General features: G+C 40.8%; 24 protein-coding genes and 1 pseudogene across 59 annotated transcripts; 14 read left to right on the forward strand and 11 right to left on the reverse strand.

The window, feature by feature from the left end:
• Nucleotides 1-24818: 24818 nt before the first annotated feature.
• On the reverse strand, nt 24819-30227 carry LOC120443653 (annotated as a pseudogene).
• Nucleotides 30228-39404: 9177 nt separating this feature from the next.
• LOC116330408 (C5a anaphylatoxin chemotactic receptor 1-like) lies at nt 39405-43109 on the reverse strand. The gene is made up of 2 exons (XM_031752730.2): nt 43071-43109; nt 39405-42877 (listed from the first exon to the last, which is right to left on the reverse strand). The coding sequence occupies exon 2, from the start codon at nt 42863-42865 to the stop codon at nt 41852-41854; it is 1014 nt and encodes a 337-aa protein (XP_031608590.2). The 5' UTR covers nt 42866-42877; nt 43071-43109; the 3' UTR covers nt 39405-41851.
• A 1633-nt stretch (nt 43110-44742) lies between these two features.
• Nucleotides 44743-51481, reverse strand: lbhl (LBH regulator of WNT signaling pathway, like). Its single transcript, XM_039622818.1, has 4 exons — nt 51041-51481; nt 47536-47611; nt 46870-47164; nt 44743-44878 (listed from the first exon to the last, which is right to left on the reverse strand). Exons 2-4 carry the CDS (start codon nt 47605-47607, stop codon nt 44808-44810), a joined length of 438 nt encoding a protein of 145 aa, XP_039478752.1. The 5' UTR covers nt 47608-47611; nt 51041-51481; the 3' UTR covers nt 44743-44807.
• A 2276-nt stretch (nt 51482-53757) lies between these two features.
• Nucleotides 53758-62007, forward strand: polr2i (RNA polymerase II subunit I). Its single transcript, XM_031752718.2, has 6 exons — nt 53758-53931; nt 54085-54139; nt 56813-56886; nt 57315-57389; nt 60259-60310; nt 61670-62007. Exons 1-6 carry the CDS (start codon nt 53870-53872, stop codon nt 61730-61732), a joined length of 381 nt encoding a protein of 126 aa, XP_031608578.1. The 5' UTR covers nt 53758-53869; the 3' UTR covers nt 61733-62007.
• Nucleotides 62008-64954: 2947 nt separating this feature from the next.
• Nucleotides 64955-67422, forward strand: pglyrp5 (peptidoglycan recognition protein 5). Its single transcript, XM_031752761.2, has 4 exons — nt 64955-65178; nt 65286-65481; nt 65568-65686; nt 65921-67422. Exons 1-4 carry the CDS (start codon nt 65166-65168, stop codon nt 66094-66096), a joined length of 504 nt encoding a protein of 167 aa, XP_031608621.1. The 5' UTR covers nt 64955-65165; the 3' UTR covers nt 66097-67422.
• A 3387-nt stretch (nt 67423-70809) lies between these two features.
• foxg1c (forkhead box G1c) lies at nt 70810-72019 on the forward strand. The gene has a single exon (XM_031752623.2). It carries the CDS (start codon nt 70823-70825, stop codon nt 72017-72019), a length of 1197 nt encoding a protein of 398 aa, XP_031608483.1. The 5' UTR covers nt 70810-70822.
• Nucleotides 72020-76128: 4109 nt separating this feature from the next.
• snrpd2 (small nuclear ribonucleoprotein D2 polypeptide) lies at nt 76129-78503 on the forward strand. Its single transcript, XM_031752706.2, has 3 exons — nt 76129-76280; nt 77155-77334; nt 78049-78503. Coding segments are annotated over exons 1-3 (357 nt in total). The 5' UTR covers nt 76129-76278; the 3' UTR covers nt 78224-78503.
• Nucleotides 78504-87769: 9266 nt separating this feature from the next.
• vaspb (vasodilator stimulated phosphoprotein b) lies at nt 87770-119999 on the forward strand. Of its 3 annotated transcripts, XM_031752680.2 has the most exons (15): nt 87773-88114; nt 88250-88320; nt 107039-107210; nt 110114-110294; nt 111726-111792; nt 113086-113189; nt 114281-114549; nt 114758-114897; nt 115066-115117; nt 115677-115704; nt 115811-115850; nt 116051-116107; nt 116709-116778; nt 118383-118440; nt 118537-119999. In XM_031752680.2, exons 2-15 carry the CDS (start codon nt 88316-88318, stop codon nt 118569-118571), a joined length of 1278 nt encoding a protein of 425 aa, XP_031608540.1. In that variant the 5' UTR covers nt 87773-88114; nt 88250-88315; the 3' UTR covers nt 118572-119999. The 3 variants fall into 3 exon arrangements, with proteins under 3 accessions (XP_031608541.1, XP_031608542.1, XP_031608540.1); XM_031752681.2 differs by having other exon boundaries at nt 87770-88320; nt 114761-114897; XM_031752682.2 differs by lacking the exon at nt 116051-116107 and having other exon boundaries at nt 87772-88320.
• Nucleotides 120000-120769: 770 nt separating this feature from the next.
• Nucleotides 120770-145441, forward strand: LOC116330327 (clathrin heavy chain 1). 5 transcript variants are annotated; one of them, XM_039622877.1, is made up of 33 exons: nt 120774-121175; nt 123424-123631; nt 126879-127147; nt 127376-127537; nt 127694-127807; nt 127930-128103; nt 130799-130996; nt 131216-131416; nt 131692-131844; nt 131993-132115; nt 132307-132444; nt 132654-132818; nt 132908-133088; nt 133178-133341; nt 133427-133552; nt 133731-133873; nt 134020-134254; nt 134361-134483; nt 134622-134767; nt 134939-135122; nt 135265-135457; nt 135615-135772; nt 135935-136099; nt 136232-136339; nt 136629-136796; nt 137174-137323; nt 137457-137588; nt 137684-137794; nt 137970-138140; nt 138281-138502; nt 140829-140849; nt 143596-143671; nt 143784-145441. In XM_039622877.1, the coding sequence occupies exons 1-33, from the start codon at nt 121134-121136 to the stop codon at nt 143912-143914; spliced, it is 5055 nt and encodes a 1684-aa protein (XP_039478811.1). In that variant the 5' UTR covers nt 120774-121133; the 3' UTR covers nt 143915-145441. The 5 variants fall into 5 exon arrangements, with proteins under 5 accessions (XP_031608462.2, XP_039478812.1, XP_039478811.1 ...); XM_031752602.2 differs by lacking the exons at nt 143596-143671; nt 143784-145441 and adding an exon at nt 141024-142199 and having other exon boundaries at nt 120770-121175; XM_039622878.1 differs by lacking the exons at nt 143596-143671; nt 143784-145441 and adding an exon at nt 141766-142199 and having other exon boundaries at nt 120770-121175.
• Nucleotides 145442-145605: 164 nt separating this feature from the next.
• cfap45 (cilia and flagella associated protein 45) lies at nt 145606-151145 on the reverse strand. The gene is made up of 12 exons (XM_031752731.2): nt 150933-151145; nt 150712-150822; nt 150429-150535; nt 150102-150246; nt 149844-150014; nt 149568-149746; nt 149267-149396; nt 149034-149180; nt 148818-148931; nt 148522-148715; nt 148224-148448; nt 145606-146005 (listed from the first exon to the last, which is right to left on the reverse strand). The coding sequence occupies exons 1-12, from the start codon at nt 150933-150935 to the stop codon at nt 145939-145941; spliced, it is 1593 nt and encodes a 530-aa protein (XP_031608591.1). The 5' UTR covers nt 150936-151145; the 3' UTR covers nt 145606-145938.
• Nucleotides 151146-152187: 1042 nt separating this feature from the next.
• On the forward strand, nt 152188-156365 carry slc37a4a (solute carrier family 37 member 4a). Its single transcript, XM_031752658.2, has 9 exons — nt 152188-152387; nt 152573-153183; nt 153302-153534; nt 153970-154213; nt 154562-154720; nt 154801-154886; nt 155246-155359; nt 155464-155602; nt 155699-156365. Exons 2-9 carry the CDS (start codon nt 153036-153038, stop codon nt 155863-155865), a joined length of 1290 nt encoding a protein of 429 aa, XP_031608518.1. The 5' UTR covers nt 152188-152387; nt 152573-153035; the 3' UTR covers nt 155866-156365.
• An 87-nt stretch (nt 156366-156452) lies between these two features.
• On the reverse strand, nt 156453-158488 carry trappc4 (trafficking protein particle complex 4). Its single transcript, XM_031752659.2, has 5 exons — nt 158179-158488; nt 157754-157928; nt 157125-157228; nt 156765-156891; nt 156453-156674 (listed from the first exon to the last, which is right to left on the reverse strand). Exons 1-5 carry the CDS (start codon nt 158351-158353, stop codon nt 156596-156598), a joined length of 660 nt encoding a protein of 219 aa, XP_031608519.1. The 5' UTR covers nt 158354-158488; the 3' UTR covers nt 156453-156595.
• An 86-nt stretch (nt 158489-158574) lies between these two features.
• On the forward strand, nt 158575-161057 carry rps25 (ribosomal protein S25). The gene is made up of 5 exons (XM_031752753.2): nt 158575-158651; nt 159213-159302; nt 159420-159603; nt 160808-160906; nt 160991-161057. The coding sequence occupies exons 1-4, from the start codon at nt 158649-158651 to the stop codon at nt 160900-160902; spliced, it is 372 nt and encodes a 123-aa protein (XP_031608613.1). The 5' UTR covers nt 158575-158648; the 3' UTR covers nt 160903-160906; nt 160991-161057.
• A 4722-nt stretch (nt 161058-165779) lies between these two features.
• On the forward strand, nt 165780-183801 carry sgcg (sarcoglycan, gamma). Its single transcript, XM_031752757.2, has 8 exons — nt 165780-166068; nt 173385-173586; nt 174050-174154; nt 177695-177782; nt 178610-178729; nt 181053-181125; nt 181297-181420; nt 182320-183801. The coding sequence occupies exons 2-8, from the start codon at nt 173392-173394 to the stop codon at nt 182485-182487; spliced, it is 873 nt and encodes a 290-aa protein (XP_031608617.1). The 5' UTR covers nt 165780-166068; nt 173385-173391; the 3' UTR covers nt 182488-183801.
• Nucleotides 183802-185480: 1679 nt separating this feature from the next.
• Nucleotides 185481-208717, reverse strand: sacs (sacsin molecular chaperone). Its single transcript, XM_039598306.1, has 12 exons — nt 208512-208717; nt 208342-208412; nt 208011-208119; nt 206699-206849; nt 204278-204368; nt 204116-204201; nt 203468-203579; nt 203054-203200; nt 200758-202243; nt 200063-200154; nt 199123-199149; nt 185481-198302 (listed from the first exon to the last, which is right to left on the reverse strand). Exons 3-12 carry the CDS (start codon nt 208031-208033, stop codon nt 186751-186753), a joined length of 13767 nt encoding a protein of 4588 aa, XP_039454240.1. The 5' UTR covers nt 208034-208119; nt 208342-208412; nt 208512-208717; the 3' UTR covers nt 185481-186750.
• Nucleotides 208718-214064: 5347 nt separating this feature from the next.
• On the forward strand, nt 214065-231677 carry LOC116330412 (tumor necrosis factor receptor superfamily member 19-like). 2 transcript variants are annotated; one of them, XM_031752735.2, is made up of 10 exons: nt 214065-214545; nt 215351-215442; nt 215978-216091; nt 220558-220736; nt 220833-220918; nt 227224-227388; nt 229289-229414; nt 229528-229630; nt 230261-230460; nt 230886-231677. In XM_031752735.2, the coding sequence occupies exons 2-10, from the start codon at nt 215377-215379 to the stop codon at nt 230888-230890; spliced, it is 1044 nt and encodes a 347-aa protein (XP_031608595.1). In that variant the 5' UTR covers nt 214065-214545; nt 215351-215376; the 3' UTR covers nt 230891-231677. The 2 variants fall into 2 exon arrangements, with proteins under 2 accessions (XP_031608595.1, XP_031608594.1); XM_031752734.2 differs by having other exon boundaries at nt 214069-214545; nt 229286-229414.
• Nucleotides 231678-232118: 441 nt separating this feature from the next.
• On the reverse strand, nt 232119-259183 carry LOC116330413 (mitochondrial intermediate peptidase). Its single transcript, XM_031752736.2, has 20 exons — nt 259105-259183; nt 258757-259004; nt 258456-258629; nt 257286-257374; nt 257039-257125; nt 256865-256928; nt 256586-256768; nt 255884-256040; nt 255701-255749; nt 255072-255132; nt 254830-254882; nt 251489-251642; nt 251257-251334; nt 249968-250175; nt 248744-248853; nt 248482-248556; nt 247821-247937; nt 244184-244305; nt 243349-243422; nt 232119-233831 (listed from the first exon to the last, which is right to left on the reverse strand). The coding sequence occupies exons 2-20, from the start codon at nt 258901-258903 to the stop codon at nt 233731-233733; spliced, it is 2103 nt and encodes a 700-aa protein (XP_031608596.1). The 5' UTR covers nt 258904-259004; nt 259105-259183; the 3' UTR covers nt 232119-233730.
• Nucleotides 259184-260676: 1493 nt separating this feature from the next.
• On the reverse strand, nt 260677-288075 carry brwd1 (bromodomain and WD repeat domain containing 1). Its single transcript, XM_031752621.2, has 44 exons — nt 287838-288075; nt 287662-287720; nt 287507-287536; nt 287234-287293; nt 286472-286622; nt 286185-286283; nt 283828-283988; nt 283404-283625; nt 282046-282146; nt 279337-279407; nt 278939-279039; nt 278753-278793; nt 278523-278624; nt 276235-276388; nt 275990-276124; nt 275292-275420; nt 275033-275181; nt 274783-274859; nt 274397-274609; nt 274099-274282; nt 273194-273284; nt 272788-272910; nt 272623-272693; nt 272138-272363; nt 271865-271981; nt 270405-270512; nt 270099-270223; nt 269702-269784; nt 269273-269384; nt 268925-268986; nt 268659-268814; nt 268385-268505; nt 268135-268260; nt 267960-268026; nt 266384-266434; nt 266091-266216; nt 265848-266000; nt 265596-265759; nt 265325-265497; nt 264396-264500; nt 264070-264243; nt 263661-263972; nt 263435-263575; nt 260677-263339 (listed from the first exon to the last, which is right to left on the reverse strand). The coding sequence occupies exons 1-44, from the start codon at nt 287872-287874 to the stop codon at nt 261895-261897; spliced, it is 6708 nt and encodes a 2235-aa protein (XP_031608481.1). The 5' UTR covers nt 287875-288075; the 3' UTR covers nt 260677-261894.
• Nucleotides 288076-291195: 3120 nt separating this feature from the next.
• si:ch73-281n10.2 (uncharacterized protein LOC561719 homolog) lies at nt 291196-294646 on the reverse strand. Of its 2 annotated transcripts, none has more exons than XM_039622732.1 (6): nt 294421-294646; nt 293356-293385; nt 292320-292349; nt 292185-292223; nt 291975-292091; nt 291196-291876 (listed from the first exon to the last, which is right to left on the reverse strand). In XM_039622732.1, the coding sequence occupies exons 1-6, from the start codon at nt 294433-294435 to the stop codon at nt 291817-291819; spliced, it is 291 nt and encodes a 96-aa protein (XP_039478666.1). In that variant the 5' UTR covers nt 294436-294646; the 3' UTR covers nt 291196-291816. The 2 variants fall into 2 exon arrangements, with proteins under 2 accessions (XP_039478666.1, XP_031608624.1); XM_031752764.2 differs by having other exon boundaries at nt 291196-291879; nt 294421-294642.
• A 148-nt stretch (nt 294647-294794) lies between these two features.
• get1 (guided entry of tail-anchored proteins factor 1) lies at nt 294795-299220 on the forward strand. 2 transcript variants are annotated; one of them, XM_031752694.2, is made up of 5 exons: nt 294795-295261; nt 295725-295890; nt 297185-297252; nt 297431-297545; nt 298864-299220. In XM_031752694.2, exons 1-5 carry the CDS (start codon nt 295172-295174, stop codon nt 298935-298937), a joined length of 513 nt encoding a protein of 170 aa, XP_031608554.1. In that variant the 5' UTR covers nt 294795-295171; the 3' UTR covers nt 298938-299220. The 2 variants fall into 2 exon arrangements, with proteins under 2 accessions (XP_031608554.1, XP_039478665.1); XM_039622731.1 differs by lacking the exon at nt 294795-295261 and adding an exon at nt 295355-295623.
• A 197-nt stretch (nt 299221-299417) lies between these two features.
• LOC116330342 (lebercilin-like protein) lies at nt 299418-303398 on the reverse strand. Of its 2 annotated transcripts, XM_031752624.2 has the most exons (9): nt 303256-303398; nt 302921-303156; nt 302565-302821; nt 302137-302379; nt 300838-300975; nt 300534-300603; nt 300329-300456; nt 300107-300218; nt 299418-299937 (listed from the first exon to the last, which is right to left on the reverse strand). In XM_031752624.2, exons 2-9 carry the CDS (start codon nt 303117-303119, stop codon nt 299465-299467), a joined length of 1620 nt encoding a protein of 539 aa, XP_031608484.1. In that variant the 5' UTR covers nt 303120-303156; nt 303256-303398; the 3' UTR covers nt 299418-299464. The 2 variants fall into 2 exon arrangements, with proteins under 2 accessions (XP_031608484.1, XP_039478649.1); XM_039622715.1 differs by lacking the exons at nt 300329-300456; nt 300534-300603 and having other exon boundaries at nt 299420-299937; nt 303256-303396.
• A 1389-nt stretch (nt 303399-304787) lies between these two features.
• sh3bgr (SH3 domain binding glutamate-rich protein) lies at nt 304788-319570 on the forward strand. 21 transcript variants are annotated; one of them, XM_039622717.1, is made up of 12 exons: nt 304789-304982; nt 307034-307219; nt 307395-307475; nt 309604-309678; nt 311324-311521; nt 312086-312115; nt 314637-314660; nt 315056-315082; nt 316008-316041; nt 317371-317421; nt 317910-317971; nt 318824-319570. In XM_039622717.1, the coding sequence occupies exons 1-11, from the start codon at nt 304938-304940 to the stop codon at nt 317921-317923; spliced, it is 765 nt and encodes a 254-aa protein (XP_039478651.1). In that variant the 5' UTR covers nt 304789-304937; the 3' UTR covers nt 317924-317971; nt 318824-319570. The 21 variants fall into 21 exon arrangements, with proteins under 21 accessions (XP_039478657.1, XP_039478651.1, XP_039478650.1 ...); XM_039622716.1 differs by having other exon boundaries at nt 304790-304982; nt 311324-311536; XM_031752683.2 differs by lacking the exons at nt 316008-316041; nt 317371-317421 and adding an exon at nt 316322-316348 and having other exon boundaries at nt 304790-304982; nt 311324-311536.
• An 889-nt stretch (nt 319571-320459) lies between these two features.
• On the forward strand, nt 320460-342894 carry igsf5b (immunoglobulin superfamily, member 5b). Of its 5 annotated transcripts, none has more exons than XM_031752712.2 (10): nt 320460-320597; nt 321577-321672; nt 324707-325015; nt 329268-329395; nt 331165-331330; nt 335609-335740; nt 338858-338882; nt 339431-339519; nt 341442-341506; nt 342085-342894. In XM_031752712.2, exons 2-10 carry the CDS (start codon nt 321624-321626, stop codon nt 342193-342195), a joined length of 1074 nt encoding a protein of 357 aa, XP_031608572.1. In that variant the 5' UTR covers nt 320460-320597; nt 321577-321623; the 3' UTR covers nt 342196-342894. The 5 variants fall into 5 exon arrangements, with proteins under 5 accessions (XP_031608572.1, XP_031608573.1, XP_039454020.1 ...); XM_031752713.2 differs by lacking the exon at nt 320460-320597 and adding an exon at nt 320602-320711; XM_039598086.1 differs by lacking the exons at nt 320460-320597; nt 341442-341506 and adding an exon at nt 320602-320711 and having other exon boundaries at nt 342085-342214.
• A 27547-nt stretch (nt 342895-370441) lies between these two features.
• Nucleotides 370442-413778, forward strand: pcp4b (Purkinje cell protein 4b). The gene is made up of 3 exons (XM_031752711.2): nt 370442-370642; nt 398645-398696; nt 413048-413778. Exons 1-3 carry the CDS (start codon nt 370634-370636, stop codon nt 413179-413181), a joined length of 195 nt encoding a protein of 64 aa, XP_031608571.1. The 5' UTR covers nt 370442-370633; the 3' UTR covers nt 413182-413778.
• A 15917-nt stretch (nt 413779-429695) lies between these two features.
• Nucleotides 429696-556871, reverse strand: dscamb (Down syndrome cell adhesion molecule b). Of its 2 annotated transcripts, none has more exons than XM_039622256.1 (33): nt 556319-556871; nt 537215-537532; nt 535699-535845; nt 474994-475140; nt 474170-474448; nt 472845-473120; nt 470069-470365; nt 468791-469063; nt 465577-465855; nt 465366-465485; nt 463063-463242; nt 450458-450654; nt 449892-449988; nt 449638-449766; nt 449326-449493; nt 448696-448766; nt 447971-448214; nt 447087-447233; nt 446025-446180; nt 445797-445930; nt 445516-445669; nt 445225-445342; nt 444974-445140; nt 444141-444239; nt 442970-443158; nt 441914-442204; nt 439374-439550; nt 439005-439035; nt 438649-438764; nt 438421-438570; nt 436422-436622; nt 435722-436024; nt 429696-431058 (listed from the first exon to the last, which is right to left on the reverse strand). In XM_039622256.1, the coding sequence occupies exons 1-33, from the start codon at nt 556359-556361 to the stop codon at nt 430550-430552; spliced, it is 6207 nt and encodes a 2068-aa protein (XP_039478190.1). In that variant the 5' UTR covers nt 556362-556871; the 3' UTR covers nt 429696-430549. The 2 variants fall into 2 exon arrangements, with proteins under 2 accessions (XP_039478190.1, XP_039478191.1); XM_039622257.1 differs by lacking the exon at nt 556319-556871 and adding an exon at nt 539214-539228 and having other exon boundaries at nt 438406-438570.
• Nucleotides 556872-576716: the final 19845 nt, after the last annotated feature.

Here is a 576716-nt window from a genome sequence, read left to right on the forward strand (position 1 = left end):
AATTAAAATAAAACCCTGACAGAGTCAAATATGCAGCCCAGGGGCCGGATTAGGCCCACCAGAGGTCCCAATGCGGTCCTGGGTGGCTTTGAATGAAGTGACAATGTAAAAGTTCAGATATTTGCAAAATAAAATCATCTCCTACTCACGGTGTGAGGATGCCAGCACAGGAGCAGCAGACTACGGGAAGCTAAAAGCTGCATGAATGATAACGAAATGCTATTTAAAACTGCGGCAAGAGCAGAAAACTGAGTGAAAACAGCTGATAGCTCATTAAACATGAACGTTTTGAGAATGTATTTGGACTTAAAGGGACATTTTTAATAGTGTTTTCTTAAGATTTGTCTTTGATTCAGAAATCTGCAGTGAGCTGATTTTAGTGGTCATATCTTGGTCACAGGCAGGAGGACAGTTCAAACCAGAGGCACAAAATTAAAAAAATTAGAAAATATTGAAAACACACACACACACACACACCTCTGAAGAGACCTAACTAAATGGTGCAGAATGGCAACCTGCCCACCGCTCTCGCTCAATGAGCCTTTTGCTCTGTGATCTTCCTCAAGCGTTCCACTTTTTTCTTTTGGCTACAATTCTCAGTTTTCCACTGAATCACATGACACATCCATCATCTGGGCTGGCCATTTAGTGGGCCGCCTGTCGCTCGCGGTGTCACAGCAGCTCCACACATTCCTGCTCGCCCTCCTCTGCCAAAAACTCGGCGCAGGTTCGCTTCTCCAGCGCTTCGTAGAGGATCCACACCAGCTCCTGCAGGAGGCGGTGTGTTTGTGACTATTGTCCGTGGCAGCGGGGATCAATAAAGTTTTATGATTACCAAACGGCTGATCACCTTTGAGCTTTGACCTCCTCCCTCAGCATCTCTTTCTCCTGCTGCAGGTGGCCTATCCGGTCTGAGGAGTGAGACGCCATGTCTCTGCGGCGGACCAGCAAGGTTGACGAGCCTTCACCCTCCGGCTGCAACTCTCTGACGGTGACTCCCTGCCATCTGCAGGGAGACCCAGAGGGAGTGCTGAGGGTGGGAGGAGCTGAGAAGTGAGAGAGAAGGATTAAAAGAAGTCACAGGCCTGGATGTTGAAACGCGTAAAGAAACGGATGAAAGAAGAAACATGAAGACCAACAACAAAACAACAAGTTATCAGTAAAACTATGCAGTTATGAAACATAACTTTAATCTGCGCCAAACCGATTTGGTCAGTGGTAAATAAAACAGTGAAGTAAACATGACCCGACAGACAGAACCTGAGTGAATTAAGTCCAGTGTTTAACCACTGAGAGCTAAAACTCAGCGGAGGTTTGCCGGCGACTGGCAATCAGCCACTGATGAAGTGCTTTGTAGTTTTCTAAATCCCGTTTGTCGTCTTTATCCCAGGTCAGTCACTCTGAGGGAAACACAAGCTCCAGCAGCCCTGAGCTTGGTGGGTCGGGGGGCTACATTTACTTAACTTGTGCAGAACAATGCGCCGACATTGTTTTATATCGAGCAGGTGTTAAACAGCTGACAGGTGAGCAGGGTGTGTGCTAGAGCCTGAAGATATCCTGGATATGCTGACCTCGCTCCGTGGTGTACAGGGCTCCGAGGCAGCAAAGTGGGCTTCCAGTTTACCCTCATGATCAATATTCACAATAAAAATATTAGTCGAACAGCGTAAGGTCTGTACGTGTTTCATAGTGTTTAAGCTTTGTACAGTTAGCCTAATGGTTACTACATGACGGAAACACCGACGTTATCTCTTTTGATAAAGTGTATGCGTTTATACACAGGTCACACTGATTATTGAACAAAAAGCACAAAGATCAGATGTTAACTGGTTTTTTTCCCTTCATCTCCTCCTTAAACATGTTTCTGACATTAGTTATAATTCAGAATTGGCGACTGAAACAAGTCTAGCACATACAAACATCAGGAAATAAAGACTCGATAGATATAACCTCAGTAAGTGAAGTCTCTGTTTAACCTCCGCGAGGTGACAGTCGGCAGGGTTATGATAGTTGTGTACCGGACACCGGGACCCACGCTTTGTCTGCGGCGAGGGCTTGTGAGCCGAGCAGCTCTATCATACGTCTGTGAAGGTTCTCAGTCATCCAGGTCATCGTAGTCTAAGGAGCTTCTGGACTTCTTTAACGTCTTCACGGAAACTTAAAGAAGTCCAGTTTAGGCCCCCCTAGGGCCAAGACTGCCAAAATTAAATAACTAAATCATCATGAAATAATTAATTAAATGTGTCAATAACTAATTAATTAAATACGTCATAAATATGTATTTAATTAATTCCAATTTTAATTAATTATTTCATGGTGTATTTAATTAGTTCATTTTGGCAGTACTGGCATTCCATATTTGCTTTCTTCCATTTGTGCAACATCTCTAAAATTAGAAATATCCTGTCTCAGAGTGACGCTGAAAAACTAGTTCATGCATTTATTACTTCGAGGCTGGACTACTGTAATTCATTATTCTCGGGAAGTCCTAAAAACTCCCTGAAAAGTTAATCCAAAATGCTGCAGCAAGAGTACTGACAGGGACTACAACACACAGTTTGTCTCACAGTGTGTTGCAGCTAAAGGTCCAGCTGCAGATTTCACAGGGAGAGAAAAGAAAGAGCTAACTTCACTCAGAGATGGAGAAAGAAAGAAGGACAGGAGAGGAAGAGGATAGGAACACACTCACCTGTTTCTAACAATGACACCTGCAGAGCTCCCTGTTCCTCGCTTGTTGTTCCAAAGGGAGGAGCTTTGAAGAACACTGAAGGAGAATGAACCAACAGGATAAAATAGAAAAAGCCATCATCAAACCTTATGATCCCTATGAGCAGCAAGTGGCAGCAGTGGGAAAGAAGAACTTGTTCTTCACAGGAAGAAACCTCCTGCAGAACCAGGCTGAGGAAGGGGCGGCCATAGTTTAATTATTGGTATTACTTTAACTGCTTAACTACAGCAGTGGTGTATCAACACATGGTTCTTAAAGGCTGATGTGTACGGTCTGATGGAGGGTGGTCTACATCTGTCCAACACCATCAGGATGTCGGGCTGGTTTACGACAAAGTGAAACATGGTCGTCTTTCCTCTGTGGATGGGGCTGATTCTGGCCCCCGGGCCTTATTTTTGACACCCCTGCTGTGGACATGAATTAACATGAATAATAATTCAGTGTCCAACCTGATAACCCTCAGGTCAGTGGCTCCGAAAAAAGCTTGTATTTTTCCATTTTTAAATGTTAATGGAATTTAATTACTACAATATTTTATATTATTTCACTTTCAATCTGGAAAATGTTATGAAAGCCCTGAAATAAACATGGTCTGGTACACCCCACGCCCCCCTTCAGAGTCACCTCTGTTTGCTGCAGATATGGCCTCCATGTAGAAAAGGACTGCTGTCGTCAGCGAGCTGTGCAAACGTGTATTAAACATGGTGTCAGACTAAGTTAACTGTTCATCTGAAGAGTTTAACAGAACCTTTCTCTGTGTAAAACAAACAGCGGTGGATGGATCAGCTACAGTTTGTTTTTTTTCACATCAGATTTTGCTGATCGGGTGTTTTGATGAAGGACTCCTGCTCGCCTTTCCAGTAAAGGTTTTATTGGCGGTTACAGGAACAGTGCATGAGCTCACAGTCTCAGTGATGGTTTTGCCTCCTTCATGGTGTGTAAACAGACTGTTCATAGCCTGTACACTCACTACAGCCTGTACATACTTGTAGTTATAGCATATTCATAACATACCTTCATACCATGTACATTGTAACATAGATCCATATTCTGTAATATATCTGTATTATTGCTAAAACACTTTCTGGATGGATGCAAACTGCATTTCGTTGCCTTGTACTTGTGACATGTGCAATGACAATAAAGTTGAATTCTATTCTAATTCAGACTTCGACTCCACGTTAACCTGTGCCGTGTTTCAGGTTAAGGGTGTCTGTGTCTGTCTGCCAGAGTTTCGGGCGGTTTGACAAGACTAAAGACCTCGGCAAACAAAGTCTCCATCTGCAGCTGGCACAAATGCATGCACGTATCGACATTATCCTCACGAAACCACCGATCAGCTCGACGGACCCTCCAGTTTACCTGCATACATCCTGTTCACCTGTGAGCTGTTACTGATTCAGGAAACATGCACACCCTCCTCACAGCTGCTGGAGCTTGTGTTTAGAATAGAATAGAATAGAATAGAATAGAATAAACCTTTAATATCCCACAGATGAGAAATTTCAGTGTTACAGAGCTCTTACAGCAAGGGAAAATAAAATATAAAAGGAAGACACAAGGTGGTCCTATAAGTTCGCATATACAGGTAACAATGTACAGAATATGTACAGAAAAATGTGAAAATTGTACGGAGCTATGTATAAATGTACAGTAAACAAACAAGCTGGCGAGTAAGATGACCAAAAGAATGTTAAGCTGCATTATAGCGTCTGACAGCTGCTGGTAAGAATGACCTGCGGTAGCGCTCCTTCCTACACTGTGGGAAGCCTCGTTAACCCTGTCCCTCTCTGCCATTCCACCACTCCAGCAGACCACAGCATAGAAAATAGCAGACGGCATCACAGTGTCGTAGTGTGTTCCTCCACGGAGTGACGGACCAGGAGAGACGATGGACACTGAGATAACTACAGAACTTGTCAGTTTAGAAGTGATAAAGTTTAAAAATTGGACGTAGCCTCCTAATCTGAAGAGTGAAGCCGACATGGAAGCGCATTCTCTCTAAAATCCAGCAGGTGGCAAACCCGCTGACGGGGAAACAGAAGTCCATGAGAAAACCATCACCGACCCCTCCCTGTGATCAGTCAGCTGATATTTTAGCTGACAAACTGATGCTGTGGGTTCCCTGTGAGTTTCTGGATGGATCGCTAACGGTGCCGGCACAGTTCTGACGTTCCTTTGGGAAATTTGTGTCTTTGTTAGGAAAGTCTGAATAAATAAAGTTGGATGTGATCTTTGTGTTCGAGTTTGCTCTCAGATCTGATTGACTCAGCTTCTTTGATGTGAGAGGCTGTCCACACTCTGACACGATGACCCTTCCCTCAGAAGAAACCGTTTCTCTCTAAGATTTCCCTGCAAAATGTTTGAATACCTGCTGCCACCTGCTGCTTGCTCTCTGCATCACATCCTGCCAAACCATCAAGAGGAAGCTTTTCAAAAATAAGAGGAAATATTGGATAAGGCATGACAGCTCTGAACCAATCAGTTTGCAGCAAACCAGCAGTTTAATAACACATCACAAATCTGTACAGGAACATGAGCAGACGGAGGTTTCATTAACACAAACCAGTGAGGCCAGTCTGTCCTCACTAGCGCTTTACTGGAACACTGTGGCTACTGGGAAACACTCCCATAAATACACACGTGTGTTACTGCAGATATGATTACAAGTGTCTTTATATGAATAACACGTTTATAAAAATGTTCATACAGCTTCCAAACTAATACAAAGTGATAACTGATGGAAGTACTGCAGTACTCCTACTTTTGCAGTACTATGAACTTCATCACATGACTTTTATTATGAAGTCTTCCCAGGAAATGCAGCATTAGTGCTGACAGAGCGACAGGAAGAACATGTTACACTGTCCCAGCAGGAGGCGCCAAACCAACTCGCACGACTTCCAGACCGCCAGTTTAAGACTGAGGCAGGCGCCTCATTGGTCACTTTACACGCAGACGTGTAGAACTGACCAATGAGGCGCCTGCGCTTAGATGTGACCAACTGTGTTCACAGTTTGATTTGTTCCACATGTTGCAGCTTGTTTACTTCAATTTAATCTTCACAGCGCGCGCGTTTCTATGATGTCATCGTTTGTGTAATCTGATGTGTAATCTCAGAGTCGTCACTGAAGCCAGCTCTCTGTCACTTAGTCTCTTTTAACTTTATTTAAACACATCCGCAGGAACAATGCTGCGGGTTACCTGTTACTGAGTCACACGCACGTGACACCTTCCTCCTTTACCTGTGTGAGCTTCATCGATATCCCGAACTGACAGGTTAGAGAAGGTTACTGATGTGAGATATCAGATTAGACTGTTGGAAACATTAAAATATCATAAAAACATTTTGACCATCTGTGAGTCATTCACATTCAAACACGTGATTAAACTTCTGTTAAATAAACAGAATGACTCAGCTCTCAGTCTGTGAGTAAGTACAAACTGATACAGCATCTCCTGGCTGCAGAGAATGCTGCAGAGGCTGAAAAAAGAGAGCCGCTGATGTTAGCACCAGTGTTGCCAACTCCTCAGTGAGGAAAATCGCTATTGGTTGTCCTAAAATGCGCTAGAAGTCGCTAAATGTTCATCACGCTTGCATAAGTGGTCATGCTTATATAATTGTAACCTGATGTTGTTGCTTCTAACATCCGTGGAAGAGACATGCATCTTTCAAAACGTGATAAATGCATTTAGAGTTTATTTAGAACAGGAAATTAAATTTCTTTTGCAATTATTGTGTTTTTAAATGTCACAATTCCAACACTGCTCCTTCACCGGGCTTGGACTGGCAAAAGTGATCGCAAATAGGCACTCTGGTGGTTACGTCTGTGTGTGTGTGTTTATAAGTAGTTTTAAACCTTGAGATCTACAAAACAGCATATAGCCAAAGAAGAACTGACTGTGTTAAAACCGCTGCTTGTTGAGATTAAAAGCGAACAGTTTATTTTTAGCAACACCAAGAAACAAACGTCGCTAGAAATGAAAACTTCGCTAAATATATCGACAAAGTCCTAAGTTGGCAACACTGGTTAGCACAGCCCCGAACTGAGCTCCAATCACCTCCTTTACATCACATGGCCCTCCTCAGCGAGCAGTTTTTACAGTAAGGTTACAGTAAAGTCTGCCTGATGGGTCCTATCAGATTCATGATCGTTGTCTCTGTAAACATTAAAATCTTGATCACTGCTGGCGTGCTTTGAATGGACCATCTGTGACTCACCTTCACATCCTCAAACACGTGGGATTAAACTTCCCCTGCTCCTCCGTGGTAAATAAACAGAATGAGGACAGCTCTCAGTCAGTTCCTGCAATGATACAGCTCCTGCAGCGTCTGCCTCCTTCTCACCGCAGGCTGCACGCGGCGCTGAAAAAGAGAGCCTGCATCTGTTCGCCTCAGCCCTCCGCTGCTGCTGCTCTGCTCCACTCCACGGCGACTCTCGCCATCCGGACCACTTCAGGATGATCATGTGATCCAAATGTCTGGTCTCCACGAACGGTGAGTGGGGGAGGTCATGGCACTTCCTGGGTCTCTCTGCTGCTGGACCTGAAGCTGGTCTCCAGAGACTTCAGGACATGCAGGCGTCGCGGACCTCCTGAATGCTGAGGGCAGGTCAGGAGACTCCACCTTCGAACGAGTCCTGCTGGACCTTCATGGGCTGGAGACACTCCACACCAGAACACAGAGAGATGGGATCCCCCCAGCTTAAACACCCACCCCCAGCGTCTTCAGGCTCATGAGTGAGAGCGAGAGGACAGCTACTTACAAAGTACATGGAACAGTTCTCTGGTCGTGTAGTTTCCTCTGCAGGGGAAGACAAAGTACAGATGATGAGTTGACTCAGCATGTCTGAGAAACAGCTGAGAGAGTGGACTCTAACCAGCGTCTGATTGGCCGACAGCATGCTGCTGTTGCTCTCGTCTCTTCTGATGGGGACGAGAGGCATCGTTCGAACTGCTGCTTGGAGATGTCAGAGGAGGAGTCGGCCAGCGCGGAGGACCGGGTCATCGTTCGCAACAGCAGCATCAATGATGGCCAGCACAGGAGCGACGGCTGATCCCAGACCAGCGTGCAGGTAAACGTACCTGAGCTCTGAGAAGGCTCGTGATCCAATCCCACAACTCGGCCTCACTGCTGCAGCACAGGTACCTGGTGGAGGGAGGGGCAGATACTTTTGATTTCATGCAAAACTGAAACGCTTAGAGCTTTTATTTTAATGCACGACGTCCCACGTGTGACTGAGTCAAACATCAGCTGCTGCAGGTGAGTGTGACGCTGAGGAGGACAGGTGAGCCCTGATACTTACAGCTGGTGTTTGTCTGACATCACTCTGTGTGTGTGTGTGTGTGTGTGTGTGTGTGTGTGAGAGTGTGTTTGTGTGCATGTGTGTGTGAGTGTGTGTGTGTGTGTGTGTGTGCATGTGAGTGTGTGCATGTGTGAGTCAGTGTTGGGTGTGTCGTTACTAAGTAACGCGTTACTGTAATTAAATTACTGTTCCACTGAAAAAGTAGAGTAACTAATTACTGTTCATTTTAGGTATTATAATTACAGTTACTTAAAATGTGCTTGCATTACATTGTAAAATAACTAAACTCGCTGAAAATCATTATTTAATTTCAATAATTTATCTTCTAAACGTAGAAGTAAACTCTGCCGCTTTAACATCGCTGTAGTGCAGGTGCACGCTCATTTCACGCCAGTTTGCGGCATAGTCATATTCTAAAGCAGAAGATGTCGGACTTGGCTGAAGCGAGTGGCTGTTTTATGAAATGGAAACATTCCCGTCACTTCACTTTTCTAAAACAAGCAGACAAGAACATTACAGTAATATGTAAGCTATGTCCTGGGAGAAAAACTATCGGCCGCTGTCAATAGCACGAGTAATCTGCTGAAGCACCTGACACGGCAGCACAGACAAACCCTTCTGAGTGAGCCTTGTTCATCATCCATTGATAACACAGCGGCAACTCCTGCTAAGCAGATGAAACTTGATTTTACTTCAGCAACACAGAAAGTGTCTGAAGGTGAGCTTAAGAAAATGATTGCAGGCTACATTGTGGAAGAGATGCTACCGCTGCGTACTGTAGAGTCTCCGTCTTTTAGGTGCATATTAAACAAAATACCTGTGTGTGGCAAAAAAGCAGCACTGCCCGATCGAAAAACGTTTTCTACTTACTTAGATAAGTGTTATGCTGACATGGAAATGGAGCTTAAAGAGACATTCGAGAGTTTGGAATATATTTCCACGACTGCTGACATTTGGACGAGCCATAACAAAAGTTTTCTCGGAATGACGGCACACTGGATTGATCCTTCTACTTTTGTACGAGGACATGCAGCGCTAGCATGTAAAAGAGTTCGAGGGAGACACACATATGATGTCATCGGCAATGAAATCGAGCAAGTGCATTCGGCTTATGGACTGCACTCTAAAGTGACAGCCACCGTGACAGACAACGGGTCCAATTTTATCAAAGCTTTTAGAATGTTCCAAAATCAGACTCTGATGAGGAATCGGAAGAAGATGAAGAGGTGACATTTACTGATGTTGAGCAGACCCTCTCCACAGAATCTGAAGGACAGTTTTCTCTCCCTCACACTTAAGGTGTGCATCACACACACTGAACTTAATTTTTCATGATGTTGAGAAATGGCTTCAAGCAAATGAGGCAAAATTCATCTACAGAAGTGCAACTTCAAAGTGTTCTGCAATGTGGACAAAAGCAAACCGTTCTTCTGTTGCTTCAGAGTTGGTAGATAATTTTTCAAGAAAAACTCATAGTACCTGTTTCAACACGATGGAATTCATTTCACGACGCCCTGTCCAGGATCACTGACATTCCCTTGCTGAATTAAATACTGTCTGCACTCAGTTTGGAATCAAATGCTTCACTGATCGGGAGTATCTGTTCCTAAAGGAGTATTGTATCATGTTGAAGCCACTCACTGTTGCACTAGACATATTGCAAGGAGAAGAGAACTGCTATTTTGGAATCCTCCTTCCAACTCTGGAGATTCTAATGTCCAGGACGCTGGCACTGCAGGACGAGCTTAAGCTGACAGCATCCCTCCCTGATATCATTGTTAAGGTAATCTAATATGTATATATATGTGGCCTTACCCTAAAATAAAGTTTTGTTTTATTTATCATGCTCTTATGTGAAGTGTCTGATGTATTTTTTTGTCTCATAGGCGATCAAGGTGCGCTTTTCCTCAATGATGGACAATAAAGAAGCTCTCCTGGCTGCAGTCACTTTGCCTAAGTTTAAGTTACACTGGATCAGAGAAGAAGAGAAAAAAGACATGGTTAGGGCAATGCTTACTACAGAGTGCCGTGGGTTGTCTCTTGAAGACCAACAACCTGCTCAAGATCACAAGAACCCTGCTGACTCCACTGATGACTTTTTTTCATTTGAGGAGGACGACTGTACCTACTCTGCCGAAACAGAGGTGATGGAATATTTGAAATCTGCTGGGTCTGAGCTGGGTGTTCTTAGCCAGTTTCCCAGGATTAAGGCCATTTCACTGAGGCACAACACAGCCACACCATCAAGCGCACCAGTCGAAGGCTTTTTAGCCTCGGCAATCTTGTGCTTACACCCAGAAGCAACAGACTGTCAAGTGAACGCTTTGAGAGACTTACATTAATGAGATACGACAACTTTTTCAAAAACAACACAGCTAAGTAGTACAAAAAAGGTTTTGGAAAACATGAGTGCATACAGCATGCAGGAAATATGGTGCTCACTGGTTTGAGGAAGTTTCAGAGGAATTCTGTTTGTTAACCAAAGGTCAGAGTTAACTTCACTTTGTTGAAACACATGACATGATTACATACATTACGTATGAATATGTTACTCATTGCTTTGAAAATTTAAAAATTGTAATGTTTACAGCGTGATACATGTCATGTTTAACATTTCTTAAGTTAAGCTTTTTTGTTATTCAGATATGTTGCAGAAAAATATTTTTATTATTCAGGAATTGTGTTTCTTAGCTAAAGAAAGTTACATTACTTACTAAAATATTTAATTATTAAAGAATGTTTTTTTATAGAATGTAATAAAGATGATTCAGGAAGCAAAAAGGCTAAACTATTTCATGTTGGCTCGTATGTTTTTTTAAAATTATTTATCATTTAAAGAGTTTAATTTCTATTGTTTGTCCACTCAAGGTTTATAGGGATTTTAATAAGTATTTAGTTAAATTACTTATTGAGTAATTAAGTTACTTTTCAGACACAGTAATTAGATTAGTATTTTAAATACAATATTGATTAAGTAATTAGTAATTAATTACTTTTTTAAAGTAACTTACCCAACACTGGTGTGAGTGCATGTGAGTGTGTGTGTGCATGTGAGTGTGTGCATGTGTGAGTGCATGTGAGTCCAACCTGATGTGCTGCAGTGATCCGCTGGGTGGGAGTGGCGGCCGTTAGAGTCGTTGGCGGGTGAGCTGACTCCGCCCTCGATTCGCTGCGGTCTGAGTCTGACCTCATCGACAACGTTAGGATCTATGAAGCTGACGCTCTCTCTCCAGCAACACGCTGCATACACCATCACACACAATATAGCTTTGTGTCATCACAAAGGTACTCTGTGGCAGGTCGCCAAGCTGACACATTGCTAACAACTTTACAGCACCATTGTTAATATAACTTTATGCTAGCGGTATAACAGAAAGAATATTATGACATGAAAATGTTATCTTTGTGCAGATTTCGCGTTGTCTAAGAAATATATACTTTTCTTCTGTCCAACATAGCTTTAAATATATTATTCATGCTGTTTATGTTTTGATCGAGAGGCTTTTTGGGGCAGTTAAAGAGGAGAAGTCTATCTTATGGCCAACCTCTGGCTGTATCTTGGTCTTATTACCCGGCAAAACCCAGTATGCAGGTTCATCTGTAACAGTCCTTGTGCCACGGATCAACACTGTTGCTTCTACTTTAAACAGAAGAGCAGCGACATGGCTGCAGGTGTCCGCGACTCTGGCCATACAGGTGCAGTGGGCGGCTTCAACCTTCCCGATGATGCTAACAATGACCCATGGCTGCAATGCTGGTTCATTCAGTCTTTATGAGTGCAGTACCTGAAACATACAAAGACAAAGTTAATTTAAAGACAAAAACTTTATTGAGCCAAGGCCGACACAAATGTGTTTGATACACTTTCAAATCCATTTATCAGAAATGTAACAAACAAAGCATTTAGAAAGTTAGCACATACATGTAATTTTTTATCTTTCCATCTATAGAACGCTGATGTTATATTCTAAATCTGCCTGGTATTCGTTTTTTGTTTTTTTTTTAAGAAACCTTCCAGCAAAAAATGAACCTAAAGTATGCAATGCAAGGATGTAATCACTTTCAAGATAAAGTTGAACTTTATGCTTTCTCTAAGTGACAATTATGGACACCTAATATGATAAGGAGAGTCTGCAGGTCATTAATCAATGTATAAAACCAAAATAGAATGTAATTTTAGTGACACAGGACACAAACACGGAAGCAAGATGTATAATTAGGATTATTTATAATAAATATGAATTAATTAGTGCAATTTTTTTAACCATAGAGAATAACTAAATCCTTCGGAACTCACTATGTTCTCACTGTCATTTCCCCCTCATGAATGAATTTATGCTTGCACTAATTGTTGTGTGCCCACCTTACTAGTGAATTAGGCGGAGCACTCTGAATCAAATCAGGACATAAAGCATCATCTTTCTCTTGCTTTATTGAACACTGTCGATCTGACAACTAGCCGCTTAACGAGGCTTTTTCCTGGGCAACAACATCCGGTTCAAAAGTCATCACATTAAGACACAGCCACATATCAGTATATGACACTAATCTGAATGTTGGGGGGAAAATCAAACGCATTTTACTCGCAGTACTCAAGTTGATTTACCTTTGTTTGAATGACGACGTACTCACAACGTGGAGGCTTAAAAATAGCCAAATCTTGTACCCAACCATTGGTGAATTGGATGTGCGCCTCCAGAGATTTATAATTGCGAAATTGGTTCGCCATGTATGCGCTGACTCCACAGACAAGGTACGAGAATATATCATGCTAAGTCAATAGCGGTTGGTCTTCGGGGTTTTTACTCCACTGCCGCAATTCATACGGGTCCACATTTCCAATGCACGCTATTTTTATTCAAGTACCGTCTCTTTGCATCCGGACGCAATCTATTTCTATACCGTCCTTTTTCTTTTCAGCTGCTTTGAAGTATGGCTCGTAGCAATCTTCCAACACAGTGTGTTTGTTTTGATTGGTGCCGCGCTCCCACAATGCATTGCGGCGTTACGTCAACTCCAAAGCACCATTCCAAGTGGGCGGAGCTAAGATCAAAGACATAGAAGACATCACAGACTTAAAAGGATTTAGGTTAAAACCGAGCCTATAAATACCCCTCTGTAACATCGTCAAGCGCTAGCTTTACCAAAGAGACAACCGGTTATCAGCAAACAAATAGATAGTAAAACCCAATGGGCAATAAACCATCAACGACAATAGGTCCAGAAAATGTCAGGAGTGATTCCACTCCTGCAAATGAAGTGAGGCCACTGCTAGACGAACTGCTAAATAATGTTACACATGAGCAGTGGCAACAGTTTCGGTCTGGGCACGCCGAAAATGTCACCACAGAAAGTCTGTGTAATTTTGTAGAGGGCGTCATCGCCCTGTGCTCGCGATCAGCTGGTGAAGAACTAAGGTTTTGCCAGGACACCGCTGTCACTAACACAAAAACAATGCCCTCAAAGGAAACACAGACCTTGGATTATGCATGCCTGGGAAATCTCAATGAGGCGCTGGTTTCACAGGAAATAATAGAAAACGTAAACAACACAGTAAAAAATTCCTCTGGTCCCACAAACATTAATCTCGATAGGACCAAGAATATCGAGGTTGATAACGTTACCGTCTTCAATGAAATAGAGGAGACAGAGACATCTCCTGAACTTACACAGACCTCTAACACAGTTGACCCCAGACAGGAAATGCGAGCTCTTGTTTCACAGGAAACAACAGACAACCTGGACAACACAGTAGAAAATTCCTCTGGTCCCACAAAAATTAATGTTGATATGAGCAAGAATGTCACGGTTTATAACGATAAAGTCTTCAATGAAATAAAGGAGACAGAGACATCTCCTGAACTTACACGGACCTCTAACACAGTTGACCCCAACACGAAAGTGCCAGCTGTTTCACAGAAAACAACAGACATCATAAACAACACAGTAAAAAATTCCTCTGGTCCCATAAACATTAATATCGATAACAGCAAGAATGTCACGGTTACTCAAGTTCACCTCCATAATAATCTGAGAGTCAATGAGGAGCCCCAAACTCCAATAGACAAGAAAGACCGTGACGACACTCACGCTGCAGATGAAGCAGGAACCTCTTTGGAAAACGATGTAACCCCAAAGAAATCCTCTGCTCAACATGAAGCCAGCATGCAAAATCAATCCAAAAAATGCCCTTTGGCAGCAAAGGATGAACTGTCTCAAAACAAAGAAAAATACAGATTTTTCGTGGAGACATGTATGGAAGAACTAGTTAATCGGGTTGTAAAAAAATCAGGTAAAGTCATCAGTCTGGAAAGAGTTTGGGCCATCTATAACAGGCTTAGCAAAAAAATCTGGGCTACAATCAGGGATGAAATTGATAAAATCCCCTTAAGGAAGTTCAAAAACTTCCACAAGGTGATTTTCAAAGCCCTGTGTGGAGAGTGGAAAGAGCCAGAAGTAGTTCTGCAATACATGGAATTAAATGACCCAACAGTTGATGATGCGATTGTTAGAATTTTCACAGAGGAGGCAAACAAACTACTGAAGAAACCAAGTCGCATATGTTCGTTTTTCTCATCTATAGGCCGATGCTTTCGTTTCACCAGGAGACAAAATAAGGTTGATGTACTGTAGAAAAAAACGTCATATCGACTAAAGAACATTTCTAGAAAATTGGGACTTTAACTTGGGAAATTTGAAAATTATATAGTTTTGAAACCCCCTGACCAGTCGCGGCAGATGGCTGTCCCCTCACAGAGCCCGGTTCTGTCGGAGGTTTCTTCCTGTTAAAAGGGAGTTTTTCCTCCCCGATGTCGCCTTGTGCTTGCTCAGAGGGGTTTGTTTGTTGGGGGTTTCTTTTTAATAACTTTTTAAAAAATTAACATCAATAAAAGTTATTAAATTTTACTCTCTGATTTCTGTTTGTTTTCATTTTCTGTACGTTGAATAAATACATGTGTTATTTGTTATTCAGTTCAAACTGTGGGTAGAAAATGCTGTGCTGTCATGTGACGTGTTCTCTCATGTGTGCCTTTTCCCTGTTTTTTTTATGTATTTCTCCTGTTTGTTATTTATTCCTGCTGACTATTCATATTTTGTTCCTGCTCTTGGTGTGGAATTTGCTTTTTAATTGATCAGTGTTTTGTAATCAGATGTAATGAAGATGTGACCTTAATTTACAAAATCAACATCATGTTGGATTCAATACGAAGTCTGCAGATGTAAGGTAGATCCGTCCATCTTTGTGTACAGTCTTGACTTCATTTGACACAAAGGTCATATTTGTGAAGCAAAATAAAATAAAGGATTCTGTAAAATGAATGAAAATCTTTATATACACAATATTTATGGACAAAAGCTGAAAAAGACATTTGAGCAAAATGCACATTCAGTAAATTTTTTAAAAAGTCAGTTTTATCATGTGACTATCATGCTGTCATTATACGCAACATGCACTTTACACCAGATCAGAATAAAACACTGAGAGGTCATTCTAACCGGAAGACCAGAGAGCTTTGACAATGCAGCATGTGAGTACGAGAAAACAATTATTAGAATCTAATGTGCTTAAATTTGCTTAGATGAGAGGGTCCAGCTGTAGATCAGAGGAATAGGGAAGGATTTGTGTATTTTAGTTTGGTTTAGCTATAGGCCTGAGAGTGTGTGTAATTGTGTAGAGGGAGAGGAATTTATTGACACTGGGGGTCTGCCTGTCATAAAAGGAGACAGGAAGCTACAGTTGGGGGATGCTAGGACTGTATGGAACAGATAGGAAAGAGAGGAGTAGTCCGTTACCCTTGTCCCTGAATGTAATAAAGGCTCAGAACTGTCACAGCTTAGAAGTAGGTTTGCAGGAGACCCTCCCCATGCTTGGCTGTAAAAGTAAGACAACAACACACCAACAGCTCAGTGGGAATTCCCCAAGGGAAACCTGAGTGGGGGTCTTAGTTTTCTGTGACTTGGGGGTGAGAGGAGATGACTTTATGACTAGCAGGAAGTCACATACACACACACACACACACACACACACACACACACAGTGTGTCACTGTGTTGTCTCTGGAGGCCCGAGGAATAAAAAGAACCGGGGTGAAAATGAAAACGTAACAAGCGCAATGTCCTGAAATATCAGCATCAAAATACACCTCAAGTATCAAAAAGTACTCATCGTGCAGAATGCCCTATTTTTAAATATTAATAACTACAGTGCTGTCACATGCAAGCTGGAGATTTTAATTACTTTATCACCAGCTGTGACTACAGGTGATAATCAAACATGTTTCATAGGGATGTGACTACATTTAGAAATGTCACACATTTTTAGGTAGACTCAATAATTGTAGGAAATGTGTAATAATCATCACTGATATCCATGATTCCTTAAAACTGTGAAGTACAGGGTATGGTTTAGTGTTTTGAGACAGATTTTTGATCGAAAATATTTTTATGACTCACTAAAATCCCACAGCTTATTTAAAAAGAACTGATTCTTTTTTTTCATCTAAATTTAAAATGTAGCTTTAGTATTAACTCACCGACTGTTCAGTCCCTGTTTATGTTGCTCTGTCACCACCAAGAGGAAGTTGAATTCCTTGTCTGCTTTTGTGCGTCATACTCTCACCCCACCACACACAGACACAGCTGCACAAGATTTCCTGCTGAGAGCACAAATCCCCTGCATGTGAGTGTAATAGCTACAGGATAGCTACAGGTACCTTGGTCTTCATCTGAACAATAAACTGGACTGGACTCGCAATTCAGGTGCTCTCTACAGAAAAGGGCAGAGCAGGCTGTACCTGCAGCGGACGCTCAGGTCTTTTGGAGTGAAGGGCCCACTCCTGAAGACCTTTTATGACTCTGTGGTGACCTCAGCCATCTTTTATGGGGTGGTCTGCTGGGGCGGATGCATCTCTGCTGGGGGCAGAAAGAGACTGAACGGGCTGATTTGGAGGGCCAGCTCTGTTCTAGGATGCCCTCTGGACCCAGTGGAGGTGGTGAGTGACAGGAGAATGGTGGCTAAGCTGTCATCCCTGTTGGACCATGTTGGGTCTGTTCCCACAAACCCCGCTAGTTCTAGAGACTTATTCATCATGAATGAAAACAAGACAGTCAGCGATCGATCGATTACTTGCGCAAGGGAGGCCTCATCTGTGTCCAGCACGAAAATGACCCCAAATCCGGCCTCCTCTCGCTGCCTTTTATTGAGAGACAGTTCACACAGCAAAGCAACGCCCACATGGTTCTAAGGCATTGTATGTATATGTGAACTTTTATATGTAACCTCTAACACAGAGTGGTTAGAGGTGCTCAGGATCAAAGGAATGGCTTTGATAATACTGCTTGAACTAAGACTGTACAAATTTAAGAAACACAATGGCAACATTCAACAATTAGACCTAACATTTCCCCCCTTTTTGTCATTGTATATACTTAAATTTCAACTTATGCACCCTTTGTTTGGACAGTGACAGTGTAGATTTCATTCATACACAACTCCTCTTCATTCACCTTCTATCGATGCAAAAGTTCACAGTTAATACATGTAAGCAGTTAACCTGCTTCTCATTGATCTCATACACAGTAAACTACATCCTACACGTAAGCAAATCAGTGTCAACAGTCCAAAAACAGGAATTAATATTTTCAAAAGAAGATGCCACCAAGGACCAGACATTCACCAAGCTCTCCAGCCTTGTGGTGCATCTACTCCTATCGTGCGATTCATTATGTATTCCTGCAAGTAAACAACTGAATGTAACAGTCAAACAAGAAGAATCAACATTCTCAAAAATCATATGTCACTACAATCCAACTGTATACAGACATAGACATTCAAACACATCAGTTGACTTTATTGTTTGTCCATGTGGCTCTCAGCTAACTTCAAAGCTGTAGCCTGGTCAACACCCTTCTTTATGACTCCTATCAACCCCCCCAGATCTTCTCACTATAGGCATCCTGTGGGGGTTAGAGTCAACTGGTAAATTATCCGCATTTACAACTTCTCCTGTCCTGTTGTCACCACAGGAAAAGCTTTGTAAAGGAAATTGGATCAAGCTGTTTTGATCTTCTTGGCTCAAAGCCTCAACCAGCTTAGAGAAGTGTTCATGATGCAAATGTAGACAAAAAGCTTCTCTGTTTGCATCCTTCTTGCAGAGGACACAAAGAATAGGTGACGTTGCTCAGATTTCATGGTAAATCTCCAACTTGGACTAATCCATTGCCCTTCATACACATAGGCAACTGGCCTGCTTCCAGTTTATTTAGCTGTTCAATATCCTGCAGCAAGTCAGACACTTGGAGTCAGACTATCAGGTCTGTCGTACCAGAGCAGTTCACCTTCCCAGCTACTGGTGAATCAACCGTCCAATCAGGTTCAGAAGTTGAAAAGTTGGCAGTGTTCCAAGTACGTTTACTCCTGGATGTGTTGCTACGGCAACCAACAAACTGTCTCACTCTCAGTGATGCTATATGGCCACAGTCCAGAAGAATGTGTAGACAGTGGCATCACAAGCATAACCATTGGTCTTGTTCTTTATGTGAGCGGTTGTGTTCACAAACTGCCACCAGTAGTTGTTGAAAACCCCATGCGGGTACTGGGTGTGGTTTGCTCTGTCCCAGTGCGCTCCTGTCATCCCACTCTGGGTCCACAGGCACAAGAAGGCGCACAGCACATTCCCAGCCATTCTGATGAGTACCTGTGGCTCAGTTGGTTTCTTCACCGGATTGAGACGAGGGGCCCTGGAGGCTTTCCCCCCCCTTTGTACCCGGTCTTCCTGCCACTTACCCCGAGCTGGCCTGGATGTGTGTCACCTTCTTGCAGTGCGCTTGATGTATCCAAGTGTTCCTTCCAGCAACTTCACCGCTGTGGTCGTCGTCAGCAGCATCCGATATGGACCTTCCCACCGTGGACTGGACCAGCACTTCCTCTCCATGGCCTTATCATCATCCAATCTCCAGACTTCAGACTCTGCTCCTGCGGAGAAACAGAATCATCTGGCAGATCATTTGTTCTCAAGACGTCTTTATTTTTAAACATTTTAAGCATCTAATCTGCTAATATGCTCTCTCTTCTGCTCTTCTATCATCACTACAGAAGACTAGAACTCTAAATACTCTAACATATATATAATCTCAATGAGTCAGACCATTCTCTGTTGGAGTAATCCTCATGTACATCTTAACTAATTCTATACAGTTTAACCATGTCCTGCGTGTCTCTTCCATTGTCTTCCTAAGTCTTAACTTTACTGTTCCATTAGTTCTCTCTATCAACCCTGCATTTTGTGGGTGATATAAACAATGATGTTTTTAGTGTTATCCCTAGATGTTGTGCCATTAATCTAATCCCTTCATTTACAAAGTGTGGACCATTATCACTATAAATGGTCTCGGGAATCCCGTGTTCCAAATGATATTCTTACATATCGCTTTGGCAACTGAAATGGCATCTGCTTTTCTAGTTGGGACGATTTCTACCCACTTTGAAAAAGGGCACACTATCACTAAACAATACTCATAGTTATTACAGCTGGACAGTTCTATAGTCCATGTGAATAACTTGAAATGGGTGACTGGATCTGGGGAATTTCCCTCTCTTAGGTCTCAAATTACCCCGAGAATTGTGCTTGCAACATATCATACATGACCTGCAAAAAATTTTTTTAAGGGTATTTAATCTTAAAGTATAAACTACTCATTATCTCCCTCCTGTTGCGACATGGCAAAGCCCATGGTGCAAAATAGCAGCAGTCTTATACAAATTCTAAGGCAGTATTGGTTTATCACACAGATAACAAACACTATCCTGCAAGCTCGCTCCTACTGTAAATCACAACTGTTTCCCTGCAGTAGATGAGTGGCCCTGCATGTCTACCAGTGCATCCCGCATAATAGCCAACGTCCGCTGGTGTTGCATTGCTAAAACGTTAACACCATGTTCGCCTAAAGTTGCCTCTTTCGCGATCTTATCTGCAAAAGCATTCCCTAATGCAACTGGATCTTTCCCTCACATGTGTGCTACACATTTACAAACGGCAATCCTACTGGGTAATAACTCTTCCTCCAGCAGATTTTGCAAGAGTTTGGCATGTTCTACAGGTTTCCCTGTAGAGGCTGTCACACCTCGTCTCACCCACTGCACCACAAAGAAATGTAATGTAGCAAATGCATGCTAGCTATCAGTGCATATTGTCACTCTTCAGCATTACACACTTCCGTTAAAGCTAGCATCTATGCTACTCAAGCAAATATGAAACATGCTAGTTGTCCTGCACAGATAACTTTCTCACTATCTTCTACAGTAAACCCTGTTTTAGTCTGTCCCTCTGCCGTTGTAAAACTCAAACCATCAACAAACCAAACCTTTCCCTCACCAAGTGGCACATCTATTAAGTCATCCCTCGGCTTACTCCTTCTCTACGTGGTCTCTACACTCATGAGAAGTACCCTCTTCTTTCGTTGGCAAAAGGTTTGACGGATTCAGAATTGTGCATCACTTTATGGTTATGTATGGTTATGAGAGTAACAGTAACATTAAAGACAAGCATCTCGTAGGTGACAGAAATGTAATTTTAGTCTGCAGTAGTAGACATCTACCTCGTGTGGAACTAACAGTGTCAAAAAGGTGAAAAACTACATCCTGAAACATTGTACAGCTTAAGCTGCTGCACATACTGATCTCACGCATGGAGGTAAAGCACAAGCAACTAGAGCTAATCTTTTAGGATAGTAAGTTACTGGCTTCACTTGTAGAAAAAGTGCTGTTAGTTATTTCACAGTCACCTGGCATTTGTGCTGTTCACAGAACCACAAGTCCATCGCTGGACCTCCTCTGTGCTGTCACTTTTTGGAGCTTGGCACGCTCTCTCAGGTTCTCATGGTTCAACGCTGCTGAAGATTTTAAAGGCAGAGCACGTCGTACACCTTAGTTGTCCTCCTCAATGTCAACGTCGAAACTCTTTTATCTCATTTAAGATTTTGCAGTGCAGAGTCTCCTCATGACGATCTCCTGGAAGCCCAGTAGCACAGCTCTCTGTGCTGAAGGTGATCTCTGATCCTCCTGAAGCCTCTCTCCAGGCTTCAGCTTCCATCTTGTGGACGATCTCCTCAGTCACTCCTTCTCGTCATGGCATCTCACGACATCTACAAATTAAAATGACACTCCTCTCCCCACATGGCTTCCACCATGTGTCAACTCCCCAATAAGACATGTACAAGAATGTTGCACAGTCCCCCTAAAACAATCTCCAGGGTTTGTCCCTTGGAGCAGCCATACTCCAACCTGTAACCCTGTGTAAAAACATCAGTCAGCAATTAAATGTTTAGCTTGTTTAACTCCCAGCTCCACCCAGAGCCTGTATCCTGGAAGACAAAGTCTTTAAATCAAACTTCACATTTTCAACCAACTATAGATCAAAAGAGTAATAAAGTATTCAGCATAAAAGACAAATATCATGTGCAGGTTTTCTCCAATCATTAAATCACTATTATTATCATAATTTGTCCCAAATCATGAACCATCCCAATTTATTCCACAATTTAATCGGTGACTTTCCTTAAGCAACGTCACTCCACTCATTTTATCACTGTGAGCTCAATAGTGGCCAGCTAATGAGCCCCACATTCAACTATTCTGTAACCATTGCACATTTGTTCAATTGTCACTTGTCTGTCTGTGCTGAATCCTTTACAAGCACTCTTAAAGGAAAACAAACATTAGCCAAACACACGTTCATCCTGGTGGTCAGGTGCCGGCCATCCAGATTCCAGAGATCAAGAAGGTCATAAAGTTAACACTCTGCTGTAAAAAGAAGTAACACTGGTTTCAAACAGTGTCACACTGTATTCACTTCTCCCTTGTAACATTCATATTTTCTCCACAACACACAGCCTGTAACCACAGTTTTCTACGGTGGCCCTGAAGTGCAAACCACAAAAACAAATCACAAAACGCACAACAAATTGAAAAGCGCAACAACAAATTGAAAAGCGCAAAAACAAATTCACTAAATGCAAAAACAAATTCACTAAACGCAAAAACAAATTGAAAAACGCAAAACAAATTGAAAAGCGCAACAACAAATTGAAAAGCGCAAAAACAAATTGAAAAGCGCAAAAACAAATTGAAAAGCGCAAAAACAAATTCACTAAACGCAAAAACAAATTGAAAAGCGCAAAAACAAATTGAAAAGCGCAACAACAAATTCACTAAACGCAAAAACAAATTGAAAAGCGCAAAAACAAATTGAAAAGCGCAACAACAAATTCACTAAACGCAAAAACAAATTGAAAAGCGCAAAACAAATTGAAAAGCGCAAAAACAAATTGAAAAGCGCAAAAACAAATTGAAAAGCGCAACAACAAATTCACTAAACGCAAAAACAAATTGAAAAGCGCAAAACAAATTGAAAAGCGCAAAAACAAATTCACTAAACGCAACAACAAATTGAAAAGCGCAACAACAAATTGAAAAGCGCAAAAACAAAAGAAGAATCACAAAAACAAATTGAGAAGCACAAAATAAAATTAAGAAGCACAAAAACAAAAGAAGAATCACAAAAACAAATTGAGAAGCACAATTACATTAAGAAAACCGGAAAGGGTAGGTACCAGTCGGCAACAGGAGACATCACTGATTGGATGTCCGCGCTGTTCATCTTTGGAACCGGAAGTTACTCTGCCTGTAGCGCATTATTTTCAAACATGAACATTAGCGGTGACCCAAACATAGCTGTCACTATTCGAGAATATTTTTGATTCAGGACATACATACGAGGTGATACTGGATATGCTCAAGTGTAATCATGACATTTCAATTAGTATGCGTACACTGAAAACACATTTAAAAGAATCTGGACTGTACAGACGAGGCAACTATTCTCCACTTCCTGAGGTGAGGCGTGCCATTTTGTCCGAGCTTCGAGGACCAGGACAATTGTTTGGATATCGGACCATGTGGCAAGTTCTCAAACAAAACACAAGCTGCGTGTCAAGCGTGATGTAGTTATGAGGCTGTTGAGACAACTAAATCCTCAAGGAATCGCTTTGAGAACTCGAAGGAGGTTCACAAGACGCATGTATCACTCCATGGGGCCCAATTACATATGGCATGTAGATGGCTATGATAAACTGAAACCCTGTCAGGATGTATAGGTGGCTTTTCAAGAAGACTGATGTGGCTTGTGTGTGGAGCAACAAACAACAACCCGGCTGTTATAGCGCACAATTATATAAACTGTGTAAAGAGTCTCGGTGTGATACCAATGAGATTACGAACAGACTTCGGGACTGAGAATGGGACTATGGCAGCAATACAGTGTACCCTCCGTCACGCCGCACACGGACTATTATGCTGGATCGTCAAGCCACAGTTACGGATCATCTACTGGGAATCAGCGCATCGAGTCATGGTGGTCTTATTTCAGAAGAGGAAGGTGGGTACATTTGTGTCTGGTAGGTGTAAGCTACAGTGAAAGCTGATCAGATTGTTGTTTTTTACATGCATTTAAGAAAATAGAGTAGCGTCCTGCTGGACGTGTTGAAAAGTTGGATGAGATAGACGTTAACAGCCGTCACTTTATTGCAGGAACTCAAAATGGTCATTGTCAGCTGTTGTGCCGAAATGAGCATGCTTGCCTAGATTTAACGACGCCAATACAAAATGAAAAACTCAGACCAAACTCTCCACTCCTCACAATCAACACACAGAACAGAGTGAAAAGAATACAGCATTTTTAACAAGAACATTACTGCAGGGTCGCTACAATATTTATGGAAAACTAATATGTATTACTTTGTTTGACATCCATTTGTGGCATGTTTTAAATGGGACCAAAATGTAACAAACCCTATAAAATGACCAAGAACAAAGCTAAATTGATTCTTAAATATTAATTATATACCCAGGTCTCAGTTTTGGATGGACTTTTTGGAGACCTAAGAGACTCTGGAAACTTCAATGGAAGCCACGAACGCCAATGCTTGCTGAGATTCTGCTTCACAGGGTTCTACAGAAAGACCTGGATGAATGCAAAGACCTCTGGAACAAACACAGGATCCGGCCAAGCAGACTTGCATCGTGTCCAGGGGGATTCAAACAAACTCTATCTCTTGCCTCACAGGTATTTGAGTTCTTAACAAAATTAACCTTTTGCATCAAACTAAATGCAAGGTGTTGTTATTGCTTAAGTTGGTTAATATATATTCATAATTTTACACATAAGTATGATAGAGCAGTTTATAACATGTCACCGCATGCGTTGATTTATATAGTTCCATATTGTCAGCAAAAATCCTTCACTGTTCTATTTTCATTTTGCAGATATGGTTCAAGAGACTGTGGATTTGCTGTTGAGGAGAGGGAACTGGATGTGTTTCCCGAGGAGGGGCTACTGGTTGGATTGTGTGGTGATCCAAACATTGGGGAATATTTACAACAGGCTGTACAACAAAACACACTGCAGCAGCCACAAGACTGGGAATCGGCCACAGAACTGTATTTGGCCCTGAAGGACATAGCTGGGTTTTAGATACCAACTGAACTTCAGTTTGTAATGACATTTGTGAGAGTTACTCTGACGAAGACACACACGGTGTCGAAACGTTAGTTTCTTTCCTTTTTTTGCACCTAATAAAACCTTTGGACTTGAGTGCTCCAGCCCTTCTGTTTTTCCTTCATTTTTAATGTTAGTAGTGTTTCCTTTCCTCTTGCTAAATTGAATATAATATTGTTCATAATATACAGCAACTGGCATGGATTTAAATATTAACATTTAACCACAAGGAAACATTTAAAATTTTCTTTAATAAAACCATTTACAAATAGTGTCCAGCATTTCTGTCACTTTTCCAACATACACAATATTCAGAAAAAACAACTAAATGTTTAACAATATGGAAGTTGCTTGTCACATAAATGTGTTAGGTTCAGCTGCCGTTGGCATACTACTTAACAGGGTAACTCAGTAACTGTAACTTGATGACCTTGCTGATTTAAGAACATCCAAATCCTGGAGCATTTTGAATTCCAAAGTCCATGTTGGCCTTAAAGATGCTGTATGAGTCACAGATGGGTAGCTTCAGAGTATTTGCACAGGTGTTTGCAACTGGAAAAGGTGAAACACTTAAAAACTGGATGCGTGGTGGTGGTGTCATTCCTGCCGGTGGAACTGCCGTCAGCCCTGTGGCAAACATCATCAAATCTTCCAGACACACTGCTGTTGCCTTCTCTGAAAGAAGAAAGTAAACACTGTAGTACATTACAGAAAATTTATTTCCTCACCTCTCCTTTCATAAAACTATAAACAAATAAAAATGGTCATTCAAACCTTCACAATCAAGGAGATAATCTGCCCAAAAGCCAAGTGTTAGGACCTCCTTATGCCGCTTGTTGCTTCCTGCTGGGCTGAGATCTGGTCTGAACATGCTCTCCAGTTCTGAAGCAGTCAGGGCCTTGGCAGAGAAGCATAGGAGTGGGGCCAGCACACTGGAATTTTGTTGCAGTGCACTTAAAAATTCAGACTTTCCAGTCCATCTTTAAATCTGCAAAGGATAGACAAATAACTAATAATTGGTTTATAGCTATAACTATTGCAGTCTTCTAAATTGTGTTTAAATGTCTTTACCTACTAGATCTTTCATTATAAATTTGGACAGATTTCAAATGCATAGAATCACTCATACACAAAAACAATTCATAGCGCTCAGAAATTAACTGTGACAGCAAAAAAAAGAAGAGCTCATTGGGATTTTAGCATTTAAAAAAAAAAAATAGTGCTTTCACACTGGAATAAACAAGTGTGTCAAACAAGGGATCACCTCTTTTATAAATAACTGAAAAATTAATCATGTTGCATGACTATGATTATTATGGGTCATTGTGAACAATAAATGTATACTAAATTAGAGTTCTAGTGTCAAAAGGTTAATAGCGTGTGACAGTGGCTCAGGAATTAACTAGTTGTTCATCAGATCACCGATGCTACTGAATCAGTTTTTTCATATACATCTGAAGGTCTGAAAATGTCAGTGGCTGCTGTGATGAGCAACTGGCCATCCTGAATTTAAAAGGAGTAATGAGTTTACCGTTGAATGACACTTTGGTTTCTTTCAAGGATGTACCATCTGAGGTACTCCTCCACAAATGCTTGTTTCTCAAAAGGCTTGACGTTTCTGAGGCATCCAGCAGTTTGAAGATTGTGCTGTTTTGCAAAATAAGATTATGCAAAGACTCCTCTGATTCAGCTTTCAGAACCTATAAAAAAAAAAAAAAAGGTTTACTGTAAGAAAAACAAAAATATAATTTTCACTACTTTTTACGATTCATTCAAACATTGGATTAAAAAATAATCAATTTGTTATTTCACTTGTGTTGTTGGGAGTTGGAAATCCATCCTTTCAGATTACAGAATCTACTTTCAAGATATGATCCAACCCGGATAACTTTTATCCCGATTAAATCTTTTAAACTGGCCCCAAGTGTCTTCTAAGTAAACCCATTCCCTGAGCCTAGGTAATTTTCTACCTGATGTAAAATTTTGTGATCTCCTCATCTTGCACATCTTCTACAGTGGCGCTGAAACTCTGATTCCCTGTGATGTGGTTGACCAGGTTCTTGGAGAGGAAATGTGGTGCTGGTCCCCATGCACAATGGATACAGCGATCATCTTTCCTGCTAAAAGTACTCATCTTGCCTGGCAGCTGTTATACAGGGCACATAATTATCATGGTTAATTGCTATTAAATATGCTAATGAAAAAATACGCCAATTTTTATTAAAATTTCCATTGTAATAATTACGGAGAAAACATCTACCTCTTGAATTATATACAAGATAACGGCTCTCTGGAGGTCCATCAAAGATGGGGCGATTTCGCAGACTGCCCATAAGAAGTGTGAGGAATTCACGCCTCGGGCCACCTGTATCCAAACCTTCTTCAAAGCTGCCAGCATCATCATTAAACTTGATGAACATGTCGTAGTTGTCAGAGTATGTGCTGCGTCGAAATCCTCTAACAGCTCCATCCCATACAGCTGACCTTGATATATTGAATCTGCTGACCTTCTTGTGGTCAAGTTCCAGTGCCAAATTTGCAATAATTCCATGTGCCTGCAAATTGGTGTCTCTAAAAAAAAGGGAAACTTTTTTTTTTAAAGGTATATATACTTCTCTCATGATTGCATGATGTCTTGTACAGAACAAGATGGCGGTTAATTGGATTCAAATGTTTAAATTACTAACACAGGTTCTTCTGGGGGCTCAGCAAACAGTGAATCGTTATCTAATTGCAAAGTAAAGGCGGTGGAGATTGTCTGCTGCACTGTTTTACTAATAAAATAGTTTTTTACCTGTTGTACTTCATTAGCAAGCACAAGATCCCCAGCACCCTTCCTTAGAGAACAAAGAAAAGCATTTTTGTTGTGTACTGTGAAAATATTAATTGACACTTTGAAAATATTTAAGCATCTTGATTAACTAACAAACAAGCAATACAAGTATTATGTAGTCCATGTTCCAAAAACCATATACAGAATGAATGACAAAAGTGTATATCTCATTAATACAAAGTGTAGGCAAAAAACAGTAAAAGATTACATGTTCTTCAAATATCACTTACTCATATTCTGCCGCTTTCTGTAAAGGACTGCTTTCATGTTGAAGTTCCAATGGCTGAAACAAACAAACAAACACACGCACGCCGAAACACACACACACACACAAAAAATGTATTTCACATATAACTATTAACTGTTTTACTGAACTGAGGCAAATGGTGGTGGCTAAACAACAAGAAAACTCTATAAAAATTTTAAATTGTACTTACCAGTGTATCAGCAAGATCAAACTCAGAGGGCCTTTTAATAACAATCTCTGGGTCAGAGTCAGACAAGTCTGAGTTTTCTCCAACTACAAAACATGAAAACAAATTAAGCTAAGCTAACTAAATTCATACTAATGTATGAAACTTTATTTGATCATCAATAATAGATTAATACGAAAGGCATAAAGTTAGCATTTAAAACTCATGACTCAGTAGATCCAAAATGGCTGAATTTCATGTTTCCAGGAAGAAACATAACATATACAAGCTAATTTAGGGAGCAATGGTGGCAGAGGAGTTAAAAGCCCGCCCTGTAATCAAAAGGTTGAAGGTTTGAGCCCTGCTCAGTCTGTCACATTTGTTGTGTCCTTGGGCAAGACACTTCACCCTCCATGCCAGGTGGTGGTAGTGGGAGGGATAGGTGGCATCTGTGTACAGCAGCCTTGCTTCAATCAGTGAGTCCCAGGACAGTTGTGTCCACATTGTAGCTAATCACCAGCAGTGTGTGAATGTGTGTGGGTGAATGACTGGTTTTGTTGTGAAGTGTCTTGGGGGTTGTAGAACCCTAGAAGGTGCTATATCAAATACAGGCCATTCACCATTTTAATGTAGGTATGCTATTGACTTGGGTGCTTTATGCGTAATGTTATCATTTCACAATTTCAAAATTAGCATTTGTTGAAACTAAGTGAATGTGTGTCAAAATCCAAACAAACATTAGCAGCTTACCATCTTCAAAGTCACTCTTCAAGCAGATGAAAACAGTGATTCTTTGATAAGGCTTGCCAACTTCAGCCTTATAAGCCTCAAGTGTAAATGGTCTTTGTGTTCCAGGGACAGTAATGACCTCAGTGCCATCCGGATACAGAAGGAAAGGTCCATCTTTTAGATCTTTGTTAAAGTCCTTCATTTTTTAACAGCTTGATTGAGCAGACTTGTGGCAGTAGCGTCAGGGTCTGTTGTTAGGAAAATAGTTTTTCCACGGTATGGCTTCAAACCACCCTTTTAATGGTCATCAAGCCGACATTTATCTGTAAGGAAAAAGACATGAACAATGGGCCAAGTAGATACTAATATGACTCTAAGCAGATCTATTCAAACTTGAATATTTATTAACTGCAAAAGAGGGATCTTCCTGACAACCTAAATGTACAATTACTCATAAACAATTGTTCTTATTCTGGATAGCTTTACTACACTGAACATTTTTACACAACTCCCTAAGGAATAACAAAAGAATGTCATTAGAAAATTAACCTCAACTTGTTTTCAGACAGAGCTAGCCAAACTACCTGAACCTTTCTTTTTTTTTCTTTTTCTTTAAGCCCTTCCTCCCTTTAGAAAACTTTTGCCTCTCTTCATTTTTCTTTTTTCTGTATTCTAAGAAGGTGCTGAAGGTTGGAGTCGGGCAGTTTGAGGTAGTCTGTGATGCTAAAGGGAAACAAAGGAAAAATGTACTACAATATCACACATTAAAGACATTCATTCATGTGACATTCCATTGTCCACACAACACGCAAATAAGGACAACACTGAATAATCTCACTAGAAAATTTCTACCAAGGAATGACAATGTAACTGATACTATTGACCAATACAATTCTACACCACTAAGTTTTAATGTATAGACACATAATAGTGTTAGTTCCTAAAGTTAACCAAACATAATAAATGAACTAATTTATTATCGTTTCAGTTGTGGAAATGCTCAGAGGACTGTTCCACGAAGCAAGCTAATCCCAAAAGCCAGGCTCACTCTGAAAATCCAGGCTCGATTGCCCCAAATTCGGTTCCAGGAACCAGGCTAACCTGCAGTCTTTCTGCTCATTCATTATGCAATATGCTTGTGGACAAGTCTGGTCCGTGGCACCCTAGCTGCGAGGTTTGTTAACACTAGAACTGCCCTCAAACCTTCACTACTAGAAAGGTCTTGAGCAGTCATTTTGACAGCTGCGTGCATTTTCAAATGAGCCTCGATTTTCTGAGCTCGCTTAGTGGAACAGCCCTCTGGTCTGCTATGGTCTGGAAACAGCTAACGCTAGGCTAATAAATCAATAAATAACAAACATTTTATTATGCTTATTAACTTACTCAATGGGAGTGAAGTGTCTCCGATGCAAGATGCGTGATAAAGCCTCTCGCCACAGCCGCTGCAAAAGTTTGGTGACTCCTCAACCAGCTTTTTCCCATAGCTAAGACAAAACATTCCGCCGTTTTTCAAACGAAATGCGCAACAGGCAGAGTAACTTCCGGTTCCAAAGACGAACAGCGCGGACATCCAATCAGTGATGTCTCCTGTTGCCGACTGGTACCTACCCTTTCCGGTTTTCTTAATGTAATTGTGCTTCTCAATTTGTTTTTGTGATTCTTCTTTTGTTTTCGTGCATCTTAATTTTATTTTGTGCTTCTCAATTTGTTTTTGTGATTCTTCTTTTGTTTTTGCGCTTTTCAATTTGTTGTTGCGTTTAGTGAATTTGTTGTTGCGCTTTTCAATTTGTTTTTGCGTTTAGTGAATTTGTTGTTGCGCTTTTCAATTTGTTTTTGCGTTTAGTGAATTTGTTGTTGCGCTTTTCAATTTGTTTTGCGTTTTTCAATTTGTTTTTGCGTTTAGTGAATTTGTTTTTGTGCTTTTCAATTTGTTTTTGCGCTTTTCAATTTGTTGTTGCGCTTTTCAATTTGTTGTGCGTTTTGTGATTTGTTTTTGCGCTTTTCAATTTGTTTTTGCGCTTAGTGAATTTGTTTTTGCGCTTTTCAATTTGTTTTTGCGTTTAGTGAATTTGTTTTTGCGCTTTTCAATTTGTTGTTGCGCTTTTCAATTTGTTGTGCGTTTTGTGATTTGTTTTTGTGGTTTGCACTTCAGGGCCACCGTAGTTTTCTTCACACAAAATCTCAGTAATCCTGTGATAGAAAAACATCATTAAGATGTGTCCTGCTATAAATCACATGATCGAATCACATGATTAACCATCTGCTGTAAAAAGAAAGGTAAATGTTAGCGCTGCGCATTTGTATACACTCTTTCTCACAGTAATCTCTGTGAGCAACACAAAGTAGTTAATAACACACCCATAGTAAATTCACAGGCACAGAAAATTTTAAACTAAAAAGGTTAAATTTTCAGAGTTCACGTAGTCATGTGACCCAAGTTTCCTCCTGTGGTCTCCTTCTGCTCCTGCAATAGAGACACACACAGAGATACAGCCACACCTTTGTCAGGTGGGGGTTAACTTCACACAATGGTGTTAAGTCAGTCAGTCTTGTCAGCTTTTGTCAGTCAGTCAATTTTTCCACTCATTTTTTATTTGCTGACAGTAGAACCTCTCGTGACGCAATAAGTTTCTACTGCCAGCAATGACGTCATTTCAAAAAAAAGAAAAAAAAGAATTTAGACTGGATTACGTCGCTGAATCCTTTTTGGCAGGGACTTGTTTTCTGATTGTCCCAAATAAGTGGCTTTCTCCCAAGCCCATTTTAATTTTTGGAGAAACTCACTTTGCAACAGTTTTCTCGACGACGAGTCGTATAACGCTTCTGTTCTAATCGTGCAGATCTGCTCAAACAGAAGTCATCAACCGAAACTTTCAGTGCACCATGAAAGTAACAAAATAAAAAAGAAAGGAAAGAAAATAAAGGAAAGCAAAGGAAAGAAAGGCCTTGTTTAAGTCATGACACGTGTTCTTCATGCCAGGGGGATAAATCATAACAACCCATTTGGCAGGCTCAACTTAGTAACAAAAGACAAATCAACAGCCAGTTTAATCTCAAACATTCATCCAATCAGATTCTCATCACTGCTTAAAACAACACACACATCTCTCTCTCTCTCTCTCTCATAAACAGAAAGTAGCATTACAGCTGTTTCAGGCTGAGAAACATAAACACTCTTCGTGTTATCATTCACCACACAACTATGTTATTTCTTTGTCCACTGGGCAGGTGACCTGCAGAATCACGTCTGCCCCAGCTGGATACCTTTTCACACACACCGTGACGTCAGACACACTCACACTCACTTCTGCTTAGAGCACAATTTCACTTCATTCGTCAACGATCCACACACCACGTGCTGCCCAATAAAACTTTGCAGTGTATTTCATCCTCTTTCAAGGCAGACTTAAACACCATATGTTTTTTGGGGGGGGGGTTTTCTGTTGTGTCAGGGATGGATATGTGGTTGCAACTAGGGATGCAACGATACCAATTTTTTCAAACCGATCCAATACCGATACTTGGATCTGAGTACTTGCCGATACCGAGTACAAAAACCGATACTTCTACCACACACAAGTTAAACTTAACCAGTAGTAAGAAACGACCCCAGACAACTCTTTAACACAAACGAAACGTTTACTGAACGTAAGGGCAGAGACAAATACTGTACAACACATCCCTTTTTTAAACTCAAATGATATTCCAATTCCTTAACCAAATGAAATACACTGTATAAATGAAATAATTCCCTTTCAAATTACATTAAACAACCCAACTTATGTTATCACCTTTTGGTAAGTGACTCACTAATATACACTCCAAAACACGTTATATAAATCCACTAAACATACAATATTCACACATGGGCCCCACACACACACTCACATTCACACTTGTTGCAGGCCTGTTTGCTGCTCACGCCGGACGATGGAGAAAAATCCTCTTCTCCCCAGTAAGAGCACAAAAGTCTGACTTACAGTTCCGTTGCTCGGTAGGTGGCCGTTCACCAGTCCCACACTAAATCCACTCCCTGCGGACCCGATGCTGTCTCTGCTACAGCGCGTTAGCCAGTCACTGTCCAGCTCTCCGACAGTCCTGCCTCCGTGGCGCAACCAAGCAGTCCGGGCTAGCCTTTAGCCTCTGCGGTCATGGCTGGAAACACAGTTTTCCACGGTGGTGCGACCATTGAAACATAAAGTCACTTCACCCACACTCTGTTGCGAAGCTCTCACACGGTTAGCTTTCTAGTCACACACTCTTTTGTGCTAGTTAACCTCAGTAAAACTAGCCGAGTCTCTCACTTTGGTTCAGCTAACCTCGTGCATCTCTCCATGCCGTTCTCTTCTGTGAACTGTGAACACCTTATGTGGCGTTCAAGTCCATGGGAATTATGAGTATCTTCTCTAAATTCCCATCCGGGCTACATTAGTATCGGTTCATGGTATCGGTTGACTTTTACAAGTACGAGTACGCACACATTTTACAGTATCGGCCCCGATACCCGATACCAGTATCGGGATCGGTGCATCCCTAGTTGCAACGTTTATGTTCACTTTCTTTCCTTTCTGTCTCCTCTCCTGCCTAGTCTGTTTTGGACTCATTGCTGCTCCTAATGCCTCTCCATACTCAGCCTTTAGTCTCTCCTCCACCTCTGCCTCTCACACTCTTCTCTGGCTCTTCTTTCTGCTAACATTCTTGCTCTTTCTAATGCTTTTCTACAGTGTTGTTCCACAACTTAGCGACTGCTAACTGCAATTCCTTCCTCTGCTTAGCTGTCCCTGTTTTACCTGCTGCACTTATAGTTATTCTTTCTACAAGCATTTTACACTGAACTTCCACTAATATCCCTTCAAATCCATATTTCTTACACCAACAACCTACATACTGCATGCTGCCCGGTGAATATTTCTCCATAAATTTTACATCCCCTTCTAAGGCAGCCTTACACATTATTCTCACACAAGACAACAATCAGCCACGCAGACCACGTCTGGCCCGCACACAAACACACATAGGCCTATCGCTTGCGTCTACACGCACAGCCAGCGCTCTCTGTTGAAAACTCTCAAATGCCCCATATGGCGGAGAATTCAACCGTCGGACACTCTCCAAACACCCCAAATGGCGGAGATTCCAAACACTCCTCACGGCGGAGTCACCGAACCTAGGTTGTCTCCACACCCCACACGGTGGAGAAGCCTGCGTCTCTCTCACGCGGCTAGCGCGCTCCCGTACCTGCGATCAACGCAGGGTCACGTAGCCGCTCTCTAAGGCCTTCTGTACTTACTGTTCGTGTTGTTTCCGTTCATGGGAAGAGTCTCTGTATCCCGTCAATCGCCATCCATCTCGAGGGGAGTTCAGACGCAAACTTTCCGGCCTGGTGACAAGCATCAAGGCACCAGGGCTTTCCGTCAATCATCCCAGACGTTGCGGTGGCGTCCTCTCCCTCTCCTCGCGGTGGATGCGATGTGTTAGGAAGGACCAAATAAATGTTGGGTCTGTTCCCACAAACCCCGCTAGTTCTAGAGACTTATTCATCATGAATGAAAACAAGACAGTCAGCGATCGATCGATTACTTGCGCAAGGGAGGCCTCATCTGTGTCCAGCACGAAAATGACCCCAAATCCGGCCTCCTCTCGCTGCCTTTTATTGAGAGACAGTTCACACAGCAAAGCAACGCCCACATGGTTCTAAGGCATTGTATGTATATGTGAACTAGGGATGCACCGATCCCGATACTGGTATCGGGTATCGGGGCCGATACTGTAAAATGTGTGCGTACTCGTACTCGTAAAAGTCAACCGATACCATGAACCGATACTAATGTAGCCCGGATGGGAATTTAGAGAAGATACTCATAATTCCCATGGACTTGAACGCCACATAAGGTGTTCACAGTTCACAGAAGAGAACGGCATGGAGAGATGCACGAGGTTAGCTGAACCAAAGTGAGAGACTCGGCTAGTTTTACTGAGGTTAACTAGCACAAAAGAGTGTGTGACTAGAAAGCTAACCGTGTGAGAGCTTCGCAACAGAGTGTGGGTGAAGTGACTTTATGTTTCAACGGTCGCACCACCGTGGAAAACTGTGTTTCCAGCCATGACCGCAGAGGCTAAAGGCTAGCCCGGACTGCTTGGTTGCGCCACGGAGGCAGGACTGTCGGAGAGCTGGACAGTGACTGGCTAACGCGCTGTAGCAGAGACAGCATCGGGTCCGCAGGGAGTGGATTTAGTGTGGGACTGGTGAACGGCCACCTACCGAGCAACGGAACTGTAAGTCAGACTTTTGTGCTCTTACTGGGGAGAAGAGGATTTTTCTCCATCGTCTGGCGTGAGCAGCAAACAGGCCTGCAACAAGTGTGAATGTGAGTGTGTGTGGGGCCCATGTGTGAATATTGTATGTTTAGTGGATTTATATAACGTGTTTTGGAGTGTATATTAGTGAGTCACTTACCAAAAGGTGATAACATAAGTTGGGTTGTTTAATGTAATTTGAAAGGGAATTATTTCATTTATACAGTGTATTTCATTTGGTTAAGGAATTGGAATATCATTTGAGTTTAAAAAGGGATGTGTTGTACAGTATTTGTCTCTGCCCTTACGCTCAGTAAACGTTTCGCTTTGTGTTAAAGAGTTGTCTGGGGTCGCTTTTTACTACTGGTTAAGTTTAACTTGTGTGTGGTAGAAGTATCGGTTTTTGTACTCGGTATCGGCAAGTACTCAGATCCAAGTATCGTATCGGATCGGTTTGAAAAAATTGGTATCGTTGCATCCCTAATGTGAACTTTTATATGTAACCTCTAACACAGAGTGGTTAGAGGTGCTCAGGATCAAAGGAATGGCTTTGATAATACTGCTTGAACTAAGACTGTACAAATTTAAGAAACACAATGGCAACATTCAACAATTAGACCTAACAGACCACATCTCCCACCCCATGCAGGAGACTCTGACAGCAATGAGCAGCTCCTTCCGTGGCAGGCTGCGGCAGCCACGATGTGGGATGGAGTGATTTCTCAGGTCTTTCCTTCCAACTGCTGTCAGACTCTACAACATGGTCTCTGCAGAGGACCACACATGTGCAGACACACACACAGCATACAAAATTGTAACTCTCACCCCGTCTCCCTGCTGTGAAATGGCACCAAGTGCAATTTTCCCTATGTAACAAAACAGTTTATTCTATTTGTATAGTATTTATTCTATTGTATATACTATACAATAGAATAAATACTATACAAAATAGAATAACAACAGAGGACTATTTGGGGTTTGACAGCAGTTTATCACCTGTGTCCAATCTCTCATATGGTTTTATGTACTGGAGCATGTTAATCCTTGACAGCTTCACAACATCATCATCAATTTTCTCTCATCCATCATGCATTCGAAATCTAAAGGAAAGTTAACTCAACAACAACAATAATCAAATTTCCCATTGAACGAGTATGATGAAGTCTAAATTTATGTCCCCTTTAACTTATGATCACAACTAATATGGAAATAAATGTTAGTATCAGTTACAACACTTCCACTGATGTTGTGGTTTAAACTCATTTGTGCCTAACCCTGGGATATGTGCATATGTCGTTTCAGTTATTGAGTCCTGTCTCACTCCAAGAAAACAAAACTATAATGTCCAAAACAAATTGCAAGCGAATGTCTCTAAATGGTGCTTGAAGAAAAATTAGAGAAGCTGGCCAGCAAACAAAAATGAAGTGTATGCACATAGAGCTCTAAATGTGTCTGGGTACTTATCCAAACACTCAACGATCCAGCAGAAAGTGTAGCAGCTGATGCTCGCTCTTCTCAGGGGTACTGGCAAGACGACAGGACACGGTCTGTCTTGCCAGCCTGAGAGAACGTCTACTCCCTAGAATGGAGGATTAACAGTGACTTGAAGGCTATCGAGTGCAAAAAATTCACAGTGGGCTCACTCAAGCTTGCTTTGCCAAAGCTAAAGGCTATGTGAGCTCATTCACGTTAAGCAACACCACAGTGTGCCGACTCAAATGCTGTTGAGGTTTACTTCTTCTTGACCTCACCTATCCTTTTGATATCCCAGCTGGAGAAAAGAGTGAGATGATGCTGGAGTAGTTTTCATCCAACCTTTATTACCAATGCAGAGTAAGTGGGGGGGCTGCCCTGTGTCACCCCTCTCCAGTAGTTTTACTAATTCTATTGTTCAGTCTGGGGGGACTGTCCTCCCCAGGCTTTTAACTGTGACTTCCTGTTTATCTGGCTGAGGCAGCTCTTACTCATCATTTTATGACAGGCAGACCCCCACTGTCAATAAATTCCTCACACTATGCAGTTACACATCAAATTTTATAGCTAAACCAACTGTTTTGGCATGTCAAATACTGGGTTACAGCACCATGCTAGTCTTTAATGTGCTTTAAGCTAACTCAGTTTCCCACAATATTACGTTTCTGAATAAAAACAAAGCATTTGCCTTCAATAACTCCTACCAGGGCTGGATGCTGGCCGGATGAGTGAGAGTGAGACAGTAGATCCGCAACAACCTCGGATACACCCTGTCTTTTCCCGGTTGCCAATCTCCGATAACAGCCGGTTAACATTAATGTTAGCTTAATGGCTAATACTAATGTTCAGGGCACATCACGCCTACACACACGCCTACACACACACACACACACACACACACACACACACACACACACACACACACACATACACATATCGCATACAAAATTGTAACTCTCACCCCGTCTCCCTGCTGTGAAATGGCACCAAGTGCAATTTTCCCTATGTAGCATAGTATCTTATTCTATTTGTATAGTATTTATTCTATTGTATATAGTATTCTTTCTATTTTGTATAATATGTTATTCTGTTTATCTCATTCTATTCTATTGTTTTTTCTCTTTTTCTCTTAATTTTTTCTCTTGTGTACTTCCTGCCATGACCAAAAATTTCTCACGTGTGGGACTAATAAAGGTTTATCTTATCTTGTGTTGAGAACTGCAATTACAAAATTAGGGAATGTGAAAATGCCATTTTTAATGACAAAATGTAAGTATAATTTCACAGGAACTAATTAAGTTATTAGTCATGAAGACTACTTAACGAAATGACAACAGAGCTTGGTTTAGAGAGGTCAGGCTATGTTGAAGAGAAAACTTTCAAACTTGTTAGTTGTACAACCTCTTTTTGCCTTATATACTGAATTTTCAATTATGTTTGTAGGTTTCAATAAATCACTGTGCATATTTCCCATTTTTCAGCAAAATTTGAAAAGTAAAAGCTATATATGACATAAAAATTATATTAAAAAAATATTAATCACCAAAAGAAATCAAATCACATTTATTATAAAGCCTCTGAAATCAAACACCAGCAGTGTGGCAATGTTGTTCACTTACACTGTATATAAAACATTGATGTGCAGCCCTTTGGTTACATAAATCTTTTACTGTATCAAACATTCTCTGCCATGAAGAGTAAAGTGTTGTGCTGAATTAAAACGAGCCTTTCCTCCCAGGTCCCTTTTTGTCATTGTTAGTGAAGAACCCAGAGCTCAGGCCTAGCCCAGTATCTACCTGGTTATGTGCAAAGAGCTGGAGGTGATAACTCAAAAACAACCAGCGCCTCAGGCCCTGGAACGATGGATCGACGTATGGACGGACGTAGCAGCTTGTAGGCTGTGTGTGGTCAGCCGCAGGCTGCTGGGTCTGGACCAGGAGCGAAAGCCCAGCATGTGAAACCCATCGGCAGAAGGCCAGAACAAAGGTGCACAGACAAACGCAGCCCAGACACTTGGGCAGGACCAGTAAAATAAAATGGTAGCAATGGCAGCAAACACAGTATCATGTGGTAACATGTGCTTTATTTCACAAACAGATAGCACAAACAAGAATCAACAGAATCTCCTTTGTAGTTCTTGTTTTTCTTGTGAATACATTAATAAAAAGTTGAAATAAAGTGGCAATAAAATTCATGCGCTGAAGACCACACGAAACCCTAATTCACCCCAGTTCCTGTTGTCTTCACATTCCATTTGCATCCCTTGTCCACAGAGTCAAAAATGACCCTGCTTCACTAAAGATCTAACATAAAGCAATTTCATTTTAAATGCCAAAGCCATTTTGTATGAAGAAACATTATCATTCATTAGAAATTGTTGATATTGGTTTTCTCTTTTTACAGTCCCAAAAGACTGCATTAATTCAGTGGATGGGTTTTTTAAAATTATTATTATTATTATTTCAACACAGCTGTTACATTCTAATTAATAAAGTAGATTTCTATTATTATTACTATTTTTAAAGTGGTAAACAATATTTTTTTAATCAATTCATAAAACTTGCATTGCCCAAGAAAGTATCACAGAATGTAGTTCTGAATATATTCACTTTTATTCAATTAAATTCAATTAAATCTGAGAGGGATCCAGTTTTTATCCCTTCACAGTTCTGGCTGTTTGCTGTGATAATATTCTCATATCGCGTAAGAGTTTATTTGCCAGGTGTCAGAAGTCTAATAATGATAGAAAAGTTCAGGACATCCTCAACAACTCACCTCAGTATAGCCATCATCAGAAGGAAGTGCACTTCACTGACTCATCAACTTGTCTCAGACTTTCCACAGAGTTTCACAGCCTCCTCCACAGTAAAACAGATGTCACACATTTAACTGACAAATAATGGTTATATAACAGATAAACAAAAATAATAAATACCTCAAAAAAAAAAACCACTATTCACGGCTGTTATTAACTATTTTTTATTAGTCTCAAGCATTTTAAGTTTATATTTCAAAATATTCATTCATTTGAGTCAACTAGGATCAAAATCATTGTTTGCAACGTAGATTAACAAAACTAAGGAAGCCACTTAAGTAGTCTAGAAATCACATTTTGGAGTAATACAACAAAGAAGCAGTATTTCTCATACAGATTTTAAGTCTTATGGTATATAAACAGCTGTTAGGCCAGGACCATGCCATCTTCTGTTTTCACAGCTGGCATACCAGCACTATCACTGGACTGACAGTTCTCCAAATGACTCACCTGCAGTTGAATAGACTATGGTGCAGACTAAATTTATGTCCCCTTTAACTTATGATCACAACTAATATGGAAATAAATGTTAGAATCAATTACAACACTTCCACTGATGTTGTGGTTCAACGCATTTGTACCTAACCCTGAGATATGTGCATATGTCGTTTCAGTTATTGAGTCCTGTCTCACTCCAAGAAAACAAAACTATAATGCCCAAAACAAATTGGAAGCGAATGTCTCTAAATAGTGCTTGAAGGAAAATTAGAGAAGCTGGCCAGCAAACAAAAATGAAGTGCATGCACATAGAGCTCTAAATTAAATGTGTCTGGGTACTTAACCAGGGAGGAAATAAGGTCAGCTCCGCCCAGACGAGGAGACTCGCAGCTCTACGGAAAAATTCTGCCAGTCACCCGAACCATGACAGTACCCACCCTCAAGAGTCGCCTCCCTGTCAATTTCAAATGGGCTAATATACAGTGGTGACAGTTTGCGTGACTCAGTCCTGAGTGGAATGTCCTTGCCCGCCAGCCATACGTTTTGTCCCCGTGTGTAAACTGGAGCGATTGAACGGCGTTGATAGGCATACTGCATTTTATTACAACAATTTATTCCAACGGTTTGTGGCAGTTTTTGAACATCAGTGGCTGTTAATGTCAAATCTAGGCAAGAGGTTGGAGGTGTGGTGTACTCAGAATATAGCTATCCACCCCTAGTGAAATTTGTAGTGGTAGTAGACATTAAGTATTCTAACATTTTTATTTTGGGGGGGGGGCAGAAAAGGGAAAAACTAAATTAATTATGTGAATTTTTGCACAAATTATAATGGTGCATTTTATCATTAGTTCTATGAAATTGTTGCTCAAAGAATTGGCAATTACATCACGCATGCAAAACTTCAAATCTTTCATTATGGAAGCTGGCAGCTTGGTGCTACTTGCTGCTAGAGGCTGGATGTTTGGATTAGACAAGCGGGAGAACATGGATGGCATCTTATTTTTATGTACTGGACATTTTAATAATGTGTTCCACTTTCTTTCCTAAGAGGTTCCTCTACACTTCTATACAAATCTAATATATTCATATGTATTATTCCTTTCAACTTAATTATTTGCATTTTGTTTAAGTCTTTCCAGTTCATTAAAGACTTCCTTATGTTTGTTTTAATCAGCTATTGTGACCATGGTATTAAATTCCTGCTTATTATAAAGAAATTGCCACAGTAGTCATTACTAGATGTTATTAAACAGAGACAGGCAGTTCTGCATTTTGCAGCTCTGTTTCCTGCTTATTACACAGAAACTAACAGAGATATTTCCAGGTAATAGTCACACTATTTAAAGTTAGTCTTAATAGGTTATTAATGTGTTATTAAATGGAAACAGGCAGTTTTACATTTTGCAGCTCGATTTTCTGCTTATTACAATTTAGTAGAACTTGAAATGTTTGTCAGTGGGTAAAAAATTAGTTTTATGCACTCAGAAAAATCAGGCTATTCTTTGTCTTGTCTTACACAAGCTGGCCAGCTGAGGTTGTTATGAGGTACAGTCTAAATTTAATATCCCTTATCTTTCTTGCCTGTCTAAAACATGTTTGAAACATGTTTGTCCTACAGCAGCCACAGTAGGCCTCATGTAGTGTCCAATACACTTATATGATACAGGTTATTAATCATAAGGTCCATCTGTTTTTTAACCTTAAGAAATGGAGCTTCAGAGATTTAAAGTGTGTCTCCCTCTTGTGGTGTATGAAAATAACACTTACTGCACCTTTCTGTAATCATAGGTGTAAAGAAATCAAACTTCTGTGTATATATTTTATTTCTGTCAAACAATTTGAGCAAAAATGTGACAAAAAGGCAGACGATAAATGCTAAAAAACAAATACCTCAATAGAATCTAAAATATTCCTTTTGTGAGAGAAAAAAATAGAAGTGCCAAAACTTTTGTTGCATAAGAAGTGATGTTTCACAGAAAGGTTGCAGAATGAGTAACGGTTCCTCATTTGAAACCTCTAAAGATTCTTTAAAACATATTTACTTACCACCAAACTTAACCAGAAAAAAATCTTAATAGCTCATGAAAAGTGAAGGCAGGGTATTTGTATCCGCAGACGTTTTTTTACTCATATAAATCAAGTCAAATCTAATGGCTCATAACCAAGCCAAGGCCAGCAGAATTTACTTATTCTTTTGTGAAACTTCAACTGTGATGGAAATTGGTATATTACAGCAGTCCTGTCTGTGTATTAGAGTCAGTACACAATCATATTTTTGTCATCTCCTTGCCATTACTGGTGCTCTTGGTGTCCATATGGGTGATGCTGATCTTGGTGGTCGGGTCCTCGCTGATGAAGTGGAGGATGTTACGCAGGGAGCGGTTCATGCTGTCTTTGAAGCTTTGACCGAGACACACATAGAGCATAGGGTTGAGGCAGCTGTTGAAGTAAGCCAGGCAGAGCGCTATAACGTGTGCCAGGTGAAGTTTGGGGCTCGCAGAGGAAACCCGAGGGGTGGTCAGTATGAGGAAATCCACGATGTGCAGAGGTATCCAGCACAAGAAGAAGCTCAGCACCACAGCGATGATGACCCTCAGTGTTTTCTTGGACCGGGTCCGACCTCGTGTCATTCCCCTCTGTGTCTTGCTGAAGACCACCAAGTGACAAACTAGAATAACCAGGAAAGGAATAATGAATCCAATCAGGAAGCGAAAAACAGAGACAGGCCAGGCACCGTCTACAGTGTACTCCATCCTACACTCTCTCTTCTCGTCACCTGCCTCAATCTCCTTGGCGTACACAAACTGTGGGATACTGCCTATCAAGGCCAGGACCCACACAGCAACACATCCATAAGCACCCTGTTTGGGTCGCCTGTGGTTCTGACACCAGATGGGTCTGATGACCAGCAACAAACGATCCACGCTGATCACAACCAGCTGCAGGATGCTGCAGTACATCACCAAGTAAAACAGGCCTCTGATGAGCATGCAGGCCAGCGGACCAAAGTGCCAGTGGTCGTCGTGGACCAGAGGGACCATAAGCAAGGGGATGGAGAGGCAGCACAGAAGATCAGCCAGAGCGAGGTTGAGGAACCAGAGGGAGGTGACAGAGCGGGACATGCAGAACCCCGTCACCCACACCACCAGAGCATTTCCAGGCACACCCAGCAGGACCACAAGGCTGTACATGACCAGGGCCACTATCTGGATCGGCTGAATCTCAGGAGGCACAGACTCAATAATGCCAGTATATGTGTTATTATAATCACCGTAATCCATGATTCCTTAAAACTGTGAAGTATAGGGTATAGGTTAGTGTCGTGCATAAATTAACATTAGAATGAGAGAATGATTGATTCAACAATATGTGAGACAAATGATTCATTGAAAACATTTTCATGACTCACTATAATAATACAATTCAATCCAGAAAAGCTAATGTTTGTTTTTTTAAATTCAAACTAATACTTTAGTATTAACTCACCGACTGTTCAGCCTCTGTTTGTGTTGCTCTGTCACCACTGAGAGGAAGTTGTAGAGCTGGTCTGCTTCTGTGCTTTATACTCTCACCCCACCCCACACAAACACAATTGCACAAGATTCCTGCTGAAAGTACAAGTCCTCTGCATGTGAGTGTACATTTGAAGACCGCAATCAAAAAATTGGTTAATGCAAAAATGCTGTTTTTATGTCAAAATTTAAGTGTAACTTCACAGGAAGTAATTAAATCATAGTTTACACACGCATGAAATTCTAGGAAATTAAAAGTTTTAGAGTTTTAAAATATAAATCTCAGTTGTACTCCCAATTGCAATTGGTCTTTTTTTAGACCTTTAAGCCTAGTGCTATAGTCATTATCTTGGGGGATTTAGTCAATGTGCTATAAAGGAAGCAGAGTTTTGGAGATGTTTGAAGCATGATTTCATTGTATGTGGTTTCAGATAGCTAGACATATTTCCTACTTTTACCTAATGCCTGTCTTTTGATAATGGATTGAGCAATATAATAAGATAATTTAGTATTTAATTTGTATTTTTTTGGATTATGTGGCAGGAGATTGTGTATCATTGTGTATCAGGCCATGGTGCTAAGGAGGCCACAGTGGCTGTACTCCCAGGACCTCCAGCTGTAAAGAGTCACAGCCTGGTCCAGAATGGCTTCCTCAGTCAGTGTATTTAGTTTTGCATTGGTGTATTGTAGTGCCAATAACACCGAACTGTTTAAATGTGTGAAGGCCTTTTTATTTTCTGCAGTAATTAATCATTTTGCAAAAACACTCAAAAATGATTTCCTATTTCAATGGGACAAAAGACTTTATTGTCAAACTTGAAACAATAATTTTACAGTAACACATCATCTTTATCATATATACATATTATTCACAAATTAGCCTACTCACAACCTATAGTACAGTAAAAGAACTAGAGTTTTTCAGCTGTGGTAATAGAAAGCAAGTCGAGCTCCCTTTGTGTTGATCACCATGCATCACATTGCTTCTGAAAAGTGATTTCTGCAACCTTGTGGAAAATGCTGATATTACACAACAGCAGTGAGCATCTGTCACTCCCACGTCAGAGAACTGGGCATCTGATTTGGGATGTAGCTGCCTCATAGATGAGTTTAAATCAAACAATATCATGCCTGAATTTTAACGGCAAAGTAGGTTTTTAATACGTGATTCTCCAAACATTCAAGACATATCAGAGCAGAACTGCATGTGTGTCCAGAGAACAGCCAACTGAGTTTACAGTACTGTAACACATACTACATACTAAAGGTATGACTAGGCAAATATCCTCAAGAAGACTGACTGTGAGACAAAAAAATTAATTAAAGAGACAGAGAAACACATTTGCATAAACATAAACACGTGTGAGGAAAATTGAGTGGCAGGATTTCCTGTTTTTGACAAAATCAGGAAATGACAAAGAAGATCAAACACCGAGTCAGCAAATTGTTCTCTAGAAATTGAAAAATTGCTGACTTTGGAAGAACGTGGGTTTGTTTTCCATTGCACACGCAGTCTTGTCATAGTCCACCTCTTATTGTGCACATTGGTATAAAGACGAACATTAAAGTCCCAGCTGGCACGGAGTTGTTACCATGTAAAACACATTATCAGTACAGTATTTGTTTAATTTTGTCACAGTTGCTGTCATAAGTTCATATTGGGATGCTTCCTTGCTGGTTTCTCAGAGACGGTGAGTCCTCAGAGGTAAGGTCAGTTGAAGGCTGGAGCACTGCTGGGTGGAAGTGTAGGAGTGTCATCTCTGAACGCATCCGACTGAAGGTCTGCAGAAAAAATAGGGTGAGTTTGAAAATTACATTTCAGTGTAGAATACTTTTATCAAAAAAGTTATTTTTTCATACCGATCTGGTCCCTTAAACGTGATGAAACATTTTTTTCTACTCTTTCTTTTTATAAATTTAATAAAATTCCAAAATAAAAGCCAGCAACAAGCACTTCTTAATTCAGTTCAATTCAATTTTATTAATACAGCGCCAAATCACAACAACAGTCACCTCAAGGTAGACCCTACAATAATACATACAGAGAGAAACCCAACAATCATATGACCCCTCAAGAGCAAGCACTTTGACAACAGTGGGAAGGAAAAACTCTTTTAACAGGAAAAAACCTCCAGCAGAACCAGGCTCTGGGAGGGGCGGCCATCGGCCGTGACCAGTTGGGATGAGGGGAGGAAGACAGGATAAAACACATGCTGTGGAAGCGAGTGGGAGATTAATAACAAGTAGTGATTCAATGCACATATTAACACATAGTGAGTGAGAAAGGACATATCCTGGTCAAAAAAGACTCCAAGATTCCTCACAGTGTCACAGGAAGTCAAGGTAATGCCATCCAGAGTAAGTATCTGGTTAGATACCATATTCCTAGGACTTTGTACAAGTACAATAACCTCAGTTTTATCTGAATTTAGAAGCAGAAAGTTAGAGGTCATCCAGGTTCTTATATATTTAAGGCATTCCTGCAGTTTAACTAATTGGTGTGTGTTATCTGGAGTCTGTTAGGGAGATATGATTCAAACCACTGCAGTGCAGTATCTGTAATACCTTCAGGTACTGCACTGCAGTGGGTACTGCGCATACTTTATCATTAGCTTAAATGTCTCCTAAGTAGCAGAAAAGTAAAGCAAAACATATTCAAACATTTCAAATTATATTCCAAATAAACAAGCATGGGCTTGTTAATCCTTTACATTATATAATACATACTACTGCATTTCATTAACAGCTTCGACACTGGCAAAGACTCACACACCTTATAGTCCGTATTCTGTATTTAAAAACCTTCTCTCCTTTGTCTTTTTCTGTCATTCAGAAGCTTTCCCCAGTCCTTCACTTTGTGTCCAAAATTTAAACCGTTTAAACAGTTGGTTGTGCGTTATGGGACAATTCTCCCTAACTTTACCTCTGTCTGTAACTCTGTATCTATTAGATGTAGCAGAAACCGCTACTCTTCTCCATGTTTCGTAATAGTAATGTCCCACAGGCTATGAAGTAAACCACAGCAGCAGGTTACTAAAATGATGTTGATGATTTTGTTTGCCATTCAAATCCACTTTGTTTGGATTTTTGTGTATGCACTCCCTGACAGAAATAGTTTAATACCAATAGCATTTTGTACCTACATTTTAGGTTACATGTTTGAGTGTGTTAGTGGCAGAGGGATGGTAGTTTTTCAGTCTGAATCATCAGGCTTTACTTCCTGATTTGGAGAGATGTAATGCTGAGCTCTCAAAAATGCAACGGGAAAAGGATGAGATGGATGACTTTGTAGGTTGCCAATCCAACTGAAAGTTAGAAATGGTACTAGTAGCTTTGGTTGTAGCTCCAGCTAGTACATCCACTTTTACACTACATACAGCAGGATGGTCTTGTTTGAATCATGGCTGCGTGTCTGGTATTTCCTTGTGAAGCACTTTGTGATGTTTATCTCAAAAAGTGCTATAAAAAGGAAATTATACCTTCGTACAAAATACAGACATTGACTTAAATGAGAAACTTTTTGTTTACCAATGTATCTAAAAGTTACCAAAACTTTCTGTCACCTGACTCCCTAATAAATTGATCCCGTAAGCTTAATTTTTATATAGGAATTAATAAAACAAAAGGGATTAAAAATAAGCGGTACCATAGTGAGTAAAGGGGCAGCAAACAAAATTTCATGTTTATAGTTTCACATGCATATGTTTTCTTTTTTTTTCAATTTTTAATAAAATAACATTTGAATATATATGACTATCTTATGTGCAACTCACCAATGAGTGTCAAGCCTTCCTGCTGATTCAATATAACCGATGTCTCCTCTTCCTCCTCCTCTTCTCCCCAATCTGCAATGTTGGCCGGGGGGATGCACTGCTCCAAGAACAGGTCCTCCTCATCTTCCTCCATGTCCATGTTCTCTGGAGGCCAGCGCAGCTCTCCACTCTCCACCTCGCTCACCTCAGTTGGCTCCACAACAATAGAGGGTAGACGTTCCTTCTCGTGCTCGTGACCCAGGCAGTTCAGAGAGGTCTCGGGATCCAGGACAACCTCAACAGGGTCAGGAAAGATCTGGGGGAAGAAGTTGATTGTGTCATGAGCAGTATATTTAATTGAAACTCTGTAGAAGCCTGTAAAAATAACTTAATTAGTAATTCTACAAATTGTTTTGTGTTTCTCCTTATCTATCCCAGTATCACACACACACTCACACACCTACGCAATGTCCGGGCCTTGGATTTTGTGTACTTACAATTATTCGGGTTTTAAATCCTTGTTTGTATCTGCATTTGAGTCTCTTCAGCTAAGCATTTTAAGACATTTTAAAGTATTAAATGTAACACAGAACTCCAATCATAACTATAAATCAATCAGACTTAGCTGCTATGCTAAAAATATTTGACAGAGATCTGTCGCAGTATGATTCTAGGGTATTATGTCACCTGGATTGGCAGTCTTTGTTCTTTACTCTGCATGTCTTCACATTCTGGATTCTGACCACTCATCTCCTCCATACCTCTGCAGATGAAACAAAGTCATATCAATCCTAGAAGAGGAATTAAAAAAAAAAGCATGCACCACATTTTGCATGGACTAAAAAAATATTACTACAAATACTGCAAAAGGACATGAGCAGGATTGCATTCGTGCTTGTTTACTTTAGAAGAGCACAGAACCCTGATTAAAGTGCAATCTAAATGTCAGCTTAATGTAAAGTGCTCAAAGGAAATTCATGATGCTGCTGACACAGCTGTGCAGCCCCCACTGCTGCGTGCAGATCGAACTACAAATCGCGTCGTTTGGTTTTCCATGAAACAGCATCAATGCCCCTTGTGTCACTGCTGAATTACACTAGGATCACATTATCTAACATGCCCGGCTTTTCATTCGTCAGAGATTTCCTGCCCTACATCATGCTGGCTAAAGCTGGTCCGACCATGTGAATTATGAGACCATGCACAAATATCTGCATCTCCTAATACATGCAAGCACTCTCTAGATTAGTGCAGACCTCAAATGGGGTTTGATACCAAAATGGATTATGTGGTTTGGCGATCATATTTTATTTTCTCACAGGAAGCCAAGCATCCTGTTTTGGCTTGCGTTCCTCACATCCCTAATCTGCCTCAGTCATCATTAAAGTTTTTGTTACATAAAAAAAATGTTTACATGACTGTCATCAGACGTCTAGCCGCCAGCAGCTTTGATGAAGCCACTTGTTTCAGTTACATGGAAAAGTCCGTGTCCATAGCCAACTTTAGTCTGTTTACGTTGTCCAGAAAAGCAGACGAAAGGGATTAAGAAGAGCTGAGGATCCATCTGAATCCTCTTTTTATCCCTCTTCCTTGCTTCCTTGTCTCTATTTCTCAGTATGTCTCAGCGTGTGTCCTCTCTCCATAAGTACCAGTCACGGTTTGTTGCCTGGTGTAATGACACAGTCTGCTCAGTCTCGCTTACTCTTTAATGAAATTTCCACTGAAAGACAGATCTAATCTACTTTTTGGTATTTGCAGTCACGTGTCTCATCAAACTAAAGAGGCAAATCTAATTATTTTTACATAGAAGCCGAGAAGATGAACAGGACCTTTTAGCCTCTTCCTGAGATACGCAGCACTCAGACCCCAGTTCTTCACTCTTGCATCAAGTCAAAGCACAAAAGAGAGCATAAACAAGCCAATGCAAATGTCTGCTCGGAAGGTTTCAAAGGCATTTCCAGCTAAAATTAAAGTGCACGAGGATCAGTGCTCTGGATCAACAGCATTATGTAAAAAATATTTGAAATCCAAAAACAATTTGTTTTCTCGTGTTTTCGTGTGTAGCCTGAGACTTCCATCAGTGAGTTTCCCTCCCTCTTCCTCCCTCTCTTTCTCTAATTGAATAGTTTTTTTAATAGATGACTTCAGTCGATTTCTGATTTTGTCACTCCTATTGGCATGCTCAAAGTTACATATTGCATGACACGACAACTGAAGAAACGCTAAGCCAGTTTGCACAACCGGCAAAATGAGGACATTGTGTTCTTCCCCAAATAGGATCAGCTTTGGGAGTACTCTATCATTTATTTGACCCACTTGTGAATGTGCGCGGCCCTACAATTCAATTTCTGATATTGTGCTGTTGACAATTGTGCCACACTAAGCTGTTTGTGTGCCACCTGGGGTTGGAAACTATTATGATGAATCAGCTTAACCCCCATGTAATCCCTCTCATGTACACTCGTTCTAAACACCTGCACGTTTTAGCACGGTCAACAATCGGGCTTTGTTTGCCTTGTGCGCTGCATTTGGCTGTTAATACAAAAGTATGCTTTATCACTAGCAGACATTTAGGCTTCTTTTATGTGCACAGGCCAGATGATTAGTTTAAAAAAATGCATCTAAATTTAGTCAAGTGTTAGTGTTAAACCAAGCCTGAGGTTTACGCCTAAAGGCGAAAATTCGTGTCACCAGAAAGAGGAAGCTACGGGCGATAAAGAGCCGCAACATTGCAAAAGCTTTGATCATTAAAACGATAACGTGGATGGCAAGCTAAGTGCTAAGCATAGCTCCTTTCCTGTTTCTCTCACATATTCTATTTCCTTATCATTTTCCTGTAGATGTTTCATTTTGTAACTTCACACATTTACTTTTCTTTCAGGTCAGAGGTCACATAACTGGATCACAATCTGCCCACAGCAGCTTCACTATAAGGTGCTGCGGTTGTGCAATAAATGAAAACGTACTGATGAAATTATGAGGAAAGATTGCAGCAAACTTTAAAACGCTCCTATTTTTGTGTTGATATTTTCTTATACTTCCCCAGCATCACTACACTTAGATGTTTCTGTAGTTGAAAATGTAAGATGGGAGGTATGAAATGGCTCATGGCCTCTGTTTATTCTTGACCTTTCAAGACCACAAAAACATTCAAAACACACAAAAAGAAAGAAAAAAAAAGGAGAAAAGTTTTTTTTACTTTTTACATGCATACAATAAATAAGACTGGATCCTGTGAAATCTCCAACATGTACAACACATGCCAGTTAAACCTTTTATAGGTCAGGCCAGCATCTAGTTTTGTAACTTCTAATTAATTTTTTATTTTTATTTCATTTTGACTTTTTGTTTTTGTGAATCAGTTTTTTTGTAGTTTGTTTCCAGAGTGGATTTTCTTCTTTCAGTTTAGTTTATATTCTTTGAATTTGTTTATTTTTAGTGTATTATTTGTTAGTTTCAGTGTCAGTTTTAGCTTTTCTAATTATTATTGTATGGTGGGAATATCTCAGAGGCAACATTTAGGAAAATCACTACAGGTATTACAATAAAAACAGAACTCCATTTTTATTTTATTTTTGTTAGTTTTCCCGAGTTCACAAAATCGTTTCAGTTTTGTTTTCAAGTCGAATTTTTATTTTTAAAGATGTCAAATATTTTTTTCACAATTTTGGCTTTTAGTTTAGTTTTGGTTGTCTGTGTTAATCTGGGTTTATTCTTTTACCTCCAGAAACACTAATGTGTAAAACTAGTTATTAATGGTCCGTGTACCGTGTGGACCGTGTATTACGACTGTTTCACTGTTTCCAGTGTCACAGCTTTGTGACTTGGAGGAAAGTTTTTAAAGTTCAAGGGTTCATGGATCCATCTGCTATCACAGCTGCCCACACGGACCAAAAAGCTTCAGAAAAAGTTGCTGAGGTGACCTAAGGGTGGAATGAGTTTGTCATCAAGAGTTATATGTTTCCACAGCGTGGGTCTTATTTCTGATAATGCCACAATCTGCTGATTAACTGTGCATGACTGTATCTTCCTGACACTTCTGCTTTCAGAAGATGCACAGTGACGATAAGATCTTAAAGTGGAACCTGATGGGGACTTCAGGCTGAGAGAACACGCAGCAGTTTTCCATGTAATTGTTATCCAACAATAAAATGCACACAGTCACACAACCACAAGGTTGATCGCCTCTTACCCATCAGTTGCTGTCAGGCATATGTCCTCTCCATCTTGGCACAGTGTCACAGTGGTGAAGCTCGGCTCATCTGCTGGTGATACGAGAGGGGGTGCAGAGGGAGGTGAACAACTCCCATAGCAGTCCCCCTCTGCAGGACCCTCATTGAGGTTTTCAGCCTCCAGGGCGAAACCTGGATGGGGAGGGCTCAAAACTCTCAGGGATCCCAGGTGTTTAGCAGATGGTGAAGGAGGTGGCTCGACTAGTCAGGCAGGAGAGTGCCCGTGTCTCGCTTGTCCAGATCAGTGCTGAGTCCGCTTGCCCAAAGCGTACACGCTCTCCGCCGTCTCCCGTATCCGACTTCCTTCCTCGTGTCTCTGTCATTATCCCTCCCTGTCCCACCCCACTGCCAGGCTTTGGAGAGGAGCAGGATTAGCGTCTCTTTCGATTATGGAGGCTGCATGGGTGACGTCAGGCAGGCTTGACAGTCCCCTCTGATGAGTTGGCACACTGGGTCGCTGGTGCATCTGGACAGAAACATACAAAGGGCACACAGATGGCCTGTGGTCATGCTGTTGGTGGATGTTTAAATCAACTTGCCATGGGCACAACTGCACATGAGATGGACATGCATTTGCATGTTTTATTATGAAATCCTTTCTATCCCTCCCATTCTGTCTGCTTCACCATCATGACTCTGTGTGTGTCGTTGCTCCATCAGTGGATTTAGATTTGGACGATTCATGGAATTAGCCCAGGGATCAAGGGCTCGGGGGTGGGAAGGGGATACAGTGTATATATATATAACAGGCAGCAAGTATTGCAAAACAGGCAGAGCACTAGTAACAGCAGTGTTTAATCCCCTCTGCAGCCTAAGTCAATAGGATAAATATGGGACGAGGAAGGAAAGGAGCCTGTGCAACATGAAAGGCTTCTTCTTCTCTAGAACCTGGATGAATTTTTAGTTTAAGAAATGAGGGAACACCACCCATGATGTCACAGCTGAGACTCCTGCGTAATCAGGACAGTACTTTCCTTATTAACTCAAGTGTTAGTTATACCGTCTTCAACTCAGATTCATTTGTTTTAAAAATGAACACACCATGCTTTTCTTTATTTCATATCATGTGTGTTGCAGTGGTGGGTGCTCATATTGAACATGGCCACGCTGGTTACAGCTAATGAAGTCAACACTTGGCAAAGGAGCCAAAACTCAGGCTTCAGACTGCTCTAAACACTCACTTTTTTTGGCTCTGTATGTCAAAGTGAATGGATATCTTTAATATAATGGTCTCAAACTCTACAGGATAGCATGCTTGCTTGCTTTGCTTAAATGTAAATCAGTTCTCTTTCCGAGCCTTAAAGAAAACAATACAGTACACTATAGTTTCCAAGTCTGCTGTCGATTAGAATTAGGGCCTCATTGCTATGCTTGCAAAAAAACACACACAGTAACCCTTGTGGTGTCCTCGGGTCAAAAATGGTCCCTAGGTGAATGGCAAACAGGTATATGGGAATCCCGAGGACACCATAATTTGATTAAGTTGTGCAAAATAAAATGTCTAAAAGTTTTATGTGTTTCATATTTGCACAACTTTTTTTTTTTAAATGGAACATTTATTGAATCTTCTGACAATTTAAAAATCGTATTTGCTACATCCGGCATTTTTTAAGCAATTTATTGCTTAATATGTATTATGCAATTTATCTGTGCTTATGGGGGGTAAAAGGTCACACTGATTATGTAAAAGTCTATAGAAACGTTTAAAAAGGTTTTTAAAAACTGTATGTATCAAATATGTTACACTAGGCAATAAGGGGTTAATAACATTGTAATAATGGCTCTGTTTTCTTCAAGTGTCCGATAAGACATGGCAGTGCTAATTGGCTGCGCACAATATCAGGGCCATCTGTGTGCCTGACGATGACTGACTTAACCAAGGTTAATTCGGATTAGTGACATTAGTGTCAAAATGTCAATTAGATTTTGACTGGGTTTGTCTTTATATTACACAGAGTTAGTACCACACAGATGAGGACCAAAATAACATGAAGACCAAGCCAGTGCGACATAAATCTCGAAGGTTTGAATAGGATTGATTATGAACAATATGTAGTTTGGGTTTTCTGTGTTTGTATGATGACTGGTCTGTGTGAAAGCAATTCTTACCACAGGCTGTTTGAAGAAATAGATGTAGTGACTGATTTTGTGGGTTACTATTTATAAACTTCATCATTGTTGTCAACTTTTTGTTGTTGCTTTGCTTTGTTTCTTAGACACTAGTGACCAAATTTGGAGGAGAGGGTGGAACTGCTTGGTGACAACACACACTTTCACAATACAAAAAAAACCCCTATTAGAGCTTCTTTTTTTTTTTCTTTTTTTTTGTAGCTCAGTTCAACTTTCTTTATGTACTGAAGCACCAAATGACAACGACATTCGCCCCGGGGTGCTTTATATTGTAAGGTAAACACACTACGATAATACAACAATAATCAGAAGGGTTGGAAAATGTGTGAAATTTTTAAAATAACTCTACTGGGAGATGCTAGACACATGCTTCTGAGAAAATTAAGTAAGCAATTTTAAACCCTTGGCTTTTTCACTTGTATATGCATTCCTTCACTTCTGTACAGCTTTTGACTAATATAACAGGTCTGCAAATGTGTATCAATGCTTATTCTGTCCTCCAGCCATTAGTAGGCGCTATTTGGAAAAAAGGCAGAGCCAAAATCGTTTACGCATGCGCATACGGTCTGTTGTCAAACTTGAGGAGTGCGGCGGTAGACATTAACAACATTTGAAATTAATTGAATTCATTATTTTGTCCACAATAAATCGCTTTTCCGATGGATTTAGACGGTGGGACGTACGAGCCGGGATTTGTTGGCATACGGTTTTGTCAAGAATGGTGAGTGTTTGTCTGTTTTAGTGGACGTATACTGTTACACAGCCGGCTAGCTAAGATAAGCTAGACGCACATTAACGTAATATTGTATTAGTGAATGAATACGTACGCATAATTGAAATGAAAACCCATTAACCACTTGGCTTTGTGTTCCAGTAACAACATGTTGTATCCTAAAGAAGACAAGGAGAACCGCATCCTGCTGTATGCCGTAAGTTTGTGCTTCTCACGTGTGTGTTAGCCAACAAGTATCAGTGCTACTTTCTTTAAAATTAGCTAATCCACGATACGGCAACACTCTTCTAACACGAATGGTTAAAATGACAGCTTTAATTTAATTTTCCTTAGTTTGCTTATGTTACACCCCTTATGTTACAATCAGTGAATACAATCAGAGTTTATAGCACATTCAAAACTAGTTGACCAAAGTGCTGTAGAGGCTTTACAAAATACATATATATATATATATATATATATATATATATATATATATATATATATATATATATATATATATATATATATATATATATATATATATATGTCAACCATAAATATACAGTAAAATACACAATTTTAAAAAGGCATAACTCACTTAGAGATGAATGGGAAAGGAACCTTTCTGTCATGGTCAATAATAGTGATTGGGAAGATGTATGAAAATATGCCTTATCAGTTTCAGTTGTAATGTAATCATCCCAAACCAATGCAATTCAAGATTTTACACAGAATACATAGAGCTCCCAACCATGGACATAGTTTCAACCCCAGTCTTTTGCCTGAAATGCAAGGCAGAAAATAGTACCCAAACTCATTGTGTTTGGTTGTGTCATAAGCTGCAAACGTACTGGTCTAGTGTATGATCAGAAGTGAAAAATACATCGAGGCTGAAAACAGAGATGGGCCTAGTCTCTTGCTGTCAGAATATCTTATGTGCATATCATGTTCAAAAGTCCAATTTTTTTTATAAAACTTTGGAACCCTGTTTGATCTACTTGAAAACTGATGTCTACCATATTGCTGTTGTGATTTTTTTTTTCTAAAGGTCGTGATAATGCTGGGCTGATTATTGCATATTAATGTTGCAGTTGCTGGTGTTGTATGTGAGACTAAACTAAATTAAATAATTTGATATATTACAAAATATAAGAAATAGCTCTAATATATACAAATAGCTCAATTATAAAAATCCAGAATATTACAGACATTAAATGCTGCAAAACAGCTGTAAAAATGTGTTATTTTCACTGTAGAGGATGTAACTATTGCACGGTGTACTGTACATTAGTTGGAGGAGTTGTACAGGCAGGAATAATTTCCTCTGTTGTTCAGTGGTGCATTTGGGTAATCTCAGTCTCTAACTAAACATTCTCCTGTGACTGGCCATGTCATGGAGTGGGTGCCAGGTATTGTCCAGCACTGGGAAACACTTAATATATTTGAGTTGAAACAAAAAAACAAAACCTAAATTTAAAAAAGGAAAAAGATAATCATCAAATAAAAAAATAATAGAAATAAATAGGGCTGCACTTGCAGGATAGCCTACTCAACTAGAAATGCAAGCCACCACCAGAAATGCTCTAATGTCACTGCTTTTGAGCCTAGATGGAGCAACGTCCAAGAACACCTGGTTTGTAGACTTAAGGGCTGTGGAAGGATTGTACAATTTGTACAAGATTTCAGTTTAGAGACTCTTATAAACAAGTAATAAAAATACAAATTTAAACTGGATCATGAAATGGACTGGGAGCTGGAGTTGCCGCATTTTGTACAACCTGCAGGTGACAAAAGTAACTAATAATCAAAGCCTGCATTCAGAAAGTTAGAATAGTCAAATCAAGAGCTAATGGAGGCAGACATTACTGTCTTAATGTCATGTGGAGGGAGGTGCACCTTCACCTTACCAAGGAGCCCTCATTGAAAAAGGCTTGTATTAACAGCAGATCTAAAAGCACAGTCAAATATCACACCAAGGTTCCTTGCAACCAGGTGACAGTAAAAAGCTCAAAGACTGATGGAGCTCTCCTCCAAACTTTATTTTTGTTTCTGAGGAAAATGAGATCCACATATGAGGACATTTGTTTTAAATTTCGATAGAACAGTGGCAGTATAATGTCCTCATAAGTGGATATCAGGCCCTTGTAGAGCAAAATTTAGTATTTTGGTCTAGACAACCCGAAATGTGATGTCCACATATGTGGACGCCAGGTCCTAGGAGGTTAAGGTACCCCAAGTGGTTACACAAATGATAAATACTGACCTAAGTGGACAGAGAAACTCCTGACTGACAAATAGTTATTTAAGACAGCGGTCCCCAACCTTTTTTGCGCCACGGACCAGTTTAATGTCAGACAATATTTTCACAGACCGGCCTTTAAGGTGTTGCGGATAAATACAACAAATAAAATGACACAAAAACTGTTATTTTGTAAATATAATAATAAATGCGAATTCACTGTGTAATTTGTAACTTTATTAGCAGCGTCCTCCTGAAATGCAGCAACAACATTAAGAATAATGTCCTCCTCTCTGCCTCTTAACGCTCTCTGGTCGCTATGGTAACGCGTAAATATTTCTTTCAAAATAAGACACACAACTACAACACAGAAAAAGACCCAGGGAATCCGAGTTAACGATAAAAACCCTGAAAACCATAAATTTCACACCCGAGCCTCAACTCTCGCAGCCCGGTACCAAACGGCTCGAAACAACCTCTGATTTAAAACATTTTATTGTAATTTATTGTATAAAATGTTGTAAAACCATATGTAACGGAAGAGTTTAAAGGAAGATTGTTGTGATACAGGAAGAGTACCACAATAAGTCTGTAATCATTGTACTGAATGTCCTGCTCTTTAACAAAAAATATCTTGATCTCAAACAGTGCAGGAACTGTGACTACCAACAAGAGGCCGACAACAGCTGTATCTACGTCAATAAAATCACCCATGAGGTTGAGTAAGTAACCACAGTACAACAAAAATTAGCAAGAGTTTTATTTCCTCAATTTGAATAATTCGTCATTTTTCATTGCAGACTGAGTCACACACTAAAGTGGGCGATAACTTCCTATTCAATCATTGCAGCACTTCTGAAAGCAACCAAAATGGTTATGACATCTAGGGTTAAATGCGCTGTGTAGACTCATTCAGCCACACAGATTTGATTGATTTCTCCAAATATGTACAAAAGATTTTCCGTGTACAATTTCAGACAGTACAAAGCAGTGTTTTTATGTGTATTCACACATACTGAATGGCTAATCTTTAGCATTTTTTGCATGTGGGCTTCCTTTTGTAGTGAGCACAGTACTAGAATTTTAGATTCCATTCATAGGTCATGTCAGTCGATGAGCTCTAAACCTCATGGTTACATTTTTTTTCCAGTGAACTCACACAAATCATCGCTGATGTATCTCAGGACCCAACACTGCCAAGAACAGAAGACCACCCCTGCCCTAAGTAAGTTTTACCATACCTACCTACTGACCTCACTCAGTGCCCATGCTTCACCTCCAGCTGATGTTTTTAAGGGTATTTTGGGTCATTATCCATTTCCATTGTGAAGTGCTGTTAAACCAGTTTTTCAGGATTCAGCTGAATCCTGAAAAACTGAGCAGATACTATAGCCTTGTTCACTTAATCAATAAATTGTAGTGATCTAGTTCCACTAGCAGCTATACATGCCCATGCAATAACACTGCCTCCACCGAGTTTGACAAATAAAGTGGTATACTTCAGGTCATGAGCTACTACTTTTCTCTTCCAAACATTCTGGTACAAATTCATTTTGGTTTCATGTGTGCAAGAGAAAATTTTCCTGATCTGAGTGGGCTCTTTTAGAGCCTGTGGCAAAATCTAATCTGGCTTTTTGCTTTTTGAGTATAATCAGTGGTTTGAAACATCTTGTAAAACCTCTGTATTTGCAATCATGAAAACAATCTCACAATCTTCCATTTTAGTTCTCCTGTCTGACTGTATAATTTAGTAGTAATTATGTTTTGTTTTTGTTTTTTTAAAAGGTCTGTAATCCGTAAGCGATTCGACTGCAATATATTTATTAAAAGGCATCATGATTTGAAAACTGCATTGTTACCCAAACACATTTTAAGTAGTAAGTGAAATGTGTAGTTCTACAAATAAGTGTAGAGTCAATAATTACTGACACAGCATACTTGCTTATTTAAGCAGCAGAGTGTTGTTTAATCTGCATATATCTTGAAACTGATTGGTGCACATCGTCACCAATCAGTGAGACTAACTATGTGTATGGTCATGCAAAACACATGGAATGTAGATTACATCACTGGGGGCTCAGCATAAAAGCATTTTATTTAACCACATCCCTGCTCTCGTTTGTCTACATTTTATGATTACTTTATGTATCCTTTATATCATACTTTTATTGTGTATGTCAATATCATACTATTGTTTTCCTGTTTCTCTTTATTCTTTATTGTGTGGATGCTGTAAGCATATTTCTGCTCGCCGGGCTGAGCTGTGTTTTAGCTCAGTGAGATGAGCAGCCGTTCTCAGACTGGGAGGCCCGGGTTCAAATCCCGCTTATGGCAACAATTTTTTTCAGTTCACAGTTAAACTTTTTAACTCTTTCAAGACAAATTTAAGCATCTTCACCCCCTTTCAGCAAAATTTGCAGTTTTTTCTGCTGTTTTCAGAAAAAAACTCTTTTCAGCAGAAATTCTGCTCATTCACCTCTTTTCAGCAGAATTTTCTGCTTTTTTACCTCTTTTCAGCAGAAATTCTGCTTATTTATCTCTTTTCTGCAATTTTCCAGCCTTTTCACCTCTTCTCAGCACAAACCTCAGCAGCTTCTGCTCATTTAGCTAGAATTGTCAGTTACTCCATCTCTTTTTTTTGTGAGAGTGGGTTTGGTTCAGTGAGATGAGTAGCCGTCCCGAGACAAGGAGGGCCAGGTTCGAATCCTGGTCAAGGCAACATTTCTTTTCACTTGTTTTCAGTACCTCAGCTTGTTTCTCCCTTTTCAGTAGAACTTTTTGCTTTTCACCACTTTTCAGCAAAAATTTATGCTTCTTCACGTGTTCTCTGCAGAATTTTCAGGTTCTTTAATGCCATCCAATTTTTGCACCTTTTTATCTTTTTCACTTATTTTCAGCAGACAGCTTCAGCGTTACAGCATCCACACAGCATTTTCGCAGGAAATGCAACTTTTTCTAGTTATTCTAGTTGCTTCCGTACGTTTTTCACCGTGGAACTAGTCCCACAGTTTTTATCCGATTTTTGCCATTCCAACTTTAAAAAATTCTGCTCTTTCTGCTAATGATGGCTATGACTTTTGGTGCTCATATCTTCTATACTGTTTGAGATATTGAATTTTTTTTTGCAATATTTTTGCCCATTGAAATGAATGGAACACATTATCAATGTGGTCACTTATTTCTGTTCGCTGGGCTGAGCTGTGTTTTAGCTCAGTGAGATGAGCAGCCGTTCTCAGACTGGGAGGCCCGGGTTCAAATCCTGCTTATGGCAACAATTTTTTCAGTTCACAGTTAAACTTTTTTAACTCTTTTAAACACAAATTTCAGCTTTTTCACCCCTTTTCAGCACAAATCCCAGCTTTTTCAGCTGTTTTCAGCAGAAACTCTTTTCAGCAGAAATTCTGCTGATTCACCTCTTTTCTGCAGAATTTTCTTCTTCTTTACCTCTCCAGCAGAAATTCTGCTGATTCACCTCTTTTCTGCAGAATTTTCAGCCTTTTCATTTCTCTGCACAAAGCTCAGCAGCTTCTGCTCATTTAGCAGACTTGTCATTTTCTCAATCTCTGTTTTGGTGAGAAATAGTTTGGCTCAGTGAGATGAGTACCCGCCTTGAGACCAGGAGGGCCAGGTTTGAATCCTGGTCATGGTGACATATTTTTTTTCACCTCTTTTCAGTACATGTCTCAGCTTCTTTATCCCCTTTCAGTAGAATTTTTTGCTTTTCACCACTTTTCAGCAAAAAATTATGCTTCTACTCCTATTTTCAGCAGAATTTTCAGTTTCCTCAATGCCATACAATTTTTGCACTTTATCATGTTTTTCAGTTATTTTCAGCAGACAGCTTCAGCGTTACAGCATCCACACAGCATTTTCGCAGGAAATGCAACTTTTTCTAGTATCAACTAATTATTTAAACGGTCACAGTGGACAGAGGAAATATGGATAAAGGTTCAGCCTGCCCTGAAATAAACTGTTTGTGGTCATTGTAGGTTTCCACAATTTTTTTAACTTTAATGGACTGTGGAATGAGATGTTGTGGCTCTGATGGTGGTAACACTTTTATAACATTTTTCTTTCACCGTTTCTCTTCTCAGATGTGGTCACAAGGAGGCAGTCTTCTTCCAGTCTCACAGTATGAAGGCTGAGGTAATTGCAACCTTTGCTTTCTCTTGATCTGCACAAGCTGCAATTCCCTTACGAATAAAAGAGTCACAGTAGTGTGAAACATTATACCCGACTGTTAAATAGCTGTTTTTCACCCAATAAAGGCTGCGTTGCTGCCTTTTTTATAATTTATATATATATATATATATATATATATATATATATATATATATATATATATATATATATATATATATATATATATATATATATATATATATATATATATATATATATATATATATATATATATATATATATATATATATATATATATATATATATATATATATATATATATATATATATATATATATATATATATATATATATATATATATATATATATATATATATATATATATATATATATATATATATATATATATATATATATATATATATATATATATATATATATATATATATATATATATATATATATATATATATATATATATATATATATATATATATATATATATATATATATATATATATATATATATATATATATATATGTGTATATATATATATGTGTGTATATATATATATATGTGTGTATATATATATATATATATATATATATATATATATATATATATATATATATATATATATATATATATATATATATATATATATATATATATATATATATATATATATATATATATATATATATATATATATATATATATATATATATATATATATATATATATATATATATATATATATATATATATATATATATATATATATATATATATATATATATATATATATATATATATATATATATATATATATATATATATATATATATATATATATATATATATATATATATATATATATATATATATATATATATATATATATATATATATATATATATATATATATATATATATATATATATATATATATATATATATATATATATATATATATATATATATATATATATATATATATATATATATATATATATATATATATATATATATATATATATATATATATATATATATATATATATATATATATATATATGCAGAGAGAGAGAGATATAGATATATTTATAGATAGGTAAACAATTGGCAACTGTTTTAATCAACTTCAATATAAAAAAAAAAAATCTTTGCCCATGTCAAAAATAAAAATACAAAACTAATACATTCTTCTTAGCCCCCTGCTTTTCAGGAGGCACCAAATTATTAATCCAGAATATATATTTGGGAGAGGTATTTATTTAAAAAAATTAAAGATGAGTTACATTCTAGCACAGATCTTTTATGTTTTGACTGACACATTTTTGTGTGTTTCCCCACACAGGATGCTATGCGACTGTACTACGTGTGCACGGCGCCTCACTGTGGACACCGGTGGACAGAGTGAAGCCTTCTGATAATAAAGAGGTCTAGCACTTGCTTCTTTGCTGTTGCTGTTTACAAGTCAGACTTGTACAGCATCAAACTGGATCTGTGTCTACAGTGAATGTATTTGGCTTTATAAAATAGTAGCATTGCTGACCCCTCTGTTATCGTTGTATGGACACTCATATCTGTCACCATGTTGTGAATATAATGTCATCAGTTTTGCTGTTGTGCTTTTTTTTTTAGCGCTTTTCATTTTTAAATGTGTGTTGTTAGATTAAAACATGTTTTCAAATATCTCTTGAGTCTTAATAATTTTGAAACTCTTCATGCAATCCATCTGTGAGCACGGTGTGGTGCTCTGAGTGACACCCTGGCTACATTTTGAGAATATTTTGTATAATAATAGTTATTTTGTTACATAATTAAGGTTATATCAAGACTAACTAACACATAAATGTAAAACCAGGATACAACAGTTAATATAAAAGAGTTATTAGAGGATTTCCTTTCATGAATTACTCCTGATTTGGTCTGAGTCACTCAATCAGTATTTCTGGGTTTTTTAAGAATCAGTGACCAGATGATGCTCTTAAATATTTTTAATTATACGCAGGGAAACCTCGCCAACTCACGCATACAAGCTCACCTTCAAATCAAACCAACTGACTTCCAAGTAGCTATTGGAGAAGTCGGTATAGATATTCACTTCCTGTTTCCAGCCTGGACTGTTAATGATTAGTGGGGGTTAAAACCATGAAACACAAGACTGGTTGTGTGTTTTCCTTTGAGTCACATTCTCTTTGTGAAACAGCTGAAAATTTAGACCACAAATCACATGTAACCAGTGCACATCCCCAATATTCACAAAATGTTATCTTGAGACTAGCTGACTCATTCGCTTAATACTGAACATATTCCCAGCAGAGATGAGCCAAATAAATGTACAGTCGGCAACTTTAATAAGAATTTGATAATGTAATCTACACGTCATGTTATTGTTACAAACTCCATGTGGTTTTACTCATTATGTTATATATATATATATATATAAATATATACACAGTGGCTTGCAAAAGTATTCGGCCCCCTTGAACTTTTCCACATTTTGTCACATTACAGCCACAAACATGAATCAATTTTATTGGAATTCCACGTGAAAGACCAATACAAAGTGGTGTAAACGTGAGAAGTGGAACGAAAATCATACATGATTCCAAACATTTTTTACAAATAAATAACTGAAAAGTGGGGTGTGCGTAATTATTCAGCCCCCTGAGTCAATACTTTGTAGAACCACCTTTTGCTGCAATTACAGCTGCCAGTCTTTTAGGGTGTGTCTCTACCAGCTTTGCACATCTAGCGACTGAAAGTCTTGCCCATTCTTCTTTGCAAAACAGCTCCAGCTCAGTCAGATTAGATGGACAGCGTTTGTGAACAGCAGTTTTCAGATCTTGCCACAGATTCTCGATTGGATTTAGACACCAGACAGGTCAGGGATAAAGTTATTGAGAAATTTAAAGCAGGCTTAGGCTACAAAAAGATTTCCCAAGCCTTGAACATCCCACGGAGCACTGTTCAAGCGATCATTCAGAAATGGAAGGAGTATGGCACAACTGTAAACCTACCAAGACAAGGCCGTCCACCTAAACTCACAGGCCAAACAAGGAGAGCGCTGATCAGAAATGCAGCCAAGAGGCCCATGGTGACTCTGGACGAGCTGCAGAGATCTACAGCTCAGGTGGGGAATCTGTCCATAGCACAACTATTAGTCGTGCACTGCACAAAGTTGGCCTTTATGGAAGAGTGGCAAGAAGAAAGCCATTGTTAACAGAAAACCATAAGAAGTCCCATTTGCAGTTTGCCACAAGCCATGTGGGGACACAGCAAACATGTGGAAGAAGGTGCTCTGGTCAGATGAGACCAAAATGGAACTTTTGGCCAAAATGCAAAACGCTATGTGTGGTGGAAAACTAACACTGCACATCACTCTGAACACACCATCCCCACTGTCAAATATGGTGGTGGCAGCATCATGCTCTGGGGTGCTTCTCTTCAGCAGGGACAGGAAGCTGGTCAGAGTTGATGGGAAGATGGATGGAGCCAAATACAGGGCAATCTTGGAAGAAAACCTCTTGGAGTCTGCAAAGACTTGAGACTGGGGCGGAGGTTCACCTTCCAGCAGGACAACGACCCTAAACATAAAGCCAGGGCAACAATGGAATGGTTTAAAACAAAACATATCCATGTGTTAGAATGGCCCAGTCAAAGTCCAGATCTAAATCCAATCGAGAATCTGTGGCAAGATCTGAAAACTGCTGTTCACAAACGCTGTCCATCTAATCTGACTGAGCTGGAGCTGTTTTGCAAAGAAGAATGGGCAAGGATTTCAGTCTGTAGATGTGCAAAGCTGGTAGATACATACCCTAAAAGACTGGCAGCTGTAATTGCAGCAAAAGGTGGTTCTACAGAGTATTGACTCAGGGGCTGAATAATTACGCACCCCCACTTTTCAGTTATTTATTTGTAAAAATGTTTGGAATCATGTATGATTTTCGTTCCACTTCTCACGTGTACACCACTTTGTATTGGTCTTTCACGTGGAATTCCAATAAAATTGATTCATGTTTGTGGCTGTAATGTGACAAAATGTGGAAAAGTTCAAGGGGCCAAATACTTTTGCAAGCCACTGTACATATATATATATATATATATATATATATATATATATATATATATCTCAAGTGTGTTCATCTTTGGTAGTGATGAAAGCCTATGGTTGTTGTTGTTTTAAAGTAATTAAAGATAAATGCTGTACAATCATTCCACCCTGGAAAAAGAACAGTTCAAAGAAGTCATTCAAATCCCAAAAATTCCCATGAAATTCATGCCAAGTTTAGGATTTGGGAGGTAATTTGCAGTCTGAAGTTTGGTGAGTGGATACAAACTTCAGACCCGAGCTGTAGCTACAGGTCTGCTCTCAGTCTAACTGGGAAGTATGCATCTAATACATTAAAAAGTAAACGTGAGTAATTTTTAATGAGTCAAGTCAATTTCTTAAAGCACCAGTGACACTTCATGGACTTTCTCAGTTTTCAGACTACTCCTAAATTTGAAGATCATGACACGGCTTGTCTTTTTTTCCTCCATGCTACTGATTTAGTAATGTTAGTTAGTAGTTATGCCTGATGCGTGTGAAAAATCAGAGGTTTTCTCTAGCTGTGCAACATTCAGGAAATACTGTGTTGCACTTCCTTCTTTTTTAAGCATGTATATTCCAGACATCTTGTTGGGCAACTGTAAATTATTGCTCTGCTGGTAAGACCAGTGGGAAAATAACTCGTGCTCATTAAGTACATAATAGGTGTACTTCCCAAAACCACACCCCTTGAAACAGGCTCTTTGATAAAGGAGTTGCACAGCTTGCCACCAGTCAGTCTGCTTTGTGGGACGCCATGGACCGACAAGGTATGGAAACAGACAGCTTTGCACTAAGGATGGTTGCCGGTTTTCTAATTACATTTTCTTTTTTGAATGCTGAATATCATTTTGATCATTTTCAATCTGTTTTTCAGTGAGCATTGTTTCAAGGCAAGAGTGGGGAGCAGCCGCCGCCAAGCAAACCAAGGCTCTGAAAGGACCTGCCCGAAGAGTTGTTATACACCACACTGCCTACCCAAGCTGCAAAGACCTGGCTGAGTGCAAAGCCAGCCTTGTCAGTATTCAGAGATACCATATGAAAGACAGAAAGTTTGATGATATTGGATACAAGTGAGTTCCTCTGTTAGTGCACAAGAATTGTGTTTACATGTTTGGTTTTGTTATCAAAGCTTACCTGTACTTCTTCAATGTTGCAGTTTTCTTGTTGCTGGAGATGGGACTGTGTTCGAGGGTCGTGGCTGGGGTGTGATGGGCGCACATGCCAAAGACCACAACAGTGACTCACTGGGAATTGCCTTCATGGGGAATTTCAACAGTAGGCACTCCTTATTTTGTGTGTATCATATACAAGTGCATGTTCTTCAGGGTGTAGACATAAAATGATAAGGCTGGGCCTGTGTGTGCAATACAAACATTAATCTTTATTTAGTAACTGCACCTTGTATGATAGGAAAAGATCATGAAAGCAGGGTAGTTTTACAACAACAAGCACACACACACATTGGATATTGCACATTAATGATAAAGCTACTTCTTCTTTTCACTGCAGATGAGACGCCGAGTGAAAAAGCAGTCGTTGCGGTGAAACAGCTGGTGCAGTCTGGAGTTTCCACAGGATTTTTACAGCCTGGGTTTGACCTGTATGGACACAGAGATCTGGGAAACACAGAGTGTCCAGGAGAAAAGCTTTACGCCGCACTGCCACGACTGAGGAGCACGTCATGAAGCTCGCAGACAATTTGTCAGTGTTTTGAGGGGAAATTGGACACAGACCCCATCACCAGCTTCTGTGAAGTAAGCAAGGTGTTAGGAGGAAGAAGCTTTCTAGATCCAACATTAATGCTCAGGTTTCTTTTTTCCTCATCGCATTATTTGCATATTATTTGCACGTTATTATATTATTATTATCTGTTAGCAGGAATTCTGTTTAACAGCCTGTCAGAGCTTTCTTTTACAGCAGAGGGAGCCATTGCATGGGATGAGAGTAACGCAGGGTTTATCTGTTTAGAAGTGCAATTGGAAACCACGATACATGAATATATACAATTGAATGTTGTGTGAAAGTTTACATTTTTATGTTGATTTAATATTCAATCTTTTTTTGTTACTGGTGAAAAAAAAAAACATTTGCTTGAATTAAACTGTTACCATGTTGTGCTTAAGGATTTTAGAGAGGTGAAAAAAATATCAGCAGTGATATTTAAGATCTTGGTAGCATTATCAAGCGTGCATCTCATCGTGTTTGTAATCATGATAGCTCCAAATGTTTCGAATGAATTCTCATCAAACTTTGTAGGGGTGTAGAGTAGGGTCATGTTAACAGTGCATTAAAATTTGGATTGCATCCACCGAAGTCTTCAAGGTCGACTCAATGATTAGTTGGTGAAAACTATGATTCTTATAATTGCTGTGTGTTGTCAACATATCGAAAGCACCATAAAGATTTAAAATATTGTGTCACATTTGACACATCTTCTTCGAGATCAACAGACTAATCTGAAGATCAAAGTGAAAGAAAATCCTATATAGATATAAATTCTATATAGAGCTATTTAAAACTGTGTTTCTTACAGCCATTGTTAGTGCTGACAACATATAGGCATATAGGGAATAATATATGGGGATTCTAAGTTACTGTGGACCTCTGACCTCTTCTCCAAGGTCAAATTTTTATAAAATGTCTTGTATCTTTGAAATTGTACTTAAAATTCTTCTGCCTTTGTTTGTATTGGCAACAATCAGGAAATAATTCAGGTGTATGGGGATTCGAAATATCACATTATAGTTTGTACCCAAATGTCGTGTCACATTTGACCTCTGACTTTCAAATTTCACATCCGCCTTTCTTTCAAGCTGACCTCAAAAATGTGTTTTATATTTAAAGAGAGAATCAAGACAAAGAGAAGGAGCTTCCTAGTTTGTTAGAAATATATTGTAGTTTCCTATTATATAAAAAGTTATTCATGTCCAGTTATTTACAAATCAGTACCTATTATTCATTATCTACTGCTCCAAAATGTTTGTATAATCAAAGTAAACATCTGTCATGTTTCTCTTGACTAATTTTTTCTTAAAGGACGTTTAAAAAGAACAAAGAAAACAAAAAGAATTTATACAAAACACAATATTGTTCCCTTACAAGTTAAAAAACCCACAAACTGAGCTGTCTGGCATAGGTTTGCAGTCTCAGAGTGCTTCTTCTTATTACTCGATTCATTGTTTGTTTGGTTTTTTTACTTATGCGAGGAATTTTCTCTTTTTCTCTATCACAAACACAACACAGGGTTAAGGGTTTTTTTTAGTATGTTGTTAGAAGAGTTAATCATAATGATATTATCACAATATCTGTAAGAAATTCGAAGAAGTACCAATGCTACCAGTCTAAGCTATCTTTTAGTTTGTTTATTGAGTGTTTTGTTTCATTTTTGGCAAACAGATTAAAGTTAAAATAACAGTTGCAGAAGCCCGTGAGACTGTCTGTAGCCATAACTGTGCAAAAAGAACAGCTACACCTCAAGGTAATGTAAACTAAAGGTGAACAAGACCAAACATCTGCCACTCAGGTGAAATAGTCACTTGCAAGGGGCACAAAAAAGACAGTTTGTGTACGAGACAACAGGCTCACAAAAATAGAATATGTGTATTATTAAAATAATATAGTGTTTTAGCACAGTTAGCTATGCTGCCATATCGCAGCAACACTTACTAAGCAGAATAATTATTAAGTATATTATTGAATAACAAACAATCTTTACAAGTCCTGTTTTCTCATGCAAATGTCCTTCGATATCTCTGCAAAAAACACTGTAAACAACACAAGATCTGGAATCAAGGGCATTGTAAGTGTTGAAACAACAATGCATGCTTTCTGCAGTGCCAGAAACATTCCCAACAAGTCCTCACTTGTGCAGCACACAGATTATGGAGGAGGGCCCTATCAAACCGGCTAAATGGCAAAGGTATTAGACTGTATGACTAATCCCTGTCTTCATGACTAATATAGAGTAGACTTTATTGTTGTGAATGATCAGTGTAACTGAACAAGATGCTAGGGCACAGCTACAGTGAAAGTTCACTGTTCAGACAGGAAAGGGAAGTGCTGTGTAAGTTCTAATAGATACATCAAATTAAAGGGATTTCTTTCTTCTGAGAAGAATTTGAAACAATAATCCAACCAAGAAGCATGTATATTATTCTTTTATTATTATTACCTTGTCATTGTCGGAACAGATATTAGATATCACTGCACTGGCTATGCATTAATCTTTTGTTTGTCTACCAATAAACTTAATAAACTAAGTCAAACCAAAGCAAAGACATTGAGTTTGTGTGTCAGTGCTTTCAAGTGGTGAAAAAACACAATTATTCAATCATAAAACATGATACGACTTTACAATCTGTGTGTGTGTGATGACCTTTTGTTCACTCCTGCTGCTGTTTAGAATAGAAAATAACACAAGGCTATAACTCATCACCCCTTAGGCCCTGCTTCACTTTCTTGTGGTTGCAGGAGTGCATCACTCAGGAACCTCACATGAACTTATCGTTTGTACCGGTGTGATATGGAGAGGTGAAGGCCTTTCAGACAATAAAACAAGCAGCTTTGTTCACCTCAAGGAAAAACTCATGTCTTACATTCATTTACACCAGATCTATTTCATCTCCTTCTTAATGGAAAGGCATCATTATCTAATAGCAGAAACAGTTATTGGCAGTATTTATTGACAGTCGCATATTTAGAGTGATGAAAAGCAATCTGACTTCTGCTTGGAGAGCAGAGCACAATGTAAAATATAAGGATGTGGTTTTCTTTAAATGATGTATTCCTCCTTAAGTAGTTAAAGTAACATGCAAGTAGGGCACGTGAACTTGATGCATTGTGCCAAAGTAAGCAGGCTCAGCTTAATTCTAACTTAAATGCATTTAAACCAGGATGGTGTAGGTGCCTTAAAAAGAAGTGAACTCTGAAAATGAGTTTATGAACAGCCTAATGAATTTATATCATTAGGAGTGCTTGTACACACTATTAACATTACATGTTTCGTCATTTCCATACCCCACAGGCTTCATTGCTACAGGACACTGCTTTAATTAGGTGCTATTTCAACAACAGCCTAGGTCATTAACGGGGCTGGAACTCATTCGTTGCCACCGGAGTCTCAGTCATGGTGGCCTGTTGCTAGCTGAACTTTAACACTTTTCTCAGCCACATGAACACTCCAAAACATTCCACAAAAATCAAAGCCTGAACAAGTCATGTCTGAAATGACCGCTGCATTATTACTAAAATAATCATTTCAACTGAAACCTTAACGGTTCGACAAGTTTCTTTGCTTTCTTCATCAGCGGGAAATTGTCCAAACTCAGAAAATCAAGGTTATTGTTAAGTAGCAAGTAACCTACGCAGAGAGAAAACTCGCTGTGAGTAATTATTAGATTTAAGAGAAGCATGGATTAAGTTAAATGCACTGTTTAATTTGAAGTAAGGAGGCAGTTTTCAGTTACAGTCATTTTCTAAGCTCAGATAAGAATCTCTAGCTACTGTCTGTTTAATTTTACCACATTTTTGCCCAGAAGTAATACAATTTTTTGCATCATAAATGCATGCTGCTCAGAGCTGGTTTAAATTACGAAATAACTTGTACGTGTAAGAATCTTGCCCTTCATTCTGCGTTTTAGCCTGCTCGTCTTTGGCCCGTTATATACAGGATCATTCAGGCTCTACGGCTTCTTCATTCTCTTGATCGGCATTTTGCCAAATTGGCTCCTATGATGTCGATTAAGGTGCGCAAAGACAGAAAGCAGAGAAGAAGAAAAACGAGAGAGAAAGATGAGGCCAGCCCAGGGGGTGAGGCGCGTGTGAGAGTGTTGAATTTCATGAGTCACGGAAGTGTTATAATTGCACCCCAGAGTTCACTGATCAGTCACACAGATTGACAGCACATCCATGTCATCCCGGGTTCAAGCCAGCCTTGGCACAGTGTGTTTGGTATCATGGCACATCCTTTCATTCTCAAATTATTATAGATTTTTCTTTGGAGGGTTTTGATTGGTGCTTATAAAAATAAAAAATAAAAAAACATCATACGAGTCATATTTTAGTGTGTTGCTTTGATTTTATAGATAAAAGGCGTTTAAATCTTCACTGGAATAAATGAATTATCTGTTTAGTAAAATAGACCCACTTGACTCACACATGCGCACAACACGTCCCAGGATGATTCTCTTTTATGTGCAGTTACAAAGTAAATACCAACTCGAGTCGTTTTGAAGGTAACGAGTCCTGAGCTGCTGTGATCATGCGCATTTGTTGTCACGCTGTCTGGCCCGTGCGTCTTTGGCTCTTCACCACTTTGAGTCGACGCATCTTTGCTCTGTGGGTTCAGCGGTGCGCTCTCCTGCGCTCTCCGGACAGCTTTGAGAATTTCGAGAGTATTTTTTAACCTTTGGGATGGAGATTGAGGATGTGAAAACTTCAAGCCGATTATTCCACAAGTCTTCATTCAGCATCAGCAGCCTGTTGTGGAGACGAGAAGGAGTGATGGGTGACAAGGAGTCTCCTTCTCAGTCCCAGAAAGTGCGCTCTAATCAGCTTGCAAAAACCAGCCAGGATCAAAACTTTGAAAAGTCAAAAGAATGCGCCAAAGTGGAAACCAAAGCGGGGACTGTAACTGGGAAACGAGAAGGAAATAAGGAAGAATCGAGGGAAACCGGTGGGGCAGAAGAAAGCGTCAAACCCGAGAAACCTCCTTTTAGTTACAACGCGCTCATCATGATGGCGATCCGCCAAAGCCCCGAACGACGGCTCACGCTCAACGGCATCTATGAGTTCATCATGGACAACTTTCCATACTACCGGCAAAACAGACAAGGGTGGCAAAATTCAATCAGGCACAACCTGAGCCTAAACAAGTGTTTCGTGAAAGTGCCGCGCCACTACGACGATCCCGGCAAAGGCAACTACTGGATGCTGGACCCCTGCAGCGAGGACGTCTTCATAGGTGGCACATCGGGAAAACTGCGGCGCAGAGCCGCAGCTGGCTCCAGGGCCAAGCTTGGGTTGAAGAGAGGAGGCGGTCGTGTGATGCCCTCCAGCACTGCAACTAGCGTCACTCTGGCCGCAGCCAGTTCGTTTTACTGGCCGGTTCCGCCGTTTCTACCTCTCCAAGCGCCGGTGCGCACCCACCTTGGCGCGGGGACTTACCTGAGCGCGCACCCTCGCTTCTCCAACCACGCCACGTCGGTGGTCTCACAGCGGGCCCGACTGAGCGCAAACGCCGCGGACGCTGACCGGTTCGTGCAGACGCACCAAGAGATGTCTTACATCGGACTCAGTTGCGCGCAGTCCCGTCGCCACCAGATCGGCGCCGCGTGCACCGCCTTCTCCACCTCCATCCCCGCGTGCACGCTGCCGCTGACAGACCCGTGCTCTTTTAACATGATCTCCGGACAAGCCAGCTACTTTTACTCTCACCACATACCGTGCGCCGCCACGTTTAGTCAAGAGGAGTGCGCCACCTCCAAGACACCAGCGGCGACGTTTTTACCCAAGAGCGGTCACTCAGACCTCGGAGGATGCTGCGGTGACTTTTCAAATTACTGCCCTCAAGTCAGCCAGAGCCCGTCGTCTTGGAATATAGAGAAATAGATAAACAGTCCCGACAGCCAGTATGTGAGATTTGAAACATTGCTGTAGATAGTTTGCTAATTGTTGGGAACAAAAGGCAAAGCCAAAGAATCCCGAGGAATGATAAAAATCCTGCAATATTTACCCAAATGTCTGCGTCACAGTGGATGTCTCTAAGTAAAAAAGAGTTAATAGACTTGGATTATTTCTCAGAGTTGCAAAGTTTAAATGACCAAAATAAATGACGCGTGGACTATAAGTCTTAAAATACTTCCTCCGACAAACACATTTCCGAAAATGAGCAAAAAAAATGTGTTTTTGCATATAATGTAAATCCTAGGATATGCGCGGATATGCGCAGATCATTTTGTAATGCAATTAACGTTCACCGAGTTTGCATCTGCTTCTGAAATTGTACTAGAAAAAATATTATCCTTTGTTAACTTTCCTCATCAATGATTTCCCACATGTATGTTTATTGGTATCAAAAAGTGAAGGGTTTTTTGGCGCATGTCACCAGTTTCGGTTTGAAGGGAGGTGAGAAGAAAACACGATTTTAAACATGAAATAAAATCGAAAAATATATGACTCTTGATGAAGGGATTTGCTTTCTCCAGCATGGTGTCCAACACATTAAAATATTACTTCGAAAAGGTTCCAGCTAAATTTTAAACGAACGGGTGGAACCGGGTTTTTTGGTTTGGTTTGGTTTGGTTTTTTGGATTTTTTTAGTCCAGAGACTTTTTAAATTATGAGTTTTCAGTTTGGGTGAAAATGCGATGTGAAAATGATACTTAAACTGCTCATTTGCTGCACTTATTGTCTTCGATTTCGTTAATGTTGCAACCATATATATATTACATTCCCATTTTAATGACCTTACATGTAATTAAACGATAAATAATGCATTTTTAATTGTGTTTTCTTTTTACCTCATTAAAAGCTGCTGTTGTTGATTGTTCTTATTTGGCTGTGTTATTAAATGTTTCACTCTGGAGATTTGAGCCCGCACAATAAGAACTATATATAGACTGGATTGAATGTTTTAAGGAAAGGTTGTGAGGCACAGAGGCCTCTGTGTGGGTATGCTCTGAGCCATTCTTTTTTTGTTTATGAAAAGTTCCACTAAAAAGGTTTCTCGAGGAGATATCGTGTGGAAAAGGTTGTGATGTAACCTCAACAGGTAGACATGGCATTTCCAGTCGCGCAGCTCTTATTGATCTGTCTTGTGTTTCAACCTGCGCTGACATCACTGCCTGTTAAACTTTCCCTCACCTCTCCTCCCTGCTGCACCCTGGAGATTTAAATTAATAGATGTATGTGGATGCAGATTAGAGCAGCTGTCTCTTTTAAACAAAGGGTTCTTTATCAAAAACATAAATAGAAAGAAAAAAAAAACCTCACCACCTTTCCAAAGCCAGCCACATCCACAGTCACCTGTGGTTAAAGCAGACCGGGCTGGATCAGGTAACTCACTGTCTAGATAGATACAAAAGATAATATTTACACTTTGGCATGAAGCACTGTGGCACTGTGGTGTGCAGAGCAGCAAGGGGGGGGCTTAGCTGTGAAGCAACAAGCTTTTGGTGCAAAGTATCCTGAGGCAGGAGTAAGAAGATACTGTTTGCTGTTAGTGCAATAAATAACATGTTTAGTTTGACAGCTCTACTAATAACCATAGAGCTATAATTCACCCTGCTACAATAAGGTTTCGCTGGTTTTTGGTGTGCAGGAAGCTGCAGAAATGTAGAAATCATGATGGCTTTTTCAAAACCAATCAAAAGTTTTAAAAAAACTCTTTAGTTATCATATCTTTCTGCTCAAATTACAGTTTTCAGATACATTTTTTAAAATGTACAACAAAATGTAAAGTGGGAATAACACCTCTGTTTGTTCTGTTTGATTTGGGTGAGTAGGAAAGGGTCTTTGAAGACCCTCATGTATCTGCATTTGTTGTTCCCTTAAAATTAGGTTGGAATTCAGTTGCTGAGCATAAAGCAGTCCATGCCAGACCTTCGACTTCTCCCTCCACATCATTTCTGTTTGGAGAAACAGAGGAGCTCTTTAAAGCCACTGAACATTCTGCATCAGTATGTCTCAAAGTGCACCTGTTTGACGATCAGCATCAGCATCATCGTTTGCCAGCTTGTTTCTCCCACGCTGCAAAAGTTTCAGGCTCTGTTTAAGCTCCAGTATTTTCTGTCAAAAAGAAACCTTGTTACCACAAGTTACCACAAATTCTTCTTCTTCTTATTATTATTATTATTATAAATCAAACAGATTTAACAGATTTGTGTTGTGCACTGAAAAAGAGCTTAAAAAACACTTATGGGAGAGGGTGGCTATCCGTCTGTGCCCGGCATGTCCTTGTTCAGTGTAAGGTGTTGTACAGGTTCAGTTTCACTAACATTAGACTCTAAATCCTTTCCAAATGTAGAGTCAATCTGTCATACCCACACCTCTTTGGCACACGCTTTCTGGAGGTGTCCTAACGTGTTCACGTGTTTGAACTCAGTCTTCAAAGTGCTGTCAGATATTTTTTTCAGACTAGTAATTCAGTCTGACTCTTTCACCATATTTGGGATTTTGGGTGAGAATAATAACCTTCCTGTAAATGAAGTGCAAATAACAAAAGTTGCCACCTTGTGCTGCTTGAGGGAAGTGATGCAAACTTAAGATATTAAGATTTACAGTATGTCCACAATATATTTTGATAAATCTGAGGGAATTGTAAATCCTTTAAAATCCTGTTCACTTTCTTGTAGGTCTATCCATTTTCTTAGAAACACAATCCAATTAAATGAATCTTACAGTTACTTTGTGCATCTGCATGTCTGTTAATGTGTGTGTTTTGCTTTATTTTTTGTTCTCACTGTTCTGTCTGTTTTGAAAGCCAATAAAATTTAGGTTAACAAAAAGAAAACTTTACTTTTTCTACTTGGCTGTTTCACATATTTTCTTCTTGTCTTTTTGGTTAGTTACTGAGTATTTGCCTGCTCTCTTAACTGAACAAAGTCTTTCCAGACTCCCACTTTTCCGTTTCATGTATATGAGCTCATTTTACACCACAGTTTAGGATGCAAGACTTTTGGCTGAGCTAGGTGTGCTCCATAAAGATGTAGCCCAGCAGCGCTCGTAATCGATCCCAGTCAATCACACTCCCCTCCCTCAGCAGCACACAGGCTGCCATTATCTGCAGCAAGTGCTTTCGACAGGTAGATCTGCCACCACTGAAACAAGGTGGGTGGGTTGGACACCTATAGGCGTCTGTCTGTCTCTTGCCAGAAAGCCAATCTCCCTCTCTCAGACATAGACGTGCTCTTTTTACTCGTTCTTGTTGTACCGAAGAGCAAAACAATGACTTAACTGTTTGAGTCTGCATATCAGTTTGACTGCTCTCTGATTTATTTCCTTTATCCTATAACATCTTCTCAAGAGGTCTGAGTTATATTGAGTCCCAAACCGTTATTATTATTATTATTGTTATTATTATTAGAGTATCAGTATTCTTTGCAGAAAAAAACATAAAATTGCTCTATTCCCTATAATAAGAAAATTATGCTTTTAAACTGAAAGACAATTTGAGCATGCTTACATAAGAATTTATCCTGTATTTAATATGTTAACAGTGATGTCAATTTTATATGTATATACCATATTTTACTACACGTAATCTCATGGGCTTACTATAAAAGTTAAAACCATTTAAAAATTTTATGAACTAATAGAAGGATTTATAGTTTATTCTGTACTCAACTGGGAGCCAATGAAGTGACTTTATGTGAGGACTCTTATCAAACTATATGATTACCAAAACTGACTATCCAAAAAAAAAAATGCCAGGGTTCCTGATGCGCTCATTGTGTTTCAGAAAATTGGATGATAAATATGATGAAATGTTCTGTCTCTGATTTTCTGGACTAACAACAAATATTTGTCTTACCTCTTAAAATTCAGCAATTAATGTGTCATTAGTTTGTGAACAGGATAGATCATCGGAGTAGAATAATAAAATCATATCTAGTCAGCTTTTAGAGGCAGTCTATTGAATAAAATGTAAACTATAATGCAATTAATGATGGAAACGGTGTGTTTCAGATTGACTTTTTTGTACCGTTCAGTGAGCCTGTAGTAACCCGGTAGTTGTAGCGGCGTTTTTGAAGCGCCTTCTAATAGACCCGGAAGTAGTTTGATCCACGCGAGCCAAACGGAATCGTTGCAGAGCGAGCTGAAAACGACCGAATTGTTACAGAGTGAGCTGAAAACGACCTAAAGAAACCATGTAAGTGTCTGTGATGATCAGCTATTGTTGTGAGAGACTGGTTATTCTTTCAGACACTGAAATCCGCTAACAGCGAGCATTTAAAAGGCTAACATTGTTAGCCTTTCTGCTACCCGGGCCGGTTAGCTTGATGTGCTTGATTCTTTGTGGACGCTTTCGGAGCTCTCCCTTTTCATAACTAGCTGTGTTACAGATATGTTGTAGTTACATCAAAAGTAGTTCGTACATCTGGTCTTCCTTGTTGTACAGTTTAAAAATACTGATTCCGAAATCAGACTATAGCGTAAATGCTAGTTTGCTAAATGCTAACAAGAAACAAAGTGTGTGAGCGTGCGTTTTCATGCTGGTAACTAATTGCAACCTGTAGCAGTCTAGTGACGTAAAAATTATTTTTTTTTTAAATAGTTTAAAGCATAAAAGTCCCCAAACATGTCCCAAAATATGACCCACTGAAGCTTTTAAATGGCTAGGTTTAAGCTTCAGTGTGTTGTGTGTGTGCTGTCTGATAAATGCATCTGTGCTCAATACCAATTTTACAGGTGTAGCGAGACATTTTACTTTGTGTACCGTGTACAGTTTAAGTTTTCCACTTAACTTTTTTTCAGTAAGTAGTCACACAACAAATAATGAATAAATTCCAGCAAAATTTCCTAATAATAAAAAAAAAATATCAAAATGTATAATTAGTCTATCTGTACCTGAGCTGTGGCAACGCACAAATTTCCCTGCTGTGGGATCAATAAAGTCTTGTGTTATCTTAATAACAAAAAACCTCCAATAGTACTACTTTACTATTTCAAATATATGCCATTGTTATTGTCACACTCACTTATTAGGATACTGTTATGATGTTGTCTCATTGTTTCATTTGCAGGAGCCTCTTAACAAAGCCCAAGTCAGAGATGACCCCTGAAGAGCTTCAGAAGCGAGAGGAGGAGGAGTTCAACACCGGCCCCCTCTCAGTCCTCACCCAGTCAGTGAAGAACAACACGCAGGTCCTTATAAATTGTCGCAACAATAAGAAGCTGCTCGGAAGAGTCAAGGCTTTTGACAGGTACCGAATTGGACATTTATTTAGTATTTAACACTCTTGAGGGTATAATGTGAGACTTACTTGTTTATATCAGTGTGTTTTGTATCTTGTTTCTTTTGTCTGTTTTGTTAGATTTAAGCCTTTATTTCATTATTATTGCTAGCCACTGGTGATAAGATGTTATCGCGTCACTTTGGTCCCTTTTTAGTATTCACTCGTTTCTTATTTTTCTCCATTGGAGTCACATTTAGCACCTTTAATTTATTATGAAATATTGCCCTGTCTTAAAGGTAAAAGTAACCAAACACATTTAGTTTGTAATTGTTGTATAATGTTGCTGGAACATTGTCCTCAGGCACATACAATCATTTTAATGAGCTGGTTTACACACCTAATGAGTGAAAGATCCACCGGCTCAATCCCGGAGGAAACGCCAACTCCTATTGACATTCCATCAGAAAGATCTGTTATAGAAATTGAAACATACAGAACTACCCACCGGAGTAACCCATTGTGAATGAGGTAGCAGCTGAAAAGTAGTTTTTGTTTTGTTTTTTCCATTTTAGGTATAATATTTATTTATCATTTCTTCTGATACTGCAGAAGATTTTAAATAAAATCACAGAACATGTAAATGCATATGTATGAGTACCTGAGTAAAATCACAGGTATTTTATTTATGTATGCATTTATTTTCTCTAACTTGCTAACATTACATCCTCACCGGCATTTCAGGCATTGCAACATGGTCTTGGAGAACGTGAAGGAGATGTGGACAGAAGTTCCGAAGAGCGGGAAGGGAAAGAAGAAGTCGAAGCCCGTAAATAAGGACCGCTACATTTCTAAAATGTTCCTCAGGGGGGATTCTGTCATCGTGGTGCTGAGAAATCCTCTGATCACAGGAAAATGAACTCTCTGAACCGCTCACCTATTCTTCTTCTTTTTTTTTTTTTTTTTCTTACACTTCCTCAAGGCAATTGATTGTAGTTGCCGTAACCTTATTTGTTTTGATTTTGATGTTGGATCACTGAATTCACTATTAAGACAGAAAACGTGTCATCAAAAAGATGTTTCTCCCATTTTGACGGTCATTTAAAATGTTAGGCATGAAAGTGACCAATTTTTTTCTTTGTCTGCGGAGCTTTTCTGTCTTTTTCATTTTCATAATAAAAGTGATGAAGAGATGAAAACATTGTGCAGATATTTTTACAGCTTTTAGAGTGTATGTAGTTTACATTACACAAATGTAGACTAGTCTTTATATTATTAATTTCTCTGACAAAAACTGGTTTTATGTTTTCAGATTGTCTGTTTATCCCATTCTCAAGAATTCAGTATTTCAGCTTCATCACATTTGGTACATCTATTTATGTTCACTTGGGCTAAAAATCAACATCCCTGACCTCAAAAAACATTTTGGCTCCAACTAAAGAATTAATTTAATAATCCCTGCACGGTTTCACACAAACATCTGACTTGGTCTTTAACTTTACCAGTAATTAAAATGATGATGTGATAAACTTGAATAACCATAACATTCACAGTGACACCATAACGTCTCGCCAAAAAAGAAAAAGAACTTTGCTTATTATTCAGGGCCAGAACTCAGAAACAAACAGGAGGATTTTTATCTGTATTTTAGATTTGTTCTGACACAAAAAGGTGACTTTAATCTTTGTCGCCCACTTGAAGTCCCTGAAAGTCTTTTTTACGTATCAGTTTGGACGGATGTTTCTATAAAGTTCAACTTCACTAATCGACGAGCACATAACTCATGAGGTTGTACCTGGTGGTATTTTGTAGCGCTCATTCAGTGCAGTCATTGAAAAGTTATTTCTCCTTGCCAGCCTCCCCCTTCCCTTCTCCTCCTCATCCTCCTCCTTCCACTGTCACCCTTTCACTCTCCCCTGACAGCATCTAAGGTGTCGGGCTTGATTTCAGTCAGCAGCGCTCAATAAGCGACAAACTGCCGTTTAAAGGCCCGCTGCATTATTGATGAGACCAGATGTGCTGACTGTCACTTCACACCCTCATCTCTCTCCATTTCGAGCCGTTCCCTCTCTGCCGCTCGGCCCCTCCTGACCACTTTGTTAATTGTCTTAATAGCTCGACAGCTAGTGTCGCCTTACTTCTCCCTACCAGTTGGCATCTAACCTCTGTGGTGCTCTCATATTCAGTGGTTACATAGATGAAATGCTTGTTTGTGTATTTTATAGTATTCTGCGAAGGGTGGGGGGGGTCGTTGAGAATTGCATGCCTCTGATTTCTGAATCATTCCTCTTGTTTTATCTGATGGAACCTCATGAAAAAATTGCTAAATATGTTTACAGAACTATCCTGAATTTTCTGCTGTCATCCTAACATCTTGACCTCTGTTTTATAATTTATGTCACTTTGCACTCTCACTGTTAACCCTGCGCCTATCAGCCCAGCACCTGTGGAGTATCTGTGTGAGGGCAACAAGTCGTCACTGATTTACAGCTCTCAGGTGAAGCCTGCTGGGTGAGTCAACGGGAGAGTCGGGTTTAGCACTTTATGTAAAATGTGGTGAACTTCTGTGACTGCTCTGATAGCTATTGCACTAATGCTTCTGGCAAATCCAAGTTTGAGATCATGTTGCGGAGGCCGGAAAATAGACGAGTTGTTTCATAGTCAGCCCAAGGGCACACAGCAGCTGTTCAGGGCCCCCAAAAGATTTGCTCCTTTTTTCTGTAGTTCAGATTTACCCACGTTGTAGATCGAGTAGTAAACCATCCAAAACATAGCTTATGATAGGGACACTTTCACTTAGAAATCAGTTTGATGTGAGAGTCGGTAATCCACGCATCAAACATGACAGATAATGCAAGTGGCAGGGATTTTCTATTTTTCCCTTGTTGTTAGCTTACCCATATTTAAATCCACAAAAAAAAGATTTTAAGCATGAAAATAAATAAATCAGCTCATTTTCATTCACCCTCATTTATTTTTTTGTGGGCCAAATCTAATGGTTAACAGAGTGAAACTGGAAGCATTATATCCATTTTTATAAACATAATAAAGGATTACTACGACAGTTACAGCAGCAACCCAGAACAGTGACCCTCCATACAAGGAGTTAAAATGTATATGCTTGACAACACCGTTGAAACCAATATTTCAGCTCTAATTTTAGCCTGGCGCTAGTAATGTCACGACAAATAGGGTCACGGCAAGAACAATCAGTTTTGCCCTTTTGCACAAAGCAATCTGATCACCTTCGTAGGGCGATCCAAAGAGCTGCCTCTTTACATTAAAATGAAATTTGACTGAATTTGACCAGGAGTCCTGAGCAAGAAGATGACAAACAGTTATGAAATATGAGCTTTCCGGTGTTACCCGGGCAGTCCAGTACAGGAGTCCAGTTTCACCTTCAAATTAAGGTGGTGTGATTACCTTCCCTGACAACTTAGCATTGCAAGATTATAATCAATTAGACAATATATTGAGCATTGGGCACTTTTTAAGCATCCCCATTGATCAATCCAAAGAATGCGAATCATAACACTTAACGGCAGCTCCTTTCTAAATGTAAGTAACATTTCTTAGGTCAGTTCTTCAGATGTAAGTGTTAATTTCAGACATGATACTAGAACTAGAGACAACTTACAAGAGCCTTGTACTAAGGACTACGAGCACACATACAATCTGTTCCTCTACACTGAGAATTAATTGTATTGTATGTACTTTTTTTTTAATACCAACAGAAGCTAACAACAATAATCAGTGAAATTAATATTATAAACAGTTGAAAAGCCACAATCGCAAAATACAGCATTCTTTTTAACTATTTTGAACTCTGTTTATTCGGTTCCACTCATTTCCTTTAGATATTATTTCCTTTATGACTTTCATGCAAAGGTGAGGGGTCAGTTTCAGCATCAAACAGAATGCAGCTTTGTTGCAGGGGCGCTCCCACTGAGGCAGCGGGCCCTGGATAGGAGCAGATCACCACTCGGTCTCCTTAGACTCAGTCTGTGATCGTTGTTGTTGTTTTTTTAGGCACAGTGAGAGATTGTCCCTTTTGCTATAAAAAAGAAAAAACCCTTAACTCTAAAAACTGAGACTTTATATATACATTTACCTCCCTTACCAAGGGTGTTTCCAGGATTTTATCTCGATCTTTAAAGGTAAATGTTTTGTCCACTGTCTGCTGTAACAAAACAAATTTCCCACGTGTGGGACTAATAAAGGTTATCTTATCTCATGTTATGTTATCTTATCTTATCCCAGACACCCTACAATGAGTTGAAACATTGTTATTTAAAATTATTATAGATTTCAAAATCTTATTTGGTTTTCATATGTGCCCATTTTCTGTGATAACAACTTTATTAGCAAGAAATTACCTAGACATATAATTGTTTTCTTTCTGTAATTTTTGCCATATTTTCCAAGTAACCTATATCTGACAACAGCATAATAAAACTGAAAATTCTGTTTTTGGTGTGCCCCCGCAGTATTTTTAGTGGCCCCTATATGGCCACCCCTATGAAAAAATTCTGGAGGCGCTCCTGACCCACACAAAACACTTCAGTCACGTTTGTCGCTCTTGCTTCAAGGTAGTGTCCCCCTTAGTGAGGTTGAAAAGGTCAAAGTCTAGGCACACATCATTTTTTTTTATTAAAACCTTTATTGACCAGTTGAGCGTTCAGACACAGACTCTAATTTAATTTCACTTCATTTCATGCTGTCGGTTAAGCTTAAAAGTATTTCGGTGCCGGTTTGCGCTTATTTGGCTGTAAATGAGAAGTAAGCACCTGCCTGGGCGCCTTAGTGTCACCCCCGGAACCTGAAGGTAGTCTGTAGATTATAGAAAACCAAGTTCAGAGTCTCCCTTTTATTTACAGTGACAAACACAGGCGACCTATCACAAAGTGTAAATCTAAAGCTTGTTTAGGATCAAATAGCATCTCTCAACAATGAAACTCAGCTGCAGCATCGTGGGACAAAGCCCTGTCACATAGCCGGTGGGTCTATTTGGAGATGCCTGGGATAAAGACAACTTTAGGGACCTGATTTGTCGGGTATCATCGTGCATTTGTCTCGGGTTACTTACACTCGTGTCAAAGACACTTCAAGAAGTCTCTTTCCCTCCAGATTTTGGGGAGGGTGAGCGATCCGTGAGCAGGAAGGCAGATGTTTTATTCAGTAGGTAAGCGATAAGAGGGGGGAAGTGTGATTATGATAGCGATCGGCCATGCATCGATAGGCAACCATCCGAGGAACGCGACACCCTGCAGCGCATCGATCGGGCTCCGGTAACCGGAGCCGCCGCCGCAGTTTGTTTTCAAGCAGAGCCACGATCCGGGTGTCAGAGTCGCCAGGCCAGGTGGAGAGGGTTAGGGAGGGAATGAGAAGGAGAGTATCAGCTCCGTAAATACATAAACACTGCCTTCACTCATCTCTTAAGTGAGGAATGACAGTAAGTGCTGGGACACATAGAGCGGCAGCCAAAACAGCGGGGATCAGGTGTATCTCTCTGCTGCATGTAGATCCGGACCTGTTTACAAACACGCTCTACTGTACCTGAGTAAAGTGGTATAGATATGTTAACCCTGCAACAGTGGACATCAGTAAGACTGCTATAAATGAAATACATATAGTATTGTTAAACACAATACTATAAATGAAAATACACTAAAAAATACTGCGAATATAAACACAGTAAAATAAACTACAGTAACTTCCTGGCGTCCAGTTGCCAGCAAAGTTACTGTAAATTTAATTCACAGTAGGTGCTGCAAGTTTATTTATAAAACATTTAGTCTACTGTAAGTTTAATTACAGAAAAGTATTGTGCATTAAATTTACAGTAATTTTGCAGTTACCTTCATTTACAGTAGCTTTTCTGTAAATAAAATTACAGCAAATTGCTATCAAATCCACTTACAGCAACTTTACTGTAAATGCAGTTACAAAAAAAAAGTTTACAGTCAAATTACTGTAAACACTTTTACGGTAAATTACTGGCACCCAGCTGCCAGAAAGTTGCTGTGAATTCTACAGCAACATGTTTACATTCTGATCATGTTTTATAATGAAAGTACTATTTTCATTTTAATGAGACATTCATCCTTATTTTCCCTGCGGTCCAGCTATTTGTAGCTTTAAGTATTATTTTTTTTAAATAATTGTTATTAAATACATGCATATATATTTAAACACACTAATTTTATTTTATATCACATTAAATGTTTAATTAAGTTTTACCTATAGTGTGAAACTTTAAAACCCCAACAATCTAACATTTCCTCTACAAGTTTTGCTTGTGAATTCAAACTACTCTGATCTCCTGTCAACGCCAAATATCTTCACACAACTCGTGGTGTAATAGCTAGCTTGAATTGTACGTTCTTCATTTTTCTGAAGTTCCTACAATGTGGAAACTAATCGGTTTGTTTGTTTGTTTTGGTCAAAGTGTTTTGAATTAAATTAGCTTTGTGTATTTTTCCGCTTCAGAAATGTGACGATGTGGCAGTATAACCCAATAAACAAGCAAATGTTCAGGATGTTCTCTGCACTCCTTTAGGTGGCGTTACCTGATGGTCATGTGGGAAAGATTTCTTGACATTGCAGGAACGTTCACTTCTGCTAAAAATTACAGTTCGGAGGACTTTACAGAAATCTTTCCTGGACTTTCAGTGTCACCATTCGGGTTAATACTCACTGCTCTTACCTGTTTCCATGTATTATTTCAGTTAGGCAGGCACGGCAGGCCGATACAGATTCATGATTATTTCAAATAACTTACAATTTGAAGGATAGACAATGTCAATATGTTATTTCTTCCAGGGTGCACAGTGGTGACTATCCCTGTCACCTCACAGATGGGTTTGAATCCACCAAACTGGCCGGCTGGGCCTCCCTGTAGGTTCTTCAGCTTCCTTCCACAGGCTAAAGACATGTTAGATTAGCTGGTGACTTTATATTGCCTAGAGGTATGAATGTGAGTGGTCTGTCTCTCCATGCCAGCCCTGTAATAGATGTTATTGTTGTTTATTTAACTGTTTATTTGACTGCTTCACACTGATTGCACAATATGAAAAAAACCAGGGGCCCCACGTTGACAGTCTAGTTTTTCCAGCACACTGACGGCGAGATGGTTAATACAGATAGGCCCACAGCTTTACCTGCATGCTATTTGTTAGGCTCGTATTGCCATCTAGTGGGTCGCAGAGATAATACACAGAGGCCTTGTTTGGATGGTCTTAAGTTCCCTTTCACTTACACTGTACCCTCAAGACTGACACGTTCATGTGTGGTACAAATAACACAATGATACGACAAGCCAGAAATCCTTTTTGTTTTGACTCTTTCATTTTGATCTTCAGTAATTGTTGTCACAGTCCTCTTGAACTTTAATTACATGTTGCACAATGCTCTGTTTTTAAGATTGCAAAACAAGTTCCAAATTAAGAACTGTTTCATTTTGAGTCCTTCGCTTTAAAGATTGTAGTCTGGCATTCATTACCATTGTATAATGCCTCCCACTTTGCCCTGTGAGGAGTACAGGGCCTACATTTCAGGACATGCCATTTGGACTCTCTTTAAAATCCTTCTGCTGCCCTTTGCTTAGCTGGCCTCCAGCCCAGACCTCTTAGTGAACACTTGTGTCTCACTCCCATTTGCAGATTTCACCCTCCTCCAGTCACATTCCCTGTCAGAGAGCGATGGAAGGAGATTTTAAGACACTTCAACAGCAACACTTACTCTCTGTACCACTGAATTTTCTTTATAATCCATTCAAACAGTGGGTCATCCCCTATGGTCCGTACTGTTAATCTTAATCCCTGTTAGGATAACTGTTGCCAACCTCAAGATCCAGGCTACCAGTTTGTTTCCTTGCTCGAAGTTCAGTTGTGTAATTCTCTTTGTTTGTCTTCTATTCAACCAAGTGGGGAGGCTGAGGCTTTCAGACGCTGCCTCGGGACTGTATGCTTTACCAAGTCCTGGATCTCTGATGTAAGATGTAGTAGAAGTGCAGTCTGTTTACATAATAGCCTCACTCCAAACCCAGAGACAGTGAGATAAGTGAAATACAGCCAGGTTCACCATGCACACCCTCTTTTGTCTTCTGCTCTGTGTTTTTTCAGTAGCCTGTGACCCTTTTCTTCTTAAGCTTTCTCCAGCTCTGAACACCTATTGTTGCCCCTTTGCTCCAAGCCTTGGGGCGGCGTCTTTGCTGCTGTCCACCAGGTTTTCTGTCAGACTGCCATCTGTGGGCTATGTTGACCGACTGACGTCAAGCTGTGGAAATAAAGCTGTGGTAAAGAGGAGGAGCAAAGGAGAAACCCTAGAATTACAGCGTGACTGCTTCTGATTCTTTATGGGCTGCTTTCTGGGAACACAAGCAGCTTTTTGAGTCTGAGAAACCGCAAATCACACAAACACTTTCACACATGTTGAAGCAGGAACTCGCACGGGAACTGTTAATATTTGTAAAATTCCACAAGACGCAGGGCGCTGTTTGAGCTTCAGAGAGCACGGTTAACAGAGGGCACGTGGCTAAGAAAGAAATCATACCAAAAAGTTGCTCAGAGCAGTCAGCTGGTATGCCTGAGTGTGTGTGTGTGTGTGTGTGTGTGTGTGTGTGTGTGTGTGTGTGTGTGTGCATAGTGAGACTAAAGGCATATTGACTTTCTGGATGTTTATACATACCATGCTGGCGTAATGCATTCCGTTCACATCCTCTCTTCCACTTCTGTTCCCATCAGGAAGTAGAAGAAGTGCTTTAACGCTGTGTAATATCTCAGTGCTGAAAACTGGGCCACGTGAGCCATCAGAGACATTTTTTCCATTCATTCTATTATTTGCCAACATAACGTAAGAGCTTTTAAAAGGTTTAGTGATTCAGCTTGGAATATTTTTTTTTCGCTTTGATTACTTTTTTAAATTCCAAAAGAATTACATATGAAATACCACAGAGAGACCCCAAAGCCACAGTAGCTATTTGAACTCTGAAGCCAGACAGCCAATAGGGTGAGGTGGAGGGCTTGGACATGATGCTGCCTTTATGTGGTATTGGAAAATAAAATTACATCCAGTAATTTCTGCAAGACCCAGCTGGGGCTCTGTCCAGTAATCTAATACGAATGCATCTGTCGAAGTGTGAATGTCAGGTTAAAGGTGCTTAAACATAAAAAAGAAATACGTTTTTGTAGTAAGAAACATGTGAGTATTCAAATAGAGAAAAACGCACTGTATAATGTATACCTGCCTATTTAGTTCAGCTATGGTGCTGTGATGGTTCCTGCATGGGCAAAAACTGCCATTTATGAAAAAGTATTTATAATTACTTAACACCAAATAAGATCAAATCTTTGAGTATGGACTTCACGAGCTAAAGGGAGTGGGCTCAAGTAGCTCTTGTTTTTCTTTAGATTTTTCATTCCTGAGTAATTTTTATGTCTTTATGGCTTTCCGGGCATACAAGACAACAAGAAGAGTAAGAACTACTTGTGGAGTAAAATGCATGCAGTCGTTCCTCAAGTTCTTATGTAAACATACTCACCCTTACCCTTTTTGTGGTGTAAGTTGCAGGTGTGCTAAAAGACACAGTGAAGCCCATCATGTTAAAGGAAATGTTTGGTGTCATTATGAAAGAATGCTAAACAGGTAAACGCTGCAAATAATTTTACTTAAGCAGAAAAAATATTGTCAGAAAAACATAGTCAGAGTAGCAAAAAGTAGTAGTTGTTAAACAGCAGTAAAGACTAGCATGCTGACACTGCTCACTGAGGTAAAGCTTGTGTAAAACAATGCTTGTCAAACAGTTCCACCTTGAACATGTATTTTTGAACACTTTCTGACTTTATATATTTGTTACTTTTCTTATAATATTTTTTTTACATTTCAATCTCTATCTTTTGAGTGAATAAATAACTCAAAATCGGAGATATATAGTCAGTAATTTCAAAATTTCACATATGTAACTTGAAAAGATTTGTTGATAACCGCAAATTTTGAGATGAAAGTTACAATTTTTACTTATTTATATAGAAAATTAGAATGAATAAGTAGAAAATTCGAGTTAGGCTTTTCAACAAGTCAAGTTACTCAGAAGTAAGTCAAAATTTTGAGATAACTCAAAATTTAAAGATATTTAGAAGTAGACATAATAACTTGAATTTTTGAAACATTTTGTCAGTCATTTGAATTTTTCAAACATGTATTGTGAAATGTTGAGCAAAAAAACCCCAAATTTGAGATAATAACTTGAACTTTCGAGTCACAATTTTGAATTTCAAAATTTCAAGTTGCTCACAAATAAGTCAAAACTTGTGAAGAAAATAACCCCAACTTTTGATACAATAGCTCAAAATCTTTTTTAAAAATTTTGAGTTGTTTTTTTAGGTGGCAGAAACAAGCACACGCATTAAAAGCCAGGAAAAAGCCACCCATCCTCCTAAATGTGAATTTTACGGAGCGGATTTGAACGCACCATGGGATTGCAGCCTACTTTGAAGCCGGCGGGTTGGGCCACACTCCAATGACTTTACACAGTCTTACCGAGAGACCGAGGGAACGAGAAAAGCCTGGCGCCTGCGTACGGCTTCGGTGTCCAGAAGCAGAGCGCTAAAGCAGCTGAAAGTGTGAGAGGAGAAGTTCAGTTTTTAGCATAGTCGCGCCGGTTGTCGTTTCACCTCTTTAAATGGTAGAAACCACTGTGGGATAGTGATTGGAGTTGACAAGCCCGCTTCACTACTGTATCCCCCCTCCTTCGTCTCCTTCGCCTCCTCCTCCCCTCCCGCTCAACACACACAACCAGGAAATCGTCGAGGTGTGCTTCTTTTATCCCGCTTGTGGCTACCCCTTTCGCGGGTGTCGATGCGGTTTTCTTCCCCTGTTTTTTCCTAGGTTTTTAAAAAGTATATATATATATATTATTTTTATTCCGCTGGTTTGACTCTTCAAGCCGGGCTTCACCTCTGAAGTCAGCCAAAGTTGCCTGCGAGGAGAGGATCTCCACTCTGGCCGAACAATGAGGTGGGTAAAGCGGCTCAAATCCCTTCATCTTCATTGTGTTTCCAGGCTACATTTTGTGTTTCGGCTAATACTTTTACAAGTAGACGACCTTTATTCTGACGTGGTAGAGCCTGCTCCACGGTGCTTGTCTGCTCGCTTAATCGCTACAGCAGGTGTTCCCAACGCATTCACTTCTATTTCTCATTCAGAAGCAACTCTTGCGTTTAATTGTTTTGGTGCTCTTTCAACCACACATGATACTGTGTAGCAGAATTGCCTTAATGCTGAGAGTCCGGTCCCACCTGTTCAAGTGCTTTCAAGAGCTTTCAAGAAATACTGGCTGAGGGTTAACTTAGCAGGTCAGATGACAAGAAGATACTTTTTGTATCAGCTTTTCGAGACACTCATTAGTGACCATTTGTTTAGCTACCGTAAGATTTCCCCTGGCAGTGTCGTTTGTGTAATTAAAATCCCCAGAGCAATAAAACCTCCACAGTGTAACCAAAGATCAGAGATCAGCTTAATATTTAGAGCATGAAAAGGGATTGCTCGCAGACACCCACAGCAAGGTGTGTTTTTGCTCTTCCAGCTGCACAATAACTACCCTGGTCACCTTGCTGTTGTTTATTTCATGTCATGCAGCTCACAGACATGCATTACACCAATTCTTGGTGGACACTTTCCCCCTCTGGCAGTTGAAGGAATATTTGCAGCAGGAACAAAATGGAAAGCTCATGTCCACAAATTCCACCGTCCTGTTACAGCCTGTGCAGTTGCCAATTACACGCTTTGAAGCCACCACTCCTGCCTGGCTGAAGCTTCTCTGGGCTCTTTTTTTTTTTTAATATACCCCCCCCAACTCTTTCACATTTTAAACGGTTCTGGAGCCCTTATGTCAACGAACACCTTTGGCACTTAAGCCAAGGAGTTTAGAGTTAAATATGTGTGGTGGTGCAGGCTGATAACCTGAGTGACTAGTTTTTCTTTTTTTTTTTTTTTATCTCAAACCTATTGCGCTGCCCTTTCTGTAACAATATCTCTCAGCTCAGGCGCATGGGTTGGTCCGGGTTTTGTATTTGTTGTGCACATATTTCTGCATGCTGACTTTGATTACAGCAGGAACGGGAGGTGACCGAGCTGCCTGAGATCCTGCCACAGGTTATGCATAAAACATACCCTTCTAATAAGGCCATTATTTAAGGTAACAGCAACAATAGGCAAAGATTACTGTGTTTACTTACTCGATGTAATGACATTCAGCCAACAAAGCATTACAAACTAGAACTTGCAAATCAACCAGCATCGGTGTGTCTCCTTTATATACCTACCTTGCTACTTTCTAATGTGTAATATAATATTACCCCTCATATGATAAGATAATCACGCTGCTTTATTATCAATAACCCCAGCCACACTTAAAAAAAAAAGTACTTCCCTATCTGAAAACCAGGTCAGCAAAGACGCAGTTAAAAACACACATACACACACAGTGTGTTAGCAAAGAGCATTTTTTTGCCCATATGCAGGTTGTGTCTTGCCCATTAGAGAAGTTGGAAGGTTGCATGCGGCTTAATGAATGCAGTTGTCTAACTCTAAACAGATCATGCTTTGGCTAGCCCTCCATTGTGGCCCAAACAGTTCGCGTCACCTTGTATAATAGATAAAGGCTGGTATGCAGCCCCACTCATGTTCATTGTCACTTATCCCTGTGGAATGTAAATGTTGACACAGAAGTGCACCCCGTTGGTCAAAAGTTCAGGAACTGACCCAGTTGGTTAAGTAAAGCATCCCAACTTGGGCCTGCCTTTAAATTTGCAACCCGTAGAAACGCCCTGCTGTTCTTCTCATGAAGCATTAGGGCCGTTAGACCAGGGATGTTGAAGTCATTGTGGGCCACATACAGCCCATTTTGATCTTATGTGGGCTGGACCAGTGAAACTACATGATAAATGTGTGAAATATAAAAACAGTTATAATGCACAGATCAAATATAATGCATTTTGCTTATTTACTGAGGACTCTCAATAATAGGAACTTTCCTGGTATTTGTTTGCTTATCGCTTAGGTAATTACTTTGCTGTAGTATGAATGGTAATGGGTGTGGACAGTCTTTAATAAATAGGAAAAGCTGTAAAACCTATGAAAACACAGTTAAGTTCTAAACGTGCGCACTCCTTCACATTTCTAAAGCTTTCCAGTGGGCTGGATTTGAGTCTTTAGTGGGCCGATTCGGCCCCCTGAGCTTTACGTTTGCCTAGTGTCTGCACTCCAGTTGAGATTCAGTTGCAGTCAAAGCACGATTTCATGACGCCACTTCTACAGCACAAACAAAACAATACGGTGTTGTATGGCTCTAGATGTTTACTGGTAGCTTTGACATTGCTTTTTAGGGTTTTACTGAGGTTCCTTTCTCAAAGTGAGACGTAAAATAAAGCTAACACTTGTGAGGCTTTTATCTGAGGTGTAAATATTATAGATGATGCTACTTTGTCAAAGTAAATGAGGATGGAACATAAATAAATTAGATTCTTTTCCTTGCTTTATTTTTTTTGTTGTATTTTATAGCATATAACCCCTTTGAAAACAGTAGACAATTAACTCCAGAAATCCATGAACCAACATGGATATTATCAGTGCAAAGACTGATGCTGCTGAAATGAAACTGAGCAAAGTTACAGAGGTTTTAGTGAAGACAACGCCAGGCGTTTTGCTGTGTGGCACATTTTGCACAGTGGCTACTATGTTGTGCTTTTTAGATTAAATGAAGGGCTGCTGATGTCACTCCACATGATACAAGTTGCCTGTTTTGATTGGCAAGAACCTTTCCAAGAAGACAAATCCTTGATGTAGATGTTACAAACACATAGTTATGTGTTTCCGGTGGAAACGGTGTGACTGGTTGCACTGGTTTTTAATTTTTACATCAGTGGAAATGGGCCTTTTCCTTCTCTGAGCTCCACTGAACTCACTTTCAGGGTTGATCTGTCGGTGTGAATGCAAATTTCTTCAAGTTTTAAGTCACTATATTCAATGTTTCCTTATGTTTTTTTTTTGTTTTGTTTTTTTGTATCTGCACACAGTGAACAATTGCTGTACTGATTGCCCGCACTTGAAACTGTCTTAGGTTACTCAGAAAGTGCATCTATCTGCATGATGATTCACGTTATTATCGGAGAGGTGACTCCCGTCTCTCGCTGTGACTCACTGACTGAATCTAGCTAAAAAAACTTTGTCCCATGTGAGACTGGCAGTGTAGCTGCCTCAGGCTCAAGAAGTAACACACAAGGAGCGATCACAAACGCAGACAGGTGTAATGTGTCTGCTTAACACAATGTTTACAGTCTAATGGGTTTCCTGTGCCCTTTTTAGAAACGGTGCATGCGTGAAAGTGATGCCAAGCTCAATGTGTCTCTGTGCTCTTGCACAAGCTTATTATTGATCAGCCTTAAAAGCAGTGAACTGGCCTCCCTCCGCCAGCCCTTCTTCTGTGTCTCGAGAAATTTTCTTTTCCTTGTTTTGGCACTTACTTGGAAGGAATGCAGCTCTAACCGTGATTTATGTAGTTTTGCTGTTGTATCATCTGCCACAATTAAATGTTCAACCTCTTGACCCTCGTGTACTAAGAGAATGCCAGTGGCTGTTATTTAGGCATTTAGCAACACGATTGCATACGGCCATGTAAGGATATCATGATGAAACTGTGGGGTTGCGACGTTATTGCCATGGCGTTGTGTAATATTCATGTAGGGATGCTGAATAGTTTTTTTTTTTTTTTTTTTTTCTTTTCATGTCTTCACTTGTTCTCCTAATTCCTTTGCACAGTCAGATTTTTCTTTTCAAGGCTTATAACAGTGGCAGTTTACTTTTAACCCATGTGGACTCTTTCCTGCACACAAACGCACAATTATAAGTGTGAGGTAAAGGATCAGTCTGCATTTTTATTTATTTATTTTTGTTAGCGGACAGGAAAATTGCGATTTGCTTTCTTTGCAAACTGTGCCCAAATACTTCCTCCCTCCAAAAAAACCCCAAACCTGATTACTTAATGTGAACATAAACGAAATGAGTTTTTTCCACCCGTAGACCTCCATGTATCCTCACTCAACCCTCCGCCCCAGAAGTAATTGGGGTGTGCTTGTGGGAATGGTTATCTGTAATAGATTAAGAATAATGTCTTTATTTCACACGTCATAAAGGCTCGTGCGTTGATCTGCGCGTTGAAAGGCTTCTCGATGTGTTGCCGTACGGTCGGGGTGACGGTGTGCTTCGTCGCTGAGCTCCCTCCATTATTAAAACGGCCCCGTCTAGTCGCATTTTGTTTCCCAAAACACCCAATCACCGCTCACCCCCACCCTGAACCAATTTACCCCTCCTGCCACCTCTCGTACTCATAAATAGGCCATTATGCCGACCAGCCTCTTGGATTAGGCACTTTGCTGCAAGAGTTGCCCAACATACAAAATCCTCTATTGTATACTTGGTGACAGATCCAATTTCCTTGGTAGTAGTTCATATTGCTTGTCTATAATTGTGCCTCTAGGTTATTTTTATTTTTTTTTTTAAATTTTTAAACTCTATGATCACTTATCTGTAAGTTAACCATTGCTGGTGATTTTTCACCCTTATGAAATAGTTTTTCAGCGAGCTTTGTGTCATGAAACATGAGTTCATACTTCTAAACCTGACACTAAAGGGACAGCAAACAGAAACCCTAACGAGGCTGAGCTGTGTATCAACTTTTGATGTATACAAAAATATACATATACATCTAGGAATGTGGGATAGGTTGATAACCAGTTATACAAGCATATCTCATTAGTCGGTGTCGTTTGTAGGAGTCGTGTATCTGGACGTTATCTGTGTGATTTGTTAAGGTTTTATGTGGATTTGTTGGTTTACTCAGAGTTTAGTGGTTGGTCACATGATTAGGGGCTGTGTTACTGATTGTTAATATTAGGCAACCATTCACCTGGAGGGAAGTTGAATAACTCTGTGATCTCTGTGATCCCTGTGATAAAATTTCACCAATAAGTTGGTTTATTAAGCATAAACAGCTTGTTTTGGACAGCCTCTTTCTTCTGTTTAGCCACAATCGAGATGCATCTGTCTTTGCTTTTGCCTGTATCTCCTGCTTCTACACAGCACTGGTACTACAATGAGTAATACCTTGAGGTTATGCTTTAACTTTAGTTGATGAGGTTCACTGACTTGTTTAAAAAAAAAAAGAAAAAAAAAAGACTTGAGAATGAAAGCGCTTGTATTCAAAGCCACAGGACTTGTTTTGAGATAAACAGTAATTTCACGTTGAGGAACGCAGAAATGTGTGTGACACAAAGTCAGCGGTCAACAAAGGAAAATGTTAACAATGAGGAAAATCTCAAATTTGTCCTGATGTTGTGTGCTTTGTGATGATAATTTGAGCTGTGTGTGTTAGCTGCACACGCCAACTGTTGAGAAGCGTATGCGCAACTAGAAGAAGGAAATGGGTGATTGCGTGTGTGTTTTGCGACATTATTGTGCCTGTTTATATAACGATGATGAGGTAAATGAGTTATCAATTGCCACTACTAAGTGTAAGTTCGTCTTTGAAGAAATCTGTATTACTGCCTCAGTGCTGGGTAGTCTGGAGGTAAATAAACATAAACATAGCATTCTTGTAGAAGAAAGTGGATAAATCTTTTAATTTAATTTTTTTATCAGTCTTTTTGAATAAAAATGCTCAGATTTTTTTCTCTTGTGGCTTTGACGTTCACCTGACCGTTCAACCCACTATGGAGAGAAATACTCTCATTAATAACAGTGGCATGGTTTTTGGCCAAGTCACTCAGGTCTTACTGATAAAGCTATTGCTTTGTTTAAGGTAAACAGGAAGTAGGAATTTTTTTAGACCAAGTAAACATTAGGCATTGTGTCAGCCTGTATCGGTGTTTTGTAAGTTTTACAGTGTTTCGCTATAACCAATATAGACCTGCAACTGTCATTCATCAGTTAGGCAGTGATCAGAAAATGCTGTTTGCCCCCCCGCAGCGTTTTTCTTCTCTCGTTACTTCTCCATAGGCCGGAGACTGTAAACACTGAGGTGTTGCGTCTCCATCTACGACCTTGTTTAAGATAAGACCTCTCTTAAAGCATTTTGAGCCGTTATGACCCTGGGGAGATGTTTCTTTTCCAGGGCAGCAGGATTAGATTTCACTTGTATGTAAATAATATCCTTAGCTTAACTGTGTCAAGAATGAGGTCAGAATTGTGATGACAAACTTCTTGTCCATTTGGATCTGTGCCATTTCTAACTGCAGATTTGAGCTTTCATCAGTATATACCTCTACTGCTTTGATACTTTCATTCTGTTTCCTAAATCTGTTCACGTAACTTTCCATGACAGGAAACAATTGTTAGGATTATTCCCTTTAGTTAATTTTCAGGAAAAGAAAATACAAATTGAAAAGTTCCTTGTTTTAGGAACTCAAAGTGGAAATTAGACCTTTGTATGGAGGATCACTCTGACCACAGCCGGTTGGAGGACTTGTTCATTGACCACTTCTCTAAACTATAGAGCAGAACAACAACTGCAGTCCAGCTGATTTCACTGCCCTGCGTTTTATCGGTCACAAATGAAATATTTCCAAAGAAGAAACTGTAACGCGTGCTGTAACACAGTATGTGCACAGTAGCTGCTGCACAGTGACTGAATGAAGCTAAAGACTCGACACAGCCTCCGGTCTCCTCTGCAGCGGCCCAGTCGAGTGACATCATACGAGCTGATGGAGAGCCTGCCGCTAACACTGGAGTGAAACCATAGATCACTTTGGGCAGAAAAGCTGCAGTGGTATATTGTATGGTCAGCAGTGCTAATGGGCATAAAGATGCAGTGGGTTCATCAGAGGGTCCACAGCTTAATGGACCATAATGGACAACACTTGGTATAAAACAGCTTTATGTTGTCAGCCATTTTTAACATTCCCATCTTAGAGGTCCTCAGATCATAAGTTCACTTATCAGGAATGATGGCGATTGCCGATTGACAGTTGTATGGGAAAGAACGGCCTCAGAGGAGACCCAGTTACATGCATCTGTCATCTGTTAAGCGCTGGGTTATATAATTAGTAAGCACCATTTATACATTAACACTGGAGAGTTTGACCTGGGTTTGTCTGAAGCTTTGCAACAGAGAAGGTTTACTTAAAGTCAACTCATGTTTCACTTTTTCTGTTGAGGACTGAACGTCTTTTTGCACATGGACCGTGATGTGCATAATCTAATCTAATGAGACAGTTTGTATTTTTTTGTTGTGCTTGCTGTTCTGGTTGCACTGTGAAACTAAGTATTTCCCTTTCTGTATTTCTTCAGTGTTTTGAGTCCTGAATTGTAAAAGTTTGAGCTTTGCGTGTCTAAAAAGACTTTTCTTTAGTTAAAGGGTCATGTGTTAAAAATGTTTATTGCCTGGTGTTCAGGGCAATAAACATTCTGTTTTTTGTTTGTTTTGTGGTAACAGTGCAGAGGCAAAGAGGTGTGAACAACCGAGGAGAAAACAAAAAAAAAAAAAAAGCTTGGCTTGTCCAAAGTGAGGATAATCCAAGTAAGCATTTCTGGCAAGTAACATAAGGTCAAAAGCTATGGACGCAATGCCATTGAGAAGCAGGAAGTGTGACTTAGGTGTTGCCTCCTTCCTTTTTGCCCAAAGTTGACAAAAAGAGACATCTCCTCTTAATTTCAGAGGAAAGGAGCATTACAAGTCAGGGCGGCTGAGTAAAGAGTTTGGATCGGCAGGGGATTGTTCTCCTTCAGAGAGCGAGCCGTGCCTCCTTCTTGGCCTGAGTTGAGGAGGATATGCTCCAACCTGTAAAAGGAATTGAGCTCAGAGAGGAGGACAGAGGTGAGATGGTTCCAAATATGGGCATTAAAAGTGTGCCAGTCCTGTCCCCCACAGCGCACACGAACACACCACACGTGCAGGCCGCGCCACCTCTGAATCAGCGGGGATTCATATCCACTCCTGACGTCATTGGACAACAAAGTGAACGTTTTTGGCCAAAGAAGTTTTTCCACAGCGCCCGAGAGTGGATGCTCAGCAAAAGATGAGTCAGCAGGCAAAGAATGCTTAGGCGTTTGACTCCATTCAGACGAAGATACTGAGAAGAAGGGTTTAAGAATAGTTTGATTCTAGATGTTTCTGTGTTGCTGATTCATGGAGGCGGAAAGCAGTAGCCTGGAGCGAGCCTGTATGTTTGTGTCTGTCTCTACCTTCAGCAACTTGCTAGGACTTGTGTGTGAAGAACCAGACGTAAAAGGGTAAAAAACAGTGAAGCAAGAAGAGCAGTAGCAGGATAAGGCTAGCAGAGATTGCTTTAATTCTTCCCTATAAAAGCATTATCATAAACAAATGGGCAGAGTCTTTTAATCTTTTTAAAGGAGACTGATGGTAATGGCAGGACTTCGAAATGTAGCCGATTCCTTCCTTTAAAAGCATATTGCTATATTCAGTTTGTTCTGCTTTACTCTCCCTTTTACAAACATGTCAAATAATCGTTGTTCATCAGCCAAAATTCCTTCCCGTTTCTTACAAACCCAAAGATCATCACTCTAATCATCAGAAACGCCCTCTCGTTTTCGTTTGTGTTCCTCGTCCACCCGATAAGCTGAAGAAGCTGCACCGGAGGGAAGTTTACTCGAACGGTGAACATCGAGCTACATATTAACATTTATGACGCAGCTGTGTCTATCTCACGGCAGAAATTGGACTCTGCAGTTTGAAAGCTTATCTCTTAGGTCTGGGAGAGTCCCTAAGCACTTCTCACAGGATGTACCACATTAACTCAGAGGTTTGCTTCAGAGTCATGTGTCTCCAGCTGAACATCGCTGGCAGCCGTATATACGGGCCACGAGTGACGTGAGGTCAGTGTATGCTCAAATGGATAAGGCTGAGCATCAATGGGCTTTTGTGTAGGCTCGCCGTGTCCGAGTCAGCATCGGGGGTCAAGTCGTTGTGTGTAAGCCAAAAGCTCAGACTTGAGATTGCTTGAAAGTGTTTTTTTTGTGTGTGTGTGTGTCTTCTAGTGTTTCCTCAATATATGATAATAACACAAGCAAATGTCCTTAATTTGGACATCTCAGGCACATCTGTACAGTGTTACATTTTGTTTGCAAGATGTGGCCAATCAGAACTAAGTTGGCTTAAAACATAAGAGATACAAGGATTATTTTGACCTGGGAATCATGCAAAGTTAGTCTAGAGTCCAAAACCAAAGGAATTGAATATGAGAGTAATAGTGTTTTAAATCCCCGTTTTAGTAAAACTGGACTGTTTGTAATTGAGTGACTTTAAAGAAACGATACAAGTTGCCCAGTTTCAGAATCTTTGATGCAGAAGGAGCATTCACGTGCCGGCACATGATGGGTTTCCCCACGGTGCTCCTTCACCATCAACAGTTCCTCTTCTCACTTCTGTCTGCAGCTGTGTGCCCATCTGGGCCATGACTTTCCCACCGTTACCCATTGTAAAGCATTCAGGTGCTCTGGTGCGAAAGGGAAACTTTCACTCTTCATTTAGTAATGACTTCTCACCGTATATATACTGTACACGTAGCCATCCTACCACATTCTAATCTTATGAGATTTAGCGCACATGCTGGCTGTAAGTGGTGCTCTTCTGCTGCAAGCATTTAAATAGCTGCTTGCTTTTACAATATCATTTATGGAACCGTCATTTATGGAACCGTCATTTGTGAAACGCATTTTGTGTTCTCAAAAAGGCCACAAGGAAGAAGGAGGAAGTGGGTTGGTTAAATGCAGACTTTATTTAGTGACTTAATGTCATCCTCTGTCTGGTTTCAATGTGACATTTTATAGTGGGCAAAAAATAAAAAAGAAGTGATGATTCACTGTTTACTCATCTAAGGTACAGCAAAGCCACCTGAGGGTTACTAATTTGTATGCGACACCTGTTTCTCATATATTTTTTTTTGTGTGTGGGTTGTGTGTGACTCACCTCCCCAAAGCTGTACAAAAAAAGGTTTAAAAAAATGCAGCACAAAGTTGAATGAATATTATTGTTGGTTCATATCTGGTCAAGTGTTCTGTGAGATACTCGGGCAATCTTGCGTCTCGTTTGCAGTCTGTACGCCACGGAGAAAGGCATTTATTCCTGAAGGCAAGAATAACTCAAAGATGAACATCATTAAAAAAAGATTGTTGGCTGTAGTTGTTTGGGGAGGGAAATGAGCTTTTCATATAGTGGAATTATGAACTCCTGGAGGAGATGCCTGATGAATTAGAAGGGAATGTGTTCCAGGGATGGATGCAGAGACAGAAATGTGGTTCCCTACTTAGTGTCTAGACAAGACTATTTAATATATACCCAAATCATGTACATGTATAGCAAGTGATATTTCTGCAAGGATACCACCAAGTGGCATTGGCAGGCATATTTTATACCTACTGAAACAGTTGAAGGAATGACTGAGGAGCATGGTAGGAGGGTCAGGTAAAGAGGAGGAGAAAGAGGGAAGAGAAGGAGCTACTGGGCCTGACTGTACTTGCCATTCGGAGAAAAGCTCTGAGAGCATAGCCTTATACAGATATTTCCAAGACGGCGTGTGCCCCAGCCGTGCACTGCGATTTCCTGTTAACCCCTAACTCACCAAGAAGACCAAATCACAGAGGGGATGAGGCACTCACTCTGGCTCCAATGAGAAGCGATGACGGACTCAGCCGTGTTGCAATAAATGAGCAATTTGCATATCAGTCGGGTGATCACTTCCTGTGGTGAAGTCCTTTCTTGCATTGAGGCTGTTGGCTCAAATCCTTCCCAGAGCAGCAGTCAGTGACCTATTTGTGCTTAAGAGAAAAACTCTTAAATCATCTGGTGACTTGGTTAGCTTGCCTACATTCAGCTTCACTAGATTGGTGGTCTTTGTTCAAGGAAGGACAGGAATAGGTTGTTTATGACCGCGCCTGTTGTGTTTTTATTCTAGTACTAAAAAGCAGTCCGATCAGACCCAGCTGCAAGCCCTCTGCACTGCAGCCTGTTATACCCAGTGGGCCGGGTCAGCACAGGTGGATGTGTTGGCAGCTTGACAGGTGGGGAGGGTGTGTGAAAGTCTGTCTTTATGCGCGTGTCTGCCACACATGCTTTTAGAGTCTCAGTGTCCGTAGTTCTATCAATAATGCAGCTGCTCACTCTCAGTCTCACTCTTGAGCCTTTGCTTTCTCTGCCATTAAATATGCATCAATTTCCCAGTCCTAAGTCTCTGTCCCCTCTCAGTTCCCATAAGCTGCCCTGCAATCCCAACAGCATGCTCATTGCTGATGAGTTGACTAAGTAAAACTAAAATGTTTGTAAAATCCATTCTTTGTCAACTGTTATTAAAACGTTATTTCCGTTATTAATTTGAGCTTTACGCTCAAATTAAAACATGATACTGACGAGCTCAGAGTGATTGTCGGAGGTTTGCCAGCGTGTTGCCATCAGTCTGAATGAGGGGACTTGACTCCACTTGGCTGCCAGCTGTCAGCCAAGTGGCTGCCAACTTATTCCTATACAACAGGAAGGCTGCTGAGGACAAAAGTTATAATTAAATGTGAATTTTTCTATACTGACATCAACAGATGTCACCGTATTTGAATTACTGCGCAAAGGTTTGGGGCAATATTCCAAATGTTCACTTTAAAGTGCCATAACGATAATCCACAATACTGAAATGCACTGTTCCTGACGTCACAACTATTAAAACTCACTGATGTTCTTTGTCACGCTGCACAAATTACGTATAAAGCAATAAGCTGCCTGCTTCCTGACAATACACTACATTTCTTTTCTTTTTTTAAAGTGATGGAGAATTCGGTTAAGGGGGGAATTCGATTTAAAACATCTGTTTGTACAATGCTAAAAAGTTTTTGCATTTCTGTATGTGGAGTGAAGTTGTGGAACAGATTGCTGGAGTTCATTACTCACTGTCCCAGCATGACTCGGGTTTAAAATGTAGAACAAAATTATAGTTTTTGCAGGGTAGAAGGAGGAAGGACTTTGATCGGGTGCTCTTGTCCGCTATCCGCTCTTCACACACTGTGCGTATAGCTGTATGTGTATACATGTGTATGTATACATATTATTTTAAAAACAAAAAAAAGCATTTCTTGGTCTGTTACTCGTGTTACCAAACTAAATATATGTAGAAAATTATAAGGAAGGATTTATGAAAGGATAAGACAGAAACGGGAAGTAAAAGTGATGATTAGTAGTTACTAAATAGTGGAGTGTTTTGTTTTGTTTAGTTTTTTTTCTCTTTGTGTTGTACTAGCATGTTCAAAATAAGGTCTTAGTTTATTAGAATTATCAGTGAATTTGGCATTTTCATATGCATGTATTGTCTGAAATGCATAGCACATGCAGTTATCTTTTATTTATTCATATTTTTTTTGTGCTTAAATTAAATTATTATAGTGGTGGGACAAAGAGATCACAATAATTGCCCCCTCTTAATTCATATGCTGGTTTCAAATATCAGTGTTTAGATTAAAAATAGGTTGGTGCTCTAAGCGGAGAACAATCCTGCCATCATTTGGTTCCCCACCTATTCAACTTTATCGGTGTCCCTACTCTTCATGGTAGTATCAAATGAAGCAAAAGAAGAAGAAACACAGAAGGGGAGAACAAATGCATTGAACGGCTGCATGGGGATAACATGCACACTGATACCTTAGTACAGGAAGTAAATACATGGGGGTCATTCCATGTCAGTTTATCAAAAGGCTTCCACTTGATCGGCTCAAATTTGCCCCACCAAAAATGTGGTGGTTAAGCTGCACTTACAATTCTGCACCAACATTGAATGAGCAGCGTCCAGTGTTGTTATCAGTTATGTGTCATAATGGCACGAAAGACACGATCTCTCTTCTTGGCCAGAAAAAGACGTGTTGCTGGGGAGTGACTTGACTGAGTACACACATCACATATTTTGGTTATAATAACATAAACATGCTTTTTCTAATAAAGTTAATTTGAATTTGTTATATTGTGCCATACCAGGGACAAATGTCAGAATGGTGTTGGATAAAAATGTTTTTCCACTCATATAGTATCTGTGAAAGTATTCACTAGATTTGAACAGCTTTAAATAATAATATATGACTTTAATGTGAGAAAATAAAATAAATAAAATATCAGTCCTCTACCTACAAACATATGGTTTCTACAGGCCTCCAGATCTGCTGTCAGAGAGATCAGACATCCAGATATTTTAGAGAAATGAGGCATCATTTTATGCTAACTTGAGTTACACTCAAGCCATAGTATGACATATTTACCCTAAAAGATCCGACGACCCTAGTGTAAGTAGTCTTCCGGATAATGGGATTTTACAGTGGCCCATCAAAAACAATGCTGGAAAAATCAGGTGAGATGGTGTTTTTTTATGTTAATTTGATCAATTGTGATGGAGTAAGATGTTTTCTTTATCACCTACACATATGTCTTAATGTAACAGACGATTCAAATCAGAGACATGCTATATCACGGCATTGTTGTTATTGTAGTCAACATATTGTGAGTTACTCGGCTTGCAATGCATTATCAGTGCACTCCTGTTTCCATGTGGGTGTTGTCCTTGCCAGCTTTACTTGCTGCAGTCACTACTTATGACCACACATGAGGGTGCTTAATATATGAGTATGTGAACAGAAGTAGAGTAGTTTGCAGTGAGTTTATCTTGTGGTTTTGATGGACCCTAGATGCTTATCTGGGAGTCGCTGTATGAGAATATCAGTGTTAACGTAGGCAACATATAATGACGGCATCTCATTGTAATTCCCGTGCCAACTTTCTGATTCCACTTCATGACCTATCTATGCCCCTCTAATGCACATCCTTGTTACTTAATGACTGATGTACATGCAGATGTGATAGAACTGTATGTTTAGTCTCTGAAACACAAGACATGCTGCAAAAATGTCTTTCTAGCACTTTTAACCTGTTTGAAAATATCTGAAGTTGTTAACCGATGTTTGCAAACATTGGAGGAAGAAAAATATGCACAGTTGCAGTGACTGACTTGAACCCAGTATTTTAAGGGGTTTCTGCTGTTATTTTTTTTTCCCAGACAGAGAACACTTACACAAATGTCTACAGGGCTGCAGGTAGCACAGACAACAAAAAGTCACTCTGGAAAGAGTGAGCCAACATTTAATATCAGCGCAGTTATTGTAAGGCATGTGCCAAATAACACAATAACAGGAAGGCATTTTGAAGTTTGACAGCAAACCTGAAGCTGGCTGTGTCGTGAAGTCACTTATACACACGCAGCCTCATGTTTAATTTACAGGCTGTTTGCACCAGAAATCCTCCTGTTTCGGGATATTTGCAGGCCTAAAAATTTAAGTAGTTCCTGGTTGGAGGCCACAATCCCAGACACTTAATCACTCATGAAATCCTAATGCTTGGCTCCTTACTATCCTGTTTTTTTCCTTTTTGCTTTTGCTGTTCTTTAGTAAATATGGAGTGAATTGTTATGAAGTTGTATAATATATAATAAGGTATATAATATATATATGGCGTCCCCCCCCCCTCTCTGTGTGTGCATGCATGCATCCATTGTTCAGGCTGGATGAGTCCTTATTAGGCATTGCTGGCAACAGGAAGTGGGCTGGGCTTTGGTGCTGTGTCACAGGAAGTAGCAGATTGTATCACGGGTGGGACAGATGGAGGGAGAGGTGGAAGAGATGGATTAGGGGACTATAGGGAGACCATGCAGGGAAAATAAGGAGAGGAGGGGGAGGGGTCGTAAAACCTTTGTTGTTCTGTGTCTGCACAACTCCTCTACTCACCATTTACCGACACTTTGGTTTCTTCTGTTTTGCTTTGCTTTAAGCTGAGACACGCATGCGCATTAACATGCATATATTAAGATTTACAGTTAAATGAATGAATACAGACTTTACGGTGTTTACTGGTATTTATTTAAATGTTATGCCATTACTCTGGTCCAATATTATTAACATACACAAGGAAAAAGCAAATATGTGTGTAGAGAAGGAAATATTTGTTTACTCTATGATCTTTGCATTAAACATGTCTGCCCTACCTGCGATACCTGAGTAAACATTTTTGTTTGTTTGTTTTCTGTCTGCATAGAGCTATTAATAAATATTTTGTCACTGATGTCAGCGCACACGTGGCTGTTTTCTTCCAAAGTGTGATGAGGTGGAGGCTGATGGAAAGCAGGTGGAAGATTCCAGTGCCTCGTCTGTTTGGCAGAGCACGGCACAACTTCCCGTCTTTGTCGGCTTCCATTGTTGCGTTTTGTTTGGGATCAAACTAATCTGTTTATCCAAGCAGTTATCAACACCATACTGCATTTTTAGTTTGTTTTTTCTTTTCTTCTTCCCACATGTAGGCTACTGATTTCTTTATATGTCGCTTTGAAGACATTTAGACTTTGTGGAAATCGTTAATGTGGAATATTCTCCGGGTTTTCTGAAGTTTTTCTTCTGACATTGGCGGCTTTTTCACTCATTTTCAGTCCATTCCTTGTTCTTATTTTTGTTCTTTGTTCAGCCACTTAAGACTGATCTATGAATCATTCCAGCATAAAAACACCAAACTCAAAACATGAACCAGTTTTGTGTCTACAGATAACAGAGAACAAAGAACCAGTTGTAAAATAGATCTTTAGGCTCTTTGTTGTTAGCAGCCTGTTGCAAAAACACATAATGTGTTTATAATTCTTTAGTTTAATGTTTGAAAAAAATGCCACAATAACACAAAATAGTAATTTTGCTCCAAAAAAGGCCCAAAGAGCTATTCACTTAAAAAGTTGCTCAGCATGGTGTGCAGTATGACATTAAAAATTTGAGGAAACTAACAGGTGGGAGAAAAAGGTTTTTAAGGCTTGCCACTTCTATCTAAACAGTATCTGAAAGTGATGTCCTTCATGAAATAGGAAGAAATCTAGCAGAGACTGGACACAGGACCTCACATAACCCTTGAGTTGATCGATCTACTGTTCACTGAAGCCTCATTAGAAATGGTTTTGGTCACGAACCCATTTTTAAGGAAGAGAAACAGGGAGGAATGGGTGGGGTATACCAAATGACCCAAAAAGTTCAAATTGCTATAGGTAGGTATGGAGGAGGTCACGAGAGATGTACTAGAGCAGGGGTGGCCAACTCCAGGCCTCGAGAGCCGGTGTCCTGCAGGTTTTAGATATCACCCTGGGTCAGCACACCTGAATGAAATGATTAGTTCATTACCAGGCCTCTGGACTCTAAAAGACATGTTGAGGAGGTCATTTAGCCATTTAACTCCGCTGTGATGGATCAAGGACACATCTAAAACCTGCAGGACACCAGCAATCGAGGCCTGGAGTTGGCCACCCCTGTGATAGAGGCAGGCTCTGTCATGGTTGGATGGTTATAAATGTAGAAAAGATTTTGGGTTTTTTTTATCCACCATGCAGTATCATCTAGAAACCTCTAATTAGCACAGCTTCATTTTTCAGCATGACAACAATCCCAAACACACTGCCAGTGCGGTAAAAGCATATGTGGATAGAAAAACACAGAAAGGATCACTATCAGGCATAAATTGACCTCCCCAGAGCTCGGACCGCAACATTACTGAAGCAGTGGGATCATCTTGATAGAGAACAGAAGAAAAGTCAGCCAACATCCAACGAAGAGCTCTGAATGTCCTTCAAGAAGCCTGGAGAACTATTCCTGAAGTCTAGTTAAATGAACAAAAGCTGCCTAGGAGATTTCAGGCTGTGCTGAAAAATAAGGGTTGTCATACCAAATACTGACTTCAAGATTATTAGACTTGTACAAACTTTTTTTTAAAACTGTTTCCATTTATGTTTGCACTTATTCCCCATTTTCTAACAAAATATAAAGAGTTTTTTAGACAGGAATGTACACTTAACTTTTAATATTTGCACAGAAGCTGAGGACTTCATTGAATAAAGAACATTGTCTTTCTAGTCTATACAGTTTAGTGTGCTTTCTGACACGTATGAAGTTCAAACAAAGCTGATTATGTTAGTGTTGTGGGTTTTTTGAAACCTAGGACACACTGAAATGTTCTTAATCTGGCATTGTGGGTTAGTCAGTATGAGACTAGGTCTGTCTTGAAAGACTGGCCCTTGTGACTAAAAACTTTGTTCTTCATTCATTTGTCTGCTGTTCTTCCTCATGTTTTCTCGTTGGCCTCTCCTGTTCCACCCGCAGTTCACGCTCAATGCCACATAAAACACACAGCCTTTATATGATACAATATTGGTGCTTCTTTGTCCTTATACAAAAAATGCAATGTAACTGAAATATTAGTAGTTTGCTTAATTGTCCTTGATTCTCCGTAGTAACACAAATGAATGCGTTTCCAAATATTTTAGTTTATTTTTTTCATTTTGCAAACATTTCAGGTTATTAATAGAGCACGTTGCTAACGTAAACAAAAGAAATGAAACACTGTTGCTGTGGACTGTTTCCTTTCTCCCCTGAAGGCATCTAGAGTATGTTAGGTACCCAGCTGTACCTTTCAAAGAACAAGTACCTCCACATTTTCAGGATGATGGTATCGATTTGGTACTGAAGTATCTGTTTTTGTGACATCCCTAAAAACAACAGTCTAGTGTATTTCTCCGATGACGGTATACAGTACAAACATGTTTGCAGCAGTGCTCACAAAGACCGTTTCATGCTTTTGTCTGAGGTTGCAGTCGCTACTATAAAGCCCTGTGGTTTCATTTTTGTGGCTGTACTTTAATTTGGCTTTGGATCTTTTTAATTCTTCCTCGTCTTTGTGGCGGCATGTAGTGGGTGTTTTTGTTCAGGCTTGGAAGAGCAGAAATCGACTGTTAATTGCCAGATGTCTATATTACAAAGCAGGATTTCAGCTTATCTAGGTAACCTGGGGTTAACCCTGAAGTTTTCTGTAGTATGAAGGTGGATCACTTCTTACTGGGGTACATCACCATGGTAACGCACTCTGACCCTAACCTGCTCCGGAGCAGATTATGTTCTGGGTTAGAGATCAACAGGTATGAAATCACTGTGTACATGACAGTGTACATAACATCACCATTCCTGCAAGACCCCAGAGACCTCTGTATATGAAATAGTAGGAAGGTCTGAAGTCTTTGCATTTCTTTATTACTCTTTTTCCTCTGTTGGCCTCAGATTAATTTACAACAGTTTTATTGTTCCATCATCATTAATTAGAACTAATTAAATTAGGAAATTTTGCTGGCTTTCCTTCTTACCCTCAAAGAGGCTAAACTTCATTCATATATGAGCTCTTTCTAGTCTTGCTGGCCAAAACTTGCATGCATTCATACAGCACTTTAAATACTGAACTACTGAACAGTGCTTTTCCTCTGGCACTCACGCACCCTGCAGCACCTGTGTTGCTTTGATTCTGTGTTGTGTGTTTTAAATTTTTCTAACATTACTCTTTTCTCTTCCTGTGCTGCCAATAAACTCTTTGTTCGTGATTAGCCAGATGCTGCTAGCGCCACTCCTTCCTGTGAACCCATTTGTAACTAGAACCCTGGGTTACTGAGTCGATAACCAGTTTTGTTTGGCTATATGGGTAAATGAAGTTAACAGAAAGATCCCTTTGAAATGCTGAACTCGTGGAAGTGCAAGCCTGAGTACTAGTCAAAGAAAAGTGGATTATTTAGACTTTAAAAAGTCAACTAAGCTATGCTGTGAACTAATGTTGATGATTTCTTCTTTGTGCTCTGTTTTTCAGTGAATCAAGTATTTGCCAGGCTCGGGCCACTGTGATGATCTATGACGATGGCAATAAGAAGTGGCTTCCTGCGGGCACCGGACCCCAAACCTTCAGCAGAGTGCAGATCTATCACAACCCAAGCAACAATGCCTTTAGGATAGTGGGTCGCAAGATGCAGACAGATCAGCAGGTACATCTGCCAGCTTTGGGCAGGCTTAGCATAGTGTCTGGCTTTGTGAGTCGTGTGTAGTGTCTGTCATGTGGCCTGTGGGCGTCTGTGTTGTTTAAAGGTGTCTGAGTAAGCAAGGGTGAGAATGCTGGGTTTTCACTGACATCATTGCAGTCTAAGTGATACCCTACACTGTATCTGTTTATTATATGGAGAGTATTTACTGTAAGTATAGTTTTATTAGAAGCACTCGAGAGCATTTTTACATCGTCTACCACTGTGCTGTTTATGTCCCTCCCCCTAAACCCTCTGCCTGTCGAAGAAGCTACAGGAAGGATAATAAATCACAACCAAACCTGTTTTGTCCCCTTGTTTGGTTGCAGTGCAGTTTGAGACTCTACCTTATGTTGCAGTTATTTACACTCACCGGCCACTTTATTGGGTACACCTGGCTAGTATACAAACACACGCCCACACTCTTTTGCCTTCAGAACTACCATAATTCTTCATGACACAGATTCAACAAAGTGCTGGAAACATTCTTCAGATTTTTTGGTCCATGCTAACTTGATGTCATCACACAGTTGCTTCAGATTTGTTGGATGCGCACATCCATGATGGGATTCATCTGTTCCACCACATCCCAAAGGTGCTCTACAAGATGGGATGGATCCAGTCTTTCATGTTGTTTATGCCACTGGGACCTAAGATTGGATCAGATGACATTTTTCCAATTTTCTGTTGTCCAATTTTGATGAGCCTGTGTGAACTGTACCCTCAGTTTCCTGTTCTTAGCTGACAGAGGTGGCACCTGGTGCAGTCATCTGCTCTAACCCATCTGCTTCAAGGGTTCAGAGATGCTTCTCTGCATACTTTGGTTGTAATAAATGGCTCTTTAGACAGGTTTCCTATCAGTTCAAAGCACTCTGGCTTTGCTCCTCTGACCTCTGACATCTTCTTGTAGAGAACTGCCCCTCGCTGGACATTTGCTCTTTCAGACCATGCTTTGTAAACCCCATAAATGGTTGTGTGGGGAAAATCCCCATAGATCAGCTTTCTGAAATACTCAGGCCAGTCTGTGCGGCACCAACTATCACGCCACATTTATAATCAGTTAAACCACCTTTCTTCCTCATTCTGATGCTTGGTTTGAACTTCAGCAGGTCGTCTTGACCATGTGTACATGCCTTAATGCACGGAGTTGCTGCCATGAGATTGGCTGATTAGATATTAGCATTAATGAGGAGTTGAACACGTGTACTTAGTGGGCGGTCAGTGTATGGTCTAACTAGTTTCCTCATAGTTTCTCTCTGATGTCAGTGTGTATGTATGTGTGTGAGAGAGAGAGACAGAGAGGGGGAGGGGGTGATGCAAGCATACTGGCTTCTGTGGGGAGCCACTGTATTAAGAAACACCCCTATGAATTTTCATGATTTTTATATACACTGCAAATATGATTGCATGAACTCTGTACCTAGCAGACAGAAGACGTATTTACTTTTAGGCACAGAATGAATTAATGAAACCTGATGAAAGGTGGAGCAGGGAATCCGTTAAGTTAGTGTGTGGAGCACGATCACTGCTTCACACCGTTTGCAGCCGTTTATACAAACACTTGCTGCTCTTAACTACACTAATAAACAGGCCCTGGGTTACTCTATTTATCTTTAAACCTGTGTTTTAATTCCTTCCAGTCCTTTTAATCTTACAGATTTTGCTGAGCTGAGCTTTGACTCGACTGTTGTCTCAAGCAATAGCACTTCAACCATGTTCATGCTTTTGATTACTGCCAGTTTGCGAGAGGTGCACACGAACACGCAAAGCTGTTCTTTGTGCATTGTCAGCATGCCTTTGGCATAACATGTAGGAAGGTCCTCCTTCAGTTTTGAGTGCTCAAAGCAGAAGATAATGAAGGCGTATCTTTGTGGTTATCATCAGATTATGACTCCCCAGCTGATAAAGGTGAGTCGATTCCATGTTACAAAGCAGGGCAGCCTGAGTTTGGGTGGGTCTGTTCTTGATACGCCCGTCTTAGTGTCTCTCTCTCTCCCCTTCTTTAAACATTCAGCACTCTGAAGTGTTCCCCAGAGACGTGTCTTAAAGTGGAAGATGTTTCCTGTGAGATAGTTAGCCCGTTCAGCCATTTCCTGTGACAATTTAGGACGTAGTTTGATACCCAGGAAGGACTCTATATTTGTGTCTGACGGAAACATCCAAGTGAGTTTAGGCTTGTGGTTAATGAGAGCAGCAGGAAGAAAATGGGAATGCAGGGTGGCTGTGTATTCTCTCTCTCTCCTTTTCATGTTCTCCTCTTTCTTTTTTCTTGTGCCTGTGGTGTCTTTAGAAGTGTCTTTGTGGTGTCACACTTGTTTTATGCATCCTGGTGTGATTTAAGATGAGTTAAAAAGCACAAGTGGAACCTGTGGCATTAAGGCTTTTCATCATGCCACAGGTTTTACTCGATTCCTTTTATCATGATTCGTGATGCAATTCTCTTTGCATCTACACACTACCTTGCTATTTTTAAACAGGAAGACTGAAGTTTTATTTGTCTATTTTTAATGATGTCTGCAGTGGCAGATGAACTTGCTACCCTTACATTCAGTGCATGCTGCCCCCCTGACAGGGTCTCCTATCCTCCCCTCTCCTCTGTGGAATCCAGAGGCTGTTAAACAAATAGTGAAATGGCATGTCAGCACATTCAGGCAAACACTCAAACCCAGAACATTTTTTCCCCCAGCTTCATAAGCTTCACACCACCTGGTGGTTGGAATCTGTACCAGCATAGTCCATAAACATTTAAGCAGACACAGTCATGTTATGCATAAGCAGGGATATTAGTTTGTGGGGATTTTAGAAGTTGTTTTGGATATATAATTTATTTTTAAACAACTTTGTGACTCTGCTCTCTTTCTTCTCCTCAGGTTGTTATAAACTGTCCAATCGTTAGAGGCCTCAAGTATAATCAGGCCACACCTAATTTTCACCAGTGGCGGGATGCCCGACAAGTTTGGGGACTCAACTTTGGCAGCAAGGAGGATGCTACTTTATTTGCCAATGGCATGAGCCACGCTCTGGAAGTCCTCAACTCCATGGCAGATGCAGGTAAACGAGCATCTGTAGCTACGCCATGGACTTTGCTTTTGACTTTACAGATTTGATCCTGCACGAATGAAAACGTCTCAAAGTTACAACTTCCTGTTTTGTGGTAACTTATCAGCCAGTACATGGTAAACAATACACTAAAACCACACAGCGGTTACATATGCGTTTCTTGTCAGTCAGTTAGAGAAAACAGGCATGTGATTGAGCTGATATTAACACCACCCTGGACCGCGTGAAACACTTTGCTAACAAGCTTCCTTCAAGTGATGAGTGTGATTCTCAGTGATGTACAACAAACAGGGTAGCAGGGTAGATATAAAAAGGTCGAATAATGTATCCTGATTACTAGTCCTGATACTCACTTACTGCAGATACATTTTTCTCAGAACATTAAAGGAAGAGATTTCCCGAGAAGTGAATTTAAAAGCAGAAATAAGTCATCAAGACAAGCAAATTGGTGGGAAAATGGAAAATGAGACGTGCTGGGAAGGTCCGTCCTGTTGTCTGAGTAAAATTCTTTGTTTGGTCTCATGCTGCTGTGCTGAGTCTATACTGTGTCTGGCTACAGTTGTGCACAGAGTCGGTGTAAATGCATGAAAATTACTCACTCAGATCACATTTTGTCATTTAGATGTAGACTTAATTCCACACTGGGGGAATTCACATATTACAGCAGCACATCGGTCAGAAGAAAAAGGGAAGGGAAAGGAAAAAAAAGCCAAAAAATTAAACTAGAGTCATTTCTACTATTTACATATGGTTGCTATATACAGTAAATATTTGTCATTGTCATATTTTTCATATGTGCATAAAGTGCAGTGGGAGTAAACTTTTATTTTTGTAGGTATCTATTGTATGTGTGTATTGTACAGTCTGACGGCTGTTGGGATGAAGGACCTGCGATAGAGCTGCGTCCTACACTGTGGCTGTAACAGTTGAGCACATTATTTCTTAGACATTAGTCCACACATATCATCCAATCCTGTTAAATAGAAAATAGTTTGAATATTTCCTCCGAATGAATCCTGGTATTCATTGAACAGTCACATAATTAGAACTTTTATTGTTTTTTAATTGTTTTTTAACAGTTTCAGCACTTATTCATAGTCAGTGTTGTTCTTACCTCTGCTTATTTACAACAGCTGGCTGTTTAAATGAGTACTCTGTATATCCTGTGTTGCTGAGCCATGAAAAATACTTGATAAAATGTAGCATTGTAAATGCTTGATTAGTGCGCACCACGCATTTGAGGTCCCTGTGTGTCATATCGTGGCTGTCCACACTGTCTGCAGACTTAGTACAGTATCAACAGCACAGATATAAAAAAATGTGTGCGTCAGTAAAAGAACAGATTGGATGAACTTGAGCGTGTCAGTAATTATTGCTTCATAGTAATCATCACAAATGTTTTGTATTTTCTGTTTTTGGCAGGTTATGCGACCCTCCCCCGCCCCGTGTCAAATGGGCCTTCTCCTGAAGAGCTTGAACAACAGCGGAGGTACCTTGAAGACTTTCTGCTAAATGCAGTCCGCCTTTTTCACTTTGCTAGTTGTAATCCACCGCTGGTCGCATTTTACTGCTGCTCCGCTTACATATCTTCTGGGCTTGGTTCAGCTGATAACTCTGATTACATTGCCATTTTTCAGCTTGGTCGTATATGACTGTTCGTTTAATAATCAGATATTTTTTCTGATTCTTTCTTGTTTACCTCTTATGTGAGCTTACTGTACTGTGCGGACATGTGAAGTGTATGTTTTCTAACTGATGCAAACAATCTCCTGGGTTCAGTTGCATAACAATCAATAGCAAGTCGAGCTGTTTTGGCTCTGCAGTAGTCCGCTTGGCAGGGTTAGGGCACACACGCATATGCAGAGGATTTGATGGCATTAGCTGTTAAAGCCTTAGTCAGCCCGTGTAGTTTAAAGGTTAAAAAGACAGTAAAGTGGATGCTGCTTACATTTTCCCGCCATGTCTCCATCAGCCTGTCCCATCAGCGAGACCCTTAGACTCACATGGACTAAGCATTAACCTTTTAATCTTATTTACACTAAAAGGTGATAAAGAGCACAGTCTAGGAGGATTTTATAATCGGCATTGCTGCTTGCCTGGCTGTCTCATTATCCAGTGGCATGCTGAGGCTCAGGGAGCTTCTAAAACCTTAAAAGTCCAACAGAGATGCAGGTGTTTGTGGATAATATTTGCAGGCATTCTCAGCAGCTGTAAACATCGATGATGTTCAGCAGTTGTGAAAAGAGGCAGAATAACCGACATGAATGCGACCGCCCCTCACCCTTTCCTCAGCTCGCTGCTTGACATTATGTGTGATTACGGGCATGTGTGTGGCTCTGCACTTTAGTGTGTGTACACTGTGTACAGTGCATGTGTGGTGCTCTGTAATCAGCTGTTATGAGTGGCAGATGTGTTGGGAGAGAGGAGGGAGATGTAGCCAACCGTGGCAGCTCACATTGGATCATTTTGACCAGCTGTGGACTTGTTAGTGATAGACTAATTAAAAGTGAAATTCACCTCTTGTCCTTTTAAAAAAGTCTCTAGATTTTATATAAATCTCTTTTTGCGTGTTTGTTTGAAATGTTAGAAGTTGTCCTGAAACAGTGGTTGGTGCATAAATAATTCAGTAATCTACAGGACACTTGCACATGATTCGAGGCTTTGTGAGTCTTGGCAGGTCCCAGACTTTAATTTAATTGTGGGCCTGTTTATTTTCATTACTCTCAGTTTATTTTAAACATGTTCACATACAAATGTAACAGATTTGTTTGTTTGTGCTCAGGTTGGAGCAGCAGAGGTTGGAACAGGAGCGACAGGAGAGAGAAAGACAGGAGTGGGAGCGGCAGGAAAGAGAGAGGCTGGAAAGAGAAAGACAAGCTGCTGCAGGTCAGGAAACACCTGCGCTTGTCAACATAACACCACTTGACATTAATACACTCCACTTTTGTTCTATTTCAGTGTTATTCTCAGGTAAATGTGCAGCACATGATCGCCCTGAAAGGAAAGCTGGAATTCATTCTGCATAGCAACTACCAAAAACAACAGGGGATTTTAAGACTGATACAGGGTCGTGTCAGATCAGCCAAAACATTTTGGCTGATCTTTTTTTTTTTTTCCCCCCTCTTTCAGATACACAAACAGATTTCCCTAACATTTATTTTGTATAGTCTGTTACTTTTTAAAATGTACTTTTTGTTTTTAGTTGTTATAAATGCCGACTTTGAAAAATGCTATTATATCAGCTCTGGTGATATATCAGTCAGGCTCTAATACTCCCCATTTTATGTGATGTCCAGACAGAGGTTGTGACTTTTTCTTTCACTGGCTGATTTTTTTATTTATTTATTTTTTAAACATTGATGGAAAATCTGAAGGCTGTCCCTAATTCTGAACTGTAACAATAAATGATTCACACACAACACTGTTGAGAACTGTGCTCTCAGCGTCGGTACCACATCTTTCTTGACATCAGCCATCATATATTAGAAATGTTGCTCAAGGTCTTGGAGTGTCTGTATCCACCATCAGTCACAGAGGGGTGCAGCTGCACCGGGTACAGAAGCATGCTGCTGGATGCCCTCCAGATAAAGCAAGTGCTTGTAGGATTGGGACACAGATAGGAGACTGCTGGTAATTCCAGTGTCCAGCAGTGTGAAAATTCAGCATTCAAATCACAATTAAATCAGACATGAAAAGTGGTTTGTCCAAGACAGAAAAATATAAAACCACTAAACATGGAGCATCAATCAAGCTGTTCAATTTGACTTTTTAGATGCAGGAGCTGTTTTAGTGCTTTAGGTGCTGACTCTATGCTCTGTTTATGCTTTTGACAGTTTTAGAAGATCAGTCTTCCCCTCTGTGCCATACAGAGGCCATCTAAGCACTGTTTTGAATTTTGTGTACCTGCGTCATGCTCTCATTGGTGTGAATCTTCTCTGAATACTTTACAGTCTAACTGATGGTCCTTCTCTGTCCAGTTCCTCCAGCCCCTCCAGCCCCTCCACTGGCCACTGGAGGCCCCGCTCCTCCACCGGCTCCTCCTCCACCCCCTGGCCCTCCTCCAGCTCCTGCCCCTCCTCCAGCCGGTGGCATCCCCCCACCTCCGGGTCCACCTCCCACGGGACCTCCCCCGGCCCCACCCCTGCCCACTTCGGATGGCGGAAATGGCATTGGCGGTGGGGGAGGAGGGGCAGGAGGGGGCTTGGCGGCTGCCCTGGCAGGAGCTAAACTCCGCAAAGTATCCAAGGTGAGTATGTGCCAGATTTGACTGTTACTTTGCAGCTGCTGTTAAAGGCCACATTAGCATACAATTGACAAATCACTCAATCTATCATGTGCTTCTCTCATTATTCTAATTGGATATTCCACTGTTGTACTGATACGATACTAAGAGTTATTTAGAGATGCAGATCTGTGACACCACCATCCATGCTTTTGCTATTTGCTGCCCTCAGCAGGATGATGGCCCGTCTGCATCTCCAGCTCCAACTCCAGCTCCAGTTTCCAGAACTGAGTCCACCCGCAGCAGCAACGCATCCATTGGAGGAGGAGGAGGCGGTTTGATGGGTGAAATGAGTGCCATCTTGGCACGGAGGTAGGTTACGCCGCAAGTTTGAAGCCACATAAGGTTTTATATTAAGTAGTTACAATCTTCACTTGTCTTTTGATCAATAATCATTTATTACATACATTATATTCAGTCAGCTCTTGCAAGTTTTTCTGCTTGATTATTAAACTTACTATTTTTATTTTCCTTTATCAGGAGGAAAGCTGCAGACACTGGAGAGAAGCCACCTGTAAAACCACAAGATAATGTAAGGGTCGGCTTTTTGTCAAATTGTTTTTGTAATAATAATTTTAGTCTTGGACTTTATTAAAGTAGCTTTGGATCCTTTTCAGTTCAAATAACCCTTATTTATCTTACACTGAGCCTAGACCCAGCCCCATAGTTCATTCAATATATAAAACAAGCCGTTACTACTAGCTACTGACATCCACGCTCTCCCCTGTAAGCCAGCTTTGTCCTGATTGGTTGCCCCTCGTAAGTAAAACATTTAAACAGCAGGTGGGTGGGGTTTCTGTGCTCACATTGGCAGGTTATTAAACATTGCCAAGAGTAGAATAAACGGTTGAAGCCTGAGCTTTCGGCTCACACTTACAGATACGATGTCATTATTTGACACCATGGCCTTGTTACAGTATCGTCGTAACATAACACTGTAGACATGCCAGAAAGTAAGGAGAAGCATAATCGGTTCCCTTTATGTAACACCAGACAAATGTAAAGTGTTTTTACATGTAACCAACCACTCAAGGCTGAGGATGACTCACTGTTAAGAGAAGTCTCCATGTTTTTTTCCCTCCTCTCTACAGGATGAGTCAGAGTCTCCAAGTCAAAGTGGTGAGAACTGAACAGTTTTGTCTGTAGCATGCCACCTACGTTCATTCTGATATACTGATATGAGTGAAGATTAACAACTCATGTTTTCATACATTTTCTTTTTCAGACACCATCAGAAGACCTTGGGAGAAACCTTCCATGATCAGGTGAGCCTCGATGCAGTTATTTCCCTGCAGTAAATCTGTCACCTCCAGGTGTCCCATGTGTCGGCTCACCCCGTTCACCAGTGTGCGCACATTTTTGTGTCCACGCCTGCATCTTTGCACAAGCGTGAGTTTTTTGTGCGTGTGTGCGAATGTCGTCCATTTTCATTTTAAGAGCGAGAGTGTGTGTGTCTCACTAACAGGAATAACTCCATCCCCAAGAGCATGGACTCCACTTCCTCATTGTCCCAAGTTCCCAGGTATACGTGTGCCCCATTCATTCATCACCTTTAGCACCCCTTCCTTTATTCTTCCCTCTCAAATCTTCATGCTGGGGTAGCATATTTTACAGTTGATAGCACCATCTAATGGATCGGACAATGGCATGCACCCAAGCTACCCGTAGATGTAGCAGCTGAGTGTGCCATCTCTGAAAACTGACTAATAAAATGGGAGCCTGGGTGTATGATTCATGCTTATTTTCATGTCACTTCTCTCAGCTGGGGTTGGCGCTGTCCTCTCTGACATCTTTGATGGCTTTGTTTGTCTCTGTTGTAGTTCAAGAACGTACATGTAGTTTTTGTGGTAAAAGGTCCTAGCAGAGCCATACACTACTCTTAAACCTGTGCTAGCTAGATCAGTTAATATCAGGCATAAATTTATAGCTCGTCAGCATCCTTGAGCTTCAGAAAGGTAGGTTAATGAGTTTACATAGGTTAACCTTCATTTCATTTCCTCCATTCTTCCATTCACTGGTCCTTCATTTGCTCTATACTGTGGCAATACGCTTGATGTGTTGCACCTGTTTTGTGGAAAGATAAACATGAAATATTTGCATGTCTGTTTCATGTCTTGTTACAGGGCAAAGGCTGCAAGCAATAATAATGAAGCAAGTGGAGCCGATGACTCAGATTTAGAGAAAATGAAACAGGTAAATATGCTCATCGACCCAGCGATCATCAGTTCTTGGTCAAAGCTGCTACACTTGAATGTTTGGATCTGAATTTTTGTCATGTAAATGAGAAATCTGATTTCTCTAAAGCTTCTGATATGCATTGTTTTGCATGAATCTGACTCCATCTGAATACGCTGGCTTGAGGTCACCTTTCAACAAAAGTTTGACAATGGCAGTCCCAGTCTGTTGAACCTTGCTCTGACCTAGTAAGCTTAGATAGCTTTTGATTAACAATGACACTGAAATTTATGGTGTTTAAAAACCCACTTTTATTCTCTTTCATCGTCTAACCAGCAGAAACTCCTGCTTCTTAGTGAAAAACTGAATTCAAAATCACCTACTTGTGTAGACTAAATGGACAAAAGTGCTGAGCCACTTCCACATTGCAGGAGCTGCGCAGCCATGAAACCCCATGTCACGAATGACCCAGTGCACACCTTTCTGTGCTGATGTTAAAGTCAGAGGAGGTTTGGAACTGTGTGTTATTGAGTCAGCATCAGTAACTCTGTAGCTTCACATTGTCTGCTACTTCATGGCTGAGTTGCTGTGGTTCGTTAATACTTCCACTTTGCAATAATATCACTTGAACGTTTCACCAACTCGCTTATTGCAATGGTGGCAGCCTTTTACAGCACGACAGCTCTTTATAACAACTCATTCTTTCACAAATGTTTGTAAAGGCTGCATGTTGATGTGCTTCATTTTATGCACGTGTGCCAATAGGACTGAAACACCTAAAACACACCTATTTTGTGTGGGTTTTTTTTTTTTTTTTCCCCCCCTCTCACATTGTTCTGTTAAAGATGCAAATAATTATAAAATACAAAGTGTGACGGGACAATATAATGACATTCACCAGTAATCACTATAGGCCTAGTTTTGGCAAAGTGTTTTTAGGAGATGAAGTTAGTTTGTAGCTTCCAGCTGTTTCCAGGAGTATGTTTTTGAGTGTGCTGCAAATCAGTTGGTGTGCATTTATGCAGCTGGTACAACAGCAATAATATTAACTACTGACAATAATTACATTCCCAGCTTGGGACAGGATCAGTCCGGATCTTATCGCAGATGTGGTGTATATAATCATACTTCACAAGCTCCTGTTATTTCTAATCTGATGTGTGGGATGTTTGTTCCCATAGCTACACATAGGAAGTGGCCTCTCTAGTTATCAAAGCATCTATCAAAATAAAGCTGCCATGCAAAAAGACAGTCTGACCTCATGCATTATGTCACTGTTGTACTGTTAAATCTTGCAAGCAAACTGCAGGTACTGTGGATCGTTATTGTGTTTGCAGATTTCCATAAAAGTAACTCATGCCTAAATGACAGAATTCAGTCCAGTTGATAAAGCCAACAATGTTTAATGCATGAAAAGGTCTTAATCCTGACAGAGGTTTAGAGAAACCTAAATTTTTCTGGTCAACACCAATGCATTGTGTTCTGCCACAAGTCCGAAAAATATATGTTGCATGTATACGGAGATTTCGCGTGTCACCTGGTTACTGCAAAAAAAATTATTATTTTTCTAAATCACAAATGTATCGCCATGGCTAATGGTTTGTACCTTTTTTTTTCTGCAGGAGATCTTGGAGGAAGTGCGGAAAGAACTACAAAAAGTCAAAGAGGAAATTATTGGAGGTTAGATTACACTTGAAAAAAACCCTTTAATTTTTAATTTTGCTCCAGTATCAACTACTTTGTGTACTTACCGCGTGTTTCTCATTGCTTTTACAGCCTTTATTCAGGAGCTTCAGAAGAGAAGCACATAGTTCTGCTGAGCATCAGGTGTAACGGGGGGGATGCGATGGATGGAGCTGATCGAGGTCCGCTGAGGCCTTTCCTCCACGTCACCCTCTCATGTAGCCCAGGGATTTCTCTTTATCTTCTACACATTTTCTCTTCTATCTCTCTTACACAAACACATGAGCATATGTGCTTACTGTACAACATGCATATTCACTTCATCTTAATGGTAACCCAGGGAACCTCCTCAAGTCGCCATTTGGCACTTTTTGACCATCGCCTGCTTTTATTGCAGCGGTGATGTCCCCATCTGTACCATCTCTTCCCGCTCAGCCGTCCCGTCTCGTCTTGCCCTCTTTGTGTCCTGTTCATCTGAATCATTTCAGAGCACTGACCTAACGCCAGAGTTGCTCTTGCAAGTTTGCCATCTCTAACCCCTCTTTGTTGCAGAACCCCTGCTGCTTGTGTCCTCTCCTTCTGCTATCAGATGCACCATTTTTACTGGTAGAGAAGTCTTCAGTATTCAGGCACACTGTATTAGTCATATTTTTTACTGTAATAGCAAGAGGCTGGCATGCTGGGATCATTTCCTCCCTTTCTCAGTTGCCATGAAAATGATGAGACTTCTGCTAGTCTGTGTGGCAGCTGGAGGTGGAGAGGAAAAAAAAAATCAAACGAATCAGTGAAGCCATCTTCTTTAGTACTGCAGCATATCTCAGTCAAGTGGACTTTGAGCTCCCGCCAAAGACTAAGAACTAAAGCAGCACAACGAAAGCCTTCGCACTCCTGCTGCACAGAGATACTAGAGGAAGAGGAGACAAGCAAAGGGAAGCTAACGTTCAACCAGAGTGCTGTGAAAGAGGAGTGTGTTGTAGTTTTATGATGTGAGAAACTTATTCTCTTTGCATTGCACTTGTTCCAGAGGAAGTGTGTCTGTGTGCCACACCGCCTTGATAGACTATTCCCTCTCACTTAAAATGAGACCTTATTCATTGGCCAGTGCGGCGCTCCTGCTGTCCACTGTGCTTCCGCTTGTTATATTTTTTTTCTTTGTTTTGTTGTTGTTGTGGTTTTTCCCTTCTAGATCCGTTTTCTAATTTTGAAACATGAAAAATGGCCATGATGAGGTCAATTAATTTGGCCATGACCAACTGCCTTGAGAATAAATATATAAATATATATATGTATGGAAAAATATATATTTGTTTTGAGGGAAATGTTAGCAAAAAAAGGTGTTTCTATTTTAATTGAAATGACTGGTGAATGGGAATTTCATTATCTTTTTTTTTCAATGATTTGTTTTCTAATGAAATGTTGTTTTTTGTTGTTTTTTTGTTTACTTTCTTTTTTCTAATAGAGTCTAGGCTTTTTACACTGAAATATAAAGAAAACAGCTTAGAGACACTGGATTAGAAATGCCTTTATAGTCGAATACAGCTGCTTCTTGAAACGCATCACTTTGTCTGGAGTCGTCTTTTCTATTGTATTTGAATTTTATGGAGTGTGGGCTGTGCTGCACAAATTTTGCTATATTTAAAATCCCAAACTCCATTTATGCATAAAAATGTTTACTTAGAACTTGGGTAATTGTCATAGTCTTCTTTTGGCTGCTCCCTCCATCTCGCCCTATATCTAGTATCCTCTTCTGTTACCCCATCAGTCTGCATATCCTCCATCACTAGATCCACAAACCTTCTCTGTGGTCTTCCTCTTTTCCTCCTGCCTTGAAGCTCGATATTCAATATCCTTTCTCTAGTATATCCACTATCCCACCTCTCCATATGTCCAAACCATCTCAGCCTTGCATCTCTGATTTCTGTCTCCAAACCGCTCAACCTGAGCTGTGTCTGATATACTGATTTGTAATCCTGTTTACTCCCAATGAAAATCTGAACATAGATCTTGGACAGTAGTGAAACAAAAATCAGCTTCTGAAATATTTTCTACTTAACACTAAAGCCACAAATGCATGACCCTTATCTAATTTGACATTTCCTGGTTTGTGTATTTTATTATTCTAATAACGTCTGTGAAGGGTTAAAGTTTTAAGTATATACTGTCAGATTTGATAAAATAGCGTTATTATTTACGGAACTGACGTAAATGTCCAAAAAAGTATTTGATTTTTATACAAAATTGTAATGTATGCAACTTTATCGAGTAGAAACAGATTTTTATATTATTTCTCAGTTAAATTGGGGTGAACTTCTTGTCCATACGTTCATGGCCAGAGCCAGTGTCCTTCCAGAGATCCCTAGATGCTTCCGGATTGGGAAGGCTGTGAGCCGTTTCCGCCGCCATTGCGGATTTTGGACAGAAGATCAGCCATAGCCACTGCTATCCATCGATGCAGTGCAGAAAGCATACACAGGAGGGGGGACGTATTTAACATTTTTCCACTGATATCTCACTTCGGAAACACGATTACCCACAGCATCTTGCCTATTTTAAAACCGTGCTATCGTTTTCACCGACTGGCTCCGACCTACACATTCAGTGAGGAGGTCGTAGCTAGCGCGGTGCTGCTGCTGCCTAGCTAGCTGTACGGCCAGAATTTCAGGACTCCGGAGAAGCTCAAGGAAACAACCATGGCTCAGATCCTGCCTATCCGCTTCCAGGAGCACCTGCAGGTAAGTGGTCGAATCTAGTAGCTATATCGTTTCCTTACATTCTCTTTGATCCCTTCATTTCCCGGCTTAACGGTCGTTTTGACAGCTTGCTAGTTCAGCTAGCGTTAAACGTCAATAACCGCAGCAAATGAATGACCTCCCATCCCCCGTTTAGCCACCAGCTAATAACTAGCTTCTCAGGCTAGCTCCTCATTCATTGTACTGATGCTGTCACTCGCGGCCAGGAGGCGAAACTAGTTAACGACAATCACCTTTTCTGACCTTGAGTGACTATTTATTGGGTTGTAGCGTATGACTGATGCACGGCCACGTTTTGGTCGGTTCAGCGTTATTTCAATATCGAATTAACGTTTGGACCTTGTGAGGCGAGACAGTCGCTGGAATAACATGATTGCATAGTATAGCTGTTTAAAGCATGCTTTATGTTATTGTCATGTGCCCATTTAAGTTATGAGCCGTGAAACCGTGGTCAGCTACAGCCTGACTAGACTCCGAGCTGCTTCACGTCATAGAGAAATGTTATGTCACGACAGGCCATTTTTACTGCTGAAGGGAGAGTCGGGTTATTCTTTAGGGTTTTTCTGACTGAAATGTAACCCATTCATCGCGTTATCTGAAGTGAACCAGGTGGTCCATTCAGTCCGCCAAAAGAATACGATTTTGCTCTGCTGTCCACATTCATATCAGTCAGTCATCTGGTACATCCCAGCTTCTGGCTGTATTGGGTCTACCCAGGGTTCACACAGAAACCTTAAATCAAAGCTTCAACCCCTGTGGAGATCTTGTTTATACTGTGACCCTTGGATGACCTTTTGCCAAGCTTCCTTTTTTTTTTTGTTAACTAAAGGCACAATTGAAATAAGCGTACTTGACATCATCGGCTTTTTACAGTGAAGAATGTACTAGAGATGCACCAGCTATGAATTTCTGGGCCAATAAAAATATATAAACAAACAATTTGCCCTGTGGTCACTGCCCTTGTTGCATTACTACAATATCATTATCTCCCCCTGTTGGTAATGCAATTTCTGCATGCGTGTCCATTTCACGTTTTGGACGGGCAATGCGTGAAATGAACACGGTAGACCAACGTGTCTGTTACACGTTTTGCCGTGATACTGGGTTGCATAATTTGTGATTATTTATTTATTTTTTATTTTTTTTTCAGTCTTTGTTTATCTCATGTTTTGTTTATATGGAATACTATCTATCAAAAAAGCACAGAGATAAAAACAAACCCACTCAATTCAACTTCCCACAACTATACCAGTGTCTGAACAATAAAGACAGATAACGTATGGTTCCATGTTATCAGTGTGTTAAGCCCACATTCTCAGAAGCATTGAGCCTGCAGATAAATTCATTCACGATATTTTTAATAAAGCTTCAAATGTACTGAAACAAGTAATTATAAACACCTCGCTTGAATCTCTGTCTCTCTCTTCAATAATAACATAATAGCATCTTTTTAAGCTACATTAGGTTTTCGTAAACTCACTTTCCTTTCCTTTGTACATACATTTGCATAAGAGGAAGTTCACTTGTGAATACATCACTCAACAATTCCTACAGATATTATCATTACCTGTCATTTGATCTGTAATAAGATGAGCAAGATATTCGACCTTACTACTGACAGTAAGATTGTTATCAAGTTTCAACTCTGGAAATCTTTGTCCTCTTCGGTTCTGCAAATCATTACAGGTCTCTTACGGCCATTGCATGTAATGTTATGTTCTTCAGCATTGGCAGAACATATGTGAATGAGCTGCTGGAGATCAGCACTACTAGTACTGAAGACCACAAGATCATCTGCATACATAATATCAATCTCTAGAATATTACCAACCGTTCTGTCATAAATGTTAAGTATTTTATCAAAGTGTCTTTGAAATGTATCCAGCATAAACATAGATGATCGCTATTAGTAGATATGATCATATTTGCTGATATAAGTCAACAAACTGGGCCTTAGAGTGGGCCTTTGTTAGGAAGCCCTGTTAGCTACTATATAATTATAGTAATATGTGTTAGCTTCTTTAACAGAGGTCTGTACAATTTCTATGTTATTTGTGGACATTGGAAAAATATATTTTATGATTGAGTATCACACATTGGTGATATTGCTTTGGTGAAAGTTCAGAACCTTTTTGGTTAAGGAAAAATCCTGCCAAAGCCGATTTTGTCTTCTATATTGTACTGTGTGCCAAGGGCTGCCATTAAAACAGGTCTTCTCTTCATATGCCAGCTCCAGAATTTGGGGATCAACCCAGCCAACATTGGATTTAGCACGCTTACAATGGAGTCTGACAAGTTCATCTGTGTACGAGAGAAGGTTGGTGAACAGGCTCAGGTTGTCATCATTGATATGGCTGATCCCAACAACCCCATCCGCCGCCCCATCTCTGCCGACAGCGCCATCATGAACCCTGCCAGCAAAGTTATTGCCCTTAAAGGTAAGCCCCCATCTAAAATGCACCGTTGCGCTGTTATCACGTAGTAAGTGTGCTAGGATTTCAAAGCACATGAACTAAAAATTAAGCAGCTAAAATTGGTTTGTACCCTGCTATCTTGATATTTTTGTTTTGTTTTTGTAAAAAGTACACTGGTCCATTTGTGTAAAATTCTTTTGTGTTGTCAGTTATGTAGCCGTCACAGTCTGCTTTTCATTTTGATGTTCATATGTAGATCACCCCATTTCTGTTTGTTGAAAAACGACTAGTAGCTAAATAGTGTGTGTGTACATAGAAATGCAATTGTGCTACATTTAAAATTTGCTGTTTTAGTTCACGTAGCAGTAGCACTAGCACTAGCAAATTGTCATGCTGTCATGAATCCTTTGTCTATTTTGCTTGTTTTTGCTCTTTTTCATTTCTTACTGCTTTCTTATGTTTGCAGACGGTGAGTTGAATTTTATGTATCATGAGTTGTCAGAGTGATCCTGTATGCACTGTCTTGAAATGTTTGCACAGTAATGAAAGTAATTCAAACGAATGTCTGGATTTACAGTAATAAGAGTAGGCGAGCACAACAAAATTAAGACAGTCGCTTAAAGGACCATATCTTTTTTTTTTTTTTTTTTTTTTCCCTTTGTTTTCTGTGTTCACGTGTTTTTTCCATTAGCTACACCGGACATATATTTTATATCACAGTTGACCATTTCTGAACACTGTACCTTATTTTCATACTGTACTGGAGTTAATGACAAACAAATTTAAAAAATATAAAAACCTATGGGTTATACATTTGCATTGGAAAAGTAATAAATTAGACATTATCCTCCCCAGATTTTGTTATTATTTGATAACCAGAGTGTGTGCCTGTGTTGGTCATATAGTCGAATTAATGCACTGACATTGTGGTGAAAACAAATGTAAATCTGTCTACGTCTTCATTACACTGCAACAATAAAACCACAGCCTTCAGTAATACAGTTCTTGAGTTATTTTTAAACTGTCATTCACAACCTGAAGGCATCCACATAGCTGATGAACATCTGAGTCAGAAAGTTGTCTAAACTAAATCAAGATTTTCTGTGACTAACAGTCACAGTCAGGTCAGGTGATTACCTGGAAAAATTGAGATGCCTTGGAAAATGGTTAGTAAGTAATAAAGTGGAACGTGTGTGTAGTAAAAGGGAAAAAACATGCAGAAAACAAAATGATATGGTCGTATTAAAAATGTGAAACTGTCAAAAAAGGATAGCGTGGCAATCACACAGGGATAACAGAATGGTTAATGAGATTTTCCCATTTTAAGGTCAGGCTTCAGGCTTAAGGGTTTTTTGGGGGGGGGTTTTGGTGAGTGTAGGAAAAACAGAATGCTTAAAACAACTGGACTGTGATGTCAGCCTCATATATCACAAAAATGTGCTGCTGAGTGTGCAGGTGCAATTTTGACTGGCTTGCCACTGGGATATCGCAGATATTAACATCAAATGCTCATTGCTTCATTGTCACCTTGCAAATACCGACATTCACGACAGGTTTTCAATAACTGTTCACATTTTCACACTTTCAATGTGTGTGGTGTTACTCTGTTTTAAATGGCATCTAATTGTAATTTTTATTATACCAGAGGATTAGTCATATATATGTGTTAATTTTTTAGGGTTTGGGCACACATTTATATTTTATGTATTCTAGACTAATAATTTTGCACTTTATATCTTGCATTGTAGTTATGCAGGCAGTTTATTTTATTGTGCACTATACCCACAGTATTACCAAAAACTGTTCAGAAATGCCACTATACTGTCAGTCATGCACTTTGTTACCAGTTAAATATGTGGTTTATTTGGTTTGGGCCAGATTGAGACTAGAGCTTATACCTTTGACCAAAAGAATCCAAGTGTCTTTCCTCCAGTGCGACTGAACTGGAGGAAATGAACAGAATGGCTGCGAGTGCATCTGTCCAGCATCCTTCTCATCATCTCATCTGTTTTTGTGCTTTGTGGTCTTACTAATCTGCATTCAGACCCAAACCGCATCCCTTATTTTGGGATTAAATTTCAGCGTGAATCCCCTAAGACCTATGACAACATGACAGGAGTTTAATTTCTTTAGTAGGTTGTGTGGGTGGAAAGCCCAACACAGGTCATTTCGAGCATGCACTGTGGACCATGTCATACTAGTAGGTAGGCAGTAGTTCCTAACTGATCTGGTTTGGATTGAAAAGATTGGTGAAGAATTGAAATACTGAACCAAAACGGTATGAAAGGTCACTGTTGAGCCATCTGAGAAGCAAGGACACCATAATATTGGTGCTATTTCCAATCAAGCTCCGGTACTGCATTAAAAAATGCAACCACCTGCAATTGCATCAGAATGCTAATAAGAGTAACTGATAATGAAATTTGGGGGTCAGTACAGTTTTGAGGGAATAGAAGAAAAATTTAGGTATCAGTTTTCTTGCCAACAGATATTAAGCAACATTGGTCTATACACTGGGCTGGCTCTAGTCTAATTGGAAGAAGACCAATCTGACTGATAGAGCTGTGAGTTTAAAGCTTTTTATGGTAAGGGATTGGGTTATTCCAATCCTCCATTGCTACTGCAAATGAATCTGTTTGTTTCTACGGATATTTAGCCAACAACGTGGCACACCTCATTTAGTTTCTTTGCAATCTTGGCTACCTCTCGCTGTGCCGACCTCGCTGAAATGAATGTGGGAGCTGTATTTCTTTGATGCAGTGCTAAGCACAGTCTGAGTTTCTCTAATAAAAAAAAGGCTAATTAATTGGTGAGCGATTTCATATTATCACAAGAGGGTTGTATAGTTAGATGCACCTGAACGCGTATCACATGAACAGTTTATTGCATCAGATGTTACTGAATGCAGATCCAACATTTTAAGTGGTTGCCCTTTTGTTGGTCTTGCCCCTTGTTTGTTGACACTGGTACTGGCTTTTTGTATGGTCTGTCGGTGTTACACACACACACACACACACACACACACACACACACAAAAAAAACCCCTCCTCAATTACCTGCATTTCCCCCGCAATTGGAAGAGGTATGCCCAATTGATTTCCTCCCAAACTCTGCTGTGGGTTGTGTGCTGTAGCTTTAGTCAGTAGACCGATTCAAGTTTTCTTTTTTTCTATCTCTTTCTAAATGTTACAATCTAAAAATTTTGGAGGGGGTGGGGCTAGCAGCATCCCAGCACGGCTAACGTGTTAACCTCAGCTCTAAATATTTTCAGCTGCAAAGACCCTGCAGATCTTTAACATTGAGATGAAGAGCAAGATGAAGGCTCACACGATGACGGATGACGTGACCTTCTGGAAGTGGATCTCCCTCAACACTGTCGCCCTGGTCACAGACAACGCGGTCTACCATTGGAGCATGGAGGGCGACTCTCAGCCAATCAAAGTGTTCGACCGCCACTCCAGCCTGGCAGGCTGCCAGATCATCAACTACCGCACTGACGCCAAACAGAAGTGGTTGCTGCTCATTGGCATTTCTGCACAGGTGAATTAGCTCGGTTTGCTTTAGCTTCGTAATATTACAATCAAAATAATATTTCAGACAAAATATTAAAATGATGTCAGTGTGTGTGAAATGCATTACATTTGTATTAGTCATTGCAGGGTAAGTTCATGATATAGCAGAATTTATCAGCCTTCAACAGTCTAAAAAACACACAAAAAAAACAATCACAAGCTTTAGTCTGACTTGTGGGCGTTCTCTCCTCCTCAGCAAAACCGTGTCGTTGGAGCCATGCAGTTGTACTCGGTGGACAGAAAGGTTTCTCAGCCTATTGAAGGACATGCTGCTGGATTTGCACAGTTCAAGATGGAGGGCAACACAGAGGAATCGACTCTGTTCTGCTTCGCCGTGCGGGGACAGGCGGGAGGAAAAGTAAGATTTATAATTATTAAGAGAAGCTCAAAGCCTTGTAGCTACAACATAAAGAGATCGGGATGAAGTAATTTTAGTGGAAATTAATACTGATTAGAAAAAGACATTTGGGGTCTTGCTTTGTCTTTTTGTTTTAATTACTTTTTTCTCCCCTAGCTCCATATTATTGAAGTAGGGACTCCACCAACTGGGAACCAGCCATTTCCAAAGAAAGCCGTGGATGTTTTCTTTCCTCCAGAAGCCCAGAATGACTTCCCTGTGGCCATGCAGGTACAAAACCTCCCTCTTCTTTAATCTGAGGCTTTGTTTATTTAGTATATAGTTTGGTATCCTGCTAAAGAGTCTTCCTATCTATACACGTTATATCTCCCTTCCCCTTTCTGTACATCTAGATCAGTTCCAAGCAAGATGTAGTCTTTCTCATCACCAAATATGGCTACATCCACCTGTATGACTTGGAAACTGGAACCTGTATCTACATGAACAGAATCAGCGGAGAGACCATTTTTGTCACTGCCCCCCATGAGCCTACTGCTGGAATCATTGGAGTCAACAGGAAAGGACAGGTACTCAAATGTAAACTTGTGGAATATATTTTGCAGTAGTAAGTCAAGAATGCAATAATGAATGAGCCGCTTATTCATTTCCAGTGGAGCACAGAGCCAAGCTTAGTATAGATATTTCATCTGGGCCTTTCTGCAAGTGAACAGCTTGAATTGTGTTTAATTTTGGATGCAAAATGAGTTGAATAATGTTTTTGGTAGATGTTTTAAATGTGTGACAGATAAAATTAATATATTTCTAATCAGATTGCAATTTTATTTTAATATCTGTGACTACATATTGTTTTTGAAAATCACTTAAAGATATTCTCCAAACCTGGTGTATATTTTTAAACCAGTGTGCACACATATGTGTAGTAGACCAGCAGTCCCCAACCCCCGGCTTCGGACCGGTACTGGTCCGTGAGTCGTTTAGTACCGGGCCGCGAGAGTTGAGGCTCAGGTGTGAAATGTATGGTTTTCAGGGTTTTTATCGGTTTTCAGCATTATTTTGTTATCGTTTTTATCGTTAACTCTGTGTTCCTGGGTCTTTTCACGTGTGTTATGAATAAATCTTCTTTTTTTTCGGTACCGGTACTAGTTTTATTTTGTTGTATTTATCCGCGACACCTTAAAGGCCGGTCCGTAAAAATATTGTCGGGCATAAACCGGTCCGTGGCGCAAAAAAGGTTGGGGACTGCTGTAGTAGACTACTTTCCCTGTGGTATGTTTGTATATCAGCATGGAGCCTTGGGTGTGACCTTGACTGAGGAAATCTCTGAAAATATCAGGCAGTGGCAGCATCTTCAGTGTCAGGCAGCATGTGACACTAGCAGCAGGTGGCCTCAGCTCGGCCAGGCAGACTACGCAGTCTAATCCTGTTATTGCTCTTGGCTCTCACCTGCGGGCCTGCCACACACAGGCCAGTGTGCTACACATGCGCGCGCACATTTCGTGTGCAACTGTGTATGTAACGCTGTGCACGACAGCTTGGGGTAATCCCTGCATGTAATTCAGGAACGTGACGAGTGCAGGTCTCATAATGCAGTTTATTTAACTCAGATTTTTACGCATTGAACTTAATTTCAAACCCAGGTTTTCCAGCAGATACCCTCAGTCACGTGTTTAGAGTCATTCAGGCAGTTTGTATTCACCTGTATGGAGTAGAATATGTGGTGCCTGTCTCTTTTTGTGTCTTTATATCACTGTATCACTTTTTTTATATTCTGCCAGTTTTGCAGCATATCATACTATTTATTATTTAGATTCTTTTGAATGTATGATGTGAATCTTTTATATAGGTTCATTAGTCTTTCAGGAGTGTACAGAATATAAAGACAGTTTAATGTGATCTGAATGAAAGGAAAACGAAACATAAATAACACTGCCTGTTATGCTTTTAGCTTAAATATAAGGGCACTTTTTGTTCCCAGTGTTTTAAAAACAAAGTCAACATGTGGCATGTTACAGTTAATCTGTCACCAGGAATAACACCTGTTAGGCCAGAGTAATACATCATCTCAGCCTCACCTAGCTCCCTGAGCCCTGCTGCATTTATATTGTAAATCAGCAGTCCCCAACCTTTTTTGCACCACGGACCGGTTTATGCCCGACAATATTTTCACGGACCGGCCTTTAAGGTGTCGCGAATAAATACAACAAAATAAAATGATACGACCAAGACAAAAACTGTGGTATTTTGTAAATATAATAATAAACGCAAATTCACTGTGTAATTGTGTAACTTTATTAGCAGCGTCCTCCTGAAACGCGCCAACAACATTGAGCGTAACGTCCTCCTCTCTGCCCCTTAATGCTCTCTGGTCGCTATGGTAACGAGTAAATATTTCTTTCAAAATAAGACGCAGAACTACAACAAAGGAAAAGACCCAGGGAAACGGAGTTAACGATAAAAACCCTGAAAACCATACATTTCACACCTGAGCCTCAAATCTCGTGGCCCGGTACCAAACAACTCACGGACCCGTACGGGTCCATGCCCCGGGGGTTGGGGAACGCTGTTGTAAGGTAACGATGCTTACAATAATAGATAGAGGGAACCCTGAATATCAGATGACCCCCTTATGAGCAAGCAGTGTGAAGGGATATTAAGCAAAAGGAATCTCATTTTCTAAAACCAAAAAGCATCCAAACACCAAACACAGCTCCTTTCTTGGTCTGAAGTTATTTTTGGAGCATCGCTGTTCGCGTCTCCTCCATCTGTCTTTACTTTTCTCAGCCTCCAGCTGTAGGATTTCCCATCATGTTATGTGCGAGCGTAATTTTGTAAATGTGCAATAATTAGTTTTAGAAATAGTTAAGGCTTTACAAACTATTGAGTGCCGTGGTGTTTTCCCTGATTGAGAGAGAATTAATTGTGAATGGATAATTGTTGTTTTTGTATACATTTTTGCATCATGTGATTAGAACAGCAAGAACAGTGCAGTGAATACAGGTCTGCTGTCATTAGTGGCAGTCAGTAACATTTAAACGCCTTTAAAAGTCACAGTAAATGTGTTTTGTCGCGGTTCAGTTCTAATTCTGTCAGGCGGGCAATTACCACCAGTACAGCTAGCATACGCCACAGCACAAATATCAGTGTTAAATAGCTAGCAAAGACAACAGCTGTTTAAAAAGTATGAACAGCTTCTAACTAACTGTAAAGGAAGTTGGGTGTTATCAATTACACATGCGTTTATGTGCACATTTGATTTTCCAGGTGTTGTCGGTATGCGTGGAGGAGGAAAACATCATTCCATACATCACCAATGTGCTCCAGAACCCAGACCTTGCGCTCCGAATGGCTGTACGCAACAACCTCGCTGGTGCTGAGGAGCTGTTTGCTCGCAAGTTCAACACCCTCTTTGCAGCAGGAAATTACTCAGAAGCTGCCAAGGTGGCAGCGAATGCACCCAAGGTACTGCCATTGTGCTTCTGTGCACTGAGACTGTGAGTCTAAGATTTCAGTAGCTTATATAACAATGAAAACCAAAGAGAATTTGTAAAAACAAGTTTAGATATTGCTTCCAAAATTGTTTAAAGGGAGTACAGCCTGCGCGCTACTTTTATTTCTTTTTCACGTATTTTACCTTTATTTTTTTCAATGGGCTAAGAAGTTTCCATCCTACCTCTCCAGGGTATCCTGCGAACCCCAGACACCATCCGTAGGTTCCAAAGTGTTCCCGCCCAACCAGGCCAGACGTCTCCCTTGCTTCAGTACTTTGGCATCTTGCTGGATCAAGGCCAACTTAATAAGTTTGAGTCTCTGGAGCTCTGCAGGCCTGTCCTTCAGCAGGGCCGAAAGCAGCTACTGGAGAAATGGCTAAAAGAGGATAAGGTATGTGTTTAGTGGTTGGTTTTAAAGTGGACAGTCTTTATCGTAAGTTTAAATATTTATATCTCAATTTCATCTATCATGTCATAGAGTAAAAAAAAAAACTCAGACCATGTATAATCAGAGTGCTACTCTGACTCACTGAATCACATAAATCATTTAGTATAAAGCAGAAGATCATCTAGGCCAGTGAAACCCAGATTCCCTTTTTTTGTTTTTTCCACTGTACCATGGCAGGTCACTGTTATAGTTTCTAACCCTTCTGTTTGTGTTTGCAGCTGGAATGTTCTGAGGAGCTCGGAGACTTGGTGAAGTCTGTAGATCCAACTCTCGCCCTCAGTGTCTACCTCAGAGCCAATGTTCCCAATAAGGTCATTCAGTGCTTTGCAGAGACTGGCCAATTCCAGAAGATTGTCCTCTATGCCAAGAAGGTTTGTGATGACTGACTTGGTAAATAAAAGATCATGGGCTGTAATATGGTTCACAGTGTTTTGTTTTGTTTTTTAATACGCCTACATCACAGATGGGGAGCATCTCATACATAGCACTGCTATCCTTACATGTCTGTCATCCTTGTAGGTGGGCTACACTCCAGACTGGATCTTTTTGCTAAGGAACGTAATGCGGATCAGTCCAGAGCAAGGTCTTCAGTTCTCTCAGATGCTGGTTCAGGATGAAGAGCCACTTGCTGACATTACACAGGTAGAAATAAAGATTTTTGGGGAGTCACGTGGCTAAAAGATACTATGACTATGATCTGAATAGTAGTTATTCTCACAGTTGTAGCTGAGCACATGATTGCAAAAATACCCCACACCTCTGCGATGTGTAGCAACACAACCAAGATTTTGAGAGTTTAACATCTGCGGTTTCTCTGTTATTCAATTTTCCAGATTGTTGACGTATTCATGGAGTACAACCTGATCCAGCAGTGCACGTCCTTCCTACTAGATGCCCTGAAGAACAACAGACCCATGGAGGGACCATTGCAGACGCGCCTGCTAGAAATGAATTTGGTCCATGCACCACAGGTACATAAACATGTAGATACATCAGGTCCAGACAGGCCAGATTATTTCATTTACCAGTGACCAGTAGGTCTCACCTAAACTAAAACGGCGCTCTAGCTTTCTTTCCCCAACTTTTCTTTCACAACAGATCAAATCCTTGCTGTTTACAGTCATGTTTGGATTTCAGTGTCTGTGTGTGACAGGCCCTGTCTGTGTGCCATTTGTTGCAGGTTGCAGATGCCATTCTGGGTAACCAGATGTTCACCCACTATGATCGCGCTCACGTGGCACAACTGTGTGAGAAAGCAGGCCTCCTGCAGAGGGCGCTGGAGCATTACACTGACTTGTATGATATTAAACGAGCAGTGGTGCACACACACCTTCTCAACCCAGAGGTACGACCCAGATCGAGAATATAAAATTGCTGTTGTGGTTTGCGGTGATTGTCTTTGTGTCGCTGATGATTTTCTATTTATCTCTTCAGTGGTTGGTGAATTTCTTTGGCTCCCTGTCTGTGGAGGATTCCTTGGAGTGTCTGAGGGCCATGTTATCTGCCAACATCCGGCAGAACCTGCAGATCTGTGTGCAGGTCGCCTCCAAATACCACGAGCAGCTCACTACTCAATCCCTCACTGAACTGTTTGAGTCATTCAAGAGCTTTGAGGGTTAGTGGGGAAGGTGCAAAAAAAAACCAAAACCCAACGTGTCTTTTGTTTTACTACTTTTGCTAATTCTTAGTTTTTTTGCTTTGAAGGTTTGTTCTATTTCTTGGGCTCCATTGTGAACTTCAGCCAGGATCCTGAAGTTCACTTCAAATACATTCAGGCCGCGTGCAAAACAGGCCAAATCAAAGAGGTGGAGAGAATCTGCAGAGAAAGCAATTGCTACGACCCCGAACGTGTGAAGAACTTCCTCAAGGTCCGTGCAGAAAACAGTTATCTGCAAAATAAACCTGTGATTTTTCCGTCTGTCAACATTTTATTGTGTTTTTTTTCCTTAATAGGAAGCCAAGCTTACCGACCAGCTGCCGTTAATCATCGTGTGTGACCGCTTTGATTTCGTCCACGATCTGGTCCTGTACCTGTACCGCAACAGCCTACAGAAATACATTGAGATCTATGTGCAGAAGGTACATTAATACACCCAGAAGAGCAAATAAAAGTCAGCCTACATGCTTTTTTTAATTATGACTCAAAACTCCATCCTTTTACTCATTTATTCTCTCTCGACCCATCTTAACTTTATACTTTTATTGGTCTACCTCTCTCTGCTCAAGTGTGTCATAATTCTGTTGTCATTTATTCCAGGTGAACCCGAGCCGTCTGCCAGTAGTCATTGGTGGATTATTGGATGTGGACTGTGCCGAAGATGTAATTAAGAACCTGATCATGGTGGTGAGAGGACAGTTCTCCACAGATGAACTGGTCGCTGAAGTGGAGAAAAGAAATCGGTGAGAACCAAAAGTATTAAAAGTGCACAGCCAAAGAGGAATCGCTCACTCAGCAGTCTAACTCAACCTGTAGGGTTAAACTGGTCCTTTCCCTTCATGATATTCTGTCAAAGCCTGTGACACGTTTACTGTGCCTCCTTCTCCAGCCTGAAGTTGTTGCTGCCTTGGTTGGAGGCTCGTATTCATGAAGGTTGTGAGGAGCCTGCAACCCACAACGCCTTGGCCAAGATCTACATCGACAGCAACAACAATCCCGAGCGTTTCTTAAGGGAGAACCCTTACTATGATAGCCGTGTGGTGGGCAAGTACTGTGAAAAGAGAGACCCCCACCTGGCCTGCGTGGCTTATGAAAGAGGACAGTGTGACCAGGAACTCATTCACGTGAGTTTAAAAACAAATCATTTTAACTGGAAGGCGAAATTCCAGGTCATTAGTAATACGAGGTGTTTATTGGCCTTTTATTTCAAATATTTTCGTTCTGCTTCAGGTGTGCAATGAGAACTCACTGTTCAAGAGTCTGTCCCGCTACCTTGTACGCCGCAAGAACCCAGAGCTGTGGGCAAGTGTGCTGTTGGAGACCAACCATTACAGAAGACCACTCATTGACCAGGTGTGACTTTTTACTATCTCTGATACTAAATCATGCCACTTAAACTAGTGTATTATTAAAAGAGTTTCCATTAGCTTGCATACTGTAAACCAATCATCAGCTGTTATGCATCATGTTTGTTGTCGGTCTCTGCTGCAGGTCGTCCAGACAGCCTTATCAGAGACCCAGGATCCAGAGGAGGTGTCAGTCACAGTCAAGGCCTTCATGACCGCCGACCTTCCTAACGAGCTCATCGAGCTTCTGGAAAAGATTGTGCTGGATAATTCTGTCTTTAGCGAGCACAGGTAAGAGTCTTAATGTTGTTCTTTTTTTATTTAACCCTGCATATCCAAGATTTAGACATCACAGAGTCCCCTGCTCATAGTTGTTGTTCCAGTGACGAACACTGAACTTGCAAAGCATTTGATATATTTAATAATGCATTTAGTGAAAGGCTTGTATCTTGTTGATTTCAGAAACCTTCAGAATCTCCTCATTCTGACTGCCATTAAAGCTGATCGGACACGCGTCATGGAGTACATTAACCGTCTGGACAACTACGACGCCCCAGACATTGCAAACATTGCCATCAGCAATGAGCTGTTTGAGGAGGCCTTTGCTATATTTAGAAAATTTGATGTCAACACTTCTGCTGTGCAGGTGCCCGCTTTCATTATTAACTACAACCTGTTTAAAGCTTTTAAACACCTTGTTTTTGTCTTAATTCAGAGCGTGCTAACAGCCCTCAGAGTTTTGCAGTTCATTTTGATATTCAGCGATCTGAACGTTTGCTGCTGTCCAGGTCCTGATCGAACACATCGGCAACCTGGACAGAGCTTATGAATTCGCTGAACGCTGCAATGAGCCCCCAGTTTGGAGTCAGCTGGCAAAGGCACAGCTTCAGAAGGGCTTGGTGAAAGAAGCCATCGACTCCTACATTAAGGCTGATGATCCCTCGGCCTACATGGAGGTGGGACAAGCTGCAGCCCAAAGCGGTGAGATGATCTCTTTCAGTTTTTTAAAACTAAGATCTAAGGAACTTTATCACTTACCTTATTGTTTTATTTAATCAAGATACTTAAATGGCGTAATGTTAAATATGCAGTAGATAAGTGTGTCCATGATGCTTATGGTAGTTCATTTTGTGTGCAGGAAACTGGGAGGACCTGGTGAAGTTCCTGCAGATGGCTCGAAAGAAAGCCCGCGAATCATATGTTGAGACAGAGTTGATCTTCGCCCTGGCCAAGACCAACCGCTTGGCCGAGCTGGAAGAGTTCATCAACGGACCCAATAATGCTCACATTCAGCAAGTAGGTCCTGGGACACACACACACACACACACACACACACACACACACACACACACACACACACACAGTCTTACATACAGCAGTTCCCAGTTAATTCTTTACCCCCTGTTTACAATTACAGCTGCTTCGCTGGTCTAACTTAATTTGTTCATCTTCCATTAGGTCGGTGATCGTTGCTATGACGACAAGATGTACGAGGCAGCCAAACTGCTTTACAATAATGTGTCAAACTTTGGCCGTCTGGCCTCCACTCTGGTTCACCTGGGAGAATACCAGGCAGCTGTGGACGGTGCCCGCAAGGCTAACAGCACCCGCACCTGGAAGGAGGTGAAGGAGATCAGTTTCGTTTTTGAAAGTATAAAGAGTGAGATCAAGTTCAAGCCTTATGTTTAAAACACAAACTCACTCGACTGACCTAATTTTAACACCTGTGTTTTGTTTTTTCCTCTGCTCTTTCAGGTGTGTTTTGCTTGTGTAGATGGGAAGGAGTTCCGTCTTGCCCAGATGTGTGGCCTGCATATTGTTGTCCACGCTGATGAACTGGAGGAGCTCATCAACTACTACCAGGTATGTGGGGTACCTGTTGGCCAAACACCATGGTCTTTCAATGAATGATAAGTAGGTGAGCATGTATACTATCACTAATCTGGAATAAATAACAGTCAATAGTCATATAAGCCTGAGGATCGCAGGGTTTTCAGTTTTCCCCAGCTTACAGATGGTATATTGTTTTCCTGCGCCTCAGCACACTATATGTACAGACTTGAGTTTTGTTTATGATGGTTCAAGGGCCTCAAAATAACTTCCCAGATTGTGTAGGGGAGCGAGATTAAGGGTTATAGTTGTGTCACTCCAGGACCGTGGTTACTTCGAGGAGCTGATCACCATGCTAGAGGCTGCCCTTGGGTTGGAGCGTGCTCACATGGGCATGTTCACTGAGCTGGCTATCCTCTACTCCAAATTCAAACCCCAGAAGATGAGGGAACACCTGGAGCTCTTCTGGTCCCGTGTTAACATTCCAAAGGTGGGTGTGAGAAAAGGATTTAGTATGAGCTTTACAGCCAAGCAGATTTTGGCAGGAATCTGATGAAATGCATCACAATACACGGACTGCAACTGCAGTTCAGTATAATGTGATTGTTTTAAACATTTTAACAAAACTATATCTAAAGAATTAGGATTTCAAAAGAAGTAAAGTATATAAACTCCTCAGAGGAACAGCATCTACAACTTTGACAGCTTCAGTAACGTCCATAAACCTGCATTCGTTTTTAATTATTAATTGTTAAAACTGTTAATTCCCAAGTGTATTTTTCTTTTACACCACTGCTGCACCACATGAGCTGTAAAAGGCAAAGTTTTAAAATGTTAAATTTGACTTCATGTCTGTGTGCGTGTCAGGTTCTCAGGGCAGCCGAGCAGGCCCACCTCTGGGGAGAACTTGTGTTCCTCTATGACAAGTATGAGGAATATGACAATGCCATCATCACTATGATGAATCACCCAGCTGACGCCTGGAAGGAAAGCCAGTTCAAAGACATTGTCACTAAGGTACAAAACATAATTTAAAAGCATATGATAGTGCTAACAATTTCTTCTCTTGACAGGAATACAGCACAGAGCTGCCTTTTTTTTTTTTTTCTTTTTCAAAAAACCTTGTTTAACTTGATTATGTTTGTCATAGGTGGCTAACGTTGAGCTGTACTACAAGGCCGTCCAGTTTTATCTCGAGTTTAAACCACTGCTGCTGAATGACCTTCTTATTGTCCTCTCTCCAAGACTGGATCACACACGTGCTGTCAACTTCTTCAGCAAGGTCAGTATGATTTTCTTTGACTGTTTCTTTGGTTCAAATCAAAAGATCAAGACTTTTGCTGGACTGAAAAATGATAAACATTTCTGTTTGTTCAGGTGAAACAGCTGCCTCTGGTTAAACCTTACCTAAGGTCTGTCCAGAATCACAACAACAAGTCGGTGAATGAAGCACTTAACAACCTCTTCATCAATGAGGAAGACTATGCGGTATGAATTCATTTTGTCAGTTGGGTCTTATAACATGTGCTGTGCTCTGATGTTGAATTACAAGAGAGACTCTGTGTTATTGTTAATTCCAGCAAGCGCACATTTAAAACGTTACAGTTGTTCCGCATCTTGCTTTTTCGGCCTTATCTCACAATTGTTTCTCTGTGTTACTCAGGCGCTGCGCACTTCCATCGATGCTTACGACAACTTCGACAACATCTCGCTCGCCCAGAGCCTGGAGAAGCACGAGCTGATTGAATTCAGGAGGATCGCAGCCTATCTTTTTAAAGGCAACAACCGCTGGAAACAGAGTGTCGAGCTCTGCAAGAAGGACAAGCTCTACAAGGTGCGTGGGTAAAAAAATTAACAAATGAGTTGCAGGAGAAATGTACGTTCCTCAAAGCAATGTAAATATAAATTTTACATTTGAGCGTGGAAACTAACGATTAGGTGTGTCAGTTTGTTGACCTGGTCTTTTTTCTGCAGGATGCCATGCAGTACGCATCAGAGTCCAAAGACACCGAGCTGGCAGAAGAGCTCCTGGCTTGGTTCTTGAAGGAAGACAAGAAAGAGTGTTTTGCTGCCTGCCTATTCACCTGCTATGACCTGCTGCGGCCCGACGTAGTACTGGAGACTGCCTGGCGACACAACATCATGGACTTCTCCATGCCGTACTTCATCCAGGTCATGAGGGAGTATCTCACTAAGGTGGGTTGGCCAGAGGTAATGAGGATTAGGACAAAGTAAATGACTTTATGATAAGGCCTCCAAAGGGAGAAAAGCATCTCATGTTATAGACCCAATTTACAATTGTAAGGTCAAAAGTTTACATACACTCATCATGGGTATGAATGTCATTGCAGCTAAGTGATTTCTTTGAGCTGTTCACTTTCCAGGGTTGAATGATTGTACAGCATACATCTTTAATATTTTTAAAAACAAGAATTGGGTACACACGTTTGAATTTATTTTGTATTTTCTATATTTTAAATAGGTTTGAGGTCGGGGCTTTGGAAAGGCCATTCCAGAAACGTATTTTAAGTCTGCTTTATTCATTCCGGAAACAGTTCTGATGTGTTTTTAGGATCATTTTCCTGTTAGAACATGAAATTCTGTCCAAGTTTCAATTGTGTAGCTGATTTAAGATGAAGGTGAAGAACATGGAGATAATCCTCCTCCTACATTATTCCATACACGTTGTGCAATGTACCAGTACTACTGGCATCAAAACAGCCACAGAGCATGATGCCACCACCACCATGGTTGACAGCTGGTACATTGGTCTTATGTTTAAAACCCTCACCTTTACTTCTCCAAAAATACTCCTCGTCATTATAGCCAAAGGCTATTATAGCCAAAAGGCTTTGTCTTGTCTGATCATAAAGCTTTTAATCAGAAAGCATTTGTCTTGTTTATGTGGGAAGCTGTAAATGTTACTCAAGCTTGAAGGTGTTGATTTTGGAGCAGGGGCTTCTTTCTTGGTCAGCACCCTGTGTCCATGGTGATGTTAAACTTGCTTCACAGTAACAAGTGTTACTGGTGTTCCAGCAGTTTCCAGCTCATGACAGGCTTGTGGTGGTTTCTGGGTTGTTCCTGAACATCCTAACCCATTTCCTCTCATCTGAGGGTGACAGCTTGGGTCTACTTCCAGACTATAATATAATATAAAAGTAATAATAATATATATATATATATAAATGTAATAATTTAGAAATGGGAAGAGTTTTGTAAGAGACCTTCCCAAATTGTCTTCACTGAGTTATTTGGACTTTCCAATTGTTCTATTGGTCAACCCAATGAGTGCTGTCAAACAAATCCTTTTCATGCTGGTAAAGAGAAACGACTAATTGGAGTCAATTCTGATCACTAATGAGAAGTTAATAGGTCTTGGTCTTGTCAAGTTAAAAGACACTGTGGAACCAGATTTAAGTGAGTGTATGTGAATTTTTGACTCCGTCTAAATGAGAGAAAATCCTAAATAAATTCAAACTTGTGCACCCGACTCTTGTTTTTTAAAATCATTAAAGATGTATGCTGTACAATCATTCCACCCTAGAAAAAGAACATTAAAAGCCCAAAGTAACCATGACATTCATGCCCATGATGTGTGTTTGTGTGTGTGTCCAAACATCTGACCACAACTGTATAAGGAGATGCAGAGATGTTTCTTCCACTGTTAGAATTAAAGACTTGTGAAATAGTAAATTAGTCCCATCGTCCCTTCAGCCATCTGTGGAAGACCAAGAAAAATCTTGAGAAATCTTTTCTCTGATTAGTGCCCAGGATTTCCATCCATCTGTTACAAGAAACAGTAGCAGCAGCTAAAATGTTTGCAAATACTGTTGGACTCTCAACAGTATCGCACAGTTAAAGCCCCCACCTCCCAGTACTGCCAGTTCTTTCCTTCATTCATGTTCATCTTCCTTTGCATCTGTCAGTCACCATGTGTCATCACTGGTGTTTTCCTTTTTTCATTTGGGTTTCCATCTATTCAAGCTGCTTTTCCATACAAATGTGTTACGGAGGAGATTCATAACTGCTGTGTGACTCATAACGCCATTTATCTCTGTTACATGGCAAGCAAAGCCCACACGAAAGAGAAACACCTGATTGTTTCATAACAGCCCGCAGACACGAGTGAAGCATTTACACATTTATGTTCCAGTTTTTGATGATAAATTCAAAATAATTCAGTCTGTTATTTAAGCTGTTAAAGACACAAAGTGATTGTGTCAAGTTAAATGAAGGGATTGTGTATATCTGGGTCTTTTTTAGCGACATAGAGTAGCCATGTTGTTTATACTTGTCTAAAAAGCGAGGTGCAAGTTCACAGAAGCAGGTTTGATCTCAAGTGTGCATTTGTATCAAAAGTGGCATTAATTACCCGCATCACTCGTAGGATTTTTGTATTTCTTCTTTAAGTGACAAGTCCTCTGTTTGCTCTCTCTCTCTTTTTCTCTCTGTCACTTTCTATTTTGGGAGACTCCCATTTGTTTTTTCCTCCCTAAGTTGCCTCTCTGAATTTCCTTTCCAGGTTGATGCGATAAAGGAAAAGGTGAAAGTCCAATCCATTTTCTAATCATTCTTTTTGACCCTGTCTCCTGTCCTGTAGCCTGTAGTTTGGAGCAGTAAAACTAGTACAAACTGCATGTCCCCTCCCCTCCCGTCCCGTCCCCTCTCCCATGTCACTCTCTGCTGCTTCTGACTGTAAATTCCACATCTCCACTAGACCACCTACCAACCCACGAGACTCCAGAGCGGGGCTCTTCACACCCATCAAGAGCCCTGATCGGCTTGCTGGTGTGTCCGTGACAGCTTGAGTTTTGCCTAAGGCCAGGAATCACAGAACTGATTGGTGAATTGGACACGTAGCTGACAGCTAAACTCAGATTAATTGCTGATTCAGCTCCTGAGACTTTATGACACTTCCACAGTAATTTTTTGAAGATCTGTTATAGCAGTGCAACGGTGACGGCCACCTCCCGCAGCTGAAAGTAGCTTCAGAGTCTCTCAGGTGGTCTCTGTCAGTCTGCCTCTTAGAGAAAGCCCTTTCACATATTTGTGTCAGACATGCAACCGAGCCCTCGACTGAAGCCAGCATGCTTATCAGCTCTCCTCGGCCGTGGGTGAATAGTGCCACTCTGCTTAGCTCCCCTCACCTGCTGTGGGTCAAGTCCTTTTTCTGAGATTTGTAGATTCATTCCTGTTTTACTGTCTCGTACTTCTGCTCAGCTGCGCTCTACTGCTAACAACTTTATTTCAGGAAGCAGATGTGTTTATACTGTCGATGTTCTAGGTTTGCCTTTTTTTGGTTTTAATCAAATAGTGGGAGGATATTGTACTGTTTAAACAGTGGTGCGTTAGCATAGACTGCAGCTGAGTGTAATATTAGCATTAGAGGAGCCACAGAGGCTCCATTTTAACAAAGTATTTCTTTTCTGTTGTTTTCTGTCTGTCTGTACTTATTTCAGTGCTATAGTTAAAATACTGGCATTAGAAACCATAAATGTTAGCCTGTTACATGCATTTTTAGAGGGGTGTATTTTTCTCTGTTTCTTTGAGTATTCTTGCAAAGTGAGCTCGCTTCTCTTCAAGCGACAAATTGCTTTCATGGGTCAGGGAATAAAATCTGTAGTCCGGGTGTATCCACTGGGGAGAAAAAATTCAGAACTTGTAAAAAACGACCAGCATGCATTTCCCTCCTCTTCCCTTGGTAGCATCAGCTGCACTCAGGCCAGGCTAAGAGACATGTTGTTGGCTGTGCCTGCTTCTTGGAAACGTTGAACTGGCTGTACAGTACCATCCCCTCCACCCTGTCGTTCACACTCCCTCCACTTTGGCTCTCTGCTTCTCTGTCTTTCTCTCATGCACTCCTCAAGAAATAAATGACTAAACTGCTGCTTCAGCATGTCTCTAATAAATCGACACACTTTTCTTAAAACGGCCTCTTAACTAGATCGACTGATGTTTTTCTTTTTTACTAGTAAACCAGACAGTATGTAGAGAACTGAACCCAAAACCACCATGAGAGGAAATCCATCCCCTTTTTTTAATTTGATTTATTTATTTTACATCATTTAGCACAGTTTTAAACTTATCTCATCTGCAATGCACGCTGGCGTAGCCGAGAGCACTGATGGTAATATCTGAAGCTTCCTGCTGGCTGCTTAATTCTCTGAATTGTTTCAACTCTATCTTTTGTCCTCTGACTATCATTGTCTGCCTCTGAGCTTCATCACCAAAGAAAAAATAATAATGGGAAGTTTGAGAAAGTTTATTCTCAAGGCTTTTACAGGTTTTACAGAGCTGTTTACACCCAGGCAGGGAGTTAAAGATACGATATGTAGCATGTTAGCTGCACAATAAATAATATTGAAGTGAACAAAAGTGAATGTCTGATTTTCAGGCTTTAGAAAAGGTAGAAAAGTCTGGGAGGCTTCGTCCAATCACACCTCTTTTCTGGTAAAGGTCAGGTGAGTAGTAAAAAAAAAAGGAATTAAGAGCCTTCATCGCATGATTGGAAGGAGGAAGCAAGGGGTTATCAATCTATATATATTTACCTTTTCATTTTATTTGACTTTGTTTTACATAATTTGCCTGTATATAATGGCCACTTTCACCTGTAAAAGTGTTAAATCCTGGAAACACCCAGTTCTTACTGGTGTGGATTGGCATTTGTGTTTTCAGAACACACTGGATGCTAAGCTAGGAAACAAACATGACGACAGATCCAAGCAGGTTGGTTAGTATACGACAGTAATTTTTTTTTAAAAAGACATAAAAATGAGGTTAAGTTAAAGAAGAGTAAAAGGTGATAGTGAGATGGTTGAAATGACGTAGTTGTGTTCTGGAAGAAAAGCCTGATGTGAGGGTGTTTGCACTGGTGCAGGGTGGGTTCTCTACATACTCACACTTGTTCAACATGTTAGAGTAGATGTTTTTGGGTGGCTGGATGGTGGGACCATTATTACCCAGTAGCTGTTTGTCTTTGTCTCCCCTCCTTACTCCCTAATTCGTTTCACACTAAGTGGATGTCCATAAGGTAGAGTGCTGTATAGAGTAGCCAGTAGCTCTGTAGTTGTAGTTATTCCTCTTAGGCTCCTTAGCGAGGCCTGCTTCCCGCAGCCTGTTTTTATTTAAATCTGGACTGTAATCGTCTTCGCCTGTCAGGAATGGTCCCATCCGTCAGCCAGTGAAATAACCCAGAGGTCAGTTTTTACAAACCCTTGCTCTTCAAGAGCCCCATCGTCTTCACTTTAACTGAAGTGTGACACATCCGCTGTCGTCGTGTGCCCCCACAGGTGGACAAACTCGAAGCCTCCGAGTCTCTGAGGAAACAGGAAGAGCAGGCTACAGAGTCTCAACCCATTGTTTACGGTAAAAAAGGCCACATGTTCAAAACTGGATCACAGTAGTGCTTTTTGAGGATAGATTTAATAGTTTGATCGCAGCTGTGGTGTTTTTAAGTACTCTTGGCGTTGTCTTGCAGGCACACCCCAGCTTATGCTCACAGCAGGGCCCAACGTGCCCGTGCCTCCTCAGCAGCCCTACGGCTACGGCTACACAGCAGCACCCGGCTACGGCCAGCCGCCACAGACCGCCTTCGGTTACGGCATGTGAACACCCAACTACCTACATCCTCCCCCACCACAACTCAACCCAACACCTTCCTTCCATCTGTCCTCCCTCCTTTGTGTTCCTCACCAGCTTCCCATGGTCTTCTACTCACAACAGGGGCCACAAGCAAGCAACAGCCCACTCTCGTTTCTGGCACTATTTTTTTATTCTGTCGTCCTGTTCCAAGAGAAAACATTTAACTGCATCGAAGGACTTTTATTTGTATTGTTTGAAAGAAATTGGACCACACGTTTGTTTTTTTCCACATTCCATATTTATGACTACTTATTAAGATATTTTTGTGTGGTTTTGTTTTGTTTTGGTTTTTTTTGTTAATGTTAAAATTTTTTATTGGTTTATGGAGAAGTGGACTTGCTCAAGCTCAGCAATGAGCCTTTGAAGTAGGTGGAGGAGCATTGGATTTTGCACTCATGAAGAAATTAATGTAGAAGAGCTCTTACTTTTGATGTACTGAACATGTGGACAGCTTACATTGTCTCGTTTGTCTGTATAATGCATTTCATCATTGTATATTCTGAGGAAAAAAGGTTACATATAATATTGAACATATATTGCCATTTCAGTGGCTATAGCTAGCAACACTAAGTAATGATAGTATATTCTGCACAGGCGTGTAGCTTTATGGAGTTTTAAATGCATACAGACGTATGTCACTGTGTGACTGGGAGTGTGTGTATGTGTGTGTGTGTGTGTGTGTGTGACCTAAAGGTCTGAATAAGAATTTTAACCCCCCTCTCTCTCTCTGCCTGTACTGGGCTTCTTCACTCCACCCATCTAGATATTAGCTCTCCCTCATTAGCTCCATGTATTAAGGTGACCTCTTGTGCTGTGTACAGTGCTTGTGTGAGACTGTATCTGTGTATGTGCAAGGACGGGACCACGGCCACTAAACCCCAGGGCCCCTAACCGTACCGTGTGTATGTATTTACTCTGAACCCTTTTCGTGCTGAGGTCCGTGTATGCCAGGTGTTGTGGTGTTCCCCTCGGTCACCGTTACTTTTTTTTTTCTCTTTTTCTTTTTCCTCCTCGCGTGTACAGATGTGAAGAATTGAAAACTTTTAGATGGAGACCCCCACCTCTCTGTCGTCCATCCCCTCCCCTGTCTTGTTACCTCCTTTGTTAATGCTTAGTGGCAAGAACAAAGAAAGAGGCAGAGGAAGACAGGCTGGTGGAACGTTTAGTGTTTTAACGACAGCTCGATTAGCTCCATAAACACTCCTGTAGGTTGTGTGTTTAGATGGTTACGATGAAGAAATTTACTAAGTCTCCGTACATCCAGTTCTCTGTCAAGAATGGTTTGAAATAAGAGCCTGTTACTTACCTTGATGTACTTAACTTCCTTACATGCTTTAAGCTGTGTGTGTAAAGTGTCATCCTAACCCTGACATAAGTTGAATTCCTTTCTGTTGTCATGCATATTATTAATAAAGGGGATCTGTCATTGATAAGTGGAAGAATATGACTTAATTGAAAGGGAACTACTAGCCTAAATAAAAACTAAAAATTGTACCCAGTCTCTGTGTGTGAGATGAATTCATAATGTGGGAAAAAAGTTGATTCTTTTTCCAATATACATAAAACAGACTACATCAGTTTAAATAGGCAGTAACTCTTTACTTGTTGAAAGCCTACAAAGAAAACCCTTGAGGCTCTTTTCAGAAGTGAGATGGTTCTGTCATATTTGGGGCCTGCTTACAGCGACGAATAACTGGGTGTGACTCAGAGGTTGGTGAGGAAAGGTGAAGACTGGGAAAAACCCAGAAGCTATTCTAATGGTTGCTGTATCACCCCGTGAGTTGTCAAAACTTGCCTTTATAGAGTTAACAGCTCAAATACATGAATGCCAGTGTTTTCCATACTAGTAAACTATTAGTCTTTATTGTTACATTCCTTTACATTTTAACCCACATTTGTGATTGAAACATGTTAAATTAGACTGTAAATACAATGGCGGGACCAGATGAGAACTTCTCGCTTGTTCTCGTTTGAATCCAGTGGTCAGGTGATCAGCTCATCAAGGTCTGGACCTTTCTTTCCACCTGATTGCAGTACTTTTCACAGATTCCTGTAGCCCTGTAGTGGATAACAAGCACAATTCAATGTATTTGTATGGCAGTAATTCATAAAAACAGCCTCAAGGCGCTCTACATTGTTAGGTAAAGACCCTACAATCACGCAGCTCCCTATGAGCAAACGGTAGGAGGAAAAACTCTTTTAACAGGAAGAAACCTCCAGCAGAACCAGACTCAGGGAGGGGCAACTGACTGCTGCAACCCGCTGCGGGTGAGGGAAAAAAGAAGACACACTATTGGAGAAAGAGCCAGAGTTTTAAAATAACTATTGATTAAATGGAGAGTGGATCGTGGCTCAAGAGTTGGGAGTTCGCCTTGTAATCGGAAGATTGCCGGTTCGAGCCCCGGCTTGGACAGTCTCGGTTGTTGTGTCCTTGGGCAAGACACTTCACCCGTTGCGTACTGGTGGTGGTCAGAGGGACCGGTGGCGCCAGTGTCCGGCAGCCTCGCCTCTGTCAGTGCGCCCCAGGCAGCTGTGGCTACAATGTAGCTTACCATCACCAGTGTGTGAATGGGTGGATGACTGGATGTGTAAAGCGCTTTGGGGTCCTTAGGGACTAGTAAAGCGCTATACAAATACAGGGAGTGCAGAATTATTAGGCAAGGTGTATTTTTGAGGAATAATTTTATTATTGAACAACAACCATGTTCTCAATGAACCCAAAAAACTCATTAATATCAAAGCTGAATGTTTTTGGAAGTAGTTTGTTTTTAGTTTTAGCTATTTTAGGGGGATATCTGTGTGTGCAGGTGACTATTACTGTGCATAATTATTAGGCAACTTAACAAAAAACAAATATATACCCATTTCAATTATTTATTTTTACCAGTGAAACCAATATAACATCTCCACATTCACAAATATACATTTCTGACATTCAAAAACAAAACAAAAACAAATCAGCGACCAATATAGCCACCTTTCTTTGCAAGGACACTCAAAAGCCTGCCATCCATGGATTCTGTCAGTGTTTTGATCTGTTCACCATCAACATTATGCAGCAGCAACCACAGCCTCCCAGACACTGTTCAGAGAGGTGTACTGTTTTCCCTCCTTGTAAATCTCACATTTGATGATGGACCACAGGTTCTCAATGGGGTTCAGATCAGGTGAACAAGGAGGCCATGTCATTAGTTTTTCTTCTTTTATACCCTTTCTCTTGCCAGCCACGCTGTGGAGTACTTGGACGCGTGTGATGGAGCATTGTCCTGCATGAAAATCATGTTTTTCTTGAAGGATGCAGACTTCTTCCTGTACCACTGCTTGAAGAAGGTGTCTTCCAGAAACTGGCAGTAGGACTGGGAGTTGAGCTTGACTCCATCCTCAACCCGAAAAGGCCCCACAAGCTCATCTTTGATGCTACCAGCCCAAACCAGTACTCCACCTCCACCTTGCTGGCGTCTGAGTGGGACTGGAGCTCTCTGCCCTTTACCAATCCAGCCACGGGCCCATCCATCTGGCCCATCAAGACTCACTCTCATTTCATCAGTCCATAAAACCTTAGAAAAATCAGTCTTGAGATATTTCTTGGCCCAGTCTTGACGTTTCAGCTTGTGTGTCTTGTTCAGTGGTGGTCGCTTTCAGCCTTTCTTACCTCGGCCATGTCTCTGAGTATTGCACACCTTGTGCTTTTGGGCACTCCAGTGATGTTGCAGCTCTGAAATATGGCCAAACTGGTGGCAAGTGGCATCTTGGCAGCTGCACGCTTGACTTTTCTCAGTTCATGGGCAGTTATTTTGCGCCTTGGTTTTTCCACACGCTTCTTGCGACCCTGTTGACTATTTTGAAAGAAACGCTTGATTGTTCAATGATCACGCTTCAGAAGCTTTGCAATTTTAAGACTGCTGCATCCCTCTGCAACATATCTCACTATTTTTGACTTTTCTGAGCCTGTCAAGTCCTTCTTTTGACCCATTTTGCCAAAGGAAAGGAAGTTGCCTAATAATTATGCACATGTGATATAGGGTGTTGATGTCATTAGACCACACCCCTTCTCATTACAGAGATGCACATCACCTAATATGCTTAATTGGTAGTAGGCTTTCGAGCCTATACAGCTTGGAGTAAGACAACATGCATGAAGAGGATGATGTGGACAAAATACTCATTTGCCTAATAATTCTGCACTCCCTGTACAGGCCATTTACCATTTACAAACAGAGCAAGGTGAGTGAAGAGGAAACACTTTGCATTATGGGAAGCCCCCCCCTGTGCTTACTTGAGCTCCTGGAGCTTCTTTTGTTTGAGCTCATCAAGGCGCAGACGTCTCTGCCGGGTTTCCTCCATCAACCGTTTGGCCTCCTTGAAGGTCTCTTTGCGCTTAGCTGTGGCTAAGATCTCGCGTTCCTTCATCTGCTGGTGGATGGCCTGCACGTGCTGCTGCACTTTGTGATGCTGCCTGTCGTTTCGCACCTGCTCTTTGACCATTTCTTCCTGCTGCACTCTGCATGGAGAGAGCACTTTTAATGGAGCGTATTAAAATTATCTGAAAACCGGTTTCGAACAGACTTTCTTACTTTAGCAGCCTCTCAAACTCTGCCTTCTCCCGACTCGCCTCCACTGACAGATTGCGCTCTTTGTAGTGAACCTGCTCCATGTGAGCCGCTCTCAGCGTCGCCTCCAGCTGCGCTTTCTTTGCAGCCCGCTCCCTCTCTTTTCTCCTCCACTCTCTCTCTGCAGCATCCTGGTTCCTGCGAGCACGGAGCTCATCCTTCGAGACAAACATATACACAAGCACAAGTAGCTAAGAACATCTGCAAATCTTCTGCCAGGTTTCAAATCTTCATATATTGCACATCTGTTAGATCCTGACCTGCTCAGCCTTGTAGTCTTTTTCTTTTTCTTGCTGGGCCCTCAAACGAGCAATCTCCAATTCTTTCTCCTTCTTGATTCGTCTTTGCTCTGCTTCGTATTCTGCCTGCTGCTCCTGCAGGTTTAATGAATTGTTAACGTTAAAAACAACGTCAGAATCAAATGTGTGTGTCACATGATGTAGCTTGCTCATCCACAAAGAACAGTGGGCTATGACCTGCTTTTTAAGGAGATACTCCTTCACTCTCATGTCAGCCAGCTTCTCCTCCTCTATCCTTCGCTCCTTTGCCCACATGGTCTCGGCATTGATGCGCTTGATCTCCTCCTGCAGAAGCTGTTGCTCCATCCTCTTCTTCTCCAGCACCTGGAGGAAGACATGGGTCAGAGCAGAAACTGAGTCCAGTGTACATTAACTGCATGTGTGGATGTGTCTCCCGCCTCCGTGTGCACCTCGAGATCCTCCAGGTTCATTCTCTCCTGGTCCTCTCGTATCTGCTGACTCTCTTTCTCTTTCTTGCCTTCCTCCAATTCTCGGTTCTCCAGGCGTTTCTGGATCTGATCACAAATTTCCCGCCTTCCCCTGAAATATGAAGCACACACACACGTGTTGAGTGCTCCTAGTTGACCTCCACTGCTCATTATTAGGATTTCTGCGATCTCCCAAACAGAAGAAGACGAAGAATGACGTTAATTGCAAAAAAATCAATCCGCAAATAGAGGGTGACTGTGTTTCTGATAGGGCTCCATTTACTTGACTCTCTGCTGCCTGCGCAGCTCTTCAATCTTGTCCAGACTCTCCAGAGCCTTGCGGCGCTCCACCTCCATCATGCTGTCTAGACGCCGTTCCTCCTCTGTCAACTCCATCTGGATCTGCTTCTTCTCCTGGATCTGGTAGTCACGCTTTGCTTGGCACTGAGCACCTAAAATCAGCTGAGACGACCACACAAACACAGGTTGATTATTGTGTACTGGTATGTTTATATTTTTTTAAAGGCTGGTCATCCACACATCTGAACCTTCTTCCTACCTGGTTGAGCTGTTTGATCTCATCTTCCTGTTCCATCCTTAAAGCATTACTCCGCTCCACCAGGCGCTGTGCACGTTCCCGGGCTTCAATCTCCAGCTCAGTCAGTGGCTGGTTCTGCTTACGGGACAGGTCTGCCTCATGGATCCTATGCTTCCTTTCCTCTGCAGCTTTCTGAATAAAAAGTACATAAAAACATACTAATTAAATCAGTGGACTTCTTTGTTGTTGTTATTTTAAAATGGCAGTCAGCTTTCCTACAAGGTCCTCCTCTTTCTTCCTCTGGTAAGCCTGCCTCAGGGCCTCTCTGTCCTCCTTGAGGAGCAGCCAGGATGTTGAGGTGAGCCGCTTAAACTCAGCTGGTGGAAGTAAGACGGACTCTCTTGAAGGATCTCTTTGGGGGATCCTGGCATGATGACATGTGGTATAATGTTTCAAAAACTTGGTATACTGTATTAACATCAGCAATGGCAATCTGATTAGCCTGAATCACACGAAATAAGTCAGAGGTTTATCACAGAGCAGCACACACACTTTACAGACTCTCTTCATGTTTTATTCAAATGAGCTTGTTTCATGCTGGCCTACCGCAGATTTCGTATGAGGTCTTTGGTGATGATTTGAAGAGTCTCCCCTTCCTTGTTCTTCCATGAACAATCCTTTGCTACACCTGCTGATTTTACCCGTTTGTCAAACTGCAATGACATCCACACAGAGATTTAGCTGTAATCAGCTCCCAAACTCATCCACGACCTCTGTTCTCACTGCAGCTACATGCAGTTTCTGATGATATCAAGGGATATCATTGTGAATAATAAGAGTTGAGCATTTCCCTCCATTTCCCGCTGAGTGTGCAGGGACCCACACTCACCGATTTCTGGTTCTCAAACAGATCTTCATCCACCCGAGACCCGGGAGCCAGTGTGCGGTACCGGCCGAGGTAAATTTTGCCCCTAGAAGACGTGGAGCTCGAGGCAAGTCTCTGCGGGGCAGTAATTACAACGCTCACGTGTTATCAGCAGACAACGGTCATGCATTTGAACACTGGGATTTAGCATAGAATAGCTTTTTTATTTTTAACGTAACACTTACCATAGTTTTCGGTTACTGTGGGTCAGTGAAACAGACTATATTTGTTAAAAAAAAATAGTAAACTCTAAATATTATACTTTGCTCTTGGATAACTTCCACCTAGCTCAAATAATTAATGTGGTTTTTTAAAGAAATTAGCGTACTACTTATATTGGCTCCAGCTCACGGGACACCGACTTTGAAATGTTTGGTTACCCGTTGCCATGGGAACAGGAGGAAGGGCAGACCTCACGTGACCGCAAAGTAGTGCTGTGCAAAATTTGGTATCGATCCGAGGCAGCTTATACAGGGGAGAGCAGATCGCCATGATATTTGAAATGAATCGTCATCAATCTGAAATTTCTGACCACATTTTAATGAACACTAAATCACTTCAATTTCTACTTTCCACAACACTTGAAAAGCCTTTTTTGTTGTGTTTATGTTTTCATGTATTTTTGGAGACCTGGAATGTAAATTTGCCTGTCTCGTTGGGTCAGCTTCTTTTGTTTAAATGTGTTCTATCTTTTATCTAAATAAAATAGATGTCATAGATATGACAGACAGCACGAAAAGGTCAAACTTCTTTCATAGTGCCTTTTTGAGGTATATTACACATATACGCAAATATTAGATAAAAAATAATACTAATAATAATTAATTTAAGAACTCCATCCGCTGGATACTGAATGTAGAAGAGAGAAAATAAGTATCGATCCTATCGCGCTATCGATTCCAATACCAGCGTTTCTATCGATATTTGGATCGATTCGCCCAGCTCTAGTGCAAAGATGGAGCTAGGAATAAAAAATTTAAAAAAAACACTTCCCGGGAAAAGACGCTTTTTAAAACCTTATTTTCAGGCAAAGCCGCCAAGCAGCAAATAGGTTTTTAAGATTTAACTGGCGCTTCTAAATATGTATGCTCTACTGTTCTGTAAATGTAGCTGTTTCAAAATATCTGCCGAGTATAATAAGTGCCCAACGGCGTTACCAACATGGCTGCAAAGTAACAAAACGTATTCAAACAATGTTATTGGCTTATTAAACAGTGGTTTAGTCGCACAGCTAGCTGGTAAAATCCTACACTGTAGAAATATGAGTGTCTGCTTGAATACAGGGGGAAGTGGTAACACTAAAAAAGCGCTAACAAGCTAGCTCATTCCGTGGAAATATTCGTAGTTAGATTTAAATTACAATTTATGTCGTTATGTGTTATTTCATTTCATACAGTCATTGCCGCAGTTATATAGAGAACTGTCCGGCCACAGTGTTGTTCCATACCACCACCATCGGCTTTCGTGGCTGGGCGGTGCTAGTTAGCCCACATGATGCGGAAATTTTGCACAAAAAATCCTTCAGCTCCGAAATGAGCTGAACTTCAGAGCGAACTCAGTCCAAACTCAGGGAAAAGTTAATCTGCGAGATTTTACGCGTACACGGAAAAGCGGAAGTGGACACACCGAGGTTTCTGCAGGTATATTGACATTAAAGACTTTGGTTTTGTAGACTACACTTATATACTAAGATTTATTTGGTCTGACGTGTTGTGCACACTGGAACTGTATTACCCACAACCCTCATGTGCAACAGCAGATTTGTGGACAGCCACAAATACCGTGGTCTTCCTTCTGAATTTGTGAATGTGTGTATGTGTCTCAGGTCTTTTTGCTGATGAGGATCACTACACCCACACACCCCTCCATTTGGATAGGAGCCTCCCCCTGGTGTACAGCAGCTATTGGACTCCTCAGTAAATCATTAAACGCATCAGTCCGAGGACGCCTGTCATGACATTATCAGATAGATAAACAGCAACAAGAAAATAACACTTGATAAAACAGAAGGACTTCTGCCTGAAGGACACAGAAGATCACTCTCAGGGGTTAGTGTCACAAACTCCGGCCCTCATGAAGCCGCAGCCTGCAGCACAGGGTAGCTGCCATCAGCTTCAGGGTGTAGAAGTTGACCATTAACCTCCGGCGCTGATTGCAAACACTTCTTTGCTTGTAAGCAGCTGCCTGTGTACAGTGGATCCTGAAGCAAAGTTCACTGCTACAGGCTGCAAAAGGCAGGAGCTCCTCTGGAAGCTGCTTTGTGGGTGTTTTAGGACTGAGCTGCAACCATGGCTACCTCACGTTATGGATACTACAGAAGTACAATATTTCTGGCCATGTTTGTGGGCTACACATTGTACTACTTCAACAGAAAGACGTTCTCCTTCGTGATGCCTTCTGTAATGCAAGAGATCAAGCTGGATAAGGACGATCTGGGTATGTCAGTACTATAAACCTGAACCCTATAAATGTGATAACACTGATGTGTCTTTACAACAATTTTGCAGCAAGTTGTTGGGATTTTTTTCCTCTGCATGTGCGCTCCTCTACTCAGGTATGATCACCAGCAGTCAATCTTTGGCCTACGCTATTAGTAAGTTCATCAGCGGTGTCCTGTCAGACCAAATCAGCGCCCGCTGGCTCTTCTCCATTGGCCTGTTCATGGTGGGAGGCATCAACGTGATCTTCTCTTGGTCCTCCACTGTCGCTGTCTTCTCTGCCCTCTGGTTTCTCAACGGTCTGGGCCAAGGCCTGGGCTGGCCTCCCTGTGGCAGGGTGCTGCGCAAGGTATATGACCCGGTACCCTCTTATTCAAATTGAGTTTAAAATGTAAGTTTCTTCCGAGTGTTACAAAGAACAAACTGACACTGCAGTAAGAAAATGCAGAATGAGCTAATAAAGTAAAGCAAGTAAACAGGATTAAATAATGAAATAGACCTAAAACTGTTTGTATTCTCTATAAGATTTTGAATGAACTGGAGACTGAAGTTAGATCCCAACTATTTTATCAGCGGGCTCAGCCAGAGTTAGAGTGTAAACAGCTAATCCAAGACAATAAAACAAGTTTATTTTTAAACTGCATTTTCATACTGTCTTAATCAGGACTCATAAATCTGTAACTGTTTTGTATGGGGATCGGTCTTAAAGATCCTATATGGGTATCAAAGAACTTCCTGCCAGGGCTGTCGTTACTTAACGTTTTTCCCTCTTTTCCTCCATCAGTGGTTCGAGCCCTCTCAGTTCGGGACGTGGTGGGCGATTCTGTCCTGCAGCATGAATCTGGCCGGCAGCTTGGGCCCCATCGTTGCCACCGTGCTGTCGCAGAGTTACAGCTGGAGGGCGATACTGTCCGCCTCTGGAATGATTTGCATCGTTGCCTCATTTGTTTGCCTGCTGGCAATCAAGAACGAGCCCAAGGATGTGGGGCTGCCCAACATAGAGGTGTCGACCAAAAAGAGCAAAGGTGGTGAGTCTGACTCTTAGTCAGGCACAATCAGAAACTGGTTTGAACCGCTGCTTTTCTCTGAATCTTGTTAACACATAGACAATGCTCTGATAACACAAATTTGAACGCACACACATGCACGTGTTTCTGTTGTCTAACGGCATGGGCCTTGAGTGCTGTGACTAAAGATCAGTAACTCGGTGGACTCTGCACTCAGTGTGTCCCTCACGTGAAACCAGCTCATGCAAAGTGTGAACACAGGATGTGATGCATGTTTCTTTTTAAAACTGAGGAGTGCTCCCATCACCACATCACTCACATCTGTGCTCGTGGTATCCGAAAAGGGTCTTCTCTCTGCTTCCTCTTCAGGATCCTCAAGCCATGAAAGCACCCTGTCTGAGTTTCTCCTGTCCCCCTACCTGTGGCTGCTGTCCATCTCCTACCTGGTGGTGTTTGGGGTGAAGACCGCCTGCACCGACTGGGGCCAGCTGTTTCTCATTCAGGACAAGGGCCAGTCTACACTCATGGGTACGGATGAGGGGAAGAGCAGTCGCCTCTGGAGTCTGCTTTGAAATAAAGAGTTAAACTCACAGTGTTCCTTTTCTTAGGTAGCTCATACATGAGCGCCCTGGAGGTTGGCGGGCTGGTGGGCAGTCTGGCTGCAGGTTACCTCTCTGACAAAGCTGTGGCCAGAGTGAGTTTGTTTTTTAAATATCAGTCATTATTTGATCCAAGATTGTGGTCAATAACAGCCTGTTTAATATAGAGAGAACTGGATTAGAAAGTGTTTTAACCTTTGAATATTTCAATGTTATGTTTTGGAATCTGCTTCTGTTTAAGATTGCTTTCTGCCAGAAATTTACAAAATACTCATTAAAACAACTTTTCATTATTTCAGACATAAAAACTGCACAGCCTGTCTGCACTTTCATTTTTCATAAGTTAAAGGGATAAAACACAATAGAAACAAACCCCTAAGTGGGCAATCAGTGTTGTTTTATTCAGCTTATAACCAGGAAATGCAACATCTCATATTCTTTTCTGTGTGTGCAGCAAGGGATGAGGCTCTATGGTAATCCCCGCCACTTCATCCTGATCTGCATGATGGCAGGAATGTTTGTGTCCATGTACCTGTTCAGACTCACCGTTACTCCTGACAGCTCAAAGGTAACACAGACATTAATTCCTGTGACCTGTTCACACTGCACAGCAAATGCCAGACTTCAGTACCCCATTTTTTTTTTTTTTTAATCTCTTCTCTGTACATCAAGGTGTGGATACTCGGCTTGGGCGCCGCCTTCGGTTTCTCCTCATATGGACCAATAGCCTTGTTTGGAGTTATAGCCAATGAGAGCGCTCCATCCAACTACTGCGGGACATCACATGCTATTGTTGCTCTGATGGCAAACAGTAGGTTTTCATTAATTGACAGTTAAATTCTAAAGTTGCGTTTTGTTTGTGTTGCGCTCCTTCCATTGAAATAATCCATGTGAATTCTCATTGTAGTTGGTGGCTTCCTTTCTGGACTCCCATTCAGCACCATTGCCAAGCACCATGGCTGGGAAATGGCCTTCTGGATAGCAGAGATCACCTGCCTTGTCACTACTATCGGATTCTTCTTCCTGCGCAACATTCGAACCAAGATGGGACACGTGCCCAAGAAGGCGGACTGAGCTCATTCTGTGCGAGCCAGTCATTTTTACTTCTTTGTTTTTAATTAGTCATATGTGAAATAAAGTTCATAGAAATGTGCAAAGGCGCTTCTCAACATGTTATATAAATAGTCTGTGAACTTGAAGAAATTACTGCAAATTGCTAGACAATGTTTTTTCTGATAATGCCTCTGCAGGACTGCAATAGTAAGAGTCCAAAATAGGAGGCTACAAAACACTGAAATGAGCAATCTTAGGTCAATGATACTTTTTCTCAGTTAACCCTATAACACTAACATCAGGTGATTTTCACAAATTTCAGTCCTGTGACTTTGTTTTTTCATTTATTTTTAAAAAAGCAACATGATCAGAGTACCCCATGATACGTTATTTTATCAGACATTGTACAGGATAAAAGAGTACTTCAATTTGCCATGTATTGTTGCACTTTAATGTATTTTGATGGGAAGTATATTGAGTAAAATATACCCACCGTTGGCGATACTGTTACAGAAACTGCACATTAGTGTTCTAGGGTTATTTTTCCAATTTTACACTTCATGCTCCAAAGTCTTCACTCACTGATTCAGTAAGATGGATTCAGAACATTTAAATACAGTATGGATTTTAATCTCTGAATTATTTACAAAACGATGTATTTACAAAGTGTTAATGAGCAAATGTGGGAAAAAACAGTCCAAAACAAGAAAAAGGAGTCCACTTATTTCTTTTCAGTCTGTGAATGCCCTGTTTAAGATCCAGCTCCAAAGTTGCCGGCTTTCTCTGCTACCTCCAATGCACTCTTCAGATTCTGATCAAAGAGCTCACACCTGAAAAGCAAGAGTAAATGTGTGGGTGTTAGACAGTGGGGACAGTAATAAATTATTTCAGGATAATGTGTTCCTAATTCTCTTTAATACCTGATTGGCATTTCCAGAGAATAGAACGGGTTCTTGAGGGCAAAATCTGAATACACCTCATAAATCTTCCTCAACAACGCATCGATTCCAGACTGTCGCGGGTCCGCCAGCACGATAAACTTTATCCCTGAGAGAACAAAATTAAAAAGATATCATTTTATAATAGTGACGATCAACAAGCTGGGAAGGAAGGAATTTATACACCATGAAGATTTATTACTGGAGCTGCAAGCTGTTCACAGCTAAAATTAAATTAAATTGTTACATATGGAAGTGCTTTGGTTTTTAAATCTACAGCCAACTAAGAAATGACTTCTCTGGTATTTTTAACCTAAAATGACACTTAATTGCACCACTGACCTGTGAGAGTCTGGAAGCAGTGAAGTTTGAAGACGTCAGTTTCTAACATTTCGATCCCTGAACTGCCGACTTCGGGGGATAGCTGTGAACCTATTGCAAACAACCTGAGGGAGGGATCACAAAATAGGTGTGTTTATTTAGCTTCATTCATAAAGTGAGAGTACATACAGTTTTGCGCTGAGGTTTAGCTACACTTTAGCTACTGGGCGTGAATGTCGTGGTAATTTCTGGAATTTAATGATTTCTTTAAACTGAAGAATTAAGTGTACAAGTTTGATTTTATTTTGGATTTTGTCCGATCCACGCAGGGTTAAAAAAAAGGCTCAAAGGCCTAAACAAATATTTAGTTAAATGAATGTTTGCAAGTTGCACTTTGTCCAGATGTCCTTAGTTGTACCACTTATTAAAATATTAATAATAACATAAAAATATTAATAAGTGTATGTATACTTTCGATCCTGTGTGGAGTAGAAAAAAATCAAACAACAGTGCATACTATAAAAATGTATTGGTCACTCAGGTAAGTTTTCACTCCCTTTCAGAAATAAACATAAATAACACTAGTAAACACCTGGCCCCGCTGTCCACTGTGTAGCTCGGCTTTAATCCACACACACGAAATTACTTACGAGTGGAACATGGACGCCAGCATCAGCTTCTCATTGGAGCTCAGGCGCGCTCGTCCAAAGCGAATAGACACGGGATAATTTGAAGGATCTTTCAGGTATTCAAGGATGTCCTTTCCTTCTGATGTGTTCTTCCCGATCACATCAACTCCATTGATGGACAGCACTGCATGGCCCACTGACGAATGACAAGAAGTTTCAGTCCAGTCATACAGTCAAGCTAGTGACACCGCAGTATTTTTAAATGAAGAACAGCGAACATTTCAGTTAACTTGGACTGTAAAAAACGATACAAATACGCATACTATAGATAATAAACCGACAAAGACTACATGCGAGTATTTTAGCTTGGGCATAAGGCAGGTTTCGTTAGAGATTGCCCCCATAGCTAGCTAATAAATAAGCTAACGATGTGCCCGTGAGGTTACCTCTGATTCCGTCCCGCTGTCCAAACGATACGACCACCTTCTCGTCGTGGTGCTTCAGCACCAAGTCCAAAGGGTAGCTGAAGGTTTTCTCCACCTCTGCTCGCGGGACATAGTTATCATATTGATAAATTAACCCTCCAGCCTTGTTCACCACATACACACTGTATATCACCATCTTTGCAACGTCCTGCCCAGCTGACAGCGACTGTCACATGACCTCGACGGGTGGCTAAAAATTAAATGAATAAATTAGATTTTACTTGTATGAGTTTTTAGTCTCAAACCTGCCGCTGTAATGGATGTGAGAATGTTTGCCAATCTCATCAGTCAAATAAAGTCAATAAAATTGACGAAACATGAGAAAACTCAAGTTCCCATAATGCCCCAATCTCACTTCCGCAAAAACAGGTTGTCTAAGGGGCTCTTGCACGGGCGAACTTCCTTTCGCTCCGACATCTTGACGAGGAAACATGGTGAGGACAGTTATTACACGTTTGTTGAAAGAAATTAGACTTTTTTCGGCTTATAGTTAATCATTCAGGAGTCGTAGTACCTCGGAACATTTTTGATAGCACTGCGCTTCCCCGCACCGGGACGAGAGTGTGTGAATGAAGCAGTCATTCTTAAGATTTTACGCATTTAGCTTATGGCTAGCAAAGTAGCAGTTTGCTAAACGCACCATGCTTCCAACTACACTGTGCTCACAGAAAGGACCTTAATAAAGTTGTCCCTCGTGTGACCGCTAAATATACTAGCATGTGCACAGATGACACAAACACCGAATACTAAAGTATTGTAGTGGTGCAAATGTTAAAAATTAATGAAGACGGCGAGATTAGAAACGTCTTGAGGACGAGGCCTCCCCATGCCGACCATCCGAATTCGGCATTAGCCCCTAGCTCATTTCCTTTTTTTTCCTTTAAAAAAAACAAATTAATTGAGTACCAATGCGTACTTGCTCTTGTGTACATTACCGCACATGTTAAACATGTAGCTCCAGAATGTTAAGTTTAACGGATGTCTTCTTTTTCCAGCCTCCTAAACAGGATAAGAAGAAGGATGCTGGGAAGTCCAAGAAGGACAAGGACCCAGTCAACAAGTCTGGAGGCAAAGCCAAGAAGAAGGTATGTTTTTGTTCATATTTGCCCATGTTGGATGGATTTTATAGTATGTGGTTGCTGAATAAATGTTGAGGTTAGAGGTTTCCTGATCTTTAAAACAACATGTCTGTTTCTGAGCAGAAGTGGTCCAAGGGAAAAGTGAGGGATAAGCTCAACAACCTGGTCCTCTTCGACAAGGCGACCTACGACAAGCTGTACAAAGAAGTTCCCAACTACAAGCTCATCACCCCCGCTGTTGTGTCTGAGAGGCTGAAGATCCGTGGCTCCCTGGCAAGGAACGCCCTCCAGGAGCTGCTCGCCAAAGGTGAACTTCACTTTCTCTGCTAAGAGCTCTTAAAGGTCCATGTTGGATCTTTGATGCAAAGAAGGGCATCAGACTTAATCACAAGTCTGTCATGGAAGCGAGCTTTGCTCAGTTGGTCAGCACCATTCCCAAGCATTAGATTTTAGTCCCTGCAACAAAAAGCAGTGTTTGCTTATGTTACCAGCAAAGGATTTATTTACTGTCCTGAATAAGTCAATTGAGAGTTTGGCAGGGTGATTTCCAACTTCAGAGAAAACTCAGTTACATGATGGCACATCTTTTGCATTAAGGGCTGATCAGGAGTTGGTTCTTGCTCCAGCTTTAAAAAATGGAAACTGTAACATCTCTTGTCATCTACTATTTTGTGATGCAACATTAAACTCAGCCGATGAATATGCCCGTAGTCATCAGCACTGCTCGCTGGCTGTGTCTAATGTTTATAAATGCTTACACTGTATGAACCCAGGCCAGAGTGGTTTGGCAGCGAGTTCATCATTTGTTTCAAAATGACAGTGATGTGCATGCAGCGTGACTACTTATCTCCTCTTTTGACATCCTTGAACTTCTGATCGAAATGCTACATGAAAACAAATGATATATTGCAGCCTGTGCGTTGTTTCATGTGATGTGAAATGCTGAACGTATTTCAAACGGGTGCATTATGCTTTATTCATTTGATTGATTTATTTTTCCTCCCTACAATAGTTTAACTGAAGTGTGTGTGGTGTTACTCATTGTGTTTCAGAGAGATGCTATACAATGTCTAGATGACAATACTTTTAGTGAATTAAAGCCTTCCTTCAGTAGGCTGTGCACTGTGCTTCTGATTAAAGAACGCAGATTTGTTCTTCTCCCATACAGTGAGGCTTCATATGCAGCAGGAGGGACACACGAAGAAATTCTGCATTAATTCCTTATGCCTAATTTAATTTGAGAATTAGCTGTCAAACTGATTTGAGATATAATGGCTACATTGGCGTCCTAGCTAGATTGCCTTTCCTGCCTTGTAATACATTTACTTGTCAGTGTTTGGACACCTGGGAGAAGTGATCTGTTGCACATATCTGCTTTACCTGCTGTATATCACGTTCGTCCCTGTGCAGGCCGACTAGGGCAAATGTATCACAACAATTGACTTAACGTTGCGTATTAAAAACACACAAAAAATGCTGACGGAGAACTTGGGTCCGTTTTTGTCTTGCAGGCATGATCAAACTGGTGTCCAAACACAGAGCACAGCTGATTTACACACGTAACACCAAGGGTGGAGATGAGGAGGCAGCAGCAGAGAAGGCATAATCAGGTACTACAGCACCATCTCTACACGTCTTTATTTTATTATTGTTTATTTTTAATTTTACTAACCTGCAGTCTTTGTTTCTTGCAGGTTCCCCTGTTTGTTTCCTGTGATGAGCTGTTTGTAATGAAAGGTGGAATAAATATGTAAAGACAAACCCTTTGCACTTGTTTTGCTTTAACTGTTTGTCTGTCTTTAACCAGCTAAGAAGTGGATAAAAATTCCTAGTGTATTCATGATATGGTCGGGTGGTCACTGGATATCAGATAAGCATTATGTTGGATTTAAAAATATGTCATTTAAGCAAAAATGTTAAGATTGGCTAAAGCAAAGAGTAAAAAGATGAGGATAGTGACTGGTAACTAGACTATTCATCTATGTGATACTTATAATAACGTTAAGACGTTTTGTGTCTCTGTGTGTGCAGTTGTTTCCTGGTGCCTGATAATAAGGTGCAAATGCTGGTCCCTCTGTATCAAAGTGTGGTTTTGTTTTTTACATCCCCTGCCTCATCCTCCCTGAAGTTGACGGAGTTAAGTGGATTAAAATCAGTTGGGGGCAATAAATTTGTTTCATTCTGTTCTGGTACTAAAAGAAAAGCGTGTCAAAGGAAGTGTTACTTAGATCTGATGGCTTTGCTAACAAACATGAGGTGCATCATAATTGAATAAACACTGCAGAAGGTTATTATGACAACATTATTCACTGTCTTCTTAAACTCTGATAAGGTTATTTTTTCTAATTGGTTTTATATAACATAGCAGCATGAAGCTGTTCTAATCTAGGAGTGTAGAGAGATTAAGAGCTTTCCAGATATCTGTTCAAAACTGCACACAAGTGGAGAATTTTACAGATTCAAGAACCTCTGCTGCTGAGGTGCTTTCACACCCCATTTACTGTGGTGCGTTCAGTTTGTCACCCAGTAAATTTAAAGAGGCATTCTGACTCAGTTGTCCCATGTTTTCAATGTTAGATGGATCATTTCTAATTTGGCCGGGTAGATTTGCACTTTGTCTTCAGCTTGTCTGTTACCAGCCACCGGCAGCGAAAGGTTATGAGATATTGATAGGAGTGAAATGAAGAAGCTATCTTCACTGTCACCGTTTGCTCGGGGCATAAGATAGCGCAGGAGTCCTGTGATGGATGCTGTCAGGTGCTCCTTTGTCACTGCGCAGCACCACCTCCAGCACCAGCCACAAAAACATGCTGCAGGTTTAACGCCGCTGACAGATGCAGTCCTCCAACATGAGCTCAGAACACAAACAGAGCTGCCTCTCAGTACACATGATGAAACAGCAGTGTCTGTTTAACACCTGCTATTGCTGGAGTTTTCCACCAACAAACTGAAATCCCACAATTTCTATTTGAGGTTTGCAGCTTGATTAACTAGAATAAAGCATTTACTTGTTTTGCAAGGCTGTGTGATGAAACATTTCCATAATCAAGAGTGTGCTGCTCAACACTTTGATAGTGTTCTCGGTTATGTAGTGAAACAGCCTTTGATTCCTGTATAATTTCAGGTCATGCAATCAGTGTTTGACTTTTTCTAAATTTATCAAAGTGACAGTAATCAGTGATTTAATCGTTCCCCCACTGTGCTGCGTACAATTACTGTGCCAGCTCAGTGAATTCCTATTTTTGTTTGCTTAAAAATATGCCTGCACTGGGCCTCATTGAATGCTCTGGAGAGGTTAAAGGGGCTGTAAATGACGTTTACATAAGGGCCCCAATTCTTTCACATTCAAAGTCACATTAAATTAAATTAAATTGCCCCTAAGTTTAAAATACAATGTGATGTTACATTTTTTTAAGGAATGTGTTAAGTCAAGGAATAATTATTAATTGTTTCTATTGGATAACCGTGTCATATGTCCCGCCCCCGCTTCTTAGCTTGCGCATGCCCAGAAAAGATGTATACGGCCCTTCGCCTCAGCTACGTCGAACCTGTACGTTGGTTGGGCTTTGACAAAATAGATGGTAAACATAGTAATAACCTGTCACTGTTTAATAATGACAACAACAACAGTAATAATAATAATTTTATGTATAATTTCTGTTAGTTATTCAAGCTTGTTTCCGCCACTCAAAAAAGACCAAAAAAAGTCAAATTATTTTTATTATCTTAAAAGAAAAATCGACGTAAAAAAATCGAAATTTCATTTTTTAAGTTATTTTCTCAACATTTCGAGTTAGTAAGGCTAAGACTTAACCTAACCGTAACACTTACCATAAGATCGAGTTCGAGTAAAGCGAAACATCGAGATAATAACCCGAGATTTTCGGGGCAGATTTTATTTAAATTGCGGCGGAAACAAGCTTCTTCATTAAGTCATTATTAACATCTTCAGCTGTAAAAGCGTGTAGATTATACACCGAATTACGACAAAAAAAAGTTTTCATATTTCCTCAACTGCTGTAAAGTTCGTAGCCAATGCTATGTGGACAAATTTGTTTGCTGTCAATGTCAGCACTGCTTTCTTGCAGGTTTGCTTGTTCTTCAGCATTTCCTGCATTTCACCATTTTTCTGTTTTGATGGTAGTAAAAATAAGAAAGAAACCAGTAAATATTTTTTGTGCAATAATTTTTGAAAAACTGGATAAAACATTAGTATTATAATGAAACTATAAAGTTACAAATAATCATAAATAGCCCACTGCAGAGTGATTATGTTGTGAAAGGTTTTAATTACACTTTCAATTACACTTATTAGTTATATTAATACTAATGCTATAATAAATAGAGGTCAATTACTGTTCAAAAGTGGCTCGTTTGATAGTAAAAGTTGCCAATCCCTGACATAACCAAAATAATGTGCTTTTAAGCTTTGGGTAGGCATGATAAACTCATGCAGGGGCTTCCTTATTTATGCCTGAATTTCAAAGAGATTATATTTACCTTACCCATCCTACATCCTGTACACCTGTTTGCAGCCTCACCCTGTGGAAACATTTTGCCAGGTGAATTCTGGTCTGACTGAAGCTTCAGGAAAGATGTTCACAGATCACATCAATGCATCTGGAAGCTTTTTTAGCACGTGCTAATGTGGAACAACTCACAAATCCGTGGTAAGTGGGGAGCTTACTGGCAGTTAGGTCAGTTTATCAAACAAAGTTTGAGATGTCAGAATGAGAAGAACACAGGTGTACCCTTTTAAAAAACACCTTCCTTTTCCTTGGTTTTGTGGCATGGACACTTATCTGTAAAGAACAGAAACTCAATCACATTGTTAAGTGGTCTAACAGGCTTATTGGTGAACAGTAGTGATACAGAGTATATACAGGGCCACTATTGCAGATACTGATACTTTTAACCTTTAACAGCAGCTTATATTGGGGAGGGCAGTGTTTCATGCTTTATAAGATGAATCATCATCAGTTTTTAAATTCTTTCAGCTTTTCATGTATTTGGAAACTGTGTTTTTTGGTGGGATGTAAATGTACCCGTCAGAGACGTCAGCTTGTATTGTTTAAATGTGTTATAGGTTATAAATAAAATAGACATTGCAGTCAACAACATTCAGAGTATTTTTCATAATGAATGTTTGATATATTTTTTCCATTTTCAAAAAAAGAATTAATTTAAGACAATTCAGTGGGCTACATACTGAACTTAGATTATAGGAAAAAGCATCGATCCTATCACACTAGTATTGATTTGATACCAATACCAGCATTGTATCGATACTATTGATCTGCAGTATAGGTTGATCCGCCCACCTCTAGTGAACGCCATCCCTGTACAACAGACAGTTACAGGGGTTGGCTGGTTCAGTTTTTCTTGATGACTTGCAGCCTTTAGTGAGTTTCAGTTTCTTTCGTCTGGATGAAAATTTATGATTCCAAAGTGCAGAAGAGCAAGGTTTAAAAACACCTTTGTTCTGGCACCCATCACTCAGATGAACAAATTGTAGCTTTGTTACTTATGTGAGCTAAATGATTCCCCAAATTAATTAGTAGTTGGTTTTTTCAGTGTGTGTTGTGTCTGTATTGAAGTGTGCATGTGAGCGTGCCTGCAGAGCAAACCTACCTACAGGTACAAATAAATTAACCTGACCCTGAATGCATAAATCGCTATTCTACAGAGCCACACTAATGCTGTTAGTTTGATATGTCAAATGTCTGTGCAACTACATCTGCTAGAAGCCTCTAAATCTATTTTTTCCTGTTTTTGTTCAGGCACAGACATCTCTCCTGTGCCCTCCTTAGACTACAATATTAGCATTTAGCTCCAAGGCTGGTTCTTTAAACCTATCACTATAGATAAGTTTCAGTTTAACAGCAACATCAAGTGGCTCTCCCTGTTTAATCGAGGTTGTCTTCACAGTGTTCTCACTCAGCGTGCCACTTCCTATCATCAAATGTTGGCACTTACACAAACAGAGTATATATAAATATTTCATAATGAAATGTGTTATCCTCAATTTAAAAACGTTTTGCACTTTTCATACTCGCTATATCACTGTCAAATATTAATGGATGACCTTGAGTTATTGAAATGTATTTACATACATAGCTACAGTTTAAACAAAAACAACCTCACTGATATATTCAAGGATTTCCACATCAGGAACCACAAGTTTGCTGCGTTTGCTGAACGTCCGCCTCTCTCACTTACTGACTGCCCTCTTCAAGGTCCACCCTTCCTGCTGTCACCCAGCAGAGCTACAGTATCTAAAAGACCAGCTTCAGTTTATACTGAGAGGCATGACTGAAGTCTCAAATTAGACACCGCTGCTTCAAGCCCTGGGTTGGGCAGTGAAAGTGACTCAGTGGATTGCATGACAAACAAATGCTCTGTTCATTATGTGATGGTTCTGTATGTGTGAGAGAGAGAAAGAGCGAGAGTGAGCCTTTCCACTCATGGTTAATACTCCTCTCTCACCCTCTCTCTCACACACATACTCTGATGATATTCAAATATCTGTACGGCTAAAAAGGCAGAGGGAGTCAGAGCTCAGAGTCGGAGTGGGAATGCAGGCGAGTGGGAGCGCCGTCTCGTGGTGATTATTCAGGGCACTTCCAGAGCTGGATTTATGGCACGCAGCTGTTGAGTGGCTGACAGACGCGTGAGGAGCTCAAGCGCTGCTGCTTCTCAAGCTGCTTGTACCAGCCCGAGCTCTGCTTACTGTTGCATAGGAAAGAGGACTGCTGTGCCTCCACACAGATCGGTGAGTACTCTGCCTCCGTTTCGACATTTACCCATTTGGTTATTATTATCAATTTTTTTTTTGTCTTTTACAGCCTTCTCTTTGTATAAAGTTAAAGTGTTTTATGAAGGTAACCTTTCACCTACTGCACATATTTTTCAGTTTTTGTCCTTCTGTACTTCTCACATTTTGCTCAGTTTACTTTTCAGTCCTCACAGAGGCAGTTTTGGATTTGAAAACAGTGTTTTTAGTCAGCTTTCAGTCAGCCAGTTCCCCTGTGTTTTAACCATACATGGCTAACAATGCTGAAATGCTAAACTAACTGTGCAAAAGAGCGACTCACTAATGTTTTCCGTGTGTTCTGAGAAATCCTCCAGTCTCTTTGTAATATTCATTAGATATACCTGGGTGGTTTGTGTCTCTGTGCATTTCCTCTGGTGCTTTTTTTATATTTAGTTCACAATGCTGTGTCCTATTTATAGAAGTTAAGGCATCACAGCGAAGTGGAGACATGACGCCAGCCTCCTTACTACACACAGACAGGCAGAAACCCTCAGCACTGTTGTCAGTTTCTAATCGCCCTTCGCTCCACACAAACGGTGTTTCTCCGCAGTCCTTCCTCCACCTTAAAGCTTTTTGAGCTTTTCTAACTTAGTGCAACTTGTGACGTTTTGTCAGGTCAAGCCTCGGCTCAGAGAAGAGCCTGGATTTTCAATTACAGCCGGACCCCGCAGACTGAAAGGTAGAAGTTAGCCTGTCCGACCCGGCCCTCTAACTCTGATTCAGAGGTCAGAGACAGAGCCAGGGAGTGAGCATCATATGATTAAGGTTAATTGTGAGGATGCCCTAGGAAAAATGGACCTGCCTGGAGCAGAAGATTGTATTAGAGCTCTGTGCTACTTTATAATTTTTTGTAGTTGTTTCCACTGTAGAGTATTTGTGACAATTTATATTTAGAAGCAATCAAAAGGACACTTAGGAAATAAAGACCTGACAAAAGCATTTTTCTCTCTAAGTCAGATTGAATTTCCGACCATAAATTGAGCACTGCTGGTCCTTCCAGCGAAGCTGTTCGGGGACTGTTTATTTGGGTTGCTATGGAAGTCTGTGGTAGTGGTAAGCACAGAAAGTGGAGGCTGGAAGACGCCCTTTAAAGATCTGGCCTCAAAGCTGCTTTCTCCTCATGCTGCTGACAGTCTCTTAATGCTTTCATTTAAAGTAATTAGACCGAACTAGATCAAATTCATTAATGTGATAATGAACAGAGCCAGAGCTCTTTCACTCTCACTGCTCATTTGCCCAAAGAGTATAAAAGAGTTGAGCCGATCAACATGTTAACACACAATAGATCCGAGGATCTGAGGCTGTTAATAGATACAGTGTGAAGATATTGGAATCAGTCAATTAAACAGTGTCTGGCTGCTCTGGCTCCCTTTTTTATTTTTTCAAGCCTCACTGGAGATCTCCCTTCAAAGAGAGGGACTCCCAACTACCGCTAAAAGTTGCAGTGCCTCTGCTGCATTGCTGACATTCAATTTATTATGATGATTTATTCTCACAGTTGTGATTAATACATAAAAATGAAGTGATATAGGACAGAAAATTAGTATTTGACACAAGTTTTCCTTATAAAGTCTTATTTTTCCTTCTTTTTTCTGGCAGTGTTTTTTTTGTTTCATTGTGAAATAAAGGCTATTCATCACAGCTAGGCTTGCAGGCCATGTGACAGGACCTGTGGTCATAGAAATACTATCAGCCTTTTGTGCTTTCTCCCTGTGTTTACAGCACACAGCAAGGAACAACCCGCTTTGCTTTATTATCAGTGTCTGTGAAACACGTTCTCCTGGACCTCAGAGAGCTCAGACCACTTGCAGAGAGCGTGTTTGCTTTCATTCATCACTCGTTGGTGTGAGGGTGGAACAATGTTTACCTTCATTATTTACAGCAGCACAACTCCTCTGCTTGTACAGTTTGTCACTGTATGCTCAGCTCATCTTCCCCTGCCTGCATCATCATCATCATCTTCGGGCCTGGGGGAGTTACAGCAGGATAATGTGCTCGGCTGAACATCTGGTAACGTCAGGAAGAATTGCTTTTGGGCTTGAAAAGTGGCTCTTTTAACATGATGGAAAATGTTTTTGCTGTGACAGTAAGACGTAACATCTGTCTTGTATGTAAATCAGCCGGGCTTCTTTCATCTGGGCCCTGTCGAGTTCAGAAAGCACAGCTGAGACAACCCAGATACATCTGTGTTCAGATAACTTTTTTTTTCCCATAAAGCTGAAATGTGGTGGCTCTGAAGATCTGATGAAGATTAAGAGCAGTTTGTAGCTCAGAGAAATCTTCATTCTTTGTGTTACTGCTTCTTTCGCCTGTTTCATTGACTCATAATAACCCTTAACTGACAGCATTTTCTTCAGGCTCACTCCTCAATGAAAGCACCGTTCTCCACAGCCTGCCCCTGGTTATTAATGCAGATTAATCAATAGAAAGTAACACCACTCCTCTCTCTGCAGCCCTCTCAGGCTGTGCGCTCTTTGGCTCCGCTGTACTCGAACTCTGTGAAATCTCCCCCTGAGGTTCTCTCTTGTCACTGTGTCAGATGGTCCAAATGTGCTGACTGGGGGGCTCGCTCGCAGGTTCTGCAGTCCTGCAGTTCGCAAGGCTATCACGTGAAATGAATACAGAAAACGACCGTTGTGTCATAACTTATAGTACCGGCTGTGGTTTGAAATATGCTGACTTTCATCGACTTGGTTTTTGTCACTGTTAGTCTGCTGCTGTGTAGCCAGAAAACACAGCCTCAGCTCTGTAATAAATACCATTTTTCCTTTGCCTTTTTAAGAAACTGCTGGAAATTCTGTCAGGTTTTCCACTGGTGCAAAGAGCCAGCTATCCAGTAGCTGTGTGTGTGTGAGCTTTGGGCTCATGAATCATACTGTAGACTGTTAGACAAGGCGTTACATAGTGCTGTATGTACATTGTATGCATGTAGTGAAGCATAAAAACTGGAAAAGTATTGAAATAGACCTTGAGAACTTGGATGCTGCAGAGTTTGTCACACAGAAGCAAAGCTAAAGTTTCAATTCCATATAAAACATGTTTTTCACATGCTTTGGTATACAACAATATCATAATGGTTTGAGGGTTTCACATCTCTTGGGTGTCTGAATTCATTTTGTAACTCTTTTGTGTGGTAGCATTCATGGGAATAATATACAGCCTTGTTAAAAAGAGTTTTCACAGGAGTCAATGAAGTCCTGTGAAAAACTGAGCACCCCTATTGATTCATTAGCTTGTAGAATCACCTTTAGCACCAATAACTTGAAGTAATTGTTTTCTGTATCACTTTATTAGTCCCTTGCATCATTGTGTCCAGATTTCTTCTTATCAGGGTTAGCAGCGAAGACACCTGGACGAGTCCCCTCATCCACAAGCTGAACTCTTCATACCTACTGGGTAAGACCCATAGGATCAGGGATTAGGACTTCAGGCTTCCTGTATAGGAGTTGTGGGCCCTGCAGATTGACAGTCCTTTGCAACATTGTTTCTTTATGCACAGCTCTCTTAAAGTCCCACCACAGCATTTCAGTCAGGTTGAGGTTTGGCCTTTGACTGGAGCACCTTGATTCTTTTTTCTGTCATTCTGTCAATTTTTTGCTCTGCTTGGGATCATTGTCCTGTTGCATGACATTTGGGCAAAGCTATAGCTGTCTGTCAGACAGACTCACATTTGAAAATACTTTGGTATGGGCAGCACAGGATTAATGGTAGCCTCTCTTTCTGTGTTAGCCCCGAGATAGACTAGAGACCTGTCCAGGGTGTACCCTGCCGCTCACCCTAATGACAGCTATGATAGGCTCCAGCCCCTCCTCATATTGGAAAAGTGGAAGAAGATGGATGGATGGATGGATGGATGGATGCCTGGTAAATGGGTGCCTCAATGACTGCAAGGTGTTCAGGTCCCGTGGATACAAAACAAGCCCACATCACCAGCCTTGCAGCACCACGATTGAAAGCTGTGATGAGGTGTTTGTGCAGATATGCTGTGTTCGGTTTTCTCCAAGTCTGGTGCTGTGCATTATGGCCAAAAATCTTCACTTCGATCTCCTCTGTCCAAAGGATTGTTCCAGAAGTCTTGTGGTTTCTTCGGATGAAATTTTGTAATCTTAAGCCATCCTGCTATATTCCTTTTAGAGAAAAGAGGATTTCCTTGGCAGCCCTCCCAAAACAACCCATACTTGATCAGTATCTTTCTAATTGCACCTTTATGAACTTGAACATTTATCATGCTGAGGTGTGTAGAGTCTGAACTATAGTTTTTAGATTTCTTGGATTTTCTATGAGAAATTGCACTTTTTGATCTTGGGTTGAATTTGCTGGAACATCCATTCCTGGGAAGATTGGCAGCTGCCTTGAATGTTTTCCAGTTGTGAAGATTTTCTCTCACTGTAGAATGATGGACTATATATTGTTCAGACATGGCCTTTATAACCCTTTCCAGATTGATGGGCAGCAGCAGTTCCTTTTTTAAACTAAGAATAAGAGATCCCAATTCAAAGAGAAAACAAAATAAAGCTCTATTTTCTGTTGCCCACATTGTAGAGGGTGTAATTTCTATTGAGAGCTCCTGTTGATTTTTCTTAATGCATAGGCGTTGATCAGCTGACCTGCTGCTCTTTGTGTATGTTCACAACTGAATTCAACAAGATGTCAGCAGGTGGTCATGAGTTGTCCTTTGTGTCAATCCTCTACACTGATAGTCTACTGTTTATGCTGTCTTTTTTCCAAACAGGATAAAGTTGATATGAAGGTTTAATTCTGTGAATGAATCTAAGCACCATCACCTTAGCTTATAATTATATATAACTGAACTCTGACCATGAGCACCACAGCCACTGTGCACCAGCCACACACACTTTAAATCCATCACAGTACAGCAAACTAACCAGTTTATCCTGCAGTAACCTGCAGAGTATTTTCATGCAGCCTTTAAATAACACAGTTAGTCAACCTCAGTTTGTTTTGCAGTACATTTCACAATATGAAAAAAAACAAACAATGCACAGACCAAAAACCTGATTTAAAAACATGAAGACTTGCATGTAAGCTCTACATTTACAGTTTATCACATACCAGTTAGCAGTCCTTACCTTTAAATCTAACCTCTCTTCTTCCTTTCCTGTCCTGTCTTTCTTATCTTTCTCCATCTCTGAGTGGAGTTAGCTCTGTTTTCTCTTCCTGTGAAATACTGCAGTTGGACCTTTAGCAAGCAACACAATGTGCAACAAAATGCACGCAAGCAATTTGTGTGTTTGCTGATTTTTGTTGAGTTGATAGAAACATTGCATTTGTAATTACTTAGTTAGTTACCAATACAACTCCAAGTCCTCTGCACACTGCAGTACCAGAAAATATTGTCAAGGTGTGCTTTGTGGTAGGTGGAGAGTAGACCCAAAATGCAGGAACCCTTATACTCCAAGTGCAGCTTTATTAGCTAGCACTAGCAAGCTTAACAAAAACATAAGGTGAGGACACAACATGAAGAAGTACGACACGATGAAGACCAGAGGGAAACTGAGGGCTTTAATACACACACGAGGTAATTAGGAAGATGCAACACAACTGGGGAAAACAAGGCACAGGTGAACTCAGTCAGACAAATGACAGGGGAAGCAAAACTGAACATAACACAAGCAGGACAAGAGACTGTCAAAATAAAACAGGAAACTACAATTGAGACTGAGACATACAGACATGACAAACACACAGGAAGAATAAACAGAGACATGACTGGGGAAACAAACAAAGAATACACCGAAAACCACTATGAGAAAACTATAGGACTTCAACCATAAATCCTAACAAATAAACAAAAGCTAGAATTCAAAACTAATATTACTCTTAAGAACTTAACACACAAGAACTCTAACTTTCTTTTTCGTATTAGTCTAGATCAGGGGTCCCCAACTCCAGGCCTCGAGGGCCGGTGTCCTGCAGTTTTTAGATGTGTCCTTGATCCAACACAGCTGATTCAAATGGCTAAATTACCTCCTCAACATGTCTTGAAGTTCTCCAGAGGCCTGGTAATGAACTCATCATTTGATTCAGGTGTGTAAACCCAGGGTGAGCTCTAAAACCTGCAGGACACCGGCCCTCGAGGCCTGGAGTTGGAGACCCCTGGTCTAGATGGTGAGAAAAAGGTCCTTCTCTAATAGGAAAGCAAAAGAAAGGAAAAATACAAATTAAAGAAAAACATCTTATATTTTAAGAGTGCAACAGAAAATAAACATTTGATCATTTCCTTGAAATGATAGAAAGTGTGTGCAGCAAATACATATAGATGTGTTATACATCAGCCTAACGAGTAGAGTCTGAACCCTGCCTCTCACTCTGTGTGAGCTGGGATAGGCTTCGGCTCCCGACCTGTCCCTCTGGACCTCCAGTTGGATTACTGGTTGACAAAATGAATGGATGGATGTTATTAATTACTATAGCTGCAGACTTGAAACTGCTTTAAATTAACAGCAAAAACCAATTAGTTGCACACCGAGACGCTTCTTAGTCACTTGATTTGCTTAGAGACTTTTGTAAAGTGATTCTGATGAAGGCTCCTGACAGCACCATTTCACTTGTAAATGCATGAAGTGATGAAGAAAGCAAAAGGCTCTGAGTGTACGAAACTTAATATAGTGTTTTTATTTTTTTTTCTTCTTCTTTTTGGTGGGAGGGGAGCTGTTTTGTGCTGCTTTTCTTGGTACTCATGTTGTCAGAATGCTTTAAGCAATGTTCGCTCACTGCTGCAATCAATATTTTTATATTAACTTTATTTTAATTAAGAGCAAAACAGAGACGCAGAGAATTTTAATGAATTTTCACAGTTCCCCTTAGTGAAAGATTTATAGCAAGTTTCGGGATTTGAGTAAACTTCACTGCTTTAAGCAAATATTACCTCTATCATAGCATTGTTTGTGATCCACAAAGGAGGATTTTTATTCCAAGAAAGCCCTCAAACTCACTCTTTACCAACTCCCCAGCTCCAAATGCGAGATAGACACAGAGTGATAACAACATATTTAGCAGGTAAAGACTGTGATATGTTCTTTGGTGTTGGTGAAGACCAAATACAGAACTTTACAGGACACTGTTTGCTTTCTTAAGAGGTTCACTAGATATTATCAGCATTATGTTCACAGGTTGTTTTAATAATTCTCTCTGGTCTGCCAAATTTATTTCAAATTTATCTTTGATATCTTTACTATTATCTTTGATTTTTTTTATTTTTTCAACTTTTTTACTCCTTTGCCTGTGTACCTGTCTTCATGTGCGGCGGCCAGGCGACAGATGGTGCGGGAACAGTATGTCACCACCACCGAGGGCAGCAGCACGCCCAGGCCGGTGCCCGACGAACTCTACAAGATTGGCATCTATGGCTGGAGGAAGCGCTGTCTCTACCTGTTTGTGCTGCTGCTCATTGTCATCCTGGTGGTCAACTTTGCCCTCACCATCTGGATCCTCAGGGTGATGTGGTTCAACACGGTATGCACAGCTCACATTTGGACACCATGTTTTCAGTTGGGATTGTTTTTCCTTTCTCCTTTCAAATGGTATGTTTAAATGTTTAGTATTTAGCTTTTGTTGATCAGCCCATCATTTAATATGCTGACTATTACCTGCTTATTATTGTAATGTCAGGCAGCAATAGTATTATCCATCATTAAGTCCTACTTGGCTGTCTAAACAGGAGAGTACATGTGTTTGTTATTTCATGGAGACTTGTCAGCTTTCTGTCTCAACTCCAGATGGCAACTGTGGATTTATGAACAAAGCTGCAAGCCAACGCACACTCTTGCATGCACATGTACACACTATGGTGGAGACCTTAGACAAAGACCTAAGTGATAGAGGGAACACTGTTAGCTGGAAAGCCAAAGCACATTCCTCGCCTTCTTGGCATGCCTTTGTCGAAATATGTAACCTCTTGCTTTCATTTTGATCATAGGAAGGGATGGGACTACTACAAGTGCATGGAGATGGGGTTAAGCTGGAGGACGGCGAGTCTGAGTTCCTCTTCCCTCTCTATGCTCAGGAGATCCACAGCAGAGAAGTAAGCCAATCAGGAATGCAAACTTTTTTTTTCCTGCTCTTCTTCGCCACATTCTTCTGAGATAAGCCTCCTCTCTCCTCCTCTATCCTCTCCTTCTCTCCCTTTTTCGTCTTCTACCCCATTCATTTTCAAACCTCTGTTTGCTCAGTTAAGTAGCCTGACAGCCTGGCCATTATTTCTCACTGTTTACCAAACTTAAACTTGAGTGTGTGTTGGATCTGTGGAGACTGCACGTCATCTTATCATCTAAATCTAATTCCTCGCAGACACTCAGGCAGTTTTTATCCAGCTGTAGTGAGAGAGCTGCATATTTCTGACAGTACTTTTTTTAGGAGATGTGTCAGAACAAACTGGATTTGGCAGTAGCACACAGTGCACGTGGTGGTGTGCTGAGCTCTCCATTAACCTCAGGGATATTTGTGGTGGAAAGTAGTTTATGGCCCGCCTGCTAGCAGCAGATGGGAACACTTTGCTGCAGTTGTTTACATGTTATGGCTTTTCTTGCTCATAGCAGCAATATTTTTTTTCTTGCTTCATGGGCCTCATTAAAAAGGCAATGTATTCCTCATTTATGGATGGACACATTTTCTAATGTGTTCTATGGGTTTCTAAAGTGATTCAGTGCTTAGAGAGACATCCTGCTGCCCTCTACATGAAAACTTGCTTTCCTAGACCATTTTTAGAAGCATGTCTTCCCCACAGCTACAAAGGAGCAGAAGAGATTTATTGCTAAGCTTCTTCATTTAAACATTTTATGACAGTGTATATTTGTGTGTGTGTGTGTGTGTGTGTTTGCCATGTCTCTTATACAGACCTAATTACTTGCTGTCACATCCTGTACAAATATTTAAGTAAAATAATAAATAGCCTGATAATAATGCATTCTTTGTCAGGCTTAATAAACAGTAGTCCATAGCACTTTTTCTGGTCAGCAATGCTTCAGTCTGGCTGGTGAATATCCTCCCCCATCAGGATGCTCAATGCCTCCTAATGGCTGCCTGATCATAATAATAATTGTCAATAATATATCAGTAAAGTGTTTGTAAAATAATCCAAGCCGACAGCTGTAAATGCTAATGTGTTAGCCAATAAATGATTGAGAGGAAACATCTTGATCAACTAACAAACAAAATAAATGGCAGTATTAATATTTGTTATGATCTTAATAAGCAATTAAAGTCACAATAAAAAGCTGTTAATCAGAAAATGACACCAAGCTTCTTGAGTTTATTGCCATGCTAGCTACTTTTTGGTGCTTTGGGCTAAATGCTGTTGTTAGCATGCTAGCTTGCTCACAGGAATAAAATCATGTGCAGAAACTTATGGGAAGTTTTTATGAAAAGCTCTGGTGGGGCAGCCATGTAACACAGTTTCTGTTGGTGACCACCTCCTCTGACCACATGTGGAGTCCCACAGGGTTCTACACTAGGACCTATCCTTTTTCAGTATGTTCTACCTTTTGGCCACATTGTACAGTAACATGTCATTATACTGCTCTTTCAGTAACATTCAGTGTTATCTTCCGGTCAAGACCATCTAACCAAAATGAATATCTGAAAATCTTCTAAAATGAACATTTTAAATAAAATAAAAGTTTAATACATTTAGCAAGGAAAAAAAAATCCTGTTATCCAGTTCTTTGTCCTTCCAAAATTAAATAGGCTGTCAGAAATTTGGGTTTGGTATTGATGCAAACCTAACTTTTGAGAAATATATCAGCAAGCTAATCCAGCCCTCCTGTTTCCATTTGAGGAGTGCTAGAATACAATCGATATTGAGTTTTAGCCACATACTTTCTATTATTCTTACTGTTATTAACTTTGCCACGGAGGTTATGTTTTTGGTAGTGTTTCTGTGCCTGCATGTCATTCTTTCTGTCTGTAAACACTATAGCTCAAAGTTTTGAATGAATTCTGATAAAAACTGTGTAGGGGTGTAGAGTGGGGTCATGCTAACAATCCATTCAAATTTCGCTTACATACACTGAGGTCATCAAGGTGAACTTTATGACTTATTGGTAGAAAATTGACAAAGAGTCTAGCCATATCTTAGAAACTGATTCTCATAAGTGTTGTGTGTATTGCCAACATAAAGAAAATAATATAATATAATATGATTGTAATATACAGATTTCAAATGTCAGATTTGACCTCTGACCTCTCCTTGATTGTTAATAGATTGATCTGAAGGTCAAAGCGATAATAATGCTATTTAGGGCTATTTAAAACTGTGTTTCTTATTGTTATCCTTTGTATTGAGAACATATAGGCATATAAGGAATGATATATGAGGATTCTAAATATCACGTTACTTTGGACCTCTGACAGATAAACCTCATAGCATGGCCGCATGGTCCTCATACTGTTTACTTTACAGCAAAGCGAAATTAAGTCACTACCACAAAGTTAAAATGCTTGATTGACTGAAGTGAAATATAAAGAGCAGAAAAGCCAAAACATGATGTCCCCATATGAGGACACAGGGTGTCAGGAGTGAATGCTCTTCATGACCTGGCTCCAGAAGAGATACTGGAATAGACTGGAACCAATGAGCAGCCTGAGATCCTGAGGCAGGAACCTGCCAACTGTTCCCACCTCATGCTTAAAAACGAATAGTTATGTCTATAACTTCTGTTCCCTGAAGGAGAGGAACGAGGTACAACACAAGGTGGCCCCACTGAGCAGTTTGGCTCGGTGAAGAGCGGCTATCGAACTGAGGGATGACTGTGATGACAGCGGCTATATGTGCAGGCGGGGCTGTGCGCGTGTCATCACCCGTCATCTGCCTTAAAGGCGTGAATAAAGGTTTCTTCAGCCAGGACACGCGAGGGCGTGATATCCCATACTTATGTGTTGTACCGAGTGAATCGACTGAAAGGGAACTGAAGGCGAGTAAGCATTTGCTGTTTGGGCTCCTCTGCTGTGGAAAAACCTGCCTGAGCAAGTCTGACTTTTATATCACAAGTGTTAAGCTTTACTCATTTTATTTATTTTTTAAAATAAAATATTCTTACAATGTGTACTTTTTTTATTTGCATTGTATTTGGTTCTTGACAGTGCACTAGTTTATCTCTAGAGTGCAATACTTTGGTTTTAAATCTTCTGATAACTTTGACTTTTTTGTATTTTGTTGCGTGTATTATGTTTTTGTAAAGCAGTTTTGTAATGCTGATTTTAATGGGCACTATTCAAATAAACGTCCTGTTTTTTTATGGATGCTAATTTTGCAGAGCTCTCTTGATAGGCTAATAAACCTCACATTATCAACCTCATGGTAGTGTTAGAGTCAGGCAATGAAAGTCAGTAGGAGTTATCCTCAGGGAATCATGAATGCTTTTACAATCCATTAGTTAGTGTGGACTAAAGGATCTGACCAGTCAACGAGTGCTACCTGCAGAGCCAGCGTGCCTAAAAACCTCACATAAAACCTTTTTTGTCCAAGTTCATACATGCAAATATTCTAATTTTTATCATTTTTCTGTTGCAGATTGATGTTATTTACACAGGCTGTTAATATGGCAATATTTCTTCATCTCCACAGGACTCTTCACTTCTAGTACACTCATCGGAAAATGTTTCCCTTAACGCCCGCAATGAAAATGGTGACGTTATAGAGAGGATATCTGTGGGTGAGAGGACACATGCACACACAGAAACATGCGGCACACACACATCACATCCCACTGATGAGTGACACTGAGAGTGACAGTTAAGACACTGGTGCACTGCAGGGATTTCTCATCCAGCATTAGCAGAGACAAGAGGCCATATTTCAATTTATAATCTCTTAGATTTCCATTTAAAATCCATTAAATTCAGCATTCCTTTTCTCTATCCATTGCTTCTGGATCGTTCTGTATTACACGCGAGGGCCTGAGGCCGGTGGAGGATCATATTTGTGCGTCTCTTTATGGCTCACCGACTGCCACGTTGGGGGATTTTGTCATAATTAAAAGGCCAGCAAATTGTTGTGTTCCACAGTGCCGTTATGTGTCCTTGATCATTAAGCCATAAAATGCATAGCCTGCATACTCTTGGGCCTCTGTGAATAAAACTGAAATGCTTGTTAGGGAACACTGCATGTCTGTTCACAGTTGTGAGCCCTGACAGAGGTTAAATATCTCATTGAGTGATCTACATGTTTTAGATCAGCTCCTCTCAGGGCTGATGGAGTGAAGGGCAAAGTGAAGTAACCTCAGATGAGTTACGTTTCAGACCAAAGCAGTAATAGGGTTACGCATTTTTAATCAGTGCGTTTCTCATCAGCAGGTGGCCGCTGTCTCTCCCCTTTCCACCTCTACGCTGATCTAAATTGGGAATGTGTCTCTTACGCTCACTGAGCACATCGAACTGAATCACAGGAAGTGAATGATGATAGGTTTTCATGGTTACACGTTACTCATGTCTTATTGCCAAACCCCTTCAGGTGTTGTTGTTGTTGTTGTTGTTGTTCCAGGTCCAAAAGAGGCTCAGGGACACACTCGAAATCTGCTCATTAACTCGCACAATGACAACATGCTGTTCACTGCAGATGGCGACAAGGCTGAGATTGGGCCAGACAAACTACGAGTCACAGGTACACCAATGGCCGCGACGTGCTGTGTTTCCTTGGATGTAGCACGCACCTGTTGGTGGAAGGGTTTTGGGGGAAAAAACTGAAAAATGATAACACTGACAACAGATGTAGACTCAACAGGACCAATTTGGTTTGATGGCAAATATCAGCTCAACAATCCAGCACCCAAGGGCAGAGACAGCCCAGTCATTTTCACAGTCATTCGTGTCATACAGCTGAGTGCGTGGATATCTTTTAAGCACACAGAGAGAACAGAAAAAATGAGATACCAACGCACAATACTGTACAGTTTATCATATTACTGAACAAAGGGTTGACGAGATATTCCTGTGCTTTTATTCTGAATCTTAGTCTCCGGTGTGTTGCGTTAATGGTTATGTGTGCCGCTGGCCACACGCTGTGATGGCTGATTAATGCTGAACAGAGTGTCAGCCGATAGCTTCGTATCGCCCGGGGTCACTTTGATCCGCAGAGAGCAGCAGGCAGCGGGAGCTGTTTTTCCAGAAATCCTCAAAACAAGCTTCTGTACTCTCTGTGTTTGTGGAGTGTTTACATCTTTCACAATTGGCTCCAAGTGTTGCAGCGTTTGGATCCGGTTTTACTTCTCTGCTCCAGCATTGCCTGAATTTTTCTCAAGTCGAAGCAGGCAGACAGCCCGCCTCTGTTTTTTTGTTTTTTTTTAAAAACAATGTTTACACAACGACGCAATCCACAATATATACTGCACTGCAGTGCTTTGAGATAAATATTAGAGGATTACAGTCACCAGCCCCTCATCCTCTGAGCACAGGTGGCGTCTACAAAACTTTAGTTACGCTCATCTGGCACTTTATTAGGTACACCTTCAGAGCTACCTTAATTCTTCAAAGGACACCTCAGAGATTTTGGTCGACAGTGACATGACGGCATCGCACTGTTGCTGCAGATTTGTCAGCTGCACATCCGTCATCAGAATCTCCCGTTCCACCACAGACCCAAACGTCCTCTATTGGAGTGAGATCTCATGACTGTGGAGGTCATGTGAGTTTTTTGAACTGACTGTCATTTTCAAGAAAACAGCTTGAGTTTTGTGACATGGTGTGTTTTCCTACTGGAAGCAGCCATTAGAGGATGGGTACACTGTGGTTATAAAGGAATGGACGCGATCAGCTGCAATATTCAGGTAGGCTGTGGTGTTTAAATAATGCTCAGTTGCTCTAAGGAGTCCAAAGTGTGCCAAGAAAATATTGCTCACCACCAGCAGCCTGAACCAAAGCAGGCTGGAACTATGCTTTCATGTTGATCTCTGTCTCTTTCACAGCATGTCTTTTGTCCCATCTTCCTCCTTCATCTCCAACTGGTCGCAAGAGATGGCCGCCCCTCCCTGAGCCTGGCTCTGCTGGAGGTTCCTTCCTGTTAAAAGGGAGTTTTTCCTTCCCACTGTCACCAAAGCACTTGCTCATGAGGGGTCATATGATTTTGGGGGTTTTGTCTGTTTTCTTTGTATTATTGTAAGGTCTTTACCTAAAAATAGAAAGCGCCTTGAGGCAACTGTTCTGGCGATTTGGCACTACAAAAATAAAATTGAAGTAAATTGAATTTAATTGAAATTCTCATCCCATAATCTGAATATTGGAGCAGAATTTGAGACTCATCAGACCTTCTGTTGTCCCATTTTGATGTGAATTTAGACCTCATTTTCCTGTTCTTAGCTGACAGGAGTCAGGAAAGGTAGTTTTCTACATACCTTGGTTGTAATAAGTTACTGTTGCCTTCCTATCAGCTCGGAGCAGTCTGACCATTCTCCTCTGACCTCTGGCATCAAAAAGGCATTTTCAGCTAGAAATCTGCTGCTCACTGGATATTTATCAGACCTTTGTCTGTAAACACTAGTGATGCTAGTGTGGGAAAATCCCAGCAGATCAGCAGTTTGTGAAATTCCCTGAGCAACCCGTCTGACAGCAACAGTCATGCTACATTCAAACTCATTCAAATCACCTTTCTTCCCCATTCTGTTGCTCGGTTTGAACTTCAGCAGGTCATCTTGAGCATGCCTCCATGTCTAAATATGCCGAGTTGCTGCCATGTGATTGGCTGATTAGATGTTTGCATTAACAAGCAGTTGAACAGGGGTGCTTAATGAAGTCGCTGGTGAGTGCAGTGTTAAAATACTTCAGTCTGGGACAAAGGGGTCAACTGGCCAACACACCATGAATGCCACTGTCAGCAAAGCTACTCATATTGTTTTATTAAAAATGTTTGGTGTGTGTTGTGACCATATCAGGCTCCTGGACTCTATTAAATTCTGTAACAGATCTTGATGTTCGTGTATTTTTGTTTGCAGGTCCTGAAGGAGCGCTGTTCCAGCATTCAGTGGAGGTGCCTCAGCTGAGATCTGAAATTTTGAAAGAGCTGAGGTGAGCGTTTCAGACTTTGTGCATTATTGGATTTTTCAAAACAATCTGCTAAAGAAATACAAAACTATAAGAAATCAAAGTTTAGGTTCAGTCTCACTAGTGTTGCTCAGGTGAAATAAACAAACAAACGGATAAAATGGTGGTATTTTTAAAGCCGAGATGTTTCTTTAGGTTGGAGTCCCCGACTCGCTCGCTCAGTATGGATGCACCGAAAGGAGTTTTTATGAAAGCTCTGGCTGGCAACATTGAAGCTGCTTCCAACATGGATGTCATTCTGCAGTCTAAAGAAGGGCTGGTACGAAATCCACTTTTCACTTCCTGCTGATTGCTACAAAGCCATCTTCAGGCATGCTTTTTCCTTTAGCTCACAGAGGGAATATAGAGAGCATGTTTTTCCAGCAAACATGCTGCGCTACGCTTTTACAATCTCTCGGGTCACACCTGGGAGCTTGAGTGCAGTTTGAAAGGCGCTCTGCTTTTTCCATTTACTGAACATTTTTGTCTAGAAACACCTGACAGACAGCTGGCACTTAAAAAGCCTCTTTATCTTTCTTATCAATAGAATATAGTGTAACATATTAAAGAAAATCTTTTTCTAAAGCAGTGAGAATCTCATCTAACCCTAACCCTTTCTTTTGAACTTTGGAAACATCTGTTTGTGCTCCGTAGGTTTGTTGTGGGTAGTGGTTTGCTGTTTCCATGTTAGTGTTTAGAGTGAGTTTTGGTAATTAGTGGCTGAATCGGATCTGACTAATGGCTGTGGTGCAGCGAGCTGACTGAAGCACGTTAGAGGCATTTGTATCACGAGCACTTATTTGACCTTTTTTGAATTCATTCTCAGTAGATCAGCGCATTTATATGACAGAGTAGTTGTGTGCTGTATTACTTCTTCATCTTTCTTTTCTTGCTGTGAGGATGATAACTGCATGTTAATCTGCACTTAACTTTAATGCTCACGTTCTCTCATTTTAAGCTGATTTACTGCCAGACCTTTTTTCTTTTTTAAATTATCATCATGTCATCATGCACTGGTTAGGTATTAAATAGATCATTCTTTAGCTCCCTGCACACTGTGTCTTATTGCGCATGCATGAAGTAAAAGGACTGAAACAGAGTGATATTTCCTTGCTCTTTCGCTGGATCTTTGTTGTTCTCCTTTAATCGTCCTTGCTCTCCGTGCTGTCTGCTGTACAGCTGGTGCTGGATGCTGAGACGGTGCGCCTGCCGCGCCTGCCCAAGAGCGAGGACGGGGTTTCTGGAAATGCTCAGATTCTCTACGAGGTCTGCGTCTGTCCCAGCGGAAAGCTCTTCCTGTCCAAGGCTGGAAGAACTTCCACTTGCAGCGATAATCAGGACTGCTAGATAGAGTCTGACAAGGTCATCGATTTTCCATCTCTCAGAAGAGGCATCTTCTGGGAGGCAACAAGCACAACTGTTTTTTTTTTTTATATCTTTATACCACAGTGGGTCTACCAGGATCCCAGTGGCACATCGAGGCCTGTGAAAATACAAATGCCTGCTGGCATAAATGAAATGAGTTCTTTTAGTTGCATTTATGAACTTCTGACTATTCATCCAAAACGAATTGGCTCTCACTACTAAATTTGTCTGCATCAGAGCTTTATGGATCATTTTTTTACACACACAGTGTCATGGCTGGGCAACGAGGAGCTGGTAACAGCTTACATCCTATGCAATATTATCTTGTGGTGCAATAAATGAAAGTGACGCATATCAAGGGCTTGAAAATTTGAAAAATAAATCCCTGAAACAGCGCCAGAGTGTTATTGAAAATATTTGTTTTGCTTTATACAATCTCCTCTTGGTCCAAGCCCTTGGTATGCTGTGTTTTGGTGTTTAGCATGTATTTATTTAAAGGGAGACAAACAGAAATGCTGTATATTTGTTTTATTTTTTGTCTTTTTTCTTTCATTTTTTCTTTTTTTTAACTCAAATTCAGATAATGAGGTTTTGATATTAATGAGGTTTAACATGTGTGAAATCTACAAAGGGCACTTGGAGAGCATACTCTGATAAGGCCAACGCCAGTGCAATTTTAAAGTAAGTGGCCTGGATCCGCACCAAAAGGTCATGGGCTCTTCCTTTGCCAGTGCTCCAGCTCGCCACCAAAATTGATGAAATCTGTTTTATGTGTAGTCCTGATGTGGGACACACAGAGAGCAGCGATCCCATGCCACATGTTTTTAAAGCCACTCATGTTTGGCATGTGGTAAGCATGTAATTATGCAGCAATTTCCTGCTGGTAAGCTGAGCTGGTCTGTTTGTTCAGTAATCTCACTTACGGCCAAAGGACTAATAAATCATCAGTGCTGACCTCAGAAACAAGAACGCAAAAACAAAATATGTGGAGAATAAAAACTTGGATCTCATACTTTCAGTATAACCGTTGCCTTTATGATTAAATTTGCCTTTGTTTTTTTAACACTGTTGTAGGATAAATGGGTCTCAGTTCACTGTGTCAAAAATATCCGTATGTTGTAGTGATAGTTTGGCACCAGTTCGTCTGTACATCGCTGTTTTAGAACATTTCACACCTCGTGCCATTGTGTTTTTGTCGTCAGTCTTTTTTAAGTAGTTCATTTGGAGTCCTGAGATATTTTAATAGTGTGCAATGTGTATGTTTTATTTTTGAATAAACTTTGTGCTATTCTTCTACCTGCCTGTCAGCAGCTGTAATCTTCACATCCTTGCTTTTCTAAAAAGTGTTCTCATGTTTTATAATTCAATCTATCTAAGAAAGAAAAGGGAAAAAACCAGAAAATGACAGCATTGACAGACTGATGTGCACGTAAGCTGCATGCTGGTGGACTCAGTTTAATATAACTGGCCTAATTAATGGCTCTGTGATACACTCTAGTGGTAAAACTCTGCAGTACCACCACAGTGACTGACACCAGCAGCCCAAGAGAAGCAACTTTGTGCTTATTCAGTGGATCACACAGTGTGTGCTGCAGCAGGGTCATGACCTTTGCACACATCCACGTGTGGTGATACTATTAATGTCAGCTCTCCTGGTCACCACATCAGCTGTATGCTCTTTATTTTTAGGATGGTTCAAACTGCAGTAATGTGATGTCAGCGTAGAAAATCTATTTGTTTTGGCAAGTGTAAATTTAACCCTTCAAATAACTCCAGAAATCAGCTTCATTAAAACAAAAAAAATGTTCTACTGGTACCAGCTATGGCTAGCTAATAAACATACTACATTTTAACTGTATTCTATGAAAATATTTATAAATGTTAGAACTTTGAGGTTTTAATGCAAATGCAGATACAGGACTGTAGGACAATAGGAGAATTTGTGCTTAAAACATGACTGTCACTATATCACATTTACACATCATGATTGTCTTATAGACATATCATAATTTTGATGTCTCAACTTTAAATACATATATAAATATACAATGCTGTGAAAAACTAATTATCCCTTTATAGCTTCCATAGGAATGGAAAAGTTAAGTAGCGGCCAAGTGTTGCTATGAATGCACTTCATTAATTGATCATGAACAAGTGTGAGCACCTTTATAATAGCAGACATTTTGGCTGTTTGCTAGTCTGGAGCATTTGGGTGTGTGTTCATGATTGTGAGGAAAGATTTTAGAAAAGCAAATTTTGCTGCCCATCAGTGTGCCAATGGGTATACGGTCATTTCAAAACATTATGAAGTCTGTCATTCTACAGCGAAAGATTCTTTAAAAGTGGAAAACATTCAAGACAGTTAGCAGTTGATGTCTCAAGAAGTTCACCCAGAGGTCAGCCCATGCACTGCTCAGAGAAACTGCAAAAAACCAAGCGCTACATCTCAGACTACAGACCTCAGTTAGCTGGACAAGTATGGTTTTTTTTTTAGAAGGGTTGCCGGCAGAAATAATCTTATCTCCAAGACACACCATGCTTTGGTTTGTTAAATTGCATCTGAACAAATCACAAGACATCTGGAAAAATGACCAAAGCGAAGCTATTTCGGACTAGTTATAATTCACTGCACTACATTTTTCCAACGATGTGAGAGACTGATAACACCACAGTGTATATGATATATGCGGTGGGGTTTGCATAGTTTATCTCAGGATGGCACAGAGCTCTTTTTCACAGGATTGCAGTGATTCAGTCAGTCCAATTCATCTATAACTTTGCATCTTGTCTTTTTAAGAAAGTAATTAAAACTCACACCTCACTGTAAAACAATATACATTACTGATACAATATCAATATTTCATTTTAAAATATCAGTTTCTGTCAATACAAAATTATAGTGACACTCCTCTATTCAAAATACACCTTATTTTAAAATAACCTCCAAACAATAACTGACACAGAGTATTTGGGGGGCGAATTTATTAGGGCTTTCTATGGCCAGTGTACATCATCATGATCTACAGAAAGAACTCCAAAGTTTATTCAGGGGACAGTCTTGACTGAGTGACCTCAAGCTTGAGGTATAAGTTATTGTTTCTGTTTACAATGTGTGATCAGTGTGTGTGTGTATCATCCTTCAAATCAAAGGTAAAACCAAGCTGCTAAATCAGTAAAAACAAGAGCACCACAGTCTGGTGCTTATCTATGTTCCTTAAACCAAAAGATTCAACGGACAAAAATAAAAAGTATGAACATGGGTTAATGCTGGCAAAGGTTAACATGTTGGGTTGTGCCCAGATTACAGAATATGGCTCTTTATCACAAATCCTGCTGAGTATTAACAAACGGGTAAAAAACAAAACCAAAAAAACCCTCCAAGAATACTTGACTAATTGCCTTTTCAAAAACTTCACAGATCAAAGCAAGACACTTGCACTCCAGCTTCGAGTACAGGTACTTCATATTGACTGACACAAAACATACAAGTGAGTTAAAAGTAACAGAACATGTTTCTGTTCACAGCTGGATTGTCCCAAGTTTCTGGGCTGACTAATGCTGCACAAGTGCAAGTACATGAGTTTCAAAAAGTGCTCTGTCCATAAACAAGTGCCTGGCTATGTTACAGAGAATGTACAACTTAAAACAAAAATTATACAAAATCAAGCATAAAAGTACAAAAAAAATGTACAAACATGATTGTATTTCCTTGACTTGCTGAGCTTTTGCAAATAGGAGATGTTGCATGACAGTAACTGCATTACTTGACAGATTTGACCTTTTTCATAATATGCACAGCCTTTAAGTACACCCAACGGGTTTTCCGTAGCAAGAAAATATATTCATTTATTTTTATAAAAGATAAAGTAAAAAAAAAGCAGCATTTTTTCTAACTTAGAGCAAAGATAGTCAATGTGGGGACTTTGGTAAACAAAATGTATTGCTGAGGCATCTGTATGTACAGCATATGCACAAATGGCTTTTTTACATATTACATTATGGTTTTGTTTTTTTTTGTTTTTTTACAGATTACAGCAAATTTCTATGAATGCAGCCTAACAGGTTATGGAAGCCATACATGTATTTACTGTGCATGAGCCACAGCACCGCCATCACAGGTATGAACTGCATATGTACCATAAGCTGCCAGGGGGATTCTTGATACATGGTCTGTATTGCACACAATCACACATTTCCTCGATTCCACAGAGGATCTATGCACACTCGTCTTCATCAACAGCAGTATCATATTTTTTGCTGCACAAAGGTTTCAAGCTTTATGATTATCCGTGCGGTACATTCCATTACTCTCATTGCAACCTCAGATGTGTATCTGTCATTGGGAATCTGCGGGAATGGCAGGAGATCAGGGTAGCGAGTTCTCAGGCTGTCCACACCGTATCCTTCCAGGATCTGAACGTCACTGACGAGGCCTGTGAGCTGGGAGTTGTACTCCTCTACTTTTTGAGCCAGCGCAGTAGGCTTTACATCTTTGTCTGACTTTCCTCTGACAGCATAATCAGCAGCTATCAATGCAAGCTTTGTGGCCAAGTAGCACTTGAAACAAACCCACTCGTTAGCGTTCTTATGAAGGTCATTGCGAGCAGCGGAGTAGTTTGCTCGGGCTTGTCTCAGCCACCTGCGGGCCTCCACAGGGTTTCCAACTGTCTTAAAGGTTGGGGGAACAAAGAAACGATGCGAGTGTGATGAACTTGCATAACTTGGATAATGTTCCCTGAACTGTTGCCTTTCTGATTTGTGACTCGTTGCTTCTTGGTTCCACGATGAATAAAATCTTTGAAATGAGAATTTCTCTGACTGGAAGCGGGTTGATGATGCAGAGTAGGCTCTCCTGGAAGCCCTGTCTGTATTTTGCTGATCAGCCAAAGACTGCTTCTCCATCCTGTTTATCTCATTCTGTAGGTGCTTGAAGACTTCTGTGGCAATGTCCAGATTTTCTGCATTTTTGTCTGGATGCCATTTGAGATACAGTCTTCGGATAATCTTTTTTCTCTCCGTCTCAGGAAGCTTCCAGGCTTGTTCAACTACTAAGGTCACTTCTTTAAGAATCTCAGGCAATGCCTTAAGTTTGATCTTTTTTGGAGACTGTTTATGTGGAGGGGGTCGCAAGTTTTCTTTGCCAGGAAATGGAGGGGGGACCATTCGTAGACCAGAGGAACGACAGTCTGGGCTCGTAGGTGTTGATGGTGTTGATGTGTCTCGAACTTGAGTGCTTTCATCTTGTCTGGAGAACTTGTATAAGTCGAGGGAACTAACTATTTTGTACTCACTATAACCAATGTCGATCTGGAAGCATTTCCCAAGGAAACTTGTGTTTTCCTCCTCTTCTCTTTCGACTTCTTGTACAATGATGGCGTATGTATAGGTGGGCTGATATGAGCCATATATGTCTCCCCCCTCAGAGTCTACAAGGTAACCCACATATTCCCCTGGATAGAATACATTCATTGGATCCATGAGCAGTGTGTGATGTATCTCTGCTGGAATTGGGGTTCCAGGGAGGGGTAGCTCAAGCTGTGAAGGCTCTGTTGAATCATACTTAACACCAAGGTTGTCCAGCTTCTCTGTGATTCTGTAGATGTCATTACAGCCCAACATGGCAATCAGGTACGACGTGTCTGAAATCAAATTGTCTGTAGCAGACTTCAGTGTCATAGCAAGAGCCAAAAGAAAATTAATGTCTTTGCTGTCTGAATGTTGGATGTAAAGGTGAATCACAGCTGTCCCATATCTCTTGAGGAATGCTAGCGTTTCACTGCGACTGTGCGGGATGGGGCTACATCCTTTCACTCTTAAAGTTGTCTGGAGTTTCTCAAAACAGGACACTTTGAGTCCTTCACAAAGCGCTTTGCAGAGACGTATGGCTTTGTCTTCATTCACAAGGTATGCATTATCGTTCTCATGTTTCATTATTCTGATCAGTCCTGTGATGAACTGTTCTGATGAGAGCAACAGCTGAAGGCGACCTTGTAGCGAGCAAAGGGCACCGAACTGGCACATTTTTGGAGAGTCCTCATCAAGTTGTTCTTCAAGAATGCTACTCAGCAGTCTAGGCCTTAGCTTTTGTGGAAGTAGCATGATTAGTTTTGTGTGGTAGGCGTGATCTTTGCCTAGATAACACTGGCTCAGATCCACAAGCATCTGGACTCCAACATTACCCTGAATTCTGCTCTTGTAGTGTGGCGCATCATCAAAGACCAACACATTAGATTTGGCTAATCTACCATCATGGCTTGGCAGGTAAAATATCAAATCTCTTAGATCTTCAAGGTCTTTGCGAATGTCCTTTGGTTCATTATGAAGAGACTTGAACAATCCCGAAACAACCCTTTTCACAGTTCTCATTTCATTTGGGTCAAGCTGCTTTCCCTCTGAATTTCTGTAAATTCGCCACAGCACTTCAACATATTGTCTGGTTGACACAACATCTTCTGTGCCAAGCTCTTTGAACAGTTGATGAAAGGTACCGAGTTCTAGAGGTAGTTTGTACAAGTAGGGTTTGAAGTCGGATTCATTGTCCAAATTAATGACCACTTCTTCAGGTTTTAGCAGTTTCCAGCCATCTTCTACCATGACAAAGGCTACTCCACGGAGCTGGTAACGGAAATCTCTTTTATCTGCATTGAGGAACTCATATGTGGATCTTAGAACTTTGTTCCTGGTTTTCACCATTTCATCATCAGGATTGGATACACTGCAGATATTCTTACAGTTGCTTATGACTTTCTCCAGAGGTGGGTCCAAGTTGACACCTAGCATGTTTAACACTTGGTCAAGTTGTTCCTGCCCAGTGAAAGCGCTACCCTCTTGGTCCCTTATGCTTAAAGGTGTAGCTTTCTCCGGTAGTATTGGACATGATGTCCAAAGCAAATGAATAATATCTGTTTGCTTGAACTTTGGATTCACTTGGGACCCACTGAAACGTATGAGAGGAAGTGTGCCGCTCATCTCTTGGTACTGAGAATGAAGTTTGATGAGTTCTTTGGGTGCTCTCTCAGGGCACAGAAAAGGTATCATTGAGAGCTCTTTGAGAAAAGTACCCTGAAAAAGGTCCGCCCTCTCACTGAAAATATGGTTCAAAAGAACATCGACAATGGTTTGCACTTTTTCCTTGGTCCAGCTCTCCGTTTGCGCTTTGATGCTGATCTCTTTTGCAAACTGAAGAATTTGCTGCTGTGATACTTCATGCTTGAGACCAATGTTTCTCAGAAAATTTATCCATGAGGTGAGCAACAATGTCCCATTCTTGGGTTTTGACACTTGCTCTACTTTTTTAAAAAACTCAGCAGGTATGAATGACTTTGTAGGTAGCATAACTTCAAACACTTTAACTGTTTTATCATAGAAGAACTTAGTTGGCCTGATTCTGTTTGAGTAGTCATAGATGAATGACAGTTCCTTCAGTTTCTCATAGAGCTGATCTTTCATCTCACATGGTTCTTCCATTGCCAAAAGCCTCTCCTTCAGATAGACAATGTGTTCAACTTTGGCATCATAGGAAAGACTCTCAAACTTTGGCAGGAGATGATGGAGGTAGATTTCTAAGTCATCTATTGGCATGCAGCCAAGGAAGGTATACAACTCTTTGAGCTGCGGACAATCTGCAAGAAATGCAAAGGAGTTCGTGTTTGTCCATTTGTCTATGTCTGCACAAGGGATACTTTTGGCAAGAACATAGTTTGCCCCATAGTTAGCAATGCTGATATATTTTCCGCTTACTGATTTAAAGCATGGGAGGAGTTTTAGGCTCTGTGCATCTTCTTGTGTGAGGTTAGCCAAGTTGCAGTTGAAATATAACAGAAAAGCCTCAAAGTCCTTGTCATTCAGGTTTCCCGATTTGAATGCAGATGTCTGAATCATGTACTCTACAGCTTTCAGAACACTTGATGGATTTTCAATGTTTGCAGTGTACTGTGTCAGAAAAGGCACGAGCTGACTCTCTTTGACACAGATTTTGTTAACTGCAAGTTGAATACACCCTGCTTTCATTAGGGTATGAAAGACTTTGTCATTTTGGCCCTGTGGAAATATGGCAATGCTCATCAAGCTCAGAGGTAGAAGCACATCATACTCTGGAACAACAAGCTTTTCTCTGGCCATGAATTTGATTCCAGGCAGCAAAGCCCAATCTTTCAGAATTTCAAGCACTGTGTCGAAGCTAGGTTTCATCTCCATCTGATTTTCCTTAACAGCGATATTCTCACTGATGAAGTTCCACACATTTTTCAGCCAGGATTCACTTGCAAAGGTATCTCTCCATTTCACAGGAATCTTTGATCGATACTCTCTTGGAAGAACAGACCCAAGTAGGTCCCCAAAGCTGCTGATGTCAAAGCTTTTTGCAACTCCTGCATTCAACAGGATGTTGCTGTACCTAATGTACAATGTGTTCATGAACATGTCTTTCCTAGATGATATCAGTTCATGGTGTGCTGTCAGGAACTTTGGTCTCTTTGAATCAAACACCTGAAGCATGTTGTCCATTGTTATCGACAGAGGCAAGCCCTCGACTTTGACTTCATTTTCCTCTATATCTTTAAAACAGTAGTCCACTAGAAGCTTCAAGTTATGAACTAGCTTATAGTTTGACTGCTGGAGACGACAGGGGAGTTTTCCAACATGGCATGATGTATCCGGTGATGAGAAAGTGTAAAGAAAGTTACGGACATCACTTGGTGTAACATAACGTACTGGAATCCCTGCATCTTCCAAACAGAAGTAGAGATTTGCAGTCTCATCGCAGCTGTGAATCAGGTTGAAACCAATATCAAGAAGCAAGGTTTTCAGCCTGTAGACATTTTCAGCCACAGACTTCCTTGAAGTTAGGTTGTACTCTGTGTTTTTCAAATGCTGAAGTTCATCTTGTAGCAGGTTATCAAAAAAGGCTCTTCCCTTGTTTGTTGTAGATGTATTCACCCATGAAATATAAATGACAGAGTGCATCTCAGAGTTGTCCATCTGTGCTGCTCTGACAACAGGAAGGAGACGTTTCAGGTCAGCATGGATACAGCTGTATACTGCTTTAACCAGGCAGTACCAGTCTGGCTGTATATCAAGTCTGTTGGCTGGGAAGAAGAACAGATATTTCCGCAGTGTATCTTTAACAACATGAAGTGGTGTTCCTTGGACTATAGTCATGGTGGGATCTGGACCTGGAAAGTATCGACGCTTGAGCTGAATCAGCAGTTCCACACAGGCGGGTGCTATCAGTGATGTCATCAGATTGTTATTCCAGTCACTCCTCACCCCAACTCCATTGTCATCTCTCCACAGGTTTCTTCTAGCAGAATCTAGGGCAAAATGTCCATTGACATGAAAGGGTAACCCTGTCTCGAGTGAAAGAGGAAGAAAGCAGAAAGCTCTGTGGGGTTTTTTGTAGTTGTGACTTACACATGCAGCTACCCCTCCACGTGGAAACAGGGTGATGTCTTCATTTTTGTGAGCTGAGATCACACTTTTAGAGACATTTTCAATGTTAGGGAAGCCGGATCTGTTACAGATCATCCATGTAGTCAGATTTCCCTCAGTATCCTCTATGTCCATTGTGTAGGTTATCTGCTGGACTGGGATAGCAGTAAGTGGCTTCTTTTTGGTCACACTGTCAATGACAGACGCATGAAATTGTTTGCGTTTCAATCGGTCACCATCCGTTATTTTGGCTGTCACAGAGTAGAGCACTTTTAGTTCACCAGATGAATGATCAACAGTACAGATTGATATTTTCTCCATGTGGTTAAGAAACATCAAAAGCTCTGCACCATCAGTTTTTAGCTTATCCAGTAGGTTCTGTACCATCCTGTCAGACGCAGCGACAGAACTGATCTCTGATGTCTTTGCCATGTCTGTAGAGCGGATGGGGAATCTGAACATTGTGCTGCGTTCCAACTTAAAATGAGCTCCCAAGTAAAGATTAAGAACATCTGAAAACTGAGACCTGAAGTCAGAGTCCAAGTCTCGAAACATTCTTCCTGGACTCACAGATGTGGCCCCAGGTGCATACCGTGCATGTGGATCAAAGATACAAAGAATGTCATTGTTAGAGATGAAAGATGGACAGTCAGTTATGTGATAGACGGAATTGAATCCTATGCCATATTGACCAGTTTTTCCTGGATTGGCCTCTTTAGTTCCTCTCCCAAGATTCTGTATACCTCTGATATCATCTTCTGTGAATGGTTGATTGTTATATACACAGAGGGCTGGGCCTTGCATCGGGATCCATTTATCGTCAAATATTCTATCTGTGGGGTGCGTTCTTGGATCAAAAACAAAGTAAATCTCTGTTGCTTTGGCATCATCTGCATTTTGAAGCAGCTCTTTCAGCATTTCTTTTTCTGAAGGGTAAGCATTGAGAATGCTTTTAATTCTGCTTGTGAGCTTTTCTTTTTGTCCAAACTCACTCCCAAGTGTGGTAAAGCAGACATTTGAGGCATATCTCTCCAATGCTTTATGACGTTTTGGGACTGCTCCTAATTTTACAGCAACCTCTCTTGGAATATCCCCGTGACAGTATTTCACCGTAGAGTCTCTGACTTTGATCCAGGGGCAGTCATTGTAGCACAGGGATTTTGATGGCTGCAGCATTAGATTGGAGTCGGGTAACAGAATCTCACCATAATTTACTTGACAGTATTCTTGGTTCTTGTCTCGTATTAGGCTCCATATTCCTTCACTAATAATTCTGCGACATAACTGGAAGTTTTCCTCACTGAGTGCTTTTCGTCCACATTCTTGCTTCATAGTTTCCAGAACTGCTGAGAAATCTTCCACTGTGAAGCTAGGTTGTACCCCAACACTTTCAAAAAGCTCACGGCAGCTGTTTCTGTACTTGTTGGGGAGCTGGTAAAGATGTGGAGCTGCATCAAAATTTAGGTGGAAAGCAACTTTGGAAGGACTGACATATGTGTTCTCTACCAGGATGGAGCTGAAGGATTTCAGTTCCTCAGTTATCTGATCTTTTGCACTTTCGTCCTGTAGCATCTCCTCATGAAGATATTTGTAACAGGCATTTGTTATGTTTTCCTGATACAGAGTTACACCATCAAAAGCCTGAGAGAGCTTCTTTAGCTGACTGATGACCAGTCCAACTGAGGGTTTCCTAATTAGACCAAGACAGTCTTTCACAGCCAACGAGATTGCACCACAACCTTTAAAGGATGGGGAATTCTCGTTCAGGATTGGCTTCATCAGACACACTGTGTCCTGATGTTCAGTTGTGAAGAGCTCTCTAGCAGAGAACATTGTTGTTGGTGAAAAGTTGTTCCCATGCCACGGGAGAGAGAATCCGGCAGGCCTTGTCAGGAATGGAAGAAACCTGATGTCCTGCAGTTTCTCCAAATGCTCAGCTGTTCCTTCATCTCTCATCTTCAGCTTTTCGTCAATGAGATTGAGTAGTATACTACTACGGAAGCATGCAGCTGTATGATCACTTTCATTAAGATCCATGACAGAATGAGCACGCTCAATCAGGTCCTCCCATGACAGATCGTCTTTTACCATGCCTAACTGCACTAGCTTTACTAAGCATACAGGGTTTACATAGTCTTTAGAAGTTCCTTCAGGAAATCTTCCATCATCAGCGTTGTAGAGTTTAGCAACTCTTCCCTCTGGGTGAATAAGTTTAGAAGGTAAAACCAGTTCCTTGTTGGGGCCAGAGCATGGGATACAAGGCGTAACCCTGAGAATTGATGCAAAATCCTCTAGTTTCTCATTCAAAACATAATGCATTAGAGGGTCCCTAAGCTCTTTGTCAATTTCCTGGATGTGTGGGAAAAAGACATCTGAAAAGAACTGCTTCTCTGTCAGGGTGTTTTCCATCAGCTTTCCTTTACACCCAGCATCATCAAATCCTTCCTTCACCCAGTCAGGCAGCTCAACAGCACAGAGGTTTTGTGAGCCACTCTTTTTGAGGTATTTCAAGAAGATCTTGAAAGCAGCGGGTCCTATGTCTGACCTGCAGAGTAAGGCATCATCAAGGAATCTGACACATTTGATTGACACCCACGTTTTGCCATCTGAGAAAACTCTTGCATGCTCACTGTCACCTCCTTTGGCTATTTCTTGGTAGACACCCTGGCTGATCAGTCTGAAGTCATCATGTACCTGACTTGGATCTGGCCAAGCTGCATAGTAGTTATACTTCAGTAGTTCTCCACTTTCGGCCAGTGACCTCAGCATGGTGAGAGCTGCTAAATAGGCCTGGACAATGACGTGTCTCATGAATATAGAATTCCACTGTCCTTTGGTGTCTGTCTTCCAAATCTCTTTACGGTTTGATGTCACAGCAAAGCAGCCGTTAATTTGGACTGGTAGGCCTGTTTTGATTCTTAAAGGTAAGTAACAAAACACCTCTCCGATTGGTGTTGCATTTGTCTTCACTGTCCATTTTCTATTCTCCTCCTCTGAGAGAAGAACGGCCACCCCTCCACAAGGCACTAGTCCTAATCTTTTTCCACTATCACTAAGGGAAAATTTGAGTGCCTCATTTGCATCCATGCATGAGCAAATGAGCCAGTTGGTGACCTCAACTGCCTTTTGGGGCATTTCATCTGTGAGTCTTCTTGTCTGAACACCTTTAGCAGCCATCTCAAAGTACTGGTTAGGATCTTCCTCTGAACCTCGGAACAGTGGGGAGTGGAGATCAACAATGCGCTTGAATACGTTGTGAAACTCCTCCACCATAACACGTATGATGCATCCAGACTTGGGAACATCAGAAGGTACCTTGTTGGTGCTTGCTACTTTCTTCATAACCTTTGCTGCAGATTTTAGGATACTTAGAGGTCCATATGAGGCTTTGGATGACCACACACTTTTGTTGATTACCACAACATCTTGCGCTCCTGCTGGATTTGGTTCCTCATATTTCAGGTATTTCAAGACCATGCTTCCAACATGTTGAGTGAACAGAATGAATCTGTGGCCACATATGCTGAACTCATCAACGAGAGAGTAGATATCTGTGGTATTGTAGTACAGACTGCTGATTTCACTTACTGATGCTTCCTGCTCTGTTCTGAATGGAAGTCTGAACAGTGTACCGTTGTATTTGTATGGCGAGTCCTGAGCTAAAGGAAGCTGGCAGTTGAAGACATTAATGAAAGGTTTGAACTGATTGGGAAACTTTCTCAGCCTCCTCTGTTGTTTGTTCCAGTTGATTTTGATCCCTGGATTAGACCTGTCTCTGATGTGCTTGCTGATGTGATTAATGTTTGGATCAAACATAATCATGAACTCTCTGCTCATTATGATGGGGATATCTGTAACGTGATAAACAGAGTTAAAACCCAAGCCAAACTTGCCAACTTTGTCTGCTTCACACCTTTTCACTGATCCACCTAACCTTGTGATGTTCAGAAAGTCTGTGTCTGAAAATACGGCATTATTGAAAGACCACAAGGCAGGCCCGTGGCAAACAATCATGCCAGGGTCAAGGAGATTCTCCCGAATGTCAGTGTTTTTTCTCATGTCAATGAGAAAACTGCACTCTGTTGCACTTGCATCATCAGCATTTTGAAGAAGCTCTTTGAAAATGTCTGCTACAGATGGATATTCCTCCAAGATATTTTTTATTCTCACTGTTAGAGGTTCTTGTTGGCCAGACTGTTCAAAGCCAAGATTCTCTGGGTTTATCAACCGTGTGCTCAAACATGGGACCTTCAGCCACTCTGCTGTTTTCATAGGAATGTCATCATGGACCAATATAATTGGTTCTGAAGCATCTTCGAGTAAGTCGTTCAAATCATCAACTTTAATATCACAGTAGGTACATTCATGGATGGGCTTCATCGCTAACCTGCTTGGGTCTTTGTAACAAAGAATGGGCACATGCATGTTAGTGTCTACAGGTATCTGATTGTTGTACAGCCATCTCAGGATGTTGATTAAAAGTAGAATATCACGTTTGCTTTCCTCCTTGGTCATCTCTCCTTCACATCTCTGTCGAATGAGAGCAATGACTTTGAACACATGGTCTGGGACAACCTCTTCAACTGAACCACAGAACTTAAAAAGCTTGTGAAACTTCCTTATTGTTTTGGGCAGAGAGTAGAGGTAAGGCTGCAAGTCTAGATCAGGCAGGGCTTTTAAAACTGTCTGGCCTGGTGACGAGAACGTCTTCCCTGTCCACACCCAATCAAAAGGCAGTGATTTCATTGCTTCTCTTGCATCCTCAAGATGAGCCTGCATGAAGCCATAAATCTCAAACAAGATCTGCTGGAACTGATACCAATCCTCTGTGGTGAATGCCTGAGATTTATGCCAGTCATTCACTGCTTTCAAGTGCTGTAATACTTGATCCACTTGTGGCTCTATAGTCAGTTTCAGTGCCTTCTTCATACCTGCAGATGTGTGTTCAACCAGTGGTACTGAAGATCCCACAAGCACTGCATGGGATATTTCACACATTTCAGACAAAGAGCAGATATGGAGAGTATCTCCAACCCAAGCAAGAGATTTAGGGTAAGTTAAGGGCCTGTCTTTACAGACCGGTGCCCATTTTAGTTTAAGCAAAGCTGTCTGAGCATCAGCTGATTTTACAAGCTTGGTCTGTTTGTTAAGTATTTGCAGCAGTGTTTTTGCCTTTTTAATTATTAAGTCCCATTTAGGTTCCTCACTGCTTTGCAACTCCTCTATCTTCTTTGCCACTCGAAGTACATCTTTTTCACTGAGCTGTACTTCATTTCTTAGTCCAAGTTGTCTGAGTGAATGAAGAATATCTGGAGATGATGTGAATGTACTTGTGGGAAACCTGTTTTTTTCCTCCATGAAGAATAGATGTTGCAGGATCTCTAGCTCAGGATCAAAAAGATCTGTCGCTTTGACTGACTTTCCACAAGGCAGCTGAATGAATTTAAGAGCAGAAAGCCATCCAATCACAGCTGAGTTTTCATTCTTTAGAAAAGCCAGATGTTTAAGAGCCCAGAGCATGATTTCAGTTGTCTCATCTGTTGTGTAGTAACCTCTCTCTATATCCTGAATAATAATTTTGAAACATTCTGTTGTTTTCACTTGTTCAACATTTAGCATTTTGATGAGGCGGATTGATTCCTCATCAGAGCAAGAAACAAGATTTTCAGATAATTTCACATCTGGCGGGTGCTTGGCTCTGTGGTGTAAAGCTCTGGCCCCTCTCAGTGATGTGAATGCTGAGGTACCTTTAGAGCATGTACCCAGTTTCTCAAAGATGGAAAGGTCAAGTAGGATATGCTTCTCCTTCTCTGTAATGTCAGACAGCCCTGCAAGAAAATTTCTGAGTGCAATTTTCTCTTCCACTGAGAAAGAAGAGACTTGGCTTGATAATCGTTGGGTTGATGTTCTACTCATAATTTGCAGAAGCATACCAGGAGAGCACGGGTGAATGTAATTTTTTAGCAGAGGATGCTGCAAACAGGGATCCAGCTTTTTTATCACTACTCCTCCAAGCTTTTCTATGATGTCAAGCACGTTTTCAGAAAGTGGCGCCTCTTCCTCATCCACAAGGACTATGGGTGATGGAGTTTTGAAACGAAGAAGCTCAACTGTGTGTGTGCTTTCCTCGAGTGGCACAAGTGGGATCAAAGGCATGTCTTCAAATGTATTTAGGTCATCAGCAAAATATATATAGAGATGCTTCCAAATCATCTTTAGCCAGGAAAGTGTAGGATGCTTCAACTCCCTGTTTCCAGGATCCCATTGAACTTTAAAGTCTCTGGCTGGCCAGGCTGTTGACAGGATCTCCTTGATGAGTCGAGCTGAACGTTCAGGGTTCAGCACTTGTAGCTGAGTGCAGGGTCTACCTGTTATAATAACAGTGAAATTTAGAAATTAGCACAAGTTATTATTACAAACACAGATGCAAAATAAAATCCGATCAGTGGGTTAGGTTTGTTCTTTTTATTGATGCAGCGGCTACAGCTGTAAAGGCACTTTTTCATTCATAGCTCAGCCACACGATGTCATTTAATTTTTGAAATGTTTTGTTTCCTTCTTATTCTCTTGACAAATTTTACTCATTGAATCATGAGTATATTTTTTTCCTCAGACATATCACCTCAAATACTCAGAATCTAAATATATTTAAGACATGTAAGTCATGCAAACACGCTTGCACAAACTTTACTGTGTATGCACACACACACACACACACACACACACACACAAATTGTTAATTTGACAAGGAAAAAATGCTTTTTCCAGGCCTGTGGCACTTGTTCACTTCGCTCATGTATTAAAACACTGACATGTATGGTAATTTATCATGTTATTAATTTTTACCTTGTATCACTTTATATAGTCAGATGGCAAAAACAGTTGTTCATAAACACTCAGCAAAAAAATATTAAATAAATACATTTCTTCTAATTCTTCTTTGCACGCTACATAAACATTGTGTACAACAAAAAAAATAATTAAAGTCACTGTTTGATGAACACTTATTTATAGATAACAATGATAAGACTTCAAAAGTGCCAAGCAGTTGGGGAACACACATACATACATATGATACGATCACTACAGTAAGATACTAAAGTCATGCCAATCTGAATCCAGTCTTATCATTCCAACATATGAGTTTGGGTTAATGATAAAAAGGTCACACACTTTGAAATGCCTTACCTGAACACCCCCACAGAAACTGTTGCACTGTAAAATTTAAGAGATGTGGGATGATTTTTACTGTTTCTGTCTTTTAAAATAAAATGTGGTAAAAAACAAAAAAAAAGAATTTAAAAAGTAAACAAATGATAATTTTTCAGTTCAGGACTTCTGTATATCAGAGTAACATTAAGGCCTTACCCACCCTAAGGCCAAGGTTTGGAAGTACAGTTAAGATTTCTGTTTAAAATTGAATTCTTTATGTAATAAAAATGAATAATAGCAAAATGTTAGCTAGCAGAAAAATAATAAGCGGTTAGTTCCAAATTGTTGCAGCTATTTTTAACTGGAGTATTCTCTGTTTCTTCTACTTTGGGCTTTGGCGGGCAAGTTGTTTTCTCAGCACTTTTCCTCTGCCTGGGTCGTGACCCACAGTCATGACTATGGCATGAGTATGGCAGAGCGTGCACTCAGGATCTGCTCTTGCAGACCGAGTGGAATGCGTGGCACAAAAACAACTCATCCATGAATCAGCATGCTCACTCTCTCTTCCATTTTCTATCTCTCGCCTAAATTTTCTATCAGCCTATCAGCTGGGTACCAGATTTAATGCCCCGCTGGCACTGCTGAGAGTACAACAGTCCAGTGTTACAACATGGCTGAACCCACATAACCTACTTGTTCATCACAGGACTGCAAAAATGTTCTTTTGGAGATACAGGCCAACTAAAAAATTAACACAATACTTTAAATCAAAATCATATATAATAAAAGAAATGATTAATTTTTTTAGGCTTCCCTAAAAAGACACTTAATCTAACAGATTAGATTCAATTCCTATTGTCAAGATTACAAATAAAAATCTGTTAAAAATGTTTAACATTGTCAAACTCTCTGCTGGTCACTGCTGGAATAAAGCTGATTATATATACATTTATTGAAAGGAAATAGGTGACATTACCTCTGCATTTGGCAGCTTTCTTCAAACTGTCCATCACTGAAGGCTTGATGCTCTCCAATATGAATCGATGCTCCAGTCCTGGATACAAAGACCTTAGGATAAAGTAAAAAAAAAAACAAGAAAGATCATAAATTTTGCAAATTTAATTCTGGGCTTACACATAAAGCCAAATCCAGCTGGATGCAGTTTGTGTAATCGTGGGCACAGTTTTCAAACAAGAAGCTATCAAAAACCATGTTCACAGAGGAACAGCAGATTTCGCACTATGCATGTAATTCAGTTTGCTTTTTTAAATTGTATTATTGTCTCATTTTTCAAAGGCATCAGCAATACTCACTAGATAATCATGCAATTAGTCTGTCAATATTTCTGAATAAATCAGCATCAGCCTTCCTAATGTGGAAATTTCTTACCTTGCCACTCTTACTTAAATGAAGAATGAACCAGACTGTTTATATAAATGTATTTGGAACTAATGCTTGACAAAAGAAAAATGAGAAATGGATTCCTTATCCATGAAAAAAACAACAATGTGTGAATAGTTTATGGTAAAATATATAAAATAAATATTGTTTTCTCCTGTTAAAATCAATTCAGGAATAAAAAAGAAATCAAATTAAGAAGAGAATTACAAAAACATGATGAAACTGGTAGAAGCTTATTTGTAAAAATAAACCATCTCACTCTGTCTGTACCTGGGGTACTCGTCAGAGGCAATGTAAATGGCATCTTTTTCAGTCACAGAGGATGAAAACGTTATAAAGGTCTCATCTTGGAGTGGCAGGAGCTCAAGTCCTATAAGGTCGCTGTAATTAGCATCTCCAAGTGCAAACTCCAGCAGCAGCAGCTTCTCCTGTGAGGGACCTGTGTGTCTGCTCTTCCTGATCACTTGCCGCAACAACGATGGCGTCACCTTCCTCACTTCACCGGACTGAGTCATGTAGGCAGCCAAGACAAAGTCCACAGCAGAAGGCACCTTTGCCACCTGCATTCCTGAGCTTTGGAGGTAGTTGATCACAGTCTCTGAAATGCCATCGTCTGTGTCCAGCTCTGAGAACACAGTCTGGTCCACCCTGACCCAGCTCTCGCTGAGGGAATAGATTACTTGGTGCTGCAACAATTCATCAAACAGTGGCTGGAGAATGGGTTTCCAGCGGGACTTGACCAGCTTAGGGTCTGGCCAGGCCCTATAGATTCCTGTAGGAGACAATGGAAAGTCTTGGTCCTTTTTTATCTGTACCCTGTTGATAGCCTCAATTATGAGAGTGAAGTAAGCCCTCGGGATGACAGTAATTATAAGAAGCTCATTCCACAAGGCAGCTGGATCCCTCCACTGGTCCACTTCCCGCCACTTGATACTCCTGCGATTGTCCGTGAGGCCAAAGAAGCCGCTGACATGAACAGGAAGGCCCGTTTCGCTCTCTTCTCCGGGAGGAAGTGGAAGGAAACAAAAAGCTCGTCCTGAGAAACCGGATGTTGCACCTTGGTCCTCTCTGTTAAACAGAGTAAGAGGCAGGGCAATGCCTATGCTAGGCATAAACTTCAAATCATCTGCCAAAGAGTCCAACTCAGCACACATCCCTCTTCCCCCAACGCCATTACACACCAGCCACGTCATCCTCTGGGTCTCTTTAGCCGTTTCATCCTGAGTCTCGATGTTGAGCTGGTAAGTGACGCACGTGATGGCAGAGCTGGGAACGCTGTTGCTATAGCTGTCTATAGCCTGTCCCAGTATCTTCAGTGCATTTGGTCTTTCTAGCTTATCATCTGTATTCTCCGTTGCTGTAACCTGAAACAACATGCGCTCTGTGCCATCAGACTCGTGCACATGCAAGGATATTTTCTGCACACTTTTAAGGAAGAGGAGCACCGTGTCTGCGTCAGCTTTGAAAGATTCAAAGAGCTCCAAAACTTTTTCCTTGTTGTAAATGTTGCCGCTGAGCTGAGATGGTTTCATGCGAAGCGGGAAGCGAAACAGAGTTCCAGGAAAGTGGCCATCTTGAATGGTTTGATCGGAACTCCCAAACATCCCAAAATACGGTGCAAACTGGTCAGCTAGTTCCGTGATCTCTTTAATGTCCGACTTCAAGTTCCAGCACTGGCCTGACTCATTCACGCCAAACAGGGTCTGATGGGGGTCTAGCATGGCGATCTGGTCTCCACTGAATATACTGGGAACATCTGAAACATAATTAAAAAGAACATAACAGTGGTAACTAGTTACATTCAGATCAGCATATTAGGTAAGTGGCACAGTCGCCTCATGGCAAATGTTTCAGAGTTTGAACCCGATGGTCGGCTGGGATGTTTCTATGTGGAGTGCAGAGGTTTTTTGCAGGTGTTCTGGGTTTCTCCCACAGTCCAAAGACATGTTGTAGTTGTTGATGTCACCAGGAATGGTAGTAAGGTTATTACCATTAACTAAAACTAAATTAAAAACTAAAACTAGATGTGAAAAACCACTGTAGTTAACTGAAATAAAAATAAAAACGAGACTAGACCAGGACATGCCCTCCATATGTGGGAGGACTAAAACTAAAGTAAAACGAAGAAACACACTCTGGAAACTAAATGAAACTTAAATGATTAAAAAAAAAAAGACAAAATGAAATAAAAATACAAAATAATCAGAAAATACAAAACAATAACAACTCTGCTCTACGACCAGGCAGGGTGCACCACGTTTCATGCCCAATGTTGACTGGAAGACGTAGATATATATTTGGGCTTCTGCTTTGCTTGGACATTTCAGTAAATGCATTAGTGAAATTGTTTTTGTAGCCTTTAATATCAGTGGAAGGATCTCTGGAGGTAATTATCTGCGATTTGTTACCACTGTGATTTATGTTCCAAACTTACTGCCTCTCAGTCTAAATTTGGTTGCGGTCAGACTCTGGAAACTACAGGTAAACATTCCTAGGTTCAACACACTGACTCCACATGAGAAAACAAAACATCATTCAACATTTTGCTAGATAAATAACACTGTACCTGTAATATGGTACACAGAATTGAAGCCGATGCCAAATCGTCCAACTTTTAAAGGATCTTCTCTCTTCCTGCTCCTTGCGATCTCCTGAATCCCATTCCAGTCTTCCACAGTGAACACCGCGTCATTGTACACGTACAGTGCTGTTCCTGCAAGTCAGATTCAATGTGACCATGCTGGGAAAAACTCCAAAAAACAAATGTCATTATTCTAAAGTGAGTGAGTAAAGATAATGTATTTTCTTTAACTAAATTGTTGCCTCTCTTCCCAAAGAAGCCAGAGTAACAGAATAGCTGCTAACAGATATTTAATCAGGACAGATTCTAGCCAGCATGAGAGCTTGAAGGTTTGCCCTCTGAGTTAAGAGCTGATCACTGGGCTATGCTGCTGGACTTAACTTGTTACTGACTGCTAACCTTGATGCTGAGCCATGTCAGGTGACCACAGTGACTCCGCTCCATACTCTGTCTCATCGTACATGAACTTGACCTCTGTGGCTCCAGCATCCTCAGCATTTTGGATCAGCTCCTTCAAAATAAAACAGAGGAAAGATCAGCAAATATGAAGACAGGGCCTTGTAACAAAGCCACACTGAGATATCAGCTTTACAGGTGGATAATTTTATCTAAAAGGCCTCGCCAAAGAACATTAAGACCTTATTAGAATAGATGGCGTCATTTGGGACTTCAGCTTTGGAAAAAGTAAAACCATATATGGTAAAGGACCTGAGATTGGCAAGTTAAAGCCAAAATAAAACTATGATGTTTGTTTCTGTGCAAACGTGGCATATTTTCTCATTTAAAATCCTTTTTTTTTGCCTACAAACAGCTTTCTCTTGGAAGAATCTCTACCATAGCAGACTGATGGTATAAACTCATAAAATACCGCTAATCCGGTGTATGTGTACTAAAAATAATAACTAAATAGCCAACAACTTTAAACAGATCAAGAGAGTTTTAAAATACTATCAGAAATGTATAAATTCTGTGCAACCTCTGTATGCTAATTATGTTTAATATGTAGTCTATACAGACACAAACAATTTTTTTTAAAAGCACCCTTACCTTTAGAATCTGTCCTCCTTCAGGATATCTCCTCAGGATATCCTTCAAAAATTCAACTAATGGAGGTGTTGTCTGTCCAAACCTTCCTGTAAAGACACACTGTGTAAGATTCTCTTTAATATTGACTGATTGATTGCAGACATGTGCAGGTTTTCATGTTACCTCCTCCTTTTAGGCCTCGTCCCTCCAGAATGACAGATACTTCTGGGCTTCCCACGGGCACCAGAGTACCAATTTGCACACTGTTATCCAGCTATGCAGGATTGATGTGAGGAGAGAGAGCTTGTTTTAATGTACAGCAAGAATGCATCAGACTGAAATAAAACTGTGTGTGATCAGGTGACATGAAGAAAATATGTATTTTAAAAAAAGTCCTTACAAAATTAACATGTAATTGCATGAACAGAATGAGACATATCATTTAATGAGACTTAACAACAGACTTATAGTCTTCAATCTTTCACCACAGCTACTGTTAAATCATTCGGAGTTGGGTTTATTGCACATTAGTTGACAGACTGACTTTTCCTGGTGAGCATTTCCGAATCAATGCAGCAACGCCTGACTCAGCTGCGTGGGGCTCTTCAAGGTCACACTGTGAACTCCTGCACTCAGCAGTCTTTGCACATCAACATGCTCTCTGGCAAACTGAGTCATCCCACTCATCATCTTCATCATTGTCACGCCACTGTACAATTATTATTTCACAGTATAAAGACGTTTTGTGACGTATATTGTAAGCAATATGTTTCTTAGAACAAATATACAGTGACAGAGCTCAAAACACAGAGGAAGGTGAGGCCTTGTGGTTATATGTAATAATATTATTAGGGAAAAAGTGAGTTTATAAATCTGTATAAAACCTTCAATAAATGTAAATAACACCTTTTATGTAGTTGCACGCAGGCAGTCTTCATTACTAATGCCTTAAAAGAGTTTTTTGTAATAGCTTTAGGGTCCTCTATCAAATATTTGGCTGCTAGGATTGAAGGTTTAATTTTATCTGAGAGCACCCACTGCCAGGCATTTACAGTGAAGAATGCTTTAGAGACTCAATGAGAACAAGCCAAGCTTGCCTTAAAGCACACAGCACCTCTTCCATCACACTGCTGCAGATTTAATTGCATCAGTGTAACATCAAATATAGACTTACAACCGAAGGGCACAAAGGAAGTTACTTTCTGTTATTGTTTCCTGGGAAACACATCATGTAACAAAGCTTCAGGCGCAGCAGAAATCATGACTGTATTACTTTTACTTAAAACTGGCCCTGCAGTGTATGTGGTGTTAGCTTGTAGGGCTGGCTTGCAGCTAATTTCTGCATATGAGATGGGGTGGGGGTGGAGGGGGGCTGCCAAGCACTGTCCACCATCTGGTGCTTTCCATCAGCTGAGCCACAAGACACGGGGCCAACTGCAGCCCTGCTAGTAGTGTAAGTCACTGAGTGAACTATTACAAACTAGCACACCACAGTCACACTATAGATTTATCTGCCCACAAATCTGCAGTGTTATTAATGAGTTTAGATTAGGTATGTGTTACAAATTAGATTAACTGATCAAATTTTTAACAGTAACACATCTGTTTGTTTCAAATAAATAATTACCATACAATCATAGACCGTTCATTCATATAACTGTACAATTATATATGCACACAAGTTAATAATCATGATCTTAAAACTGCAACATTTTGGGATATACAATGTGATACTTCTAAATCTGGAAAATTAAACAAGCTTTTGTTTAATGCAGCATTTTTATTTCAATCCTCTGAATGCAGTAACTTTAGTATTATTCAATACACTGTGATGAAGAGGTGCCGAGTCATGCTGTCTGCAGTATGAGTGAGATCATTTGGCAGCAGCCAGTGGAGCAGATCCTGTGTTTAGGATTACTGCATAACTGTCACTGTAAGAATCACAGATAGATAGATAGATAGATAGATAGATAGATAGATAGATAGATAGATAGATAGATAGATAGATAGATAGATAGATAGATAGATAGATAGATAGATAGATAGAAAGTCATGAGATCGATAACACTCCAAGGCCTCAAATAATTACTAACACAAATAAGTAATTACACCACGAGGGAAACTCACAGCACTTCTAACAATGAGGGCCCTGTTAACAGTTTAAATGAGTGTCACACCATTTGTTCTGCAGTTATGGAACAGGTTCATTAAAATAGAGCAGCTTTCTGCTGTTTGTAATTATCTAATTTAAGAGAGAAAAGCCAAATTTCTTCCTCGTGTCTTTCTGCAATGACATTACTAGAATGTCAAAAAACAAAACAAAAAAACAAACAAAAACCATTAATTTACTTTGTACTCAAGTACTTACAACCTGAAATACAAGAAGTGGCTCATTAATAAACAAAGTAACAGACTTGTGAGTCTTGCTCTAATGTAACATACAAGGGACCAGAAAAGATGGCAGATTTGCCGTTGCACATCATGTGCATTTTGTTTTGCTGTGATCATACTGTGGCATGTTCAAAGACGTTCAAAATGACAGTTTTATTGTTGTCCTTATCAGTTTTACTTGTACTCTTCTATTACAGAAAAATAAACGCTCACCATTCTCCCATTGTGAGTCAGTCGTTGCTCTTTGACTGGGAGGTTTGTCTCCTCGTACAGCAACTGCTTGACATCTTGAACAGAAGTAAATGGAGAGACCCGGTAGGACCTCAGGCCAATGCACTCATGACGAACTGTCACCCATGGCAACCTTGAAAATACAAGCACACATTAGAAGTTTTAACAACAAACAATGGCAAGAAATTTTTCTTATGTATAATAATCTTCTGACAGACACAACACTACAATTCAGCAGCAAAGAAGGAAAGGTGTTAAATTTCATCACAAGAAATAAGAGTCTTGCTTACGGCCACTATTGATCAAGGTTTAAGTTTGGAAGAAACATGAGAACGTGGACTCTTCACCAGGTTCATATACCAACCGTCCATTAATGCCATTTTATGTCTGTGTAAAGTTCTACAATATCATATTGAGAACACTGCTCTCTTCTCTTTCTCTTCACCCCAAACGGTTAAGGCAGATGGCTGCCCCTCCCTGAGCCTGCTTCTGATAGAGGCTTCTTCCTGTAAAATAGGGACTTTTTCCTACCTTCTGCCACCAAGTGCTTGCTCATAGGGCTTTGTGTGATTGTTGGGCTTTTTCTTTAAGATTGTAGGGTCTTTACCTTACAATTTAAAGTGTATTGAGGCAACTGTTGTTGTGAAATGGCACTATATAAATGAAATTTAATTGAACTAACTGACCATCCTATCACATCCTTAAAAGTGAAACCTTACTGCAGTCCCACCCAAGATCATTGATCTCTCAAAGCCTTCAAGAGCTGTGCTGTTTCCTGACAATAAGCCAGAAAAAACAACCCTTCCTCATTTTGTTCCTGGTCACTTCTTCAAAGAGCACTAGAGTGCTTTATAGAAATATGCTGCTATTTCTGGAAACTATGTGGTTGTTGCAGTTAAATAAGACAACCTTGGGCTAGCCTGTTAACAGAAATAAAACAATATATTTCTGCTCATTCAGCAGGAGGCCACTGGACCTTTGTGGTTAAGTCCCTCTGGACCACTGTAGCTGGGTGGGTGTGGCAGCCAGATCCAGCAGAGGATGGTTAAAAAGCATTACAGTGATTATTTACCTTCACACAGGCAATAGAACCATTTTGCTGAAACGTATCTGCCTGATCCATAAAGGGAAGCTGTAAAAAAATGTTGTTATTCCTGCCTTGACTGTTAGTTGAGATATTCACTAGGAAGTCTGAACACCTCAACTACCGAGGAGTTATAGGAGTGCTATCAGCTGCAAATATTCAGCATGTTACATGTTGCCAGGAGTATATGACAGCAAACAGTAAACTTACCAGGGGTCTGGACAGTTTGCCATGTCGCTGCTGCTTTGTGTCCCAGCACATACACGTTCATTGGACTATCTTCCCCACTGCGCGCAGGAATACACCATCCGAGAAAAGGCTGTCGTGAAACAAGAAAACCGTTATTTTCCATCACCTGCCCCTTGACAGTGCGGTAAATTTATACCAGTCCTCTCGGTGATGTATTACACACATATATATAGCATTTATGTGTTGATGTGATTTGTCTGAGAGTTTTCGTTGTGGCCGCACACCGCCGGTGCCGGTTGTTATTTTTCCACTGAGCCTCTTTAGGAGCGTTATCCCAACAAACCCCACTCACTTGTGTGTGCCCAGCGCGCGCCGATAATGGTCCTCTCGAAAAGCAGACACATTTCGCGGCACTCGGTATTCCTGGAAACAATCGCAACAACAATAGCAAGTGACACTGTTAGATCCCTCCAACTACACACCGACTCCTTCAAAGGCGATGTTCTAATAATAATGAATTACACTGAGCGTGAGAGCAAAACGGGGGGACACGAAGCGAGAGGAGTCCCGGGCGGTTACTTCCGCTTCGTCTTAAAGCCCGTCAGGAAGACTAAACAGTCTCGACTACCCTTTACTTAACTGTTGTCTTTCTTTTGCGCGTGAATTCATTGAGATATTTAAAATATATTTAAATATTTTCTTCTGCAAGCGTGAATTCATTATTAAAAGTTTGTCCTGTAACGTGATGCAGTGGTGTGATGACCAATTTTGTAGGCGCATGCGTAGAAGCACATTAACGGAATAAATCTCCCTTTAGGGTTTTTCTCAGTAATAATTTTTCTATTCTTTAACTGACTGTACCAATAACTATCTTTCACTATTATTAATCTGCACAACAATGTGCACTAGGTTCCATTTAATCTTTAAATCAATTAAGGTCACGCGGTCAGCAAAGACTATAAAAAATCAAGAGTCGCTCTGTGTTCTTTTCTATTGGTTCCGTGATCCGGAAGTAACCTGCTGAGCGACTTGCCGCTGCAGCACTACCAAGGTTTCAGTGTGTATTAAATCCATCATTTGATACTAAAAAAATCACGTTCACTTAATATTTACTAGAAAGATACATCAATACATGGAAAAGGAATATAAACTGTGGAATATAAACTGTGCCAAAATGTAGCATCAAATAGCTGCCTTTTTACAATAAATGAATAAATAAATAGCTTTCCACGTTCTTACAAGTGAATGTAAGTCTATTATTGACTGTTGTTGGTCTTTAAATAATCTGCATGTATAAATTCTTCCGGCTGGCCAATCAGAACCTGTGTTGGTGCCCTGTCAGTAGGTAGGCTAATTCATTATTTAGGGGGCACCATTTCATACATTTGAAGTCAAAGCAGTTGGGCACAAAATGGAAAATGTAATTTAATGCAAAATAAACATGAAATGTGACATGAGGGATAACAAACAGATCGCCTACATATGAAAACTACATGTATGAAAATTAAAATTTAAAAGCCTCTTTAAAGTTAGTTGTGCAATTATTTAAAGAAAGGGAACACTTAATCCTCCTTTATGTAGCTGGAAATGTAACTTCCTGCTTCTAATTATTTTTTATTGACTTATTTATTTTACAATGTCATTGATTTATTGATTAGGAGACATTTATTGATTTTCTCTACAATTAAACCAAGTGGCACCATCTCTCTATATAATGACATCAGCAGCAAAAACAACAAACATGCTGCTAACGCAACATTTTGTTTTCTGATATGGTGGGAAAAGTGAAGTGTGCTAGAATTGGCATGTATGCTTCCAAATGTGAATCCCTTCCCATATACTTTGCATTACTTTTCACCAGTCTAAGCGGCTTAACCTGCTGACTTCTGGGAGTTGGAGTCTCAACCAAAGAGCTCAGACGCCAGCACACTGCAGTCAAAGATGCGCAAATCAACTTTGTAGAGGAGAAACACTGGCAGAGACACGAGGCCTGTCGCCATCACATTAAAATCCTACAGAATAAATTTCTCAGTATATTTCTCAGTGAAATATACCACCTTTATCTCTCCTGCTCTCTGGCTATGCTCTCAATATATGGAGGCTCTTCTCATACTGGTGTCTTTGGCAGGAATCATATACCCAATCCACTCTATATTTGAGAGTGTGGTGCAATACCTTAGGGCAGATTTACGTAGAAAAGTGACATCATCACTTGAAAGTCAAGGACTCCCAGCACCTTCAGAGGGTTGTCTGAGGACACGCAGTCTATCTACTAAATACGTCAACAACAACAACAAAAAAAGAAGCAAAAAACACTTCAAACTTAGCATGGTGCTGCGATTTCGGGTATTCAAGGCTATAATAAAGATAATTCCACGCAGGCCCACTTCTATGTTGTAACAATAGACATGCAATTTCTACATCATTTGAAAATATCCTCTGAGCCGAAATACATGTCCTATAGCGCTCTATCGCCCCAGCAGATCACATTTTATTATTGCCGCATTGGAGAGAGGAGGATACTCACATGAGGAAACGCAGCAGCATCAGCGCAGCATCTCTGCACTTCCTGCTGCTCCGCAGAGGAGGACTCAAGTTCCTTTAAATGACCGCACCAACACTCCAGGGATGTTGGTTTAAACGGAATCAGCCCTCAGATGTGATCTCTAACAGGCGTGAACACCTCTGTACTTGTTTCATACTGCAGGTTTTAACGCGCAGGTCTCTTAAAGAGACAGCATCTGTGGAAACGTCCGATGGGACGCACCACACTAGCATATTATGGGATGGGCGAATAGACACTGTGCATTATACAGAGTGCAAACTGTTGTAGACTAGAACAAATAATCCAGTTAATAATATTTTTAAAAGTAGTAATGTAGGGGCTCAGTGGCAGAAGAGTGAGAAAAAGACACAAGTGTGGTAAATGTAATCGAGAAGAAGAGAATGTGTCCACTTTAGATGGGCCATCACTTACATTTTTATGTGAAATATTATATAGTGTGTCCAACTAACACCGAGGAATAGGTTCGAATAAGTCAACTGCAAGAGAAGAGTATCTTAGAGCAAAAAAATAAATAAATCTATGTATATCGTGCTGGTTCTGTTAGACCTCAGTGCATACCATAGACCACAATATTTTACTACAGAGATTAGAATACACCATCGGTATTAAAGGTACTGCCCTGGAGTGGTTTGACTCATATCCCTCTAAAAGACTCCAGTTTGTTCATGTAAATGGGGTTCCTTCTTCACGCGCGAAAGTTTGTCATGGAGTTCCACAGGGTTCTGTGCTGGGACCAATGCTTATACTAATACTAATTAGCTGCTTCTTTTTTGCAATATAATGCAAATGATGCCCAGTTTTATTAACCATGAAGCCAGATGATACAAGCAACTACTTAAGTTGCAAGCATGTCTTAAAGATGTGAAAGACTGTAGGGCCTATAGTTTCCTGTTTTGAAATTGAGATTAAACACTCACCTTTTTTCCACTTTTTTATATGTTAATACATCATTACTGCATTTACTCACCAGTAATTATTAAAGTCTGGCTCTTCATAGTGTGTCTTTGTCCTGTTCCCCACCAACCAACTGGTCGCTGCAGATGGCTGCCCCTCCCTGAACCTGGTTCTGTTGGAGGTTTCTTCCTGTTGAAAATGAGTTCTTTCTTCCCACTGTTGCCAAGTATCTTGTTCATAGGAGATGTCTGATTGTTGGGGTTTTATTTCTTTTATTATAAGGTATTTAGCTTACAATATAAAGCACCCTCTGGCAAATTTTGTTGTGAGTTGGCACTATATAAATAAATATTGAATTGAACTCAATCAGTCCTGCTTAAAATTGAATACTCCATAGAAAATAACAGAATAAAAAGAAAAATTATGAGTTTTTACATGGGTCTTCTGAAGGACTTTTGGTATAAATGTGTAGTGCAATAATGCTATAGTATAAGAACACAGCAAACCACACAGTGGTCACCAGAGCTGACTGGTGGAAAAAATTGCTAACATTTGGTGCACACATTGAAGGATCTCAGCTTCTGTATACAAGAAGAGGATGAGAGCCTGGATACTTGTGGTCCTCCAACAACATCAACATCCTGTCCCAGGATAGACACGAGATGTGTAGCTGTCCTTTTCACCTTGAAGTTAATCACCATTTCTGTGGTCTTATTTATTACTTATACATCCAACCTCTGCAGAACCGTTGGAGTCCTTCTGTGGACTGTGTTAAAAATCTGAGGTGGACAAGGTAAACAGGATTGGAGGCAACACAGCCCTGGTGGAGTTACCATGCTGCAGACAGAGCACTGCCCAGTCTCATATGCTGCAGCCTGTCTGTCATGTGAACAGTAATCCACAAAATCATGTAGATGCTTAAAGACATTTCCTTTAGAGTCTCTCTCGATAGCAGCAGCTGGATAGTGCTAAACGCGCTTTTAAAGGTGTTCCTCTGCAGCATGATAACATCTTCCACTCCCAGATTTTGTCTGTGTGCAGACTGCAGAGGAGCAAAACTAGTCTCTCCAGCACCTCCATCACATGATGTGGGGGTAAGTACACATAAGTACTGATGTGAGGGCTATAGGTCTGTACTCATTGAGGCTCTCTATATGAGTCTTTTGGGGATGGAAGTTATGGTGGAGGCCTTTAGACACAGGGAACGGTATTAAAGGATAACAGAGTTGGCTACTTTTTTTTCTGGGATAATACTGTGAGTGTTATTGCTGAATATTGATTACGTTCACTGTACACAGTGTGCACAAAGTCCATGAATTTTTTAAATCACCTGCACCAGTAGATGGCGACAGCAGCAAAGCTCCAGGAAGAAAGGTTTGGCTTGCAGTGACGTCTTCCCACAGCTAGAGGACTCAGGCTACAGACACGCAGTGATTTATAGATTTGATGGAAACGAATGAATACAGGCCATAAAAACATGAACCATAAAAATTGGAATATTTTCAGGGGACTGCCTACATTAAACTACTACTTAAACTGCTACATATGACATCATGACAAATGCTTAACCCAATAACACCAAGTCCATCGTATTTAATACATGAGTTTTTGTGAGTTTTTCAGACTTCTGCATCATCAGTTTGATTTCTTGAAGTGAAAACCCTGAATAAATTACACAATACATTTTTAAGCAATAAATTGCACAAAAATGCTTTTTTTTAAAAAAAGAAAAAACAAAACCTCCCTGATACAAATTAAAAACCACATATGCAAACTGATATTTAATTCCTTTAAAGAAAAAATGTTAGACGGTTCAATAAACACTCCAGATTTTTAAAAAAATTGAATTTTCTGGCAATTATTTCGTAGTTCAGCCTTTGCAAGGTCAAAGACTATTACTTTTGGAAAGTACTGCAAGAGAAAGTATTTACCTGCCACATAGGCTACGTGAAGAAATTGGATTACAAATAACATTCAAAGTAACATTTGCAAAGCAAACAGTGAGCTTCCTGGAATCGATACAGAGCGTGTCCAGACATGTACAGTAATTGGCCACTTTTACTGCAGTGCTGAACTTTTGTCCTCTGTGTCTTTGCCTTGGTTCAGACACACACACCAGTGTGCACACTGCTCACTTTTTTCTACCTCAGGTGGATATACGAACTTTTGGTTTCAGTGTGGCCTTAGGAAAATCAGTCTTTTTCTGGTTGCCACTCTTTTCACAAATTAAGCAACAGTATTAAAAAGAGAGGGGGAAAAAATCAAGGACAATGAAGAAAATAACAGGCTACGTCAAAAGCTCTGAACTCACTGTTAACACCTTCATCTTACATCAGAGAGAGGATTCAAGAGCCGATATTTACAGTGAATTACTGCAGTAGTCGCTGTATATCCCCTGAACTCTGCTCTTCCTATTAGATGGATTAACCACAGGTTCAGCCAATGGTGGAGCAGCACGCTGACATCATAAAATCTGCAGCAGAGATGAGGGCTTACCAAATAAATAAATGTGGCCAAGTTAGAAGGAGAAAAGCAGGCAGGCTAAACAACTCTTTATGGTCTGCTAGACTGCTGTGTTAACTTTTCTTTTAAACTAGTTTAACGTGTGAGGTCAGAGGGGGCCGTGGGACCACACGGGCCAGGACATAAGGGCAAAGCAAAGGCATCAAATAAAGCACGCACAGGCAGAGGGTTTGTAAAACATCTCGATAGAAACCAGCTGAATGGAAACGGTGCTACTGATCAGCCTGTGGAGCAGTGTAGGTGTGCAGGTGTGTGTGTGTGTGTGTGAGAGAGAGAGAGAGAGAGACACCGGGTCTTTGATGTAGACAGGCTGATCACAGATCAGATACACGCGCTTCGTATCCAGAAAGCCAACCCCTCTCCCTCCCTCCCTTCCTCTCTCTCCGCCTTTGATCTCGGTCTGCCCTCGATCCGCAGCGGCTCGGAGTCGAGCCGTGCCGGGCTGGAGCAGCAGCAGCAGCAGCACTGTCATGGTGAGCGGACCGGTGCGGGAAACAGCCCACCACACCTCTCACCGGTCAGCTTTGGACTTCTAAGCGACACTCTCTAATCAGGAGGCTCCGTTTGCAGCAGGTAAGAAGAGCTTTGATGTCGCCTTTAGACGCTCGTAGATAAACGACAGACCGAGCCTTGATTGCTGTATCCACAGGACGGGACAAACCTCGCTTTAAAGGCACGAGACGACTGAAACTCTCTGTCTGTGCACGCGTATTGGAGGACTTATTCGCCAGTATCGAGTCTATGGTTACAAAATTTAGTTTTATTTATTTATTTATTTATTTGTACACTTTGAAAAGGAAGAAGAAGAAACTATGACACGTCCCTTTTGCAAAGCTATGAATGCTGTCTGAGATTATGTTTTTAACAGTTTTCCACATAAAGGAATTTTAATCTTCACTCACACATTGCCTGTATAGTTTATAGGCTACTTATTTACAATGGCTTGAGCTATATTGGTGTTTATAGTTGGAATATTCAAACCCACAACTTCCATGTTTTTATGATGTGATATTAAACGGGTTTCCTCCCTCCTTCCTCCCTTCGTGCTGGCATTTCTTTGTAAACTAATTTTCAATTGAATACCCAATAAAAGTGTTTTGTGTTTTTGGTGGGTAAGGTTTGTCCGCCCAGCAAATTTGCATTTAACAAACCTCCAGCAAATCAGTGCTGTTTAAAAGTTTAACCCTGGCTTGCATTGGGTGGAGAAGAATCAAATCACATCATTGTGTTGTTTAGTCTCAGATGATTTTACCCAACCAGCCTTTCTTCCTGATAGACTTTGCACTTTTTTCTTTTCTTTTTTTTAGGGTCTATAAGTCTATAATAACATACTTGTGCACACTCACTTGTTTGATGATTGCTGTTTTTGTTCTTTCAGCTTCAAGCTCTGAGCGCCCCATCAAAATGGTTAGGATGCTTCAGAACACCTTCTCACTTGTGCTAACGTTGCATGTCCTGTATTCATCTCTGGTAAGTTTTTTTTTTTTTACATTTTTGCACAAACTTAAAATGGATATTTTTGCTATGCATGTCTTGTTTGTTGCAATGTGTGCAAGGGAAGCTGGACCACATGTGAGCCAAATGCTTTCAGCATGCACAGTTTGTATATATTCTGCAAAAGTGAAAAACGGCAGATACACAAACCGCACATATTCACCTGAAATGTGCTGCATATGCGTTAACTGGGTGACTGCTCAACCTGTGGGATCAGTAAAATCCTTGCTGAAGAGATTGTCAACCGCTGTCTCTGGGCTTAGCATTCACTGCATTGTTGCTTTCTACTTAGATTCTGCTGCTGAACTTTACAGTTTTCCCACAGGGCTCATTCAGGTTCGATCTTATCTCTTCCCTGCAGGATCGGGACTTATTTTCAAACAGGAGTCCCAGGGTTTGAAGGGAGGGGAGGGCGACCTCCATAAATGATTATGGAATCAGACTGCTTTATCTGTTCTGAATGAAATGCAGGAATCTTCTAACTTTCTCTAAATGATTGTCTCTGATTCAGATTCACACGAGAGCCGAAGAGCAGACCAGAGAATGCCGAGAGCAAGAGTACAAGGACCGCTTTGGAAACTGCAAACCCTGCAAGCAGTGTGATGCAGGACAGGAGCTTTCAAAGGTTGGATTTATTCTAAACTTTTTTGATTTGTCCACAAAGAGCGTTTTCCCAAAAAGCAGTGTGCGCCTCAGTTTATTTAAGAAATGGAGAGTGTTGTAATCCATAACAGGTCAGCCGAGTCAGTTTCCCTGAGCTGAACAAAGTTGGCTGGATTTGTGGGGGAAAAACTGTTGGTTTATGAAAAGAATGGACATCACTGTTTAGAAAAGCGTATCTTTTCCAGGGAACAGACATTATTTATTACTTCCTGTCTTTCATGCACAAAAACAGCCAAGCTGTTATTAGCTTTTGTAGTACACCGACCCTTCTTTAATCAGTCACACCCATACTTTTGACCTTCTGCAGCTGAATGGCTTCCATTGTTTTTCCCCCCATTGCGCCCCGTCCAACTTATTGTCTTTACTGTTTGAAGGCAGCCATGCCTAAGCTTGCTGCTTTCGACTGGGAATACAATTTTTTCCACCACCTTAGCCACAGGTTTGTGTGTGTGTGTATGTGTGTGCGCTCGCTTTGTACAAACAGGCCTCTTTAGTGTCAGTTAAGGCTGGTAAGCAGAGGCTTTCCTCTCTGGCAGCAGCTATGTGCCTACCTACTTTTGCAAGTGTAGGCAGTGATGTAAAAGTGAGTAACTGAATTAATGAGTTTGATTTAATAATGATAGTGGAACACAGTAAAGCCTTGCATACCCCCCCCCGCGCGCTGGTACGATACAGTAAAAAAGCTGAGATAATTAAACCAAAGTTTCTCATTTCTTTGAACACCAAGTCCCCACCTACCTGCTGTTGAAACCCACTGTTTGCATGCAGCGGCCAATCAGAAGGAAAGTGAGGGAAAGGCAAGCTAAAACGGCTTATTTCATACAACTGGAATACTGAGGGGCTACATGACTGATTGTTTTGAGTTATTTTGAATTGTGAATCATTCAAGGCTACTCTAGTAGACTAAAGAAAAAATAGGTCCTCTTGAAGGGTAATTTCTCTAACACTTTTGTCTTTGTGCTGTTTGATTGATTGATTAAAAAGCAGTACAAGTATTATAAAAACATGTATATTTGACAGCGAACTGTCAAAAGAAAAAATGAAAACTTCCAGACTGCAGGATTTGCTGCAGTAAAAAAACATGAAAAGCTCTTAAAGTGAAGAAAATACTGCACATAAAACATCTGCTAAACTGACTTTACACTTCAAAACATCTTTTAGCACCGACGAAAAACTCTGTATCACCCCCCCCCTTGACATCTGTTGCACACATGCATTTAAGTCTGGGTCGCCTTTAATCTCAGTGCACACAGACATGCACTCTGTGGTCGCTGATACGCTTCAGTAGTCCTCGTGTTCCCCTGCAGCGTCGACGGGCATGAATGCCGCTAGCCACCCTGGGGTCCTGGTTAATAATTGGCTGCCTCATTCTTTCTCTGAAGGTAGCGGGATGCCGACTCAAAATGGAGACCTGGGCCTTCCTCTAGGAGAAAGTTTCCCAGAGAAACAACTTTGTGATCTGAGCTCAGACAATCTGTCTGTATTCTTAAAGGCTAGCCTGAGTGTCGAGAGGGAAGCAAAAAACTTTTGGAGTCCCTCTGTGCAGCTGCCATAGAGATCCCAGAGGAATGTGGCCCAGTTTGCTCTGGAAGTTTGCCTCTGGAAGCCGCTCTGAGGCTGGCTCACAAACATCAATTAGCTCCTCCACGCTAACTGTTGCTAAAAGAACCACCCATACAGAGGGAACATCAATTAAAACCAGTTCTCCCTGACATACTTCACTTTAGGTTTCATTATAGGAGGTTATTTAGTAAAGCTGTGTTGCATCAAGCATGAAGGTGAAGGCGTAAATGGCCTTCCAGTGCATGCTGGAAGATTGCCGGGGGCATTAAAAAAGCTAGGCAGGAACACAACTTTGGCGTGTCAGCATCTTGTAGTATGTAAGGGAGAGTGTAGCATTTCCTCCGGCCACACTTCTAGGACAAAGGACTTCTGGGTGGCACCGGCTAAAGAGAGGGAGCAACAGGCAGCGGCAGAAGTGTCAAAATCACAGTGATTGTTGTGTTTAAACAAGCCAGGCTGTAGTAGATTTTAAACAGAAACAAAGAGAGCGCGTTATGTCCCGCACAAAACTCCTCTTTCAAGTAGCACGCCGTTATTTTTCGTCGTGTTTCATCCCCCGGATCAGATGACTGGCAGGGCCTCCCCGCCCCCTTGTGATTCCCTCTTAATCTCAGAAATATCTGTGCGTCTGAACTTGCTTCAGGTCCCAGCCAGCACACCCCCAGCACCACCGCCTTCTCTCCCCACACTGCAGTGCTGTGTTGTGCTTGGCGGTCTCGCCCAAAGTAGATCAGGAGATAGGGCAGGGAAACGGGATGTTAAGCATCAGTTTTTCTACGTGTTTTCAGGTGAAAACCACATGAGAGAACTTCATGCAAAACTATGGGAGCAGCCACGCTTCGAGGTTTATTCGCTTTAGTTGGGCTTTTTTCCTCGTAATCTGTCTTTTTTTTTCACACTACAGTTCAAATAGTTTTCTCCCCAGATGATTTCTTTCATCTCGGCGTATCGCTTTGATGCCCTCAAAAATGTTTTAACAGACTGTTTGTTATGTTGCTCTTTTTGCATAAATAATAACTCCCGTCATCACAGATTTCCGCAGCATAGTGCAGGCTTTCCTTTAGCTGCTGAACACGTCTCAGTTGGGTCTTTGTTGAGCTTTGTTAGCGGGGATAAAAGAAGAAAGGGACGGCTCCTTGATCAGAGGGGCAGGAACTGGCTCCATTTTCCTTTTGTTTCAGTGCTCTGACCTGCTTGTGTCTTTCGTAGCATCAGCCCTTCCTGCCATGCGGTGCCCCATGGACAGAGCTCGTGCCAGTGCCGGGCTGAGCGCGGACGAATCATCCCGGGGCCCCCTCCTTCATGAAGAAGTGGGTCACAGAACCATGCCCGAGCAGGCCTGGCTGTGCGTTCTTAAAGATCGGATTCAAGTGTCTCTTTCTCTCGTGGTGTGCAATTGTGGGCAGCCAAATCTTTATCCTGACTTTCCCCCCTCTTTATCACTCATCGGTCACCCACATCCACTCCCCTCCCTGGGTTCTTCTGGTCTGCACGACTAGAGGGGTAAGGCCTTATATGGCGAGTTCACAGCAACAGCTGCAGAAGTCCAGCCTTATGGGTCCACCTCGGGCCAGGCCTTGCTCAGGGGTTCAGTGTCAGGCTCACATGTGTTTGGCTGGAAGCACTAAATTCCTCGTCTTCTGTCCTGACTCTGCGGTGCGATCACAAGATCACATCTTAGACTCCAGCCTCCATTTTTATTTCTTGCCAGCATGCTTCGCCAATCCCCCCCCACCCAATCATATCTAAACCTTCAGCCCACATTCCAACAGGAATGCACGCCCGGCCGGTGAAATGGGACACGGGTGAAGAGAGAAGAGAAGGGAGAAGCCCTGTTTGAAGCTGACCTTCACTTTAATGATATACGAGCACCCCACCCCACCGCTCCCTGTGTATCTTCCTGGATTTAGATTTCAGTGTGGTAATGCTGGATAACAGGAGGGCAGCTGCTGTGGAGCTGATAATGAATGATCGATGTATGATGTCATTCCCTCGGGGTAACGTCAGCTGTCATGGAAATGTCAGTTTGTCACTGAGGTCTCGCAGAGTCATTTTTAGAGATGTGACACAAAGAAAGGGAGAAAAACAGACAGGGGAAAGAACTGAAACAGTTTTGGCTTCTTCTTAGGAAAACTTTATAATGTTGCTTTAAAATGTTGAAGACTTTTGTGTTTCTACTTTGCCAGCTGATATAAAAACTGGGAAAGTCTTAGAAAAAACTCACACAAGCAAAAAAATATACACATTAAATTCCACACAACCAATAAAATAATAAAATCATATCTTTTAATTTACATTATCCTTATTTTTGCGTCGCTCAGGTGATAATAAAGGTTTTTTTTAAGCATTAGATCATTCACACAGTTGAAGGAAGCTGTGCTTTTTATGTGCACTTTCAATTGCTGAACACAAAAAGAGTATTCATCTTGTTTTCTCCATATACCTCTCCATAATCCTTGCCCCCTTCCTGAAGCGTTTCCTTTGCTTTGCTGGCCTCTCAATCAACGGGACACTCACTGAGTCTGCTTGGAGTGGGAGTCCCACACAAACGCAGCAATAAACCTGCAATAATACAACAGTGGGTGTCCCCTCCAGCCTTTATTATTCAAATGCATGGCCTTTCTGGGTCTTGCAGCGGAAGGCTACTCATTCATACTGACAGAGTCAGGGAGCTTATTGCCAGTGTAAGATGGACTCTCAAAAGAGGCAGGCCACTGTTCTCGTCTGATCCCGCGAGCCAAGATCGTTCTTTAATTCCAGACCCCCGGTAGGCCGCATTCAAGCCCTCTTTTCACCAGCTGCACATCACCCCAAACCAACAACCCCACCTCTTACCCGGTGTATTTCTCCCATTAATCCTTCCAGGAATGTGGCTTTGGTTATGGAGAGGATGCCCGGTGTGTGCCCTGTCGGAGCAGTCGCTTCAAAGAGGACCGGAGCCTGCAGAAGTGCAAACCCTGCCTGGACTGTGGACTGATCAACCGCTTCCAGAAGGGCAACTGCTCCACCACGAGCAACGCCGTGTGTGGTGACTGCCTGCCAGGGTGAGAGGACGCATCTTACTGGTCAGTTTTATGAAAACCTACATGTTAATGGCATCTGTTTTGGTTAACAAACATGTGATTTTGTGTCTTGCACAGATATTACAGGAAGACGAAACTAAGCGGTTTCCAGGACATGGAGTGTATACCTTGTGGAGACCCTCCACCTCCTTATGAGCCCAACTGTAAGCACCTTTGCTTTCTCTGACCTCCTCTAACAGTTGGACTAACATGAGTGGGAGATTTTGTCCACTGTTCTCATGAACACACCCCATTCATACCTAACTCACAATAGATGATGTTTTAACATGAAACAACAGGGATACAATAGTCCAAAAGCAAACATCACCCTCCATGACAAACTTTTGAACTCCTTGCCAAACTGCTGCTGGAACCAAAAAAAAAGTGCCACAACAAAGGTCGGGCACGCACATGCCAGCACACGGTAGTGGAGTAACCAGCACCGCAGCCATATTTCATTCACCAGCCCTCGCTGAGCCTGCCAGCTACGCTATATGTGCAAATAAATGCTTGGATTTACAAGCTGAGCAGTTGAAAAGCTGAAATGGATACCAGTAGCATAATAGTGGATTTGCCAACAGTGGATTATATTAGTTCAGTGCATGTCACTCATTTTAAAAAAAATCTGTTTGGATTAAATGCGCAAACTTCCTTAAACAAAAACCCAACAGCGTTCCTAAAAATGACCCTAATGTTCTTTGTCTTTGTCCCAGCACCAAAGTAAACATGTCCGCAGGAGTGTGCCGCTTCGAGCAGCATAATTTATTTCCATTATGCAACAAAAACAAGGAGGTGTGCTCTGATGCATTCACAAAGTATTGTGGGCTTGCATTCCTGTAGGCTGCAGATCCAATTAACTTCTTTCTTCTGGCCTTTGTAAGTAGTTAAGTGCAACCTTATGATTTCAGGTTTCCACATAAAACCAACAGGCGAGTGAACTTATACCTTTTGGTAATTGAGTGTGACTTCCTGATGTCGGAGGATACGGCAGCTGTTTCCAGCAAGGCTCTTTTTTTGGCAACAAGAACTTTGGGGCTGTTCAAGCCAGAGTTAACACCCCAGTGTCAAATAAATGAGGACAGTTCTGGGAAAACTCTTAAAAAGGAAAAAAACAGAAACACTTTTGTGCACGAGCCCCAGGTATAAAGAAGAGTCGCTTCATCGCATCATCCGCTGCCGGTTGGGTTTTTCATCTTTGTATCTCTGTCGGTGTAGCGCGTGTAATGAGCGCTGGCCTTGACAGCCCCCCTCCCCGTCTGCACATTCGTCCATCTGCGCAGCTCCCCGTTTTGATAATAGTGCAGCCCCTGTGAAACAAAATGGCCATTGTGTCTGAGAACATAGCTGGTAGTTAGCTCCTACAGAGACTCTCAGTGGAACATTTCCAAATGTTTGAAAATCTCGTCCCCCCTCCCTTCTCCCTCCACCTCCACCTCTGCCTCCAGTGTTATCTTGAGCAGGGTGGTGAAAACTTAAAGGGCAGATCATTCTAATAGGCCACACCGGGCCCGGGGGCTGGTGGTGGTGGGGGTAAAGGTGCAGCTGTGCAGGGGAGATATGCTGCCGTCTGTGGTGGACTGTAAATCTCAAACCCCTCCTTTCTTCTCCTCCCTTTTTCTTTTATGCCCCCCACCCCCGCCAGTGGCTTCTTGGAGCGGAGTTAAAAATGAGGTTGTGTTTTATGGATTCCCTTCAGCCTCTTTAATGCGTTTCATCTGCTGAAGTTTTTCACTGTCACGGTAGATCTCAGAGACTAAATAGCACACGGGCGTGCAGACAGATATGTGTGCACGTGCGCACACATACACACACTTGTTGAAGGAATGCTACCTGCTCTTTGTGGCTTGTCCCGGTATCACATTTATTACAGTGTCAGAAAGGATTTAGAGCGAGTCAGACGGGAATTTGATCCTTATTTTTGTTCAGAGAACAGAGAAACCGTGCCGTCAGCTATAAAACACAGTTTTATTATTAGGTATATTTGAGGCAGGTTGGAAAAACTGTACTAATATTACTACTTCCTGATAGTGCTACTACACACTACACACACTCACTTGCCACTTTAATAGGTACAGCTTGCTAATACCAGGCTGGTCCTTTGTGGCACAGAATCAACAAGGTGCAGGAAACAGATTTTGGTCCGTGATGACGTGACAGCGTCACACAGTTGCTGCAGATTTCTGAGCTGCACATCCATAATGGGAATCTCCCATTAGACCACATCACAAAGGTGCTGTATTAGATCAAGAAACCAGTTTGAGAGGATTCGAGCTTTGTGGTGAAGCAGCCATCAGAAGATGGGTACACTGTGGACCTCAGCTGGTGCTTAAGTATGCCAAGGAAATATCCCCTGAACTATTATACCACCAGTAGCCTGATCTGTTGATACAAGGGAGGGTGGATGGATGCTTTCATGTTGTTTACTCCAAATTCTGACCCCACCATCTGAATGTTGCAGCAGAAATTGGGAAAATGCCGCCCTGTCTGATGAGTCTCAGTCTTCTGATGTTTAATGCTGGTAATCGCATGTAGCCTCAGTTTTCTGTTCTGAGCTGACAGGAGTGACATCCAGTGTGATGGCAGTCCTATTCAGAAATTCATAATGTTAGAGAAAAAAACAGAGCTTATAGATATATGTCATTAGCATATTGCTCCACCTTAAATTTTATACCACATAACATGTTTAGACTTTGATAGAGCTCCATTATAAAAGTGTTCAGGTGTTTTGACAGCTCCTAATTAAATACGCCAAAACCTTTGTTCAGCTCTACTAAAGAAGCTCTTAAAATAGTGTTCATAGACGGTCAAAGAGCCTTCAGAGGTGTAAAGAAGTGCTTCTTTTATTTGGACTTTGTGGCATTCCATAAAGTCAGCAGGCTATGAAAGGCTGTGGTTTATTGGTCTGGTTTGTATGCAGATAATATCAGCAGGTGAGCTCTCTTCAATGGACCAGTGTTGGTCTGTGTTTGCTGCAGCTGCTGCGTCTCCGATAACAGGCTGGCTTGAGATGCTCGTCTCGGATGAGCTGAATTTGACCATGACAATGAAGGGAGAGTTTAAACATAACGGTCAGACGTCAGATACAGTACAGAGAGATTATTGGCATAACTCTCACAAAACACAAACATGCTGATATTTCAGCTTATATATATATATATATTTTACAAATGGCATACAGTACTGTGCAAAAGTCTTGAGCTACCCCTCATTTCTTTATGTTTTGATAGGAAATTTGGGGGAAAAGGTGTTTGCAGTGTGTTTAGGATCATTGCCATATTGAAAAAATGAAGCTGTTGTCAATCAGGTTCTTTCTAGATGGTACTGCATGGTAGATTAAAATCTGAAGGCTGAAATGTAGTCCCAAACCATTTCTTGACGGCCACTGCAGCCATTTCTGATAAAGCTTCAGTGAACAGTAGATGATCAACTGAAGTGACAGATGTATCACTCAGGTCCTGCGTGAGGTCTTTGCTAGATTTCTTTTGTATTTCTTAAGGGTACGGCTTTCAGATCTGCTGTAGATTTCCGTTTGTCCCTCAAACTGTGCTGTCATTCGCATTTTTCACAGATTCAACTAAAGAAACTGGAACAAATTGTGTTTTTGCCACAGGTCAGCAGTAACAAGGTGGTTCTTTGCCAAGTTGTTTGTTATGTATGGGCACAAGGCTGGTTCATGCCTTGAATTAGGTGCCTGAATGATTCACAGGTCAGCATTAGGTGGCTTAACAAACAGAAATAAAACAATCCCCTGAAAATGGTCAGGTACAAGGAGTGGACTGAACATGACTAAACGTAACTGAAACAGCAGCCACTGTCCAAAGAAAAACTTCAGAAAGCCTGAAGAAATATTGTTTGACATTACATTCAAAGTCTGGCTCCTTATTTGCATATTAAAACCACTCTTTTTAGAAAAGTGGTCAGATATAAACATATTGTGTCTTTCATGGCAATAATGATTAGATTAGGAAAAAAAATACTAATATGCAGTTTGAAGATGTACGTCTTTTTACACTTTTTTTCCAGGTAAAAAACTATTTCCTACCAAATACCCTCTCAATGAAAACCTTTGAATCCATCAGGTAACATGAACTTTGAATCCAGCTGTAACCACTGTTCAAATGTCTATTTTGTAAAAGTTTGCAAATTAGAAATTACATAAATAGTGCCTCAGTTGCATATTTAAACAAAAAAAAAAAAAAAATCACAAAACATGGAATATAATGTAAATAGTCAAGTGTGTAAATTTTACTGGGATGTATTATCCCATTCATCTCCGCTATCATTTAGTATTTATTGATGCCGGAGCAGGATTGAATGCTTCACTTCACACAAAGTCTTTGCCCCGTGGGTCAAACTGAGTATTGTAACTCAGCTTGGTTATTATTATTATTTTAGTTGGTCCCCCCCTTTTTTTTGAAAGGAATGTTAAAATACCCCTATCCCCTATCTGTCTGCATTAAAGAAAAAAAAAAAAACCTCCACAAAGTTAAATGTTTACATTGCATATAACAAAGAGCTCTTGGAAGTGAAAAGGCTCAAACCAGCTGTCTTTATGATTAATATACTGAAAGCAAACAGCAAAGTTTTCTCAAACAAATGTCATTCATTATATTTGCCATACTTTTGGTAAATTTTCAGTCTGCTTTGCATCCATGATGATCAGAGACAGTAATGGTAAGCTAGTTGCACGTGGTCTCGGAGATAAGTTTCTTCCAAACACACTGCTTTTGTTTTTTTGTCCACCTCTTCTTAAAGCTGCAGACGAATGTGGAGACGTGCAGTTTACATGCTATACATGTTACCCTGTCTCCTGATATCTCATCACTCAGGATGTCTGTGCCACACTGTTTCTGTGTATTGCTGTGATTAAAATCTGGAGAGGATTGAGAACGTGCTGCTCCAGACGTGCTTAGTTTTATAACCCTGGTAAATTTACATGGGTTAAGAAAAAATGTTGCCTAACCCTTAAAAAAAATAAAAACAGCGTTTAGAAAGAAAAGGTGCAGCAAGCTTGTTTTTATTATGTGTTGCAAATCAGGTTTAAAAACTGCTGTGTTTAAAAATTTGCCAAATCAAATATCCTCGGCAACCTTGTTTGATTAACATTTGGGATAAATAACACACATAAGAGTTCAACATTTAAAACTAAATTTTAAGTTTGTTTTGCAATTTTATTTGTTTGTTTGTTTCTCTATCAAAGTATAAATCCTAAAGCAGACATATTTTAATCTGCTAATATTAAACAAGGCTAAAGTTTCAAATAATTTCAAAAAGTTGCAAAAAAAGCTTCAGACTCCTCTACATGCTTGGTTTTTGACAGTTTTTTCTACTCTTTGCTCTGTATGATGTCAGAGTGTTGATATGCCTAATTTGGTCATTTCTGGCACAGCAGCCCCACCCACCTCCCCGTTCAAATTATTGTTTATTTGCGGCAGCCAATCAGGAGGAACATGGCTCACAGAAAGAAAAATGGAGTCAGAATGGCTTGTTTCACATGTACGATCTAATATCCCTGTGTTGGTGTTGTTCCTACATCATCAGAATAATGTTGGTCAAGGATCAACATTGTCTGTTCATTCACTTAGCATTAGCCAAAAAGTTAGCCAATGACTTTACTTTCCTGCTTTGATGGTCGACTGTGTGTAGCAACTAGTTGAGAAAATACAGGGACACTCAGCAGGTAAGCAGACAGACATTTTTGCTTGGGAGTCGGCAAAAGGGCAAAATAAAAAGCTTCAAAACTGACACGTTACTGTTAAGTGTATGCTAATGCTACAGCTAAGTGTCTATTGTTTGCTTCCAAGTTTTCAGTCTAGCTGCTCTTAGTTTACATATGGAGCCTGTATTTTATCTATATCTGTGGGGTGTTGAGAAGGATAATTATACATAGCAGGAGCCAATTTTTTTTCCAAACAGCATTAATCCACATTATATGCTGATGTTCTGCATGTGTGGGAACTTGAGCTGCATTCTTTGTAAGCCTGCCCTATCCATATGAGTTTTTGTCTTTGTGTTAAAGGTCACGAAGGTGGGTACACACACTGACATCACATTTCCCCTCAGGAAGGAGGACTGTAATGCCACGCTCACACACTCTGTGACACAACATTAAGCTTTCCCTCTGCCACATACACACTCCTATGTGACCAGTATGTCCGCCTCTTGATTTAAAAGCTGTTAGGGCGGCCTGAGGGTAGAGGGGGGGAAACGACTGTAAATCTTCTTCTGCAGAGTATGAGGCAGAGGCAGATAAAAGAATTTAGCATGGAGTCTTTCTCTTTGAACTCTACTTTTTTCATTAGCATGGAGATTACTGACTTGAGGCAAATAGAAGTTGATTGGCTGAGAAATCTTTTAAGCAAAAAGTGTTATCCTCATTTTTGTCGTTGTTGTTTTAACCCTTTTTTGTGTCTGATACCTTGCTGGTAAACTGTGCTTCACATTTGTCTCCTTTCCACTTCCTCGGCAGGCAGTGGGCGTGTGAATCTGGTGCCGCTGCCCTCGGTAGTGACCAGTCCACGGGACATGGCTCTGGCTGCGGTCATCTGCAGCGCTCTTGCTACAGTCCTGCTGGCCCTGCTCGTTCTGTGTGTCATCTACTGCAAGAGGCAGCTGCTGGAGAAGAAGCCCAGCGGTGAGTCCCGATGCTCTGAAGCCGCATGTTTCACATTTTCTTGTGTCCAAAAGAACCATCAGAATAAGAGATGGAACTTAATGAACGTGGTTGTGGCAGAGGTGTAAAGTAAGATTAAAGTTTTAGTGCAAGAACGTTTTCATGCACCTTGACAACACAGCAAGCTTTGGACTTTGAACGCCCGCATCAGGTGCTGAACTTTCAGGGCACAGTAAAATTTCTAGTTCGATATGTACTCTAGTCAAGCTTTCCAAAAACAAAGGAAAGCTCATCAGTGTTCCAAAACGTATTTAGTTATACAACATCAAACAGTGTAGATAAGATGGCGATAAGTTATCTCAAACGTGTGCTTTAAGACGTGCCGAGAGGGCAGCTATGTGGAAGCTGGAGTCTGTAGTCCTTACACAACGTAATCAGAGGTTTACACACCCCTTTTGGGCATGAATGTCGTGGTTATTTTGGGCTATTTATGGTTATTTTGCACTGTTCTTTTTCCAGTTGCACAGCATACATCTTTAATGATTTAAAAAAATGAGACTTGGCTGCACAAGTTTGAAATTATTTTGGATTTTTGGTAGTTTCTGTTTGCCAACATAAAAAGGATTTGCTTGATAGCACTCAGTGGATTGACCAATATTCAGAACAATGGGAAAGTCCAAGGAACTCGGTGAAGATCTAAGATTTAGACAAGTAGGGAAGGTCTCTTTGAGGTATTTCTAAACAACTGCAGGTTTTAAGATCATTAGTTCAAATAACTGTACGAGTAGATCCTCATGTTCTTCTGAAGTTTGCAGCTGCCCACATGGACAAGCCAAACGTCTTCTAGGGAAAGGTTTTATTGTCAGATGAGACAAAGATTGAGCTGTTTGGCCACAATGATGAGAGATATGTTTGGAGGAGTAAAAGTGAGGGTTTCAAACTAAAGAACACTGTATAAACTGTCAAGCATAATAGTGGTAGCTTCAGCTTTACCTCAAATAAACAGCTAAACATTTAAAACGTGGGCACAGTTGGGTGTTCGAACAGGACTAAGGTTCCAAACACACATCAGAACTGGTTTTGTGATAAAGCAGGCTAACACTAAGCTGTGAACTATGGTAAAAGCCAGGTCCATACCAGGAAAGCAACTCATTTGAATGGATTTAAATTCAAACTTGTGCACCCAATTCCTGGTTTTGAAATCATTGAAGATGTATGCAATCCAACCTGGAAAAAGAACAAAGAAATATTCTGCATATGAAGGGACTCTATAGCTGTAAATAAGGCAGCTGTATGAACATGCCATTGCTCCTTTTAACTGTAAGAACAGGGTGCAGTGTTGAGCTTTATCAAACCCTGATGTTGCATATTTGCGGCATTCTTGAGTCCAAAAATGCCTCAATATGTGAAATGTCCCCAGGCAAAGAATTAATGACATCACGTTTCCCTTGCTGTGCTTGCTCCAAACAAAGAGTGCGGTAGAAGTTACCAAGGAGGTACCGGTTGTGTATTGTTCTTTTGGTTTTTCATACTTGTGTGATGTAAAGTGAGTTAATTATTTCATCAGTAGTTTCAGCCAGTAGAAACACGCACCCCGCCCTTCACTCCAGCGAAATGCTAACAGTTGTTTTTTTAAATTATACAAAGGAATTTTGATTGGTCTTATGGACCCGAGGGTTGTAAGGCATTTCCCAACGCATAAGAGAGCATGTAAATTTAGTAGATAAACACTACGGTTGGAGCTGGAAGGATTTCACCTGACAGAAGTCATAAGATGAGAAAAGCTGTACCACACTGGTTTCTGTAATTAGTCTTAAAAGTCCCACCTTTTATTTGGCAGTTCTCAATCGAGGTAATAATGCTGTTATAAAAGTTTCACAGTCATTACTTAATCTGTCGTCTCTGTGTGTTTCCTCAGCAGCTTCTCTGAGGTCTCAGGACTGTCCTTACCGCGGAGCAGAGCTCTCCTGCCTGGACGCCCGCTGGCTCCATGACTTTCCACAGAGACCTTGCTGCCAGTGTCACCTGGGCCCCGGACACACCTGTGGTAGGCTGCGGTTCACATCAAAGGGATTTTGCACTAAAATCGACAGACAATGACTACAAACACTGGGTGAATTTCTGTTTGTGTAAAGTTGTGTCCCTGTGTGTGCTGTTCAGGTCCCGTCCATCTAATCCCGTCTCTGTGCTGCGATGAGAGCTGCAGTCTGGGCCGCAGCCAGGGTAACAGTCCTTTCCAGTCCCAGATGAGTCTCAGTGAAGGGTGAGGATAAAAAGAATACAACAGATATTTTAAGATAGAAGTTTTTTGTTTTGGTTTTTTTACAGCACAAAGAGCAACTAGCTGAGGTTAAGACGCGGCTGCTGAGTAACTCCATATTACTTGCATTACATTAAAGCTTAACATAACATGCTGGTTTGGTTAACACCTTTATCCAAACATTTGTCAGCACAGACAGAAATGACTAAGAACCTGCAGTGTTTGCACTACTTGGCTCTGCTGAGTCGCTACTGGCTAAATTCAACATTAAAGCTCTACATTTTTAGTCTTTATTCTCTACCAGACTAAATGTGCATGATTCACAGTTCAAAACAAGTCTTTTAGCTACTCTCGCTTTAACCTACCTTTCTACTGATTGGTTGCCCCTTGCAAACAGAATGTCTGATAATCAGATGGGTGGAGCTTCAGAGTAGGCTAGTCAGCTGCAAAACTGGTACCCACTGCTTTACCGCCTCGGGCCCAACGTTCTATTTTCAGGTGTTTCAGCGAGGTGTTGCAGATGCAATTTAAATGACACCTTTGAAGTGCTGACAGCACACAGAAGCCACAGGGTGTGGCTGCAGACAGATTTGGGATGATATTAACTACAATTTTCTTAATTATGCTTCCCAGAAATGCAAACATGGACGAGGACCTGGAAGGACATGCCGAGGCTGTCTGTGGGGCTGAGTATTTTGATGAACCTGCAGAAGGACCTGTGGTGGTGGGAGAAGAGCAGGATGAGGGGGAAAGGTGCGGGTTGAGGGACAAATCCCCTGAGAGGAGCTCACGGAGCTGCAGTGAAGCTGTGACAGATGTACCGACTCAGGAAGGTGAGGCGATATTAGCTTAACTCCTCTTTCAAAGAACAAATCACAAACACTGATACTGATTTTTGTTTTTAAATTTGGTTAAGAAATGTTTTAATTCTTCATATTTTATTAGTGTATTAACACACTTGCTTGTGCAAAGAAAAAGATCACATGGCCTCTCCCATGATTTAAAACACAGACTCGGTATGAAATAAATCCCATAATCCCTGCTGAGAGTTAGAAGCTGTTCATCAACTGCTCTCAAACTCACGGCTTGCCTTTTTATAGCCTTGGACGCGACTCTGTGTCCATGAGGAGCAGCTGGTAAACAAAGTTCTTTGATGTAGACAAGACTGTCCTGTTTTAAGTCAGGTTCTTGGCTGGGCGAGGGTAGATACGTTACTAATCGCTGCGTGTCTGCATTCCTCTTCCTGCTCTCTTTCCAGGATGACATAGATTTCTTTGGCTTGTGTTCCACCCTTGAACCACCCTGGACTCAACAACAGCCGTGGCCGGATCCTGTCTCGGATTTCTCACTAGTCCACCCCCATCAAATACACACAAAAAAACCCACCGCAACCACCACTACATACACTCGGACAACCAGTGTGGCCACTCTGCCCACTTCAGAGCCCTCCATCTACCAGAATATGTGCTTACATGCAAACAAAAGCATAGAGACTGTGAATTGGTTGACCCAGAAGGTAAAAATCATATGAAGTTCAAATGTCGAGGAGTACTGACCTATTACTGCGGAGCGCAGTGAATCAAAATGAGCCTCTGCTCTGCATCGAGAATGTCTTGCATCTTCATGTGTAAGAGAACAAACAAACTAAAAAAACCTGTACCGCTCATTTAGCAGCTGGTGTTATGAAGCTTTTGTGTGTAAAGTTGTAAAGTTTGAAGTGTGACGAAAAGTGTCAAAAGTGATTATGTTGCACATTGAAGACAATCTTGATAATATGGAACAAGTTAAGATGAGGAATGTCTAAGTGATAAATATGTTGTAGATACTGTAAGATAGTAAATAGGTCAATATTTTTGTAACATAGATAGGCATCATGTATGTCCCCCTCCCATGCACCCAGTTATGACGATGGTTGTGTTTGGTCACTTCCATGTGCCATTTTTGTAAATAAACCACTTGAACATGTTTACATACATTCTGTCTTCATTTTTATTTTTTGTTAAATGTAAAAATTCTTTAATGAAATTAAAAAGTCAGTCATACGGATGAAGTTCTGAGGTCTTTTTTTTTCTGTTAATCAATAACCTCGTAGTTAGGTACTGCGCTGCTTTGAATCAGTCACTCACTCATGTGATAATAGACTTCTCTGCATTGAATCATCACTTGTTAGTCTCTGGCTCTCTTTCATACCACATCTTTTGTTCTGTCTTCCTCCCCTCACCCCAACCGGTTGCAGCAGATGGCCGCCCCTCCCTGAGCCTGGTTCTGCTGGAGGCCTCTTCCTGTTAAAAGGGAGTTTCTCCTTTCCACTTACACCAAAGTGCTTGTTCATAGGGAGTCATATGATTGTTGGGTTTTTCTGTTGTATTATTGTAGGGTCTACCTTTTAATATAAAACACCTCGAGGTGACTGTTTTTGTAATTTGGGGCAGTATGAATGAAATTGAATTGAACTGAATGTTGCTGAAGAATCAGTACTCATCAGACCAGGCAACATTTTCCAGTTTATTATGCAATTTTGGTGATCCCAATGCAAACTGTAGCCTCAGTGTCCTGTTCTTAGCTGATGAGTGGGACCTGGTGTGGTCTTCTGTAGTCCATATGCTTCAAAGTTCACGTGTTGTTACAACCAAAGTATGCAGATGAGCATCTCTGAATGAGAGAACAGTTACTTGTTGCCTTCCTATCAACTTGGTCTCCTCTGACATCATCAAGGCATTTACATCCAGAGAACTGCCACTCACTGGATATTGTTCTTGTCAGACCAGTCTCTGTCAGTTCAAAGTCACATAACTCACCTTTATTCCCCATCCTGATGCTCAGTTTGAATGTCAGCAGGGTCCAGTCTAAATGCAGTGCAGCCATGAAACTGGCTGCTCAGATTTTTGTGTTAACCAGCAGATGAACAGCTAAGTATATATTACCATCTATTCTTCTAATTTAAAAAAAAAAAACATTTTATAAATATGACAGCTGATCACCACGGGAAAAAAAAAAATCACTAAAGAATGATTTCATCTAAACATCTTATGTTTCTTCCAAAGCCATCTGTACAGGCGGCATAGCACTCAGTGTGACAACTCAATTTGTTTTGATGCCTAAAATTACACTAACATTAATACTGGGGCTGCACTTCAGTTACATTTAATCTCTGCTGATATAATTTGCTTCAGGTTTAATTGGAAAGATCTGAAAGCAGAGCAATGTTGGAGAGACATCACATCCATATAACTGTCAAATCACAGTGTTGCAGCCTCTGTGTGGTTCGAGCCACCCAGCTCGCTCAGGCTCCGCCCGTCTGATCGCGTGTTTACACTTTCAACAGCGACGTGAATCTGCATCTCGGCGCTGGCACAAGGCAAGCAAAGGCAGCTGCAGTCAGAGCCCAGCTGACGACTACAGTGTGAAACTGTTGGAACAGATGCAAACAGCCTCGCTGTGGAGCAGACTCTGAAGCTTTTTCGTAAATATGCACAACTTCTTAAACTTCCAGAGACTGTGTTGCTTTGTGTTTTTTACTGTTGCAACAGCTTTTATGAATAATATGATAAGAACTGACCAAATCTTTCCTATTGTGCTGTAAAAAACTCACAAGCTGAATCTCTTCTGTTTCACCCCTCCCCAAACTCCTGACAGACAAAACAGATGGAGCGGTATTAATTTAAAGCCTAAACAATGTCCACATGACGGGAAGAACGGATTAAGTATTCTTCCTCATGCTGATTTGATCAGGAAAAAGCCAAAACAAAACAATGTTCTGCTGTTACACAAGCTCAGAACAATATCTTTTGAGGGGTATAAGCTGTGAAAATGATTGCATTTTGTTATTCATTCTTTCAAAAGTTTAAAGTGTTAAACTTTTTAAGTTTAAATGGTTAAAAAAAAAAAAGGTTTTACAACAGTTTCAGGGTTCTTTAACTTTTTAACTGTGTGCAGCAAGAGAACATGACAAATATATTAAATATAAATTATGTTCATTTGCAGAAAACATGAAGATCTTTAGAAACAGTGACCATGAAATATGACGGCATGTCTTTGATTTCTCCAGCGTTCTCTCAATCTTTGCCTCATAAAGTTTGTTTCCTTGCAGCCAAAACTGGCCTTCAACTCTCAGAGTCCATGATGAAGGTCTCAAAGTTTGGGTTGAGCTCAGACACGAGCGCGTCCACAAAGTCCTCGATGGTGGGCCGTCTCTGCAGCATGCCTGTCACACACACAGACACACACAGACACACACACACACACACACACAGGTATTAGGGGGTGTTTGCAGGCTGTGAGGAGAGGCACCAGAATTAGTTTGCTGTTTTCAATCACTCCATCTCACCTCATTAATGCTTTCTTTAGTACTGAAATATTTTTAATCTGATGTCAGAGGAGTGGTTATAAAAAAGGAAAAGAAAAACCTTTTGTTTTTCGAGATCCCTTGAAGCAAGTGCTACATTTCCCCCCCAATTAAGCTAAAATCGTATTAAGTTAATGGATTTCAGCTGCAGCACTTGCTTTATTTCCAGCTACACTACAATGGATTTTTCCCCGTGCAATGTTGCTCACCATCATCTGCATTTTGAAGTGAAGATTTAAGGACATTGCTACATTTTACCACAAAAGTGCCTCAACACATCCTAAACTACTGCAGATGTAGTGCAGCACTTTTTACTCCTCACACAGTACTTACACGGAGGAAATGGGCTCAAACACTCACACCTTAACAGACCTCAGCTGGTAATAGCGTCCATCACAGTATATGCACTAAAGTAACCAAAATGTGCAGAAGATTTCCTGTATATTTACAATGTTTTACAGGGGTGATAGTGAACCCATATTCTCTGTCTCACACACACAGATTACACAAGAATGTGTCCAGTGTCGTGGAGCAAATATGACGGTGGAGCCGAGAGTGAGCTCTGGGAATGTCTGTGTGTTTTCAGAGCTTGTCTGCCAGCTCATGCGTTGAGGACTCCCTAGCTCGCTTTACAATTCAGCAGCACACCCGCTTTGAAGTCAGTTCATTTCCCCTTGTGCAGCTGCCAATGTAAATAGGCACTCTCCCCCTCCCCGTCTTTCCTGCGTAGGTCACCTCCATTGAGTGCACGCACACACACACACACAGGAACGTCTGCATCAATGGCGACGCAAAGAGTTTCACACAGTGATCCTGAATGCAGACAGATATCAAGATGTGGACAGTCACTCTTACACACACACACACACACACACACACACACACACACGGGAGTCTGTGCTGTTTCCACCATGATTCTGACTCAGCAGGATTACCATCTCCCCTTACCCACCAGTTGCACCATGCCCCTTGGCTACAACGCGTGATACCATCACACAGGGGTCCCTAACACACCGTAACCGCAGGGCCCCGGGATCCCTGTGAACACGGCAGCCACATCACAGAGACGACTCCAACCATAAACTGTTAGTCCTGTTTATAGAGCCGAAGGGTGTTTTCTCCTGTGACCGCTGCTGACGTCTGTGGCGTGTTTGAAGCCGAGACCAAATGCATTATTAGATGTTCACAAAGAGTACGCTGAATTTATGCCTCAGATCAAAGTGAGCGTTGTAATTTAAGCCCCAACTTTCTTTTCATGGAGCCATCATGGAGACTTTAGTTTTCCAATTAATGATGAGAAATATGACTCGAAGATCACAGTCCTGTTAGCAGCTCCCAGAGGAAGTTTGCCTTCAAGTTGTCTGTCACGCAGGCTTCTCATAGATGCGTAAATGCTTTTGAAAATCTCAAGTTTAACCCAGAAGAGTTTTCCTGCCTTAACCTAATCAAATCCCCCCTTTACTTCTCAAATATGCAGCACAAATCAACAGAGAAACAGACACACAGGTACGCACATGTCCTGACATGACACTTGTTTACTTTGGTTGATTTTTTACAACATGTGTGCAAACAGAGCTAAGGGCTACTGAGCTGAACTCTCCATACATACTGTCTGCAGCATCACCGTCACTTTATCAGATAGATTTCATTTCCTTGCTGTGTGTTCAAAGGGACCTGACCTGCTACAAGTTTCTGTGGTGTTAAACAAGCAAAGTTTACTCTACAAGACTGATGAGAGACGCACAGGTGCTGGTGGGGTGTGTGTATATGTGTGTGTGTGTGTGCGCGTGCGTGTCTGTTGGGGGGGCTAAAGGTGGAAAAGGAAGTGCAATCTGTGAAGGAGCTTAGTCAGGTAAACAATAGTTCCCATGCTAGCTGCTCACCAGCAGCAGCTCGTGGTGTTGGCACACAGTTCTTACGGTACATGACAACAAGCAAAACAATACGCAGTGAGGACTGAGATTTTCTCAGCCGCGATCCCTGGGAGAGTTGGAGAGGAATGCACAGATAACCTCAGAGTCATAACAACACTGTGGAGGAGTATCTGATCTCAGAAGCTGCCCTTATACATACACACAGGGAGGAGGGGCCGAGTCACACAAGACCCCCCCCCCCACCACCACCACCACCACCACACAGACCACAGGGAGGAATCACCACACTGTAAAAGAGATGAAGCTCACAGGCCTGATGTTTAGAACATATCGGATCTTTTCTCAATTTATGGCTCCAAGTATCAAAATGTCAACTGAATAGATTTTTTTTACTCAGCTCATGATTTTCACTGAATCTGTTTAAGTGAATGGAAGCACTGGGTAGTTAAAAGGTACAGTCAGTAATTTTGGAGGTTATGTAATAGAAAAACTGAATACTGTACTCGGTGTGCAATTATGTCTTCCAACAAACAGATGGGTTCTCATAAACATAAAACTAATCCATTAAAAATACATTAGAGCAGATGCTGGTTGATGGAGGACAGCAGCAGCAGCAGCTGGCTAAAAGCTAACACTATGGAAGATAATGATGGGCTCAAATGTCCTAAAAATCACACTTTCAAGCTGATTAATAGTTTGATTACATTCTCACATCGTATGGGAGTTTATTTGCCAAGTGTCCAAGTCCAACAATGTTATAATGTAAGAGACTGTTTCACTAACGCTAGTGTTGCCAAAAAAAAAAAAAAGAAAAAAAAAAAAGCCATTGGCCGTATTTAAACTGTTGTAAATAACTTGTTGGCTTAGAATCTGTGAAAAATGTATCAAACCCATCTCTCATGAATGATACCAAGTCATTTTGAACCACAGAAACCATGCCTGCCACAAGGCAGAAGCTGCAGTTTTTTGGCAAAGTTTTATATATCCTTTATTCATCCAGCTAAAAAGTCTCATCAACACTAAAAAGGATGAGACTCTTGACCAGATCACATTTCTAAGAGTGATCTGGTCAAAAGGGCAGCAGAAATTGCAACAAATATAAAACAATAGTTTTGTAAAAAGTAAACGGACATACATTGACACCCGGCATATTGAGACTGCAGTCATATTTACAGCTGAGGTAAACAGCAGACTGACAGCCTGCACTCACTGCAGATGAACTACAGCGGCCACCGCAGCGGAGACTGCACTTGAATTAATAGGGATAAGAAAACTGAATATGATATTATTACTATTAATGTCGTGTTTCTTAATATAATTTTTTACATTACAAAAAATACTCAATCGCTGCAGCTCTAGTTGATTTTTTGTGGTTTGTTCGAAACCACTTTAACAAACCTAGACAGCTGAGATCTACAAATCCATTCAAACAGGCCATCCAGGTACCCGTGGCTCACGACGACAGCAGCGCAGAGGCACAGACACGGTGTGAGTGGCTCTGCGTCACAAACGGCGGGCAGAACTGTACACTCACTCTTGGCTTAGCACCGAGGAAAAACCAGAGCCAAACTAAACATAGGCTGTGTTTTGTGCCCATTGTTGGTACAGCCCGAGGACAGAGCCTTTGCAGTGTGAGTCATCTCGTATTTAAGAGTTTCCATTTCCATTCATAATGGCACTGACACAGCTATTGAAGAGCGGGGCTTCTAATCATTACAGTGATCTCAGAGCTTGCATCGTTAGCCAACTTGGCCAACGGAGTTTCGGGATGTTAAAAGACAAATAAACTGAAGCCTCAATGGACCAACTGGCCACTGACTACCTTGCTCAAGGGTACATCCCCTCCTCCACCCCACCCAATTTATCCAGCTGATGTAAAAACATTCGAAGACCCTCTTCTTTAGCGCAACTTCCACTGCCTCCTGTTGTTTGTGACACTTGTTTTCTTTAAACAGGACAGAGTGGTTCTCAGGGAGATGGAAAACACTGCAAATTGCTGGCGTACAATAGCCCCTGGTTTTTCCGCTTATGTCACCAACTATCAGCACAAAATGCCAAAAACAAACAAACAAAAAAAAAACCAACCACAAAAACTTTCAAGGGCAAAATCTTTTCAGCTCCCTGAAACGACATCCTCAGGTATAAAGACATGTCCTAACATCTTTCCACAATTAAACGTGGGTCCAGTCTCACGGTAAAATCTTTAAATTACACTGGGCTTTACATTTCACATCAGTAAATAGATAGCCTGCAAAGAAAAGCTTGTTTATTTACTCAAAGGGTGGTGGGCGATGGGTATCAGTCCAACGAAGGCCACTGTGGCTGGCTAGCAGCTCTGAGTCTGGGTAATGACAGCTCAGGGGACATGAATTTAGTAGAAGTGCTCTAAAATTGCAGTCCAGCCTGCAGCTACTGCTGGATGAATTTATCAAAGATCTGAGATGCTGCCTAAAAACAAATAAATAAATGAATAACAGAAGTTTGGATGGCATGGATAAAGTCTGTCTGATGACCTCCATGATTTGATAAAGCAAAAAAAATAAATAAATAAAAAAAATGGTGTCTCATGTTATTTATTTGTTCTTGCAAAATAACACATATTTAATTTGTCCCCTTCAAACAGGCCATGAACGGCATTCGTGGTTCCCTCACAGAACACACAACAGATACTTCAACATTTCTCAAAAAGCTGAAACAGTTTCATAAGAACATATTGATCTTAACCCCTTGTTATAGCTCATATTTTTAGCACTTCACACAATTTAATAGGCCCAGTTGCAACTCCGAGGCAGCACCGTGCCACAGTGTTACGTAGGAAATGTGCACAAACTGGAGCGTGCAGTAACTAGCCTCGTCTCCTCTGCGGCCTCGTATTCCCCCGTAAGTGTTTGACACCGTTTTCACAAATCTTAAGTTACTTGCTGCTTCAGTAGCCGATTCTCATAACTATTCCAAACGTGTCACGGTGTGAAAAGTAGCTACGTCTGTCAGACCTGCAGGCAGGCCCGGGGGCTCGCCGCCTCTGTAATTACAGCTTTGAAGTTCAGGAAGCTTTTTCTACAAACCGCACTTAAGACGGGCCCAGAAAGCAAGCAAGACAAGGGTGATGACAAACACCGTGCTGGGAGGCTCTTTGTTGAGTAAACGCACACGCACACACACACACACACACACACACACACACACACACACACACACACAAAAAAAAAAAATTAAAAGGAACATCAACACATCAACCTCTTCATAAACTTTCCAAAGCAACACCTACGTTAAAAATTGCACCAGATTTATTCAGCTTAATGCATCGAGTCATTTTAAAAGTTGGAGTATTTATAAGTGTTTATGCAGACAGACGGGTCTGCGGTGGGTCCACCACTTTAGTCCAAACTGAAATACCTCAGCCGCTATTGTTTGGATGGCCATGAGACGCTGCCATTTCTGGTCCTCTGAGCATGAATCCTGTGACCTGCTGCAGGTCACTTCTACTGTGTAGTATTTAAATAAATGTTTGATGGATAATACAGATGCTCATGGCTCCCATGCGATTTATTTTGCAGCTTTTGGATGGATTACTATAAAATTTATTGAACATATTTATGTCCCCGCTCAGGGTGAATCGTAATAACTTCGGTAACTCGTATATCTGTGGGTCAGGGCCCCCCAAGGAGGGTCGGGCAGAGAAAATAAAAAGCCAAAAAGCAGACAGATGTGATGAAAAGCAAAGTAAATTACTCTCAGCACAGGCTCTTCCGGCACTTTATGGTTTGTCGTGAAATGTGCTCCAAACAAAATCTATTGTCCACCCTTGCTGTGCAAAAGCAGAATTTAATTTTCTTGAACTTGCACTTCAGTTAGCCACCACATCCCATATGACAAAGACAGAAAGTAAGAACAAGTCACGGGATAGCAAACTGAACTGACTGCAATTCAGGACAATTTTGGAAAGCCCCCCGAGTTAAACATTTACCTGATCAAACATTGAGTCTGACTCAAGTACGGGCTGTAAATTATACTTTTTGCAGCTTAACATCTGGACTATGAAGTTTATCCAATCCTCTCCTCGACTTCAGACAGAACTATGCATCACTGTCTCACAAGTGCTGTGGGATTGTACAAAGCACCCCGCCTCGGGGTTTATTACTGACTGTACAAGCAGTCATAAGAACTATTCAGTCACGCTTCCCCCGGACAAAGAACGAACGAGGTCCTGAGTCCCTGCTACAGAGCCAGAGTAGATCCATTTTCTGTGCTCAGTGTTTGAGACTATGGGAACAGCCTGGGCCATGAAAGCCCTCTCTGTAGGAGGACCTGAGGTTCAGTTTAGCCAGTTGATCGGCTTTCACTCTCTCTCTCTCTCACTGCAGATGCTGCCGCAATGAATTTAATACCTGGGTTTACATTTCAACACCATCTTTTCCTGGGAAACATCCAGGAGCAGGCAGGGAGGCATCCAGATAAAGACTGGCCTCTGATTGGCCTTTCCAGGTCTGCTCCGGTTCCCCGTGTGCCCTTATGCCCCTTCTACCACCTCACCTAAGGGGGATAAGCAGGGAAATGATACACACCTCCATTTACAAGGCTCTTTGTTTGAAAGGATTATGTGTAATGGGTTGGATCTGGATTCTGTCTCCTTCCTCTAGTGTTCTGGTCTCTGCTGGCCTAATCCCCGCTAAGGACATAAAAAGAGCCCTTCTAATTCACTTCAAATCAATTTTCCATTCCTCAATAAGATTTCAGGATGTCTGCACTGAACCCATCAACCCTTCAGCAAAGACTGTGGAAACTTAAATATTTCAGCACATGCGCCGATGTTTTGTAGTTTTTCATCAAAATGGTGAGGTGGCTCAATGAGGGTTCTTTAAACTGCAGAGTTTCTGCTTTAGCTGAAGCATTTCTCCAGACATGGAAAAAAATTTTATTATTATAAAATTATTATAAATTCAGGTGCACACAATGGACAGACTGCCAAAAAATGTGAGCGTGGATCTACCATTTAGCCATCCCAAGGCTCTTTCATTTGATCTGCATCTTCTGTCAAACAATGCAATCGTTGGGTTAATCATTATTCCCAGAGCAGACATTTTTTAGAGCCTTCCTTCCCCCGTGACTTACAGCCAGAGTGATAAAAACCACCCTGAAAACTCTGCTGCACGCAGGGCCTTGGACTATAATTAGAGTAGCATTCGCTACAAAGAAAACCATAAAAACAAATATCGTCAGTTAAGCAACAGTTAATTGGACAACAGATCTTACAGCGAGGATCTGATCCAATGGTGGTTTTAATTTCAGAGTGTGGGTGCAGCCCTGTTTGGAGCTGTCACAGGGACAATCCAGTGGAGGAGGGAGGGGGTGACCCTGAGGGAGAGATTTACAGTACGCTCCTAAACGTTACCCGATATCACTACCTGCTATCTGTGTCTCTCTCTTCTCACCTTCTCCACTTTTGTCCTGTCCAGACAGGCCACAGCAACTGCTGGAGGAGGGGTGTAGAAGGAAGGAAAGGATGAGGGCAACAGAAGAAAGCATGCATTTGATTTGCAGTTCAAGTCCACCCTCTTCCAACACCCTCTGTTTGTGCTTTAATGTGAAAGGTTTCTTCCTTGATGAAGCATTGATGAAGCTCAACTACCCAAACCCAGGCCGGTGAAACTGTAAACCCTTTCATGCATTTTTATTCCTTACTAATTGTTAATTAATAAATTAATAAAGCATATACTTAGCTTGCCTTGTGTCCGGCTATACTCTCAAAGACATTTATGTTCGAAGGAGTAACCTCCTGAGATTAAAAATGAAGTCAATGCAACAATGGCGAAAACTGCAGTTCCTCTAGGTGCCACTTGAGGCAGCATCTTAACGTAAGCTCTTTCCCGCAGACTGCCGTATTAAATTAAACTTATTTCACCAGTCTTGAAAAGCATATTTAAAGACTGGTATAAAAATGTTTTTTGCCTCTATGGATAATTTCCATAGCAATTCCGAGTGGGATGATTTTTTTAATTTTAAATATTTGCTTGAATAAGTGAGTTAGGGGCGTGACCACGCTGATTGAGAGGTCCTGTCTGCTAGCCTCATCCATTTATAAAGGACCTCTCTGCTGTATGTGTGTGCTGCTGGTGCCTTTGCCATTTTAATAGGTCATCTGACTAATATAATGACTTGCTCTGTGGTACACACCATCCCACAAGTGTGTGCTTCAGTTTTGGAGTGAAATTCTAGTTTTATTAGCATGTTACTTAGCATTAATCAGAATATGAGTGTCTGTGGGTTTCACCCATAAATGCAGCTTGGTAAGGCCTTATTGTACGCTGCGACAGGGACACAGATAGCTGGAAACCCAACGATTGAGTAGCCATTCCTGTTAATGCCGCGTTGGTCACATAATGCGCCGCTGCAATTTCATCACACAACCACATCCATACCGATACATCAGCACTAAAAACCTTAAGCAAAGACACAGCCAGTTTAGTAGGTGCACTCACAATGTAACAGGCATCCCATGTACAACTGTGAGAGGCCACTGACATTTTACTGTATATGGGAATTGAATAAAAGTAACCAGATCACCAAAATTATTATGTTTACTGTGACACATTTGTCATAAATCTATCCATTTGGTCCCAATAATCAAACAACAGGAATGTGAATGTCATGGTGTTACAACAAGAAAATTGAGTCACAGAAATCCTGAGGATTTACTGAGAACGATGAATCTATTGAATAGTTACTGGAATATTTTAGTTTGTTTGATCTGAAACACAAAAGTGGTCCGGTCTGTGTTTTCAGCCCTGCAGAGTCAGCAGCGTTAAGCACTCAAACCTATAATCAAACATTTCAGTCTTTCCCTCCTTCATGATCGCCTGTGTACACAAAAAGCACTAAGAGCCATATCGTTATCTTTTTAATTATCTTCTTTAGTTAACCTTTAAAAGCAGATCAAATAAGGGCTGGACTAGTAAGGGGCACTGTGTAGCCGCCGCAGAGTGAGCTCACCGAGAGCAGGACAGGCTTTGTCTTTGGGCTGACAAAGCTCCTGTAAACAAAGATAAGAGACCTTGGGAAGCGTGTTAAACTAGTAAACATGTACCACGGTGGAATCTAAAGCACAGAGTGGGACAAACCATAACAGTGGCAGCTGCGACCACCTGAAACAACAGCAGCTGGATCAGCAGCTTCCATCTTTCTTTTAAGTGAGGACGCCTTTTCTGCTTCATATGAGAAAAGAAAAACAACAAATCCAAGCAGGAGTCACACTCTGGGCTGTCCAGCAAGTCAAAACAAATTTTGTGGCACAACCTGCAGTAATTAGACACACCCTTTTTTCTTTCTTTTTTTTTTATTTATGTGGCAAGACGCCAGTGGACTGACAACTCCATAATCTGGGAGGAAACCTGGATATGAACTGTGGCGAAACCTCAAACTGTTGGCACAGAACGGCGCTTTACAGATGTTTGTGGGCAAACATGATATTCTATCAGTATTTGTGGCAAAAAGATTGGACATACCCTCCACCATCAGCATGGGCTCCTTAGCTCCTCCGTGGGCCAACATCTCCCGTCGATACCGCTCACCCATTTCCCTACGAAAGAAACCAAGAAGACAGGCAGGAAAGAGGAAGAGATAAGGTTACAGACACCTGTATTCACCTGTCAGCCCCTCCATCACTGCTGCTGCCACTGGGAGCCCAGGGCCAAGTCTGCTAAGCTGTCTGTAAACAACAGACAGGTGATAAAAACAACAGAGATCTGACAACTGCAGGTGTTACCGAGACGAGGTAAAGGAGGCCAGGGGGACAGACCGACAGAAAGGGAAACAAAAAGAAGTGAAACTGCTGCAGGGCTCGACGCGATGCTGATACGATTAAGGGTTTGTTTTCCACAACAGAACCTTATTGCTTGTCCAGGGGCAAATGCTTTAGATAGAGGAGGATCTGGTAATGTGGATGATGGTGTGTGTCCGTGAATCACAGCAGATGCCACATTCACATTAAACCCAGGGCTTTGATACAGATGATATGAACTGTTTCTGCAACTCTTCACCACCTGTACTTCAATTTCAGGGTAATTTAGTCATTGTTAGGAGGACTCCTCATTCCAGCCAATTTAGTATTTATTGCCCTTATAAATAATGAACCATGTGTCCAGTTAAATATCTGCCTCCCTACAAAAATAATTCCTCTATTCGGTTCTCTCTATTAAAAACATCTTTAACTCAGCAAAAGCTCTGATGGTAAAGTTCAACACGACATTCCTTTGAGATTATGGCCTTATAGGACAGTTTTCCCTATAATTCAGCTCATATATATATTTAGTTTAACAGTATGTTAAGCTTTGGTCTCACCTGTTTAAAGGATCCTCTATGAAGCATTGTTTCCACACCATCGAGGCCACCGCCCGTGACATGAGGTAGGAGTAGTACTTGGCCCCGTACCCAATCAGGTGGCTGAATCTCAGCTGCCATGCCTTAAGAAGAAAATCAACATTGAACAAGAAAAATAAACAACATTATCACTTTAAAGACAGGGCAGCCAATCCTGACAAAGCTAACGTTAGGCTAAACCCACATGGCTGCAACTTTCCTAACAGCATCTGTTGCGTGTCACCGTATCCAAGGTGACACGCTGTTGCGCCTGACAGATTACTTTAAAAATGCAACTTTAAAATCTGCTAATGAATAAAAACAGCTGATTTTTTTGTAGTTATTCACACTCTCTATCAAATTTAACAGTTATTGATGAAATCCAAATCATGAAGATTCAGCACCTTACACTAAAAAAATAAAAATAGGTAAAATAAAAACATAGAGTGAGGTTTTTTTTTCCCCTTTACCCTACGGTCTGGCAGTGTGCGCTGTTTAAATGACCAGAACTCCTCTGTCACCGTTAGTGCCAGAGACAAATTTTAAAGGGCTCCTGTATAACACTTAGGTGATAAAGGGCCAAACACCAAACTGTTTGATGTCTTTAAAACAGTCACACTTGACATAAGTAACCAAGGTGTAATCGAGCAATCTTGGACAACCTCGCTATAATCTAATTTTACATCTTTTCGTGTGTAAGTACCTGCTCTCAGTTCAGCTCATATTTCTAATCTCATTACTTCACCCTTTAATATCCAGCCCTTCATGTTTTCACAACCTGCTCTGAAACACCCAGACATCAGACACATAAACACCTGCCAAAGTACTTCAGAGGCGTTTGTGGTAGCGCCTGCTTCAGTCAGTGACTCAGGACCAGATTTTGCAATGACTACACCCTGACTACAGACCAACGAGGTGAAAACAACACGTCAGTAGATATTAACAGAAAGCAGACTCATAAATACGCCAAACATTCTCAATCTTTTGAGCTGCCTACGTCATCTTCACTGATGATATTAAACTGGTGAAATGAATGCAAGTTTCCTTGAACAAACATCTTTGACAAACATTAAATCACATCCTGCCAGGTCCTTTTATAAAACGGACAAAACATGGAAATTCCTAACAGCTAGAAAGCCCCGTTCGCTCCTTTTCTCCCGTGTTGTTGCCTGAGGGGGAGCTTCTCCATATCTATAAAGACGAGCTCTTTTATGATCTCTGAAAACGGCGACACTGGGAAATTCAGCTGGCAAACACTCAAACATTCAGCCTGCTAGAAAAGGCAGCAGCTGCTGTAGTTAACAAAACATAACAGACTGCAAACACCTCCTTACACATCCACATGGGGGGGAGCAGACTTCATACACGTTAAAGATTTGAACTCCAATTAAAGTGAAATAATCATGAAACTGAGGGATGTGCTTGCAGACTGGTGCCCAAGAAGCTTCCAAAGGATCGTCTGACATCAAGGTACATGTTCTCCAGCAAAAAGCCAAATAATGCATTCGTGCGGATAAAAAAAATCTTAAATTCTTTATGCTGGGAAACATCTATTAAACTCACGTTTGTGAAAAAATGTAAACAAAAAACAAACAAAAAAAAACCTACTGATGCCATACATCATCCTTAACATAAAAAGGTTCATCTTTTTTTCATAAATTTGAATAATAAAGGGATATAAATTTAAAAAAATAAGACAAAGAGCGCTGTAGGTTGTAAGCTCTAAAACATCTGCTTTTTGGAGGGAGCTGTGTCTGCTGACCTAAGCGCGGTCGCTCAACAGCATGAAAAACACTCCAGTGTTGACTTGACAAGACTCCTCAGGGCTGTAGTGACTTTAATAAGAGTCGATAGCACTCCTGAGAGGAGTCACGGCTCAGGAAAGTGTGGGTTAGAGAAGCAGGAACACAAATACAGGAGCTCGGATCAGCTCTTTCAAGTGCTATGAAATAGAAAATGTAGGCCGCACTAACAAATGCGATAACACATCCAGAAAATTACGAAAAGGCTGCTTTGATTTGTTTTAATTCGGAGGCTCTTTGTTCCTCTGTGCTTCCTGACTGCTGATGTTTTGGTAACAAACTGACAGGACGCTTTAAGCATTCATCACAAAGTGCCTTGATTATCAGGCTTCCAAGCTTCTCTTTGTTTTCAATCCCTTCGTCTCACATCAAATGATTATGGTCGACTTTTCTGAGAGTGCGCGAGCGGGTCACATGTCAGCAAGATATCCTTTTGATCCTCACATACAAAAGGAAACTGAGTAAGCCCTTGCTTTTTAGTCTGCTCCTCTTCAGTGTCAATTAAAAGACATTTTTAGGTCTTTCCAAACTCGACTTGAGAGAAGAACTTGAGCCGTCGCATACACATCGACTCATCCTTTGGGGAAATAAAAGAGACAGGCATGCAAGTGTTAAAGGCACGGATTGGCAGTTAGAGAAATGTCAACAAAAGCGAGCAGGACACCTCGCTTTCTGCCTCTTATTCCCAAATATTATCTTCAGCTCAAGAGTGAGCATGTGGTCTGTGTTACTCGCAGCTGATCCTCTCACTCTGTACACAGCGGGAACTGATAGCCCTCCTCTATAAACTATACACATGTCAGCATCACCCTAATGTTTATAATCTGTGGCTCTCCGTAACCCATTAGCCACTCCAAACTTCTCTTTACTGCGGAAACTTTTTCCTGAGCTGCGTTTCCATGAAGGCAGTCAGACAGAGATGGATTCAGAGGGTAAACCACACAAAAAAGAACATTTTAAGGATCTAAACAAATCTGTTTTCACTTGCTCCGATCCAATCGTGATCTAATACTCGACGTTTAAGCACCTCAGTTCAAATGAGGAAAGCGATCTCGCTTGTGGTTGTGGCTGTGCACACAGAGGCAAAGTGCCTTCCCGTATGGTTTGAAAGCTTGAAGAGAAATGACTGCGACAGTGGGAAACTATATAACATAAACCACAATCTCCAGAGAGGGAGCTACAAAGTGAGGCGCGTACAGAGGAGTGGGAGGACTCCTGTGAGGAGAAACGCTGGCTGGGACACGGTTGTCTGGGGAGAATATACAGCAGTCCTCTAATCTTTATTCCTGATGGCAACCCCACATAATTACAGCCCTGAGTAAATGCTGTATGAAGGCCATTTCTGGCTAAATTATGACTGTGCTTTTGATTCCCCTCTGTCTCCTGGCCTCATCCTCCTCAGCCCACAGCTGCTAAAGTGGGGGAAATAAAGCACTTTTTTCATTAAAGAGGAGGGAGGAAGAGGGTCAAATATTTCCCCCTGGGAGGGTTCATTTAAAGTATCCCCCTGCTTTGTTATTTTAGCAGCCCTTCAAAAAACAGCTTTAATCCTTTAAACACTGCTGTGCCTGGGTAAAAGGTATAAAACCAGTGAGAGAAAGAGGAAGGACAGCGAATAAGAAAGGGAAAAGTGAGTAGAAAGTTAAAGACTAAAAGGTTTCTGTGATCTCATTAAATGGGTATTGAGAGAAGAGCACAGAACCCCAAATTATCAACAACTTCCAAGCTTGTATTTTATCCTGTAGTCATGACATCAGAGAGCATAAGTCACTGGGGAAGAAAAAAAAAAAAGAAGAAAAAAGGTGGTCAGGATGTACCGTGTTGGGCGTGTAAGGCAGGCCGTAGAATTTCTGCTGCATGTCCTTCAGGATTTCTGTGGTAGATCGGTTCTGTGGTTTGCTGTGGTAGATCTGGTCCAAGACTGCATAGAAAATCTACACAGCAAGAAAAAAAGCAAAAACAATCAGCAACGTGCGAACTCTTAAACTGCAGAAATAGAGTAAAACAGTGACTAATGTTACACCATTTGACATGAATGCCCATTAAACTTTTAACATGTTTTGTGGTCGTTTTGTTTGAATCAGTCTTAGCTTTGTAAAGAAAAACAGATAAGCCAGGAGCACAAAAAAGAGCTTTCCTAATAGAAAAAAGGGGATAAAGGCTATAATAGAATGGGAACCAATCAAAAAGATAAAAACCAAAACAAAACCTTTCATAGCCACCAGATGCTGTTTGTGAACAGTAGGAGGACTGTTCTTTATCACAACATCAGCTCCTCAGGTTTTTTTGTGTTTTTTATGGCTTTTGCACCGCGGATGTTTGTGTGAGATTTTCAGGGGTTTTTTTGCTTTTTTTTTTTTCTTAGGGGTGGGCGTAACACTAAAATAGTCCCACACAAGCATCATAAATTAGGTGACATGTGTTATGAATGGTTCCTGTCGTTGCGTGCTCTGTGACATGCAAAGACATTAATCTTACCTGCAACTGGGTGTCTGCAGCTCCACACACCTTTTTGGACTCACACAAGCGAGCCACCATACTCTCGGGTAGCGGCTAAAGAGGTGATAAAACAAATTAAAGCTACAAGTGAACAGAATTTTCATCCGAAGCCTTCATCCTGTAAATTTTAATTGTAATGATGGCAATGCCATGACCATAATACTTCATCAGAACATATTTCTGTGCTTTATCGGTTCTAATCTGTCCTCAGTTTCAATCATTTAGAGCGTTTAAGGTTTACCTGTCCAGTTTCATAGTGTCGTGCAAACTGGCTGATGACTCGATAGTCGGTGGCAAAGTATTCCATGAGGATGGAGGGCACTTCAGCAAAATCAGTTGCACATCTGGTTCCTAGAGAAGGGATGAGAGACTTTAGAACAAAGCAGGACATGGTGACTTTATTCTTGGCTGCTTAAGTGCTTTGGCTTTTATGCTTAGAGTGTTAAAAACGAAAAAGTGAGCTGGAATGAGAAACCAAAGTCTTTACAGCCCCAACCAAAAGTCAGAATCAATACCAGTCCTTGTGATCTTGTGACATTCAGCAATAGACAATAAGCACAAGCACATATGGCAGGAATAGATGTGTAGAACAGAGGTGAAAAAGAGCAACTGTCATGAGATTTACACAACATAAACTTAACCAACATATCTAAACATTGTGCCTACTAAAGAAGCAACCTCCAGTGCAGTTAACAGATACTGTTGTCAGTAGGGCTGCCACGATTAGTCGACTAGTCACGATTACGTCGACTATTAAAATCGTCGACGACTAATTTAATAGTCGACGCGTCGTTTGAAGCTTTGTAAGATCCCAAAAGACGCAGGAATAAGTAGTAGTATTTAAGAGTGTAATAACGGACTGAAACAGAAGATGGCAGCACTGCATGTACAAGGATGCCAGCTGCCGTTAAACCCGAAGAAGAAGAAACTGTGTTCCAGAATTCATAGCGCGCCCAGCGCAGTTGTCAACAATGGCGGCAGCTAGTTAGTTTTAATATTACAATTATTATTCTTTCTGGGTCACAAAATAAACGTTTAACATATTTTCAGGTGTACATTTTACGTCCAATGGATGCATGATCTGATTAGTCGACTAATCGCAAAAATAATCGGTGACTAGTCGACTATCAAAATAATCGTTTGTGGCAGCCCTAGTTGTCAGGCTCAAATAAAGACTTTGGGATCTTAAATTACTACTGAAGGTATCTTCAAACCAAACCATATCAAATGACAGCATTAGCAGCCAGCTATCGTCTACCCTCTCCTCAGGGCTTACTTTCCTTGTTCAATTCACCACAGTGTAATGTAGAGCCCCTGCCTACAGCTCTGTATCAATCTATGTAATTCTACCTTGCGACATTTGGAAATGCAAAGCCATAATGTTCCAATATTATTACTTCTCTAAATCCTCAAGCAAACCAGGATCCACTGAAGAGCCCTACTCATTGTAAGGGTCACTCCGCACCTGTCACGTGCTGGTAGCGAGTGCGTCCCAGCATGGAGTGCATAGCGTGGCCCATCTCGTGGAAGAGGTTCTCCATCATGCCGGGAGTGAGCAAGGTGGGGGCGCCCTTGGTAGGGTGAGGCAGACTCAGCATCAGCACCACGACTGGCAACTGGTACTGACCCGTTTCCTGGCACTGGCGCCCACCGCGGATGGTGAAGTGACAGTCCTGGGAGGAAAATGAGGAGCAAGGCTAAAATGCTACTATAGAAAATAATGCTGATATATACTAATGAAGTTATCAAAATACAAACTCAAAAAAAAAAAAAAGTTGGGACACTTTTTAAAATGTGAATAAACAAAAACAAACAAACAAACAAAAACAAACGGAATGTTGAGATTTGCAAATCTCATAAACATTTTTTCTCACAATAGAAATCTTTTTTTTTTTTTTTTTTTAAACACAAAATGTATAATTTTAAGATCATCCAGTAATGAATTTCAACCTTCCACACAAAGAATTCTCTGAATGTTTTGATATTATGTCGATTAAGACAGCAGTCCCCAACATTTTTGCGCCACGGACCGGTTTATGTCCGACAATATTTTCACGGACCGGCCTTTAAGTGTCGTGCATAAATACAACAAAATAAAACCAGTAAATAAATAATAAACCAATAAAACCAGTACCGGTACCCCCCAAAAAATGAAGATTTATTCATAACACATGGGAAAAGACCCAGAGAAACAGAGTTAATGATAAAAACGATTAAAAAAAATAACGCTAAAAATTGATAAAAACCCTGAAAATCATCAACTCTCGAGGCCCAGTACCAAACGACTCACGGACTGGTACCGGTCCATTGCCTGGGGGTTGGGGACCGCTGGATTAGGAGACATTGATGTTGAGGAACATTATTCTGAAGTTCTCCCACAATTTGTAGACCCAGGTTTTTGCAGATTGGCGAACCTTTGCTCATCTTTACTTCTATGAAACTCTGACCTGTTGTCGATTAACCTAACTGGTTGCAAAATGTTCCTCCAGCTGTTTGCCTTTAGTAGCATTTAGTTTTCCAGCCTTTCATTGCCCCAGTCCCAACTTTACTTGAAGTGTTGCTTTTTTTCATGAATTAGTCTCAGTTTAAACATGTATGTTAAAATATGGTTTCTATGTTCGAGTGTGAATAAAACGTGGCTTTTCTGTTTTTAATCCACATTTAAAAAAACTTGTTTGGGAATGGTTAACTACATTTCAAAGAAGGTAGAGATACTTTAAAATCTCGAGTACATCGATGAGTGTGTGCGCATACCTGATGAGGTTTATCTTGCCGGTGGAAAAAGTCACAGTAGATGTATCCCAGTAATCCCTCCGTCTCATGGACCACAGCCTAGAGAAATGCACGCACAGTGATGTAATCACCCAATAACTGCACACAGACACAGCATCAGAAACTTTGATCTTTAAAAACGGTCTGTGGATTAGCGCTTGGCACAGGTTATTCCACACAAGCGAACATTTTTTCCCCACTAATAATGAGTTACCAGTTTGCGGACATCCTCGCTCCAGACCTCTCCAGCTCTGGGCTGTTCAGACATGAGGGAGACGCCGTACAGCTGAGAGAAGAGATTGTTCAAACCCTCCATACAGGAACCAAGAGACAAGTAGGGACTGTACAGACTGGGCTCTATGTTGTACCTGCCGTGACAAATCAGAACATATCAATGAAAGAAGGAGCGTGTGACCTTCAGCACCGTGATCCAACAAAGTACATAAAAACAACAAATAGGAATCGTGTGTATCTTCTAAGACAGGAAGATCAGCAGTGGGACTTAAAAATTTAGATTTTTTTAGAGTGTCAAAATGACCCAAAAGGCCCTTTTTTATTACCGAACCAGAACTTGAATTTAAAGCCCAGATGAACAAAGAATGGTAACGCCTGCCCGCTTTGAACCAGGACATATTTCTGTATACGTTTAGCTGCAGGTTGACTAGCTAAGAAAAAAAGAAAACGGATCCTGACTATTACTCATATGTGAGCTCAGCTGGCAGGGCAAAGCCACCACAGTGCCAGGGCTCAGGTTTGGCGAGGCCGTCTCTCTCCTGGGGCCACCCATGCTTAAAATGGCTCCTTTCATTCATGCTGCTTATAAGGCATCAAAGATAAAGACCACCGAGCCAAAACGGTTGTTTAGCTAGAACACCACATCCATATATTATCAGTGATGAATAACAGGCCACTGCTGAACACAGCTACTAGCTGTGTTTACCACACACACGCTCTAGTCCCTGTTTCAGTAGGGTCTGAACACACACCGGTTCAAGCTGGTACTGCTGGAAAAGCACCGATAAAAAGAAAACGAGTGATTGAGAGAAAAAAAAAAAAAAACCTGCGATTGCGACTAAAGAGCCTAAGTGGGAGGAATTAACATAACGTGAGTGTGTAAGAGTGTACTTGTATGACCGTCTTTGTGAGGACCAACTTAAATTTGGGATCTTGGCTATTCTGACCTTTCCTCGCCGTCATACACTGATTTAAAAGGGCTTTTCTTTTTTTAAATGCCACATCAGTTTTTTAGGCAGCACGGTGGCTCCCCGTCATTGCGTGGCTTCTCTCCAGGTACTCTGGCTTCCCCCCTCAGCCCAAAGACATGCGCTTAGTGCCGTTAGGTTAACTGGTGATTCTAAATTGTCCATAGGTGTGAACGTGAGTGCGAACGGTTGTCTCTCTCTCTCTGTGTTAGCCCTGGTCAGGCTGGCGACCTATCCATGGTGTACTCTGCCTCTCGCCCTATGGTAGCCGGGATAGCCTCTACCCCCACCCCATGACCCTGACAAGGATAAACGGAAGAGGATGGATGGACCAGACCTGCCGACTATCAGTCCTCTCCCAAAGGACTGGCAGCATGAGGAGGGAGAGCACAGACCCCACTCCTCCTCAGAAAATCTGTAAAGACTCATCATCAAGTCCAAGTTTCAAGAAAACATAGTAGCTGCTTAAGTTCAAAGAACACCTGACAGATCACTAATGTCTGCAATAAAGAGTTACCTAATGCCTCCCCAGAACATGTGACTCAACATATAATTAGCCTCAGCTCTGTAAAGTACAGCTCATTAACCCTTTAAAGCATGAAATGTGAAATTATTTTTATTTCACATTTATGATTTCATTGAACCATCTGAAAAATGTGTTTCCATAGACGGCTTTTAATGTGTATCGCATTTGTATATCTGGCTTTTTTTTTAATTGTCTAAAAATGTATTGTATATAGTGTTTAAAACACTAAACATTAAGGAAAGTGAAAAGAAAGACTAATAAAAGTGAAACTTATGGCTACTTGAATTTGCTGAATGCCAAAGACGACCACAGTTTATTTAAGTGCGAATCAACTGTGGAACACATTGTTCCACGTCATGGGTGACATCCAGGGTGGTTTGCCAGCACATGCTTTCTATCATGCATCGATGCATTTGAACCTCACCTGTTTGTTTGTTTTTACAATTTTTAACACAATTCCAAGTCTTTATTTTTAGTCCAACTTCATTTGTTTTCATTTAGTTACATCTGGCTTGCTGATACTGGGTACTGCATTGAGATCTGATGACTGTGGGGGTCCCTTGAGTACAGTAAAGTTATGGCCATGTTCAAGAAACCAGTCTGAGATGATCTGAGCTTTGTGACATGGTGTGTTATCCTGCTGAAGGCTGCCATCAGAAGACGGGTACACAGTGATGACATGGTCAGAATCATTAAAAACACGATTCCGTCGTGGAAATCATTTGGTACTAAGGGGCTGAAAGCATGCCGCAGCATCACCATCACTCAGGAATGGTGATACCGTTTTGAAGGCAGGGTGGATCCACGCTTTAATGTTGTTGTGCCAAATTCTGATCCTACCATCTGAAATTAAGACTCATCTGGCCGAGCAACATTTTCCAGTTTTCTGTTGTCCAGTTTCGGTCAACTCATGTGAATTGTAGCCTCAGTTTCTTGTTCTTAATGACAGGAGTAGCACCTGGTGTGACCTTCTTCTGCTGTATCTGCTTCAAGGTTCGACGTGTTCTGTGTTCAGAGATGCTCTTCTGCATACCTTGGATGGAACAAGTGCTTATTTGAGTTACCGCTGCCTTCCTCTCAGCTCGAAGCAGTCTGGGCATTCTCCCCTAACCCTCCGACTTCAATTAGGGATTTTCACCCAGAGAACTGCCGCTCGCTGGATAATTTATCTTTTCGGGCCGTTCTCTGTAAACTTTAGCGTTTTTGAGAGCAGCCCATCTGGCACCAACAACCATGCCGTGTTGTTAAATCCCATTCCCATTCTGATGCTCATCATGACTGTATCTACATGCCTGATTGCAGTGAGTAGCTGCCATGTGATTGGCTGATTAGATCATCAAGTCATAAGAAGCCATTGGGTTAAAAAAAAAAAAAAAAGTAAAAATTAAAGAGCAATAATGACATCATGACCGACACTGCAGATGAAAAACGAGTTCTATCCATGAGAAATACAGATGGAAGTGTTTCACCGCAGTAATGTAGTCATAAATCAAGTGCAGCAGTCAAATATTTTAACTTTAAAAGGGAATGAAACAATGTTTGGCCTGCAAGAGACACTGAGACGAGGTTTTAAACATAAACTGCCCCAAAATACAGCTGCTCAAAAACTCTCAAACTAAAGGAAAGGAGGTCGATTAGACCGAAAATCAGACCTGAAGTTTACTCCCATGCGTCTCCCCTAACACCTTTTGTAAAAAGCAACACTTGATAAAGAAGTGGGACGTAATAAGAGCTACCGCTGTGAAGCAATATGGAATTACAAACATGTGAATGACTATCAAGTGACAGCAAGCTGAAAAATATGTTTCATAAAAGCTAAATACTCACCTTTCAGCACGCAGGACACCGCTGAGGTACGGATGATCCCAGGGCATGAGCTCCTGTTAGAAAACACAGAACTCATAACTCTAAATCAGAATGAACTGACAGGAGTTAAACTTTAATATTGTGTAATCAGTATTAATTGCTTTAAGGCATAACAGCACAGAGGGAAATGTGTAATAGTGAGTGTAATGTTGTGTAGTTGGCAAAAATATTCTTGCACATTAAAAAAGATCAAAATCACCCACAGAATGTCGAGGGCTGAGCTTCTTCTTCATGTCTCTCATCATCTTAAAGTCTTTTGCTGTTCTGAAAGAGAAGCACCAAACAAGTTATTAGCGCGATGACTCGAGGCGTTCATTCCTGCTTTTTACCCACCTCTCTCTACTCAGGGTCAACAGGGGCCAGAGCCAATCCCAGCATGCATTTGGCTGAAGGCAGGGAAACACCCTGGACAGGCTGCCAGGCTAACAGGCTCACATTCATACCTGTGGGTAATTTAGAGTCTCCCAGTCCACCTGACTTGCATATTTTTGGACTGTTTGAAGAAATCTAAGCACACAGAGAATACATCCCACACAAAAAGAGCAACACAAAGGCTTCCTGAACATGAATCATTGTGGAAATGATCAAACTCATATTCGCATGTATGACAAAACAAATGAAAGGGTCACTCTTTTCAGTAATTGTGGATCTCTGGGAAACATCTTAAATAGCCTAATAACTCATGGTTAACCTCGAGGGGAAGCACCGATTTAATGAAGCCTTTACACCAAAGGCAACAAAAACATAAATCAGCTCGTGCTGATGACTCAACCTGCCAAACTGAAATAGCTGATCAGTGGATTTTTATTATGAAAAACATGGAAATCTGTACCTGTCTGACAGCTTGTCTGTTAACAGCTGAAGAAAGCTCATCACTGTCTCTGCAAAGAGGGATAAGAACAAAAATGGAGCGTGTAAACCTCCCGACAATAGTTTTTAAAGGCACAAAATATTAACAGTGCTGAATAATAAATATGTCCCGACTGTGAGAAAAAAAAAAGAGAGGTGTAGTAACCTGGGGTTTTGGCCATCGTTCCCTTTAGGGCTCTGTGTCCGTAGGACTCGTAGCCCACCAGCGTGGCCAGTTTGTATCTGCATGTCAGCAGCTCTTCCAAACACCCCATCAGCTCTGTGTTGGGATAGAGATAAATCCTGTAGGCGATTTCTCGCACCTACACAAGTGGAAGAGGAAGAAGAGGAGAGAAAAATTCATGGCAAAATATAATATTGTTAAAATAGCATATCAGCTAGGCTGCTGATCTTGGCAGGGTCTGAGGTAGACGGCTAGATAAAACACTAACTCTGTTTTCAAACAGAAAATGTTAAAATGTGCTTCCAAATTTATTTATTTTTTCCTTTCTTTGTACTCTTTCATTCACACGCTTAAAGAAAATAGTTTAGCGTGCTTAAATTCTACAATGGTACAACACAGCTGTCGGAAAGTCATTTTAAGATTACTCAAAGTTTGCAGATCTAATTTTTTAAAACTATTTCATACTGCTATCCAGGATAAAATTAGATTAAAATTAAATTAAATATGATAAAAGCAATCAAACAAAAAACAACAACAGCTGCTTGACTGAAAATTGGAGCTTTAACAGGTTTAGTGTTTCTCATAAACAGCACCCAAATCCTATGTTGTGCGCTGAGACGTGTCAAAAGCGCCACCTTCTGGGCAGAAGAGAGAAACGTTTGCTGAGCCACAGTAAATGCATACCAAGTCATTGGGGGAATCTGCATGCAGTCCCCCGATTTGAATGAAGCTTCCTTCTGTTGCAAAGTGCAGATGTAGGTGCTCGGGAATCGCAGACCTGGCGATCCTGTTCGGCATGTGGGAGCCGACCAGGAACTCGTTGTTTAGATCCAGCAACTTCACGTGAAGAGCAACCGCCTCTTTCCTCTGCAGGGTGAAAAAGCACCGAGCACAATCACTGTTATGTTGCCTTCAGGTATTGTTTCCTACATCGCGTGTTTAACTCCATTAATAAAAACGCACCAGTGTGTCATCTAGGTGAATTCCACTGATTTCAAAGTCGAACATGAACAGGTCTGCCACTCGCCTGCAGAGGCAAACATGAACAAAAGCCACAACAGGCCAAAATAAACAATCAGATAATCTCATAACGAGATGAAGGATAAATCAGGTCAGATAAAAACCAGGTAAGATTACCTTGTATCGGAATCCAGCTGAGCCACGATGTCTGGGTTGTCCAGCAAATTCTTCAGGCTCTTGCATAACTCAACATTAGTGTTCAGTCTGAAACAAAAAAACCATCAACACCTGTCACAGGCACAAACTGAAGCATAAATGACCCGTATCGTATTGTTGGAGACAGCATATAAAAACATATTCTTGGTGTTGTGCAGCTATGAAGGACATTTGTGAAGGTGAGATCTGAGTATAGGTCGCTTCTTACTTCTCCACGACTGTGCCGATCTCGATGCAGGTCTTCTCAGCAGCCTCGCGGAAAGCTGGATCGGGGTGAGCTACTTTTATAAAGTCTGCCTGTTCACAGGGAGAATGATTATTATTGACAAGATTGTCAAGAAAACAAGCAATCTCTGCTCATACTCTGCTCAAAAGGTTGAGGTTAAAACAATGGTGTTTTTTTGGACTTTGCATTTTCAGTGGGAGAAATGTTTTGTCACTCATTCGAGTGACTTCTTTAGTCTTCACATAAAAGGTCCACAGCCAGAAACATAGGTACACTGTGGGTTTCCCACTTTCACCCACTGTAGCCAATCTGTATATAGAGGAAGTGGAAAAGAGGGCTCTCTTATCCTACCCTGGAACACCACAGAGTCAGGTTCAGGTATGTGGATGACACCTCAGTGAAAATCATATCTCAGGACATAACACAATTCACTGATCACATTAATGCGGTGGACCAACACATCAAATTCAACAAGGAGGATATGAAAAAGATTTCCATCAGTAATGAGGGACATTTAAAAGCTGATGGGTTGATCGTAAACCAACACATACAGATCAGTATTTAAGGTTTGACTCTCATCATCCCCACAGACACAGCAGCCAGGGACACAACTGCTGCTTAAGCAAAAACCACTTCTGATCCCTTGTGTCAAGAGTACTGGAACAGCTGAGACGCACTGTCTCAAAATATCACGACTCTGTGGCTTTCAAAACACACAAAACAGATACGTCTAAGATTGGTCCACCCCAAGGATCGGGTCCTCTGGCACAAACGGAGTCACACAGTGTACGCTTTTAAGTGCCAGGAGGATTGCCGTGATTTTGGGGAAACCAAACAACCTCTGGCTAAGCGTCAGGCTAGGACTCCGCAGTCTATTTACACATACAGGCCAGCGGCCACTCTTTCAATGATGAGGATGTGAAAAGAAAAAGACCAAGTGTACATCTTTCCCCATCCTACAATGCTGTGATTGCAGCCATTCCCCAAACTCTCTATGAATGGTACTCATCATGCTTATGTAATCATAAACATGAAAGCAACCTCACAGCCCATTGTTAGTCAGTAGGCTGGTCTTTGCTATGGGGGGAATAAAATGACCTTATTTACACTTTTGCTACAAAGGTTTAGCACACTTTTGTGTGTTAAACTCACCAGATCGGCCACTTTACACAGTTCATCTGAGAGCTGGTCAAAGCACTGGACTGTCTGAACTCCTGGAGAAGAAGAATAGGCTTTCTCCACCAGATGCTCCGTGTTCTTCAGAGCTTTCTCTGTGGCCACCTGAAAGCCTGCAGGACAGCTCAGCTCTGGCACTCCAAACAAACCCTGCAACCACACACAAACGCACAGTTATCACCACCAACTAAAGCAAGACTTACCTACATAGTGTAAATGTTATTCTGACAGTTTTGTAAGTTTTTTGTTTTGTTTTTTTAATTTATAAAGTACAAACCACATTTTTCTGAAACAGGTCCAGTTTCCTGTGAGGTCTGGCATTGAAAGCAGCTCCAACGGGAGACCATGTAGTCAGATTTCTCCGGACATGCGTCAACAGGCTCCTGTGCTTTACCAGGTAAAGCATCCTCCTGCACGCTGACATGTTGTACAAGCCTGTCTGTTGTGTCTGTTGATTCTGAGGCTAAGAGTGCTGACAGTGATTGGCAGAGGACATGCTCGACTTTAGTTTGTACGTCAGCCTAGCTGCAAAAGCCGGAAACGTAAACAAAGCTAGGTCAGTTTATTTTAGACTTGTCTTTTTCAGGATAATTAAAACGGACTTTCTTTGACGTATAAAGCTTACCTGTTCCATTGAACTGCTCACATGTTAGCTCACTGGATAATGAAAGCGAATCTCCATAACTGTTGCTACTTGTATTTTCGCTAAAAAAAAAAAAAAAAAAAAAAAAAAAATCGGGCTTCCGGTCCCATTATTAAAAAAATAAAAACGACACACTCTTTGTTTTTGTAACTTCAAATGAACTGCATTTAAACAAAACAATGTTATCTGAAATTTCGTAATCTGAAATTTCATTTCATTTTTGGCGAAAGTGCGAAGAGCTACCGAAAATTAGTTCGCGATGTCGTCACACTCACGCGACTGCGCAGTACGATTGAGAATTGAGGGGGATTTGAGTCTCTTCAAAATAAAATAAAAACAAAAGCTTGTTTATTTATTTATTATTGCATCTTTTTTCACCCACTTAGAATATAAACAATACAAATAAGGCAGCCCGGTTGCGTGGCGGTTGGGAGGTTATGTCTTGGCTCACAGGTCCAGAGTTTCAATTTTACTCTTTTTATTAAAGGTTTTCTGTGAATTAAATTTATTTTTTTTTAAATATATTTACAGGACAGTTCGGTCAATGGGCTGCCAGAATTTTTTCTATTATTTTTACACATTTTTTTTCTTACTATTTAAGTCCAAAGAGTCGTGCTGAGAAATTTCTTTCATTTACTAAAGCAGCATTTATGTACCGTTGTACTGTCATACTGCTGAAACTGGACTTTCTTATATTACAATATCTCAGGGATTAAATGTGTGGTTAAACTTCTCCACGCTGACAGAAAGTGAAGTTTCATTGGTCCAGTCTATGTGAGGTCACAGTGGCCATCAGTGTAAAATGAGTTTGACATCCCTGATATACGCACTTTTGTCACTAGCAGCACAAAAACATAATTGTCTTATTTATGAAAAATGTCAAAGATAACACAGTTTGACAGCCATAAAAATAGTATTTCTACACCAACATTGTGATTCCCCAAGAGCAATTAGCTGAAAACTTGGTGTATCTCAGCACGGTGTGTATTGTGTACTTAAAGACTGAAGAAGTAGAGGATAAGCAGAGAGAAAAGGGTGAGGGAAGCCAAATTACTCAAGAACTGGTGTGAAAATTAGTGGCAGCAGGATTTTGTGGAGTAATAAATCTAAAATTTCAATTTTAGGGGGGGGGGGGGGAGACTGTCAAGGTTTGGGGTTGCATTTCAGCCAGTGGTGCTGGAAATCTTCGGGCTTATGAACGTTGACATGCATGACCATGCTCCCGAACACGCAGCCAACGATGTGAAAGCAAACCTACCATTGGCCTCCCCAGAGTCCAGATACCAACTTTACTGAAGCAGTGTGGGATCCTCAAAACAAAAGGCAGCCAACATCCAGCCAGCAGCCAAAGAGCAGCTTTAAATGTTCTTTAAGAAGTCTGAACTATTCCTAGAAGTTCATCTGTTTGCACAGGAAGTGCAAAGAGATGGAGCGTCTTAATGAAATCAACGGATAAGACCGAGCTCAAGACAGATTTCACCTTGAAATGATGCCTTTATTAAGAGGAAGAATAACTCATTCATTGTACTCCATGAACAAATTGCATTAATAGTCTTCCTGTGAAATCTGTTTATTAAAGGTGTAGTACGAAAAAACATTAAGCAAAATGTCATAAAGCGACTGTATTCAGAAACCTCCCCATAAACAAAAACAAAATCATGACTGGCAAAAAAATGTTTTAAGTCAACTCCGAAAAAAAAGACTTTAATACTGAAAGAAGGTAACACAGAACAACAATAAAAGGTCTTCCCAATATGAGAAATCACATTATTTTGCATTAAGTACGTTTGGTTACTTGTACTTGGCAAAAAAAAAAAAAAAGTACCAATTTGTGACATATGGCAAGACAATGCAGTTAATGTGTATAAAAAAAAAAGAAAGAAGAAAAAAAGGAAATAGCTCAAATTTAAATAAACTCTTTGCCACTGAACGATCACCAAGAAGTTCAGGCAATTTCTTAATCACATATTTACACCTATTCACTAGAATACAACACAAACCTAATAGAAACAAAAAAACAAAAAAAAAAGAAGAAGAAATGTAAGGGGAAAAGAAGTTCATTTGGCTCATATCAACTCACAATACAGTCAAGCATTAAGTTTATGGATTTACAAAGGAGTGCTGTAGTCAAAAAGTCTAAACTTGGATTAGTTTTTGTCCCAGTAAATGTGCTTGGACATCTGCCAACCTGGAATTGCTTCTTGTCCTTACCTTAGCTCAAAAAAGACAAAATAAATTAAAAAAAAACAACCCAAAAAAAAAAACAAAAAAAAAACACTGCATGTCTGAGACTACAGTAAACTTAGTTGACCCCTGAGTTTCTAATGCAAAACTAGTGTATGAAATACCTCATTACAGTGTATCTTAGTGCAAGCCAGCAGTATGCTTGATTAAACAGAGGTATATTAGATTAGCACCCAAGCTGACAAGATTCCCCCAGAATAGCCTCTGCCAAACACCTTTTGCTGGCAAAAATCACCACACGCAGTATGGGAAGTGATGTTTTGCTCTTTATCCTTGTGAAAACCAGCAGTTCAAATGCTTGAGTTTGTATTACATCTATAAACATGTTTTTTGTTGTTTTTTTAAATTTTCCTTTAATTTTTTTTCATATAAAATATAAATATCCCTGAATGAAAGATTCACAGCATTTTTCTCTCGAGGACTCCAGTGCTACTACCATAAGGTGGCCAATCAAGTGTCTTAAGCTCTCCAGTTAACGTCCGGCTTCGTCTTCCCTCTAAAGCCTGTAACCTCCAGCAGCTACGTCCTTCATTCGCTGTCGTTGTACTTAACCGTCCGTTTCCCACGGTTTCGGGTGTTCACCCGCGTCTTCCTCCGCGGTTTGCTGTACAACTCGTCGCTGTCCTCCTCTTCCGAGGCGGACCTCTGGCGGCGCTGCCTAAGCTGGCGACTGGCAGTCCTTTCGCCGATCCCCGACCGTGTGCGGCTTCTCCTCTTTGGACTGCTGTGGGACCCTGAGCTGGCAAAAGAGTTTTCAGAGGCTGAAGATGACTGCTCGCTTTCCGAGTCCGAGCTGTGTTTGCTGCTGCTGTAGCTTTCTTTTCGTTTGCATTTGGGCTGCCTCACGCTTTTCTTTCCCCTTGTCGAACGGCCAAGATGTTCCTCCTGCTCCTCCTCTTCTTCCTTCTCCTCTTCCTCGCTGGAATCAGAGTGGGAAGACGTGTCCTGCTCATTGCTGTTACCGCGCTTGGTGTCCTTTTTGGCGTACTTTGAGGGGCTTGACTTGCTGTTTTTGTTGCTCTTGGATACTGGCTCTTTCTCTCCATCCTCATCCCCGTCATCAGAGTCTGAGGTGTAAATGCATTTTCTCTTGGAAGACACACGATTCCTGGTTTCACTCGGGGAAGTCCTGTTAGACACTCTTGTGTTATAACCATCTTCTCTAGATTCTATCGCTGCTCTGTTGCCAGTTCTCCGCCTGCCCGGCTTCGCAGAAGCAGAGTCTTCCTCAGAGAAAGAGTTGTCACTGATGTATTTCTTTTTTGGCAGGGCTCGGAGGCTCAGCCGCCTGTTCGGCGTGTTTTCCGAATTATCCGACTCCTGGTCCGAGGAGCCGGTGGAGCGTTTCCTCCTCGACTTCCTCTTGGGTTTGTACTCTTGCTCCGAGCTCTGCGAAGCCGAGGAGTCGCCGCGAGGCCGTTTGCATATGCTCCTGTTCCTCGTCGGCCTTTTCATCCTCGTTTCCAAGTCGGACTCGTCGCTGGAGCGTTTGCTTCCCGCGTCCTGCTCGTTGCCTTTTTTCGGCCTTTTCTTGCGTGGGCTGGATCTCTTTGGAGAATCACAGAGTTCATCTGATTCCGCACCATCCAGTTTATGAGTTGAGGCAGATTTTTGTTTGTCTTGGCTTTTTGACGGAGAAACTTTGCTTTTTTTCTTCGGGTCTTTGTGAACCGCTTCCTCCACATTTCTTCCGTTTTGGTGTGGGCGTTTGTCCTCTTCGTCGGAGCTTACGGGAGGTTTGTGTCGTGTGCTGAGGTGGCGGATGTCTTTCGTCTCCTCTTCCTCCTCGCTTGTACTCCTACTTTTTCTCACTGGGGCGGCTGCCGTGCTCCTTGAAGGTTTCTGAGACAGAGGTGGCTGCTGTTCCTCCTCCTCTGCTTCTCCAGAGCTCTCTCCGGGAGTTTCCTCCTGCTCAGAGTTGCTCTTGGGCGTGTGGTGTTTTGCACTGTGTCCATTCACACGGGACAAAGTACCTGTCGGGAAGGAATAAAACATCGAGCTGTTTAGGGCAACTTCCACGGCAGCATTAGCAGTGTCTGAAAATACGACCGATGAGGACATTTCTCACCATTTTTCTTAATCTTGGCAGCTTGTTTGGAGTTCTTTGTGTTTCCATTCTGCTTACTCTGGGAGAACGATGAGGTATCGCTGTCATTGCCATCCTCCTCATCCTTAAACTCACTTCCTGATTCCTTTGTATTTTGGGAAGCTAAATGACGAAGGAAGAGAACATAACTGAGTAAAAATCTCTTTGTCTGAATAATATTCACAGACTTTTAAAGAGTAATTAATACCTGCTGCTGACTCTTCGTCTGATTCTGAGCTGCTCTTGAGCACCGCCGTGCGTTTGCTGACCCGGGCAGTGTGGCGACGGCGGCTGCTGCTCCTCCTTGGCTTCTCCTCCTCCTCGTGGTAGTCTTCGTCAGACGCTTCAAGAAGCTTCATCTTATTCACAGCTGCCCGAGCAGTCTTTCTTTGTAGCGACCCGCGAACTGTCACTTCCTCCCTGTCGGAGCCCTGAGACGTGGCCCTGTCAGAGTCGCAGCGGGGACGCCTCTCCCTGCGAGACGACCTGCTGCTGTGACCGTTCATCTCCGCTCTGCACTCTGAAAACAAGCCATTCACAAAGGTCTTTAAGCACACTGGGCGCTGGGTTTTTGTATCTCACGGGGTCAGAGGCTGAAAGCACTGAACATGTGTTACCTGCACGTTTTCTGTCCCCAGCAGCGCTGTTTCTGGTCCGCCGTGTACTCCTGCTGGGATAGCGACGATCTGAAGTGGACGACGCCTCTCCATCCTCTCCCTCTTCACCCTCACTGTCAAATTCCTCCTCCTCTTCATCATCTTCTTCCTCTTCTTCACTGTCGCTCTCAGCAACTAGCAACAATATATCCAAGGATATTTTATTCAATTACATTTTGTTTATGTAGCACCAAATCACAACAACAGTCACCCAAGGGGCACAATTTTAATTTAATTTTCAATAAACAAATAAAATATAAGAGTGAAACAAACACTTCAGTCCTGACCTTTTTTCCTCTGCTTCGCATGGTTGCTTCTTGTTACTCTTGCTTTATGTCTAGGTTGATGATTCTCCTCCTCCGAGTCACTCACCTCGCTCTCACTGTCAGACTCTGAGATTTAAACAAATAAATAAGAATTTCATTACTTTATTATAGTAGTAGTACTAGTAGTAGTAACAGTGCATTTAAAATTAAAGAAAAGGGCACTAGAGTAGGCCCAATTTATTTTTGTATCATTGCACAATATTTGTCTCAAGGTGCATCGATGACCAACACTTACGGGTGCAAGTCATGCTAGCATGGTGTGTTGAGGACCATCACAAAGTATAGTTTCATCCTGCAGTGGATGATGTATAGACCTTGCTGTGCTGATCACAAAAACTCCTGAAGCAACAGCAACAAAGGCAACGACGGCATCTCTTATGCTACAACAGCCTCATATCAAAATGTGTGGAAAACAATTGTTTTACATTAATGTAAATCAAATGTTTCTATGGGGTCTAATTAACGTCCTCGGCAGTTTCAGTAAAAAGGACTAGATGTTACAGTCCCTGATAGGGGACTGTAACATCTAGTGTAAGTGGTCATAGAATTCTCTGCCCCCCCTTTTATCCCACAAACATCAGAATTCTTTAAATATTTTTTATATTTTATATTTAATTTACTCCTTTAATTAAACAAACACCAGAAATATGATGAATAAACCCATTTTATCAAAGCCCTAAAATAAGAGATGAGGTTTTATTTTATTTTTAAAAATGCCAAAGGATCAAAATGATCCTCTTTGTGGTCTTAAAACCAAAAGAAACTCTTTGGGGAAAAAAACAAAAAAACAAACTTTTTTTTGCTACTTGTTAAAACCAAATATCATCATCATGGCTCAAAATCCATTGTGATGGTAACAAATGACCTCTGGGGTTCTCTGATATCGGTACCTGATGTTGATGAAGCACCTTTAGAGCCAGAGTCGTCCTCTGAGGAGCTGTGACCTGAGCTGCTGCTTCGACTCCTCCTGGCTCTCTCAGGAACAGACACTTTGGCTGAGGTAGTTTTGGTCACTGACACGGACTCCACTTTTTCCTGAGTTTTGACTGCAGCCTTCTTTTGACTGAGGGGAAAAAAGGAGAAAGAAACTCTTCAAATCAGACCAGTAACGTGCAAATGAAAAGTGAAACTTCTCAGGCGAGCTGCAGCACTCAGACAGACCTGGTTGTGGTGTCGGGGTGGTCCTGCTGTTGCAGTATCTTCTTGCGAAACCTCTGACTGCGGCGGAGCCTATTGCTGCTTTTGACAGCGGTTTTGTACTCTGATATGATTGTTCTGATTCGCTCCTCAAAGAAGGCAGAGAGCCGTAAGGTCATGCTGTAAATCTGAAAAGAGAGCAAAAGAAGATTGAGCGAGCGAGCCAAAATGTAAAATCACAAATAAACTCAGAGAATGTGAACATCCCCTCCCTACCTTGGAGCGTTTGTTGGGTGTGTAAGCTTTAGCATTGGCAAATATTAAGCGCGTGTCTTTGCACAGCTCTGTGGGGTTTTCATAGCGATCTTCCTCCAGAGTCCTTTTCACCGTGCCAAAGTCCATGGGTGTGTCAATGATGTCGTGGTAGTCCTGGACAAGCAAACAACAAAGGGACTTCAACGCACAACTGAAAACAGCATCTGCTCACAGCGTGGCCTGTAGTGTGCCGTGACAACATACTGGATAGTTCTGAGGATCCACAGGTTGCCTGAACGGCTCCGAGTCCTCACACTCGAATATGTAGTTGAGCAGACTCTTGCACTGCTCCTTCCAGGCATCTCTGTCTGGCAGCACTTCTACAGAGCGCTGCAAATATCAGGGAGAAACAACTCACTGACATGAGGCACAACCTAACAAAATCCCCCCCTTTTGTTAGTTTTTATCAAAATGAATGTAAAGAGTGTTTCATCATCCCCTTGTCTGTTTTTTGTAATCTTGAAATGTCAAACGGGCACGTAGATCACCCATCCTACCTGACGTAGTCTGTGTCCAGCAGATGTTCCTGGCGCTTCGGTGTCTTCTTCCTGTAGTCAGCAATCACATTTGAATTATTTGACTGTGACCTTTAATCACACAGCTGTAATGACAATTACATTTTCACACAACGGGATCACAGATGATTGCCTCAAAATGGAAAGCAGCCTTCAGTCAGCCATTATGTTCTAACTGGGTTTATTTTAACCAACTGCGCACAGATTTTAGACATTCAATTTGAGCTGCAAACGCACTGGTAGCGATTCACAGCGACGTTCACCACCATCACAGAAATTGAAACGACTACAGCTGAAATAACTGCTAGTGATAAACTTTCAGTCGAGCAACTGAAGAGACTACCAGTGAGAGTGAAGGATACTGCTGATTGACATATGACCTGTTAGGTAAATGCATTACAGGATCACCTAGGCAACCAGATCCTGAAATTTCCACAAGCGACCAGCTGACAGATGTGCAACAAGCGAGTTGTTTCCAGCATGTTCGTTGTTTTAGATTCCTTTTCATTGGGGAAGCCTTCTAAATTCACTTTAATGACAACCTCAAACTTCCAGCCAGAGTCACGAGGAACTCTGTTTAGGATCAGATGCGTTACACAGGGATCACATACTCTGATAGCTGGCAGACACCTTGTGCCTCAAGGCGTTTGTGTACGCTGGTCTGAATCAGCTGAGGAGTTTGTGAATCACACTTCCTCCTGTGATTTAATTTATTTTAATACAGTTAAAACTCCAAGTGAATCAAACTGCATCACTACAAACCACACGAGATGACCGAGTCTGCTTATTGGCCAGATACATCTAGGGTGGGAGTAATAAATAGAAATACAGGGAGAAGGTGCTGCACTCTGGACCAGTCAATAACGCTCCTATGTGTCAGGCAAAACTGTCCCTTGCACATCTGATACTCTGCTGCATCTTAGGATGCAAAGCACAATGGAAGCCATTTATTTCCAGTATACACCAGTTAGTTGGGTCAAACTGAGACTCCATCACAACCTCACAATAAATGACCTGATCTGGAGGTCTGGAACTGCATCAAGACAACCTCCTCCAGAGGGGCTCGGTGTGATTGTTTTGGTGTGCACAACAGTGTTCGCATCTGCATGAATAAACCGCACTAAAGAGCTGTGGGCTGGCTGTGGCTCAGGAGGTAGAGCGGGTTCCCTAAATACTCTGGTCTGCATGTCAAAATATCTTTGGCAAAAATACCAAATCCTAGTTTTTTTGGAGTGTGCAAATGTTAAAATAGGTTCATAGGTACAGAAAAAAAGCATTATTGGATAAATGAGGCTTGTAGTAAGAAGTGCTTTGAGTGCTCATATTAGATAAACACTAAGTACAGTTTTACTTGAAATTAAACTCAGGGTGTGAGTTTTGGTGTTTTAATTGCAAAGGACAGTCATACCAACTTCTGGTTGAATTTTTAAAAGATTCTTTTGAATTTCTTTTAAAAATTATTTACTTTTAACAAACTTTTTTGCAGCAGTACATGAAAAAACGAAACAAAACAAACCCACCAACTACAAAAACTAGTTGTTAAATGGTTCAGACTTACCTCATCATCATCATCCATTTCTTCCACTTCATTGTAGATCTCCATGATATCTGTGCAGCTTGGATTACTGAGAAAGTGAGAAAATGTGTTAGCAAGAAATACAATTAGCAATTCTGCGCTTACAGTTTGTGCATCATCACGAGATCTACGAACAAACAAGTTCAGAAACACATACTTGACAAATTTCTGGAGGACGTTGGTGATGATTTTTGCAGAGTGGGCAATCTTGCTCCTTGGCTCATTGAAAGTGCGGGCGTTATGTGCAATATACCTGGCATCCCAAATTAATGCTGAGAGGCGTCTGTGGATTACCAGAGCGGAGCAAACGACACACAACATTACACACCACTTCTCACTTCTTTGCATTTCATGAACACGTTTTAAGGACAAATCTGGGCCAAAAGTTGAGATTGGTAGAAACTGACCTGTAGAATCTGTTTATGAGCCGCAGTCTGATGGTGCCCAGATCTGTGGGATAGGCGATCACGGTGCAGTAGGTGGGATACTGGACCAAGTCCACGGGACCAGAGAAAGGAGCTGCAATCTCTGTGGCACAAACACGGAAAGAACGAGTGTAAGGATCAGGCAGATGTGAACAAATGACAATGACGACAACATGACAGGAAACATGAAGGAGAGAATACGTGGGTGAAATCAAACAAACTGGAAGATAAAGAACATCCATTTATGCATACACACCGACAGTGATGAGCTGATCGATGCCAGCGATGACTCGTTCACACTCCTCATCCCTACTCCTCTCACCCCACTCGCCTGGCAGAGGCTTGTACATCAGCTCCCTCATCTCCTCTGCGGTCACAGGTATACCACCTCCCTCTGTGTCCGGCTGCGGGGCTGCACAACAAAGACAAACCCTTTTAATACACCCTGACACCTATTAACTCAACTCTGTGAAATGTACTCCATTATTAAACCACAGTAAGCTAGTAAACAGCCTTTAGTACCATCATCCTGAATAGGTTCCACATCCCAAGGACTGAGTTTCTCAGTTTCACCATTATCCCACCTGGTAGAAACACAAGAAGGCTGTTAGCAACCAACCAAACAATGCTGGACAAAGCCCAGCTGAACCACTGAATACTGTAAGATTACAATATATGCGAATACACACCCTGGGTGTGTATTTATGCCTCATCACCTCTGATGCAGTCTCAATCAATCAACCCCAGTCCCTTAGAAATTTCACATTACTCACTGCTGTCTGGCAGCATCTACAATATCCAGGTTTTGCTTTTAACAGTTAAAATATCTAAAGAATTTTACTTTGTCCCCACAAAGTGTGTTTTTCTTACTTGACTTTGAAGCACTGGAAGAGACTGTCTGGGTACTCCGGCTGGTAGGGCTCCTGGCAGATGATGGTCCCAAACCACCAGGCATCATCTATCACCGAGCGAAACCTGTCGTCTGTGACAAGGAGAATACGATCAAACTCAGGTGTTTGAGGGAGGAAAAAAAAAAAAAAAAAAGAAAAGCCTGGCACCCATCTGTGAGGGTGACTGCACGGATGAATCATTGGAAACAGCATGTATGTGAACAACAACACCTTTCCCCCCCTCTCATCACCAAAATAGCAATGCAGGGAAAGAAAGAAAAACAACAACCAGCAATATCAAACTGGAATAAATCTTCTCAAACTTCTTAGTCTGTGTATATATCCCTGCAGAACTCATTAAACAGATCAGCAGAGGACATTTCTAACAAGCAGTTTAGGCTTTGCTTACTTGGTTGCCAGTTTCTTCGAAGCGCCTCATCATAACACTGCCTCAGCACCAAGAAATCAATCACATCTGGCATGTCGTGATATCTGCAGGGACACAAGAAAGAGGAAAAACTGTCACTTTGACAGAAAGGTACAAAAATCCCTTCAAGACCTGGGGGTGAAGCTGATGCTGGAAACACTAACAAATACTACAGTAAGAAAAGCCTTTCCAAAAAAGACCAGGATCATCAAAATTATGTGGGCAGTATTTTTACATTTCACACATTTTCTTTGCCTCCATTATGTGTCAAATTCAAATACTGACCCAACGAGCGGGTGGTAATGTGATTATGAAGAGCACAGACACTTGATGTGCTTTATCGTAGAGAGGAATGTAACCAATGGGCCGAGCTGCTTACTTGATAGAAAATGACTTGTCTGTGATTTTGCCGGTGCCGTGGTCAATGAGCGTCAGCTTCAGGCAGCAAAGTGTTGGCGCGCACACTTCATATTTGATTCCAGTGATCTTCACAAACTCTTGGTCCTACGAAATAACACAGCAGGATTCCTATTTAATCTGCAGTTACATATTACCACTGAAAATGGTAACTGACACATGCAGACTGGAGAACTTTAGCAGGAAGTAGCATTTTATGTACTCCTCCAAACTCATCATCTACTGGGAAGTTTTTAATGATCTTTATTTTGTTTGTTCCTCGTCTTACCCGGAGCTCCATTCTCTTCCAGGGCTGCTTTTCTAAATTGATGTGGTACAGCTCACTCCGACTTACAGCTTCAACGTAGGCCTCGTGTCCCTGCCGAAAGTAGATCACCTGAAAGACACCAATCGTGCAAATGGTTAGAGGGAATGTTTGTACATAGGTGTATAAACCCTGTAAAGCCTGAATATGAAATAACTGCTAAATAAAGAAATTAGAAAGAAAACGTAAATTAAATCAATTTGGATAGATGAGCTAATTTGTATAATTTTTGCTACATCCAATATTTTGTGCAAGTGTTACATGTGTCTCATACAATCACGTTTTTAGGGGGTGCAACTTTGCCACTTGTTAAGCTGAACCTTACCAACGTTAAAGTTAAAGCAGTGCATCACACCGTCTCTGGAAAGTGCATGTAAGCGTTTGGCGATGCAGAAAATGTAAACTTGCTTTATACTTGATTCCAAGTATGGAATAAAGCTGAAAAATCTCTTTTACACTGCTTTTTACATTAGAAATAAGCAGCAGTACAGAGAGCACAATCAGCAATGAAATAATTAACTAAATCAAAATGCTTATTTAACCGTTCTCGGGCCATAAATCACCAAATTAACAATTTTCTGTAGCATTAATCTTGTCTTATTTGCAACAGTGTTGCATTTTTAATTGTTATATTTTAGACTTCTAGATTTTAAGCACCATTGTATTATCATCATCTGATGACGTTCCCGATTGGAGCAGGTGCCACTCACAGGGATCACTCTGTCCACGAGTCATGTGACATGTGCAATACCCTTTATATGCGAGTGTACAGAGAATGATGAAGGTCGTATCAGATCAGGGTTTAAGGTTTTGTGGAGCCAGCTAACACAAAGCCTGGCTGGGTTGAACTTCCCGCACAGTCTACCCCTCTGGTTTGACATGAGCATCATTTCTTGATTTTACAACCATGACTACAAGTATAAGGCTGCCAACTAAAACCACAAGAAGTAAATGTACTTATCCATTCATTTAAGAAAAAACAAAACAAAAAACAAAGCAAAAGACAAAAAACCTTGAAGGATTTAGCTCTGCCAGACCAAATCATGATCTTGTACTTTTTGGGTAGAAGACCTATTCATGTTGTTCAGCCAAAACCCAAGACTACATTTAATTTAGCCACTATACATTTCATGCCCAAAACAGTGTCTTCATTTCCTTCAACACCGTGTGGTTACTATTAAATATTCCTGCAATAAAATGAAGTATACTTACTAAGTACAAGTATTGGTTTGTTGATAAAAACGTTTAAAAATAAACTTAACTGCTTGTTTTGTGGTGATGAAGGCATTTGACCTTATGCAGAGTTAAATAATACACACAGCACTTAAATACACAGCACTAAGCAGAAATGTCGGCTACTACAATCTCATAAATGAGAGTGATTTTTCTTTTCCAATCAGGCATTAAGCTGATGACCCTCTTACCTCATCACCCATTTGGGGAACAAAAGGAGACTTCCTGGGAATGACATCAGTGATCCACGGTGATGGTCTGAACTCATTGGACACTTCTCTGTTAATGGATGGTCTGGGCTTTGGACGCTGATTGAAGCACCAACATGTAAAACATTAAACAAGTTAATATGAAATATTTTTAAATACTTCACACGCATCATTCTGCTTTGCCAGCGGCAGAGTCTGCAGCCATTAACCAGATTCACAAAGAGAAAAAGATAAATGAGGATTAAGTAACCTTACCCGAGGAGACTTGTTCTTTGCTTTCTTTGCCTTCTCTTTGCCTTTCTTTTTCGGTCTTTCCTCCTCATCACTTTGCTGCTTTTCCTCCTCTTCCTCATTCTCTTCCTCCTCCTCTTCAGAGCTGCTGAGTCTGCACCTTACTCGTTTCCGTGATGACAGTGGAGTGGAGGGCTGCAGATTTATACCAGCGTCTGCCGTCCAGTCAGAGTATTCGCTGGATGTATGGCTGTCCAATCAAAAGCAGGTGCGATTACCACAAAAAGCTACACACTTAACACCGGCCACAGAAAAGAATTGTGGATATTTCCACCTAAGACAAAACTGTTTTTAAATAAATAGAAATGATTTATTTTACACAAATACTGCTACTCTAGATATTTTTTTGATTCACGAAATGTGTGGTTACCAGGGCAAACCTGTTTCTAAGAAAAGTGACTGATGGGGAAAATGATGCCCTTTGACCCTGATCTATAAAGTATAGTCACCTCGAGCTGTCACTTTTCCACTCTTCCTCATCATTGGAGGACTCCAGGTCACTGCCATCCAGCTCATTGTCCTGGAGAGATAAAAAAACAAACAAAAAGATTACACACAAATGAGGGGGAAAAAAAATTTTAAAGAGCGCTTTCATCAAACGGAGAGTGCATCACCTCTGAGTGCATCTCCGAACTTGCCGTCTCCTCTCCCTCTTCACACGATTCGTCGATGTATTCCAGTGCATCGCCGCGGCTGTGCGCTCGCTTTGCAGTGGAAGGCTCCTCATCTGAATCATCCTGGGGGGACAGATGGGAATGATTCAGCATCGGTGAAAATAAAGCTGTACTTAAATAGATGTGAAAAAACAAAACAAAAAACTTCATCACGTAGTTACCCGTTTCAAAGGCCACCTGATATATAGCGTGCCTTTTGTTCTTCGACCCTTTAGCAATCTAATTTTTCTTTTAAACTGCAGCATTTGCTTGCAAATTGGTTAAAGTTTACTAAATGCTGTGAAATAACAACTCGTTGACTGCTATTTAAAACCATCTTCACTGGGTGGAGAAACAGGAAACCTACTCGACAGCTGCTGTACATAATGCGTCTCTTCTTTGCATTGTACTGAACCACCTCCTCGTCTCCTCTGGCTACTCGAACGTCCTCCTGGTCCCTGAAAAATATAATTCACGTCATGTATCAGCACCCAGAGAAATGCTAGAAAACCTCACTGATGACTAAGTTTAGTCATGAGTGACTTTCTGTTCATGTCATTCCCAGTGCTTCCCACAAGGTACTGGCCCTTCGTTAGCAGACAAAAAAAAAAAAAATCTCTCTCTCTCTCTCTCTCTCTCTATATTTCAGACTGAGTAAACCTGTTAGGTTTTCTGAATGGACAGACCTGATTAACACAAATGTCTTTAATTATTGACCCAAATTAATTACATATTGGAATCTACTGAATAAATCTGCATAGCCAGAACATTATGAACATCTTTACCCAGCATGAAGCAAAACAGATACGATCCACTCAGGACCTCTGAAAGTGGCCTGTGGTGTCTTGTAAGGAGACCGTGGCACCAAATCTTTTTAAGTCCAGTAAGCTGCAAGCCCCATCACGCTGTCCCCGTTTATACAGTTGATTTGCAAAAAATACTACTGGGATTGAGAACCCCACAGGAATCGCCATTTCTGAGATACTCTCACCCGGTTATCTGCCCTTACCTTTCCCTGGTTTACCTGTTGTCAAACTATACTAATCTTTAACCTGCCCATCTGACCTACAGCCAACATACCTACTACAAGAAGTGACTTTTCACTCTACATCAAAACATCCCAGCATTTCACACGCCATTGTTATTGGATAATCAACAATATTCACTCCATCTGCAATCGATTCCGATCTTTTAAAATTGGTTTCCATTTATTTATAAACTATAAAAAATCTTTCCCATAAACAATGACACACATCTTGGCACATATTGTACCTATAGCTGCTGGGTGGAAGTTCGGGTACCACCACCCTGCGTCTCCAGGCCTGCAGGTCTCTCTCAGTGGCCATCTGGCTGCGAGGAGCGTTCTGGTGCATCTGTCGTACGCCCTCCACTTGTCCACTGCGGCGAAGACCCACATTAGGGGGTGACTGCACATCTGCTCGGTCGTTCACGGACACTGCAGTGAAATATACTCACTGTCAGTAAATCCTTCAAGTCTTTTCTGGATATTCTGAGAAATTCTAATGTCTACTAAAACCAATCCAGTGCAGCAGTGATGGTGTACTGATACCTCTTCGCGGTGTGCTTGGTGCTGGAGCCAACACTGGGCCTTGGGCCTCGGCTGGCCCTTCGGGTACTGCTCCTGTCCCAGGCTGGTTCTGTCTGTCTTGTTGCTCTTGAAGCTGTCGGATGGCCTCATCCAGAAGGCTGCTGCGTCTGACCGCAATCTCCTCGGGTTCTGCAGTCTGCTGACTGATGACCTGCTCCACCACCTCACCATCACCTGAAGATGTGATACATGTCAAATACCCTCAAGCTTGATATGTTTAGCTGTAAATGCAGTTCAGATGGTCTTAAATCGGGACAATAAAACAGTGAAAATGGGTCTGTGACATTTAAAAGTATATAATCTTCCATTAAGGTAATGGACTAATTGCAGCAGAATTATGGTCTTACTGGTGGCTACATATCCCAGCTGAGGTACCAAGTGCTCGGCAGCAATGTTCTCCCGCCCTGGGACAAGTCGCTGGTACCTAAAAATCAAGGAAAAATGTCGAATTCAAAAATAGTCCAGGAAAAACCGTTCTAACTTTTGTCATGCTGCTCTCAGGCAATCAGAACCTCTGATTTAACATTCAAACATCTGAAATTTTGGGCAATAAACGAAGACTGTAATGCTACATAATGAAAACAAGGTGACGTCTACCGTGGGGGGTGAGGGTTTCCATCCACATCCACTAAAAACGGTGGTGGCATAAGATGGGGAGCCTGCTGTGTCTGTTCGTCCAGCACAAAGCCGTTGGCATCCCGGATCAGTGGTCTGTAGTCTGTGTGGAAGAACACCTGATCTGGAAGCTGCGTGGAGACCAGGAGAAGCAGGAAATAAGTAAATGTCTTCACTTTGCACACAGAACGTTAAATTTCAAGCATTTTCTCGATCTCCAAAATGCAACTGTTCTTCTTGCCTTTTCATAGGGCTTGGAACTGCCGAAGCCAAAGATGAGCAGATGGCCATGGGAGTCCGTGCAGGCGAAACGCTGACCATCGGGAGTGAATTTGCAGTCAAAAACAGCTCCGTGACCCTGGCCTTCAATCTGGATGAAAAACCAGAACACAGTAGAAGAAACTTTTCAGAAAATTAAGAATTTTTAACAATAGCACAAATCCTTCCCTCAAAGTAACTGGGAAAGACTAATGATGTTGTATTTCCTTCTCTCACTTTGCACAGAAAATACCACAAAAAAAAATGTATCCAAATAGAAGAAATCCTGATTTCAGGGTTAACTTTATGCGCACTGCTTTTAATCATAATTATGGTACTGCCCTAATTTAGTGTCCATCAGAATACAAACATAACTTATAACCACATCTACCTAGCAGTCATAGATCATTCGTTGTCACATGTGTGAGTCAGTGCTCTCCCGCTGTTACAGGATGTAAAGGGGGAAAAAATCTGGCTCACTTGCCTCCTACTGTGTGAGCAGAGATGCACCTTGGCCAAAACAACTGCACTGTTCCTTCAGTCCCTCACAATTAAGTGTTATAGCGAATGAATCACACTCTGAGCGCATCATGTAATCGCTCCATCCCACCGGAGTTAACAACTTTTCCGCTGTGCACCATCCTATAAAAGCCAACTTCAGGCAGTGCTGTGTCAGCGTACCATGTTGAAGTAATGCTGTGTGTTTGTGCCTCGCAGCAGGTCCCATATGAACACGTTCCCATCGTGGCCAGCAGACAGGATGATCCTGGGGTCAAAAGGGTGAGGTTCGAGGACAAACACCTCTGCCTCGTGGCCCTGAAAAAGAAGCAGACTCGAGTTGATCTCTGGTTTAAAATGAGAATCTGTGGCGGTTACATCACAGTCGGTTTTAATATGAGCTCTGCGGCAGAACACAGCACAATTACTTTAAGGATATGTAGCAGCTGTCCTGTGTAGGAGTTCCACACTTTGAGGAGATGGTTGTTAACAGCCGTGATGACTGTATTGTCATGGCGATCCCACGCTACCATGGTGACTTTGGGTTTGAAGTAGCTTTCCTCTTCACTCATTGGCTCAACACTGAGAGAGAAAAATAACAAATGAACATCCAATAACAAATTATTCATAATACTACAAAAGTAATATGGAAACAAATCTATAAAGTCCCTTTGACACATCTCGTGATGACACTGAAATCCAGATTTTAATTCTAACACAAAGTACCAGATTATTATCACTAAATTCTTGTGAAAGGCTTTGGCACATGAGAGGTTTGTAGTCATCTCCAAGACAAAAAGGCTGGATGATAAACAGAATGTTTTTTTTAAAGATATTTGAAAAACACATGCAGAGATATTAAAAAAAAGAAAGAAAAAAAAAGATGAATATAAATATGCTACTTTCAGCTGCTCCCTTATTCACACGGGGTTGGCACAGCGGGTAGCTCCGCATGCTTGATTTGGCAGACTTTACTCCGGATGCCCTTCCCGACACAACACCAAAGGGATTTGTGTCTCCTCCCGGAATTGAAGCTGGGGAGCGTTCACTTGTTAAGCAAATGTGTTTGAGATGAATGCAATTACCTGGAAATCATTTGACCGCCCCCCACTCCCCAAATTTAACTGAAAATAGCACAAACATCACATTGAGTTTTGAAACCGAAAACAACCGTTATTGACGGGAGCAACAAAAGCCTAGAAAAAAAAATAAAAAAAAAAATTGTGTGATGAGTTAATTTTGCAGAATTAAGTAGTGTTATGCCTCACCATTGCGTGGGCAAATGGTTTGATTTAAAATTAACACCGTGCAGTTTTATGATGACAAACACTAGAGGATTTATTCAGCTATCGTTAGAAGATTCAGAGAATCCGGAGGTCCTGTGTACATAAGGGAAGAGGGAACACTTCTGAGAAATGTCATCAGTGCACACAGGTTTGTTGCTGCATTTGCAAGTGCAAGATAAAAACCAAACACGCAAAGCAGAGCTCTGACCCCAGTGCTCATGACACTAAAGGAGAGAACACGGCACGGTTAACTTACACACCTTTGAAGGCGCATATGTGCAGCATGTGAAGCTACAAGCTATCATTCAAAATCCCTGAATTTTGTCTTTATTTACATTTTACACGGCATCGGAACACCTTGGTAAATAGGAGCTGTACATTTTAAATATATGCTCATGTTTACATGTACATATAAATTCTGTATGAACTACAGAATAGGGACTGAATTTTGGAAGCAGACCTAGTTTAGCACAGAACAAACTGTCCAGAGGAATGCTCTGCTGGCAAACTGAGAGCACCATGTATACCTAGAGGTATGAGTCTTTTTTAAGGAAGTCCTTGCTTATTTTAATAAAACAATGCCAACCCACATTCTGCATTGACTGGTAATTCTATGCATGCAGCTTTCTTTCTTCTAATGACTGCTGAAATTAAAAGTTCATGTACCAAATGCTTCAAAATAAATCCATAAATAGGCGCCTGAAAGTGTTGAAAAGTGGCTTCTTTTAGGCAGACTTTGATTTTACGCAGCTAAATTTTTGCCAGTACAAGAACTGTGCTTTAATTTATATACACATGTACAGTGAAACACAGCCTGAATGTTTGAAAGCCTCCCCAGTTTAATACTGAACATGCGTTAACTGGCAGATACAAACAAACACATAAGATCCGTCTTCCATTTCCACTGGTTACTCTCCAGGAATACCTAGCCTATAGTAAGGAAGTGAAGCTATACATAACCTAAGACAACACAAAGCCTAATCCTGGGGACACAATACAACTGAACCAGACAAACTTATTCATAAAACAACCCTGTAATTACAAGAAAATACATCAATCAGTATTACCCCTCAGCAAACAAGTTCTTTCAGTGGTATGTATAATTATATATATAAAGAAAACCTTTGTTGGCGACTTGCTTTCCAAACAGATGACCGAGCCAATACAAGCCGACAACTGAACAAATAAGTATTTGAGCAAACGGTTTCCTCGGCTGTCGCCAGCACCTGGTTTACTTGGACATGCTCCGACAGCTCCTCCGAGCAGCTTAGGCAGCAAACGCTTCCTTTTCATTCAGCAAATCGGGCACTTTTTATTCCAAATGGGAATCTAGCTTATTCTGTGCTATTACAGAACCCAAATCAAAAAGGCATCTTCAACAAGACAAGACCCACTTTTGTCTGCGCTGATTCACAAGAGCAAAGACTCACCCTGGAATAGTGGCAGACATGTTCAGCAGGATGCACCTCCACTGCTGCCGCTGGTGGAGCTTCCAGATCCGTGCTGTTCCATCTCGACTTCCACTCACAAACCTGGCACGGGACAGCGACAAACACCGGGCACCATCACTTTATATACCGTCCCACTCAGTTAAATGTGTACTCTGAATACTGCAATACTCAATATAATTTTTAAATAATAATAGGAGCTTTTATATTACCTTTCACCTGAGTGGCAAAATTGGATGCTATCAACTTTGTCCTAGAAAGCAGAGACATGTAGAAGGATCATCAGGATCAAAAGGAGAACAACAACAAATTCTTATGTAAAATCTGCATTTGCAGCTCAAAGTTATGCCAATAAAATCTTTGTAAGGATAAAGTTTTGCTCTTCAGATGATGCTTACCGTGTGCTCATGGAGCTCTGATATCTTTTCTGGGCTCCCACTTCCCAAGTAATATATTCGGATGACATCATCAGTACTTCCTGTTGCTAAAAACATCCCACCTGGAGAAAAATTGATAACGTGAAATGGCGTGCTGCACTTGATTTATTTTATTTAACTTTTATTTATACAGGTAGTCCCATTGAGAGTCATTCACAAGAGACCTGTTCCAGACAAACATTAAAATTACAACAACAAAAGAACTAAATAATTCTTTAGTTAGACACATGAAGTACCACAGAGGTTGTTAAAAACTAGCAGCTCTTTATTGATTGCTATGGTTCTAGACTTTGTTTACAGGATAGTGGAGGAGACAGTGGAGAAATGACAGGAAAAGGGACATGAAACTGTCTGGTTACCTGGACTGAACGAGGAGCACACAGTCTGAACACCTGGCCTTGGCCGCTCTGTAAATTTGTGCGGTCGATCGCTGGAAGTAGAGAAGAAAACATCACTGATTTCATCCAAAATAGAACACGCGATTGAATTAGAAGCAGACACTAAAAAAAAAAAAAAGATGTTTTTGTTTTTATATTTAGTGTCTACCTTTTGCCCTGTCCTTCAACATAAACTGACAGTCAACCTTACATCTAAACCAACCAGCATTTCAACTTTTTGGATGACAGACGAGACTATAGCCGGGTCGGATGTCATGCTGCCATTGTTTTGGTCAGATAAGAGACAACAACATACTTCCATATCAGTAAATAGGCGTTCAAGGTTTAGAATACAACTAAACTTAGCACAAAAACAGAAGGAGATCTGTGTGTGGTGGGTAATTTCTTTGTTGTAACAATGCTTCTTGTCATAAATCTTACACCACTGTAAAGCCTGTTTATTTCCCCTTTAATGTTGCATTTGTGGGTTGAGCATCAAGGCCAAACAGCTTATTCTGCTGTTGACTATTGTTCGTTGTTGTTTACTGGATTACATGATTGAAGTCTTTCACCCCAACCGGTCACAGCAGATGGCCGCCCCTCCCTGAGCCTGGTTCTGCCGGAGGTTTCTTCCTGTTAAAAGGGAGTTTTTCCTTCCCACTGTCGCCAAAGTGCTTGCTCATAGGGGTCATATGATTGTTGGGTTTTCTCTGTATTTATTATTGTGCTATCTACTGTACAATATAAAGCGCCTTGAGGCGACTTTTGTTGTGATTTGGCGCTATATAAATAAAATTGAATTGAATTGAAATTGAAAGTCTGAAGAAACAAGATATATTGGAAATTTAACTATTTATTTATTTATTTAACAGACCGGGTTTGTAGCATGTGGAAGGTGACAGGTACAACAACCTGGCACCACTTCCTCATACTAATCACCAACTTGGTCACACACTGCTCTGGGATCCCATTCTTCAACCAGCAATTGTTGCACATCAACCAGTGTGGTTGTGTTGGTCGCTCTGGTATGAACAGCACACCCAAGACGATACCAAAAATCTTCATTGGGGTTGAGGTCAGGACTAAGGGCAGGCATTTCCATCCTCTCTACTCAAAAATTTGGTTAGTCTGCAATAAATCCCAATATGTGGGGACGAGCGTCACCTTGGAGGATAGAGTTTGATCCTAAAAAGTGCAGATGTGCGATTGCCGCTCTATGCAGAAACTTATCTTATCTACACCAAGATTGCCTCCAATGTTGACAAGCCCCGTTTTTCCAGTGAGGGAGATGCCGCCCCACATCATCACATGCCTCCACCAAAAGCTGTTAATCTATCAGTGCTGCAATCAGCAATTGCATTCTCCGCGTCCTCTCCACACTTTGACCCCACAAACGATCCACCTGCCGCAGGCAGAATCTCAACTCATCGCTGAACACAACATTCCTCCACATGTTCTCTGACATCGCCCATTATATGTAAATTGCCCTTCAACTTGGAGATGGTACTGGGTACTCCAAATAATGCTGCATCTTGGTTTGTGGAACACCAGCTTGAAGTTTCCAGATTATTGCAATGTAGCATGTTTGGAGCAGACACCAACCGACCGCTGTAGCAGGGTCCCTGCTCACAGGTGCTGCCGATCAGATTGGCAGCACCTGTGTTACCAGAAGCTCAAAACAAGAGTCAATGGCAGAATAAGCTGTTTAGCATCGGCAGAAAAGATCTGGCAAGTTATTCATGAGCGCAACCCACCTACTCAACTCTGCTGTTCAACCCACAAATGTGGCACCATTTAAAGGGAAATAATCAGCCTTCCCAGTGGTATAAGATTTATTGCCAAGAAGCATCATTACAAAGAAATAATCGAACAAACAAATTTTCTTATTTATATGCTTTCTAACTGAGCTTCTTTAAGACAAGGCAGACGCCAGTATAAAAGATGACGTAATGCACCAGCAGCCAACACTGGGAGTTAAAAACCTTTTAAGCCCAATGTGACTTGTTTTCCAGTTATGCCTTAGGCCCTCCTGCTAATTTCCATTAGAATAATAATTTCTAATGGAAAATTATTCCCACTCCTATGCACAAGGCGTTGCACAGCTTAGCGTTGTTTGTGCCTCGGACACACACACACACACACACACACACACACACACACACACACACACCTGTTTTGTACTTTAATACATTTATTATAGTTTCATTTTTTTCTTCTTTAGCAGTCTTAGTTTACTGCTCCAGCTAAACTGTGTTCTACAGCATTTCATCAATGGAATACTCATCTGATTTGGGATGAGTGCTTTGACAGAATATTTGCCACCAACATTATGAGGTTAATTGGTGATTCTAAATTGCCCATTCGCACTCAGATTAACACCTGTCTCTTAGCCTGAGACAGGCTGGCGACCATCCAGGGTGTGCCCTGCCTCTCGTCTTGTGGCAGTTGTGATATGCTCTATCAAGTGTTCAATAAGCATGTGGTTTGACAACCATTAATATAGTTTCCGTGTTTTTCCAAAGGGCAGCCACAGAGGCAGAGACCAACCTCACTAATGTCTGACGCACACCCAGTCATTTTGTTCTAGAAGCAGGCCTGAAATATTACAGAAACCTCTCGGTTCAGAAAGGAGCTATAAGGGTTACTCCTGGGAGGCTTTCAAGGGGTAACGAGTTAACATACAGCACTCACCTAAAGTTTATGTTGTTGGCATCCCACTGCCAGAAGCAGACAGTAGCATCAGTTCCAGTGGACAGCATGTAACGTTTGGAGCCCTTGGCAAACGGTGAAAACTGAAACCACAAGAAAAGCCACACATCAGACCCCACTCCAGTCAGTGAGTCAGTCTATGTAGACCGAAACCTGCATTTCACAGAGAAAGGTGAATATTAACCTTTTCTCCCCCTGTACTGGCCAAGACAAAATCTTGATCTTGAGCCAACGGTTAAGAAGGACAAGGTTAAATTTTATTTTCTGGTGTGCACCAACAATGATTTCCAGACTGACTGGACCAGAAATGCTTTTACTGGCTTCAGGACATCAGTTCATCTTAAGTGAAAGGAAAAACAGGCGACAGAGCACAGACAACGACTCTAAACAGTAAATACGTTCCCAGTAGCCCAGTATCACGCAGTACTGTTTCCACACATAGCTATGGGGTGAAGAGGAGATGTTGTTGCTGAAGTAAAGAGAAGACCAAATGAATCATGAGGGAACACATCTTTCACATGAAACCAGAATTTGTGAGACATGCTGTTTCATTTCAGGCAATCAGGGAGCTTCTGTGCCATTAAAACAGTTGCATGGCAGATAAACTTAACTCACTGAAATAACAAATGCTTTTATAGTGAAAGAAGGCAGCAAGGGAACTGTAGAAAAGTAAAGATGGTCTTAATTATGACCTGTGTTTTACCCCATGGAAGAACATTTTCTTCACGAATCGGCCAACACTAATGTCTACAACTGTGTGATTTCAGAGTGTTTAACACTACACAATAAGAAAACCTAAAGAAATTAATGAAATCAGTTTATCATTTAGTTTGGAAAAGCGTGCACATGCTCATATTTAACTTAAATGAACATTTAAAGCCAGCAGTGCAATTTGCAACACTGCAGATACAGCCATCTTGTTTGAATAAACTTTATTGAACTGTTGGACGAAACTAAAATGGATTTTGTGCTATGTTAAATTCTGGCCATGAAGAAAAGACTTTAAATTATTAAGTACTGTGAGAGAAAAACAAAGGATAAAAGAATGGGCTAAACCTACTAGCAACGAATGTTGATGCACAAAATCTGGTGCACTGCCAGAGCGATCCAGGTGCAACTTACGCTCTGCAGTTTCTGTTCCAGGACGTGACTACACAGCCATAAATCGGTCTATTTCTGACAACAATCGCTTAGGTCACAGAGTGTAACAAGAGAATCTCACACCAAACCAAAAGATACAGTCACACCGTGATTCCCTGAGGATTTTGTCTTCAAACAAAGCACCGGATGAACCCACATTTAAAACAACCAGCATAATATAAATGCTGAAACTTCTTTACCTGAAGGGAGGTAATGGATCCACTGTGTCCCTGCAGCACAGCTACGGGGGCACAGGTACGAAGGCACCACACACGGATGGTTTTGTCACAGCTTCCTGCAGCAATTAGCGTATTCTCATAGTTAACTGCCAAGTCTGTGATTTCTGCAGAGTGTCCTCGCAGCGTTGAATGAAGCCTTCCATCAAACGAAGACCAAATCTTCACCAAGCAGTCATCTGAGCCCTTAAAAACAAAAACAAAAGCATTTGCTTTAGTATACCTGTATGAGAAGAGGAATCTGGGGCACAAGCAACTTAACAATGTAATATTAACAATGCATGTACAGTGGGTGCAATCTGAGTGCTCTTTCGTGCAGAAAAACACTGATTATTATTCTTAAAAAGTAGGTGTTTAATTCTGAGAAGAGTGACAAGCTCCAACTTACTGTAAAGATCCTGAGACCAGTGCGATCAAATGCAATACAGTACACTGCAGACAGATGCCCCAGGATCCGCCTATGTAGACGCATGTGCTCATAGTTGCTGACAGGACAGATGGAGCTGAAGCGTTGCGCTCCGGTCAGCTCTCTCCCTCGATGCACCTTCACTGTTGGCAGCATGCAATCAGAAAAAAAGTAGTAGTAAACAGAGTTGTAAATAAACTACAAATACAGTAAGGCAGAAGCAGAGGTTGATGAACGCAAAGGAAAATATAAGCCTTTAAATACATCACCAAATAAAAGTCAGGTTTCAGTTTGTCTCACCAGCTTTCACCTTTCCTTTTTTACATTTTTCATTTCAGTTTCTTAGGCTTTATTTATGCAAACACAGCTTGAAATTAAACTCCATTCTCCAATTCAAAACTGATTCGTAAACAAGAACAAAATCACTTCCTTTCTTAAATCTGCTCCATCTGGTTTTTATATGTTGCTAGGGGAAACAAACTATGAGAAACAAGAAGTCCTCCATAAGGTTTTTTTTTTTTTTCATTCTTTTTTTGCTTTAAGGTCTTAGAGCTTTAAAAATTTAAGGATAGATTTTAGATTATAATTTATACAAAAGTAACTTGGCAAAGAGTTACTTCACTAGTATTTTTGATATGTGTGCCGTTTGTCCTGAGGAAGGAATGGGATTTACAAGGTTGTTTATGAAAGCATAAAAGAAATAGATGGCCCAGCTTCAGGATCAAACAGGAATAATCAGAAATCCCACAGAATTGCATGAGTAAAACGATAATTCCACTTAAACTTTTAAAAATGGCGATTTATGATTAACAGCTCGCTACATCATGGCAAATAATCTGGCGGGGCGTAAGCCTGTCAAGCAAAAGAAAATTAAATGCTGTATTTAGGGCTGCAGCAATCGATTATTTTTAGTAATCAAGTAATCATCAATTAATTAAGTAATCAGATAAGAAATACTGTCTTATTAATGGGCAATAATAGGGTCTTTCAAAATAAACTGCTCATTGTAATTTCTAAAATTGAAACCAATTATCTAAAGTTTAACTACACACAACATCCGTCATAAAACAAAACAAAAATCTACACTCTGTGATTGTTTTTACATCCCAGAAAAGAAAAAGAAAACATTCTTTAATTGAAAAATATAAATACTCTTGCGTACTCCCTTTTATCTCCTGGATGAGGTAGATTTGTTGTGTGTTCATGTTTATGAGTTTTTGTGCATGTGTTTGTTTCTGCGTGTGAAGTCAAGCGAAGAGTGGGTTTGTGTCTGCAAGCCTTTAAAGGAGAATGTGGTGGCTGCAATGAAGAAAAGCGAGCATGTCAGCATTCTGAAGTTTGCACTGTGCTTTGATGGAAAGTCTCTGAGCTGCTGAAAACAGATGTTATGATGGTGTCGATGTAGATTGTGTTACTCTATTATAATAATAATAATAATAATAATAACAACAATAATTTTCAATTTTATGAACACAAATAGTGTGAAATTTGGTGAAATTTATATTATTTCACCTTCAATGTGAAAAATGTTATGAAAGCCTTGAAATTAATCTGATCTAGTAAACCTCATGCCCCGCTTTAGACTCACCCCTGTTTGCTGCAGGTATCGCTACAATGTAAAATAGGGCAGCTGCCATCAGCCTTCAACAAGCTGTATAATTTAAACACACTATCAGACTAAGTTATCAGTTCATCTGCATGTTTTAATACAACTTCTGGAGGATTACTGCAGATTTATCGCTGTGTAAAACAGGGGTGAATGGAGCAGCTACAGAGTTTGCTTTTCTTCGAGTCAGGGTTTGTTGTTTAGATGCTTTGAGGAAAGAGTCCCGCTCACTCTTTCCAAGTAACGGATTTAATGTTGATCACAGGAACAGCGCTGCTGTTTTGGATGCTAGAAACACGTTTTCTTTCACTCTACCTGAGCTCAGCGTCTCGGTAACGACTCCACATTAAACTATGTCAGCGTCATCATTACTGCTGCTGTTTTCTTTCCAGTTTTTTTGTTTAAAGCTGGGGACTGTGTGGGCTTAATGTTGTCAGACTCTATTCAGTCGCTGCTCCTAAACATATTTCTATTGCATGTCTATTTTTCATCGCAAATGCCGGTGAAACGCTTGCATTTCCACGGTGATAATGGTGCACTACAGAGCCGTGTACTAAACAAAGCATTGAAACAAACAATTTGTGTCAAGAACTTTTTATTATCAAATTACTCGAAGGATTGTTGCAGCCCAAGCTATATTACACTTACACTGAACCAGTTATTAATGTGTGCATATCATTGATCCATTTCACTTCAAACCAATGAGAAGTATACAGAGGAAGGTCAGGCCTACCTAGCTGTGGAGGTTTCTTGCAGTTCAAAGGCCTCTCTGGTGGTCTGCCCCGGTGAAGGGCTGCATATGATGAAGCTTTAAACCTCACGCTGTCACAGTCTGAAAATCAAAACCAAAAGTTCACAGAATGATTCAGCTGATTGCCAGTAGTAGTACTATTTGACACAGACAGTGTCAGTTCTGGTGTCCATACAGACTAGTATATCATCCAAACCTTTATAATAATGGGATCTAAATGTGTTTCTGAGTAACGCCCACCACATACAAAGTTGTTCGAGACTGCTCACCTTTTGCAGTCCTAAGCATGGACTGCCTTCCAGACCCCAGGAGAGAGTGAACACCTGGGACACATGATGGCACCTCTTTATCAAGAAGTGGTCCAATCTGCTTACATATCTGTAGCAAGTGGTCTGGTGCAATATGTCTGTTGGCTGCAACCTACCAGTGCAAACACACAAACAGATAAAATAAATGCTTTTGTACGAACATGACAGTGAAAACAGACCACTGTTATAAAAGCAGATCATTTAAAAATGAATACGCAGCAATTCTGATAACCAGTAAATAAAGTAAACAGTAAATGTATGTTAAACAGATGGACAAACAGGGAGAAAGATAGGTTTCTGAACTCCTATTCTCACAGGCGTGGCTTCTTTTTATCGACCAATCACAGCGCATCTCGAAAGCAAACTAACGCAGAGACAGCGCATCTCGGCTTCTGATTGGCCAGTGCAGCCGTCTCGACCAAGAGAGAAGCCAAACTACCCACCCTATCTGCGGTACAACAGTCGGGCTAAATAATATCAAACTCAATGTTTAAATGCCGTTTTTTTTCTGCACCACACAACAGTTCACAGTGAAAAATGTAGCCACTGAGAGCGAGTTTTGACCTTGTGCATCGCCACAAGTCGAGGATTTCCAACAGTAACCCAGCAGGAAAAAAGAACAAAGACCGTAAACAAGCACGGAGCGTGGCCGCACGGTCCCCCGTCACAAGACAATAACAACCGCCGATAGCGCATAACAACAGACACGAAGTTAAAGCTTACCACATCTTCATATGTTCTCGGGTGCTCATTTCCAAGCCAGTCCAATCTCCCGGGTAAGAGCTGTCGAAAAGAGAGTTTGGTAAAGCGAAGTCAGAACAGAAAACGCCAGCAGCTCCACATCAAGCTAGTAAAAAACCGGGTGATGTCAAAGGAGTGAGACGTAACGGGGTATTAAAAGTCGACTGAGTGAAACAAGTTTATGCCCGGACTCAGTCAACACCGACGGGTAGCAGCTAGTTAGCTGTTAAAGGCAAAGACAGCTGGGATACACACCTGATATTCCTCCAGTTCGCTCGCAAGGACCTGCAGAGGATTAAAAAACACACGATTCAGATGAGAATGTCTCCATCAACTCAACTCATTATCAAGTGGCTAGCCAACTATTTTGAAATACAACACAGTGTGAGAGTCAAAGCACGCCAGCTCACCTCAGCCGCTCTCCGACATGGACCCGTTGTGAGAAAACGCGATATCAAGTAATAGAGCTCTGAAATGAACGGGGAGAACATTTAACAGCCGGAAAAGCAACTGGGATATCAATTATAACACGAGCGACACCGTTGTAATATTAAGCTTTTCAACTGGCTTTACTTCTACGGCTTACCCGACTCAAGGAGCGAAATGTTCCGATTTTTGGCCATTGAAACGGCCGTGATTTGGAGAGGTGAAACAAATTTTCCGCTAACTTTATGGCTACAGAGAATATGATATATTTATTTAATTTCAGTTACACAGCTCTGGCCCCCTCCACGGTTGCTCCCGCTTTCTATTCAGCCTGTTTGCAGTCGCCATTGGAAGGATGAGGCCTCAGCGATACGGCTTACTTCCGCCAAAGCGGAGTAACACAGGAAAAAGGGGGTGGGGAGGAGCACTCGCTCAACAAAAGACAAAAGTATACGTTCGCGTGTTGGTTAGGTACACGGCAGGTTCGGAGTGCAACGTCAGGTATTGATACGACTTCCCGACCACGTGTCGATAACAAGTCATTTTTTTTTAAAAATACACACGATCAATCAAACCCGCGCCCCCTTTTTTTAGCGACCAAGGTCGTGAGTTCTGCACATGACGTCATAGATAATGGTCGCCAATTTGCCTTATCGACCTCCTGATAAATGCGTTTTACCGGTTTTCCGAAATTATCAGTGATGAGCACTAATAATATTGCCATCCTTGGCTCTTGCACGCTGTATAAATATATATAGAAGTCTGTATTTCATACTTTTTTCTAAAGAGCAGGCTGTTTTTATTGGTGGGTTATTATGAAATATACTTGCATTTATATTCTTTGTGAATTGTATAAAATTGACAGCTTTTACCAAAGAATTTGCGATTTGATTGCACATTTACGACACTAAAATGAACTGGTTCCCGCATTGTTATGTAATCTTTTGGACTAGTCGTCCAGAGAAGCTGTATCAAAATCTGATTATGATTAGCATTTAGGTTTATACAGACCACAAATGATGATTTAATCTATTTAAAGCACAATAATAATATTCTAGTGATTGTTCCTTATGCAAAATACATGTTTTGTTTTGTTTTTCCCCTCTTGGGCCTATAGACAGGATATATTGCGCATGCGGTCAAGATAAACACGAAATAAGATGTATTACAAATCTGAGAATCAAAAATCATTCTTGAATTGAGCAACAGATACCGGAAGGTCATTTCAATTGCTGAAAAAGCAAATAAAAATATCCAAAGATACATACAAAATACAAAAAAAATACTGTGAATATTTCTTTTATTATTATTTAAAAAATATCCATGGCAGTTTTTGCATTTTTATTTTATTTTCAATACTGGTTAATTGTGTCTTATACCTTTTAAAATTTCTCTACATGAGTCATTCTGAGAGCTGGAAATTACACTTACTCATCAGTGCTTTCTGTTCCACTCTGGATGGGCATGACCTGCAGCGGGTGATGACAAGGTTGAAAGCCTAGACTGTAAACAAAAGATCTGTGATATACAATATATTGTTGGAATGATTTGGTAAGGCTATTATAGACAACATTATTGTCAGATGTGTTATAGTTTCACAGAAAAGATCTGTCTTTGGTTTTAAAGTTGAACATATTCTTTTGGGTTTTAATTAAAAAAAGAAAAAGAAAAAAACACAGTCAGTTGTTCTTCATTCTGACACTTCCTTTAGGGGCCGCCATAGCAGCACATTTATCTTCATCTCACCCTATCACTAGCATCCTCTTTCGTCACACCAACCCTCCTTCACTGCATCCTCTTAAGTGCTTCAGGTGAGGTTCCTTTTAAAAAAAATTTATTACATTTAAAACTCTACCTGCCCAGTCCTTTTCATATATAGCAGAACTACTGCAGTTGCCCTCTCTGATCATGTGGGCAATCATGCTTTTCCTAAGCTTGCTAGTTCCTAAACTTTTGCCCATTATTTTTGGCTCTTGTTTTTCCAAAGTATGTATGGAAGTGTGTATGCAGGAATAAATATAGGACCGTTTATTTGACTGTGTGTTTGTATATTTCGACATGTACACTTAGTACAAGTTATGAGCCAACGAATCTTCTCTGTGGTCTCTTTTCTGTGATCTTCATATATATATAGTTTGAGGACTGACTTATGTGGCTGAGGGAGGGGTCACAGAAAGAAAATCATCGCTGACTGAGAGATGCAGGCCACAGATGTTGTTCACCATGATTTTCTTCTTAAAACAAAATCATAACTTTTGCTAGTAGTGGTAAATAAAAACTGGTTCTTTAACCTATCCAAAAGGTTAGAGTAATAAAGCACTTTAAAAGGATTGGTCTATTTTTTTTTTTTAAGTGGTTCTGTGTCACTGTCAAGGTTCAAGATCTTAATTATTTTTAGCTGATGAGCAAATGCAATTTTAAATGTACATAATCAATAATCACATAGAAAATCTTGGGCCAAACTGTGTGTACAGTAGGGGCTCAGGAGCTCAGTACCAACTACCCCAAGCACAATGGTCAGATATTTACACTGATCAGTCATAACACCATGTGCCTAATATTGTGTTGGTCCCCCTTTTGATGCCAAAATAACTCTGACCCATTGAGGCATGGACTCGACTAGACCCCTGAAGGCGAGCTATGGTATTTAGCACCAAAATGTTAGCAACAGGTTGTTTTTGTTCTGTAAGATGCTAGGCTAGGTGGGGCCTTCATAGACCAGACATTTGTCCAGCACATCACACAGATGCTCGATTGAATCGAGATTTGGGGAATTTGGAGGTGAAGTCAACACCTCAAACGCATGCTTCTCAAATCATTCCTGAACCATTTCTGCTTTGTGGCACGGCTCATTATCCTGTTGAAAGAGGCCACAGCTATCTGGGAATACCGTTTCCAAGCCACCTCCATTCCATTGCTCTGTGCTCCAGTTCTGATGATGGTCAAGCGCCCATTGTTGGTACTTTTGGCAGTGGACAGGGGTCAGCACGGGCAGCCTGAAAAGTCTGAGGCTATTAAACACTATATGCAACAAACAGCAACGGACTATGTATTCTGACACCTTTCCATCAAAATTAGCATCAACCTTTTTTTGGCAATATGAGCTACAGCAACTCATCTGTTGGCTCTGACCAAATCCTTACGCTCATCCCTTTTTCCTGCCCCTAACACATCGACTTTGAGGACAAGATGTTCATTTGCTCCCTAATATAACCCACCCACTAACAGGTGCTATGACGGAGATTTAATCACTGTTATTTACTTCACCTGTGGTCATGTTATTCCTGATCAGTGTAAATGTCACCATCTTTATAAAGTAATCTTCAGTGATTCTCTTATGAAATTAACTGAAAAATCTAAAAAAATTAAAAAGCAACAATTAGTAACTTAGGCATTTTAGTTTGAGGAATTTCTAATATCTATAATTTAAGTGGTTTAAATGACCTATTTCAGATGTTTCTATTGTAAAGTAAATCCCTCTGGCCAAATACAGTACACAACTGCTAAGAAACACACACTTAAATCAAAGTCCTCACTTTAATTGGTATTTTATACCATTTATAACAAAAGGAAACTTGTTTTGTTTAAAGGAGGAAACTGTACATTAGTAGAGAAATCCCCAAACCAAGCAGATTTCACGATAGGAAAAGAGTCAGAAGTACAACTCTAATGCATTTAGTTTAAAGCAAAGCAGAAAACATGGATCGATCATATTGTTGTCAAATACACGATAACATAAAAATCAACCCAATGACTTCCTGTGATGATAATGAAAATGAGCAAGGCATTACTTAGCATAGAACACAAATTTTAAACAATTACCCATCCAGCACAGAATTTTGATGCATTTTCCAAAACAGGTTATAAAGTTCCAAAAAGGTACCTCTGAAATGTCTCGGGTAAACAGGCTTTAAAAAAGAAAAAGAAATTAAACACAAGACAAAAAGATCACAAGGACACAATAAACTTTCCCTTCACAGAAGCTGTGAAACTGAATGGAAACCGTACTATTCTTAAAAAAGCAATCATATCCCTAAAAACACTGCTGTCTTAAGAAAATAGTAGATAAAAATATTCTCTGCATTTTACAACAAAGGAGGTACAGGGAGCATTGACGAGTTAGTTCAGTGGCAACATGACTACTCTGCTGCTTTCTCCTCCTCTTCAGCCTTGGCGTCCTTTTCATCTGCTGCTGCGGCCTGCTGGAGAACAGAGAAAACGCACTTTTATTTTGTTCTGTTTTGTGACAGTGCAAATGTCACGTGGCGCTCACAAAAAAAGGGGAAACTTAGAATACCTCATCAGCTTTGGCCTCTCCATTTTCTGCTGGCACCTCTTCTTTTTCTGCCTGAGGTTCTTCTTTTTTCTCCTCTGCCTTGGCTGCCTCTTTCACCTTTTTGGTCTTGGGGGGTGCCTGTGGTGTCAATAACAAACCAAGCATCATGAAGCTGCTGTGCATTTTATATGGTTATAGCGGTTGTGTGCAATGGTAAGATTTGTCTTTTACCTTTGTCTTTTCTGGCTGGGGTTTTGGTTGCGTCTCTTTCTGTAACACACAATCATGTTCCAAAATTACAAACAGAGCAATGAGAAAATCCACAGATTAATCTGTCAAGGTCTTTGCTGAGCTTTGTAGACTTACTTCTGACAACCTCTGAGACTTTCTCCTTGGCTGAAGAAAAAAAACAAAAAAAACACAGAAGGCCACATTAATTCAGTTAAGCACTCCGGAAGAGACAGCCCCCCCCAGCATTTATGATGGGAAAAAAACCCCATGTTACTCAATGAGAGGTGTTACAATGACACAATGAGCCCACAAAGGGAAGTAGTAACTGCCAGCATGCGTTTCAGACATGCCATTTTATTTACATACCACCAAATCACAACAGGGTATCTAAGGATGCTTTATACTGTAAAGTAAAGACGTTACAATAATAGAGAAAACCCCAACAATCAGACGATCCCCAATGTCCAAGCACTTGGTGACAGTGGGAAGGAAAAACTCCCTTTTAACAGGAAGAAACCTCGGGGAAAAAAAACGCTCAGGGAGTGTTTGAGGTTACAGGACAGGGGACAAAGACACACTGTGGATATAATTGCACTCTGTATGCACTTCATTATTTGTCCTTTAAGGGAGCAAAGATGAAACTCTGCATTCTGGGAGTTTTGATTCGTGCAGCAAATTTAGCATTAGAAATATCCATATTGCTATTATTCAGGTTTATAATCAATAAGGAAGCTGGATAAATATTAATTGCCAACTTAAGGAGAAGGGGTGGAATTAATAAGTGTGCACTTCTTACTGCTCCTATTCAATATGTATACTGAATCAGCATAGGTGGAGCGTTATCAGAGTGTAATTTGCTTTATTTTGTATAGTATGTTTTTGTCCTTCCTTTTTTCCCCTAAATGAAATAAATTGAACAAATAGTTTAGTGTTTTAGGGCATTAGAAGCACAAAACTCTTTACCTGTGCACTCATTTTAAGACAAATCTGGTAAACAAGAACAATTTGGGTTGCACAAACTCAACATAATTTGCACTTTAAAACCCATCCGATTTACGGTCAGTCTCAAAACTCCACCGATTAAGACTGGGATGCACTGAACTGGCTATGAAGCATCACTCTTATTCTGGGTATCAGCATTAGTTTGGAATTTATTAGTGGAAATACTAACCTCTGCACTTGCATCTGCATCAGTGGTAGCCTGAAAAAGACAAGAGAGTGAGGGGGGAAAACATAATGAGCCAAAACCAACAACCATTCATGAGTGAGCTAAAGTGGGTGTGTAATGCAAAGAGGGGGGGGGGGGATGGGCACCTCTCCTTTCCCTCAAGTCACAAAGAAATTATGCAATCCGTACATGGGGAGGGTCACGTTTTTGAGCTGACTCAAAGGATCTGGCGGGTGCGAGTTTATTTCCCACAAAGCAACAGCAGCTCCGTGGACACAAGAAATAAGGAGTGGACTCACTCCGCCTGCTGTCACTGTTTATATCACCAGCGTGACTAAACTGGAAAAAAAAAAAAAAAAAAAAAAAAGGTCATCCTCCATTACTAATAGAGCTCCGCTTGACAGCAAAACGGCCAGATGTGTCGCTGTGCTGTCGAGGATACATCAGCTGCCATTAACGAGCCAAACCAGAGAGGGGGGGGGGAAAGGGACTGCACACCTCAGGAGTGACGCGCACCAGCCTTCCAGTGCGCGCACACTCGCCTGAGGTCAAAATCTCCGCCAAATTTGGCCGCAAATGCGACTAAAAAACCCGACACGTCCCTGAAAGTGCAGCTGGTACCTGAAACAGCACGCGTGTAACCCAGAGCACAAGTAAATAAATAAATAAGGAGGCAATTACGAAAGAAATTTCCCCGAAATGCCAACCTGTGCGCCTCGATGGTGGTTACACCCCTTTGTTTCGGCGCACAGTTGGTGACTATTAAAACTCAGCCGGGCACACGGTTTACAAAACAGAAGCTTTAACTGGACTGGGGGGAGAGAGCGAAAAAAGCAGTGCTAAGTAAAAAGGCGCCACTTCCCTGTATCAGCGGAGTGAGACACGACAGACCTGAGCGCAGGCAAAGGTGGACTCCACGGCACGCACATGGACACGCCGTAGCGTGTTGCATTGCATTGCTCCTGCATACGTGTATTAACACCACAAAACAACTGCTACAGTTTCTTAAAACGCTATTTCTGCATCATGCCGACCCAAGCGTAAAGCACACATTTTCTTTCCACTTACTTTCTTCCTTCCCATTGTTGCTTAGGTTGCACGGCAGGAATTTTAAAAAACAGGAACACTGCCTTTCTTAAAACAGTTACACAAACAAAAGGAGGAGTTGTTGTTGTTTTGTCAGCCCAGCCACCTCTGCCTACACCTCCACCAGCTGCAGTCTGTAACTTAACATAAACGTCCGAGCAGTACCAGAACTAGCTCAAACCGGATTGGATCCCCCTCTCGGTATATTTTATCCCTTATCCTACCAACCTACCAGGAAGAGAGAGCCCCCGCCCACTGCTTCCTGTGATTGGCTTTGAGGATGAGGCAGCATATTTTTGAAACACAACATCTCTACCTGTGTGGGCAGGACAGTGTGCCAATCAGTCAATCCAGGCCTTATCTAACTTTATAACCGCTTGGCTGGCCGCTCACCGGGTGTATTAGTTGTGTGTGTGCGTGTAGGGTTTAAATAATGCATGGCAGATGGTGAGCTTGAGATATAGTTTACATAAAGAAAGAAGATTATTAAAAAAAAATAAATAGTGCCTGCATTTTTCCCCCTTTCCCATCCAGTCCTTTATTATAGAGGACGCCATATATATATGCACGTTACATTATTTCACTACTGCAGTGTTTAAAGACAGTCGTAATTACTAACAGCATGTCCCGTCTTTAGTGGGATAATTATTAAAGTCAGTGCACTGAGCAGTCCAGCCGCTCAACAGCTGCAACAAGGAGGAGGCTGACTGAGTGGAGGAGAAAGGAAACAAACATGGCGGCCGGCTATGCATGGTTCCTGGTGCTTGGCTCGGTTTTTCTCTGCAATCTTATGAAAATCCTTCTACCGACCATATCTTCCTTCGTGAGTAGGAGTTATTGTTTGCATATATGGTAGTTGTTAAAGTTGTTTGAATGCCGGTGTATTATTATCTGTGTCCTCGTCGGACACACGGTGGATTGTTGTTGACTTGCTTAGCCGTCTGTCAAGCTAACTTATAGCTGTTGTACCTCCTCAGTTATAGCTGAGCTACAACCAGAGGGTGGGGTTAACCGAGAATCCGGTAGTTGCTGCATTTAACTGGGATTCTTTTTCCTCCTTTATCGCCAAAGGTCCTGCTTTAATGTTAAGAAACTGTGTTTACAGCTTAGCTATACGGCTAAAGATTGTTTGTAGCTCGAAAGGTTGCCTCATGGAAATCTTAAGTGTTAAACTGACATTCATAGGTACTGATTAGACTGCCTAATGGGGACTAGTACTGTAATTATAAACATTTCAGTCAGGCTCAGGCTGCTCAGTAATAGTCTTTTCTTTGCCCTTCTTCAAGCTCTCAAAGATGGTGCAGAAAGATGCTGAGCAGGAGAGTGAGATGAGGGCTGAAATCCAAGAGATGAAGAAGGAGCAGTCCTCCATTAGCATGATGGATGAGTTTGCTAGATATGCCAGACTGGAGCGCAAAATCAACAAGACAACAGACAAGCTGAAAACACATGGTGAGATGTAAAAGTGCCTACTGACATTCAGAGGATAGATGGTGTGACAGGAGCCTCAAAATGAAGTTAACTGCATCAGAGTGATGAGCTCTAAAAAGTTAAAACTAATTGCTTTTTCTTTATGGAACACAGGAGAAAATATGTAGTAGGTACTCTTAATGGGCATATATTATGTCTTCCACAGATGTGAATGTCTATTAATGTAGATTTACATGTTAAAAATTATCAATCAGAAGACACATTTGGGGTTTTTTAGAGGTAAGTGACTGTTTTTGGCCCCACAGCCTCAGGATTAGCATCCACTTCTGTCACACCAACCCTCTGCATGTGTTCTTTCACTGAATCCATCAGTCTTCTCTGTGGTCTTCCACTTTTCATCCTGCCTGGCAACTCCATATTAAACATCATTTCATCCAGTATATCCACCCAGCTTCCTGTGCACATGTCTAAAACCTTGTCTAAACCATGTTAGCTTGCCTCTAACCATATCACCAGACTGCAGACCTGTCAATCTTGGTCACTCTCATCTTCAGTTCTGCCACCACCAGCTTGAGCTCCTGTCTTTTTGTCAGCACCACCGGCTCCAAACAATACATCATAGCAGATCTTACTCCCATCTTATGAACCTTCCCTTTCACTCTTGTTGCTATCCTTCTGTCACAAATCACCCCTGACACTTGTCTCCATCCACTTCAACCTGCCTGCCCTCTACTCTTCACCTCTCTTGTTCATGCTCTCTTGTTTTGGTTTGTTGACCCAGGCAATCTGGTAAAGAAACACTGTCTGTTCTGTGTGATAACTTACTTAGCAATACAAAGGCTACTAAAGACTGTTTCCCTGCTGACATATTCCAAAACCTGCACATTGTCAATTTTAAATTATTGTACAATCAGCATTACACCCAGGCTCTTCTCTATGTACTTAAGTCATTATTTTGATTTTATTCTGACCGCACTGTCTTGTGATTCTCAGTGTTGACTCTAATCCTTACCTGATTCTTGAATAAAAAGTAATAGTGCGGTCTGTTTACACTTAAGCAAAAGATTTACTTTGTGTAATGTTGGTATTAACAAAGACCATATAAAGAATGGACTAATACTTTCCCTGTTACCCTGTGACTGGTTAAAAAAAGTAATTTATCCTGGTTTCAGTTCCCTTGACATGGGATGGTCAAATAATAAAGTGAAACAAAATGACAGTTCCGTCTGATTTAAAGGAACTGGCAGTATCACTACAAAATAAAGAAAAATTAATATGTTGAGACTAACAGTTGCATATTTCTTGTCTATTGCAGTCAAATCAAGAACCGCTCAACAAGCCAAAATGAAGTGGGTTGTGAGCATTGTTTTTTACATACTGCAGGTAGGTGGAGATTTCGAGTAGAAGCATGAATGTATTTTAATTTAGTTGTGAACCTATAGCACTGGCCAAAACCTCCAGATAATAGTTTAAGTAGTTGAATTAGCTTATTTACTGTTATTGACTCTATATGTCTGGGTTGTTTTTTTTTGTTTATATACTTTTTTTTTTTTTTTGTCAGGCTGCGCTGATGATTTCATTGATATGGAAGTATTACTCTGATCCAGTGACTGTGGTACCAAGTAGATGGATTGCTCCTGTGGAGCGCCTCGTGGCTTTCCCAACAGGAGTGGCAGGTTTGTATTAGATAGCATTGCCTATAGTATACACTCAATGGACACTTCATTAAGTATACCTTTCTACTACTGGGGTTGGTCTACAGCATTGTCTTACTACTGTGTGGCATATATTCAACAAAATGCTGGAAACATTCCTCAGTTATTTTATCCATTGACATGACAGCATCACACAGTTGCTGCAGATTTGTCAGCTGCACGTCCTTGATGTGACTCTCCTGTTCTACCACATTCCAAAGCTGCACTATTGACCTGAGTTTTGGTGACCGTGGAGGCCATTTGAGTACAGCGAACTCACTGTCATGTTTAAAAAAACAAACAAAAAACAGTTTGAGACGATTGATTTGTGACATGGCATTTTATTCTGTTGGAAACAGCCATTAAAAGATGGGTATAGTGTGCTTGATTCATACTAAGGTAACTGAAGTTATGAACCTGAAGAAAATATCCTGAAGTACTGGTAATGGGCAGGATCTATCAGTGCTTTCATGTTGTTAAACCAAATTTTTCCCCAACCACGTGAATGTTGTAGCAGAAATCTGATCAGAACAGGCTACACTGTTCTGTTGTCCAATTTTCTTTGACCCGGTGTGAACTGTAGCCTCAGTTTCCTGTTCCTAGTGGACAGGATTGGCATCTGGTGTGGTCTTCTGCTGCTGTAGCCCATCTGCTTGCTCTTCTGCATACCTTGGTTATAAGTAGTGATTGTTTTTATTAGCTGTTGCGTTCCTATCAGCTCAAAGCAGTCTGTTCAGACTCCTTTGATTTCTGACTTCAACAATCATGATATTTTCTTATTTTCAGACCATTCTCTGTAAACCCTAGAGATGGTTGTGTGTGAAAATCCCTGAAATACTCAGACCAACACATCTGACACTAACCATGCTGCATTCAGAGACACTTAAATCATTTTTCATTCCCATTCTGATGCTCATTTTGAACTTTAGCATGTCATGTTTCACATAGCTTCATACCTAAATTCATGGAGTTGCTGCCATGTGATTAGCTGAATAGATAATTGTGTTGAGGAGCAGTTGAACAGGTATACCTAATGAAGAGGGTGGTAAATCCATAACAGCTTCTTTATTTAAAAAAACAAAACAAAACTACACATAGCTTATAGTTGAATAGAAATCATGATGATTTCATTATCCACTGATAATAAAACCTAATTCATTTCACTTCAGTGCAGATACTCTGTAATATGTAGATTTTATACAATATGATGCATTTAGTGTAAATCAATATGTGCTGTTCTTTTCCGCCTGGTGTCAAGCTCCATCAATGAGCTGTTTGTTTTGTTGTTTTTCCTTTTCAGGTGGAGTAGGAATCACATGCTGGTTGGTGGTTTGCAACAAAGTAGTTACTCTGGCTCTGAATGCTGTGAGCTAAAGTGTTTCCTAATCCTCTGCTCAACAGTTTCCTTTGATGACGAACGCTGCAGTTTTTGTTTTGTCATTTTCAGTCAGCTGATCCTAGTAAACAACGTTAAAAAAATGCAGTGCATTTTGGTGATCTCGAATTGCAGCAGTAGTTTACTATATAAGTGTTATCATTGTTATCATTGTTTTTATTTAAGTATAATTATGTGGCTGTTTTGATTGTGCGTTTATTACTTTGAAACAGTGGTTTGGAAATGTGGAAATTCATTTTTATTAAAAAGAAAAAAAAATAAGATGTGTGTGTCGTTATTTTACCTTTACCTGGGAATGAGCCAACAAAAGCAAATTGGGTAGTAAAACATTACTGTAATGAAATAAAGATTGAAATAAAGAGTCTGGAGTAGAAAAACATTAGTTGACAGGCTGTTAATAATGGAAAGTTTCAGAAAGTCACGCTTTGCGTGTGTTATGACACACAACTGCATAATAATATGATGAGCTAGCCTGCACTTTCCTTTCAATTGCACTTTATTCAGTCTAAGAGCTGTGTGCTCCACCTCCCTCAGTTTTCTCATCTGGTAGATGAAGCTCAGGAATTCTACTGAGGATCTCCACCTCAGAGCTTCCCTGTGGGCTCAAGTCCTCAGTGCTGTAGGCTGGTCTTCCACAGTGCAGGTTCTCTGTGGTCTGTTTGAAGGTGTAGCTGTTTCTGATTCTGGGGAATCTGCTTTCTTTTCTCTTTGGTGCTGCTCGATTCAGACACCTCTCTAAAGTGAAGGCCATTGTGCTTTTGTGCTGTGCTTGTCGCTTCTCTTCCAGCACCTGTAGGGCTTCTCCATTATTTTCGTTTTCTGGACTCTCATCTGAACAGGTGTCTGAAAACCGATATTTTACTGTGGATTCAGGTCCATTGAGCGCCCGTGTGGGTTCTGATTCCTCCTTTTCTTTGATACAATCTTCTTCATTTAGAGGCTCTGGACTGTTATCTGAACTGCTGATCTCACTGCAATCTGAAAGCAAATATTTCAATTTGAAAAATACTGAATAACCTGACAAAATGCCAAAACAACTTATGCCTCTGTTACTACGACCTCAACCGACCTCCCCCTTTTACAGTGTTTGGTTTCTTGATTGTATATTGTTAGAGAATTGTCACTTTGTTGGGATTGATTAGCTTACTTGCAGATATCTTTGCATCGTCTTGGTGATTCTCTTTTAAAGACAAATGAGCAGGACCCTCTCTCTCTAGACGTTTTATAGCCAAAGACTCCTGCGCTGGACCGTAACGACCCTGAGACAAGAGAAAGATTTTTAATTGGTTTGCTGATAAAATATTTTAAAAATGACAAAAGACAGGTATATGAGAAGGTTGTTCTGTTTTTGAGTAACTGAACCATATACCCAGTTCACAGAGCTCTCCTGCTGCTCCAGTCTCTGAACAGGCTCTGAATATTCATTCTCCAAAAGACTTGCAGGGCCAATGGGGAGTAGGACTAATCCATCTGTTTGAACCATCTTGTTTTCCCTGCCTAAAAATCAAAACCACTCAGACAGCCAATCGGGTATGAGCACGCTGCGATAAGGCAGATTGTTTTTTTTTCTATACCTCTATTGCTCGAGCCGTTCTGGAATCGGTGGGAGTAAATGTTACGTTTTTCCATTTCCCGCTCTCTGCACTGTATGAGTGAAAACATACCGCACACCGATCATCAGTGCCTTTAAATTGTTTACATATATTTTTTATATGTATATTTATTTATTGCAAAATTACAAGTGAGTTTAACTAGTAACACCCAAGCATAAGGCCTTGTGTTTCTGAAGTTGATCACTGGCTATTTTTCTGTGAAAAAAATACTAATCAAGACTTTTTCACTTCTTCTTCTCCCAGACTTTTATGGACTTCAGCTTACCGCAAGTTCTCTGGTGAGCTGATATACTTGCTCTTGCAGGTGCATGGATATTTTTCTCGCCTCTTTCATCTTTCTTTGCTCTGTGACTATTTGCCGCTTGAATGAAGCTTGGCACAACTCAAAATTCTTCTCCATGTCCTAGAATAGAGTGAAGAGACAATAAAGAAGCAAATGTTTTTTTTTTTTTTTTTTTTTTTTTTTTGTCTGTCCCATTTGGTTCTTAAGCCATCAGAATTGTTGTCTGAAGACCAACAAGGATACCAAATGGATTTATTTTGCCAAATGGATCATCATGGCATTGCCGTATTGGTCCATTTGATCAAACTTTGTTGTTATTATTTATTTTATTTTCAGTTGTTACAGATGGGACAGACATGACTGGGGGATAGGAAAGGGAGAAAGAAAGAGAGGAAGGAAAAGAAAAACAGAAGGGAAAAGGGACAGTGAGAAAGGGCACTTACAAAGACAAAGAGAAAGAAAAAAAAAAAAATCTCCTGGATCACCTGTTGAGAGAAAAGAAGAGAAGACAAGCAAAAAAAAACAAACAAAAACAAAGCAACATACTAAACACAACACCATCACGTTAATCTAGCTGAGTGTGAACAGCAGTAAATACTAAATATTGAAAGTTGTTGTGCAGCACGCAGGACAGACAGCGCACAATGTGCTTTGAAGTAGCAGCTAAGAAAGGTGTAGTTTATGTCTACGAACAGTGAACACCCGTGTGCACACCTGTGTGGATCAACGCGCTTGTATACAAAAAGGTTTTCCCATGTAACGGTCTGCTAGAGGGTGTGGAGGCCCATAGCCCCGTCCCCAGGGCATGAAGCAGGCATGGAGGAGATCCAGGCTCCAGACATCCAGAGGACCCAGAGTGCGAGAGCCCAAGGAGTACCACCGGAGGGGCATCCGTGCCACCTTCCTGGGAAGGGCTGAGGAGATCCCCAGACGAGGGGGTCACCCAGTAGCCACGGAGCAGAAGCCAGAGGGGGCTGCACCGGCGTGCCCGCCGGCTCTGCCGGCAGCCAGCTGTGCCAGAGTGAACCGAGTTGCAGGCCCCGAGGCCGGAGGCCCGAGGGCCCCTTGCCCGGAAGAGGCCTGACCGAGCGACAGGCATCGGGCCCCGCCAAGTAGCCACCGGGAGTGAGCCGGTGCATACCTGAGCGCCCAGCCCCGGACACCAAGAACCACCAATGCACCAACCCCTGAGGGCATCAGTTACCAGCAAATGTTTAATGTAAAACATATTTTTAGGATGCTATATCGTCCACCACCATTCTACTCTCCGCTCCTTCGTACCAGTATCTTCTTGTCCTTCTCCTCCAGCTCTGCAGAGGCCTTGGCCAGCCTCAGGGTGAGCTCCTCCCGCTCCAGCAGGTTGTGATCCTGGATGAGCAGCTGCAGGTGCTGGAGAGTTTCTTTTGTGTGCAACAGTTTGTCTTCTGTGCTTCTCAGCTGCCTTGCTAGGTTGTCACGGCAGGTGCGGGTCTCACGGAGCAATTGCTGAAGAGCTCTGGCTTCGTTTTTGTACTTGGTTTCAATCTGTGAACAGATATGGCCAATATTATGACAATAACTGAAACACTGGTGTTATTTGTGAGAGGGAAGTATACAGGCACTATAAAGAGAAAGGTGAGGAAAAATAGAGTTGTATGTTATGAATACAGTTAATTGATAACATAAATCTGAAAAGCAGAAGAGACTAGTGGAAGAAACCACAAACCCACCTGTGCGATACTGTTCTCTGAGTCTTGGAAGTACTGCAGTGCCACCATGTGGCGATGCTGGACGTTCTTCAGGAGTTTGTTCTCCGTCCTGGACTCACACAGCTCCTGCTGCAGACTCCACACCTTGTTCTTAAGCTCCCTGACGCACTTCAAGCTTGGCTTTGGAGTCTCCAGGGACCTGATTGGAGGCAAGCTAACCATATAGCAGTTTGTAGTAGGGTTTGTCTTTTGCATGCTCCCCCCTTGGGCTTTATTACCTAAAGAGAAAGGAGGACACCCCAAAACATTTTACTCATGGTAGAGGGAATTATATATAAAATATTTAGATATTGAGATGTCTGAGATATGAAATATACCAAATACAAGTCTTCTAGACTGCTTTGATCCTTGCCACTGAAATGATGGGATGGCATCTGCTTTGTCCTCACACACAGAGGTGTATTGTGGATCATCAGAGCTACTGTATAGCCCGGAGGGACTGAACCACCTAGAGGTGTCAGAGCTGCAGGTCATACCTTCACCCTGCTTCATGTGGGCAACAGCCTTCTGCATCATCAGGCCCTGCTACCTCCCACTCACGAATCCTCTTTACCTGAGAGAAAAAGCACAGTTCAAAGCCAGACTCGGCATGGATAAGAATTTACAGGAGGTAAAATAAATAATGCACCAGCCATAACGTTAATAAACCAACCTAAGTTGCTTCTGTGCGTGGCTATCTTCTCAACCTCTCTCTCTGTTTCAGGCTGTAATGTTCAGCAGGCTAAACTATAGTTTGTTTATATACGAACAGAATTAGTTCACTCTCGTTGCTGGGGCTTTTTATTTATTTATTTTTTTGTAGATGTACGTCCACGGTTGCCATGGTACCCAGCGGGTAAAGAAACAAAATAAAAAGAAACCTGTAATACAATAAAGTGACGGTAACTAGAAAAAAAACTGAACAAAAAACAAAACAAACAAAAAAGACCACTGTAGTGCTGCATGTACAGGAGAGTCTTTTAATATAAATGTTAAATGTCCTTCATTTCTTATGAAAGGGAATGTAGACCACTCACGAAGAAGAAAAAACAACATTGTGTTCAAGGACTCTAACAGGGTTATTGAGTATGAGACTTTGTTATTGCCTACTCAGGCTCCATTCTTACAATGAAACTAAAGTTTAGAAAATAAAAACTTCATGTGGAAAAACTGAACAGAATGTAATTTAGAAAGGATTTCACACTGAAAGGTACTGATCGAGCCAAATATCGATGACGTCTATACCGACGCTGGTAGTGGTATTGGATAGATACGATAGGATCGATACTCTGAGTTCAGTATTACACTGAACTGTCTTAAATTACTGCAGTTTTTTTCATGAAAAACTATACCTCAAACATTATAAAAAATGTCTGACTGACTGTCAAGTCTATTTTATTTATAGCCTATAGCCCATTTGCAACACATCTCCAAAAACCCGTTTTAAAATACATGAAACGCTGAATTGTGTGTTTTATTGTGTTTACTAATTATTGAGTAAAATAAAAATGACAGTGATCACAGTGTCATTAAAATGTGTTAAGAATTTGCAATCTGATAATGATTTATCTCATAAGTCAACACATACTGATCTTGGTATCGACAATGTGTAAGTGTAATTGGCTTGTCGACCTATAATCTTTTAAACATATCTCAAACATCTCTCGTGAATCAGTTTTTGGTTATATATCCTTTAATTTAAAATTCTCACTGACATTAAAAATGTCTTTGTCAAGAGAGATCTGGCTATGGGAAGCAGAAATCGCAACAAAAATAACATCACAGCTCCAATAATATATTTTAATAATTTTAGGATTAACATGTAGGTAAAGTAACGCAGAATCATAAAGATTACACAAAAACAGGTAATTTCTTTATTTTATATATGATCCCTTCGTAAACCGTTTTCACCACAATATGTTTACCAATATAAGCAAAGGTGTTACGCAAAGAAAACACACAGAAACATCGGAATACAGTTTTTGGCAGCCGATCACTTTTTGGCACAACACCAGGTTTGAAAACCTGTCAGCCTATAGTGCTGGTCAGTGCTATTTCTGTCCATATATGCACTCAGCAGGGCGCTGGGAACCAGCTCCACTGCGCCCCTTCCCTCACCGACAGACAGCTGAAGTTGCCAATCAGTGTTTGTGAGTGGTGCTGCGCCCCTACGGGCCGACCCTCACTAATGGAGCCCGGAGACAAAAATAACCGTGTGTGTGTGTGTGTGTGTGTGAGTGAGTGAGTGATCGCTGTGCTATGTCTCCGTCCAGGGTGTGCTCTAATAATAGAGGAGGCTGCCTGCTCCTTTAAGAGACCGCTTGTTGCATACTCGACAAAATAAATTGTAGCAAAATGGTCATTAAAGTTTTCCTCGCGTCTTCGTCGGGATCCACAGCGGTAAGCTTTTTACTCCGAAGGACTTATTTCTCTGAAAGTGAACTTTTGTGGTTGTAACCGGCCAGGACTGTCACTCACACAGTGACACGAGAGCGTTAAACCTCGAAATGAATGTGACTTGACTTTTATTAGGCATATCTAAACACTGCAGGCAAGTGCACGGCTTGATTTGTGCCTGAGTTTACGCCCGAGAGGCTCTGGTTCTTTGTTTAATTGTCTCGCAGGTCGATGTGATTTATATGCAGAGCTTTCTAGAACAGGGGCTCCCAAAGGTTTTTTTTTTTTTTTTTTTTTTTTTTCGCATGTTAAGGACCCCCATATGCAGACGCTTGACGTCGGTGTCTCCCCTAAAAAGAGATTTAACATGAAACTTTAGATCTGACTCGCATTGAGGTAACAGTGTGTATGTAAGGTGGGATGATAACTGCAGAGGGGAAGGTGAATTTATTTCTTACATCCACTTTTGTGGTTGGGGCCCACTTAGCAGTGTTGTATCACAACACATACTACTTGGGGTTTATCCTTTGAGTGGACTTGTTGAACTTGCTGATATGGTCATCTACCCGTATTAGCAGATGACACTCAATGACTGACCACAACAGTTCTCATTAACTCTTAGAAAATGCATCAGTGTTTATCCTCTGATTTGTCCCTTTTTCGACCCTGCTGTTTGTATTTTGGCTAAAACTAACAATGTTTTTTTTAATGTATTTTTTAATTTTTACACTTTTTATCCGAGCAGTTTAAATATGATCTGTCAACAGATCTAGATATAAGAAAAAAAAGATCAACCTTCAAGACAATCAACCTTCTCCAGAGCCCAGAAACATGGATTATGGATTATTAACAGACCAAAACACAAAACTATTAGTCATTCAACACCATATAACACAAGGATAATAGCATATGCTGGCATCTGGGAAGCTGGAAAAAACAATCATGTTGTATTTCTGCTTATTTAAGGGCTTAAAATAAAATAAGATCAGATAATATACACTCAAGAGTCGCTTTATGAGGCACACCTTGCTAGGTCATAAAGGGACAGGGTCAGCAGCAATCAATCGTCCAGTAGGCTGTGGTGTTTAAATGGTGCTCAGTTGGTACTAAGGGGGCTAATTGTACTGAGATACCCAAACACCATTACACAACCACCAGCAGTCTGAACTGTTGATACAAGGCAGGATGGAAGTATTTTGTTTACACTAAATTCTGACACTATTCGAACATTGCAGAAAAACTCAAGTCTCATTGGATGAGGCAATGTTTTTACAGTCTTCTGTTGTCCAGTTGATGAGCCTGTGTGAATCGTAGTCTCAATTTCTTGTCCTTAAATGATGGGAGTGGCACCTGGTGTGGTCTTCTGCTGCTGTAGTCCATTTGCTTCAAGGTTTGATGTACTGTGCATTCAAAGATGCTCTTCTGCATACGAGTTTTGTTTTTTTTTGAGTTAGCATTGCCTTCCTATCAGCTTAAAACCTCTGGTATCAACGATGAATTTCTGCCCAGACAACTGCCGCTCACCCGCTTTCCCATTTTGAGACCATTGACTGCAAACCCTGAGGTAGTTGCGTGGGAAAATCCCAGTAGATCAGCAGTTTCTGAAATTAAGCCAAAGAGTAAAACACAACCTGTAACAACTTATATACAACGATAGATGAAGTAGAAAAACTCAATAAATATTAATTAAAAAAAATATGAAATCAAAACAAGACAAGTAAAAAATACACAGAAGATCGGAGACCTGTTACATAGACAACAATAATAAACCAAGTAAAAAATAATGCAAAATAAAGTAAAACTCATACTTCTTATAAATTGTTGTCAGTTGACTTTCTGACGATATACTGCCCTGGTTTCTGTGTTTACTTAGTAGGAGAGGAAGGGAAGGGAGCACTGTGTAGAGCATCAGATGTGAATCCATGCTGTCATTTTAAATAATGTCTAGTTAATATACCAAACACCAGAATCCTGCAGCTGTCATCCTGAGGTTAAATATTCCAGGCTTCTCCTCATATACTGTGCAAATTAGTGAGGATTCCTCTGCCTCGCAGATCAAGAAGAAGCAGCAAGATGTGGTTGCCTTCTTGGAGGCTCTTAAAGTTGACTACACTCCGCTGGACATCGCGTGCAATGAGGACAACCGCATGTGGATGAGGCAGAACGTCCCTGAGGACAAGAAGCCGGCCAACGGCATCCCCCTCCCCCCACAAATCTTCAATGAAGAGAGTTATTGTGGGGTGAGTATACATTCAGATACGCCAATGTTTTTAACTTGTAGCTACCTTCAGAATATTGAGAGAAAAGCATAGAAAATGCACTTTAATGTGTGTAATGGAACAACTGTAGCAACAAAGTTCAAATAGGAGGGAAAGTAAATTATTGTATTGATTTAGATCTCTAAATCTCGTGCAGGACTACGACACATTCTTTAATGCCAAAGAGGACAATTTAGTGTACACCTTCCTGGGGTTGCCCCCTCCTCCTGGGTCAAAGGTCAGTACTATTTTTTACTTTATGTTGTGGAAAACGTATGCAAAAGCCATATTTCTTTTCTAATATCACTAATCTTTTACTTCAGTATTGATACAACACAATTAGTCCAACAATTCAGCTTGGACTAATTCTGCTTTGACTTTCTGTAATACACAATATTCTTTTATCGATTGTATATGAATTGCAACATTATGATACATTGTTACGTTTTAGTTTTCCACGTAAGACTTGAGAGTTTAAGGTGATTTATTTGAATCAAAAGAATGTCAGAAGAATAAATGCTCTTCTTTATTGTTATTGAAAGGTTTGTAATCAGATGAAATAAATGTATCCAGCTATCATTTTGGACGCAAACAGGTTTAACTCCCTTCGCATAATGAGGAGGTTTCTATCATTTATGGCTCATAAAACAATAAAAAGTCTGAAAATACCATGATGAATTTTCAAAACTTCATATGTACAACAAAATTCACAATTAAATGAGAACACCTATGCTGTCATAAAGTACAAGTAAAAACAAAGATGCAATAAATAGTCTGTCTCTTCCTTTATTCATATATTAAATAATTTAGACCACATTTATGCCCATTACAGGAAAATTCTTTCAGAACTTAGGTTGTGTGTACCTAGTTTAGGCTACACTTTAGTCCATAAGTATTTGAACTATGACACATGTTTTGTAGTTTTAACTCTTTGCACCAACGCAGTGGGATTTAGATCAGCCAATATGTGATTGAAGTGCAGACTTCTGGCTTTAATTCAGGAAGTTTAACATCAGTTAAGTGTTAACTGTTTATGAAATACAACCCTTTTTGTACAAAGTAATCACTTTTCTGAGGTTCAAAAGTAATTGGACAAACTAACATTGTGAGTATCCTGTTTCTTTGCCTTGAGAAACTTGTGGGTTTCTTTTGCAGCACGCTTTGGGTCAATATACATTTGCATTGTGAAGCTGTCTGATCAGTTTTGCAGCATTTGGCTGAATCTGAGCAGAGGGTGCAGATCTGTACACTTCACAGTTCATCCTGCTGCTTCTATCAGTCACATAATCATAAACACTAGTGACACAGATGTACTGGCAGCCATACATGCCCATGTTATAACATCTATTTCTCTCCTTGTACTTATTTTTTCTTCCAATTATTCTGTTGTATCTTGGTTTCTGTCCAAATAATTTTTTCAGAGCTGTTCAGGCTCCTTTAGATGTTTCTGTCAAACTCTAATCTGACTTTCTTGTTCTTGAGTGTAACCGGAGGTTTGCAACTTCTTGTAGACTCTCTGTATTTACATTAAATAAGGTGTCTCTTGACTGTAGGTCTTGACAATGAGGTGCCTACCTTGTGACGAGTGTTCTCGACTTGGTTTGATGTTGTAAAGTTGTTTTCATCCATTTTAGCTGTCTATGATGTCCCAGGCCTTTTGGTGTTAAGAAGGTGATTTGAATGAATCAGAATTTTGATTTGGCTAATCCTAAAGCTGTTGCTGTCTCTCTGCTAGGTTTGTTTATTTATTTTATTCTTCAGGCTAAGGATGCTCTCCATCACTTGTACCCATTTTCTGGAGGTCCTATTGAGTTCCAGTGAAAAGCTACCAAGCTCTGAACTTTCATTTGATTCATTTATCATTAAATAACAGGGGAACAAGCCTCATCTGGCCATGAAACTGCTTGCCAGTTAATTATCCAATTACTTTTGAGACTCTGAAAATGGGGTAGTGTGTATAAAAATGGCTGTAATTGCTAAACAGGTAATGCAATGCTTTAGTTAAATGCCTGAAAGTAAAGGTCTGCACTTAAGTCACATCTTAATTGTTTGGTTTAAAATTCACTGTGGAGGTGTACAGAGAAGGAAAAAAAAAATTATGGCCCTAACTGTATTTATCCAAAGTTCCAGTCTCTACTTTTGGCTGATGCGAGATTCAAACACATTTTTCCAAAATTTAAAAATGATTTAATTTGTTTTTTCTTCAACAATTAAATGTGTTGAAATGAGATGCAGTGGAACTTGTTTTGTAGGTAACCAGATCTGAGTGACTAAAAGAAACAAAAAAATGTCGTGGACATTTTGGCAAGTTATCCGGACACTAAATGTCAACACGAGTGTTAAACCTGGTAATTTCCTTGGTACAGGAAGCAGAGCAAGCTGACAAGGATAACATTGTGGAGAATGGCACCCATGCTGAGGAAAACCTTGACGACACAATAGTAATGCCTTCATTTCGTCTGTGTTTAGTTTCTTTTCACCATGTCTCATCTTAAATTTTCAGCGTCACTTAACAACATTCCTTCTGTCCATAACTGGTGACTTAAAGAGATTCCTAATTTCTTCATGGCTGCCCCGTCTCATTTACCACATCGACTAATTCTGGTGTTGCATGAGTGAGAAATGTGAGCTCATAATAACACACTATTCTGATTTGTCATCATAACACTGTGACACTGCATTGCTGTGTTCAGACTGCCAAAGGGCTGTGAAGCAACCAAACTGCCGTATGATTGTGTGTAAATCATAAAATTTGAGGTTTTATTTTTTATCAAATGCATTTTTTCTAATAGATATATTTAATAACATCTTTATTTCAGCAAATTATCACCACGAGAAAGTTCCTGCTAGTTCTCAGCTTACTAGAGCTTACCTACCATAGCCCAGATTTCGCTTTCTACTTTCCGAAATTTTAGTCCCAGGAGTAACGATTTTCTGCAGCACTGATCTCTTGTCCTATTTGCAACAATATTGCATTTTACTGTTACATTTTATGTTCTTTATAGATTTTTATCACAATTTCATAATTTTAGTCTCTGATTGGAGTAGGCAATGCTTCAGAAGAGTCATATGACACAGGAAATGTGACTTTTTATGTGAACTCATCACATCTCTTAACTAATTAGGATTTCACAACAAGTCTGTTACACGACTAGGTATAAAAAGAGCATCCTAGCGAAGGTATGTTTTCCATAAGTAAAGACTGCATGGGTAGTCAACAATTTACTAATAATATATTTAGGATTTCCACCAGTTACAGTATATCTTCTCAATTAAAGATCAATAAATTTGCACCAATCTCTTCACATAAGGGACAAAGCCAAAAACCTGTATTGTAAATGATGACTGCCTGGATTGTAAATGATGACTGCCTTTTAGAGAGGCTAAATCTAAAAGGCTAAATAGAGGTTAGCCTATTAGAAGAATAGTTTGACATTTGGATAAAGATTCTTATTGGCTATTTGAAAGAGATATAACACAACATGTTAAAAACCATATTGTACCTCTCTTATAACTGAAAATTTAATATCAAATTATGCTAGTATTAGCTTAGCAGACATGGTAAAAACAGGTAGACTAGGGTAACGAATCTAGCAAATGAATGCTTCACAATTAACATGTTACATTTGGTGTGATTAATCTGGCACAGTAAACTTTTTAAACTAATGAATGTTAAACAAAGACGTTTGTTTGTTTGTTTGTTTGTTTGTTTCTTTCCTTTTACAGGTTTCGTGTTAGGCTAAGTTAAGCTAACCTGCTGTTTGCTGTAGCTTCATTTTTTTCTTACAGAAAAGAGAAAAATATCTATATTCTCATCTTAAAATGTCAGTATTAATTTTTTGCATATGACACTTTGGATTTCTTTTCTAAAAACCTTCACCTTCACTTTTTAGTTTTCTCTTCCTCTTTCTTTCTTCCAACCTACCAGGATAACATCATTGTTTTGAGTTTATAAAACTTTCCATTTGATGAGCCAACCATTGTAATGCTGCTAAAGCAGTGCCTGAAGTAGTATATCAGATTTTTTTTATTTCTTCGTGTATTTTCCTCTTTCACACGCTATTGTTTACACCTTACGATAACAAGGTTCCAGTGGAGGATCGTAATGGGGATTCAAATAAAGAGGTGAAGCAGGCCACTGATGAGAATGAAGAAGGTGAGGGTGATGAGGAGGAAAAGGAGGGGGCAGCAAAGGAAGAGACTGCAGATGATGAAGGAGAAACAGTAGGAGATGAAGCCCCCACAGAGAAGGAGGAGGAGGCAGCAGTGGAAGAAACAGACGAGGTCACAGAAGACACTGTAATTGCTCCTTAACTAGACCCTAATCTCCCTTCATTTTTCCTCTGCCTCCATCCCTGGAATGCTGATTCCTTCCACTCAGAATCCTTGTTTTCCCTTTAATCTCCTCCTTTACTCCACATTTAAGGTTTCCCTCATTTTCAAGTTCCTGTCAACCTTGTATCTGCATCTTCTCCTCAAGTCTCCTTCCCTGGACTCAGTAATTTACTAATTCACCTCTCCGAGATCCCTAATCATCATTCTTACACGTCTCATCATTCCCAGTGGGTGTTTAATCTATTTATTATTGCCTTTCTGTCAGTTCCATTAGGTGTCTTATGTTTGGTTTTTGAGTTGATGACACAATTCACTTACTATTAACTATCCTGGTCAAGGTGTGTTAGTATAGGGTCCCCAGAAACACTTTACTCTGTCTAAATTAATTAGCCAGGTATGTGGCTGTGTCCCATTAGTGTGTGTGTGTGTGTGTGTGTGTGTGTGTGTGTGTGTGTGTGTGTGTGCTGAGTGTAGTCTCTGATGTCTCTAATGCTATCTTATCTCCACTGTCAGGAGGGCCAAGCAGAAGAGGAAGAAGAACAGGTGAGATTATCTAAAAAATTCACCCAACACTTATTTCACTATTTAATAAGGAACAGTGCTTTATTGATGTTTTATAGACACAATACAGCAGCAGTTACTATCCCAGCATTTTTAATAACTGTGCATTCAATAAATGACATGTGTATTTCATTTTTTTTATTTGAAAGGGAAAATCACTTATTAACATACTGTGGAACACATACAGAATAATTTAAGCGGGTGCTTATTAATTCCTTCTTTTCTTAGCAGTCATTGCTGGTTTAGACCAGTCTTCACCTTTACCCAAACATGTGCGCTTGCCTGTCATTCAGACATTCGGACACTGACATGAGCTAAACTTATAGGATTTCTAAAAAGTTTGGGGTCACTTAGAAATTTTTTCACATTACTTTGGATGTAAAATTTTGTGAAAGGAGTCTGCTAGAAGGAAGTGAATCTCACTTCTGTCCGATAGATCGAACTTTTCTATCAGTAAGCCCTCCTGTTTCTGCTACTGTTAGCTGCTGTTAGCCCCTGTTAGCTGCTGTTAGCCAGTGTTAGTGAAACTTTCTTTGAAATTGATCTAACATTATTGGGCTTGGACACTAAGTTTATGAGAATACATAAATTTGTTGGAAAATTGAATTACACACTTATCAATGTATAGTTAGAACATTTTGGGTTTTTGAGCATTAAATAACCTCCAAAAAAGACTGATTATACCTCCAAAGAAACAATTAAAATTTGGCTAGTCGAGTGTGTGAAGCATCAGTCTGCATGAGTCGGTGGCAGTCTCAAAATGGCCCCAAAAAAGCCTTTTTCTAAAACTTAAAGATCTTCTTGTTCTAAGAAACCAAGACTGTTCCATGCAAGGAAATGGAAGAAAACAACTTAAGAACCTTAAGACTTGATAGCAGAGAGTTTACTCTGTCCTGGGAAGATTTCCCTCCTGAAACAGCACAAACTTGCTCTAACTAGAAAAGAAAGAGAAGGGGAAGGTTTAAGTGCAAAACTAAGTAAGAAGACAAGTTCTCTAGTCTGACAAACAAACCCCCTGCAGATCTTCAGCTTAATAGCTTCATATAATGTTATCTACAATATACCATAAGACGGATAAGATCCTGGATGAAAATCACACTATTCAATTAAAGTAAAAGATTAAAATGGGCAACAACAAAAACCCCTCTGACATGGGATAAAAGAAGATTGGGAATCTAAATTTGTGGTGAACAAATCAGAATGCTTCTTTTTGGCACTGTGGACAAATGTAGTGGCTTAGAGGCAGTTTGCTGGCACTAAAGTTGGATATTTATACACAGTAAGCGGGATCTCAAACAAATGAGGCACGTTAAATGTTATCGCTCTGTTTTGCAACACCATCCCAAAGACTTAGCACTTGCGCTGAGCCGTTTTCCTCTTTATAACGGAACATTCAGCCACAGCACAGCTCCACAGTTTGGTAGATCTATTTGGAGAAGATGCAGTAAGCTGCTATTCTATGATAACAGAATGACCAGTCTCTCTGAGCTGCTGTGTGAAGCGACTTTACTGTAGGAAGCGTGGGGTGAAATGTTTCCACATTACTTTAACAAACTGCTCTGCAAAGGTGTGTTTGATGAAATCAGAGTTGGAAGGATGAACTTCTCATTGCGGGTAACCTTGATTTCTTCACTATTTTCTATTCATTTAAAGATTAAAGGGAGTCTTTGAAAAATGTGAATTTTTCTGTGTGACCCCACACTTTTGAATAGCAGTGAAAACATGCTGTACCGCCTCCCTCACTCTGTGCTTGTCAAGGCCAGTGAGGATTTTTCTCTCTCTTTGTCTCCCATCACTTTCACTGTTTACAAAAATCTGAGTGCTTAAGAAAACTCTGCTATTTAAAATGTGTCTTTTATGCTTGTGCAGTGTAAACACTCATAATACGGGGTTTTAAAGCAGTTCTAACTGAGATAGGCTGCATGCAGTAATTGACTCATGCGTTAAACACCAAATGACTGATCTCATTTAGCATTTCAGAGTTGATATGTTGGTTTTTTTGAGTTCATGTTCCAGCCCATCCCTCACCTGACTGATTTCACACAGGCTAGGTCAGGGGGGTCAAACTCAATTTACATTGTGGGCAACATACAGTTTAACTACACATTTAATCCCCTTTAATATAAATTAATATAAATTATTGCAGTATTACAATTATGTACAATTTCAGTACATCTCAGTCTTTCTGCACAATAAAGAAATGCTGCTGTAGTAAATACAAGAATGCAAAAAATACCTATTACTTGGTTTAGTGGTGACATTGTTGGAGGTCTTTATCAGTAGGAAAACTTATGAAAATACAGTTAAAAATCCAATATTTATGCCCTAATTCACATTTCCCCCAATGAGCCGGATTGAGGTCTTTGCGGGGCTGATTCTGGTCCCCGGGCCTTGTGTTTGACACCCCTGGTCTAGATGCTGTGTCTGCTGGTTCCTCATGTACACAAACACACACTGTATGGCATTTGACTCCTTCTTTGCCCTCTTGGTTTGCTCCCTCTAGGAGGAAGAGGATTTGCAGTCAGAGGTAACTGTGCTTCTCTGATCGTCTCTTTCTGTGCGGTTCCTCCATACAGTCATCAGCAGTGTGGGTTTGCAGATATCAGGGAAGACCATCCAGATGGGTTTGGGAGGGTCTTGGTCTGCCTTTTAAATTGCTAACTTTGAAGACTTCACCTGTCTACCCCTCTCTCTGCTCTCTCTTTATTACTATCTCCTCAAGTTTTTTTGACCTTTCCTGTCTTTCTGCTAACATCCCGTTCCTCATTTCTTCCCAGTTTTCTAGCTGCTTCCTGACAACTTCGACTGTTCCTATAGTTTCATTTGAAATCATAAGACATTTCCATACCGCATGCCTGTTGTGCTCTTTTGCTCCCCACACAGCTGGCTGACCTGCTGCCTGTTATTTTTTATTTTTTTTAGGAGGAAGAAGAGCTACGACAGCTTGAGGTAGATTCATGTGTTTTTTTTTTCTTTTAAAAAAAAAACTGCTTCTAGCCTTCCTGAGTTTGTCTTGTTTTTTTCTTTTTGTTGTTTTTGTTTAGTGACTCATTACTTTGTCAGATTATTAATCCCTTTCACACCTCAAGCATTCCTTCAATGTTTAGTATTTCACTACTTGTTAGCATATTTTGTCTTTTGCCAGAAGCAATTAATTGGTCGCCTCATGTTTGTGATAACAAAGGGTCAGAGTAAAATACTTTAAAAAACCCCAAAAACAAGTCCAAGTCAAAGACGTACCATCCAGAGTGATGATTAATACAGCACCTAAAGTTATTCTCATAGATGAGAAATGACCAATATAGGGCTCATTTAAAAAGACATTATAGTAACAACAGTGTTTACGTAATAATCCATTTTCCTCAGTTATGTCATTATGTTGAAAGAGTGCTTTGTGGGCCTTTTTTTGCCCTGGATTTTGCCTGTCAGGACACATCCCCAAAACTTTTCAACTTCATGTGTCCCAACTTTCAAAAAGCAAACTCATGCACTTGCTCTCGCACTGTTTTTCAGTCTGCACCCTGAGGACAGGGTTTGAAGTCTGGCGAGTCAGCCCAGCCGGTTTTTCACCCAGCGTTGCTCATCTCCAGGGTAGTTCCCCTAAAGAGTCCACACTTTAACCGTTCCCTAAATCAGACTCTGCCTCCTGCAACACACCAACACAATGAATAATCAGTTGGTTCAAAAAGTCCAAGTTGTTTAAAAAAAAAAAAAAAAAGTCTCTGGTTCTAAGTGCTGTGTGAAAAGGGCTCTGCTTCTCAGAGACATTCCAGCCTCTGCCTGAGTTTCCGCCGCTTATGCTTCACTGCTTCGCCCTGCTGTTTTCCCGCTTTTCCTTCCCATCTGTTTTGTCCTTGTCCAACCTCTCTTGCAGGAGCAAGACGAACAAGGCCGTGCTGTAGTTTCTGGTGGTTCTACTTTTTTTTTTTTTTTTTTTAATTTTTTTTTTATTTTTTTAAGCTTGACAGACTTGCCCTTCTCTCCCTTTCTCCTTCTTTCTTTTGGTGTGCTGCATGGACATTTAGGTCCACTTTCCATGGACATGCCTGCTGGTGTGCAGCATGATAAACCTGATCATATTTGACCTAAACCTTAAAGGTGGATTTCATGTAGTAACAGATATGCGAGTCACATATGGACCATAATGTTGGTTTCTTTTTCAAAACTGCCTGATTTCGTGTTCCACAGGAGGAAGAAGAGGCTGAAGTGCAAGAGGTATATCTGGATTATAAAATCTTTGTATATGTTTTGCACGGTGTGAATCACACAGAGACTGGGATTTTTTTTTTTTTTTTTTCATGCATGATCCGATTGCAGAGAAGGACTGTGTGTACTCTGAGGTTGTTCAGAGTTGGAGCAAACTTTTATGAAACTTTCACAGAGAAACATTCTGCAAGTCTGCCAAGACGTTTTCACTTTTTTAGTTTTGATACCTAAAAAAACAGCTTGAACGTTCCGTTGTCTTCTTTTAAATCTTGGCCTGCACGCACGTGAGGATAACTCGGACAGGTTTGGTTTTGTTGTACTGGGAGATGGGGCGCCCTGACTTGACAGGATGACATTTTTTTTTTTTTTTTTTTTTTTTAAAGAAGCCATGGCTTTTGTTCCTTTTTTGCCAAGAGCAATCTGAACAAAGTGGATGTGAAGTCGATGTGACAAGTTTCAAAGAAGATGGAGGAGACGGAGCACATCTTGTTCTCATGCAATACTCAGAGGAAAAGAGAAAATATTTCCCGTTAGACGACCCACTGGGTTGTTTCCAGGCTTAGTGGATCTGTTTTCTTAGTGTTGTAGGTAATTACTCTTAGTTTGTGTCAGCGGTTGGAATAAAGTGGTCGTAGGATCGAATAATAGATAACCTCGGTGAGCGTGTTGTTTACTTCAAGACTAACCAGGAACAGCATCCGCGGCTTGAGTGGTAACATTTAAAACACGTGACACGCAGTTTAACCTCATCTTACACGGTGCGCCTGCTTAAGCACCAATCTTCTCTCACTTAGGTCATCTCATTAAAAACAGAACTCCATCACTAGTTTCCTCAGTTTTCTTTTTCGACCCTGCTGTCATCACCACTGCCCACGCTTCTCTCAAATGACGTCTTCTCCATTTTTAACCCATCCTTAACACAGCCACTAACATGGGAAGTCGTCTCACCTTCCCCCTATTTAAGCCATGACTTCACATAGCCCCCTCCCTCTTCTTTTTTATTTTTATTTTTTTTTTAAATTTTTTCAAAGGAGGAGGAAGAGGAAGAAGAAGAAGAAGAAGAAGAGTTGGAAGAAACACAGGTAGTATTACAGCAGTTTGTCACATGTGGTCTTCTGCCTGTGCTTGCCATGCCTGGTCCAGTGTTGTTAAGAGGGAAGATCTTTGTGTGCGACACAAACACACATCACAATCACACATCTTGGTAGCTCACTCATAGTAAGGACTTTTTTTTTTTTTTTTTGTAAATTGCAATTCAAATAATTTTGTTTCATTTATGCAACGAACTAAGAAACAACTGCAGTCTTTCCACTTTGAATCCCACAAATCCTTCTCCAGCTGATGAGACTCATCCAGGTAAAAGGTTTAACAATGACAGAGTCTCAGCTATCATTGGATCTCTTTTTTTTCTCCCCACAAATAAAAGCTTGCACCATTAGAAACATTAGAATAGAATACACAAAGACACTTTAAACAGACAGATTTTAATCCGACCTTCTACCACTGCCACGTGTCTCTGCTTTCTGTGTGTGTGTGTTGGTTATCAATACGTGATTTTGTCTTTTAACAGGAGGAAGAGGCTGAGTAGTTGAAGCTGAGCGATGCTGATGATGTCGATTTACTGCTCTCCAGGTAAAACCCTCTGCTTTTCTCCGGTGCTTCTGCTTTACCACTGGAGGGCAGTGCAATGTTATGTGGCTCGGTAGAAGAATGGATAGAAACTTTTGTGTGTTGCTTTTCTCTTTGGCATTTATGTAACCAGATTAATTAAAAAGATAAACTTGCATTCAGTACAGTGTTTTTTTTTTTTCTTCTTTTTTTTGTGCTTCTTTGACCCTGCTAACAAAGGTCTGTGCAAAATACAGTTACGCAACCTGTATTGTATGCATGATGCAGTGGCATGCATTAATATCTAAAACAGACAAGTTTTTCATAAAAGCACTAAGATCCTGCTTGCTTCACCTTGGTGTTTTGAAGGAGTTACCTTTTTAACCTGCACTTGCAGCAGCATGTTTGCAGAGGACTCTGTGGCTGACTCCATCTGCAAATAGCTTCAGTGGGTACACAGCATGCCTGGGGATCACCTAGATCCACCTCCAAAGCATCTCACTATTCCCTGTTTTTTCCCTCTGAGTCAGTGGGACTAATGAAGATATTTGTGGTGATAATAATTCTAATCTTCTTTTAGCTCTTTTGTGTGTTTAAGACCTCTATGTCCCACTGAAGGAATAGCTTTAGAGCTGGAAGAGTGGCAATGCCCACTCTCCTTCCTCCCCTCCCTCCTCTCTAAGCTGTGCGCCAGCCCCTGCGAGCCCCTGTCACGCCTCGTTTGTGAAAGCTGTTAAGTGAGCTTCAGAAGTGCCTCAGGAGGAGCCGGCACGCTGGGTGGCACAGGCGTGGCGATGGTGGTGGCTTCCTCAGCCACCACGGACAACCCAGTAATGTGTGACCTATTTCTAGTCATCTGTTTTTCTTGTGTCGCAGCCCGAAGGAGCCTCCCGTTCCGTCTCTTCCCGACCCTTGACACTTGGCCCGCCCCCTCAACCCCATCAGAAAGCCCCTCCACGTCTCTGCAAAGCAGCACATGACCCTACTGGAAACCACTGGTCATGTCCTTGAAGGCTCCATCCCAGCTGAAAACGCCTAACCCACATTTGCCTTACACCCTTCCCTGTTGACTGCAATGTTGACTTAATTTTTATATTTTGCGTGTACAAACAAACTGTAATGAAAAACGAGCAGTGTAACCTAGCGGTGTTGGTTTGGTTGTTTGCCATGAGCAGCTTTTTGTAAAATGCACAGTTGTTTTGTTAAACTCAGACCCTTTTCCCATGTTGCACTTGTAGAAGTTCTACTTTTCTAACACAAAAGGCCGGCGACCTATTTAAAAAAAAAAAAAAAAAAAAAAAAAAAAAAAAAAAAATCCTGGCATATCCTAGCTTGTGACTCCTGGCTTGTAGATTCAAAGTGTCATAAGTCACTCTCTTTCATAACAGTTCTGTTCTTGTGCTCCTAACTTCATGCCTTATCCAACGACGAGTGTGTAAATTCAAACTGTGACTTCTAATGGCAGCGAGAAAGGAAATAGACACATGCTGCAAGACTGCAAACCACTCCACCACCGCTACAGCTACTTCTGCCAGAAATGCTGTCTAATCAATGCACTTTGTTGAACGAAGAGTGAGATGTGGCTGAGATGTTGGAAAATAAAATAAAGTGGACTCGTAAAAACATTCTCAGTGGATCTTTATTTAAACTCTTTTGTTGGCATATTTAAAGAAGAATGGGCTATTGTGCATGTTGGGGAGTGTAGGGGTCAACAGGAAAACAAATGCCTCGTCCCATGAGATTTTTTTGTAGAGGTGGATGAAAACATGCAGTATTATTTTTAGATAGATGATCAAAATAGGGTCAGGCATGTACAGTACAGTCTTTACAGGCTAGGCATTGTTACTATGCCCAATATTCACCAACGTCTAATGTGTGCAAGAATGCCACAGATAAATTCTTTCAATGAATAACTACAGTGGGGGAAATAGTTACATGATCCCCTGCTGCATTTGTAAGATTGCTCACTTACAAAGAAAGGAACAGTGTTTTATTATTAGGTTAAATTTTAATGGAGAGACACAGAATATCAACCCAAAGTTCAGAAAAGAAGCACATAGTACGTAAAAGTTCAATAAATAAATAAACTGATCTGCACATTAGAGTGGGGGAAACTGTAAAAACTAACTAACTGTCAAAACATTTAATACAGTAAAAATTACTGTATTTGCCTGACAACTGTCATGAAATGGGATAATTATGTAGAAGAAAAAGGAAGAAAATATTAATTACAGATGTGTTAGCTCTCTTGATCTGACCAAAAACAAAAGATTCCCCCTTTTATAAAAAAAAGTGATGTATTCATCAAACATTTACAATGTTTGTTACAATGTTACATTTCATCAAACAACCATGAAACATCTACTGAGTTCCAATAAAAATACATCATCCTTTAAATTCAATAATTTGAAAAGGGAGGGACTCTGTAAGGCCCCTGGGATCTGGGGAATTACAATGGGCAATATTTGCAGTCTCTCTCACTGTGTATTTACGTATGTGTGTGTGTGCAGCATGGGCCAAAGTTCCCACTGAATTTGGTAATATTTAACGGGACAGTTTGGGGTGATATGGCTGAGCACCAGGCATGAGGCGGAAATAGAAAACATCGATGACGTTGTTTGCTTCTCATACACAGAAACTCCAGACCAAGGTGAGTGAAATATTACACAGCTGGATTTTTGAAAATGCTGCTTTGGATTGTTTGAGAAAGGAATGGTTAGGAGGCATATGCAGTTCATCGAGTAACTCACGCTGTACCTCAGGGGTAAGATGCTGTTTTTTCTGAGCGTGTAGCGATTGCTGCACCTGTGTTAAAGAGAGCAAAGAGCTTTATCACAGGTTAATTTACAGTTTGTGTAACTCGGGTAGGCTCTGTTTGCATTGATGCCTTTCAATTTAAATAAATTCAGAGTTCACTTCTGTTTAAAAGTGTAAATTCACAGGGTTTGAATCTAACAAACAGACATTTTGTCACATTTTTCTTTTCATCATTTTTTGTGTTGTAGTTCTAAAATTAGCACAGAAAGTACAAACAGTGGAGGCAGATCAGGGCGTTAACAATAAGGAGGAATCTGGCAGTAAACTGAATGCATTTAATTTCTGACCTCAATATTTAACTGTGGAAGGTTCAGGCATTTCTAAGGTGCTGGAAGGAGTTAATAGAATTTGTATTAATATTACCAATAATGCGGTCATGGTTTCCTTCTCTAAGAACCATGGAGTTGTTTACAAAATGTTTCTGCCAAACTATCTAGCAGAGAATTTGAGATATTTTTAAAGCATGAAGAAAGTGTTTGTCCTGCTGCTGGCATGAGAGGAAAAGCCAAATGAGCCTCAAAGTTGTGAGGATTCAACTGCTTAAAACAATGAATATATTTACAAAATTCTGTACGTATCTATCTAGGAGGCATTAAAATATTCACAACAGATGGCAACAGAAAGCTTTAGAAGTAGCATGATCATCAGAATAATGAGGGTTAATCTGCTGGGAACCATGAATGAATGATAAATGTTTTGATATTCCTCTGTGATCAAAAGTGAACCATCGGGATAGTCGTCATGGTTAAAAACATGCAATTATGATTGACCATGCATCCATTACGGGAATAACAGAGTCACTGTTGTTTCAGGATCGTTCTGCTTTGAATGATGGACTGACCGGACTGACTGATCAGTCATGGACACTTTCCCTCTGTTAGTGCTTCTACTGTCATGGAGGACTGAAGGTGAGAGTTCAGCTGAAAACAAGCACAGTTTGTTTGTCTGGGGATGTGACACAGAGACCAGTAATGTGCTCGAATTAACAACTTCATTCATTCCTGTGCTGTGCTTGTTAGCAGCATCCGTCAGATTAAAACTACAGACAATAATTAGAGGGCCTAATGATCTATCTTCACTTCATAATTAATTTTCTTAAGAATGGCTGCCTATCTAGTTAACAATTAGATGTACCCAGTGGTCAGGGGACTTCAGAGTCACTAGTTCATGGTCCCAACAGGAGGAAGCAGAAATTATGCTCATTAGTTTGACATTCTCTCATAACAATGAAAAGAAACTGCTCTGTAGGCTGGCCTAGATATTTCTCAGACCTAATTTCCTAAATGGATGCATAATTCACAACTCGGCACACGGGCTGTAGAAGGTGCAGTTAGCTCACCACAAACAAGTTATACATCACCCCGGGCACTGTGCCATAAACGTCACGTTTCGAGGTTCGCCATTAATATTAATTCCTGTTTTCTTTTACCTCTCAGCTTCGGAAAGCCACAAAACATGCTGGAATTCAACTGTGTTTTTATTTGCATCTTTGTTACTGTGTCTGCGTGATTTTTTTTATAGAAAGATGAAAAACGCGCCCCAACGTTTGGAGCCCAAATGTTTCCTCTGAGAATGTGTTCATCTATTTTAGTCCCAGTTATCTCATCGTTGTTGGTTTTTATATGTAGTTATTGCTAAAATGTTTTACTCCAGTGTTTTCTTATTGTGAGTCCCAATGGACTGGACCTCATTCCCTGACAAACAATGAAATATTTTGGCTACATCTTTATTAGCACGAGACCCTCTTCTTCTTTGGTAGATGCCCCAAATGTTTCTCATTGGTCCAGTGATGTGTTAAAAACCCCCAGAAACTGTCTTCTGAGGTGAAAGCTCAGTTATTTTTGGAGGCTAATGTCTGACTTTTATAACTATCCCACTGACACAGAAACCATCCCAAACCCCCCTCTTCCTTTAACCATATCTTTTCAGTGTCCCTGTTTCTTCCTAACTCAGCGTATCTCTATTTTGTCCACTGTTTACATGTCGACATGTGGACTGTTAAACTTATTAATAAGAAGAATTTGCCAAAGTGACAAACAAAATCAGGGAGTTGTGTTGTTTCTTACTGTCTCGCACTCATTCTCTTTACATGTTACATTTTTTAACAATTTTATCTTCTTGAATCGGTACTTTATCATGGTGGAGGGGTTTGTGTGTCCCAGGGATCCCAGGGAGTATTTTATCAGGGGTCTTTTGCCCCCTGGTAGCGTCTCCAATGGCAAATTGGTTCCTGGGTGAGGGACCAGACAAAGAGTGATTCAAAAGACCCCTATGAGTGAAAAATCTAGGGAACAGTTCACCCTGCCTGGGATAGGACTACTGAGGCCTACTGAGACTAATGACTGGGACATCGAATGTCAGCTCTCTGGTGGAGAAGGAGCCTGAGTTAGTGCGTGTGGTTGAGAAGTACCAGGTAGATATAGTTGGGGCTCACCTTAATGTACAGCTTGGGCTCTGGAACTAGTCTCCTGGAGTTGCCCGTGGTGAGAGGCAGCAGGCTTGGATGGGTATTGTAGTATCCCCCTTGCTTGCGCTCACCTCTCATTCTGAGGGACACTGGGGACATTGAGTCTGAATGCACCATGTTCAGCACCTCAATTGCTGAAGATGCTGTGCTGAGCTGTGATCGCAAGGTGTTTGGTGCCTGTCATGGTGGTAACCTCCAAACCAGATGGTGGGGATGAAGGGAGCCATCAGGCTGAAGAAGTAGGCCAATTGCCTTGGCTGTTCTGTGTCACTGAAATGTTCATGATTTTTATGGACAGAATTTCTATGCGTAGCCAAGTAGCGGCAGGCTTCCCCTTGGGCAGTCTCAGAATCTTTTCTCTGCTTTTTGCAGATGATGTGGTTCTTTTGGCTTCATCAGGTGGTGGCTTTCAGCAGTTCACAGCTGAGTGTGAAGGGGAGGGAATGAGAATCAGCAATTCCAAGTCTGGGGCTATGGTCCTCAGCTCTGGGTCAGAGACGAGTTCCTGCCCCAAGCGGAAGAGTTTAAGTATCTCGGGGTCTTGTTCATGAGTGAGGGGAGAAGGGAGTGGGCGATCGACAGATGGATTGGTGCTGCGGCTGCAGTGCAGATGCTGTACCGGTCCATTGTGGTGAAGAGAGAGCTGAGCGTAAAAGCGAAGTTCTGGATTTACCCGTCGATCTATGTCCCTACCCTTACCTACTGTATGGTCATGAGCTTTGGGTAGCGACCAAAAGAAGAAGATTGCGGATACATCAGAGCAGGCAAAGTTTTTGCCAGTCTTTTATTGTCCAGTTTTTGTATGCTGATATGAATTGTAGCCTCAGTTTTCTGTTGTTAGCAAACATTTTGTCTTGATTTTGTTCTTCAGACAACGTGAATGGACACATTTTTGGTTATTTTGTTTCTTTTTTAATGTTTTAATGTCTTCATCTTGAACTTGTGTTTATCCCCTGAATATGAAATGAAAAAAGAAAAATCTGTTTTTTAGTTGACTAATTAATGAAACCATTTTAAATAATGAACTACCAGTGGGTGATCATGCTGTATATGAACACTGGTTTTGAAAAAGCCAATATGCATCAGGCAAAAAAAGTAAAGCGATTTCTTGGATTACATGATACACAGTGTGTGATGCTTTAGATATTTTGGCAGACAATTTTTCTTGCTCTTGGACTGAGTGAATGTAGTTGCTCCCCATGAATTTAGCCCTTATGTTAAGCTATGCTACACGGCTGCTTGCTGTTTAAGTACGATAGATTTTCTCATGTAACTCTCAGCAAGACAGCCAGTAAGCTTGTTTCCCAAAATGTTCAAATATTTCTTTAAAAGTACTTCAGCGGTGGTAGGAAGTGATGCTCTGGGGATTTGTTTTGTTTGACTTATCTCAAAGATAATTTCAGACAGATTTCTAAATCAAACTTGATGTAAAATAAACTTACAGACAATGTTTTGTTTATGCTCTTTTTTTGCAGTTGAAGCTCAAATAAAACTATTCCCAGAAAACCTGACGGTCCTGAGAGGGGAAAAGGCCAGATTTACCTGCACTCCTTCTAACAGCCAGTGGACTGCTATGATTTGGCTGCTGAATGGTGAGGTAGCACTCACTATCTCTAATGAACATGGTGTCCTGCAATCCCCCGACACGAATCTGAATCTGATGGCTGAAAAAAAGAAAGATGGATGGATGCTTGTCCTGAATAACACAGAGAGACACGACCAGGGAGAAGTGACATGTGATCTCCAGGGCATTGATAGGAAAACAGCGAGGCTGTTTGTACAAGGTCTGTACATTCGTGCGTGTGTGTGTACATTTGTCTGTGGGAGAGTCAGCAGAAAAACTATGTAGGTGCATTTATGGATGCATGCATGCATCTTAGTGTATGTGTGTGTTACCTAGAATCACTGAAGCAAGATAGCAACAAGGTAGGTTTTTTTTTTTTTTTTCGATTGCAGAGAATTTCAAAGGCTTTTGTGAAGTCATTTTCCCTCAAGGATACTCAGTTTCTTGTGAACTAGAGTCTGCAAGTGCATACACACACACACACACACACACACACACACACACACACACACACACACACACACACACACACACACACACACACACACACACACACACACACAGACCAGGCAAAGAAACGAAGCAGATGGTGAAGGCTTTTAAAAACCTTTGCCTCAAAAACAACAGCAAAAGAGTTTTGCCTTCCAACTTTCGCGCCTTAATTAAGACTCTTTTTTTTGTTTTAGTTTGCTTTGAAATGGGAGACTGAAGATTGCACGTTTTCACTTTACCGTAAAAGCAGCTGAACAAGCGCCCAAGAGATCAATAGCAAGGGTGGAGAATCATTAGGGCCAACGTGGTGGAGTGAAGTTGCTCAGGCATGTTTGATGGTCTCTGCATTACTCTGTGTTAATGGCAGCGTGGGCGATGTCGGGGATATGAACTGATTGGCCCCCAGATATAAATACAAGATGGAAATGCTTGGACACTCCATGCCAATCAGAACAGGCAGCAGCAGCGCAGGATTTACAGACAGCTGCAACCAATCTCATCTCCTCTTTATCCCATTTATTGTATACTGTATGGCATGGCATACATCCACAGCATGGATGTATACCATGTTTGCTGAGAACTTTAGATTTAGGACAAGACAAGCATCAGTAAATTTTGTAGACCAAAAAACTACAGCGAAGATAGATCGAACGGATCACAAAACATCTTATGTGGTGTGCACAGAAAGCCATTTTATTTCTGGAAATGAATGATGATTAGATAGATTTAATGGATGGATGGATGATTATTTTCTATCGAAATAACTATAAATTAAAGATCAAAATCAATCACAGTACTATCAAGCTGCTGAAAGGATTAAATCAATTAGGGTCTCATCATCTTACATCACTAATGCACCTACTATCTTTTCATTTCCATTCCCTGCATTGTGGTTAACTGTTGCAATGCAGGGATCTAGTGAAGCACAATAAACATACATTCGAGTGATTAAATATCACTTTACACTGAATGGGAGTCAGTTAATTAAAAAAAGCTGAGACTTCTTAACTTAGAGGGTTCTTTTTGTTCCCAACATGATGGTAAGGAGGCAAAAGGCTTAGCAGGCCTGGGTGTGGTCATGACAGAAAGGGTGTAACGCTTGTGATTTTAACAGTAGTTCTGATACCCCAGAAAGCCGATTCTGTTATTCTGGATGTTGCGTTTTCATTGGGAGAAACAGTTCATCACTCAGTGATATTGAGACTGGATGAGTGATGAAACATTTCTCCCGCTGCAAACGCAACGTCCAGAAGAACAGAATCAGCCGTGTGGTATTTCCTTACCTGGATGATTAAGCATGCATCAAGGTAGTCCTGATGGAGTTGCCGTCTTATTTTGAAAAGTACTGCAGTATCAACCAAAATGTTTTCAAGAGGGATTTTCCTTTTACCATTTACCTTGGGAAAAATACATCTAGCAAGTTATTGTCATTTCTAGCCAGACCAATCACAAACATTTTAATGTCTATACAAATGGGCTGTAAGGCTGGTTGTAGAAGGGGCTTTTTTCCCCCCTTTTACATGAATGGAAGATTGCAGAGGATACTATATTTGTTCTCACCCCAGATTTAAATAAATGTGTATTGTATAGCCACAAATAGTGCTTAAAACAGAAAGTTATTCTATAATAATGCTGGTATTTTAAAGTTATTGTTAATCTCTGGTTTCACTCGTGGACTTTTTCCTGTTAAAAAGCAGTTTTTCATTCCCACTGTCGTCATGGCTCACAGGGGGTCTTCTGATTGTTGGTGGTTCCTCTGTATTATTGTAGGGTCTTTACCCTACAATAGAAAGCACATCGAGGCAACTGATAATGTGATTTGGCGCTTTATGAATAAAGTTATGTCTTATTTAAAAGGCAACAAATTGAAGCTTCACATTTTATTGGAAATATTTGCATTCACTTTGATGGATTGGCCTTATATGCATGGCGACCCAATTCTCCAGGCAGCTAACAGCTGGACAGATGTCTTCTGGTTGTTGCAGTGTGATAGGATAATGAGTGTGTCTGACATGTCCAGTTTGTACCCTGTCTTTTGCCCAGTGACAGGATGGATCTCTTTATTAAAAATTAAAGCTTTTTTGAAGTATTTGTTAGCTTAATGTGTTACTAGAAATGTGGATATTGCTAAGTCTACAACCAGAGTTCAAATTGGCGACTGTTGTGATGGACATAACGTTTCATTTGAGGCTTCAGTGGTCCCTCTGAGCTGCTGATGTCATGATTTCAGGTCAGCTTGCATCAAACAGAATGGCAACTCAGTGAATTCTTCAATACATGCTTCAGTTTATTTGCATCTAAAGTGCGTGCACTTGAACTGAGAGCACAGCTAAAAGAAGAACTGAAAACCCCCCCAACATCTCTGCACAATGCGACAGGAAACAAAACCAATGACCCAATGCCTCCAATATATTATGGAGAGAGCCCCCATTGCTGCCAGTGCCACAAATCCCCACTGACATATGCAGCCATTAACAGCAGTGTGTGGTGAATCAGGCCCTCCAGCCTGGATGCAGAGGATCACTAGGGCCTGACATAGCCTTTGAATTAATTGTGCATCCCGGCACGCCCAGTTAACAGTCAGCAACTCTGCATGTGATTTGTGTGCTGTGGCCTCAAAAGTACGGCCGGAAGACAGACGCAGACTTACAGCGAGGCTGCTTGGCTCTGTTTTTCCCCTCTTATCTTCCACTCTCAAATTGTCCCAAATGAAGATGATGCAAATATAACTACACCCTCTCCCTGCTCTTTCTGTGCTTAGTTCTTATGCTTGGTAAATCACAAATGCAGCGCATCTACGCAAACCCTTCACTCAGGCAACTTAGTGTGGTTGCATGCGCTGTTGACTACGAACGGGGACTGAAGTGAAGGCGAGGCTGCAGAAAAGGAGACATGATAAATCAGAGAAGATAGAAAATGCTTGTGGTAATTGGTCTGTAGAGGCGTAGCAGATATTCTCATTGGAGTAAGCTTATAAACGCGCATAGAGTGTGTACTGTTCATTTAAGACAAATTGCACGGGCACGCTTCAAATCTGCGCGTAGACACATACAAATGATAAAAAGCTTCCTTTAAAACAGCAATTTAGTCTCCCGAGGAACCCTGCTGAAAAATCACTAAAATTACATTTAGCTGAGAGCTCCCTGCTTCACACTACCAGTCTCCCTACAGTGATTAACAAACCATATGAAACCTTATTTCAGGGATCACGTAGGGTGGGGCTTTGTGTGCCGATGCCTTTCTTTTTCTGTTCGGTTGTATCAATCAGCCAAGATCGCCGGAAGCTGCTCATCAATCAGTGCAAATGAGGCTGCTGGTTACCTGCTAACCTTTAGTTGGTGGTGCTGAGATTGTGTAAAAGCGGAACTCCACCATCAGAACGGCTGGTTCAAAGAACAGGAGTGCGTATGGTGCTCATGCCACCAAATCAGGCATCAAATAAAAGCTCCTAGAGGAAAGGGACAGCCAATAATGCGTATAAAATATGTGAGGATTTGAACCTAAATCAACACAGACATGCCATTCGCTCAGACAAAGCACCCAAGTTCCTGCAATTATCTTTCTGTCTGTAGCAATTGTGTGTTGCCTCCACCACCTTTCATTCTGCCTGACAACAGACTTCACATATGAGATACTGTATCTCCCGGGGCTTTAAGTGGCTTATTTGGCTGGCAGGGAAGGAGATGAAGGGGGAAGAAAAGGAGAAGCATTCGTCAGGCAATTGAGAATCGGAGACATGTGATCAATCACCTGGGACGAATGAAATCCATCTTTTGTAAGTGAACAGCCCAGCTGAAGAGGTGATAGCAGAGACGCTTGCATCCAAATAGAAGGATTTCAGAGGAGACTGATGATGGCGCTGAAAGATTCCTACCCACTCACTTACATTCATACATAAGGACATCTACTAAATGTATGTGAAACACAAATAAGGCAGAGTACATCATTCAGGTTTGTGACTGACTGTTTTCTTATTTCAGAAAAGGGCAGTGTGAAAATCCTTGGGAATAACAGGCTGGCTTTTCAGCGAGATTCAGTCCTGTTTGAATGTGAAGCAGCAGGATGGCACCCTGAGCCTGTTCTGAAATGGGAGGTGAATAATAAAGAGGTAAATACACAAAATCAATCAGACAATATCATCACTATCTTATCAAACACCGGAACTAAAACTTGTTTTTCTTACTATTCAGCCTGCAGTATGTCCTGCTATACCCTCAGGCAGTGCAGCCAGTATATCTGATACTATAAAGGGACTGTTAAGTACTTTAGTCTATTTCTTGAGTAATAAAATCGTAGCTACTACATTAACCCTCTGGTCTAGTTATCATTGGTGATGACTGTAACCAGAACTCCAGGCAATCAGAATGAACAAAGGAAATAAACAAATATTCCCATTTTCCCCCCAAAAGTCTGTTTCTTCTCTAAAATATAAAGACTTAAATTCGGGTAGGTTTACGTGACTAATAAACATCACAAACAAATAGTGCCTCAAATGTAGAATTTCAAAAGGGACAAATTAAATCAAAGAAACTCATCAGATTAGATTTCTTCTGTAAAATCCTTCGCAGTCAGTGACTTCCTGAAGTGTTTGACCCATAAACATCTGCAGACCTTGTGCATGAGACCAGATAATGGACTCAATCAAGGATATTTCCCCTTAAAAAGCTCTACAGCGTGTCTTTAGGAAGTGCTGACTGATGAAATGTTGTGCAGTGAGTTCTGATGCATTTGGCCGAACCCGACAACACAAATGCTGTTAGATACATCTGCCCTCATCCTGTTGCTTTTGTCTGCAGTGAATAAATCAATAAATGCCCAGCCACAACACAGCCATCCTTGTGTTCGACTGATCAGACACTATGTGATTACATTTTCTAGTCTATAAAAGGAATCACGCTCCTTGGCCTACCAGGTTATTTGCCATTTTCTAGTTTTTCAACTGATGATTCTTGCAAACCAAACTTACAGACTGAGATCTGAATTCCAGCTTATGGACCCTCTGACTTTCCAGTTGGAAAGACGCGCATGCTCTGAATGAACAGAAATGTGGGACAATAAGGAGGACTTGTGATTAACTTCTTGAATTTTCAATTTATTTACCCCAGTGTTTCCTGTATGCTGTTGTCAAGCCGTTTATATTCTGTCATTTCGATAGTCGTTCGTCTCTGGTGCTGTGTTTTTGTCTGACGTCCCAATGTCTTGTTATCGGATTTAGTTTCAGCTGTGTCTCCCAGGTGTCTCACTCTGCCCCATTCACCCCTCTGTGTATTTATAGTCCCTGTCTCCCTTTTTCTGATCACCTCTGCTCCTAGCCTTGTTGTGTTTCTTTGGATTTAGCAGTTTCTTTTCTGTTTTAGAGTTTTATGGACTTATACTCCAGCTGAATAAAGGTTGTTTTAGTTGTTTGTCACGTTCTGCCTTTGAAGTCCACATTTAGGTCCTTTTCTACACAACATGTCACCGTTAGAGGCCAGAGGCTTTGGCAATGAGTATAGCAGTAGTATATCTGAAAAAGAAAATGGCCTGGAATGAAGTGTCATGGGGTGATAAATGAATAACAATGTGGGAAATGTAAAATGTGAGCATGCAATAGCATTTTACACACTCGGTGTAGTAAAATGTGGCCTCGAAATCTATATCTATAGCTTCTATACATGAGCACTCAGCGAGGCCAAGGTGAAATGCTTAGCCAATCTAGGTTTCCATGTCCCCTAATGCCTAGTATATTTTTGTAAACTTTGAAGATGATCCATAAAAAATAAACAGGTTATATTCAGGGTGCTTACTGAACAAACAAGACTGTAAACATTAAAATTAATAAGCATGTTAAGCTGTAAATAATAATCGTCCTCTCTCTCTTGGGGGAACGGTGCGGAGGTGAGTCCAAGTGAATACAACATCAGCAGTGAAGAGTCGAGGGAGAGCCTCTTCACCGTGACCAGCAACCTCAGTGTGCTGGCAGCAAAAAGTTCTCACGTGGACTGTCTGGCCTCTGTGTCTGCCCTCCCCGAACCACTGAAGAGCACAATCAGTCTAAAAGTGGGTGAGTTACATTAAATAACACACACACACACACACACACACACACACACACACACACACACACACACACACACACACACACACACACACACACACACACACACACACACACACAGCAGATATTCTGAAAATATTCAGGTTTTGTTTTCATTTGAGATTGTTGAGTTTAGACATTTAAAATATTAATTCCACTCTTCCAGTGATGTAAAGAATATGAGCTTTCAATATTCATTCAGATGTGTTCTAGCTCTAAATTTTCTTTTGCCATTAGACATGTTTCAAGCTTTTCAGCTAGTTTCCAGATTCTTCTGTGTGAATTTCAGTTCTGCACTTTGGCTGTCAGGTGGATGATTTGGCGTGTTTCAGCCCATAAAACAAGTTTTTTTTTTTTTGTTACCAAAGATTTCAGCAATTATAAAAATTCAACTCAAACCAGTCACACTGCATTTTCTACAGGAAATGCATTCTCTAGTTTTATATGCCGGTTTCAGTTACTGTCGTTGATATTTTAACAGTTAGAATAAGTTCAAATTCTATTAAAAATATTAAGATCAATATGTGATGTTAAGAACACTTACTGGACTTGTGGAAGTATTTTGAGAATCGTAAGGGACTCTTACAAACATTTAAAAGAAAAAATTTTTTAATCATAGATGGAGACTCATGCAAAAATATTAATGAGGTTTTAAAATTTGATTTCTGTCATGGAGTGCTGTAGCAGGCAGGTTGTAGGACCCAAACACACACGACTCATACGCGGAATGAAACTTGAAGCGGCAGCTTTTGTTGCTGGAAAAACTTTTCATAAGAAATAAACTTCACAAAATACAAACCAAAACATCAAAACTGAAAACTAGAAACTAAACTGGACTCAAGAAACTAAAAACTAAGAAACAACAACTAGGAAAACAAATCGGGAACTATGAACTAGAATTAAGTCAGGAACACGAAGGGAAAAAACACCCAGCCCACTGAGAACTAAAGAAACCCCCAAAACATGAACAACAATAATCAAGGAACTTATTTACATTGACTGGAACACCAATACTGGGTCGCAGATAGTTTTAGTTTCTGTCAGTCAGTTTCTTTTGGTCTGACACAACAACAGCACAGACGTTTAAGTTTTTGGAAGAAACCCTTTTTCTTATTTTTCTTCTTGATATCAAGGTGTTCAGACTTCAGACTGGATTCAGTTTCAGCAAAAGGTTCCTCACAGGGAACATCAGGCACTGGCACACTTTCCAAAAGAGATTCTTCAGCTGGTGGAACATTTACTCACTGAGAGACTGTCAGAAGGACGTTCTTCATTTGAAAGAACATCAGATGTTTCCAGATTTTCAAATGGAGGTCCTTCACTGGGAAGACTATTGGACATTCTCAGACTTTCAAATGGAAATTCTTCATTTGGAAGAACATCAAGAAGACTTGAAGGGGGCTCGAAGATTTTGGATATGTGGATCTTGGCTACATCAGCAATCATCTTCAGCAACACTGGTGCAAAGTTTGCAATGTTTTTAAATAGAATTTCTTGAGGATATTTCTGTCTGATCTCCGTTAGGATGCACCATGGCCTTGGTGACACTCGTGGCGAGTATGCTTAAACTCTGGGAGTCCATGTTCAAGAGGGGGCGAGGAGGAAGCTCCCAGAAGCCCTGCAGGACAGTCCGCAAAGGTTGATTTCTGTCCACCAAAGCAAATATGATTGAAGAGGTTTTTGTAACTTCACTTGTCCAAAAAGCAAATAAAGAGATTAAACAAAGATTTATTGAATGACGGTTTATGCTCTTGAATTAGGAGGAATAAGAAAAGTGACTCTATTGACTGCAATCTGCAATCTACTGACATCTAATGGTGAGATTTTACACACTGTAACTTTAATGATACTTGAAAATACTCCAGGAACTGCACTGCTTGGTCTGAGCCTGAAATATGACTTTTCCTCTCTTTTCCATAAAAAGTTCCCAGTAGGGTTTTTGACTTTGGAGTTGTGGGTTTTTTTTGTTTTTTTTTACACTTTTCTTACACTCTGTACTACACTGTACACTGTGATTACTGTACTTCTAATTTCTGAAAAATTACTCTAAAGTATCTTCTAAAACTTCAAAGTCTATTTGGGCGATTTGGACACGACAATGATTAACTGAAGTATAAAAGTATGCGCTCCAAGGTTCACGTCGGGGTCTTTGGGGTCAGGACTAAATTAGATTTAGTTACTGTCTGTGGCAAATTAATTCATTTTATCACCAGAAATAACAAATATTTCCATAATTAACACACTTCATATTGTGTGACGGCTACAGTCAGAAATCTGCAGGGATGTCTCACGTGCTCACTGCAGTTAAAGTAGTGTTATTAAAAATATTAAGACACAAATGGCAGTAATACTTTTTAAAAGGCCTAATGACTAAAACCACATACCTTAGTTACACCTGCTCAACTGCTCATTAAGACAAATATCTAATCAGCCAGTCACATGGCTGCAAATCGGTGTATTTACAGTAGGCATGCAGACATAGTCATGATGACCCTCCGAACGTCAAACTTAGCATCAGAATGGTGCAAAGAAAAGGTGATTGAAGTGACTTTGAACGTGGCATGGCTGTGGGTGCGAAATGGTTTGATCTGAGTATTTCAGAAACTGCTGATCTACTGGGTGGGATTTTCCCACACAACCATCTCTGGAGGTGAAGGACAAAAAGCAAGTAGCAAGCCTGAAAAATCATATCTAAGAGAGTCTTTACTGGACTGTGTGCACAAACAGAAAATACAGATTTTCAGCCTGGTAACCTCACTTACCTTTTTACGCCTTAACCTGCATAACTTGTGTCAACTACATTAATGTATTTGTAAATTAAAAGTTCAATTTACTTGTAGTAAGATGTAATCATGTAAGTGCTGTGCTATCGTACTTCTCAGTTACTGCCTTTAGGGGACACTGAATGTCTATGAGACAGCAACGTTCAGTATTTGTCATTTTTCAGTGACCTCTATCTCTGTGTTTGATCATCAGTCTGCAAAGGCAATGTGTTTTTTTGTACTATGATAAATTTACATCTGTACTCTGCGTACTGCAACAGAGCACTGATCTTTCCTGCCATTTCACATCTACTGTGTTTAGAGTGCAATATAAGATTTTGCATTTATATTATGTTCCATACTTGAGCTTTTTGGAGACTTTTATGTTGTTAGGCAGGATCATGGAATCACACTGAATTTTAGGTGTTCAAAATACAAAGTGACTGCTTTTCATTTAAACAAATAATTAAAAACATTCTGATGAAGAGCCACTGAAGGAGGTTTTTGGAGTAACTCTCAGCAGTAATTTGTACATGAAATAGTTAGTAGACGTGTTAATAACCCTATGAAAAAACCTTTAGTTCTATTCAGGTACAGAGCCATAATTTAGGCTGCAGGAAACACTTTTATTCAAATACAGTTTATTGTCAAAATGTTCAGTGACTGCCCTTTTACAACTTACCCATCATAAAGTGACCACAAATATTTTAGAACCAATTCACTGTTTTTTTAAACCCCCACTAAAACACATTAAATAATTGAATAAAATAAAACTCACAAATTACTTAAAGATTTAAAACAATTTTACCTGTTCAATTGATGCCAGTTCGGCTCTTTCTCTGCATGTCACTTACTAGCTGATATGAACACATGCGCGCACACACACACACACACACACACACACACACACACACACACACACACACACACACACGCACACACACACACACACAGTGAGAGTTGTCAGTCGAGCCTCTTTTTGTTCTGTCCTGCTTTAGTTCTTTTTCTTTAGATGTCTTTTTGTTACTTTTTTTAATCTTTCACTCATTGTGTTCCTCACTTTGTTCTCCATGTTTTTTATATCTGTCCCCTTCTCTCTTTTGGGAAGCATGTGAATCATCACTGAGCAATATTCTAGATGTGGAGAGTGGTACAGAAAAAGGGCTGCCAAGTCAGTGCTGCATGAGTCTGCATCGCCGGGTGCTGATGTTACAAACCTCTCTCCGAGGCCCAAAGCTTCAAAATACAAACGCATTTATAATCTTAGCATTTTCAATTTGTTCTCGCTGTTGTAACAACTTCTCAGAGCAGCTTCCCTCTGCACACACCCTCATGACTGTACTACAAATTAAACCAGGAAATTAAACAGTTTTCTATCCACCAAGTCTGCAAATCTGCAGATGAGCTGCAATGTGAAAAAGCAGACAAAACAGAAACACTGCTTTCATTTTCTTTACTAAACAATGTGACCTTCTCTCCTCAGTCGCAGAGGTGTTGGAGGAAGAAGGCTACTGCACAGTCCCACTGGCGATAACTGCCTCCCTCTCTGGTTTTCTGGTGCTCCTCCTGCTCTGCATCTGCACTGTCCTCTGCTACAGACAAAGGAGACAAGCAAGTAGGCATTTTACCTTAAACTGCTGTCCGTGAACATACATCACACTTTTCCAGTACAGAAACTGTGAGTAAAGTATAATGAAGAAGACGGGTGGATGCATGCTGTGACTCGCCACTGCCCCATGGTGGCCTTCAACAAGGGTACACGGTATTCTTTCTGACAAAAGCAGAACATTTGTTCTCAGCAGAAAGGAAACAGCAGCAGGAAAGGTTATAGAAGTGTGTGTGCATGGCTGCAGAGTGGGAAGACTAAGTGTGATTTTAGTTGGATTAGTGTAGGTAGTAGGTAGGTAGCATTTCTTATAAGAACATCCCTTACACAGTGAAGCGTTCTCACATTTATATCAGCATCAATCGTCAACTATTCAGGTACATGTCTGCACACATAAACAAAGGGACTCACACAGTAACACACAGCCACGAAATGTCGTTCCTAAAAAGGCAATAATTAGACATCTTGAGAAAGCTGGGATATTTATTAGCTTAGAGAACTCCTGGAAACAGAGAAAACAGCCAACCTAAAGGCTAAGTCTGCAGTTGTGGTCAGAAATTAACATACAGTACCCTCACTATGGGCATGAATGTCATGGTACTTTGGGGCCTTTAATGACTTCTTTGAACTGTTCTTTTTCCAGAGTACAATGACTGTGCAGCATACATCTATAATGAATTTTAAAAACAAGATTTTACTATATTTTACTCTACGCAGGGCAAAAAGTGTACATACACCCCCACTAATATTTCCCCCGCTAATATTAAATATCCCGTAGCCATCAACATGCTTTTGGCATAATTCAGGCTGAATATTTGACCCCTTCTCTTGGCAAAACTGGTGGATTGGTGGAGTTTATTTAAATTTGGCAAAAAACTAGCTTTTAAGCATTGTACACAAATTTTCAATGGGGTTTATGTCGGGACTTTGGGAAGCTAATTCCAGAAGCTTAATGTTAGTCTGCTTCATCTATTCCTAAACCAGTTCTGATGTGTGTTTGAGATCATTGTCCTGTTATAACACAAATTTGTGTTAAAGTTTCAGATTTTTAGATGTTAATTCAAAGTGAAGCTAAGTAATCTGCAGGTAGTCCTACTCCTTCATTATTCCATACACTGTGCAATGTAAAACAGCCCCGAACGTGATGCTACCACCACCATGCTTGACATCTAGTACAGTATTCTTAGGTTTGAAAGCCTCAACTTTACTGCTCCAAACTTACCTCTTGTTATTGTAGCCAAATAACTCAATCTTTGGCTTTTCTGATCATAAAACTTTTCTTATTCATGTGGAAAGGTGCAAATTTCAGTCAGGTTTGAAGGTGCTGATTTTGGGCTTCTTTCTTGGTCAGCACCCTCTCAGTCCATGGTGATGTTAAACTTGCTTCGCTGGTGACAGTGTTACTGGTTTTCCAGCAGTTTCCAGTTCATAACAGGCTTAAGCCTTGTGGTTGTTCCTGAACATCCTAACACATTTCCTCTTATCTGAGGGTGAGAGCTTGGGTCTACTTCCAGACTTCACCAACATGGTGACACAGGTGAAGATTTTTACCTTCAGTTGTTTAAACTGATGATCTTGGAGTGTGCATTTGTTCAGAAATAGCTCTCGGAGATCTTCCCAACCCGTGAAAATCTACAATTCTCCTTTTTCTCCTTCACTGAGGTCCTTGGACTTTCCCATTGTTCCCGTTGAGCATTGGTCAGTCTGCTGCATGCTATCGAAAGAAACTACCAAAAATATTCAAACTGATCACTAATAAAAGGCTAATTGGTCTTGTCAAGCTTAAAGACATTGCAAAACTTTCAGCACCACTTATTAAAAGGGAATGTATTTATATATTTGAGCCTGTATGTATATTTTGGCTCTGTGTGGATTATAGAAAATCATGTTATTTAATGTCATTAAATATCTATTTTGTACAATCACTCTATCTTGGAAAAAGAACAATTCAAAGAAATCATAAAAAAAACTAATTACCATGACATTCATGCCCAAGGTGAGTCATGCAAACTTCAGACCACAGTTGTCCAGGCATAATGTTACATCTTCTGTGTTTGATTCTCAGGTTATTGTAGGCAAACTGGATAAATGTGCTTTTTAGGTGGATTTTTTACTTTTGAATAGAGACACCTTTTTATGTGTCGAGCTATTCTGACTGACTGTGCTCTTTGTTTTGATATTTACTGTACAAACAAGAAAGGTTTATCAATCTAATCACACAACTCTTAAGAAAAAAAGTCACCAAGAATACAGTAATTAAAGACTACAGATAACAAAGGCCATCTCTGAGGGGAAGCTCACTCTAGGAGGCAGAGGAGGTCTGTGTGTGTGCGATAAGAAAAAAGTGGCCCTGAGTCACACATTTTAAGTCAGTGGTAATCCCTGTGACTGATTCTGGACCATTGCAAATCGTGGCCATGGTTTGGAGCCAGGGGATTATTATAAAGCAGGTGTGACCTTTCTCGTTTGGCAGTTGATTCTGTACCTGAAACGTCTGATACCTCCTCCGTCATTGTCCTTGCTCCATTCTTTGAAACATCCTTGAGTTAATTCATAAGGATGCTTCTAATGTTAGGGGATGTGGCATGCTTTCGAGTTGCTGAGCTCTTCTCTGAGTAATCCACCTCAGTAGGGACTAATGTATGCTTTGTAATTATGGGGGAGAAATGTAAGGCATCTAGCTCTCAAAGACGTTGGCCAGCGTGACAGCAGGGATTTAAAATATAATGACAAAGACTGGTTCTCTGCCTATAAAGGGAAAGTGAAGCATTTATATCTCACCCGAGGCAAGTGCCATCTGTACCATTGTTACGCTGGTGTTGTTCTCGCCATGGCCAGGAGGACCTTTGGCAAAGGAAACCATGAAGCCATGTTACAAAACTCATTAGCTCCAGCTTTCAGTGCTAAATTGCAGACTGGCTGGAGGCTGTGATATTAGTGCAGAACCCAAACTAATAAACAGCAGGACATTTACAGCTTTCATATTGATGTAGATGCAATGAGCAAGTATAATGTTTCTGTGGTCAATGCAGTGAGAATAATAAAGTTAGCAGCTGATAGCTCATTACAGTAAACGCGATGCCTCTCTCTCTCCCTCTCTCCCTCTTGCTTTTTTTTGCTTTTCAGAAACAAGCCCGCAGGAGGTACTAAGGTGAGATTTAAGAGCTCTTTTGTTATATACAGCAATTTCTAAACCTTAGATCTACTGTGGGACTTTCTTGTGGAGGAAGCAGCTTCTGTAATCAGAGACCTACAGCACAGTCCTGCGTGCACTGAGCTCCATTTATATTTTACATTCGCTATTAAGAATGCATACAGCTTATTTCTGGGAATGAACAGGTTTTCATTGATCATCATTATAAAAGAAAATTGAAGGCACATATTTGAAATTGCACCTTTAAAAAGTAATTATTTTGGTAGTAATTTAACATAATTCGGACTGTCATTAGCTCTTTTAGGAAGCTAACTTATTCAACATTTGTCAGTCTTTTCTAGCTGAAATACACATTCAGAGTTGAGTACTTCAGTCTGATAGTAAAATAAAGTGAAGAATGATGTCGAAGCACTTTATAATGAAAACAGCACAGAGGCCTGTAATATACTGCAGCTTAGCTGGGAAAAGAAAACTGTCTTTTCACAACAGCCTCTGATGATGTGACTCTGCCATAACTCCGCTAAACGTTATCATTTCTATTGCAGGTTTGACCAATCGGTGTTTAGTAGAAGTGTCGATGCTGATGCACCAGGAGGGAAAGTTAACCTGGGATACTCTAGTGAGAGCTCCACAGGTGAGAGTGACCAGCAGATCTTAGCATTCAATTAAAATATTAAGGTCGTTACCATTTGGATATGTTTACAATCACACTGATCTAAACGACTTCAGTGTTTATGTTGCCTTTCGGAGATGTTTCAGCCTAATGTGCTGTGTTCAGTGATCAATTTCTGTATTGACCTTTCCCAGTAAATTACAGCACTGGCGCCTGAGCAGGTTTCATTTTCACATAATAGACTTTTGAAACTTGCATGACTAATTCAAAATAAATCTATAATATAATAAAGTTTTTAATTTCTTCTGTCAAAGTTAGATTATGATCACTTAGCAGTGCAGTTTTATTGCAGAGTGATTTGGCTGCTTTGCCTTTTTCCACAATAACAATGTAGCTTTTCATGTTTGCTGTACTGAATTACAAAATGTAGGTAACATTAGAGTTTGTGAGCCATGTGGGAAGTAAGCCAATAGAAAAAGATATACATGCAGAATTCAAAAGCACAGCTGCATGGTTTGCAAAATGATCATGTGTAATGTAAGTTACACATGATTTGTGGTGGAAGAAGAAAAACAAGAGAAAGCAATCACACTGGCTTTTTACAACAGACATGGTAAAACAAACAAACAAACAAACAAAAAAATCAAAGGTTTTGCTCCCCGGGAAAGGATCTGGTCTGGTCCTGGTCTTAAAATTAGGTCAAAGCAACCTCAGATGACCTATAAAACATGACATTTACACAATTTCATTATTTATTTAACAAAAAAAAATAATAGCAGTGCGTGAAAAACTAAGTAGTAGTATCTTTATTTGCTAAAGATATCAGCACAAACACCTCAAACTAACTGTTGAGCATGATGGTGGAGTGGTGATGATTTGGGTTTGTTTTGCAGCTGCAGGACCCGGGCGCTTTGCAGTTAATGAATAAACCATGAACTCCTAGCTTGTATAAACAAGTTTAGCAGCCAAAACAAAAACTTATCTTTTCCTCTCTGACCTTATCAGTCTCTCATGCTGTGGAAGAATTTTGTCCCACTCTTCTGTACAACAGTGCTTCAGTTCATGGAGGTTTGTGGGAATTTGGTTATGCACAGCTCTCTTAAGGTCCCACTGTGACATTTCAATCACTGAGCTTTGGACTTTGACTGCAACAGTTGTCATCATTGTCCTGTTGATGAGCCAATAATGGCCAAGCTTTAGATGTCGGACAGATGGCCTCACATATGAGTCTAGAATACTTTGGTTTACAGAGAAGTTCATGGTTGACTCGATGACCAGAGGATGCCCAGCTCCTGTTGCTGCAAAAAGCCAATTTACCCACCCTCCACCACTATGCTCAACAGTGTGAATGAGGTGTTTGTGCTGATATGCTGTGTTTCGTGGCATTATGCTTGTTCTGTATATAATGTTTTTCAGTTGCTTCCTTCAGAAGATCGTCTGTCTCCCTCCCACCCTATCCCTACTATCCTCTTCTGTCACACTTTGCATGTCCTCCTGCACTGCATCCATGAATCTCCTCTGTGATCTTCTACTTGTCCTGCCTTCTACATTTGCCAGGCAGGAGGAAAGCTTTAGAATATGAGTACTTTCTTTTACCCTGACTTTACATAAATACACATATAAATTACAAATAAGTCTTTGGGCATGTAAGGTATTTGAAAATAGCTTAACGATGTTTTCTTTAAATTTCAATTAGGTTTTAACCCCTTAATAATTCATAACTACAGTAGGTGGCTCCAGTGCATTCTCAGGCAAACATAATTTGACAGATCTGGGTGTAAAACACCATGATTGTGTGCTACCCATTCCAAACCTCTGAGCCATTAAACCTCCTAAATCCTCCTCTCTCCTACTGAGGTCTCCTTCAGGTCCGAAGTATGCTGTTGCCGCTTGAAGGAGCTGTTAGGTTAGATCAAGCTAAAAAGCTGTTTTTCACTCTGCAGATGCAGTTAACAGTGAGGGAGTCTGGGAAACTCGTAGACAGATGGACTTTGTCAGCTTTCGCAAGGTAAGATAGAAACAGAGAAGGTGGGAGGGATAGGAGTCAGAGAAACAGAGATGAACTGGAGCTGAATAATTCGGCCAGTTATTCTGCAGCTGGACGTCATGCCACATCATTCCCTGTTACTAAGAGCGTGAGGGAAATGCACTCTTGCACCTCTGCTGGCCTCCCATCATGCAGATTAATCTTAACAGATTACTGCATTAACCAGTAATAATGACACTATTGTTAGTTAACAGGACACTCCTAAGCGCATCTGTCATCACCCTCATTGTCTTAATGTATCATAAATGATGATCTACAGATGTATAGAGCAGACCCTTCCAATGTATCCTCCACCTTGGTCTTGTCAATACTGTAATTGCACCTCAGAAGACTTGGTATAGACTAACTGACATGCAAGTTGTCTTGCTGTTTATATGTCTCCTGTTGGTCATTAATGAATGACTGGTTCCTATTAGTTTAAGGCAGTAGTTTTCTTCTAGGTGTTTTCACATCAGAGGTACCTCTGATGTTGTTCTTCTACTCTGCTCAGAAATGTTGTAGTTTTGTTCAGTAAAACCTAAACTTTGATGGTTCTCCAGGTCCCTGATGTCGTGTCCTCCAGCAGCTTTTCTACACAAAGTGAGAGCCAGGCCAACACGTGTCCCCCAGAGGATGGCTGCAAGAATGTCCGGAGAATCACCACTGTTTGAATATCAATGTTATGTTTTGTTTGTATGACTTTTGTATAAGTATTCACATTTTTATAAAGCTAAAAGCTAAGGGTATATGTTTTTGAACTACAAGTATCTAACACAATCATTTAGCAAAAAAGAAAAATCACTCTCTGGACACTTTATTAGTTACTCCTAGAGTCAGAATGATGTGTCATCCTGCTGGAAGAAAAGATGGGTACACTGTGGTCATAAAGGGTTTGACATGGTCAGTAACAATACTCACGTAGGCTGTGGTGTTTACCAGGGGGCCCAGAATGAGCCAAGAAAATATTCCCCACAAGTGGCACCTGGTGTGGGTTTCTGCTGCTGTAGCCCGTCTGCTTCAAAGTTTGACATATTGTGCATTCAGAGATTCTCTTCTGCATACCTTGGTTGTAACCAGTGGTTATTTGACTTACTGTTGCTCACTGAATATTGTCTTTCTCAGACCATTCACACTAAGGCTTAAAGGTGGTTGTGTGAGTAAATCCCAGTAGCAGCAGTTTCTGAAATACTCAGAGCAACCAGTCCGGTTCAGAGTTACTTAAATCACCTTTCATACCCATTCTGAAGTTCAGGGGGCTGTCAACCATGTCTACATGTCTATATAAAGTGCTGCCATGTGATTGGCTAATTATATATTTGCATTAATAAGCAGATGAACATATAAACCTAATGAAGTGACCAGCGAATGTATGCTGTGATGACTTTTCTCATTTAATTTTAATGAAACCACGATATCTCAACAACACATTGTATATTTTTACATTTTTTTCAAAAAACTGTATTATTACATATTAAAATATTTTTGGCCAATCACTGAATCCTTGAATTTACAGTCATAGTGATTTGGACCAGCATGCAGGATAACCCACAGTAAACATTTTCATACAGAGTAATGAGCATTAAAAAGAAACTTCATCTGGCAGCGTTGCTATGGAGAAGTCAAATGGACCCTTTGAGACAGCTGCTCGGATGCTCAGACAGATTTTAAGCAACTTAAAAGGCATTAGAGTCAAAGTTTAACCAGGACATCAGTCTGTAAAAGCTGGTGGATGTTTGATTTTATACAAGGTTTAAAGTGATGCTGTGAACACAGTCATGAAAAGGAAAAAGTGCTGACGGGCGCTGCAAAGAGAAAAATACCGATGGTGAGATTCTTTAGTACTACATGGGTGATATAACATTTGCATTCTATAACAATAAAAGACGGAGGGGAGGAGAATGGCGGATGCAGAGGTGTATGAATCTGCCAAACACTTTGCAGAGTGTCTGGCAGTTTAATTGTCCTGCTGATACTCATGTGTTGTGTGCCACATTTCAGAAACCATATATACAGTAAATAAAATGGTCTTGATTCAGTCATTCACCACATGAAGCCATGATCCAATAAAATAATGTTATTATATATGACATAAAATCTGCACCAATCAAAAGTAAGGCTTTTCTAAAGTATTTATGCATCATTTGTCACCTCTCACAATTGCAAAGGCCTTGAAAGGAACACGGAAGCATGAAATCAGCAGCTTATGTTTTGTCGAATGAGAAATGCTTTTTCATTTCACAGAAGGCCAATACGTTCTGTCAAGACCTCTAAGCTTTAGATTTGATTTATCTCTGCTGGCAACCTTGATTAGCTGAATATGAGTGCTAGTGCAAAGAAACAGAGAGAGAGAATGGGATCCCTGCACATGCAAATGCAGCTGGAAACAAATGCAGTCATTTGCAACACGCTTGAATCGCTTCCTGTAATAATAAAGAACGTACAGTGGCACGAAGGAGAATTTGTTTTATTTTTTCGGGGCAAGCAGATTCATTCTTTTGGAAGTAAATGGAGGCTATGCATGTACAGTATATCTATAACAGATGCACAGAAGTTGGCATTTCGCGGAAGTCTCGCCTTGAAATGTCAGTTATGTAGTGACAGCATGCATGCTTGCATTATTGAAAGAAGCATGCTGACATAGTTCTCTGCTATTCTTTATCACCAGATGGCTGACACAGATCCTCACTTTGGAAATCACATCTCGCCAGTGAATGTGAAGAAAGTGTTTGTCCTCCCTCTCTCCTGCTATGCTTTCATCATTTCTGCCTTCTGTTTTCTCGCACCGATCGCCCGGCATTGAAGCGACAGGCTATTAAATAAATTAGGTTTCCTCCAGCAGGCTTGACAAAGGCAGCGGCAAAATGAGAGGCCTATTACATGACCCGCTTTAGTGTTTTGTTTTCGAGCTTAACCTTACCCTTCCCTGGGGTTTACTTAGAGCACTCCATGGGTGTCAGTTACGGTTTGTGAAATGGTCTGGCGGGTATCATTTGTGGGCATCGAAAGCTCACAGAGCCAGCCGCTGCTTGCCTTTCCTGGAGAAAAGCTCTGACAAGGTACCTGCACTCATATCCGGAGCCATTTTCTGCAGTGCTCGTCAACTCATTTGACATCTGTCCTGCTTCTCCTCCTGCGTAACACTACAGTTCCACTGCACATGCTCGGTCCCTGGTGCCGCTTTGGAAACCAGGTTGTTACGTCAGTCAGTACAGCAGGTATCTCCGTCTTGCCAGCGTGCATCAGAGAAAATTACTGAGTGGAACACAACCATCGGGGACAACCAGAGAGGAGTCTGCTGCTATGGTGCTGCTCCCCAGCTACCTCAATGGTTTTCTGTTTGGCAATTAGCAAGAAGCCACTACACCCTCCTATTTTTGGTGTGTAGATAAATAAATGGAAACTTTGGTTAATGGCCCTCCAGAGTACAACGTGTTGTCTCCAGTGGCTTGTTATATAGTACTTTCCACTTCCTGTTCGTCAGGGTCCATTAGCAGTCCAGTCACTGATCTGCTGCTGGAAGAGAATTCACCGAGGGGAGCGCATGGAAACCACACATATACAAATACACTGTTAGAGTTTTCTAAAGGCTAAACGCAAGAAAAGACAGTCTGTTTGTTGCCATTATAAATTCTAAGAATGACAAGACCAAGGACTGTCCACCTGTGTGTGGCTCACAAAAACAGAGCAATAATGCATTTTGGTTTATGTATGAAAAGGCAATTTCATAATCAGCTGTGCTCTATGTGTTTAGTATTTATTAGTGCTGTCAGCGTTAAATCTCGTTAAAATGATTTTAACGCCATAACCGGATTAACACGGCAAATCTCCGTTAGCGAGTTAGCGCGGATGGCCCCGTGTGCGGAGCTGCACGCCATCAACGCGTTAGCGTGGTTAGCTCGTTAATGCGTTAGCACCGTGCAGTCCCACGCTGTTATGGCGTTAACGCCATTTTAGCGAGATTAACGCTGACAGCACTAGTATTTATATAACCATTTTCAGGTAGGAATGAATGAATATTTGGTTTAGGTTTAGCAGGAGCGGGACACTTGACAACTCAAAGCGCTTAATACAACATGCCTCTTTCACCCATCCACACCCAGTTTTCCAGACAGTTGCAAACAGTTTTTTCTACTCCTAACTGATTTATATCAGCTCACACACATTCATACTGTGAGGAACTTGGGGTTCAGTATCTTGCCCAAGGATACTTTGGCATGCAGACTGGAAACTGGAGTATCCTGGGATCAAACCACCAACCTTAGAATAGTAGATGTTCTTCCTCCTGAGCTACAGCTACATGGCCGTAATTTTTTGTCAGATGCACATGCAATAAGAAAATATAGAATAAAACCAAATAAATCAACTCATATTTGGGAAAGGCTCACTTTACCAGTCTGTCAACTATAAATTATGACTCCCCACCTCACGTTTGATATACTGGCCACAGGGACTGTGTTATTCTTCCTTCAATATGACTGTGATAATGAAACACGAACCTAGAGAGCACTTCATCGTGAGCTTGATAAATATTTATTCAGCAGACTGCAGTGACACATAAAAGCACTGCCGCTCTAACGTGCTACTGTGCTGACTGACGTGAATTAAATGGACACACTGTAAGGGCAAATTAAGCGGCCGATGTTTTGTTTGGGTTCTTTGGGGCCAGCATGGGTAGAGCGCCATTGATGAATAACTTAACACGTCCACTCATTATTGAAATCCAATGCTTTTAAAAGCATCATGGCATGGGGCTTCTACTAAATTAAAGGCCTTTAAAAGTTACTTAGTGCCACCGTATAATGTGTCCAGAGACAAAAAGCAAGTGAGGATAAAATCCTGAAGCAACCTTGTTAGTACAGGGAGGGTACTCTTTATGAACTGTTCAATGCAATTCAGCAAATCATTGTGTAGAGTGATGATCTCAGTGATCATGCAGAGCAGAAGGTATTTTTAAAAAGTGAAAAATCATGAAAAAATGAATAAATATGACACTTATACACTTTAATTTCTTCTCTTAACTGATTGTTATATATCATATTAATAGAGGATATGAAAAGGTTTGTGTTTGTGACCTGCAGGTTGATTTTCCTGGCTGGCCAGGAATACTTATATAGCAGAAATGGACATGATGTTTAGACTCTCAGGTTTCATTTGAGGGTGTCCACACTCAAACTGGATGAAGGGTTTAGGAGTTTTAGCTCCTTAACATGTGCCAACCACTTTTTAAAATTACCAAAAGTAATTGGACAGTTGGCTTAAAGGCTATTTCATGGGCAGGTATGGGCAATTCCATCATTATGTCATTATCAATTAAGTAGATAAAAGACCTGGAGTTGAGGTATGGTGCTTGCGTTTGTAGGATTGTGGTGTGAATAGATAACATGTTGTCAAAGGAGCTCTCCATGCAGGTGAAACAAGCCATCCTTAAGCTGGTAAAACAAATAAAAAACCTATCAGAGAAATTGTAGTAGTATTAGGAGTGACAAAATCTACAGTTTGTAACATCCTGATACAGAAAGAAAGCACTGGTGAACTCAGCAAGGCAAAAAGACCTGGATGTCCACAGAAGACAAAAGTGGTGAATGATCACAGAATTATTTCTATGGTGAAGAAAAACCCTTTCACAACAGCCAGCCAAGTGAAAAACACAAGTCAGGCAAAATCTGACTAAACAGATGACTAAAAACAGAGAGGAAAAAGACTATTTATATACAGGGACCAATTTTTAATAGCTTAGTCACACTAAAGTTAAAAAAAGGACAGCAACCTCTTTGGAGCTACTACACTAAATATTTTTGCTGTTTGGAGACTGAGCGCAGGTAGTTGCAGCGACCAACAGGTCGCAGAGCTTAAGCATGCAAAACCCTCAAACTCACAGAGCAACTGCAAAAAGGTTGTCTGTTAGGAGGCAATAACTGCAATGTGACTTGGACCGACTATAATCACTCTGAAGTTAGCAAATGATTGCTGTCTAATTCATTGATGCAGATTGCAACCCACTGCAATCAAACGGAGTCAGTCTGCATGATGAGGGTAACTTTTCTGAGACGTCTCTTTGCAGCAGATGACTTGTTTCATGTTGTTGTCAACTGGTTGCATTCTGGTTGTAATACAAGGATGATAAGAGCCCTGGCTAATTTACAGTTGAATTCCCAGCCTGCAGCAACTATGTCACTTTTTTGTGGGGAAGTTTAAGTTCTATGATGCTCTGACACACTGAATGAATTTGTCTTTATGTGAATTTGGTTAGTTTAGTTCAAAACTAAAGTAAGAAATTCCTTCATCTTAGAAGAATGATCTCTTACTGGTGTTGCAGCTACAGAAACACTGTTTCATTTACATTGTACAGTAATTTAAGGCTGTGATTAAATTCATTCCTCTGAGCTGTACTAATTAAATTATTATTTATTTCTTTTTGCCCAAACTTTACTGAAAGTAAGCGGATCTCAAGCTTGCTCTCCTAACAGACACACAGTCCTTGTGTGTCTCCCAAAGGAGCAGGGATAGCTGAAACTCTGTCCAAACTCTTGGTCCAGTTCTTTATGTGTCCAGGCCATCTATCTATCACGGCCAGGCTCAGATGGCAACAGCTCTGGCAGTGAAGTGGTAGCATTTTAGCACGTCAGCGCTTCTGCAGACCATGTCTCTTGATGGTGCTGTCCTGATAAATGATATTCAACTGTCATTGAATGGGGACCCAGAAAGACTTACACACCAACTCTGTTGCAATAGAAAGCACTTGTCGTAAAATCCAGCTCTGACTCGTCGCTCAATCTGACAACCTGCACAGTCGCTGGGTAAGTGATGACGTCAGAACCCTCTCTTCCGGGTCCAACCTACACTAGGTTGATTAAGGCTATTATCTTTTTAACATGTTTTAATGCTTTGTGTCTTGTTCTATTAAATCTAAGCAAGTATTTAAAAATAGTCAGTGATAACTGTCAGCCTCTCTGGGTTTTTATTACTACTATTCATCTGCAGCACGTTTTAAAGCTCAGTTTTTAAAACCTTACGATGTAACAAAATATTTGAATGGGTCAGAAAATAATAACTCTGAGGCTAACAAAGATTTCAATGGGTACATAAAGTTAAGGATCAGGAATTTTTCATAGCGATTAATCCAAACCACGCAACAGTATATTAATGACCAACCTGCTCCAACCTCCACACACCTGGTCTAATCACACATATTCCTGATGATCTTTTTGTGCCCTCTCCTTAAGGGAGTGGCAAGTCTTCAGTACTCACAGGATCGTTGTCTCGCAACAGTGCAACCCAACTCCAAGTCTTGAGTTTGTTTCTACTCACCTGTGGGAAAGATACTTATCTCCATCTTCCTTGTGCTCTGGTTTGTGGAGAATTCCCTGCTGTGGATTGGTGAGCAGTGTTTGTTTAGATTGACACAGAATCCTTCTCTCACTCCAACCGGTCGCAGCAGATGGCCGCCCCTCCCTGAGCCTGGTTCTGCCGGAGGTTTCTTCCTGTTAAAAGGGAGTTTTTCCTTCCCACTGTCGCCAAAGTGCTTGCTCATAGGGGGTCATATGATTGTTGGGTTTTTCTCTGTATTTATTATTGTGCGATCTACTGTACAATATAAAGCGCCTTGAGGCGACTTTTGTTGTGATTTGGCGCTATATAAATAAAATTGAATTGAATTGAATTGAATTGAATCTGGAAAATGTGGAGAACTAGAGTGGAGCCTGGGACTGTCACTCAACTCTCCAGCTCTGTTTAATCTGAGTCTAACCTGTGTCCAGACCTTGACAGATGGTTACATTTTTAATTCTAGCGTGACGACCCTGCTCTATGCTCTCGACCTTTTCCTCCGCACGAGTTCCAGTTCCATTGTGGACCAAGCAGGACTCATTAGTGCCAACTGGGAATACTTTGGCCGTGTGTTCCCAGACTGTAAAACTGGCTGGCACTTCATTCTGTCTCTCACTCACCTTCCTGCTTGTCACCATGCCACGCATCAAATAGCCTTTCTTTACTTCATCTTATTTTTCACATTTGCAACACCCACTCACATCTTCACACTCATAAACAGATCAGATTTGCACACCTCATTAGCTTTGCATTTAAGTTATTTAAGTCTACTTAATAAACTACTTTCTCAAACTGCCAAACAGCATGTAAACCCTTTTGTTGTGGCGTTACCAATCAGGCTATGACACTAGAACAAACACCTTGATGGCTGCACGAATAGTTGACCTGACTTTTGGATGACTCGTTTGATTTCTGGCATCTCAGAATGTTTGGTTTTCTGTGTTGCAGTTTCTAATGTACCATCTGCTTCCCAAGGTTCTGCTCTTACATGCATCACGTAGCAACATCTGTAGCTCCAAGCCTGGTCTGTCCAGGTTAAAAGAACTGTATCACAGCAAACTGTTTTCACCAGATGAAAATACCAAGCATCAGTTGCACCAGCATGACTTTTCAGTCATCATAAACAAAGGCAGTATACTAGTGAAATAACAAAAAGGATTAGAGGTGAGGACAGTAATCTGAATTTATCATAATTACTTTGTCTTTAGACACACATAGCAAGTTTAGTTTGTGAATGCTCTGAAACAGTCTTTTTATCTATTGGTAGGATAAAAACGGAATTTTCCTGCATGTTATTCAGAGGCCATATGCAGCAAGGAGATGATACAAAAATGGCTGCTGCACAGTGTGATAATATGCTGCAGGGGACTAAGCTGTGCAGGCTGTTGAGTTGACGTTAAAGCCTCTTACAGGAGCAGCTAGATTCTTGACATGCACTCTTTCACCTGACACTGCAGTTCAGGAGTGCAACATGCAACCGATTCTTACCACAAATGTCCTCCTCCAGCGGCTCACTGCACAGTCAAACAGCGATTTTTGTTGCTTAAAAATGGGCATTTGTTCTAAAAATCACTGCACACACACAGACACAAATGGTGTGCATTCCTTTCACTAGTCCTTAGCCAGAACAGATTCAGTGACCTCTGATCAGTGACATCTATCGTCATGTTGCCCTTCAAACCATGCTGGCAGAAAAAGTAGCTTCCTTAAATTCTTGAGTGTAAAAAGCACACTATTGATTTCTTTTCTAGTATTTGGAGGTGTTAGGCAGATGATGTGTGGGTGTCTTTACGCTCTGAGCTTGAACTCTTCATCCCCCCAAGATCTTTACCAATGATCAAAGAATGAGCCCCCTATGTAAAGATAAAATGAAAGCTAAGCAAAAAGGGTAAATGGTGAGGGGAAGGTATGTCGGATGCCTCGATATGAGAAGACAGATTTATCCGATGGCGCTCTGGAAGCAGCTTTGATTTAAGAGGCTTTTCATTTCAGTCTTTAAGAAAAGTGGCTCCAAGGTGTGATGCAGGCAAGTAGTATGATGAACTACTTTCAAGATGTCATTTTTTAGAAAGTGGTGTATGGATTCTACGTTGCTCACAATGATTAGTTTTTGTTTACTTGAACGTTTTCTGGCATATGGTGAAGCCATATAAGATAGAAAGATTAATGCTTATCCGATTGGGTCTATGAAAAAAAATTAATCAAGATCACCTTTATGTGGACTGTTTTTAGTGTGATTGCTATTTGTAGATGGCATTGTGGCTGAGTGTGAAGTGGTAGGAATGAGAATCGGCCTCAGACTTGGAGGTACAGATACGGTGGAGTGCATGCCCTACAGGAAGGAGACCCAAGACTCACTGAGAGATTATATCTCTTCTCTGGCTTGGGAACGACTTGGTGCCTCCATAGATGAGCTGGAAGAGGCGACTATGGTGGTGGAAGTCTGGGCTTTTCTGCTTACGAACTGAACTGGGATGCATAAGTGAATGACGTCATAGGTGGTCAAATTTGGTTAGTGGTCCATGTGGTATTGCTGATGGTAGTGTGGCCATAAAGCCTCTGTTTTTCCAGTGTATTAGGAGTTGGCATGGGCAACATGTACCACTACTCGGGTTGCTCATATTGAACATTCACCTTCAGATGCCTAGGCTCTTTACCTCACAGTATTAAGCACCTTCAGGTAACTGTTATCATGTTATTTATAAAAACAAAACAAAATCCTGAGCGGAAATTAATTGAATTGAACCTCATAAATGTTGGAAAAATGATGTTCTTTGTCTCGGTTCTCATCTCTACTTCCACTTTCGGGCTTGGAAAGTGTCTTAACTTGAAAACAGCTCTGTTTTTTGATGGAGACTCGGCGTTCATCATGATGCTCCACATTAAATTCGAGTCAGTTTAAAACAGACGTTGATGCCTGCTGTCTGAGTGAGTTTTAGGTCAGCGGTGAAATTGCAGAGCGCACAGTCAAAGTTGTCAGAACGAGAGTGATCTAAAATAAGCAGCCCCACTGGAAGCCATCTGGACATGCCCAAACAAATGACCTTGTGCAGAAGAAATTTACATCAGTTTAGGTTTTTGCAGGTCTAATCACAGCTCACACCTATTAGAAGAGTGCACTGTATAGCTTAATTCAGCACTATCATTATAGAAGAGAATAGCAGCGTTAAAGATAGAAAAGATAAAAGACAAAAAATAAGGTAAGAACACTGAGGTCACCACACAAGGACAATCTGGTGTTGCTAGTCACATCTGGAGTGATCGAGTGATGCTTACATGTATGAATTAGGTGCAGCTGGCTTGGAGGTATAATAATATTTGGGTAAAATAACAGGGTGTTCAGTGCACCACAGTTTTTGCTTAAAGAAAGGTCTTGCAGCCCTAGTACAGACACTAATGAGGTATGTGGGAACAGTGAGAAGATTTTTTTGACAATCATGTGATCTGATGGGGAGCCTGGTAGGTGGGAATGGTTTTGTTATGGAATGACAGGCAGAGAATACATAAATACATAATATCATTCATGAAAACATGACATTTTTCACTCTCAGTGGCAACTGAAAATACAATAAAGACATGGACGATAAATATGTTTTGGATGTGATTTGATCATTATTTGTGTCCTTTTATTTGTATAATTCCTACAATCATTTGTAAAATTTCATAATTTTGTTTCCTTTATTTGAATGTGATATGTTTTCCAATTAGATAATGTGGGCATGCGTTAGCCCAAAGTCAATTTAAGGCCATTAAACTGTTAATTACCCTAAAACCAGAGACACTGTGGCTGATCAGTTCATGAATGAATGAATAAAGTCATGAATGTGCACAGCAAAAAGTCAGGATTTTACAACCCACCAATTTTCAGAGTTAATGAAGACTTTTGAGATTAAATGTTGAACAGCCTGAGTGATATCTTTAACTTTAAAGAAACAAATAACATGGCTTTGAGTTGCAATTTATATTTAGCTTATATTTAGTTTTACTCCCTAAAGTGTCAAGGAATTTATTATAGAAAATGTTAAAGTCAGGAGAAATAATGCCAAGAAAGAAAATACTTTGCAAAATAACATCTATTTTTAACATCTTCCTCCAGCAGTAACAAATATAACTGAGGGAGAGCTGATAGCTGAGATCTCATTTAATAAAGATGAAGAGTTTATATAGCTCAGACTTTATTGTCCAGCATTCTTTGCTTCATGGAATTCACTGCAAGAAGATGGCCATTAAAATTTTATTTTATCTGATTGTTAACTGAAAGACGATCACCTATCAGACAAAAATGCTGGAATGTTTTTTTCCACTGCACTGCAAGAAATAAGTCCAACTTTATACAATGCACTGGCTTTAACCCAGTTAGTGGATAAAATAGTTTAAATAATAGTAAATTAAAGCAAAAATACAATCAGCTGCTGACTGCAGTTTCTCACACTTGCAACACACAATGTAAATCCCCCATTCGAACCAATCAGAGAAAACCATGTTGCCCCAACACACACAAGCAAACAAACAAAACCATCTTCCTCCTCCACTATTTAACAAGATCAAATGGATCAGGATAAAACATACCACATGTGCTGGCTGTCTGCACTCTACACGGAGGTCTTCACCTCTCTGCACTCCTTCCTGGCTGAGGAATTGTAAAATATTACATCTATAGCTAAATAAATACCTAATAAATTACTGAAATTAATTTACTGTCAGCTGACAATGACAAGCAGCAGAGGAATGTTTTAAACCTTTCCTTTAGGGGAAAAAAAAGCAATAAAACACTATGAAATCCCCTCCTTGTACAGAAAAATGTTCCCCATCAGCGTTAAATGGATGAATATTTCTCCTACATAAGGCTGAGCTCATTTTAAATTCTTTGTATTATGTCTAGCATCAAATTCTATAAATCATATGTTTTTATTGGTTGTCCTGTGAGGACAACATATCTCAGAAGCTTGTTTCCACACAAAGTGCAAATCGCAAAAGAGCTCAGAGCAGCAAAACCTGAGCCAGCGGCATCTTGCCTTGCACTGTGGTCTCCCATCAGTTTACTGTGAAAGACTAGAGGTTTATCTACAATGTGCATGTGCCACCACCACCAACTCTCAGCTTCCCTAGCTTTAGTCACTGCTAAAAGGCGACCGACACTCCCATAAAATGGAGACAGCTACAGTTTCCTCTGAACACAAAATAAGCGCAGATTCACCGACAATAGCAGACTGTGGCCACAACAGGGCAGTAATGTGAAGGATGGATGCAAACAGGTGAGGACCTTTATGACTGCTCTGTCTTAGATGAAAGACTTTACTTTGGTTGTTCTACTTTCTGACATAACACCACTGCCCTAAACTAATAAAAGAGGCATGTCGGGTTCTAAGAACATGGTTTTCATTTAAAATTTAGAGAAGCCACAAATTTAAACTCAGCCTCAAACCAGAATTTATATCAGCAAACCTCTGTCTTTGCTTTTGAGCTAAACTTGGATGCAAACTGTCATAGACAGTCACTGGTAAAACTGAAGATGCTCAGTTAGCTATTTACTTGATATTACCACATATAGCTAGGTAGTTGATCAGTCACCTTCTTATTCAGTCCTGGCAACAAACAAAGTCGTGTAAAACATTCTCTGTAGGTGCATCAGTGCACATTCTGCAAGTAAGGTTGATTTAATTGCACTTTCCATGTAGAACTGTGAGGATAAAAATGGTGCCAACTTGGCACCTCATCTTGAGTCAAAGTAATTAAATGCCTGGACGGAGTTTAATTAGATCTCTGCAGATTTGGGCTAACATCGATGTGATCAACTCTGTCAAATAACTCCAAAATAGAACATCATTTAAATCAGAATGCATTAAAGCTACAACTGAAATCAACTTCAAAACATTTAACCTGGAAATTTAAGGCTTGTGTCTGTACAAACATACATACATTCAGTGGGCACTTGATTAGGTACACCTTGCTAGTGCTGGGATGAACCTACTTTTGCTTTCACAACTGCCTCCGTGGCATAGATTCAACAAGGTGCGGAAACATTTGTGCTAACATGACGGCATCACACATCCTGTTCCACCACACCCCAAAGGTGCTTTCCTGGATTGAGATCTGGTGATGTTGGAGGCCATTTGAGTACGATGATCTAATTGTCATGTTCAAGAAACCAGTTTGAAATGATCTGAGCTTTGTTACACGGCACTTTATCCTGCTGGGAGCAGCCATCAGAAGATGGGTACCCTGTGGTCATAAAGGGGTGGACATGGACAGCAACAATACTCAGGTAGGCTGTGAAAGGGGGAAACTAAATGATGCCCTGTGGGTACTAAGTGGCCCAAAATGTGCCAGAAAAATGTCCCCAACACTATTACACCACCAACAGCCTGAATCATTCATACAAGGCAGGATGGATAGACGCTTATGTTGTTTATGCCAGATTTTGACCATACCATCCAAATGTCTCAGCAGACTTATCAGACCAGGCAATATTTCTATAGTGATTTATTTTATAGTTTTGTGAGATGTATCCTTATTATCCTGTTCTTATGTGACATTCAGTGTGGCCCTCTGCTTCTGTAGTCCACTTGGTTCGAGGGTTAATGTGTTGTATATTCAGAGATGCTCTTCTGCATACCTTGGTTGTAATGAGTCACTGTTACCTTCCTATGAGCTGAAAGCAGTCTGGCTTTTCTCCTCTGACTTCTGAGATCAACAACACTAAAAAATTTTTTTATTTGCCTTCATAAACATGATGCAACAATTTTGAGTAAAATGCAGCTGAAATATATAAATTCAAAGGTTTATTCTTTGAAATTAATAGTCATTATGGAAAATATGCTTAGTATTAACTGTAAACCAATCAAGTAAATTTCATTTAACCAGATTCCATAAGTTTAACATTTTACATTACACATTACTTACGCAATTTAATTTTTTTTTTTTTTTTTTTTTTTTTACATGTAGTCAAATTACTTAAAGTCAGCATTCTGGGTTTAAATAGTTATTAATTTTTAATTATTAATTTTTAGATGAGTCCTGATTCTGAGTCTGTTAAAACTGTGAATGCTGTCAGCATCGGTAAACAGCAGCCTTGCAGAGCGAGCAGCTTTTGATTAAATAAAATGTTTCTAAGGAGAGATGGCAATCTGGAATAATATTGGACAAATAATAGAAGTGTGATGGGTACTGAGATAGAGGGGGCTTTAACCTTCTGCTGCAGTTTCATAGATTGACTGACTTAATGCAGTGAGCTGCAGAACCTCACAGAAAAAGAATTTATGTCAAAGTAAGAGCTATTCTACTAATAATACAGTGTCCAGTACTTGCACTTTATGAAAGTTGGTTCTCCAGACGCGTGAATGTCTGTTTTTATACTTAGTTTTACCACCAGTTGATATCTAATTGATGTTCCTGCACCCCAAATGAACAAACCCATTAGCCAGTCTCTGTCACAGGCTTTCGCCCTGGGCTTTTGGGTGAACTGGAAGCAATTAATAGCTTGCCAAGCTAAAGGGTATCGATAGGCTATCAGCAATGTACCCACAAGCTCTGCCAGAGCCTTTTGTGCTCCGGTTCAAGAGGACTTGTGCTTCGTTCAGCAATTTCATGTCTCATAAAATACACCATGAAGTAATCATCAGAATCAGTTTCCAATAATGTCATTGAGGACCAAGGTTGTGTAATAATTAAGCACTGACTCATCACGGCTGCACCCTCGTTTGCTGCTGACTTGACTGGTTCTCTCTTTCAGGACTTTCTTTCTTTTTTTTCTTTCTTTTATTCAGCTAATGACAGGATCTACAGCGCCTCTCTTTCCCAGCTGAGCCAAAGACCGCATGAAGCAATATAATTGCACACCTCCTGCGGATGTGGATTTCTTTGTGCATGGTCTTGATTTTAGCCCCTTTGTTGTGAGAAAATGAAAGTCAACAAAGAATCACTCTTTTTCCAAGAAACTGAGCCCAAAGTCTTCCTCGGGTTTGTTTTTTTTTTCTTTCTGTCCTCAAGCTGCATAAAAGCTGCACTAAAACAAACGCAATGTTTGTTTACCTTCAAATCAAACTCTCTGATGTGTCACTGCACTGCCTGCTTTTACCTGACATTTTCAGACTTATGTAACTGTTTCAGTGGAACGATTGTCTGCTCTCTGTTACTTCTGTTCATGCTGGTACTGTTCTGGTTTTCAGCATTACGATGTAATAACACACATAATGAAAGAGCTGCTTTTAACACTTCCGTAAATGTGGTCCCGGCAATGTAAAAGCTTTTAATATTCTTTGCATAAATGGAGTTAGCTTTTTTATTTTGTAATATTTGACATTTCTGTACTTAAAACAGTTCAAATCTATCAGATTTTTTTTCATGCAGTTATTGGACAAGATGATGGTACAATTATATAAAAATGGCCCTCATTTCTCCTGTCTCTGCTAAAAGCCACAGAGCTCTCCTTCTTTGTTTGAGGCAACACCCCCTAAAAAACCAGACTAAAGCAAAAACTGACAAATTTATGTGGTTATTTGTAATATTCTATGAAAAATTTGTGTGTTTTTTTTTTTTTTTTTAAATTTCTGTACACTTGTAAGACCTAACACTTGTTATAGTAGCATTTTGCTTAAGACACCGGTCAAGACATTGAATTTATTAAACTTTTTTTCTTCCACTTATCCAGGACCAGGATGTAGGGGCAACAGCCTAAGCAGAGACCATACCTCCCTCGCCACCTCCTGTTTCTTGTTAGGGGGAACACCAAGGCGTTCCCAGGCCAGCCGAGAGACATAATCTCTCCACCGTGTCTTGGGTCTGCCCCAGGGCCTCCTCCCGTCGGGACATGCCCGGAACACCTCACCCAGGAGGCAAAGAAAGTATGACATAATACAAAATGAAAGTAAAGAGCCAGATCAGTGAGAGTAAGACTCAAGTGCAAATCTCTTGGCAAGAAAATAGAAAATATATGCATCCAAGAAGCCACACTGATCAGTATTTATTAAAGGCACCTTACTCAAGGGATAAACCAGTGTTTTGTGCACACATAACAAACAACTTCCCAAAGAACCCAGTCTAAAGTGTATTTGTAATGTACCTGAGAGCTGAACAAAAGGCAGCTACCATCCAAAGCAGAGCTCTGAGTGTCCTTCAAGGAACCTACTAGCCTAATCCTTCTAGGAGACTACTTAAAGAAATGACAGAAAAGCTTGACTAAGAGAGCGCAGGCTGTGTTGAAGGATAAATGTGGTCATTACAAATCCTGACTTTCAAGCTGGTTAGAATCGTTCAAACTCTGATTTGGCTTCTATACTGTATTTCCATGTGCTGTACTTTTGAAAGACAACAACAAAACAAACAAACAAACAAACTCCCAAAGTCTCTTTTGCAATATTTTGGCTTCAGTGCTTTCTTCCTTCTGTTTTCTTGACATGCAGCTGCTAAAGATTCAGACCTCAAATTGACTTTGCGATCAAATAACTGACAATATGATCATCGTTAATTTGCTATTGAAATACATGACGCGAGGGATGGATTCAGTTACTATGTGTTTCTCCCTGATATGAAAAAACAGCAGCATTGCCAATATTCCCACACCAATCCATCTATGTGCAGGTGCTGACTGTGCTCATTGACGTGGCTCTGCTCCACTTGTAATACAATTGGTATTGATCAGCAATCGAGACAAGGCAAGACAAATTGAGTTCAGACTTCTCCAGAGCGCTCCGGACAGCAAGTCTGTGGGTTCCACTTCATCTGTTGCTACATCTCTCTCTTGTCAGGCTGACACTCAGCATGTAGAAAGTCTGTCATAACTTTCCTCAGACTGGCAATATTCACAGTAATTAGCCACTAATAAGTGTAGTGTGTAGAGCTGAGACATGAAATGACGTGTCCGTGCTCTGCTGGAGAACCTCACTGGGCATGACAGCTGGAGAGATGCACTCTCTTTCACAGACACACAGTTCCCCTGTGTGTCTGTGAAAGAGAGAAAAGGAGATGTATATTGGTTTATTTATGATTTATATGATTACATATGATTTATGTATGAGTGTTCATATCCTACATTGCCAAAAGTATTCACTTTATTTAAATCATTGAATTCAGGTGTTCCCATCACTTCCATGGCCACAGGTGATCAGCAACCAACTGACAAAACGAAGCCCCTAAACATGCAGACTGCTTCTACAAACATTTGTGGAAGAATGACTCCCTCTCAGGAGCTCAGTGAATTCATGTGTGGTACAATGATAGGATGCCACCTATGCAACAAGTCCAGTCGTGACATTTCCACTCTACTAAATATTCCACAGTTAGGTGTTGTTGGGAATGACAGCAACTCAGAAACAAAGTGGTTCCCATAGCGCGGTCAGCAGACGCTGAGGTGCAAAGTGTGCAGAGGTCGCTTTCTGCACTTTCTGCAGAGTTAATCGCTATAGACCTCCAATCTTCATGTGGCCTTCAGATTAGCTCAGGAACAGTGGGTAGAGGGCTTCATGGAATGGGTTTTCATGGCCAAGCAGCTGCATTTGAGGCTTACATCACATAGTGCAATGCAAAGTGTGGGATGCAACAGTGTAAAGCATGCTGCCACTGGACTCTAGAGCAGTGGAGACATGCTCTCTGAAGTGATGAATCACGCTTCTCCATCTGGCAATCCGATGGACTGGGTTTGGCGCTTGTCAGGAGAACTGAACTTGTCTGCAAAATTTTAAAAAAATGCTGAAACTGTGATATCCTATGTCATCCTTTGGTTACTCTCTTCTTCGGGCACTGAGAAACCAGAGCTGTATTCTGCTTTCCCCTCTCACAAACCCAAAGTATACATCTCATTAGCTACACCCTACTTTGTCTTCAGTGATCTGCGTGCTAATGAAAGCTGATTGGCTGTGTGGCTTTTAATGCTCAGCAGGAGCGCTTATTAAAAAAATGGTTCAGCATCAACAGATGAGGGAGAGCGTTTCACCACTCAGGATCTGACCACAGCAGATGACAGTCAAAGAGACGCGGGACATCACAAGGCGTAGGAGAGACAACAATAAGGAGTGGACATAAAGAAGAAGACAAATGAAAAGTGTGAAAGAGGAGAGGGACAATCGCTGTACATCATGAGGAGGAGGAGGAGGATTCCAGGCAGACAGAGCTGTCAGGTTTCCTCTGCGTGAGATTTCATTATGCAGCTGTCTCTGGTAGCTATGGGCTGTTCTCACAGGATTGGATTAAATTGCCAACTACAGTCATAAAAACAAAGAGAATGTCTCCAGGCTCGTTTGACACAATGTTTGTTTAGAGGGTGTGTGTGTGTGTGGGATGAGGAGCACACACACACACACGCAAATCGGGGATGGTGGGCAACATATAAGGGAAAGATTGTATTTTGACGAGACGCAGTAATGTCTAAAGGGCAAAAGGTCATATGCCTTTGCTTTATGCTGGTTTTACTGTTATAAAATACCAGCTTCTGTCTCAAAATCACTGTGCCACAGAACACTGGCTTCCTCCCTCAATTACTGTACTGAAATGCCACTGTTTCATACAGTCGCTGAACTTTAATTTAAATGACAAAAGCAGGGGGAGGAATGGGCCGACAGGTTCCTTAATGATAGCAAAGACATTCTGCTTTGACTGCAGTGTACTTGAAATAAAATATATTCATGCTAACATAGACAATGACTATATGCATTTGCCAAAAAGCTGTCTATGCTATTCCACACCGCCCTATTGCTCTCACACCGCCCTGCACCCGCGACTAAAATTATAAGAGCTGCACTTGTAACGTGTCAGCGCTGAGCACCGTGCGGTTGTATCTTATTCAAACATATCGAGACAAGAGACATGACTGCTGATATAATGGCCTGAGCCTGTGCAAATAGTACAACCTTACACAAGAGGAAAGAGACAGGCTCTCTATAAATATGTATTTCCCCAAAGGCAAACTAACATTAAAAAACTCTTTTCATATCAATCCAGCCCCGAGTGCATCGGTTCCGAAATCGGACATTGACTCTAATGTTACTGCACAATTACGTGAAAAAGAACGCTTTCGCAGCACTCTCTGCAGTCCTGTGAAAAACTAAGTACCACTTTTAGCAGCAATAAGTTAAAGCAGTTCTTTTCTGCATGACTTCATCAGTCTCTCACATTGATGTGGAGGAATTTTGTACCACTCCTTACATCCTAGCTTCAGTTCATTGAATTTTGTAAGCACTCATTTATGCACAATTTTCTTAAGGTTCTGCCCATAGTTTCAATCAGTTTGCGGTCTGGACTTTGATGGGACCTTTGCAGCATCTTGACTCTTTGCTTTTTGAGCCATTGTGTTGTGGATTTTCTGCTCTGATGCGGAATCATTGTCTTGTTGCATGTTCCAATTTTAGCCAAGCTTTAGCTGTCGCAGACCCACATAGCAAAATTGGTATGGCCCGGATCTGGCCCACACTATGCGCTTACACATGGCCCACATACCGCAAAGAATGACGGCCCTTTGGTGGACCAGATCTGGTTTGCCAGATGTGGCCCACACATGGGCCAGCACAAAGCCAGTTGCAGACACACTGCTGGCCCTGTGCTGGCCCAGAACAGTTTCAGCTCTAGCCCCAGATGTGAGCCTAATGTGTTCCTTAATCAAGCCATGTAATAATAACATGTGCCGAAACATATAGTGCAAAAGTAACATGACGAAACTCTGTTCAGGCAGTGAATGGACTGATTCTTATATAGCGCTTTTCTACTCTCCCAAATTACTCAAAGTGCTCTATACAACATGCCATATTCATCCAATTTTTCTAAACCGAGTGCTTCCTAACTACATTCATGCACATTCACACTCTTGACTGGATGAGACAGGGATCGAAAGACTAACCTTCTGATCAGTAGGTGACCTGCTTTACCTCCTGAGCTACAGCCACCCAGTGTTAAAAATGAGTAAACCATCACTAGGTTTTGGATAAAGTGTACACTCACAAACCTGTCAAACCTGCATTTGAAACGTTGGCTACCATAGCAGTATAGTATTGCAACATGGCATTTGGGTCTTCTAACTAAAATAGGAAAATAGAAACATAAATAGTGCCGTCATTGCCAGACCTGACCCACATCTGGTTGACATACACCCTGCCATGACACCAGTCAGTCAGAAGTAACAGCTTGATGCCGGATCCGGGGAAGACCTGTTTTCTATGAGCCTGGGCCACATAACCCAAACCATAATCGGGCCAGATGTGGCATGCCATCACATAAACAGTGCCATCAGTACCAGGCCTGGCCCTTATCTGGATGACATACCATTTATCATGCCAGAAGTCAGCCAGCAGTGCCGGCTTGACACCAGATCCGGGCCAGACCTGTCTGCTATGTGGGGAGATGACCTCATATTTATCTCTACAATATTTTGGTGTCCAGGTCTGCAAAACAAGCCTAAATCTTCACTCCGTCTTCAACACCATGCTTGGCAGTTGGTAGGAGGTGTTTGTGCTGATATACTGTGTTTGATTTTCTCCAAACATGGCGCTGTGCATTAGGCCAAACATTTCAAGTCTTGTGATTCATTCAGATGCAGCTTTGTAAACCTAAGCCATGCTGCCATGTTCTTTTTAGAGAGAAGAGGCTTTGTCCTGGGAACCTTTCCAAACAAGCCATGCTTATTCAGTATTTTTGTAATTGTACTGTCATGAACCCTAGCATTTAACATGCTAACTGAGGCCTGTAGAGTCTGAGTTGTCAGAAAAACTTGGCTTTTAACAGTTTCTCTGAGCATTGCACGCGTTCGGACGTCCACTCCTTTAAAGACTGTAGCATCATGTTAACACACACCTGAACACTCCAGTCTAACGAACCACCTAACCTTTGGCCTTCACAGAGGTGCTCGCACATGCTGATGATCGATTAATTGAGTGCATTTAATTGGCAACACATGGCTGCTAACTTCTTAATTCTTATGGAAGCAACAGAATAAAACCAGATGGAAAGCCAATCAACTTCCAGATCTATGCACAGTTGCTATAATCCCCAGTATTTCCTGGATTGGCAGTAAACCCTGGCGTAACACTGACTTTTATGGGGAGACCCCACACATGACCCCAGACACTCTGTTCAGCCTTTCACATAGACACTGTGTTTGCAGCTCTCCTTGCGTAGGTCTTGCTGCTGCTCTGTCACTGCCGGCCACAGCTCGACTTCTCTCTGCCATACACCTCTGGGTCTGGTGTCCTGCTGTGACAAATAGGAGAATCTTGATTAGCTGATGGCTGACAGCCTACACTGGCCTTGCCACCACACTTAGCAGTAGGAAGGATAGGTCTGTAAAGCATTCACATATTCACAGGGATAAGTATGGTCTATTTTAAAAGCCAGAGAGAATCCATATGCAGTCTTATTTCACCTTTGAGTGTTTGTTCTGAACTGATCTGATGCTTCATTTGCAAGAAGTACGAGCTGAGACAGCGTACCTGAAGCTGGATCTCCTGAAGCCTTGGGTGTTTGAGTTCCTTCATTTAGCCCAGCTGTGCTCGTCTTTTCATCTTCCTTCAGAAGATACGCCACTGCAGTTTGGGCTCGTCTTTCTCCACCTTCTCCATGTTTCTTTTCGATTTATCCCCATCATCAGTCAGCTCTTTCCCGAAGCTCTTCTTCTCGAGAGCATCACTTTTCTGTTTCCACTGCTCGCTCTAAATCAGGCCAGTCATTCCTCTCATATTAAGGCTCCCATTTTTTCATATACTCATGTTCATTTTTGTTTAATCCGTAGCTCAGCGTATTCTTATTTCCTTCACAAGCTGTCCCAATCTACTTTTGCTTGTTTCTTTTTTCTTTTTTTTTAAAACAAACTTTGATCTGTTCACTTTTCTCCTTCTAGGCATCTCTGATCTGGTTGTTCTCCTCCTTCTGAGCAGAGGCTCTCCTCAAGGGAGCTGATTTTCTTTCCTTTATTTAAAATTTTCTGTCTTCTAACACATTCAGTGTCATCTTGTTTGCATATTATGCCGCTACTCTTTGCTTTCCTACTCCTTACTGTTTCATCCACAATTAATCTCGGTCTTATTTTCACAGGACTGAGCTGAGAGCCTCCTGTCTTACAAATGATTTGCAGATTTATTTAAGCAGCAGCACAAACTCTCTTAATATCTAAAGCCAGCAGACACATTTATGATACTGGAGAAAGAAGATGTGTTGTATTTGACATCCGTTTTTCTCGTATAATTGAAAGTCACAGGCATGTTCTTCATCATGGTGCCACTGATACACATCTATGATCTGGGTAACTGCAGGCAGCAAGCTACAGATGAAGTCCAGCTTCCTTCTGTAGAGTCTGATCACATAACGATAAGGACTTCCTGTGCAGATATAGTCTGTGGCATAGAGGATTCACAGGACTATAGTATACTGTAATCCTGCAGGGTTGCTGCTTGTGAGGACAGACTTGTACTGTGCACTCAGCTGTGTATCATATATCTGGTAACGTCGCCCGCAGTGCAGAGTGACTGTGAATTATTCTTTACACTTAGCTCCTGTTGTTCAGACTATGTGTGCTGTGAAACTCTGTGAGCTGTCACCGAGTCCACAACAGTGACACCAAGACCAATCTGTGTGCATCTATTGTACTTGTGATTCAGGGCACTTTAAATGCAGCAGTTTATTATACAAATGGGCTCTGAACAGGAGGGAATCAATTTTAAAAAAATCATTTCTAAATTGCACCTTATTATTTTGCAAGTAATGAGGCAGAATAGCATAAGAGACTGTCCTGATCTACAGTAAGCAATTATTGCTCACTAGATCTTCATGGTGTGTCTCTGTAGTGGAAAGTGTCGATGTTTCTGTCAGTAAGTTCAAGCACACGTTCCCAACTCGGAGTTTAAGCGTGAAGTAACGCCTTGAGTGCCTGTGCTTTAAAGTGCTTATGTCGAAAGGAAGTGAACTCCACTGTAGTTGAGCAAAGGACTCACATTAGTAGTGATCATGCACATGAAAATTATTTTACTGCTAAAAAACATAGACCTGCAGCTCTCTGCCTTCTCTGCTTTTGTGCAATTGATATACTGTATAAAACGTAGAGCCATACAGTAATGAACAGTCTGCTCTCTAATAGTGCTAAGACTTGTTTTCTACACTAACCAACCACTTTACAAATTACATAACCATGCAGAAAAGCATCCCTGAACCCTTGAACAACATGAGCTACAGTAGCAGAAGACCACACTGGGTGCCACTCCTGAAAACTAAGAACAGGAAATTGTGACTACAGCTCACATATGTTCACCAAAAGAATGTAAGAGTTGAGTTGCCTGGTCTGATGGGTCTCAACTTCTGCTGCCACATTCAGATGGTCGAGTCAGTAGGGGCTGGTGGTGGAAAGGTGTGGGCATATTTTCAGCAAATCCTATTTAAACAACAGAAACAGTATTCAGCATGTGTGATGCTTGGCGCTGTAACTTTAAACAAGCAGGTCACAAATGTCAAAGTTATGAAAAATCCTCCATAAACTGTATTATTTGGTGACTACTTCAGCTGCAAATTACATGTTTTATGCAGTTCTCTTCAGATGTTAAACACAATGTTCATATTATTACATTGTAAAAATAATGAAACTGTCCATGCGAGGATGTGTGATTATGTTACACTTACTGTGACAGTAGTGAATCCTTCGACTTGTCACGTTTGATAAGTAAATGATCAATTACGACACTTTCACCTAGCACTCCACTTGACTGAGGTCTTACTGCCGTAATCAATAACTTGTGTTGTTATGGGTCATGACAAAAGTGATTTATATCGTAACACTCGTGCTCATATTGTTTCAAATGGATATGTGAAGGTGTTTATTTTTATCCACAGCATCACCCTGTAGCAAAAAGGGCACTGCGGCCACTCTCTTTGTTCCTGTGCACCAACCTGCTGGGCTGGGATTGGCTTCCTCAGACAGAAGCAGATGAAAGGAAAAACTGCCCGTGGTCGAAATGCTTCTCTGTCTCTTTAATAAAGATGGGATTGATTCTGTGAGAGCTAGTGCATGCTTTATGGAGGAGCCATGGAAGAACGTGATCAACCACAGAATTTCATGTGTTTGTATCATTTCTTTGCTGTACTCTGAAAAAATTTAAATAAATGACAGTGTTTACGTTTTAGATTATGAAAAATATTTTAACCAGATTCTATTTATTTCCAGGTCAAAGACAGCGTGGACTTTCTGTGTGTATATAGAGCTTCCTAACAAAACAGCAAAAATAATTTTAATCTTGGAGAACTCAAATGTCTACAAAAGGCCTAGTTAACATATATTTACATAAATGTGCGCACTGCATCATCCAGACACAACGTAGAGAATAAAAATAGGTTCAGTGAAACTCTCTGAGGGAAGAGTATCTGGAGGAAAACAAAACAGAGGTTTTAATTCATGAATCCAAAACTTACAGAAAATATAACAGCATTAACACTGTTAATGGGAAGTTTTAAGGTGCAGTGTTTAATAATGGCAAACAATAACCAATCCCACATTAGAATACAGTGTGATTCAAATCCAGCTTGGTTGTAGTTTAATGGACATCTCATTATTCTACTGTCACACAAAGAAAACTTTGATTGGAGACCAAACGTATTGTGACTGCATGCAATGGACTTTGAAATGGCTGCTTGGGAGATGGCAACAAGTTTATGACCAGTCGAAGGCAATTACAGCAATAAGATGTCAGTCTGCTATCAGTTTGCAAGTAAAGTTCCCAAATCTGTTGCTGTCTGCATACACAGGAATTCACATTAACTAGATTTGGAACAGAAATTCTTCTATAAATGGTGACATATTTGTTGCAGGATGGCGATTTCAACTGCAGTCAACGTGTTGGGAGTCTGTCTGCATTCATCAGTTGGATACCAGTTATTTGCACACCTTTGAAAATCTGTCTGAGAGTGATTGCTGTCAGTCTGCCTCAGGTTTCCTCCAACCAGGCAACCTGTGCTGTTGCCTCAGGATCAGAAGTTGTTGGTGCTGCAAGAGTAACCACTGATTTTTACTGGTGGCATCCTATTTTTAGTCTTATGCAGGGGTGACAAACATAAGGCCTGGGGCCCAGAATTGGCCCACTGGAGAGCTGTGGTAACTGTGACAGAGAGCGTAAATTTTGGACTTTTTACAGCTTTTCTATTAATACAGACCGGCCCACATGGCCATTTATATTACACTAAAGGAACTGTGAATTAACAAAAACTTTCAGTTTTGTTATTACAGGAAAGTCTGGGCAGTAAGTTTTTCACACAGGGCCAAGGAGGTTTGGAAAACTTTTTTTCCCCTTAATTAATGAACACACACACACACACACGGTCAGTTCGTAAGTTCATGCTCATTGTGCATGTTATGCATCCTTAGATGAAAACACCTTCCCTCACTTTAAGGTGATGCTCACTTTCTCCTCAAGGACAGCCAGATGTTTCTCAAAATGTTGCTCTGACGTCTCTGTGCCACTAGCTGACTGGCAATCTGTTCCTGATTGTAAATGTTTCACTGCTGTCTTCCCTGTGGACACAATCAGCTGTTTTCTTCTTTTGCCTTTTAATTGCTGCAGTTAAACATTTAAACATTAGGTTATTCTGTTAGGTGCACTGTTTTCAAGACAGGCTTTGTTTTTATCCTGAGGATATACTGCATGTGAAGATGAAGGAGAGGAAGTGCACAGTAAAAATGTTCTTACTCCATTTTTTACCCCAGTATGTCTTCATTATGGTTATTTCTTCTCAGAAAATTGTAGAAATTTTCACATTTCAAAGGTTAAAAAAAGAAGGGTTCAGTAATGTTTAATGATTGTATTATAGTCTCTGCATGCCAGAACACTTGCTGAAATCACACTATTTGAACATTTATGCAATCCTATACAGAGGAGGGTTTTTGGGTACTTGTGTTTCACAGCAGTTCAAAGAGTTGTTGTGTCCTGCTAGACTGAACACCAAGTAAGTCATCAGACTTACATGTATATATGACTTCCTTCACTTTTGTTCTCTTGATAATTAGAGCAAAAGTCTCGGGCAGACCCCCTTTTGTGAGTAAATGTCTTTGTTTTTTGGACTGCTGTTGGTTTGTCATGATCTTTTTTTTTAAGCACTGTGTGTTGACATGCCACTCTGCAGTTAATCATTAGTAACCAATAATCTCTGGCTCTTGTCCACAGCATGCCTTTGTCCTGTCTTCCTCCCCTCACCCTCAACAGGTCGCAGTAGATGGCCGAGAGAGAGTTTTCCCTTCCCACTGTCACCAAAGTGCTTGCTCATTGGGGTCATCTGATTATTGGGGTTTTCTCTATTTCTTTTTGTGTTTTTTGTAGCGTATTTACCTTACAATATAAAGTTCTTTGAGGCAACTGTTTGGCACTATGTAAATAAAATTTTAATGAAGAGAATTCCAGGATTTTGGAGCCACAAGGCACATGCAAAGACTGGATCTGATAACCACACTCTGCTAAACTGTTGATTTTCCACTGAGGAAAGGAACATCATATGTGGACATTATGAACACTGTATCAGTGACTTAAAACTAGAGTCAAGTTGAAATGGGAACTTTTAAGATTAATACCAATACCGATATTTGGAGATTTAAAAAACATAAAAATAACCAGTAATTTGTGAGTTCCTTCTAAGATATTGTAACTATGCAGTTTAACTAAAAATATTGCTTTAGTGACAAAGCGAGTTGTGGATTACTCGTTTACACCTGATTCTGGTTGTTGGGTTTGTGGCATTCCAAACATTTGTGTTGCTAACAGGTAAGTTGCAGAGTGCCCTCTAGTGGACAAACTATTCAACATCAACATCATAACATAGTTTATCGGCTACTAGCCAATAGCCAATATATCGGTTCCGTTCTACTTAAAACTAGCCATTGTCACCATAAACAGGAAATCCAGTGAGAGATGAGGCCACAGCAGTCTCCCTCTGCTGGCCATTAGAAAGAATGCAGGTTTACGGAACTTCCAGCTTGGCCGCACTAGGCCACAAATTCATGCTGGAAAAAAACATGCAACTATGTCCATAGAAAACTTTTTTATAGCTCTGAAGTGTGGATACAAATGCTAATAATTTATATGTATGACCAACTATAAAAGAGAGATTTAGCAGCTGGAGTTCTTTGAGCAAAAGACCGAGTGAAGTTTAAAAATGACCTTACATGAGCAAATGCTTGAATTGAATACTGTAGAGCAAGATAACTTTCAAGTTGCATTTTAAAGTGCTCAATAACGCTCTTAGATTAAGAATTTATACTCTGTAACATTCATTTTTTGTAACCCTGGTTGTTCTTTTTTTAGGTTTGCAGAGCAACTGGGCACTGTAGGACACAGTAACTCATTAATGACACCGAGTTTGTCTATAACACAGTGATGTAACACATCGAGTATGTTCTCCTTCCAGGGTAAGGAAGGAAGACATACTGAGTGATACAAACAGTCATTTTGTACAAGGAGTAAACTGTTTTTAATACAAGTAGCTGTAATGCAGCAGTACATTGCTTTTCACTAACTTTGTAACCCTCTATCAGCTGCATTACTAGCTGCTACATTTAGCAAAGTAACTTCTTTTTCCTCCAACTACCTCAAGCTGACGAGTTTGAGGTCTATTTCTGCAGAACAAAGACACCCAAAGCCATTTTCACTACAAATCCGCCTCAGCTCGTCAGCGTTTGACAGTAACTCTGAGACTCACATAGGTCAGCGCAGCAGCGCTGTTAGGCTTCATTTGTAAGTGCTTTCCTCTTCTTCCATCTATCTGAACTCCACTGGGACTTCAAGGCACTCCAGTGATAGTCCACAAGAAAGCCGAACAACCTTCAAATAGCATCCACATCAAAGCTTTGTGAATACTGGACCTGTTCCTCTTTATCTGAGGCAATTTCCATGTACATGTACATGGTGCAGATGGAAGTTACCTTCTGGATACCGGATTGAAGCTGCTTGCCATTTAACATGCTCAGTTTGATAAACATTGCATGCAATTTTTAAAATGGATCAAGGGATTGAGGACAAATGATGATTACCTACTACAATTTGAAATAGATGCTGAATGGGATGAAAAGGGAAATGGACAGGGCTGGATGCAGTTACTGTAGATTGCAGTAAAAGGATTACTAGAAATACTTTATATTCTTAATGGAGACAAGCACCTTCACCTTCAAGAAATTTAATAAACCTAAAACCCAAAGCTTAAACAAATTCAACATTGTTTGAGATTCCATGAAAGAAAAAGCCAGTGTAAACATTTATTCAGGCATAACTAATCCCGTATCCGAGTGTAATGTACTGCAAAGCAGTATAAGAGGAATTGTACAACAGAGAACTGCCACAAACATTATAAAGTCGATTTCCATCAGTGATTATTACCCTTTTTTTTAAGGGAAATGATAGAAGCTACTAATTTTACTACTGAGTTTTTGCCACGGAGCTCGCGCTGGCGCACATGCTGAGGTGGAAATGACAGCGGTACATGTTGCTGTTCATTGATGACATGATGACTGGCGCATGAAATGCCTCCCGGTGCTCACATTTTGTGAGTGGGTGTTCATCAACAGGAGAGAGCGGCTCCGTTTGGCTGATCACCGTGAAAAGGGCTTACACAGCGTATGAAAGCTTGAAGAAGTTGGGTGGTGACTTGGGACACACATTTGCCCACGGCGTTCCTATTGGTTTATTAGTGATGTGATGACACGGAGGAGTTGGGCTTAACGCTTTATAAAGCTGCTCTGTCCGCGGCGAGCCACTCTTCTAAAGACCACCGTGCCCGAAACTTCACTTTCCAACAAGACACGCAGTGAGAGCAGGGAGGGAAACTTCTGCATTACTGTCCATCATGAGCGAGGTAGGACTATTTTATGTTTTAAACCAAAGAAGCGTCGGGATGAACCCTTTTACGCACGGTCCTTGCGCAAAGGGAAACTGTATTAATGAGACGTTTAACGCCCCACGCGAGCTGCCGTGTACGCCGGATTTCTGTTAATTGATGGGATTTCTTCACATCTTCTGTTGCAGCTCGGATATGATTCAGTACTGAGCGTCAGATGGTGCGCATCTATCAAAGTGTGCCGAACAATGAGCGATGTAGGAAACACCGGGGCGCATTATTGCACCGTGGGCTACTCCCCGTGAAGTGACAGTGGATTTACGATAAATAACTGTATTTTTCAGTACAGTGGTTGTGATTTATATTTTTTTGAACTACACAGCGTGGTTTGACAGCAGTTACAGGGAACAAAAGGTCGTGAATTTGAGCGCGGTGTGTGTCTGTTTTTTCTTTTTTCTCTTTGTGCTCTTCGCTGTCATTTTAAAACACTTTTTATTGCAGGGATACGAAGAGGCTGCTGAAGTGTTTTGCTTTTTATCATATAGCTTGTGTGACTGGTAGTACATGGCGATTGTGCCAACTCTACTGTAGGTTTATTGTGCTTCACAAACTCCCAGCAGTTCTGGCTAAAAACGTGTAACATCACAGGGGGTTCAGCTTTCAATGGAAAACTGCTGTTTCCCAACTCAGCCAAAACGCCACACAGTCACAGATGTTTCAGCTCCATAAAATTGGAGGGAGGAGGTTATAAATAGCTCGATTTAATGAATACATTTTTTTGTATTACACCCAGAGCCACCACAGTTTTTCTTTTCTTTAGGTATGGATAACTGATATTTTCAGCAACTATCACACCTGGTTTAAAAAATCATTTAAAAAGAGCTGCTGTTCTGACAATAATGTCTTCAAAGCTCTTTTTTCTTTGTTCGTTTGATTGACACTGTCAGAAGACGGAGGTGTATCCAAGTGACACCTCCATCCTGGTCAGTACTTGAGATGTCTCGACTCGTCTGCTGATGGGACATCAGCACACAGCTGCAAGCAGAGGTGCAGACGCCTCGCAATCAGTTCAGTCAGTCAAAGTTGCGCTCTCAAAAACAATACCTTTCAAAGAAAATTTCTAATCTATGCAGCTGATTTACACAGTCAGGTAGAAGAACAGTCACAAAGCAGACGGCTGATGCTTTATCTCACAGTTCTGAAAAGAAAATAATCCAGCCTGGTGATCTGTGCAGGGTGTACCCCACCTCTTAGGATAGGCTCCAGCAGCACAAGCGACCCTGAATTGGATAAAAAGGGAGGAAAACTGATGTGTAGTGCTCCTTGCTTCACCCACACACATCCTGAGTTTAAATCCTATTTGTTTTAATCTTTATCCTGTTTATTATGCTTATTACACATTCTCCTTTTGTTCTTATAACTGTCTGGTGTCCCTTTTCTTTCAGAAATCTTTCTATGAATTTCACATAATATTAATCTCACAGATCAGTCTTTACCATATCTATCTATCTATCTATCTATCTATCTATCTATCTATCTATCTATCTATCTATCTATCTATCTATCTAGATAGATACATAGATAGATGATAGATAGATATAGCAGAGATAGATATATATATGCAAAGCATTAACGTATAGGAAGGTTGGCAAATTGAACAGAACTCTTTACTGACAGGAATTATGAAAAAATAAATGGTCTCTTAAGAGATGCAAGGTCATTCTTATTCAAATGAATATTGTATTGGCCCCATGAACACACTCACATAGACCTCAGAACCAACCCTGAATCAACAAGTCCCATTGTTGCAGGACTGGATTGTTTTTTGGTTGTGGCTGCCCCTGAGCACCAGCCAAGTTCAAGAGGAGCCGCCCTGAACTGTCTCATAGAAGCAACAAATGGGAACATGCTCCCATGGAGATGCAATATAATTGGTGATGTCCTCAGTCTGGTTAGTCTGAGGCACTCAGCCCCATTTGGTCCTGACTGTTGAGTCTCTGAAGAGTCTGTTAATGAGTCTTGCTTATTAAGCAGACACTACTGGCTAGTACAAACTGCACTAGCCCACCTGTGTCTAAGTCCAGCTCTTTGGCCATGGATACTGGATGGATTACCCACACAGCCTCTCAAAAACATACCGGTTGATGCTTCCCACTTTCCCCATTTGTCGTCTTTCTCCTTTCAAAATAAAAGTATCAACTCCTATCGATATGCAGAGAATAAAAGAAAAAAAAATCATGCATAAATGTAAATTAGAAATAAAGTTCCTCCCAGTGTCCACAACGCTATAGATGGAGGGATCTGTATCTTCACTGGTTGCTCCTTTTCCCAGGCTCCACCTTTGCACCAAGTTTAATGATATTCAGCATGGTGGTGTTTGCATAATCCTGCTAACTAAAACAGAAGCCGGCAAACCCGACAAACAACAATCATTTTTTTAATTAATAAATTGACATTTTTAATCTTGTTACCAAACTGCTGTTGTTGTGATGACTTAAATTCAGACAGCGAGCATGAATGAATTCATAGTGTGCTACGGTATTCTGCTGCATCTTATGAGAGAGAGAAAGTAAGTTGAACTGAAGTGCTTACCAGGGACAAGTGTGCTTGGAGTTGTGGGAGTTTTCTTGTTTGAACAGGTAGGTGTGTTTGCTTTTCAGAATCTTATATAGAATTTTTTTGTTTGCGTTTCATCGTGCATACGTTAAGGTTAAAAAAACATGGAGTAGGCACAAATGTTTGCACAAAGGATCAGTTCTGAGTCTGTTTGGCTTCAGAGCGTGCCGCATCCACGTGTTCACAGCAGCAACAGCATTCAGGTAACAATGGCAGCAATTCTGTCACAGCTCGGTCCTGCAGGGTAGTGGGTATGCAGTTTGTCACTCGTTTAAATGGATCGGTGGCAGACGTCACCTTTGTGTCTCTTCAAGCTGTTTACAACAAGCCACTCGCTGGCTGCCTCAGTAATAGATTAATTCCAGGTACACACACAATGAAAGCATTAACAACTTCTAAATAATTGAATCCCCTGAATAACCCGAGCCTTTGGTCTGGTAATGCTGTGAAAAGTGAAGAGAAGCCGGCCTGTTGTTTAAGAGGTATAAATTTATTGACTATGTGGCTCAGCTGCAAATCTGAGGAAGAGGAAGGAGTGTGGGCAGTGGTGGGGGATGCTAAATAACTTTGGAGCGTTCGGGCAAGTGCTGCGCAGAGCGAAGAAGTCCTCAATCAAAGTCATGAACGTATTCAGACTCTGAAGTTGACTTGAAGCCAGTGAGCGAAGCAGAGCAGCTCAGCATGTTCTGGATGGATGAGTCTCGCAGCGGTCAGCACTGCAGTGCATCCTCCCTCACCCCCGCCTCACACTCTGCCCTTGCTCTCTCCACCTTCCTCTTTCTCTGCCTCATCTGCACACACCTACTGTCAACTAATTTTCCCCTTTTTCTTCTTCTTCTTCTTTTTTTACCTCTTGGTAAATAAACCAAATCTATGACTTAAAGGAAACTTAAAAGAAATCTAGTGGTGTAACCTACTGAAAGTCCCTAAAGCTGCTTACATCTGTCAGTGTGTTCATGACATGGAGGAGAGAACAAGCTGACTAGAGAGTCTGAAAACTGTGAGGTAGTCAACATGGAGGGAAGTGGCTGACTTAGAGACTTTATTACTTCTGTGGTCCCTATCAAAGTGGTTTTGTCTTCACCTGTTTGACAACATCCTGATATTCTAATAAGAAATATGAAGCAGACTCTATGAAACTTCTCTCAGAAAGCAGTTTTTTGCATGATTGCTGCAGCTGTCTCTCATTACCGTGACCTTGAAGTGTTTGTGTAGTTACATATTTCTGGTGCTTCATTTACAAGTGAAGTCAGATACAATGAGCAGGAATCGTTTTGAAAGGGGCAAACAATTTTCTATTTTTTTTTCAGTTTTCATAAAACTGAAAAAACTAATAATAATTATCAAGTAATAGATAAACTATTACATCAGAGGAAGTCCCCGTTTTCTCCCTATCTGCTGTGTAAAAAAACGTTAGAATTTATAATTACAGGACGGGCTGGTTAATGAACAACTTTTTCTATAATCTTACACATTTATCATGTAGTTTGACTAGTCTGGCCCAATAAAGATCAAAGTAACCTGCATGTAGCCCACAGTGTAAAATAAGTTTGACCCGCCTGCATTAAATAATTGTTGTGTGCAGTAATACTGTCAGACGTCTCAAGGCTGAGTCATGTGAACCTAGTTTAATACCTAAATAATAATTTAAGAAAAGCATTGTTGGATATAGCCAACATGATGAAATATGTTTAAAACTCATAAATGCTCATTATAACTTGTAAAATATTTGTCAAAAGGTTCAATAAACACTTTTACTTTCTTTAAAAACATATATATATATAATTTGGGGGGAATTAGTTCATGGTTCTGGCTTTCAAGGGTTAAAAATGTTTCCACAGAATGACAAGTTGGTTGTTCCTTTTAAAAAATCTTTTACAGAACACAAATGACCTTTAGATAAACCTCATGAAAGTTATTTCTCAAAACAGTCTGTGACATCCACTGAAGAGGAAGTGAGCTTTTATCTCAGCAGCAGTTTGATTTAACAAGCTCAAACTTCATGTATTGATGTAACACCCTGCCCTAGGTTGTTCCTTACGCCCCCATACCCCCCAAAAAAGATGAAAAAATCACTGGCCACTGGAGGGAGCTGCAAAAAGCAAAAACGCATTTTTTTCCTATCATGGTTACAGCCACCCTTTTAACAGGATCACATCAGTTTCCATGGTGACTGTGTGTGCCCTGCAGAACTGCTATTATGAAGACTCCCTGCACTAAAAAACAATTCAAACAAACAAGAACAAAAGAACCTTTAGTTAAACTAATAAAATAAACGTACAGTAACCAGGATTAGGAATTCTAGCACATAGAAAATCCACACGTCATTGGACACTTCACAAATGTGTGTGAAGTGGCAACAGTGTGACTCTAAACTAAGAAAGGGATGACGAAGGGTTAATGCACAGTTCACGAAATAGTTGTTTGAAGGGTACTTGAACTCCCGTTGACTCGCAGGCATTTGCAAACTACACAATGGCACTGTTATGCTGTTACATTCCTGCAGACACTGACTCATAACTAAGCTCTCGTCAAGCCCAAACAGCAGTCTCCGGTGTCCGCAGCTTCAGGAATGGCTTGTTTCCATCACCGTCAAATAAGCTCCATCATAATTTGAGTCAAGGGTCTTCTTGGTTGTTACTGTCACCTCTCATCCATACTCTGCTGCGCTAATTAACGTCAAAGGAGCGCTCTCACAAACTGGCTGGATTTTAAAGTAGCAGCACAGATGTGGTGGGTGTGTGCACAGGGTCATTTGAGAAAAGTTGCATTCATGTGTGTGTGTTTTTTTCATCCTTACCCTTAGTTTTTTGCAATGTGCAGCATTTTTTTTGAATAAGTTTGCCCATCTGAGAATGGAAATGCTAAGTAGCTTGATTAGAAATACAACTACCAGCTTCCTTGGACTTGGTTAATATGGTTATATTAGAATATCTAAATGACCTTGCCAATAATGTTTTTACTTTACTTGAGTTTTCAATGATAAGAACAGCTTCATGTGCATGATCTCAGTAAGAAATCAGAGTTTTCAGGCTGCTCAGAATTAGCCTCGCCTTACTTTTGGTGCAGAAGCATAGACATGACAGAAAAAGCTGTTTATTCCACTTTAAGCAGAGATTGGATTCCTCTAAGTGCTTAGACTGAAATAACCCAGGCCAGTGTAACAATGATGCCATCATATTAATAGCCAGCATAAATCAGGCGTCTCTCCATAGCTTTGCAGTTTTTGCGAGACTTCAGATGTGCTTGCTTAACCACCCATCTTTAGCTTTGCTTCTCTTGATCAAATTATTTTCTCTTAACTTAGTCTATTTTTCACGAGGGAAGGCGACTGTAATTGAGTCTGACACCCAGATAATTTTCTGCTGTGCGTTTTGTGGCAGCAGCTCTCCGACTTCCATTAGTCTCCTGTAATGCTGGACTGACATCTTCACACATCATCATCGTCGCACGCCTCCGATTGGATTGTTTGGTGTTATCCATGAGCTTTGGGTAGGAACTGTAACAGGAGTTGTAATAAATTCAGCGTGTTAATGACTCCAGACGCTTAAATGTATTTGCTGCTGTGGCTTTATGTGTCATTTTTATTAATGCAGTGACAGTAATGGTATCCATTTTCATTTTTGGTCATTATCTGGGGTGGATGTGAGGAATTGCTTCAGATGATGGTTTTCCCGTCTCACTTTTGTTGCTCTCAACACTTTGCCAACTCAAAGTTCAAGCATTTGTTCTCCAGCCCATTTGTTTGATTTGTCCATAAGTAGCATGATGTACTTTGTGTTTGAAATGCAGGCTGCATCTACGGGTACAAATCTGCATTGATGCTTAGCAGAATTCCAATACATCTGTCCTAGTCTCTCCAGATGGTAAACCTATAACATGGACTGCTCTGCCCCTACAATCAGAGATTAAGCAGCTTTGAAGCATGTACTGCTGGATTAGGGGACTTTTGGGGATTGCATAGATCTGCTTCAGTGTGATTTGCAATGCTGTTGGCCATATTTTTATACACTGTCCATGTAAAAAAAGTGTTTTTCACCCCAGTGAAACAGACAGATGAATTGGCTTGGCGTTGTAAATGGACTAAAATGTGTTGATATTAAATAAATAGTCTCCTATTTGCCATTTATTGCTGTTAGCCTGTCATAGTTTTAACAGATGATCTGTACCAACAATCAAAGCACTCTGACGTCACCTTTAAAGAGAATTAGGGTGCTGGTCTGCTGAAACAAGTATCTGTTTATCTTCATTAGATTGTTGTTTCTGGTTTTGAGTGACATTTCTGAATTGACCTGGCTAAATATAAAACCTGTAATAGTTCCTCATTCACTGGTCAAAATTTCTGTTTGTTAGTATTCAAATACAAATCCAGATTTAAACAAAAAATATGTAATGTAACCATTTTAGGCCACCGGTGTATCAGTCATTAGGGATTAAGGTTGCCAGAAAATCAAAGCTCTGATACTAGAAATTAATACTGGATTAGATACTCACTTGCAACAGTATCAATGCCAGCAGTGCTGCAGACAGACACACAGCCCCTCCCCTCACTAGCAGCTGAACACATGACCAGTTGCTTCAGTTTGTAACACTGAATTTTAAGAGTTCAGTAAAACTCCCATTTCAGCAGCAATGAAATAGTAAATAGTTATCATAAATGCTAACCTGGCCAGACCACACGTTGATGTTATTAATTTAACTATCAGCATTTACCCAATAGCTGCATTAACAGTCTGTAAAGCTAAGCTAGGTAGCTTTCAGGGGGGTCCAAATTCATGGGCTGCATCCACCTGAGGACCAGGCCTTCGCGGTCTACGTGGGCCGGGTCCTCAGGAGGATGCAGCCCATGAATTTGGACACCCCCTTAGATACTAGTTTATCTAAGTTAGCTAACTACGCTAGTAGCTAGCAGCTAATGGCTACTAATAAAATATAATGGTAAGGTAATTATCACATCATTTCACTTAAATATAACAGTTTGCTGACTTTATTATGGGGTATAAAGTAAGTAATTATTATATTAGCTTAAGCATTTATGCAAATATTTATATATATATTTTGGGCAGCACAGTAGCACGGTGGTTAGCACTGTTGCCTAAAGTTATCTGACATAGCTGACCTCACAATGGCTATAGCAACTGTCTCAAAGGAAAAAAAATGTTAAAATGTAGGATAACAAAACAAATTACTTCCACACCTTTTGTATAAAAGCTTGGGAGACGACTATTGTGGCAGTTGCACTACTTGCATTTTTCCATGTGTAGTTATTTTCTGTGCTTTTGGGCATTTTCTTCTTCTTCAGCATGTAAGGATAAGACAAAAACATTTGTATACTGAGCTTGTCAGTTCAGGAAGTACTGCAGCCCCAGCACATACAATGCGCTGCCTACGGTAATAAAAAGAAAAGAAGAGAAAAGAAAAGAAAACAAACAAACAACACGAAGTTTCCAGAATTTGGTATCAAAAGGTATCCTAAGTACAGGTTCTGTTCACTATAAAAGAGTGCTTCTTTCTTTTTAAAATGACTTAGAAATCATGTCACATCAGCCAGATAATGCTATCAGCCCATTTATTATCTGTTTGTTGATTCATATCAGGTTTAGTTTCCTTCATGTGTCTTATTAACAGACACTTCATCACCAGCACAATCTTTATCAACAGCACAGAAGACATGAATGGCAATTTACTCAGCTGCAGCGTCATTAATCACTTGGATTGGTGTCGAATGAGCAGCTACACTATTACACACTGGGTGCTTAAGCGACTGGGATGAAAACAGTTTTTGTAATGCATGTGCGACTGTTGTCTGATTAGTATGCAGCCATAAATTCACCAGCTGTGTGCATGCACCACTGATGGGCCCCTGCATCTTGCACAGCCAATAGCTACAATGTAAAGGGAACCAATAACGTAAAATGACATCTTTATTAAATCTGTGGTTTACAGAAGTTGTTTTGTCCTGTCCTGGTTGATGCATGAGATGCCGTCAGATGAAACATAAAACGCACAAAAACCACTCATCATTGCCACTTTTTGACACTGATGGAAAAATATGACACATAAAAATGAGAAAAACAGAAACACGTTCAAGCACTGTACGTTATGACTGAACAATAAACTAACTCTCAATATGTTAACACTACAGACTGAAAGATGAAAGCACAGGTTGCCAACCGTAAAATACGTAAGTGCAGGTTTAATAGACGGCGTTGCTGGGTAAAAGGGGCCAGAGTCACGGCTGCTCTCTGTGCTAACCGCAGTCGTGTAAATCACACATTTCAGCAACATCAGCAACGGTGCGGGCGCCTATATTTTAGTCATTCGCCTTACGAATGGTGAGGGTTGGGAAGGGCTGAATTAGCAGAGCTGCAAATTTCCCTCCCACAAAATCATTAAAGCGTCACACTCTGCAGATTTGAGAGCAGGAAAACCTCAGGGACCACAGGGTAGTAAAGCCATATAAGACTTCTTTAATAAGATTGTACACGCTGTTAGATGTTTTTGCAACAACTGTAGCCTTCAACAGTCTTCAGTTTGCACTTACAACAACTGCATGCTACAAAAGCTGCTGATTTGTTCAGCAGTTCCAAGTTGAGCTCTTTCATTCGGGTCATTTAGTTCTTAAACTGAGGTCATGTTATTTGTGTTTTGTTATTAAATGTCTCTGTCAGGAAGAATAAAGGCTACGCTAAGTCTTGATGCATGAACCCAGCAAACTCTGAACTGTCCTCATATCAGCGTTTGCTACTTAATGTCCTGTGTCTGTATTCTCGGTAATTATTACGAGCCGCAGTGCATAAAATTACAAGTTGCTGCAACAGAACTGTGTTCATACTCTGCTGGCTTTTCTTTAAATCCCTCTTTGTAGATCGTGTCCTGTCTTCACTAGTAATAATAATAGTGTGTTTGCCATGCTTAAATGTGACACTGATTATTATTGGTTTCATTTTCTAGGGATGTTTTTGAGCACATATATTTGTAACAATAATCGGTGTGACGTCTTATTTGTTTCTTTAATAAACCACAGAACTGATCTGAATGTTTTCCTGCAGAAGCATTGGGCTATTTTTTATAATGAACACAGTGGCGGTGACACTTTCCAATTGGAGTGGTTAATTTACCAAAGCTGTAAGTCTAATCGCAGTATTCTCTTTTCTTTCAATTATGGACAAATATGGAGCCTGACTTGTGTTCTCATTTCTACATTGTGGGTCTTTGGAGTTACAAGTAACAGGATGTCTGCGGTGATCAGATCTGAGGGGAAACACAGATCTGGTGGCATAAATTAAGAGCTGAATCTTTTCTATTCAGTTTGGACTGACCTGGCTCTTCCATTCCCAGAAGATCGTTCCCAGTCATGTGATTGGATAGCAATGCCAAAATATAAAAGTAGGTTCTGCATTCCTTCCTCGCATAAGCCAGAAATGGTAAAACAAATAGCACACAATCGCTCAGATGCAAGAAGTAAAGTTGTTTTTTCCTCATGGCCCTCAGGTCTCCGTCTTTGCTCAGAGTGAATCTGCCCGAAACACTTTTCATCTGAGCAGACACAGTTCAACTCATGGCCTCTGCACATCCCCGCTGGGAATAATAAAAACTGAGACAACAATGCTGTTTACCATCAATAAACTAGTAGACAATCCCCTTGGCATTACTTTGAAAGTTCAGTTGCTGCTAACCAGCTAACTCTGGCCCTTCCTATATTGTGTTTTCTTACTGCCAGGTTGCTGTTGTGGCAGTCTTTCAGATCTATCAGCTGCTTGAGCTTCTCCTCGGTCTGTGTTGGATTGTACCTTATGACAGTAATCTTAATTCTGCTCTGAAGCTCCACTGCAAATTGTAGGATCGCCTGAACACGAACCTTCTGCATTTTCTGCTTCATGTGCTTCTTTGCTGAACTCACCAAGGCTGCAGAGCAGAACAAGGATCATCTGCAGGATGAGAGACTAAAGCCTGATTTAGACTTCTGCGGGGAATCTTAGTAGATCAATCCTTTGCTCATCATTTGCTTCCAAAGCATCAGGCTGGTGATGATCACATGCTCAGCTTGATGCTTTACAACAGGACCTCAGTAACCAATGAGTGATGTCCAAGCAGCTACGTCTGTCTTTTATACACGGTCCATGCTCCTTTTAAGTACAGACACACTCCCCTTAACACCGCTACTTTTAAAAATCAAATCCACACCCACTCCTCTCCCACCTTTAGATTTCTTAGACTGAGCTCTCTACAATCTGATCAAGATCTTAGATTGGTAGTAGGCTGGTGGTTTCTACACTTTCGCCTCTTGTGGTAGGACAGTAGACTAACCTTTCTCTGACATAAACTTCAAGAACTAAAAGAAAAGAAGGAAACTGGCTTTTCTCCGTCAGCTATCTGTGACCTGCTTTTATTTTTTTCAAATTCTCAATTGGCATCATGTGTGTCAGAAAACTCTTGGACGCAAGTCTTAAATAACTGTAGAAAAATGATTTAATTATTTTAAATTAAATTAATTTAACAGTGATTTAATTATTTTCTAATTCCTCACTTGTTGTTTTTATCCACAGTTCTGCTGGTTATAACTGCTAAGAAATACACATTAGGGAACCCACTGAACAAGGAGAAAGGAAGTTTGAATAGTTTCCAGGTTATGAGTTGATTCCTGATTATTAACACATCAAATACCAGTTCTTCTTCAGGAAGTTGCTCTCTGGGCCGTTTCTATCTGACGATGTCCGACGGGACGTCACAAGCAGAGGACAGATCGTCATTCCACATAATTAGAGCCTTAATTTGAACACCTTGCTCTTTTCACTTCATTTGCAAAGATACTCTCCTGCTGCCTGGCCCACAAAGGCAGACTGTGGCGCTATCTGGGTCGCCTGGTTAGGTAGCATGCTTTCTTTATGTTACTCCCCCTGTCAAATGATGGCCGCTTGCCTTGTATCTGAAAAACAGAGCTCTTGCCAGCCGGTTGGCCCGCTTCTAAACAAGCCGGTCTACTTCGATGTTAGCTCATCAGATCAAAATGGTCAGTGATCCTGAGCCAGACAAAGAAGCTGAAGCCAAAACTTCAATTATCACATTATGCCAGCTATGCTAATGAATCGGCTATACAGGTCAACAAACTAAGAAGCTTCCAGGATGCAAAATATTCATTTTTTCCTCATTCTCACCTCATCTGCTTCAAAATACAAATAACCATTCCTGTGAGCCACACAACTGAGTTAATGCAAGAAGCTACAGAAGCTTTCGAGGTGCAAATATAATTTTGGTTAATAAAACAATAGATGAGGCAAGAAAGTCTGTTTACAAAGATCTTACAGTGTGATTTCAGATTTCATGAAATAATAATAAAAATAAATAAAAATAAACAGAAGTGACAGAAATAAGGCTGAAGAACACAAAAATGTGTAACGTACCCATCACTACAGTCCATATGTGCAGGTCTGAATAAGCAGGTGTGATCAGAGTATGCAGAAACTAGACAATATAAAACCATATGTCATGTTAACAGCTGATCTGAAAACATAAAAAATATAAAGTTTGACAAAGATTCAAATTCAAAATGCCACCAACACAGGGCACAAGAAAATTTAAACATCATCAGTAGCAGAGATGGGGAGTTACAAGTAACGTGTTACTGTAATCGGATTACTTTTTTCATGTAACAAGTAAAGTAAGGGATTACTATTGCAAAAAAAGTAATTAGATTACTGTTACTTTCCCGTAAGCACATTGCGTTACTGCGTTGCTAAACTGTGATTTTGTTTGTGAGAGTGTCTCATGACAATGACGTACGAGCGCGCGACGCCCGTGGTAGCAACAGGCGTGTGTAGAACAACAATGGATAACCTGGATGTGGGAGAGCGTACGACTGTGCAGCGTTTAAAGTGTGGACATACTTACATTACTTTGAGTTTTAGTCCGCAAAAAGTGACAGAAACATTAGCGTCCGCTGTACACTCTGCGTGGGAAGAAAACTTCTTTCTACAGCGAAAAGTTAAACTTCAAATCTGTGCAAGCACCTAGCAAGCCGCCACGGGAATGTGAAATTCACAGACATGACCGCTGTAGCACCGGGCAAACCTCCACCCGCCCCACTCCTGCTTTTTGCTGTGTTTTACTTGCATCTATTTGAAAGAATGAGTGTAAACACAAATTAAATTAAAATTCAATTTTATATGATGGATCATGCAGAAAAAATAGAATTGGGCTGAAAGGTCTATTGCTTTATTCCGTATTCAGCTAGTGTATCATGTTTTTAAAAAGTAACTAAGTAACTAATTACTTTTGAAAATAAGTAATCAGTAAATAATGGGATTAATTTTTTGGAGAAGTAATCAATAATTATTTACTAATTACTTTTTTCAAGTAACTTGGCCAACACTGGTCGGTGTATGAATGAACGTTTTTGTGGGCGGGTTTTCTGAGTGATCATTGGAGGTTAAGATTTCCTGTCTTTAAGCTTAGCTAACCAGAGGAGGTCAGCAAAACGCCCACTATTTAGACATGAAAGTGTAAGTCAGCGTGAAGCAACACCTGTAAATTAACTGAAATATTCTTCCACTGGCTTTATTTAGCTCTGTGAACAACTTGAACTTTCTGTGAGAAGATGGTTTTGTGCTAAAAAGATTAAACTAGAAACAAATTTTCACTCTTGCTGCAAAGCTTTGGCAAATCAGCTGGCTTACTGAACGAACCCTCAAGCCGCTCACGTTTATTTCCTGGCTTGCTGGTTAGTCTGTGGCTCTTTTGGTCAGTGCAGTCTGTGGCAACACAATGTACAATGCCAACGTGAGGAAAACCAATCCCCCAGACACTGGCGACGCCCACATTAGTGAAAGAAACACAGAAAGATGTAATCTCGCCAATTTCAAGGCTCATTAATTTGTGTAACAGACGGAAGCTTGAAAAAATAATTTGAAGGGGGGTTCTAATGCATTTCCCCCTCCTTTCCTCTTGTTCCTTCCCTCATTGCTTCTCTCAGTGGAAACAGCTTTTTTTCCCTTTACTAGCACACCATGAAAACAAATGATTTTTATTCCAGGGATATTTGTAGTTTTTGTTTTTTTTCTGGGCCCCAAAGGCATTAGCACTTCTTTGTTTAGTGTTGACCGCATTATGAGAGCTCAGACTTTCACTGCTGCAAAGCAAAACAAAAGAAAAAGACTTTTGTGAGTCAGTGTGAGAGGTTTGATTTGAGCTTTTCCAGGGAGGGCTCCTTGGTTGCGTGACAGCCGGCCTGCTTTTTTGCTTAGGCTCGTAATTTTACCGAAAGCCCTCCTCAGCCCGAAACTCGGAGGAATGCAAAGGAAGCAAAACAACTAAAAGTGTGTCTCTCACACTGACAGGCACAAGTAAAGGTGGCTAGAAGGTGTCGGGAGTAGTGAGGAAGAGAAAAGAGGGGAACGAGGAGTTTGACATCATCTCCTCGCCTAATGAAACGATATGTGTGCGACTGAGTTTCTACGTGTTGAGGTTCCCCAGGGTGACTGTGCAAACGTCCCGGCATCTCAAGTCACCTTCAAACAGCTGATGATTGTGACACGTACTCCTCCCCTGCTGATTCCCCCTACAGTATCACTAATTCTCCACTGAGGAGGAAAGCCAACTCGAGTCGTTATTTGTAAAAGTAGCACCTTCCTTCATCGCAGTGCCATTCCCGCACCGACACTCAGCAATTTAACAGGAGCCCCTTTTTTGCTGAAGGTAGGTGTATTCCCTGAGAGCATTTTAGCTTAACAGTATTGGGAATGCGCCCAAATATGAGCTGAGCAACAGCGTTGGTTAATATCTGCCAGTGTTTACTGGTGGCAGCTGTGTCACAACAGTGATGTGCTGGCAGCGATGAAAGGGTTTAAAAAAGCAATTTTTATAATTTTATAAAATAAGACAGTTGTTTTCCTGGCACAAAAGAATGAAAATGTACCAGTTTTGAGCCAAACTTCCATTTAAAACATTATTTTGGTGCAAGCTTACGGAGTTGAAAGAGAAAACTCTACTAGTAATTGCGTTGTCACTAGTGATTAATACCATTTTCTTTTGGCATGAACGCCACATTCACATGCAAAGTAGCAACTCAGACACATTTCAACCTTAATGCTCACTTAATGTCTCTCTTTGACTCATAAAAGCCTTTCTTTATGTTCTAATTACTGTGGTCAAACTACTGCCCGTCTTTCCAGAGAGAGGAAAAAAAACATCCAGGGAAACTCAGTAATTATGTTTCATGGTGCAGCACTGCAGGAGTAAGAACCCACCCACTTCCTCCACACTCTCAACCAGACGTGCACTGGCCGCCCAACAAAGGAAAGAAAATCCAAAAAATCTGCAGTGAGGAGTTATTGACCCAGCACTGATTTGGCGATGCTTCAGGACGCCCTGTGGCCCTTATGACAGTATGGTTTATGTAACTGCCAGTGGAGCTCATACAGATGAGTGGTCTGTAACACACAATCCAGCGCACGCAAACGCAGACACACACAAAACACTCGTAGTAAAGAGCACACGCAGACACCCACTCCCACTGCCTGCACAGTGAGGATGAACACGCTGATTTCTGAAGAGCTGAAGAGGCAGGTGGAGAGTAAAGTTAGAGCATTGAGAGGGAAACAGCACAGCAGCATCCTGAAACGCACAGAACATGGCCGTAAAGGCTGCAGATGCAGAGCGCTATGCCTTTATGAACATGTCACTGTCATGGAAACAAGGCGTCTACAGCCGCGCACGTATCTCTGTACGTTACTGTGTGAAGCCTGTGGAACAGATATTTAACCGACATGGCGAGTTTGTTATTTTTAGCGCAGCGCTAACACTTCAGTTCTTCCTGCTGATGCCTCACATCCTTGTTGCCGCGTTTGTTTCCTTAAAGGCTCGGTTGTGCAGGCTAACAGATGGAAGCGATGAAGACTTGTGCTCACACACTGTGGAGGAAATGAGGGGCAATGAAGTGTTTGGCCCTCATTTGTGGGGACAGGGCTTAAATCTGCTTTTTATTTCTAAAGCTACAGTCACACTAGGAAAAACAGTAGTTGGAGATCGCGGCAGGATCAAAATTATTGTGACTGTAGGCTTTAAAATGGTTGCTTCAAAAACAGAGACCAGGTTTGTGACCACTCATAGTCAGTTGTTGTCTTCAACATGACTTTTGCAGCAGTAAAACAGCAGTAAGAGAGTGGAGGGTTTTGCTCACTCACGATCTCAGTTTTTCAAATGAGCTGATTGTACTGATCAGCTCTGATCAGTACAATGATATGGGAGTAGTAATTTATCACTGTTTCACCTCAGACACAGCTAGAATCTCCTCCGGGTCAATCAGCTTCTTCTCTCCCACCTCTGCCAACAACAGCTCAAACTGCCACACTGACATCCTGAAATTTGTAGGAAACCATGAAATTCCCCCTGTTGCTGCCTTTCCCTGAGAATCGGATGAACCCAGAATCTCAGTTTCTTCTTTTTCTTGTTTAGAAACATCAGGACCAGTTCACCATCTCTTGATTTCATCTTCATCTTTTCCATTGAATTGTTTGCAAACACAATGGTTTCATTGCGGATTTGCATTACATGTTACAAGTATGAATCCGATAAATGTGGAATTTTGTGTAATTTTTCTGCAGTGCATTTGGTGTGTAAACCTCTTTAGTCGGCTTTCAGTTAGGGGATCAATCTGTTTGTCATAATACCTCAGTTATCTGTGATAAATTGTTGATAATTACAAATTCCAGACAGAACATCAAAGATCTGAGACAGAAATTCTTCCACAATTAATGACGAAGAATGACAGTCTGTATGCAGAATGACATAGGTGCTCTGCAACTTTGCTTTTATATAGAAAACCAGGTAGCAACCAGGTGAGTCGAGTCTGCTATTGCAAAGACACGTGTTGCAGACAACTTGTGCTCATCAGTGCAGACGCATTCTGCAACAAGCTGAGAAAATGTCTGTGCATATAAATTAGACAGCAATTATTAACAAACTTCCAATCTGTCTGAATGTGACTGCAGTCGCTCTGAGCTGAACTGTGATCGTTGCTTCCTGCAGGTTACCCATGTAGTCACCTTGTAATTGAAACTGGTCATCCAGAGATTTATGCTGAATCTGTGGGCAAAAAACGTCATAAATGAGAAAAAATTCAATACAATAACCAAGCAGCAGCATGGTTGTGATGTTGCCCAGTTTAGGGATCAATAGGTATGAAATCACTGCCCACTCATGTAAAATAGTGTTGCTATTCTTGGACAGTCCCTCAGACCTGCCATGTTTTACTCTGTTTGTTGTTTCTTATTCAGTCATTAGAGAAGCACCTCTATCCTTTTCTATCTATATCACGTTTAATTTTCAAAAGAAATACCATAAAATAACAGAATAATAACATCATATTTAATATAATATTATAACTCATTGGCCACATGTAGTCTCGAAACCACTGGCTACCATCCGCTGACTTTGACATTAAAAGTCTTCGCTGCTGGCAACACTGGAGGTGCTGAAACATTGGCCCATAGAGGTTAATCATCGGATAACCACCAGTTCCTCAGATCGTGTCTAACTGCAGGATAGCACTAGAAGCACTCCTTTAAGGCTCCATTCATCTCGACCTGTTTTATGTAGACCTAACTACATAAGGATTAAATGTGAAAGCACTGACTTGGTATTTTTTGCTTAGACGCATGTTAATCTTCACACTCACAGAACAAGAAATGCTTTGAAAAACTTGGAGTTTAACAACTTGATGATAAATCACACAAAAGTCAGGTTCAAAGTGTCGGCTCGCCTGCAGCATCCTATTCTGCAGGGCAGATAACCGACTTTGACTTGGAGTGAGGAAAATAAAGGCTCGCTCTCAGCAGAATGAAAGGAGGAGGATGATTTAAAGGATTCTCTCTGAAAAACCTCCTCGCTCTCTTCCCTCTCCATCCCCAGATGAATGCCCAATCAGAGATAAAACATATTTACATTTCTCTGATGTGCAATGCGCTTATGGTATGCGCGCACTGGATTTTCTGTTATTCTGCCCGACTCACCCGGTGTTTAGGAGCACATATGCGTGCAGGGACTCTTGTTTGCACTGTACGCGTATATGTTTTCTCCTTGCAGTACTGTAATTGAAAGCCCGGAGGCACAAAATTGCAATGCAGAAACAGCAGATTTGCATGCGGTGCGCTGCAATCGTAGTTTGTGTTTGTGAACTTCACCTAAAGGCACACAAACACACACACACATCAAAGCATTGTTTGCTGACCTTGTGTCCCTTTGAGTCTGTAAATGATTAATGAGACGCACAATATTTATCTCTCTGCTCTCTATCTCCCTCATCATCATGTAATTACTGTTTTCTTCTGCTTGATTGGTTTCTCATCTACTTGTTTGTTCCTCAGTGCAGGAAATTCTGTGTCTTGTTCTCCTCGTCCATCCTTTCTACAGGTGCACTGATTTTTTTTCGAGTGCAGGGTAATCTGCAGCGTGAGGATAGCCCCCTTTTCCCCCTCAGTAATCTCACTCATCGAGCGCTGCTGTTATTGCAATTTACACTTGGCTCAGCTCCAGAGCAGCTCGGCCTTAATGGCTCCTCCTCTCGCCGTTGCACTCGAGTGTTATAGCTTCTCATCATCACCTCAGTGCTGAGCTGAGCACTCTTGCCATAAACACAATGACCTCAAGACGTTTCTTGAACTGTAGCCAAACTGTAACCTGTTAAACCCCGCAGAACCTGTTGTAACTTTAGTGTTACACGATTATTATGGCGACGTTTACATCTACAGTTATTTGGTTGTGTCAGAGGAGAGATTCAAATGTTTCTATTGGTGCTAGAGAGCATCAATCAAAATTAAATCAGAAATCAAAATTAAAGCATCTTTGCAGACAAATGTGACATTCAGTCACTTGACCGAAGTGCATCTCTGAAAAGCAAATTAAAGTGTTTCACTCCATTCATTGTATCTGCATGATATTTGCAAATAAAACTCATAAAAAACACTCCACAGTTGTGAGATTACTCTCTATTTCTCCTATGTGCTTTTACGTACAGTGGCCACTTTAGAAAAGACAAATAACTGTGTCAGATGAAAACGGCTTTTGTCACATATCTGCATCATTTTTGTGAAGTCTTTGCACTCAGCACGTGTACTGGTGAAATCTGGATAAAATATTTGGCCCAATGTAATACTGGATGGATAGCTCACTGTTTCTCTTGCGGACAGCTGAGTTTTTCTTGACACATGGTTGCACTTAATTTGCTTTTACATTAAGTTCTGTTGCCAGGCACACATTTTCAGTATCGCTTGATCACATTCATTTAATTGTGAGAAGTTAAAATCACGATCGAGATTAAAATTCGATTTATTGTGCGCCCCAGTGTAGTAGCTGTTTGCTGTTACCAGGGGGCACTGTCACATACAACCACTCTGTGCACGCAAGCATGTCTGTACAGGTTAGGCAGGTTTGTGTTCGCAAATACTCACACATACAGACACACATGAAGTGCCATAAATCCTGCATTAGGGGTGGAGTTCTGGCTCTACTCCTGTAAAACCTCCAAAGGGAGATTAAATGCCATCACATTTGGCTTTCTTTGACACAGGAGAAATGGATGAGGTCCTCACCCCATCTCTATGCTAAACCCAAACAGGCTGTATGAGCAACTAACCTTGGCTACTTGTATCGCCTCATCATTACGAAGAGCACTAAAAACAGCTTGGCCTTGTTTAAAGGACACTGACAGAGTTCAGGTTTAGGTTAAACAAGGACTGGATGGCATGTAACAACAGCCCTCTGTTGGGACTCTCCTAATAGACCGGATAGTTTAAGTATAAACTTCCAAGAACCCAAGAAAACCCTGATCAGACTATTTCTGCACTTGCTAAACGGTAAATAGTTGGTCCATGATTCCACAGGGAGAATAAATCAGCAACTATTAGCCGAAAGGTCTTCTTCACAGTTTTTACTTCCAACTCCTCAACGTAAGCAACGCTTACATCTGCACTGGTGTTATCTAAGAGAAGAGAGTCAGTGATTTCTACTGATGCCTTTAAAGCCTCACAGTTGTTATTCTGTGCTGTAACTGTGGCTACCAGATTTATGAAAACCACCCTCAGACATACTCTGCAGCAATTTAGAGGATAAGTAATTTTTTAACACACAGTGTATATTTCAGCAGTAACTGTGGAAAAAGTGAAATATTAATGCTGATGACTAAATGACGCAACAACCTCTCACTGAAACTTGAACTTGCCATCTCAGCTATAATCTCCAGTGTGGTTAGAGATAGATTGCAAACACCACCACGGTGGTTGCTGGACTATTACATTTATTAACACTGCTTCCTTACATTGTATTGAATTTAATTGTCTGATTAATTGTTGGGAAACACAGATTAACTGCTATATAAATTCTTGCTGGAGCACGGCCATAAATGGTAAATGCTGTCATTTGAAATGTTGGCACTATCGGTTGGCTTTAAAGGACCATGAACAACATACCCTTTGTGAAGGATATGAATGGTTATATGTAATTTGTAACCATTTAACAACCCTAAATGAGGTGAAAATGACTGACTTGCTTAGTTTATAATAAATGGAATGGACTCATAAATAGGGGAAGAAGTGTAGGTAAGCTAGGGATCAAGTTGTTTTTATGCAACTGAATCTATTAATAGGCCTGCTGGACTGCTGTAGTGATACAAATAAATTTAAAAAAAATATCTGCGAATGGTCTTGTTGTAATAAAGCGGCGACGTTACATCAAAATTATAGCTCCAAAAGCAAACACGAAAGACTCAGGCCCGTGAGCTTGAGGCTAGTTTTGTGTGCAGTGAGTACTGATGCAGTGCAACGCAGTCTGACTGGCCTCTTTTCTCCTAGTCAACTGGTGCCACAATAGCTTCTGGGAGCCACATTAGTGTATTGCGAAATAGCAGCTCCAATAGCTCCAGTGCAGGAAGCAGCTAATTTCATGGCTATTACTAAAGGCTGCTGTAGAGACTCAGTTACTCTCTTTGAACTGGGATTAGTAACGAGGAAGAACAAAACAGTGCTCTTATCTGGTCCTGATATTTATTTGGCGCTGCAGGGTTGACTGGAAGAGAGCTCAGCTGTTTTACTCTAATGTGAATTTTAAAAGTCACTTCCCTTCAGCTTTTTCCTGACAGACAAATGTAAAAGTGAGAACAAATCAGGAACACATGCTTGACAGGTAAGCATCACCCGCAGTGTTGTATGCACTTTTTTTTACACACTTGAAGTAATCAGTGTTTTGTTTTGGTTTGAACTGCATCAAAGACCAGCCCTAAATTAGACTTTTCTTCCCAAAAGGCACAGCTGTGTTGTGTTTTGAGTTAGCGAGGATATACCCTCGCACCGCTCGTGCTTCTCCTCAGCATCAAAGCACAGCGCACGCCGTTTGAAATTCATTGAAAGCATTGGATTAATAATGCAGGGAGAGAAGCTGAGAAAAGAGGACACGTAACGTGATGTTTTCTTGACTCCTCAGCTATTAAACCATGGAAACCCATCTGACATGACCGAATGGGAAACCTTTGACCGAGCAGGTGAATAGCTTTTAAAAGCTTGCGGTGAAAATAGCAGGAGCTAAATCCCCCAGGAGGCAGTCAGATACATGCTCCCTAAATGAAACCATTTTCTTTCTCTGTTTTGCTACCGTGGCTTCTCCTCATTGTTTCCCACTGAATTTACTCAAGGTTAAAATAAAATAATAAAAGATATATAGAAAAGAGATGAGTAAAATTCAATATATCAATAACTCTGCTAAGTATAGGCAAATAGTGTCAAGCCCTGATGATAAGCACTGTGCAAGTGAAGGCCCTGTTTCATCTTCTGTACTTTATCTTCAGTCCACTTTTATGCTAGTCTTGCAACTAACTTGTTACCAAGCTATATTTAGCTTAAACTCTGGAGACAGTCAAGATGCTAGCTCCAGTGATAAAAAGTTAGCCCAGTACTAAAAGAGGCAAAAGCTGAGGTCCTTTGAACGAGTGCATTAAATTTGCTCCAAAGCAGGTCAGTACCATAGAAAGATGTGTTAAAATGGTCCAAATCCACCATGAAAACAGCCCAAAACTAGCTAACGCCTCGTAGCTGTAGTAGTTTCCTCTCATTGAATGTATATATGTGAAGCAGTTTCTTTTCATAACTTGCCTGTTTAAACTGCATTTGGATAAAGAAACATTACTTTTGTGGCATGACCACTTTGTTACAGACAAACTGCAGGCGACTGTAGCTTTCTGCTCACCTTCACTAATTTGGCACATTTATCTGATAAATAACATGACTTGCTGTCTGGTTAATTGTACAAGCAGAACGTTTGGAGTCCATTTATAAATGTTTTATTTTGTTTTCTGGGGCTGCAGCCAGTAGTTGGTGATGGTTTATATTAAATGGCTACCTTAAATATTTAAAAAGAAATTCAATTAATTTGCGTACTGCGCAAACACTGTTAGAGGGGTATTCTTGGGTGACACAAGAGATCATCAAAACCTGCTTTGGTTGCTAGCAGATAGTTTAATGGAAGGCTGCAAACGCCGCCATTTACTCTCTGAGTTTTAGTGAGACTTGAAAAAGCATGTCGCGAGTAGGAAACAGATTTTTTATCTTCAGGGTAAATTTTGTATCTTATTGTAACTAACACATTTCCTAATAACCAACTTTTAATGTGAAAATTGATGTTCTCCACTTTACGTCGCACTTTTGCACAGTTGCACTACTGCCCAGTGGGCAATTTCAGAGTCTGCACACAACACAGAAACTACTGGTGACCATGGCAACCTGCTAGTGATAAAAGCAGTCACAAGGAGGTTTACTGTGCAGCATTGTTTACAACATTTTAAAAGCTAGGGACTCGAGCAACTGCTTGCAAACCGGTCATGGAATTCACACTTTTCCCTAGCAACCAGAGGTTACCAGTTGGTCGTCGACCAATCACCGAACCTGCTCGCATTGGGGTTTAGCAATGTCACAGCGACTGCCAGTCACCCAACCAGTTGGGGAATACAGCCAAAGCTTTTAAATGATCAGAATTGGCAAAAGGAAGTGTAGCAAACTGGCATATTTAAAAAGCTGGAACTATGAAATAATGTAAAAATAAAATGTAATCTGTAACACATTCTTATGATATAATCATTGCATTCTGATCTCTGAGGCATTTATTGACTTGTATGAGTAATGAGAGTTGCACTAAGTGAAAGAGCCCAAACTGACTGCATGTTGATGGTTTTTGAGGTTTTTTAAAAAGTCTTCCTTTAGCTAACAACCGGCTAACCAATCACAGGACAGAATCTTCCCCTGAACTATTACCAGGTATAACAGAGTTTTATCGGTTTCTCTCTCAGCAAGAAATCAAACCATAAATTCTCCACCACAGTGCACTATTATTTTAAAGCTCTAAAGCATGTTGGATAATCTGGTTTCTGGTCACACCCACTTTAGGCTCCAGGAACACGTTAGACTGCAAATGCTGAAAGTCTCAGTTTCTCTTGCCCCCCTTCTCTGGACCACAGGAGGCAGTCAGAGAGTTGATTCAGGTCATTTATCTTCCCAGTGCCAATGTTTGTAGACTACATCTTAACTGCAGAGGGAGGTATTGATCCTGCTCTCCTCTCTTATCCCCTCCTCCTCGATACATAAGGGAAAAACGATCACTCACACCCTGGTTATGAATATGAAAATGCATATTGTTGATGTTAAATTGACATTGTAATTTCTGCAGTCACTTCCTGCAAGAAAGTTACTTGAGCGCAGACAAACATGTCTGAGCTCAAATCGACTCACAGTGATTGCACGGGGGACTTTCCAGCCTTGTACCATGTGTGTGGCTTCAGATGGAACTCACACTGCCAAAAAATGTTATTAGCAGCAGAAATTTAAACTAAAAGTTTGCTAGTGGAGCATTTCCTCTAGGGTGTCTACTTTCTGTGCATAATGATTTTTATTAAAGTGACAGTGAGTTAGGAGTGTTTGCACGCTCTCTCTCCACAGAACCCTTCGGTTTATTTGTTTATTTGTTTATTTATAAGGAACCCCATTAGCTTCCACAACAGTGGTTGCTAGTCTTCCTGGGGCCCAAACCATCAAATACCATCGAATAAAATGTTACACAATGAATTGGATGCAAAATATCCACATAATTTGGCTCTTACATCCACAATAAAGTTTTACAATTCTGAAAATATAAACATGTTAATATAAAAAAAATATATAAAACACTCAAACAAAATACACAATTTCCATTACAAGTGACATTACCCTCTTACAATATTTACAAATAAATTAAAAACTGCCTAAATAGGCTTTTAGGTGATTTTTAAAAGTATGAATAGAAGCCAATTCTCTAATTGCATAAGGCAACTTATTCCACTGAAAAGATGCTCTAAATATAACAGAGTTTTTCAAAAAGTTACTTTTAACTCGAGGAGTTACTAAATTGTGGTTAGTTGAGAATCGTGTAGCATGATTATGTATTTCATCTGGATACTGCAACTGAGCATAAAAAAAGTGTGGTGTGTTTACCAGTTTACAGGTAAGCCATAGTATAATTTAGCTTGTACAGAAAGCCAAGAAAGTTTATCGTGCATTTTATCGATGTTTGTATAATATGAACACCTTAACACTAATCTGGCCACCCTATTTTGGACTAACTGAAGTCTGTTCAGATCTGTCTTATTAGCTGCTGACCAAATGATTGAGCAGTACTCTAGATGAGATAATACTAGTGCATTAATGACACCTTTCATAATTGAAGAAGTAATATAAAAGGAGCATTTCCTAGCTATAGCTATGCCCTGTCCCATTTTCTTAATAACAGAGTTGATGTGCTGAGACCATGAAAGGTGGTGGTTTATGGTAACACCAAGCAATTTAATCTGGGTGACCTGTTCTAATACCGATCCAGCTATGGAAAGATTTAGTTGTGGGCAGTTGACTAAGCGTACTCTACTTCCTATTAACATGGATTTGGATTTAGACACGTTTAAAATCATGTTGTTTTTACTTATCCAGTCAAACACGTTCAGCAAATCTTATTCATGATAACATCCTGTATAAGACGACGTGATAAGGTGGAATCGCCTCTGCTCATATTAGATTTTAAATTTGTTATTTTATTACTGTAGTAATTCACAAAATAATTGGCTATGTCCTTAGCTTTACTTACAAACGTACCACCCATGTAGATGTGAGACACCACCGGAGCAAGATCTCTACCCATTATATTATTTAAAACTTTCCACACCTTCTTGCTGTCCTTATTGGCCTCCTTGAGCTTAAGTTGATAATATTCTTTCTTCTTACGCCTATTCAATTTAGTTACTTGATTTCTTAACTCGCAATATCTTGCCCACTCTTGTGGACTGACAGACTTATGTGCTTTTGCTTTTGCTACATCCCTTTCTGACATCGCAGCTTTAAGTTCATTATCTAGCCAAGGTGCGTAGTTCTTTTTAACAGTAAATCTTTTTAAGGGGGCATGTTTGTCAGCCAGGTAGCAAAAGTTTTCAATAAACATAGATGATGCCAAATCAGGGTCACGCTCGAGGCAGATGTCAGTCCAGTGAATTTCTTTTACGTCATTAATATACTTGTCTGCATTGAAATTTTTGTATGATCTATGAAAAATAATCTTTTGTGCAGTTTTCATTGGTTTCATTTTCTTGGTCAAACCTACAAGATTATGGTCACTATAACCAACTGGAATAGAAACAATATTAGAGCAATGCTCAGGAACATTTGTATATATATGATCAATACATGATGATGACCTATGACCTCCTGCGTTGACCGTGACCCGGGTGGGAATGGGGATTATCTGAGACAGGCAACAAGCCGACGCTGATGAACTTATCTTTTTCCTTAAAGGACAAGAAGGAGGTGACCAACTGATATTAAAATCTCCTAATAAGAACTTGTCTTTGTTTTCCTCAGTTACTCTTTCCAGCATTTCACAGATTCGTTCTACATACAACATATTACTACTTGTGGGTCTATAGCAAGTAGTAATATGTTGTGGTTGTGGCTCTGAAGATAAATGGGCCACCAAGGCGGGCCCAAACACAGGCCTGGGGATAGGGATAGCTAATACTGAATTAATTAGCATGGGCTGATATGGTGGAGCAGCAAACAAGAGGATCATTTGATGCTATCTGCTTTTAGCTCCATTAATTTTGAACACTGTAGGGAATGCTCTGCGTGTCAATAACTGAATGACAAAAATTATAAATATATTTTTAAACAAGTAAATAAAAGTGCAGTGACATCATATTCATGCTTCCAGAGGAAAACTTTATTTCTCTGACAGGCTTAGTGCCCAGGGTTTAAGCAAGCTAAGCTAATTTGATATTTAAAAAAAAAAAAAAAAAAAAAAATGATATTTTATATCTTATAATATTTAATATTTAAAGATTATGAGTTCAAAAGCCAGGGAGGAGACCAGCTGAAAGCTCTCAACCCTATTCTTGTGAGACGAGTGGAGGGAGGAAGAAGATCTAAGAGCGCGAGGGGAAGTGGCAACCTGGAGAAGGTCAGACAGACATGGAGGGGCGAGACGGTGGATGGCTTGAACGGCCACAGAAACATTTTGAAATTAATGTGCAATTTAAGTGGGAGCCAGTGAAGCTGTTGCAGAACAGGAGTGATATGGTCAGTGGATTGTAGTGACAGTACAAGCAACTAAATTCTGGACCAGCTGAAGCTTAAGAAAATCTATATAATATATATATTTTTTTAAAATAGGCATCTGATAATACTAGGCTGTGGAAGTAAATTATGTTGCTTGCTTGACTAATCACCAACATTAAATTATCAACTAAATGCTTCTTTTTTTTCAAAATAAAGACATAAAAAGATTTGTGATTTTATTTTTTTAAATAATATGAACCACCACAGCTTTACAAGGATGTCACAGTTTTGTTCATTGGACAACGACTGATGTCAAAATGTGTACTGGCTTTTGACACTCACCAAAAAAAAACAAAAAACCCAGAAGGCTTGAGATGTTACTCCTCGCCGCAGCCCATCCTCCTCCCTTCCTTTCCTTAATCCGTCTTTACTTCTTTTATTTGGTTCCTTTATGATGATGATGATGTGCCTTCTCTTTCTTGCTGTGCTGCATATTAAAAGCTATAATATGGTTCTAAGAATAGCTTTGCCTAATCTGCTCAGTGTGATGAAGTGTCACTCTTATACTCTTCTGTAATGTTTTACCCTTTTCATGCCTCTAATGCTGAGAGTACCTGTCTGGATCCCAAACACTTCAACATACCAAGAGCTATATATTTGTTTTTTTCTTACATAAACATGTTTTTATGACCGATATTAAAAAAAATAGATGAACATTTACTTTCCCAGCAGATTGATATCTCATTATGAGGTAAAACTTTTCAAACTCCCCGGTGTTTGCTCTCACTTTATGTACACACTGAGAAAATCACATGTTGCGTTGGCAGAAATGGGTATTACATACATTAACTGAGCGTGTGCGAGTGTGTGTGTGTTATTTCTCTAGAGATTAGTGCCTATTCGCAGTTTGATGGGGGAAAGCGAGTGTGTTTGGAATACAGAGTTAATATGATGTGGCAAATAAATGGCTGTTGGATAATGAGACATGGCATTTAGATAAATGTCGCTGCTTTAGTGTTTAAAGGCATAATGATAATGCTATATCAGCTAAGCGTGGCTATCTGCATTATGTAACATCTAGATTTTATTTATTTAAAATGTATTTAGCAAACAGGTACGCAGTACCTACTAATGTCCTTTGGCTTTTTTTGGACCCGTGCACCTTTTTATTTAATAGGCTAGAAAAATCCCATGAATGTGTAATATATACTTTTAATACTATAAACTGATGTGAAATGTGGTATTAGAATGAAGGTACATTATGTAATTGGACTTTATTATACAATAAAACTACAATGTACACATCCTCATTTAATTGATGTTTAAGCCCTTATTTAAAACTAAGGTTTAAGTACTCATCCAGCTGCATGAGGCTGTATAAGATATACTTATATTATCTCATAAATAGTGAGAAAAGAAAACATGTTGCTACTATTGTGACCTCTGTAGTGTCACAGTGACAAGTCATAGTAAAGAGCAACCCCTCAGGTACGGTGTCGGTCTCTGTCTTTAGTGTCACGGGCTCCTTGGTCCACAGGGCCTGCACTGCCCAGCCCATGTGGCCACATTTAAGACCCCCTCTGGCTGTCATGGTGGAGGCGTGCCAGCTCAGCCTCCAGTATGTCAGAACCAATCATGAGACTGGGTCTTAATAACCAATAAGAGCACAGACCAGTGGCACGTAGTCAGGCCGTTTGGATACAAAGACAGGGTGCTGTCAGAGTAAAGTCTGGTGGATTAAAATGAGAAGAAATCTGCGCTCCACTGACTCTTACATTTTGGTTTTTTTGTATTGCAGAGACAAACATCTGGAGCTGCTGCTGGCAACAATAAGACTTCTGGAGGACAAGGTAAAAAAAAAAAAGGTCACAAAATGATATGTTTGTTTGTTTTTTCCTTTGGAATATACTTGGACATTTATTTTAGGGGAAACAAACTGTTGGTGCGGGGAAGAGGAGCTTGGAGTTTACAGTATAGGATGGTTTTAGAAGACAGATGACAGTAGATGGACAGCAACAAGGAGAGAAGGACATGCAGAAAGACACAAATTCACCTCAGGCTTTCCATCAGATGCGCTCTTACAAGAGTTCAGGGAATGATGTCATCATATATGACATGGAGAACATTTGATAAATGTCAGAGATTATGTGATTTTTATCAAATTATTCCTCATGTGATATCCTTTAAGATCATCCCACCTGATCTTGAGATCTGCAGTTGCTCATTATTCAAAACAATTTAATAATCTCTTCCCCTGCTTGACAGAAGATCACCTTGTTTATATTGCTTTATGGCTTTACATTATTTTACAAATAGGTTTGTTTGCAACTTTGATGTCCTGATTCAGCTGGAAAAAAACACCTCAAAAACCAGGAGACAAAAGTGAGATGACCATCAGCGTCTGTAAACGCACTTCTCTGATGATTGCCTCCCTGAGCAGAGACAGACGGCCTGTATGAGTTCAGTCCTGGGGGAAATAAAGTACAGCTCTGTGCACCGAGTGCGTTACAAATCATGTTTATTGTTGAGCTTTCTGTCATTAAACCCATCACAGCAGAGCAAATAAAGGCTTCAACGAGAGAACTAATATCCTCCCAGCTTTCACCTTCTCTAAATCATGGCACTGATTTGATGCCCTGACTCAGCAGCGCATCACGGATTGAGATGGGACCAAGTAGGCCGAGCTATTTTTATGTGATAAAACAGTGAATCCCGGATTTTATTCACTTTATTTGTGGGGAACTGCATTAAAACTCAACAGCACCGCTGTTACACTGACACCTGTATGTTTACAGATCTTTGATATGTCATAAATCAGATATATTAGTCCTGTAAAAACCTTTTTTTCTTTTTTGATATGAAGTGGTGACTGCTTTAATTAGGCATGCCACACTCAGAAGTCCTTAAATCACAAAAAAATCACTTGGAGCTATATTTTCAAACCATAGAAATTCTTGAAGACGTGATGTGTCCTGTGCAGCAACAGCTGCTCTATGAAAGGCTACTGTCGGTTGCTCCCAGATTTTTAACGCTAAATCCAATTCCTGGTGCAACCCCCAGGGGATTTGTGTCTCCGCCCGGGGATCTTTTGCTTGTTAGGCGAATGTGTAACTAGTACACAGTGGAGCAGTTTTGTATGTAATCACAAAGCACGAAGTACAACAAACACAAGGCATTAAAGAAAGTTCAAAGTAAAACAGGAAATAGACGAATGCTAAACAGCAGCCGTGACAGAGAGAGGAGAGCAGGCATCATCAGAAAGGCGAGAAAACACTTGTGGAGCTAAAACTGCAACTAATAAAAATCAAAACATCACCGGAAACATAGTTGAAAACCTGATGCCATCTCCCCAGGACAAAGCAGTCGCGGTATGTCTGAAAACTCGAACAAAAGAGAGATGGCTGTTGATGGTTCCATGTATTTCTATACTTTCTTTGTCTTTCTTAGAGAACCAATCTGGTTAGTACATGGTTGCTAACAGATGGCCACACACCTTCTCTACTTTTAAGTCATTTATATTTGTGCACATGTAAATTGGGCCTCATTTGTTGGATGAAGACGGTAACGCATTCGACTGTTAGAAGCATCACCGCTCTGTCCCTGATGTCAGCATCATAAACCCAGGGGTGCAGCTCCTTGTGTGTATAAACACCTCAATAGGAAAAAAAACAGGGCTGGAAGCATGCGATAATGAGTTTGCGTCACCACTGACGCAAACTAGAAAATGTTTTGTTTTTTCATTCTAATCTATAATAAGTGGGAAACAATTCTTGAATACAAGCTTTCTGTTGGTAGAAAGTCTAACAAAGATGTCCAAGCAACCTCAAGAAGTACCTGAAACCGACGTCACTGCAATGGTTAAATTTGGAGCCATTGTTCAACTAGGAATACATGTAAAAAACAAGCAGACAGAACGGCCAGCCGACCATTATAAAACCATGAAATGTTTGTTGGGATTACAAACTGAACTGAATGGATAAAAATGAACTGTAGACTCAAACTAAGACTCACAATCATACAGGAATCAGACTCCAAAATCACAGAAATTCAAACAACAAAATTTAGAAACATAAAACCCAAAGGTGCCAAAAAACGTGCCAATATGTGGCTGGCAGAGTGCGGACCCAACTGCAGATCTAGAGACACGACCGAACTTTGAACAGCATTTATTGCCAGAGCTTGGGGAGCGAAATACTCTATGCAGAACCTCAGACTGACCAGGAATCAAGCACGTACAAGTTACAAAACTGAACACGCACACGTGGGGGAAAGTATGACAACGACAAAGACCAGAGGGAGACTCAGACAATAAATACACAGAAGGGAATCACAGAAGACAGGAACTCAATGCACATGAGACAAGGGACTATCAAAATAAAACAGGAAACATAACAAACTCAGAAACAGACACTAGAAACAGGAACAGAACACAAACATGACTGAAAGACGACTCACCTGAGGCAACTAAGAGAGACCAGAGAGGGAGACATAACAGGGATCACAGAAGAGAATAAGAAGATAAACACATGCACAATATGACATAGACAAGAGCCTATGAACTAGACACAGACCAAAGTTAACCAAATACAGAGACAAAGGCTGACTACTCAAAGAGACAAGACAAGGAGCAGGTGACAAAAGAGGGGACAGATACAGTTACAGAACTAAGAATATAATACAACGGACACAACCTTAAACTCAAAACAGACTAAAACTGAAAACGTTTCATTAGACCAAAAATAATTCCTAAACCTCTAAAACTCAAAGGACATGGCCCAAAAACCTAAGATACAAACACACACCGATGTTTGTTGCATTACACACGGACAGTACTATCGGAAAATATTACAGTTTATGTAAAACTAGTTGATGAGTGTGAAAGTGTGTTTTTTGCAAAGGTAATGATGTATTGTATAGATAAAGTTACATAAAGCAACTTCAATTCAGTTTTGTTTCTATTGGATCAAATCACAACAGCAGTCGCCTCAAGGCGCTTTATATTGTGTGGTAATACAACTTCAACAATTACCTGATGCCCGATGAGCAAGCAGTTGGTGACTGTGGGAAGGAAAAAACCCTTTTTAACAGGAAGAAACCTCCAGCAGAACCAGGCTCAGGGAGGGGCAGCTATCTGCCATGACCAGTTGGGGGTGAAGAACTTTTATGTAGTTTAACTGTCCTTCTAACTATACGTCTTCACAGAATGAACAACAACCTAGAAACACATTCTGTTTAAGTGACAGAAAATGTTAAAAAATAAAGGTACAAAGATACAATAAAGAAGGGAAAAAGTCTTTTTTGTACAATAGTATCAAAGCAAATCTTTTGTTCCAATGTTTCAATATCTTAAATTATCCACCTCAAAGAGTTAGAAATACTTAAGGGAGTAATCTGCCTGGAAAGTGCGTTTGAAGAGTGCATCCTCATTTGAGATTGAGAGAAGCTTGGAACCAAGTTCATGCAGCAGCTGACCTCGTCTAAAATAAAACAAAAAGTCGCTCCAATTAAACCGAGCCGCTGTTTCAGCTACATTATTCACCAGCAGCAATTAACGGGATTATCTCGAGCAGGGTAAACACTGTGATGCAGGAGACTAATTTTTCACTGCCTGTAAAATTCAGCTCTAGCATTTCACTCACTTAATGAAAAGAGAAAGTGAAGGAAACTACACGGCCCGCAGTACACAAACACAAACACAGAATGCGCCTTTGTTGTCTGACCTTGAAAATTAATTTGAAGCCTGTAAAAACTGCTTTCCCAGCGTGTCTGAAGTGTGTTTCTTAATACACAGAGATGTGGGGGGAGAGAGAGAGAGAGTGGGCGAAGAGGGTGGGGAGGGGGAGTAACGCTGCTATTGACTCGCCCACTCTGCATCCCGCGGCACACAGCACAGCCTTTAGAGGAAACCTCTCACAGGCTCAAGGACAGCCACAAACAGATGTATTCATATTCACTGGAACTCATTTTGAACTGGGTACGTTTAAGTACATGCAGCTGTGATGCACCTCAGAGATGCAGAAAGAGCTGTTTCCCTGATACCAGCGGGTGGAGGATGCAAGTGTTTACTGCAAAGATAAGGACGCCAGATTGAATGTTTATCAAGTGGATACAAATGAATCAGTCTTTTTTCTGCTTTTCTACATAAAGAGTCAGAGGGTGGTGGCTGCTGGTGCTCATAAAATTTACTCTTATTAAAAGAAAGTGATTCAGAAAGTGACACAACAGGTTCTTATTGTTTTAAACATACAAAACAAAGTCTGCAGAGTGACAATATGTGCCAAACCTGACATAGATAAAACAGAAGTAACTGCAAATGATGTTGATCAGAAGAGGTCATCTGCGAGGTGTCTTATCTGCTATTTCTTAAATATATAGCTGGAATATTATTTATTTATATGATGCAACATGAGGAAATTTTGCTAATTTTACTACTTTAGTGCAAAATCATCTTAAGGTCTGTTTATCTAACCGCAGAGGAACCTGGACCTTCATTTGAGGCTTGATGTGTAAAAGAATCTGTAATTATATTTCTGTTCAAGGTTCACCTCATTTACAGAATAATTCAGCCTGTTTAGCTAAAATGACTAAACTTAAACATGTAAAATACAAAACTTTTCACTTTAAAGTTTTTCAGTTAGCTTCCCTGTACGCATTTAATTTGAGAAATTCATGCATTATATTGACATTAACAGTGCTTGAAAGAGAGTAGAGTCAAAGCAACTGTGAATGTGTGCGAATGAATGACTCAGACAATGAAAACCTTACAATAGAAACATGAGATTGGTGTGCATTATGCTCAAATTGTAATAGCAGCTAGGTGAAGAGCACAGCCAGGCACATTTTTATAATGTCACATGTAGGAGAGCTGTGCTTTCAGGGCTCGAATACACGGTTAATGCTTTTGAAAGGGCGTATTTTAACCCAAGCCTTTATTCAGCTATACAATACCTGAACACAACCAGGCAGTTAAACTGAAAACATTAAAGTATTAACACTAAAAATTAATATTACTGTTGTTTTTTTCACTACGCACAAACCTCATTCTCCTGGGTGAAAGGCCTCTGTTTTCGTTCTTTCATCCAACACAGCTTCATTTATGATTCGTCCACTACAGGTTGACTGTAGTGACTTGCATTTTAAATACATTGTGGTTATTTAAGTCTTTCAGATTTCAGAAATCTATCCTAGCGTTGACATTTTGTTATGTTTTCATGACAAACAGGGAGAAAAAAAATCACTTCCCAACTCAACCCGCATCTACGCAACTTAGTTAGTTCTGATTGGATCTCGTCTCCCTAGAATTTCATCTCATTTTTACTGGTTGACAAATGTATCAATACATTTTATCATATTTTTTGTCCTTTTTATTTAGTTACAGTCTTGTTTTAATCAGAAAAAAAATTCTTGTTGAAAATTATTCTTCAAGGAAATTAACAGGTTTTTTGGTCCATTCGCTATAAACCCTACAGATGGTCGTCTTGACGATGTCTACATATCTACATTTATTGAGCTGCTGCCATGTGATATGCTGGTTCAATATCTGTGTTAATGAGTAGTTGAACAGGTGACGGTGTATATTGAAGTCAGTGTGTATTCAGAACCTTTTAGTGGGCTTCTGTGACATTGGCAGATGTGGTTGGAGTCCAGATGTCATGTGTTTGTACCATATGATTCATTTCTTCAGTGACCTTATGAGCCCAAGTACGACCCAGACTGTCCCTGTCACTGAAACAGCTGTTAGTACCACAGCTTTACATGATACTGCACGAACAAACCACACTGACAGTAGCAGTTAAGGATGGGGCACAGTGATGCTGTCATATGGGAAGTGCCCCCTGTTATCTGCTTATTCATGTGGGACATGACACATGAAAACAGCTCAGTCACCTCATGTAAATGTTAAGCTTGCAAAGTAATGTTAAAGAACAATGTGGAACTGCTCCACCAGCAGCACCTCCCCCCTCGTTTCAAACAGGCACAGGCGTAATTTCGAACGGGCTCACCTTAGAGATCAAAGTCATCCTTGTATAATTAGCTTGTGACGAGCCCTCAAAGTGAAGATGACCCATTTTCTACACACTTTTTAATTAGCTTTACTGTACTAAATTATAACCATAATGAATTCTTCCTATTCTGTTGGATAATGTTATTGAATGCACACCGTATCTCTGTTTCAGGAGCTGAAAACACAAACAGTATTTCTTCTTCGGGCCTTTGAATGCACCACGTTTTCTGGCTTCCTCTTTCAAATCTGATGCCATGTCCAAGTAGGTTACACAGACGCTTTCTTGCCAAAACAAGAGAAAAAAACATTAAAATAAAAAGTAGACATAAAGGGGAAAACCGTACTAATCGATACTGACATGGTCCTCCACGTTTATGCGCATATCGATCGTCTCTCTCGTGGTTTTCTGCGCATCTCTAGTGTCTCATGGCCTCAGGGGTTGACGATATTTCCTTGACTTTCGCTGACACGCTGGCTTTAAACTATACTCACACATTTCTACCCACATAAATATATATGCACACAGTACATATGAGGAATTTTCATGGCTCCAAATGAGTCTTTGTAGGGTGACTGTGCACTTGAGCACAACTGGTCTGGGAACACAGCCTGAGTGTGTGTTACCTTACTTAACATGCATTTTCCTTCCTTAAGGAGTCTTTTTTTAGTTAGTTTTTGAAATTTAATAGACAAAAAATGTGAATTTTTTTTTATGTTCACGCAAATGAAAATCGACTTAAAAAATGGTTATAATATTTCTATTGTGCTTTGTTCTTTGGGAGAAAGACTAAAACCTCTTGGGAGGTTCTATTTGTGTGCACCATATGTCATAGTTAAACAAAATGCTTTCAAATCCAGATCTTTCAGCAACTCTGTTATTTGTTTTGTGTAAAATGTGGTAAAAAAACGTTCTGAATGGCTTGTTCTGATAGCTGGAGGATATTTCTTGCTTCTTGTCTATCTAAAGGATTCCCAGTCTACTTTAAGCTTCACAGGTATATATGTGGCAGTTGCACTACTGGGTCCATTTGGATAAGGAGGTGTCTCATTACTGCGTCCTATCTCTTGCTATGCAAATCAGAGAGCAGAGTGTGCCTCCCCTTGTGTCACCTGATCAGTATTACTGATTGCATTGTACAATGTTACAGTCCAGGCCACACTTTACACTCTTAAGCTCAATTTATGATCTTATATGCTATAAGTGTCACTGATTCAGGTAACATAGTTGCCAAATAAACCTCCATTCACTGTGACATCTACTTTTGGTGATGCCAACATAGCAAAATCCCAACAATGCTTTATATTGTAAGCTACAGACGCACAGTATTTAACAAGAATGCTAACCAAAAGTAAATACAAATCTCATCCTTTCAGCACCGGAAGCAGCATTTTACCATTTTGTAACCCTTTTTCACACCTGTGTAACACCTGTGAAGGGGCTGTCAGGTGTTTCATTGTCAGCCCTGTTATTCACTGCATATTCCTGCCAGTTATAATTCCTGGTGTGTTGCACACTGCTTTCTGAGAATAAGACCCAAAATGAAGAATTTAGAAGCAAAAGATCTAGATTTTTTTTCTTCACTAAGTTGGTGGAAAAATGTGTTGCATTTTTCTATTTTGTGACATTTGAGAAATAGATGCAGTGATTTTTTAACACATGGAAATAAAATTTCTACAATTCTAATGAGATTGAAAGTCAATATTTGACACAAAAACCTTCACTTTCAGCAACACAGCCTGAATTCTCTTAGTCAAGCTTCCTTGTCATTCCTCTAAGTCGTCTTCAGGAATAGTTCTCTGGCTTCTTGAAGGACATTCAAAGCTCTTTATTGGATGCTGGCTGTCTTTTGTTCTGTTCGCTGTCAAGACGATCCCACACTGCTTCAGTAATGTTGAGGTCTGAGCTCACATTATATTGCACGGTGAATCAAAATGTGGTACTTTTCTGTGTTCATATTTCCATCAGCTTTAAAGGGATCTCCCACACCACTGGTTGACATGGAGCCCCAAACCATGACAGAACAGCCACAGTGTTGTATAGATACTCACTGTTGTACCTGTCTCCTGACCTCCTCCGTACATACTGAAGATGATTTTATCCAGAACATTCAATTTTGGAACTATCGCTCCATCAGACCTGACAGTGTCTTTCAGTCCAGCTCTTGTGTAATTTAGCATAGCTCATCTTTTTTTCTCCCTGTTTCCCCTCCTTAAGAATGGCTTCTTTACAGCCACCTGTTTACTGAGATGATTTCAGACGGGGCTTCAGTGAGAAGGAGTTAAATCAACTGAAGGGAAAGATGCATCACTCAGGTCCTGTTTTGGATTATTATTATTTTCCTATTTCTTAAGGACATCACTTGCAGATACTGGCCTTCTGCTGTAGTCTATTTTAAGCCTGCCAGTTCCTCTTTTATCCTTTTTGTCCAGTTTCCTCTGATTTTTTAAGAACACGCTGCACGCTGTGCTGAGATATGGTTTTCGGCTCAAAGCTCTTTGGCATTTTTCATACATTAAGCAATATAATATAAGAGGGCTATATGTTATTGTTTTGTAGGTTCAATTAAAGAAATAGGAACAAATTATGTGTCTTTGTGGGATGCTGCTAGTAACAAAATGCGTAAAGTATACAGCGCACACCATTTTACTCACAGATATAATAACTTGCTGCAGTAACGTGGGCTAAAATAGCCGTCCACATGCTGTGTGAAAACTTAATAAGTTCTACTTTACTTTCAACAATCACTTTCTTTTGTCTCAAGGTCTATAAGCCTTCTTTCATGTCTCTCGTCCCCGGCTCACACAAATCCCTCTCATGGCTCAACTGGTTTTAAGCAGTGAAATCAATAAGATGTCCCAACTTTCACTGGGCTTCAAAGCGGCTTTCAAAAGGCATTCTGAAAGAAAGCCAACCAAGGAGGGTCTTATCATGACTCTTATGAATCTATTCCATTTAAACCAAATCACCTTAGTTTCAGACCTCATAGCAATTAAGCCTAAATTTCAGCAGATACCACACAACAGCACCATGGATTTGTTTATTTATTCTTTTACTTGCTGAAAGTACAAAACCAGACGAGCGGGAGCGGCACCCCGACAGCAGATATTACACTCACATTAAGTAAAGACAGAGACCCTGAAAGGGATGCCAGGGGTAATGGGTTTGATGATCTGTAATGTGTGTCATGAGCAGGAGATGAATCCACAAAATGAGGAGAATGATCTGTCACTGTCACATTCAGCCGTGGCTTCCTGTTTTAAAAAACAGAAGAAAATCCACGCTAAAGACTCGAAGCATTCATCGGGATGACGATGATGTGTTGGCTCTGTGCAAAATTCCAGTTTGCAGTTGTTGATGGCAGAGAGAAACTAAATGTTGCCATGGTAATGCCATTTTTAGTGGGTTTTATTCTCTATTTAGTTTTAGAAGTGAGAATAACTTGAACCGCGGGGCCACGTTGAAGCTAAAGGTGGAGGAATAAAATGTAGAATCACGAGAAAGACGGGGTCGTTAAATGACTTTCAGAAAAAGAGAGATCGAAGCAGTCGTGTACAAGAAGCAAATGAAACACAATGACAATGGACAACATGGACAAACCGGGGGACATATGTATGGCAGACAGGCAGAGCTCATGAATGGGTGGGATGGGTGGAGAAGGGCGGGATGGGTGGGTGAGAGTCGAGTGATTTGAAAAAGATAAGAAAGTCTAAAGGTTAACAAACCAAAGAATTCAGCTGCTCGTGTAGACAGAGGGAACTAGAAATGTGGGAATGTGTCTGAGAAATCACCATTTCTAACAGGCTGAAAACTGTTCAATATGAGGACGAAGGAAGGAAATGTTCCCAATAAGAGCACCAAAAATATTAAAAGTGAATGTATCTGTACTGTGGTGATTTATCCTTCTATTAATTCTCTTATTTACTGTATGTATTTATTAGTTTATTTTTAGATTAATTTATCTTTTTCTTTCTTTTTTCATAAAGAAATTCTTCATCCAAACAAAGTGGGCGAATGAGTGGGTCAGTCATGCAGCGTGCGTGACGGCTGATCGACAAAACACAAACAGCGAGTCAGGGCATTGCTAATGAAGGTGCTTAGGTAACATAGATGAAAAAATAAGGGCTATTTGCTCATTTGTGTGGCTCTGACTGACATGACTAGCGGCGAACACAGAGGTGAGCCCATTTGCTTTCAGTAATCTGGAAGACGTGTTTTTTTTCCTCCCTTGTTAATAATGTTTATAAATCTTCTTTTAAAGACTTTTTCATTACTGCTCTTAATTCATTATAGCAGTTTCCCCTCAGGCCCACAGACAGCATAAAGGATAAATGTCGCTACCATTATGTCACCCATTGGTTTCCGAAGTCCTGCTTTGACTTCCCACTAGGAAAGTAAGTCTAAGTCGTTAGCCGATGAGCATACCACATTAAATCCTCCATTTTGAAACATGGTATGACCAAGACTTTAAAAAACAGGCTGAATTTTTTATTCAATATGGCCCAAAATGAGTGACTGAGACCATAAACTCAACAGTGTTTACAGAGGTCGGGGCAGAAAGCCATTTTTTGCAACCACATCTGTCACCATCTGGTGGCCTTCAAACACCTCCTCACTGGCACAGTGTTAACAAAGTACTGTAAATCTTGCTTGCATTAGCCAATGGGCATGAACTGTTTTATTCATGTTTCCTTGCTCTGCAGTTATCAACTCACAATGATAGGAGTGGTATAGTTTCTACATACTTGGAAAAATGTTGATTAAATTGACCAAAAATAGCATTTTGCCCTTTTGAGACATGATAATGAAAACTAGAATAGTAACTTTTACGTGGTCTTTATTGTGGGACAATCATGTTGGCAACGTAGGATCAAGTAAATAAGAATCAAGTCACACAGGCCAAGAGACTAATACACGGCCATCCGACGACAACTGCTGTGAGGTAAAAATGAATATTCTCTGACCTGTGGTTGATGCCAGTCGCTGAAAAAAACAAGATTGCTAAAGCCACGGTCATGCAGGCCTACAGATCACTCAGTGACCCCCTTGCAAATCTGGGTTTGGTTTGCAGAGGCAGAAGTCTTAATATGATATGTATGAATAAGATTCTATGTTTGTCTGTAGCTTTAAAGGAGTAGAACCTTTGATGCCACTTGGATTCTTAATCAAATCTTTTAGCAGTTTTTGCAACATAAACTGACCGCGTTCAACCAGGACAAAGAGATTTTAAAGTATTATAAAAAGGTCAGCTCTTTGATGGATGCATTTCTGACTCAAATAAGCTGGACTTGATTTTTTTATGACTTAGCTGAGCTTGACATGATCCTTTCAAGCACTTGAAGGCAGCATCAGATCAGATCCATCCTTTCACTTTCCTCTGTAGTCTGACAGTCTAGATCTCATCCAGTTGTACTGCAAAGATTACGAACATGTTGACACGGCAGAGGGCACAGCTCAATAGGTAATGCCGCTGGGATGAAAACAGCAGGCATCAGAGCGTTGGAAAATTCAATATCAATTAATCCTGGATTCAAAGTGCGACTTGATATAGAGGTTAGTGTTTTCTCCTTGAGCAGCAAGAGAGAGGTACTCAAGTTCAACCCCAAGGGAACCCAAGGATTAGCTGCGCGGTCAATACACGAGTCGCTCCTCTGCACTTCTGTCGTGTGTTTCTCTGCTGAAGCTCTGCTGATCAAACTGGAGACAATCAATGTTTTGGAGAAGTTTTGTAAGGCAGCAAAAATGGATTAGACTTCTTGTGGAGCTCTGCTGGTGACTCATTAGTTGCTCAGAAAAATAAAATGGCTAAAACCACCTAACTTGAGGATCATTAATCATCACAGATGCAAAATGGTAAAAATTTGATACAGTTATTCTTTAAATGGCAAAAACAATGCTATGATTATTATTTTCAGGGGGCCTGAGAGACTTTTTTCTAGACTGTTATTCTTGGTGGCAATAGTTGTTGCTGATAGATGTTGGAGCCACAGTGAATGCTGCTTGAGAAAAATCTTCTGATCGCCTGCCTCCATATAACCTACAGGGAGGAAATCATTTTAATCACCACAACTCTTCTCCGTAACACCACAGCTATTTTCATCTGCTCATTTACTCCTCAGTCGGCTATTTATTCATGTTTCTAACCATTTGCCAGGTAATGAAAATGCACAAATGCTTGTAGACCATATTAAGGACAACAATAACAATCAGGTTTCTAAAACCTAGTTAGCCTTAAAATACATGCTACATATTACCCTAAAATTATGCAGTTAGATATAACTAAACATTTTTTGGAATTACATTCAAATGCTTTGTATTTTCCACTGTGTAGAAATTTAAAATGATAACCTAACACTGATTTGATTTTGGTATATATATACTCTACCAGTCAAAAGTTTGTCACACATTTTCTTTAATAGTTTTTCTTTATTTTCATGACTATTCACATTGTAGATTTTCACCGATCCAAACTATGAATGAACACATATGGAATTCTGTAGTAACCAAAAAAGAGTGAAATAACTCACAACATGTTTTATATTTTAGATTCTTCCAAACAGCCACCCTTTTCTTGGATTACTGCTTTGCACACTCGATGAGCTTCATGAGGTCGTCACCTGAAATGGTTTTCCGAAAGTCTTGAAGGAGTTCTCGGAGATGCTGAGCACTTGTTGGCTCTTTTGCTTTCACTCTGCGGTCCATCTCACCCCAAACTTGATTGGGTTTAGGTCAGGTGACTGTGGAGGCCAGGCCATCAGGTGCAGCACTCCATCACTCTCCTTCTTGGTCAAATAGCTCTTTCACAGCCTGGAGGTGTGTTTGGGGTCATTGTCCTGATGAAAAATAAATGATGGTCCAACTAAACACAAAGCGGATGGGATGGCATGTCGCTGCAGGATGCTGTGGTAGCCATGCTGGTACACCAGCAAAGCACCCCCACACCATCACACCTCCTCCATACTTCACGTTGGGAACCATGCATGTAGAAACCATGCGTTCACCTTTTCTGCATCGCACAAACACACGGTGGGTGGAACCAAAGATCTCAAATTTGGACTAATCAGACCAAAGCACAGATTTCTACTGGTCTAATGTCCATTCCTTGTGTTTCTTGGCTCATCTCTTCTGAGATTTATATAATATACGACATATTTAGAATGAATTTTTTCTTTGCTACATAATTCCATATATCTAGCTTCATATATTCGATGTCTTCAATATGTACCTACAATGTAGCAAAAATAAAGAAAAACCATTAAATGACAAGGTGTGCCCAAACTTGACTGGTAGTGTGCATATATATGATCCGCTTTCACTGGGATTACAGTCATGGCCTTTTTGCCAGTGTTGGCTGAGCTCCAGATGGGATTAAGAACTGGTCGTCAATTTATTTCTTGCACTCTGACCTGAGAAAAAGCTGCCCGACTCCCTCACAGAAGCCCTGCTCCACTATTATTTATGCATATCATATGATGTTGTGATAGAGCTCTGAAAGTATCAGTAGGTGAGAACTGTTTGTGAGATTTAATAAATAAATATCAATAGAGAATAGTGCCAGAAATCACATTTCAGAACTAGTAATTGCTCCTAGCAAAACTGATATTGACCTCACATTGAAAGTCCGTGTGTGTGTGTGTGTGTGTCTGTGTTTGTGTTGCTGCGTATGCTACATATTATCTGTGCATGTGAGTGTCATCATTGCAAAAGTCTTTTAAACATCAACACTAGCAGGAAATACCAAAAAAGGCAGCTTTAAGTATCTGTAACAGCTACACTGGCAAATGTTTTCAGTCAAACTTTTCGGCTGTGCCAAAAGATGGTGGTCTGATCTGTTAGTTACAGCATTATTACATAAGCTGATGTTGACAGATTATGAGATCAAGCCAGCTATATCCTGCCAACGTTCACACTAGACTAGTTGTCTACACATTACTACTGCAGGTTCACGGAAAAGACCACAGCTTTGGAAATCAGCACCTGTGTGATGAGGCTTAAAAAAACAACTCAAATTTTAAATGTTGATCCAAAAACGGTCCGCGGAGACATCAATAAGTGGAAAAATACAACTTGACCTCTCTCCTTAAGGTTGCTAATCTAAAATTGCTTTTCAGAGCAGAGGCCTTACCTGACCATGGGATAAACTCCAACTTTGTCCACACTGATGAAAGGCTCAAATACCTTTTCATTTTCCTTTCCAGATGCATCCAAAACGGATGTGCCAGAGGACTTTGACATTGACTTGGACGACCCAGAGACTGAAAAGGCAGCCGTCACCATCCAGTCCCAGTTCAGAAAGTTCCAGAAGAAGAAGAAGTGTGATGAAAAGTCCTAGTGAGCACCATGTTGCTCTGTCACTGTGTGCAGGGACGGCGGGCGGAAGTGACGGCACAGCGACGACGGTGTGACATTTGCATGTAAAACAAATTCATACCAGTTGGAACTCAAAGGGTTGCGATGGGGCTGGGGGGGTGGTGGAATGCAATAGCCTGTTAATCATATAACATGTCTGTGAATTTTCCTTACCCTATAATTATAAACGCTATTATTTAATATTCGACTACTGTATCAAAAACTAAGTAATAGAGTAATAACGATATGGTTTCTGTCCTGCCATATATGTCCCGTATATCATAAAGTCTAGCTGGTGTTTGTGTTAGAATATGTTTTTGTACTTATACTTCCCCTACCATCCCTTTCTGTACTGCTTTAGACTGTGTTTCCCTAAAAGCACCTGTATTCTTAGTGTGGGTGGACTAAAAGCTAATGTTAGAGTGAAGGCTGTTTTAAGGAAACCCTGCCTGGAGCTTTTTCATTCCAAGCATAATATTTCATCCAGAGGCATTTTTATTTCTTACCTGCATGGTACTATCAAAATGTGTATCAATGTACATTGAATAAATAAAAACTCCGTGTGGAAACTGTGCCGAAATGTGGCTGCTGAATTGTTGCAGTATGCGTAGGGACTTTTACTCTGTCTGCGAATAGAAACTGTTCTGAATAAGCTTGGCCTAATGTATTCCCTTCTCAGCTTGATGACCTTCTCCATGTAAAGCCAGGCTAACTGAGTGACTGATTCCCACTGAGCTGCTCTCAGCTTTAGGCATTTGCTAACCTACAACCACCCAACAGCATACACCTCATTAAATGTCATATATTTTAGGTCAAACTCCAGCAGTGATATTTTGTTGTGAAGTGAAGGATTGTAAAAAAAAAAAAATAATAATAATAAAATTTAAAAATTGGCTTTTATTGAGTTTTCAGTAGCGATTTGTGTAAAAACTGCATTTGTAGGGGCACTGACATCTGATTTCTGTCTGAACTGCCCGGCTGCTGCTTCATTATTTGATTTTTTTTATAGTTGTGTAAATTATTCCAGTGGCCAGGATTTCAGCTGCAGAGCTGTCACAAACAAGCCTTACTCCTTTTGAAACTGATTACAGAAACGGCACAAAGCCTCGCATCATTATGCAGTATAGTATACGACTCCCGCACATTATGTGGTTAGCCCTTCCCTCATTAGTCTGTATAAATAAACAAACCAACTCCGGCAAAGACACTGTAAAAGTTAAACCCTGACGTCTGGCTTCAAAAGAATGAAGACCAAAGCACATCGCGCAACACACACAACTCTAACGAGCAAGTTGTCAATCACTGAAGCTATTTTATTTTTGGTAAAAGAAGATGTAATTTTTTCCCATGCTAGCGCCATCGCAATACAAACGGTGATGCCAGAATTTTGACTGTTTAATCAACCACTTTAGTTCAATCAGAAAAATGTGATATTCCATTTTGTTTAAACTGTTAAATGGCCATATCTAGTAGATTCTAGTACGGGTGGTCAGACGCTCAACAATTAGCAAATGTTCGTGAAATGCAACAGCTAGCACAGCAATAGTGGCACGTGCGTAAATAGCTGTATTCAACCCTGTCGAAGTTCAGCACTAAACAAGTAAGTTAAATAAAGTGTACTAACAGAAATATCCAGTAATGATGAATATAAATCTGCTAGTTTGCCATTCCGTTTTAGCATACTGATGTTAGCACTTAGCTTAAATGCACATTAGCGCCTGCCAAACCTGTATTATGGTAGCAGAGTTATCAAAGTTTGAATAATGGCAGTGTGTCGTATAAGGTGAGTCATCATTAAACAGGTTTATCTGTGATCTGACTCTTTCTGCTGGCCGCATTGTGCTGCTGCGACATCTTACCAGTTAAATAACAAATTCACGACTGCCCTTATGCACTAAATCTTCTTATTCTTTAGAAGATGCTGAAGAGAATAAGCTTGTCAAGGATTTAAACCTGCAAAGCTTATGAAGGTCAGTGGTAACCTTTGCACCCCAGGGAATTGATCCTCACTGCGGATCGGCTTTGTAAGCCTAGGAGGATTAAAGTGCTGAGACAACAGCTACTATTTTCTTATTATTATTAACAGACCAAATACTAAAAGAAAGGGCAACCATTGTATTTTTATATTTAGCTGTCTAGAAAAGCTGTGTAGTATATTAATTACATTTTTGTGCCTTGCTTATGTCCCATGTACCTGCTAACAAATCAATACAAAGCATGTTTGGTGACATAGCCAGGCTTACTTAAAAGCAGCAGTGCGGATGACCTTTGTGTTTTCACAAAAGGTCACTGTGTTCTGGAAGGACTCGCTGCAGCACCCTGTTTGTTTTATTTTCCACCTGATACCTATTAAAAAGCTCCCTGCCAAGTCATCCAAAGGCCCACAGAGAACAGCAGTCCTCCCAAGGGCCAGACTCCTGTTTGTGTTTGTCTCTCCTAATAGAATTAAAATATGGCATTATCATATGGAGATTGTGTTCTCATCTTGCATTATGATAAGTCCCTCTCTTCTCCTCTGACAGTAAGAACGAGAGGATGACGACTGTGTCATCAGTTGTGGGTTCTTCGTCCCCTGACATGTGCCTCGAAGGTGTGCTACTCTCACCTACAGTAGAAACAGCTCTGTTCTCCAGGGTTGTACAATACAATTAATGTTAGTAGTTTTGGATTTAAAGTCAACAGAGCAGTGTTGGGACTAACGCGTTATTAAGTAACGCGTTACAGTAACTACGTTATTATTGTGGTAACGAGCACGGTAACTAGTTATTATGCCAAAACCAGGAACGCGTTACTCGTTACTGGGATTTAGATAGGCTCGTTACTCGTTACTTCGTGTGGTGGATATCGCGGAGCTTCCACAGATTCAGTAACATTAGCAAGTGGTGGAAGCCAGCAGGTGGATGAAGGAAAAGGGAGGCAAGAGGAGAGACCCGAAGCGGCCGCCGGTCCGCGTGTCAGGTGAACTGAACTTAAGGTAAGAAGTTATGACCTGCAGTCTATCAGTCAGATATAAACCAAGTTTAGGTGGAGTTTATTTTCCTTATGCTGACATTTTCGTACTGCGTGCTAGCTAGCATGACGGAGTTTCTATACAGCTGGGTGGGTGCTATGTTACTGATGTTGAACTTTATTTTGTTCATACGGTTAATTATTAGAGTTGCCAACCGTCCCGTAAAAAACAATCGTCTCGTATTCAGAGAAAATATTACGCGTTTCGTACTGAGGTGAAAAGGAACACAGTTTGTCCCGGACTTCAGCTACAATGAAAAAGACACAAAGCTGAAGTTGCACAGCTACCTCTTCTTCTCTCATTCTCTCCGGTTTCTACTTCAATCACGAAACTGATCAATGATCAGCTGATCGGCTTTTCTCTCTTGTTTATTTATCGCCCACTTTGCGCCAGAAAGAGGAAACCAGCGGATGTCGCGTTAAACAACAGCAGCACATTTAAGCTTGATCAGCTGTTGTTAGAATTTATTTAATATTAATTTCTAGTATCAGCTGATGTTTGCTGGAGCCACAGCTGTAAAGCTGCTGGTCATGATATCGGTTTGGTTATCTGGTGAGAGGGAAACATGAAGATGAAACCAGGAGATGTCCTTACTGAATCATCAGAGCTGAACAGGTGATGGAGAAACAGGTTTACCTTTTAGGTGACATGAATGAGTTGAAGGGAAGGTATGAACTGTTTCTGAGAGACAAATAACACCAGGATCCTTTTCTATGTAGCTGACAGCTGGTAACTGTGCAGGGGCGGGTCTAGCAAAGTTTTGCCAGGGGCCAGGTAGGGCATTAACAGGAAAGGGGGCACAAGGAAATACTTTTCTTTATTATTCTCATTTAAAATGTCTAGCTTTTAAAAAAATAATTATCTGAGTCTTACAACAAACAATTGATAGATTGATACATATATACCATCAGAACAGTGTACATCACTGTCAAAGGCTTTATGATTTTTCCTATAATGGTGGGCCGGTCTCTAGTCAAAATGCCCGGGACGATTTTTTTGTCCCAGTCCAGCTCTGTATGCAGCTCATCTGCAGTCTGGTGTTACCTACATCTTCCTATTCAGAAGGCAGAATCTCCAAGTTCTGAGTACAATCAAAAGCACCACGACTGCAGTTTTTGTGTTAGATGTAAAAAGCAGGCTAGAATCATGGCGGCGGTCAACGCCGGTCCAGGCGTGGGATTTCTCTCGTGGAAATGTGCACATTATTTTTTCCTTTCTGTTGGTAGGTGGCACAGTGCACTTGTGGCAAGTAAGCAAGCTAGAAGACTGGCACTCTTGCTGGGTATCCAGTTACAGAAGCAACACCTTAACAAGAGAATTCTGAGTAAAACCAAAGTTACTTTCCCTAGTAACTAGTTACTTTCCCTAGTAACTAGTTACTTTGAAAGTAACGAGTAACTTGAAGTAACTGAGTTACTTTTTTAGAGAAGTAACTAGTAATGTAACTAAGTTACTAATTTAAAGTAACTTACCCAACACTGCAACAGAGTCACCCTTCTTTGTACTTAACGCACAAAAAAGATTAAAAATAGTACAGCAGGGATATGTTGCCAGGGTCTTCTTTTTTACTGACCTGTGTTGGGGAGGCAGTATGACGCACAAGGACGCTAAGAGGATAGACAAGTTGGTGAAGAAGGCTGGCGTGATGATTGGTAGGACTGTGCACTCATTGGGAATTATGATGGAAAGGTGTACGGAGAACAAGGAATGCCATATTTGAAAACAACAGTCATCCTCTGCACAGGAGTTGGGTTAATCAGAAAAGTAAATTAAGCGGTCATCTTATCAGATGATAAGTGCTTTAGGACAGAATGCTTTAGAAGATCTTTTGTTTCTACTGCCAAGAGATTTTATAATGATTTGCCAGCACAAAAGATTCATGACCGGATCCCCACACTACCTTCCAGCAGTAACAACAGTTGAACCATTTATACTCTTTAAACTGTTAATTTATTGAATTGATCTGTGTGTGAGCAATTGGACACCTGAATATCCCGTAGGACATGAATAAATCTTTATCTTCTTATGTTCAAGACGACCTAGAGAGGAAGGCAACTCAAATAACCAATAAACGCAACCAAGATATGGAGACGAGGATGTCTGTATTTTTTGTAAACTCTCTTGTAACGGTGTAAGGGATATTTTTTTTGCAATTCCCACCATTGTTTACATGCTGTAGCCTACCTGACTATTGTCGCTGCCATGTCTCCTTATAACCATGGCTGGCTATCCAGCAGGATAACACGCCATGTCACAAAGCTCAAATCATCTCAAACTAGATTATTTATCATGACATGCATTGAAATAAGGATGAAATTTTCCACAAGTACTGAGAATAGAACAGTGAAACTCACTGTGTGCCTCCTGTTCCTCCTATAGAGACAAATATCACTCCTACAGAAACCAGAATAAACCTTGGAGCATTTTTCGTAGCCCTCAGAGTCCGTAAAAGCAGCCTGTAAATGTAGACGCATTAAAATAAACTGGTTTCTGTGCTTATGTCCCAACAGCCACAGACATCAATTTCACACTACAATGTTACTGATAATAATTTATCACCCATGATCTTATGAAAACTGACATTTTCATGATTGGTTTACGCACTGCTGTGCACTTTGCATGCCAATGTATTACCTTGGAAGTCAACCGATCTGCTTTTTTCGTGAATATGTGTTTTAACAGCATTATAGAAACATAAAATCTCACAGATTGTTGTAGTGAGATGTGGTTAGTTGCTCAGAGATAAGGATATTTCTGCACGGTAGTCTTATGCTCCCCGGAGATGTGGAGATGAACGATTCCACTCGGTTTGATTCATTAAAATTGCATTAGTCATTAGTATCCTGTCACACCAACAGTAACATGAATCTGATCTAATCGAGTGAGCGTGTGTGCCTGTGAGCATGATGTGAGGAATTTCGCTGTCAAATACAACAGCCCTCTGTCTGTACCAAAGACTGATGCTTCCTCTGGAATTAGCACAATTATCATTTTCACTTCTAACACTCCACCAGCCAGTTTACCAGCACAAAGGACCAGTAAATACCTAATAAGGTATTTTCCATCCAAAGTTGATTTCTTTTGCACGTCAGCGTTCTTCCGCTGGCAAATCTCGGAGCGAGACGACAGGAAATTGAGCGCTGATGGATTAAAGCTAAACTTACTTCTCACACTTCAGAACAAAACAAAAATTCTGCCGTCTCTCTAAAATCTGATTAAAACTTGATGTCAGAAACAGAGACAGGTGCCTGAGGAGTGTGAGTTAATGGCTTCATATAACACACACCTCTCTGCTGTTCTGTCTTTCTTGGTCCACCTATTGATGGTTATAGATATGAAGCCCTTCATAAAGCTACAGAAGTTCTAGGCAGCAGCTTTCAGTTTGGGTTTTGGTTTTAGGCGTAAAACAACACAAAAGTTATCCGCAGTTTATTTTAAAGTACACCTGACAGTGTGAGGAACTTCAAGTTCATTCAGTTTATCTTTAACCTCCTAAGACCCGAACTCCTTCATGGCATGCATTTCTAATTTCTCTTTGCTATTTGGGCTGATTGGGACCTGATAAATGTAAGAACAAAGAATTACGTGATTTTATTTTATTTTTTTTCAGTGATCTTTGTTTCTGAAAGAAATGAGATCCACAAATGAGGACATTCGCTTTAAATTTCGATAGAACAGTGGCAGTATAATGTCCTCGTAAGTGGATATCAGGCCTTTGTAGAGCAAAATTTAGTATTTTGGTCTAGACAACCCAAAATGTGATGTCCACATATGTGCACGCCAGGTCCTAGCAGGTTAAAGTTCAGTATTGCGGTGATCAGACCACCGAGTGGTCTTTTTTAAAGATGTTTTCTTTTGGGCATTTGTCCCTTTATTAGACAATTAAATAATAACCTCACGCACTGTCTAACTTACCATTATTTTATTAAAACACAGTATTTCAGTCCAACAGACCTTCATCCAGTACAAAAGAACAGCGTGCACGCAATCGCTCCCATCCAACAGGCAGTATTCAGTCATCCAATTAGGGAAAACTGGCTGTCAAAACAGATCAAACGCGTATGCTGCTAATTAGTCTGTATGATTTGGATCTATAAAAAATGACAAGTGTAAAGTTTGTGCATATCAATACTATATACATTCTTGTATATATTTGATCATGTACACTCTTACAACAAAATGCAAAAAACGGCTCGTGCAAACAGTATATTGAGCTGAATGCTCCCTACGACATTGAACCATGAAGGGACTAGAACACTATATTTACAGAAAAACAAACATGACTGATGGATGCATCTGTTGCCACTTTATGCACTTTGGTAAAAACATTCAATAGAAAAGCTCCAGCTGGCACAGATTCAAATGTGGGCCACTGCAGTAGATGCTCTAACAATATGAGCACCACAGAGTACCTTTGCTATAACTGGGAAGCATTTTGTGAGTTTTTTGTGTTTGTTTCCACTCCTCATTCAATGATTCTCTTTTTCCTCCCAAACCTGATTCAAACATAGTCCAGAGCCTCAGCCGATCCACACATTTTTGATTTGATTTGATTGATCAAATTTATTTATTTTTCTTTAATTTTTGGCAATTTTTAATATTTCAGACATCTGTATGTACAAGTGCACATGCCAGACCATGTCCACAACTGCAGCAGGCGCAGCAGTGATACTTCACATTTCTGAAGCGAAGGGGCTGTCTGCAGTAGCGTTGCTTTAACTCACAATAATGCTTCTTCTATACACATCAATTGACTGTTTTCCTTTTTCCAAGGTAGCTTGGTCCAGGACGTGGCCCTCTATGCAAATAGAAGTGTGAAAGGTCTTTAAAGCCACCCCGGCTGAAAATGAACAATTAAAATAAAGTGCACACAGAGTCAATGAGCGTACCATTGAGCTGGCTGAAAGACCAACAGTGTGGCACAACTTGCAGGATTGCAGACTGAAAACAGACAAGCTGAGCAAGCTTGTACCCTCTTTCAAAGAGAAGTGCCAAAAATTGACTACGCTGCTGGAAGCAGTTCTTTTCTTGAATAACAACCACCAGAAGGAAGAGGCCTTTTCACATCCTGGGAATATGTCTATAGTGCTACCGACAGGAGGTGAAACACCTGAAAGAGCAACCGAGGCAGACAAACGATGAAATAATCGACTTCTGTACATCTTTACTTTACTCCACATCACTGAGACGCTCTTTTCATACCCAGTCATATTACTGGCCTGTTATCAGTTAACCTAATTAACTGCAAAATGTTCTTCCATCTGTTTCTGTTTATTACAACTTCAAATTCTGCCCAAGAACCAACCTTTCTTTGTGATTTGTTGCTGGCATCAGATTCAAAATGAACTAATTTGTTTCATGAAATAATAAAATTGGGTTTTGGGGTTGTGTATTGAATGTGGCCAAGCCATTCCAGATGTGTGTCTGATATCCATCTGTTGGTGTGATTCCTGCTTCACCACAATCAGTGCTGTTCACGTTGCTGTGATGCCACAACTTTAGCACTTTGTCAAACACGATGTGGTTTCTGGAACAAACGGTAAGCTTTTATTAAGTAATTAGAACACTTACATTTACTTTGCATTTGCATTATATGAAGGATTGGCAATATTAAGGTTGTCTTTCCATATTTAGCATCATGCTAGTTTGCTAGTGGCAAAGGTACAGTAGAGGTAAATAAAATAAGCTGTCACAATTGGTATTTTAAAGGAAAATCTAAAAGAGGAAAAAAACGCTGTGAACCAATTTCTGAAAAGCAAAAAGTGCCACCTCACACTCTCTATAGTGAACTATAATTTCCCATCTTCATATTTGAACACTGTCCTAGAAACCTTATCCCCCGGCAGTACTGCTGCTCCACTGACCCTGTGATTGTGAATCAACCCCAGAAACCAGCTGCTATTTATACCCACTTTTCTTCCTCATTAATGAGACTTCACCTTTGCAGCTACGAATTCCACCTCAAAGGAATTTTTCAATGATCGCAAATTCACTATATACTGTACTCTAATTAGACATTTTTCTAGTAATATTATTGAAGTTTATCAGATGCATCATATCTGTTGGGGAAAAATAACTTCATTATAAATTTGTGCACTTTTGTATCTATAACAGTTTGTAAGTGAAGGGAAAGAACGTCACAAATACGATTGGCGGAGGTTTAGAAAGCAAGCCTTTTCAGATTAGTCAAGTTGAACTTTAAAATTTTTGTATAAATCAGAATCAGAACACTTTATTAATCCCTAAGGAAATTATGTAAATGCTCACTGTGTAGTCGGCCTTTCATATACACAGTTTACTTGCACTGAAATCGCTCTGTGTGTGAATTAGAGCCTGCCTACTCTCACAGCAGTTTGTGAATCAGTCATAAAGATGCAATAGTTAGTTTCCTTTCAGTGATCTTGAATTTGTAAGCAAGTAATTGTTTTAATAGGACGTAGTGTGAGAGCAGGTCTTCCAGAGAGAGCTAGGTGGTGTCAATGTTATGTGTGTTAATATTGTATTTCAAATTGATGAGTGAAAATCAATGACATGTATCACTAGAACCTGGGTCTAAGTTTTAAATACTCACTCTGTGCATTTGGACACACATCACTGCATGTGAGAGTGGGTAAATACATGTTAAACAACAAGGCTTGTGATGTTTCACTCACTGACAGGAGGCCAGGTTGTTGCAACACACATTTGTGATTATGCAAAGTTACACTAAAGTGATTATACACATTTGTAAATCTTATTTTATGTTTGTAGATCATAATGTGATTATGTGGAGTAATTTCTCTCTACATGATAACACGATCAGCAAACCATTTGGTAGTAGTTTTGGCACTGCGGGCAGGTGTGAAGTCCTGCCAAAGACCGAAACCAGCGTCTCCATAAGGCTCGTCAGCAGAAGGAAGCATGAAACGCTCTAAAATCTTCCAGTGTGTGGCTGCGTTGACTTTGGACTTGATTAAACACACAGTACCAACAACCACTGACAACAACAGATGATACAACAGCCCAAATAACCACAGACTGCACAAACTTCACACTGGACTTCAAACACCTCATATTCCTCCAGACTCTACAGCCTTGATTTCAATATGAAATTGAAATTTTACTGTCATCTGTAGAGAGGACTTTGAAAAACGGAAAAACAGGTCAGTTCCTCTCAAGGTTGCCATCATCACTGTTGCTTGTGCAACTTTTCCTTTAACACTTTTCCCCTGCAGGCAACCTTCCATTAATATTATTTGATACAGCATTTTGCAAAAAGCCAGCTTTTCAGGAAGCACCTTCCCTCACCCTCCTCACTGATGGTCTGGACAAGTGTTGGATGGTCTTCACCATGACTGAGGTTGGGGGTGTTTAACTATACTGTGAGATATACAGTATTTATAATGTTTTAGTAGATACCATATTTCTGGTTTTCATGGACTATAAGCCATAGTAATCCAATTTAAATCAAAATGCTTAAAGCTCTTCATTTTACGAATAATTTTAATTTTAATTCCCCTAGAATCCCACTTGTGATCTTTCAGGATTGCTCCTGGAGAAGACTGCAGTTTACATCAATAGTCAGATGTCACATCTCATAAATGCTAAGGAAAAAAAAACATCAGTAGTGTGAAGCTTTGAGTTTCTGTGCTGCATATGTTGTAGAACTGATGTAAAACTGGCTCCTACAGAGTGTTATTGGTGTCTGAGCTTCTGCATATGTCTCAGAAGCTCATAAAATTACAACAGTTTACATCTGTCTGCACTCGAAAGGAAAAGACTGCATTAATAACCATAAAACATAAATCAGTTGTTAAACTCTTACATATGGAAATAAAACAGTAGAAATCAATAGAGATGCTTTTATCTAATACAGTGTCTGGCTCAGTTAGCTTTATAGTTAAAGCTAAAAAGTGCTGTTCATGAAAGGCTCTGCTGATTAAGGCTCCTGTCCACACGTGCATGTGTGTTTCGGGAAACAGCTTTTTCTCTGCATCCTTTCATCCACACATCAGTGAGAACAAAGATTTGTGTAAAACTCCTCTCAGGTTGAAGATTTTTAGAAAGTCCATCTCTGCTTTTAAACTGAGAAAACCAAAGATGTTTGCCTGGCCCTGCTGCATGTGTGCACCTGCTCCTCCTAGTATTAACAGCAGACTTTGCTATTGTTTTTAATCTTTTGATTGGCTAACATTTCTGTACAGTTAGGATTATACCACCACCTTTTGCTCTGGCTTGATAGAATTTTTGGCATTTTCATCTGAATGAAAATATTTTTCAAAATAAAAGCAGAAATCTCAGTTTCCTAAAAATACCCATGTATGTATGTGACAGATCTATGAGGTTTTGTTGATTTGTGGTTTTTTGTATATTTAGTCATCTTCCACTTAAGTTTAATGAGCACTTCACGTAGCCTTTGACTTGAGGGGACAGTAAAGTAAATTTGTGTTAAATATCACTCCAGATGTGAGTCTGTGTAAAGTCATGAGACACAGTAAGCACACATTATTGACAACATGCCTCTCTCGCAGACCACCATGATTAAATTATGAAGTATGATGCAACTCTCTGAAAGATTTGCAGTTGTTTGGGTTGCTGGTATTGCTGAGGAGCATGTGGCTTTTGCTTTCAGACACCAGCTACATTGATACATTGATACCTTGATCTGAAGCTCATTACATGATATATATAATGATATAGCAGCTTCGGTGAGAAACAAACCTGCAACACTGGTTATGTTAGTGCTTCACTCAAGTTTATAAAGCTCTAACTCCTTATTGCACGACTCTTTGCCAGTGTCTAATTAACTGTGAGCAATTACAAGAGCCTTTTACGACATCGACTTGGCTTAATCAGACCATCCATCACTTAGTAGTCCATAACACAGGATGTCTTCTTTTAGAAAGATCAATATTGTTCAAACATTTGCAAACTTTTTATAAATGGTGCTTATGGTTCTACAATGACATGACATGAGCAAGGTCTACAAACGTCTAATTACTGATCATGACTGACTACTAGTTGCAAGGCTTAAGCCTGCCATGAACCGGAAACTGCTGAGCAAAAAGTATCTCCTGCGCCAAAATCGGCACCTTTAAGTGAGTGAAATTTGCAGCTGCCCACATGGTCAAGACAAATGCATTCTGGAGAAAATTATGCCCAGAGTTATATTTGGAGGAGTGAAGGTGAGGCTTTCAAACCTAAGACCAGTGTACCAGCTGTCAAGCATGGTGGTGGTAGCATCATGTACAGGGGCTGTTTAATTGCCAGTGGTCTGGATAGAATAATGAAAAAGTTGGAGGGTTACCTCCAAATTCTTCAACTTCCCCTCAAATCAACAGCTAGACAGCTGAAACTTAGATACAACTGGTTGTTCAGCCAGGTCAATGATCTCAAACACACATCAGAACTGGTTTTTGGAATGGATAAAGCATGCTACCATTAAGCTTATAGGGTGGCCTTCCCAAAGCCCCGACCTCAACACTATTGAAAATCTGCATTATGCTTAAAAACCATGTCTTTACCAGGAAACTAACCAGTCTAAATTAACTCTACCATATATATAATATTCAGTCCGAATTATGCCAGAAACTTGTTGATGGCTACCAATAGTGTCTGGCCATGGTGCAACTTGCTAAGAGACATTTAGCAATGTTTCATTATTGCTGGTGTATGTATATTTTATTCTTTTTTTTCTTTTTTTTTATCAGTGTGGATTAGAAAAAATCCGGAATAAATTCAAACTTGTGCATCCAATTCTTATTTTTTTTAGACCTTAAAGGTGTTTGCTCTACAATCATTCTACCCTCGGAAAAAGAAGAGTTCAAAGAAATGATTAAAAGCCCCAAATTACCATGACCTTCATGTCCACGATGAGCGTGTGTAAACATCTGAAGTGTATCTGTTGGCCTACAAGTCCACAGCTAACTCGTTAAGTACTGAAAGCCCACTGGTTTGCTTGAGATGACAAAGGGAACCCATGTGAAATAATCTTCTTGTCAGAAAAATACTGTGCTCTTCAAGTCCTTCACTGAAGACAAGGACAGACGCTGCAGGATCAATACAGAGGCAGAGCAGAGAGATGGAGGTCAAGACTGAGAAGAAAAATAATGGGCCTGGGAGGGATAAACACAGCGAGCACAATCTGAGAACTCCGGGGGAATTTCCTTCCGTTTCATGCTCTCTAAATTGCCCCCCCTGTCTCCTACCAACTCTTAAGGCACCTCATTATGAAATCCACCTGGGAGCTCTCTTGACTGTTCCTAACCTCGTGTGTTCACTGACAGTGCACATCATGCTATGGTATCCTCCTAGGAGAGTTAAAAGAAATCTACTAAAAATCTGCACCACAGCACACAAGGGCTTCTTCTGAAAATTAGCAGTCATACAGTACAGCCTCATTCCCGTGGGAGAGGTCTACTCGATGCTTGGAAGGGTTTGAACAAATTCTGTTGCTCAAAATAAACAATATTTTTTCCCACAAAGTATACCCACATATTGAATCTGAAATTTTGGCATAGAAAATTATTCCACAAGCAAGCTAGCAGAAAAGTCAGAGACAAGTAAGAGATAAATGGATAGAACATCTAACTAAACTAAAAGTGTATGCATAGTGTTGCTTAAAGGTTACTTGAATTCATCTAGCAGGGTGGTGGCACATCCAAAATAAAAACAGAAAGAAAGGTTACAAACCACTGCACTACACTTTTAGCTTTAAAACCTCCTCATCCCGTTCCACTATCTCAGAGTTTCCCTCAGTGGCTGCTGAGCGCGGTGGGAGGTGCGATAATGGCCCACAGCCAGGGGGCAAGTCACACACTAACACCCCAGTCCTGCTTCTTCCTAATGTATGAGGGCAAGTGAACAGGCATGAAGTATTCTTGGTGTGCAGGTGGGCAATCTATCTTTATTATAATACCACACACCAGCGAAGGGAGTCCACAGGTTTAAAAAAGAAACTGCAATTATTGTCATTCGCCCACGGTGCTAAATTTGATTTCCAGTGTGACCGTTTCCTTGCAAACATTTATAGCAACTGCATGAAGTTTTCCTGGTGAATCAGCAGCCGGCAGCCAATTTCAGAGTCTGCTGCAGACCATTTTCGTGTTGCACTGAATGGACAAATGTATGCACCGTAAAGGGAAGAATAAAACAGCAACAGAACAACTTAAAGCAACTTCAGCTGCATCGATTTACTAGCAAGGATTAGCATAGTGTGTGTGTGTGTGTGAGAATTTGTGTGGTTATTCATTGGGGTGCAAGCAATCTTTTCCCAGCTTCTGCTGTCTCATCCACATTTGGGGCACCGTGGGGATCACTGTGACAGTGTAAACCTGATCTAGCCCCCAGTGTCAGCGCTGGCATGAATAATTCACAGCGTTCAGGGTGGCGTGCTCCTGCAGACACACGCTGGAATGGATGCTGGGTTGCCCTTGATGTTTCTCTCCAGGTTGTCACAAATAGTTTTGGTGCTGAACCATCCTTTTCCACCTCCTCCAAGTCCACACGCTCACTGCTTGTTCTCAGCAAAAGGACTCGATTCAGTGACTGCACAGTGCCATCTGTTGATCAAAACCAACGCCGAGCAGCCGCACAAGCCTGTTTTAATTAATGCTTGTGCCATGCCAAGGTTGTTCTTCACTGTTACATGCTCCCTGCTGGCGTGTGGACACACTCAAGAGACCGATTCATTGCATTCAAACAACTTCTACACACCAGTAATCCTCCGTAAAACGTGACGTGTTTGTTTTTTAATGTTGTGTGTGTTTTTGTGCTTCAGCTCAGTTTTTGTGGAGGCTTATGTCGATGAGAAATGTATCGACAAAATGAAAAATAAGAGAATAATAATAAGAAATGATCCCTTCAAACAGCCATTTCTTTAAAGTGGTTTTGTGTTACTTTTAGTTTAGTTACCTTTCTACAGGCAGAAAACTCTAAATTATTGTTGCTGTTAGGAGTACTTCAGGATGGTATCTCTATAGTGTGAGAAGACTTGGCAGCACTGTTTAAGCTCACTGCTAAAGCTGCGACATTTATGCCATGATATGATGTATGTATGGATTTCACAGTAACTGGTAATTCACACAAAATTGGGAATAGTTCAGGTTAATAATGGACATCAAGTGCTGTCAGATGATCGGTGTTATGGTTCCACTGTGACGTCGGACAGTCAGCCGATCAATGCAAAAGGTAAATGTTAATTCTGTTTTTTTCTGCTGTATGACTATATGAATGAAGCAACTTATGGATTTGTTTTCCAGATATCATTAAACCTTTCATCCCTTACTTGTTAATGCTTTTTAAACTTTTTCCTTTACAGTATAATTATATTTTGTACGGCCAGCAGCTTTTTAGATGAGGGTCTTTTCCTCAAATGGTGATGGCTATATAAATATCTTACAAACTCCCAAACTACAACTATGCCCAAACGGAATAAATTACCCCTGGGAGGAGTTTGATTTTGCACAGCTTCCAGCCAGAAGCGTAGACCATGTCTGACAGATCATACTAGGGAACATGTGACTCACTGGCACCTCGACTGCAACCTTGGTGGGTCTTGGACCTTGGTTTTGAGTTTTGAGATTTTTAGTTTCTCTAGTTCTGTATTTTTCATTAATCTTAATCTGTAATGTTGTTTGCTGTTCTCTTTATGTTGGGTTTTGCTTTCCTTACCTCAGTGTCTTTAGTTCTTTGACAGTTTTAGTTGTTAGTTTGTGTATTTCCTGCCTCTCTCAGTCCTGTCACCGTCTCCGTCTGTTTACCTTTTGTCTTTGTGTAAAGTCTGCATTTCTGCTCTGTTACTTCCTGTTTAGTTGTGATAGTCTCTTCTCCTGTGTGCGTTGTGTTCAGTTTCCAGCTCTCACAAGTTGAACAGTTTTTGTTCTTTTTGACAGTCTTGTCATGGCTGCAAACACCCCTGCAGCCGGTGGACCTTTTCCTACCACACGTTTCACTTCTAGTCAACTTTCCATTAATATTTTCAGCAGTCATCTTCTGTGGCTTCAATGCATTGTTCCCCACTGACAGCTGTGTGCACTGAACTATAGTGATACAAGGTATTTACACTGTCTGAATAGTCATTTACTCACACTGGAAATTAAACATTTTAATAATTTAAGATACAGGATTTCAGATTTTCATTAACTGCAAGCTATTATTACCAAAATTAAAACAAAAAACAAAAGGTAAAAGAAAGTTTACTTTTTTAATTAGAAGAAAAAAAATCTATTTTAGATGCACTAGTATTCGGATTTTGCATACTAATGCATTTCCAGGAACAATCGTCAAAGTAAAAAACTTTGAAGTTTGTCAAAATTATGTTAAATATGCAGAAAATCAGGCTGCAGTCATCAGGAGGTTATTGATCAAACCTCTTTTAGATATTACCAGACATGGCTGCCGTTTTTTGGTAAATTAGGAGTTAAGGTGGAAAGTATAAGAACAACCATGTTAAAGAAAAAGGAGGGATATTGATCTTTGGAAATATAAATCAAACTCAGATGTGTGCAAACATGACTAAGGACTTTATTAACCAAATCATTTTCCCCATAATATCCACAAATAAAAGTGATCTCTTTATATATATTCACATTGTATAATTTCATAGTGTGACAAAAATTCTCTTTCTCTGTCTCTTCTTTTTTTTTGGGATGTCCAGCCATTCCTATTAATTGTCATTGGATCAGTCGCCATGCAGTCGTCAGAAAGGTTGAAAAACATTACGATTGGTCAGCATTGGCGGTCACGTCTGGGGTCTCTCCTCTTCTCCTCTGTTGGCTCCTTGAAGTGCTAAAAACCCCCTCAGTTTCCCAACCACAGATTTCATCACACTGCGACAATAAAACAAAAATAAATTAAGAAAGCAACGTTCTCCTGCAGAGTCCTCCTCCCTGTCCCTTCTTCTTTTTTAAATATTTTCTGTTTTATATAATAATAGTAATAATAATAATGACTATAATTGTCCTTGATATAAATTCAATAGTATTTTTTTCTCTTTCTCAAATTTTAAATAAATCATTTTGGCAATCCTCATATTTTGTCACTTTAGAATAAAAGAATATTCAAGTAGAAAATAAAAACTGTGAGAGAAAATTTCATCAGAAGAGGAGCGAGGCGTGAGAGAATGAAAGGTGTGAAAGCAACAGAGAAGAGCGAGAGAGGAAACAAAGAAAAGAGTGAAAGAAAGAAAGACAGACTCAAAGAAAAGCATCCACTTCAGACGCATGTCAGAAACAGCTCTATATACAACAATTTCTGTTGTGGAAAACTGTCCGTCCTGTGCCTTTCGTCTGCCTCTTGTCCTTCCTCCTCCAGTGTGTCTGCAGTAGTCCTGTTGTCTGAAGCAGTCCGCTGTGTCCCAGTGTTATACCAGAGTGTAAGACTTGGCATAGGGGTTGTTGCTCTGTTTCAGGTGTCCTCTGGAGTCCAGCAGTGACTCCTGGGAGGTGCTAAGCTTGGCAGCCTGTGCTTGGGCTAGATCTCCTGAGGAAGGGACCTCTCCCCGGACCTCACCGCGGGCCTCTCCCCTCTCCCGGACATCCCTGTGTGGGAGGGTGGAAGCAGTTCCTGGCTGCCACTGCTGAACCTCCCTGGGTGAGGGCACTTCCATAGGGGTGGGTTCCATGGGAGGTGGCCTCTTCAGGGTACGGCTCCTCTGGGGCTCCAGGCAGGTCTGACCCATGGCTCCTCCGCCTCCTCTTGTTTCCCCTGTAGCACCGGCACCACTTCCACTTGCTCCAGCACCACCTCCACCTCCACTGCTGCTGCTGCCACCACTGCTGCTGACGCCCCCGCCTCGGGCTGGAAGAGGCACGCCGCGGTTCAACAGGAAGTCCATGCGGAGGTAAGGTGGCAAGTGGACCAGCTCTCCTCCTGGGAGGTGACACACAGGAGACAAGCAAAAAGACTAAAAATGCTGTCAGCTTCTAAGGTGTTTGTGAAACTAATGTCCCACTCATAGAGGTCTAAAGACCAGTTGGAGACTGCATCGCAACCACTGGTTGCCAAGAAACCACAGCAGGAGGATGCTTGCTAATACTATAAAGTGGTCTTTATGAAGTATGCAGCGCTACACCCAAACCTCCTTGAGGTTGCTTGGCTGCTTGCAGTTGCAGTTGCACTGAAGATGCTCACATGTCTGGAAAACACTTTCGCCAATTACTCACCAAGCAGTAATGAAGAAGTGGGGAATGCAATGGAGTTGCACCTTTTGAATCACGTTGGTTTCAGTGGTGAGGCTGTGAAGGTGAATTGTTCTCCTAGTCTGGTTGGTGCTAGGTGGTTAGTTAGAGAGTGTTTGCAGACAAATCTGTGTTTTCCATGCAAACAATCTGGTAGAGACCAAGGTGCAGCACCCAGGGTTCCTGTGACCAATTTCACCCAGAAAACTTCACCAACTACTCACCAACTGTTTTGGGGAATGCATATTCTTCTCTAGAGACCGGAGGTTGCCAGTGGGGTTGCCAACCTTGGGTAGCTTTCTTTTTCTCTGCCCATGATGGAAATATCTGTCTTTTCTATCTCTAGCTGCTAAATGCTCAATTACATAGATTCTAACGGTTTTGGGGGGCGAGACAGTTTATAATGGGTGTCAGGTTGTTTTTTTAAAATCATTTAGCTTCTGTGTCTGGAGGAAATGCTAAGACCAGTGGGACTAATGAGTAGTTATGATATGCACCATAAACCAAAGCAATGAGGTGAAAGCCATTAAAATGCTCTGCAGAGCTACTGGGAATATAGTCGGGTGATAATTCTCCTTGGCTTCTTCGTCACTTACAAGATTACACGCGGTCATTTGCTGATTTGCTGAAGATATCGATTTGGGAAGCATTATTTATTGTCAGCTATCAGGGGTATTTAAATCAATCTAAGGCACTGCTTCAGTGAGGAGGAAATAAAGAAATCTTTGAGATATCACCAATAATCCCCATCTCTGGTGGTGAATACTTAACATAAGCTGATTTTGAGAGATGCCTCTGCCTGCCCTGAAACAGTGAAGCTACTTTCTGGGCTCCCTGCTTGTTTGAACACTACACTTCAGCAGGCTCGAGCCCTGACTTGTCTCCGCAGACTCCAATATGTTCTTCCTTCCCCTCAGTTTAAATTAATTGCACAGAGCCGAAAAAAAAAATCTATATTTAATTCACATTCACGCCGGTACATTTTCTCACCTCGGGCCCCTCTCGGGATTATGATTCACGACTATTATTTTAATGTAATACCAATCTTCGCTATGTGTGAATCTATTTAGTTTAAGAGTTGGTATTGGGAAAAGAGTGCAGGAGATAATGTAATAGGAAAGTGAATATTACAGTGTTAACTTTGCCATCACTGTCAGGGACGGATGCAGTGATGCAGTGGCTCTCTCCTCTTAAAGCGATGAAGCTGAGTGATGGCCTTCTCTGCCACCGGCATGTATGTATGACATTCATTCATTTGTCAATTTGCACTTTTCTCTCAGTGTTTCACTGCACGAATGAGAAGAACCTTCAAAGGCCTGTGGAAACATAAAGCAGGTCAGATTTAATATCTTGACCGAGTGATAAACTTTGACTAAATGTTGTCATTAAATAATCCTCTGAGGTGTTGGATTAGGAGAGGCGCTTTGGGTTCAGCGAGTTTACTGCTATTGTATCCATTCTACTGAGTGGATTACATGTTTAACAGAGCAAACAAGCCAATCTCAAAAGAGCGTCGGGTTACCAGATCGGGTGCTCTGCGGTGAGATTGAACACTTGATGAGCTGAGCAGCACCTGCACTGTTTCATTAGTCATGGAGCGTTTACGTTTCACGGGAGCAGGGATCAACATTTCAACACGTGCACGATTTAACGCTAAAATAACATTTTCAACGCATGCTCTCTCTCTCCCACGCACACTGACACACTCACATGTACTCGGCCCACACATGCACAGAAGTATACGCTATATGTAGACCCACAGTTCCTGCCTGCACAGCATTAGCCGAGGTCATGTTTGCACTTCCAGCCCAACGTGACCTTGGAGAATGGATTTCTGGGTTCACGGGGAGAATGAATAATTTACTGTGTTTCATAACAAGCCCTATTAGTGCCACCAAAGATGATGAATGAGTAGGAGTGTTAATTGAATTAAATATAGATTTAAGTGATTCCGTGGGGGCTCATTAGAAATGTGGTTTGAAAATTCATCAGCCAGTAAATTTCAGATCGTTCAGTAATGGGGCATTATGTGTAGCCACGATACAACCGCAGCTCTCTGCCAAACCATTAATCTGTGCAAGTGTCTGTTCCCTTATCGCTGTAGTCTCCTGCAAAGGATATTATGTGTGTCGTTAAGGAAGAGCTACGCACAAAATATTTACAAGCTGATTGTGCGACGATTGCTGCTCATGGCTCCGTAAATCCAGAGGAACTTGTTGCAAAGGCCCAGTGGAGAGCTGCACCTTTGACCCCTGCATGGACAGGTTAGGTGAGCTCACGTCACTCAGGTGTAATAGAGACAAATATAGGGTTGAAGTCAGGTCATTTACCCACAGTCAAGCAAAACAACCTCCACACTGGATCTGTATTTTTTAGAATTTACAAGTGTGGAGATGTTTTAAATGAGCTGTCTGGCATTTTTGGAATGTTACTCTCTTCTAAAAGCTTGTTGGAAAGTTCGATTCTGCTGTCACATCTGTATGGCTACACCTGCAGTAGCAAGCATGACATGGCATTAAAAATGTCTTTTAAGAAGTCATATTTTAACATGGCAGTGGTCCTGTGCAAGTGCACACCTACGCCTATCATCCAGCATCAGTTTCCAAGTGACCTGGGTGACAGAGACCCTGCATCCACATATTCAACAGTAATATGCATAAAATGTTTCTAAATAATTTTGGCCAGATTGGTTAATGTTTTGCACCTCTCTCTCTGTACTCTACATGACAACTTACTAATAAATAGAGCTCTGGTAAATCTTTGTTAACTGTAAACTTCCAGAAAACCATGTAGTGATTTTATAGTCCATTAACTGCAAAGGCAGCAAAATACACAATGCTTATACAGCTAAAATAGCTGTACCTACCAGACCTGGTGTCAATTACTGATGTAAATGACACCAGGGTCTCAGCACTCAGCGCTCCCACACCAGCCTGAAAGGAGTCTGGTATCACACTGACAGGTCTCCAGTGTGGCAGTAAAGAGCCGTTTTGTGCCGAGTGACAATAGGCAATAGAGATTAGGTTGACTGATAGCCTTTAGCCGACCTCTCTCTCTGCTAAACTGGTGATACGAGTCCGCCGTCCTGTGCATAAATGTTACAAACATAATGAAGCCTAAGAAGCCTCAACTCAGTCAGGTCAAACTGAAGATTCTGGGATGCTTATAGTTGAGAAATAAAAAAACACAGAGACCTAAATTTCCAAACACCTTCGACTCTGCTAATTATCTGTGGCCCCAGAGATCAGAGGGGATGACAGAAGCGCTGTGAATACGTGTGTGTGTTTTTGAATGTCTGCGCTTCTGTGTGTGGCCAGCAGCTTTGCGGTGTGACTGCCAGATCTCGTAACTGATCTGCAAATCTCCCAGGAGGAGCAGAGGGTCACGTAAGGTAAGACTACAACCTGAGAGGAGAGAGCACAGCACAGCAGGTCTACCTCAAATTGCAGAAGTAATGAAAAACTTTGGAATCACGTTTTTTTTCTTTAAAACCCATACGTATCAGTTACTAGTAAAAAGTTTTTTTGTTTTCTAACAATGACGAGCTTCCCCGGGGTTCAGCTGGGAAAACTGCATATTGGAATTCTTCTTGTTACTTTGTTAAGGGCCTAAAAGTTGCCAAAACAAGGAGCTACTCTCCCAGGAGGCCTGTATAGCAACAAACTAACACCTTTTAAAGAGCTCTGTACTGGTTTAACGAGACAATACCTTAGCACCAGCTGGGTGAAGACTAAGGGGATGCATCCTTTGGATGGGAAGCTGATGGCAGTTGAATTAAAGCAGAGGGTGGCCATAAAGTGAACTGACAGGCTTTCGCAGAATAATATGTGGTCATTTAGAAAACAGCTTAAAAGCCAAAGAGACCAAAGTCACTGGTTTTGTTGAAAGACTACAGAGGTTAGAGAAAATCTGTAATGTAATGTGATTTAGCTGCTCTGCCCATTACACAAAACTATACCTGCCTGTCGGCTTGTAAGTCGTGTTGGCTGCAACAGGAGAACAAAACTCTTTCCAGGACATGTTCGCTCACGTTGTTGGCAAAGAAGAAGCTCAAATTTTCCTGTTCGAACCACACAGGTGAGAGAGGTGCACATGAAAGCAAACGGATCTCTGCAACATCTGTTAAGCTATGTTCAGATGAGCAACCCAGTCAGTCTCAAGCATGTGGTATAAATGATTGCAGCTGCCCACATTTTTTGTCTTAGATTTCTGGTTAAATTCTCTCAACTGGTTTTCTTGATGAAGAAGACGAATATAGAAGCTTTTCTGTACATTTACATGCAGTTTACTTTCAGAAAGGGTGGTTCAGCTACGAGTTGTGTGTACGCTGGGCGTGACAAACACCACATCCTCACCAGGTCTGTGCGCTTTGGGCACGGCCATGTTCATGACCCTGCTGACATCCTGAGGTTTGGGCGGAGAAGCGGTAAAGCGGCAGATGCCCGACTCGGACGGTGTGCTAGAGGTCAGGCTGTCGGTGTAGTCGTTGGTCCCTGCTGTCATCTGTTCAGATGAGGTGTCAGAGATGAAGCACTCGGTGATGGTGAACTTGGCATGGCGGAGCTGTTCCTCCATCTTGGCATGCTCATAGGCTCTGGCCAGCTCCTCGTAGGTGGAGGAGGCACTCTCTGTTGATACCATGCTGCTCCGTGCGCGATCTGAAGGTCACAAGTCACACATCGTATAGCACGTGTTTAGTTATTGTAAAGAATGGTGTATTAAAAAGTTATGGTTTATCATATATGTGGATTATTGCCGTATTTCCTGTGCTTTTCAGGTTTATTTATTATTTAATGTGTTTTAAATATAAAAAATGCATGCGTTCAAGTTGGATTTGTACCCTGCAATACTCAGCCAAGAGCACGCCCCAAAACTGCACTTTGGAATAAAAAACTACAGCCCAAATGATTTGGATTGCAGAGAAAAGCCAGCGTGACATTCATGCTGACTCCTCACACTTGAACATCTCACAACAGCAACATGATTTCTGTCACCTCCTCCAACTTTAAACCCATACATATGAGTCCATGTTGTTTCTGGACAGCGCCGCTCTACCTGTATCCTGTGAGGGGCTGACACTGTAGCTGTCGCTCTCTTTGTCCACAGATCCAGTGGCACGCGGAGTGGGGAGTCTCCAGTCAGTGGTCAGGGTGTGTGAGGAGCTGGTGGGGTGTGGCCGGTTCAGAGTCCACTGGCTGGCGTATCGGCTCCGTGCTGCGGCAGGACCAGCTTTGGCAGTGCGTCTGGCAGTGGGATCTAAGTAAGGACAGAGGGGGTCGCACTGTTAGTGAACACAGTCCTCTGACACAACAGAAGGCATATTTTTTGGTCTAATAAATAATTGTTAAATGACACAGATAGATCTATTTACTCCTAGCAACCATTGCAGAGTCCACCACACATGACAGGCACGAGACAAATGGATGCGAACAAAAAGTCTTATTTTATTTCTGATTTCTGTGTCAATAACACATTTTTCCATAACTGTGCAGGGATTTAAAAAGTGGATATGTACGTTTCCTGCTGGGCTTTCATGTAAAGCTACAATTACTCTCTCTAAGAGAACTGAACATTACACTCAATCCAATCGTCTCATTGCAGACAGACACACAAACCGTCACCTGTCACCCTGACCCAGACAGACTACTGGTCTATTCACTGCTGGGCAGATTCAGAATGAGTCTTTTAAAAAAGGCCTGGATTGGTCTGTGCAGAGAAGAATAGTGCTGGTAATTGTAGTAGGTCAGGCTGTAATTTTATCTGTGCGGATGGGAGGATAAATGATGGAGGTGTTTGGCCAGCAGCAGGGAGGGGGGAAAAAAAGCAGAGTCAGCATCTGGGCTCTTGCCCCACCGGACAAATTAAACGACCCAATCGTGTGGCTGTTTGATTAGAAATGACTGCAAATGTGTGTGTTTGACTGTGATGAATATTGGGCTCATGCCAGTGTTTTCAAGTTTATGTGAGCACAGATATGCTGTTGTTCTGTTTATGTCTTGTTTATGTGTTTGCAGATATCAAGCAAACCTAAAAAGCACATGTTAGAGAAAATTAAGAACTTTTCTGATGAATTACAGTCATATTTTTACAGTAAGGAAACCAGCTGCTGTACTTTTATCTCACCCTGTCAGTTCTTCTACTATGAAGTCTGTGGTTTAGCATTGTCTTGCTGTCCTTCCCTGAAAAAAATGTCTTTCCCTATACTCATGTTACTGGCCTGTTGTCAGTTAACAAAATTAGTAGCAAAATAGTCCTCCACTTGTTTCTGTTTAGAACCACTTTAATTTCCAGCCTTTTCTTGCCCACAACCCAACATTTCTGAGACAACAAATTAAAAATGAGCAGATATTTTTTATGAAATAATAAAATGTCTCAGTTTAAACGTCTTTTATGTTTTCTGTGTTCTGTTCTGTGTGAGACTTGCAAATCATTTTAAACAGCCTGTTGTAAAATGAATCATTTAAAGTTTAAGCCATTTAATTTGGACAAACTGAACTGTGTGACTCAGTGTTACAAATACCACAATATATTGTTAGGTGAATCCATCTGCAGCTAACTGCACAAAATCACTTTGGTACATCACTAAGTGTGTGCATTGAGGTCTGCGTCTGTACTCGGGTCCAGCTGGCCAGTTGGAGCGCGGCAGTCAGATGGGAATATGTCAAGAAAAGGCAGGGAGATAACAGCTCTTCATCACTTCTGCTTCAGTGGGGCTCAAACACCAGAAGCCCAGCTGTTGTGCTTTGTCATCTGACTGCTAAAAGGTGGTACAATACTCCACGTGAGCTGCCTACTGTTAAACTCAGACCGGCTGGAAAACCCGTTTGCTTTGCATGTACTTTACTTCAGAGCGATTTGCACTGAAAAGCTTTTACTGTTTGTGTTTTATGGTGTAAGATGAAGCTGCAGAACAACCAAATAAAACAATATTACTGCTTTATCCACAAGACAGTATTCAACGGTATGCTAGAAGCACAGCACAGCACTCGCAGTAGTATTGTATTATTAGTAGTAGAGGAAATAAATGTTGAGCACTGACGGTGGTGGGACTCACTGGTTCCAGGCCTAGCATCGGACACATCCACCAGCGGTCCAGTGGCCTGTGACAGAGACTGGTAGTGGACTGTGTGGGTCACTGTGGAGGACTTCTGTTTATTGGTCTCCCCAAAATCATTGTCTGTCAGCAGCACTGTAGACCTGTCATCTGCAAAACGGGGGAAAAGACTTTAAGTATCGTCCATATTTTACACTTAGACACACAAGTCTCACTTTGAGGCCTTACCGATTGTCTCCATGGTGTCTCTCTCCTCGATGAGGAGCTGTGCTCTGGGGATGTCGATGTGCATTCTTAGCGTTTGCTGCTGCTTGTTCACTGTGTCGGGGGTCCGGGTGTTCTTACTGAGGAGATTAATAGGAAAAAAAATCCTTACTTTTCAGCTGTGATTTTGCACTATATTGCAGAAATGCTAATTGAATTTAATTTAAGCTGATAAGTAGCTGTAAGAAAGCAGGAGGGACAGTGTGAATGCAATATATTTGATTTTTACTGATGGGCACTGTAACTCCGGGCTACACAGTGATTTATGTTCCCCGCTCAAAGGAAAGCTGTGTGCATAAATTAAAATTAGGAACACATACCTCATCAGCATTTCTGCCAGGCTTTTGGCATCTGTGAAGTCAGCAAAGAGGCAGTTAATATACTATAATAGCACTGTCCTAGTTGATAAGCCACAGCAGCTCTAAGAGTGTACAATCACTGACAACAACTCTTACAGAAAGGCGCCAAGTGCAAAATACTCAGAGGCAATTTCTTCATTTTAAAGGCAAACTCAGCCTAAAGTTTTACATTTAAGATTAATTACACAACACATTTTTGTCCGAGTGCTTATCTATGTATTGGAGATCAGGTTTGCACACAGACATGTTGGGTTTATAGACCAGATTTACACTTCACACTCTGTAAACAGGATGCAAATTCATATAAACACAACTTAATCTACAACCCACCTCTGAGTCTTTTGAGCCTCTGCTCCCGCCTTCTCCTCTTTAGCACCATGAGCATAATAAAAACCAGCACAGCCACCACAAGAATAGAGGTGATGGTCACCACCATCTTCAGACCGCCACTGCCTGACATGTTGTCTGAGATGGGATCTCCTGTTTTCAGCAGAGGAGGGATGGTGCCTTTAAAGGGAAGGTGAAAAAACAACATTTGGTAAGATTTTCACATACTTTAGTTTTGAATCTTCAAAAACATTTAATATTCTACAACAGCAAAGTGCTGTTGATGGTTTCCTGCAAGACAAACACTGAAGATAAGCTTTTATGCAATACAGTTAAAGAATATAGGGATGACAAGATGCTGATTCTTTCTTAGGATGCTGCTTTTCCACACGCATGCTCTTTATTGGGATGTCACAAAGGAATAGAATAACTAAGAACACCTGAGGTAATAGAGTAATATACTGTAGATACTTTATTATCATCTAAACTTATATTTATTATGCTGTACTGTACCTTATTGTTTATCAGCCGTCCTATCAATTTTATGATACAGACATCTGGATTCAGGTGAATCCCAAGAGAAGAATCGAGTACACACGACCAGTCGGTGGATTTAAACCTGGTTAACATGGTTGCAAACAGGCTTTTGAACACTTTTTAACTTGCAAAAATATACGTATTTGTGACATTTTGATGCTGTATTAAACAGCATGTACATTGGCATCCTTGGATCAGTTTGTCCATCTCCTGTCTATGTTTGTGAAGTAGCTTTTTTCATCTGGTCCTAATTTATTAGTTAAAGTATTTTCTTCCTGGTCACAAAACTTTTTCAGTTCAATTCAATTTATTTTTATTTATATAGCACCAAATCACAACAACAGTCCCTTCCAGATGCTTTATATTGTAAGGTAGAGACCTTACAACGATACAGAAAACCCCAACAATCAAATGACCACTTTGATTAAGCACTTAGCGACAGTGGGAAGGAAAAACTCCCTTTCAACAGGAAAAAATCTCTGGCAAAACCAGCCTCAGGGAGGTGCAGCCATCTGCCATAGCTGGTGGGGGAATGATGGGGAACCAGGTTTGTAGCAGACTGAATATGTGGTGTTAGTCTGCAGGACTGCTTCTCAGCAGCTGCGTTAAGCTGTAAACTCACTGTCACACTCACAATAGCATCCACACACACTTGTGTCCCATACACACTCACTCACATACATGCATGCACGCACACATAACACCCTGACAGGCAGCTTACACGTCTCAGCAAAGCTCTTCAAAGGAAATAAGTTAACCGTCTGGAGAGCACAGTGCTTACAAGTTCCTATCCTTCTTCACAGATCCTTTGTGTATGACTGACACAATCTGTAGCCCAAGGCAAATAGAGCGACGCCACGACCCATGGAGAATCAGAAGACCATCCCCGTTCTCTTACTGAGCCTTGTTCAAAGGCTGATAAAACAGTGTGACAGACAATCTAAATAAAAAATACATTCTCGACTGTAGGCAGAAGTGCAGAATGGCACTTTATGCTGTAACGCCGACTCTGCGAGCAGCAAACAGCACCAGAGTATTGAACAGAAGCTTTACTGAACAGACCTCTCGAGTCTGAGAAGCAACGAAAGGATCACACTTTTGCTGTAGTGTTTCCTCGGCTCAGAACAGCCTTCGATTCAAGTCTTACATTAACAGTTTGACCCTTCTTAACAGCGAATATATTTTGATTCTTATTATAAGCTATTTTTGTCAAGAGTGTATTTTTTATGTAGGGCACCTTGTTTTTCTTTGGAAATATTCTTCAAACTCTGGAACACTCGACAGTTTTCTGTATAAATAAACAATCATTATTATTATTATTATTGTTAATTGCAATCATTGTAAATACACTATATGGACAATGGTACAGGACCACACCTCTAAATCTTTTAATTTAGGTGTTTTTATGTCCAGGGGAACACCAAGGCGTTCCCAGGCCAGCCGAGAGATATAATCTCTCCAGCGTGTCCTGGGTCTGCCCTGAGGCCTCCTCCCGGTGGGACATGCCCGGAAAACCTCACCCAGGAGGCGCCCAGGAGGCATCCTTGTCAGATGCCCGAACCACCACAACTGGCTCCTTTCGATGTGTGGAATTCTTTCTGTGGAATTTCTTCATTCCTAGATATTACATGATCAATTATAAGTAGTTTTATTGCAACGTGGAAGTGTTTAGCAACCAGATCAACTCAACCCTGTAGTGTTGATAGTGTTTAAGACTCCCCAGCGCTCTGCTGACAAGTTCCAAATCTGGCATTAACATCTAAGTATAAGTTTGTCCATATACTGTAGTCTTGGACTCAGACTGGTTTCTTGCAATAGAATGACAGGGTTAAACATTTCCCAACAGACCTTCATTTTAGTAAGAGCCCAATTTTGCTAATAACATTTCTTTCATCTACTTTTCACATTTTTAGTATTTTTTTTAAACATTTTTATGATTTCTTGAGTCATCCATGATTCATCCAAAAATCCACCTTAACATGCAGACTGTTAAAATCCAAACTCACTTCCGTCAGCATTCAGAGTAGCAAAGGTGATCCTCTTCTCTGCTGAGCCGGCGCTGTTGGTGACCTTCATCTGCAGTTCGTACCACGTTGCCTCCTGCAGGTCGTACAGGATGTAGCTCTTGGTCAGCGATGTGCGCTGGGCTGTGGTCCAGGTGCCTGAGTCCACTGCTCGGTACTCCAGTATAAAGGAGGTGATTGGACAGCCTCCGTTATTCCAGCCAGCCAGGTTGAGCCTGGCCCTCGTGGAGTTGATGCTGGTGAAGAGTTCATGTTCTTTGGCAAATTGAGGTTCTGAAGAGAATACAGACAGAAAGTTGTAACTTTTGCATGTAAATACCAACTGACCTTGAAAAATAAAGTCAGTATCAGTGATTGAAATCAAAGTAGCTGAAGTATTATTTTAGATATAGGTTACCACTATTTAGCAGGTATCTGTGTCTGCCCGATTCACCCACACAGTCATGCATGGGTGCACCAAGCTCGCCACCGAAGCTAGCTAGCATTAGCTGCTAAATGTCACCATCTTGTCCAAATATGGATTCCCTCATCTAAGCTCATAAATCCTCTCTCTGTGGGAAAACTGTAACAACTATTTTGCCTTGACTGCACATCACTTAAAAAATTTATTAAACCACCTGTCACAAATAAAACAATAAACACAAATATCAAAAACTTGTTTAAAACTAAAAATTATAAGTAAATAAATTTCATTTGGTCATGTGATCTTCTTTTTCTGCTTTTTTGTAAAATAGAAAAAAATCACAGAAAACACCAATAATTATATTTTAGCATTAAAAAAATTTTCATTAAAGAGCTTGCACATACTGGTGCATTAATCATTGCAGTAACATTAAAAAACATGTTACTAATTACCAGTACTGCAAATTTAGGGTAGGTATGACATAAAACTTGTTGTATATTGTATATTATATATTTTAAAAGAACCCTTTTCTGGCCAACTATACCCAATGTTGTAGCACTGCTGTTTATACTTGTTAGTATAATAATAATAATAATAAAAATACTAAGGTTTGAAAATAAACAAGTACTCCGCACCTTTTCCATGAGTCTTAGCTTCAATGATCTCACTGATGCGCCCTGGTCCCACTGCATTCTGGGCCGTCAGAGTGAATTTGTACCACGTGCCACACTTCAGGTTCTCCAGGCGATATGAACGCTCGCTGGGGCTGATGGGAAAACTGCCCCACTGCTCACTGTTATCTTCTGAGTACTGCAGAATGTAACCTGCGAGGAGGAGAAAGAGGTATGAATGAAGACATGACACAGTATATCTGGAGTGAGCTGAGTCAGAATAAATTTGATATTATTCCAGTAATACATAGTAATCTCATGTTACTACCTTTTTAATATATTTATGGCTCCACAGTTAAATATTAGATGTAAGAAAGTATTTTGTTTACAGAGAGAAACATTTGTAGCCTTTAGTTCACCAGAATGTTTTCTGGTCCTGCATTTATCATCAAAGGAAAACTCTCAATAATGCTTAGACAGAGGCTTATTTTGGAAATTCCTGGAAAAATTTCGGAAAATTTTATGACATGGAAGAACTTAAACAACTAAAAAGGATCTCAACTGCGAATCAAGGCAAACAGGTCCAGCTATTTCAGATAAAGTTGGCACGTATCAGCTAGGACTCTGAAAAATTAAATCACAATTTGTTTATAGGTTTTGTGGTCACAGGATGAAGAAAAATAGACCAACCGCTCATCACAGGATCCCGAGAAAAGGCTGCATGCTAGGCTACAAACAGACATCAATAAACTTGCAGTAGGTGTGTGTATTTTGGTGATGGCTGTTGCTTTGTGCAGGAAAGCAAAACAAATATCACAGAGAAGGTATCATAGACAGCTTCTTTAACGGCTCCAGCTCTGAGCACAGGAGCCCCTTGATTATGTGCAATGATAAATCACTACAACTAGTCTCAGTGTGATTACACTTTCTTTAAGATGGAGCGCTTTAATCTTCACTTAAAAGGACCTAATCTTCCCTGCTGTTTTTTAATCTGGCTTTTAGGACTCCAGTATTGTGCTGTACCAGCAGATAATGAGACACGAGCAGCAGAAATGGGGGTCAGGCCACAGTTTGTGTGTGGTGGTGGTGGGGGTAATTGTTGTTATATAACGGTGCATGTTGTTGACCGTCCACTTCCTTGTACTGTTTGTTGTATGTGCACATGTTATGTTCAGTGGATGTTGGACACCCTCACCTCTGATGGAACTCCCTCCGTTGTCTCCTGGTATCCATGACAATGTGATCGATGTGGTGGTGGTCTTGGTCACTGTGAGGCGTGGCTGATCAGGTGGTACTGTGGATATGAGGACAAACAAAGGTCAATGCTCGGTTAGTCGCTTGGATTAAAGTGTCTCATGGTTCACTTGACCCAAGTAAAAAGTCAATTTACTGTATAACTAAAATGGTGTTCATTGTAATTAACTTAACAAAATGTAAACAAAACAAATAAAAAATTAAATTTAACAGTGATGTGGCTGCTAGACATTTCATTGGTTACACCTCACTAGTACTGGGTTGGGCTCCTTGCTGCCTTTAGAACTGCAGTAATTCTTCGTGATACAGATTCACAGATTTTGGTTTACATTGACATGACAGCGTTAAACAGTTGCTGCAGATTTATTGGCTGCACTTTCCTGAGTCCACGAATCTCCTGTTCCACCAGATCCCAAAGCTGTTCTGTTGGACTGAGAGCTGGTGACTGTGGAGGCCGTTTGAGTACAGTGATCTCACTGTAATGTTCAAGAAACCAGTTTGGGATGATCTGAATTATAGCCTCAGTTTCCTGATCTTAGCTGGCAGTAGTGGCACAACTGGACATATTGTTCAGAGTCACTTAAATCTCCTTTCTTCCCCGTTCTGATGCTCGGTTTGGTCTTGACCATGTCTATACGCCTAAACCCTGAGCACTGAGTTTGTGCCATGTGATTGGCTGATTAGACATTTGTGTTAATGAGCCGCTGAACAGGTGTACCTAACAAAATGGCCAGTGAGTGTGTATATAAAAGGTAGAAAATAAATACTTCTTACCTTGCACCTGCAAATTGAGTGTGATCTCATCTGACCCCCAGTTGTTGCTGGCCACACAGCTGTAGTTCCCAGAATCCTCTGCTTTCACTGTACGGATGAGGAAGCTGCCATTGCCGTAGACAATACGACGACCATCCACCAGGACGGGTGTAGGTGTCCCATTGGTGCTGGAAAAAGGCATGAAAATAACCAATCTGTATCCTAGTCATGCTGACCAGTACTACATGCTTGTTTGTGTGTGTGAGACCTACTTTCCCTTGAGCCACTTGATGGTGGGAGGAGGGTCTCCAACCGCCCTGCATGGTAAAACAATGTCCTTCATCCAAGGAGTGGTCACTGTCCCATTAAATGTCAGGATCCTAGCTGGAGCTAAAAGCAGCATAAACACAAAAATAAGTTACTGTTCCTGTCTTCCTATAGGTTTATGCTCTGTGTGATTAAAGCACCACTATTAAAGGAACCATGCAATTCCACTTAAAAAAAAAAATCCGTGGGAAAATTCCTACATGACACAAAAGGCCAGTTTAGTTAGGATTTTGTACCTTTGGCCAGAGGCTGCACTGTGATCTTCTCACTGTTGTTGCCGTGACCTGCAGCAGTCACAGCCACCACCCAGATACTGTACTGTCTGGTCAGAACCAAGTTTGGGATCCTGTAAATGTATGCATCTGGAGAAGCCTCAAACTCACTCATCACCTGTGAAGCGAAGGGACGGAAAGGATTAATGTATCACTGGGCAGCATCAGCATGAGAAAGTGCAGAGAGGCTTGTGAGGAAGACTGAAGAAGACCATGAAAATCTTGTGGTATACAAATGCTATTACCATCGGATGCAGGTTGGAGCAGAAGACGATGTATTTCCTGATGATGCCATTGAGTTTGAGCGGAGGCAGCCAGGACACGTAGACCTCTGAGCCGCTGGAGGCCGCGGCCTTCACTCCTGCTGGAGGCCCAGGAACTGCAGAGGAACAACACGGTGCCATTTACACTGAAGCATTTTCCAGGAGCAACTAAACTATAGTCAACGGGGAGTTATCTGGGATTCCTTATACCATCCTCTTTGGTGCGGACGTAAATCTGTTCACTGCGGACACCATCTCCAGCATTTGTGAAGGCTAACACTTGGATGCTGTAGTTGGTGTACTTCTCCAAACCATCGAGCTCCAGAGAAGGCTGACTGGTGGTCATATTTCTGATTTCTCCCAGTTCTGACACAAAAAAAGAAACATGTTAATAAGTCTGAATGTATAAACTGCGGCAGAGTAGAGCAAGAGCAGTTAATTCAGCTCTGAAAAGTTACAAAACTATCCCTCTTCACATGTGATAAAACTTAGATAAAGTATTTTAAACCGACAAAACTTTATTATATTATTACTCGGATTTTTACTCTGCTCTCATCTTCTCTTCCCTCTCTTCTTATGTCCTGTCAGTCAGAGCTGAAGCAATGAGGCTCGCTGGAATTATTGCACTGTGAATTATTGATGGCGCCCGGCCAGACTGCAGGTTCGCTCACTGCTATACTGCTATATATTCACAGGAAATACAACCACAAATCTTCCCTCTGTGAACTGCAGGCTTCGCGTTTCTACTGCTGATGAGCATTCGTGAGCAATCAGGATGTAGTGTAACGCTGATTGTCCAAAAGTCACATGCTGGTCACAAAATATGAAAAATATAAAACATGTAAGTACGTTTATAATTCCAAGGAGATAAAACTGCATGAGACTTTTAAAAAAAACTATATTGTTAATTCAACAAGGTGGCTGAAAATTATATTTAAACCTTTAAAAATGTGTAAAAATGAGCTCATCGTTCTGCTGTTAACCACAAACAGGATGAGTCAGAGACAAAGCACCATGAGTGTTCAATAAGTGATAACTGTCCTATACACACACACACACACACTGAAACAGCTTCAAAACACCATTTTACATCATATTGTTGCACCATGACAAAACCACAGCGCCACCTAGTGCCTGAGTAAGCAAGCAACGACAATGAAATAAAGACAGGGACCAAAGGATTGGCCTAAGTGGCAACTAAAAGGTGCGTGCGTGTGTGTGTGTGTGTGTGTGTGTGTGTGTGTGTGTGTGTGTGTGTGTGAATGCTAGTACCTCCGTCAGGCAGGTTGGCCCAGTAGATGACTCTGTAGCCCTGCAGGTTCCCATTCAGAGACTCCCTGGGCAGAGGTATCCAGGAGAGTGAAATGACCTCTGGAGACTTGGCCACTGCCAGAACATTTTCAGGAGGCCGAGACGGCACTATCAGAGACAAGGGAGACAAAAAAGTATTGAAGTGGAAGCATAATGGAGTCTTTTTAAGGCAAAGTACCCTCATCTAGGCAATTAAACAAGTATCCAAAAATGAATCACACAAATACCTCCTGCCACCAAATATTAAGTCAGAAACCTCTATTTAAATTTGTAAATCATTTTATTTTACAACTATGATTATTTTAAAACGAGGGAAGTTTATCATATATATTTGCATCCTGCAGTGATTCTGATATGTTAAATGTATTATTATGTTCACTAAATCACATTCTAACATTAAATACTGAATGTATTCTTTCATTTTGGAAAAGAGATGTTTTTTGAGAGACAAAATAAAAGGTTTTGAAATAAGAAGAAACACTTTATTTTTCTTTTTACAATCTGTACATCGTTCTATGTTAGGAACCCAGACAGGAAACTGAAGAGAAGCATACTGTTTGATGTAATGCAGTTCAAAATATGCCCAGTAGATGGAAACCTTTCCACAAGAATAGCTTTGAGGTTTTGAGGCCCTGCTCATTTAAAATGGCTTGATGTGAGAGGAATCTGAGAATATGCTCATCCTGTTCAAAACAACTAAAACTGCTTCTATTCTTCAGTTACAAATACAGAATAACTAAAATACGTTATTATGCTACAAACTACTCTAACTGCTAAAGCGCAACATTTTCAGTATGGCTGCATGGAAATGCACCAGGTAAGAGGCGCCCACATCCCCTGCTTACCATCCTCCAGTGTCTTAGTGACCACTTGCTGTGAAGACGGCCCGGTGCCTGCTCTGTTTGCAGCCTGCACCACCACACTGTACTGGGTGAATTTCTTCAGGTTGTCCAGCACGATGCTCTCTGTGGTATCGCCCGTGCTGTCCACACTGATAATGGTAAACTGGTGGCTCCCACCGGGGCTGTACTCCCTGTAGCCCACCTGGTAGCCACGGATCACACCGTTCTGCAGGTGCTTCTGTGGAGGCTGCGAGAAGAATCAGGAAGCTCATAAGTCCAGACTTACTCAGATTCTTACTATTGGGTAATTCTGAAATACTTTATGGCTAATTGTGTTTTATATTTGAAATGATTACATTAATACATTGTCTTCTGTCAGTCCATACATACCACAGATTTTAATAAATGGAGCTGAATACACTGAATTACTGTGTTAATTTCATTGTTAAATTCAAGATATAATTTTTACTTTATTGCAGTTTGTTTAAATTCCTGAAAAACACACAAATAAATAAATAGCATGGCAATTTTTGCTACATATCCAGGATGCAAATCAGTATTTGGTCTGATAAACCAACAGTTATCTTTACAGTATGGTGCAAAATTAGGCTGTAAATGAAAAGACTGTTTAGTGTTTATTCACGATGACCAATGAGATGCATGCGAATAGTCCCTGTGTATGAATGGCTCAGCTCATAAAGCGGCACTTAAAAACTTTCAAACAGCACCTTCCAGGAAACTTTGATGCTCTGTGGGGAGGTGGGCTCTAGAGTGACATCTTGTGGAGGGCCATCAGGAGCTGCAAATGAAGCACATCATTTAACGTTATTAAACACCGCCGGGTATAATGCGGGGAAAGATGATTCACTGTGAAATTTCATTTGTTTTCAATCTCGTTCAGCTACACTAGATGGTGCTGTTGAGCTGAGATTGCATGTTCCTCGATGCACTTGCTGATTCATGAGCCCAGCAGGTTTCACCTTAACTTAATAATAATTAAAAAAAAGAAAAAAAAACTTGTAACATCACCAACTTTAACCTTAAATAATGTGAGGAATGATATATGAATTTTAGCACTTTATTTTAGCAATGAATCCCATAAAATGTGCCATTTTAATGCGCTGGAATGCCTGAGGGAGGATCATTATAGGCAATAGAGGGTAAGTGAACACTGATAGGGATGACTAAAAGCAACGGTGGACTGAGCTGTTTCTCAAGATATAAAAAACGATGATGACCTGCATTTAAAGCAACTGCAAAATAATTACGTGCACGACGACTCAACAGGTTTGCGAGGCCGGAGGAAACAGGCTCTACGTTAAACAGAGTATCACTCCCCCAAACTGAAGCTCACTGACCTGCTTCATCAGTAGTGATGGTGAGCTCATTGCTGGGGTTGCTGTTGCCGATAACGTTCTTGGCAACCATGCGGATGTTGTAAGTGGAGGAAGGGTGGAGGTCGATAATAGTGGCCTGGTTGAGCTGTGGCGAGACATCTTTGGTTACCTGGGCTGATAGCCATGAAGCTAGAAGAAGCAAAACACAAGAGGGTGAACACACACTGTCAAACAATCGATAAAGGTTTTTGCTCTTTTATAAATTCTGGATTGTTGTTGTTTTGTTTTTTTTGACTCATGATAGTTACATCGCTCCCCTCTCCTCGCGTCTACCTGATTTGTTCTTGCACTCAATATCGTATCCTGTGATCGGGCTATTTCCATCGAAGCCCATAGTCCAGCGGAGCGCTATGGTCCGATCTTTGACATCCCTAATCTCCACCTCGGGAGGGTCAGGAGGTTCTGTGGAACAGTAAGTTTGAGAGAGAAAGAGATGCAAAATATCTCAAACAGCAATAAATCACTCAAAACTTTTTCCTGAAACCAATCCACTGACAAAAAAAAAGGTGAGGTGAGTTGAAGCTCACCTTGCACTGTCAGCTGTATGATGCCTCGGTCCTCGCCGAAGGAGTTGATGGCATGACAGGAGAAAAACCCAGAGTCCTCGCGAAGAGTAGGCATAATCTACAGAGAAACACACCAAACTCGAGGCTTTCAAGTGGGCAGAGCTTTGCTATCAGGTAGGAATCTAAAACACTGCTTCATCCTGAGTGAGTTTAAAGGATGGCAGGGCACTGAACCCATCTCCAGCACTTTCATCTTTTAATTTGAGATAAACTAGAGAGAGGCTGGACCTCCACTCGATTATCTCTTGGCGTACATTGCTTCAATTTACTGCATTACATATGTACTTGTTCATAATGTGTATTAACCACCATTAAATTTAATTGGAAAATACCTTCTTAATAATTCATACTCTAAGACATTAATACAATGAGAATGTATTTTAGCCTGAATTTTCCTCTGCCCTGCCTCCCCTACGCCTTCTCCCTTTCTGCTTTCCATCTGTCCATACAGATAAAATGACTGAAGGTTGGCGTGCTGCCCGAAGATTCGAAATGCGTTTCGATTTACAGTGAAACCGAGCACTTACCACGAGCGTTGAGATGACTTCGTCGGCCACCTCTTTGACAGTGACCACATATCTGCTGGTCTCGGGGTTGATAATGCGCTCTTCTTTCTCCCAGCGCACCATGATGGGTTTCTCTCCGTGAGCTATGCAGCTCATCCTCTTCTCCTCACCCTGCGTGGCAAGAGTGGTGTTCGGGTAGGAGGTGATCATGGCTGGTACTGCACGGAGAATTGGGTGGGTAATGAGTAAAAGTGAAAAGAAAACAATATGGTTTACTGTATTTATTTGTTCTTGAACTCCACTACAGTAGCTTTGCATGATTCTCTGAAAAAGCTTTTTTAGCACCAACCTCCCTTTGAGCAAACTTTCAGAACAAAAGAGTTAAACTTCAAGTAGACAGGGTTGCTCTGCTCACAGCCACACCCACATGCTTGAGATGACCATATTAGGGATATCCCCTGTCTTTGTCATCATATCGAGCGAAGAGTAGAAAAAACTCCACTACATACACAAAGAGACACACACAAACGTATCTACCTATATACTACAGAAAAAGGAAGGAAATTTGTTTTGGGGTGACTATTTCTTTGTTGCCAATAAATCCCATATTGTTGGAAAGCCTCTTTATTTCCCTTTAAATATCGCCTATGTAAGGAAAATGCATTTGTGGGTTGAGCAGCAGAGTTGAGTAGGAGGGTTGGGCCCATGAAAAATTTGCCAAATATTCTCTGTCAATGCCAAACAGCTTATTCTGCTGCTGACTCTTGTTTGGTGTCATTTACTTATTTAGAAACAAGACATATTTTAAATGTAACAATTTATTTATTAATTTAACAAACAGGTGCCTTTGTAGCATGCATATATACAGCCACAGCAACCTAGAACATCTTCTCAATTCCCAAATATTGGAGGTAGTCTCTGATAAACCCGGCTCTGCGGGGGTTGAGCACTGTCATCTCAGAGGATAGAGTTTGGTCTCAGACGGTGGAGATTTGGGATTGACTGGAGTCTAACCCCAACACTTGTGAACACTTCCGAGTTCAGTTTAGGTGTCCTTTTAGTGCCAGAGTTGATGCTGGCTGATGGATGGGATCCATCTCACAGCAGTGGTTCCTCAGATTTCAATCATCCGATCCAATGAACGAGACCAAACAAGAGTCAATAGTTTTTCATGGGCGCAACCCAACTGCTCATCTCTGCTGCTCAACTTTGCTGCTCAACCCACAAATATGGCACCATTTGAGGGGAAATAAAGTACAAGATTTATTCCCAAATACTAATTTCCTGACTGCTAGATTTCTCTATATGTGGATGTGACTTAATGCTTAATGTGTATGTGTCACTTTGGAATCACTACCTTCACATTTTAGCATAGACTTTTACATCAAATTAAAAGATATCAATTTGTATTTCCCAGAACATGGCACACTCTACTGTGTTTCTTGTCTTATGCTGAGAAAACTCTATTTCTGCTTTTTTGTGACAATTATGACAACCACTTAAACACTCCAGGGACCGTCACGAACTCCTGTTTGAGTCTGCCTGTCTCTCCCAGTACTTAGAAGACTGAAAAGGAGCCTTTCAGGTAAGCCAGCGCCTGCTTTGATAAAGACAGTGAAGGGTAACGTGCTCCTTTCTGAAGATGAGGTAGAGGAATGGAGGAAGGAGAAAAAAGCAGTGACTCCTGACTGAACTCCCTTCGGTCTGAGAGTGGAGTCGGTCTGGCTCTACGGCGTAACCGCACACCAGGCTCATTAGCAGCACATCTAGCCCATGTGCGAGTGTGTCGTTCAGCAGAATGAGTATTTGTTGTGAACGTCTCTCACCCACAATCTGTACTCACACTATTCTCGTACTCACACTCTCTTTTATTCCATCTTTTTCTCCCTTCTTACATGAAGCTGTCTCCTGATCGTAACACTCGCAGAGACTTTCAGGTGCTATTCACACCATAATGATCTCTAAGGTGTGAAGCTCCTGAATTGGATTACACCATATTAGCTCCTGCAGTCTGAGCAGACTGAATGAATATGTTAATCTCCATCGATGAGAACATTATCTCAATTATTATTATACACTTTGCAATTCAAGTAAAACAATTCGGAGGATCCGACTGCTGTCAGTAGTGTTAGACAGCACATCGAAATCAGCAGCAGAATATGGTTATGGGAATCACTCCTATTAGAAAAGCTGTAATTACAGACGATACTGAAGCTTAAAATGTATCTAAGCAGACAAGTGTGAGCCACAGATTTCAACAAATAACAGTAAATGATACATCCAATAATGTTTGCCACATAAATTTTAAGGGTCATGTAAATAAGAGCATTTGAATAAATTGTAAAAGCATATTAAGGACATTCATTTAAATCTTGATTTCAACTCGGGATTATGCATGTCCTTATCTGCCAGTTGTCACCCTAGCTTTCTCTAGTCTACAGTGCTGTGCAAAAGTCTTGAGCCATCCCTCATTTCCTTATATTTTACTAGGGAAATGGGACATGGGTTCCGCAACTGAAATGCGCAACCATACATAAGAAAGAGTTCGTAAGATTCTAACCAGATTCCAACTCAATATTTGTTATGTCCGCCTTTATTCTTCAACACAACCTGAACTCTCTTAACTACCCTTTCTTGTCATTTCTTCAAGTAGTCTTCAGGAATAGTTCTCCAGGCTTCTTGAAGGACATTCAAAGTTCTTCTTTGGATGTTGTCTGCCTTTTTCCCCCCATCCTCACCCAATATGGTCCCACACTTCTTCAATAATGTTGAGGTCCGGGCTCTGGGGAGGCCAATCCATGACTGACAGTGTTGCAGTGTGTGTCTTTCCTATCCAAGTATCCTTTTACTGCATTGGCCATGTGTCATTGCCATGCCATCAATTCTGATAAAATCTCCAACACCACTGGCTAAAATGCAGCCCCAAACCCTGACAGAGGCTCCACCATGTTTTACAGACGGCTGTACCTCTCTCCTGACCTTCTCCCTACATAGTGATGATGATTAGAGCCAAAAAAATCGATTAGTCTCTTCATGAGACTAGTTGCCACTGATTTTCACTGGAGTTTTTTGTTTAACTGGGCATACCTCAACCTTTCCTTCCCATATTCCTGAGACCATTTCTGATGAAGCTTCAGTGAACCGTAGATGATTTGACTGAGAAGTAAGATGACTCTCTCAGGTACTGCTGTTTTTTAGGCCTGCAACCATGCTGCCAAGTTTTCACAGTTAATAGCTCTCGGGGAATTAGCGGTGCAAAAATTTTATGGCTATCAAACTGTGTTATCTTTGGTATTTTTCATCAATTGAACAAAAAAAAAAAATGTTTTTTTGTGACAGACCACTAGTAACAAAGTGCCCAAAGATACAATTAAAAATTGATTTTTTTTGCTGGTGTGTGTAGAAACAACAGCCTTGCCTTTTTTTATGCTTGAATGATTTATAGGTCAGTCTTAAGTGGCTTAGAAAGCAAACAAACAAAACAAAAACATTCCTCTGAAACTGGTCAGGTACAAGGACTGGACTGAACAGAGTGGAAAAAACAGCAAATGTCCAAAGTAAAGCTTTGAAAGACCTTCAGACAGCCTTGATAGCTATTGCTCAAGACAAGAAAGTCTGGCTCCCTGGAAGCAAAATATAAAGAAATGAGGGCTGACTCAAGACTTTTGCATGGTATCATATCTGCTTTTTAATAATGGGCAGGTTTGGGCTTGTAATAGGCTGGAAGAGGTTACAAAACGATGCAAAACTGAGAGATGCTTTAGACTCATTGTCACTTTAAGATTAATTAGTATAGCAGCTTTCGTCGGTTAATCAGCTACAAAGAATACAGCCATAAAGACAAATCTATAAGTCTTGTTTTTATTACGAAAACACATTTGTACTATATAGCGCAATGTATTTTGAGGTGTTTGCACGCAGTGGTGAGGACTGTGTGACTGAATAGGACAGTAACGGCAGCTACATGTGGCAGATGCTTTTGTAGCAGAGCTCCGAGGCCTTCGCTTCCAAGAAGGGAAGCGATACGTGTGTTTGACTCAGTGCGCGAGTGTCTGTACACTCCTGAACAACGTGCACGTGTGCGCGTATGTATGAATATGTGTGCGCACGAGAGCGGATGTGTCTGGGGGAGCTAAGTGGGCGAGCGCAGAGAGCAGAAAAGACTTGTGCTCATGACACATCTCAGCCACAGTACACGATGGAGGAGAGAGAGAGAGCATGTACCCCTGCAGCGCTAACTATGATCCCTCGCTCTCTCCCTCGCTCTCTCGCTCCATCTCCCTCCTCAGGCTCCCACCAGGACAGTGATGATTTAATGATGAGAGAGACCACTTTGATTATTCATACACAGCAGACAAGTCCGCTGGCCGTGCTGTTGTCTCACACAGGCGTACACGAACCTCAGATGTGCACAGGCGCACACACATACTCTCACTCAGAAATGCACAAATACAGCGACGTTGGCCTTGCACACATGCACAGTGCATCTACACGCAATAGGCATGCATGCACACAAACAAATCCAAAGTAAAACACATATGAACAACACAGAGAGCACTGTAGAAACAGACCTGTTACCCACCCTCATCCACTAACACACGTACACACAAACACACAGCATTCCTGTGGGTCAAACAGCATTTGTAGCTAACTTTGTAATCATTTATTTTGGCTGCACACAGTACGCTTTGATTATACTTGGAGTGCCAGGAAGGTTAGACAATCACAAGCCATTTAAAGTACTTGAAAACATAATTAATCATTTATTATCCCACACTTGTGTGAATGGCTATTTGCATGATGGCGTTTGAATTACTCTGATGTGTTGAAACGTCACGCAGGCTGAAAAATGCTGCAGATTATTTTTTGCTCAGTTGTTATTCATCATTTCGGTGGCATGCGTGAAGGTGTCGCTACACCGGATACCACACGTATCAAGGCCTCACCAGCGTTGGATTTTTAAGGTGAGTTCAGGCTTGCACACACGCCATTAGCTCTGTGAGGATGTTTGATGAGTTAAATGATAACAACAGCACACTAATGTGTCAAAATAACAATGTTATAATAGTATTGGATGAATAAAAACCTTGACCTGATGATGGCAAAGGGTGTTATTAAGTTTATAATACAATTTTTCCTTTTAAAATTAGAGGAGCAGAATACTAACACTGCCATCCTGCTCAGGATCTATGCTTCTAGTGTGGCTAAAACAACCTGTAAATTCCCTCTAGAGGGAAAACTAAATTGTGTGCCTTATCTTTTAATTAGCTCAAACATGTCTTTGAAACATCTGTATATCTGTGATCATTTGCCATCTGCCAAAAACATCAGACTTATATCTCTCAGTCTTCCGTTTTTGATGCTCTACATTCAAATCAAGAGACTCGCCAAGCACGTCCGCACACAAGCACGGATCCCGCGTACAGTAACCTCCCCCCCACACACACAAACAAACAAACACTTACACACAGACTCCTTCAACATGTTTCTCTGTCTTTTTTCCCTCCCTCACAGCACATTTTCATCTTTGAAGCAGCCAGCAGAAATCAAAAGGGGGTTGCTACTCGTGCGTGTTTGTGTGTGCCTGCGCGGATGTGCACGCTCGGGTCTGTGCGCTATTGTGCGTGTCAGACTTGGGACTGCCGACGTTTAAACCTCATCCCTTATTCACTTGGAGCCCCTCCCTCTCCCTCGCTCCCAGCGCCATCATTCCCGTACCCACTGCCCCCGCGCAGGAAACTGCTGATTTATTTTGCATAGCAACTATGAATTTTAAGTGAGTCCTATTAACAGAGTCTCCTCAGCCCCATCTCTAAATGTTATTGCTCCTTAACAGGGGCTATTTTCTCCATCTAAATCGGAGGCCTCGGCGAGTTAACATCAACGGGGATCATGTTTGCTCATGAAAAGAACTCTAGAAAGGGCGCACAATGACTGTGAAATCACGTGCGCACGGCCGTATTCATCATTTACGGTTGTACGTACGAGCGCATGCTTGACTGCTGAAGTGTTCCTGTGCCCCTGACTGCACATATGAATACCTCTTGGTGCACATGGAGGTATTCAAGCTGTTTTTGACCTTGTATACAAACACGTGTGAATGAAACATGCGAAGTGCAATGCGGTACCTAAAATGTTCCACATCTTCTCGGCTGTGCTTCAGTGGCCCGAGCAGAGGTAAGGCTTTCTCCTCATCTGATCTCTATGCATCTACCGTGCTGCACTTGCACGGCCCCGGGCTAAACCTATTCTTTTTGATGGCCTGTAATTGCTCAGTTGATGTATATTTTTTAATATCCAGCAATATTACAGGGGGCCTGGTAATAAAACACGGACGGGTAGAGGAGAAAGCGTGAGTGCGAAGAGGGGGGAGACAGGAGAGGAGGAGAAAGCTGAGGTGGTCGAGAAGAGAGTGAAAGAGAGGGAACAAAGACAGCAGAAAGGAAGAGGAGGACTTAACAGAGGAATGCAAAGATTTATACCCTTTCAAAGCCTACGGCCACACGGTCACATTCCCTTAGATTAGAACAGGTGTAGAAAAGGTGGACACTATTTACTTAATAAACATTAACCATGTGTCCGAAACCAAAATGTCATGGTCTCGTGTCTTTGCCCCTGTGTTTTGAGTTTTGACATTTTGGTTCTGTTTATCCTCGTATTTTTTGTAATGTGTGCTTTGTCCTGGTCATTTTCAGTTTTCTATTCTAAGTTATTCCTCCTGTTTTTTATTCTCAGTTTCAGTTCTGTCTCCTTTTGTAATTTGTAATTATAGTTATTATTTATGCTAGTGAGTCCCAAAGTGTGGGCTGGGGTCCCCTGCTGGGCTGCAACGGAACTACAGGTGGGCCGCAGTAATAGAAGAAATTCAGTTTAAAATTAATGATCATGTAGGGTAACATATTGATATAAATTTATTTATTTATATATAAAATGAATTAAAACTGGTTAGTTTGTGATGATATTCATTACTCTGACCTTAATTTACTGGTCGTGTCCCAGTGGCAGGTGGGTCACACACTGGCTCCAACACTTTGCACATGATTAGATGGCATTAGCACTTCGTACCCGCAGCCTGTGTTGTTAGGAGATACATTGCTTTGTCTTGTATTTTGATTAGGGTGAATATTAAAAGGTAAGCTCAATGGGATTTTCTGTTTTTTTATTTAGTTAATGTTTTTTTTTAAATTTAACTTAGTTTGTTTAGTCTTAGCTAGTCAGCTGTGCTAACTCGACAAATGTGAAGACAATTTCTTTGACTTTTTTTCTCTATTTGAGTTTTAAGTGTTTCAAAATGTAAACCTTGTAAATCAAAAATTTGGTAGTATCCATGATATTATAGGTGAAAAATTTATGTTAATGCTATATACTATTTAGAGAGCCAGTCATGCTAACCTTTGGTAGCTGAAAATCACAAAAACAACTGCTTAATATTTAATCCTGTCCATTAATTTTTTTACTAATTTTTAAAGAGGATTACTAAAAAAAAACAACTATTTTTTAAACTTTTTCAGTGTCACTGCAGCCCTGTGTATATACACAGCACCAAAAGAACAAACAAGTTTAAGGAGCAGGTTAAAAATAACCAGTAAATTTAAAATGTTTCTTTTTTGTTTGTACTTACACTCATAGACTCAGACTTAATACAAAATTCAATTACACAGACCAACTGATAACACCCGGAGAATCTCTGCACATTGTGGACATAATTAGACTTATAAACTAGCGTATAAATTTAAATAACCAATTACAAAGAACAGCAAAAATATGTAAAATAGATCTTTTGCTATATAACTCGTATATTCATTAGATTAACACTATTTGGTGTGTTATTCAGTCTCTCACTGCTGAATGTGTAAGACGAAACAATGGGCTGAGAGTGCAAATAAAGCAGAGAAACATGCAGACTGCACTTCCCTTGAGCCCACGTCAGCTACTAATTGAGGTATTGATGGATTTAAATGAAGCAGAAATGCACTCAAGAGTTCTAACCTCTCATAAAAGGCACACATACACCTCCACACACACACACAACTGTATCCTCTCCATGCAAGCGGAATGCAAACGATTTGTTTTACGCGAATACACAAACACAAATTCTAAAATATTCCTGCAGCGTGTACAAAAACATAAACAATGTATGCTAAGAAAAAAAATTATACACCACTCAGGCAACTTTAGTTCAGCTTTACAGAAAGTATCTCGAGTACACAAGTACAATCCGGGGTTTAACATGTGAAATCTGATCTCTTGATGAGTGTTCGGGATGGGGCTGAGCCAATGGTAGCAGGGGAAGCTAAGTATGATCAGAGGCCCAAAAGAACATATCACATTTTCCTCTAATGTGAAGTATTCTAACTGTGAAGATGACACGTCAGTGCTAACTGAATCACAAATGACTAAGAAGGTTTGGAATAACTCTATAAAAGAAAAAGAAAGAAGTGTGTTCATATTTGATCCACTCTGATGATCCCATACAGACGTGGCATCAATATAGTAACTGTGGTATAGAAATGTCTGAGATCATTTAGAAAAAACATGTCTGCAGTGAGAAGTGTATCACTTACAGAATATACCGTCCTGTATATAAAATGAACTGATCCTGAATAAAACAAAATATGACCGTGAACTTAAATATTTTATACTTGATTTTTCCTTTTTCAAATCTCGACTATGATGATTGGTAGCACTGATTATCTTTCTTTGTGTTTGCCTGCACGTTTTCTGAAGGGAAGTGGAAGCTCGGAAGATCTGCTGAACACCTACAGAACAAATGAAAAGTTCTCAATGTTCTCAAATGTTACTAAAGTTCACGAACGTTAGAATCAATCGCATGTAATACAAAGGGGGGGGGGGGGTCCATTAACTAGCAATCGTTATTGACTGAAATAAAGTTGCTTGCTCTGTACAAAATCATGCGGAGCCCGCAGGCAGCTATAGAGAATATAAAAATTATATTTCAAGGCCATTTTACTACATTGAGTGTAAGAAATACTATTACATGCCTGCAGCCTCCATTGTAGGACGCCTTAACCATAAATCTTCAATTCAGTTTTATCGAGTCACCTTCTTTCTCTCCATACTACAACTGTCTATTTGTAATTTTATATCAAAGTTTTAAAAATTACTTTACAAGCACCTAAAAATTTGGGGGGGTAGGATTTTCCCATGTTTTACACTGTACAATCCAAGCAGGGGCATTTTATGTTAGCATAGATATCCTATTACATTATATATGAATTATACAAGTGCAGGTTAATTAACTCAGTCACTTTACCTGCAAGTTGCACAAAACAGCAAACCAGTAAAAACTGGATGTTTAGTCATTTCTCATGTAGAACCCCGCAAGCGTTATCAGCTGAGCCGGTGTATATGTTTTTTGTTTTTTAGTAGCACAGATGTTTCTGAATGACCTGAGAAATATTAAAGGGATATTTTAGGAATAGAGTACAGGCAGCATTGCTACTTCAGCACTACGGACAGCGGCATGGACTGCAGACACAGCAAGGCAGGCCATTGATTGCAGTGGCTGATTGTATCTTAGCCTAATAGCAGAAAGAACTGTGATAGATGCAGGTGACTTTATAGTTCAGTAATGCAGATTATCGACAGCACGGCCTCAAGAGGACCGGTGTGTTTGTGTTTGTTGGAGAGCGTGACAGAGCGAGGGGAGGAGAAGGTATTCAAGTAATCTCAGCCAAAATTATTTATAAACGAGTCATTTTTGTCAATTTTTTAGCTGCTCGAACGTTTGATATTTTCTAATAAGTTGCATATGTTATCGCATGAGGAGTGAGGAAGGCTCATTTTGGTCACTTTGGGTGGAAAGAAGCATCTTTAGAGCACAAATCCCTGAACATCTTTCCAACTAAAGATGTGCAGGTGCAGTGCACTTGGTGCTTTAGGGAGAAAAATGATCTTACCAGCACCACAGACCGGCCTATCGTGTGTGTATCTGGCTTCAAAAATTCACCCAACTATGTTGGAGTTGGGAATATAGAATATAGAACTCACCCTTTAAAGGAATAGAACATGTTTCTGTTCATTTAAAGCAGAAGAACATGTTTTCATATAAATAATAAAAGCTGTAAATCATGTTACGGTTACAGTTCATGTTAATGAAACTACTAGTTGTGAGAAGCAAGCTACATTATTCAGTAGTGAAGTTATTAGAATTCCCTTTGATAGAGCCCAGTGCAACATGAAACTGAAGCCTGCAGCAACAGCAGAGTGCATTCAATAGGTCAAGCCTCTCTCACGCACACACATATACACAACTCTCTCACACTGCTGTGGCAGCTTGCGTAGCTGAATATTAGGATCAATGAAAGTCAAACTATGCAAGCAGTTTCTGTTCACTCCTCACACGACTCCATTTCCTACTAGAATACAAAATGCACACCAATAACACAGCATAAACAATCCACTGCTGTTTCCTGTCGTGTAGAGGTATGGGTTATTGATTGTTCACGTCCTCCACAAATAACACACATACACTCACCGGACACTTTGTTACGTACACCTTTTCAGCTGCTTGTTAACACAAATATTTAACCAGCCACTCTCATGGGGTAAACTCAATGCATTTAGTCATGTAGACGTGGTCAAGACGACGTGCTGAAGTTCAAACTGAGCATCAGAATCTGATGACTCTTGTTTTCTGCTGCAACATTTGGACTGTAGGGAGTAAACAACATAAAGCATGGGCCTATCCTGCTTTGTATCAGTGGTTCAGGCTGCTGATATAATAGTGTGGGGTATATTTCCTTGGCACACTTTGGTCCCATTACCACCAACTGAGCATTGTTGAAACAGAGCAGCCGACCCGAGTATTGCTGCTGAGCATGTCTGTCTCTTTATGAACACGGTGTACCCATCTTCTAATGCCTTCTTACGGTATTATAACGAGCCATGTCACAAAGCTCAAATCATCTCGATTTGAGCTTTGTGACATGGCTGTGTTCACTGTGTTCAGATGATCTCCACATTTACGAGCATCTTTGGGATGTGGTGGAACATCATGGATGTGCAGCTGACAAATCTGCAGCAACTGTGTGATGTTGTCATGGATCAAAATCTTTGAGGAATGTTTGATCACCTTGTTGAACCTGTGCCACAAAGAAATAAGGCAGTTCTGAAGGCAAAGTGAGTTGGTATCAGCAAAGTGTACCTAATAAAGTGTCCAATGATTGTATAAGGAAGGGTGGACTGCACAGTGACTGCTACTAAAGCAATCTGGCAGTGTGTGGAATGTTCTAGCATGTAAATAAGCTGCGTGTGTGCACACCAGCATGTTTGATTGGGCCAATAAACTCTATCGCTCTCTTCTACACACCTCACATACACCTAGGAGCTCTGACTTAGAGTGGGCATTGATGAGAATGATCATTGAGGAGAAAAGCACACCAATATCTTCTCTGCTGCTGCACATTATCTCAGTGAACTCCTGTCACTGTGAGATGACCTCACAAAGGGATTAAAAGTTGACTAAAATGAAAAAGGTCAGAGATGAGAGAAAAAGAGAAGATCTGCATTGCTGTTGCATTCAACAACAGCGCAGATTAGATTATTGAGCTATATAATCTTAGTCTAACGTCTTTAGCATTCTCTGTGACCCTGAAGAGCACATATGGGTGGATTTTAACAGATACACTGAAAGCATAATATAAAGAAAATGCAGGCCCGATTTATTTTCTGTATTTTTTTAGTTAATGGTTAAAGCATACTGTGTGCCGTAAGAACTTGTTCACTTATCATTTTCTTCAGTTGAAATACATGAAAATCAATGTTTGGAGTTTGATATGCTACTGAGAGTTGAGCCTGCAGTAGCTGCAGCTGCAGTGTTTGCTCTCTGCGTGGTAGAAAATAGAAGAAAAAAGGTTGGCACAGCCATAGGTCAACTTGCTGCATAGCAACTGGGTGCCACAGTCAGCAAACTGACCTATGAAAACACAGAGTTTGTTCCTCTCTGAGCTTGCTGTTTCAGTGCTGACAGCTTCTCAGCCTTGTACACTGCGAGGCTTAATTACAGTGACACATGAATATCCGCGATGTGCCAGCTGATATTAATGATAGAACATACAGATTCACCCAGAAGGTGGGTTCTGCACAAATTATTTTTCACAGAGAGGTCAGAGGTCAGAGTATGATAGAGAACATTTTGAACACCTGACCTTTATCCTGTCAGACTAACTTAAATATTAAATTGAGCTGGAGTCACAGTCTTGTTTATGTACACCCAAGAAGAAAACAGAGGATGAGACAGAAAAAGAAAGAGTGCTGCCCGTCAGCAGGGAACCTCATGCTCGAGTTTGATAACAGTAGCAGAGGGAAAATAATCCCCACTTGCATCTAAGTACCACTCCTAGCACGTTAGGGGAGCTACATGCTAATGCTCGTGGAAGCAGGACACCAGCAGTCATGGACATTAAACTGAGACACATGGAGGTTAAACTGAGACACATGGAGGTGTGAGGTATAACAGAAAAATGTTCTCTTCATGATCTGTTCGTTTGTAATCTGCACAGCTTAACTCCTGAAAATAAGGGGAGTCAGTTCAGCCTACTGCTCCTTCAGCCCAGACAGCGAAACAGAAATTGATTACAGCTGCATCAGATGTGGATTCTTACTTTTGACGGTGAGGTACATGGACTTGCTGACATCTGCTCCCACGTCATTGCTGACTTTACACAGGTAGAAGCCGCTGTCGTCCTCCAGCACGTGTTTGATGAGCAGCGAACCGTTGCTCAGCAGCTGGATACGAGAGCCGGTGTTCAGAGGGATGGGCTGAAACTGGGGGACGCCGGCGCCTAGTGCGAGCAGGTAGAGACGAGCCAAAAAAAGACAAAATCAGGAGCTGTTTTCAGTCAGAAAAGAGGCATTCAGATTTATTTATACGGCTCATTCAGTGCACCGCGACACCGAGAAAAATACACATATACAAAGCTAAATAGCATTACAGTACTTAACAGTAAGAGGACCTAGAATGTGTGTGTCCATGTGCATTCACTTGACCATGCGTCTGTGTTTACGGATTTGATGACAAAGCCTGTCAGATTCAGCAAGGATTGTAAACATGTTTCTTAACACCAGGCCTAAATCCTTAAATCGCCAAACAGCTGCTGAGCAGAGCGAAACAGGCCAAGCTGCTGGTGTGATGCAATCAGAACAGACATAATGCTCATGTTTAACAAGAAGGCAGATTGGTGCAGAGGAACAACGGGGAGAAGGAGAGCAGGGAGGCCTTATATTGGAACTAGCCTTCGACGCAGAGCCAGGCAGATTTCCCCGCTGAAGTTAGAAGAGGATTTTCTCCTTCTTTTTTCTTTTTATTCTTCTGTGTCCAACTCTGGATTTAGTCTTTGCTCTTGTGTTTGCTGAATTCACCAAAAGAATAACACAGAAATGTCCTTAGAAACACATTTCTGGCCAGTCTGAAAGACAAGGACACACTAATCCTGAAGCAGTGGGTTCGATGCTTTGCGCTGTTCTTTATCTGCAAAGGTCAAATATGACTGACATTTGAAATTCATTCTTAAAATTTATCAAAATAACTGGACAAAATCTGTCCGGTACCTGTCTGAAGTCTGGTAACAGATGGGTAGGAAACTGTCTCTATCTTTTAAATAGAAAATTATATAATCAGTCTCTTTTTACTGTTATACAACACAGTATCTCTTCCTGAACTGGCTGCCCTTAAGTCTCTAAGAAATGTCACCAACACTGAATTATAAGGCTCATATCTTTAACTAGTCTTGCTCATGTAGCATTAAACGCATGCAAAGTGAGCCAGACATTGCATAAGCTTGTGTTAAAGTTAGCGTGTACAGATTAGACCATTTAGGGAGCTGTGGGTATTTGCTGTTTAATTAAAATGCAGTCAAGTGGCCGTGGCTAGAGAAGGGTCAAGTGGTGACTTTGTTCCTGCTCCCCTGGCTCTTAGACAGGGAGAGGGAGGTAGAGGTGTTCTTCCTTGAATTATGGATTCTGCATATCCAAATAGTGCTAGTCGTTATGTTAATAGCAGTTGACCTTTACTTACTGTTCCATATCTCTCGGAGACACTCATCTGGCTCTTAGCTATTACTGTTGCAGTAAAAGCATGCCAGGCAGCTATTCTCTGGACAAACTGCAGTCTGGCTAACAACAAATGAGGCATTAGCGAGCTAAACTACCTGCCCTGGATAAGTTGATTTTCATTGTCCCTTTGCTCTGACAGCTATCCTGTAGAGAAACAGGAAGTGTGTGAAATGCCGAGGTAAAAAGGTCCCACAAACCAAAAAATAGGACTGACTGGTAGTCTGGCTTAAGCGAACCTGACCAATAAAGCTAGTTTCAAACACTACAAGTGAGTAGACACATGCTGAGCTCAGGCCGATCCCTCCGTACATACTGATCAGGCCTGGTCAGACACTGCTAATCAGGCGCACGCGAGCACACATAAATCCCATCAAAGGGTGAAAAACAGATCTGATTCTTTCATTCCTTTGATCATGGCACCGAGCACGCAGACACACACATGCACACGCTCTGCTCCTCGCTGGCTGTTGTGTTTCTCTTGGTGAAGCTTTCATCCCAGGTTATATGGATGATGGAGCAAACATCTGGGGCCCCTCTCTTCATCTGCCCTGCTCAAGTGGCTAAACTCACCTGCTGCCTTGCTGCCTGTCTGTCTGCTTCAGTCTGTCCTTGTCTTTTTCTCTCTGATGATTTTCTAACGATGCAGGTGGAAACCTTGAAAACTAACAGCCCTAAATTGAAGTGATGTGTGTGTTTGTATGTCCTGCGCATTCATAGACATGTTTGCCAGCCGCAGGTAAAGAAAGTAGAGCCCACTCGCAAACAGAGTGATTTCTCCCTGTTTTGACTGATGTTTGCACCTCTTTTCACATGTTCAAGCATCTTCCCTTTACATTCACTTCATTTAATGTACCTTTGGAGTGTTCCCAAACGATGGTAGGTGGTGGATAACCTTCAGCGGAGCAGTTAAGAGTCACAGTTTTGCCATAGATCCCATCTTGATCCTCAGGCTGAACCACAAACTGAGGAGGCACTGTACACAAAAACAAACACAACAAATAGCAACACTTCATGGTGTTTCCCAGCTGATTTTACTGATAGACGGAAGGTGGACGCCGTCTTACCCCTAACAATCAGCTGGCTCTGGTGCTCCACAACAGCAGCTTCATTGCGGGCGATGCAGGTGTAGTTGCCGTTGTGGTCGGGTGTTAGGTTGGAGATCCTCAGCGAGCTGGTAAAGTCTATGTTGTCCACAGTCACGCCCAAGCTGGCGGGGATCGGCCGCCCGTCCTTCTGCCACGTGATGTCCAGCGGTCGGTCGCCTGACATGACCACGCAGGGGATGAAGACGCGTTGGCCGATGGTGAAACGCTGAAACTCGAAGGGCTGGATGTAGGGAGGGACTGCAGGTGGAGGGGGTGGGGGGTGGGATAAAGATCAAATATGATTACAAGTCTTCAAAAATCATCTGAACTCCCTGGATTATGTTGCAGGTACTGTGTCCCTTATTAAGACTAACCCTATAAGCATCACTCTCTCTCTTTGTTAAGAAAAAAAGAGGTTACTGAAAGAACATAAAAGACTTGAATAGCAAAACATGCCGCAATAATTCGTTGTCATTCCCAGGCTGGAACATTTTGTCCTTTAACTGCATAGAAAGAGAGAAAGAAAATAAATAATAATAACTTTCAAGGTGACTCATTGTGGCTCTTTAGAAAAGGAAACCTAAATGAACCTGAGCCTTTTTCCTTTATCTATAAATGATCATATATCGAGCCACTAACCTACACCTACCTGCATTAACATCTAGCTGCTACAACAGTTTTGAATTACAGCACCGAGCAAAAGTCATGATTGCAGAAATATTTATATTTGCATTTATATTACAACATAAAGAATTAACTACTTTAAACTAAACAGAGGCTACATCCCTTGCACCACCTCGTTCTTCAATGCACCTGTCTTGAATAACTGAAATCCAGAAACAAAGTCAATCTATCTGCACGATATAATCACAGTTACAATATGATCTATTCAAATTGACTGCGCTATATTCTCTGGGAAATCTCCAGCCATCACACAAGTCATCTGCGCGAGCGTCCATTCAGTTCAAATAACACTGAAATAAGCAGCACTTTAGCCGCTTATTTAATTCACAACAAAGTGGAGATAATGGACTCCAGGGATCCCCAAAGACACTTCGGCATTTTAAGCATGAGAAGAGTAAATTAACAAATGCACTCCCTCACTATAGCACCGCTGGGAAGGGTTGCTTTATATCATCACTCTCTCTTTCTCACTCTCTTACTTCCTCCGTTTCCCTCGCTCCGTGGGAAAGTGTATTATAGTGACAACAACATTACATACTGTACAGAGGGAAGGAAATGAGACATAATGGGGAAGCCCGTTTTTTTAGTATAATCTATTACAGTTGTAAGATCTCAGTGGAGATCAGTCAGTCAGCCCTGTAATATCAGCTGCCATCTTCACTTCTTCTTCATAAGCCAGACTAATGTACCCAGGAATATCAGGTAGATTAATTAATTCAGTCCGGAGAGATCTATTTATATCGTTGCGTCTGGATGGGAGGAGAAGAGCGAGCCGAAACTTTTTTTCACCACTGTATCACACAAAGTTGGAACTGTGACAGTTTCCCACAAAACCTAAGGAGGAATATGCCTATGCTTTCTGGCTAAATGTGATGTGTGTGAAGATCAATACCACACATGCAATACTATACAGGGTAATGGCACATTTTTTAGCTCAGATTTTTAATATTAAATAGATGTAATACTACATATTAATTGTTGAGCTGCAGAGGGAAGTGTCGGTAGGTTGTTTATTACTTTCAATGAAGTTAGGTCAGTTTTTCCAATATTTTTGCCAGGCTTGCTTGTAAATGTTTGTTAATTTGTGAATTGATGAACTGTAGTAAGAAAGCGCTTTGAGCGCCCAAACTGAGTGAAAAAGCGCTACATAGGTAGCGGTCCATTTTACCATGAAGTGGTAGAGAAATATCTATGTTTATAGGATGTTATCATCATTCTGGTACCCTTGACAAAAAGTCAGTAGTTGTTTTTTCCCATATGCTTTTGGATTATTGCAGAAAATAAGTGCTAATGCATGAGTACTTAGTGACCTTTTTATGTTTTAGAAATGCAAATTTCTACAGCATGTGTTAACCATAGACCATTCGATCAAAAACCAAGAAGACAGACTTAAAGAAAAGGGAGCTCGACGGGCAAAGTGATGCTTTATTTCTGTAGCATTAACTTTGTTTGTCTCCAAGCACTTTTTTTTTCCTCAATGTGACTGTGGCATTAGCTAATTTCAGTAATGATCTGTGTGGTGTGTTTTGGAGCATTTAGATATGATTTGCAGTAGGCACGTACATGGTTTTCAAATCCACACAGACACCAGATTAACATATCACAACATAGTACCTGCATACTCAAGGTGCTGAACAATCTTGCTAGTATTTGCTGATAACTTGATAAACAATGCTATCTTGTGTTCCAAGAAAAAACAAGATCCTATGAAGTTAAACACCAAATGCTATAAAATGTCAGTTCGCTAATTAATGACCACCTTTTATATACAGTCTATGCACTAATAATCACAGAACTGGTTTACCAAATAGATTTAATAACAGTATGTCACCAATAACAAATTATAAAGCACATAAAAAGTATTTTTAGCAGCATCAACGTTCTCATTTCTTATGCAGGGCATCCTGATAGTAGTGACAGCAATTCACTTAACTTTGTTCATGTTACAGCCTTAATATAAAACAGGTTAAATTCATTATTCACCTCAAAATTCAACACACAATACCCCATAAAGACAAACTTAAAAAGAGTTTGCTTATTTATACCTACATTTCTATATCTACTCCATACTGGTACTCAGGTTGTTGCACTCTATTTTTTTTTATTTTATTTGTATTAGTTTAATACTTGCATTTAGAATGCAACACCCTGCGTATTATATTTATCTGTATTACTTATTACTTGTTATTCTGTTTTTTTTTTTATTCTGTTTCTTCGTTATTGTGTTTCTTTTGCTCTGGGACTGTGTGCACGTAATTTCGTTCCAACTCATGTAAACGTGATGCGAATGACTATAAAAGAATCTTTGAATCCTTGAAATTCTTGCAATTTTGTTAAAAATAAAACAAAAATGGATAATGGCAAAATCTGAAACAAGTGAAGTGCTGTAAATACTTTCCAGATGTACTGCAGCTTCCTAATGACTTTATGTCAAAGAGTAATCAGAGTAAGAATAACACATCATGGTTGCCAACGCCAACTTGGTCAGCTGCGGTTTCATTGGACTCACCTCTCACTCGGACGTGGACGCTCTGGGAGTCCATCTTGTTGGGCTGAACCATCACCTTGCAGTTATACTCGCCGGCGTCCACCTGCTGCACGTTACTTAGCTTCAGCGTGCCGTTGTTCTCGAACGCTCGCTGCCTGTGGTTGAAAGGTAGCAGCGCAGAGTTCTTGTACCACTTTATGGAATAGTAAGGGTAGCCAATGACGCGACAGTGAACGAAGGCATCCCGTCCAGCGATTGCGGTGATGTTTTTCATTGGACGAATGCTGGCTCGGCCTAAAAAGGCACAGAGATTAAAAATGTAAGATTTTAAGGACAGCAGTATTCACAGAAAATCACAAGAACAGTGTGAATGAGTGTGGTTTGCTTTATTATGGTGTTTTTACAAATAGACTCGTGACTCGTTAAACGTATTCAGGATTGAAACATGAAAGTGTTTCCCCTCACAGCTCCACAAGTCCTACCAGGCACCAAGTACTCACAGGAGAAGTGAAAGGAAGCTGCTGTTTAAAGCTTTTGTTTAACTACAAGAAATAAGGCAGAACTCTAAGTAGAAGGCGGTGAAATGACAAGCAGATTAAAGTGTGCTAACTATATGAAGGAAAAGAGAGCATTAAAATAACACTGTGCTACGCGTGCTTATAACTCGGCTGTAATACATTCTGTTTCCCATCAAATGTTATACATGCCAAGCCTCATTCTGTGTCTCATAAAATGGAAATAGAGTAATTGCTTTAGCATCTGATCGAGAAGAGTCGAATTGGCTGCTTGAGTAAATACACACAGACACACATGACTCGCACACACAAGCACACCGGGGGATAAACGTATTCAAACAGAAGAAATGCATTTTTCTTCTGGCTATTTACAAACCATATCCAGATACGCTTACGAGCAGCAAACCAGCATAATTCATTTGACCTAAAATGCAGGCGTGTTGAAAAGCACAGTAACAATTTGGAGAGAAAATTACAAAGCAACAATTTTAGAAAAGTGTACGTGGTTTAGGATTAAGAGACAGTAACAGGAAAACAAAACTGAGGCAAAATCAGTCGCTGGAGAGCAACTTAAAAGGAGATATAAGTGTGAATAAAGATTTCAAATTAAAAATAAAATAATAGCAAAGAAAAAAAACAAACACCAAATTTTAAGAAAAAGTTTTTCGCAGATAAATTTTAGATCCAAACAACAAGCAGCTCTCGTATACGACACAGAGACAGACACATAGAGAGACAGACAGGTATGTGTATTTGTTCTTGGAGGAGCTGATTTGACAAGCACCTCTTACGTTTATTCGAGCCTGGTGGTACACGACCCCGGCCGAGTTGCTGCACGTGCACCGATACACCCCGCCGTCTTGCACCTGGGTGTGCGTGACGTTGAGCTGGCTGACCACGTGGCCCTCGTGGGTCTCGTAGTGGCCCAGGTGGTGGTGGCTGTCTTTGATGACGGGGTCGTCGTCCAGCGACCAGGTGCACCTCGGAGGCGGGGTGCCCTTGACGTTGCAGACCAGGAAGACGGGCTCGTTCGGGTTCACCACCTTCTCGCTGAAGGAGGACAAGATTTTTGGAGTACCATCTGTGACAGAAGACAAAAGTGGAACGTGGTGGTGAATAAAAGAGAGGCTAAGTCACACAGAAGTACTAAGTTAAAAGTGAGAGCAGTTTAGTGAATAATGTCATCATAAATTATGTACTTTGGGGGTAGTTTGTTGTTTCAACCCTGTAACGCCAAGTGTATCATATTTGACGTATGAAATTTTGACACCTCGACATCATCGGCGTGAAAAACCTAATGTATACAATCAGACACACGCAATACTACTGTGAGTAATAAAATAACAAAAATGCCAGATGTAGCAAAAATTATTGAACAAATGGAAATTCATGTATGCAAATTGCTTTTTAGTTTTTTAAAACTCATGAATCAGGCTTTACAGGATTAACAAACAAAGCTGAAACGTGCACATGTGGAAAAAGGGAAAAGGAAATGCGTTATAATGTCGATCGCTGACAGGATTCAAACCTGTATTTGTATTTCTATTTTATTCTATTGTATATATTATTCTATTCTATTTTATTCTATTGTATATTGTATTTTATTTTATTTTCTTGTATTTTATTGCATTCCAGTGTTTTCTAATTTCTGCTACATAACTTTGCACTTTTGCTGTAACAAAACAAATTTCCCACCTGTGGGACTAATAAAGGTCATCTTATCTTATCTTATCTTATCTTAAACCAGTCACAGATGAAATCGGGCATGTTAGGTCACCGTGACACACTTGTCTTCAATATATTTTCGTAGTTTAAAGGGCAACCGTTTAAAAACTGAAGATACCTGCTGATATCTGATTTTTAGTAGTAGTTTTGGACACAATAACAGCTTCACTTATGTGTTTTATAGTTCATCAAACAACGGCAATAAGACATATTTAAAAAGGCTGACTCAAAGTGTGGGAGAGTGGGGAAGAAATGCTAGACTTTAAACAATTCCCAGGCAGAAACTGGATGATTGCTGATCGTTTCTCACCTACCAATCAAATTAAAAATTTGTGCTGACTAATTAGCCGAGCCAGCGAGTTTGTGTTGGGCACAAATCACAGTCAGCCAGTTTGATTCCTTTCTCACTACTCACTAAAATGGCCGTGAGAAATACAAATGTATAGATTTGAAAAATTATTTGAATGAACATCAAAATGTCTGAAACAATGTATATCTAGTAAATTTTAACTAGTGCTTTGAGACACAAAGGGAAGCTCCTAAATATCACTGAACTCTGTTGCACCAGCTGTGTAATGAATCCAATATGTATATCTCTTACAGCTTTGCAAACTAACTAAGCTACTGAGGTTTTGCAGACATGTGACTGCTAACCACATGGTGTTAACCTGTCCACCTATTACAATAATGATGGTGACAATGTAGGGCCGAGCAAATAAAGCTCCAGTGACACAGTTGTGTGCTCCCCACTGGCTAGCAAAGCCTGCTAGCTACCAAAATGGTTTGGTAGCTAGCATCCTTCTCTGGTGTTGACCATGCCAGCATGTCTACAAGCTACTCTCTGAGTGGTGGCAAAACTGGAAAGTAAGAAAAAAAAAGATAAATAGTTTGCCTTCAGTGCAAAAGTTACACCTTTTGAAATCTGGATGCAAATTTTGTTAGCACTTGGCTGGTAGCTGGCAATCCACAGCTTTCTTGCAAACTCCTGGTAACTGCAGCAATCTTCTAGAATCCACGGCAATCATAAAGATGGCTTTGTGGCACAGCACACTTTGTGATCAATTTCACCAGGTGACTGCCACTCGCTAACCAGTCGGTAATTACACATTTTTCCACTTTTGGGCAAGTGATGTAAAATCTTTGTTCATCTGATACAGCTTCTACTGAAATCCTGCATGAAAAACAGGTAAAACATTTTCTGTCATTTACTCATTAGTCAAAACACTTTTATCCCCTGTATTGTCTACATACTACTCTTTGTAATATCCAGACGCAGTATACATTTGTTGTTGAAGGCAAATCTTTTTTTTCTTTAGAAGAAAATCTGTTAATAAAACAGTTATAGAAGGCAGCAAAAGGAAAGGAAAAAATCATGTCTTTCTGAGAAGACTTTGCCATTTTTTCATTAAGAACATAGATCCATGAGCTTTTCTACCAGACACAGAGAGTTGTCGGCTTTTCAAATGTCTGTGTCTGCCTGCTGCTGCTGCTGCTCTCTGATAATCTAGGTGTATTCCACATGATTATAGATTATCAATATCTTCTTTTTACAGCTCCCTGGCCACAGGAGACAGTTGCCTAAGCAACGCTTCCAAGGTAAGCTAATGGATTAAAGAGTGTGTGCATGTATTCTTGTATGTGTTTGTGAAGTGTGGGGCAATCATTCTAGTGGTGGCAGAGAATCGCAGCAGCATGCCATTAACACATAAACCCTATTGATCTTCGAGGCCTGAATCTGTTTGTGCTAACTCACTGAATATGTATAGAACAGCTGCTACTGTGTAGCGTCAGTATTTGTGTGTTTGGATACCTTTGCACCATTGATGCCATTTTACCTTCAAGGATAACCTGAACAAAGTCCTGTGCAGACATCTTGCCCTTCCTGGCGAAGCACTGGTAAGCCCCGCCGTCACTTTTCGACATTCCTTCCATCATGAGGTTCTCCCGGTTTAGCCCAATGAAGCGAACATTGTTGCCAGGGTAGATGATCTCTCCGTTGCGATACCATGACAGCTCGTATTCATCTGAGCCGCTCACGCTACAGGACAGAGACACCTTGCTACCCACGCTGCCCTTAACCTTTCGAGGGCTGACCACTACTTTCAAGGGTTCTGTGGACACAGAAATCAAAGAGATGTTTAAGAAAAAAATTGGGTAGTAAATATAATAATGAAGTACAGTATGATTATCATTATTTGTCCAAGTTCAATGTTTATTCTTAATCATTAAGAATGCTAGCGCTAACATTTGATTCTCATCAATACAGTACATCACTGGATCAAACAAAACAAGCAGGGTGTCACTTGCTATCACTAAACACAGCCCCCAGTGGTGCTGCTGGTGCAGCAGTCAATTGCTGGCAAATCATTTCAATCTCACACACACGTATTTATTCATAATCCTTAATTACCTCCAACAAGGAGGTTATGTTTTTGGTAGCGTTTGCCTGTGTGCGTGTCATTCGTTCTGTCTGTAAACACCAAAGTGAAAAAGTTTTAAATGAATTCTGATAAAACTTTGTCGGGTGTAGAGTGGGGTCATGTTAACAATCCATTAAAATTCAGCTTACATCCACCGATGTCTTCAAGGTCAACTCAATGATTTATTATTGAAAACTGACAAAAAGCCTCATAACTTAGAAACTACAAATCTTACAAGTGTGGTGTGTGTTGTCAGCATATAGAAAGTTCTATAAAGAAAGAGCGATTTAAAATATCATGTTGCATTTGACCCCTGACCTCTCCTTCAAGGTCAGCAGATTCCTCTGAAGGCTATGTAGAGCTATTTAAATCTGTTTCATACTGACATTGCTTGTATTGACAACATATAAGCATACAGGGAATCACATATGTGGATTCTAGTCTACAAAGTACATTTAAAAAGAACAAAGAAAAGAAAATTAATATATAAAAGATATAATGGTATACTGTTACAAGTAAATACTGCCCAGAGAGTGAGCTGCCTCGGTGGAGGTATGTGCTCTCTCAGTACTTTTTGTTTAGTTTATATGTTCATTTTACTCATATGAACCAAACTAACCATCCACTCTCTAACAAGTGCCGAGGCTGTTTTTTTCCACTCATTTCACTTCATTACTCCAATACAGCAGCTTCTGCTACCCACAACATAAAGGAACCCCTGAATTTTATAAGGCACTTACGTTTGACATACAGGCGACCCATGACCTCCGCGGTGCCATAGCTGTTCCACACTTCACAGACATATGTTCCCGAGTCACTGGGCTGTGTGCTCTCTATCAGCAACCCCGAGGTTGTCTGGTGAATGCGACTGTCGAGCTCCAAGGGGCTGTTGTCCTTCAGCCAGCGGTACTTGGGCGTTGGGTAGCCTGAAGCCTTGCAGGGCAGCTCCACCCGATGATTAATCATCACCTCTCGGTGGTCAAAGCCATCCAAGATGACTGGCTCAGCATTGGTGGGGTCTGGAAGGAGCAGAGAATTTAGTGTTAATTAGTGGTGAGCGTTGCCAGCCGCTCGACAGTCTAATCCAATATTGATTCTTCAGGTCAACATTCAGTTCTACATACTGTATATTTTGTTACGTGTTGGAAACGAGAGAAAGAGACTTGCTTCTGTAATTTACCACAGTTTCACTGTCTCCTACAACCGAATTCAGACATACTAAATAAATGAAGAATATAAATGTGCATTTCATGCTAAATGACTTCCTTTTATCAAACTCTACTGCAATTTTATAAGAGGCTCTTTGCTGATACCTCCTGGTTTGTTTACTTTTATCTAACATCTGACACAATGACGATGAAAAAGACAGAATAGGTCACTGCATAACTCAGTTTTGTCTGCAACACACCATGTGTGGATATGCAGCTTCTTTATCTTATGACATTTTAAAATGCCCAACCCAACTCTAAATTGTTAATGTGGGGATGATCCCAGTATCAAACATGAAAAGCGCATATATATTTGTAACTGTTGACTAAGTCTTATCTTTAAATGCAGTACTGACCCGACACAATGAGACGTGCACTGTTGCTCTGTCGAGTTTCACCGGTGTAGCGGTGACGCGTGGTGCAGCGATAGTTATTCAGGCCATCCTCAGGCAGGACGTCCAAAATATACAAGGCTCCCGTGGATGTGATGAGATATCTTTGTCCTGGAGAAGATAAGAAAGAAAGCAGTTGTGTGGTTGTCTTATAGCATCACAACAGCTTTTACAATATAAAGAAAATGCATTCACTCCAGCACCACTAAGAGATTTTCTCTCTTCCTCCATAGGGTGCTAATGAATTTCTAATGTCACAGATGTCACATATAAATACACACCACAAGAAATATCATCTTAAATGATGCTGTAACTGCTATAAATATTGAATTAATGGTGCACAAAATATACAAATTAAAAAATCAGTCCACATATTGTGTTTATTATACAAGTCCTTAACCTTTAACAGCTTTTATTGTCTTGTCTTTGTGCTGTTGCAGTAGCCTCACTGGCGCCATAGTCTGTTACAGAAAACCAATCCCTCTTATGCTGTCACAGGCAGTTCTGTAAGTACGGTAATATTATGTTAATTCTGCAGATCAAACGAGGTTGAGTGGGGTTGTCACCGTCCATAAGGAAAGAAACCTTCCTCACAGCCATCACGTGGATGCCCACAGTCCCACGGGAGCAGATTGACGTCAAAACTGATTGAAAAAGCAATTTACAGGATATTGTCTTCTCTGTGCAGTGGTGGGTATGCTACGACAGAGATAGCACAGGAAGCCTTTCGGGCTAGAGAGAGTCCTACAACAGCAATAGGTGATGACGACCGGGTCGAGAAGAAAAATATCGTACTGTGCCATCACGGGGTTGCAAAGCTGCAGCAGGACCCGTTTTTGTTTGTTAGCCAGATCAAGCTTTAATTTGAACATACACTTGATATTACTGTACAAAAGATGAATTTATGAAATTGCCCATGGTGCACAAATTGCAGTGGTTTCAAAAGTACAATCTCAATTCTTAAAAAGTAGGAACGCTGTGTATATAAGAAAAAACAAAATAAAAAAAACGAAACAAAATGCAATTCTTTGAAAATCTTACAAACCCATATTTTATTCACAGTAGAGCATATAAAATATATCAAATCTTTAAATGGAGTCAAAGCACAATTTTAGGGAAAATGATGTGCACATTTTAAATTTGATGGCAGCCACATGTATAGAAAGTTGGGACAGAGCCGTGTTTACGACTGCGCAGCATCAACAGTTCAATAACTGGCAGATAAGGAGTCCACCTGCTGGTCCTATGGGAGATGGGAATGTTGTCTGATAGAGGATTCTAGTTGCTGAACAGTCCTGGTTTGTTGTATTTTTCATTTCATGATGCTCCAGACGGTTTCAAGTGGTGACGGTCTGGACTGCAGACAGTGCAGTTCAGCTGTGGTTTAGCATTGTCTTACTGAAATATGCAAGGCCGTCTCTGAAGATGTCATCTGGATGGGAGCATTTGTTGCTCTAAAACCTATATATATATATATTTCAGGATTTATGCTGGCTTTTCCAGATGTTCAAGCTGCCAATTTAAAGAGAACTAATTCACACTAACACCATTAGAGATGCTTCTGGACTAAATGCCTCTCCTCTGCCTGGGTGACACGACAGCTATGTTTCCCAAAACCCATGCCCTCCTGGGTTTTAAATGCACCTTAGAACACACATACATCAACAGTACATATGAGCGGGTGGAGGGAGGTTTGGAGTCTTCCTACACCCCCGTTCTCTGCGGCCTGCTGGAGCGGGGGGGCTAGGAGGAGGAGTTGGCCGTCCGACTGGGGTCTGGTGTATGGGGCCTCCCTGCTGCTGCGGAGTCGGGCGGTCTGCTTCTCCCACCGCAGGGAAAAGGGTTACCACCTGAGTCTGGGTGCAGTTTCCCCCTCCAGGGGCAAGGGTACCTAGACTCAGGGCTTAGAGTACGCTTGGGGAGTGTGATTGTGTGTACAGTGTCTCTCTATGTCTGTCTCCACGTTGGGTGAGTGTTGAGCAATTGTATATGAGAGCATGAGGGTGGGAATAGATGTTTGTATCTGTGTGTGCCTGTTTGTCTGTGTCTATATGTCAGGTTGGGTATCAGACGCCACGTCTCTGGGGACATCTCAGGCCCTCCAAGGTTTGGAGGCCCATCTCCCCATCACTTCCCCTGCCGGTGGCGGACGCCTCAGACATCGGTGCGTTGGTGGTTCTCTGTGTCCGGGGGTGGGCGCCCAGGTACCCACCGGCTCACTCCTTGGCGGCTGCTTATTGGGGCCTGGAGCCTGGGGCTCGCTCGGGCCACTTTGGGGATGGGGCGCCCTCGGCCTCACGGCCCGGGGCTCGGCCACTCAGGCACAGCTGGCTGCCGGCGGAGCTCACGGGCACGTCACTGCAACCCCCTGGCTTCTGCTCGCGGCTGCTGAGTGACCCCTCATCTGGGACTCTCCTCAGCTCTTTCTGGGATAGTGGCGCTGCTGCCCTCTGTTGGTCTTCCTTGGTCTCTTGTGTTCTGGGGGCCTCTGGATGTCTGGAGTCTTGATCTCCTCCATACCTGCTTCATGCCCTGGAGGACGGGGCAGTGGCCCCCCACACCCTCTAGCAGATCGTTACATGAAGGAACCTTTTAAAAACAAGCGCATTCATGCTCACAGGTGTACACACGGGTGATCACACACACAAACTACACCCTTTTTGGCTCTTACCTCAAAGCACACTGTGCGCTGTCGATCTCACGTGCTGCACAATAATGTTTAATATTTAGTATTTACTGTCATATTCCCATATATCATTGTGATCTTGTTTATTACTCTCGTTTTCTTCTGCTTGCTTTCTTTTTTCTTTCTCAACAGGTGATCCAGGTGATCGATATATGTATTTTTTGTCTGCTTATTCTGTTGGTTTTTGTTTTTTGCCCTTTTTCCCCCGTCCCTCTTCTCAGGTTTTTTTTTCTTTCCCTCTTTCTTTCTCCACGTTCTCTCCTCCAGTCAAGTCTGTCCCGTATTCAGCAAGTGAAAATAAAATAAACAATAAAAAGTTGAATCAAATGGACCATTACGGCAAGGCTGGGATGGTCCATTTAGTAAAAATAAATCCGTTGGGCATCTTTCTTCGCCTTTTAGACAATAATTCTGATGGCAAAAGAACCAAACGGGACAGGTTAAAAAAAAAAAAAAAAAAAAAAAAAAAATGCAATGCGGCATTGAAGACTTGACTTTTGGGTTTTCTCCAGGTTATTTAAAACTTTTAATCAAATTATATACTGCAGATGATAAGATATTCAAAGAGCAAAGGTTTCTGGTCAGCTGCTGTTTGTTTGCCTGTTAGTTGTACCACAAAAAAGCTCAAACCAAACTCAAAGCCAACTGTTTCATTGAGAGCTGTCAGTTACTGCTGACTGTAATGACGCTGTGTGTATGACTAGTGAAAAGATTTTTAAAAATTAATTCAAACCGTGAGATTAAATACCAAAGGCACTTGGTTAGCTAACATCAACATTTCATTCAAAAAAACAAAAGGAACTTTGCACGGGTAAAAACAGGTAATGGGCTCAGCAGAAGTCTTCTGACAGCTGAATCATTTGCACGGTAAAGAGAAGTCACTCCACGACCGCACAGCAGGTAAAGCATTCTCTCCAGGACGCAGATGTAAGCACATGTTTCCTAGTTAAAGATCAAATAACAACTTCATGACAAGAAACTCAGAGGATTCTACACTAGACATAAACCCCTGCTAAACCAATAAAGCGACAGAAAAAAGCCAAAAGTGGACACATGTAGAGTGGTGGTAAACAAATTGAAAAAAAAAAATGCTAAGAGGACATTGTGGACAAGATAACCAACAATGCATACTCAAAAACATGGTTGTGCACTGGAATTTTTTTGTCATTGAATGTGCCGAAGCGTTTATGGCCTGGAGTGTGTACTCTGTGTCATCACCTGACTGTGCAAATATTTGGCTCTCTGCTTGTGAAGCAAGATTTCGACAATAACAAGGTTATAATGTGTTAATGTGCAGCTATTTTAAGAGTGACATGTTTCATGAGGGATTATTTCCTCAAGTTAGTTTCTTTTTTTTCCCCCTGTATGTGTAGTTTGGTTGAAAATGTGCACAGCGTTCATGTGCAGCAACATCCCTCACAAGAAAAACATAGATTGACAGATAAACTGTATTGTTTATCTGTCAACTTGGATATGAATGTACAAGCCATCATTGCATCATTGCATCATTATGAAAAGGAAGAGAAACCTCCAATGGCACCAAGTGGTTTAGGTCTGGGTTACTCTGATTCACGGTGAGTGTAGTCAACCAAAACTAAACTAAAACCTAAAATTAGACATTAAAAAATGTTGTTAACTAAAATAAAAATAAAAACGAGACCGTTGAAAATGGTATGCCCATACAATGATTGAAAAGACTAAAACTAACACAGAAACTAATAAAAACCTTAAGAAAACTAAACATTTAAACAAGTTAAAAAATGAATGAGATAAAAGTAAAAACAAATTAGAAGACAGAAAAATATAACAACTAACAGTAAGATCTGTACATCCTCCTATTTTCTTAAGGCATACTGTAGTTTTTTTTTTTTCATTTTTAATATATGTTTTGCATTATTTCCTAAATGCATTTGACTTTTTTTATTAGCAAAACATTTCTCTGCATATTTAACTTGCATTACATATGATATCTAAGGGAGACCAGCAGTGGTTAATTCATATAAACTGAAAGGGAGGAGCTGTGGGTATTCTACTGTTAAACAGAGAATTAACATCTATTAACGTCCTTTAAAAAAAAAAATCAATTAACAAAAACAAACAACTAAAAAACTAAAGACTGTAATGTTTTTTCTTATTATTTCTAAAAAATAGTTCTTGAGTGAAGAATTTTAATATCTATTATTGTGTTTAGGTCAAAATGTCCAAACAGATTTCCAAATCCTAGTAGGTGCAAAGGTTTCTTTTTCCTATGTAGGTTTGTAAATTAGATGTGACGTCCCTCGCCTAACAACATCCCCCAGAAAATCAGAGAAAATTATAGAAAAAAAATGTATGTCACAATGTAATCCTGATCTCTCTCCTACATTTGGTGCAGTGGTTGGCCGCAGTGCCACGTTGAGCTACAGTGTTACCAGACAGAACCAATTAGCTACAAAAACAGTGAGTGGGGAGGTGGTGAGCGAACTCAACCTAATCTTAGATTATACACTAATGCTAACATCAAACCGCTACATGTTTTAATATTCCACCGGAGACTAATATGTATGAAGGAAGCAAAGCGTGCTTAATATGCTTACATCTTATATGCATTTTAGATGTTTGCACAGGCAGAGGAAAATCAACCTTGTGGGGTAAAAGCAAACAGGAGGAATACAGAGAGAGGCGAGAGAAGCAAAACAAAACTGCTCAGCTATTGTAAGCATTGACCTAGATAGAACCGACAACAGATTCCACGGATTTGATGTCCTGAAGGGGTTTCGCGGGTTTTACATACAGGGCTGTTAGATGGGCAACCAGCAAGTGGAATCTATAAAGAGAGCGAGAGAGGGTGTGACTGTGTGTGTGTGTGGATGCCGGCAGCCATGCATGCACGCCAGCAAGCAAGACAATTGGTAAGAGGAAATCTTCTCAGAGGTCGAGGAGGCCAGATGCGAGAAAAACAGCGCTGTTTTCATCATCGCCTTCTCTTTTCAGCTACATTTTCACTGGTTTTGTACGCAGCTGTAGCGGCAGAGGCAGTTCTCATTTATCTGGTGTGTGTACCGATCACTTTTTGTTGGCTGCTTTTAATGAAAATATATGTAAGAGTGTACTTGTAAAACCCCAGAAACCATATTACAACAATGCAGCAGCAAAAACTCAATTCAAACATCTCCTCCAAAGCTGTCCACTACACACACACACACACACACACACACACACACACACACACTGCCTCCTTCCCTTTTTCCCTCTCCTCCCTTCTGGCTTCTCCATTTTGATTCTGTACTGGTCGTCTGAAATCTCACTGTGGAATCCATCTTGAGTGAGGCAAAATGGTATTTCACTCCAGCCGCTGTGAGCTGCTGCAATTTTCTCTTCAAGCACCTCTATGCTCCTGCAATGCCTTTTAAGACGTCAGAGCTCAGTTATTGTGTTATGACAGAATGAAGTGCCGGCAAAAGGGGACACTACAGTAGGGAGGGGATTCAGAATGAGAGCTATTGTATTGAATTGTATTGCACTGTATTGTATTTCTTCTCCACAACTCGCTCCTCTTTAATTCGCTCACAGCGTTGGCTTTTAGGAGTAATTTCTGTTCAACATCAGCAAGAAATTACGTCCATTTAAAAGTTAAATGTGAAAATTGTAAACTTGTGAAGACGTAGTGTATAGCACATAAACTGCTATGGGTTAATAGAGTGAGAGCGACCGAGGCCTCGGCTGCAAGATGCATTAAAAAAAATTCAGTGGAGATTTGGGTGTTATTGTCAGAGAGTGGAGTCTCTCTCCATTCATTTGCAGGCACTGCTACTGTAAAGTAAAAAGAGCTCCACTCCACCAGACACACTTTATCTAATCATCCCCACTTTGCCAGAGACAGAATCTAATAGGAACAGCGGGCTCTCACTCTCAGCAGGCTAAATAAGCCTCGACGTACAGATGAACTAGTGTCACAGCATCCTCGCTGCCAACAGACGCTCTGAAGTTGCTGCGATTTAAATGAGAGCCAAGTCGGTCAGATCTGAGCTGACAATCTGCATTTCAGTGACAAGCCACCAGCGTTTTTACGCGCCAATCAACATCAGCGGACCAGCGTGAACGGAAGTGGTTGAGATAACCGACATGCTGCCAATAAAACCCTGCTAATGTCGCACTGACGTTGAGACCACATTATGTATATGACGCTGCTTGAGTGTGAAAGGTTAAAAATGTTTAGTAAAGGGTGTTCGCTCCCATAAAGGTTGCGCCGGTGAGTCAGTGTTGTTATTGTTTAAAGAGGAAGGTGGGACCGGCTCTGAGTAAACTGTGAGTCAGACACAGCGAGGAGGGACCCAGTTCTAGTCGGGTCAGCAGAGACGCAGAGATGATAAATGAGCTTATGAATGTTCTGGGTCTGTGTGGTACCTTCATGGCCCACTTCAACTCTCCTGTGTCACTTTTCAGACATTAAATTAAAATTAAAACATCTGTCTCATCAAAGCCTTGCAGTGTGCCACACGTGTTCGAAAAGATGCAAACAGTCAGGCGCTCCTCTCTCCTTTAACGCGGTTTACTTTGTTTCTCGGAGCAGATACTGTGGTACAATCCTGTGCCGCTGCAACAGAAAAACATTACGGGGAATATAATGCATTGACTCCAGCGGTGGTGAGAAGCGAGAGTTGCATTCTGAGACTAATTTCAGAGTCGGGGTTATGCTGCATCGGGATACAAGTCGCAGGGGGGCAGACGTTGGATCAGAGCTTTAATCTAAGCTGATTGAGGTCAGACCGCAGGACTGAACTTTCCACCGCAGAGCTCCTCGGGGCAGCACGGCTACACAAAGAGAAACTGAAATCAGTGCTGTGACTATCCTGCAGGAAACCAGGAAAATATTTGTTGTTAATCTGCTTCTCGGACTATCTGGCTACTAATGAACTGTATAACAGCCGTGCTTTGAAACTGCTACAGATTCACTAAACTAAACTGAAACCCTCAAATGAAACTGAATATGAGAATAAGAATAAATGTATGCTACCTGAAAAGGGACAAACAGTAATCATGATTCATATATTGTGCATATGACACCAAATAGGCTCCTCTACTGTGAGGAGTAGCAGTAAGTACATTACAGCATGAGTTATGTGGGTTACTACAGGCTGCATAATCTGGTGGAAGTGAAAGGAATTAAGTGAATTAGGCCTCTGGAGGTATAGTGTGTAGTGAGGCGTTTTCTGTAATTCACTGAGCGCAACCAAAAGTGAAGTGTAAAAACAACCAAAAAAAACCACACTATCCTAACCGTACATTCAGTTAAAACAAACTGTGATGCATTTGTCCGGTTGTTGCTTTGTGTGGGTTGGGTGAGAAAGCTGACCTTCAAATCCTGCTGCTGACTAAATTACCAGTCTATTATGGTCAACATGGAAAATATGTTGAGTTCCAACTCATCCCTGTGGTGCTTGTGGTTTGTGTTAGAGATGGGTAGCTCGATCCAAGGATCGATAGTATCCATACCAACGCTGGTATTGGTATAGGAATGATACTAGGTATAAGTATGTAGTCCGCTGGATTGTGTTTTTGAAAATGAAAAAACTCAAACACAAACACTGCACATTTACATTCCAGGTCTCCAAAAAACCCCGTTTCAAAATACTGAAAAAATGAATGGTGTGTTTTGTTGTGTTAACTAATTGCTTTTCAACACTAGTTTTGAGAGCAACTAAAACAGCATAACTACTACCAAGTTTGTGTGCTGTTTCTGAACTGTTCAGATAACAGTCAGTCTAGGTAAGTCATGGTAACCATGGGGATAGATACATGGATAAAGCCGCCTCCACACCTGTAGAGACTCGCGTGTCATGGGTCGTGTTGAAGCTGACGGTTGGCCGCCCACAGACCTACTAGTCTCCAGTTGTGGTCGCTCGCGTTTACTTCATATTCATCTCACCAAGTTCTTGGCATCGTCCAGTCTATATGTCTAACATTATGTCATAGAGACAGAAGGCAACACACAGGATTTGGTTTGCTGACAGCTGGCCACTAGTGAACATTCGAGCGTCCGGATGGCATATCTCAATCAACAGTATTATTTTGTATTATTGGTACTTGCTTTAATTGCTCAACGTTAAGAAAAGTTTGACTTTTGGGACCGGCCTACTTTGCATTGACAGACTTTTTGTTCATGTTTTTCATGCCTGCAGTTGCTCAAAGTCACCAAATGTCATTGACTTTCTATGGCACTCATCACTTTAAATCAGTTCCTGTGTGGACTCAGGAATACCACAACATTAACTTGATGGAAAAGACTCCATCCAGTTGTATCTGTAATCTAAAAATGCAATGATTTAAGGCACTTAATCTCATGCAAACATGTACGTATGGCTAGGTTGAATGTCTTGTGAGTCACAGCAAAACAAAAGTCCAACCTTAAAACCTGTGGTTAAGTAGGCAGTGTGTCACGGTGGGGGAAAACAAAGAAAATGGGTTTTTGAATAAAAGTCTAAGAGGTGAGAAAATAGTTATAAAATACACGATGTGCAGTGGATTTGTCTCAAGGCTGGAAAACCGAAGACAAAAATCAATTCTACATCATATTTCTTATGAGATAGCAGTTAAAATATAAAGTTGTTTTTATAGTGCCATCACCTGGCCAATCAGTGTGGGGTGTTTTTTTCTATGGCAGAAGAAAATTGCTCAAAAAGCTCGAAACAATTGTTTAGAGGGGAAAAAAGGGCAAGAATGCAGACTTTCAGTGGATGAAAAGCAAATGCAAATACTGAAGCTAACACTAAAATCAGGACAAATCTTCAGCACCTGTAAAAGTCACCTATAAAAATGTCTTTCTCTCGATGCACCTGCAGTGTGAATAGATTCAAGGAATACAAGTAAATGACAGAGCGGCCATTGAAGCCCGAGTGAAGAAAGCATCCTTGATTCAGTCAAAAGTTTTGGCATCAGAGCTGGAATACTAAGAGACTCTCTGTCTCTTATTCAGCCTCAAAAACCTCTGTGTTCCTGTTTGGCTCATTCTACTTCCTCTCCTGCTTCTTCACTCGCTAGCGCTTGGTCTCTCGCTCTCTCCTCCTCTCCTGGCTCTCCCTCTGTGTGCTGAATGCTAAAACAGTGGCTGGCTGTGTCAGAACACTGCAATGAAACCTGCAGTCTCAAACGCCCACATCAAGAAAACACCTACCTTTACCGAGACACTGACCACAAAGAAATGGAAGATAGATGTTTATTTAGACGCAAGATATTTCGGTGAACGCTGCATCGTCAGATAATAAGAACATTAAATTACTCCTGAAAATATGAGCTGCAAACTAGGCCTATTCAAAACCTCCTTCTCAGGTTTTCTACTCACAGAATTGTTATATGTACGTATACTCATATTAGTAGTATTTAGGCTTTGAAACTACTGTATTTGCCCAACAATCTACAAAAGCTTTTACATATTTAAATTGCTAAACCTCCATTAAGAGGTGAATATTTGTTTTGCATCTTTGGAATAATATTTGAGAATAAAATCATGTCTTTTTTTATCAGATCATTCATAGAATAAATACTAATAATTATATCAATCATGTGTGCCAAAAGAATAACTCAATTACCGAAACATTAACAAGAAATGTGCCAAAGTGTCACAATGTATATTTTCTGCATCATTAAAAGCTAATGTGGGTGCAATAACACTAAAATACTATATGTTATAATTTTTCTTTAGTTTTTGAAAAAAATATTTCCAAACTGAAGACATTTACAGAAAAAAATTGCAGAGTGAAATGCACTGACTTTTAGTGTCATACCAACATTGTTGTGAATTAAACATGGCTTTTCATTTATCATGAATAATTTGCGCATCATAATTCATGCAAAAAATGTCCAACTGTCACAAGACGAACAATTCATATTTAATAAACAACCGAACGAGTGAAGGATGTCACTTGAATAAATCATGCACTCCTGTGCACCCCGTTTCAGCGTGGTGCTCAGGTCTCGGTATTGGTCAGACTGCTTTTGTAGTGTGAGGTACAGTATCAGCTAGTAGACAGAATATCTAGTGAGCACAAGCTGTAGCCTATTTCCAGAAGAGTTAGGACCCTTTATAAAAAATGAATGAAAACAGAAGGCTGTGATTTGCAAATCATTTAAAGTCTGTTTAATTTTAAAAAAAGAGACTAATCAGGTCTTTTTCTGGAATAGACGCTCAGTTTGAATTTGATGGTAATAACACTTTAAAAGAAAAGACAGAAGTTTACTGTGTTGCATTTTATACAGCTTTTATTTAGTTTAACTTGCATCTATTAATGCACCAACAAACTTTACCAGTTGACTGAGTTCTTGAGCCCATGCAGAGATTTCTACCATGCAATCACAACCGGCTTTTTCTTTTATGCTGGAGATATTTCGTAAGGCTATTGTGTATCACAGATGCTGAAATCTGTATGACTCAGCCTTTGTGACTCAGCATCTTTTTTTTTCACAACAATCATTATGGGGTAACAATTCTCCAATTTCAAGGTTTGGTTTCTGCTTTGATTCTTTGGGGTTGAGGGTCTGAGAGAGTAACGTAATGGTAAGTGGATCATGAACTAAAATAAAATGAAATCCATCACTGTGATGTATTTCCAGTTTACTCTTTAAAGACTACAGTAATCAGACTAGTGTGCTTTACCAGGCACTAACTACCACAGCTAGTAACCATCGGTGACCATAGACGTTCCATAGACCATAGACTTTTTTTGCAAAAAGTCACATTCTTACTATCAACCCCTAAGATGCAGACACCTATTCACAGACCAAGGCCGAGCTTCACACTGTGGGTACCCTATTAGTGTCATTTTACAAAGTACAGGTTAGACAAAGAGTTTAACCTGAGTACCTCAATATCTGAAATGCAAACTGTAGAAAAAAGTGCTCTGCTGGAAATGTCGCTGGAGCAGGACACGTTTAAGAAACTTGTTGGAGATGTGAAAAGTTTGACTTTTAACATGTGCTTTACATTACGAAAAATGTGCATTTAAACCCCCCAAAAAGTATTCAGTTAAACTTGAATGTAAAATCAGTACAAAAACAAAATAAACCCCAACATATCCCAAATAGGGCACTAATTTGTGTCGACTGGCTGAAGGACTGTGTGATTATTTAAAGCTAAACTAACACATTCAGTCACAAAGAAAAATGTTATTGGTTCAGTATTACTACAGGAAATGTACTTATTTGAAGTCCAACCACAGAGAGAGTATAGTATATTACAGTGATGGCGCTAAGTAAGAACTGGTTTGTGACACGTGGGCACCTTTGTACAAGAATGCATGGGGAGAGAATTAATTCTACATTAATGTATAGCATCTTGCTGAGCTAGGCTACCGGCATACACTTAGGCAGACACATATCACAGAAACTGCTGAAAAAGAGAGTCAGGTCTCCAAGGTTAAAGAGTCTGGTGGGTGCTGATGTCTTTGATGATGTTAGCGATCCAGTAATCGCTGTTGAAGCCCAGAGCTATTAAACAGCAGGTTGATAAGCAAGTCTGTGTATTGAAGAACGTCAGGACAGCAGCAGGTTTAAGGAGATATTTCAGCAATGCAGGAGGATAGACATATTTACCAGTCTTTTCCAGAGACAATAACCACAAATATAAAATGAGTCATGTTTTTCAGTTCGCCTGCTTCATTATGCTCTACTGTAATATGCGATGGAATTTTCATTTAATATTACTGATCTTTAAACCAGGTATGAAATAAATATTCCTAGCTAGAGATGCGCCAATTGCAATTTCCTTGGCTGGTTTGGATTCCTGATGTTTTGTAAATGTGACGTGCTAATGGCAAATAACGATTCGAGTTTTTCTCTGACAGCATACGCAATCAAACATGAACTTCTCTTCAAAACAAAGTTTTATCTTTACATCAAATTTAATTAAATTAAACTTTAACATTTCTCCCCAAACTGTAGTTACAGGTAAGTTACAGGATGTTCTTTAACTTAAATAAGTGAAAATAAAGTGTTATATTACTAGAAAGAGGTACAAATAATTAACTGAAAATAAATTACTATACACCCACATTTACCTTACCAAACAAAAGCAAGTGTAACACATTTGTATAACAAAAGAAATATCATCTTTATACCGTTATAACTGAGGCAGCTAGCTTTTGGCTCGCTCTGATTAGCTTTAGCCACTTTACACGCTTCTTTAAATTTTCCACCTTTAGCAGGGTGAGGGTGATTTAAGTGTTTTGCTTTAAATTTTTCCTGCTGGTCTCCCCTCGTTCTACATGGGAGCTCTTTACTTCAGAGTAAAGAGCTTCCATGCTAATAGCATGTTAGCATGTAGCTAATATTATATGTCCACATGACTATTTACTTGCACTGTTGCGTGCATGCTGTGCAGACATGAAATGGACTGACTTATAATCAAACATACACGATCAAACATTGAACTCTGAAAATCGGCCTCTATATCCAACTCAAACAGTTTCATGAGAAAGCAAAAAAAGAAGAAATAAGCTAATAAAACACACAGTAATCAAATTAAAGTAAACAAATTACACAGTAATCAACGCTTCCTTATACCCTGCTGCACGACCAAGTGTTGGTTTCAAAAAGACTTAATTACAAACTGATACCTTCTTTTTCTCTTAAACATCAAATCTGTTATAATACATTTTTCTGAACAAACACTTGAGTTCCACATGTCAGACGTTAGTCTGTTTTCCCAGCGTGATGCTCTGTTAACCCGTGAGATCAGTATCCCTCACTCAAAGTTTTTCTGCATGATAGTTTAGGATAATGGTTTCATTTTAGAGAAAATTGGTCCATTGCATATTGTGCGTTGTATTAATCTTGCTGTATCCCGTTTAGCATGCTCTAAGCCAGGCAGCAATAAATGGTGAAAAGTTGTGGTGACACAACGTTGGACAGAGTGACCTCATCTGAAAAACAATCTTTCCTATGAAGCTCATGTTAATTTGTGGAAAGGATCCCAGCTCATATTACACCATGTTTATCTTTCTACCTCTGTGCTTTGTCTGCTTCATCTTAGTAGATGCCACAGCCAAATGGCCTGCGGCCTAATCTCATCATTTATCTCTAGCGTACTCTTACAACACCACAGAGCATTGTAGTTAAAAAGAAGATTTCTTTAAACCACAGCAGGAGGAACTGTTGTCAACTGTTGCTCTTTGTGTTGGGCTCCATGTCTGTAAAATTATACTCACAGATGGATTGTAAAATGAGTAATTAAATCTAGCCTTCTATTTCCACCATACTGGAGAGGAGATGTTGGCTTGGGGGCTGCTTGGGTGCGTGTGTGTGTACGCGCATGCAACATGTGTAGCAGTCTGCCATCATAACCTAATTATTGCAGCAGCTTAACAACAGCAATTAGCACATTTCCATCAGACGACACTAATTTGTGAATTCCATTCCAGCGCCATTCAGGACCGGCTGAGAGAGAGACTTAATTCACTGTTGAGCTACTAGCGATGCTAAATCCATATCTATAGAGCTGTGAAAATTGCTTATGGTAATTGCAGTTATTTTAAAACTAGGCTAACACTTTAATGAAATTTCTAATTTTAATCAGTTATTTTCTGTATAGTCCACATTGAACGTCTTCTCACCCCAGGGAAACCCATGTTTCCTCATCTGACTTCCCAATAAAATGCCTCTTCCCAAGAGCTTCCTAAGATAAAGAATATTGTTTTATCAAACAACAGATTTCCAGTGCCACATACTAGGAAATGTACATGGACCATGATTATTTTAGATTAACACTAAACCCACAAATGTCAAAATTGTCTTAGCTCAATTTTTGGCTTCCTCCAACTCTAACAAGCTGCTTGATGGAGTAGAAAACAGCAGCGACAGTAAACTATAAAGTTAGAGGGCAGAAAAATGGTGAACGGCCCTTAAACGCTTTGCAGAGTTGAGGGGATCCACCGACAACTGACATTCATCACGACTAACAATCATTTTGGCAACATTAAAAATCAACATCTCATAGTGAATTATTTTGTTTTCTTGATAACACACCTCTACATGTAGCTGCAGCTTAATGGTTAAAGAAACTGGATGTTTCTCAGTTTTCTTTTAAGTCAGAGCTTTCTTTTAAGGATGCACAACCATCAGTCAAAAAATATTTCGAGGTGAACAGCTCCAGCAGTCTTTGTGCATACAACTGCCTCAGAATAACAATCCCCCACCCTTCCTCCACATCCCCCTGAATCCCCCATCTCCCTGTCTTTCTCCACCCTCTGCCCCCCCTCCTCCTTACATCCTACGCAGAGATGCATGTTGAGTGATAGGCCTGTGGATGAGTCTGGACAGTGCGTCTGAGGCCCTGGTTTTTAATAGGGTTCTGTTCCCAGTAATTATGCTGACACAATTTGATCAGCGCGGGGCTAAGTATCTTCATCTGAGGGAGATCGGGGGGAATTAACGCTGATGTAATAAGTACAATTTGTCACTATTAAGACAGAGGTGTTGACAGGCACTGGTGTTGTCAGGGCAACTGATGGTGCTCCCTTGCTACAGTATGTATTCTGCTGCATCCGGCGAGGAGAGCTGTCAGGCCTCCTCAGTAATCGATTTCTGGGGTTGCTTTGCACAGGCAAAAGCATGCAACTATGCCATATGTACAGCGCGCATACATATAATAAATAGACATAGTGCACCTGGATGTGATGGAGTGTTTCACTATGGCATTAACTCGATGATCAGATAAGTAGCACAAGCTAAAATATTTGCAAGAAAACCACAAGAAAAATATGCATTTTGCTTATTAGCTGCAGTACATTAATGTCACACCTGAGAATGACCAGCAAGTCCAGCGATTAGATGGTGAAAACGTATAAACCTGACCATTACAAAGACACAACTGAAAGACTCACTGTCCTTACATCGGGTCTGCTGGGTAGGAAGAGGAAGAAATTTACTAATGACACAGGGTTCAACCCTTGCTACTTGCAGGGGAGAGAACCAAAGCCAAGGTCACGACCCTCTAATCCATCTCACTGAGCTTTTTTTTTTTTTTTTTTTTAAAGGAGCACACATTAGCAATTTGTTCAAAATGTACTTACACAGAGAAAGCTAAAGTGCTTTAATGAGGTCTAAGCTTCTGCTGGTGACCAGTCATCTGAGTTCAGCGAGCTGTGAAACGCAAACTGCAGGCAATAGACAAACTGGAATTAGTATTGGAACTAATTCACAGTATTTGGGGTTTAGTCCCAGTGATAAAAATAAAAGCTGTAGTAGATCCACTGATGTCAGTTTCAAGATCTGCGACACGTATCAACAGGTCCTCCAACAAGAATCTGTGGAAGACTGTAGAGGCTGCAGCAACTACCAGCAGCACCACCCACATGCATGTATGGTATGTGGTTATGTTAGCTTACTATGACACAATCCACACACAACTGCTCATTTTCTATAACAAAATACTGCACTGACATTACGAGATGTGATCCCAATTTCTACTTTGCTCATTTAGAGCACTCACTAAGGCGGTTAATGCCACATGAGCCTAGCTGCCGGGGCTGCGGTGCTGCACAGACTGCAGCTTATTGTACTATGATGACATTAATAGCTATTTCAGCATACCTGACATCCCAGTTCAGTTGGAGCTTCAGCTGTGACTTGATGGGGAATGACTTCCCTCAAGAGAAGCTCAACTTTTAAAATAAAATGTGTACTCAGAGACTGTCAGACTTTAGCGTGTACCCTGGAGAAACATTAGGACCATATGACAAGTCACCTGATCCTACCGGTCAGCACAAGAAAAAGAGGCACCAGTGCAAACTAAAAACACAGACACACCTTGCAATACAACCAGGTAAACAGGAAAAATATTAAGTTGTGCTGTGGGTTTAGCCTCTGCTTCTTCTTCAGCACCATGAAGTGCCTGCAAGAACAGCATATAAATATCTATATTGACTGTTTCACTAAGAAAAGACATGCTATCAAAAAGTATTGACAACATTTGTCATAAATTAGGCGAAGACTGGAAAATATATCATTATCAATGGCTATCCTTTTAAGAGCTTTCTGAAAAGGTCAGCACATATGCAGTGTGAGGTTCATAATAGCTGTGATATAAACTGATGTTTTGCAGTGTGCCATTTCAGCACGATGACCCACTCGATAGGTAAACCTTATTAAATAAAACACATAAAGCCGCTAAACGGTATTTCATTAACAAAAAAACCCCCCATTTACATGAATACCTGGACAGACCATACAGAGCAATAACACAATGAAGCAAGATGAATACAAATTTAGGCTAAGTCTGGCCTAAAGAATATCGCAAGTGGAAATAACCCACATAACTACGTCTCACCCTTTTGACAGATATGGCCCTCAGCAAAATTATAATGCCGGAGCTTTGATATTAAGCAACAGGAGCAACCACAGAATGCATTTCACAATTCAGCGCCGTTGTTCTTTATGAGAAATGGCTCAATGAAGCATGTAAAAGGGTCAGAAACATGCCCCGGATTACATTCTTGCCTCAGGCCCCAATTTACCTGAGCGAGCAGGTCGCAGTCATGTTAGGAAGAGGGAAGAGTGGTGTAGGAACGAGTACATGTGTGCCTGTTATATTACATGCAAGCACTAATAAAAGTCAGTGTGTGCAGAGAAGGGATGACAGTATAGACATTTTTTTAAAGCATCTGAAGAACAGAGAACAGCAGGTGTATTAGAGAGCCAAGAAAATGATGGCGAATGACATACAGGATTTCACTCCAGCTTCACGTCATGTAGCCCGAGGTGTGTTATTGTAGCCTGACCAAAATTCAGACCCTTTTCACAGATGAGCACCTTCTGTGTGTTTCCAGCTGCAAAAATAAGCAGTTTAACTTCAATGTATAAAGTGTATTTCTTTAATTTATACATACACCCACTTGCCATTTGATTAGGTACACCTTGCTAGTACCCATAATTCTCAATGGTACAGATTCAACAAGGTGCTGGAAACATTTCCCAGACATTTAGGTCCGTACTAAAGATGGCATCACGCAGTTCCTGCAGATATGTCAGCTGCACATCCATGATGACAATCTGTCGTTCCATCACATCCCAGAGGTGCTCTATTGGGATCTGGTGACCGTGGAGGCTATTTGAGTAAAGTGAATCTTCAAGAATCAAGTTTGAGATTTTTTTTCTCACTATGTGTTAATACACCATTGGTTTTTATTAATCTCTGACTCTCTTCCACAGCGTGTCTTCATCTTCCCTCATCCCTCAACCGTTCACAGCACGTGTCCCTCCCTGAGCCTGGGTCTGCTGAGGGTTTCTTCCTCTTAAAGGGGAGTTTTCCTTTCCACTGTCGCCACATGCTCATGAGGGGGTCATGTAATTGCTGGGGTTTTTCTTTGTTTTCTCTGTATTATTGAAGGGGCTTTACTTATAATATGATATACCTTGAGGAAACTGTTGTTGTGATTTGGCAGTAAAAATATGACATGCAGGATGGATTCATGCTTTCATGTTGTTTATGCCAAAGTGTGGCCTTACCATCTCAATGTAGCAGCAGGAATTGTGACTCATCAGACCAGGCAGCATTTTTTTCAATCTCTTATTCTGGTGAACCTGTGTAAATTGTAGCCTCAGTTTCCTGTTCTTAGCTAATAGGAGAGGCAGCTGATGTGATGTTCTGCTGCTGTAGCCCATCTGTTTCATGGTTTGATGTGTTGTGTGTTCAGAGATGCTCTTCTGCTTATCTTGGTTGTAACCAGTGTTTAATTGAGTTACTATCTTTGAAGCAATCTGGCCATTCTCATCTGATCTCAGTCATCAACAGAGAAATGTTGCTCACTGGATATTTTCTCTTTTTCAGACTATTTTCTGTTAGCCCATGCCACATTCAAAGTCACTTAAATCACCTTTCTTCTAATTCAATTCAACTCAATTTTATTTATACAGCACCGAATCACAACTACAGTTACCTCAAGGTTCTTTATATTGTAAGGTAGATCCTACACTAATGCATACAGAGAGCAAGCACTTTGGTGACAGCGGGAAGGAAAAACTTAACAGGAAGAGACCTCCAGCAGATTGAGGCTCAGGGATGGGCGGTAATCTGCCGTGACCACTTGGGGTGAGGGGAAGAAAACAGGACAGGACTTCCTCATTCTGATGCTCATTTTAAACTTCAGCAGGTCTTCTTGACCATGTCTTCATGCGTAAATGACTTGAGTTGCTGCCATGTGATTGGCTGAGTATATATGGTGTTTAAGAACAGTTGAGCAGGTGTACCTGTTCTGTGGCCAGACAGTGTTATTAAATTACATTTATTAACTATATAAACACATTATTTTTTCAAATCAAGACAGCAATAAAATTAATGGTTGCTGAAAAAGAGCCAGTCTGGCTAATTCTTAACCGGCTCACTGTGATTCTTCTTGAGTAGAACCAAGCCATTGTTGATGTTATCAAAAACACCATCTGTCTGCTGTGAGAAAAAAAAAAAGGCTCACAGAAATGATAACCTCTTCGATCCTAACAGGTGCAAAAACAAAACTAAGAGGAGGGTCACATACTTGTCAGTCAGGCACTCTGCACACACCCACACAGTCCTCAGACAAGTTGTAATCAGCCACAATAGATGAAGACACCTGTGTGGGTGGACCAAAGGTGTGCAGGGCCTTTGATATGAGCATCTAATGAAGCTCGCTGTTTCTAACCTCTATTTGATGTCTCTGCTGTTAACTGACTATGAAATACCAGGTGGTAAACTAAACCAAACTGTTAAACTAAAAGGCACACACAGCTTTTTAGTTGTTTTTCTGTTCTAACTGCACCATATGCTTAACACTAAAAGACAAGTCGTGGAGGCCTGCAATTTAGGGCCAGCTAAGGGTTTAAATCTGATGAGATCACCTGAAAAATGTTATTACGTAACTAAAAAACAAGCTTAATTTGCCCATTTTTGTCTTTTCAGTAATGTAACAAGGAAATTAGCAAAGATACTGGAAAAGCTTTTGTTAAAGATCTATCTGTATTAACTCTGACTTTAAAGTTTGAAAAAGAACATTTTCCATTATATAAAAGGTAATAATTTTTTGGTTAGCTTTGTCATCCATCTGTCTAAGTGACAACTCTTACAATTACATAAAGAAGGCAAGGTTCAGTTTTAATATCACATCCACCTTTTTCACTCTCTCTTGTGTCTCATCTCTTCCTCATGCCCTCGGTCTCTTTATTCAAAAGTTTTCAGCTTTGAAATTTTAATGCAGTTTTTCTGTGAACTTCAGTAGAGACTTCACTCTGTCCATTTTGTTCACCAAACACACTGAAAGGCTGCGCTTCTGAGATAGCATAGGGCCTTTCTTTGTGCTTTGAGTAAAGTGCTTTGTATCTGGTAGACTCAGGCTTTTGCCAAAGAGATGCATGTCAAAATGAAGAAAAACAGAAACCTCTGAAGCCCTTTTCAGATGTGGCATAAGCAACACTGCGGACTTCATCAATCTGTCATTCAGACATGTTTTACTTTTGCATATATATATTATTCTTCATTGCTTTGTTCAGTGATTCCCACAACACTGATGGAGCGAACCAAATTACACACAGGATATTATTTACTTCGTGCAAGATATGTCATCAAGTGATGAGTCAGAGCTTTCCTACGGGCTCTGTTTTGATAGATTGACAATTAGAGAAAACACGTACTACACGAAGTGACTCAAACACATTCATATGCACTTTGGGAAACTTCAGTAAACTGATTATACTATTATGAAAGTTTAGCTCATGAACTGTCTGCGCATGAGAGGTCATCTGTCTGAATTGAAGTACACATTGTCATTTGTAGTTGCTCTCAGTGTAAAGAATGATAAATTGGAAGTACTTAGTGAAGCTGCTACTGTTGTTCCAAACATGTAAATGCACACAACTTTTATTCTGCAGAAGTTTATGCAGGTATATAAAGGCTGAGGTATGTAATAAACTCAGAAGAAGTAGCTGGAAGCTACAGTGACAGCCTTAGTTTTCATCATAGTAAAGACTATTTCAAAGTGAGTGAAAAAATGTGAGAGGAACTTTCAGGTCTGTGAAATGAAGTTAGAGTAACCAGAGGGAACCAACACAGCCAGAAAGAGCCAGAAGTTGGATTCAAACCCAAGACCTTTTTGCTGCATAGGAACAGACAGCTGACTTCCTAAATGCCTCTACTTTGCAATAATACCAATTACAGTTGATGGTGGAATATCAACACAGTAGTGACCTCTTATAGCACAACTCTCAAATTCAGTCTTATTTTGTTTTCACATCATGGGTGCTTAATTTTATACAGCAATGGAAATGTGACTGAAACACTTGAAATGAAAGATTAGGTGTGCTTTGTAGTGTATGTGCTGTAGGCATTAAATACAGTTCCCATTAACGTACATAGCTTCAAATTTACACTATACAAAGAATCTGCAATCATGCTGCAGAGACAGACTGAAAGCCAGTGTTTGATACCACTGTTATGCTCCTCTGCAACCCCTATTCGTTTTGTGCTTCAGTGGAAGCCCACCCAGCTGCCACACACTAAAGAGAGTTTGCTCAGTCACAGTGAACACCTTAACCATTACCTCCCCCCCCCCCCAAAAAAACCCTCTGATGTTTAGTCTCCACAAAAATATCTAAATACAGTCCACAATGTCCCGGACAAGCCCCCATTTATGTTACCATCCAGCTGAAAAGCTGCAACACAAATGTGGAGACTGACACCAGAGTTTTAAGAAGCATGGGATTTATTTTAAATTACTCAATAAGCTTAGTAAAAACAGTTGCAACCCAATGAGCATTTGGGCAAGAAGTGATGTCTCCCCATAGTCAGCCTCAGACATGCCTTTATCCAGACCTCACCAGGGGTAGACTCATCCACTCGCACTGCAAAAAGAATAGGGCTTGCTGTAGGGACTACTAACTACAAAAACGATCCCTTTGAATTATTATTATACACGACGTTTGCCGAAAATATCCTGTCTTTTAGTGATCTGAGTAAATCGTAGCAGACACACCAAGTCTTAGTCCTGTGTATCTCTATCCATTAATATTATAATATGATTTTGGGCTTTTGCTGTGTTAAAAGTAATACATAAACGTTGCTAGGTCTAGTAAGACTTGCATCAGTCTCGACTATTTTACAGCAAAGCAATGAATGTGCCAAAATAAGGTTCAAATTTTGAGACTGTGTTGAGATCAGATTTCAGAGTGATGTGTGCATCTGTCAAAGGACTGAAGTCACACCAGAAACCTCCCCTGTCCTCTTTGCTGTCTTCTCTTGAGTGGAATCCAGGGTCTCAAATAATGTACATACTCATATAAAAACAGGGATAATTACTCAATCATGTGCGACTCCTCTTTTCCTCCATACCACTTCAAGGGATAATTAACCCCAGTTTGCCCCGCTGCTCTGAAATATCATTGATGAGGCCCTGTATCCCTCTGTGAAGGAGACTGACTCTGGTCACTAAAGATTCCTGTCAAGTCACGTTGTCATTCGAGGGTGACATAAAAGTCTGTGACGTGTGACATTAACCAAAGGTCACATGTAGACTTCTTCCACAGTCAGAATGACTCTGAGCCTCAAAGGGATATGTGTTATCATCCAATCGTGTGGACATGGGTAAGCCAAACAGGAAGTGATACACTCCGAGCTGTGTGGCTCGCCTTCTCGATTGGACAGTGTTGTGACATAATCGCCTCTGGCAGCTCAAATCTGGATTTTGGGTACCAGGACTCGTGTTGATGAAAAAAGTTGTTTTATTTGACAAGAGGCTTGTTAGCAGTCAGAAACGTGTCTTTATCTGGGGAACGAGACAAGGAAAAGATGCAGTAAACTGCTGAAGTTTGATAGAAACTGATGGCACTAATAGGAATTGCGTTGTATGCGTATGAGATCTGATAGGGCGTCTGTTATTTTAGTGCTTCTCATTTATGGCACACACAAATGTACGAGCGCATTTGCTTGATATGCTGTGATGTACAATATTTAGGCATTGTCTTGGCAGGCATTTTCCATGTACGCGTGTGTGTGTGTGGTTGTGTGTGTTTGTTTGCATGCTTAAGGCTCAGTCAGCAATTCCACACCGTGCTGTCCAGCTGACGTCAGGAGGGCAAGAGCTACTGAGCCAACCAGCCAGGCAACCCCCATGCACAGCCCTCTGAGAGCTTTCGACCTATGCGCCCACATAGATCTCTTTTTCTGCTCACTGCCTTGTTTTCCTATATTCAGATATTAGCTGCTTTCGTCTGTCTCTTTCTCTTTGTCTCCTTCCATCTTATCTTTTCCTACTCTTTCATCACCTCTGCCTCGCTGCTCATTCCTACCTCCACTTCTTCGTTGCAAAAATCAGTTGTGTCTTATTTTCCTACATTATATGCACTTGTCATTCTCGGTGCGCCATCCTCTCGGTTCTCTTGTCATTCTCCCCCTACTTCTTCCTCTTTCACTCCATCTCTCCTCATCTGTCTGCATCCCTCACTCCTCCCTCTCTCTCCACGCACCCCTTCCTCTTTCCTTCCTCCCGTTTTGAAAGCAAACACTGCCTTTCCTTGTCCGCGGTCAAAGACTCTCCTCTGTCCTCTAACCACCGTTTTGGAGAGTCACTGCAGGCTTGCCACTCAGTATGCACAGTGGCCACGTGGCCCGACAATGGCTCATTTCAACCTCAATTTCCCCCGAAATGAATGGGAGCCCACCCCGGTGCACGCGGCATGCCTTTTAATTGGCCCAAGTTAGATTCAAACCATTAAACCACTGATGTCGACACATCTTCGCCGCGCCCATTTGCCCCCTCCCCACCCCGTAGCCCCATTCACACACACACACACACATGCACGCGCAAGCACACACACACACACACACACTCTTTCCCTCTTAGGCTGCCAGAACATAAACGTCTTATCTCTCGGCCCCAACCGAGCACAGACGCCATGAATATTCAGCAGCTTCCATCTCCGTTTCAACACACACACACACACACACTAAAGCAGGGGAAAAACACACAAACACATATATACATACACATAGACAGGGTCTTTGTCCTGCACACAGTATTTCAAAATGGGCATTGTTTACGCTTTGCTGAGTTTAGCTCGTTTGTCTCTTTCCCCTCATTTGCTACAGTGTGAACGCTGCATATCTGGGGGATATTGATTAGAAGCCAAAGGAGAACCACCAATGCAGATATTAGCCCTTTGTGTGGACACCAAATCAACATTTTTCACTTTAGAGTTTGTATAAGACTTACCTGTTTCCAGGGAAGGAAAGCATGGCACGAAGATAGACAGACAGACAGACAGAGAGGGAGAGAGAGAGAAAGGTTTAGATCTGTGCTCTGCAGTATCAAAATGCAGCATGACCATATAGTCTCAAGCATTTTTCTGCTATATATTGGCAAATCAGTTATATAATTTTCTGCTGAACAGGACGGTAATCATGTGATCAACACCTATCAGCACTAATTAAGCTAATTCCAAAGAATTCAACCCTTGGCAGAGAGATCACAAAACGATTTGTTCTTCAGCGCATCTGAAAACAAATAATGGAATCAGAATATGAACTGAAAGGTTAACAATGACAAATTCATTAAAAAAAAAAAGAAAAGGACACACAAAGGTCTGCCTGTGGTGGCTTTGCCAGAAACAAGCGCGCTCAAAGAATATTATCTCTTGCTATCGGTCAGTCATTAAATAAAGAGCAGATTAATCAGGGAGGGCCCCGTGGCATTGGGTACAAACCCTCATCTAATCAGAGGAAAGGCTGGGAACCAGGTGTGCTTCATCTCTCTGAAACACAGACTGAACTTAGCCGAGGAGCCCAGCCCCAGCCCCACTCCAACACCCCTTTGAAATATTTCACTCCAAATTCACAATAGCCCAATCCCCCCATGGATGTTGTCAAAGATGAAAGAGGTAGCGTGCACTGGTGCTCTGTCCGCACTGCTCTCGCTTTCTCTCTCTGCTCATTCTCTCTGGAATAGAGAGAAAAAAAGAAAGTGAATACTCAAGTAGCTCCTGCACTCTTCAACCATTTTACACTACCTGCTTTGATCTCCTTACAGCATGCCGCTGTCATAGTAACAGATCAAAATCTCAGTGTCTTTGTATTAGAGCTTTTCTCCCTCTTTTGCCTTAGCTTGACTCGCATGCATTTATTTACTTGTCTAAACCATCCCTCTTTTCTCTCTTTCTCCCTCTGTGTCTCTCTGCCTCTCTTACCCTCCAGTTGCTAGGAGGGTTTTCCTCCTCGTTTAGCTCGTTAGTGTGTGGCGGTAGCCGGCAGGATCAATTATGGGGGAATGTGAGCTTGCGTCTCGGTATCATTACCCAGCAAAAACTATATTAGTTCAGTCTGAGGGGAACACATGGGCAGTAGACAGCCTGATTATTATACCAGCCTGCCAGCCAGCCAGCTACTGTGTCTGTTCTTTGGCAGCCTCTGCTACTGATCTCCAGCCGCACTGGCCTTGCTCACTCCTCTGTTCTCTTCTGAGCTAGACAGGATACCATGCTCACTTTGATCACAATCAAAAATTACTTCAATTGACCACAAAAGCGCGACAGTAGTATTCAGAAATAGACTTAATGCGAACCGGCGTTTCTGTCGGTGGAGCTGCTGATGTCTCGACGCTGCATGCTCGGGTTGTGCCGATGGACAAAGTGATCGGCGATAGCTCATCAGTCAAGGCAATTTTTTTTTAGCTAATTTTCCTGCTGCTGCTTTAACGTTATTATGAGATGGATAATTAATTGAAGCGTCCTCGCAAAAGTTCATGCTTGGACTTTTGCGTGCTTTCAAACAAATGTGTGTGCGCATGTGGAGGCCACACTGATCCATCAGAAACTGAAGGAGGATATTTCTCACTATTGGTTGGAATTTTTAAATTAGAGCTTAACGTGACGATGCACTTGCAGAGACACTCGCTCATCTCGCCTCCTTAACTTTCTCTTTTTTTTGACAGTTATAAACGCCGCAGTGCGTGGGGACAACACGATGAAGAGAGAGATAAGTGATCTAATTTGCACACATAAAACCAGACTGGACAAGATAGTTAAACCATAGGGTCTATATTTGTTTGGTTTATTTAAAGCCAGCATATGTTATGCCTTACAGAGCTAAAATTACTGCTGTTTATGTGAATCTGTAAATGTCAAATAAGTGATATATGCACATATTTATGTTCAGCAGTCAGTAAGCTACAGTATATATTCAATATACACATTTAATATAAATCCAAAAAAAAAGAGTCATTCAAAAGCATTTTAAAGCCTTTGGTCTTTGTTATATGAAGTGAATTAACTGTATTTTTTTGTCGTATAGAAGAAGGAACCATCCATCAGGTAAATCACATGATGCAATCAAATTTCCTGTGGACCGTTAAGTGACCTTGTTTTTCTCAGCTGCTGCATTCAAGAAGTCAGGAATGACCTTTCAGACTCAAATGCACATGGAGTATGTCATATCACCAAATTCACGCTGAACTGGGGAAAATGGGGTTAAATGCTGGGCCATTCAAACTGTATTAAAAATAAAATCCATATTTTGTCGGAACATTTAAAGGTCACATGTATGTGTCTGTAATCACTTTTGTTGCATGCAGGCCTGTCTCAGTGCAAGAAGCTGTTTAAATAAGGATTTTTAAAGGTTAATTGTTCCTATAATGATGGTTTAATGTGTTGGTGTATTATCAGAGATATCTGTAAATGAACTGTACCTCTTTAGGTTACACCTTAATAGCAGGGTACTCACATTAACATAGAATTTAGTTTTATGGTTTATATAAGTAAAAAATTTAAAAACCGAACATGACTGCCTGCTGTACTAAAGTGCAACTTCACTGAAACACATTTTCGAAACCTTTAAAAGACGGTGAAACACATTCAGGATTGATTTAATGAGTTTTGATCCCTCCCCTGTCTGCTGTTTATCTCTGATGATCTTTCTCACGTCGCTCTCTTCCTCCATCTCAGTAACTTACATCTGTTTTCTTTTGCTTTGTACCGCTTTCTTCGTCTTTGCCCGCCCAAATCCCCTTTGTTCCAGGCCCCATCACTCTGCTTCTCTGTCCCCATTTCAGTCTCCATTTCTATTTATTTCTCTCACTCTTTTCGTCACCCTCTCGCCTCTCCCTCAGAGAGCAGACTTTAGGGAGTAATCCAGCCTCCCAGACAGCTGCACATCACCAGCTGTCTGAGAAAGCTGCACACGCTCTCTCTCTCTCTCTCCTCTTCCTCTGTCTGCTTCTCTTCCTCCTTCCTTGCCTGCCCCCCCTCTGCCTCTCCTGGCTCATCTGAGTGTACGGATTGGGCACAGCCAGATGCAGCCCGTCACCGATGTCAGATTGTGACACAAATTACCTCTATTTGATCGGTAATGGAAGCCATTTAGTGTCAACGAATGCTTCAGTACTACACACGAAGAGGAGGATTTTACTTCAGTCTAAACTATCATCTCGTAGAGAGAAAATATGAGATTTAATATGGCATTCATAATATTTTTTAATGCATAAATGGAATTGGTAATGTATGGAGAACAGCGGGTCCAAGAGAGTGTATCATCAGGTTGTAACAACATGAGAAAAAGCTTTATTTTACAGGACAGGATTGTAGGCAAACACTATACACAACTGTATTAGTTAGCAACCACATAAAAACCTCATCACAAGTAACACATTCATAATTTATCATCTTACTATCGTGGCTGCAGACTAAACTGTACATTTTTTGTTTTATGTTTATGTTTATTTATGTTTATGTACAGGTCCACACCTTTCATTCAACTCTAATCTAAATATGTGGGAAGAACATATAACAGGACTACTAAAGTGTATTCCATTATCAGATCATTATGCTGTATATTTACAGTACAGCTATTATCCAAGACTTTTCCTGTCTCAAAATGGGCCTTCGGATGGTGGCTAAACACTACACTAAACATGATTGGTCTGATAGCAATCAACAATGGACTCTGTGTTACTGTACTTAACAGAGGAGTATGCATTTCTATTGTTATTTCAACTTATTTCATAAATTAAAAAGAAATTACATGACTGACAATGTAAACTCCAACCGCCAAAACGGAAAACAAAAGAAAGTTCAGAGAAATATGTTTGGTGATTTTCCATTAGGTTTTTAAGATTCAAGATCATGTTATTGTATTTATGGATTTGGAGACTGCACAATGAAATAAGAGCTGTAGCACTTTGTGCCACCAAAGGATGAATCTGGTAAAAAGGAAAGACAGTGCTCCAAAATCTGGTGGTAGAGCAGTGGGTATATCTGAGCCGCTTCCCAGGTAGCAGCAGGCTGAACAGGCTGTGGGACTGGGGTTTAATAACCACTTGATCACTGATTTTTACTTTCCACAATAATTAGTTTACACAACAAAACACACCTTTCAGCTTTTCGTGTATTTGGATCCTGGGTTTGCTTGGATCAATGTAAATATGCCTGTCTCTAAAGGGTCAACTTCTGTTGTTTAAATGAACTATAAATAAGACAGACGTGACAGTCAACACAAAAAGGTTTAGATATTTTTCATAGTGCATGTTCGAGGTGTATTTTTTATTTCTAAAAAAATAGTTTATTTGACATAATTAACTGGACTACATACTGAACTTAGAGGACAGAAACAAAGGAGGATCGATCCGATACCAATGCAGGCTTTGGTAATACATAGGACAGTTTTCACAACAATAACATGCACAGTAAGTGTTTTTCAGTCAAAGTGTGTTTTCATTATTTTAATCAATAATGAAGTCACACTGCAGGAACCATATTCAGTCATGTTCATGTTTACTCTTCCAACCACCATGCTGCACTTCCTTGTTTGGGCCAACTGAGAAATTTTATAGCAAAGTAAAGGCTGACTGGTTTCTGCTGTTGGCTGATTTGCTCTATGCCGCACTTTTGCTTTTCTTCTTCTTCTTCTTCTTTTTTTCTTTGTTTGTTTGTTTGTTTGGTCAGTTTACCTTTTGAGGAACAGCAAGTGGAGAGTTAAATCAATGTGCAACACCTAGAGTTATGAGTTTAGAAATGCATCTAACAGGCCTTTTAAATAATATAGAAATGCAGTCACTGTCATGGCTGTTATTTCTGTTTTGATTTGAATATTTCCATCACTGCCTTTACTGAGATTCAGGTAAAATGAGGTTAGTCAGCTCTCTCTGTGTCTCTGGTGCAAAAACTGCTGACCCCCTGAAGTGCTTTGTACTGGCTTCATAATGCTTCATTTAATGTTTGGGATCATCTGGGTTATGAGTGAACAATGGACAGTTGTTTCATGGGAAGGGATTACAGGGGACCACATGTCCACAAAAAAAATAACCTCCACAAATGATCATGAAAATCTCTCCATTAGTGCACAGCATGTGTTGCAGATTAAAGTCCTTTACATGGCATACTTTAGTCCCATGTAAGCAGGATGAGCAAAATGTAATCTGGAATAATTACCTTGGTGTCTTCTATATTTTTTTTTCTTTCAGATTCCTTAAATTTTGCATTTATATAATAATTTCAATAATTTGACACATAGTGAGATAAGTCACGGGGCTATAATATAAAAGAAAATGTACACAGAAGACCTTTCAGTTCACTTTTATCCTTGCATAACTGTCCGGCAGGCCTGTGCACCGTGTTTGTCAATATCACATGGTTAATGCATTTCCCACATGAGTGCAGAGTGGACAGAGGAATGGGAAGGGGGCTGATGAAGTAAGAGCTGGGGCTCATGAGCAAGAAAGAAATCTTGGTGCACAGTAAAGACTCCAAATCGCACTACAAAAATCTTGGCTCGAATTTCAGTGATGGAATCGATGGGACACAGTGGATGGGAATGATTAGAGAAATCCAGTTCCACGCAAGCTCACAACTTTTTTTTATTGTACTTAAGAAACATTGCATTACTTAAAGATTGGTTTCTAAAGTACCTGAAAGCACAGTTGCACTGTTTCTATTGAAAAAACTTCCAACCTCAGGATAAAAGTTCAGCGCAGCAGAAAAACATTTCAGCTACATTATAAAACAAAATCAAATTTGTGATCAGAAGCATCACAGAAGGTCCAGTTTATTTGCTTTTCTTTCATATTAAGGAATAAAACTGCCTCAGACGCACAGGCCTACAGACCGGCCAGCAGCTCCCAGTAACCACTACAGAAAAATTTTACGTTTTAATGGGGGTTGTGTGAGAAAATAAAATGAAATAAAAAACAAAACACAGTTACAGTCAATTATTCCTATAATTAATTTGCACTGAAATCAAATCAGATTAATATTTTTCTATTGCAAACAATAAATCAGAATTACATTTAAGTTTTATTTTGGGATTTAACACAAACCTAACAATAATCTATAAGAATTATCACTCAGCTCTGGAAATCTGTTTAGCTTCATGGAACATTTTGACATTTTTTTGACATTTTCTGCAAAAATCTTGTTCGGTGCAAGTGTGCTGCCACACGTACGCAACAACAAAGTTAGCAACTTTTGAAGCATTAAGCAGGTGAAGTGCAGCATTGAGCAGCAGTAGATTACTGCTTTAAGAATCCCTTTAAGGAATGCATTGATTAAAGTGTCAATATGACCATGCAGTTTAACAGGAAGTGCAGCACACAAGTACATTAGTAGGAAATGTATAACCACAGGCTGAAGCTTGGTACGGCTGTGTTTTGATAGCACAGTGTTAATTTGTATTGATGACATTATACTATCCTGAAACATTTACTTACAGTATCTTGAGAGATATTACAAGATAGAAAACGATACATGCTTAGTTTACTTGCCAGTGATGCTAAAAGTTGCTGAAGCTGATCATCTCTGTACAGGCTGTCAGTGCTGATTAGTCAAATATGCATATAATAGTAACTCTGATGTTTTCTCCCAAAGCTAAGCTGGTTCATTCTCAGATCGTCCCTCTCTCTCATTCTCAGTCTCTCTCACACACACATACACACACACAGCAGGGATTAGTCACTTCTCAGCGGAAACTTAAACAGACAGTCAACCACTTAACCTGCCTAATAGGAGTGATTTCCAGTGTAAGATTTCATTTAGCAACTGATGACAAGCCTTGCATTACTCCTCCCAACAGAAATAAGGAAGATAGAGACATTGTTGCCACAGAAACCTGGAACGAGACACTCCAGCATTTGCATAGAGCTTAATTTGATCTACTTGAGATTGCAACCTCCTTCCACTTGATGTAATTAAACCAAGAGATGTGACTAATTAAGTTGACGGTGAGAAACGAGAACACGGCAAAGGCGGCTGATGTACCGGCAGACGATAGTAAATATTGACAAGGGACGTTGATTGGGAGCGAACAGTATTACTCGGTGAGGACTGTAGCAATGTCAGGGTAGTCATCATACACACAGATAATGTGAATGTCGTGTTGTGCACCGTCCATGTTTGTGTAAATGCCGTGTGCGTGAGCAAATTATTACTAAAAACAGAATGCGATGATTTGCAAATCTCACAAACCCATAAAAACTCATTTTGAATTTGATGACAGCAGCAGGTCTCAAAAAAAAAAAGTTGAGACTCAGCAGCGAAAGGCTGGAAAAGTAAATGGTACTAAAAGAAACAGCTGGAGATGCATTATGCAACTAATTAGGTTAAAAGACTACAGGTCTGTAACATGATGGGTACAAAAAGCATCTTAGAGAGGCAGAGCTTCACAAAGGTAAAGATGAGGTTCACCATTGCGTTTAAAAATTCCAGAACAATTTCAGAATAATAAAGAGTAAAAGAGTGAAAACTTTAAATATCTCATAAGCTACAGTGCATCATATCATCAAAAGATTCAGATAATCTGGAGAAATCTCTGTGTGCAAAGGACAAGGCTGAAAATCAATACTGGATGCTGATGATTGTGTGATGGAAATCATTGCATGGTTTCAGGAACGCTTCCAGAAATTGGCAGCATGCACATGTGGAAAGGCACCATCGCTGTAGAAAGGTATATACAGGTTTTATATACAGGTATTAGAGCAACATGTGTTCCCATCCGGATTACAATTTTCAGGGAAGGCCTTGCATATTTACAACAGCATGACTTCATAGGAGAAGAGTTCTGATGCTGAACTGGCTTGCCTGCGGTCCAGACCTTTCACCAGTTAAAATCCTGTATCAGACAAGAGTGAGACAACATTCCTCTCCCCAAAGTCTAACAGCTGGTCTCCTCGGTTCCCGGATGTTTATGGACTGCCTCTAAAAGAAGAGGGAATGCTACACAGTGGTGAACACTGTGTAGCATCACATAGTCAACAATCATTGGATATGTGAGACTGGCAGATTAGTCTGTGAGGCTGAAGTAAATCTATGCAAATCTTTGGAGCAAGTATAGGCAAATTTGCAGTGCTGACCAATAGCATTTTGTAAGACCTGATGTATGAAGCCACAGTAAAGACTCCAAATCACACTACACTATGATTGTGTGTTATCTAACATTCACCTCATAAAACCCAAATCTGCCATTATGTAAACGGCTCCAACAAAGAACGAGGGTTCACAACGAGGCCGAATCTGCTAAATCACACTAGGCCACGCATGTAGCTCGAAGACGCTGTTATGACTGACTGAAAGGCTCCTGGCTGGGCAGTTTGTTAGTTTAGGGTTGCGGTTATCTCCCCCTAACAAGTGCTGCACAGAAATAAGATGGGAACGGCTCCATACCATGGTTAAATGTGACACATTCTGACTGATGTCACTGACTGAACCTGCTAGAGCAGGGACGTCATATTCATTTTACACCACAGGCCACATATTGGCCATTTTGATTTAAAGTGGGCCAGACCGGTGAAATTCTCCTTTCTGTCAGTTTAAAGAAGTTTAACTAGACATTTAGTCCCTGAGAGATTTCAATAAAGGATAATAAGTGCAATTTCAATGACACATCTCTGCTGTAGTAAATAAAAGAAATCTGTCAACACGACTCTTTGGGCTTAAATTGTATGAAATAAATGTGTAAAGTTACAGAAGATGTTCTGCTAGCACATTGGCCAGACTGTCCTGTAATTATAAGACAGAATGTTTTTGTTAAAATCTCTGAAAATGTCCTTTTATTTAGAAAAACAAAACACAGGACAGAACTTTTATATCATTTAATGGCATCTCTTGGTTAATAACTATGGTGTAATATGAAGGGTCATGGTGAAGGTCTTTATCAAGCTATAAAACTTGAAATATTTTATAATGTGAAAATTCTGTTCACATTTTCCAAAGCCATCCAGTGGGCCGGATTGGTGTCTTTGCCGGCCCATTCAGGCCCTCTGGCCTTATGTTTGACACCCCCCGCGTTAGAGGATCCTCAAACGTCGCACATGCGCACGTGTAATCAAAGCGCATGTATATCTCATTGACAAAAATAAGCATGCGTTGTACTTTTGCACACCTTACATTTGGTCTCATATGAGCACACTGTATGCCTTTAAATGAGAGCCCCTGAACCTGTTGCACACACTCATATGCCCGTACGAGCGGCCTGCTTATTACTGTAACATTTGGCAGATGTGTTTCCCCAGATGAAATACTTGGGCCAATCTGTGCAGAGCCCAGAGGCCTCGTTCACTTCATTTAGAGCTTTTATGATGCTGCAGCAGACGGAGAGACTTTAAAAGTACATAAAAGAACAGATGTTAATATGAGCGTTGCCGGTCTGCTCCACCATGTTCTCCCCCTCTCTCTCTTTATATCTACAGGCTGGATCTATTTGTTTATCAACCTTCATGTGGCGTTGCATCGCATTCGTGTTCAGCGATGTTTTCCAGAGATTCAAAAAAAAAAAAAACCTCACAAATTTATATTAATACTGCCTCTTTCAAATGAATTCAAGTGCATTATACACATGTACATTAGATATAATCGCTGAATGTGATTCATTGAGCTTCAATGGAGCCACTCAGCAAAGCAGAGCAGGCAGCACCCACGCACACTTTTACCTTTAATTGAATTTTAATCTGTGTTTGCGGTCACAAATCATGCAGCGCGGGGTAATTATCTATTAACGATAATGTTATTGGATTTACATGGAAATGCCAAGGCAGCAAACTGAACTTGTGGTGTGGTCATGAGCAGACAGTGTAATCAGCAGATGCTGCTGGCTGGGCAGTGGCTTTTGTTTCTGGAATGGTAGCTGACAGAGAGGGTTTCTCGTGTGCAGCGAGCAGATACAAGACAATGGCAACCCTGCCTCCATGCTGCCCATCTTCCTGTGATACATGTCTGTTTTTCTCTGTGTCTGCATCTCTCTGCCACCCCCTTGCTGCTCTCTCCCTCTCCGTGTCCTCCAGTGGTCTCATTAGGGCGGGACTGTGAAGGGAAGGTGAGATGGTTACTGTGACAACAGCAGAGAATGACGGACAGAGTGGCAGAGAGCACCGCGCGTGTGTGCTTGTGTGTGTGTGTGTGCAGACGTGTGTGTGTGTGTTTACAAGAAGCCTTCCAACAGTATCCATTACCATTTTAATACGTGCATTGTGCAGCATATGCCTTGCAAGCTGGTCTAGCTCACTGGTGAAAGTTGTTTATTTTGTCTAAGAGAAGAAGAAAGAAGAAAAGAGAAGGGTGCGGTATTGCCACCAAAAGTAAACAACAAGACAACAAAACACCATTGCATAATTGAGTAGGCCATCCATTAAAATCCTTATCTATTTCAGGGGAATTAGAATCTGCTCACTGCTCCACAGTGCCAGGAAATGATGGGCAGCACTGAGGGGCAGAGCTAAGATTAGACTGGAGTGATTGACAGGTTGATAGAGCCAACTGGAAGCCTGCCATTCCACCCTTAAGATGGTCTCCTTACAGTAATGAAGCAGAGTGAGCCAGCTCAACATGAGGGCATAAGCAGCCAAGGAGATAATGAGGAAGTTGAGGACATTTTGTGCAATCCTTCAATCTTATGTCTGTCTCACTTGGTCTAGGTCGCAGGAATTGCAATAAACAAGAGGAATGTCATTGGAGCCTCGAGACTGTGATGTCGACCTCTGACCTCAGCCTTGAGTCTCTTCGCTTGTGTGGAAAAATGAACACGTGACACACAGAAAATAAAAAAAACAATAAAACAGAAAGATGGTCTTCACCATCTTCAGAAGTTGAAGAGACAGAGTAAACAACACAGTGGGGGGTGCGAAGTGTATCCATGTCTGCTGCCTCCTGTGGTGTGGATGACCTTTCCGAGACCACATAGCTCTGCAAGACTCTGATAAGACCAGCTGGGAGGTGACAAAATGCCCTTGTGGTAGAAACAATACCCACGAACACCGGGGTAAAACACACACAGGGGCAACCAGCTGTCCCAGAAGTATAGTTTGACTGAGGTCACTGGTTCTCTTTCCTTTTCTGCAGAGTCTGTTTAAGGTCAAACATGGCAGCGGAGATAGAGCTGCCACTGGATACTTCATGTCTTGAAACAATGCTAAGATGCTATGCAGACAGGTACTGACTCCTTTCCTCTCATAATGATGCATTACTAATTGCTGAAACTTGGGTTAAAGGTTTCCACAATTAAAAACAGAAAGCATGCGCAGTCATCAATCAACATGTTCACTTTGTCCAAATAAATATCATCTGCTGCTAGACATAATGTATAATTTCTGCCATTAAACTGTGTATAATACAGTGAAAAGGTATTTGCCCCTTTCCTGATTTCTTTTTCTTTTTTTTGATATTTCTCACACTTATATGTGACAAATTTTAATATTAGACAAAAAAATAATTGCCCCCAATTGTTAAATCATTAATTAACTTTGATTAACCACATTTCTTTGGAAAGCTGAATTCAATTCCATGAGCCACACCCAGGCCCAGGATAAAAGATCTCAAAAAGCAACACATCATGCCCTGATGTAAAGAAACAGCTGAGCAACAAAGTCATTGACCTCTGTCAGTCTGGAAAGGGTTACAAAGCCACTTTAAAGGCTTTGGGATTCAGTGAATCACCTTCCCAAAAGTGGCCGACCTATCAAAATTACTCCAAGAGGTTAGGTCAGTTATGGTCAGAGTTCATGATTCAACAGTTAGAAAGAGACAAAAATGGGCAAAAATGGGAGAGTTCCAAGGAGAAAACCACTGCTGACCAAAAACAACACAAAGGCTTGTCTCACATTTGCAAAAAAAAACATCTTGATGATTCCTAAGAAGTCCGAGAAAATATTTGTGGACTGATGAGACAAAAGCTAAACTTTTTGGATGGTTTAAGTCCTGTTGCATTTTGCATAAAACTAACACAGCATTTCATAAAAAGAACATCATACCAGCAGTCAGATATGGTGACTGGGAGCTGATTTTGCTGCTTCAGGACCAGAAATGTCCCACGATCAGCTCATCCCCTGAAGCACACTTGAGTTATGTAGCAGGACAATGATCCAAAACACACCTCAAGTCTGCCTCTGAATTGCTCACAAAACAGATATTTTAGGTTTTGGAGTGGGAGAGTTAAATTCTAGACTTAAGTCAGATTCTGATTCTTTGGCATGACCTTAAATGGACCGTTTATGGACTAAAACCCTTGAATGTCGCTGAATTAAAACAATTCTGCAAAGAACAGTGGGCCAAAATTCATCCAGTGATGTGAAAGACTCATTGCCGGTTATCAAACGCTTGATTACAGTTCTTGCTGCCAAGGGTTGTGCAACCAGTTATTAGGTTTAGGAGGCAATCGCTTTTTCACATAGGGCCAGGTAGGTTTTGATAGCTTTTTTCCCTTAATGATCGAAATCATCATTTAAAAACTGCATTGAGCAATTACTCGGGTTATCTTTGTCTAATATTAAAATTTGTTTGATGACCTGAAACATCCAAGTGTGACAAATATGCAAACATTTAAGAAATCAGGAAGGGGGCAAATACTTTTACACAGCACTGTATGAGTGAATACACACACACTGAACTCGAAAGGGCAGAAAATTTTAAATTAATTCCTGAGAAATGAGAATCTGGATGTGATAAGATGGCCCCAAGTAAAAGCCAAAAAGCATTTGGAGGACTTTGCTAAAAGAAATGTCCTTTTCAACATTAATTAGCTTTAGAGAATCCAACAAGAGTCAGAGAGAGTGAGAGGAGGAATGTGGAAAATGAAAGATGAAAGGGAAAGATGAGAAGGCTGGTGTGTCTGCAATAAATGGAGCAGAATATGTAAAAGCACAGCTTGTGTGACACACTGACATGCTACGCTTCCTTTTAAGCTCTGCTCTTCTGGTTTAGATACCTTCTGAACCAGCTGCACCCAAAAACGTAGCACATATGTGAACACTGTAACACACACGCGCGAGCACTGACCTTGTCTTAGACTCTCTGAAGTCCAGAGAAGGTAACAGACTCAAATTGAATGAATGTATCCTGGCCACACATGCTGTCAGACCTACCGCTGTTGCCTCAAGAGATGGGTCTGGCCCAAATGACCAGACACACATAAAGCAACCCAAATTGAAGCAGTAGTAATCTGATTATGTAGCAGCTGTCGCAGAGTGCCATGATTTCTGTGTTTAATGTGAACACTGTAACACACATGCACGCTTCACTACACACAGTCACGCCGGTAGGACCCACGTACAGTACACCCACATGGACAAATACAACTGCTCTCTTTTAAAATTTACAGTAGCTACAGGACCGCACGTATCAACAGTTCTGATGCCGGTGATTACAGAGTTAAGACAACCAAATTCAAGAAAGAGTAAAACAATAGACGGCATTTAAGGCATCAAATGGCAATTGTTTGTCACTCAGATCTTCCACTGAATGCAAACTGAAAACTTTAATAACAACTAACAAAGCTGCACAAGAATAACTAAGAATAACTGAAGCAGAGAAAAAATAAAAAATGAAATGTGATCAGCAACTTGTTCCAAATCCTTTCTACACCGATTGCACTTTATAGAAAAATGCAGCAGAACTTTGTCAATAAGGATGAAACAGACTGCAGGGCTGGTCTCTTCTATTTGAATAAACAGGCACACACACTCAGAAGCAGAGCCACCAGTCTATTTCTTCCCAGGCTCTTTTATCTCATCACTTCTTCAAATTTCTTTCCATATCTGAGTTAATGGGAAAAAATGGAAATGTGCCTGTCAGTCAGAGAGCCGTCGTGCTGATATCAAGAGCGAGGCTTCCCTTACCGCACTCATAAAAACACATGATGAGACAAAGCGACTGTCAGCTGGTCAGTCTGCGGATGCAAGTCAATCAGTCAGTCAGTAGACTGGGTCAGTCAGTTAATTAGTGAGTCAGTAGACCAGCCATGTGGCTGTATTAGTTAGTAAGCCAGCCGGCCAGCCAGTCAGTAAGTCTCTGCTTAAGTCAGTCATTTAGATGGCCAGCCAGACAGTCAATTAGAGTCAATATGTTAATCAGTGACTGCTGTCAGTCAGCCAGTCGGCGTGATAATGATGGACCACCAGCTCATGAAGGATAATGACAGCCAGTCTCACTCAGCCAGATGTTTCTTTATAGCTTGTTTTAATGTGATAACATGTGAACAGAACCAGTCCACTGAAACTGTCAACTGGGAATAAGGCTGGAAAGGCTGACAAATAAATAATCCTGTTTCACCTATAAAAACCCCCCAAACAACACAAAACAAAAAAAAGATTTAAACTGAAAGGATAGAGGAAGAAATCTGGGTTGACCCTGTTAACACGGGAGGTAAAAGTCACCCCGTGCAAGCCAGACTAACAGATCAAGAATTAGCAAGCAGATGGAAACAGTTTGCTCTTGTCTAGTGTGAGTGTTTTCTGTTACAGCGGGGGGAGGAGGGAGGGTGCAGGGACAGACTGCATAATGCTGAGAAAGAGAGAGGAGAGTGGCAATGCGAGGGAGGCCTCTCTGATCACATCCACGCTGCACATCAAAAATCAGAGGCAGAAAACGCTCACTTTCATCATCTGAGAACCGTTTGCTGAGGGGAATTGCAGTTTGTCGTTGTCTTTGACTACGACTGGGAAATTGTGTCTGTCGCGTGCGTGTGTGCGCCTGTGTGTTTGCGTGCATGCGTATGGTTGTTCATGTAGGTGTGTGCGTCTACGCCTGTGTGTGTGTTTAAGATGACACAGGGGGTGGTCGTACTTACAAACAGAATGGCATATGGTGCCTTGCTTTTTGGCAATCAGGAGTGACAAGTGAGGAGGGGAATCAACAGTGAATGCCGGGTGTGCCGAGGGGTCGCGGGTAGCAATGGGAGGGCCTTGCTTAATGATCTCATCTGCGTTTGTGTACTTGAGTGCGTCTGTGTCTGTGTGTGCGTGTCTGCTCTTAGCCCTAGGCAATACAGTGCTCCTTTATGTAGATGAATGTGGAACAGGTCTCGCCATTTAACAGTGTTATATAAATACATTATAACAATACTGAGCAGGAGCTCAGCACAGAGCGGCTCTCAACGCAATGTCAACAGTTGCCTCAGGGCACGTTTTTCTTCCTTACTGCGTTCAGATCGCAAGATGAAAATCTTTCACGCAGGCTCACAACCCCTCACCCTCTCCATCTTCCACTGCCACCCTAACACGCAAACACCCTCCTTCCTACGGTGCTAATTGTGGGTCCCATAAGGACGCGATGTGCGGGAGGGGCCCTGGGAGATTTGTCCAATTTGTTGGCTGGTGGCTTCTGGGTTAGGAAATGATTGACTAACGAGCACCATGCTCCTCATCGAGCCAGTTCACCCTGTTAGTTACCGTTTGTCATTTGTGTCTAATTAAGATTTGAATTCTGTCCAGCAAATCCTGGAACAGACACAAATATAAATTTGGGTTTCTACCAAGCGTGAAAATGCAAAAGGTGACAATCACTGATTTGTCTTACACCTGGGTGTCTTATGGTGTGATTCAACAAGGTGAATTCCCCAATCTAATGCTACAAGAGGCTCTGTTTTGCATCAGCCCCCACCCCCAATGCAAATGAGAGCGTCCAACCTTGCAGTCCAGCTAGTCTACTCGGACAGCTGGGCCGCCATATTTAATGTGGCACATGTCGAGATTTTATTTTGATAATGCTGATAATACTATTAACTTTTTAATTGCCGGGAAACATAAATGTGTTGATATGTGCTTCTAGCAGAAACCACAGTAAAAGCTTCTCAGTATTTGCTATGAACTCCTGCATCAGGCTCATTATTCTTCTCTGGGTCTCATCCACAGTGTATTTTTTGTCCCGTCTTCCTCACCTTACCTTGTACCAATCAAAGCAGATGGCTGCCCCTCCCTGAGCCTGGTTCTACCAAATGTTTCTTCCTGCTAAACAGTAGTTTTTCCTTCCCACTGTCACCATGTGCTTGCTTAAAGGGGGTCATCTGATTGTTGAGGTTTACTCTGCATTGTAGTCTTTTTATCTCACAACATAAACCACCCTGAGGCAACTGTTATAGGGATTTGGGGCTATATAAATAAAATTTAATTTCATTTAACTGCACTATAGTTGGCAAAAACTATAAACTTTAAACCTAGATTCGGGGCACCATCTTGGCTTAAAAGGTGGTCTATAGTCAAACTTTCCAAGGTTTCCTGTGTGTTAAGTGTTAACAAGTGGTAGTAACTTCCTAGCACTGCAGCTGGACCCTAAATACTGACTGTATTCTACAGTCTATACATCTGCATTTAAAGTAAGGAGACAAAAGGATAGCTCTGAAAAAAGCTATATTTGTGAGGTATTTTCTGGAAAATGGTTAAGAGATTTTATTCAACCGCGGGGTTGTCTATTAACTCGTTAGAAAAATACAGGACCTTTAATTAGCATGGACTATAACCCTCTGTTCGGTCCAGCAGGGTTCTGTAATGCACAGAGAATTATATTAGCTAGCGTTAGCGGAATGACAGCTATTGTGAACCGTGATGTGCATGGCCGCCATGCTGATTGCTGCCTAACTGTACATGGCCCAAGCCTCCTGGATAATAGGAGACTATTTTTAGAACAGCGGAGAAAGGGAGAGGGGAAAGTGGGAGAGGGACTGAGAGAACATATAGGGCTGAAATAGAGAGGGAGAAAAGGAGGTGAGAGAGAAAAGGGAGATTGCATTGACAATCATGCAACACTGAAGTAGCGCGGAGAAGACAGGAAAATGTTATGGGCAACCAAGCAACTAATAAGCTTGAACCTCAGCACTATGCATAATGCGACAGCTCATTACCGCCCAATTAGGCATTACAATGCCTTGCTTACTGAGGTTTATTGATGCAAATCAACCAGGAAAAGATACCCCGGTGCCAAAAAAACAGGAGGTGAAATTGGATGAGAATTTGTCGAAAGTACGGGCTCTGTGGCAGTTCAATCAATTTACAAAGTCTCTGTAGGGGAGGTCATCCAAATTAGAATGTGATTCTGACAATATGGAGCTGATTTTTTTCATCATCTCATTATCAAACCGCTGAGGTTTTCTGTGATATTATGATGACCCTTTTTACAGCATACAGCCACGCACTCTGTTTCCAATAATGTCATTAATTACACCATCTGTCTGGTACGCAATTACTTGGCATGCAACACCCCTCTTCAGATGTAAAAATATCTTAACACAGTTGCAAATCATGTCACTCCATCTCAAACGTTCCCAAACATGCATGCACAAACCCACCCTTGGAGTGACATGGAGAAGCTGAATGTTCCCTCCTGCAGGTCTGCAGACAGCCACCAGGATGCTTTAATTTCTTTATTTTCTTCTGGACTTCTAATTCCCCTCCTCCCATATGCCGCCTACATGGATTATCACATGCTACTAAACTCAGCCGGGATCTGGCATGAGGTAATTACTTTAATACTGTGTCGGGAGGGGTGCGGTGGGGGGGGTGTTATGCACTGATAAGCTGCGTCCCTGTTAAAGTTTTCTAATATGTTGCCACTCAAATATGGCAAAAACATGGTTGAGTCAAGACTTCATATGCAGTTGGTGCAATGCAATTGGTCAGGTCAGTGGTTCTCAGATTAGTGCCTGGGAACCCCATTTCCAATGGGTGTGCAAAATAGTAAAATAATTTTCTACAAATTACATGTTTTCGATATTAAACGTTTTCATTTAAGGTTGTTGCAAATGTTTCTTTCCAGTAAGGGCTCATTGGCTTTAAGCATGTGCAAACTGAGACATATTTTCATTTGGAGGTTTTTACACATGAGCCTACAGTTGCATTTGGTTCTAGGCTGGTTTATTATAGCTGTATATTTTAATAAGGTGTAGAGTATCAACTGTATAAGAGTAAAAACACCAATGTGGGAACAAAAGAAGATTAAATGATACATGATAGGCTTTAATTCATGTAATATTTATATTTTGATGTCTACTGTGTGTTATATTGCTGCAATATTACCAGCAATTCCAGCCAGATCCAAAAAGCCAGGTGTTTGTTATCAACTCCTTTTTAAATTAAGAAATTTTGCATCTGTGTTGGCTTGTCCACGTTGCTCCCTGCTGATGTGTGGTCTCAACACAAACTGCAACTGTCTGCATTTAAATAATTTAACAGTCAATTACTCCAGTCATGTTTATGAGAGTGCAATAATACAGTTGTTTAAACGGAGCGGTTGCATTCACTCTCACTAAAGCTAGCTGTGGAGGGATCTGGCTGTCTTTGCTACATCATTTCGAGGGGAGGGAGACAAAGCAAGGAAAAAAACACAGTCTCCATTTTGTTTCTTTCCCAAGGACAGAGAGGAAGGAAGACACTTGCACAGAAATTCTCCCCAAATACGTCCAGTTCAATGAGAGATTTTGCCAGTCAGTCACACACATACATACACAAGCTGCACATAGGCAGTAATAAGCACAGACATTCAATATCCACACTGACAAAGAAAGCACAAACACACACACAAACACACACACACTCTGCCTGGGCCGACTAATATTCACGCGTGTCAGGTGGAACGGTCCATTCAGGGTGAGAACAGAGGGGTGCGTGTGTGTGCACAGGTCCTGCCTGGTAGCATTTAATGGACCAGTGGTGTCGTCCGATAAAGGGCAGCCATCTATCTGCACCCACCCAGTCAACTCTGACACTGTTTCCACGGAAACGCCACCCGCGGGAGCCAGAAAGGGAGGGTGAGACCTTGAGGGAGCATATTCTCCTGTGCTGTCAGACTGCCAGGAGGAAGGAGACCAGGGATGGAGTGATAGAGGGACGGAGGAGTGGAGGGAGAGCAGAAGGAGAGACAGAGGAGGGGTGCACCAGCCGCCTCACAGGGGTTAACTTTAATCAGACCTGACATACACACACCCCAGGAAAAAAGAGTGACAAATGCAACCAGAATCACATACTTACACAGATACACTTGCACAGGGGGAGGCGTCACACAGAGACTGTTCATAAATGGCATATGGCAGACATAGAGCGTGCATATGTATGTACGTGTGGATGTCATGTTCCTGCAGATGAGTATACTGAGAACACTGTGAAATGTGCAGCTAATAGAAAAGCAACACTCCCTGTTTCATTGTGAGATCGTTCTCTATCACTTCTCCGCACTTTGTGAGTGACAGAAAAAGCCTCAGATTCAAAGGAGTGAGATAGCATTGCCGTCCCATAGCCAGGTCAGTGTCATCTCCAATTATATCACAAATTAACAACTTTATCAGTCATCATGTGAGTTGTGTCAGGTATGTGTACAGCCTGATTCACTCCCAAAGTACAGACAAAGTGTCAAAACTCAATATGTTTTTGCAGAAACCAAAAGATGGCTATAAAGTACAAGCTAACAAAACTACCACTATAGCTCCTTCGAAACATTGCCTCATCCTGCTTTAGAGAAACTTTAACCCCTCAGAAAAGTGATATGCTGTAACTACATTTTTCAGGTAGTAGATTATCAAATGAATTTTGCTTCCTTTTAGAGTTTCTGTAATAAATTAGCCAGAAGGATATAATAACAGGTTTGGCACAAACTGCATGTAATGCAAACGAGAAACAATAAATACCTAAGAAACGAGCAATGGTAGATGTTTTAGATAGTTTGTGAAACAGAGAAAAACTGTTTCATACTTATTTATGCAAATTGTTCATGTTAAATAAGACTGGAATGTCAATCCACTTCTTCCAATATTTTGAGCCATGATTTAATCAATAATAAAGGTCATGATCTACTCAGTCATTACCAGCACTTACAAAAGTTAATAATAATAATATTAATAATAATAAAGAACAAAAATCTGCTAATGGAAAAAATGCACACTTTTGTTTAGCTTATTGTGATCTCATTACTTTACATGCTTTAGTGCAGTTTTCTGTTAAATAGCAAATTTGCCATTCTGAAGTCATTATCATCATTACTACAAATCCGCACTACATAAAAACCAGTCTACACAGCACTAAACTACAGTGAACCACACTGTCCCACAGCCGCTAGCACCAATTAGAAGGTGTAATCTCTGCACATCTATCTGCCAGGAGGCCTGGGCACAAACACTGAGAAAAGAGAAAGCGGGAGAGGAGGAGGAGGAGAAAATAACCATTATTATTAGCAGACAGGGCTGTCTGTACTGAAGGCCTGATCACCTTCTTTGCACACGCTCAGATTTCTGGGCTTTCTGCAGTCTGAGGACACAGACATACCTCCTGTTAGGAAAGCTATTGTAGTAGACTTTTCCATAATACATCCTCATATCCCTCAACAACAAAATGCCACTGGTGCTGATGAATCTTAAAATGACATACGGTACGTGAGGGTGGGCAGATTTGTTGGTCTAGTGCCTCTGTGAGACAGATGGTGAAAAAGACTCTGTGCCAGGAAGCCTTTAGGAGTCAGGTGAGGTAATACAAAGAGTTTACATTTACTGGATGTAGAAGCACACGAGTCTTGGGTTCACGTCCTGTTTGTAGCTGTTATTTAAAGACAGTTTTATTTAGTATTATCATTATTATTATTACATTTAAGCACCTTCCACAAACTAAATCACACACCAGAAGCTTGTCTATCATTTTATTGGTTTCCTGATAAGGCGTGGCGGTGGCCACACAACTAACCTTCTGGAAACTTCTGAGATTTTACATGCAATTGTTCACACAACCACAAGAGGCTATGTGGGCGTCTGCCGTTTTAACACCCTTATGAAAAGACCAGTGTTGATTTTTTTCTGGTGAAGTTGGGCAGCTTTTGGCATACTGTAATTGGGAAGTTGTAAAAACGCAGGATTTTTTTTTTTTTTTATCCTTCTGTGTAATGCCGTCATCCTCCTTCTGCTTGTCTGCTGATTACAGTCTGTGTAGTGTCTAGCAGTGTAACACTGACTTAATGTTATTTTGGCTGAGCAGAGCCACTGCAGCGACCCAAATGTCCATATACTATAATCTAATCTAAGATGATTCTGGCTCCGGATTGGCTAATCCAACACCACTCTTCCTAATCTGATGTCTAATAGATGACATCTGGACAAGATGACATAAAACAGAAAAAAAAAAAAAAACACACAGGAGGCAATCTGAGTGACTTGTTTGTGAACAATAATCCCGCCTGTACAGTATGTTTAATCACATAAGCGTTAGTTTAGCTACATGTTTACCACAAAGAGAGACAGACAAACATCTTTCTTTGAGTCAAAGCTTACAATGACGCTCTGATCTCGACCTTTTAATGATGTGCTTTCAACCAAAATCCAATCACATGGTTTTATTTCACTTTTATTGAAACATTTTAAACCGATAACTGAACCGGTTACACGCTTTAGCTCAGAGTTTTAGAAGTAAATAATGAAACAGTAAATAATGAAATACCTAATAAATAGTTAAAACCGGCTCGTCATGCTCACCTTTTTCTAGACAGCATGTGTCTTCCCTGCATTCACACCTTTCCCTAAAAAGAAATGAATAAGTACAGAGTCTATTTCTGCTGGTGTCAACACGTTCCTTTGAGTGTATAATGGATCAAATCATCAATAATCAATTGAATCTGTCACCTAGCGGAGGGAGCCCCCCTCGCTCTGACTGCCCATTTTTCTTCTGTCCACTCTGGAGGTGTGATACAAACCCTGAGTGGATGTTCTGTGTCTTTTTCCAAGCTGCGGGAGACCTTCTCAAAGAGCATAGCAACAGACCTGTCTACCCTGTAAAAATAGGATTGGCTTCTGTGAAGCCGACTCGACGCCACAGATACAACACACACACACTTCACTTCATTGATTATGCGCCCAAGCCCCCTCAGAGCCCAGCTTTACAAGTGATGTCTTCCCCTCTTCGCCTTGCTCGCTCTCCTTATAGCCCACATTTTCATCCTCTTGCTCAGATTTTGAGTCATTTACCTGCAACCGCATCAATATTTTAACCTTTCTGGATGCGGAGACTTCCATTATTTTTTCCTTTTGTATATTTCTATTGTTTCCTCTGGATAATGAAATGTTAATGTTACATGGGAATGAGAGACAGACTATAAACACACAGCGAAGACAAAACAGTGGGAGCCATGTTGCAGAAACCGTGCAAACTGAGGCCATCTTCATAGGCGGATTCTTTCTATTTAAATGTACACTTTATTGTATGCAGTAAGACAAATGCTGCTAACATTATTAACTAATTTGGCAATAATACATTTTTTGAAATCAACAGATATCATGAAAAAAGCAAAACCAGTTTCATCTTTATAAGTTTAAGCTGCGCTGTGGTTTAGAGCTGACTTCAAGCACATTAGTGATCATTTTTGATTCATTTTAGGCGTCTACAGTGCTGATGCTGTGAAGAAACAAAGCTACACCATATTGCACCAAAGGACTCTCCCAATTTCTGTTAAATTGAGCAATTATTAACTTGGAGGTAAAATATTATTTACATCCTGTTACTTGTTGCTTATTCATCGTCAGATTGAGCCGCTACAGATATGGTGGCTCTAAATTTTAGGCGGTACATCAAGTGATTTTCACAAATTATGCCAGAAAAGGGGAAAAATATGTAAACATTTCATACCCGAGAGTGCTTCATCCCATTATTTAGATATTATAGGCCTCTGCGAATCAGGGTCTGCACACTGTAGCATACAGATATTTCACACCAGCTTTCAGCAGCTGTCTATTAGAGTCCGATAACGCAGAGAGATGTATAAAATGCAGGTGCCGGGGCAGCGGAGTCTGAGCAAACAAATACCCTAAGAGGTTGGGCAGATGTATTGAAAGCTGTTGAGTGATGTGTTTTTTCTTTATTGCAATGCACACTGTTGACCGAGACAGAAGGAAACAAGGATATGGAGCAAAGAGAGAAAAAGGGAGAGGAGTAAGGTGTTTTAGCTTGGCCACAATGTGTTCATGAGGGTGTTACCCAGGAAAAGACCAGACTGCACTGTATACGTGGCTCACAGATTATGGCTTTGACAACACCTTCCTTCTTTTATTTTAATTTTTTTTCTTGAGTAGAATATTCAAAATGTATTGGTTTAAGAAAATTTCCAAAAATCAAAAGCAAATCAAACCTAATCTCTGATTTCAGAGTTTTTGAAATGCGCACATTATCTTTAAATGTGCTCTCTTTTCAAACAATATGTTCTCATTAATGGTTTCTTGCCACATCTATTTGGGCAACTCAGATTATGGGTTATCCTGGATTATGCAAAGGACCCTATGCACAAACACTTATCAGTTTCATTTCTTTGTCCTCCCAATGATATTCATGCCAAATCCCACAGCGCCATATCTTTGCTCACAGCTGGCAAGTGTAACTAAAGGATTATGCAAGCAGCTTCTACAAGCAAATAGATTTCTCTCTACTTCAGAGGAAACTGCTAGTTATGCAGCGCCTATCTGTCCGCCAGGCATGCACAAAAACATGTCTCCCCTTTTTCATTTTTTCCCACTTGTTTTAACAGAGGGATATGGAGAGAGGAGAGAAGAGCAGGAACGGGAAAGTAAACAAAACGAGCGCTGAACCAGAAGGCTGTTCGCGTATAGGCACAGCCATTTTGTATTGTATGCCTGGCTGTACCGTAAACCACAGGCGTGCACACCTTTGGATTTAATGGAATATGGCTGCTAAAACAATAGAAGGCTGAACTTTGCGCGAACTGGATTTGCATTAAAGCACATGATTAGACAAGGCGCTGCCTCCGCCTAACAAGCCAATTAACATATGCCACTGGATAAACACTGATTGTCCACTTAGCTTCTCAGACTGAGCCCCAGCTCATGACTGATGCCACGTAGCGGCAGCGCTGTTGGAAACATACGACACGAGGCTCCAGCTATTTGCTGTATGCAAATATTTGGAAGGTTTATTTCCCCATAAAGCTCTCGGCTCAACTCTAGCCTATGACGGCAATTTCTGATTGTCTGCATGGCCTCCCCACCGTCCCTGGGGGAAATGTGTATTAATTAGCATCGATCTGGAGGAAGAAAACACAGAGCAGATTGGGGCAGGTCCAAGGCCATCACAGATGCAGAGGCTTACTTGAAATAAAGCATTGTACATTTTAAGCAGCTAGCTGTCATCCCCACCCAAAGCAGAGCACAATAAGTGAAACATTAATGTTATTGTGTGCTAAATTAACTCAATCCACTATATACACCTTTTTTAAACTAGATATCGGTGAGCAAGTTTTGCGGAGACATCCAGACTTTTTGTGCCTCCCTCAGGCACTTTCTAATATACTGTAAATACAGTCAGAGTGCTGACCTAAGCTCCATCAGCTTTTGGACCATTTTTCTTCGATAATGTCCTAAAAGCCATAATGTAAATATTTCTCGATCAGCAGCAATCAGATGCCCCGAGATGCATTCCATATCTTCTTGCTGAGGAGGGAAGGCCTCTTTGAGCCATTAGACTCCAAACAGCTGTGAAGGCCTCGTTATGTGCACAGCAGTGTATCACTGGACTCTCACAGAGAGCTCTAATATCTAATTTATTTTTTAAAGATGCATCTATCAGATGATGTGCAGCAAACTCGGTTTAGGATTAGGCTACTCTTTTTTTTTTCTTTTCCTCCTCGCTTCCTTTGTCTGTCTCCGTCTTTAAAATCTGTGCGTGAACACATTTTGTTCTTTTAATCTAAACTCTGCAAAGGTTCAGTCACGGCCATTTTCACTGATTATATCCGAGCTTCTTTTTAAAATAAAGTTCTTGTATTATGGTAATCAGTCAGGGGACAACAGGAGCAAAGAGCTGTAAATCACTGACAAGCCTTATAGATACAGCAATAAATCATAAAGCAAAGGAAATAATAAAACACTTACCTTTTGAACCTATTTAAAGCTGAAATTCATTAATCGTGAATTAAGAGAAATTCATCTGTTTTGATAACCGATGCATCATTTATCAAAGCGCATGTCAAGCGACTGGAAACGATCTTGACACTTAGACTTTCTCAGTTGTGCAGATTCTTTATTGCTTCTTAAATTAAACCTTAAAGTAAAGTGCACATCTTTGGGTTTTAGACAGTCGGATGGATAAAAACAATATTTGAAAAGACCAGTGTTTGGCACTTTGGTCTTAGGGGCATTATAATAATTTATGCACTGCCCTTTATAGGGAAACATAGCTACTGCCTCTAAATATATACATGAGATTTCTCACTCAGAGTAGTTGGATAAACTTAAATGTTACATTGTTAAACAATTTCCAAAGCTCCTTTTCAGAGAACATGGAATTTTTTTGGCTGGATGGCAGAACTGTGCTACCATTAATACTGCTATTCAGTCTCAGCCAGTTGCAAAAAAGAAACCCAAGAACCATTTTATCTACAGTATGTTTCCATTTCTCAGTGGCAAAAGACAAAGGAAAGGAAAGGAAAGGAAAGGAAAGGAAAGGAAAGGAAAGGAAAGGAAAGTTTGCTGGAAGAAATAGACAACAATTACACTTGCCCTAGGAGGCCGAGGGAACCTGACCACGTTGCTATGGAAACTCAAGTACAGCAGAAAGTAACACGAAAATCAATTCAGATTGAGCTTATCTCTCCTCTCTCTCTTTCCTTTCTCATTTCGCAAGGGCTACAAAGCATGCTTCCACTCTGAATCACATTTTTAACTATTGCTGGGCTGATGCAGCACTAATCAGAACAAACACAAAGACTTTCCTTTCATTCGACCCTTAAATGGGGGGAAAAAAATGTGGATTATAGGATCCAGAAAAATGCTTCTTCAAACGCACACCTTAGAAACTGTATGAAAGAAAGATGCAGGCGTGAATGTGCTGCGACACAACACAAATCACCCTCTGTCTCAGGCGCTCATTCTTGTGCTTTCTTTCCTTTCTCTCTATCCTCTTCACTCGCTCCCTCAAAGGGGCAACAGCAGCTGTACGCAGGTGATAAGCGTGTGCGGCGATGGGCGCTCGGCTGTGATTGGCTGGCTCAACTCCTACGCTGATGTGAAGATTACAGGCTGCGTCTGTCAAAAGGCCACTCTGCCCGTGGTTGTCACCTCATGACGTCACTGCTGCGAATGACAGTTTGACTGGCCACATACACGCACAGCGCCATTAATGCTTCAGTACGACGCGTCCTCTCAGGTTTAAGAACCTCTTGTACAAGAAGTCCCCCACATATCTCGAAATCATTAATTCAGTGCAATAATATCACAGGAAGCTTAATTATAAATGTTTTTGGCTGCTTTTAATCGCATACAGACACACAGCTAGCACACAGTGAGGACATAGCAGACCCGCTGTTTTCACCACAGCCACTTAGCAGCAGTCCACCGGGAGTTTGGGTGTTTGGATCTTAGTCACTGGCTGCACGATGGCAAGGTGAGGTCAAAGACAGGCCACGAGTATACCGAGTGTGTGATTGTCTGTGTGTGTCTAAGTGTTGTTCTCAAGGCTCATGCCAAAGTAGAGGCAAGAGGAAAGAAAACGAGCCTTGAAGAAAAATAATGATGCTTGATGCCTCATACATCAAGGAAAAGATGGAGGGTCACCTTGCTGTGAAGTCAGCTGGTCATTTACTTGTGATGGATTCAATCTGGAGAGCGATTTGTCCATTTGTCACCGGTGAAGTCAACTCAAACTTGCACGATGCGCTAAAACTGTGCAGTAATTGGACATTTCAGGTGTTCGGGGGAATGGCTAAAGCAAAGCTGTATCAGAAGAAAAATGATCAGTTATAGCTGATTGGCTTGTTAAACTATAACTGCTTGGCAACAAAGAGAACATATGCAAATTGAGGTCATTTGAGTTACATTAAAAAAAGAACAGTACAGTGACTAACAGTGATAAAAATGACGATGGTATATTTGTTGCACTATTCCCAAACACTGATTGATGTTCAAGCCACCAATCAGCTCAATCGGGTTCATTTTCTTTTATTATTTGGCAAAAGAGTTTAAACTTTGTGCTTTTAAAATATTCTAATGACATTAGGAGAGTTCACCAGGTCACTGTATTAAAGGTTTGGGGTAGGATTAGTTTCACATCTTCACCTGTATAGTGTGCTCAAATGGAAATCCTATACCTGAAGAAGTCGCAGGCTAAAATGCATGCAACAACATGTAATAGTTTCTAAAACTATGCTTGTTTAGCGCGTGGCAAAAATGCATCCTAACGCTAGCCCAGGTGAACATGAACAGGTCAACGCTTGAGAAGACTAGGGATGGGTATCGAAACCCGGTTCTTGTTGAGAACCGGTTCCCACTGTTTCAATTCCTTGGAATTGTTTGCCATTTTTGCAAACGATTCCCTTATCAATTCCAGTCTCCCCGAAAGACGTCACCACGTTGCGGAGCGTCATTAACCTGGCAGGAAACACGGCGCCTAAGCGGCTCAAACGCTCAAAAGTTTGGTTATACTTTACGAGAACGGATGACAACAGGGCAACTTGCAAGTATTGCAAAGTAGATATTTCATTTAAAGGAGGAAACACTACGAATATGCAAAAGCATTTGCTCACAAAACTCGCGATAACCTTAAATGAATGTCGTGTTTTTAATTCCGCTCCGGACTCGTGAATCAGCAGCGGTAACGTTTGCACGTCCTCTCCCGTTAATGCGGCAGGTAAATAATCAGCTAACAGTGCATATTATGTTAGCGCGATCTGCTTTATTACAAAACCTGCCATTACTGTGCATTTAGGTGACCATGATGAGAGAGACAGACAGAGTCTGGCTGGCAGTTCTCGCTGCAGTCTACCGGTAGCGTCTCCTTTCAGGCCAGGATAGACGAATGTCACCGAGCAGTGACTAAGTTTGTGGTCAAAGGCTTGCACCCATTTGCCACAGCAGATGCCCCCGATTTTCGGTAAGTGAATGTGTTTAATTGTAGGCAGGGACATTACTGGATATTCTTGTGTAATTGCTACAGAATAATTTATGTTATACTTTGTTATTGCTACAGAAGAATATTTATTTTATTATTTTACATTTACAATTTTTTTCCTGGGGACCCTGTGACACCCCAATGAAGAGCCGTAGGCTGTGGATCTCTTAAGATCTCACTGTTGGGTTTGTAAGGCCATGTTACTCCTAAATTTCGATCTTGTTCAAAGAGAAGATATAAAACAAAGTTCTAAGCTAATCGACCTTAGTGTTCTCCTTTTTAAAAAATAAGAATCAATAAGAGAATCGATAAAGAATCGAATCGTTAAACAGAATCGAAAATGGAATCGGAATCATGAAAATCTTATCAATACCCAGACACAGCAAAGGAAAGACAAAGAAACAAAGTCTAGTCAAATTTGAACTACCCGAGAGGGAAATTCTGCCTCCCGGACACTGATTCTTATTTTCCATAATGGAACTCAATGGCAATCCTGCCTGGTCAGTGCACGTGTCTTTCAAGTCCCAAGCATTTTACAGAGGCTGTCCGGTAACATTTGCAGCAACTAAACCCGAGCTGAGATAACATGGAGAGTTCCCAGAGCTCCATAACTCGGGAAGATGCAGTAGTGTTTTCAGAAGCTATAGCTGGATGTTAAGACGAACTTATACATCCACACAGTGTTTGGTTGTAAAATTAGATCCCTCTCTCCGACTCTCTGATTGGTGTCCACTGCAGGTGTTCTGAAACCATGATCATGTCTAATCAGTGTTACAGATGCCCAGCATGGGGCCCACGGGCTCCCAGGCACTGTGTGAAAGTTTAAAGAGGCTCAATGTGATTTACTATATTTTTCCAGATTTACCACCCTGGGAGAAGAATAAGAGCACGTATTAATCCTTGATTGGATGGAAGATGAGCGAGAGAGAGAGAGAAAAAATGGAGTGAAAAATCCCTATTAGGTCAGCAGAGTGATTTGAGTTATTAAGTGCCTTTTTTACTCTAATCAGTCACTTAAGATGGGATCAGACACTGGCTGCATTATGGGATGTGACTGAGCCCACCAGTTTGTCTCAATTTATCCCAGTGCTTCAGCTGGGAACATATGGACACATTCCTCCGTGAACCCCACCACCTGTCATGCATGACACATGCAGACACATGCATGAGCACAGGGTGCTTGCACCTACGCAGCCATTTCATTCAGCAGCCCACATACAGGAGAGTTTATAAACAGAAATTAATTGCTTGTTCTGGCTGTAATTAGCTCACACCATGCTTATTACTAATCTGTGTTTTGGCCCGACGCCAGGCTAGTTCTGGCCCGGCTCCAGTCCATTTTCAGCAGAGCGTTGCTCTACAGTAATCCAAAAGCTCGGGCAGGATGGACCTTTTCCTCTAGATGAGCTTCTTTCAATCATAAAACTTAAATTTCTAACTTTTCTCTGGAAAAAAAGCTAAATTATTTACATCTTTCTATTTCTGTCTTATTTTTTAAGGTAATAAGACAATGTGTATAAGATCAACAGTAACTTCAAATTGCATTTCATCTTGATATTCTACACTTTCTTTCTGCAGATCGCACTGGCCTCCGTAACACAAATTTCCTAAAATGAGATCACTGCACTCGCAGCACACTCTTCCAAATCAGCGCTTATCTAGGCTTCTGTCTTCAGGCCAAGTCAAAAACAAAGCGGCATCCCCCATAGCCAAATTGCCTATTAAAGATGAGAGCATGTTCAGTCTCCCATTGCGCCTAGCCATCACCACCCTAATCATTCTCAGCCTAAACAGCCTAATGGCTGCCATATTGCTACTGTTTATTAGTAAACACTGATGGAAGAGTGCCCGCCTCAACAGTTGTTGATTTTGTCTATCCGTATGGAGTATCAGCTGGGAATCACAGCCACCGTGCCAGAACGTTGTCTGCTGTTCAGTCCCCCATCACTAAACAGATTGCTTTATTGTTTTATGTGCACAGCGATTATGTCAGTAGACGGTTTAATATAAAACACGAACATCAGTGAAACAGTTGTTCAACAGATGAACTAAAAAAAAGGAAAAGAGAGGACATGAAAGGAACTTTTTAAAGAATTGCATTGTGTTTCTGTGAACATTTACAAGTCTGTGCATCAGCTCCAGAGCTGGATTCTTCAAAGATCACCTTAGGTTTAAGATGCTTTTGGGAAGCCCAGTCCAAGATTGATTTCCCTCCATCTCAGTCTCAGTAACCCTTCTATCGATCCTTATCAAATATGTATCACGTCCTCAAGCCCTCACCACAGCTAAGATGGAGACTTCAAACAGTGGAAGCTCAAAGAGAAAGTCAAAGGGGAGCGAGGTTTTCTTTATCTCTCCTCTGTGCTGAAGGAAGATCTGAATCCAAATAATAATATAAAAAGCGTAAAAATGTGTGCTGAACCATCCAAAAACTGCTGCTTATTAAAGAACCTTTAAGATGAAAATGTGATCCCAGCTATTTTAAAGCCTCAAACATCAAAGCTTTCAAAATAACACGGTGTGAATGCCACCCAACAGCGAGCTAAGAAAAGGCAACAGTGAGATGACTGCGCGCACAATGCGTGTACACAAGAAAACACCCCCCACCAACTATCTCCGCGCTAACCTCACTTCTTGCTAAAAGGGTCTTGTCTCGTCCTGTTCCAATTCCCCAAACTCCCCTTCATGCAGCACTCATAAGTTGCAAATGCACAAAATGCATCCTTCAGCTCACGTTCCCATAATTCTCTGTGGCAGCAGAGTGATTAATGCACACAACTATTGATTTTGCTTTTTTATTACGAGAGGGTGGCCTTAGCCCACCAACCCAAAACACTCCTTATGTGACAACATCACAAGCTGCACACACAACAAATATGTGCTGTTAAAAATAGAAATAGTTACTCAGAAGCAGCACCTTTACAGAGAAACATACTATAGAAACAAAAAGCACCCCATCTCCTTTAGAGTCAGTGTGTGTGTGTGTGTGTGTGTGTACATGTTTAGACGTCCAGAAAATTGGCTTGGCACTATACTTGTGGACACCAGCAGTCACTTATGGGGACAAAATGCCCGTCCCCACGAGTTTAAAGGCATTTTTAAGGCTCAAAATGTGGCTCAAAGTGTCAGGGTTACAATTAGGTTATCATTAGATTTAGGCTAAGGGGTTAGGGTTAGGCATCCATTTTTAATGGTTAGGGTTAGGGTAAGCGGCTAGGGAAAGCATTATGTCAATTAGATGTCTTCACTAAGATATGAAAACAAGAGCGTGTGTGTGTGTGTGTGTGTGTGTGTGTGTGTGTGTGTGTGTGTGTGTGTGGACTGGGAAAAGGGGTGCAGTGAAAGACAAGGGTCAGCATTTCACTAACTGCTGATCTGTGTGGGAGGAGGGGGGGAGCAAAATGATAGGCGGTGTTGTTTTCATAGGGTTTCACTGCAGAATGGGTGGAGTGTGGTGCAAACACACACATACACACACAGCCATGCACCCACTAACATACACACAGGCACATATATGTGCTGATATGCGCACATGCTCATAATAATATCTTGAGCTTTCTCTGAATTCCAGTCATCGCACTCTTGTGCTTGAGCCGTGACCCATTTTCAAGCCCCCCCCCCAAACAACAAGATCAACAAACCCTGCTCGTGTGGGGAGGAAGAAGAAACAGAAATTTGAAAGAGACTGAAAGTGAGAACGAGTGAAGAAAGCTTTAAAGAGGAAGACAGAGGGACGAGATCATGTGGCGAATGTGATGCAGTCTCTTGTTTACCAAAGAAAAAGCCTCACCCACACGTCTCTCTAGCCCTTCCTTCTCACTCTTTTGTTTCCCCAACTCTCGCCTCACTTCCTTTCTTCTAATCTGCCCTCTCCTTCTCGACATTTCATTGCATCTTATTCCCTCACAAGCTCATTTCTAGCACTGTGCCCTCCTTTCAAGGTTGGCCTGACTTTGGGCGTGTTGAATTTACAGCCCCATCTCTGCCTGCCTTCTCAGTGCCCTCACTGTCAATCTCAGTGAAAAATGGAGACGGTGGCACATCACTAGCATGATAAAAATCCTGCAACAGTGATCACGTAAACCAAACACCTACAGTAGCCCCTTTGAAGACATCCTTTACATTCCCGCATCTGGGCCGCTGGCTGGTTAAGGCTGTGATTCTATTAGGAAGCAAACTGTTTAATTAGCCCCTATAAGCACTCACAAGGAAGAGAGACGAGTGAGCAGAATGCAAGAGAAGCCAACACGCATGTGACTGAAAAATGTAACCAGATTTTTTTTTGTCCCCCTAGCTGATGCTCTGAGTATTGGATAGAGTTATTTGCATAAAGCAAATAAAAAAAATAGCATTTTCCACGCAGGAGGAAATTGACTGGGGCACTGTGCCAAGCAGGTTATGCAACGAGATGAGAGGAAAAGAAAGAAGTCCGACAGTCAAGGCCGGCGGAGGAGGATGGAAGAGAAGAGAAGAGAAGAGAAGAGAAGAGAAGTATTTTCCTCAGTCATACATAAACATAAAAAATGTCAACATCTGATTTTATCATTATGGATAAACACCATATTACAGTATATTATGTATACTGTATACAAACCAAAAAAGCTCTCTCTCTTTAAAACGTGTGCGGTATGATCCAGTGATACAGGATATGTTTGTAGTTCTATTTTGCAATTAATAAACAGTTAATAAATATTAGAAATATTTAGGTTATCACAATATGATTTGCAAACAAAATCAAAACAAACAAAAAATGTGATATTTGTTAGTAAATGAAGTACGCAGACATGTTTTTGGTTAAAAAAAAATATTACTGAATATTAAAAATATATTTATATGAAGATTTGGCCAAATCTAGACAACAGACAACTGCTGTACTCTTATGGTATTTATGTATTGTCCAAATTTAATTCAAACATCGGAGAAGAAAAGTTATGCAATGTTGTGTAGAATTTAGAGGGTGGAAAGCCAAGATGGCAGCACACCCTGGAAGTAGGCAGGACCTGTGGAGTCTCTTCCTTCCCTCCTTTCTTCCTTCCCTCCTTCGCACTCTAAGCCTGTGTCTTACTGTAATGCACAATAAAGCTTCCTGTCCTTCATCTCTAACCTAATCTCCTGCCTGAAAAGATGAGAGGCATGCATTTTCTTTCCCTGAAGGAGGCCGTATCTCCTTGTGACGGGGAGATATGGCCTCCTTCTTCTTCTTTTCCTGTCCTCTCCCCGTCCTACCTGACCTCTCTTCACCTTTCCCCTCTTTACCAGCTCTCCCCCAGGGCGTTTCTGCAGGTCATCGGTCTGGCTTTCACTTCTTTATCTAAGGCTGTGTCAGGTTTCCTCCCGGATTAGTATGTGATAGGTGTACAGGTGTAGTGTTCTCTTAGCCTAAGTACACTACAGCACTGGGCCAGTGATTAAAAGACAAAGATATGAGTTTTACTATAAGTGTTGTCAGTGGTCAGTGACAGCTGAGCCTAGTTCTGCCAGAAGTTTCATCCTGTTAAAAGGGAGTTTTTCCTTCCCACTGTTGTGAAGTGCTTCATCATACATTTCCCTTTTTTAACTCATTTTGTCATTTTGTCCCGTATTTTCATGTTTTGTTTTGTTTTTTTAGATGTATAGCACTTTGACCAACAGCTGTTTTTTTAATGTGCTATAGACTGAACTTGATTTGGCACAATCTCTAAAAAGAAAGATTCAGACACTCAGACTGCTTTTTGTGACAGCATCCTAGACCAAGATAGGCAGCAATCTGACATTAACTTGAAATAAAAGTCAAATTATAACTAATTAACCTAAAGAAAGGGTTCAATTACATAATCTAAACACTCACATCCAGGCACTACACCGAAAATTCTGCTCTTTCAGTTTCAAAGTTTGATGCATCTACTTGCAACAAAAGTTAAACCCTGAGAGCTATCTTGTGTGCATCCTTTCTTACCAACAGCATGATAACTTTGGGCTAATGTTCCTTCTTCATCTATAGAGCGCAAGAACAGTCAATAAGAAGTTGGTCTGTACGCGGTAGGCACAAGAGGAACTAATCCAAGGCTTGACAGATTTCAGCTCACGACTGAAGATGCAAGCAGAGGGCGAATTTGTGCTCAAATTGCACAACATACGTAACTATGAGCATCCTAGAGACGAGTACAAGGTCTCTGAGACAACATGTTCTCTGCAGCTCATTTGGCGTTTAAGCACTGGTTTTGCAGAAGCTCTTGTCTGAAACCAAGGCCGCCCAGCTCATTAAGCTGCCTCATATCATGAATGATAGGAGACAAAAAGGCAGATAGACAGAAAACACAGACACACACTATCCCTTTTCAAAAAGCACGGGCACTTGACATGCAAACACACCGGGGCGTGTAAAAAAAAAAGAAAAGAAAAGCTCTGCATAGACATGAATGTGTGCACACAGGTAGTAAGACAACACGAGCGCACACGTGCATTCAAATAAAGGTTCATCATATAAAATCCTGGCAGGACCACAGTAGGACACAGCTCAACTCCTCCCCTCCCTACTCTACCTTCCTTCCTTTCATATTTTTTTTACCCCTTTCATCTCTCTATTAGCTCTGTCAATTGTTTATCAAAAGCGGCGAGGAGGCGATCGGAGCCGGCCATTTGAAAGCTCAAGCTGCGAGATCCATTTTAAAATTCATGACGGGTTAATGGTATGTTAGTGGCAACATTAGGACCCGGTGAGCTTGCATCGTGCTCATTCACATTGAAAACAGGCCGCTTCAAATGACTACTAAGCAGTCCTCGTTCTGAAAGGTAATTCATATTGTAATTAACTTTTCAATCACAGCTGATTAATTAAGACAAGCTCTAGTCTGTAATTATGCATCTATTTTTGACCCTAATGTGAATCACTGGATATTCCACAGATGTCAGCAGCTGCGATTTGAGCCAGTTTCCTCTCTGCGACTTAAAGATCTCAAAAGGCAAAAACTCACACCTGAACATTTTAAGCAGCGAGCACATAGTTGGTATCAGCTTAGATGTTTCAGAGCCGCAGGTCTTTATCATCATCATCATCCGCCACAATGTTTTAACCATTTTGATTATTTCAGCCTCTATTCAGAGAAATATCTTATAAAAGATGTCTTTCTTCTAATTCTGATGCACCGTGCAAGGGTAGAGAAGTGCACTTGATGTTACCGCTCCCAACAAAAACCTGAGATTAATAATTCAGTGAGGCGGTGGGATAGCTTTATTTTGTGTCCTCTGAGACTAAATCGTCTTTTATGTAAAACTGAATAAAAGAAAGGAAAGGGCTGTGGAAAAAAGTCGGAAAACTAGGCTGGGCCAGACTGCATCCTCCTGCCATTGTCAAGCCCGGTTGGTATCCTTATGGTGTCTCTCACTCACTCTCTTGCTCTTTGCTCACGCACAAACACGAGCACACAACACACACACACACCTCCTAACCCTCGCTCCTAGAGTAAACATACCCTCTCCATAACAGTGCGCGGTGAATCCGCTCATGCATCAGAATCTACCATCAAATATTTATCACCGAGCAGCAGTGATTTTGACCGTGTGCTCATGCTTTTGACAGCACTCGCCTGCTGCAATACTTATTGGAGTAAACACAGACAATCCGATATCGTTGTTCTTTTGAACACTCGCGAAAGAACTCAAAAGAACACCAAGTGTACAATATAATCCATCAAAACTTCACTGCATATTCTATAGGCCGTCTGGCCTGCGGTAAAAAGCACAGACATCACTGTGGACTGTATGAGAGCTGATTTGGAAAATTAACTGGCAGACATTTCATTTTAATTTGCAGAAATGGCACAAATACTACTCCTGGTCTATACATGGAGAGGTGTTTTTCATGTATTTTCTAATTCAGGTCAACAAACTTTTGTTTTTGATCTAGAGAACACACGTAAAAGTATTTCATTTGCATGGACGCTTTTGTTTTTTTCAGTCACACTTAAGATAAACATCATCTCTGGGTCTTGTCTACATGATTCATTTCATTTGCGGAACCTAATCATATCTGCATGCTGCGTATTTGCTCGCTCTCCGTGACATTAGGCAATGTCTTCAACCAGCAGCTCGCAGCGAGTAACTCGAGTAACCTCGAGTAAATAAGTCGCTGGCATGGATCAGAAGACACATCTTCATGCTTGAGCACACACATTTAAAATGCCACCAAAACACCGTCCCAGATTCTGCCTTCAGTCAAATGACATCAAGTGCTCACTTACAGGTCCCTGAACGCCACAGTATGAAGCAAAATCAGCCAGCGGGCAGTACATGGAGCAATCAAAGAGATAAGCATCCCATTTAACCTGAGTAAAAATTCAAGCCACAGAACGTTCTGGTGTGTTGTGCTATCACGCTGTGCCACTGGATTCAAACAAGGAGGGTAAACTAGGTCATTGGTATGTAATGCTATGTAAACTGTCCCACTTTACCCCTTGCTGGACTCAAAATGGCGTTGGCTGAGGTGGAGTGTGTACAAGAAAGAGAAGCCCAGTGATTCAATGTGACAGTTATCAACATCCTCTGGCTAGTGAGAGGACATAGCTGTATAGAGCTGCAGAGCCCCAGTAATGGCAGACTAAGCCAGTAAACAGGTAAGAAGATGACTCACAGCTAAACAGAACACAGCATCCAAAGAGCACAGAGCAGAGTGAGTGGAGGGCAACTGGGCATAAACAGCCAAAAAAAAAAAAAAAGGACACAACTCTCAGAAATTACCAGCATGGCCACTAAAAGTCTTTTTTTAGTACATACCTTGCACAAAGTTACAAATGTGGTCGGTCATTTTAGCATCAATGTTTGCTTTTTACCTTCAGATATTACACATTAAGTTCAGTTGTTACCATGTTGTGAACATGGAGGCTTTGAGTGCTAAAAGCTCTGTATTTGAAGTTTTTCTCCTACCTGAGCTGAGCGACACGGTGTCTTTCTCCCATGATACAACAGTGACGTAGGCCTCCACAGAAGCAGGAATAATGCACTTGAACACGGCTACACTCCCTCTCATAGCCTTCTGGTCAGCCACTCTGACTGTGTAGGGTTCCCGTGATACTATTGAACAATTAAAAAACAGAAATACATGACATGTCTTATTTACAGGAAAAAAATTACATTATTATGCACTTTTTTTTAAAACAGATATGGTGAAGCAAACTGGGTCTGCCATCAAAGAAAACATCAGAGTTGCAGATCTGTGGTATAAAATTGCAAAGAAAGGGACACTTTCCATGGTAGTGGAAAGTGTAGCTTAAAGTAGAGACACAAGTTTCACCTAAAAAATGTAACTTCAAAACTGGTACATGTTATAGCATGAACTTCTAATCTTATCTGTGTTTCAGTCAATAGCAGGTATCAACCACCTTACACAGCTCCTTGTAGCAATCAACGGAGGTGCATAACATGGTCTATTCAGACCGCCAGCCTCTGTCAGAATGCTGTTGAAGTTCTACCAGAGGTGGGACGCTCCTCCTCAATATACATTTAGGCATGGCTGGGCTAACTGGCATCCTCCACTCACCATTAGTTATTGCTGAGCTCCTCTCTTCCCCTGAGTGTTCAACACATTTGGCCAAAAGTCTACTGATACAGTTACAAAACTGATCATTGACCTGTGTCCTAGAGTGTCCTGGTTAACATTCATATGCTTGAACGTGGTGTTATTTATGGACAAATATTCCAATGCCAGAACAGTGCTTGGATTCAGATCATTCAGATTTGTCTTTCCAGTCACAGCCCTCCAATTTTACTGTCATTGCCCAGATAAGCACTGAAGTCCCCCAGTAGGACAATGGAGTCTCCAACTTGGGCCACTTCCATCACCCTACTCAAGACTCCAAGAAACTACCAGAAATTCAGAGCTGTTATTTGGTGCTTTACAGTCAGGACCTGTTTTTTTTTTTTTTTTTTACACTGGGGAAAACCCCAGTTTGCAGGCACCAAGCTGGGAAGATACAAGTATACCCACCTCTGTCCGACACTGCCCTGTCCAATCACTGAGGGCAATAGCAGAGTGGATTAAAGTCCAGCCTTCTCCAGTAGACTGCTTCCAAAAGCTGTGCGTTGAGGTACGCCCAACACTATCAATCCCGTTTCTCCTAACCTGAAGCGCTACCTTAGGTTTCTTCCCAAAGAGAGAAGTGCATGTCCTAAGAACAACTTGGGATTGGACCGTCAAGGGTTCTGCCTGGCAACTGTCTGATCTATACCCACAGATCAATCATTAATTGCTCTGCGCCTTTAAGCAGCATTATTGTAAGATTTTGGACTTTTGCTGGACTTAACCATTATACTACAAAAAAAAGCACTATCTGTACTACAAGTGTTGTACACTTCTACAGCAATCTGTTAAATTCATACCCATCTAAGTTCCCCCATCATGACAATCACAACAAGCCCTTCAAACCCTTATTTGGAGACTCACCGGCTTTGATGTGGACATCCTGACTCCTAATCTTGCCAGAAGGGTTCTCGGCAGTGCAGTAGTACGTGTTGTCATGGATCAGCTTGCTAAAGCTGGATGGCAGGAAGTTGAAGATCTGGAGGGTTCCATTGGGGTGAACATGACGGATGCCGGGGACATCGTAGATCTCCTCGCCGGTAGCCAGATACCACCGCAACGAGGCAGGCGGCGCACCCCCAGCAGGACAGGGCACAGAGGTCCCTGTGGTGCTGGCAAATACTACCTCTTGCAGAGATGCATTGACAAAGTATAAGCTGGAATGTAGGTCTTCACTGAAAACTGGAAAAGAAAAAGAAAAAAATAGGAGAACATCACAATCTGTGGTTTTGATTTTATTTATCTGTCTTTCATTTTTAAATTTTCCAGTAATTATTGCTGAAAGCACCACCTTAACTTATGTTAATAAATAAGCTTTTGATATTAAGCTCTTGATATTTAAGTATCAATTTAAATTAGTTAAGATGAAAAAGATTGAATCAGTATTTGTTAAAAATCTCTGACTCCAAGTGCTGCTTATTCATTGCTCATGATGAGCAGTTATGGATTCATCAATGTATTCCCATCCCTGGGATTTTGGGAACATTAAATTAACATAAACTCCCATCAATTATGAAATAAGGTCCGGGGCCGTGATTATGTTCATGCTTCAGTTTAAACTAGCACCACTGTAAAGAGAATGGCATTAAATGTAGTTAGTGCAGGAGCATTCTCAAGAGGAAAGGAGGGTAATAAATGTCAATGTTGGATCAATTAGCTGCATATAAATCTACAGCTGTTTGATTTCAGAGTGAAGAAGCCAAGGCAGCAGATGTCTACGATCTGAGGTTCTGTGAAAAGACAGTTTGTTTGTATTTCAGGCAAAAATACAGCATTTGTGTGTGTATGCCTTGTCGCCTCAGCCTGGTGGCAAAGCTCTGCAGTAAATGGCTTACAGTGGCACTGGCAGCTGGCTTGGACCCTCTCTGGGGAGAAAACATTTTAGCACTTCATAAATTCCTAACAAGGTTTCAAATTGCAGACATTTCCATCCTTTTCTCTGCTCCAGTAGCTCTGAACTAGCAATGAGACACTCCACTGACCTGCACATGTACACATGCAAAACACTCATTTGTAGATTAGGAATTCAACACACAAAAATTATTAGGGAGGTAAGGATCACTGCTGGAGCCTTTCTCCCGAGAAAGGAATATGCAGATATATTGAAAAGTTGGACAGAGAGCTATATTTTCAATGTTATATAAACTACACTACGCCACTACACTAAAAAAAACCAACTATACAGACATTTCATTTAAACGTTTTGACTGTAGTTCAGGGCAGGGTAACTATTTATCAAAATACAAACAGACAGTATATTTTTCTGTGAGACTATAAAGCTATACAATTGCTACATTAAGCTTAAATAAAACAGTGTTCTGTAAATTTGCGCCCCCCCCACAGCATTTTCTTATAAATTTATTTTTTTCTTCCAAAATAATTTAAATAATATTATATTATAAGACGTAAACTGTGCTACTGCAAATAGACAGCAAGTGAAAGAGGTTTTTTCCCCCCAGGAATATGAATAAATGGCGAAAATAACCTTATCTTTTATGTTAGCTTAAATTAGCGCTATACAGGCTAATGCTAATGTAAAATAAAATACAAAATAAACAAGCTAACACTGATATTAGTATCATTCAAACCTGCAAAAAACTATGTCAAAACGGTGCACTCATTTTAGATGTATTTGAAACTTCTACATTAAAATGTTTAGTGCTAACAAAGATAGTTTTTTGGGGGGGGGGGTTAGCTAGCTAGAAACCCACAAATGGGGTGGGTGCTGTTTATTTTTCCTGTATTAAAACACACTGGCGACATATGTTAAAAAACTGAATCATATCAATTGTTATGTCAAATTAAACAATGCTGTTTTTTCTACTGAGACTGTAATATCACAGGTATCACTGCAATATCTCACCATGTCTGCTTGGTCTCCCTGTTGGCAAGAATGCAGCCTAAATTTTATTACTGAAAAGGAGCAAAGTGCCTTATATGGCTTGCATTATAGCTTTTAGGGGGCTCTAATCACCTTTGTGAGGAAAAATGTAAGACACAATAAAATAATATATTTATAGAAAACACATTTTTGATGCTGTAATGTAATTATGGTTTTTAACATGTCAGCTGTGACTCAGACTGTAGTACAGCCCACAAGTAGCAAGTACCAATCAATCAATGTCTGCATCCTTTTTTTACACAATACGCGACTCTGCTTGCTGCCTGTCTGTAATACATTATCTGCCTGTCCTAGAACATGCCCATATGCATACATGCAAAATATTTTTGCAGATTCATTTGTTTAAACGGATGATAAGATGTTTACAAAACTCATTATGTTTGTTTGATATGTGAAAAATTAGGTATTTGTTAAATATAGTGTATTATATAGTTTATATCTTAAAAAATATATTGCATATACAGTTTTTTCAACAATATATAAAGCAGATTGTGTAAATGTCGCATATGCGTTTATAGAAAGACTGACTTTTTAAGACTGGGTGGTCCAAATAAAATTTCTGCAATGTGCACTATATATGCTCCCAGCAGAGAAACTTTCATATACCTGTACAGTCTCTAACATCAAAAAGTTTTAGCCAATTTAAATATTTTAAGACGCTGTGGGATTGTGCGCCGGGTTCTCGATGGGTCTGTGGCACCGGCTAAGATGAAAATAATACATCAAAGTCATATTAAATTCTGATTCATTCTCTTTTTCCAGCTGGCACTGGGAGTATCAATCTTCTCAGTGCTCTGTTGATAATACAGATCGGAGGTGGTGGTGGTGGTAGTAGTTTTTTTTGGGGGGGGGGGGGGTTCAGCCTCACCTGTTCACAGATGGTGCTCAAGGTTAGAGAAGGAGAAGACACTTTAAAATTACTCGTGTCAAGATATTTTAAACATACTGCTTTGATTCGTTTCATTCCGGAAGAGAATTTCCCTCGTGTGAAATCCAAAATATACAGCTGATTATGCTAAAGACAGTTTGTGTGTATACATGTAGTTAAACGTTATATTTTGTAAACTTCAACTGATTTGATTTGGGGAAGTAAGTGAAGACAGTTTGTCAATTTTATTTAAATGAAATTAAAAGATACACATAATATTTTTTCTTAATTTTAACAAAAGAATCCAGTGACAAACAGCTAGCACACTTCAAAGTTTTCCGATCAAATTATTCAAGTGAAGTTAATTGACTCTTGAAGATGTTACAATAGAAAATGTCTCGAGAGAAGATAGATTAAAGAAGTGTGCGGTTGCTTGAAAAGATTCTTCGTGAGCGTCAGAGAAATTGGATTAGGATTTATGCCGCGGCTGTTTTGATATTCGCCTATTTCACATTTAAAAGTAGGTGAGAGCTATTCAATTTAGACTGGCTGAGTGAGATTGATTTAATTTAACAAAGAAATGGACTCTGGTGAAAGTGCGCATATCGCTGCACTGCTCGTTTTCCTAATTGACTAAACTCAGGAGCCAGACCGCAAAATGCTGTGATGACGCATGTACATCGCTCCCTTCGACCTCACAAAGAGCAGCATGTCATGCCCCAACAAATGGCCTCAGGGTCCAACCACTTACTACATTGCCCGGGAGGAAATCAGTAATTGGCATAATTTTTCATGAGCTCAACTGTAAAAGGTGAAATAAATGACACTGTTCAATAATGCATCACATGCATCTATAATTGACTATGATTTTTTTTCGGGATCTTCAGAGGGACAGGAGGAATGAGGAAAGCTGTTTTATGTAAACCTTAACAATCACAAGAACTTTTTTAATATTTACCCTCTTTTAAATGTAAGCTTTTTATTCACTAATCTGGTCCTTACTGTCATAGTTTTGAGTGCTATTCTTGCAGTTTCCCATCGCTAGCTCAAACCCATCATTGCAGAGATTCTAGTTTGTTTACATGTTGCACTTCTGTAATTCTCACTGTTTATGCAACTGGCTTAGGAAGCAATGAGACAGATATTGGAGCAATAATGTTAAAAACTATCATTATTTACTATTTTTTAAGACTTTCAGAACTATAAAGAAATCTCTACAGGGCTGAAGTGTATGTGTATGAAGTGTTTGTGTGTGGATAGCGTTATAAGCATGTAAGAATATATAAGAACGTATATAAACACATCAAACGCGACTATATCACCAAAAATAAATAAATACACATAAAATCACACTATTACTTACATCAGCGGTCCCCAACCCCCGGGCCACGGACCGGTAAGTGAGGTACCGGGCCACGAGAGTTGAGGCTTGGGTGTAAAATTTATGGTTTTCAGTGTTTTTATCGGTTTTTATCGTTATTTTTTTAAATCATTTTTATCGTTGACTCGGTTTCCCTGGGTCTTTTCCCGTGTGTTATGAATAAATCTTTTTTGGGGGGGGGTAGCGGTGCTGGTTTTATTTTGTTGTATTTATCCATGAACCCTTAAAGGCCGGTCCGTGAAAATATTTTTGGACATAAACCGGTCCGTGGTGCAAAAACGGTTGGGGACCGCTGACTTACATGGAATAATATTATCATTCATTTTATTACATCTGGAGATGTGTTTGTGATTCTGATTCATAAAAGCCCAGTAGAGGCTCTCCTTTTAGCTCTGCTTTGGTCTCCACCCTACTCCTGCTAAATGCTACACTAAGTTCACCAGCTAGATGCCAGCTGTCTCCATCTTTTGTTTGGTTATGAACCAATATGTATACATATTTTTTCCCCTTAGAAGAGCTTTCTTGTAAAAGAGGTGCAAAGAGTGAACAGAAGTTATCCATCATAAAACAATAAGATGCAAGACACAACAGTGGTGTGTAGCGACAGGTGATCATTTTTAGAGAGTTTATTACTAAAAAAATTGACCCATTAACCATATAAAAATATTCCTTGGAGCACCATTTTGTATTGTGTTATATTGTGTCCTAGTTCTATAGTGTTTTATATGTGCATTATACACATAAAAACATCACGTACAAGTTTAAAGGTTTTTATTGGGAAGGTAAGATATGGGAAAATTACCTCTTTGTTTATTGCCATCTGCTTTAACGGGACAACGAAGGTAGGTAGTGTCTCTGTTGTTACATTGCCACACAGATATTTAAACATAACTATACAGTCATTTGTTGCAGAGCTGTTGTAATCTATTGTCTGTTTAATGTTATAACTGAAAAACTATTAGAAAAATCTGTTTATTGAGTGTTTGACCTTTTGATGATCTGTTTCAGAGAAGCTGTAACATTCCTACAGAATTACTGTATATACAGCAAACAACACCTATTATGAGCCATAGCTGTGCTCCTTTCCACAGGCTGTTACATCCACAGCAGAGCCAAGTACACAGTGAATCAGTGTTAATGCAAGGTAATAAAGATTAGTATACATGGTTGATTCCACAGGTCCTGAAGTCCTTGACTCGCCGCTTAATTACTTTTAAGCCAGACACATGCTCAAAACATGCTACAGTCACTTAGAGTTTGTGTGATGTTTTCCTCTCTCATGTGTCCTTGCAAGTTAAGATGAATGGTCCCGGTGCCACATGGGACTTCTCATCCCACACCAACATATTCCATCTTTTATGCAGCTGCTAGCTTTTTTGTCATGAACTCTCTGTGACATGTGAAGAAGAGAGCACAGCAGAAAGCAAACAAGAAGGGGCAAAAAGAGAATCAGAGAGATAGTGGGATTGATTCAGCTTCCCATATTTCAGGGGGCACTTGTGTTGCATCTGTTGAGCGAGCAGATCCATTGTCTGAGTTGTCAACGCCACCGCAGCATGGGGACTCAGCACTGCATGGTAGCGTGGCACCGGGTACCTCATAGTGACAATGTGACAGCAGGAACCTTGGGTAATTAAAGCAGCTCTGTGCTCTGTGCCCTCAGGGCATGTCTGCCTGGGATGTGGAGATCATACCTGGCTCACTCACATTCAACACTAACAGCTGAAGCAATTTTCAACCTTAACAAATTCCTGCTCTGTGCATTTATGGATAGCAGCATTAGTGTGATGTAGGCAGCGCTCGAGCATGTGATCAAGCTTTATTCCCAGCAGCTAAAAATAGGACCTTGACCTGTGGGTGACCCAAATTTGAAATACACTGTACAGGTACACTGCATTTCATTTAATCTGATTACCATGGATGAAAATCATATTTCACCAAAGTAAGTTTTTTTCTTTATATCAGTCTACGAACTTGAAAGCAATATGTGTAGAGCTATGTATAGAGCTAGGAGCTCTGATACAGGGAGATGATAACCAGCCAGGGCCAGGGAGTCCACTGTGAGTAAGCATTCCCACTGATCTGATCTGCCCAGAGGCAATACACCATGCATGGAAGTTAAATGACTGTATTCCAATTTGCTCTCATGAATATTAAGCAGGGCTGTGACAGAAAGGGCTGGCTGTACGCAAGCTGCTGATCCACACCGACAGATCAGTCCTCTGATGTCTAGAAGGGGCGGGCAACTCTAAAAACGAGGCCCCCACAGCAGATGAGCCTCCTCCTCCTCCTCCCCGGTCTATTTTCATGTCTTAAATGGGCCAGAGTGGCTGGCTGTCTCATCAAGGGGAAGCCAGAGACCCTGGACTGGTTCTCAGTTAGTATAACTAAGCAATAAAGACATTGATGTCTAAATTATGCTGCTGCTACTGCTGATGATGATGAGCGCGAGTGAATCTGATGAGGGATTATACCGTAGCAAACTATAGCAGCTCCCTCTGCTGCTGCTGATGATGAATAAAAACCTCCACTAGTAGAAATCTAATATTGCTATGTAATATAACAAGCACACTAGAAGGTGGAGGGAAACCAAGGTCTGTAATAAAGTAAACAAGAAAGCACTGCTTTGAAAGTGTTGCATACATCCACTGCAGATTTACAAGGAGTTGGATTTTACTATGTGAACCTGGAAAACGCTGCTACTGAACCGCAGCAGCTTCTGCAATTAGACCAAACTTATTACAGATGATTTAAGATTTCAACACCTGCAGTTTTACCTATTAATTAAAATAATTTTCTAATTTTACTAAGACCTGAGGAGAGCAGCACTGCGCTGTTGCCTCTCCTTAACCCAATTAACATGAATAAAAACCGTGTATTTATAGAAAGCTAATGCTAATCCTTTTGACAAACAGGCACAGGATTTTTTGTTATAAATATATTTTAGGGGTGATTTATTCCCACAGGGTGCAACATTGATGGTGTGCTGTATAAAGTAATCCAGCACTGCTAAAAAAGAAGCATTTAGTAACGTATTTACTGTATAAACCAATAAGTTTTTTGTATGTTACATAAAATAATCAGAGGACTATCTGGTGAACTCCACAGTGGGGGTTGAGCTGTTATCTTTTAATTTTAATAAGTTTGCCAGGTGAAATTTCATTGAGAGGAGCGAAGATACTTTATTTTCTGTATTCTGGTTTATTTTTTATACACCGATTAACGATGTAAATGCTTTTATTTGTGTGAAGGAAACATCAAATGGAAGGAACCAAATAACAATCAAAGCAGCACATAATGCAGCAAGGGTCTCATTTAATCTCTGATTTATTATCTCTGCAGACTCACCACATACATACAGGCATGCTTTGTCTCAGTTTTTTTAAGGATGTTACCTTTTTAAATGTAAAAGAAAATATATCAATGATTCATTTTTTATTTATTTCTTAATAACAGTTCATCTATTTTAGCTAGCAAGATAACTTTGATTAATTGGTGCTACGTAGCCCTCTGCTAGGATTAGCTAGGCTAATTCAAGTCAGGACTGCTGTTGCTGATTTTTTGGAGCGTTTTTGGTAGAAGTTTAAAAGTTTTAATTCCAGTTTTGGTGAGTGAAATTATCATACTTTGTTAGTCTGTCACTTAGCACCAGTTAGCAGGTATCTGTTTTTGTGTTGTTTATGGATGTAGCTTGCTAACCCAACTTGTTAATTTGAATAATAACTCCATCCTTTCATCTAAATACAATAACTTGTCACTCGTGCTACTACACATATGTAATGTGCTCACTTATAAGATACCGGTAGCATTGTTCTGCTTGCCTAGAGTCATGGTAAAAAGAAAGTAGACCATCTGTCAATATTAAGGTTCATATTGTAGACCAGTTTGGTATACAGAGGAGTTTGTGATCAATTCAAAGACTGCAGTGTGGCTGCAGAATAAGCCAAAGTCATCTCCAGCCACCTCTGTGCCCAACGTCTGATATGAGGCGTTTGGTTTTCTATAAACACAGCACTGTGCATTAGTCAGAAATCTCCACTTTGGTCTCATTTGTCTAAAGGACGTTGTTACACAGGTCTCGTGACTTTGTTGTAACTTTCTTAGCTGTGCCGTCATGTCCTTTTTAGTGACAGTGTCTTCTCCTGCCTTCACACTTCCAAACAAGCCAAACCTGTTCATTCTTTTTTAATTGTACTGTCATGAACTTTTAACATTTAACATGCTAACTGAGGTCTGTAAAGTCTGAGATGTAGCACTGGAGGATTTGTTGCAGTTTCTCGGCTTCTCATTGCTCTGTCTGACCTTGTGGTGAATTTGCTGGGAAATTGACTCCTGAGAAGACTGGTAACTGTCTCGAATGTTCACTGAAGAATGATGGACTTCAGACTGTTTGGAAATGGCCTTATAGCCCTTCCCAGATTAATAGACGGCAGCGGTTGCTTCGTCTAAAATAGTTACTGATGTCTTTCCTCTGTGGCATCATGTTAACACACACCTGAATGCTCCAGACCGGCAAACTGCCAAATCTTCCGTCTCATAGAGGGCCTCCCGTGCTCTGATGATCAGTTAATCAAGTCCATTTGACTAGCAGGACCTGGCTTCTACTTACCCTCTTAATTCTTGTGAACGCCACAAGGTTGTACTTAGTTTTTCACATACTGTGTCTTCATTTTGGCTTAATTTTTGTTAAATAAATAATGACGCAGTGTAAGATCTGAGGTTCTGAGGTTGTATTTTCCTAATTGTAAGATCGGCTGTGGCCAAGATTATTATGTTTGATACATAAAAATTTAGAATTTAAAGAGGATATACTTTCTTTTTACCATAACTGTATATTTTCTGCCACAGTTTTTCTTCAAATAATACATCGCTGAATCAGTAACCCATTCTCTTAAGAAACATTTGCAAATACATCTTTTAAAGAAGTAAGTCCGGCTTCATCCAAGAGTCTGCGTTGCTATGGCTCTATATTTATAATGATGACTTTATAGAACAGTCACGCCCAGGTTTGTCAGAAATAGACATCACAATCTTCTATCCTTTAAGACTGTCTGTATGTATTCTTAAACAGGTTTGATTGAGCCTTCAGTGGATGTAATCAAATTACCTCCAAAATAATCTAATGGTCAACATACACTGCCTTTCTTGATAACATGATTAAGCAGCAACATTCTCACTGAACAGATGCTTTTTCAGTCTACCAGAGGCCCAACCTCAGTTAGACAAGCAGATATCACACATCCTGGACAAGCAACCTTATTATGTCACCCAGCATTAAGTCTAAGGGCCTTCAGAAAAGTTGCTGCGGTTGAATTTATCATAACTGCTGTCCACCTGGATGGTACCTAGGGACCTCCAAGGTGGTTTCATAGGGGTATATGAGAAGCTTCTGAAGTGACTGACCTGACACAAATAGCCTTTGGCCCTCAGGCTTTGTTATTTTATCTGTGCCAGCTAAATCTGTTAGGTAGCCATGGCACACCTGTTCAAAATATGGCAGAGGAAACTTTTTCTGTTTACTTCGAAGCAAAGCAAAGCCCTTATTTCACGACACAAGCATCGGCAAACTCACATAACCAACTCGATTTACGTACAGAGGAGGTGCAACAGAGATAGTTAAATCCAGACCACAGAAAACTGATTGTCGATATTAGCTCTGAGGAAATAATGCAGGCTCTGGGTGTCTAAACATAGCCAGAAGGAAGCAGCTACAATGAGCAAACTTTGTTCTGCAGGAGTTGACACTGAAAGGAAAAACAAATTAAACTTGTTGCCAGCGAACACGATTTGCAGATATCTTCACCATCAGCATTTGGATGTTTGTTTGCTAACGCGACGCCCGTGCTCAGTAACACATATGCTTTTTTTGGTTTCTTCCTGTTCTGTCAGCCTTTTTCTGTGTTTTTAAATGAGCCATTGGTTTGAATTGCACTATCATTTTAAGCCCTCCTTGTTCTTCCAGCTGATTGCAGCGTCCTTATTAGCTTTTTCCCTACCCTCCTGAACTCGATTTTGAGAAGTGCTTTACACTTGTGATTTTATTGCTACCAATACTGCACAGGTAATAATACAATTATTGCCTCGGTTACCCTTTTAAGATACATACCACTGTCCCTGTTTTGTCCAAGAGATGTCTGTGACCAGCAGCTGGTAGAGTGTGTTAATGTTGATGTCACAGCAGCTGGCTGCTCTCATCCTGTTAGCTCTGCCTGCCATTATCAGGCCCTCCAACCGCCACCACCTCCTCCCCCTCCAAAGCTGCTGTGATTGCTGCTGCGTGCCGTACTCATTTTAATACTCCAGACTCATTTGACCGTCTTTATGGACTTATCATATTAAACATTTATCACAGCCATTTCCCTAAATCAAGCATGTTTATTCAACACTTAGGGGACCACAGCCGGGATCCTTTCAGCATCCCCACCCCCAGCATACTCACACATTTCACACACACACACACACATCTTTATTTTCTCCTTTTCCTTGTTTCTCTCCGTTCCTCCTCTACTCTCCCTCAGCCCCCCTGGCTTGCTTTATTACAGTCCTCGTTTCCCTCTGTGCGCCTGCCTGAATAAAATGAGAGGCAGTTTTGTACAGTTTCTTCCCTTCTCCTTTCCGGTCATCCTTTCCTCCAGTGGCTAGGACACGAGGGGAATTGTGCTGTGCGAAGCCGAGCAGCCAAGCAGACACAAATGTATTCTGAGCATTTAGTCCTTTGAATGAATCGAGTTTTAATTTAATCATCTGATCAAACACTAATTAGCATAATCACTTGTGGGGATGGATGGTCTAGATAGAGACACAGAGCAATACATAATAGACCTCGTCTATGTGTTGCTAAATGTCTGCGGGACACTTAAAAACACATACAGTATATAAACGTTACAAGCTTCTAGGGACCCGTGTGGGGCTTTGCCCAAATTACCTCCTCTTGCACGAACAATAGAGGCAAGTCTCTATTTTCTTCAACAGCACAGCCCCAGCAAAGTGATATATTCACTGCTACACTACCCTACAATCAAATACACTGAAGCCAGGCCCTGCGTCCTCTTATTTGATCTTGGACAAGATGGCTTACTGCAGCATCACACCTTGGCCTGAGCAAAGGAGGTCTGGGAATTCTAGGAATACCACAAAGTGCTAAGATTATTGACAATGCACTCAGTCTCACACCGGGCCGAGGGATCGATGAGTGGCCAGAAGGACATAAATCAGACTCCTGTGGCTCCACTCCATGTCACACCCTAACCCACCCACCCCACTTCCCAATTAAACTCACGTACGCACTGGTTTGCATGCACACAGGAACACACACTCCGTAAAGCCTCCCCACACATTATAGATATATATATATACTTCACATAAACACCAGGAAATACAGCACTACCTTCCACATCTCATACACACACACACACAGGCACATTCTCACACACCTTACAAACAAGATGACAGCGCTTTAAAAATGGCCAGCTAAAAATAACCGCCACTAACTTGGTCTTAAATCTTAGCATCTGTGCCAGGTTTAAAAATAAGGAGCAGTGTCAAGAAACCAAGCTGGACCCATTTGTCTTTCTGTCACTCTGTCTATCCAGCTTTGCCTCCTCCGTTATCCCGTAGCCTACTTTAATATTCGGACAACGGAGCATGAGACACTGGAACAGACTTGATGGTGAAATATCTCCTGGAAATGCAGTTTTGAATAAACTGACTGAGATGCAGATTTGAATATACAAGGAGGGTCCATGAAAAGCCAAGCTCAGAGGCATCACTGGAAAGAAAGAGACAGGCTGGCAGACAGTTGGTGAGCCACAATACATCAGGCATGCATCATGCTAAGGCCAAAGTCACGCGAATCAATTCAGCCTTGGGCTACCAAGTGAGTCGAGTTCAATTCCTGGACCTGGTATGTGGACGGCTGGATTAAGAGGCAGTATTTATGAGGTGCAGTGTGATTGTTTGTCTCTAGGGGTGATGGATAGCAAACTCATCGCACCTTCAACACCTGTCTTCCACAATGGGCAAAAACTGTGGTGGGATATTCACCACAAGTGAGCCTGCAGACACACACACACACCGATGAGACCCAACAGGGACTACTGGTGTGCGTGCACATATAAAATATGTTTTATGAAAAGCTCATGCTTGTTTTTATATTTGACACAAGCATTAAATAACATTTCTCTGTCCTGTTTGGAAAAAAGGAATCAAAACTGGATTAAATTTCACAAAACCAAGTTTCTTCTCGCAAAACAGCAGCACATAAAAACCGCAAATACAGGAACAAGGTTTTACTTCTAATGAACTCATTTTTGGGGAGATATTGTCACAAAGGCTCATGCAACCTTGTAACAATATAATCTCATGTTTAGAATAGTTGTTATTTAAAGCAAACATCTAATTGGGAGCAGATCGCAAACTAAAGCAAGTTAGCAAAGCTAACTTACAACACTTTAAACCCAAAAGACACAAAAGTCATTGAGAAGATTAAGTAGTTTAATTAAATTGTGCTACTAACACTTTGGGTTTGATGAAACACAATTTCTTCATTTTTGAATAAACTATACTTCAATAACTTGAAGCTTTTTGAGAATTTTTTGAGAACTATAGACTTAATTTTGTTATATTACCAGTTCCTGCCTAACATTTGGAGATTGTTACTTTAGTAGTTACAAACTCATACTGACTATCTAAACATATTTACATAGATTTTTGTTCTTTTAAATCCATCCACATGACAAGTTTATTAAAACAGCATCCTATTGCCTCAAAAAAAATTTAGTTGACTTTATTGGGAACAAATGTATCATGCAATTGTTTAAATTCTGAAAAAACCAGACTTTTCAGTTCATTAATAGCTCTGTCGTGCTAGAGTTAAAATAAGATGGCAACCTCACTGTAACTATGAAAAAGAAATAAATTAAATAACATTTTGTTTTTTTATATGTAGTTGCCTGGTGAGTGTGTTGAAATTTGTTGTTTTTTTGTTTTTTTTTACATACATTAATTTTTAACCAATTGCAATTAGGTGTGCAACCAACTTGTCACCCAGGGGTTGATTGTGCAGCAACCTTCTAACTATTTTGGATTGTAAGGTGATTGCAGAGGTCACCTGGTGGGAGGCAACTTGTCTCCAAACAATCGCAGTGTGACTGCAACCACTCCCAGACAGATTGACGAAGGTTTTCAGATAACTTCTGTCAGATTGCCAACACGTTGCAGTCAATCTGAGTCAGGACCCGTCTCTTTCTAATTGGGGCCTTAACTTATCTGGTTGCTAACTGATTTTATTCTGGTTATAGTCCTTTATAAAAGTGAGGTTGCTGAGTGCCTGTGTCATTTTGCACTTAAATTGCCATCTTGCAAAAACTATGTCACTATTTATGGAGGAATTTCTGAATTTCAAATCAGACGGAAACTGATTTGCAACAGATTTGCAAGTTTTCATCATTAATCGTCACATTATCTCAGACAGATCTCACAAACTTGCCAGCTTAACCCCATTCAGTCAAACTGAGAGCAGACTGACTCTGTAATATTGCCATTTTATCCCACCAAAATCACTCTGAAGACAGCAGCTGACTGCGAGTGGTCACAAACCTGGTCAAAGGCAATGATATGGCAAGCTATTTGACCTTATCGTTGGTCTGACGTCACTGTTACATAATTTAAAAAAGGCAATCAGCTTCCTCAAATGTTTGAGTGCTTTTAACTTATTTGGGCAAAGAGAGCAGGCCACAGTGTACTGTTGTAGTAACACATATTTATTCATTCAGTATCTTCTGCCTGTGCTGATCATGTCACAGTTGGTTAGCTTGTCATATCCATACTGATAATGTACAGTACAGTACGATACAGAGTACTGATAAAATGATAAAGTTGACTATGTAACAGGTTTTGTTGGTGTGTTTGTAACTGGGATTAACCAAACTCCAGTTAATATAAGAATTTTGATGATCCGCATGTTTGATTTGTGAAAGATTTTACACTTTATACCTCTCCTGATGCAACCCTGCTGATATATCCAGGTTTGGAACTGAAACTGGGAGTACACTGGCTCGAGACCCCCTGTTATGATGTATTGTTTGGAGACAGTGACACTAACAAAAAGACAAAAGGCCGAGCTGGAGGTGGCAGAGTTGAAGATGTTTAGACTTGACCAGGATGGACAGAATTACAAATGAGTACATCAGAGGGACGGCTCAGGTCAAGCATTTTGGAAACAAACTTTTGACCTTGATAAAGTTTTATTAAATCAGAATTAGCACCTTGCAGTAGATCTTCACATTTCAGGTTTTGCATCAAGAAGAGAGGACTGTAGGTCTGGGGGTCTGTTATTGAGACACTCACTGGGTCTTTTGTCATAAGTAGGCGTGTTCCAAACTACTTTGAAACTAAAATCAACAGAAAACCACTTCTGCACAGGAGAGCAGAAGTGGTTCACTGGTCTTTTTTAAACTGTCAAATAAAGCTTCTACACCAGTTCCCCCACTACAGTACCTGTGCAGTGTAGCCCAGTAATATAACATGTCACTTTGACAGGTGCTGAGTGAATTAAAAACATCCTCTCTACTGAGAACCCTCTCTGAGAGGGAAACCCCCGCCAGATGTACTACAGCCTCACTTTGCACGCATGATCAAACACCTACATCTGGGTGCTGAGGGCTTTTCTGCTCTTCCCCACAGATGCTAAATGATATCGTTAACATTTTAATGCAAGAGACATTTACACGCGGGCTTGCGCAATTACACCTCCGATTCAGTGGAATCCTGTCAGACACAGTGTGATCGGTAATTAGATTTTACATTGGGTGAAATGCAGCACACACACACGCGCACGTGCACACATGCACGAGTCACCAAAGCTTGCTCCTAATTAGGGAGCTAGACAGGCTCGAGGAGGTATGGTACAGTAGAGTAGCCCTCATTATACAGCTGGGATGTATGAACTAGGGGATATCTATTATGATCACACATCAGGGTATCCATTACCCAACATTAGCACCTCTTTCAACTGGAATCACGCGCAGAGTTCAAAATGTAACCCAACAAACCTTCTCACAACTCACACACGTGAGGAAGAGTTAAGTGGGTTTGTAAACTTAATTTAGCCCATTAGATATTCAGATCAGAGTGAGACTGCACAAGATGATCTATCACTTGACTGTACGCTGGGTGTTTTCATGGGGTAATTTGATTTCAAGAGCTATGATACTGCTTGTGCAACCAAATCCTAATTGGTAATTAGTAAACAGGCTACTAGTCGTGAGTGCAACCATAAGGGTGGTCAGGTTTCTCTCCACTTGCTTTACAGACCCGGCTGCCGGGAGGCCGCTGATCTTTAGACATTTTTACAAAGGCATCTCCGACAAAAGGAGGCTCTCATCACTGCACTGGCTTCATCGCCTTCATGTAGATTTATCTCTCGTCCCACCTTCTATTTGCAGCCAAGTTCAATCTATCCATCCACCCCAGTCTCCGCAGCATTTCCATCCAGTGTTGCAGGTTGCTAATAATGTGGGGTCATGTAAAATTGGCAGGCTAACTGATGTTGGCAGCTATTTACTGTACTGTAAGCTACACTGGGATGGATGCTCTGGAAGAGCTTCCTTATTTCCAAGTGTGAATGTGTGTGTGTGTGTGTTAGAGTGTGTGTGTGTGTTTAGTCCGCGAAAGGTCACAGCTAATTGAGATCAAAATTTGATTGCATGATTTCCTGACCTCTACATAATAGTTCGTTTATTGAAGAAATACGAGATAAGTCCTTTTTAAGTCACGAGCGTCGGGTTAAGCCGTGTGCATGTCTACAAATCATTGCAGTCTTGGTGGGGACTCTGTGAGAAGCCTTGTCTCATTATATCTTTGCAACGAGAATTTGAATAGGCCGGTTTAGCTTGCTGTGGTTTTGCCCAGAGGCAGCTTTCAGGCAGAGATATTTAATGGTTCCTCTCCTGTACTGATGACTGAATTTATAGATGCTACTTTGATAGGTGCAGGAAATAGCAAGAGCATAAAGTCTTAAACGGAATACAAAAAGTAATTGTGCCTCTTGGCTGGTGAATGTGTCAGATTTAACATTTTAATTTTCATAAAAAGAGTAATAAGGACCGGGGTTGTCTTTTGCTTCCTTTTGATAATAAACAATCAATTGCAAAGATAAGGAAAGCAATTAAAATGTGACATTTTTGAGCATTGTGTGGGTGCGAATCTGTTTCCCTTTCTTTAATTGAGTTCATTAAGCTGATATGCAGTGAATGTACGCAAAGAACACACAGAACCCAGAAGCGCTGTGAGGTGCTCGGTTATAATATGGTTGCTTATAACACCTGTGGACACACCGATGTAACGAGATGTGATTAGCTTTGGGTCGGAGCTTCCAGGTCAGCCCGGTTTGCAGACAAACTCGCAGTTCCCATCAGGAATAGTCTAATATTTCCACAGGTGTGCCATTTTTTTAATTTTTTTAAAAGGTTTCCAGTTTGTGAAGAATTATTAAACCCAACTTAGTGAATGAAATCATCCGGTTATCCAGTGTTATGAACGGGAATTCTGAACTGCATGATATTTTCTTTGCACAACACCACATCGTATAGCTTTCTTCCCCCCCATACGGTGAAGAGTGAATGGGTGAACGTTTTAGGACGCAGCCCCTAACACCCATTAAGGAGGTTACCATAGAGACAGGCCAGTGTGCACATGATAGGCCTAACTCTGAAACAGCAAGAACTGTCTGGAATCCAATCTCCGTGCTGGCTTCCATCTACAAGGTCATTCATTCATTCTGACAATGACTACTCAGCCGATGAACACCTCATTTTCATGATAATCAACAAAACACCCTGCCACAGAGGACACAGTCACATATAGCCAGGGTCCTGTACATAATGGGAAAATCAAATATAAATAATAGAAAAAGGTAAAGATACTTTAAAATTCACTTATACAAACACACAAACACACATATATATATATATATGTTTGTTTGTGTGTGTGCATGTGGGTGTGTAATGATTGCAGTGCAAATAACAAGCACAAAAAGTGTAACGTCTGCACTCAAGGCTGTCTATTGCTTAATCCCTATCAGTTGCCTCAGGCCTCCTCAATAATCCCTTAAGCAATAAACGGACACAATCTTGCATGGCAGTTGATCTAATGTCAGAGTCAGATGATTATGATTAATGAGGATTCCTTATTGTTCCTTTATGAGTTTCAGCACAAGCTGGGCTGAGGGAGATACCATTTTATATGGAGTCAATGTCAATAAACGGCACCGACGGAGGGTTGCCTCAGCACCGAAAATGCGTTGGCACAGAAACAAAAATCCATTTCGAAGCTTTATTTTATCATTCCGGCCAGAGGGGGGAAAATCCATTTTGGGGGCATACTATAATATATCACAGCCCCTTGATGCGGTTGAATGTATTCATACCTGTAAATCCCCACTTCCCCAATTTTTGTTTTGTGAATTCTCTTTTTTTTTCATACAAAAGCAACCGACCATTGATTTTTTTTTTTTTCAATCCCCATCTTGTCACCCTGATGTCTCCCAGACATGTTTCCATTTTCTTTCCTTCTCCTTCTTCAACTCTCCCTTTTTCTTCCCCTGTTTTCGTACACACCCAGTCGGCCATAATCCCTCCCTGTAGAAGGGACTCTGGCCAATAAGTGAACGCAATAAACTGTATCAATTTTCCACCATTGATTTTATATATATGCATATATACGCACTGTGAGAGCGTGCAAATATACCTGCATGGTGTCATGCATGTGTGCAATGGCACAAATGCATGCAACTGCACTTGTGTACATGAAAAACATCGACAAGATGTACGACCAGGTCTGCATGTCTCAATTCCAGCATTTGAATGGAAAAAATGCATTTCACGCTCTTTTCATGAGTAATTTTGTGAAGTACTTTTGCATTTCCAGACAAAAAAAAAATGCAAAAATGACCCCTGTGGACTGTGTTTCATCAAAAAACATTACACCTGTACTGTTCATTCCATTCGTTGCATGAACAATTTGTACTAATGGTGCACGCTTTCTCTCTGCTAACTACATTTTAAGGTAAATAACAGAAAGCTGAGCTCACATTTGTAACAAAACTGGTTTTGCTGGTGCTGCGAACACCCTGCTCGAGCCAGAAATATAATTTAATTTTTTTAATTAAAGGAAAACCCCAAAACGTTAAAATGCAAATACGAATGATTGCCTTTAAAGATCTTTGTATAAACTGGCCTTTTTTGATGCTTTAGTGTTAATTTAGGCCATTTGAACTTGAAAAATCTGCTCTCTGTGGGGGATGGGGAAAGGGTTAAACCAAATGTCCATTATATCAAAGACGTCACTTATTACTAAGGGCCACAGTGGAACAAGGTTGTGACAGGAAAAAATAAGTATCATTTGGTATAAAACAAAAACAAATATTATTAATATGATTCAAATGAAAAACTATTCAAACTTGACATAATATCCAACTATTGCAATTAAACAGATTGACTACAGGCACACTAACAACATGGTATAGCCGTTTTATTTCTCCTGGTTCAGGGTGTATATCTGAAGGCCAGACATGGGTCTAATGGTTTGTAGGAGAGCTTGAAGGATTTAACACGCAATTCATGCCTCGCCCGTCTCTCCCCCTCTATCAGGGGTGTCAGCCTTTTGACAAGCATATAAAATCCATTTCATGTGGGTCACAGGTGACCTCCATCCTCCCTCCTCAGTCACTTAGCTGTCTACCAGTGATTTGGCTTCTGCAGTAGGTGATGAGCAATAATAATAATAATAATAATAAAAAGATGAGCAGGTGCAACTTACCATTCAAGATGCTCTGGGAAAAGATAAAAGCCAATATCCACATGCCCTGCTCCGTTCAATCCCCCCAAGCTATGCTTTCTCTTCTTCCTCCGACCGGTGCCTCCCTGGGTTTCTCTTCTGTGCGCTTGGGCTAAGGTTAAACATTTGCCACTGTCTTGAAGCAAACCGGTCCAAGTCTCTACTTTTAATATCTCCTTCGTACTTTTTTTGTTACACTGATTTGGTTTCTGGGATGTCTCGGAGCATAAATGCGCCTCTGTGATTTTCTTGGGGAGAGCTCTGCTCAGACTCTCCTTCCTGTGCTCCGCGTCTTGCTGCTTGTCCCTGTTATTCAAAAGGATGCTGAAGGGGTGAAGCCCAGGTGTGTGTGTGATGCTGAGTCAGAGCCGGGTTAGAGCGGATCCTGGGAAAAGAAATTAAATCCGAAAACAAGAAACAAACAAACAAAAATTAAAATTAAGAAAAAATGGTTAAACTAAATCTTTAAAAGAAAAATGTCCGGTTTCAGGTTTCCTGAATAAAACACTGGAAGACGGATCATCCTTGAAGGTAAAAATGAATAAATAAATAAAATGTTACAAAATTAAAACAACTAAAAGAGAAAAGAAGCAAAGAGAAGAGAGAGGGCGGTGGCAGAAGAATGAAAAGCAGGTTTTTTGCTCAGACTCCAAAGTCAGATCATCTTCATCGCCTCTGTGCGTCCAGCAAGAGGCGAGCAAGCGCATCTTCCCCGCTGCCGCTCTCTAATCGCACCACACTGACTCTCTGAGCATTACACAGAATAACCCTCTCCCCTGCCCCTGCAGACGCTTTAATTCCTCATTGCCTTAAAGGAGCAGAGGCGGCAGCCGGTCGCTCCTCGGGGCAGGATACTGTTGTGGAGGTGGAAGAGTGTGAGAGCACGCAGCGAGTGGGGCATTTGCATTAAGGAAATGAGCTGCACCTGACGCACCAAGGTACCAAGGATTTTTACGCACGGGGTTGTATCAGCTCAAACAGAAAGCGCTGTCTGCTGGCGTCCAGGTGTACGCGGAACACGCCGCTGTACACCGGATCTGGCTTGAATTTAGTTCCTAATGTTTTTCTTTCGTGTTTGAAATCAGAAGCGAGGTCCCCCGTAATAATGGAAATCTACAAGGACACCCAGTGACGCGTATTTTCTGTTGTTTAAGTAGAAAATGTAGTTGTTGTTTTCTTTTAAACTGAATAACAACGTGAACTTGATTGATGAGATTTAATAATCGCATTGAACAGAAGATAGGAGGAAAAGGCAGCCACTCTGTCTGGGGGAAGAAAAGGGGTTAAGATGAAGAGCCCCCCCACCCCGAAGACGCACATACTCACACAGTTTATATCGCCTCCCTCAACCCAATAATCCACCACTCACCCCCCACAACCACCACCCCTCCATTTTAATGCCTGCCTTGAAGTCAAGGGTATAGCTGTAGTTGGCTGTGGAAGCCTGTGGGCCTGTCCACAGCGCCGGGTTACACTCAGCGTGATATAACCGCCAGCGCAGTCTGCAGCTCATGCTCTGTCCCACATGACAGAATACATTGCAAGTGAGATTCCAGCTATATACCCCAAGACACTGATTTTGTATGCTCATATCCTTACAAGTACAAAGATAAATAAATAGGTTTCATGATGGGTATACTGCCTGCATTTTTAGCGCTAATAGCCGCCTTTTAAGTTGGTAAAGATGCTGGGCTGAGAGTTCTCAGTTCAGCTATTTTGATCTTTGCATTTTGCTGCTGTCCAGTCTGGTTTGTCCCTGTGTCTAATCTGTCACAGTGTTCTTCCTGTTTCTCTCCACACTCCAGCAGACAAACAGGAGCGTTGCTTGCCTCAAAACTCTTAAAGCAGTACTCAGATATTTGTATTTACTCATGTTTAATTGGTCAGATATTGTCTGGATATTTTTTTTACTACTAGTGCTACTCCAGAATGTCTGTTTGAATGAGTGTTGCTGTTTTACTTTTTACCTATACGTGCAAGATAAATCCAAACAAGTTCAAGACTGGAGGAAAGGAGAAAGTGCTAGTGTTTCAGGGCAAATGGTTAAAGATCCTGGCTGTCATTTAGAGCTGATTAGGAGCACTGTGCTGGTTTTTTGGCTCTAAATTCTTGGCATGGGAGAACAACTGAGTTGATTAGCTGCTGCAGAATGTGAGATATGATCATTTGCCGTGCCATATTTTTATCCAGGCTTTGTTTTCGCCTCGCTTGCTGCCCATACTCATTCGCAGCAGTCACACTTAAATACCGTAATACACAAACAAGGTTACATCATCTGTTTCCAATAAGCAATTTTAAAATGAAAGTAAAACACCTTGCTCAAGGGCATCTCTGTAAAGTTCAAGGACTACGCGTTAGTGATGCCGAAGGCAAAGCCCATTCATGCCCTACAGGTAATCAAACAGACCAGAACTGCCCTTAGTTTTCCTCGGTTCAGCCTTTTTAGCAATGTTAAAAGAAAGCTTTTCCACAACTAAAGGTGACATCCGCAGCCTGTAAAGACAAACAGTTAGACAGGGAGGAAAAAAAGGCTTTGACTGTGGGTTCAAGGGATTGAGGGAGGGATGCATGGCTTTAGAGACTGCCATCTGACATTTTAGGGGAAATGAAGCATTGGTGTAATCAAAGTCCTTATAACGTCTCTGGTGTAATCTCGCTCAGCAAACAGGATTTTATGAGAAGCTGAAATTAAAACTTTGGCAGTGAAATAGATAAAGCAAAGCTAATCAAAAGGTGATATTTGTTTGCCTTTGAAAACTAACGTTTGGCGTCACAAAGCATAGAATAGAGGCAATGACACAGCCTCACCTCAGCACATAGATCGGGGGCATATGTACTGTGTGTGTACACTATACACCGTCACACCGCTGTACGCACGCCGCGAATGAGGGCGCTTCCAGTAAAAGCACAATTTCACAAAGTGTGTTTGACAGCAAACAAGCACAGTGTAACATCAACACTGACCACATGACCTCACAACAACCAAATTACAGCAGGTGTGTTTGATGATTCAACTCATATTCATTTCAGCAAAGAACGCTCACATTGCTGGACCGCGACTGAGGAAAAAGGCTCTAACCTGTATTTATATATAATCCTTTTAATCAATATTGCTCCCAGTAATTACAGTACTTTGTCTATGAGCGATGTTTGATCTCTATATGAGTATCTAATATCTGGTTAGCATGGGTTAAATGCCCTTTTACATTAAAAACCGTAATTATAAAATAATTACCTCACTCTCTTCTATTTAATAAAAAACATGGATGCTGTGAGAGAAGCTTTTATTACCACAAGAAAACAGCATTTAAAAAAAGTCAAAATTTTAGCGTCACTGTGCAGAGAAATAAAAATCAATGATATGTTGAAAACACAAAGGTCGGAACTGGACATACATATAGATCAAATGTTGCTGTTGGCACAGGCTTTATTCACACTTATGGAAAACAGGTGCTGTTGTTTATCACTTACAGATAGATAGATAGATAGATAGATAGATAGATAGATAGATAGATAGATAGATAGATAGATAGATAGATAGATAGATAGATAGATAGATAGATAGATAGATAGATAGATAGATAGATAGATAGATAGATAGATAGAGTAACTACAAAGGCAAATGTAAAGTCACCAAACTATGGTGGCACATTGGTGCTGTGGGCGATATCACTGCACAGCGAGAGGGTCCTGGGAGTCAGATCCACTGGCTATCCAGTTTACATGGTCTACCCTGGTTGTGTAGGTTCTCTTTAGGTGCTCGGGCTTCCTCCCCATCCAAAAATGTGCATGGGTGAGATTAATTGGTGTTTTTACATTGGTTGTAGGTGTAAATGTGAGCATGAATGATTGTCTGTCTCTCTGTGTTACCCTGCAATAGATTTGCGACCTGTCCAGGTTGTAAACTGCTGAAATAGGCTCTGTCCCTCTCTTTTTAAGAGATAATTGAAGGATAATCAATCTTTTTAACCATTGAACTAATAGTAATAATACATTTTATTAATATGCAACTACAATATAGCGAATGTTTAAAAGCACCTACACGAAGATGTCCCCAGAGTAGAAACATGTGTGTAGAAAGGACTTTGTTATCACAGGAGTAATTAACTGTATTTGCACTGCAGGACCGACCTCCTAATCAGAGCCTTCTGCTTTTCCGCATCAGCTGCAGTGTCGCATCTACAGGACTCACATGGATGGAAACTTTTTGGAGCAGCTTTCACCTAAAAAATGTCAATTCTGAACAAGCCAAAAGACAAATAGTGGAGAAAACCAAGATGGCTGCTGTTTTTCTACTAGAGGACAAGTGTTTGGTTATATAAGCTGATGTTTGAGCAGCAGTTTGCTGTTATTTGTCTTGATTTTGGTATTTTTCAAAAACTGCTTTCAGAGATGAACCAGTCCACTTCAACATCAGAGTCTTTTTTTTTTTTTTTTTTGGAACTGCGAGGCACCTTCCCCAGAACATGCACATATGTATCAGTCGAATGAAGACGAGTGAGTGAAGATGAAGCTGTGGTCCAAAGCTTTGTTGGCACTAAGACTGATGTGCTCCCATTGCAAGCTGATACTAAAGTCGTAACCTACAGTCACTCTATAAAACTGTATTATATGCATGTGTTTGCACTTTTAGAAACACCAATCAGGCTGTTCTGGTTCCGCCTCCATCGTGTAACTTTATTTGATTTTAGTTCTTTTGACAAAATTCTATTCTAAAATCTCCAAAACCAACATTACAAGGAGAAAAAGGGTCATTTCAGCCACGAGGGAAAGAAATCCATATGACAAATACAATAACTATATAACAGCATCAGTGGCTCCACAGCCATGTTTTGGACATGAGCAGAGTGGATTTCGGTGGGGTTTGAGTTCACTGCGTGGGTTGGGGGAGGAGAAGAGAGTTCGTTTTAGCCCCCCAGCATGATGCCTAAACAGCAGTAAGTAAATGTGACAATGAAGCCCCCGGGCTGCTGCAGGCAGTCTTGGCCTTGCAGTGCATGTCTTTGTGCGGGGGTGTTCGCATGTGCCAATGTATCAGTGCGTGTATATAAGGAAGGAAATGGAGCACATGTGAGACAATTCGTGGCACTGCACAGTCAAGGTCGTGACTTCTCTGACTGTGATACTCACACTGGCATGGGATCTGTTGGCGCTCTTTATTTTACTACCAGCTTCAGCGGGGATGATAAAATTAGATCAAAGATATTAATCAGAGTGGTGGCAGCTACTGTTAAACCAGTGGAAGTTGTATTGTTGTGATTTATCCCATTTGCACTGCACTCATCCCATTTCTCCAGGAACCGATGAATCAGGAACTACAGAAGAAGACACATTTTAAATTTTGGAACTTAAAGCTTCTGATGAACTCTGCTTCTTATAAATGGATTGTAAATGCATGTGCATGTCAAACTGTCCCATATGGCTCCCTTATTTGTGCTTAACATACAGTTGTAACACCCATCAGCACTTTGTATTCACCATAAACAGTCCTATAGGACATGGGCTCCTATGTTATTCACTGCTTCTCATTCATTATTGTCGACATAAAGCAGACGTTCTGTGTTGGTCACTAAAACTGGAAGCTTTTATTGGACAACCTTGTTGATCAAGTCAGTCAGTAATTGCAAAGAAAACTATAATTAAGGTCTCAAACAAAACGATATCATCTTGGGTTAAATGGCTAATGGAGTTGTATAGTAGTTTAATGGAAACAGTAGGAAATTAGATTTTAGAGAAAGCAAATAGGTTCCCTTCCTAAGCTTCCTTGAGTACTTCACAGCACTTAGAGGACCCACATGACACCTCAAATTCGTTTATTCTCTGTTAAGCATTTGTCCAAAATGCAGCGTAATTGAGTAAATGTATGATGCAGTTCAGGAATGCACTCTTTTTTTCCTCTGTTTTTTCATGTAATATAAAAGGTAGTATATACAATATACAGTGCCATGAAAAGGTCTGGCCCAGTTTGAGACTTAAGCTGAAGCACACTTGGGTTCTGCAGCAGGACAATCATATAAAACATACCAGCAAGTCCACCTTTTAATGGTGGCCTTGCAAATAAAAAGGTTTTGGAGTGGCATAGTCAAAATCCGGACTTAAATCAGATTGAGATTTTTTGGCACGACCTTAAATGGGCTGTTTATGAACTAAGAGTGAGCCAAAGTTCGTCCACAGGGATGTGAAAGACTCATTGCCAGTTATCAAACACTTGATTGCAGTTCTTGCTTCCTAGAGTGGCAAAACCAGTTATTAGGTTTAGACGGCAATTACTTTTTCTGATACGGCCAGTTAGGTTTAGATAGCTTTTTTCTCTTAATAAATGAAATCATAATTTAAAAACCGCATTTGACATTTACTCAGATTATTTTTGTCTAAAATAAAAGTTTGTTTGATGAAACATGTAAGTGTGACAAATATGCAAAAACTAAGAAAATCAAGAAGGGGATAAAATAGTTTTCCACAGCACTGTGTGCAGTATGAAATTACAATTACAAATACTAATAAAAATAAATCATAAATAATAAGGCGTGATAGTGTAATTTATTTATTAGACGGTAAAACAAAAAGGAAAATGTAAAACAAGTTAAAGAAGGAAATCAGACAAAGTGGGATGTAATAAAAGAACCTGATGCTCAAAATGAAGTGAAATATTAACTCCATAATGTTGTAATTGTGAGTAAGTTTAAGTGTCTATAATGTGATGTGCTTCTTGCAATGCAATCAAATATGTAACCAGTGCTGGGAAGTAACGGAATACATGTACCGACATTATGTATTTAAAATACAAATTATGAGTATTTCGTGACAGTTACCGTTAAAAAAGGTGATAATTAGAATACAATTACTTTGCTGAAATAAATGGACTACACGGCGGTCTTTTCCTGTTTTATATGTTAGGCTATCCCCTCTCTAATTTTGGTAGCTTCACACATTGCCGGAAACCCAAACAAAACCCGAAATAAGAGGCTCTAATGTAAGCGTCCTGTTAATGTTGGTGGCGTCAGTTACACAATGACCCGGAGCCAGCACAACACAGCCAGCAGTGCACGGGCAGGAATGCATTTCTTACTTGGAAATGTGACCGTTCAATGCCAGCAACCAAGATGCTCTCAGCTCAAAAGACTCCAACCTAAAGAAACATCTGGAAGTAAGTTCTTTTTAAAAAACTAACGTTAGCCTACTGCAGCTACCTTGTTTTAGTTGTGGTAGCTACCTGGGTTATGTACCACTTCAGTATTTTGATGTACTTTTGCTGTGTGATTTGTTACTATTACTGAAGGCCACTCGCCATCGAGCTAATATTGTTAGCTGGCGTTAGCTGAGTTTAGTTAATAGACTGCAGACTGTTAGACTAAAGCCAGATAACAATGTTAGCTAGCATGGCGAGTAGCCTTCAGTAATAGTAATAAATCACACAACAATAGTACTGTGGCGAGCTCAGTCACGGAGGAGACAAAGGTTTCTTTGGGAGCACCCGTTTATTTTATAACCGGCCCAGAACACTGCCGCTACCTCCCTCCTCAGCGCGGCAACAACATAAACAATAACACAAAATGGCGCTCTCTCACCCGGAAACACACAGTTGCAGAGAGAGCGTCACCCGTAACCATGGCAACAGAACATAGATGCCAATAACAAAACCCCAAACAGCCCTGGCCTGCTACATAGCCCCCACCTAAGGGGTCAGTCGTCCCCGACAACCCCATTACCCAACACAAAGTCCTGCAAATGTCCATGTGTCTTCCTTCGGCGCGCAGGCCGATCTCGACCAGCAGGGGAAGAGTCACTTGGATGAGAACCTGGGGTGCCGCCAGCATCCCCTGCCCCAGCGGCTGCTGGAGCGGGCGGGCGGTACGGTGAGAGCCTCTCCTGGTCCAACACCGCCACGCGCCCTGGGCCCGGCATGCGGATCCGGTACACCACTTCTGTTAGCTGCCCCACGACTTCCGCCGGCCCTTGCCAGTGACCGCACAGCCTGGGGGACACCCCTCTCTTGCGAATCGGGCAGTACACCCAAACCTTGTCGCCAGGCACGAAAGCTCCCCCTCGGCACCTGGTGTCGCAGGCTCTTTCCTGTCGTACTACGGCGCTGACCTGGGCCTGGCGGGTGTAGTCATGAACCACTCGCGGCCGCTCCCTCAGCCTCCTGTAGCAGTCCCTGGCCACCAACACGCACCGGTTCCCTGCGGGGAAAGGCCCTAGGACGTCTCCTCCCACTCTCTCCATCGGGGCCCCCACCCGATGCTGCTGCAGGGGAGCAGTGGGGCGTTGAGTGGGGCCCTTCCGTGCCGTACAGGTGTCACAGCAGTGCACATGAAGTTCCAAATCCCGTCGACAACCAGGCCAGTAGAACTGCCCCCTGAGACGGCGGAGAGTTTTAGCATTCCCATAGTGGCTGGCCCCCACCGAGCCATGGACAAGCTCGAGCACCTGCGACCGCAGCGACCGAGGCACCAACAGCTGCGGGAGTTCCTTGCCCTGTTTGGGGGCCTGCCATCTCCGGTACAGGAGGCCGTCGTGGGTCTCCAGATTGTTGTACTGGGAGTAGTAGGCCTTCACTTCGGGCCCCTGTCCTGACACCCCTGTCCAGCCTGGGCGTCGTGCTGCCTCCAGCCAGGCCCCCACCTGAACCAACGTCGCATCAGCCTCCTGCTCCTGCTTCAGCTGCTGCATGGTCAACGAGAGCCATCCCCCTCCGTCGGCTGTGGCCCGAGCAGTAGCCACGCCCCGTGCCTCCTGGGCCCGCTCTCCCTGCCGTTTCGAGAGGGGCAGCTGGCGTGGGCGCAGACAGATGGGTTGAGCAGAGCCGGTGTCGGTGGTGTGCTGAACCAGCCGAGTCTGCCTGCAGTCTCCGGTTCCCTGCTTTTGACCGCACTGGAGGGCCAGAGTCTCTGTACCACGAGTGATAGCCAGCTTCGCGGTGTCAACACGGGCCCCCCAGCGGGTCAGATAGATGACAATAACAAAACCCCGAACAGCCCTGGCCCGCTACAGTACATTATGTAGTTGTAAAAACTATGACAATATAATAAGTAATCCAAAGTATTCAGAATACGTTACTCACATTGAGTAACTTAACGGAATACATTACAAACGACATTTTGGGGCATGTATTCTGTAATCTGTAGTGAAATACATTTTAAAAGTAACCTTCCCAACACTGTAGGTAACAATACGCAGTGTGCTTCAGTAGTCATTGTAATTTCCCCATAATCTACATCCAGTCAAGCTCTTTCTGTGATTAACTGAAACATACTCCAATGCTGTTAAAAATTGTCACACCAAAATATCAACACTGACAGGAAGTGGCATATTCTCCTTTAGCTACGTTTCCTCCATTCAGCACCTTCCACACACGTGCAAACACACACACACACAACCCCGGCTGTCCCTCTGGTCAACCCTGTCCCTGGCGTGTGTGCAGACAGGCCGGGTAATCCCTCAGGATGGGGCCTCTTGTTTTGACAACGCCTGTGAAGCCCAGCGTCTCTTACAACAAAACACAGACTGGCCTATCATCAGCAAAATGTCAGCCTTCAGCTCGCTCCTTTCGCCACCCAAAGGAGGATCAGGTTGCCTTTACACTATGCGACCCATTAACTCAGAATAGAAACATTCTCAGCACCGGTATAATGATCCCTTTTGTTTGCTAAGACAATGACATTGATAAGAGACAAGCCATGCTCGTGGCTCCTTATAAAACTGTGTATAAGGTTACAGAGTGGCCAGAGTGGTTCAAGCTGCTATATGTTTACAATCTCGTGGTTCCCCTTGGGATGAACACGATACCTGCGGGTCAATCAGCGTTAGGACACATGCACACTCTTTAAATTAGGGCAGAACTGCTATAACATGGGAATGTGCCAGCTGCATGAAAGGCATCAGGGTTTGAAAGTCAACATGTCAAAGAGACTATGAGTTTATATGATACAGAAGCTTTCTAGAACTGGATACTTAAATTACGTAAATCGCATGTAATACGTAATTACGTACATTTTCTGTTTTCTGTTACTGAAATATGAACCTATCTCCAAAACACAATCTTGAAGCATCGCTATGCTATGTTATTATCAGCTGTGTGGTTCATTTTAAGATGTGTGGGTGAAATTCTAGTATTTTATTTGGGATGTTACTTAGCTCTAATCAGCAGGTATCTGTGTCCGTGTGACGCATCCATACAGTTTATGGATGTAGCTTGCTAACTAAGTTAGCAATTATCACCAGGTGTTCCAGGTGAGCTGGAATGATCCAGAATGGTGTTCTGGCACCTTTTGTTAATGAGAAATTAAATAGTGAAGGCAGATTCATGCATTTTACTGTCAAATGAGTTGTTTTTTTGTGACCTGAGATACTTGCTCACTATGAAGAAGAGAAGTCATTTTATTCATTCTCATCCGTGCAATCCATTCATGTAGCATTCAGCTGTAGCATTTAGCTAGTGCTGCGGTAGAGGTCAGATAATCAGAGTCATACTGTTTGCATATCAGTGAATATCAAATGCAACTTGCAAACAACTCAACACATATAATATTTCTGGGTGATTTACAGCTTTTTGTATTTTTATACAGGTTAATGCGCAACACTGAGAGATGGAGAAAGAAGTACGAAAGGAAACAAAAGAGAGGAAGGTGAGAGCGTTTGGTGGCATTTGAGCATTTTTAACATAGACATAGTTTTTAAAAATGTTGAAAACTGGACATTTAAATTGTATATGTGATGTTGTAATGCATTTTTAAACTTTTTTTTAAGAGCTTTGAAATCAGGTAGTGGAGGTATATATATGACGTGTTTCTGAGTTACATTTTTGCAAAACATCTAGCAAAAAATGTGAAGAATGCTAATGTTCTCTTATTTAGGGACTGCATGAAAATGCCAGACAGTTTAGTGCGTGCTGCGCTGGATATTTTGCAGTGTTGTGACGAAGTTTGCAGCGGTGCACTCTGTTGACCTGGTGCGGAGCTGTTGTTGTCTTCATCGTCAGCATTAGATCAAGAGTAGCAGGCACCGTTTTACATTTAAGGTGAGGATACTGATTAGTTTCATTTACTGAATGAATAACACTAGTGTTATAGTATTTCTGGCTGGAAATCAGCCATGCGGCTCGCTTCAGTTGCTAAATCCAGAGCATGAACGTCAAAGTGGAAAAATCTACTGGAGCTGACAAAACAAGTTATTAGACAATTTATTTCTAATTAATTCTACACTGCTACAGCCGATCTTAGTGGTCCTTCACATGCCAACCTGAGGCATTTGAACCCCCTATTACTACCAATAGCCTACTGCTATACCAATTTATAGCCAAGTATATAGTTTATGATGATTTACTTTTTTGGAGTAGGACAAGATATATAAATATTATATGATACCATGAAACGGGGATATAGCAAACCTACTACTGTTAATTTACAAAATAATTTTATCAGCACTTTTAAAGCGCAGTCTTTAAACAGATTACTCAAACTGTGGATTGTATGTATTCACCTGTGATCTCTACATGTGCTTTAAGTGTATTTTGTTATCTGAGAGCAGAGGCTATCCCGTGGCCCATGTTTCCACTCAGCTTCTGCATGCTTGATGCCTTTGTTCCCTTCCTACTGCAAACTCTCAAAAACCTGACTATTCTTTTATTCATTTATCTTAATTGCTAATTCAGATTTAGGCCCTAACTTCAGTCACATCCAGCAGATGTAACAGGATTTCAGAGGCAATAATAATGAGCCAAATTCCCCGAATTATGCGTTTTAACCTAAGTGTGCTGCAACTGACAGCTCAGTGCGCTGCAGCGTATGAAAGCACAGACAAGTCGACAAAACACACGCAAAGTGAGAAAACACCTTTACTAATTTGATAATACACACAGAGCAATTAAGGAAAAAAAACATGCTTCAATGTGAGAAAACACAATGAAATTCAGACAGACATGTTTCCAGGGGACACTAAAAAGTGACGTACACGCTTGGAAGCGTTTGTTGTTGCTGTGGTGAATAATAAAGTTAATGAAGTCGTCTGTTCAACTGTGCTGTGAGAAAATGAGCTGCTTTTTTTCAGACCACATTTTTCAGATATCGACTGTTAACCCTGCAAGCGTTTCAGGGTCACGTGCGTAAGACTTCGCTTCGACTCTGCAAAACGGACCACAGCACTCACAGCAACCTTTTCCCCGTCTCCTCCTCAATTCGTAAAACCAACACCCCAGCCTGCTACAGCAACCCCAGACAGTTTTCCATTGGTTAGCCCCAAGACACAGAGGAGCATATCTGTAGCCAACCTTGACGTGCTAAACTAGGACGCTGAAGGGGACAGAAATGGGAGGAGAGAGCAGGAGAGTAAGCGAGGGGAGGGGAGGGGAGTGGAAGGGGGAACCTAATGAAAACCTGCTGGAGGAGTGGCAGAAATAAGGAAGTGAGGATGGAGAGCTGAGAGGGTTATGGCAAATAGGGGGACGGAGAAAGGAGCAGTGGAGAGGGAAGGGAGTGAAGGTGGAGAGTGTGAGTAAAGGGAGGGAGAGAATAGGGTGGATTTTTTTTTTTTTTTTTTGGTGATTTGTACTCCGGCTGCATATGTGCCTGGTCTCCATCTCCTCCGTTCTCTGCTTGAAAACTGGAAAAATCAATACGCCCACAGTCTAGTGTATCCCCACATGAACTGGATCATTAAAAATATATAATCAAACGCCCGCTCGTCATTTTTCATCCCCATTACCATCATCACGTATCTGAAGAGCGCACAGATACCAGTATATCACCAACATGGCTGTAACAATTTAATAACCCAATCAATGGCCTTCTAATTATTTCAGTGCCACAGTTAATCGTCCAGTTAAAGCAGTCCTTCAGCCTCGACGCACGGAGAATGGCACACGGAGACAGGCTGCTTGTTAACAAATGCACACAGCAGAACCGAAGCAGGGCTGTTGTAATAAGAATATCTGACTTCTCACATTCACAACTCAATCCAACTCAGGGTCGCAGTGTTGCCTAGTAACGATGGCACACTACTGACCTTATCTACGTGGTCATAAAAATGTATGAAGAAGCCCCCCCCCCACGCCTTCAACCTCCTCCCCGCCAGCCTTCGTTCAGTCCTTCCTACAACCACACAACAACCTCAGAGCTCTTATCTCCCCTCTTTTACGAGTAGCAAGTAGCCAGGGGGCGAGCACCCTCTACACTCCCCCTAACCCTGCCGGGGCAGCTCTGCGGTGGGTGTTCTCTGCCCAGGAGCTCCTGTCTCTTTTTATACAGAAGGGGGGGGGACATGAAAATACTTGAGCCTTCACAAAAACACAATGCGCTTGTTTCTGTGCACACTACATGCATGCAGAACACAACAGATACAACGCTGGTGGGCGGGAAGTGGGAGGCTGGAAGGATGCAGATTGCATGCTATGAAACTGATAGATAGCTGTAAGAACAGAGGGACACAGTCAAGCGCAAAGGAGACTGAATACCGCACTGCAAGGTGAGTCGGTGCACCAGCCTTCATAATAATATTCTTTCAGAGTGGATTTTCTCTTCAGCCTGCAGTGGGGGGGGAAACAAGAGTGTGATATAAGTGTGGAAGAGTGTGAGAAAATGTGTTTAGTGGGAACAGAAATACAGTATCAGCACCACAAATATAGTTTATTGATGAAAGCAATTTGCCGGTGAGAGATGAGAGGCATCTGATCTCTATCCGCTCGTGAGCCCCGAGAGCCGGGTTCAGCTTTTCTAATTGGGTATCGCCTTGGAGACGCCCATCCTAATTAGGAGACAAACTCCAGGTGTTGCACCTGACATCACCTCTGAAAGTCACAGAGGGAGTGTGACACATACTGTATAAACACACACATCTGCTCCATCTGCTGGCTCTACAATTAACGCAGCCAGGCCGGAATATGTCGAGATTCCCGCAGCAAACTTAAAACGGAGAAGGGGAAAGTCTTGTTTGTTCAGCTATGGAGGCAGACCATCAAAGTAATTGTTCTTTGTTTGTTTGGGGGGGGGTTTGGTTTGTTTGTTTGTTTTTTGTTTTTTTTTTGTGGGGGCTTTCTCTGTATCTGAAATTCATTTCTGCCCCCAAGCAAACCTTTATGCTCATGTCTCACCTGAAAGCGATGGCATCTACGGGCAGATTGGAATGGATGGTTGCAGATTTCACGCACTATGATAAAATTCCCTGTTAAATTACAGTGAAGTGCTGGAGCTACATCTGCAAGCATGAAACTGTATACAATATATAAGCTGTTCAGTATGATACTGTCAGCTGTGCAATTGCCATTTCTCTTTTTTAATTTAGTGTTCCTTCTCTAATCTCCATAAACGGTATATGACTGTAAAATATAGTGAAGCATTGAATAACTGCAACATTAAAAACACAGTAACAACCGCTGAGGTTCCCTGTGTGTCCTCGTTCACACTGAATTCATTATATTCTCTTTCTAAATTATGACATAAGGTGAGCAATTCCCATTGTCTTTAACTGCACAGTCATGATAATCCTGCTTTATACAATATTTTGACAGCGACCCTGAAGATGAACTCTGGGTATGTGGATGGATGTGACTAATCATTTGTGCTCTCATAACTGAAATAACCACCACAACACAACTAACGTTGTAAACATCCACATTCCTGCGAGTGCTGGCACGCCTCTCATTTCTGGTTTGAGCTAAACACAAAAAATCTACATAGTTAAGATTGCACACCTTTTGTTAATATCTTGTTTCTCTGAGGCATCAGTATTTATGGTATTCAGCTGTATTCACCAAGAGTGCTCACTACTGTGCAGAATTTCCTGTATTTACAGTGTGTGGTGATTAGAGTGAATGATTATAAGAAGAACCACTTCATTAAAGAGATCCCACTAGAGAGGAGAACCCCAACAGCATCTCAGTAATGAGGATGTCCACAGCCTCCCACTGCTGTCCGGCCCACAACTACAGCAACATCTGCTCTGTGGCACCCAACACATCAGGTGGGATCCGCTGTGTTTGAACAAACACAGGAGGCATATGTATGCGTATGTACGAGTTAGAGTAACTAGGGAGACTGGTGAGGGTACGAGTAGTGCCTTGAGGCGAGGAGCAGAAGGGTGGCAGGGTTTCTGACACGCCGTGGACTGTTTAGACGCAAGCCTCTATGACTCATCTACGTGTCACTAATGCTTTTCCTATGAATGAACAAACAGATACAGATACACTGCGGAGAGGCATTGCTATCACCACAGGGGGAAGAGTAAGTGTGAATAGCCTGTGAGACTAGGATGAGACTCCCCTAGTCATACTCCCGCCTGTCTGAGGAGCGAGAGTTGCTGTACAGTTACAAGTAATCGATCTAAAAAAAAATGAAATAGATCAAAACCAGCTGTCTTTTATATGGCTGGAATCATACAGTGTGGTGCCAGTGGATGAGCCGTGATGTATCCATGCACCTGTTGTCTGGCACGTCCCTCTCATCTTATGTAGACTCTCCTCATTTGGGCTCATCTCCTGCAGCAGCAGCTGTGAATATGTGCACCTTGTTAGGAGGTTGACAGTTCTGGCAGAAGGAGAGACGGGGAAGTAGCTTGTTATGAAGAACGGGCTAACTATATGTCAATCTCTGCCGTGCAGATAGGAAACAAAAACAAAGATGTGCAAAAAAATCCTTTTTATCGCAGCCTAAATTAATTCTTAAAGCAAGCTACGTTGTATTTATTTAAATATTTGAATCCACTAAACTAAAAGCTAATTGACCCTGGCCATTTTTTTCTTTTTTTTTTTGCTAATACACTGCACTGCTGATTAGATACCAAAAAATGAGATTTGCCTGAGAAACATGTGGACAGCCTGATTATGATGATCTGCCCCACTGTGATCCCCATTTACTGCTCATCCAGCTCAATCATATCTGTGCTGTAATTACACTGCATTCAAAATGCTAGCAGATTCAGCAAATCTCTGAGCAGCATTATACACTTACAGTGATTGGGCTGTCTGCAGGCCTGATTATTATAGCCCTGTGTGATGCTTTAAAAAAATAAAAAGGATGAGAGCTGGGGTCACAGAGAAAGCAGAAGAGCTAATTCGAGACTTCACAGCACAATATTTATTTCTATGATCAACCTGTTTGATAGACCTGCTTACGCTTTAATATAATGCACTGTGTCGAATTAGAGTGGTAAGAGTAAGAACAAGTGTTCAGATGATATTTTGTGCAGTGTTAATATTTTTACAACAGCCGATAGCCAGTAATCTTTAGAAATATTCATTTATTTGATCTTCAAATGGTTTCATTTAAGCTTTTAAACACATTTTATGCTGTATTACCTTCTTAACAAAAGGAGAACTCACTCATTCACACTCACTTATGTCAAAATTGCCAAAATCCTAAGTTGATTATTGAGTCAAACATGTACAATTTTGAAAGTCTGTTAATAATTTGTAAAGTAAGAGCAGAAATCCACCTAGTTACCATCTGCTTACTTTCTTTTTAGATGACTATACACTAAATATATTTTCACCTGCTGCTCAGGTAAAATCAGACATTTGCATATCTGATGTCGGGCTCGAGGAAAGTTTGACTGCCTGCAAACAAACAAACAAACAAAAAAATCAGTGAGTTTAAAGCAGATTAATCAATAAGAAAAACATAATTTGCTACAATATTATTTACTTTAGGGAACAGAAATATGAGAATTTAACATTTAATAAATATATATTAAATTCATCGTGGTAATCAGTTGATATAATGTTACATTTACATGTGCAACTGTGCTTAGACGTCAATGTTTGTTGTTGAGCCTGAGGAGGAGGGCTTGCATTTGAGACAATGTGGAGCAGTCTCCCCCTCTCATCAGCTGTAATGATCAGAGCTGTGAGGATTAAGTACCGATGTCCCAGTAAAGGAGCTTTGCAGTGCCAAATGTAGGACCACTGGCTCCCCTAAGCTGTCTAATTTGCTCATCCACCAGATGCTACAGCTCTCTTAGATTGGATTAAAGGCACAAAAAGGGTGTAGAGCGCCTTGCTGTGGGAAAAAGTGGAACTGCAGGGAGAGGTTTTAGAACCAGATTAGAAACATTGAATTGGATTTAAGACAGGAACATTATTCAAAATAGACTTTATAAAAGTCGTGAATGGGAATTTTCCATTATTTACATTCTTTGATGAATCACTTTGGGTCATTTTCTTCAATGAGTCTTTATCTGATGGAACCTGATCTCTAAGAAACTGAAGATTAAATAAAATGAGTCTTTTCCATTAGATCTGTTTGATCTGATCATCATTACTCACAACTCACAACTCTTTAGCTAAAACTTTTAATTTGTAATTGCTACACTTTTTAACGTGTTTACAGACGGACAAGTATATGGTGGCTTTAAATGACATAAAACTCCAATTCTCATTAGAAGACTTCAGAAACAAAACGAGGTAGAGAGCCCTGAAAAAGTTGTTAAACTCTTCAGTCAAAGGATATATAACATACCTCCTGATTTTCTGCATTAAGGGGTTAGTAGGCTACCAGACAAATGATGCATTAAAGCTTCGTCCTGTTTTTAAAACTCTCAGGGTAAGGAAATACCCCAAGGTCCAGGGGAGAAGAAATAGGAATTGTGCTTAAATGGGTCATTCACAAGACCCAGTGCATGACAAGCAGTCCACCGGAAAGATAAATTTTTGTGGTCACAGTAGTTTCCCACATTATTAAGGCTAATGTAACTATAGCGATTAACTTCAATGAGGGTGTGAGACAAGCATGGGTGGGGGACAGGAAAAAGAGCCGAACATGTGACACTACTGTGCACTCATGAGGTATTCAGTGTGAGACACTGGTTGTCTGTGTGTGGAAACAGGCAGCATGGAGAAGACCTGTGACAGCGATCTTGCCTTTCTTTCTTACTCTTTCTCCCCATGCGCTGTCAATGCCGAACCGAAGCCGTCTCAGCTGAAACATGCAAGTAAAGCTTTCTAACTTGAGGAATGAAGTGTTGCAAAGTTGAAATGCATACAAAAAAGTTTTGTTCCCTAATACTGTAGTGAACAGTTCACAAGTTGGTGGGTGGATACATATCAAATTATAACTTGCTCGACAAAGACAGTTTCTGTAGTTTTCCATGTGTACACCACCATCATGTGTTTTAAACCAATATTAAATGTTTGCGAGGGCAGACTTTCAGCTGTATTTAAAAGTTTGGGTTTTTTTTAAAAATGTTCCATTTTTAGGAAATACAGCAGTTTTTATACACTTTCCCCTATTGCAATGGGGACAAGCATAATTGGACATTTGATCGACAGGCAGTTTCATTGCCAAGTGAGGCATGTTCCCTCGTTATTTCATGACAAATGAAGTAGACATAATGCTCTAGGTTTACCCAAAGTATTCACTCACCCATCCAAATCATTCAATTCAGTTGTGCAAAATCAGCTTGCAGCGCGGTACCGTGATTGGATGCCACCTGTGCATCAAGTCCAGTTATGAAATATCAACTCCAGTACTAAATAAACTACTAAATTTCATATATGTGTGGAGGTAGAAGATGAAACACTTTTGTAATACAGTGCATCTGAACATGATTCAAGTGTTGGATTTGTGTTTCATAGCTTTTAATTGTAATTTGAAATACAGAAAGCCATCATTAGGCTCCAAAAAAAACCCTAAAACCCAAGAGAGATAGGAAGAACTTCAGGATTGGCCAAATCAACAATCTGGTTCATTCTTAAAAAGAATGAATGCATTGAGTAGCTCAGCAACACTAAAAGGCCTGAAAGACCACAGAAGAAAAATCAAGTGAATGATAGGATTATTTCAGTGCTTAAGAAAACATCTAACCAATAGGACTTGAAGAGGCAGGCGTATCAACCAACCAAGAGATGCCCTCATGAACGTAAATGCAGAGAGTTTGCATGGTGCAAACCACTGGTTACACTCAGAACAAGATTATACTCAAAGCACGCTGCAAAAGCAAACCAAGAGTTTAAGGCAAAACTGCAGTTAGCATCCTGAAGAAAAAAATGAGCGTGTTAATAAAAGATACTGAACCATGTTACCCTTTATTCAGAGGCTTATAACCACAAATCATTTTGACCATTTTCTCATGTGTGGTGTTAAAAATGCAAAAATAACTAGACATCATGGGTTTTCCAATGCACAAGGCTGAGTACTTACAGGTATTTTTATTGTAGACTTTCAGATGTACACATCATAAGTTAAACAACGGAATTAAGACTTCTAGTGAAAGCCTAGTTTCAGCCTCCTAAATAATGGTATAACTTTAACTGAGCCATCATCGTAGAATACCTTCACAAAGCCCTTGCAAACATGGGTGGAGCAATAAACGAAGACATAAAAAAGATGCTGTAAATTCAAACATTATCGACAAGACATTTTATAATAAACCTTTCCATAATTAGGCAGAGGCTGAAGCTGCTAGGAGGAAACAAGAATAGTGTCTTATACAATTAATTTGAACACATGAGACCTTAAAACTTGCATTGACCAACATATTAAAAACTCAATCCATATTCAAAACCAAGGCTTCAGTCTTTGGCCTAAATGCGCCTATTGCTCCCCAAGCGGGCAGTGAGCCACAGTTGTGTCTCATGGGTAAAGGTTCGACCACCAGGCACTCACCAACATCACCTCCACCAGGCCTGGCTCCAGGGTGGTGCTCCAGTATCCCATCCCTGGTAAGGTAACTGGGTCTCTGCTGCTCCCTACCTATAACCCATTTTCCTTGGGAGACCCTACCAAGGGGAAGTTACCTCAATCAATCAATCAATCAATCACCTTTATTTATAAAGCACTTTAAAACAACCACAGCTGACACAAAGTGCTGTACATTGGAACCAAAAAATAAAATTACATAAGATATAAATAAAAGCCAAATAAAAGAAAGAAAAAATAAAATAATTAATTAAATAACGAATTTAATTTCAACGGAAAACTAAGTCTCACCGAGGTTAAAAGCCAAAGAATAAAAGTGGGTTTTAAGACGCGATTTAAAAGTGGACAGTGAAGGGGCCTCTAACATGCAAGGGCAAATTATTGTAACCTTTGTAACTCCGTGGGTTACTCAGGCACCAACTCATACCATAGCAGTATTTGCATGGGGGAGAGAGACGAGAGTTTGTTTTGAAATCCAGGAAATAAGTTGAGCAAGAAACCACAAGACCAAACAAAACACAAAGTACCATGGCAGCAGTAGCTGAAAAACAGCAGTGGAGTCTAATACAACCGTGCATTAGGATTCACCACAAAAATTACTGCAAATTATAAGCATCTTGTGACCCTTCACACCTTCTCAGAGGTCTGTAACACAAAGGATTTATTTTAGCCCTGATTCCCAGTGTTATGAGGGTTACATTTTATTGTTTCATTATCATAATGACTTTTTCTGCAGATCCAGCTGCTTCATGTAG

Source organism: Oreochromis aureus, linkage group 14, assembly GCF_013358895.1.
Source record: "Oreochromis aureus strain Israel breed Guangdong linkage group 14, ZZ_aureus, whole genome shotgun sequence".
NCBI lineage: Eukaryota > Metazoa > Chordata > Actinopteri > Cichliformes > Cichlidae > Oreochromis > Oreochromis aureus.

What these genes read in the sequence shown, in the direction of transcription:
- pcp4b (XM_031752711.2), top strand. An exon ending in TAAGACTTCTGGAGGACAAG is followed by an intron (nt 398,697 to 413,047) that starts GTAAAAAAAAAA and finishes TTTCCTTTCCAG; the next exon opens with ATGCATCCAAAACGGATGTG.
- rps25 (XM_031752753.2), top strand. An exon ending in GAGGCAAAGCCAAGAAGAAG is followed by an intron (nt 159,303 to 159,419) that starts GTATGTTTTTGT and finishes GTTTCTGAGCAG; the next exon opens with AAGTGGTCCAAGGGAAAAGT. An exon ending in CCAGGAGCTGCTCGCCAAAG is followed by an intron (nt 159,604 to 160,807) that starts GTGAACTTCACT and finishes TTTGTCTTGCAG; the next exon opens with GCATGATCAAACTGGTGTCC.
- sh3bgr (XM_039622716.1), top strand. Translation starts at nt 304,938, where the DNA reads ATGGTCATTAAAGTTTTCCTCGCGTCTTCGTCGGGATCCACAGCG. An exon ending in CTTCGTCGGGATCCACAGCG is followed by an intron (nt 304,983 to 307,033) that starts GTAAGCTTTTTA and finishes TCTGCCTCGCAG; the next exon opens with ATCAAGAAGAAGCAGCAAGA. An exon ending in ACGAGGTCACAGAAGACACT is followed by an intron (nt 311,537 to 312,085) that starts GTAATTGCTCCT and finishes CTCCACTGTCAG; the next exon opens with GAGGGCCAAGCAGAAGAGGA.
- sacs (XM_039598306.1), bottom strand. Translation starts at nt 208,033, where the DNA reads ATGGCAAACTGTCCAGACCCCTG. An exon ending in TGACTCACAATGGGAGAATG is followed by an intron (nt 204,369 to 206,698) that starts GTGAGCGTTTAT and finishes AATCCTGCATAG; the next exon opens with CTGGATAACAGTGTGCAAAT. An exon ending in GTTTCTGTGGGGGTGTTCAG is followed by an intron (nt 198,303 to 199,122) that starts GTAAGGCATTTC and finishes TTATTATAACAG; the next exon opens with GTAGACCCTGCACTCAGCTA.
- get1 (XM_031752694.2), top strand. Translation starts at nt 295,172, where the DNA reads ATGGCGGCCGGCTATGCATGGTTCCTGGTGCTTGGCTCGGTTTTTCTC. An exon ending in AGACAAGCTGAAAACACATG is followed by an intron (nt 295,891 to 297,184) that starts GTGAGATGTAAA and finishes TGTCTATTGCAG; the next exon opens with TCAAATCAAGAACCGCTCAA. An exon ending in TTGTTTTTTACATACTGCAG is followed by an intron (nt 297,253 to 297,430) that starts GTAGGTGGAGAT and finishes TTTTTTTGTCAG; the next exon opens with GCTGCGCTGATGATTTCATT.
- trappc4 (XM_031752659.2), bottom strand. Translation starts at nt 158,353, where the DNA reads ATGGTGATATACAGTGTGTATGTGGTGAACAAGGCTGGAGGGTTAATT. An exon ending in ACAGCGGGACGGAATCAGAG is followed by an intron (nt 157,929 to 158,178) that starts GTAACCTCACGG and finishes GTCATTCGTCAG; the next exon opens with TGGGCCATGCAGTGCTGTCC. An exon ending in TCTCTGGAAATGCCAATCAG is followed by an intron (nt 156,675 to 156,764) that starts GTATTAAAGAGA and finishes CTTGCTTTTCAG; the next exon opens with GTGTGAGCTCTTTGATCAGA.
- LOC116330408 (XM_031752730.2), bottom strand. Translation starts at nt 42,865, where the DNA reads ATGGATTACGGTGATTATAATAACACATATACTGGCATTATTGAGTCT.
- LOC116330342 (XM_031752624.2), bottom strand. Translation starts at nt 303,119, where the DNA reads ATGATGCAGAAGGCTGTTGCCCACATGAAGCAGGGTGAAGGTATGACC. An exon ending in CAGAGAACAGTATCGCACAG is followed by an intron (nt 302,380 to 302,564) that starts GTGGGTTTGTGG and finishes ATCTGTTCACAG; the next exon opens with ATTGAAACCAAGTACAAAAA. An exon ending in CGATGCAAAGATATCTGCAA is followed by an intron (nt 299,938 to 300,106) that starts GTAAGCTAATCA and finishes ATTTGCTTTCAG; the next exon opens with ATTGCAGTGAGATCAGCAGT.
- dscamb (XM_039622256.1), bottom strand. Translation starts at nt 556,361, where the DNA reads ATGTGGATATTGGCTTTTATCTTTTCCCAGAGCATCTTGAATG. An exon ending in CATGTACCTCACCGTCAAAA is followed by an intron (nt 450,655 to 463,062) that starts GTAAGAATCCAC and finishes TTCTCCGTGCAG; the next exon opens with TACCAGCCATGATCACCTCC. An exon ending in TGAGTGCAAGAACAAATCAG is followed by an intron (nt 449,494 to 449,637) that starts GTAGACGCGAGG and finishes TGCTTCTTCTAG; the next exon opens with CTTCATGGCTATCAGCCCAG.
- sgcg (XM_031752757.2), top strand. Translation starts at nt 173,392, where the DNA reads ATGGTGCGGGAACAGTATGTCACCACCACCGAGGGCAGCAGCACGCCC. An exon ending in GGGTGATGTGGTTCAACACG is followed by an intron (nt 173,587 to 174,049) that starts GTATGCACAGCT and finishes TTTTGATCATAG; the next exon opens with GAAGGGATGGGACTACTACA. An exon ending in TGCAGTCTAAAGAAGGGCTG is followed by an intron (nt 181,421 to 182,319) that starts GTACGAAATCCA and finishes TCTGCTGTACAG; the next exon opens with CTGGTGCTGGATGCTGAGAC.
- igsf5b (XM_031752712.2), top strand. Translation starts at nt 321,624, where the DNA reads ATGGACACTTTCCCTCTGTTAGTGCTTCTACTGTCATGGAGGACTGAA. An exon ending in AGCGAGGCTGTTTGTACAAG is followed by an intron (nt 325,016 to 329,267) that starts GTCTGTACATTC and finishes TTCTTATTTCAG; the next exon opens with AAAAGGGCAGTGTGAAAATC. An exon ending in CTCTAGTGAGAGCTCCACAG is followed by an intron (nt 339,520 to 341,441) that starts GTGAGAGTGACC and finishes TTCACTCTGCAG; the next exon opens with ATGCAGTTAACAGTGAGGGA.
- polr2i (XM_031752718.2), top strand. Translation starts at nt 53,870, where the DNA reads ATGGATTTAGACGGTGGGACGTACGAGCCGGGATTTGTTGGCATACGG. An exon ending in ATACGGTTTTGTCAAGAATG is followed by an intron (nt 53,932 to 54,084) that starts GTGAGTGTTTGT and finishes TTTGTGTTCCAG; the next exon opens with TAACAACATGTTGTATCCTA. An exon ending in GAAGACCACCCCTGCCCTAA is followed by an intron (nt 57,390 to 60,258) that starts GTAAGTTTTACC and finishes TTCTCTTCTCAG; the next exon opens with ATGTGGTCACAAGGAGGCAG.
- snrpd2 (XM_031752706.2), top strand. An exon ending in AGAGTCAAGGCTTTTGACAG is followed by an intron (nt 77,335 to 78,048) that starts GTACCGAATTGG and finishes CCGGCATTTCAG; the next exon opens with GCATTGCAACATGGTCTTGG.
- vaspb (XM_031752680.2), top strand. An exon ending in AGATGCAGACAGATCAGCAG is followed by an intron (nt 107,211 to 110,113) that starts GTACATCTGCCA and finishes TCTTCTCCTCAG; the next exon opens with GTTGTTATAAACTGTCCAAT. An exon ending in TCATTGTCCCAAGTTCCCAG is followed by an intron (nt 116,108 to 116,708) that starts GTATACGTGTGC and finishes GTCTTGTTACAG; the next exon opens with GGCAAAGGCTGCAAGCAATA.
- pglyrp5 (XM_031752761.2), top strand. An exon ending in TTTGATGATATTGGATACAA is followed by an intron (nt 65,482 to 65,567) that starts GTGAGTTCCTCT and finishes TCAATGTTGCAG; the next exon opens with TTTTCTTGTTGCTGGAGATG. An exon ending in CTTCATGGGGAATTTCAACA is followed by an intron (nt 65,687 to 65,920) that starts GTAGGCACTCCT and finishes TTTTCACTGCAG; the next exon opens with ATGAGACGCCGAGTGAAAAA.
- brwd1 (XM_031752621.2), bottom strand. Translation starts at nt 287,874, where the DNA reads ATGGCCAAAAATCGGAACATTTCGCTCCTTGAGTCGG. An exon ending in GGAAGAGAATGGAGCTCCGG is followed by an intron (nt 270,224 to 270,404) that starts GTAAGACGAGGA and finishes GTTATTTCGTAG; the next exon opens with GACCAAGAGTTTGTGAAGAT. An exon ending in CTGGACACAGACTACGTCAG is followed by an intron (nt 266,217 to 266,383) that starts GTAGGATGGGTG and finishes TGATATTTGCAG; the next exon opens with CGCTCTGTAGAAGTGCTGCC.
- slc37a4a (XM_031752658.2), top strand. Translation starts at nt 153,036, where the DNA reads ATGGCTACCTCACGTTATGGATACTACAGAAGTACAATATTTCTGGCC. An exon ending in GGGCCAGTCTACACTCATGG is followed by an intron (nt 154,721 to 154,800) that starts GTACGGATGAGG and finishes TCCTTTTCTTAG; the next exon opens with GTAGCTCATACATGAGCGCC. An exon ending in TGTTGCTCTGATGGCAAACA is followed by an intron (nt 155,603 to 155,698) that starts GTAGGTTTTCAT and finishes TTCTCATTGTAG; the next exon opens with TTGGTGGCTTCCTTTCTGGA.
- lbhl (XM_039622818.1), bottom strand. Translation starts at nt 47,607, where the DNA reads ATGGAGGAGATGAGTGGTCAGAATCCAGAATGTGAAGACATGCAGAGT. An exon ending in AACAAAGACTGCCAATCCAG is followed by an intron (nt 47,165 to 47,535) that starts GTGACATAATAC and finishes TTCTTCCCCCAG; the next exon opens with ATCTTTCCTGACCCTGTTGA. An exon ending in GGAAGGCTTGACACTCATTG is followed by an intron (nt 44,879 to 46,869) that starts GTGAGTTGCACA and finishes TTTTTTCTGCAG; the next exon opens with ACCTTCAGTCGGATGCGTTC.
- LOC116330413 (XM_031752736.2), bottom strand. Translation starts at nt 258,903, where the DNA reads ATGTCAGCGTGCAGGAGGATGCTTTACCTGGTAAAGCACAGGAGCCTG. An exon ending in CAGATTCCCCCAATGACTTG is followed by an intron (nt 256,041 to 256,585) that starts GTATGCATTTAC and finishes CCACTTGTGTAG; the next exon opens with GTGCGAGAAATCGCCTACAG. An exon ending in ATAGAGGATCCTTTAAACAG is followed by an intron (nt 243,423 to 244,183) that starts GTGAGACCAAAG and finishes TTTCTTTCGTAG; the next exon opens with GGAAATGGGTGAGCGGTATC.
- LOC116330327 (XM_031752604.2), top strand. Translation starts at nt 121,134, where the DNA reads ATGGCTCAGATCCTGCCTATCCGCTTCCAGGAGCACCTGCAG. An exon ending in GTGTGAAGAACTTCCTCAAG is followed by an intron (nt 133,342 to 133,426) that starts GTCCGTGCAGAA and finishes TTTCCTTAATAG; the next exon opens with GAAGCCAAGCTTACCGACCA. An exon ending in TCTGTCTTTAGCGAGCACAG is followed by an intron (nt 134,768 to 134,938) that starts GTAAGAGTCTTA and finishes TGTTGATTTCAG; the next exon opens with AAACCTTCAGAATCTCCTCA.
- foxg1c (XM_031752623.2), top strand. Translation starts at nt 70,823, where the DNA reads ATGGAGATTGAGGATGTGAAAACTTCAAGCCGATTATTCCACAAGTCT.
- cfap45 (XM_031752731.2), bottom strand. An exon ending in AGATCAAACAGCTCAACCAG is followed by an intron (nt 149,747 to 149,843) that starts GTAGGAAGAAGG and finishes TGGTCGTCTCAG; the next exon opens with CTGATTTTAGGTGCTCAGTG. An exon ending in AGTATCTCCTTAAAAAGCAG is followed by an intron (nt 148,932 to 149,033) that starts GTCATAGCCCAC and finishes TTAAACCTGCAG; the next exon opens with GAGCAGCAGGCAGAATACGA.
- si:ch73-281n10.2 (XM_031752764.2), bottom strand. An exon ending in AGTCTCAGAGGTTGTCAGAA is followed by an intron (nt 292,224 to 292,319) that starts GTAAGTCTACAA and finishes TGTGTGTTACAG; the next exon opens with AAAGAGACGCAACCAAAACC. An exon ending in CCCAGCCAGAAAAGACAAAG is followed by an intron (nt 292,092 to 292,184) that starts GTAAAAGACAAA and finishes TTGACACCACAG; the next exon opens with GCACCCCCCAAGACCAAAAA.
- LOC116330412 (XM_031752734.2), top strand. Translation starts at nt 215,377, where the DNA reads ATGGTTAGGATGCTTCAGAACACCTTCTCACTTGTGCTAACGTTGCAT. An exon ending in CAGGACAGGAGCTTTCAAAG is followed by an intron (nt 216,092 to 220,557) that starts GTTGGATTTATT and finishes TAATCCTTCCAG; the next exon opens with GAATGTGGCTTTGGTTATGG. An exon ending in ACCTCCTTATGAGCCCAACT is followed by an intron (nt 220,919 to 227,223) that starts GTAAGCACCTTT and finishes CTTCCTCGGCAG; the next exon opens with GCAGTGGGCGTGTGAATCTG.